The 484,060-nt window shown below is 41.0% G+C and overlaps 1 protein-coding gene and 1 long non-coding RNA gene across 8 annotated transcripts; one reads left to right on the top strand and one right to left on the bottom strand.

Annotated features, from left to right (window-relative positions):
• The first annotated feature begins 4,571 nt into the window (after positions 1-4,571).
• On the top strand, positions 4,572-241,156 carry LOC118935962 (neuroligin-4, X-linked). 7 transcript variants are annotated; one of them, XM_036932663.2, is made up of 9 exons: positions 4,572-5,078; positions 31,597-31,765; positions 34,346-34,429; positions 65,496-66,294; positions 150,207-150,266; positions 153,540-153,692; positions 228,439-228,624; positions 232,284-233,073; positions 240,171-241,156. In XM_036932663.2, the coding sequence occupies exons 4-9, from the start codon at positions 65,826-65,828 to the stop codon at positions 241,018-241,020; spliced, it is 2,508 nt and encodes an 835-aa protein (XP_036788558.2). In that variant the 5' UTR covers positions 4,572-5,078; positions 31,597-31,765; positions 34,346-34,429; positions 65,496-65,825; the 3' UTR covers positions 241,021-241,156. The 7 variants fall into 7 exon arrangements, with proteins under 7 accessions (XP_036788558.2, XP_036788557.2, XP_036788559.2 ...); XM_036932661.2 differs by lacking the exon at positions 4,572-5,078 and adding an exon at positions 5,721-5,823; XM_036932662.2 differs by lacking the exon at positions 31,597-31,765.
• On the bottom strand, positions 181,904-183,897 carry LOC130682065 (uncharacterized). The gene is made up of 2 exons (XR_008995386.1): positions 182,270-183,897; positions 181,904-182,237 (listed from the first exon to the last, which is right to left on the bottom strand). It is a non-coding gene; the product is annotated as an uncharacterized LOC130682065 (long non-coding RNA).
• Positions 241,157-484,060: the final 242,904 nt, after the last annotated feature.

A 484,060-nucleotide genomic window follows, 5' to 3' on the forward strand; every position in this document is an offset into this window, starting at 1 on the left:
AAACTGGTTTTGAAACATCTAGGCTACCATAATGAGGGAAGTCCTGAAATTGGAAATAAGGTGGAAAAGAATGCATGGTAGAAATCTGGTCACATCAAGAAAAGCAGATACGAAAGTTTGTTTTTCTGGGAATCCCCTAGCAGAAATATTCAGCTTCTAAGCCAATGCTGGGTGTTTGACATCAATGAGAAATGATGGTGTGTTTAGTTAATTAGGAAAAAGTTAGCTTGGAAGAAGCCAAATGGAGGGGCAACAGCCCCATGGCTCTCACAAGGCGGCGTGGGACACACTGAGGGGTCAGGAGGACCCACAGCAAAGGCTGTGGTGGTGATCGACTTCCTGCCCTCTGAGTTAACGTGCCAGCCCGGAGGTCAGCTCAAGTCCCGTGGCTTGCAGACAGCCGCCTCATGTCTGTGCAGCCTTTCTGCTCATACAGAGCCGACAAACAAAACGAGAAATTCCTCCAGGGTGACTATTCTGCGATGTTTGAGCTGCCCTCCCAAGGCACTGGGGAACCAGCCCTGTGGGGGTTCCAGGGGGCATCAGAGGCTCAGGACGTTTGCATGCGTGAGCCCTCAGCCTCCTGACCCTGCTTTCCTGCTCTCCGTCCCCACCCCTTACAGCCGGGGAGCGTGGCAACAGGGGCCTGGGGAGTGGCTAAGGAGAGGCTCTCCTAGAGGGGCAGCCCCAGTGCCCCTCTGGACACATGGTGAATCTGAGGGAGGCTGAGAGCTCAGAGTATCCGTGATTTCTCAAGGGAAAGGTGAGGGGCGGCCTGAAGCCGGGTGACAAAAAGCACTGTAGGGCCCCTGAGAGAAGCAGGAGGATTTGCTCAAGTCTGCGATCCCTGCCTGCCACTGCCCAGTCCTGGCCAGGAAGGAACTGTGTGTGTGCACAAGAGAGATGCAGATGAATGACGCATAAGATACAAGAATTGTTTTTCCTTAGAATTAAGAAACACTTTCAATGTAAATTTAAAAGTATGATTATAAATAATTTTTATTTTCTTTGTTGGACAACTTGGAATAAACATTTCCTCTGTAGTCCTGTAGCCCACCTGCTAGGTGCTCCCACAAAAGGCCATTGATCCTCAATTGCTATCAAATAAGGCTCATTTACGATTGCTGTCAGGGATCTATGGACAGAAGAGCTTAATTATTCTGTGACCTGTGTGGGTGGCTCAGACGCGGCGATGCAGTGGGCTCGGGGATGGACTGCTTCGCCCTTGCACACGATTACCAAGTACCCTGTCACTTCATCTTGGAGCAGAAGACTAACCACTTTAAGACTGCAGGAGATCCCTTTGGCAAATGACTCTGTAGTGGTCTTCCCCAGCTGGGAATCTCAACCCTCAAGGAGGATGCAGTATAAGTAGGAAGACAAGGTCACATCCACCCTTCCCAGTAGATTTCCATTCTTTTTGGAGTTAAAAAAAAAAAAATCAAGGCAGTTGACGAGAGGTAAACCGTTCTCAGCCTGAGTGTGGCAAGTGTGTGTTGCTCAATGCAGGAATTACATATTTGCTTGTCACATTCCGCCTCTCTCCTAATGTGATACCTTTTGGCAGGTTGTACAAGGAGCACATGATGTATTTCTTATCCTGCCTCATTCATCTGCGGTGTGTCTGAGCTGTAGCATACGTTCTGCAAACTGTAAAATACTTAGCACATGGCTTTGACTTGTTCAGTGTTCTTTTATGTTCATGTTTTCCACAGTTTCTTTTCTGCCACCCACGCTCATACCTACCCATGTGTACGCATATGTGTACCTGTACACATATCATATTAGAACATCTCACAGCTTCTGTGGACCAGAAGTCAGAGCACAGGTTAGCGAGTCCCCTGTTCCAAGATGTTTATAGGCTGCAAAGCAAGTGTCAGCTGGGGCTGGGGTCTCATCAGAAAACTCAAGTGGGGAAGAACACACTTCTAAGATCACACGGTTGCTGGTGAGATTCGGTTCCTCACTGCCTGTTGCCCAAAAGGTACCATCACTTTCTTGACATGAAGATATCACACAGGTTAAGCCGTTCCATATGTAATTTTAGTCATGACTATTCCAGAAAAATGTTACCGTATTACTAATATACTAATGCCTTATAACAGAGGTTGATTCTCATTCAACACACATTCATCCGTATTAATTTATGTGTTTCTACTGCTCTTGTTTCATACGGACACATATGAGCACATGCCCTTCGCAAAGCGTTATTGGCAATACTTGCCTCTCTTCTCAATGGATGATGATAAAAGGGCAAAAAGGATTATTCTGAAAGAGATTCCAAAGCGAACCTTGAGTTGGAAAAGGTGAAAGACAGCAGTGGCCCTAGCCATTTCTTGTCAGCCTCATTTTATTAAAGCCTCATGACAAACTGCATTGCGTTCACCAGACATGTTTTGCTTCCCTGTTGCATTAGTGTGCACAGGTCATTAAAAAAACAGAGGGCTGTCTGTTCCAGCGTCCATCTACTAAGCACATTGATGCCACCCCCACCCATACTCAACTTCTTTTTTTTAAAATACAGATTATCCGAAGTATCAAGTATAGAAACAGGACTAAAGGTACCATACATACACTGGACCAAGATGCAGGGATAGATTCAGGCATGAATCAGCCATTGTGGGAATATAAACACCTCTCTCTTATATACATTATACATGATTACATACATTAAAAAGTGGTTATATATGTTATGATATATTTTATTATGTATAACATACTGTAAACATTATCAATATCAATGTAATATATTTATAGATATAATCCTCTCACATATAAATATATATATACATTTTATATATGTATAATAATGTCATCTTATGAATATATTACACATATACAGTATTTATACAATGAGTGAATATATATTACATATGTATCTAACCCTGCATATTTATATATAATAATGTTTATATATAAAATATCAATAGCCATATATAATATAAACATACAACTAATATAAATAATGAATATATTTTTAATATAACCCTATGTATTATATATAATCTCTCTATATTTTATGAACAAATAAATAAATATAAATAATAAGTAAATAAATAAATAAATATATATATATACACACAATATGTATGACATATATACGTATAATTCCAAGTAAGCTAGAGAAGTTTTTATGTCTATTTTTCATGATTTGTAAGTGTAGTTTGTCCTGTTTGTTGAGGGACACCATGAAAGATTTTCATAGGACCTCTTAGGCAACACCGGTGGGAAAGTGGCTGCAGTAATGTCCTTTAAAAATGGACTCTATTTGGGATTCAATATCCTTGGTTTTAATACAGAAGCAATAGTTAATGGGTTTCTCATCATCAGTGAATGCAGCACAACTCAGGAGCTGGAATACTTTTAAAAAATCAGGGCCATTTAAAAGTCATTTAGGCTAATCATGCCCAGTGATGAAATAATAACCAGAGAATGAATTTAAAATGATCAGATGGAAAGTCAGCACAGAGTGTATCTCTGTCCAGTATGGGCATGTTGCATAATTAATGGTTTTAATAGGTTTAAAATAACACTCAGAGGGATAAAGGGTTCTGGGGGACCCAGAGCAGACCCTTGCTCACCAGGATTTCATGAGCCCCGTTGCTGAGATGCCACAATTGCCTTAGGGGGAATTTAAGTCTTCTTCTTGGAACACATAGACTGTAATATATTCCTTAAAGCTTTATTAATCTTATAAAATTCTTTATGGACAAAATTGATGGAGATAGATAAGACCATCTCTGTGTCTCTTCCAGCTAAAATTCCATAAGCATATTATCATATAAGAAAAGGTACTTTGAAGTGACTGACATTAATTTGAAGTTCATGCTAATTCAGTGTCAACCCATCTAAAGTTTCCTGGTATTATGGAAAGGACAAGGTTTATGCAGCAGTTTTGCAGTATGAAATGAGACAGTTTGGAATTTACAGAAGAGCAAATATTTTTTAAGATTTCCATCAGGGTCCTCTTATTCAGACTATGTGGTTCATTATAATCTAGTCTTTAAATCTGATTTAGGTAGACTATGACCTAAATATTTTGTGATAAATTGAGTACATCATGCATCCTGTGATGGGGGTCATATCACCCCACTTGCAGTTGGCTGGAGAAATTAAACTCCTGGACCTCGAAAAAGAAAAAGGTGTTTCAAAATCACGGGCCCATCCTGGCAACATGTCCAATATTTTATTCATCAAAACCGTTACCGTATAAGATAATAAACAAATAAAGGCATCAGCCCATCCCCTGGCCATCAAAGAGGTTCTGCGCATTACAGACCTTCATTCCAATCTTGCTGCCTCCCCCACCAAAAAATAAGATTGCGTCCCCCAAGATAGTCACAGTCCCACCCAGATCAGGGACCCATTCATGATCCTGACCACCAGGCACATCTCCACCCTGCTGGCGCTCTTGGAGAGAGTAGGACGTCAAAGGGTTAAAGATGCTTGCAAATACTGTCGCTGCGTCTGCGGGGGAGGCAGGTCCTCGGGACGCTGGTGGTCTGGTGGCTCCGAGAGCCCGGCTCACCTGTTCCACCATCCCTGGCCTCGGAATCTCCCTGTTTCCAGCTGGTTTGCGCTGGAATTAGCTGCTCCTCGGCGTTCGCTTGTAGCTGTGGACGTGGTTTCTGTAGTGATGGGGCCGACTGCGGAGATCCATTGGCTGGTGGCTTTGCAAATTTCATTCAGTTTGGTCCAATAGCAGCGAGGGATCGGGGAGCCGTCGGGAGCTCGCTCTTCAATCTCTCCTTTTCTTGCAGACCCGTCCCTGTGTCTCAGCACAGAGCTCTTATTCAGCCCTCGCTGCGCCCTTCCTGCCCCGGCCGCCCGTGCTTTTTTTTTTTCTTCCCGACCAGAAAGGCGATTTACGCCAGAAACAACGACTTTCTTCCAAACGGCGGTGGTCCTCGCATTCCTTCGCAAGAGCAAATCGAGCTGGGATTCCAGAGAGCCGAGGAGCCTGGGCGAAAAAATACATCCCCCGGAGTCACACAGACTCGCCCGCAGGGCTCCCCAGACAAATCTGCGTGTGCAAAAAGAGCACATTTCCGGCCGAGGAAGCATTTCCACGACTAAAGGTAGGTGCCCTTTTCAGACGGGTCTCCGGGTGCTTTATTTCCTAAGCCTTTGCAAACGGGTTGAGTTGGAGGTGCATCCCAGCAAAAGGGTGGACCAGCCTGACCGCGAACCAGTGCACCCCCCCCCCCGGCCCATCTCCCATTTTTTCCCCCTTTTATTTGAAAATTTGGACAACGCTTCGTGCCATCTGTCGCCCCATTTCTTAGGTGTGGGTGGGCATGTGGACATATGTGTGCGGCGTGTCCTGTGCAAAGCTTCATGCGCGTCTCGACAGAAACTGGATTTTTTTTTTTTTTACCCTTTGCTTAAAAAAAAAAAGAGAGAGAGAGAAAGACCACTGTGGCTTGGTAGCGTTTTGCTGCAATCAGCTCTTTGAAAGGCTCCGGGGCCGGGTGTGATGTGTTTACAAAGTAGCGCTGTCTTACATACAAATAAACAGAAGCGTGTGGAGGGGAAAGGAGGTAAAAAAAAAAAAAAAAAAATCTGCAGTAGAGGGAGAGCAGAGCGCCAGCTGTCTGCACACCCGGGCGGGAGGTGCAGAAGGCTGGGGGACTTCTGGAAAGTGTGAGCAGCCAGGGGCTATTTTTCCTTCCTTCTTCTTTAAGGGATCTGGCAGCTCCCACCTCCTGGGGTGCTTTTTTGGGGGGTTAACCAGAGAGGAAAAAAAGGAAAACAAGCCTGGCTGGGGTTGCATGGGTTGCATTAAGCGGTTTTTCTTTTGCCTCCTTCCTTTGCTGGCCTTGGGTAAGATGACGGCTTCTGTGATGCACGAAAAAACGCACGTGATTGATTAGGACCTGGCTGGGGAGCGCGGGGGAGCGACCCCGGGCGCGCCGGAGACCCCGGGCGGAGGCCGCAGGACGGTAGTTGAGCGCTTTTCCTGCAAAGCTGGGGAGCGGGCTGCAGGCCCCGGGCTCCGTGCGTGCGGGGCGGGAGGGGGGCGGGCCGGGGGCGTCCGGTGCTCTCGCCCCTCCGGGAGCCTTGGGGTCTGGCCTGGACGCCTCCGAGGGGCACGCAGCTGCGCCCGAGCCCCGTCCCCAAGCCGCCCGCTTTGCGGGGGAACCGCAAAAGTTGGTAGCTGCGGGGACAGGCTCCGGGCGCCCCACAGGGTCTCAGGGGGATGCAGACGCCAGCGCTGCGCACAGAGAAGCCCCCGCTCCCGGGATCAGCGCGCACGGAGGGCCGGTGCCTTGGTCCAGGTGGGGCGGGGGCCGGGGACTGTAGGTTGTTGCACGTTCGGAGCACCGCACAGATGGGGGGGCACCCGGGGCCGACACCCCAGCACCCCCCGGCCTCACGGTCCCGCGCTTCCAGGACCCTCTCCCTCCCCCTGCGGGCACCCGGCCGAGCGAGCAGCCCCGGGCTGGGGAGGCCGGGCGGGGGGCCGTGAGGCGGGGAGCCCAGCGGACGCGCTGGGCAGAGCGGGGCTGCGGCCTGCGGGTCGGGGGTGGCGGCGGGGAGGCCACACCTGCGCCCCTGCCCCCCAGCACCCCGACCCCGCGCAGCCCCCGACGCGGCGCCCTTCCTTCCCGGGACGCGGGCGCCGGGGTCACCCCGGGAACTGACGTCCGCTTGTGGGGGGCGAGGGGCGCCCCGGACGTCCGCGCCTCCCTCCCGCCCTTTACCAGCGGCTGGTTTTGGGGTTTGCTTTTTAGCTGCGGGTGTCCTGCCCTCTGCCTCCTTTCTCTGCAAGGTGGGCAGGTGTGGGCGTCTTCTCACGTATTTGGGGGGCCACGAAGCTGCTGGGCAGGGTGGGAGGGGGGCGCGCAGGGCGCCCCCGGAGGTCGGCACCCTGCGGGGGCGCAGGGCGGAGCGCGGGGCCCGCCGACCTCGTCCTGCCATTTGCAGTCAACTTGGGAAATTGGGGGTGAGGGCGGGGGGGGGGGGGGGACAGCGAGCCCAGCAGGGGCTGTGCTTGCGAGCAGAGTCCACAAGGTGGTGGTGTGGCTTCTCCTCTTGGTGGGGTCGTTCTGGTGGGTCCGCGGGGGGGACGCGGCTCTCCGAGCTCCTGTCCTGAGCTGCTGTTGAAGGGATGCGCCTCTGCCGGGGCTGCCACAGCCGGCCCGTGGCAGGGAGATGCTTTCTAGGGGGGAGCTGGGGGCTCAGGCCCCTCTCGGAGCCGCCTTGCCATGATTTGAGGGGCGCAGAGAAAAAGGTAAAGGGGGGAAGAGAGAAGCAAAAGTTTAGGGAGACCTAGTTATCCGGATGATGCAGAATTTCCAGGGTGCGTGGGCGCTCTGCAGGCAGCGTCGTGGCGCCTGCCGGGGGCTCTGTGGGTGGGGGCCCCCTTCAGCCAGAAATCAGCTGACCCGGGTGGAAAGATGGGACTCCCGTCAGAGAACAAAGCACCCTCCGCTAAGAGCCGCACGGTGCCAAGGAGATGCTTAGCCGTCTTGTCGAGGACGGCAGGGCGCAGAAATGATGAGATCGCCCAGGAATATGCACTTTTGTGGGGGCGCATTGAGGAAGTGGAAGATTAGGGCACGCCTTTAGTTGGCTGTGGGAAAGAGGTTCATGGGAATCCTAAAAAAATCCTCAGAATATTTCCCTGTGTGTATAGATGCAGCTCAGTGGGAAGAGTGGCACATGGTTGCATCCATCCCTTATTTGCAGAAACCAAACGTGGATTTTTAAATTTGCCCCCTGTTTATTAGGAGCTTAAGAATTTAACAGAACCTTCTGCAAACGCATATATTTTTTCAGACTAGAAGTATAGTATTCTATTACCCAAGGGCAGGGGATACAGACACAGATATATAGATATTTACCATACATATATAGCAATTTTAAGGAGTATCTTACTTCACATGTAAGACTACCATCAGGGCCAGTTGCATAGCAAGTCAAAAATGACTTCAGCTTTAAATCATTGACTTCAAATGAGACGATTGCTTTTTTGTTTGTTTTTGGAAAATGAGACCCATTTCCAGCAGGGATTTCTTGATAATTGTGTTTTCATAACGATGGCTGTGCTTCAATGTCATATTTAAGGTGTTTTGACATATATTTCTTGGGTGAAGAAATCGTTCCTTATCTTTTTTTTCTGAACAATGCTGAATGTACATCTGGCCTTAAAACCAGCACTGCAGCTGATTTTTACTCAAAACTCAGAACTAAAATGATGTTGGACAGGTGACTGATTGCTCTGTAGGGTGGATAATGCACGAATATGGATGCAAGTATAGATTGCAAGGGTGTAGATTGGAGGGTTATGGAAAATTCTTCTTTTTTTTTTTGGTCCTGGACTGTACACTAAGGATAAGCATATTGATGTTTTTCTTAATTTCTGAACTTTGCCTTTTCATTGCTTTTTCTTTGTGGCAATTTGTCAAAAGCTCCTGGTCTCTACACCAATATGGGTGCACTGATAAGGAGGGGTCTCCTTCAGAACACAGTGCTCAGAACAGGGCTCTGATGGAATCTGGGCCACCACACCAAACCTGGGATGGTTCTCATGCAAGTAAATGCTCAAGTGGATGGGTCCAACCTCAGTGTAACCTTCTTCCTTTTCAATCAGCACGCCGTTATTTTAAGTCTTCATTACGTGGGTGAGGGTTGTCAATAAAGCAACTTGTTGACAGAATTTATTTTATCCACATGAAGTGGTCCGTCCTATCAAAGTATTTGCAGCCCCCTTTTGCCTCAAAGAAAGATAGGCTTTTCTGCCTCAAAGAAACTTCAATTCCAAACATGGTGAAAACCGATTTTAGTATCTGAAAATCAAGTTCAAGGAACAGATGTTTTTGGTCCATCAGCCAGATCGTATTGTTTTCTATAATGCTTTCCACCCTCATCAATACACATTTTATTCCCAAATGAGAAAAAAAAATATGTTTGGACTTTAGTTTAAATGTCACTTGCTCCTTTTTTCCCCCCTCTGGATACAGTATCTTTTTAGAAGAGAGACTTCCTGTTTGACATAATTACGTCAAAGAATGCTAAGACAATCTATGCCTTCTACGTAGTGATAACCACTGATTTCTTAAATGCGTCAGCTACAATTTCAAATCAAATACATACATTTGCCCAGTCCAGGAGAGGAAGTGGAAATCTTGAAAGTGAATCCCACGTGGTTCTAGGCAATTAAGTCATCTGTTGTGCACAGAAACCATTCATAGACCATTCACTCAATGAATATTTTCCAGTTTTGTCATTTTTCTCTAAACAACCTACATTTGGCCTCTTCAAAGCCTGCACTGTTCTCTGCTTAGTGAAAGGCAGGGTGAGAAATCCTCTCTCATTTTCCTTGGGGAGGGGCAGAGTGGCACAAATGAACAGGGGAAAAAAAAAAGTGGTACTGTCTAGAAGTTTCCCATTTGGCAACCCATAGGCTTTGAACAAATACATACGAAAAGGGTTTCTCTCTGCAGTGGTTTTCTTAAACAAAACACGAATCAAAGGCTCATAAAGTCAGCACATGAATGGAAGGTTGGTATTAGAAAAGAAAAGAGCCAGTCTCTTTAGGGCTGTGACCTCAAACATGCAGTGTGATGTCCACCTGTCCCAGCTTGTGTGGCACCCCGAGCTCCACTTGCCTGTGGAAACTGGCCCATCAGGCCCCAGAACGAACCTCTCATCTGCACCAACCCACCCCTCACCCTCCACTCATTCCCAGTAAGAGAAAACAAACCAGAACACAACAAACATAAAATATATAATTGGATGAGGTTTCATGGACCTGATTCCAGAAGGGAAACGAGTAATTGGGGTGCAATTTAGGAAGGACTGGGAAGAATGAGCCCTAAAGACTCATTGGAACATGTCTCAAGGACACAAAATCTGTATTTCAAAAGAGTGTTAGTGAAACGGGTGTGTGCTTTCATTGAAAGGTATGTTATGTCAATAGTGATCTGTCATGGTAACCAAGTGCTAGATTTGGTTCACAATAGGATCTTCTTGGTCTGTGCATGAATATGGGAGATGAATTTGCTTTTGAGAGGCCCGTCCCTGATTGGATGGTGGGCCGTATGTGTTTATTTTATTGTGGTAGGAACATGGAATGTGAGATCTACTCTCAGTGAATTTTGAGTGTATAGTAAGGATTGTTGACGGTAGGATGGGGCCCTGCACATCTCTGGAATCTATTTGTCTTGCTTAACTGCATTATGCAAGTCCGGCCCACTGATTGGTAACTCCCCATTTCCCCTCCTCCACCCTGTCAACCGCCATTCTGCTCTTTGATTCATTGAATTTCACTATTTTAGATTCCCACATACATCAACTCCTCTTCTGTTTTTCTGTTTTTCAAGCTCATTTTTCTGTTTCTGTTTTTGGATGGTTCCTTGTGCATTTTTTTGTGGGGGTGGTGTCTGGGGTGATGGCAGGCAGGCACATACTTTATAAAGTGCACTTCCTTCAAGTGTGGACCTCCATCTGCTATTTTCCTACACAAAGAGGAGACTGGGTTAAAGTTGAGTTACTTGATAAAGTTTCAGATGCTTTAAAGAAAGGATGCGGTTTGCACACAGTGTCATTTTCCATGTTTCCTATTTCAGTATCACCGATGTTTGGTTCAGGGTGGTGGGAAGCATGGGTGTTCCCTTAGCAAGGATCTGTGGTCCCAGAACAATGGGGACATGGAGCAGAGACCATGACCCGTGGAGATCGACTGTCCTTATTGCATCTAAATTTTTCCCACTTAATAGCAGTATAACTATGTTTTCTACATGGGAAAACATAAAAAGCAGTACTTTTTGAGAAAAAACAAATAAAATAGATCATTGTTAACTACTTTTCTATGTCAGATACACCCTCATGGCCTGAAGACGCGGTAACAACTGTTTACACGCAGTGTAATGTGTGCATGTTTACACGCAGACCTATGCTCCTAGGCGCAAATAACACCAAGAGCTATTACTTGCATGCAATGTTTTCCTCAGCCATTGCAACACATTCAATCAAAGCAAAAAACAACGTTCCAGGAAAAACATGATTTTTTGGCCTTAATCATTTTCCTTTTCTTCTCTCCCCATTCACCAGCTGTGAGTGATGTTAAAAAATTCATGATATCAGTTAACCTGTGGTGAGCCTGTGGTCACCCCGCATTTGAGGGTGAAGATGGTCATTGATAACGAGATCTAAACAAGCAGAGATAGATGTTTGGGGGTAAGCGTCCATTTTCTCTAAGTGTCCTTGAGGCTTTCTGTTCTGCTTTGAGTAATATTTTCTAACAAACTATTGACACCCGTGTTAATAACGGTGAAGCATCCATCTGACAGGTGTGCAAAATCCTCCCCTTCCGTGTGCATCAGGGATGTTCCATAGTGCATACTGCAGTGGAGAAATGCACAATTGATACAAAGACTACACGGGGCATTTTCTTTAAAGGGCAAACTCAGACACTTCTATCAGCCTTGTGGGATCCGCAGGCCTTTACTTGTCTCCCTGCCGCGCGAAGTCCGCTGAGATACCGGCCATTGAAGCCTTCTGCATGGTCGAAGGAGCATTGCTTCCCCGCAGGAGTGAGCTGCAGTGTTCACTTCCAGTAAACACCCAGACGCTAGAAAGTCACAAAAGTGGAGATACTCAGAATAGGCTCTTTATGGTGGGGGACCTTCCTTCCTACCGAGCTCCTTTGTATTTATATTCAGCGTGGGTGACTCGCTGGTATTGTCCCTACGGGAATCACTGAGAGACCCCAGCCGGGGGCCACAGCAGACGTGAACCCGTGCAACAGGGTCTCCTGTTTGCAGCCGGGTCAGACTCTGGAAATACGATCACACGTTGCAGACTAATGAGCAGAGGTCCCTGACGCGTCAGTGTGCTGGCATGTGCACACGTGTGGTCTCAGGCTGGGCACAGCCACAGCAGAGATGTTTCTTGCATAAAGTAGTTTTATCAGCTAATTATGCCTAGAAAGCCTATGTTATCTAAAATAGCTACATCTCATTCAAATGTATATGTGTGTCTATATGATGACTACTATATTGTATGTATGTACATTTATACAGTTGTAGTTAATGTATAATTTATGTAATTGATGAAGAAAGCCTTCATTATCTAAACTTGCTGTATTTTAAAATCCATTGGAAAGCTGTTATATATGTAGTAAAATTCATTTAGATATATAATGTGTTATGTAGGTATATATGTAGTATATAATCGTATGTAAATATATAACCTTTATAATAAGCTAATAGAAATAAGTAAGTTAATTTAGACCTACATTATATATAGATAATAGATGAATGATATACAGATATAATGTGTTATGTATATATAATTATGTATTATATATTCTTACATAAATTTATAACATAATAAATAAGCTATTAGAAATAGGTAAGTTAATTTAAACCTATGTTATATATAGACAATCGATGGATGATATACAGATAGGTATAATGAGTTATGCATATATAATTATATATAATCTTATATAAATATATAACATAATGAGGTACTAGAAGGACATAATTTAATTTAAGCTGAATTCTGCATAGGTAACAGATGGTTGAGACATAGACAAATATACAGATAGATAGTACATAGACACCTGTACATTTTCTCTAAGAAACTGTTCAGTGTGGTAAGTAGATTTCCAGGCTGGTCCACAGTATCTGCATTTCATTGTCCTCAGAAACGACAGCGTCACACTCCAGTTTAGTTGGCGAGCTGTCCCTGTTACTGTGGCGACAGGCAGACTGTGGTACTCACGGACACCTCACCGATGCTGAGTGTGCTTTGGGAACCAGTCGGGAAATGTCATGTCAGGTGGGAATGTGTGTCAAGTCACGTCTTTCCTGCCTGGATGGGTAGGCAACTCCTCTGCTAGAACACAAAACCCCGTGCCTATAGGAGGTGGTGTGGAGCTCTGGGGAAGGACAGCCCAGTGCATCAGTGACATCCCCGGATGGCGGGGAGGTGTAATGATGGCACTCAGGTCTACGCGTCATGTGCCCAGTGGGGGATAGATTCTGTTGGCTAGGTCTCTTGGGTTGCCTTCCTCAAAATGCAGAAAACCAACACGATAGGCTCAGGAACAGAGAGCTTCTTAGCATTGGCCAGAAAGAAATTTGGTGGCTAAGGGTATTGTTTTCCTTTCTGGAAAGCAGTTTCTCTCTCCAGCAGGAATTTGCTATTTGCGTCCCTTCTTTATCCATCGCTTTTATTGAGAATCTGCTATATGCCACTCACAGCCTCGAATATGTCTTTAATGCCGATACATGGACATGAACTAGGCTTGTACCTTCTCTCCAAAACCCCTTATGTGTGAATGTTGATTAGAAAGTTGTTAAGGTGCTTAGTTCATGTGTGTATCACTCCTTCTCTTTTGGGGGGGTTTGTATTAAGGATTCCTTCCTTCTTTGCCTTCTCCCCTCCTTTCGATCTGACTTGACCCTAAAAGAGCAAAGCAAAAATCTCACTAGGTAGAGGAATGAATGAGGTAGGGAAGAGCAGTGAAAAAAAAGGCAAAGAAGAATTTCCATGACACTGTAGTAGAATTCTTCACATACCATATGTGCATAACGGCTTATATTTTAAGAAGTTGTCAAACCCTGTATTTGTAAAACATTCATTTTCCTTTTTAGTTAATCATATGAGTAAATACATAGATAAGACAGATAACTAAAAAAAGGTTAGTTTGACTCAACAAGGAATTAAGTGCTCATGACATAGGTCTTTTTTTTTTATTAAAAACATTCTACTCGAACTAGCCTCATTCAGGAGTGACCATTCCCCATGGTCTTTCTAAAAATCAATGGGCAGCAGATATTTCAGTATTTGGAAGGCATGAGCCATACCTTGAATTCTAGTGTATCTGAGTCTCAAAGATGGTAAAATCGCAGAGAATTGTCTCAAACACCACCCCCCTCGGGTAATCTGTTTTTCAACCATTTAGGATATGTTAGATTCATGAAAAACCTTGAAAATAGATAAGGTTTCTCATGCTGGTAAGCTGGGATTGTTTAAATATGGAGTGTAGTTGGCATTGTCTCTGAGGAAAATTCTTCATGGTGATGTATTAAACAAATATGAAAATAAGATAGCCACTGATGGGAGGGGCTCCAGACCAGGTCCTTTTGGAGACTGCCACGCAGCACACACCCCCTCTTGAATTTTACACTGAAAATGGACACATGAAGAACTTGAGAAACCCCACACTCATGGATTCTTTGTAATATTACTCCATTTACATAACTATAGTCACAGGACCAGCTGAGAATACAAACACTATTTTATTATCTTTACATGCAGAACATGTGCATTATATGTTACCATGATTACATGCAGGATTCGTGCATTATATTTTATTGGCACAGGGCAGAGAGGGAACAGAGTTTAAGGTTACTTGAACGTGTCTAAATTGCAATGCTAATCTGGAGAAACAAATTTATTGCTACTTATTTTTCCTTTATTTATTCAACATTTGTCAAGGGCTAAGAAACAGGCATATGAGGACTGCGTTGTCTGTCCTATATTATCCATAGGACAGTAGATAATAAAAAAAATGGATAATTTTTTTGAAGAAGTAAAAAAAATATGTGCTTGTCAAGAGGTAGGCACAATAAAACATGAACCAAACTCTTATAAATCAGAAAAAGAAGTTTTATATCAGAATCTCCCTTCTGGTATGTGTGTGTGTGTGTCCAATGTTCAATGTTAAGGAAAAGGACAGCTTAATTCAACATTCATGAATCTTCTTTAAACAGCTAAGGGGAAAATCATCAGCTCCATTTAGCTCAATTAGTTAGTTCACTTGATCATTTTCAGATGGACCTGATACCATATTCAGTTTTAGCCTCCTTAGCAGGACTAGTTAGTTAGTAGAACAGAGACGCAGCTGTTGGGTGAGGCCGGGGAGATCAGCAGGACCGTGGGGAAATGGGGTTACCTGTCCTAGGAGATGCCCGAGTCGGCACCTGTGGCCCGGCCTCAGGCCAGCAGGCCAGGTGTGTCTGCGGCAGAAACGGCGGCAATGTGGGTACACGTTTGTGACTCAACTCACGTGCCAGGTTACTCACTGTGCATAACTGGGTGAGTTTACATCAGGGCAAAGGAAACTCCTTGGAATTAATTTTATAGAACCAGATCTTCAAAAAGTAGATATTTTGAAAGTGGAAGACAAATACAGAAAAACTCCCAGAAGGTAAAAACCTTGCTTTGGGGCTGATCTTCCTCCCTCACCTACCCTGAGGGTCAGGGCGAGCAGCTGACACGCAAGCCCAGCTGGAGAGGCGGGAGGGACGCACCTGCACCTTTGCCATAAAGTGGCCTAAACCAGTAAAGCAGATGCAGGGAGAACATGCACCAGGTCCACGTGGATGAAGAGCAGTTAAATGTGCAGAGGAAGGAGGGGCGGTCGGCCCCTTTCCACCCAGTTTGGCTTCCCATGGTTTCAGTGAGCCGGGTCCCCAGCACAAGGGGACCTGCTTCCTGGAGGCAGATGCCCCTCCTGCCACAGGCTCAGAGGTCACGAGCAGCCTGCTATCCGCCCTGTGCCCGCCTCACACCAGCCCCCCGTGCAGGCATTTCATCTTCTCACATCATCCAGGAGGAAGGGTGAGTGCCCCATAGAAAGGTATTTTGAGAAAGAGAGACCACAGTCACCTAACTTTGCTTGCAGTGTATCGCTATCTTGTGTCTATTTATTATTGGTTATTGTTGTTCATCTGTTTGCCTAATTTATAAATTAAACTTTCATAGTTGTGAAAGAACAGAGAGAACATGGTATACGTAGGGTTCCCTGCTATCCGTGGCTGCAGACATCCACTGTGGGGGGCTTGGAACATGTCCCCCTGTGGAGATAAGGGGTGTCACTGTATAAAGCAGGGACACAAAAGTGGTAAAGCAGAAAACGGGAGAAATCAGAATTTCTCACCACACAAAACAAACATCACTGAAAGCAACCAGAGGCACCCACCTCTCAGTGGGGCAATTGTGGACAGTGCAAAAATGGTTCCATTAAACTGTTTAAGAAAAGATGGAAGATAGTCATAATTGGGAATGTGGGAAAAATATCATCTCAGCAAAAATCTTCCAACAATTGAGGTTCATAGTAGAAATGCGACAGTAACATATTCTGGAGATAAAATCATAGTTCACACATTGCTTTGCTAAAAATTTGTACTAAGGTGTGTTATGATGATTTCATCTGCCTTGACAATATCACAGAAATGCCCACCAGTTTATGGGGTAAGTATATGGATTGAATGTCTCCCTTTGATGCATAACAAGAATGAGTTATTATGCGTTACCAAAATTGCATAAATGACCCATGTGCATTTCTTTCACAATAAAATGTATCATGGCATTTAATCTGGTTACATCCAAATAAAAAAAAAAGTTTAGTTCAATGAATACATGTACTGATATTTTATATGTATATAGTATATATATGTAAAACCAACATATATATATATATATATATATAACCAACATGTGTACTGGTATTTTATATACATAGTATATATATGTGTATATAAAACCAATATACATGTAATATATATAGAGAGAACCAGCACATATACTGATATTTTATATATGAATATGTAAATGAAATATAAAATATTAAAATCAGTATATTGGAAATATATAAATCAGTATATATGAAATTGATGCATGTGTTTATATCATTTAGATAAATGATATGTATGTGGTTATATAGGAAATATACACATACATTTTTTCCACACATACAAATAATGAACTCTTTTTTGGGAAACACCTTCTTGAAGATTTTTAAAAGACAATAATTACTCTGCATCGTGTAACACCACAACAGAATCGGTGGAAAATTCAATATATTATTTATACTGGCAAAACCCAACTGTTGCAATTGTGCTGCTCACTCATTCCAAGAGAATGTGTTCCCTCTTCTCTCTTGGAAACGCAGCTCAAGGCTGAGAAAACCAGAAAGGGAGCGAGGAGGCAATGCTACGGGTAGCTTCAAACTCTAGTTCCCCTGCTCCAAACAGGCTGTTTGATTTACAGAAACCTCCGCACAGCATCTACAGGGTTTTCTGGGGCATTCCTGGAGCGTGGCTCTGAGCCCAGGGGCGTTTTGACCCACCCAGGTTTCTAGGTTTTGCAGGTGTTGAAACTACTTCTCTGGTTCTGTGTCAACTTACCAGTTGGTGGCCTCTCGCCAGAGGGAATTAGCCCGGCAGCTGGTGTAAAGAGTGTTGATAGCTCGCTGTGGCCGAGCAAGCAGGCGGCTGGCCTTGGTCCTGCGGCCCCGGGACTCTCTCCCCGAGCAGCTCAGGATGGAAGACAGCTTCTCTTTCCTGCTCCTCCGAGCCTCATCTGCTCTGCTCTCTCTCCAAACCTATTGCACAGGAAGCACAGATCTCCTTAAATCTAAAACAGTGTTCAAGTACATCTCATCTTTGCCTGTCTCAGTTTTATCGGTGTTCTCATTTTTAAAAACAAATTTTCATTTAAAATAGTCCTAGACTTACAAAAGACAATGGTAAAGACCCTACAGAAAGCGCCTGTTCCCTGCCCCCCACACAGTTACCATTGTGTATTAACATGGGGCACCTGTCATAATTAAGAAACCCGCACCAGTGCCTTCTTATTAACTAAGCCCCAGACCTGATGAGAATTTCAACGGAGTTTACTGAATGCTTAGGTTTCCCCCATTGCGTTTACCTGTCATGTTTTCTTAGACTCTGTGTGAGTTTCACGACCTTGTTCACGACTTTCATAGTTTTGTGATATCATGCGTGACGTCCCCCCACTGGCGTTTGCTGTTTCAGACTGAGATTCGTGCAGACCCTGAGCTAAGTTGCCCTTCCATCGTCAGTATGGAGGGCACATGCTCTCCGCATGACCTTCCCCGCTCATGTTGACCTTGATCACCGAGCTGATTTGTCTGCTCTTTTTGCGAGGTTTCTCCACTGTGACGTTACAGGGCCCCTCACCTTCCCATGACCTGTTCTTTGGAAGCAAGTCACTTTAACTGCACTCAAGATGGGGAGGAGGGAGAGTTCAGCTCCCCGTCACCATCTTGGGTGGAGTAGTATTGACATTAGTTACTGAGAATTTCTCTGTAAGGAAGCTGTGTCCCGTGTCCATCAGGCATTTGCATCTGTATGGACACTGGATATATAGTGTATACTTCCAGGGCTGCATTGTAGTCAAATCCAAAGCGGCATGATCCCCTGACTGTGTTACTTATGTTACTTTGTTGCAATGGTTTGGGCCCCCAAAGGTCTTTGTATTTGGATAGCTGGTCAATGAGTCGGCTCCACCACCAAGAGCCCCTTGAGGAAATGTCCCTTCCAGGGTTGGACCTAGGAGGAGGACTGTGCTTGAAAGGGGTGGGGCAGCAGGGGAGACTTGCATGTCACACTCAGGAGTCTTGATTGGCTCAGTCAGCTCTGCTCACCCTGCCGGCTCAGGGGTGCTCAGCTTCCAAAAATACTACCTTCCCGCAGGAGACCTCAGTGGACCAGCCAAGGTCACAGTGTCCTTCATGGTGCTTCATGCACTAATTTGCAACCTTCCCATGCAGAAAGCCAGATGCCCATACCAGAGCTTGAGGGTGGTGGTGGTGAGGGGTGTCATTCCTCCCCACAACCCATCCTAGTATTTTTTGATAAATAGGTATAAAGTCAAGGGAACATGTTAATGACCACAGACTCCCCCTGGAGGAAGCCAAATTTTTTGGATGCCCATGTGTTGGGGCTGCGTGCATCTTTTCACAATGATCAATCGTTTAAAAAGTGATCTCATTCTCTTAACATTACAGCATGGATTTTGATATAAAATTTTAATATGCACATAGCTGGTCCTCCCTTAAGTGTATCTTAAGAAGCATTTGTTTTTGAATTCTGGTAACTGGGTTTATTTTATGAATAAGTCATATAAGCACACTGAAGCCTCTTCAAGGAACTTTAAAAAAAAAGGACCATGTTTTCCTTGCACAGAATGAATGAGGGGTAGTATAGAAAATATAAGAGTTTGGAAAAAATATACAAAAATCAGTCTTCATTCCGTAAGTCAGTGGTTAAACTCAATAATTGATGTAATTTCTACGTGTAATTTTCTGAATATTTTAAATATAGATGCTAGTTACCTGTACATGCATATTCCATCTACATGCATATTCCATCTCCATCACTTTGATAACTGTATCACTCTTTATGCCATAACAGTATCGTATCTATAACTCTACCTGTATCATGTCATTCCTGTCTGTAGCTGAATTATGTCCATATCTGTATTTCTATCTATATCCATAGCTTGCTTTATGTGCATGTTTATGTCTATAGCTATGCCATTGTGGACTTAACATTTCCCACAACATTATTATAGCAAAGCCACTTTAGGATTATGACAGATCTTCATAAGCATTATTTCTCACAGTCAATTCTTTCAGAAGTGTGTGATGTAATCATTCTTTATTTATGGACATTTAGGGTATCTACACAGTTGTGTTCCTATTTTTGAATCCCTCCACGTTCTTTATTGTAGGAACATGACTTGTTTTGTATATTTTTGTATGCTGCTTTTTAGGTATCTTTTGCAAAAGAGCTTTTGTATGTACTTGAGGTCTTATGGAATATTTTTCTACTGACAATTTCAATCACATGCAAAAAAAGAAAAGAAAGAAAGAAAGTGGAGTAGGGAGCTCATGTAAGCCTCGCCCAGCTTCCACAGTTATGAATGCGTATAGTCTAATCTTTCATATTTAACCTCACCCCTGACGCTTTTCTCATGGTACCACGTAATTCATCTGAGGCTACCTCAGCATATTGCTCTAAAATGAAAGAACCGTTTTTGTACACAGCCACTGTATCTTTACCACACCTTCGATTATCAACAGTTCCCCAATATCAACACGGCCCAAAACCATAAAAGTCAAAAACGACTTTTTAATAGTTGCTCACTCCACAAAGTCCAGGCATCGCAGCAGCTGAATTTCCTTTTCAATTTCTTCTCCTCAGTTTTTCTCTCTCTCTCTCTCTACTTCCTTTTCTTTTCATGCAAATTCTTGTTGAAAGAACTGCTGTTTTTTTTTTTATTCTGTATGGAAGTAGGTTGTAGATTCAGCAAAATGTAGTACTCCAGTTATTTTTAGCAGAAGCGGGAGTGTTCTCTGTAATACCCAGTCTCTGTGACCTACTCCTTAGGGAGCAAGCCTGCAGGACTGAAGTCGGGGTTCTCCCCAGGTGGAAAGCCGCTCACGTGTCCTCGTGTGTGTGGGGACCTCACCCCGCTGACGGGACCCCATTTTCTGGTACCCCGCCGACTCACAGTACTGAGGAGACGCACAGAGAGAGAGGGCTGGAAGGTAGCCTTTATTCCAACATTAAACACATGCACAAAATTGCAGTTTTCTCCCTCTAGCAGCTCACCCTTCACCCGAGGATGTCAGTTTGTTTGAAGCCCATGCTGTATATCCTAATTAGAAAGATGACCATTAAGCACAGCAACCTAATCTATAGAATGAATGGTTGGCCATTGTCCTTATGCTAATAAAAGTATGCCCTATTTCATTTACCTTTTTCCCAGTTTGATTGAGAAATCATCAACATGCATGACTGTGTAAGTTTAAGGTGTACAGCGTGATGGTTTGATTTGCATACATGGTGACAGGATTACCACAGTAGGTTTACGGATATCCGTCATCTTGTATAGATGCAACAAAAAGAAACGGGAAAACATCCTCCCTGTGTTGAGGATTTTACTCTTCCTACTCTTAGGATTTACTCTTGCAGAACTGCCCTCTGCATCATACAGTCTTCATTATAGTCCCCACAATCACATCGCATCCCAACGTATTTATCTTATAACTGGAAGCTTGTACTCTTGACCACCTTTCTCCGATCCCCTCTCCCTGGCCACCATGTATGTGATCTCTTTATCAGTGAGTTGGGCATATTTTTTTTTATATAACTAGATTCCACCTGTAAGTTCATATAGCATTTGTCCTTCTCTGTCTGACTTATCTCATTTAGCATAATGCCTGCAGGGTCCATCTATGTTGTTGCAAATGGTAGAGGTCCCTCTCCTTTTTCATGGCTGAATAATATTCCATATTCTCTATCCTATTCATTTGTTGATGGACCATTGGGTTGGCTATTGTGAGTAATGCTGTAGTGAACACGGGGTGCATGTCTCTTCAAGATAGTGATTTTGTTTTCTTTGCATATATTCCCACAAGTGCAATTGCTGGCTCATATGGCACTTTGCATTCCTAATGTCTGAGAAACCTCCTTGCTGTTTTCCATGGTGGCTGACCAGTTTACATTCCTACCATAGAGCTGACCATTGTAAATAAGTCTCATTTAAGACAGCTTAGGGACAGACAAGTGGCTATAGAAGATGGCTTGTCATCACTATTGGTTTATTTCACACTCCCACCCCCAACTTTACTGAGATAAAATTGGCATAGAACAATGGATAAGTCTAAAGTGTACAACATGCTCTGATAACACTTGTTTATTTTGATATAATCACACCATTGCATTAGCTAACACCTCCATCACATGGCCTAATTACCATTTCTTCTATCGTGAAGAGAGCATTTAAGATTTAGTCTCGACAGTTTTGCAATGTATAATTGTTAGCTTATAATTGCAATGTTGTGCCTTACATCCCAGGACCTGTTCATCCACTAACTAAAGTTTGTACCCAACATCTTCCCCTCCCCTTCCCTCCCCTCAGCCCCTGGGGACCACCTTTTACCCTCCGTATCTACATTTATTTCATCTTTCAGCGCCATAATATAGACTCTTGGGGTAAATAGCCAAGTATTGGAAAGAAAGGATACAGATTAGACATTTAACTTGTAGAACAAAATAAAAGAAGTGACTTATCAGCCTTTAAAAAGAACAGTCTTGCTATAAGTAGTAAGGTAGGTCCCACACATTTATATGTTTGTCTCTGTGTATATGCTTGATAAGTCCAAATGCTGTAACATAGATGAGCGATATTAAATTATAATTAGATCAGTGGAATCTATTACAAAAAGATGCATTAGACAGTTTTGCAAGCAAAGTGCTGTATGATATTTAAAATGTGACTTGATTTACTCAGGTATTTTGAGAGATGCATCTCTCCTACGAAGCAGGAGTTACTAACCTCGGCACTATCCGTATTGGGTGTGGACAACTGTGTTTTAGGTGACTGCCCTTGGCAGTATCTCTGGCCTCAAGCCTCTCGGGGCCAGGAGTATATATCTGTCTCCAGCTGTGATACCCAAAAACATCTCCAGATGTTACCACTTGTCCCCTGGGGGATAAGATTCGTGGCACTTAAGAATCTCTCTTATAAAATGAGGTGTACCTATGCCAGCTTTTACACAGGGAATTTCATTGTCTTTGGGATTCTCTGAGCCCCTTTTGTGTGCTGGGCATGGCCAGGAAAATTGAGCAAACAGCAAGGAGAGATGGGAACCGTTCATTTTGGAAGCTCCTTTTGAGAATCAAATTCACGGATTTTATCAGTTGTAATGAGAATTAGGTTGATGTTTGGAGATAGTCATTATAATGCATTTTATCAGAAAGGAAGATGGAATCGATTTATGTAAGTGAAAGCTTTAGAGAAAATGAAAAGAGAAAGGCTAACAGAAAAATCCTCGATAAGTATCTTTCAGAACAAAGTGCAGAAGCAAATGCAGCTAGCTTATCTAAAATTGGGCAAAATCACGTTGCAAATGAAACACAGTCAGTGGGAAGACCGTATTTGAACATTTGATGCACAGAATAGGATTTACAGTTCTACAGATGTGCGCCAACCGCTGAGGGTTGTCAGTCATTTAGAAGTTAGTAACATCCACGCAAATCCTAGAAATCTGCCGTACCGGAATTAAAGATTCATTGAAAATGCTGTTATGTTTTCCAAACTGTTGCACTGATGGATTGCAATTAGGTTCTCCAACAAAATACAAAGTCTTAATAGTATGTGAGTAATACAAGTAATACAAGATGGATTTCTGCGGGAAAGAATGTATTTTTAAGAGCTGTATTATTCACCTCAGAGACTTGGAATTAATATAACTAACCCCAAAGTGTGCTATGTAAAGATTTGTCATGACTTCCTAATAAGGTATTTTGTATTATCAGTTCAAATCTCGTAATAAATGGGCACCTTTTGCATTTTTTTATGATAAAAGCGTTATGCAAAAGCAGTGGTTTTTATTCATAAAGTAATAACAAAATAGCAATATATTGCTAGGCTTCTCTTGACGTGCTAACAGCTCCATACATAGTTCCTAAAAGTCTAATTAATGCACAATAATTAATAAGAGTTTAATTCTGTAAATCAAACAGTGGAAATGTATGCAATTTTTTTTCCTCTACATATTTCTTAAGTATTTATGTTTGCTACAAGGAATGTCATCCCATTGTCTTCATTTCATAGTTCATACATATAAATGTTTGACTTTTTCTGGTCTACATTTTTAAAGCATTGGTTCTATTTTTGAAATGTTGATGCCACAGCTCAACTATTCAAACTAACAAGTGGCATGGACTTAAGATAAGTTTTCACTCCACCAGGAAGGAGGCGAGGAGGCTGGGCTCCAGTGTGGTATCACAGAAAAGGAAAAGTCAGTCTATCATACAATTATTGCAAACAGCATTTGATGTATGTGTGCAAATTGCTCCCACACACCGTTTCGCTCATTGCCCTCCCTTGTCTGGTGAGTGTGTTCCTGAATGTGAATTCTGCAGGTAGTACTTGTTCTGGCCTCATTGTTTAGCAGGATGCAAATGTGCGCAGGGAGCAAGGTGGTTCTGCATGATGATAAAATACGTGCTCAAGAGCAAACGCAGCTGCCTAGACCCCCAATGTTCTACCTCCACCATTTCAAATTCCAAATTAGTGCGTGTGTGTGAGCGAGAGAGCAATTTTCTCATTGTGTTCTTCTGCAGGCTTAACGGTGGACACTAAGGGAGAAACACAGAGAGTCCAGCCATTTCATTTTACAGATAAACCGAGTGCATTGGCTTGACTTGCGTCCCCCTAAAAGATGTGAGGAAGTCCTGACCCCTAGCACCACAGAATGCGATTTACTTGGAAACAGGTCTTTTAATGAGGTCAGTAAAGTGGGTCGTGACCCAGTGGACAGCTGTCCTTCCAAGGGGAGGCAGCGCCGCAGGGAGACACAGCCCATGTAATGGGAAGACAGAGAGAAGGTGCACACGCACGGGGAGAAGGCAGCACTGTGACGGTGGGCACGGGGCCTGCGGCATGGAGCTACGTGCCAAGAGGTGGCCAGCATTGCCAGCAGCCACGGGAAGCCACAGTGACAAAGAACGACTGCCCTGGGGACTTCAGAGGGAGTCTGGCCCTATGGACACCTTGATTTGGAACTCCTGGACTCCAGAGCCATGATGAGGGAATGAATTGCTCTTTCCAAGCATCCCTTGTGGCCCTAGGAATCTTACACACCAAGACCCACAGCTCTGTGTAGGTCTGATCTGAAGGGCAGCAGTCAGTGGGGTGCAGCAGGGTGAAGGCGGATCTCCCCCCAGCCTGGTGCCTGTTCTCGGCCTCCCCCTGTTCCTCCCGTACATTCTGGCTGGCGGTGGGCTAGAGGGCCAGGTGCTGGGTACATGTATCTTCCACCATCTCCTCTGTTTCACCAGATTTTGAGAGCTGCCACTGCCAAATGTCACAGCATCCAGACATTCTGGGTGGGGAGCGGGGGTCCCCTTTTAAATTACAGTCTTTTGAAGAGAACCAGTGGGGTGTCACACTCCTCAACTGTAAACTGAGTGGGTTGGCCCAATTTCCAGCTCTAATTCTGCATGATTCCAGAGCCATGATCATTGTAATTAAGACTCTTGACTTGAATACAGCTCATTTTAAACCATGATTAGTGATACAACACGCTCCATGTATTTTCTGAATAAACTTCATTGTGACCCGGTTAGATGCCGGGTACAAATTGGGAGGAGGGGTTTTGCAACTAGAAATGGTGTGATCGAAAACAAATTCAGAGGTATTGACATATCTAATGACATCTAGACCATCAAAAGTCTGGCTGGATCGCAAAAGCACCATGCAGCATTCATGTTAGATAAATCTCAGTTGCACTAAATTTAAATATGGCAGGTGGGCGCCGTTCATCGTATTGCGCCTTTGCCTCTGTCTGCCGGGTCTCACGCTTAGGGAACTGTGAACCGCAATCCTGGTTTTCTCCAGCGTATTTTGCAAATTTGGAACTCATGGATGGTATGCCATTAAGCAGAAGTACCCACCTTCGGGCCCTGCCCCTGCTAATAAGGGCTAGGAGGCACAGAAGTCCAGTTATTTACACCTTCTATCATTTTCCTGAGGAGGTATTTCTCGCCTTTCCTGAAGTGGCTGAATGGGATGTCTCTCATCTCCCAGTCGGTGAGAATGTTAGAACCTTTCAAAACTGCATCATGTTTCAGGGATGGAGCAATGAGTGTCCGTTGCCTGGCAGGCCCTGGACTCCCCACGGGGGTGGGTAAGGAGGAGACACAGGCTTGCTCGTGGAGTACGGGGTTCAGTGGATGATGAAGGCACTGCTCCAGTGAGGACATAAGTGCATGTGGCATCATTCCTGTGATAAGGGAGGCACCGTCAGTTATATACAGGGGTGCTGAGGACATGAGCAGCTGTAACAGGGGATGCTGCATTCAGATCGGGTCCTTGGGAGGTCTTCCTAAGGAATTGAGAGACCTGCCAGTCGGGAGGGTGTTGAAATAACCTTACAGAAATGGTAGACTGAAAGGTATGGGTTTCAGAGCTGGTGCTGGAGAACCCAGTGGATGTGAATTGCTGGTCCCCAGCCAGTAAGAGTTTCTGTGTCATCACATCCAAGATGGGACCCCAGTCAGACCCAACGTGAGTGTGCTCTTACTGGTGTAGGGGTCGCACCCTGAGAACCGTTGTATTCGCGTCTTTTCAGGCTCTATTTCCACACACAACCTGTTTAATTTTTTTTTACTTCCATCTCCTATTTCAGCCCTTCCCATTGGGAGGTGACTCTCCCTCTGGATTTCATGGTTTTCTCCTGGCATTGAGTCTCGCTCTACTGATGTACATGTTATCTTTATGTTTTTTGGTTCCTGGTCAGTCCAAGCCTGTGCATATTTATCAGGCATCTACCATGTGCTGTGGAGTGTCAGGGATGTAAAGATTAATAACAGCCACCATAAAAACCCATTGATATGCTGGACATTATTCCTCCGTGGCCTCCAAATGCTTGGCTCATAATTCAAAACACTATGGAGTAACTTGAAGGCAGCAGATGGTTCCCCATTTCAGGGATCCACGGGCACATTTTCCCTCAAACAAAAGTCTCGGAATTCCAGGCTGCATGGCACCGTTCTGTCTTCAGAGATTGAGGAAGCATGCATGCCTTCTTCAGTCATTTGGTGATCCATGTATTCACAGCTTATTTTCAGAAGGTCACCACGCAAGATACTATAAAACACCGATAAGGTGCAACCCCTGATCCCAGTGAGAATACGGTCCCAGTAGAGAGTCACAAAGTGATCAATTAAATAGGACATCACATTGTATGCACTTCAAACAGTTCACAAGGAGAGTCATCACACAGACCCCGGGAATATGGAATCTTATTTTCCACTAGAATCTTACTTTCCACTCTCATCACTTGAGATAGGTCATTATTTGTCTTTCACTGCATAAAAAATTACCCCCAACAAAGCTTAAAACTGCAAATAGTCACTATCTCGTACATTTTCTGGAGGTCGGGAACTCAAGAGTCAGCTAGCTGGGTACTTCTGGTGCAGGGTGTCATGGTGTTGACCAGTTGTAGACCAGGGTGGCAATGTGATGTGGGTCCTGGAGAATCACCCTTATGTGTGCATTAATGGGGGGGCTTCAGTTCTTGTGACACGGACCACTTCCCCAGGCTAGTCACACTGTGTCAGCAACTGGCTTTCCCGAGAGTGGGTGAGGAGAAAAGAGGAGGAGAGATACCCTAAAGCCATAGTCTTGTATACCTTGATCTTGGAGGTGCACATCAGTTTTACTGTGTGTTATGGGCCACACAGCCCCAACCTGGCACATTTGGAAGGGGGTCAGCAGGAGGGTGTTAGGACAGGGCGGTAAGGACCGTTGAGGCCATGTTGGAAGTGAGGTTATCACGGAAGCTTTTGCAAAGGAGGTGGCTTCTGGTCTGTGCTTTAGGTGGACAGGATTTCATCGGAGGGCAAGGAGTGTGAGTAAGCCATGCACATGGCCATTGTTGAGTGGATGGATCGGTTGAGGGCTGTTGGTGCTTGTGGGTGATTCTGCCTGATTGAACTGAAATCGTAGCTTTTTAGGGCGTGAAGACGCACAGTACAGCCAACCCTTATTATCCCACAGGCTGTGGGGAAGCTTTGGTAGGGATTTTGCAGAACCGAATCATTTATGGAATGTCAGTTCTGTGGTGGCAAATAGGTGCAGGCAGGTGGTCATGGAGATAGATATTGAGGGCACGGGGCTGATGGTGCCCATTGAGAGCTCGTGATAGAGAGGGCGTGGAACTCCTGAGATGCCCTGGAAAGATGGCATTCTCGGCACCTGTTGGATAGCAAACAAAACAATGACGCAGCTATCAGAAGGTGGGGGTATGTTTGGGGGAGTTTAAGGGAACTGAGAGCCTTCAGAAGTTGGGTTGGGGAGGTCACCATTATCAGACGCTGCATAGATCGGAGTGTGACACAGAACATGTTGCTTTCTGGTGATTACAAAGTCATGGATGGACTCGGAAAGAGTATTTTTCAACCCTCCATGTTCTCTCATTTATCGTGTTTTTCTCTCTGAATCTGTTCTGACGTATCCGTTATCAAGACCTTCTGAACCCTTCTAGTCATCTTTCCAAAAAACTGTTCATGTCCTAACGCACGGTTCCTTAAGAGAAGGAACTCTTCATAAAGAACACGTCTTTATTTACTCTCGTGTTCTTCTGATTTCTTGACCGACAGTGCCCTGGACCCCTTCCATGGACCAGCTGAGCCCTCCACAGAGCCTGCCTAACTCTATGCTCAGGAGACCCACGTGTGTCTATTTTCTGCTTGGAATTCTCTCTCAAGCTCCATAGCGAACCTGTCCTTACAGTTGCCTTTTGGACACTTCTGCCTGGGTGCTGTGCCCCAGACTCAAATTCAGCCTGTGCAGAATTGGCCCATCCTTTGTCTTGCCACATTTGCTCCATTCTATGCATTCGGTTCTCCCATGACTGGCATCTTCTGCCTGCAGGCCCCCACCTTCCTGTGTTTCTCCTTTACCAACACAGTCAGCAATACATCCTATCACCAGATATGTGGGCTCCCCCCCACCCCCCACCAAGCCATTCCAGCTGGGTGTCCTATAACTCACTTTAATCTGACACTTAACTGGAGGTAGTGCCGACCCCACAGGTTAAGGACACAGTCTCACAATTCTGCCCTCCCCCAAACCTCAGGTACAAATTGCAAGTAACACACACAACTTCCCTCCGACTTGGCCACCCATCAGAGGATCCCACGACCTCTCCTTGGATTTCGTCACCTGCTGGAATAGCTCTCAAAACTCAAGCAAACGTTTACTTAATGTTTTCTGGTTTATTTTATAATTAAAGATACGATCAAGGATACCCATGAATAGCCAGATGAAGGGCTACAAACAGTGAGGTCTGGGAGGGTAGGAGCCCTAGGAAGGAGCTTCTGTGCCCATGTAGTTGGAGGGCACCACCCGTCTGGCATGAAGATGTGTTCACCAACCTGGGAGCTCCCTGAACTCTGTGCTTGTGGGATTTTATGGAGGCTTCACCATGTAGGCAAGACCCATAATTAGCTTCATCTCCAGCCGCCTCTTCTGTTTCCAGAGGATAGATGGTTGGGGCTCCAAGGTCCAGGCTTCTGATCATGGCCTCGCCTTTCTGCTGACCGGCTGCCACCCAGAGTCACCTCATTGGAACAATGAGCCTCCTGTCACCCAGGAAGTTGCAAGGGATTTATTAAAGAGCTGTGTATTTAGCAGGTACTGGAAGAAAAGATGCTAGTAATGCTCTTATCATTTAGGAACTTACAAGGGATTTAGGAGCTGTGTCCCAGGAGCTAGAGGCAGAGGCCAGTACATGTTTCTTGTATTATTTCACACATATGCCTGCCTTATCCTGCACACAGGGCTGGGATTCTCTTCCCCTCACTCCCTTCTCTAACTCTGACATGCATAATCAGTGCTTCTTGTCGGTACACAGCAATTTCCGGAAGAGCCAGCCTACCTGACGCTTTGTGAATCTCCACAGTTGATGTTTGTTGTTGTTCAGTTTACTTATCTGCAAGAGGTATGAAGACAGTACCTACCTCCAGAGATGTCTGAAAAATGCAAAAGTTCATGAAGCCTGTAAGCTACCTTAAACTATAGGCACATTGTAAGCATTGAAGGCAGGCTCTTCATATTATTTATCTGAGAGCTTGGGTTCCTCCTTCAAAGTTCAACATGTTTTATGAGGGATGGCTTTATATTATGATTAGATTAAACCCCAAATTCTTCCTGCTGACCTATGTGGCTTTGCACAGTGAGCGTCTGCCCAGCACCCAGCTCCATCCCGCAGCATTCTGTCATGAGTGCTTCCCTGGTTTACCAGTCATCTAGGTTTTGTGACCCAACTAACCCTGATTAGGACAGTGCAAAGCCACTGCCCCTGCCTGGAGCAACCAGACTTCCCTCTCCCCGCTTAACACGTGCACTCTGAGCCTCAGGGCTCACCAAAATTGGAAAGCATTTTTATTTTTTGTCTATGTATGTGTGTGTTTCTCTGTTTTCCTGCCTTCCCTTAAAATGTGTGTCTTACGCATCCAGCGCAGGTGAGCCACTCTGTGTGTCTACTTGCTGAAGAAATGAGGGGTTAGTACGACAGTCCATAGATACTCACTGAGTGAATGAGAAAATTACATGGTGCATATTACAGATACGTATTCACAACTAAACCATCACTGTTTCCTGAGACACATCGCCAAGCCAGAGCGTGTATGACAGAAGATCTTTGAGCATTTAGTCCATCTGCTGTAAGAGGGAGTTGTCTTTGATGGTTCACTTTGTATTTAGAAAACTGCCCTGATTTGCTGAAAATGTATAGGTCATGCAGTATATGACGTGATTTATTTCTAAATGTCTGTTTAGCTTTTTAAAATCTTCTTTGCCAGTGTTCTTGTCCCCAGAGTTCCTGTAATTCTTTTCTGTATTTTTTTTAAGATGCTGTCATAGAAAAGCTTTGTCTAATTTCCCATTCCACTCCATGCCTAGAAAATTGAAACTGTTACATTTTAGGAATGTTAAGGATTTTGAAGCTTCATCATTTAATGTCTTAATATTAAAGCTATATGTCTGTGCACCACTCTGCACAGTTCACTGCATGGATATCTCTAGTACATTTAAATTTTGTTGTAAAGTTTTGGGTCACAATTAGCAATGTGGGCAAGAAGAGAATTCCTTGGGAGTGCGTTCCTTGGGATTTTTGGAAAGAGGTAGTGTTGTGTAAAACTGAGTATCTATATTATAAGTTCCTCTTTTTGAATTTGAAAGAGAAATTTTTCTCTTCATTTTTTTTTTCCTGGGCTTTCATAATGCTAAAAATGAAACAATTTGAACATTGTATAAAATGGGGAGCAAATCCAAGAAAAAAGCAGCTGTTTTATTCATTGTGTATCTTTTCAAAAGTGGTTATACTCTGGAAGATTGCTCTGAGTGAGAGATGGGAGATGAGGTTCGGGTTAGATAAATAAGGTCACTTAATGTTGATTCAAGCACTTAGGTACACATCTAGAAATATCCAGGATGACCTCCCGAAACCTAGAGATGAATTCTCTTCTTATCTGAATGAGTCTTATTTTGTATCTACTCAAGAAATCTACCCAAATTGAAGTTCCTCCCATTTTTGTTTGAGAAATTTAGCAGGTCACAATGACTCAAGAGAAAACTATGTGCGTAACAAGTCTAGGGACTTCTGTTTAAAAAAAAATTTTCTGATTACCCATGACATCTATTTAGGTTTTCAAAATAAGTTGGTATTTTCCTGTTTTTCTATGTATTTGTGCTGGTCTAGGTGCAGACATGAGTGAGGAATGATGTCCAGCCCCGGGGACCCCTTAGCTGTGATCTTGGCGCAGGCGTCTGGGGGGAGAGCCCGCGAGTTGTTTCCACCTCGTGCTTTCTGTAGCCTCTACTCTGACAAATTCTGCTCTTCTCTCCCTCCTCCTCCGTGGTCCTCTTAATGCCGGCTGCTGAGACTCTCAGAGCTGCTGTCTCTTTGCAGGGCGGTGGTGCTCTTTACTTTGGTACAAGAGCTCATGCAACTATTCCCAAGTCCTGGCTCTGCTGATGCCCTGTTGCACGAGACCACAGGCTCCCTGCAGGCAGGGCTGCGTCTCATCCATCGTGACATTTCCCTTCCCGTCCTCAAAACTCACTCATGGTCTGTGCTCAACAACAACCCCTGTGAAATGAAGTGACTTGGGGTTTCTAGGCAGTATTTATTGGAAATTAAGTACATAGGAAGAAAATCAGAGTAGTACCATATAGACAAGTCAGAGCGGCATCATTTCCTTCTTTTATGAAAGCACTTATATCTTTATTACCTAACTGTTCCAGGTATCTTTTGGACCTACTACCCGGGGCAAATTGGAATGGCTGTGAACATCTCTATGGACCCCCAAACCTTCTGTTGTAAAGATGAAATTATATGGAGAGGTTCCCTTGAGACATTGTCCTAGTGTGGAATATATCATTCTCAGCCCCCGCGTCTGATATTCTTCAAAAGGTCAGTGTGCTTTCACTACTGGATTCTCTGGATCTAAGATTCTGTTAAAATGGTTTAATGACTTTATGGGAACGTTTGCTAATATATCAATGAGTTAATAAATACTAGCTTGGGGCACCTTTTCTCTGTCATCCACCTTGACAGTTTAAACATTGATCATCATGGTTATTATACGTTCTAAAAGGTTCTTTTATATACAAATCAGTGCCTTTTAAGGAACACCTACAAGCAACTGTGAATTTAATACTTGCTTGTAGGTGTGAGCCAAGACAGAGCACACCTTTACACAAGATATATGTGCTAGGGTTTAATTTGTATGTGAAAACTTAGATTATAAAATATAATTTCATCGTCATGTCAAAGCAATCTGCTACCTGTAATGACGTCTGTCTGCCTGAAGGCCTTGTATAATAGGTCATCCAGTTCAAATTTAACACTAAAATCAAGAAATGTTTTAATCGAGAGAATTTATTCTTTAACCTTTGACACATCTTCTTAGCTGTGTTTTATAATTGAGTTTCACACACTGAACGAAAGGCTTTATCCCATCACGGGCCAAAGCGAATCATGTAGCAGAAGAAAAATGACAAAAATGGAAAGGCAATCTTTGAACAGAGGATGTTGGTGATCCGCATTCTGTCTTGGTATCAACATTAGCACCAAAGGCGGATCAACACATGGATGTGGTGGAGGACCAGGGGCCTTTCTCAGACCTTCTGTACTTTGTAAAAGTTTCTTCTATTAAAAACAAAACAAAATAAAACAAAAACAGTCTGGAAGAATGTTATGTTGTGCTTTCACACATGAACGGTTGTCCTCTAAGAAGAAATTACAAATATTTAGAAAGCATTTAGCCTTATATGATGTGACTATTTTGTTCTGTCACATTTTAGGAATAACCAGTTTTTAAAACGAAGGAAATACACACCAAAATGACGAATCATTCTGTTTTGCTTGTGTACCTAAAAAAAAAACAACAACAAAAAACATTTAAAGCAAATCAACCAAGCCAAGATACAAACAAGAACTCAAACCTAAAATCACGATTAAAAGACGTTCTCCTTTACCCTGTTTCAAGAAAAAAAAATGATGGTCAGTCAGACATCAGGCATGCTAAATTTTGTACGTCTTTTCTGAAACACACATATACAGTCAACTTTGTAACTGTGAGTTTAATACTTGCTTGTAGGTGTGAGCCAAGATAGAGCCTCTGATCCAGTCACGTAGAAATGGGGCTGATTTCAAAGCTGTAATATTAATACAGTGTTAAAAGAGCTAATGTCCAGTCGTTACTTATGCATCACTCATGCGTTAAGAGACCGTCATGCATTGATAATAAGTTACCTCTCTTTCACTGATGAAGAACGTTTCAGGTGTAGAGTGGGGACCAAGGGTGTGGGAAGGTGTGGCATTCATTGTCCCTCACACAGCGTATTGGGGTTGATGGATCCCAAACCCCTGGATTGAGTCCCAGCCCCCCACCTCGCATCACAGCCCTGCGGTCTGGGGCTAGTTAGCTAATATCACTCTGATTTAGCTTTTCTCGACTCATGGCAATACCACTCCTACGTACCATTTATGCTTTGCTGAGAAAATAGTGTTGAGCATTCAGTATGTTAAATGCTGACCCACCACGTATATGTGAGATAATATAACTATTATGATTATATGATTATATTATCATATGATACATTATGATTATACCTGTTCAATATGGTGAAACTTGTCTTTGAAGTCAAGACAGACTTGGGTGAGACCATCTGCCTCACAGCTTATGAGCTGGGTGCCTTCACATCTGAATCCCCGGTTTTCTAACTGCAACACAGATGTGAAAATAAGCACTGTGCGTGGCTAGAGATGAATGATGTGACCTATAAATTCACTTCCACAGATAGGTTTCAGTCTACAATGTTTGTGAAATATGTATTCATAACAAAAGGGGCTAGTTGTTTTGAGCAATTGAAAACATAAGTCTGCCTTCCTACAGTTTAATAAAATGCTGGCTCATTACCCATGAGACCCAAAGACTTTCTCTATTGGGTGTTTATACCTTTATCTCCTGTTCATTTTGAACTCATGGCTGTAGGGGAAAAAAAAATCTCTGTAGGCTGAGGATTAGTTCTTGCAAATGATTTCTGAAACACAGATTGGCTGTTCTCACAAATTCAGTTTTGCAAGGATTTAAAGTTCTTCATCTAAGTAAGCCAGGTGGAACATAGACATGCACTAAATTGCTTGTGATCGTCAATGAAAATTTAACAGCGCCCGCATTGGTGCCGATGCCATGTGCATTGGTCTCCCCTCAAACTGTGTCTACCTGGGCTGAATTCTCCAACTGTGAGTGGACCAAAATGGATGGATGTGGAGTCCACATTCAGCCATGCCTGGCAGATGTCCTCTCACACTTAGTTGCTTGGCTTATGAAAGACCCTTTTAAGAATCCTTTATGCTGCTGCCCTCTAGTTCTTAAGTACCCAACAGAAAGCTTATAAGGACCGTGATATCCATTCAATGAAGCAATAGTGCCATGTCTTTTCTTGAGTGAAGCAATATGTCTCTCTTCCTTTTTTATTTTAATAGGGACAAATGTGCTGAGATGGAAAATAAATCGAGATTTCCATGGAGGCATTGTTAGAGGCATCTTCTTAGAAGGACCATGTAATGGTAAGGATCAGAGATAATTACTAACCTCTGCTGACATATGTTAGATGCATTTGTGCAGCCTGGCTCAATCACATCTACAACAACTTTCAGATTACTGGGGTGGGGAAAAATACTTTTGCATTTTTTTGAAAATTGATTTGGCGTAAGTGTAAAGCAGCGATTCCAAGCTCAAGAGGAGTGCATGGGGTGGCATGTGTTGCAAAGTTAAGGATTTTGTAATTACTTGTTCCTCCAAATACCCACCGTGCAGAGTATATGTTATAAATTAGACATAACAGACAGAGAGTATCAGCTGTCTGACTCACCTTGTGTAAGTCCCTCTGATATTGACCCTCAGCCCCATTAGTTACCGGACACCCCACTCTGTTCTGGAGTAAGCATCTCAAACTACTGGGGTATTGGCTGGCCTCAGCCCCTGCAGAGTGGGTTCCCAAATGTTGGATGTGTGCTTGTAGTGAAGGACGACGGCCCACTGACGCCCCAGGATCCTTTATTCTATGTAGAAACTAGAAAGAGAACAGCCGGAAGGAGGGAAAAGGGATAGAATAAAAGTACAGTTGTGAACATATGTGAATGAAGGTATTTCAACAGTTCTGAATCTGGACCTCTCCTCTCCCCCACGCTTAAATCTCAGAAAGGACGTGTTTTAATGTGTTTCAGGTAAATAGTTATATCTTTTCATGGATCAGCTGTTAATTCAAGACCTGCTGAGGCAGTATTTATATTTCCTAAATACTGGTTATTTACCAATTTTCTTATCAATTTGAGTGTCATAGTTTCCAAGCAGTGTTCAAAATTTAGACGACAAATGGCTTTTGAGCATCTTTTTTACCACTGACCATGACATTTCTGTATCTTTACTCCATCTGTAACAAATATCTATAGCTTTCCTGGGTTCTAGAAGTTTCTCAAGCTTGTGTCCTTCACTTAACATTCTTGTTCCAATCCACTTGATTTCCAAACTCTTCTCCACATCGTGTGCCATAAAAAAAAAATGCTAGGTTTCGTTTTTTTTCAAAGATAATTTATCATTATCAAAGAAAGATTGATACCATTCCCTTTTTTCATATGGACATTTGGTAGGTGATCATAGATGACAAAACGATCGATGGAGGGCTGGCTCTGTTTTATCTTGTACAGAATTCGCTGTCTTATTTAAAGGACTGAACATACACACGCATTTCTCAGTAGCACACACTGCTGAATCTTCAACAACAACCCCGTAGACAAATCCCTTTGTCCTCTGAATTCTGCAGCTGTTTTTTTTTTGGTGTTTCTGCTTTTCTGTTCTTTCAGCTTCATTTTCGTTCGTTAACCTGGAGGAGCATTAATAATATAACCAAGGCGTGAGGTCTTGGACGTATTCCGCTTTCTTTTTGCACAAACAGCCTTTGAAACAGCAGCCCCAGACAGCTGGGGTTGTGATCATTCCAGGAACCGTACTGCAAGAAACGCCCAGTTTAATATAATCAGGCTGTCCTAGTTCTAGGGAGAGGCGGTAGGCATAGCTCTGGCATCGGGCTCGGAGCTGGACACGCTGCTCATCATCACAGGTCCCATTATGAAACACAAAGGGTGCTTGATATATAAGTGCGCCGTCAGGGGAAGGAAATGAAACTTTGGGATCTAGAAACACCTTATATTGTTTTACCGTGTACCCTGGGGCTCAGTCTACATCTGAAACCCCGGGGTGTTGTCGGCACATTTCAGCAGGAGTCTGTCTAACTGCTTCTGCAAGAGGGGGAGTGCTTTGGAGCGACAGTTTGGGGTGGCCCTTGATGGGGTGGCTGATCTTAAGTCACATCTTCCTATACTGTATCCCAAGAATGGCTTGGTCGCATGGAGAGCTCATGTAAGCTATGGTGCATTCTCACTTTGCTGTTAAGGACCTAGTTCCTGATGATCATCAGGCTTCTGATAATGTTTAAAGACTGGAGAGGTATTTCTTGGTTCCCATTCACTATGAAGAATCTGTAATTATTAGTGAAGAAAAACAGCTGCCTAGGAAGTGCAAATCGTCCATGCAGCCTGTTTGATGCATGACCGTTTTAACCTATGCCAGGTGAGTTGCATGTTCCATACAAGGTTGACTGAGCACATTCTGGTTTTGTAACCCCCCTTAAGGGAAATTCTTAGCAGTGCGTGTACATTGTAGCCTGGGATGGTCTTGGTGAACTAAGGCTAGCAAGTCCTTTATTTGTATTCCAAAGATGGCTTTGTTCAGTTCAGATCTGATGGCCAAGAAAAACCCCTTTTGTGTCACCCCTGAAACTGTAATTTTAAAAGAGGATCGAGAGATGAACCGGGAATTAGGAAGTCACTATTAAGTGGACCTGAATTTATTAGTATATGGAGGATCTTGAGGATCATGGTTACGTGAGGGGCTAACAGATTTGAATATTGAGATTGTTCATACTCAGTTCTGAGCACATTCTCCATATGAATCTTTTACCAAGCATTTTGTGATTTAGAGGGACCAGAGTAGTTAGAGCTATGTGGAACTGCAGTTTGGATATAGATTTAAATATAATCATTAAAACATACATAAACATAATAAGTAATTAAGTAATAAATGCATGAAGTCTATATTGTTATATATAATATAAATATAATCATAATATAATATAAATATAAATCATTTATAATTGATCCTTCCTGATCCTTTTTCTTTTAACTATTTCTCAAACCTTTAATGTTTCCCTTGCATCAATACTATACTAGAATTTTTTTTTTTCCCCCTACTTCAACCCTTCTTTTCTGCCAAAAGCATATATTTTGGAATGGAAAAAAGGCGGTATCCACTTGAATAGATTGTCTTACCTTATTTGCAACTTGTCTATGCATAAACTAATTGGCTTTGCTCTCTGGAGGACATAAGTAAATAACCTTTGGGTCCATGACCATGGGGTGCCCGTGCTGGCATAATGTGAGTCGACTGTGGGCTGTGTGCCAGTCACCCGTTTTCATAAAGTTTTAATGGAATAAGCCCACACCCTTGCATTTAGATTTTTGTGCATTTTACTTTTTGACACTCCAGTGCCAGAGCTGAACGATAGAGACCCCAATGGCTTGCAAAGGCACAAATATTTATTTGACCCTATGCAATGCATGTGTTTGCCAATCCATACAAATTGGTGTGCATTCTGCCACCACATACATGCTTTCTTCTTAGGAATTCCATGAATGCATCCTCACAGTCTCGTAGGAGCGGGTGTTTGTAACTTGGAATCTGGGATGCTTGTATCCATGGCACTGGGAACAGCCTGACTGCTGGTACATGTGCAATAGATGCACCAGGGGGAGAATGGGTGGCCAATAAGAAAACAGATGTGATGGCCGCTGACACACACCAATGAGCGGGGGTCACCTCTAGGTCTCTCAGTGATAGATGATGATTTCCGTTGGGCTCCTCATTAGGCAGATGGACCCTGGGGAACACTCGACTGGTTGCACCATGCCTCTGCCCAGTGGTTTCATGATCAGGAAGACGCAAATGCTTGACAAAGCACCGGCAAATATTGTGGTGGTTATTCTGCTTGACTAAACTTTTAATGAAGTGCATGTTATCCAGCGAACACCAGGAAGTACGCTGATTCTGGGTCGTGTGTCTGAGACTCTGGGGGGGAGGTATTTGTAGGCACACGTCCTTGAAGTGAGTAATTAATATCTAGAGGGAATGGAGTGTTCTGATTTCCTCTGCTAGGTTGTTACATGTCACACTTGGCATGCCGCGGTCGTACATATGACCAAAATATATTTCCGTGGTCGATAAGGAAGGCTTTTTAGCCTAAGAACATTCCTTTCATATGCTCCACTCACATCCCTTCCCCTTGCCACACGGACTGCTGAGACATACCTCCCCGTTGTGTCCCTGGCTGTTTATGTCAGGGTGACACGGGGTGACGTGGGGTTCAGCGATGCAGAATGTAACATAGTGTCCGATTATGATGCACGTTGACAGTATAATAAGCCACGTGGAAATGGCTGGTGCACCGGACTTTGCAATGTCCTTCCTTGTACGCCGTTGGATATTAAAGCAGAGTCGTGTCACTGTTCTCTGTACCTATCACAGTGCATGGCATGTCGGAGTTTCTCGGGCCATGCTGGGTAAGGGTGGGTCAACACGCTCCATCAGAAGTCAATAGGAAGCAGGACGAGCCCGCTCTGGAAACCAAGAGCCGTAAGGTCTGTGGCTGACTAAGCAGCCCAGGCAGGCGAGTGATGCTGGACTAGTCCTGTCACCCCCTCCTGCCCCTTCAGCTGACAACGAGCCCGTGAGATGACAGTTTTGTCCGACACTGGAAACCACCTTTTTGTGCCTGAAGCCAGTCTCCGAGTGGGTGAGGCTCTTTTCCATTACGCAGAAAGAAAGCCCTCTTGTGATTCTCCAACATTACATGCAGAATATAAAGTTATCTTCACCCATGTTTGCTCTGTTTCAGTAAAGGGGTTCTGACGGCCAATCAGGTACACGTGTGTGATGTCCCCACATGAATGAGTCATTGCTGGGCACCAGCTCAGGTGTGACGTGACCCACCTGTAGATCCCACAAGGCTGGGCTCAGAGCTACAAGACCTCTGCTCCCCACTTGAGATGCCAGTGGCAAGTCCAGGCTGTCGTCTGTCTTGGGACCCACCAGCTGCAGATGGGAGGTGCCAACGACCCCGTTCCTGGGTGCAATTAATTTGCTAGGGCGACTCACAGAACTCAGGGAGACATTTTATTTGATAGATCACTGATTTATTACAAAAGGATGTCACTCAGGAACAGAAGATGGAAGAGACGCAGGGGGCCAGGCATAGGGAAAGGGCGTGGGGCCACTCTCCCCGCCTCTCTGCCTGGTCACCAACCTGGAAGCCCTCTGAAGCCCTCTGCCTAGGTTTTTGTAGTGGTTTCATTACATAGGCGTGACTGGACAAATAAACCACTGACCATTGGAGATTGAACTCAATCTCCAGCCCTTCTCTCCTCCCTGGCAGACTGGCAGTGAGTGGGACTAGGAGTTCCAACCTTCCGATGTGTTTGGTTCCCCTGGCAACCAGCCCCCCATCCTTAGGGGATTTAAAAGCCACCTCATTCACATAACAAAAGATACGTTTGTGGCTCGTCAAAGCAGGAAATTCCAAGGGTTTTAGGACCTCTGTGCCAGAAAGGGGGATGGAGACCAAATACATATTTCTCATTATAAGTCACAGTATCAACACTTCAGTGAACTAAACATTTTATTTTCATCCAGGGATGAATGCATATTATCTTTTTTCCTTGGATTTTGTGAATCTATATAGAGAAGAAAGTAAATGCAATGCCTTCTGGCATTTTCCTGTAAGTAAATAGGAACTTGGTAGCAATGGAGTGCGAATTCTTGAGGGTTTTTTTTCCCCAAGTATTTGTTCTGGTCTCTACATATACACAGAAGCATATAAAGTGTTTATCATTGACTTATCTGTGATTAAGTCTTCTAAAAGGACTACTGTTTTAGCTGCTATATTTTCTTCTTGATTACTTAGAAAATTGAAGCATTCCTCTGAGAGATTTAGTCTTTCCCTTGTCCTTTTAATGGTAATTGATTGGCTTGTTCACATGAGGCTATTCTGGGAAGAAGGTTAAAGTCTGGCAAGGTAATAAACAAATGGTGTCAGATGAATGAAGAGCTGTGTGTGTCCAAGATATGTGTTCTCATTAATTTCTTGCCTTTCAAAAGCTGCACATTCACAATGAAAGTAAACTTTAACATGGCAACTACGTCAGCTCCAGATTTTAAATTTCATAACTTTGGGTCTCATTTATGGTTAGAATTTGCACTTCGCCTTTTATAATCATTAGTTAATTAAAAATCTCAGCCCATTTATTTTGATGAGACACCCTAAGTTGTATTTTTTAGACATTTGGAGCAAATCCTTGTGCAGAAATCAACTCGTGAAGGGCACAGGGGCTGAAAGTCGTCACATCTCCTTCTCTGATTTGAAACCTTTGCCTTCTTGAAAGGACTTGGTAATGCCACGTGGCTCACGCACGTAACCAAGGATCATATCCAAGTCAAGATCCTTAATTTAGTCACATCTACAAAGTCCATGCAAACTCCTTGGCCATGGAAGGTGCCACATTCCCAGGGTCCCTGGGGGCTCAGAAGGCGATGACTTTAGAGGGGTGTCATTACCCAGCCGACCACCCTTGGTATCCCCGGTGTGGTGAGCGCCCACGGATGCATCTCAGCTGTCATCCTCATGACTCTACAGTCATCCCCTCCCATGGATCGCTGCCCTGCGTCTTGTTTCTCCATCTCCTCCCTGGGGTCCTCTTAACCAACGCTCCCCTCGCCCTTTCCTTCTTTGCTTCCTGTTCTGTCTTACGTCATCATGTCCCCACCATCATTTGAAGGAAGCCTCCTCCTCTTCTGCTCTTACTGATGCCGGGGTTCTTGTTCACGAAGCTGAAGAATGAGCTTCACAAACACTCAAGGTAGGAGAGCAAGGGACAGGCTTTTATTTAGAGATAAAGTGAGAGAATAGAGCTCTTGGCTTACGCCAGGAGGGGATAAGAGAGCCCGTAGTGGTGCGTTGTTTAGGGGGTTTTATAGGCAGCTGAGGATTTTTTGAGAACATGAAAAAAACTTAGAGGTGTTGACCTGTTAAGTGGTCTCTGAATATTTAGAATTAACTTCCTCTGATGATGTCTCTCTGAGATACCAGCATCTTGGTCTGGGGGCATATGAAACAAGGCCACCTGCTCAGCCCCTCAAGGTGGGCTGAGGCATTGTTTGCTAAAGAGTAAGTGAAGAATTTCTAACTTCTTAACTTCTTGGGTAGTAAAATGCAATCTTGTCTTTAAGGTGGAATCCTTCCTGCTTTTTACTGTGTGGTTTATGCCTGGGCTTACTTGCTAAATTAGTTGCCCAGTTTGCAAAATCACTACATCAGATCTGAAGGAGGAAAGACAGCACAGGCCTGGGCCTTTTAGTATGCTGAAGAGAACCTTACACATGATTATAAATGGTTAGCATAATAAAACATGTGCTACTCTTCTTTATCTGGGGAACATTAACTGATGTCACTGAAGAATGATTCTTGAGCTCAATGTTTAACATAGAGTTTTAGCAGGGGGGTTTCCTTGCATGTAGTTACATTGCTCTGACTGCAAATATCCCACCCTGCCCCCTCCAGGGGCCCTCACCCTACTCTGACTGCATCCGCGGTCCCTGTCTCATTACGACCCCTTGAATGGGCACCTGGGTCATCACCATCCCCCTGCCCCGCTTGCTTAAGTGTCGGGCTTCTCCACCCGACTCAGAGATCCTGGAGTGTGGGGGATATTAGCCACTGCATCTGCTGTGCCATCTGACACGCGCCCCACCAGGTGGGGCATCTGGAAGGGATGCGTGGCAGTTTGCGTGGCTGAAGACACAGGAATAAAGATAAGCATCCCAAAGACATGTCTTCACCAGCCCACGTGGGGAAGGAAAGGTCCAAGCCGGCAACTGTCAGACGACTTGGAGATGCATGTCATAACCAAAAATGTTATTTTTTCCTCCTCTTGAATGCAGCACTTTCCTGAAGAGCAAAGCCTGTTTTTACTGACTTTATTGATTGGATGATGGGGTTATGGTATATTTTACTGCTGACATATTCCATTTCTGTCTGTGCTTCATGAGAATAAATCTACATTTGGGCACCACTGAAATAAAATTATTTACTGAATTAATATTACCATAAAACAGCAGTGATGAAGGCTGTGTTTAGACATTGTCTCACTACTTTTCCTTCAACCTCTTACCCGAATATTTATTCCTATAATTTTCAAAGACGTGAATCTGTGTGCCGAGACCTGTTACCATAAAGTACTACCCAAGTCATTAAACGCTGGAGGCGTCTATGTCCTCTGATAAAATTTACTAACGTCCACACACAGTTGTCAAAGAAGGCACAGGTTCCCTCTTAACTGAATGGTCCTCATTCTGCAGAAACCCATCCTAATGTTCAAGGGAGCCCTTGATACACCAAGAACAGGATAACTCCCAGGCTGATCACAGACAGCTATTATCTTTGCTGTCGCTTAGAAAGAGAGAAGCAAAATATTGGTCCCTTCTAGCTCAGTATTGTTTTCTCAGCCAAATGAGTTATCTTAGCTTTACTTAAAGAGAAATGTGGGCCAGGGTGGTGGAAAGGTACTGATAGATATGACTCTGCTTCGGGGAAGATCCTAAGAAATTCGGCTTTCAGAATAACATCAAGAAAATAAAAGTGAACATTAAAAAAAAGTGCTGTCAGCAGTTTCTACCTTGTGAAGGTCATGGGGAGATCGACTTACTGACAGTGCACAGCAGCTCTGATCACCTTTTTTATTTTAGGAGAGGCATAGATTTTTTTCATAACACAGTTCAGCTGTTGCTTTCTGTTTATAATCAGAAAATGATTGGACATGTCCCTCATTGCACCTGAACCTTTTAACTTGTAGTTTTGTGTAGTCTGATAAAGGAAGATGCGGTTTAATGCTCTCTTGTGTGGAAATGCACTTTTACTCTTTTACAGGTTTCTTGTTTTAAAGCCTTTCTAACTGGAACTGAATTCCTAAAGCTATCCATCCATGTTTCAAAGACAAAATGAGGTAGATTACTCAAAACTCAAAGGCATAGTAGTGACAGGGTGCTGACTCGTGAGACACGTCCTAAATGCTCTGAAAGGATAGTCGCTGTCTTCTGGCATCAAAAGGTGACAGGAGTAATAAAGGAACATCCTTAAGAGGGAAGAAAAGCCCTGCAAGTGAGCAATAAGCACCTCCTCCTGCATCTTCTTTTGCTCATGACTTGACCATGAACTTTGGCCGGTGTCCCTGTGATTCACATTTGCCGTTCAAGAAAACTGAGTGTTTTCCTCATTCTCTTTTGGACACTGTGCATGACGTTGAATGATATGCATGTTGGTTATGATGGTGGCTGTCATACTTTGATACTTCCTTCACTTCTTGTTGTCTAAGATTATCATATTATTTTTTTAAATGAAATACAGTTGATGTACAATACTGCATTGGTTTCAGGGGTGCAACCTCATGATCCCACTTTTTGATACATTGTGAAAGGCTGTCCACTGTGTGCGGTTATACCTGTCACCATGCAAAGCTATTACAATACTACGATATTCCCCATGCCATACTTTCCATCCCTTTGCTTATTTATTTTATAACTGTACATTTGTCCCTCTTTATCCGCTTCCCCTATTTCTCCCATGCCCTGACCCACTTCCCTGTGGTAACCACCGGTCTGTTTTCCATGTCTATGACTTTTCGGTTTATTTGTTTGAACAACACTATTTCATGTTGTGTGTGTGAACTTTATAGATGCCTCCTGGCGTCTGAGCATTCCTAGCGTTTCCAGAAGCAGTGTTTCATGCTCAGAGGACGGGATTCTGCATGATTAGTCTGCTGTTATTTGATAATTGACTAGAATTAGGAACAAATCTCCATCTCCTTATATAGGAAATAAACACCCACCAAGATACATCATAGTGCTTGTGTAGTGAAAACACCCATGGATGGAACGGGGTGGTGTTGAAATGCATAACATCAAGAGATGGTGTGCCCACAAACGTCATTATATCTCTTGGCACAGTGCCACCCTAGCAGTCTGCCTTGCGAATTCAGCATTACCGATTTGGGTTATCCACCCTAATAGAGGCTGACAGTTATATAGCTTCTCGTCTGTGCTAGAACATTCCAAGTGCTGATATATGAACACCCTCACCTCCACCACTCTGTCTAGGAGGCACCCTTAGCGCTAACTTCCTACAGCTGTTGCAGCGAGTTACTACGGACTCAGTGTCCTAAGACTGCACAAATTCACTGCCTGGCAGTCCTGGAGTTGGGGAGTCCAAACTGAGTCTGGGGCTAAAGTCAGCATGGCTGCAGGCCTGCATTTCTTCTCAGCCTCTTGGGGAGAGTTCATTTTTTTTTTTGCTGTTCAGCTTCCAGAGGCTGCCTGCCTGTTTTCCATGAGTCCTGGCCCCATCCTCCCCTTTCCCACGATAAGGACCCTCTTGATTCCATAGGGTCCATCGGCATGACCCAGGATCATGTTCCCAGCTCAAGGTCAGCTGGTGAACAACCAAAATTCCACCTGCAAACTTGTATTCCCATTTTCCATGGAAGGTAACGTCTGCTAGGTTCTGGGGATTTACACCCGGGCATTCGTGGCATAACATCGCTCTGCCTACCTTACAATTATCATCACTTCACAGCAAAGGAAACTGGATGCTGCATGTTAATCACCTACTCAATGTCATAGGGAGGCTAAGATATGGAGACCCGGGAAGGGAAGTGCGGAGGGCAGCGTGCGAGGGTCTGCAAATATTTATATCAGATCCTCGTGAACCGCAAATGTGTAGGTGTCTGTTGACCTTAAAGGAACGGATACAAAGCAATGGGTTGGAAATCGGGGCTTGGAGGGTGGGAGGCAGAATGAAACGAACATGGGTGGTAAAGCAGTATGGTACCCAAGCATTAAGCCAATTTGATCAATTTTGGAATTGTAGATTTTTTTGTGCGTGGGACGAGCAGCACCAACTTCTTCAAGATCTGAACTGAGAGGTGCTCTTTTTCCCTCAATGGCCTAAAAAATTTACATGATTATCAGAAGAAAAACACCTCTAATGATTACCCAAACTCACAATGGGCAGCGAGTGGAGCATGAAATTTATCAGGAAGGCCGCCCTTCCCCCTTTGCAAACACTATGATCATGGCTTCAGAATTGCATCTTTTGGTTCCATGCACTTGTAAATAATATGTCCCCAAAGCAAATGGAGACGTTCTCAGGAACCCTTTTGGTTTTAAAGACTGTGGCTTCTATTTAAAATATTCAACTGTGCTGATGGAGTTTAAGAATGCAATTAAATTACAAAGGGATTGATTTAAACTTAGCAACCTTTTTATATGAATGCTGCCAAATATCCTTTCATGTAAGAGTGCTAAGAAGCCCTGGAAAATTTAAAGCTCAATTAACACTGAGGGGGTTTTATCGTTCAATGGTTTCAGCCCCATGCCATAGATCACCGTAACACTGCACAGATTTTACATCGAGCTCGTTTAAATACGCAGGATTTGGGAGAGAAAAAAATGGTGTGAATACTGACACTCCCTCTGTCTCCTTGGACAGGTCCCCATTTCTTAGGGCATTTTTTTCTCTGTAAAATGAGAAAAGCAGTGATGGCATGGTTCTGTGGGATAAGGAAGAAAGCCATAACGCTGTTGGCATGGAATCACTGCTGCCAAACGATGCTGATTTCTAGGAGACACGCCTGTTTACTTTTTTTTTTAATTCATTTTATTATCATTAATCTACAATTACATGAATAACATTATGGTTACTAGACTCCCCCCTTCACCAAGTCTTCACCACCACAAACCCCATTACGGTCACTGTCCATCAGTGTGGTAAGATGCTGTAGACTCACTACTTGTCTTCTCTGTGTTGCACAGCCCTCCCCGTGCCCCCCCACATTATACATGCTAATCGTAAGGCCCTTTTTATTTTTCCCCACCCTTATCCCTCCCTTCCCACCCATCCTCCCCAGTCCCTTTCCCTTTGGTAACCGTTAGTTCATTCTCGGGTTCTGTGATTCTGCTGCTGTTTTGTTCCTTCAGTTTTTCTTTGTTCTTATGCTCCACATATGAGTGAGATCATTTGATACTTGTCTTTCTCCTCCTGGCTTATTTCACTGAGCATAATACCCTCTAGCTCCATCCATGTTGTTGCAAATGGTAGGATTTGTTTTCTTCTTATAGCTGCATGATATTCCATTGTGTATATGTACCACATCTTCTTTATCCATTCATCTACTGATGGACACTTAGGTTGCTTCCATTTCTTGGCTATTGTAAATAGTGCTGCAATAAACATAGGGGTGCATCTGTCTTTCTCAAACTGGGCTGCTGCAATCTTAGGGTAAATTCCTAGAAGTGGAATTCCTGGGTCAAATGGTATTTCTATTTTGAGCTTTTTGAGGAACCTCCATACTGCTTTCCACAATGGTTGAACTAATTTACATTCCCACCAGCAGTGCAGGAGGGTTCCCCTTTCTCCACATCCCCACCAACATTTGTTGTTGTTTGTCTTTTGGATGGTGGCCATCCTAACTGGTGTGAGGTGATATCTCACTGTGGTTTTAATTTGCATTTCTCTGATGACAAGCGATGTGGAGCATCTTTTCATGTGTCTGTTGGCCATCTGAATTTCTTCTTTGGAGAAGTGTCTGTTCAGCTCCTCTGCCATTGGATTATTTGCTTTTTCTTTGTTGACGTGCATGAGCTCTTTATATATTTTGGATGTCAACCCTTTATCGGATCTGTCATTTATGAATATATTCTCCCATACTGTAGGGTACCTTTTTGTTCTATTGATGGTGTCTTTTGCTGTACAGAAGCTTTTCAGCTTTATATAGTCCCACTTGTTCATTTTTGCTTTTGTTTCCCTTGCCTGGGGAGATATGTTCATGAAGAAGTCGCTCATGTTTATGTCCAAGAGATTTTTGCCTGTGTGTTTTTCTAAGAGTTTTATGGTTTCATGACTTACATTCAGGTCTTTGATCCATTTTGAATTTACTTTTGTGTATGGGGTTAGACAGTGATCCAGTTTCATTCTCTTACATGTAGCTGTCCAGTTTTGCCAGCACCATCTATTGAAGAGACTGTCATTTCCCCACTGTATGTCCACGGCTCCTTTATTGTATATTAATTGACCATATATGTCTGGGTTAATGTCTGGATTGTCTAGTCTGTTCCATTGGTCTGTGGCTCTATTCTTGTGCCAGTACCAAATTGTCTTGATTACTGTGGCTTTGTACTAGAGCTTGATGTTGGGAAGTAAGATCACCCCCACTTTATTCTTCCTTCTCAGGATTGCTTTGGCTATTTGGGGTCTTTGGTGTTTCCATATGAATTTTTGAACTATTTGTTTCAGTTCATTGAAGAATGCTGTTGGTATTTTGATAGGGATTGCATCGAATCTGTATATTGCTTTGGGCAGGATGGCCATTTTGACGATATTAATTCTTCCTAGCCAAGAGCATGGGATGAGTTTCCATTTGTTAGTGACCTCTTTAATTTCTCTTAAGAGTGTCTTGTAGTTTTCAGGGTATAGGTCTTTCACTTCCTTGGTTAGGTTTATTCCTAGGTATTTTATTCTTTTTGATGCAGTTGTGAATGGAGTTGTTTTCCTGATTTCTCTTTCTGTTGGTTCATTGTTAGTATATAGGAAAGCCACAGATTTCTGTGTGTTGATTTTGTATCCTCCAACTTTGCTGTATTCCGATATTAGTTCTAGTAGTTTTGGAGTGGAGTCTTTAGGGTTTTTTATGTACAATATCATGTCATCTGCAAATAGTGACAGTTTGACTTCTTCTTTACCAATCTGGATTCCTTGTATTTCTTTGTTTTGTCTGATTGCCATGGCTAGGACCTCCAGTACTATGTTGAATAACAGTGGGGAGAGTGGGCATCCCTGTCTTGTTCCCGATCTCAGAGGAAAAGCTTTCAGCCTCTCACTGTTCAGTATGTTGTTGGCTGTGGGTTTGTCATACATGGCCTTTATTATGTTGAGGTACTTGCCCTCTCTGCCCATTTTGTTTAGAGTTTTTATCATGAATGGATGTTGAATTTTGTCGAATGCCCTTGTTTACTTTTTGTTATTATTTTTTATAATTATATGATGGTTTTGTAAAAAATGAAGGCTTTTTTTTTTTTAGAGCAGTTTCAGGTTCACTGAAAAATGGAAAGACAGGAATAGAGGTTTCCCGTGGGCCTCCTGACCCCACCCGTGCAGAGCCTTCCCCCCTTGTCAGCATCCCCAGCAGGCGGGACGCTCGCTACACCGATGCACCTGCCCGGACCTGTCACCATCCCCAGGCTCCATAGTGTACATTAGGGCCACGCTTGGTGCTGTACATTCTGTGGGTTGGGACAAATGTCTAATGATGCGTATCTGCCATTATAATATCACACAGAGTATTTTCACTGCCCTAAACGTGCTCCACCTATTCATCCCTCTCTCCCCTGTAACCCTGGCAACCACTGATCTTTGTACTGTCTCCACAGTTCTGCCTTTTCTAAAATGTCACGGAATCATACATTATGTACCTTTTCAGACTGGCTTCTTTCACTCAGTAATACGCATTTCAGGTTCCTCCGTGTCTTTTCATGGCTTGATAGTTCATTTCTTTTTAGCCTTGAATAATATCCTATTGTCTGGATGGACGATAGTTTCTTTATCCTTCCCGTACTGAAGGGTATTTCCACGTTTTGGCATATTGAATAAAGGTGCTGTGAACATCTGTGTGCAGATGTTTCTATATGGACAGAGTTTTCAAGTCCTTTGGGTCAATACTGGAATAAGACTTCTGGAATGTATTTTATCTGTCACGTCCTGTACAGGGAAGAAGCTACTTCTTTTCTTGGATTCTGAAGCATTGGGAAAGAGAACACACCTTGCAGAATTATCCCTCCAAAGACAAAGGCGTTGTGTTTGCGGGAGGGATTAATCAGGCCTGTTTTTAGGACAGCATTTCTGGCATGGAAAACCAAGAAATGGGTCAAGGCATATGGAAATGCCCACTTCTCTGCAGAGCAGCCAACTGACATCAGTTCTTGGAAAGGATAGTACAGGAAGCAGCGCAAATTTACTGACTTATACATTCAGGAAACACGCATGCGCGAGCAGCAGATCTCCACCTTTGGAAGCTTAAAGAACCGGACAAATGCAATACATCATCGACGGGACACAAATTTACATCTGGCCCCTTGTCACGTCCCTTCTTTTCTCTAAATGCAAATATTTCCACCTCTCTTTGTGGAAGCTTTTCTTCTGGGGATCATGTATGGGTTTTAATGTTCTGCATAGCTCATCCTAAAACTGCAGTTAATCCCACAGTCCTGTTTCAACGAGCTGTTGAGTTGATATCATATCGCTCGCAAATTCGAGGACAAGGGAACTGTCCTGTATCGCTGATATATTTTGCATCAAACACCAAAGTGCGTGAGAATGCATTTCTCAGCGAAGATAGTGTCTAGTGTCTGTGCAAAACAGCTGTCACACATTCTTTGGCTCTGATAGGCAACTATATTCCGTAGTTTCTCTTCTTTTCAAAGCCACCTTTGTGTTTCTCGCCTTGGGGCAATGAAGGAGATGTGCCGTGTAAGTGGTTGACTATATGTACTGTTCTCCCACTCGGCCTTAACCTTTCTTCTGCCATCCACAATCATCTGGGGCATCCAAGGGCTGATGGGGACACTGAACCTCGGGGACAGCATCCTTGTCCGTTATCATCCCAGGTAGTGAATGCTCTATTTGTTAAAGGCCCATCTGAGATTGATTCCTACTCCGTTTGGGGTGAGAGATCCCTGGCCCAAGTGGAAACACGAGTGGCCATTCTAAGCCTTCTAGACGTATGATGAACACAAGACATAAAGCCTGTGGTCTTTCATTGATTGGATAACACAACGTGTAAGAAATGGGAGGGTTAATTGTGACAGGTTGAGAGCTCAGTGTTACCTGGGGTATTTGGTCATGCATCCCATACATTGCCCCTCACTCCTGGCCCGTCTTGTTTTTCCATAAAAGTTTTTATGTGTAGCTCTGTTTTGTATTTAAAAATTGTTTGAATCTGGCTGGTTGAGATGCATTTTCCAGATAAAAATAAAAACTACATGCCTAATGACTTGATAGAGGAGAGAATAGAACAGAATAATGGCATGTGAAAGATAGGGGATTGAGCTATGTATTAAATGACTTTAGGAAGCATTTAATTTGATTTAATGAATTATACTTCACAGAGCACACTCTCCCTATATCAGGACAATATAACACTGCATAATTGTATGATAACCCGTTATTTCTGTTGAAAGCTTATTTTGTAATGCAGTTTTATTTTTTATTACACGTAGGGCTGTTTTGCTCGGAATAAGAAAAATCAGTGATTCCCTTTATGGTACAGAATCTGATGTTTTTCTTTATCCAGGTTGGGTTAAACACATACCTTTACTTATTTATATTTATTTTACCTCTTCCAAAACTCTCAGCTCAGTAGAAGTTCTGTGAGTCCACAGATTTCCATCCTGTGTGGCAATGTAGTGTCTTTCATTCTACTCTGCAGGAAATGGAAGAGATTTAGTTTGGAGGATTGTAACCCAGAAGAGAGAGAGACCTAGGGATGAGTGTCAGCGGGAACTGAGTGCCAGGGCTGGGAAGCTAGGAAATCGCATGCATTTGTCATTTTACATGCATTTGGCATTTCACAAACCTATTTGCTTACCAGTGGCTCCTCGGCTCCTTCTCTCCTCTACCTCCCAACATGTGAAAGCTGCTAGACTTGGGCAGACAGGTTTTGAAAAATCCTTTTTCTGGAGAACCTGAAATGGCAGGGAAAAGAATTCCATAAATGGCATCGGAAGGCCATATGAGTGAATTGCTTTCTCTCTCTGCTTACTCGCATAGAGCTTATTCTCAAGTGAGAAAAAGACAGTCGTACGTACATCCTACAAATCCTAGGGAAGCGTCTAATAAGAGAGCCTAAAAAAATAAGAAGAAAAATTATCTGCAGGACTCACACAGAGAGCCAAGTAGAAAACACACACTGACAATCCCCATCACTTGTAGGGGATGAGCCAAAATACTGATCCTTAAGAAAAAAGAGAGGGATGGGAATTCTATGAAAAACTAAAATAATAGCTGAGTTTTAAAACACTGAATTGGAAAATAGATATGAGACTATTTCCTGAGGATCAAACCTGATGAAAGAGAGATGGAAAAAAGAAAAGGAGAAGCAGAAAATTGAGACCTAGTCTAGGAATTCCTCATCCAGATAGTGGTTACGGAAGAGCATGGTACAGAACAAAAGAGGCAGAAGTGAATTGCAAATTATTTAATTTTCACCCCACACTGAAAGATCTAGGCTTCCAGATTTCTGTGGCATATTGGGATGCTCCGCATGTGGATAAAATAAAACTCCCAATCACATTCTTGTGAAATTTCAGAAGAGCAGCCACATAGAGAAGCCCCTCAGAGCTTGGGAATCCCTACAGAGGCAAATAAAAAAAACAGAGCAACCCCTAACCCATCAAGAGTCGGACCAAACATTCTAAGACAAAAGAAACTTGTGTAATTAAAACAACAACAACCGACTGACCACACAGATCTCTGTCCTGAACCAGATCTCTATCCTGAAATTATTAGTGCGAAATCAGAGTCAAGAAATTTTTACTCTTGCAGGGCCTCAAAAAACTTAACCTTTCATGCATTCTTTCTCAGAAAGCTGTGCGTGTATGTCTTCCTTCACACAGTAGAATGCATTTAATGGGAAGATATGGTTTCCAAGAAACAAGAGACTTACTGGAGGGTAGTCAGAGGAATTGGGTCCCATATCGTGCTGGGAGCAGGTTGGTACAGAGAGAAACACCAAGGAGGGTAAAAAAAAAAAACAAATGAAAGGAAAAGAGCTATTTCCCCCAGTGGAAATGGTACTTGAGATGAGCTTTAGTTTTGTGAGAACATTTCACAAAGTTGAACAGTAGATGGGGAGAATGCATGAAAATGAAAATGCTGGACCATTATGGTCTCCTGATGAAGCAGCTAATTCAAGAAAGGACATTTTATTAGGGTACAAAGCTTGGTTCAGGAGTGAGCCTGAATCGCGTGGTTACAATAATGTCCCTCCTGTAGCGTGAGATGACCAACGTGGCGGGGTAACTATGTCAGGAAGTCGGGAGAGAGTAGGGTGGTGGCTGCGCATGGAAAAATCGCAGATAATATCTAGAAACACTCTATCAAGAAAAAAGTGGCATGAACATATAATGGAGAATTATATGGAGCATATTTTGAGAAGGCAAGCAGAGACCTGCAAGTCCTCTGCCCGAGGAGGCAGGTGTGGTCCTGGCCTGGGCGTGGGGCCAGTGCATCTCAGGACTGGGGCTTGCTCTTTGATGGTATTGCTCCTGCTTCATTAATACGTGCACTTTGGCTTTTAATACTCTGTGCAAGCCTTTGTTGAAACAACAGTTTTCTAAAAGGAAAAGTAAAATGAGGCCCAGTTGCATGGTGGGTATATGGAGATATCCTCATCTAAGGCCCTGCTCTGCCCACTGGGCTACCCCCAAGGGTCCTCTAGAGAATATTTAATAAACACCACACCTGGGTCTTGTTCCTGCAGAGATTCTGACACACTTGGTCAGAGGACAGCCCGTGCCCTGCGACTGTGGAATTCTCCTCGAGGGTTCTCGGACTGCAGCAGAGTCCGAGACCCACAGACCCACATTATCACAGATTATTTCTTTAAATTAAAAGCAATCCCTTCTCCAAGGTACAGCGCTTGCTGTTAACAAATAAAGTAGGGATGCAGATGGAGTGAACTTCATCATTGCACTGCGTTTCTTATTAGCCAAAGTGCTTCTCCTTGCAGAAAGGCTGTCATTGCTTTAAGATGACCTAATGTTTCTCTCACAAAGCTTCCCATTCTCTCGTGGCTCTACTTTCATTTTTTTTTTAAGCAAAGTCACAGAATGTTCTCTTGTGGGAGCTCTTTGTCCCTGCGACGGGGAGCCCATCATGCGGGGTCCGTGGCACCCGTCCCACTGAACCGTTTCACTTTCTCCATCTCTGTAATGCACATGAGGTTGAGTTCGGTTTAATTTTCAGTTTGCACTTTGCTGGCAGTCACCCTAAGTGACTGCCGGGAGGAGACTGCTGCATTCCAAGGGTCTAGTTCCATGAGGTCCTCTAACTCAAGGGTCAGGGATATCATTTTTGGCTTTAGAAGTGTGTTCAGTGGTCAAGGATGCTTGTAGAAACTGGATTTTCCTTCATTAGGACCTGGGCTGCTTTTACCCTGAGGAGCCCCGAGTTCCTACCAAGAAGCACTGGTAATTAACCAAGAGGGCACTTCTTCTGTCCTTTGCAACCAGTGTCGTTTACATTGTCTCCGAGTATCTTCCCCCCACATAAACGCAGACAGGGTATCTGTCTTATTCAATGAGAAACCAGTGGCTTCCAATGTATTGATGTTTAGCAAATGCCTTTTACCCGGCAAGACGCGAAACCATTGAATCCATGCCGTGCAGGGGACATGCCATGATCTTTTCCTTGAATCTTTCTCAGATGATTGATGTCAGTAAACCTTAGGTGTCCCCTTCTGTGCTGGGGATGGCACTGTTCTTCCCTGCCTCGACGTCCCTTCTGGCGAATCTGGAAAATCTAAATGCTGTATCCCCATAATGCCTCTGCTCATTTCCCTTTACCTTGTAGGACTTTGCTGCTTCCTACCTCTACTTTTGTGGACTAGCCTTAAACCTCATGAATTTTGGGTGTTCTTCAGTGTATTTCTCAAAGCTCTTGTGAAATCAAATTAAATATCAGAGTCACCTTACTAGAAGCAGGCTTGTAATTTTAATCTAGTCTGTAAAAATCTAGGGAAACAGCCACACACACACACACACTTAGACACACACACACATACACAGAAATAAAGTTTATTTGTTCCTACATATTGAAACCAGCTCTCTGGGCTGCTATAAATTCAGTATGTTTTCCTCATGACCTAATTGATTCAAAGGACATACTTAATAGAGGGGCAAATTGTTTTCTATGTGCTGTTTTAAAATCTATCCGGTGCCACCAGTGTGTGGTGCTGTGACATTTGAAGTTGCTTTAGGGACTTAATCTTAAAATAGCCCCCTCCTGGTTTGCAGATTTCCACCTGGATGGATTTACCAGATAATATAATTTAACATCAAGGTTTTCTGTGTCTGTGCGCATCGTATCTTCTCAGTGAGACCAGGTAGAGTGGCCAATGGAAAACTAACCACAGCAGACTTGGGAAGGTATAATTAAACATGAGAAAACAGAAGGATCGTGGCAGAGGATTTAATTGGGCTGAAATGGGTTTGGAGGAAGATGACAGAGCGAAAGAACAGCTTTTAACAGGAGGTCTGAAAATAGCCAAGGAAAGCATAATTGCAGAAACTCTGTGACATCTGATTACCTTTTTATATCCTTATCTGTACAAAACTCCATATAGTGAAGGAAACAAAGAGTGAGTTTTGAGATGCCAAAGGGATGCGGTACAGGTTACAGGACAGGAGAGAACCAAGTGATAGACCCTCCCTTTTGGGGCTTCGCGACTTCCCCGTTTGCTGTGAAACACTCCAGAGCTTATAAAACATGGAGCCTTTCATCAAATTTCCTGTGAGAAATGGAGCATGGCGAGTAGGACATGCATGCCTCCGCGGACATCTCCCTGGAGCTCTTCCCCACGGCTGTAATGAGCTAAAGACGTCCTCTGGGGACACAGTGTGCAAAGGTAAATTAGTTTACTTCACCATTTCTGATATGTCCCCTTCCTCTGCTACTTTGTGGTCTTTGAAATTGGAAGTGGGTGTTACTTATCGTCTGCCATGTACCTGCCATTAGAAAGACGTTAGAATTTCACATCCCTTACCTTCACGTTTTAGATTTGGAAGGTAAGCAGCTTTGGTTCAGAGGGGAGGACCGTGTGGTGGCTGGACTCTCTTTGGGGGTTCCCGGTGCCCTTGGTCTGGGCCATGATCCTTCCCTCGCCCTCCTACCGTGAGTGTGGCCCAGACAGATGAGAGAAGCTGGGGTGCTCCAGTGCGTCCCTTGTGGGTGCACCTTGGGCCTCCAGGGAAGCCGAGCTGAGGTGCTGTCAGGTCCCACTGCAAAGCCGTCCCTAAGCGGGTGTCGTTCATTGTCCTGGAGTACTTGCAGTGATGGCAGGTCTCCCAAAGGATGCAAGAAAAGCCAGAAAATCCTTGGACGAGACAGTTGAGTAGGCGGTCTTTACTCACCAACCACGTCCTCCTCATCGCCAGCAGGAAGCTGCCCTGTGAAGGTGTGCACCGCCCAAGGCGTGCCAGTTACCCTGCTGTCACCACAGTGTGGCAGCTGGTGTCAGCAGGTGGGCAGTTAAGCAAGGGGCTTTGTCCTTGAAGCTTGGGGTGTTTGTGAGGAACAGACCCCTTTGTCAGTGTGGTGCAAAATATCCAACCTTTTCTAAACATAATATTTTAAAGTCATAAGATAAATAAGCTTAAAAGGAAACCGGCGTCATTGAAATCACCAGGAAGCTATTTTCAAAATGTGCTGTAGTAATATACATGCTTCTTTATGATGTATTAAGTCATCAGATCTAGTTAAGATGCTCTGAATGGTCACAGTTTCGAAGGAGTATAAACAGTACTTTGCATATATCTGGAATAGCATTACTTTGATAGGAAAATACATGTGATTTCTCCTGGGGGCAAAGTTGTAGGGGTTTCTCTCTTACAGAGTGTGTGTGTGTATGTGTGTTACATGTACATTCATAACTGAAGCAAATAGCAAGTGTTGGTTCACATGTAGTGGAAACAAAGATGCAGTGTCTTTAGTTTATTGCCGTTTATAGAATCCATGGCTTCTTCAGAAGGACACCTGGGTAGGAGGGGGGGGTCTATGTGTAGAGAACCTCTGTATCCATAGTAGAATTTGGAACTGTCTAGGTAGAGGAACTTATTTTAAATTTAAATTTCCAACGTACATTTATTTGAATGGATCTTCTTTGTAAAACCTCAGTGTGAAGGTAGGAATTTTGCCGTGGGTAGGGGTGGTGAGGGTGATTAATTCCATCATCGGAGCCAGAGTGTGAGATCCCTTTTTGTATCAAAACGGAATGTAAGGAAGCCAGTGGATCAAAGCCTTCCTGTCATTTTGAGTGAAGACATTTTAAGGTCTGAAGAGCAATTGTTGTTGGGTGCTATTTGCTGCGTTCATCTGCAAACCACATTTTCATTTCCATGCGCTTACTTTGCGATAATGCTCGTCAGCCTTGGGAGGTCGATTCACGAGGAGATGCCTTAGAGCCCATCTTGTATTGTGGACGGGACCCCGACTCTGTATCTTGACTTGGAATTTATTCTTCCCTTCCTTGGGTATCTTTCCTTCCTTCTTCTTACTCCTTCCCTTGCTGATGGGAGACACAGGTTTTAAGGGGAGCCTCTTGCCCACATTCCAGATCTTGGAAACCTCGGCCGTTTCCTAGAGTTAGGGGTGTCACCTCAGGGAGGTTCTGATCCCAAGACAGGAGACCCCCATGGAGGGTCTCGATCCTGGGAAGAGCCTGCTCCCACACGTCCATATTCCCGTGGGAGGGATGCAGAGGAAGTGTTTTGGGGATTGGGTGGAGGAGGGGGTGTTCAAGACTGAACCCAAACCCTGCCTGTCTTGGGAGCTTATGCAGAAGGGAAATGTGTGGGGAAACTCTTGGCTAGCAACCCCAAAGCCTTACCACTTACAAGCCCATCACCTGGCATTTCACGTGACACTGCACCATCAGGAGACACACGTCATTCAGAAGGGTGCCAACCGTCAGAGTGAGTTCCACACTGCAGGGGGCATTTCCAAAATGCAGAGTGTCCCACCGGAGGTGAAGCAGCCTCCCCTCTGAGATGAAGTAGCCAGATGCAATGTGTGCTCCAGAGACAAAGTGGGGTGCTTCCGCTGGGTTCACGTACGACCGAGCTGGTCCTTGGGTTACCGCTGGCGTCTCGGGAAATGTTTGAAGCCGCTTTCTGTTTTGGACGTTGCCCACCTCACTGGCACAGGCTGTGAGCAGCAGTTTCAGAGCTACTTAGTAAAGACCCCAGGGCATGTCCTTCTCGTCAGCCAAGGTGTGTGGTCACCTCCCACCTGGGACTATTTACCTCTTGCCCACATGAACCTCAATGCTGGGTAGGTCCCTCCATGCCTGAGGCATCACCTTCAGGTCCAACTGCATTGTTAAAAACTGTCCTCCCTTTGTTTTACCCAAAATGGTCATTTTCCTCTACGTCTTAAATCGTTCCTTTCGGTGATAAGATGATTTCTGCCCATTTCATGTGAGAAGGGCTTTGAAGAATGCCTGGATTCCTTACTCTGCTTGCAGACAAGTATATCCTCAGAATGGATTAGAACCACTTTTTTTAAAGTTAGGCCTCACAGAGATTGGCTGAAATGGGTAAAGTGTCAAAGACTCGACCATGTTCTTCTGCGTGAAGAGCAAATCCAAGACTGTCTCTTCACAGTGAAATTCCTATAAGCAAATGCCATTGGGGCTGGGTTGTGGGGCACAATGGCCATTTGTGTTGGCATCGTGAGCATAGCTGCTGCCTAGTGGATGTGAGGTTGACTGCAGTACCCACAGGGCCGCCCTTAGGAGAAGGTCCTGGAATCTGACGTTGGCATCTTTTGTACCTTTCGTGTCCACGTGTCTTCTGAAAAGCATCTTTTATCTTCCTATTAATTTTTTTTTGGTATCATTAAACTACAATTACATGAGGAAGATTATGTTAACTAGGCTCCCCCCTTCACCAAGTACCCCACACAAACCCATTTCAGTCACTGTCCATCAGTGTAGTGAGATGCTATAGAGTCACTACTTGCCTTCTCTGTGTTGCACAGCCCTCCCCGTGCCCCCCCTACACACTATACATGCTAATCCTAAGGCCCCCTTTCTTCTTCCCCACCCTTATCCCTCCCTTCCAACCCATTCTCCCCAGACCCTTTCCCTTTGGGAACTGTCCATTCTTGGGTTCTGTGATTCTGCTGCTGTTTTGTTCCTTCACTTTTTCCTTTGTTCTTATACTCCACAGATGAGTGAAATCATTTGGTACTTGTCTTTCTCCACCTGGCTTATTTCACTGAGCATAATACCCTCTAGCTCCATCCATGTTGTTGCAAATGGTAGGATTTGTTTTCTTCTTATGGCTGAATAATATTCCATTGTGTATATGTACCACATCTTCTTTATCCATTCATCTACTGATGGACACTTAGGTTGCTTCCATTTCTTGGCTATTGTAAATAGTGCTGCGATAAACATAGGGGTGCATCTGTCTTTTTCAGACTGGAGTGCTGCATTCTTATATCTTCCTATTAATTTTTGCTGAGGACCTTCTCTTTCCCAAGCACAAGTTTTAGTCATCTAAAGCCTTTGCCCTGATATTGCTCAGTCTAGTGATGGATATAAACATTTAGGAAGTAATTATGGTAAAACGGGAGCCTTCCTTCTGGTATCGCCTTTCCTACTCTGTAAATCTCGGTCGGCTGGTATTCCCATTCTTGAATTGCAAGGCTTAACGCCTCTGTCACTCTCTTACTGTATCTCTCGGCCCAGCTCTCTCTCTATACCTTACATACTAAACCCATCTCTTAGGCACTCCATCCCAAATCTCATCCTAATCAGGCCGAGTGGAAACCTTTAGGGGAACCTCAGTGCATATAATTAGCTACCAGGTCTTTGAGGGATAGTTCCTATTCTAAATGTATGTTAACAAACACATTCCTATGCCTATATGTGTTCATATATACTGTATAAATATATGGAATATTCCCACACAACATAACACCGTAAGCATTCACATCCAAGAGTTACCTTCTTTACTGTGCTCATTTTATAGATGAGCAAATGGAGGCATTGATAGTTTACACTCTTTCCTGTGGTTGCTGATGGAGAGGAAATAGACGGCCGCAGTTTAAAGCTAGGTAACCCGAGTCCAAATGGCCTATGCTCCTAAGCCCTGCCCACCTCTGGATATTTAACACATTCATGATGACTGTTCTGATACTTTTCCATGTGTATTCAAGCTTACTGTTTTTACGATCGCTCATGTTTAGAGCCATTTATCTTAAACACATAACCAGCAGCACATATGTTTTACTGATTATCTACCACCTAAGGGGCATTGGTCAAGGTCCTGTAGGGAATCAGAAAGAATGGGGAAGGCATAATTTCTGAACCTACAGTGCTTCATATTTCAGTGGCTGAGTTTGGAAACACATGCACGCACATCTTATTTATTATTAGTTGGGATGCAGATACTTGTATTTAAAAACTTAAATGCCTATAATTATATATATGCAACCTTGAAGCACAAATACTTGTGAAATACCAGCATCTGGTTAGATTGGAGAAGGGTGGGGATTATTTGTACAGTACAATCCATTCAATGGATCAGTGAATAATGTGAGTAAGAGGATTAGTATTCATTCTGAATGTGCATGTAGACTTCAGGTAACTGAAAATCCAGCAATGTGTTTATCCTTCCTATTCATGTTTTGTGGTGTTGAAAAGGATGTTGCTAAAGAACATGGCTGTAAGCATCTTACTGTGCTGATGGACAGTGACTGCAGTGGAGTGTGGGGGGACTTGATAATGTGGGTGCATGTAGTAACCACAGTGTTTCTCATGTGAAACCATCAAAAGACTATATGTCAATGATACCTTTATGAAAAAAAAAAAAGAATATGGCTGTAAGGCAATGTTAGCTGCTTCCTCATAAGTCTTCCTGTGACGTTCAGGAGCTTGACCTCACCGAAGTTCCTTCTTGATTGCAGAATTTTCTGTTCCCACTGTCTTCCGTATTTTATGTTTCATGAAACACTCTGTTTCAAGGATAATCGTCGGAGGTTGCAGAATATCCTCAGGCTGAAGGCAGTTTATGCGGTTTCTCCGTCTGAGCCCTCCTGGTGCGGTCCAGGGAGCTGAAGTTCTGGGTGTTCAGGGATGAGCCAGAGGTTGCCAGCTAATCAGTGATCAAGGTGGTACCAGGCTTAGGCGACCTGCCCCTTCCTTGTAGCAATGCCATTAGGAACCTGCCGCTTTGTGCGGAATATATTGACGGATGGTCTGTTCCCTTGAGCTCATAACATAACCTTGAAGAAACACAGTTTACATTCCGTTTTTAAAATCTAAGACAGTTGGATAGTGCATGGGAAAATAAAGTTATAGACATGCATGTCTTGAATAAAACTGGCACAAAGAATCCTACCCACAGAATGCATGCAAAATAATACATATTTAAAAGTAAACTTTAAACAAACCTACCTACACCTGCCAGACTGCAGAAGAGAATGTTAATGTTACCAATATGTGTGCATCCGTGTGAGTCACTTCCCTTCTTCCCAATTCTCAGAGGTAACTGCCACCCTAGAATTTTTTTCTAATAATGCCCTTTCTTTTTCTATATCTCAGCACAAACATAGCTCTAAGCAATGTACTGTTTAATTTTATATGATGTTATATAAATAACATCACGCCATATGTCTTTTCCTGTGAGCTGCTTTTTATTTTTGTGATTTATCCATTTGATTCATGTATCTGTATTTTATTCATTGTTCCCAGTTATATAGTATTGTTTTAATACACCAACATTTATCTAATTAATTAACGCTGCTGTTAGGGAGACTTCCATGAGAATGTAGCTGTTAGTGGGCAGGATTTTGGTCTCTTTTTCCCACTACAACCCCAAACCCTAAAACAATGATTTTTATAAAACAGGTATTGACCCGTGACTGTGTTTCAGTGTTGCCTTATTTCTGTGGCCATTGTAGGGCCCCGTTGTCCATGTAGTTTGCCGTGGAAAAGCTAACGCTTTATTCCTGATCACGTCCTTCCCTCCATATCTACAGAGGTTCTTTCTATCCAGTCTTGAATGCACCATAGAGAAGCCATTATTTCTTTCTCCTCGGTTTGTTCTGGGTTTTGCAAAATCCTCTTGCTGAAAACTCCACTTCCTACCACTGTGGCTCAGATATGCTTCTGATCCATGAAACTTGAGCTTCAGAACAGAAATGGGGACTGAGGGATGGAGTTAGAGCCTTGACGTCTGCACGAGGGCACAAAACCCCTCAACACTTGGCATCTTTATTTTGCACTGAAGTCACTGTACCTCCACCTCGGCTTTGCTGTTCAAAATGGTGGACTTTTATGGGATCTGATTTTTCAGATCAGGCCTCACATAGATGAATGTGCAGTGAACTGTAAGATTTGTAACCTTGCTCATCCAGGAGATAAGACCAGAATATGAATGAAACTGTCTACGCAAATATACAAAGTGGCTGATTGCGTCTTCCCTTGGCATTGAGCAGATCTGGTATCAGGATTGAGTGTGTGTGTGTGTGTGTGTGTGTGTGTGTGTGTGTGGTCAGCACATGCACAGAGCGGAGGTTGTCCATATAGTATAGATGGCAGGTGCTCTGGGCCATCTCAGGGTACAACTCCATGCTCTGGTACCAAAGCTGAATGCCATCAGAATGTTGGCATCCTCGCCCCAAGGAAATGCCAAGGAAAAGCGGACAGTTGTCTGCAGTTGTGCACTGCTTCAGGAAGAGCTGTTGTAGGCTGTCTTAGTAAACAGCATAGGAGGATCATTGTACAGGCTTATTCATCTGGGAAGGACCGGAGTCTGTGTTCCTGTTTTCCTTGATGCTTCTGAATGCAAGATGAAAGTGCGTCTTCTAAGTGCCTGTTCTCATCAGCAGCCTCTTGGCAGGAACGTCTCAGTGGGTCCCAGGCCTTGAGCACCGCTGAGATTAGCACCAGGGGAAAGGTGCTCCCTCCCATGAACCCTCTCTTTGTGGTGCTGAAGAATCACAACAGTCTCTGTCTTCCTAGGAATTCCTCCCGGCCATGGAAAGAAGTCCCCGTACCTGGGGATGTGCATTCATTCCTTGTCAGGCCAAAATACTGAAATAACTTTGATCAGGGCTCCCCTTCGTTAAATATATGTTTTTAAATTAAACCAATTGCAATTTGAGCGAGGTGCACTTTGGGGGGAAATTGATTGTGGTTTTTATTTTGACCCATTTATGTTCTGGGAAGCATGAATCGTTTGAGCCTTCTCTTAATTACAACTGCAGACAGCCTAACTACCCTGTAGAGAATCATCCTCAAATACCCAATCAAGTCACAAATCAAGTCAGAATACTAGTGTGAGATCGTACTATTCGAGCAACCTTTGCAGAGAAATCACGCTATGAAGTGATCAGCCCCCAAATTGTGTGCATTCCATGAAATGATGCATTTTGCCTTTTTCTCATTAAACATTTTAAATCATAATTAACTTTGTAGTATTCCCTTTTATATTTTGGGAAACATTTTAAGTAAATATAAGCATACATTACAAATATAAACACATGTACTATGTGTAATATAAATAACACATGTAACATATGTATTCATAACAATATTACACCCCTTGTGAAATCCCTTTCAGTGTGTGAAATTTACAAGGAAGTCTTTTATCTTTTTTTTGTCCCCGAATATATGGGTTGGTTAAATTGGTAAGGATGTTTTCATGCTGATGATGGGTATTTAATAGGTTTATTTTCAAAATTTTTATTACATGAAATGCTAAAACTTTGAAAGTTTCCCAAATATTTGAATATACACATGCACATACATAGAATATTTTTTTTCAATGCAAATACCATCTACAGTAGAATTCAAAGACAGACGCAAATGTATATACATCAGCCATTTGGTGTGATGATGTTTTTCACTTGCTGGGTTAACATTTCAGATTTTTAGCAGATTTTCATTTAAGTCTGAAATTTGAATCAACCACATGCACATACACAAAAATTTGAAGTCTCCCAAATACTTGTGATACACACACACACACATAGACATAGATATACATATATACACATAGAAACATGTATAATGCCACTAATTATAATCTTCGCATGTACCCACAGATGCTGATTCACCTTCACGGCCTCGATCATTCTGTACTTGATGGCTTTGACTTGCAATTCTCACCCTGGGTCATATTCTCTTCCCCCGCCGCCCCCCTGCCACCAGGGGTCATTCAGCAGTGTCTGGAGACATTCTGGATAGATAAATGGGGTGGGGACGTGCTCCTAGCATGTAGTGGGTAGAGACCAGAGAAGCTGGTAAATATCCTATAATGCACAGGACAAAAAAGTATGTGGTTCAAAATGTCATCAGTGCCAAGGTTGGGAAACTATGCACTTTAGACTGTGTTATTCTTGTGCAAATCAGCCACATTTCAAAAAGCAAGGAAATAAATAGGATAGCTTTGAAGTTAGGAATATTATGAGTGTCTCCCCTCCAACTGTTAGGTGCTCAGATGCCCCAAGGCCCTTCTCTGAGCTCCTGCTGGTCCCTCAGACCCTTGTTGGGGAGGTAGGCTTAGACAGAAGGGACTGATTCATTGAGCTCAACTTGAAATGTTGGTGGGACCCCCACTTGCGCAGTCTTACTGGATATGTGGCTCTTCTCCATGTCGACTTGGAGAATGGATTGGGTGGGCCAGGATCCTCAGGGAATTGACTCTGAAACTCCTGCTACAGATCTGCTGACCAGGTTCTACCCTGAATGACCTCTGTCTCCTAGGGACTGTGTTATGCCTGTGGGACAATCTCATGTAATCCTGAAACAGATCAGTCAATGGAGGATCAAAGAATTTAAATGACGTGTTCCAGACCTGCTCAACGCCAATACTGGACTGACTTCAGAGCCCTTGTGATTTGTCTGTGTACCCAGGGGTCTCTTGAGCAGATCTATGTTTGAATTCCCAGCACGTTGTATTTATTGAGTGGCTATTTCCTTTGCCCTGCACTTTGCATATGACCTCTCTTCCTGCTACTTTGTGGAGAAGGTGTGGTGCACCATGGACCTAAAGTCCAGGGAGTTCAACTCACTTCCCTTAGCTCTCAGGTAGCATCTGTCTGAATCAGGAATGAATGGTGTCTCCTATTATCATAAGAAATGCTGGAAAAGGAAGATTGAAGGCTGTTCCAAAGCATAAGAAGGGCTTTCCAGAAAAGAGAAGACTCTAAACATGTCATCACCTCTTTCTTTTTCTTGTCTGTCTCTCAGTTATTCAAAACTTGTATCATATTGTGGCAGAGATCCAGTAGCTGCCTATGGTAGAATTCAAAGCTAGAAGCAAGCACGTAAGTCACACATTTGGTGCTGTTTTTCACTTTCACCATCCAGACTTTTAGGTGCATTTTCATTCAGCTCTGATTCACCTGGCCCAGGATGTCTTGGGTGATGGAATTTTCCCCAGAAGTATGATAGCTCCGTGACAGATCTGGCTCTGATATGTTTCAGTAAAAAAAAAGAAAAAGAGCTGTTTGACATATTTTCTTCAACTGTTCATTTAAATGAAATGAATAATTATATTCGAATTCAGAAATACACTGACTGACCCACCAGAATTCCTTACAAACATGTCTGTCTATTTTTGAGCTGGGGAATGTTGTAGTGAAAGGCATCCTCTTTGCAACACCTTATGCAATGTTTTGTATCCCTCATGGATCATTGGCAATACTCTCCGTGCATGCATAACATTCTCTAGGGTCACAGGAGGAATGATTTATGTAGTGAGCGTCAGAGGACCAACATTGAGACAAATGAGAAGGTTGAGTCTCAACAGGAAGGTAACTCAAATGTCCCATCAGCTGTTTAAATGCACTGCAAGGTGAAATGTTTATCCTGGAAGGCATGCAGTGGCTCATGGAAATATCAGGATGGCCGTGCCAACCCTTTTAATTATGAATGATGTCTTGATGTGACAAGCACCACAGCATGTACTTGAGATGCACCATCTTGTTCAGTTTTTTACAAGGAAGCTGAGATTCAGGGCAGTGGCGCATGTAGCCAAAAGACACCTGCCAGTGAGTAGCCCGAGATGGGTTTAGCATCAAAGTTATGCCCTTTCCATGCATGTTTCTCCCTTTATGGTCCCCAAGCACCCACCTGTCGTGAAGCCAGTTTGGCCTGGTACCCATGCTTGCCTCTTCCTCGTACGTCCACTTTTCCTCATGAACTTTTAGAACTCCACACATGTCACATTAGGAAAAAGTGAGGGCACCCTTAAACATTTGAGAAACAGTGTCTTGGGAGTACTGAGAGATCGCCATTTGGCTGATGTGCAAAGAATGGTGAAATTGGGAGACATCTTTAAGGTATCTGCAGAACACACATAATTTGTGGGGATCTGTTTTTATTCAACCAAGACTTGGTGAGTCTTTTCCAAACATTGGGTGTGTTCCAGAGGACCAGGCACCCGTCAAAAATTAGGACAGGCTGTGGTCTTGCTAGATTCTACTATGTGGCAGTGCAGATACACACATTCACCAATAAGTAAGAATTTCACATCATGGGGCACTGAGCATTGCATGGAATAGGCAGCAAATGGTGTCTGTGGTGGTTCCCTTGGCTTTATTATCCTGTTTTTCTCTTTTCCCTGCAGGCTGACTGCTCTGCCTTGACGTTCTCATAAGGAATCCCTTCCCCTGGAGGTGTTGGATGGTCTCTGCTTCCCTGGAGCATCCCGCTCGCTGGAATTGGGTTCCAGGATTAAGAGAGGGCTGCTCCCTCGCAATGGCCTGCCAAGACACCTGCTGGGTCTATTCGTAACCCCGGGCTCTGTCTGCAAGGACTCCGAGAGGCTCCCTGGCAAGCCCGTCGCCTCTGCTGGGTCTTTCACTCCCTGCAAAGCCCTCTCTCTCCACGGGCTCGCGTCCCTGTTTGTGTGCGTGGCGTTGCATCACCCGGGCCCCTGCGAATGTGGCAGTGAACAATGCCGAGCCCCAAGGGACTGGTATGGCTCCCGTTCTTTACCCCGGTCTGCGTCATGTTGAACTCCAACGTCTTCCTGTGGATAACTGCTCTTGCCATTAAGTTCACGCTCATCGACAGCCAAGCACAGTATCCGGTGGTCAATACAAATTATGGCAAAATCCGGGGCCTAAGAACACCGTTGCCCAATGAAATTTTGGGTCCCGTGGAGCAATACTTGGGGGTCCCTTATGCTTCGCCTCCCACCGGAGAGAGGCGGTTTCAGCCCCCTGAGCCACCATCGTCCTGGATGGGGGTTCGAAATGCCACGCAGTTTCCTGCTGTCTGTCCCCAGCACCTGGATGAGAGGTCCTTATTACATGACATGCTGCCCATCTGGTTCACAGCCAACCTGGATACTCTGATGACCTACGTTCAAGATCAGAACGAAGACTGCCTTTACTTAAACATCTACGTGCCCACAGAGGACGGTAAGTACCCACCTGAACAGGGAGCAACGTGTCTCACTCAGTCGCAGAGGGATCTGCCAAGAGAGTTTCAGGAGGTCCTGTGCATGCTATTTCCTACAGCCCATCAATTATTTTTAATATTCTGAATGAAATGCAATTTCTGCTGTAACACCCCTTAGTCCACTTGTCTTGGAAGCATCTAAGGGATGGACTATATGATACACGGCTTCTTTATTTTCATATAATGCCTGTTTGGCATTGTTACAGTGATAACAGGTGTGAGCATAGAGTGCTATGTGTTCTACCTGATCCGTCTGTAAAGGAAGGACTTTACAGAAAATGATAAAATTAAGAGCATTATCCTGATTAAGTTCACAAACTGAAAATTGTAAGGAATATTTCTTTTTTGCTCTAATGCCTTAAACTTTTAGTTCTTTTGTTTTTTTGAGTCCTAAAGGATCCACTGATTGTTTGAACTATTGCAAGAAAGGGATATTTCATAAAATGGTTGGATTTCGTTGTATAGAATCCATGTTCACATAAATTTGGACCTTGTTTCCTTCTAGTATTCACCACTATGATATTTAACGTAGACATTTTATTGAAAACAGAAATTTCCTTCTATTCAAATGGCAATTGAGTGTCACCTGATGATTCTAGCTACATTAGAAAATAATGGCCCTGCTTGAAAAAATGGCCCTTTCTTTTCCATAACACAGAAGTGGAAAATCTGTAAAAAAAAAAAAATAATAATAATAATAAGATAATGCATTGTTTAATCCAATGTGAGTAAAATTTGGGTATCTCCTTGTCTGTGTTGATTTCAAATTAGAACTTTTTTACAAAGGCTAGCCAGACTGAAGTTAGGGTACTAGGATATTCCCACTTCTCATTTACCATTTGCATATGCTATTTTTAGACAAGGACATGGACATCTATCTGGAATTAAAGGAATTTACAGGAATCAGAGACATTCATCTACTATAGAATCCTTTGTCCCTTGTATGGAGAAATTTCCTGTCTTCCTTTTTTGTTCTTGAATCCTCAGAAAACATTTTTAAGCAAGCTTTGGCTGAAAGTCTGAAGTGGATGATTAGTTACATGAGTCAGTGATCTCCCCATTGTATGGGCCTGTCGTATAGTTTCTCCATGTAAATGGTAAAAGGCAGTTTATGTAGAGTGTCCTGGAAAATCAGGTTGGGCTCATCTATTATCCAGGTTACAGAGAATGTCCAGAGAAAGACATTAAAGGACTTAGTCGTTTCTGGCTGGTGGCCCTTGTCCTTATGGTGACAGATCCCAGCATTATCTTGTAAAGTCTAGGTCTGAATGTGATTCACGGAGTTAGACTGGCATCTGGACACCAGCTGGCATGCCGCGTGCTGACCCATCCCGGTGCCTGACCGCCGGCCGCCTTGCAGCTCTGTGCACCTGGGACAGCATGGAGCATCGCACCCAGGACCTAGGAGAATTCTCATTTCAGAAGCCACCTGGGCCTCGGTCTTCCTCATAATGAACCATTCAGATAAAAACTAGACAGGGGAGAAACAAACCAGGGTAAAGGATTAAAATTGCTTTCATAAGACAGGAGATGCACTAGCATCTAGGGGCCTGTGGCTTTACAGAACTCACCTGGTCACCAAGGGATGCACTCCCTAAGGAAAGCCTCCCCATACGGGCGGCCAGGCCACCTGTGAGCAGAAATCAGCAGCCTCTGTGATTACAGAACCATCCATGTGCAGTGGTGTGACCCGGCACCAAAGCTCATCATGCCATTGTGGGAACTTGGAAATATGCAGAAGGGAAAATGTTCCCTAATGGAAAAGCGACCTAAAGTATAAACCACATGCCATATGTTTATGCCTTGGGGTTTTTTTAGAGTGTTTTTGCATCTGGTATCTCACGTGACCTTGACAAGAGAGCCAGAAACTCAGTGGGGACTGAAAAGGTAGACTGGGTCTCTCTACAATATGTAAATGCTGGAATTTTGCTGGTGAGCAGCGGAAGTTCTGTGCTGGCTTGTTTGTACAAACACTGCATCCCAGCCTATTGGATCAGGGGTCTTGGGGGTTTTGTCTTATGTATTTGCATCAATTTGAGAATCTGTGTGGAGCTTTAGATATTTAATTATTCATTTTTCACCAAATACATTACCTGTGTTTCTATAATATGACACTGAAATTTTAGCATCAATCAGGCTGATCCCTCCAAAGACCTTCCTGTACGATGGCCTTAATTCATATCAATGCATTTTTTTAATTTTATTTTTTTACCAGTGTGGGTATTTGGAATTCAGAACTCTATTTTGGTAAGTCCATGTGTTATATAATCTTTCTACACTGGTCAGAGGGTGAGGTCATTGTGAGCAGGATCAACTATTCTTCACCATCCAACATAGTTCTGAGTAGCTGTGACATGCCTTGCAAGCTTCACGTGATAGCATTGCAACAGAGACAAGAATTCCTGATTTTAAGAGACAGACCCTGTGTAGGTTGAATGATGAGTCCCTAAAGATGTGTATGTGGCAATCCCTGGGACCTACAGGTGTGTTACAAAGGGCAATTGATCTCCCAGATGAAATTATATTTGCTTATCTGTTGACCTTACGATAGGGGGTGTATATACTGGGCTATCTGGAGGGTGGGGGTCCCATGATTAATAACAAAGACCCTTAATTGTGGAAGATGGAGACAGACAACACCAGAACTGGAATAAAGCCACGTAAGAAAGACACACCTGGCGTGGCCAGCTTTGAGGATGGGAGGAGCTGGGTGTCAAGGACTGTAGGTGGCTTCTAGAAGCTGGAAAAGAGAAGGAAATAGGGTGTCCCTCCAGAGCCCCCAGAATCCCTGCAGAACCTTGCTTTTGGCCCAGTGGACTGCAGACCTTCAGAACCATAAAATAAAACACGTGTGCTATTGGAAGGCACACAACCGTGACAATTCATTACCACCCCAATACAACACTAATAACAATTTTGCCCCTTCAATTATTATTTGAGATTCAGAGTCAAGTCTATCCCCTAATAGCAAACAGAGTGATTGTGCCCATGAGGTTCTGGTTGTAGCCTCTGAACCTCTAGCCATTCTGAGATTCTAAATTCATGTGCCTCCTCAGGAATCACTGGTACAAAACACTCTCGCCTCAATGCCAGGTGGGCAAAATGTGCCATTTCTCCTCGTGCACATGGAGGGGATAGTGTCATTTCCAACGTGTGGGCCCTTTGCAGGGTTGGTGCTTAAACTCCTCTGTAGGGCAGGGAGCAAACAAACCTTTGTGAATCCTCTTAAGTGTCATATTCAAAAGATGACACTGATGAACACAGGAAACGAGGGAAGGGATTTTAAAACTTTCCCAGGCATCAAAAACAGTTTCAGAGTCCCTGTCGCGGAATGACATGCACAAAACATCCACAGAGCCCTCTTTCCCCCCCACTAGATCTTGCTCATGATGGCAGGTGCACCTGTACACCTACGCATGTTAGCAAACTATTCTGGGCTCTCTACCCTTCCCTTCACACCTCAAGAGCTGACGTGTTCTGGGCAAAGGCGTTCTCCACCCTTTCTAATATAAATGTGGTTTATTCCTGTGGCTCAGTTTCGAGGCACAGTCAAGAACAGGCCTGCGTGGGTTCACATGCCAGCCTGTCCCCTTCCCAGCTGACTGATTGTGGGCAAGGTTCTCGGCTTGGATACGTCTCCATATCCCTGTGTGTGCAACTGAGATGGTCTGTGAAGTTCATGGCATTACTCCATAGAAAATGCTTACCCTGGGGTCCCACACCAACAAGCACAGTCTGTGATCTGATGTTAGTGGAGCATAATTCACAGTAGAAAAGGAAACCAGAATATTTCAGCTAAATCATGTGTGCGTTTGGGTCTAGTATACATGTTAATGGAGAACACAGTACATGACGATTTTCTGAAATAATCATTACAGAATAATAATTATTCTATTATAATAATAGAATAATATTCTTAGTATTAGATATTCTTATAGCTAAAGAATATTGAAAAATAATAATTATTATTATAATTATTACAGAATAATTGTTTACTACAGTCCTGGAGGAGTGACCTTCATAAATGGGTGCATGGGACCATGGTTTATGACCATCCTAAGTATGGCTTCATCAAAAGGAAATTTAGAGAGAACAGCCAGAATTCTTTATAAGAGCAGAGAATTACTCTGTTCTGCTTTATTCCTGGGCTTTGTTTCCTTCCGCCTGAGTTGTCAAGTGGTGTTTTCAGCATCCTATGTGACTTACAGAAATTAATCATCAAGAAAGCGTATGAAATGCATGATGAAAATGCATTTCTAACAAGAGTGCCTTTAAAACATCTAAAGGCAATAATGCTTTTTTTATGCAAGGTATAGGGAAAATCAGTTTCCTTCCTCCTGTCAAGTCAACAAATAGTCCCATGGTATGCACATCGTGCGAGAACCTCGCTGAAAAACTAAGTCAACACACGCGACACAGATGTTTTAATCAGTCGGCGCCGGCGTGCAACTATGTGAAAATAATTGCGTCATTCCCACTTTGGTCCGTCAGTTGGATGTTTGATGTTGCATAGATGTTGTAAGCGAAGATGATTATGGAAGAGGACTACATAAATGTCTCCCTGACAAGGACTGACTAAAAAGAACTTAGTAGTTTGTGAGCACAGTTGCAGCGGACTGGATTTCTGATAACATGTCTCTCTCTCTCTCTCAGCTTAGTAGATTTTACCGGTTTAAGATTTCACCAACACAGATCAATAGTATTATGGAGGACTGAGGAAATATTATGTTAACAAATAGCATTCTAATGCTATAATAATAATTACATTATTAATCGATATAATAGTATATATAATGACTACATAATTATTTTATAACCATATATTATATATAATTACATATAATGAATATGCATTAATAAAGATTATAACATTATACTATATATAATTAATATTATTATTTTATGACTATATATTATATAATTACATATAATGAATATATATTATTAATAGATATACTATAATAATAATTCTGTTATAAATAGAACAATAATAGTAGAGTACTACTGTTTGCTTACTATGAGTTATACCTTCTTGGATAATTTAGCAAAACCATTCTCCAAAGGAGGTAATGTTCCCTTACATTTATTTCCATCACATGAATATTAACTAAATTCCACTTGCAAGCCATAATTTTTTTTCACAATGAGAACCAAGTCCACAGTATGTAGAAGGTATTAAAAACCCCATTTGCTATACAGTACATTCATAAGCAATATACAAACGACCGTTCGAGATGGAAACTTTCTGTGCATGTAAGCAGCTAGAATGTGTCCATTTCTGAGAATCTGATCACTCCTTGGACCCAGTCTGACATCTAGGTCGAGTGTGGCAGCTTTATTCCTTGCCAGCTGACCCTGCTAGGTTGACACAGTCTTTAATTTTCCATACTGTCTCGGCTGAATCATTCAACCTTTTTAATAGTGACCTTAGCTTTTAGTAGAAGTAAGTGCAGTTGTCTATCTCCTCTGAATGTCATTTAGGATTATAGTGATTTTGGAGTAAGCTACGGTTTAAGAAATAACCATAAAATAGAAAAGATCAGTATGTTCTCACAACTTCAGTTTTCTGTTAATTGATTGTTAATCTCGCTCGTTTCATTGGAAGACCAAGTTCCTTGGATGCAAAGGGAAGAAGTAGGTGCCTGTCCTCTTGGTCTGGATTCTGGTCCTACACAAGGCCGTTTTCGTAACGAGTTAATTTCATGTTCCCCTCCAAGTGGAAGTACAGAAGCGGATGATTTGTTAGCTTTGGATTTGAGGGCCAAGGAGGGGTTCTGAGATGCTAAACAGCGGCCGTACATAAATAAATCAGACCGGCAGACTGCGTCCTGCACATACAGGGCAAGCCTTAGAAAGTGGTCTATTCATGCACAACCCGCTCGTTAAGATGAAGATGACCTGTAGCCTCTGTTATAAATCCCATCAGACACTCTGTATTTAGGTTCAGAGAAGTATGTTTCCATAAATCGGAAGCAGATTTTTTAAAAAAAGGATTTCAAATATCCCATTAGATTTCACCTATCTGACTACTTTGGGCTGTGACGGTGGGCATCGGGTGTATGGTGTGTGTGTGTGTGTGTGTGTGTGTGTGCCATGCTTCAATGAAGAACAGATGTGCAAATGTGTTGCAATTTTCTGGGGAAAATAAAAAGCCAAATAGAACGTGTAAATGACTATACTGTCCCCACCCCCTTTGAATCCCCTTAGTCGGGGCACCCTCTTGTCTGCCGTGACTGTGGCTGTGTGTGCAGAATATCCAAGTCAGTTCCGGAGAGAATATGTGTTCCCATCCGAAAGTCTGACATTCTGTAGGTCAGAATTTATCTCAAGTAAAGCAGCTTTCGTGGTGCGTTTCAAAGAAGTCACGAAAACATCCAGGACCACGCCTCTCCTTCCTTAAAATTGATGCATTCGTCTACATTCTGCTCCACCTTCATGTTCTTTGGGTCACAGAAAGAGTGAACGTCCGTCCACTAGTCACCTCAGGGCCCGTCGCCCTGCTCTGTGTTGACTTGAGTCCCAACCCAAAACGGGTAATCTGGCCATCTCCTGACTGCAAGTCCAACTCCTTATCTTGTCTCTCTTCCTCTCCTGTTCTCTTTAAAGCCGTTTTGTCTGCTTCATTTCAAAATGACTGGGAAATGCAAGCACTCTTTGTTCTTACCATAGGCAAGGCACTGGACAAATCCAAGCAGTAAAGAAATCTGGGGAAGTGAATGAAACTAAGAAAGGGGTCAGTGGGCACGAAGAAGTCAGGGAGCATTTTTACCGTCTCAGGAGCAGAAAGAGGAGGATCTGAAATTGTTGTTTTCCATTGAAGATCCAGGTTGATGAGGTTTCCACAGGCATATACACCTATATGGTCAATGAGGAAATGATCTCTAAACTACACCGTCTTTGTTTGTTGCTTTGCCACACGGACCAAGATGTAGAACGTGCAAAATGAGGGAGGAGGGAGAGAACAAAACTTGTGACAGAGCCCTGCTAAGGTGCACTGATGTAATCACGTAACGTGCGAAGTGCCCACTTGGATATTTTTTTCATAGTTAATAATTTTGGCATTGAAGGATTCATCAAAGGAATTCCATTCCAAGGAATTCTCATGCAATAAGATGAAATCAAAGAAGATGAGGTTCCATTCTTCCCAGCTTCCAATGTACGTTTCAATTCTCTGAAATTTTTACAAATTCATTCATTAAAAGCTGTCTGGCCTCCCCAGTGTTTTATGTATGAAAATAGTTTCACACTCTACATTTTGTAATGTATCCATCCAGACAACTAATATGGAATGAAGTTACAATGTTAATTTTACACATTAAAAAAAAAACGAGTTTAGATGTCAAAATAGAGTAGTAAACCTTAGAGAGAAAATGACATCTTTCCTGAGAAAATTAAACTTCACCATAGATAAGCTTGGATGAGCCATTTCTTTTTGAGCTTAAATCGGATAATGATGGAATCCCACCCTAGCACATTTTGCAAAGTTGTTTGCATGTCAGTCTTTGTTTCAGAGGTCTGTCCTGCAGAACAGGGAGACGATACGTGCCTGTGTGTTTAAGCCACTCAGATTCGGATCTCAGTCATTGCCACTAGTAACCATGCATTTTTGGTTCACCTTTCTTCTTCTGTGTTGGCTTTCTTCTCTGTGAAGCAATTTCCATGGGGGGGTGGCCAAACATGGTCACCTGGATTGCTATGGTCACCAACCTTTGCATCCTTGAGCCCAGAGGAGCGCACATTTGCTTGGGGATGATGTGTATTGGCCCAGTTTGGGTCACAAGCCAACTCTGACCCAGTTTCTATACATAGGGGGATGATACTCTTGGATTGGCATGCCTGGGATCGGTACCCATTTCTGGATTGGGGAGAGAGATGGGCGAGTCCAGTGGGAACTGGCTGAGGGCAGATGGGGGAAAGGTGGTCTCAAAGAAAAATTGCATGCTAAGCATGCAAAACCCATTGACGTTCATCATCCCTCATATTAGGGGTGGTAACCAGACGGGAAAGAATGGCCTGGCTTCCTGGAACAGGACGTGGGCATGAGCACCAAAGCCTTCCCCCTGATCCTGCTTTCCTCTTAGCTGAAAAGAGGAACCTGGACATTTGCAAATGAGAAACCCTTCTTACAAGTTGCTGGAGCTGTTTCGCAAGCCTGGGGACCTCTTGGTGACATATCGTCATAAAGGACAGGAACACCTGGCAGATGAGGAAACTTAGGACACCAGGAGGCAGCACCCCTGAGGGTGTCACACTCCAGAGAGGCTTCTGGGTCTGGAAGTGGCTGCTGGCGGCAGAGCAGGGTCAGCATTAGCTGTCACTCCAGCTGGAGAGCTTGACCTGGCGTCGGAGGAGCCGCTAGGCCAGGGTATAATCTCCTGTGCCCACGATTATTTCAAGCCTTCCAGGAGGTGGGTGAGGTTTACCAGAGGATCATGGGCATGAGCTAACCTAGAGCAACGATCTGGGGAAGTGCATTGCACTTGAACTAATGTCAACCTAAGCACTTAGCCAGGGACAGGGCTTGGGAAGCATTGCACAGTGGGGTGTTGAGCAAATGGCTGGGCAAGTTGACATCCCACGCTCCCCTAGGGAATTCTGCAAGCACAGGAGGTCATACTCCACTCCCTGTGCTGAGTTGGAAGCGGGTGCGTTCTCCGGTGGTTAACAACCTGGTCTTCCTTTCGTGCGCAATTCTGAAAACCAAGTAGGCACCACCAGGATCCTTATTTCATAATGAGTTCCTTACGCTTGTCTATTGACGCTCCTTCTGTCAGAGCCCCTGACCTTAGCAAAAATACAGGTTAGACATTTCCTTGTTCATGGAGTGCATACTGACTGAGCATGTTGGAGTCGGCCACGCTGCTGAATGGGGCTCCACCTTTCCCTTGTAGGCTGTATAGGGGATGATGCACACCTCGCCTGAATCACCATTTAGTGTACTCAGGGCTGTGATGTGGCAACCTGGGGAGATGCGGTGGTCAGGGGAACATGTGCCCCAGACTCAGAGGCCAGAATACGCAGAGGAGGAATATAAAGGGCAGTCCAGTGGCCAAATGGCCCCGGGGAGAATGACTTCAGGTGGAGAGAACAGTACATTCAAGGATGGTGCCTGGAGGCATTGGACGGCTTTTCCCACCCCTGCATCTGAAGGGCAGTCGGGCAGTCCTACTGTGTGGTCAGTTAATTGCATGGCAACCTGCACCCATTATCAGCTGAGCTACAGAGCATGTTGGCGGATGGGATCTTGGGAAAATTGAGTAACTCACCAGGACAAGTGTACAGCTAAAGCACGGCTGGATGATGACGAAAGGCAGAATTTCTCAACCTGGAACATGAGCATAGCCAACCTCAGCTTTTGCAGGAACACATTCTCATGTGTCTCATTCTCATCTTTGTGAGAATTCCTCAGGTCACTTTATGCAGAATAGTTAGTGATGTGCAGCGTGATATATATGTGGCACTAATGTGTGTAGCAAGTCAGTATTCCTCATGGGGAAATGCATACTTTCCTAAAACTTGAGTGATGGCAAATGTGTTGTTTTTCTGTCTGCTGTTGAGTTAAACTGTGGGAGGTCCCCACTGACACAGTGGGGGGCACAGTCCACCGTTTCCTGGCCACTTGGGAAAGGACTGGCATTCCAGCAGGCAATTTGCTTGTGTTTCATCTTGTTTCCTGTTTGGGAATTATCTTGTTGACAGCCAGAGTCCCATGAAGGAACATTTTTAAGCAGTAAAATGACAAGGTCTGATTTGCATTTCGTGATTAATTACTCCGCCTGCCAGTTACTTGTTTTCTTGCTCAGCTTGGCCTGAATGGCCATCTAGAGGGTGTAATTTGATTTATTCTGCAGAGGGGTGATCGGCCCCTATATGATCTTGGCCTGCTGCCTGAATTTCTGCCTGCTAAAGACTTCTCAGTTTCGTGATGGCCTCTCATCTGTAAGAACCATGAAAGAAGTGAAAATTGATTAGATTATCGAACCAATTGACCAATAGTTTATCAGATGATTAGCTTGCTCAGCTAGTTCATCAGGAAATAGAGCATTTAAAGACGGAATGAGAAGCACATACAAGGACAATAGGAGACCTTTGTTTCCATTATTTCTTATTTTTTATTTTGGTATGAATCAGTGTATTGCTAAATACAGCAAGTGGTTGGCTCTGTTCCTACATTACATTGTAGAAATTTGTTTTGATCGGTGTTGTCTGAAGTGGAGCAGTCTAAGAAGACCGTATGGGATTATTTATAGGTACAGGGCTCGATCTCTCATGCTTTATAGAACATGTCTATTCACTTTTGCAGAAACTAAGAGCCATTTTAACAGTTGCCATTAAGAAACAAGGGACAATTCCATATGAGCTTTCTCCTCTGTGCCATCAGACAAACATCAAAAAGAAATATTTTGACCATTCACATATGGTGGCTAAAAAATTTTGCACATATCAGAATACCCTGAAGAATCCACCATAAAAGGACGACTATAAAATAGGTGCATAGAAGGTTCGGCACCTATTACCAAACTGAATCAGCGGTCATTCCCGTGGGATGTGTGAAACATTTTATATGTTCTTGATTAGATTAGAGAAGCAAGGAATAAAGCTTAATTGATGAAAACAGGCTGTCATTTTGTGCTTTTAATACAATGGCCTCTGGCCAACTGCTGTCGAAAGGCAGAGTGCTTGATTTGTTACTTCAGATTTGCCTCTCCCATCCTGCTCGAAAACAGAGATGATTTACAGTTTTAATATATTTTTCACGCACAATTAACATCATTGTTGCAGATTTACAGAAGAGCCAGGATAATGGAGCTGTGATGATTTATTAGCAGCATACGAAACAGAATTAATGCTACCAGCCACAGAGTTTAATGGGAAAAAGTCAAAGCACCAAATCTTGAAAAGAAAAAGAAAAGCTTTGCATCAGAGGCATGTTAGGTTTAGGCAAGCTTTCGGACCTCAGAAATACCTTCTTTGAACAAAACAGCAAAAAATATTATATTTCCATTGGGGACTTGTGTCTACTCCACGAGGTTCCTTGTACCATTGCAATATGGGAAAATATAAGAACAATGTTCTTTGAGGGGCGGAGGGAAAAATCCAATTAAGACAAGACATTTTTAGAAAGAAATGGGGCAATAGGGAATATTTTAAAGATGAGGTATTTTTTTTTTTTTTTTACAATTGGTATAGAAATCGAAATCCACGAATTTGATAGCAATTTTTGTTAAGGTTTCAATGCCAAGAAAGTAGTCAGGCTTGCATGTTTGCACATGATTTAGTTTTTTTTTTTTGTGTGTGTGTGTGTGTGTGTGCTTGTGCCCTTGCAAGACTCACTGCATCTCAGCAGGTTGACATATATTTTTGCCAGGGGGTGCTTACCAGGGACTTGGATATCTTGACATATCTCCCTGCCGTTCTTGGAGACCTGTGCATAAGCAAAGCTTTGTTTCAGGCACAGAGATAAAATTCCTACACACACCAGTAGTTGTCTATTAATACAAAGAGAAATACTGAAAAAAAATAAGGACAGACCAAGGATTGGCTAACCAGCAATCAGCTATCTGTGAATTTACTGTGTTGGAGGAAAGATTATACTCAGGGATTCCTTTTTGTCTATTTCACTAGACAATGTGTACAGGCAAAATCCAGCATCAGTGAATGAGCTCAGCTAAGCTTGTTTCCAAAACTCCTTCTCTGCCTCTCAGACTGCAAAGGTACCTCCCGTTGGGATGGCAGATTTTTCTGTCCCTTGCACTAATTTGCATCCTCTCCTGTTTTGTTGGCTGACATGCTTACCTACTACATCCACCAGAAATCGTGTTCTACAGGCAGCAAAGGTTGTATTTGCCCCCGTGAGTCTTCCAAGCTGCTAACGACAGGGACATGCGAAAAGTACAGCTGAGAATAATCATCTTTTGATGATACATGAATCTCAGCAGAAATATTAGACCAATGGTTTCTTTTTTCTCTTTGGTAGGAGAACTTGCATTTTCTCTGCAGATGTTGCATTTTACAGAACTGTTCCCTCCTTTGTCTCATAAAATCACTATTACTTAAAACCCCATTAGCTGTGGACGGGGTAAAATGCCCACTCACGGCAATGTGGAGGATTTGCAAGTGGTATAATCTTTCTGGGCGAAAGCTTGGGAGTAGATAGCAAATGCCTGAAATACATGCGAGGAACACATTGCACTTAAAGGAATTTTATGCTTAGGAGGTAATTGGACATGTGCAGAAGGTTGCACATAAGGGATTCTCACTGTACAGTGCTTATGATAACCAAAAAAAAAAAATAATGCAACATTTTTAACAGTCTAAACTTTGCTGCATAGAGATACAATGCAAGCATGGAACACTAGCCATTAAAACTGCAGTATAGGATAATACTGAGTAATAAGGGAAAATATTCAGTGTATTATTATATAAAAAATATCTTAATCATAGTATTTTCTATTATTCTTGAAAGTTTTTTCTGAAGTTTACATTTCCTTGTATCTTCTACTCAAGGGCTTCTCAGTTTTATTCCATGTCAGGGCAAGAATAAGAGATGGTAGGTTGGTACATTGAAAATATTTATAGAAGATGCAGGCAAGGGTGATGGGGAGGCTGCCTGGTATCCTTTGAGGCACATCAGCCTTCAAGACCCCTTGATTCTCTTTTAACTCGCCTAAGATTTGCAGCATCCCAGACACACACACACGTGAGCATTCTCTAGCTTATATCATCAACCATTGGTTGTTTTACAAATTGTTATTTTTGCAAATTTGTCGGCCAACTGTCTTCCACCCATTATCATTGTTTCTGATGCCCTTTGTTGAAACAAAAATCAATAGTTTTGAATTCAGCAAAGATCCCGCAACCTTTTTTTTTCTTCCTTAGATTTTTTCTTAAGTGGAATATATATAAGAAATCCTGATTTACTCCAAGATCACAAAAATGTTCTCCTACCTAATATTTTTATTTTAGAGTTCATGCATACTTTAATCGATGCATAGTTTATTTTTATATATGGTGTGAGGTAGGGATCCAATGATATTTCTCTCCAAGTGGCCAACCAATGTTTTATCACATAATGTTAACCATGTATCCTTCCCCAGTAACTTTCAGGGTCAGCAGGGCCCTGACAGGGAAAGATGACTTGCAACAAAGCATACTAAAAGGTAGGGGCAAGATATAGGGAAGCCAGCACAGTAGTGCAGTAACCCTGCAGCGCCCATATCAGGGAGCCTTATAGGAAGTTCCAGATGCCCACTGAGGTTGTATGAGGTGTACCTGCCAGTGTAGGAACCAGAGGTGGTACATATGGGCTATTCTCTACTGCCCTTGGATATGCCCACTATCATCTTGCTTGTCTGAATCCCAGGGAAGCCAGAGGCAAGAGCAATTGCCCGTGGTTTCAGAGCAGACAGCAATGTGATGTTAAGACAGAGTAAATCTCAAAGGGGCCTTCCAAAAAGGAACCCAGTACAAACTTCTAACATCTACCACCTAGACACAGGTCAACCTGTGGGTTTCATATTTGGTCCCCTTCACTTATCCAGGTTTTCCTGCAGTTGGCAAAGTATGTCTTGAGTAGAACAAAATTCCCCTACACTTGTCTTCTTTAACATTTTCTGTGCTTTTGCAACTAGCTACTCTTTCATACACAATTTAGAACCAACATATGAAATTCTGCAAAATTCTTCCATCTTTGCTGGAAGTAGTATTGAAAGATTAGGAAAAATAGATATCTTTCCAAATTCATGGGGCTGTATCCATAAACTGGCATACTTCACCCTTACTGAGATCTAAGTTTAGTTTTGTTAAAATTTTATTTAATTTCCTTTTTTTTTTTTTGCCATTGGTAAATAGTAACTTATTTTCAATGTCATTTCCTCTTCCTGGTGTTAAAGAATGTCTTGATTTTTGGTACACTGAGTATATATAGTGGTCTTTTTGGATTGTCTTATTTTTTCCAGTAGCTTATCTATTAAATTGCATGGGTTCCATAAAAGTGATCACAGTATCTACAAATAGTGACCTTTTTCTCTCTTCCTTCTGAATATTAATATTTTTCGTTGCTTTTTCCCCTTGTTTTTGCATGGACCAGACATCCTGTGCTGTATTGAACTATGGTAGTGAGAACTGACATCCCAGTTCATGATTTTATATGAAAGGACTCAGCCCCTCTTAAATAAATGTGAGGTTGGCTAGAGATGCAGGACAAATGGCTATTATCAGATAAAAGAAATTATCTCCAATGTCCAGTTTTCTACTAAGTTTAAAATTTTAAAAAATATAAATAGGCAGGCATTGAATATTGTCAAAGTAATTTTTTGTTATTTGCCTTATCACATGATCTTCTTTTTTTTCTACTTCCCTAGTTCAATAACAAAATAGAAATTTTTCTGTTAGGGCATTTTGGAAGCACCCCATGTTGATCATAATGTGAAGTTTCAAAAAAATGGCAGTATTCTGTTAGATTGGGCTGGTTAATATTTCACCGAGGATGTCTACCTCTATCATCTTAAGTGAAGTTGACTTATAATTCTGAGTTGTTTGGATTTGATTTCTAAATGTGATTTTTTCTGATACAGTACAGACCTTATTGGCTTTGATAACTAAGTGAAACAAATCTTACAAAAATATTTTGGCTGCTTCCTTTTATTATGTATTCTCTGAACAAAATGCCAATAAGAATTACTAAAGATTGATTGAAAATTTTCTTGGTTGGCGAATTTTTATGCTGGAGATTTTTTTATTACTATTTCATGTTATTAACCATCGTTAGTTAAATTTACCTAACTCTATTTCTATTCAAATTTATTTTATTCTCAGTATTTACTTATTTAAATATAGTTTTTAAACCAATGTTTATTCCTTAAAATATTATTTATACTTTAATATTTTACTTTTATTTGAGATTATTTGAAGTGACTTCTCTCTCTTTTCAGCATTATTATAATTTTCATTATGTCTTGATCCTGCTTGATCAATCTTGCCAGGAGTTTACTTACATTAGTAACCTTTTCAATAAACTAGCTTTTCTTTTGATAATCAGCTTGACTAATTTTTGGTTCCCTATTTCACAGATTTCTACTGTTATCTTTTTCATAACTTATTTTCTGATTTAGATAGACTTACTCTGTTTCTGTTATTCTCACTCCTTGATTTGCCTCTATGGCTCATTATTTCCCATCTTTCTTGTTATCTTATAAATATATTGATGTTTTAATTATCCCTGTAAGCATTTCTTTAGACCTGTCAGACCCATTTTCATGTGAAACCTAAGTTATCGTGGATTCCAAATATCTTGTATTTTCATTTGAGCTTAAAGGTGTACACACACACTTACACACATATTTAGCATTCTAACCTTTTTATGAGATGTTTCTATCAACTTCTATTCTATTGAATTATGGTCATAGACCATATGGCTGTGTGATGCTGTTTCTTTAAAATACCCTTTATGATATCATCTTTTGTAAACATTCTGTGTGTAATTGAAGGCCATATACACATACATACACTCATGAACATGCACATTTACAAATGTGTGTTGTGTATGTATTTGGGGGTGCACAGATTTCCATATTTATCAGATCACATTTAATTGGTTGCTGATTGTTCTATGCCTTTGATTACATTTTTTCTTTATCTCCTGAGTCTGTCAGTTCCAAGAGGGTGGTATTTTAATCTCTTTTAATATGTCTTCCTAACTTTCCTTTAACTTAAGCATTTGACATATATTACATATTAATACATGCATGTATAATATGTTATTTCCTTTTTACATACTTTGAGGTTTTGTTGTTATTAGGTGCTTTTGTAAATGTGTCCCATTATATATTTTTAATCTTCTGATGCTCTCCTGGTATTTTTTATCCAACTGTGACATCTATGAATTTTTTTGTCTGATATTAAGTTTAAATCCCAGGTATTGTTTCAATCATATTTATCTTATATTTCATATTTTTAGTCTCTTCATTTTCAAGTTTCATAGCCTTCTGTTGTAAATATAGCCATTGTCAACAATGTGTTGGTAACACTATTTGTCATCCTCCTTTATCCATTTATGCCACTTAAATTCTTGCAGTGACTGTAATTATACATCTTACAGTTTAGGTCATGTTGTTTTGTACTTTCTGTTTACCATGCATGTTTGATTTTTATTTACTTCCTTTGCTTTTTCCAGCTTCCATTGAATAACTTAAAGTTTCTGTGGCTAACTTCATCATTGAACTAGTTGTTCTTCCATTTTGGAGTTTTCCTTCTTACAGGTTGGATTCATCAAAGTGTCCTCTATTTGAAGGTTATATTTTACAAATATAATAGAGATCTGTATCTATTCTTAGGGCCTACCAAGCTCTCCTATACATACAGTTTTCCCCAGAACAAGATGTGGGTTTAGCACACTGTTAACCTCTTTGCATCTCTCTCCTCACCCAGGCCCCATTGTGCTGGCCTCTTTAAATTTTGGCTTTAGCTTATTTTGCAATTTCTTTTTAGATTGTTTTCTGAGGCTCTAAATATTTTATGTTTACATTTATTATAGACTTCTTTGTTTTGGATTCATTCCTCTCTTGGCAGAGATAAATTGTTCCAAGAGATTTTCAAGGAGAGTTCAATGTGGTAAATTTGTAAGACATTTTATACCTGATCATTTCTTTATTTCTCCTTTTCTCTTAAAAGATAGTCTCACTGGGTGTAAAATTCTAGGCCGGCTTGCTCTGCTTTCATCTTCTTGAAAGTAATATGCCATGTGTATCCCTTGTTGCTTTTTCTATCCTGCATTGGTGTGAAAAAGCCTATATGAGGTTGACTCTCTTTCCTTTAACATGATCTACTGTTTTTTCACTGGAAGATTTGAACACAGTTCTTGTGTATTAAATGCTCTTCAAAATCATGACAAATGGTCCTGAAGTTGTTTTCTTGTTTGTGTTTTAAAATAAGCTTTTTCTCTAACTTGTGCATTCTTTCAAGCACAAGGTTTACAATTATCTTTACCACTTGGAAATTCTCAGCCATTATTTCAAACATGATTCCTCTTAGATTTTTTATCTTTTTTGCTGTCTCTCTGAGTCTCCTCTTAGATGAAGGATGTTTATGTTTATGTCTTACATATTTAGGTATTTATGGGATTTTACCCTCCACTTCCCTTTCCTAGATACCTAATGGGAAAATGATTCCATGTTTTGGCTCACATGTGCTTTCTGTAGCTGGGTTCTTAGTTTTCAGTCTGCTCTTTGAGCCATTTCAACAATTTCATTTTTCCTCCCCTGTATCCCTCTAGACCCTACTTTGTAGTTTCTTGTTTCTGCTTCCTATTACCATCCAGTGGGGGGTATTTAATATAGTTACATCAAATCCCTTATATTTGTCTGGGTCATTTATCTTTGTAAGTAATTGATTATCCAGTTTGTTTTTAGTGCTTGTGCTCCTGGCTGGCACCTAAATGTTTCCTATGAGCTCATCATTTATTTCCTTGGGATCAGCAGGGATCTTGGCACATAACTCATTCATTGGCTCATCGAAGTCCTGTTCTTGGTCTATTGATGCCTTGGATTTATGAGTGGGAAAATGAGGCCCCTCCAACCAGTGCCTCTGGGATTCTGGTTCTAATTCTGGAACCAAGGACTTTATAGTGTTTTCCCTGTACCCACAGGCAGGCTCTTATCTGGGAACTCCACAAAGTTCCCATGTAAATATGCAGCCACTACATGTAGGGTGTGGGGAGGGAATGCTACCATTTTGTCAGCGTGCTTTATTATTATTATTATTCTAAAATTTCAATTCCAGCAGAAACCCTGACCCCTATTGAGTGACCAGATACCACAGGCCCTTTGCTTTTCCTGGGTCTGCACTGGGGAGCTTCCCAACTCAGAATTTGGGTGACAGGGAAGAGCAGTGACCCCATGCCCAGTGCAGGCACCTGGGAGCCACAGCCCCACCACCTGCCTCATTGCACAAAAGAATGCAACCCCTATTAAGCTCCCCACGGGATCCTCACATTGCCTAGTGATTTCAGACAAGATCAACAGTCGATCAAAAGACACAGAGACATTTAGGTGGCTTGTTCAGAAAATCACATGGAAAATTCTGCAACGAAAGTGTTCAGAAGCATTGTTATTTCTGTAAATAAAAGGAAACAATTTCCAGATGTCTTAAAAAAAAAGGAGGAATTACTTTTGGCTCCAAGAATATTCTCTCACATCTCGCTGTATCTCCATCTGTTACTGGTAACTTGTGGGACAACACGTCTGCTACAGTCTGAGGCTTTTCAGTTGCCACGGTTTTCGTTGCCTCCAAACCTGCCATGTCTTCTGTCAGGATGAATTTTCATCGTTGGCTTCCTATTGGTTTCCTCTCAGTCTTCACTTAAAGACAGAGTGACAATCTCAGCAAACTGCCTGAGGTCACTCTTTATATTAAGACAAGTCATGCAGTGGATTTTTGTCATAATGTAATCCCAACAGGAAGAATTTTGAGATTTCTGGAATATTACATGTTCAAACCTAGGCTTTGACATCCAGTAACATTTCTCCTACCTGAACCCTTTGGGTAATAGGTTTTTTATTTCAATTTGACTCTTTAGAGGTCTTAGCCCTCAAGTAGGATCTTTTCTCTAATACAAAGATTTTGGATGAAGCTTTTTATAAATTATTTAAACATACACTCATGCTTCTGTAGACAGATAGGACCTCGACTCATATGAAGGGCTGCCACTGTAGACATTATTTACTGTCAGAGATGCCTGCAGGGCCAACTGTCGTTTCTAAATTTTCTTTGGGTTGTATGAAATAGAAGCCAACAACTGGATTTTTTGTTCTCCTTGGTAGACATATTCCTTCTCCTTTGCTACCTTGCACTAATAAAAATGCTTACCTCTATTTTCTCTTCAGCGTATGATATACGCTGCAAAATCTGACTCATAAGCTCAGTAGAGTCATGCTAGAAATAGAATACAGAGACCTACATATTTTTCTGTGGGTAAGAAATCTGAAGACTGATTTTGAATGCATTCCCTTGCTCTGAAGGTGGCCTTCAACAGATCCCTTACCTTCTGAATGCCTCAGTTATGCAATGGGTAAAATGGGGCTAAGAATTTTGTAAGGACTCCTGAGATGATTTGTGTAAAATTCCTAGCATGGCGCCTGACTTATGGGGGTCCTATATCAATGCTTGCAGTTACTAATTGTATTACCCATAATGAGGCTTAAAAGGACTGAGCTATCAGGGAACTCACCCACTCACAATCCTGTTCTTTCTTGGAATAGCTTTTATTTTCCTTTCCTTGAGCTTGAAGTAATTGCCAAACATCATGCTAGGAGCTGGTTGTATGATGACGAATCAGACTGTGTTTGCATTCAAGACACTTAGCATTTTGGGGACTGACCTCTAAGTGGTCCTGCTCTGAGATGCCAATTTTTACTCCAGGTCTGGATTCTTGCCGCTGTTCTATATGGCGAAGGTTATGTAGCCGCTTTCAAAAATCAGTGACAAGATATGATGCATGTGTTTTTCCCCTGGGGATTCATTAATTGCTCTAATATTCATTTTGGGCCATTTTTTGCCATGTCACTGCCATCTTGATAAATATGATGGCACAGCCAATGGTAATAGAAACAGAAAGGTACCATAATAGTATCCTACAGAGGTCACATCTTCATGACTTTGCAGACCCTGAGTAGGGTTGTACAAAATTAAAATTTCTAGATCTCTTTATAAGCTGGACATTTTTGCAAGAAAATTCACATTTACAACCTTTCTTGAAAATAGGTAATATTTGGCAAGATTGGGTGACTGGTTGACTAGGGATGAGGACTGCTCCTCCCTTCGGACATGGCATTCACTTTGCCACACAGCCACACTCCCCACTACTCCATAATGTGTCTCCAATACTCAGGTTGAATGTGTGTTGCCTGGCTTTTACGTCCTCCACTCATATTTGACTCTTGTATGCTTTCTGAAAACATCTCTGAATTTATGCCTTCTTCTCACTTGGCTGCTTGGAGTGTGTTTTAAAAATCAGTAATTCAGCATCGATTATCGACTCAAAACTTTTCATAGCCACATGAAATTTTCAGCACATCTCACTGAGTACTTAGAAAACATTTCATCACCACATAAAATATATATACAATCATCCAAGTAGATACTGAATGTGATAAAGATTCTTATCTTCCTAAAAGCTATTTATCTGGAAGCTGTTTATTCCTAAGGATAGGCATTCAACCATTCATTCAGCAAATATTTATTGAGTACGTCCTATGAACCAGGCTCTTTTATTTAGGTAGCAAAATAAGAGACCCCAGCAGGCAACACCTACTCATGGAGTTTAAATGAATAAATACCTGAATATCTAGTGTTTTAAATAGTGATTCGTGTTGTAGACAGAAATGATGCACTGTAAGTAGAGAATAGCAGATATGGGCTTCCCGATTGATATTTTAAGTACAGAGGTCAGGGGAGGCCATGCCATGGGGAGTGAAGAGAAAGAAATAAGGGAAGGGTTTTCTGGAAGTGTGGAACAGCATGTGCAAAGACCCTGAAGTTGTAGAGACCTTGATATGTTTAAGGAATGTCAAGAGTAATGTGGCTGGAGCTACCGAAGGAGGAGGCAGAGCAGTGATGACAATGAGAAGGGGGCTCACCGTCAGACCGTACAAAACCTTGCTGGCCATGAAGGATGTGAGCTTTTCAGCAACAGAGAGGGAAAGGGGCGGCAGAATTCTGAGCAGAGGAGGGACAAGCCAAGGCTTATATTTTTATTGGATCCCTCTAAGTTCTGGGAAACCACCTAGGCAGCCTTCCTAGGAATGTGGTCCATAGATGACAGTCGGGGCCTGGCAGGTGGGACGTGTTTCGATTCCTGAGCTGTTTCAAAGGAAGAGCCTAGAGTTTGATGATGGGTTGTTTGCAAAGTGAAAGAGAAAGATTTAACTCAAGGCTGACAGTAGTTCCTTTGGCTGGAGGAACTGGCAGGATGGAGCTGAGGACAGGGAGGCTGTGGGAAGAACAGCTTACAAACCAGGACATGGATTTTGTACAGGTTAAGGACAGTCAGCTGGAGATGTCTGGTAGCTGGTCATAGAAACACAGGCGTGAAGGGAGAGGTCTTGTCTGGAGATGCATGTTCAGGAGGTATCAGAAAGTCTGTGGGCCTTAAAGTTATGAGACTGAGTCAGATTTAGATAGAGAAGCAAGTGTGACAGAGGAGGAAGATAAAGGAAAAGAGAGAGAGAGATTGATTAGGTATAAAACGGCATTAACCAGAAACCAGCATTGCAGTTATTCACAGTGTGAAAGGTTCATTTTGTGAGTGAATGCACCCCCGTGGGGAGTTGGCAGGTGTCAGCCCCGCTCCTGGGCTGCATCATCCTCATTCCAGGTTCCAGGCTGGGTGTCTTCACAGACGGTGATGTGTATCAACTCTAGAAGCTTCTGCTCAGGCGTGGGGTCCCCACATCCATTCATGTTTGATCACATCATGTCCTTCTCCTCTGGGAAGGTCATGCAAGGAACACAGCATGGAAATAGAGATGGGGAACCACGAATTAGGTCCCAGCAGCCATGGGTACAGTGTTTCAAGGAAAAAAGACAGACTGTGCTAAATGCTGACAATGGGTATGACGGTGCCAACCAAGATCGTGAGTAACTGACGACTGAATGCACCACCTGACGGTCACCGTGACCTGCCGGGAGCTATTTCGGTGCAGTGTTGCAGAAAATGTGTTTATGTGGCATTGCCCTCATAAAATAACAGGAGAGTCACTGCTTTCTTGTGTGAAAGAACCAAATGCAAAAATATTAAATCAAAGGGTGTCTGCTTCCTGGCATTTAGAAATAAATGCATGAGTCCATTAGGGGACAGTATACTAAACACACACACACACACACACATATCCCTAAAAATGAAATTCCCTGATAGTAAAACTCAGCTCCAGGGACTAGACAATTTCTTGTAAGCCTTCATAAATACCTGAGTGCTGAGGGTGGAAGTGTGAATCCCACGTCCACTCTTCCAAACGTTCACAAATTTCTTTATGACATGGGTAAAAAGTGCCCTAAGTCACTGAGTGCATTTCCTCACTCACACCTTGAGCAGAGAGAGAGAAGGGGAGTGTGCTAAAGTTGTAGGGTGGGCGGCTCCCTATTGAAGACCCTCTGTGTGTCTCAACGGCTTATAGGAAGCCTCAGGACCTTGCCAACAGGTGCTATGTGTAGGGGTTTGCACGGTCATGTGTGGCAAGGATCGTTCTCAGTGTTGCTTGGAGACCCCTGGACAATCCTGGGATGCCTACGTTGGCCTCTTCTCTTCTCCCGTCCAGAAAACATCTCATTTAGTCTGGAGAACTTGATTCCATGTGCTCCTGTCTCTGCATGCCCCACTGCTGGAATGCTTCTGCCCAGGTTCTATGGCTGCAGTTACCCCTGTACCCGTGGGACGCTGGGTCTTCAGTTGACATGTCTGTCACCCCAAGGAGATTCACAGCCCATAGAACAGGGGCGTGTTTTTGCCCAGCTCCACTCACAACAGCTCACAAACTCCATAAGCTTTGTTCGGAGGAAGCATACGCACGATATAAATTTCCTTTTCAGCTTTTTATCAGGAGGATGCATGTGATGTCCTGTACGGTCCGCACAGCGTGACTTTGTTCTGCATTGTGTGGCTGTGGTCGTATGTCAGATTCTCCTGCTTGGCTCCCAGCTCCTACAAGAGCCCACTTTCTTCCTAACACGGGCATCATACCTAAATTTGTTTCTCCTCCTAGAAACCACTTAGAGATGAAGTGCCACTTTAGAAAACGGGTTTATGTTTTAAAATGCCTTGTAGACGGCAGTCACTGAAGAGAGGGTGGCTGGTGTGGATTTCCGTGAGGGATCGTTTCTCTGGATTTAATGAGACCACGAGCTGTGTGGTAGTGTGCCTGCAGGATTCAGTTGGTGTGCATGACGTGGCGATGAGAGCTTTAGTTAAGGAGCAACACTGACGGCATAAGTCAGGGGAAATAGAAAGGTGTGGTTTAAAAGGCAGTCGTATCCAGGTGGGAATGTCTCACAACTGTTGAGAATGGCTTTTGTCTCTGAGTAGAAACAAGAGCTGCATGTTGGAATTTGTCTCCATAAACTCCCTAACTATATTCCTTAAATAAATAAAAGTGACTAATATTGTGCTACCATGATTCCTTCCTATAGGCCCCCTGCCAAAAAAAGCCATTTCAAGTTTCCAGGCTTTAAATCTGTGATTGTGGGATAGAATATAAGAAACCCAGGGACTATGAAAATGTAGAAAAGCTTTTTCATTGGTATAACAGAAGTAGCTCTAATTCTGCAGAAATCTACAATAATTCAGATATGGGTGGATTATTTAGGCACACCTGTTAATCACTTTATGCATGTATGTATACCCCAATCTGAATTAACCCTAGGATTTAGTCAGAGCCTTGTAATTCCAGAGGACCCTCATGCCAGCTATCTAGACGCTAGATAAACATCTAGGCCATTTTTTATAGTTTCAGGGCTGGGGATATACTGCAAAATTATAAATTCTTAGTTGTATCTTATATATAACACTTAGCAAGTTACAAAAACTTCAACTGTTGATTTCATTTATAGATGCTTTTATTTCACTACTTTCCATTTCTACCTTTTTTACTAAACTGAGTTTAAACTTTAAAGAAATACATATATATACATATAAATTTAAATATACATTTAACTGTGTTTCTTTTAAATTCATAGATACGTGTGAATCACTCCTAAGAAAATATTATCTACAATACTTTTTAAATAAACTTTTATTTTCAGATTTATGAACAAGTTGGGAAGCTAATATAAAATGTCCATACGCCCCACCCTAGATTCCTCTATTATTACCACCCTTTGTTGCTTTTCTACATTTGATGCAATTAATGAACCAGTATTTATGCATTATTATTAACGAAAATCCACCTTTGTAACATTTTCCTGGTGTTTGCCTCTTGAGTTGTGCTTCAAGATCCCACAGGACACTTAACTTGTCGTAACTACTTCTGCTCCTGTGGGCTGGGACAATTGATTTTCCTTCCCATATTTTTTGTGACACTGACAGCTTTGAGGAGGACGGGCAGGTATATTGGGGTGGGTCTGCGTGATGTTTTTTCAATATGTAACCGTGGTTATGGCTGCGGAGAGGGAGACCAGAAGTCCCGGGGGGTCCAGTGAGCACATCGCACGGAGGATCCCGGTCCTGTGACGGGCACTGTGAGTCATCATTTCGTAAGGACGTAGGGCCTGACCACCTGGCTGAGGTCATGTCAATCAGTCCTCCACTACAAAGTGAACGGGACCCCTTTCCCTTCTGCCCTCTTTCTAACTAAGTCACCAACGTACAGCCCACATTGAAGGAGTGGGAATTCATGTTCTCCCGCCTTGAGGGCAGAGTATCTATAAATTCAGTGAAGTTATCCTGCATGAGAGATTTGTCTGTGCCCCCCTTTTATTTATTCATTCATTACTATCGTTGGGGGATCGTGGGTATTCCTTCTTTCTTTACTATTTTATTGACATACAGTCGATGTACAACATTACCTTGGCTTGTAGTCTACAACACAGTGATTGAACAGCTATATATACACTACTAAATGCTCACCCCAACTAGTATGGTTACCATCTGTCAACACAGAAAGATGTACAGAACCGCTGACTGTGTTCTCTTTGCTGTACTTTCATCCCCGCGACTAATTTATATTATGATTGAGATTTGGGGCCTCTTTCTCCCCTTCGCCTATTCCTCCCACCCGCCCCAGACCCTGCCCCATGGTAACCACCAGTCACTTCTCAGTGTCTACAACTCTACTGCTGTTTTGTTTGTTTTGTTCTGTTTTGTTTTTAGATCCTACATACGAGTGAATTCATCGGGATATATATTTTCCATGTTGAATTTGCCCCTCTAGTATGTAATGTATCTAAAACAGGTTTTAGCAAATAATCTGGAGCTAAAAATTTTTCATTTTTGATCATGCAGCATGACATTATTTTATCTAGGAGCGAGGCCAGCAAAATGCAATCATATATCACATTTTAGGACACAGGTATTTTCTAATTAATCTTGGTTTCCAAGAAACTGGGTTATCTATGCATTTGGTCACAACCCCAGCCTGCTTACTTAAAATCACTCTCCTTATACAAATGGCTACCTATTCCTCTGAACTGTTTTTAACAAATATAACATTTCTCTCCTCTAACCATTAGGGCTACATGTCTAAAAACCCCGAGCTGTGATATTTTACATATGATAAATTCCACATATGAGGTCAGGGTGTTCTGCCCCGCGATGACGCTATCAAAGTTCTTTTGCATATTTTTACTTTACCTGAAATAAAGTTGAATTTTTAAAAAATCAGTGACATGTTATGAATCTTTAAATAAGTGTGGTTGGGAGGAGCTCTTAGCTTACATCACCACTCTGTTAGGGCCTCGCTGGTCTGGTGTTTTGGTGCTGGGCTGGCCTGGGTGCATGGAGGCTGCATTTCCCCTCATGCCACCCCAGAGGTTGGCTTTCAGGGATGCCCCCTGTGCCTTCTGAGTCGCACCTTGGGTCTTCTGGCCACGCCGGCTCTGGAATCGCCCTGATGAAGCTCAGACCTACACGCTCCCCATCACATCCTCTCACAACTGTTCTCAACCCTTGCAGTGAAGTGTCCTTGCAGTCACGGTCACACCTGGGGAAGAGACACTCGGAGACATGGCAGCCGGGGTGCAGAGGCACCCGAAGCTGTTTCTCCTTGTGGACGCCAGCACCTCCAGGGGCAAATGCCTTTCTTCCTCCTGTTCTGGGGTGTATTTCCCCATATGCTGCCCCTTCGGAGGCTGGTACTGCAGAGGGTCCCTGCCTCTGCCCAACGGGGCTTTGGGGGAGTTGTGCTCGACAGCTCGTCCCTTCCTTTCATATTTCCAGAAGGAATGACGTCTGTGGCAGGAGCCGCTTCTTAGGAAGCACCAGCCTGTCAGGGTCCCTTCGTGTATCTGAGCCCAGCTGAGGGTGCTCACTGACACCCAGGCCTCTGAGAGCTCGGTTCTGTCTGCCTGCCTGCCTTGTGAGGCTTTTCAGGGTATGGGTGGGAGTCCTTGCATAAGAGGGATGTGATGGTAGTGGGGTGATGGCGTGCAGGGCAGGGCCCTGGGCATCCCCCGCTGTGCCACACAGGGAACCTGCCACATAGGCACCATCCTCCCACCTCACTCTCCGCACGTGTAAGCAAAGTTCTGCCAGCACCACACATCTGGGGAACGTGAGTTTGCTGATGCGGATATATCCCTCCGAGTCCCCAGAGGCTCCGCTCGCATCTCTGCCTTGGGGCATGGCTTTGCCTTTCACATGCTTGGCAGAGAAGGGGAGAGAGAGAGAGAGACTGCATCCACAGCCCTGGATCGGACACACGGAAACCCCATGGATTTCCTTTTGTGTATCAGAAAAGGTCTGCATAATCTGCTGCCCAACTGGCCAGCTCCAGGGCACATTTACCCATCAGGGCGTGCTGCTGGAATTTGCATCCACTTAGCTGGCTAATTTCGAAAACCCATCGCTGCTCTAATTAGGAGACCTGGTGCCAACGGATTTGGAAAAGGTTCGCAGTCACAAAATAAGGCAATTGTTTCCAAAAGATAAACGCAGTAGATTCAGCCATGGTGCTTGCACACTCTGATTTTTATTTATTTATTTGCTGTGTCTCTTTTGCACCCAGACCGCTCAGAGAATAAAGTCAGAATGCATGGCAACAATGCACGTCCGATAAGTAATAACTAATTTAATGAAAACAAGTTAGATGCCACTTTCTAAGCACTGAAAAGCACTGAACCCACTTAACCTTTGCTTACAGAAAACCTAGTATATTTTAAACAATCTCATCTAAAGTCCTAATGCAAGACTTCTTTGAAGGCACTGCTTTTTGCTCATGGTTTGACTTCATTAAATTACGTCAATTTAAACATTTTATTCCTGGTTCTAAATTACATATGCATATGCACACATTCTGTGCTCTGAGTTAAGTTCTTAGAAAAAGGAGCTAATGTGCAGGAAGCCAGAGTGGGTGCCTATTTAGATATTATCCACCTACAAAGGTGGTTAATATTACACTTCTCCATATGTAATGGTGTCTGAAGCCCTCACTTGGGGAGCTGATAAAGCTGACAGCTATGTAATATATCCATTTTTTCTCACCTAGAATGTAAGGTTTCATTTCTGCATGTCTAGCAATGTGTAGCCACTTGCAATTCCATGAATGCTTTACCTTTGTTATTCAAAGTAGGAAATAAATGTCCATTCTAAGAGCTTTTGTGGAAGAGGTACAACTGGGGATAATCATGAGCAAGTTTGAAAGCTATAATGTAAATCTGTGCAGTATCTGAAAATATTAAATCGATTTTGAAGTGAATATATATCATATATAATCACTCATGCACACAGACATGGACACACAAATGCATGCCCTGTCACAGGCATGCACACACGAGTCACGCACACACCCCCCTCAGCGGCATCCCTCACACATGACCACACTGTGCACACACCCACACGCCACTCATACACCAAGCACAGAACTCCAGAGTAAGTATAACATACCCACATTTCAATTGGGTAGAAACACCCTCCAGGTTCATACACATTAGAGATTTTGTGGCTTCCTGATATCATACATGTTTGTATTTTGACATCAGGTTTCACAGAGGTGGCACCGTCCTTAGGAAAAGCAGCCCTCACGTGCCCTGCCATACCTCTGTGCTGCAAAGAAGCTGCAGGACATGAGGGGTGGATGGTCAGAATGACACAGACATTCTGCACAAATGAGGCTCTGGACTCGTGTGGGAGGGTTCGGTAAGTTGTGAGAGCATTTAGCAGGTGTGCGTGGTGGCATGGGCTCATCCTCCCCATTGGATGGCATGGTTTGCCTGCCCCCTGAGTCCCACACGACCCAGAAAGACTGTGTTCATCATCACCTCCTGGTTCTTGCCCTTTCCCAGAAGCATTCACTCTTGGCCATCAGTTACCCTAAGTCGGACTGTCAGCACATAAGGGGGAGTGAGGGAAAGTTGGAATCTACGTCAATCCTCCCTGCAGAAACTGGAGGGAAGGAGCAATTGGAGCCGAGGGTGGTGGTCTAGGGAGAGAAACACAGCGAGCAAAGCCTCCAGTCAGGCAGAGGGGCGAAGCCATGGGCTTCGTGATCTAATTTCGTTGTGTGGATAAATGTTTTGTGCACACCGGCAAAGCAAATAAATCTTAAAATTCATCTCAACAAATATCTGTTCTCCATCTCCATATGTATGTTTCATACCAGAAAATGTCCAAGGAAATGGGCCTCAGAACACCCTACATGCACCCCCTTGAGATGATCATTATATCCTTTAAGGAAGCGTTCTCGTCTGTTCAAACCTTAATCATTTCCCAAAACAGGAAGCCCACACTTCCCTAGGCATCTTGCTCACCCACCCAGACTCCAGCGTGCTGTCACCTGAGTGATTTGTTGATGATCAGCATACTATGTGTCTTGGATCTCTCTCTCTCTAATAAGTAACCTTTCTGCACAAAGGCTGTCTTTATAATTTAGATTAACAAATGCATTGCAGGGCTTTGTGAAGTAACTGAGCAAGACTAAGTGAGCAAAATATGTTTGCATATATAGAGAATCTCACCTCCAAACACACATGCACAAATATATGTCTCTCTTATCTACCTACCTACCTACTGTCATTTATGTGTCTATCTAGGTATCTATGTCATCCCTATCTGTCCATTTATATCTATCCATCAGTTCCTGAATATTGTATTTTAAAGTAAAATTATATTTCCGGCAGCCGTATGTGGGGGGAGCCTAACAAGCACCTGTTTGAGAATTCTGTTCATCTTTTCTTTTTACTTAGTGGTTTGTTCTTATCCCTTTCAAATGCCCCGTTGGCTCGATTTGTCTGCTCCTGGGGCTCCACAGGTCCCTGTCTTCTGGAATCCAGTGTCTAGTCACTGTCAGGGAGAAAGATGGCATTCCTGGTGATGATGGGTCAGGAGAAGGGAGTTGATATAACGTAAGAGCCATAGCTAGCGATGTTACCTGGAATGTGTATTTGCTGTCTGCTACTTGTCCCCAGAATATAAACTCTGAGGCGGTGGGGGTCTGTTTCCTTCAGTAGAGTATTTGCAGTGGCTAGTACACATGCAATGCATGAGAAATACTTGTGCAGTGCATGGATGAATGAATGCATCCTAATTTTCTCATCGCTGTGCTGTGGCTAAGCTGTCTCTGCTTTATCGCCCTACCTGTTTCCTAGTATCTGTCTAATTCCCACCTGTTAATGCTGATCACTGATGGCTCCTTCTGTAAGATGCCTTTGCCAGCCACTCCTGGGTACAGATATGTGTCCCTCCAGTGAAATCCCACTGAACTTGATCTGCATCTGTACATTTTCCTGTATTTTCTAACCCTCAGCCCTGTCAGATGATATCACTTGACTGAGTGAAGAGTGGGTTTGCTTTTCATAAAACCTTAGAAAGTGCTTTCCACATAGCCATTGACAGATACTCGATCATCGTGTCCAGCACCTGATGAAATTGGTAGGGAAGGCGTTTCCATCTTGCCCAATGGATGAGAAAAACAAACTTCAGAGGGACTCAGAATGCAGGATGTTATGCCTCCAGAAGTGAGCAAAGAAAGAGAAGTCTGTTGACTTCAGCCACATCCCCTGGCCATCTGATGATTTTTCAGCATCCTTTACTTCCATCCCTGACATGGATGTGGAAGTACACTAACAAACACGGATTTAAACAATTCAATCCAGTTTCACAGATATTTAATGAGCATTTGCTGGGCGAAAGGCGTTTTGCAGTAAGTAGGCATCTTGATGATGTAACAATGGACTGTAGAATTTTTTGTCCCCTTTAACTTTGAAAGACCAATGCTTGGCTGGTGATTGGTACCCAGAAGGAAGCACCTGAGTGAATCAAGAAATGCTTCTGCCATAGAGGAGAGAATCAGGTGCCAGGTAGAGAATGAGGGAGAACAGAATAATTGTGCCAACAAGAAAAGTCATGGGAGAAGGACCTCTTTTGGTTGTTTATTCCTACAGCCACTTTACTGCTCAGAGCTTGATAGAAATGGATAAATAAGACTTGCTGATCTGAAATGCTTATCCCAGAATATTCTATGAGCTGTAACCAGATCTGAAATGAGCCCATACATTCTACTGGTTTTATTTGTTTCTCCACCAGCATATCCTGAGCATCTATGTGCTGTCTATGGTTCTGGACTCTGGGAATAGAGAACGATGCAGATGAGACGTGGTTTCTAATGCGATGGAACTTACCCTCCCGAGCAGTGGTTCTCAGCCAGGAGATGTTTGGCAATGTCTTGAGACAGTCTGGGTTGTCATGATGGGCTTTCCTGGGGGAATCTGGTGGGGAGAAGCAGGCAGGCTGAGCACCCCACAAGAGAGAATCATCAGATCCAAAATGTCCATAGGGCTGAGGTCAAGGAACTCTGATCTAGTGGTAGAGTGAAAACAATCAACTAATTACCCACAGGTGTAGTTACAAACTGGAAGAACTGTTGGAAGCTGGCCTGGTTCACTTCAGGGCTTCTGATGCACACTGATAATGAGAACAATGCGGCGGCAGCACAGGGATGGCTCGTTATGGCAAGAAGGTCTGGTGGGCAATGGATGGGCACGTACAAATACCCTGTGGTCACAGGGAGTCTGGCATAATCCAGGATCTAAGGGTACAGGTGTGACTCAAGGACAAAGGGCCCAGGGGACACAGGCAGGAAGGAAAATTGGGGAAGCAGGCAGGGATCAGGTCTTTGTGGTACACCAGCAATTACAGAAAGGGGCACAGATAGGCTTCTATAGACCCCTTCCCTGTCCTTTTCTGAAATAACATTCAGTCATTGGATCAGCACCTCTGGTTCTCCCCAATCATCTAACTGCCTGGTCTCTGCCCTAGGGATTTCATATTCCCAGCCAGAAGACAGGTGCTGGGCTAGATGAATGATTCTCAAATGCGTGTAATATCCTCCGGACATCTCGTGATTTTCAAGTGTTTTGCTGGTTTATTTTCTCCCCGTATTTTGGGTTAGAGGAACTGATGGCTCCCTGTTTCTTTTTTCTTGCATTTTGTTCCAAAGTTAGATTATCAACCGCCAAACCTTGTCCCTCGCTGATCTGAAAGGTTGGATGTTGATTCTAAAAGTTGCAATGGCAAAGGCTGATGATGATTTGAGGGCGCCTGTCATTTTTCTGAAGCCTGAGTTTGAACTGGTTTGAGTCATACACAATCACTCAACTATTGGTGTGATGCCTCCCTCAACTAATGCATGAAATGGGTTCTTTTTTACATTTGAGAATGTATGTGATAAAGGCGTTGTTCGGATACACAGAGGTCACGGCACAGCGTCATACTGAAGGCTGAGTGTTCACATTTTATCTCTTCATTTTTGGACACTGATGTATTCTGCCCATCTTGTTCATCCATGCACCTCACATTTGGGATTCTGTATGTTTGCTTTTGGATCACCTGGAGGGGGCTACCTGGCTGGGGTTGGGATGCACGGGTTTCTAGCCTTCCACCAGTCTACAACCAGAGCAATGCCAGTGAGACTTTCTTGTTGGATTTTATTTGTTCTGTTGCTTGTATTTGAGAGAACACATAAGCATTTTTCAAAAGAATGGCCAATAATAAAAAAAATTTTAATTGTTTTCCTCCTAAGATCCAGACAAGGTAATGACGTCTTCTCTCCCACCTCTGTGAGTTTATGAATTTTCAAGGTCTTCACCTGGGCAATAAGGTAAAAGAAAAAAAAAGGAAAGGAATTAAGTATACGGATTTAGAAGAATTGTCTTTATGTGCAGATGGCATAATTGTTTATATAGGAACTCCTAAGGCATTACAAACTTTTAAAACTCATAAATGATTTTAGAAAAGTCTTGGGATACAAGGTGCACACACGGATTTTTATGTCTATATTCAACAAGAAGCCATCAGAAAATGAAATTTAAAATACACCATTCACAATGGAAACCAAAGCATAAAATATTAGGAATAAGTAAAAAAATTGTGTAAGACCATGTAGATGTGCAGAATGGGTGTTGTTTTTAACAAAGAAATGGAAGTTGGGGATTTTTATTAAAATAGTGATGAATTGATAAATAATTTGTGGGAGAATTGACAACTTCACAACTGTTGAGCCTTCCAATCCATTAACATGATGATTTAACTATTTTAGTTTAAACTTCCTTAATTTTTTCTTGGCAATACTTGCCATTTTCAGAGTAGAAATCTTGCCTGTTTTTTGTTAAACTTATTCCTAAATGAAAATGGGCCCACATAGTGGGACTGCAATTCTAAGATGTATCTAAGCAGCCATCGTATGTCTGTTGATGATGCAAAATCAACCAATAGTCTACAATTTTATAATCTGATGTCATGTAAAATTTGATAAGCCAGTGTACTAATAGTACTGCTGAATTTATCTCTTTTGAAATATTAGCACCCAATTCACATTTATTTATTTACTATGTGATAATTCTTTTTTAATCCTGTCCTTGAAAGCTTCCTTTGGTTTTTATAGCAAAATGGTATAGATTCAATATTCCCTTATTGGTATATTTTTTTCTTTTTTACGACATTGAATGATTTCTCTTGTTTCCTGGCTTCATACCACACAGACCACTCACTCTCTCTGTGGTGTTTACTGACTGCTTTGTGGGTTCTCTGTCTTGCTGTTTGATCCCTGGTATCCTGAGTTTTTGGTTTTTCACCCTACATTTGGATGCATCCTTTCAAATGAAACATTTTTTTAAGGGAGATAGAGTAGCAATAAGGAGGCAGGCAGAGGCCTCCTATGGGCTAAGAGAAACTCCCTCTATTGGTTTTAGCTATGATTTTCTTTATTTGTCTTCCTGTAGAGTGTGTGTAAGTCTGCTCGTTGCCCCTGTGTACACTATGCTGTACTTTTAGCTTATTATCAACGCCTTCAAGACCAAGAAAGATCTTTGTACACAACATAATCATCCTTTAAAGAAATCTCAAAATCTATGCTAGCATCTGTTGCTTATGGATCTATGTCAAGAGTCCACTATGGCCGTAACCAACATTTTTTCCCTTAACCAATTGAAATAATTTCCAGAGTACCATAGTTCTTGCAGCTTCATAGACCGAAAGGACAGATGTCTTTGATATCATCATTCTATATAGTTACTCAGTTATATCATCTTCCCTCACATTTTTATAAGATCTTTCAATATCCAAAGTGCCACACTGATATCACAAAGGTATATCACTCCCTTGATATAGGATGGATATAGCTCTATTCCATCACTGAAAGATGAGCCAGTCGTGCTGGAAAACTGAGTGACCCATATAGGTCTAGTTAATGCACTCAGAGCCCAGATCCTGGTGTTCAGAGAGAACCTTTCCATGCCCTGTAGGAATCCCTAAAAGTCAAACACAGGAGCCCAGTGACTCATTTATATACAGCTTGATTCAAAAACCTCCTCCGGCTGGAGCAGACATGGCTGGTTCTCACCACACATGCTCCTGAAATGTTTTCTTTTTAGTTTCATACTAAGAAGATACATTAGTGTCCCTACACGCTTGCACCCACTCATGAGATCTTCATGTCAAACAGCCAGCCAGAAGCTCTCCCAAGTTAACACCTTTGACCTGGAATTCCTCCCATAATGGTACGCAACCATCCCCCCATCTACAAGTGCCACTTGAGGAGCTCAGGGGTGCGTGAGCATTCCTTTCCAAAATGGAAAAACAAAACTGCACTGAGAATTCACTCATCGTGCTGGGAGATGCACCACTGTTTTCTCTCAATGATGCATATTCTAAAGCTTAATTCTGAGGATACCACGTTAAAGGTTAAATTGTATCAGGGAACATGACAGAGTAGATTCTTGATGCCAGCCATTTCAGATAATGAGCCTATTTTTTTCATTGGCCACTAATCAGTAGGAGAGACTGGTTCTGACACACAGGCACTGTCGCTGTATAAGTCAGGAAGACCCAGCGTTGCTTGGCCGTGAGAACAGGATAAGGCATGTCAGGCGGGTCTCAGGAGTTACCCTCGGGCAGCTCGGATTGTGTTAGGCTAGTGGGGAGGCATCCGCTCAGCTCTCCTGGCGGTCACTAGGATGAGCTTCTAGAAAAAAACAGCCTGTCTGGATTTGGAGTAAAGCAGAGCCGTTCCACGGAACTTGGAATTTCACTGTGAAATGTAGCTTCTTCCCAGGGTGGGCGATAGAAACGAGTCTTGCTGTTGTATAAACAGACACTTCTGTCTTACTGGGTGAAAAGTTCTCCATGTATATAGTTAACAACTCTGTCTCCATTCATTTATACAGTTAATTATAATATAGTGATTAATAAGTAGAGATGAGGACTATTTCAGATGTCCTGTCTGAAACGCCACTGGTGACTCCATGATCAGATATCGACACTCTGCACAGGGGATGCATGGAGCCGGGCTGGGGCACATTTTGGATTTTCATTTTTCCACCAATCTCTTACCCAGATCCCGGGTTTTATCAACATCAGCACTCCTTACATTTGTGGGGGTGTCCTGTGCACTGCACGGTGTTGACAGCATTCCTAGGGCTCTTCCCATTTGATGTCAATAGAATCAAACCCCCTAAGCAGTAGCAGTCATAAAACGTCTGTGCAACGCTTCCAAATGTGAGCTGCGAGTGAAGTATCCATCCCCTCTGAGGGCCACAACTCTAACCTGTTGCATTCTCTTACTAATCATCAGCAAACTTGGGTAGAACTGGCCTGAAATACTGCGTAAATGCAAATTTCTTTGGATAATTATTTAAAATCATTACATTTATAGGACATAGTCACCCAAGGTGGAATCCCCTCTTTACAGAGACCAGAAAATACACTTCATTATTTTTTTAAAAAGTCTTAGTTTTAATCAATGAGTATTGTGAAAAGGCTACTTCTTTAAGGTAACAGTTGCTTCAAAGATAAGATGTTATTTTTGAGGCTGACAGATGTTCCTTGCATTGAGGCATTGCTATTTTGAGCCTACTGCTTTTCAATGCCTTTGTTATCTTTATTCTCATCTAAAACAATTCTATTCTGCATCAACAAGAATATGGAATCACATGTCTTCTCCAGAGTAGAACATGGTCATTAAAGAGTGTGCACCCTGCTAACAATTGGAGTTCAGGGCGCGCATCGATACAAATACCTTAACATTTCTGTCGTTAGACACACTCACTTAAAGCCTTACATATTTTTTGATAGAATTTAATAACTACACCTCATAAACATGGGACTTTATTCAGGGCATGATTTTGCATGTTGGAATAGATGAAACATCTTCCGGAAAATAATTGGTGCATATTTGACACAATTGCCTATTTTCTTTCTCTCTTTTTTTTTGATGCAATTTTCTTCATTAATGCTCTAAACCTTTACATGTGGTTCATGTTGGGTGGACCTGCACATCATGCCTCTTCTCTACACAGGCGATGATGCTTCCATAGTGCGTGGTTAAATTCCTTGTGGTTTGAGTCTCTGTGGCCACTCAGATGAATGACTTCTGCCAATCCTGTGGGTAATTCTTTGTAGATTTGCTCCAAGACATTGGCCTCACCCACTATCAGGCATATTTGAGGTACAGCGCATCCTGTCTTGCTTCCCCACTCCCTCTGTGATGGAAATGTCCAGTAGGGTGACCAGCTGGGCTTGGCTTGCCAGGCGTCTCCCAGCATTGGCACTGAAAGCCTATGACACAGCGAAAACCTCAGACCCAAGAACGGGCCGTTTGGCCACTGTGATGTTTGGTCTGGTAGATGCACGCACAGATCTGTGCAGCTCTGCAGGGAAGCTGTCTGAAATTTGACACTGTCTTCCAAATCCCTTCCCTTAGATGCCCTTCCTCGTTCCCAGCACGTAGGGAGAGAATGTGAATAAAAAAACACAATATTTTTTCACAAAATAGCATGTTATATGTGATAGTTGGTAAACACATTCTTTGCCTCTCGGTTGTAATAAATGAGAAAAAACTTACCTTCCCCCAGAATTATTAGGACAATGAATGAGAACATGCCCTAAATCACTTTGCACAGCACATATTCATTAAAATATGGATTCAAACTACAGTGATACGTTCTGTTGACTTTCAAATAAAGACACTGGAATGCATTTGCTATTTAGTTATGATGGGTAAAAAACTGGATAGTGATATAAAAGCGTACTTTATTCTTTCATTATTAACTTTATTTCTCAGTAGGGTGTTTCCATTATTTAAGGACTATAAAATACATTAAGGGAATCCCATTTAGTGCTAGGATTTGTATGTATAAATTATACAGAGTAACTACTTTGTGAAATAATAGGTCAAGTTATTCAAGTTACTATTAAATGTACTTTGTAAATATTTGCTTAGGCGTTGAAGTGATATTCAAATACATGTCTTCTCCATTCGTGCCATTTTCTCCTTCTGCAACTCTGATTAGTTATGTGATAGACATTCTTACTTTCACATACATGTCCCTAAATTCACTTCCATTTTAGCTGTTTCTGTACCTGCTGTGTTTTATAAAGTTCTCTCAGATGTGTCTCCCATTTACTCTCTTCTCTCCTGTGTCTAACCTTCTCCTTGTCAAATCCACTGATGTGTATTTATCTTGACAATTACAGTGTCTACTTGGTTTGATTTCTGTGTGGTCATTTTTTAGATCTTTGACCTTCCCAGTAATTTCCTGCATCTTGCTTATCTTCCCATATTCCATGCTTTATTTCTTTCAGCATATCTTCCAGAGCTATTTATGCTTTACGGACAGTACAGTTAAAATCTCAGTGCTCTTGTGCTCAGGCATGTTGACTGTGAGCTCATGTTTGTTTGATCTTAATCTGTGGGAACTTCCAGGAGGACACTGGTAATTCTTCCTGCTTTGTTCCTCCTTCTGACAAGAGCTTGAGTGTGAGATTTGAGTCCATTTAGGGGTCACTTCCCCGCCTTGCTAGAGTGCCTCCTGTCTTAGCCACCTGACCGCCCAGAGGCTGCCTGCCCTCATGCTCTGGGGTTGGTGCAGTTGCAGATAAACTCTCTCGTGGCAAATCCCTTTTCCAGTTTTCTCATTATCAGGAAAGTCAAGTATGCTTTAGCACAAGCTGTTGGAGGAGCATGTGGAGGGCAGAGTCAACCTTGTCTATTTCCCTTATGTGAGTAAGCCCAGAAACTCACTAACCCTGTATCTTATCAGGATTTAATTGTTCTACAGAGGGAATGTCTCTCAAGAGTGTTGTTTTATCTGCTGATGGCGGAAACTTTTCCTTTCAGAGGATTTCATCATAGTAATAAAGGGAGAGAGAGACACACAGACAGAAGGCAAGGAAGGAGGGAAGAAATACTGAGAAACAGCTCCCCCAGTTGTGCAAGTCAGTTGTCACATGCCTTTATCCTGTGAGCCAATTTCTTTTTTGTCCAGACAGCACTGGGCTCTTACCCTATAATACAGATCCATGAGGAAACACGTTTCATGAAAAGGGATTTTATAGTATTACACAGTTGGCAGCAATATGGCCATGTGTTGTGATAATGAATACTAACCTAAAATAATAGGATGGGGAGAAAAATAGCATTGACATGGTAATACCATTTTTTTAAATGAATCTAACTCATCCAGTATTGATTTTGAATAAAGCAGACATTCAGCCATTAACAAAATCTCCTTTAATATCCTATAAGGAAGGGGGCACTTTCACAAACCAGATATTGGGTCCGTATATGAAAATTTATACCCCTTCTGCGAGGGTTCCATTTTCTTGATGGCAAGCATCCTCTGATTGTAGAACATTAACTCGAATAATACTAATTTAAATATGATAACAATAAACAAGGCAGCTATAATAAATAACATAAATACATAAATCTTACATAATAAATTATAAAATGAATGACGATGATTTCAAATATAACATTTCAGGATGTCCCTTTAGTTCATAGACATAAATTATAAAACATGGTACAGAAACATGCATGGCTATAGTTGTGGAAATGTTCCTTACATGCTACTATATTTTAAAAGATAGAACAAAAGCAGCTCAAGGAAAGCTTTGACATTGTAACATCGGAAACTGGATGATGGAGAAAGATGAAATTTTTGTTGGAAAAGAGAGTGATGGACCGGCCCGGCCAGGTGGTATAGCCAGGCAGCCATATCTGCCCGTCATTCACGCCCGGTGCATGGTGTTGCTGTGAATTACATTCCCGGTGTGACACGAGGGACCCTGGGGCCACATGATGGTAAGAGCCGCTCACACAGTGAACATTTCAGGAGGGATCAATTCCCTCAGTTTTGTCCTAGGAGGAAATCGTGTGTTCACTTTCCATCTATGCAAGCAAAGCATTTTGCTCACAACCGAAAGGTGGTTTACATGATCTTATTTTCATCTAATCCCATGACTAACCCCTGTGAGAAAACAAAGCCAGCCCAGCAGACATTTGGGCAGTCCTGTTGAGGAGCAGACGCGGGGGAGGGCAGGGTGTTGGGTCAAGAAACAGATCCAGGCACTCCGGTGGCCGAGAGCTGATGACACGACCCAGCTGTTGCTTTGCAATTTGTCTGGTGAGTTTGTAGGGACAGACAGGAGGCACCGCATGCTGTCTGAGTCAAAGGTTCCATCCTGTTGGATGAACAAATGAAAAAAGGGTTCCTTGGAAAGAACAGAGGGCGAGCAGACACATGGGGGCAGGCGCTATGGGGCAGGCCAGGCGGGGAGATAACGAGGCATAGAGCTGGCCCTTTAGCCTTTATTTAGCAAAGGACCAGTGTAAGGCTGGTGACGCTTTTTACATTTAAAATGTATGTTCCATGGGCTTAGAGATGATTATCCATAAATAGTATCATTAGCAAATGTTTACTGGAGGCAACTGCCCATTATTTGCAACATTCCTGTGTCTTGTAAGCTGATAACTGTTTCAAATGGAAAAAAATAACTTCAACCTATAACTTGACTTGCTATTAATGAAGCTTCACCCTCACCAGAGATCTCAGGGAACAATCCTGCCAATTATCAAGAGAATGGCTTATTTCCTTACCCTGAATAAGGATTGTCTTTCAGAATTTCCATCCCTAGGACTCTTATTGTTACCGTAATCGTTGAAATTACCAAGACAGTTGCTTTTCGTGGCCACTTTATAACAAATCAAAATCTCAGTGTTTCCGCTGATTCTGTAGCTTCATGAACTTGAAGTCTAAATACATGAAAGAAAAAAATGTCGAATGAACGTTTTTGAAAAAATGACTGCCAGAATGTGTTTTCCAAAGGCAATTTAAGAATTTTTTTAGAGAGGTGCATTTTCCTTAATTTCACATGAAAATTCCCATTTTAGGTCCCATATCCATGCATTTTGACTTTTCAAGATTTTGAAAAAAACAGTCTTATTTAATAACAAATATGTATAACCAGAAATCTATTGTCCTAAAAGTTCAAATAATTAAGACGCCCTTTTTAATACTTCATTTTAATTTGTTAATTCAAAAATCTCAGCAATTTAAAAAGTGAAATTGTCTTAGTTTAAGTGTACCCAAGTTTAAGTGACTATACATACTCATTGTTTTCATTGCATGCTGTGAATTCTCCCTAAATCTGTGAAGAGATGCATTCCTTACTTTAAAATAATAATGTGCGTTTGGCATTATATATTCCTTTTCTGTTAGCATTCAACGTGTCCAAAAGTCAATGCAATTTATCCTTATATTTATTAAAATGTTAAATAGGAAATAGTTGGTGCTTGGATGGAGGAAGAGGAGGTTATTTTTTTTTCTGTCTACTTTTAGTCCCAAAGGGTGATTGATGAAAGACTTATACAGCCTTAATACCATATTAAGGGGTGATTTCCTTTCCATCCGGGATCAACTCAGTAGTATTATGCACCAGCATTCCTGCAGGCCCCCTGCCCAGTGCCATATGAGTATCTGATGTTCCCCTGGATGGGAAAACTGCTCAGATATTAATGACTTGTTTCAGGCACCTTGACAGTCTTATCATAGACTCTAGCCATGGACCGTGAAAAATGGCTTCTACAGGGGCTTAAGAGAGAAAATGAAGAGCTCTTCATTTTCTCTTGGCATTTCCTGCTATTGTTAAAAAGGTCAGATGTGCAATTTAAAATGTCCCATGCGTGGAGCATGACAAATGTCACAGAGAAAATGAAACTGCTTCCGGTGGCGTTTTTGTGGACCACTTCCAAAGGGTACCATTTTTCACGTTTCCCCTTCTCATGAATTTGCAGAGCTGGGCTCGTGCCGAACCCCTGCCCCACTGTGAGTTGTAGGCAGGCAAATACTATCGGTGAGGTATGGAAATTGTGTGCAGACGAGAATACCAATTTGAGAAGAGAGGTGAGAAATTAAATGGTGCCGAAAAAGAAAAGAGGAATAAATTGCAAATGACTCTGTCAAAGCCATCAAGGACACTCATAGTTGAAGAAATAAAATGTCTAAAACTCACCAGTTAGAAATTCCCAAACATATTCATGCTTAAAGGGAGGCAAGTCTATTGTATTTATTTTCTTTTACTTTGTTGTAATTTGGCATAATCACAAAACTAAACTGCATTATCTGCATGCACGGTCAAATGAGAATGTGCACAGTTAGCTTGTGGGTGGAGGAACTGATGGAGATTTGGGGGAGAAATCGGGTATTCTATATTAACATTTTTTTAAAGGCTCACTTTTCTCTCCAGCAGTGCATTCTCAGGTATTTTTAGTCTTTGTGAGATACTATAACAAAAAAAAAAAACACAAACTGGAAGGCTTACAAGGTAGACAATTTTTTTCTCAGTTCTGGGGGCTGGAGGTCCAAGGTCAAGGCATCAGGAGAGTCAGTGTCTGGTGAAAAGTGGATGCCTGGGTTCCCACTGTGTCCTCGGGTGCTGTGAGGGGTCAGGAGCTCTCTGAGATCTCTTGGTAAGGGTACCAACCCCACCCATGAGAGCTCCACCCGCAGGACCTGATCACGTCCCAAAGACCCCACATCCTCATACCGTCCCAATGGGGCATTTCAGCATATGAATTCTGGGGGACACCTGCCGTCTATAGCATGCATGGCCATTGTTACAGAATTGTCTCCCATTGGGGGAATAAGCAAATGGATTATGCACAACTTATAAACAAATTTGCAGTGTTTACCCCTTAAGACGGGGTGCAGCGTGCACCGGGGAGAGACTGGGATTGGCAGAGAAATGAAAACCTCCAGCTATGCCTATGCCCTACGCCGAGAGCAGTCATCACACTTGAAAACATTTTCTTTCTTCCCTAAACTTGATTTGCCGGCCTCTCAGTTCACCACTTAACTTTTATATCCGTTTGTCTTTCCCCAAGCCAGGGGCTTGCCAGGTTTCTCCCTGCTCATGATAATTCCCTGGGCACCCAGTAGGTCTGCCAGAATCCATCTGGACTTGACGGGATCATCATTCACCTTCCAACAAATGATAATGATGATAACAATCATGGTGCATTTTTTTGTTTGTTTACTGTTTACATGAGTTTTCTTGGTTTTTACAAAACACCTGCATGAAATAACCCGTGCAAACCCACACCACTTCCAGGAAACAGACATTGATGGAAATGCGAGGCCTGGAAAGAAGGACGAATTGGCAGGGCAGACCCCGCGACCCCCCGCCCGTTCCGGATTGATCTGGACATGCATGGGCTGCTCTCACCCTTGCCCTTTGCCTGTCACAAGCCCTTTAAGGAAAATAATACTGAGCTATCCATCAGCCCTCTGGGAAATGCCATCAGAATCCTCCAGAGATAGTTTTCTGAAGACACCGGCCTGATTCTCATCATCACCAGTAGCATGTTTCAGTCTCTTCTCTATGCCAGGCGCGATGTGCTGCCGCGGTTGGTCCGCCAAGCTAGGAAAAGCTCCAGAAAGGGTGTTGAAACACGTCAGAACACATTACCCGAGCCTCTGTAAACAGAGTCTGTCCATTCTTGGAGCACACTGAGAGCTCGGGGTAGGGTGATCGCTGAGAAATGCCCCAAACCTACCTTTACCATAAATATTCAAGGCAAGGGGCTTCCATCATACAAGCAAAGGTTGAGGATGCATTGGTCCTTCAATACGGATATGGAAGCGATGGTGTTATATTTACGACAGAAAGGGTCCAGCAAGAACAGAAACCTGCAGTTTCTTGAGCTCCTCTATTTAAGAACCCATCAGGAACGAACTCTCCCCAAACCACCTTCCCAGACTGATTCGTACCCACCTCTCTCCCACCTTCCAGAACGTGGGCAGTGCTCGACCTCCCAGCCCCAGCCACCAGCTACAATAGTTCTTCCTGCTCTGCCACAATTCTGTTTTCCCCACCCTAAACAGCCTCAAATCCACTCTACATCATTTTAGGGCAGTAAACTGATCATTCTCCTTCTGTCTTACGTATCTCCAACATATTCTTTTTGTTCTTTTTTAACTTTTCAAGTATTCATTAATTCATTTAAAAGTAATAGTAAGTCAATTGCATATGAACATGAAAGAACAATCTTAGGAAATTGTATTTTCCTTTTCAATTGATGTAAAATTGACATACACATTACATGAATTTCAGATGTATAACATAATGATTTAATATTTGTATATATTGCAAAGCGATTACTAGAGTGAATCTAGTAGTTAGCTTCAGTCCATACATAGTTATAATTTTTTAATTTCTTGCACTGAGTTTTAAGACCTGTTCTCTTAGGAACCTTCAAATATGCAATACAGTATTAACTATAGTGGCCATGCTGTACTTGACATCCCCAGGACTTATTTATAAATGGAAGTTTGGACCTTTTCTGACCCCCATTCCTCCCGTCACCCACTCCGTGCTTCTGGCTACTGCCAGTCTGTTCTAGATCTGTGAACTTGGTTTTTTAAAAATTCTATATATAAATTAGATCATATGGTATTTGTCTTTCTCTTGACCTATTACCCATAAAATAATGTTCTCAAGGTCCATCCAGGTTTTTGCAAATGGCAAGATTTCATTCTTTTTTATGGCTGAATAGTATTCCATCCTAAATCTGTATCACCCCTTCTTTATCCATGTATCCTTTGATAGGCACTTGGGTTGCCCCATGTCTCGGCTGTTATATGCAGTGCTGCTGTGAAAAAAAACTACTGCTTTCGTCTTCTTTGAATAAATACTGAGAAGTGGAATTTCTGGATCGCACATAATTCTATTTTTAATTGTTTGAGGACCCTCCATGCTGCTTTCCATCACAGCTCCACCAGTTTGCATTTTGACCTGTCTTCTTCCTTCCACTAAGAGTCACAATTCTTGGAATCAGAATTCATGTTCTTTATCCTCTAGTTCCCGGGCACTGGTTCGCCCCCTGTCAACCTCATGCTAAGGAGTCTCGTTACAGTAATGAGCAGGGGTGACATGACTCACTGCCCGGCCATGGCAATCCCTGAGTCATGGTCTCACCACAGCGTGGTGGGCACTTGTCTGTCTGTCCAGTGCTTATTCTACAGTTCCTCTTGGGTCCCTGGGTCCCTATGCTCTGGTCTTGTTCTGACAGGCTCTTCCCTACTTCTGTCTTCGTTTTAAAATATTGGCTTCTCCAAGTGTGCATTCTAGACTCTATTCTCTTCTTTATGTTCTGTCCTGACTGGTTTAATCCACCTGTATCACTTTGGCAACACCTTTGTGTGACTGACTTTTGTCTATTTGCAGCCCAGAACATTAACTTTGTTTTTTTTGGCTTCTCTCAGAAACCTCTGTCTGAACATCACGTCGACTCCAAGCTGAGCAGACCCAAATATGGACACATGATTTTCCTCTGAACCCATGCCTTTCTTTGCACCCTCCATTTGCTCAAAGGTATCTCAGACACCAGTGTGTCCAAGAACCCCGATGAATTTTCCTTCCCTTCTTGTCACTGATCAGATGAATGGCTCTATCTCATCATTTCTGCCCTGCAAAATAGCCCAAGTATGTGCTGTCTGCTCAGTGCCCGCCGTCACTACTGTCTGTCATTCTTGCCTTCCTGCTTCAGTTTCGATGGCCACTCACTTCCTCACAATCCTACCTCCGAGCCGTGCTACCAGGATGTGCTTCTTTTTGATTCTCAGGTCAAATGACTCCATTTCCTAGTTAAAAATAAATCATGACCAGGTGTTCCCAGGGGCTAGCCTTTATTTACCACCTGGGAGAACATTAGACCCTAAAGACTATAGAGATGGATCTTTAAAACATGCCCTGTCTCCGTTTTTGGGTGCCAGCTTTCTCCAGTTTCCACCCACATGTACCCCATGCTGTCGCCTTTCGGAACAAACAGCTCACAGTTGCCCAAGAACACCCTGCTGTCCCCCACACACCCCCGGACCTGCCTTCTGACCGGCTGTGCCCACAGGACCCCCTCCCCACTCTCCATCTGCGCTGGTTCCAGGCATTTATTCAATCTGGTAAAAAGGGATTTTCACAGTCTTCATTTTCTTGGAGAATATATTTATATATATGTATAAGAACGCTTGGACATATTTTTGTGATATCTGTGTTTCTGAGGCTTAGCTCATTTGTCCTTTTCAAGTATTACTCAGGAAACAATTTCTGGATGGACGGATGGATGAAGGTGAGGATTCTGCCAAATTATAGAAAATTAGGACCAGAGGATCCCCTTGGATGAGTTCAGGACAAAGAAAGGGGGGATTTACTTTTAATTTATATAGCAAAATCAGTCAGTGCATTCCTAAAAATGCATATGTGTTCCATGTGTGTTGTGTTGAGAATGGGAGAACAGTCCAAGCATTTGTGCACGAGAGTGCATGGATGAAATGGAGCTGGTCTCGTGGTGTTCCTTCTCAACGTGTGGGAAGAAAAAGTCCTGTGGTCACAACTGTGCACTGGGGACATAATCCCATTTTTTAGAAAATAAGATCGTGTACTCCTTTGTTTTCTCCATCACATTGCATTTCACTCCTCTCGGGCTGACTGTTCTGGGTTCTGGATTGTAGAACATGGGCAGCAGGTGAAGGGAAAGATGGGTGGAAAATCCTCGCTCTAGGGAGGTGGTGTCATGCCTTCCAGATACGGCATCTGTTTGTGTCCTTTTACACAGGGGGTGCTTTTCTTTCCGTGCTTTGCCTCTCGGTCTCTCCCAGCCTCGGTCCCAGGGCAGGAAACCCTTTATTCTTGCTGCTGGGACCACGTTCTCTGGCATACCTGATGCCTGGGGAGAAGGTCTTCCTCAGACACACCTTATCACCTTGATGCATGGACTTCACCAGCCAGGAGTGAATGTGTAACATCCACTGCAGGGAACAGTGTCAAGTGGTCCCTGGAAGGTCCCTCTCAAGACAATGTTGGGTTTGGAGATAAAATCAGGCTCCTCTCCAACATGGGGTAGCCTAGTTGTCATGTTTACTTGTCTGCCCCTGCTGTCTTTTCTTTCAGATAGTCAGGAGAAGGTTTATGGAAATGTGATAACCGTGCTGTTTAGTAGAATTGTACATACAGTAAATTTTCTAAGTGTTGGCTATGAGAATCTAAGCACTGAGTACACTTTCTGTATTGATTGGTGACAGTTTTTATTTTAGTTGGCCACACCTTTCTTTTTAGAAGCTTAACATTTTCATTCGATTCGACAGACTTCTAATTACATTTCAGTAAATACAGTCAGAACCCAAATAGCCTAGAAGATGGGAAAAGAATGGCAGACCCCCTACATGTTTGTGAAAATGTACATACAGGCATTGAATAGAGAGAACTACTATTATATTCATGGTTCTTTTTTATTCCATACCACAATATCAGGTGAATTTTTGCTTCGGTGATAATTCCTATGTGTGTACTTAGGGATAGATTTTGACAGATTGAGGATTCCTATCAAGTTTGAGATCAGGAGACTCTCCCATCAACACCAGTATATGTGTGTTTATCTGGGTAATTATGTGCACACACATGAATAAATCGGCACATCTGTATGTATGCCCCTCTGTCTCCACTCCCCTTGGGCAAGGATGCTTGAGGAATGATGGAATTCTTACCACCGTCTTGTGTTCTGCCTTCTCTGCTCACCTTACCCTGTCCATTGTCATCACCTGCATATCCATGTGATTCCCTGGCATGCTGCATACTGGGGAGCTGGCATCATTACAGGAGATATGATGGGATGCGTTTCTGTTGGACAAAAGGAGGGAAAAAAACCTAGATGAATGTATACAACTGTGTGTCCAGTAGTTCTGGAAAGCTCTGTTAAAAATGATGGAGGGGTCTGTGGGTCTCCAGCGGAGGACCGTTCATGGCCAACCATCCCAAGAGATCTCAAAGATGTGGCTCATACCTGTGGGCAAAGGAGTTGGTGGTAGAGAAGGGAAGGCTTAGTTAGGGACAAGCCTCTGGTCTGAAGTCTGAAATCCGTGCCTAAGATAGTCTCATCATTCTCTCATACTGCATAGCTGCTCTCTCTCTCTCTCTCTGAGATTTGAGATGCCCAGACAATTGTTTATCCAGCAACATTAAATACTATAATCTTGTGTCAACTGGGTCAATTTATTTTCTAAAGAAAGTCTCCCTTGTTGCTTTCCTAGGGAGAGTTCCCAGGCTAAATACATTCTTCCCAAATAATAGAGAGTTTGCTTTTGGGTCAATATTGCTGGAATGGCTAAGTAAACACACCAATCCCTTGAGAATACATTTAAATCAGAAAGGAGTGATGTGCTAAATTTGATTTAAATTCCAAATTTCCCCCTAGGTCCAAAAGGCTGAGGACACGAACATTTCCTGTTTCACCTTTAGGTCAAGCTGAAGATAGATTTGCACCCTTGAACTAGATATTCTTCAGCTAAAAACTTTGGACTCCCAAAGGATCTAAGAAGCGCCCCTGCTCTGTATGGATCTTTTGTGAGTAAGAGAGAAAGAATGTATTTTCTGTTGCATAGTGTCTCCTCAAAGTAGTTGGTGACCCAGAAATGGGGAAGAACCCCTGATTTGGTTTCTGAAGGTCAAAAACACTCATTTGGAACATCATTTTTTTAGTTTAGATGAGGTTGAGCTATAGGGGACTACCATTCGTTCAGACCTAAAACTGTTAAATATTGCCATTCTCATGTACCTCATACTGTATTTTTCATGCATTCACATGATCTCCCCTCCTAATTAGTAAACTCCTCAAAAACAGGGTATATCTGCACCACGTCCTCAGCCAAATCTTTGTAGAGAAAGTGGCCAGGCACCAAAGTGTTTGCACCTTGCAGAAGGAGAACATTTGGGCTGGACACATCTTGTTGGAAATCTCAGCTATGTGACCCAGAATAAGTTCACGCAACTCCGGGAAATGGGAGCAGTAAGACCATATAGGTTGTGGGAAGGATTCCTGGAAATTATTCATTTCACAAGAAATGCACATAGCCTTTCCCCTTGGGGGACACACATGATCCAGGATGATGTCAGTTGTCTCCATGGCATTTTAAACACACAATCGCAGCTCACGTTTATTGAGCGTTTACTAGGTGCCAGATATCATGATGTTTTAGGATATTCGTTCCCATATGGAACAAGTGGTGGGCACGTGTTCCGGCTTGTGCGCTGGCAGCTCCGTGCTATCATGGTGTGCATGATATAATGTGGGGAAACAGACTCAAAAAGAGGCTCAGGAATATAAAAATGAGTCAAGCGGTGATAAGTGACCCTTGGGACCATTAAAGCGGGACAGGGAATGTCAGTGACGGACAGGAAGCTGGATGAAGCACGGAAGGTAGGACAGACCTCTCAGCTCGGTGCTGGTAGAGGAGACAACAGAAGCAAGCCTTCTCTCGTTCCGTCTTCCCAGTAGAGTCAGAATATGACACGGTTATTTAATAACTCCATTATATAGATGTGGCAGCTGAGAATTAGGGAAGGTGCATGACTCAGCAGCCGTCAGGTGAGGATGTCAGCTCACATCCTTGAAAGCAAGGCTGTCGGGGAACATGCACAGCTGTTGACATCACACCACGGAGCATGACGAAAGAGCAGAACACACCTCAGGTCCCTTTCCCAGCACGTGCTTGGCATTAAATTACTTTGTGCAGCCGCACGCAAAAAGCATTGCTAAGGGAGCAACAGAAAAAAACACTCCGGAATGGTTTCCATATAATTTTTGAATTCTCAACACGCGCTTGTAATTTATTATGAATTAGGAAATGGAAGATCTTCTTTCTGTGGTGGGGATCATTGGCTGACATGCTGGATGTTGAGGTTGGTAGATTCCTGTGAGCGTATGATTAGGGTTGCTCTTCTTGGGAGTCATGGAAACAGCCCTGCCCCTTGGTCCCCTATGGCAACCACCTTGTCGAGGATGGATACCCTCAGTCCTGAAATGCTGGATGTCAGGAGATGAGAAGTGAGTGGAGAAAAAACAGGAGTGGAGCCCCTTGCAGTGGAAACAGCACAGATGCTGTGAGCAGGTTACACGACCCTTTTAGAGGAGCCATGAGCCAGGTAAGAATGTGGGCAAAGGGCAGAGTTCAGGGTGTGTGACCGGAGCAAGTCGGTATGAAGATGGAGACTTTTTAATGACAGGTGAAGGACAGAAAAGCAGCAGTGGAAAGAGCAAGACCAAAGACAATCCCAGACAGAGAATGTGGGCTCAATGTTGGTCTTCTCACCAAGTCCTGAAGTCTTGCAAGTATGCTCAAATTTAATAAATTTCACGGTAGGAGTTCAGGGTCACACTGCGGGGAGCCCAGCTTCCTCTGTGGCTGGCAGGATTAGAAGGTGTACATTGCCATAACTCCTGTTTACAGTTTCCAGAGCTGGTAACGGGCCAGAATGAACACTCTCTTATCATTTGCCAAGAAACAGTGATCTGAGCTGGCAAAGAAATGTCATTTCTTTTCGTAAGCCAAACTGCTGTATTTATTTCAAGTTTGAGAGAGCTGGAGGGTAGTCACAAAATTAGCTAGATGTTTCTGAAATAAGAGGACTATAGATGAGCTGAAAAATAAAGAGCAACTCCTGTTTAATGCTAGGGGAAAAGGCCCGGTCGGACAACATTTTAAGGAACAATGAGCTAATTTTGTTTCATCCAACCGTAGGATTTTAGAAAGTAAAATATTGATGCTAAAGTGAATCATGGGAAAAGAACATGTAAAAATATATCTGAACCACAGGATATAAATTCCTCTTGATGCATCAGTTACCAGAATTGGAGCACTGATGTCTTCAAATACACACCTGTGCAAATGTCAGGAATGGCAGGTGGTATATCACTTTTTATATTTTAAATGTAGGTGGGAGTGAAAAGAAAAAGGTAAAATAAATAAATAAATTTAGAATCTTAATGAAAGAACATATTGGATCTCTGAAAACATTATTTGGGACTTTGTTCTATTAAGGTCTGATCACAGCTGATGCTAAAAAAGAGTCCCTCCAGATTTATTGGCATCCATTTCGAAATTAACACACACTAAATACCAAGAATCACCAGCAAAAGGAGCCAAAGACCATTAGAATTTCATGTCTCCTCATGTGCCTGTGTGGAGAAATAAGAAAGACCCCTAGGGTTAGTCTAATTACTTAGTTGGGAGTCAGTGAAGGGAGGACCTCAACCAGTGTTAGAACATTTACTCCGTTGTGGATCAGTCGTGCTTAGCTGCTAAGAAATGAGCAAAGCAGGACCATTCTATGTCTAGAGATGGTTGCTTCCGTTAAACCATAAAACAATGCATTAGAACAACTAGAAAAAAAAATTGCCAGATTCCTACCAAAGCGCTTCATTCCTAAATGACAATGCACAAGTCCTTAAAATCCATCCTGTGCTCATGTATAAGCTGTCTTTCCGATTGTTCTGGCTGATTTTGATACATCGACGTACGGCCAGTTTATGGGACCATTTCTTAAGCTGTTTTTGTGGCTCTGTCTTTACATTTTGGTATCATTAATCTACAATTACATGAAGAACATTATGTTTACTAGGCTCCCCCCTTCACCAAGTCCCCCCCCACTTACCCCTTCACAGTCACTGTCCATCTGCATAGTAAGATGCTATAAAATCACTATGTCTTTACATTTTAAGGCACCTGTGATGCACTAAACATTAATTCGCATTGCCATATTTTGTAAAGGGTAGTGATACCTTCCTCTGATTCTCAGTTTCTTCACTGTATAACTGACAGTCGTTCCTACTACCTACAAGGGCTACACTGATTGCATGCTTTCAGACATGCAAGTATCTCTGGGTAAATGGTAATAAGACCTTTATCCTGCTGCATGAGAATGTGACCTTTGTTTGCTTGTCTGGTTCTGTTCACGTGTCAACCAGATGAAGGGCATGGCAGCAATCATGTTGGCTGCTCACTTACCATAAATATGGCTGCCGTGTTGGTAAATGGCATGTGGTATCTGGAAGAACCAGAATGCACTAAGAGATTCCTGTGGGCACCCCACCGCCTTAGGCTTCTCTGAATCCTTCTGTAACTGCCACGTTCCCTGTGGGCGCCCTGAAAGCTCTGTCGATGGGGTCTCTATAGGAGATAATGGCTCCCATGAAGCCTGTGATTTCTACGCCAAGGAGAAGCTAAGCCCCGTGCATGTGCACCTTGTTAGAGGTCTTGTCTCTCTGCATCTGAGCTGTCCCCCGTGGAGCAGAAAGCTCCCAGATGCCTGCTGCATCTCTGCAGACAGCCGCTTCCTGTCCTATATCCTCCTGAGTGGGTTGGCACTATGGTGATTTTGGGGGTCTTGTGATTTTGCGTGTTCAGTTGAACCTAAGAAGTCCCCCCTTGGGCATTAAAGGACACAGATCACAGTCCTCCTCCCAGAACACTGACTTACATATCAGCTTCCTCCTTGATGTGTCTTCTTTGCTCAGGAAGCTTCTTTCTTCCTCATTAATCCACCCTTAAAACCCAGATTGACCTTGACCATCGGCAGTGTTCCTGCTTGATCTTCCTTCACCCCCACACTTGAGACAATGTTTACTCCCTCTGCTCATCTCACTCTTTCCTAGTTTATGATGAGCGCCGTCTATTAGGAACTGCCCCCCATCACCTCTCCCTTGTGTATTTAGCTCGTCTGTGGGTGATGGTAATAATCGTGTACTCTGTCAGAGCAGAGACCAGGCTATCATCTTCCTTCTTCCAAAGACAAACACTGTGTCAGCACAATGACATCTCTGCACGAGCCTCCTGCTGATTTTGTTTGCACACAGTGAGGCCAGTTGGCAAGGAAGACAGAGGTCCTCTGGGGACAATGTCAGCATCAGAAACAGTGCTAGAATCCACCACAAATCTTAAATCGAATCCTAATTTTCCCTAATTTTCAGTATGTAAGCTTTGTGCTAGTGTCGTCATTGTATATGATTCCTTCATTCATTCCACCAGCAAATAATTACAGAGTTCTAAATCTGTACAAATGATTGCGATATGTGCCACTGGGGAACCATGTAAAAAGTCGGTTCCTACTATAATAAAATATGGATACCATTTCCAGGATAAGGCAAGGATGAGAATCTGGGCTTGTAGGATGGAGATGGAGGGGACACATAATGCTGTTTAGATTGTAGCATTAGGAAAGGGGTCATAAAAGGTGCACTTTAACTGGCTTCTGATGGAAATGGAGAGAAGTCACAGGGCACATGGTTGATGGACTATTATAAGCAAGGTGTCAGAATAAGAAAATGTGTGGCATAATTTTGGAAGAACAAAGGGTCCTGATTATCTAAAGCTGGGACCAGATTTAGGAATGAGTCACAGTACAGTGCATGTGGGAGTGTAGTTAGGGCTTCATTGCAGTTGTAGGTGTGATTTACCTACTTTCTGGAGAGACGATCTCCCCACATTGTGTAGCATGGACAAAGGTGGAGTAGACAGAGTTGGAGGCTCCAGTTCAGGAGTTTAGGGCAGAAGTTCAGTTGGGGATAATGCAGGATTATCAAGGGATAGGACAGTCGTAAAAGGGAGAGAGGATAGACACATGGGTCATCTCGAAAGTGCATTCAGTGCCATGGCAACAGGAACAGTGGTGGGAAGGGGAGGCAGCCTACACACAGACACAACTCAAGAGGGAGATTAGCAGAGAACTTGGCGTGAATTGGGAAGCTGACCTGATGGCTGGAAACATGGAGCCATTCTCTGGAAATAGAACAGTGAGTCCCAACTATTATTCCCGATTCAGAATCTCCTTCCCTGAATCTATGGTCTTAGGGATTCAGTTTGTTCGGCAGATGCTGAAAAAGCAAAACCTAAAGGTAGATATCCCGGACATCTAGCTATTCAGACAGCCAAGCCTCAGATAAATCAGGGAAATCTCTCTCCAGTTTTCTCTTGTCCCTAAAAGATTAGGGAAACCTGTATTCTCCCTGCCATCACTTGGACTAGCGGCTCTCTTAGCTCTTGAGAAAAAGAGAAAGAGCATGAGTTTTCTGTGCCTGGTTGGGAAGGTTGTTAAAAAGTCGGCGGCTGTCCGTGGTGCTGAATTTATAATGGAAGTGCTGCCTTGACCAGCCAAATCCTTGGTCCGCCCAAGAGGCTTGATGGCTGTTCATATGCTTTCAGGCAGCCAGGGTATCATCTATAAAGAGCTCTACAAGTATCTTCTTTAGTAGTATAGGGCAAGGGACTTTTGTCATCCCTGTTAAAATTCAAATTTTGCTCATGACAACCTGAAGGCAGGATTTCAGTCGACATTTGGAGATTTCTCCAGCCACATTAAACATAGAATGCACTGGAGTGATGTCATGGTATGTAACAAAGTACAGAGCTCTAGGCTGTGTCCAGGGTTATGATAGTCGCTCTCATATTAGGGCTTCCCTGCCATTCAGGGCACCATTGTGAGACGCAGAACATAAGTGCAAACAGGAGCAATGTGGTCACTTCTGGTGGTAAAAACAGTTTTCCTGTTGGCCGGTCTTTTGCTTCATTGCTTTTACAGTTTGTTCTCCATGGACATTTTACTATTGTACATACAGGATTTATTTCTAAGTTTAAGTTACTCTTAACTGGACACATTTTTTTCTTCACTACCACCAATAATCTGGAACATGAAAATAATACCAGAACAACATGGATAGCATCTCTTGGCTGTGATTATTACTTTCTTAGTAATCACTTCCTTGCAAACAGATGACTTTCATCCCAAATGCTTTCTTACTCTCTTATGCAAAAATATCAGATGAACTGAGATAAAAACTGTTTCATATAGATATAGCTCAAGGGTTTTTTCCAAAGAGAAAGGTTCTCTGCCCACATTTATAGGAAATCTCTACTGAGTGGAAAAAAGAATACTATTCAAATAGCTTTTACTAACATTTGAGTAAAATCAAACTTTTCCTATAAGCTCTTTATACTCTAAGTGATTTTCATAGCTAATTTGTCTTCCTCCAAAGTGTATCACATGCTTCTTTTAAGGGTCATATACATTCTTGTTTGTTTGCTGATGGTGGTGGTGTTTCTGCTGTGTCCTGCTAATCTAGAAACATCTCAGGAATGGGGACATTGTCTTATTTTAACAAGTAGTGTGGTATCCGGCAGGTAGGAAAAAAAATTAACAAATATGGCTTGAGTTGATCATATGTCCTTCATTCTCACATCATATTTTCCATCTGTGGAAAATAGAATTGTCCTTTCAGGTTTCTCATAGATGTTCAACCATGAGGCATTATAACATACAGGCATCCAGAATGAAATACTCCTTTGTGTATTTCAGAATGAATAAAATTATTCTAAATATTTTTAGTCTAGTGTCTCACCTCACCAAAAGGGCATGTCGTGTTATAGCCACAAATAACATCAAAGTAATACATGCAATCCTCTGTAAAATGATTAAAGTAGGTTTGTGGATTCTGTTTCTGAATGAACTACTGAGTCATATATGCCCAGGTGACATTTTTTTTTAATACTTGCAGTGCATTGTTTAAATTTTCAGTGTTACTTTCTGTAGCACTAATCTCTGAGGTTTCAGCTCTACAAGAATAAACTTCCTGGTAATAATGAGGGACTTTCACCTTCCCTTGTAACAGTAATGGGGTGTGCAACCACTTTACACAGTTCTTTGTGCTTTCATAATATTATTTTCTGGTCTGGATCTTTGTGTTTCCTGAATTTTTATCTGGTTGCTTGGTTTTGTAAGTCTTTTCCCATCAATCCTTAGCACCAGAACTACATCTTTAATGTTGTTATGTCTTCCTTAGCAGTTAACACGATTCGTTAGCCCTTAGCAGCCATCATTACCGGATGTCAATAAATCGATTTCATTTGGCTTTATTCTTTTCTGACGCAGTGCTCACTGACAGTGTTGCTCTCAGATGAAGGGTGGAGGCATTAGAAAAATAATTGAATCTTAATTCAGGGAAATTCAGGTATGAAAACAGAATCTCCCATGTACAACCGAACAATCCTGAGGGCTACACACTCCTTGGTCGGCTGGTCAACCTGCCTGTCATGGGGGTGGGGGAGCACATCAGAGATGAATGAGGCCATGGAGACACCTGTGTACTCTAATGCGGTTTATTTATGGGAAGGCTTCCTTTCTTGTAATGAAAAGGATCTAAACATCTTGCACCAACACTTTCTTCTCGCTGCCTGGATATGAGTGACCTGCATAGTTATCTGATGTTGTGCTAACATAAAACTGTTTGTCAACCCAAAGGAGTTTAGTTTTCAAAAGCAGGGATCCTAGAGAGAGTGAAATGCCATAAAGCTATGTGGTTGAGCCACTGGTTATTTGGGGATTTGAAAAAGGACACTTGTTTTTGTTAATAAGTGACATACATGGAGCCGAAAGACAATTTCTTCTTTCCTTAGAATTGGAGAGTGAGAGAGGAGAGGGGATAGTCACTGCAGTGTTCATTTAAACGAGTCAGTCTGGCAGGTGCACACATGCCATTTGAATCCATCTGTTTTAAGTTTTCCCAAACAGACATTTATGTCAGTGATAAAAATAATAACATTAAATGGCAATCATCCCAGATCCTCTGGATAATGCTCATAGGGAAGGAGAGGGCAGGGGTGTGTGATGCAGGCTAAGTAGCAAGGTGCACACTGGTCTACCTGGATGAGTGCCTGGAGACAGACCATGGCCGGTGCATAACTGGACTGTGAATTAGTACACGCTGCAACTCCACTCCAGTGAGTTCAACCCAAGTATAATATTGGATGAAGGAATATACAAAAACCAAACCTTTATTATTAGCATGTGTGGGATATCAAGGGATATATGCATGGGGCAAACCATTAATGCACGATTATACGTAGCATATACTTATATAATATTTGAATATACAGTATTTGAAAGTGACAGTGCAGAAACGGTAAGAGAAAAGGGAAGACACAATCAAAGCAAGACAAAACCGGCAAGAACAGGGCAATGAGAAGGAGAAAAGGAAGGACCCTGAGGCTTTGAGAACCACAGGATCAGTGCAGGCAGGTGTACATGAACGCAAGAAGCCCGCGCTCACCAGAAAAGCAATGTCAGTGATGGGTGAACGCCAAGAACGGCAGTGACAGGTACCTGAGTGACAGTGATCAATGATGGGCCACCTGAGATTTTCCTTGTGAAAACTAGGCAAAATTTAACACCACACTAAAACATAGATACTTTGCTAAAACCTGTTAATGATATGGAACACTAAATATGAAACCTGGTATCGATCATATCATTTAAAAGAATGAGTGTTATATTTCATTATCAATCTTAATTTATTACAGTTGGTTTAAACATCTCCTTTATTTCCTAGATGAGAGTACAACTGAACTGAATGATAAAAATATTTGACATGCTTCCCTATGTTGTTTTTTTTTTCTTTTACCATTTTTAATTTGAAATTCAAATACTTAAAAACAAAACAAAGCAAGACATGTAGTGTGTCGAGAAACGCAAAATGAAAATTTAGGCACCAAAAAATTGAGGCTACGTTTCCAGGCCCATCTTACACGTTTTGGATGGGGAAATTCTTTTTAAGAAGGAATAGATTGTTTTTGTGGTGCACCCAGGCAAAATTTCCAGAGATTATGTGCTGGATTTGGTTTTAAAGAGGAAACGCCAGCTACATGAGAGGCATCAATATTCAAATATTCAAAAATTCTAAAATCTTCCATCCTCCCTGCAACAACTTGGATGATAAAATAATAAAAGTGATAATTGTGTGTAGTTTAATTACCTGTAGTCTTCCCTCGTTTTGCTTGTCTATTACTTCCTAAAGTTCTATGTGGAACATTAACCATGTAGGGTTTAATCAGAAACAACAATGACTTCTTTCTCTTTGCCAATCCACTTGTCTCTTGGTAGATTTCACTCCATCTTTTGATTGTCCCCATGTGTGTCTGCCTGCTCCCTCCCGTTGACACCATTACTGCCTGTTTCTACCTGTGTGTCCCCAGAACCTCACACACACAGACCTAAAGATGCCTCCTCTGTCTCACCTTGGGCTCAATCTTTAGTTTACAGCATGTCTTTCTCAACCTGGGTTTAAGATGCGATGATTATAGGTGTGTTTCCTGGAATGGAATGGCTCCCAGAAACATGTCAAAACATCTCTTCTGGAAACTGTCAAACAGCCCAGGTTCACGTGTTTCTGAGGCAATGTGCGCATTTGTCCTCCTGTGAAAGACCCGCGTTGGCTTCATCACCATTCAAAGGCCTTTCCCAGTTGAGCAGCTTTGTTACCCATCTGCAGTCATATGGGGCGGATGTTTGTAAGATCTGGCAGACTTGAACCCAGCTTTTCAAGAACCTTCTAGGAGCCTGTATGTCTGAGTGTCCATAAGGGTGAAGATGGGAGGAAATAGACGCAGAATGAAGGCAATAGAAATGAAGGGAAACCCCTTAGAAGCCCTGAGAAGCTATGCAGCTCCTCAGATGCTTAGATGTCTGTGCAGAATATAGAGTCACTGATGGGATCTAAAAATAGGGCAGCAATAGGGAAGACGTAAAAGGCCACAGAATGCCAGCCAGTTTACCTGGGAGAAAAACAGAGCCAAATGAGCAAATCAAGGCGAAGCCACCTGCTGAAGCAGCTATCCGAAATCACACTTCCATAACCTTGGAAGGACATCTCACATAGTTCTGTAAGTGACTTGCCCTTAAATGGTTGTCTCTCAACTAACCTGAAAATTCAGCTTTCCAAAGCATTCTCTAAGACCTTTTAAACATTCAGTTTTATGCTTTACACATCCGTATAGCATCTCATAGTTTCAAGAACACTTGCAGTATATTATCGTTTAATATTTTATTTTTACTACCGATTCTTTCAGCTGATATTTCAGTGCCTACCACGTGTCAGGTTTTGTTCTAAGCATTGTAGATGTAACCCAGGCATAGAATTCCCTGCCTCTCGCCATTTACATTCTTGTGGGGAGAGAAAACGAGCTTCAGAATTAAATCTGTTATATATTATTCTGGAAGGGGAGAGGTGCTGTGACAAAACATGAAAGGATAAGGAGAATCAGGGTTGTTGTGGGCAGTGCACATTTAAGATGTTCAGCTTTGATTTCACTGGGAAGGAAAAGTATGAGTAAAGCGTTGAAAGACACATGAAGGAAAACATGACTGAGGGACTGGAGGCTGTTCCAAACAGAAGGAACAGCCAGGGCAAAAACCCTGGTGTGGGAGCACCCCTGTTGTGCAGGGGAAACACCAGTAAATGAGTGTGCGTGGTAGGGATCCAGTCGGGTGGAGCCTGTTAAGAACTTTGACTTTAATTGTGAGAACAAAAAGGAGAAAAACTGGAGGGATTTGAGCAGAGGCGTGCCAAGGTGGGGTGTGTTTTCAAGGACCACTTTACCTGCCTTGTTGAGACTCACGTGTCCAGGCAGGAGCAGAAAGCAGGAGACCAGTGAGAAGGCTGACACAAGACTCAACACAATAAATTATGACTTCCCATCTAGGATGGGGGCAGTGCAGGCAGGGAACGTGGTTGGATGTTGTATTTTTGGGAACAAGATTTGCAAGTGATTTTAATGTGGAACACGGTCACCACAATGGTATCTAACGTTTTTGACCTAAACACGAGAAAGGAAGGAGATGGTCACAAATGAAGTTGGAGAAAGAGCTGATGGGGGGAATCGGGAAGGTTAGTTGAGGTTTGAAAGTTGGATTTTGAAATGCATATGAGATACCAAAGAAGAGACATTGGAGATGTATGTGAGATCTATATTCAAATGTATGAGATGTCTATGATTTTGAAATGTATATGAGTTATCCCACACAGCAGTAGATGTCATTCGGGTCCAAGGGAGAGGTCTGTGCTAACGAGGAAAGTGGTCTCCTAATGGTAATCTTGGCAGAGCATATGGGCACATGCTCCTGTTGGTATAAGTTTAACAGAGAATGGGAGTATTGGAATTAGAGTCTGTGTGTACGGACAACAATTTTGAGGAGATCCTCTAAAAGGAGGAGAGAGAAAAAGGCAATTGCTGGAGGAATATATAGACTCGAGAACATGACTGCATCTCCTTTCAGCTGGGAGGTCTAACAGCATGCCTGCATGCTGTAGACGTGATCGAGACCGTTCAGGTGACGTTATGCATTAACAAATATCCTCCAAACGTCAGTGACGTATGACTGCAAAGGTTTATTTCTCTCTCCTGTCCCATGTTTTGCAGGAATTGCCTTTGGCTCTTCTTCATTCTAGGGCACAGTCTGACAGAGCAGACAGAGTTGTGATTTTACAGCACAGGGGAGGGAAGACATGGAGGCTTCTCAGAGTTCTCAAGGGGTTTTCTTAGAAGTGGCACTCTCAAATCCTGTTCATGCATATCGGCTAACGCCAGTCACACAGGGGTACCTGATGTCAGTGAGGTAATCAGTACCGTTCTTCCCAGGGAAGGGTAGCCAGTTTTAGAGCCATGCCTGCCATCTCACACATGCAGGCCTATTTCTCCTCCTCAGAGAGGTGCAGGAAGTCCTTTGAACCATTACACAAAATACCACAAGAGGAAAAAAGTTAGGATGTAGCTAGAGACTGGTGTTTTGTTGTTTAATTGGCAAGAGTGGACAGGGTTTGATGTGTCATAGTCTCAAGTGGTGTCCCTTTTGTTTACCTAGAATGAAAGGAGGCCATAGTCTTAGAAAACGGGAGACTTGGTGGTATATGGGACTGTGTTGATGGGTGTTCTCTTCAGATTGTTACAATGTTTTCAGTGTTGTAGGGAGCGAGATCGTACATCCACAGTGAAGATAAATTGGGGGAGATTAGAGGAGACAGGAAATGATGTTATTATTCATTAAGGGAAACTATAGCAAATTTATTAGGGAAGGTCAGTATGATCTCATTTGAACCTACATCAGATTTTTGGTCATAAATGTAAAGAGAGACCTGTTGGTGTGGGTCTGCTTTCCTCATCTCTGCTCACCCACAAAGGTACAGCTGTGCCCTGGATGGAAAATTGGACTTCACCATGACTACAGTTTTGCCAAGCAAGAATAAAAAATTAAGAATGACATATGGGAATTGAGGGTATATACAAGGGCACGACACTATAGCTCTAAGCAAGAAAGATCAGATATCAATACTCCCACCTTGGAAATGACAAAACAATGAAACATATTTGCCACTTTGCATAGGATTCTGAGTGTGGGTATCTATAATTTTAGGGTTCAGAGAAAGCTAATAGGTTGCCTGTTTTCCCATATAAATCTGTATACATGAGTTAGAATGACTCTCGAGAGTTGTCCAAAATGTCCACTGCCTAAATTCTTGAAATAAAAGCAGTGAATGAGAAAAAGAAGTGAGGATACATTTTATGTGCTCCATAATCAAGGTGTACCACAGGTAATTATCCATGCAAATGGGAAAAGATGATCATTTGTTCAGTATCTGCCCAAGAGTAATAAGAGGGGTCAGTTACATGATCAGTTAGGCGACTGATGAAATATTTCATGTTGTTGACATTTTTTGGCTGAGGAACAAGTCCTTCTGCATCTTAGAGGAAAATTGCTTAGTGTGGTGAAAGAGCAAACAAGATACGACAGCAAACCCATAGACTGTTGACACAGAAAATAGCCAAAAATGTATTTTCTCAGTAACTAAGTGGCTGGCGTAAGGTCTCATCATTTTTGGTCAAGATCTTATTTTGTTGTCCCACCTGAAGTTGGGGGTGTCCTCTTCACCACGCACTGAATGTTGTGATGTCTAATTATTATCCAGCAGACAGTATTTGTTGAAGATACACTGGCCTGTGTAGGTAAAGGCAGTTGCTACTAAAGGAACGCGGGTTTTGGCACCACCATTCACCAGATGCTTAAAATCTCATTGGGAAAACCAAGACTGCAATTAGGGAATAAGAGAATGTGTAATTAACCGCCAGCATGTGTGGGGCAGACAATTAGAGAATAATGCAACACAGATGTTTTAAGGTGTTGATTGCAGATTTTAGACAATAATGAAAAAATCAAAGAAAACATCATTGTGGGCTGAACTTGTCAGGGGTGGTGGTGCTTCGTATTTCTGTTGCATTGCTGCCCTCTAGCCTGAGTTCGATGTGATTCCCATGAATGGTTATTTGGGGCTTCTCTTATTTTACCAGAGTTGACCCACCCCGTAAATGGAGAGGTTGATTCATAGATTCCATGCGTTTCCATTTTACTGGTAAGGGAAGCATATGGGCCCATAAAATGCAATCATATATTCACTGCCTTTCTGGAGTTTTCCCAAATATATGGTAAAGACTCCAGTGCACATTCTTAAGTCCACTGTGATCAAATATGCGTTTTCAAGCCAATTCCAAAACCAAATTTTGTTTGATCAATACTCTTGTGTGGGTTGCTTGTGTTTTCTTCACTATAAAGTATCTCCATGATTAATTTTTCAGTAGACTAACGGTCAGGTATTTTGGAATTACACTTGTTCTAAGTCTTTAATGAGTCATCCTTTATTGAAGGTAGATACACGAATCATACTACATTCATATTATTCTGTTTTATATTTCACTGAATTCATTATTTTTAAGGAGGTGATACAATGGACATAGAAATTCCAATTCTCTACAGAGACACAATATCTGACCTAAAAGGGCAGTGCATATAATTTATCTTGTATGCTTAAAATCGTGCTTCATGATATTAATTATAGGTAAACTCTAATGTATCAGATTGCCCAGTGCTGGTACTTTTCTTTAAGCTATTAATTTTATATAGGTGTTTCCCTAAAAAACACATAATATTCCCTTTGCTTGTAATAAGATGAACAGGTCATGTTTTATAAATCTGCCAAATATGCAAGTAGGTATTTGAATAACAGCATTTAAACAAACTGTTTTGTTCCACATTCCATTGCCTTTGTCTTTTAGATCAGATAAATACTTTTCTTGGAGTTTTTAATGATCTATTTGTGCTAAATTTAGCGAAATATATACTGATTTTCAAAAGTCACATATTGAGTATCTCGAACTATATCAAAATTATCTACATCAAATGGTGACTATTAGTGGTGAAAACTGTAATTTATCCTATACCCAAGCTATTAATGCTTGTTTATGACATGTAGGTATATAGGCATAAGTATGTATGCATGTGTATGCACACATTTTATATAATAGTTTGCTGAAAGACCTCTTTTTCTCTTCAGTATGATTATGACACTTTATATCCTCCCACAAACCTTAGGGTTCTGTGTCATGTTGAACAGGTTTGATGTATATATGACATCTTTTTGTGATACTTCAATATCTGAAGGGTTCATTACCCAATGTATACAAGTTTTATCTCGTGATAATGAGGTGATCCAAACTATTACATCAAGCACTTTTTAGGGAAAAACTTGATATAGTCTCTAAGTAAAATTCTGTAGGAAGCGTGTAGGTTAGGTTGGCTCATGTGCAGGCTTTTATTGTTGAAGTTCACTGTTGCTTCTACTAATTTGGAAATAAAGGCTAACTCACCCTCATTTTTATGTAATCATTGCATTTATGTAACATCTTCCCTTCGGTCACGGTAGGTAATCCGTTCTCAGAAAAAGTACATTTGCTTTAAGTATGAACTTTGAGCCTAGATGGAGGTGCGTCAGGTTAAATTAGCCTGATGGTCTGTACCAATGATCCCGGGTTCATAAAACCAATGATCCTTACATACTGACAGGGTATGCATTTTAATGCTGACAAGCATGTCAAAGAGATATAAATGTGCTTTGTAATTTAATCTGCTTAATGACCTACTGATGGAATTGTCACCGATTCTTGTCCTCAGTGATTCTGAGTCTCTTAATGGTTTTCATCATGATTCCACTTTTTTGTCTGGGTATGTGTCTCGTCAGATCGTCCTTGGCATGCATGAGAATTGTAGGCAATCCTGTAATTTCAGTGCTGTTTGCACCCTCTGAACCTATTCCGCAGTACCTCTGCACAGCACGCTGAATCCATTTTCCTATGGCCAGCTTCCTTGAGCCCTTCAAGTGAAGGGACAGCAGTGCACTGGTCCCCACGGCAAAACTTTGCTGCTTTGCATATGCAGAAACCAAGGATGTAGGCATGTTACTCAGTCAACATTATGAAACTGCCTTTTGGCATGCATTGTGTCTCAAATACAATCTTCTAGCACCAGGTACTCTGGATTAAAATATCCTTAACGTTTTAAATCGGCACCATGGATAATGTACCCAAAGATGCCAAGTGCCTCCTACCGTCGTTTTTATTTTCCCATGCTGTCTTCATGTCATTAAAGCCATATCATTAAAAATAGTCATAGCATCACTGATGTCACTCCTCGGGAGCTAAGGAATTTGTTGATCTCTGGAATGATCCAATTATCGCTGACGTGTGCTGGGTTATAAAGGCCATTCATCTTTTTCTGCTGACTTTTGTCAATAGTCTTCTCTTGGTGACTTCTGAAATATTTTGTGATTTGGGACCCAAAGCAGTCCTTGTTAGATTCATGAATAGAATTAGTCTTCACAGTGGACCGGTCCCAATCTGCTGTGTTTTACTCAGCCTATGAACTGATGATGTCTGGCTGAAAGATGCTCCCACATCGTCAGCCAGAATTCTGCCACCTCTTCCTAATTGTTGGGTTTTGAAGCAATAGAACATGTTCCCCATATTCATCTAGGTGTCCAATTAACACATAATTTCCAGACATTTCTGATGGGGGAGGGGATGACTCCTCCTCCTCCAGCCCAAACAAAGGAAAACAAGAAAGTGGTCCCTTGCATGACATTGAGCTTTGCTCTGTTTTAAGTCTCTTTGGCTTAGATCCATCCCACGGCACCTCCGATCTGTGTCTCTCCACAGCGTGAAGCTGTCTTGCTAAAATTACAGCTCTCTTATGCCAACTATTCTTCAAATAAAAATTTTAAATATTAATTTTAAAAATTATAGCTCTTTATTGATGGGATTAAAAGGCTTCCCTTTGGTCCCGTTAAACAGGAATAGGGCATGGATGACAAAATTACTGCACTTGTTATACGTGAGCGTATAGAGCTGACCTCTGAGAAGAGTAATGTGGTGAATGCCTAACTTGTATTAACAGGGGTCACCCTTTAGTCAAAAGGGCTGGAACAGTATTGTGGGCAAATGGATACTTCCATGTGGCTGGATTTAAACTTCCAAGACGATGGAGTTTTAGGCAGTTGGAGAGTTTTTTCTGCTTCTTGGGGAGTTTGGCTGTTGTCTTCCATAACTACGGGGTGTGTTTTCTTAACAGCAGAATAGCTGACCCTTCCCCAACCTGAAGGATGTGGGCTCATGGCCACTGGGAAACTGAAAATTATCTGTTGACCCTGCAGAGGAAGAAAGCTCAGTGGTTTCATTTGGCATAAAATGACTGTAGAAAGTAAAAATTCAACTCCTTTTTCACTGCTGCTTTCTAATTTGTACCTCTCCCCTGACCCAGGAATTCTACTAGTATTGTGGTAAGAATAGGTTCAAATGGAGAATGCATGACTTTTGATCGGTGGTTAAATAAAGTGAAATTCACAATGCAAGTAATGCTTCCATGGGAAGTTCTAATTGGGGAACAAAAATTAAAATCGTTGTGTGTATTAACTCCCTCTTTCGTAAGCGGCAGCCATAAAGATTTTATTTGGAAATAACCATGAACTTCCTAACTAATACTAGTAGTACATGGGACCCATTCATTTTTAGTAACTTCTGTGCTTTGATTATTTTAGATCACACTTCTCTTTGAAAATTTCACAGGAAAGCAAAGGTGGTCCTCTTGTACAGCCATAGTAACAGAAAGGACAGGGTTCCAGGTGAATGTAAACTAAATTATAATGCATGGTGACTGAAACAATTATTTACTCGTGTTCCTTTCAAGAAGCAATGAACGCACCCAGCTGAAATAAACAGTTGTGCTTTGGATGGCTTATTCAGCTCAGCTCACCATTTTTGAAAGTGTCCTAAGGGACTTGTGGTGCCAGGCACCAAACGATCCTTTCTTTGAGGAGCCAGAGCTCACCTGGACTGTGTTTTTGGAATGCTGTTAGGGAATTTGGTGGTGTTTTCCAAATGATCTCCATGGTTCTGAAAGGATGCTGTAAATCAGGGAGCTCGCCCTCTCTTGATGAAAGTGGACATCCTACGCCTTAAGTACCGGGGTTTGACCTTTAAAAAAAAAAACACTCTCTCCTCATTCGTGAGATGATCGTGTGCCATCTGCATGGCAGGGAGCCCGTAGGCCTGCCTCGCCAGCCCGTGGCTGGGGTTTCTGCTGCAGCTCTACAGTGCCCCAAGCCAGCTGCTGCATGAACAGCAAGCAGAGAAACATGATCTTCCCAAATTGCTCGCAAGCTGCTAAGTGAATGATTTGTGTCCCCTTCGAACTCATGCTCTGAGTGGCAATGCCTGCTCCTCACTGAGTTATTACTCCATGTACACACCATCTGAGGAAGCAGATAATTACTGTTGCTACTGAGGCATCCCATCTTAGTCCAGATTCCTGCTTTCATGGACCAAAAGGGCACAGACGGGCTTGGCAGACAGGGCAGAAACCGGTCTTGCTGGAAATTTCTTTCCTTTATCGACTTCAGTCCTGGTCTTCATTAACATCCTGTGTGATATGGCAGGTGTCCATCACAGCGAGCATGGCCAGTCAATGCAGGGCACTTGGAACAGATGGGACAGGGAACTGAATGAAGAGAAAACAAGGAAAAACATCAACACAGCACAGAAAGGTTTGCAAGGCAAGGGAGAAGGCTGGGACACAATCCCCAACTCCGTCGTATTATAATGCATCCTGTCAACGGCCAATGTGGACTTCATGCATATACGTAAAAATCTTGGGAGCTGCTCTGCCCCTTGTCTGTGGTGCACGTAGAAGCAATCGCTCTATGACAGCAGTTTCAATAAAGAAGCACCGCATGCACCCTTTGGCCTGCAGAAGTCGCAGCGGCCAGTGGGGTGTGTATATACGGGGGTGGGGGAGGGTGCTTTGTCTGGCTCTGCTCCACACCTCAGGGGGGCAAGCTGACAGACCTGCCTAGTGCCCATGCACACAGCCTGACTCCAGATGGCTGCCGGTGCTGGCTGGCACGGCCTCAACTCTTGTCTTCCTGGAGCCTCTAGCAGAACTCACCTTACCTGGAGTTCGAAGGAGCTTGTGGGGTTGGCTAAGCGTGCCCTCCACGGCCTGAGATGGGTGGTCAGAGACAGAATAAATAGGTAAAGACATGATTCCCCTAAGCCTGCTGTGGTGGCCCACAGGATTGGCTTTCTGGTGACAAATGACCTCACACAGCGGTAGCCTGACACAAAGCGTGTCTGTTGCGTCACTGTCTCCACGGATCCGGAATCTATGCACACGTGGCTGGGTTCTCGGCTCAGAGTCCCACAGGGCGGCAGTAAAGCTGTGGGCCAGGCAGCAGCCTTCCTATGGAGAGCTCACGGCCTCCTTCCAAGCTCACCCACGGGCTGTCGGATTTCAGTTCCTGGCGGTTGTAGGATTGAGGTCCCGCTTTCTCGATGGCTGCCAGTGAGACCTGCTTTCCTGAGCTCCTAGAGGTTGCCTGCCACCCTTTAGCAGATGGTAGCTCACGTCTTTAGGGCTAGTGGGATAATCTGATACTCAGGGAGGCTGAGAAAGAATTTTATAGAGCAGGGCCTAATCAGGCAGTTGGCATGCCATTCCATTTCCCATAAAACATATTGGGGTCGGCGGATGGCTCTTGTTTCATTACGGGGCCAGGCCATATCCAGTTGCTGGGGATTACGGGATGGAATGACTTGGGGTACACTCACCATCCCATTGTTAAATACTCATATCAGTTCCTGAGGCTTCCATAATAAATTACTCTATTTTGGTGGCCTAAAAGCACGAATGTACTCTCTCTCAGCTCAGGAGGCCAGAACTCCAAGATTTAGGGGTGGGCAGGGTTGTTCCCTTCTGGAGGCTCTGAAGCCCCCTAGCTTCTGGGGCTGCCAGTGTCCTTCATGTCCCTTGGCTTATAGATACATCATGCCAACATCTGCTGCCACATTCACCACCCTCCTTTCCATGTGTCTCCTCTGCCTTCTCCTGTTTGTATCCATGAAACCACTCATTGGCTTTACAGCTCCCAAGATAATGCAGGAGGATTTCATCTCCAGATCTCAAAGGCATTGCATCTACAAAGACCCTCTCTGCAAATAAGGTTGCCCTCTGAGTGAGTATGGGTGTGGGGACATTATTCATCTCACTGCAGCACCCCCAGGATGTACCCATGATCTGAGGCTGTCCAACCTACTGGTCTCATCCTACTTCAGATGTTCCTTCCTGTTTTCTGAAACTCTTTCCAACTTCCATTTTGTTTCCTTACCTCCTAGTTCTGGGCATGGTTCCTGCACTTCCTTAGGGGAACTCTTACCACGAGAGGACACAGGGTCACCAGCTGTATGTATACTGTGTGTATATATATATATATATTCACATGGAGAACATGCATGGTAACACTTCCACAGTAGGGATTTTAAAGTTGGGTGTGAGGACTGGAATTAATTGTTGCATATTCCAGGAGACGATGGCTTCACAGGGAAGGAGACACAGTCTCCTTGTGATCCCTCTTGTCAGCCCTGGCATTTAGAAAAAAAATTCAGAATGCATTGCTGAAAATGCATTCTGTGGTTCTGATGAGAGAGAAGTGGAGGTTCTCTGCCCGTCCTCCAAAACCACGGATCCTGGCTCTGGGCCATGTTTCCAACATGGGGGTTTTACGTAGTCCTTGAAGGAGAAGCAATCGTTGCATGAATTGAATCCACGCATACAAATATTTTCTAATTATCATGTGTGTGATTTTTCACCTCTTCCATGCCTTCACTCCCCCATTCTTAGTCCTGACTTTATTCTCCTTGAATCTTGAGCTAAATGCCAGTTTATTTCTCCTTGACTTCTCAGATTATTGTAATGTTTAGGTGTCTACATTTGATTAGATGCATCAGGGATGATATTTCTTAGCCCTTTTAGCTCTGAAAATACCTTCTCAAAGGACAGAGATTGGCAAAGGTGTTCTATCAAAACCTGATCGATATGGCTCCGTTATCTTCTCCATGTAGGGTTCCGGAGAATTCTAAGATGAGGGAGAGGTGTGTGTGCATGTAATTGCCCTAAGGACAATTTGGGAAGCTTCTTTCAAGCAAACCAACTTAGAGCAGAGATGGTTTGAAGAACACGGAAGCTCACTGAAGCCCAGGAATGCTCTTTGCCTTGCAGGGGTCTCAGCCTTCCCCATGGCCTCTTTTACCTGCATGCCTCTTTGAGCATCAGGAAATGAGCCTGCCAGGATGTCTACCTACCTGTGTCTCTGGCCCTGAGGTCTCAGCTAAGACAATGGGGGCCAGGATGAAGGCAGGGAGGGTCAGCATAGCCTTTGATACTGTCCGCCTCATCTTGAACAGGATGGACGTACAACCTAATCTAGGCTTGCACCTCCCAGGATGTCCAGTATTTCAGGGAACCATTTGTGTTGTCTTTGCGGGTGTCTGTCATTTTGTTTTTCTTTGCTTCACTGATTTTAAAGGGAGTTGCCAGGAGGCATCCAAGTCTAGCTTTGTGTGTGGATTATTCTGGAAATGCTGGGCTGTTACTTGGCTATGTTATCTTCCAACGTTACTCTGATCCCACCAGGGGCCTGGGTCTGTCCTCTATCATCCTGCATATGCTTTACTAATAGCTTCCTTTTCTTTCTTTTTTTCTTACTAACATTTCTATTTCCTGACTGATGCTATTCTTTACTAAAAATATATACCTCTATATATGTATATGTATATACAAATATGTATACTTATATAGTTCCCAAGTTGGTCTATTATTTATTAAAATGAATTCATATAAATCTCATTCACATTTGCTCTTATTATATTTAAATTACATATATGTATATGCACACCTTTGTTTGCATATAAATACATCATTTTTGATAACTGATGAAAGTGAATACATATATAATGTATGTGTGAACATGTGTGGGTGTGTGTGTGCACACCCATGGCCACATCCAGAGAATGTCTTTGTAAATAAAAGCTGACTATATAAATCATCTACATGCAACTATATGTATATATAAAACAAAAATGCCATAATCTTTCTTTTTTAATAACTGCTAATCTTTATTGATTAATATGTTGGCCCACGGTATCAACCTAAACATTATATATAGTTGTACAAGCATATTCATTATTTCCTTAGGCATAAAATATTTAATTAATCCAGAATTTGTTTTGTCTTAAGATGAAGTTGTTTGAATTTCTTCTTTTTCAAATATTTAGCTAATGGTACTTTGTAAAAAGGAAAACTTTGTCACACCCATGCAAATATTATTAATAGTGTAATAGTAATGCAGTGAGGGTAGAAAGAACTTTAGCTTCTTTGAGTCTAAATTATATTCACACTTGCAAATTTTTAGAACTGATGTTAGATTTTGTTGTTACCAAAAAGTCTTAGTATTTTAATTAATAAATTAACTTGAAAATATATTTATATGGTTATATTTAATTTCTACCAATGAATGCTTCCAAATATATACACATTTTTTATCTCTCATAGTTTTATATACTTTCTACAATGTATATTACATACTTAAGGTTATTACACTAGACTGTTTATTATTAATATGAAAGGGATTTCCTTTTAAATGTGTTAATATTCATATATATGAGAATTGATTTTGTGTATCGATTTCATGCAGTTAGAACTAATACACCATCCATCTTACTCTATCTGGCTGACCGTCTAAATTATGTTACCCTGCTCATACACAGTAATGACTTTTTGTTTTGTCTCCTCCTTTTGAATATTTTCAGTTTGAATTACTTTTTTTTAGCACACTGACTAGAACTTATTAACATATCCACAGATAACCTTGGGTGCCCCCAAAACTTAACTCGTAAGAGTCCTATTGACCAGAAGCCTCAGCAATAACATAAACAGGCAATGAACACATATTTCGTATGGCATATGTATTATCTGCTGTATTCTCACAGAAAAGGGAGCCATAGAAAAGATAATGTATTTTCAAATGGTTGCAGATCTCCAGGAAATTTTCCAACATATTTATTGAAAAAAAATCTGTGTATAAATGGACCCACGCAGTTCAAACTCATGGTGATCAAGGGTCGACTACCCTATGTGTCTTCCTATTGAGCAATACTCTTAGGGGAACCTAATTCCTTATAGATAGAGAGTCCTTTTCCTTTCTTACCTAATTTAGTATTTTACCTTATTTATGAAAATGTTCCCTAGAGGAGACATGAGAATGTCTTAGGGGTCCTAACACTAACCTTTGTGACTGTTGTCATGGCCATGTGATGAGCATTTTTGCAGGACAGCATCTTCTGTATTTGGACACGCTGAAGGTCTTCCCATCTCTGAGGAAATACTCAGCATGGGACCTTCTCATTATTTTCTATTGCAGGGGTCCTGTCTCCTAATGCTAGTTTTCCTGTGACTTGTCCCAATGTCAAGATTTTCAAATGTGTAGGTGCAGTGTGCACCGAGTTTTCTGAAAGACTGATTTCTGGGGCGTAATGTGGATCACTGCTCACTTTCCTGCACTCGCATCTAAGGTTCGCATTTGTGCCTTTTTCCTTACAAAGACTGGGGATTTTCATTCTTTCACTTAACTTGCTTTTTCTTTGCATCGGCTTTACCACCGCATCCTTTCTGTTCTATCTCAGACGGCTCCTTTCTGATGCCTCTGCACCGAAGCTGGGACGTCTTATTTTACTCCATGAAAAATGGCAAATGGTTATCTAAATGTTCCCAGAGCGTCTCTCAGAGGCTGTGGTTATCTTCTGTTCTGCACAGCTTTTATTCCCCATAAAACACCTGCTCTCTTTCTCTTTTCTTTTCTCTTTCCTCATCTTTGGGCAAGTCAAGATTTCCCCAGACAAGGGTTGATGTGTGAAAGGTCCCTTCCCAGTGGTCCAGGAGTTCTCCTCATTGCACGTGGTGGTCCCAGACCGCCTGCACACCTACCTGGGGGCTCCTTAGAAAGGCAGACCCTTCATTTACAGCTGTCCACTGCTGACCTGCTGCTGAAATTCCGTTTCTAAGGAGCTACCCCCCTCCCTCCGGACAGCACTGTCCCTTACCAAGGCAATCAAATGCTCTGTACTATCCCGGTGTGTGAAAAATGACATTGAGCTTGTAGGACTTTTCCTGAATTGTCCAATTCTGCAGTGTGCGCTAATGGCAATTTTCATGCACCAGTCCTCTGTCTTACCTATTTGGTTTGGCTGGCTTATAATTTGCTTAATTTGAATGTATATATAAAGCTAGAGTAAGGAGGTTTTCTGAAATAATGCTCTGATGGCAACCCCCGGATGTAGGCACGCATTCCCCAGGTTATTTGGTGCCTATAGACAGACACTTACTCTGTGGGATAGGTGGCTGTATACAGGGTGGGGAGAGGTCCCAAATGTTCCCTCATCTATTTCCTATCAGGTTTACAAAACAGTTCCCAGTGCAGCAGTGTCGTAAGAATTCAGCACATGGAACCCTCTTGTGTCTCATTAATGGAGCTTATAGAACTCCCCCTGATTCAGCCTTAGGTTTTGTGCTGTCTTAGATTCACTATTACGTTCACCCCTTTTTTGTCTTTATTTTCACGAGTATTTCAGTGGGGAAATTGGCATCAAGGACATGCGACTACATGCTGTATTGGGAAAGCAGATTTAAGAGAGGACCCTGCCGAGAAGACGTGTTCTCCAAAAATCCTGAAAGCTGGTCAGGATACAGACCAGTGAGCAGATAATGCCCATGGGAACAAGAATGGGTTTTCTTGGGGAAGGAATAGCCTTTGAACCTATTTCAACACCATTGACAGCTTTCTTCTAAACTCTTCTTTATGCTGTTAAATATTTTGAGCTGCATTGATTCATTCCCTATTTCTTCAACTGAGAGTAATAGTAATACTAATATCCAAAATCCGTACCTGCAGACATTTTCAATAAAGACTGGAAAGTGCATATAATTATCCAAGAAGTGAAATAATTAAACTAGCAATGACTTTGTCTGTGGATCTCAAAGTAAGATACTTTTAAAAATGGAACTCATTTAGCATAAATCCGTAAACACCTCAAGAGAGATTAAGCTTCTATCTTGGCCCACAGCAAATGCTTTATGGATTTACAATTGACTGGCTTAGAGCCATTAGGCGTATGGGATTAAACAGTTGTATTAAAGAAAATCCCATCCTACGATCACTGCACAGTATTATTTTCTGAAGCAATATAATGCTAATGTAAATATAGAAGAATAGTAACATCGAGGTGCATTAGAGATTATCAGGATGTGTTAAATAAAGCTGGGCTCCTGTTTTCCTCAAGAATGGGCTATACCTGATAAATGATTCTCTGATAATTGAGGCTTACCCCATCTGAAAGGTGTCTCTTACTCTTTTTTTTTCTCTCTTTTTCTCCTTTTCCTCTGAGCCACCGTTTCATACACCTAGCCTCATGCGTTTCCCTTACCACCAGCTGTCCTCCACTGGCTTAGTCATTTAGGCATAATTTCTGTTCTCTTTACTAGACCAAAGGTCCCAGACATACTCAGTGGCTTATTCATCTCTGGGTTTTATCATTTATTTGGGAATTGAAACAAAACTGCCTTGCCAGAAACTAACCTTACCACCTTGCATAAAATCGGTTTCCCTATTTGTTGAAATGTGCCATGGTGCAGCTGTGTCGTGTTTGGGTTCTGGTTTGAATCCCCAACTGTGGTAGGTTGCTGTCCTGGACCAAGTTCCTTAACCATTTGCCATTGTGTCATCTGTACTTTAGCTAAAACAGTTCTTGAAAGTTTAAAGACGGTTACAAAATATATGGAACAGTGACCTGCGTGTATTAACCCACCAGTGCAATTTAGTTCTTAATAGTGTCATAATGAAATAACGGTTGTAATACTAGAAAGACCAGTAGGATGAGAGCGTGTGTCATGGATTCAGTTGTGTCCTGTAAAGTCTCCGTATGTCACCATCCCCTGGGGCACTGACCGGCTTTGCGTCATTTAGGAAAGTCATCTTATTGTATCTCTATGAGCTTCTTGACCTATAACATGCAGATGTCGAATAGAAGGAACCTGGGCTTCTTGCACAAATGTGATTCTAGAAATAGAGCAGGAAATATGCAAGATGAGCCTGGGGCATCGTGTCGAACCAGAAAGTAAGGAAGAACTAAACACCAGACCATGGCGATGGGCAAAACGAAAGTTTCACAAGGAGGGCGTTCCTTTGGGAGGATTTAGGGGAAACCTCTCCCTCGCTTTCTTCAGTTTATAGAGGCTCCCTGCATTCTTTGGCCCTTCCCTCCCAAAGACACATTTTCCCACCTCCGACACAGATTCTCCTCTGCCTCCTTCCATGCTAATGATTCTTGTGATCACACTGCATCATCCAGGATTATTTCCTGATTTTTGAGGTCAGCTGATGATCACCCTTAATTGCATTTGCAAATTTCACTCCCCTCATCACATACGTATCTCAGCCAAGAAGAGCTTAAGGAGAGACGTGGAATAAAATGCAACGGGGGTTCCTGGGACAGAAAAAAAGGACATTAAAAATGAAGAAAATCTGACCAAGTTGTGGACTTTATGAATGATAATATTTCAGTATTGGCTCATTAATTATAACAGATGTACCCAACTAATGTTAGATTGTTAGGTGGTAATAACAGAGGAAATGGGGTGTGAGGTATAGATCATCTTTCGTACCCTCTTCACATTTTTCTCTAAATCTAAAGCTATGCTAAACCTTAAATTTATTAAAAAGAAAAAAAATGCAGATTCATATCTTCCTTCTGTGATCCCTTTGAGCATCTGAATACATAATACATATACATATATATATAAAATCCTAAATACATAGATTGGAATCCTAAAATATGTAATATATATCCAAGAAGATACCTTGGACATTTCTTGAATTTAAAAGTCAAATGGGAATTTGCTTAAAAAATACCTTCCCATAGTTCTCAACAAAGCCTTGATGTACTTGTCTAGAAAAGGAATCATCGTGAGCTTAATTCTAACACAGCAAGCCTTCTGTCAGCACCCTCCTCCCTTCAAGGCCTTTCTCTGCCATTGGGATATTTCTCTTTAAAAAGTTATTAAATTTTTATTGAGATATAATTGACAGGTAACATTGTAAACATTTGAGGTGTATATGTGGGTTAGCTGCATTTATACATTGCAGTATGATTGTGATGGTGTCCACTAACACCTTTATGATGTCATGCAATGATCATTTCCTGTTTGTGTTGAGAACACTTAAAATCTGGTCTCTAACAACTTAGAAGGATATAATACAGGTTTATTGACTGTAATCACAATGCTGAATTGGATCTCCAGAACATAGTCCCCTGGTTGCAAATCTGTACCCTTTAAACAAAATCTGTCCATTTGCCCCAGCCCACGGCCCCTGAGAACTACCATTCTATGCTCTGCTTCCACGAGTTTGATTATTTCACCCACAAATAAGTGAGATCATATAGTGCTTGTCTTTCCTTGTCTGACATTTCACTTAGCATAATGCCCCCTAGGTCCATCCATATTTTTGCAAATGGCAGAATTTCCTTCATGTTCATGGCTGAGTAATATTCCATTATATAGATATACTTTTTTTATCTGTCATCCATTAATGGACATACCAGGTGGTTTTCATTGCACAGTAAAAAATCTAGGTGCACCTGCTGTCCTGGGGCACAGGGTGTCTATAACTGATATGCAAGTCAGAGTGTAATCAGGGACATCCACAAAGCACAGCCGCAACACATCGATAAAGAGATGGTTCCCTCCTGAGGAGCGGACACCACAGAGTCGCTTGCACTTGGACTGGGTGTTCAAAGGTCTTCAAAGTTGCAGAGTAAGGAGATCTGCCGTGGCCTCAGAAGCTAGGAAGAGAATGCATCATGAGGAAAATCTGGGGGGCAGGAATGTACAATACATGTTTAGGAAACCATGAAAAATAATACCTCTCCTGGCAATACTATGAGTCAGCATTGATGGATCGCTTGCAGTGCACAAGACAACATTCATGCGATTGTTTTGAAGGAAAGCTGTGCATGATTTTTCTGGATATGTGATTCTTTTAAGCTCTTCCTTACTTTAGGGACTTCCTGATGATTGGCTCAAAGGAAATAGTTTAATGTTTCCTAGTCTTAATGATTTTAGAGTGTCATCACGGCAATATTGTGCTCAGTCACTGTAAATATTTAGGTACTTCATAGTCTGTGTTGGCATACCCGGTTTTCTATTGTACTATAGTCATATGGTAGTTTAGTGCCGAGTATAAAAATACTCATTTTCTGGAACAGCTGAGCAAAATCATGGTGCTTATAGGAAAACAACGTGTCCACTGTAAGGGAACACCATCCGATTGGCTTTGATTTACAAATATCAAGCCCATGGGTATTTACAGACATCAAGACACAGCTCTGATGTAAAACAATCTGTTTGCTTCAGGTACATGTGGGGCTGTTAGGAGTCTGCATGGCCTTCTGGGTGTGCATTTGGCCAAGTGTGTGCATGGGTAAGTGTGTTTTTGAATGAGTACCTCCTGGAGAGAAGCAAAGAGCTGTAACAGTCAACGTAGGCTAAGATGCAGTGCTGTCACACAGACCCCAAATCTTCGCAGCTTGCAATAACAAAAACTTATTTTCCTTTTATGAAGTTTGTGTCCATCTGGGGCTGACTGGTTGTTCATTACATCTTCTTCTTTCTAAGACTAAGGCTTGAAGGGGTGTTCCCCATCCGGAACATACTGGTCTGGTGGTAGAGGGAAACAGTATGGTAGAAATGTGATGATTTATAATGTTTCGGCTTGGAAGTGATGTATATGTCTCCCATTGACTTTGTGCTGGCCAAGACCAGTGTTAGCAGGAGGGGATGGTGTCCTTCCCCAGGGAAGGGCATGGAATCTTTTGAATAAATAACTCTACACAGAATGTGTTGAGTGAACATAATCGCACTGAAAAGGGGATGAGAGACATTTCCTTTAAGTTTGTTTCCTTGTTGACATTTCTGTTTATATCAGCACATCTTCATTTTCTCACTCACTAGAACAAGGGACACCTCTCCTGTGGCCATCAGCTAAGTCTACAGCAGGATGAAGTGACAAAAAGTCCTTCTCTGCAGTAAGAAGTACCCTACCTTCCAGAGACGGGATGACCTGGTGATGCTTAAAAATATATGTTTAGGGCCCTTAATGGAGATCATTTGATTTGCATCGCCTGGCGGATTCAGGGATTGAAGAGTGCAGTGCTTTTGCATACATCTAGACTAACTGTTTTTTGGGAATGATTGCATATAAGTTCCCCACATCAGGCACGCAGACCAGGAAAGCCAAGGGCAACTCGACTGGTTCGTAGTGAGTAAAGATAGACAACCTGCATGGAGATGTGGATGGTTCATTCCTTTACATAGACTGCACCAGGATGATTAGCCAAATGTTTCAACTCCCACTAACTTCTGTCCCACATACCAGAAACTTACATGGTGCAAAAATGCATCCTCTGGTCAGCTGTGTTCTGATGCAGAAGGAAGCCTGTCATCAGAGGTAGCAATGTGTAGCAGAACTCAAAATCTTCCAGAGCTCTTTGCAAGGGAAATATATGTTAAGCTATGTTCATGTTGGTGTATCAGTTAGTTACTACTGTGTAAGGAGCCATCCCAAAGCTAAGCATTTTACATGGTCTTTTATTTAGCCCATGGTTTTACACACACACACACACACACGCACACGCACACGCACACACATCTCCAGAGGCTTATTGTCTTTTTTTAAAATTCAACATTTGAGGAGGTGCATCTAGGCAAATGAATGCCAATTTCATTTTTCAACATGAGTTCTTATATAAAAATACCTAAGAAACAACTTAATATGGTATTTAGTTTCCATTTTTAAATACATTTTGATTTAGTCTCAAGCTCATGAAGATTATTTGGGTTGGTAATATATTCTATCAAGTGAGATTTCTAACAAAAACGGGAGAGACTTAATCAAACAGGGCTTGCTTTTTATTCCTCAGAACAGAAGTATTTCAATAACAAAATTCACAACAAAAAAATGCTTTGTAAAGCTATGCAGTACCCTGAGATTTTAATAGGAAACACAGGCATATAGCAGAGACCTATACAATTTTAGGTTTATTTTGATTCCTAAAAAAGAAAGTGTGAAATAAATTCTTCCTAATTCCAGTAAAACAAAAGAGGAAAATTGTTACTCAAACTTTTCTATCACTTTGTCTTCCAAAACCAGTCGAGTAAAAGAAAACATACCCACCCCCCAAAAAAGACCCTCCTAGTATTTCCATTATTACAATGAGACATTTTGATCTGGAAGAAAATTAGAAAGAATTAGACTTTGCTATTTTTATAATTACAAACATATGCCTTCAGTTTTCTGAACTGACTATCCCACATAAATTAGGTGGCAGAATTCTTTTCCACCATATGGAAAAAAGAAATAAACCCTATATGGCCAAGAAATGCTAAATGATAACAGAACAGCAATTGTAAAAATCAAATAAGAAAAGGCACCATTTCATTTCCATACTTGAGTTAGTCATGCACATTATACAGGAGAGTGTATATTTCTCTCACCAATGTCTATGATCATCCTTCATAAATGGTATGGTAAGTTGTCCTGCCTCATAGTAGCTATGGGTTTGAGGTAAAAAATTCCATGACTCACCCAACAGAAGTTTATCATGTGGCTTAAATGTGCTGGGTATTTTGCTAGTCATTGTGAATTTGGCAGCATAGGGCAGTAAAAAAAAAAAAATGGGTCACCTTTTTTTTATTGGAACTAACAATCCAATGAGAGTTATCCAACCAATTAGGATATTGTATATCATAAGGAATGCTTTCAAGAAAATCTTACAGTGCAATGAATAGCAGTGGGACCTTCTAGGAGTGCAAATGCTTGAAGATCAGGAAATCCCTCCTGAGAGAATGGAATTTCAGTTCAAGAATAAAGAGGGTAAACAAGGGGAATGTGTGAGGAGGATAATCGGGGATATAAAGCAGGAGAGGTTTGCAGGAAGAGAGGGCGTGAACTATCCTAAAGTCCTAAATGAAAAGTAGGCCTAAAGGACATGTGATTATATGAGGAATTGAGCCATGTTCATGTGCATGTATCAGTTAGCTATTGCTGCATAAGAAGCCGTCCCAAAGGTAAGCACTTAAGGTTGTCATGATTCTATGGACTGGAGGCCTGGACTCTGCTCAGCTGGGAGATTCTTCAGCCTGGGGTCACCTTGCAGGTCATTTGGGTGCTCATGGGACAAGGACTTTCTCAACAGGGATGCTTATCTGTGCCAGTTCTGGATTATGGAATCTCATACACATGGGGAGCTCAGAGTCCCAGGCTGGGGACTGGCACATCGTAATGTCTTTCTGTTGAAAAGACATAAATCCTAAAACCAGTCCAGATCCAAATGGTGGGGACACAAACTCCATCCCTACCTATGAAGAACTACAAGGCCACAGGGAGGGTTTGTAGGATTGGGACCTTTCCCCCATCAGTGGATGATGCCCTATAACTCAGCAGTTCTCGGTCCAGTCCCTTTATATGTCCTGGGACAGAGGTTTTCTAATTCGGGGATACATTTCCAAAATTTTTCTAAGTATGTCTGATGATCACTTTAGAAAAAATCAATTTCCATATACTCAGCTCTACATGTTCTCTTTCCTAAGACTTTCTGGACACCGAAAACCTTTTTTTTCTCGCATTACAAAAAAGTGACTTTCACTTCCCTGGGCAAACCTTGCTTGGCATGGGGTACAAAAGAGCTCATCCCAAATGCGGGTGATGGGACGCCTCTTTGTTGAACGCCCCATTACACAGCCTCTCCAGTCGTACACAAATTTTTGCTAGGAGTGAAACTTGATCTTGTTCAGATGTTCTGATTTCAGAAGGAAAAAAAAATATGAGGCTGTAGGTCCACTATGCTGAAACCTCCGAATGCAGACACTGAATGTCTCTGTAGGTAGCCGAGAGTTCAAGGATCACGTGTATTGGAGGAAACCCACAGATTACGTGTTCCATGTCATTGTTCAGATTCACCATGCTAACAAGTTTCCAGTAGGAGTTAGAACCTATGTTAAAATGTATGTGTGCGGTATGAATCCCCATGACAACCGATCATCAAAGGGCAGGGGTGACAGATGAGGTATCCTGGTGGCGTCCCTGCCTTAGCCCCCTCCCCTGGTGTCCCCACCGTGTCCTCTACCACTAAGCCACCAGTCTCCCCCTCTTTGCTCTCTCATGCTTGCTTGCACCCACCATGTCCTGAGCAGACACCCTTACAGCACAGACTCCTCTCCCAGCGCCGGGGACGACTGCCAATGAATGAATGTGTTCCTCAGCCCCGCCTGAACCATGCTGTGCAAGTCTGTCCCAAAGACGAGCCACCACTTTCCAGATAGGTGTGACACCCCCAGGTTCATCTCTCCAAGCCAGGGTGAGCATATGCAACATATCAATACATATTTGCAAAAGGAATGGGCTTATGCGTGAGTAAACTCATGAAGCATGTGGGCTTCAATGTGAGGCAGGTGCCACTCAGCCCCTTGCTAAAGTGAGCCCAGGACATGGGTGAGTGGTCGCTGTCTCCACCCAGTACTGATTTACAAGGTTAAAGAAGTATTCCTTCCTAGCCGATTGACAAAGTCATTCATCACTCATACCAGTGACGGCCAAGACAGCTTGTATTTCCCCTGTAACCATCACATAACTTCCTCTGTATTGAAACTAATGCATTTAGTGCAAACATGCCTCTTTTGTATTAAAGATGACAAGGCTAAGTTGAGCTTGGAATCTTTCCTCTTATGAGACAAAACAATAAATGTGAACTGGTAAACACATTTTTGATATACGCTATCTTGTACTTAGAGCAATAATTCTAAAGCTTTTCTAGGTTCTATCATTTCTTGGTATTCTTACGTAAATATTGTAACCACCTAATACTATCTGATACGTTTATTAGGCCGATTTGCACACTGAAGTGGCAACGAACTTCATGTACATTAAAGAGACACAAAATTGCTGTCCTGCCTCAAAATGTTAACAGCAGAATCCAGAGATTTTCCACGGATTTTTAACATTTTCTCCGTTACTGTGGTCTGCCTTTTCTGAATCCCCTACAAAGTGCGTCTATTGCATTTATGATACAAGGTACTATTTTAAATTGTCTGACTTTTGAACATGAAGTAAAGTTGAAAGGGGAACATCAAAAGTAAAAAAAGGATGGACACCCTTCAGGACCAGCGACGCTGTGATATTTTACTTATAAAATCATATTTAAATTTTAATAATGGAATGAGTATACATTTTCTGGAGGTGATTTAAATATTCCCTTTAATATTTAGACCCATTTCCCCACTGGGGCGAGGTGTCAATCAGTAGATGTAAAGGAATATTATTCTGGCGTTTTGGGGAAACGAAGCAAACCTGGACAGAAAGGAGAAAATGAAATGGTGTCCGGACTTTGAAATGCCTTTTTTTTTTTAAGGTAGTTACAAGATGGGATTCATCTGCAATAAATTCGAGCAGAATTTCTTTTCCACTCTGTCTTCTAATGCCTGTGTTTATGTAATTCATGATTGGAACTAAATTACAAGCTCAGGAGAACTCAGTTGGTTTTTAGCCTGCTTAGTTCTATTTCTAAGGAAAAATACATCAGCAGCTTATTAAAAAAGAATGAAAGGGTGAAAAATTAAGTATACATAGACCCTGACAAGTGATGTCTAATTATGTTTCTGGGCCAGGCTCTGCTCTATAGAATTAATTTAAAATTGTCATTTTGCAAATAATTCCTATCAAAATAAAAGAACAGAAGAAGGGTGGAGGACTTATCTTCCCTATTTTAAAACATACTAGAAAGTAATAGTGATCAGGACAGTCGAGAATTCAGGTGGCTAGAAATACAGAATGGAGTATAATTGGAGTCCAGAAATAAGTCCTCACCTTTTGAATCAACTGGCTTTCAATAGTAGTATTGGAACGATTCAGTGAGAGAAGGTTCATGTTTCAAAAACGGTGCTGAGACGATGGATATATCCACATGCAAAAAAGGTGAATTTCAACCCTTGCCTTTTCTAATACACAAAAAGTAAGTCAAAATAAATGAAAGGTGTATGAACAAACACTTAAACATTTAGGAAAACATATAAGAGATCATCTTCAGGGCTTTAAATTAAGCGAGGATGTCTTAGATCCAAGCTTTAAGAGAAGACAACCAATAAAGTAGACCTCGTCAAAACTAAAAACCTTTGCACTTCAGAAGACACATTGGGTAAACCAAAAGAGAAGCCACAGACTGGGAGAAAAAAATTGCAAATCATATTTCTGGTAAAAGACTAGCATTTAAGAAACATAAAGAACTCTTACAATTCAGTAATAAAGATCAAAGAACCGAGACTTTAAAACAGGCAAAACATTTGAATAGATATCTCATCAAAGAAGATAGTAGATGGGAATATATTCGATGTCATTAACTCATTAGCTGAATGCAAATTAAATCCACAATGAGACACCATCTCCCACCCAGTAGCATGGCTGTAATCCAAAAGACAATAAAAGCTCTGTCGACAACGTAAAGAAATTGGAACTTTCCTACACTGCTCATGGGGATGGGAAATAATGCAGCTGATTGGAAAACAGTCCGGCAGTTTCTTAAGACATTAAACATAAATTTGCTACTCATGAAATGTGATAAACGTAAATCATATGATATAGTACTTACACTCCTAAGGTATCTATCTACCCAAGACATACGAAAACGTATGTCCATACAAAAATAGTTGTACACAAATGTTCATAGCAGCATTATTCAGCAAAACCACTGAGTGGCAACTATACACATGGCCATCAACAGATGAATGGATGTAGAATATTTGGTCTGTCCCTATGGTAGAATATTCTTCATCCTTATGAAAGAATCAAGTGCTGACACATGCTACAACACGGGGGCCTCTGAAAACATGGCGAGAGAAGCTGCTCACAAAGGACCACATATTATACAAATTCATTTCTGTGAAGTGTTCAGAAATGATAAATCCACAAAGAAAGTAAATAAGTGAGATGGGGAAAAGAACATGGAATGTGTGATAGGCCACAGACAATCTATCTGGGGTGATAGAAATGTTCTAAAATTGGATCGTGCTAATGGTTGCCCACCTCCAGAAAAAAATGATTGAATTTTATACTTTGTGTTGGTTTTCTATACCTCAGAAAAGCTCTTCAATTAAATTTGGCTGACAAAGGAATTTGGTCAAGATTCAGAGACAGTAGATTGCTACTTAATCAGAGATGTAACTGTGAAAATCACAAGAGTGTTACAGATCTCTCCAAGTTTTCCCCCACTTGGGGCACTTTCCCTGACCCCTGCCTCTCTTCTGGCTTCCAGAGGTATTTCAGTTGACTCAGATTTCATGCATTAATGGTGAACCTCCAGACATTAAGAACTGAGTCTTGAGAAAGGGCTGTGGCATTGAACTCACTCCAGATCTTGCAGAAGGGCCTCTGGGCTTGTGCCAGACCAGTGGCCATGCATACTCTCTATTTCTAGGTACAGCATGAAGAAAAAAAAGAGAATTATAAGTAAATTCAGATGAAGCCAGGGATAGGACAGGACAGGCTCACGAGAAAGGTAAATTCCAGGTATGGGGGCTGAGTTAAAACAAGCCTTTCCAATGTTGGCTGCATGTTTTCCGGAAGGCTGTGATAAGGAGATGTAGTCAAACATTAAAGCATCACACGTTGGTACCAGGGGGTCAGCTTAATCAGAGAATACAGTCAATGTCTTTTGACTAGACCTTTATTTTTTTCTAGCATCTCTTCTTTTTTTTCATGAAATAGGTGACCTGTTTTTATAAAAACTTAAAATCTTCTTCCATAAATGGATATAAACTTTTTTCAGACACAAGAAGAGCTTGTCTTCTAACACAAATAGTTTAGTATATTATTCCCATCCCCATTTCTCTAAGAAAGGCGTCCTAAACACAATGTACCATAAATCCAGTCCACAAGATAGCTTGCCTAGAGATTTCATACCAATGAATCTGGACAAAATCCACCTACAGGAGAGCTGAACTAATTTGGTGGGGATTACATTTTTTAGAGTTCAAGTTATTGAAATCGGTGGAATTCTTGGACACAAATAGATTTTGCTATTAAGCGAAGAACTACAAGCTAATGAGTGATGTATCAGTGTCGTGATACTTCCTAATGGATTGGAAATGGGTATGTTGTAAGAGTGGATGTTTAAAAGGTGTCGAACTACAAACCCAAATGATTTCCAACCATTATTTGAACTATGAAAACAGCAACTTCACATCTTGGTGGGTAAACATGTAAGCCCCTCTGAGTTATGTAGAACTAACAGAGGATGGTGGGAGACAGGGACCACCTTCTCTCTCTTAACCCACCAATCCCAGCACCCACCACAGAGGATGAAGACAGAGTGAATGAATCGACACTTTCTGAGCTCAGGAGGTAAATCCCATGACTGTCTAAGACCATTGAGCCAATTAACTAAACGATTCAAACCATAATAAATATTTGGGCTTCTTGTAACTGGAAAACATAAAATCCAAAATGGGGCAATGAAGACAGCATAGAGGAGGTCTTGGTGAGTTTACGAGACCTTCCCCACATTTTGTCTCTCTGGGATTCTTACATGGTCTTTGTTTCAGGTGATCAAGGTAGGTGACTTTATTTATTGTTTACACATTCAGATACCAGTGACATTCAAGTAATAGTGTTTCAGATATGGAGAACATAATGTATAATGTTGTATATTGACTACAAAATGTACCAAAAGTCGTGTATGCTTTATAGTAAACAGGTGGAACTGATAACAGGTAACATTTCTCTGGCTACTGGTGAGAGGGGCACCTTCATGGTTTAAATAAACTGGTGACATTTCTGATTGTTTTTTTTGTTTTTTTTGGGGGGGAAATGGTGTGTTTTTAAGGTCTTACGCATGAAACTAATATCAATTTTAAGATATTTTTATTAATGTCCACCCATGTTCATTGTTTAAATGTGTTTCTTTGTACATTTTCCTAACCACAGTGTGTTGGTTACATTTCAAAACTTTGTCTAGATTTTAACAAGTTATAATGAGAGACACATTGAATACTTCATATGCATTTCTTTTAAGAATGTGGAAAATCTCTTTTTTAATACTTTAATTTTCTGTTTTTTAAACTCACATTAGCTTTTTTTCTTTTTTTTTGGCAGTAATACCATTTTAACCCCCCCAAACTGCATTTTCACAGGATATCTAATATTTTTTGCAAGTAACATTTTGAATTTGTTCTTGACATCCTTCTGTTTATATGCATTTTGCATTACCTTCTCTTATTTTTTTGAAATCCCAATGTAACAAATTTCAAGTTTTTGTGTGACTTTATTTTTTTTCTTTTCCTTTTACTGGGTAGTATCTCTCTTCTGAATTTTTTGCAAACCTGTTGTTTTTGAATTCTCTTTTTTTCCCTTTATTTTCCTTCTCAATATGACCCCAGGAGGCAACACAAAGAAAAACGCAGATGATATAACCAGTAATGATCGTGGTGAAGATGAAGGTATTTTTTGTTTTTTTTTCCAAAGCTCGACCCTGATGCATGATTGTGTATCTATCTCTCTTTTTTTTTTCAATTTCAGTTTGTTTTTCCCTCCCCTTCTCGGAAATGAGTACACATTCGTGTGCTGCTTCTGTATTTTCTTCTTGTTTGGAAACCACTGTCATTTTAAATCCCTGTGATCGCATAGATGACCACAGATCACCTGGGAGAAGACGTATAAATGTTGTTTCTAACTAAGAAGTGAGGGACAAAATACTGTTTACAAAGAAGCCCACCTTTTTTTGTTCTTTTTCTTTTTTTTTTTGGCTTGGTCCAAAGAAGAGAAATTGGAGTTTTACAACATGCATGATGTATACTTTCTTCTTTCACAATGTTATTTTGTTAAGTTAACATTGTATTTTTGGAGCTTTTCTCTCCGTGATGTCTTCTATGAATTGCAAAACTCTGCGATATACCTCAGTAGAACTTTTGGGGTTGCTGGCATTTCCTTTTTTGTTTGAGTGATTTTCTTTTAAACCTATTAATTCCAAAATGGCTTTCACAGAATCTTGTCTGGTTCACAGTGAAATACATGAAAAAGTGTTATAACGACATGCTGTTTCTCTGAGGACGGTTCTTTAGCAGCATTCAGACAAAAAATTTTTAAAAAGCATAGGGACAGCCAAGAACTAGAAAAGGTCCCAGAGCTACATCTATGCATCTTCCAAAAATCATGGCTATTTTGAAAACATTCCTCCTCCCAACAGCAACAACAAAAAATGTTTGGTTGCTGTGGAAATTTCCTTTTTGAAGGATCCCAAATTGGTTGACATATGATCTGCCCGAAGTAAATTGATTTTTTTTTTTAAGATTGAAGATAGCTGGCATGCACGTCACAACTAGTACATTGCATCCTACAGTTCCTGCAGGATAAATGGTCTTAAAGAAAAGAAACAACAATTCTAAATAAGTCCACGTAAAGGCTGTGGAAGACGGGTGAAGGCACGTTTTCCATCGGAGGAGCAGAACGCACGGCCCTCCGTTTATTTTTCTTGGAGGATGAAGGCTCTGGATGAACCTTTGGTTCTCTGGACGAAAGGCAATTTAAGCCTGAGAAGTGATTCGTGAGTTCTCCTTGCCAGGCAGCAAAACTGCCCTCAAAGTGCCTTTTTTATCAATTACTTGTTTATACTGCCTTCTTGGATGTCTCTTCATAAATCAACTGCTCTCTGAGAAAAGAATTTTGGAGAGTCAACATTGCCTGCATGCCCGGTCCTCTCTTAACATGATTATTTGATGATTTTATTTGTTGTTAACCTGAGTTCCTAGGGTTGCCCCAGCCTCACAGCACTCTGAGTTCTTCTGATGGCATTAGAGTTTCACATGCAGCATGCAACTTACCAGTTAGCCTGTCCCATGGGGGGTGGTGCCAGGAGTCCTGCAGTTTCATCAGTATTCAAGGAAAACAGTAACACCGACCCTTCTTCCTCTGTACACCCTCTATTCATATAAGTTGCATCTTGCCGTGTGTTTCTTAGTGAATTTCCTTTCCATCACTAGGATCTGTTTCACATTGCTCGCAATGCAACTTTATCACCATGAAAATGCCCCTAGTTTTCATTGAATACTGATACATTTTTACTTTGAATCAATGCCTCATCCAGTTACACCTACCTTAAGGTCAGGAGAACCTCATTCCTGCATGTTGTGAAGTGGTAAACGATGTCGACCCAGCGTTTTCTCCAGGGGGAACTCCTTACTGCAGCCCTCAAGCCCTACTGACTCTTCTTTTCCACAAAGGAGTAGCCAGCAGCCGATAATGGTAAAATAAGGACAGAAACAGCAAATCTGGGGCCTCAGAGAGCAGTTTCTTGTGCAGAACGCCCCACCGTGTAGAGACAGTGGTTTATGTAAAATCCCATGGAGCATGTGATAAAGGATTCTTACTTTACATTTGAATTCTGTGTGAGGAAATACGGTGTTTTTCTGCTATAGGTTGTATATCTACAGACCCGTGGGGTGGGGGAGCACGCTGTTTTCTGTATTTGACTGTGACCAGCGGGTTCTTCATGCCTTCCGTACACTTCATTGCAGCACCCAATGAGCTCATTTTGATTCGGTCTCCATAATTCATTTTATGAGTAGCTTCCATCCCAGTGATGATGGTTCACTTCCTTAAAATTCCTTTCTGATATTTCAAAAGCGCCTTGGCGAATTAGGATTCAAAACAAGAAACTTTGATGAAACAACTGAAAGTAAATGTACGTGGGTACATTTGGTTGTTTTGATGACATTCAGATATTTAAATTATTTGCACATATATTTGTATCTCTCTATACACATACATATGTATATATTCAGAAGTGATTACACTCGAGGTAATTCTTCTCTACCATTAAGGGAAGCCTTATGATGAATGCATGCTGAACAGTTTGTTGAATCATAAATTTTCAGGAAGCAGGCTTTACACAGGGATCTGCAATCTCCACATTTCTGTCCTCCTAGACCACTGCACAATATTGTTTTTACATCACTGTTATATAAAATAGTAAAGTAATTGTGAAGGGTACTCATTGGTTGCCAGACACACTGGGAGTTTATATTCCCTATGAAAATGTTGAACGTTTCCATACTTTCATCTTGAGTTGCAACCTCGTGCCATTCTTAGTATATCTTTCATTTTTGTAATTAAACATGTGGGCATGTACTTCAGTCAGTAAACTAGAACAAAGGCATTTGCTTCAACATCTTGTTTTGTTTATTTTTGCACATTTCTGTTCTGTGGATAGTTTTTAACCATTTATCCAGCTTTGGGCATCAACTGTCCTGGTTTGAGAGTTTATGGGGTCATTAAGTTCTCTTACATTGTCGCTAAGTTGAAAATGTATCTAAAAGCTCACCCTTGAAGATGACCGTCATGGAGGAAATAAGTATTTGTAGGTATTCTTAAAAATTCAAATAAGTATCCATCTACATAGAAGATTACACAGGACATAAGTATTTCATCTTAATTTGTTTTAGTGTTTCAGAGATACAGAAACATCCATAGGTCTACATAATAACCTCAACTGTATGCTTCTCAAAATATCATTTGAATGAACAGAAAGTATCATTGCATTGGCCGTGTTCCTTAGGGAATCTTATCAAGGCGAATATAATTCAACAATAGAGGTAGTTAAGTCAAAACTACGAAAAGTAATGTGTGCCCTTTGCCCCCCGCCCCCTTTTTTTTTTTTAGCCCTAGTTCATCAGTGTGACTCTTTACTGTATTTCCTTACTTGACTCTTTTTCCAGACATCCATGATCAGAACAGTAAGAAGCCGGTGATGGTGTACATCCACGGCGGATCTTACATGGAGGGTACTGGCAACATGATTGATGGGAGCATCCTCGCTAGCTACGGGAACGTTATCGTCATAACCATTAACTACCGCCTGGGGATTCTCGGTAAGTGATCGCATCACGCCTATGACCTTGCAGAAGGCCGTGAGGAAGTTCTGGCTCCGTGTTGTTAGGACTGATCTGAATTGTGCACTTCTATTTGCCAGGTAAGTCCACTCTCCACCGCTCACTTCCCACTACCCGATAAGTTTGTTCCTTTTCATACTTTCTTGGAGAACCGTCTGTTTTCTCAGTGTGCCGTTTCTAACCCAGGAATTTTATTTTCTGGAACCACATCCCCTCCTCCAACAGATGCTGACTGTCAGGTTGTCCAGTTGAAAGCATATTTTTACTTAAAGCCCTTTTCTTTCCTGGGGCTGGATGAATACTTCACCAGGCAATAAATCTCTGTAGAATGAACACGTCTGGTGGTGACTTTGGGTGATGGTGATCATTTGGGAAAAGTTGACAACGGTGTAGATACTAGCTTATTTCTGTGGGTAGGCCAGTGTGCCAATAAGTTGATGCCACATGGCAAAGTCTCATGCCTGGTTCCTAAACTGATTATCGGTATTTATTGGGCCCTGAAGATCTAGTGGCTGGTGGCATGGCCATTGTATTTCCATGCCGTGGAATTTAGCTCTTATTTGAATTTTGTAAAATTAAAGGATTTACAGGGAAGGGAGATTGTCTAAAAGCATGGAAATTCAAGAGTATCTCCCCATTCTGATGGTTAATTTATTCTCTGACAACTTGGGGTTGGAAGTGTATATATATTCAGGAAGTTATATTTTGCAACTGAAACCTTCCTTTATGTTTGCCTGCAGTCGTACCATTCATGCATAATATCCCCAGGGCTCTGCGGACATGTTTGTTTTCAAGGCAAAAATGCATTGAGGTGGTGCAGAAATTTGAATTATTAACACTGTGGTTATGACAGTGAGATGTGCCTGTTGAAGCACGTATTTTATATTTATGGTAAAATATAAAAAGTAAGATAAAATGTAGTAAGGGAGCTCTGCCCAATAAGGTATGTGGCTGAAAATATTTTCTCCCAACAGGTCAATAGTACCAAGAATATTTTATTTTCAAAAGACCCCAGGAGCAGAAATGAGTGGTGGAAATGCATTTGAAATTTAGAAATGTAAATCACCCACTGATGTTTGCAAGGTAGTACCTTCTGGAGATTGAAAAAATGCTGGCTGTTCCTTTAGAACTTTTCTCATTAAAAAAACCTTAAGCCTTACCCGTTGCTATGGAGAGTTAAAAACAATCCTGGTGAGAGAGCAGAGCCATGACTCAGGAGTGTCAGGGAAATCGGAGACGCAAATGCCTGGCTGTTTCCAGCCTGCAAACGAAACGAGCTACCGTCCACCACTAAGATCGCTACAGACCCCCTTTTATTTGCTGGAATGAAATATGCTAACTGTGTTGATTCTGCATGCGGTAGACTTTCTAAAATGTGACTCAGTTTATCTTTATCAATGGATCTCTCATTGTCAATTGTCTTGATGAAAGTGGTTCCCAGCATTTACTTTGCATTTACTTTGGCTTGTAACAAATCACGATTGTAGGTTGTGAAAAGTATTTCTAAGCCACTGGCATTCAGATCTTTTTAAAAGGCCATTAAATAGGAAGGAACTCCAGGCACGGTGACCATCACTCCCAATTAGATAGGGATTTTGATTTTGATAGGAATAGATAGGCTTTTAACAAAATGTCAAAATATTGAGTGTTTTCTTTGAAAAGTAATACATGCATCGATGTAGGGAATAGAAAACATGTTGGTGATGATTGCTCTTTGTGGAGTAATACGTGCTATTTTCCTCCCTTAAAGAGATGGTTAACAAGAGGACTTAGAAAATTGGAAATTGGTAAAAAAGTGGAAAAAATGGGTATAAAAATAAACACAATTTTGGTAAAAGTGGAAGCAGGATGTTGGCGTGGAATGCACATCAGTTTAGAGTGAGACGGAAATGAGTGAGCACATTCCCTCTACCTCCTGTCTGAGGTGTGACTTGGGGAAAGTCTGCTGTTTTCTGAGCGTCCATAGGCGATACTAGCATTCTGCGCCTTGCGAGGTAATTGGACATACGGTATAAACATCCAGTGGGTTTCAGTGTTGTGAGGGTACAGAGACCAGCTAAGAACCAGTACAGCAATCACCTTATCATCTCCCTATTAATACACCTGGACATCATAGTATTATCCCAGAAATAATTGCAACTGGGCAAATGCATCATGGCTGGTATCTATCAAATGCCATCACCTAACCTGAACTTTACATTAAAAAATAATTATAAGACACTTATAATATATAAATGAGAGGCTCTTCACACTAGCTTTTGGAAATATGAATGCTTTCTTTAATCCGAAGCGCATGACACCATCTTGCTAGCCATTGATGATGTAATTTAGCGTGTCATCTAGGAACTCTGAGCGTGGTAAACACACTGTGAATATGCTGGGACTGCCCCAGGCAAACGGGTGGATCATTCCAGCTGTCAAGCCATTATTTCTACCTAAACCTAAGTTCTAATGATTTAACAGGTGTTCCATTTATTATCAATGTTGTTCTATAGGCACATTTCCAACTTTTTGGACATATATGTTTGTCATTAGGAGGCCCGTATATCCAAAACTTGATTGCTATCAAATCTGCCTTAAAAAAATTTTTTTTTCTATGATGATTGTCCAGAGATCTATGGTAGAGAAGGGACGTCCCCTCACCGATGCTTCCCGATGGAAATACCTGGATGGAATGTATTCATGTGTGGCTGTTACGTCTCCAATGTCTCCTTAGTTGTCTCCAACTCAGTTGGTCGGTTCTACCTCCTTTCAAATATTCATTTCAGTTTAGCTCGCGTGGCATTCTTTGCGTCTTGGTTATCCTACGATCTGATGCCACGTGCATGCTTTAACTTATTTTTGCTTCAAAATGGTCTTCTCTGTATGGTTTGTCACCAGCTCATTGAGCCTGGGGAACCCCTTAGAGGGGTTCACTTCTCTTCTTCCTGAGGCATCAGAAGTTCGGAGGTGATGGGATGAAGTCACAATGATACAGCTGGTGGGGACCAGTTGGAATGCGAACCCAGGTCTACAAGAAGCCAAAGCTCTGGATTTTGCCCAAGATCTCACCTTCAGCCTTGCTAGTCAGCGTTACGTATGACGGAGGTGAACTCCAAAATGAGTAGCTTCTATAACCACACAAAAATACCAGATGTGCTTTTCGGTGATCTAGTACAAAGCATGGTAGGATGGTCACCATGTATGTTGATGTTCTTCCAAATGCATTCTTCCTGTGCTGATGTGTTGTAGAAGGCTCCCTGTGGTGCACGGGAGGTGATGGGGTGTCATCCCCCACAAAGGCGTTGGTCACATCAGAGCCCTTCCGTGGTGTAGATCTGATGTTTTATCAAAGAGTTGGGTGTCCAACTGCTAGTGCCCATCACACGGCCTGCTGGCTGTCGGTGGTCCATAAACAGAGCTAAGACCTCTGTACCAAATGATGATGTCAACAGATTTCTCACCTGACAGCTATTGATGGTCTTAGGAAATGTTGCCTATATAGGTTTATATAACAGACTTCTTCAGGGATTCAAGCAAAAATCAGAAACACCTGCTCATTGTCCAGGTATTGTAACTGTCCTTTAAGTGTCCTCAGGGAAAGTTGAGTAATGATGTCAGGTAATGGCAGCATAACATACAGTGTTCTGAAATGGTCGTTAGTTGCATGAGCCAATTTAGGCTCACTGATGCCATAACTTTGAGTATAAGACAGAAGCAATTTTGAATAAAGGCAGCCTGCATTTAGAGCAGCAAAAGCATTTGAATTAAAGTCCACAAGACTTGAAGTGTATGTGTGCCATAAGGGTGTGGCCTTCAACAGATTTCTCACCTGACAGCTATCTATGGTCTTAGGAAAGGTTGCGTGCAGGTTTATATAACAGACTTCTTCAGGGATTCAAACAAGAATCAGAAACACGTGCTCATTGTCCAGGTATTGTAGCTGTCCTGAAAGTGTGCTCAGGAAAGGCTGTGTAATGGTGTCGTGCGATGGCGATACAACGTACGGTGTTCTGAAATAGTCGTTAATTGCATGAACCGATTTAGGCGCATTGATGCCATAACTTGGAGTATAGGACAGAAGCGATTTTGAATAAAAGCAGCCTACGTTCAGAGCAGTAAGAGCATTTGAATTAAAGTCCACAAGACGTATGCATGCCGTAAGGGAGTGGCCACCTTCACAGTTCTTGTCTACCTCGTGGCGTCTCGGTTTCCATCTCAAAGGGAGGCTGGGGTCCTGGCCTTTGGAGGCAGCTGTTTGACACCAGCCCAGGCAGTTCCACTGTTACCCGTTTGATAGATGGGTGTTCCTGTCAGATTCCATTCAACAAGAGGAGTCTGGGAGTCACTGGAGCAGAGAGTTGGTAAGTTCCTGTGAAGGGCTAGGATCTGAATTCCATGTTTGCATTTGCACACAAGCTGCTCACACCAATGATTCCTCAGTCACTCGCTTTGATGTGGTTTAAGCACATCTGCTGAGAAATGCATGCTGCTCTGCAGATGGCACGTTCCTCTTTCATTGGGAGTTCAAGATGTTATTGTTCGGTACATTCACTGTTGTTTTTTTTCCCTAAGAACCTTTGTTTCTCTTTGCTTTTATGTCTTATTAAGGATTTCCTTTTAATCTGCAAATGGAACACACGGTGTTTATCAAGTGCAACATTGTAAGTGTATATGTAAAGGAAGAAAAACCATTTCCTCTTCAGAGACGCCCCCTCTTGATGCAACCCTCTGAACTCTCAAATTGGTCCCTGTTCTCTCAAGGTTGCCCTGATCTGATTCCCAACAGCAAACATTTCCTTTATCTGTCTTCCAAGAGAAACTGCATGCTGCGAAACTGCTTAAGGAGATGCTTACAAAAGTGAAAACCATGCATTACTAACTGCTTTAGAAGGTTGTCAGAAGTTAAAACTGGGTAGAAAAGAAAAGACAGGTTGCATTTAGAAAACATTAACAAAAATAGAGAAGTAGAAGAATATAATAAACTTAAAAAAAATGATGCATGAGGAAATGGGACCCAGAAGCGAGATGAACTGTGCTGGGACCACGCAGACCAAGGAGCTGAAAGTCGGTGGGAGAAAGGCTGGGGGCCCATTTTGGCGGGTGGCGGAGGTTGTCAGCCAGCATGGGGAGAGGACTTGGGGCTCCTTTCAGAGGGGCAGAGGCTGACTGGGGGGAGGATATTCTCCAGATAACATAGTAAGAGCCTGGGCACCTTGGAGAAGGAAGGGTTGGGGTTTCTCCTATGATCCAAACGTTGTGCAGAACAGAAGCTTTTACCAAAAATATGTGGTCTCTCATTGTTCTCTTGATCCATCAAATGCTCCTTTGGAAACACTGTCACCGGGTCTTTGTTCTGGCATTGATGTGACCGCGGACCGCGGGAGGGGACACCGTCAAGGTCAGGCAGACGCCCTGGCATCCTTTGGTTGGAGCTTCCTCTGCACCTCCTGGTGGCTAAAAATGCCAACTGCATTAATTTGATTCTCAAGTCAATCAAGAAGAGGATTCATCGGGGATACATGGTCTATTTGGGGGATTTTGCAGGCAGGTGTGGAACCACTGCAATGGGATATTCAACCACGAGGAAGGTGCCATTTATGTAAAGGTGGACTTGAACAAAAAGCAAAGAGGACACCTTGTTGGGAGGTGACCAAGGGGCACGGAGGAAAGAAAACTGCAGCAAACGGAGATGAGGAGGGTATGAAGGGACTTTTTGTGTGAAGAAAATCAGGGAGGACAGAAAGTAGAAAGGACATTTTTTCTTTCCATGTCAGATGCACAGAACTGCTGACCAGCTTGTGTCATGTGATGGAGAATCGCCTTGACCTCTATGAACAACTCAAAATTTCTTAAAAAACGTTAGTGTTATTTTCAGCAGCAGAGCCATTCTTAGAAATCAGAACATTCAGACAAACCCCATAGAGGAAGCTTGCCAATACATACACAATTACAGGTTTGCCAACGGGCGTCTCCTGTGAGCTTGAGTTAATGATCGCACAGGGTATGCCTTAAAATCTGTTCTTTCCAGGAAATTTTTTCCTTAAAAACACACTCTCTTACGAGTATGAATTGTAAAAGGTACAAACCACGTTCTCTGCTCTGTATGTTTTCTTTATTTTGCATATCACCTACTGCTTGAAGGGTTGATCATTCCTGGATTTTAAGATAAGGTGGCCTCTGTCTTCATGGGGAAGATGGGGAGATAAGTAACATTGTAAACACCAAGATGGGCAGAGAGGGGAATTGCAGCCCTGGGCAAAACTGGGGAGTTCCCAGCAGAAGTATTCATTTTTCCAAAATATATTAGCTTGATTGCAGAGACCTGGGAATTAAGACTCTGACAATAAGCCTGTCAGAGACTCGGTTTTTAAACAGTCCCTTGAAGACTGACACCTTCAGTCTTCCTCTCTCTATATATACCTCTTCTCTCTTCCCTGGATGTAGTCAAGGAAATGAGTCCTTTAAACTAAGATAATGGAAAAACATCTCCAAAAGGCTGCCTGAATGGAACATTTCAGGACTGCTCAGCTAAACTGCATGACTGTTCAAACCTGCCCTGAAGATCATTTTTGTTTTTTTTTTCTGGAATTTGCCTGAAAACCTAAAGGACATACTTCAGAAAAAACATAAAGTTAAAGCGCACGCATGCACATACATCATAGCAGTGAAGCCCTGGGGGATAGTCTCAAATTTGGCCCATTCCCACATCCATAAGCCATTGGCTTGTTAATCACCAGGCCACAGAAGGCTTGGGTTCAAAGTGCTTTTCTTGGGAAGCAAAATGTAAGTCAGATATGGCAGATACTTTGTGCATTTAGCAGTATCGATGTATTTTTCCAATAAAATTACATGCAATGTATTGATTGGGTACTTTACTAAAATTTCCCAGTAACCATTTATGTGTCCCACTTTTTTCTTAGAGATCTGGCCAACACACATATTTCTAATCTTCTTGTACACGATCCACTGGGCGTGTCTACGCCATCTGATTTTTGAACATGATCATCAGTCCGAAAGGAAACACGCTATGTGTTTCCCATAACCCCCAAAGACTTGAGCAACCCCTGATCTGCTTTCTCTCTGTCTATATGCATTTTCTTTTTCTGGGCATTTCATATAAATGCCATCCTATGCCCAGGGCTGTTTTGTATCTTGATTTCTCTCTCTGAGCATCAGGTTTTCAAGGTTCATCACGTGGATGCATGCATCAGTACTTGGTTATTTTCTATAGCCAAATACTTATCCCTTGTGTGGCTCTACAACACTTTTTCTTTATCCATTCATCTTCCGGTGGGCATTTCTGTTGTTCCCACTTGTTGGATATTATGAATCACGGTGCTGTCAACACTCACGTCCAAGTTTTTGTGTGACTAGACATACTCCTTTCTCTTGGGTCCGTACCTCTCTGTAGAATTGCTCGGTCACGTGATAACTGTGCTTAATAACCATTTAAGTAATTTCAAATCCAGTGTCTTTTCTCAAGTGACTGTGCTGTTTTACATTTCTACCTATGGCATTCTTATTTCTCCATATACTCAAACACATGTTCTTCTCTGTCTTTCTGACTGTAGCCATCCTAGTGGGTATAAAACAGGATCATATTTGAGGTGCATTTCCCTGATGGCTTCTGATGCATATCGGCCATTTGTATAACTTCCTCGGGAAAATGTTTTTAGGTCCTTTGCCCATGTCTTACTTATCTTTTGAGTATTGAGTTATTACAGATTTTATTTTAAATAATGTATTCTGCCTTCATGTTCCTTATCAGATACAGGACTGGCAAATGTGTGTTCTAATTTGTGAAATTTCCCTGCCTTTTTCGATGGTGCCCTTTGAAGCACAAATGTATTTAATGTTGATGATGTTCAATGTGTCTACTTTTTCTGTTCTCTGCTTTCACTCTTCGGCTTGTGTGTAAGAAGTATTTGCCTAACTCACGGTCACACTAATTGACTCCTGTATTTTTTTCTAAGAGTTATATAGCTTTTTATCTTACTTTAGACCTGATCCATTTCAAGTTGATTCTTAAAAATACTCTCATGGAGTCTTTGTCTTTTTTTTCTGTGGATAGGACATATCCCATTACTCTGTTTTTAAATATTAAATTGACCTCACATCTTGGAAAAGAATCCCACTTGGTCACGGCCTATAATCTTCTCTGTATATTTCTGGATTTGATTTGGTAGTAATTTTTTGGAGGGTCTTTATATCTGTATGCATGAAAGAAGAATCTATAGATCTCTTCCCTTGCAATGTTTTTACCCTCCCCGTGATGTTTTTAAAGAGATTGTGAAGGATGGAGGTTAATTTGCCTTTCAACAGTCAACAGGATTCCCCAGAGAGGCCATCTGGGCCTGGGATGTTCCTTGAGAAACATTTTTCATTATAAATTCACATTCTCTCCTTGCAGTTCTGTCTAGACTGTGTCATGAGCTCTTTTGCTGTCCCGCATTCTGTGCCCACTTGGGAGATGATGGCTCTTGAAGTCACATCTCTCACATTGATCTTTCCACTCGATTTCATTTCCCACCCTTCCAGAGGATATTTTCCCTTGAAATTCTAGCCAGCACTGTGACATAAAATGGTTCCATATTACCCATAAAACAGACTGCCGTGAGGAAAAGCTTCCTGTCACCTTTGTCTCTTTCTTACTATTGATGTACCCAAACACTTAGTCCTCTGCCTTATTTACCCACAGCTCTGCATAATGACTCATTACCCAGACAGACAGACCAACTTAGCATATTTCACAAGCCCATAGCTGTCTCCACCTGTCAGGACTTTCCAAGCAGCATATTGACCAGATTTTTGGATGCAGGAATGGAAGCCATAGCTAGGACAGAGTGCCCTCAAAGGGTCTCCAAACAGGGATTCATTTTGACTAGTTCACCAAGACCTGGGGGGTTGGATCCTGCCATCCTGGCTTGGGAATCTGAATCTGTGAGCCAGGCAGGACTTGGTAGATCGACCCAGGGTAAGACCCTCACGGACCCCACTGCAGTGCAAATTCACTTATCAGTCATAAGGCCGATCAGTCCCTGTGACTGTCAATAAACAATTGATTAGACCTCCTTCTGCTGTGAGTTGGCAAGCAAAATTCACAAGGTTTTGTCGGGAGCTCTGAATTTAGAAGATAAATAAATAAGTGAGGGAGCGTGAGAGTTACACACGGTTAATTTAAATGATGTTGCTTTGCCGTTCTGGAGAAGGACTTGACCTCTTACGCTGAGTCTATTAGTGATGTGATGGGCTCTGAACCTGGCTCTGCTCAAAGTGGGGACTGCGTGTTTCTTTTATGTGAGAATCTGGGTTACATAGGATGTGGACCAGCATCTTTGGTCTCCACCCACTAGATGCCAGGAGCACCTTGTACTCCCACTTGGGACAACCAAAAGTGTCTCTGGGTTGCTAAGTGTCCCCGGCTGGGGGAGAGGAAGGAAAAGGCAGCATCTGCCAGGTTCAGAACCACCTCCCTTCTCTGAGAACATCAGGTCACACTGGCATAGCCATCTCTGTCCCTGAACTCACCTTGAACCGTAAGATCCACACCCAGTGGTGTGTGGCTCTGTTTCTCCCTGTGGGTAACATTCCCTTCCTCTGACCGACTGCTGAGTTCCTTAAGGGCTGGGGTGAGAGCCCACATGGCCTTTGTCTTTTTGTGTCTATCAGTTGATAAACACTTCCTGGATGCTTACCTCTTGCACTGGTTCTGAATCCAAACTGCAAAATGGAAGCTAATTAACAAAGGAGGGAATGTATTTACATGAACATTTTCTTTTTGCAATATGAACGGACTCCTGCTCGTCAAATCCTCAAATGCCTGATTTTAATAAAACCATATGTATTTCCACTTCTTACACTCCGGAGCTCTTCCTGAAGGTCCCGTCTTCCTCAAAACATCCACTTATACCGCTGTCATTGGTTCAGACGTTCTCTTCATCACATGTAGGTCAGCTTGGATGGAGACGACTGATGTTTGTGGCATGCATTTGATTTGAACTGAAACCTAAGGTTGAGAAACATTTAAAAAGAGGCACACCATTTTATTTTTTATCAGATTTTTCACAGGTATAAAAGCAAACCAAAACGGTAGACCTCTGTAACAGATCTTTTTTTTTTTCTTTAGCTCTTTCAATGGGAATTTTAAACAATGATGGCAATAAGATAATCATTGCAAGTTTTTCAAGAGCTGCCCTAAATTGTTGCAAATAACTGGCAAGTTTCTTACATGACCCTACAATTTCAATGTATTAGTCTTTTATGGCTCCCAGAGCACATTACCGTATACTGGCTGGCTTACAGCCATAGAAATACATTCTCTCCCAGCTCTGGAGACCAGATACCGAATTCAAGGTGTCTGCAGGGACTGTGCCCTCCACAGGCTCCAGGGGAGGCTCCTTCCTGCCTCTTCCAGTGTCTGGGGCTCCAGGCAGCCCTGGGATTGTGGCTGCATCCCTCCCATCTCTGCCTCCATCTCTGTGTGGCTTCCGAGTCTCTCCTCTTCCTTCTTTTATAAGGACATCTGTCATTATATTTAGGGCTCCCCTAACCCAGTGAGCTTAGCTCAGATCCTTAACTACTTCCATCTGTAAAGACCCTATCTCCTGATAAGGTCCCATTCACAGTCTCCAGGGAGGCATGGGTTTCTGGAGGACCCTATTCAATCTGGGACACCTAGCTTTTCCAAACGGGTCATTGTTGTGATATGTATGTGTGTGGATACAGAAAAGACCCAGTGTTTTCAGACCAAGTGTTGGGAGTGTCACAGAGCTCAGCGTGTAACCTGACCCTCCAGGCACCAGACCACCTTCACAGAAGATGCTGGGGTGTTCTGGACCCCCTCACTTCCTTCTTGTGTCCTCTGCTTTCAAATAATGGAGGCGTGTTGTATCAAGGAGTTCATTTTCTGAACCTTTAAACCTTCCCCACTCGTTTGAAAACTAGCAAACACATTTTCCCCCATTGGCTCCAAAACGAATGCCTTTGTTCCAACAATACATAGGGCTATATCTCACCTTTTCTTCTTAAATTACAAAGCTATAAATATGAAGCGAAAACTGTGCCTTTGCTATTTCTTTCCACCTTCTCTGTCTCTTATAAAATCCAATTAGAAAGCTTCCTGAAAGCTCTGTGTGGGGACTGCAAATAGGCCACATGCCGCCTCACAGTGGAAGTCCTCAACATTAGCATACAAGATTAATGCAGGTTTTTATAAAGGGACTTAAGTCAAATCCATCTCAAGTTTTAAAGTGACTCATGGACTTTTAATGAAACAAATGGTCTTAGGATGCCTCGTCGTTTCTTTCCAACTCAGTCGCTTTATGCATTGCCCTTCACAGCAGCTGTGTGTACCCTTAACCCAGGATTTGGGAGTGGGGGGCTATTTTTTTATTTTCACTCTTGTCGCATGTTTCTGCAAAGAGACCATTGGACACTGTTGTCTGGTCTTAAACACCAATGAGAGATGATCCTGTTACTTGGACACAGCCTTAGACAGGTGCTAATGAAGAAATACTGTGTTTGCTACCTATTTAGGGAGGCCCCCATGCCTTTTGCTGTTGGGAAGACCTCTATTCTGGTGACATCTGACTTAAACGATGGATAACAGGATGGCCCGGAGTAGAACGATGCCTAAACGCTGTGAAATCTCAGCCCATTGTCCACGGAGGGATGATTTTTTTTCCTCAAGCATGATGATATCTTATTTTTCTACCAAGAGACGGCATGGCCAGTGAAACTAGGAGTCCAATATAGGGAAATTCTTTCCATTTTAGGTCTTAATTTTCTAGGATCATTCCAGAGAATCCTACCTTAGAAGCAGACATATATATATATATATATATATATATATATATATATATATATCTATATGTATGTATATTTCTGAAATCATGATGGTAGTTGTGGGTACAGATTCATTTGGATGGAGATGCATTTGCTTTCCTTTTGACCAACAGTTATGTCTTCTTTTCCCCAGACTGGCAAAATTACTGGCTTCAGTAGAAGGAGGGTGAGAGGAAGATTGCTAATACTTTCTGATACTATTAGTCCTATTTGTTTATTTACTTTTTTCCTTTATTTAGGCAGAGATCCTCTTTCCTCTGATAGATTTCCCCCCATTTTATTGAGATATAATTGTCATATAACACTATTTATTTTAGATGTACATGATGATTGCACACGTGCACATATTGTGAAACAATCAGTTTCGTTAACATCCATCCCCTCATATAGTTACAATGTTTCTTTCCTGTGATGAGTGAGGACTTGTAGGTCCAATTTTTGGAGAAATCATGGTTTGGTGCAAGTACAGATTTAGGGAATATTATACATTTAACAGGGAAAGAACAGCACAAAAATGACAATATTCTTAGTAATTAGAATTTACTATTTCAAGCATTTGCAGTGGTGTTTCTGTTTATATTAACTTTTGAAGATATCCATGGTGTGTGAAGCTGGTAGTGCTGGTGTTTTACAATTTCTCCTGAGGCCTTCTTTTGTGGTTTTAATTTGGGAACCTTCCTATCATCTTTGAGTACTAGAGCGACTGTTGTGTAAAATGATAGCAACTCAAAATGGCACTTCTTTGACCTGTATTTAGTAATATCACGATCGCTTCACTTTTGATGTTCTATCCCATTTGAACAACTGGGTATGGGATCCATTTGGAATTTCTCTCAAATCGAAATCCCCATGAAACTTAAAATGTGAGAAAGGATAGAAGAAAATTACAAATGGAGAGTCAGTGATTCACAGGTGTCTATTCTGTTGATAGAGGGCAGGTGAGGATGCGTCAGGTCAGGGTTGAATCTAGTCGAAATGGGGACCTCTGGGGTGCCACTGAATTGCACACTGTAAATGGTTAATTTCATATGATGCAAATTTCACTTCAATAGGAGAAAAAATTAAGTCTGAAGCTGGCATTTGCCTCCCTGAGCTCCCCTAGCTCTCTAGTTTGCAGCCAGTTCTTCAAAGGAACTTATAAACAAATCAAACAAGCAACAAACAAAACATATCAGAACACACCACAGCATCCTGAAATGCAAAAGGCAAAACATGGGCCACGAAGATCTCTTTTTTTTTTTTCTTTTCTGCTATATTTAGAGACATTTTATCATGCGGTCAGACGTGACAATGTTTACATCGCCAATGTTTCCATCTGATTTGAGAGCAAATGTGAGGTGTAATTGAATTTCTCTGCTTTTGCCAACGTAAAGACCTACCTTTAAGAAACTTCTTTAAAACCATGAACTTGTGGAAAAGGGAGAATTGTATCCATTTCCACTTGCCATTTCCTACCCATTCCTTTAGGTATAAACTCAGCAGTTCTGTGCTGTAGAGAGTTCCATTTCAAGGACTATGGACCCAGACCTTCCAGCTTTATTTCTCACTGGCATCCACTGTTATGTTAGCAAAAATTGCTTTCCTGTATGCAATCATTATATTTACATTTAAACGTCAGCCGTTTAGAGTTTGTAAACCCTTTTTAACAATTATTTTAACATCGTTCAAACCCCCACACATTTTGAGAGTCAACAAAACCATCTCCCTGTCAACTTAAATGGCACATGTCAAGGACCTTCAGATTTGCTAAAGTCACAATTTTAAATATTTACTGATACAGATCAATTGAATAATTGTTGCTGTTTCTGAAAAAAATTCAGTGGTGTGCAAAGTGAAAGCGTTAAAATAGGAATTATTTAAGATAAAGTTTCAACTCATTTTCAGTGGTCAATGTGCCGTTACAAAGAGAACATAACAAAGAGAAAGAGTTAAATTGGCCCTCATTTACAAATATGTTTCTTGGGTTTAAAGGTCATGTCTTTTTCTAGTTGCAAAGCTGCTGGTAAGCCCCCTGTTGAAGAGAAGTGGATGGAACAACTGCACGATTCAAATAAAATCCATTTGGTAAACTTGTTTTCAGAATGACAAAAGCCCTTTGAGAATCGGTTTTGGTCTGGAGTTTCTGTTTCTGAGTGTATTCATCATAATCCCCAAATAATTCAGTCTTGGAGTCAAATACCCAAGTCTTACCTACGTGTACTTGGGTTCTAATAAAATTGAAGCCTTCAGGAAGTAGATGGTTTTCATTTGAATTGTGAGTAGGCATTTAGATAGAGTGTTTAAAAATTTTTTTATGTATTCAGTTGCTCTCAAACTATCAGAAATCTGCCTTTACTTTTTCTTTTCCCACATCATGGTGAGAAAAAGGATGACCCTATTCCCATCCCTTAGACCCAGACCCAAGTTATTTTCCCCTCATTAGTAACCAGTGAGGCTAGGATCACGCAAGGACCTCTCCCACCAGAGCTGGCCCCTGGCTGGGTGCTGAGACCACCCGTAGGTGCATGCTGACGGCTGTGTGTCCAGGTGTAAATGTCACTCTGTTTAGGAGAATATGGGATGCCATCCAGAGATGCATCACCATCTCACACGTCTTTACAACCCCTAGGACCCTGGACCCTCCCACAGTGTGGTGACCCCAGCATATTATGGTTGTGACCTTTAAGGCCCAAGAAATGTATTTATCTGCCCATGTGGGGGATGAGCGAGTCACACAGTCCATCATATTGGGAGAAAATTGAGGGCATATGCATCATTTGAAGAGTCTCCATCATAGCTACTTCTTGGAGTCTTCAGTCTTGCTCTTGAAAAGGATTTATTTTTTTTAAACCCTCAAAATTTTTAACAAGTAGTGTGAAGTAAAACATCATTTCAAAAGGCAGTTCTATCATTATATCAGGCTGTGTTGCCTTGAGGGGTTCCTGAAACCTTTAACTCTGGGTCCAAATGATTGTTGCCAACTTGGCAACCCTCTCCACAGACATGCGTGGAAACACGTAATTTAAATCCTAAAACATCTCATTCAATCTCGACCCTTGTCTCTGCAGGCCACGTTTATTGGCAAAGAGCTTTGTTCTGTAAATCTTTAGGAACAGGAAATATGAGAAACAAGATCTAATTTGGACGCAAGGTTTTCCTAGTCTTAAAACCAAACCTGTGCTGAACCTGAAGGAAAGAGCAAATTAGCAACAGTTCCTGTGAAGTGACAGAAGAAAAGAAAGAACATCGTGCCCTTCTCACTTCGTACCCTCTTGGCATTTCCGCCTCCACCTTTCATGTCAAACAAAACACTGCTGTGCTATGTCCATGAGTAGATGTGCCTAAAATACTGCCCTGTGTTTTCGATGACGCATCCTGTGCTGTCATCTGAACGGGTACTATCCGTTCTGAGAAATGGCCAGCACATTGTGTCAAGTATTATCCTTGTCCTTCTGTTCAATTTTACACCTTAAAATATGTTTACATTGTGAGTGAATATGAGCCAACAAAGAGGGTGTTTGTTCATTATCAATAAAAGTGGTTTTGTATTTACTTCCAATGTGCAAGACAAAAGTTTCTGTGGGACTTAAAAAAGGATTGATTTTTTAAAGTCTGCTTTTAGGCATTCAGTGCAAATTCCTGTTGAGTTCGTACTGTGTCTCCAGCTCCTTTGTAACAGGCACACGGTCTCTGATGTTAGGGGAGCTTCCAGCGCAACGCAGCCAGTAAGCGAACACAGATTCTATTAATTCCTTACAAGTTCCTTAACTGATTAACTTTATGTATCGCCCATCCTTTAGAAGGGAGTGGCAGTGTTGTGAAATTCACTTTTGTCTTAAAATCAGATTAAAAACAAAATCCAACAGTTTCCACTACAAGAAAATACAACCCAAGATATTGCATGTAGCATCCTTAACTTCCTTTGATTCATACTAAGTTTCATTAGTAAGTGGTTCGCTTTCCTGGGGCCGTGGCAGGTCTCAGTGGTTAACATAGAGTTACCGGTTTTCATTTTGAAAGCTGTGACTCAAAACGGGGTCCCTTCCAGGGTCTCAAGGCATTCTTAGCTGTTTGTGCAATGGTCTGTAAAACAAATGGGATGTTTTACAATTCCAAAACAAAATGCTTTTTATTTGAACATTCTCATATCTCAAACCAGATCTATTTGTTCATCGAAGTCCTTACTCCCCAGGAGAAAATCTTCTCCTGTCTGTGAGCATGACCTGTGATTCAACAGTTTGCTGTAGGAAATTTGGGGCTGCCCCATTCTGAGCATAATGAAAAGTAATTTTCAACTATGCCATTTCTTCGTGATGTACGTGAAGCAAAGACACATCTTTCCCCTGATTCTGTATTAACCATAGATTCCACATTCCTTTTCACACCATTTGGCTTTGTTTATACAATTCACACAGGAACTTCCTCATGGCTAAAGGCGCCTGCTGGCTTCACTTGGGACGGTCACACCTAAATCTCCCTGGAGTGAAAAAGCAAGGTTTACAACACTTTCTCATGCAGACCTAAATGAATTCATCTGGAAGTCATTCCATAGATGAAGTCCCGGCGTGCTTCAACAGGAGATGTCCCTGGACCTAACAGCACTTTATTAAATAATATCTGAATGGGTAATCAGTGCCTAGTGATTGCCAAGTTTGAAGGTTAGCACCTTCAGACTTTTCACACAAACTCATGGGATGTCCATGAAGGGACATGATAGCATGTGCGTGCCAAACTGCATTCCAAAGTGAGATTCCTCTTTGGTTTTAGGATTGAAATGACACAGAGAAGAAAAGAACAGAGGAGATTTTGGCTCACTATATGGTGTGTCGGCCAAAATCAAACAAATCATACAGATGTTGGGTTACATAGATGCAGATGAAAGAAACTATACTCCCACTAACGTGATTTACTAACAATTGCCTAGTAATTGACAGCCTAAAAAAAGTGGAATTTCCAAAGTAATATTTTCCTAGACGTTGTTTTACAGAGAAAGATTCCAGTGGATTGTAAAATGGTTAAAACAAAAACAAGAAGAGACACACACCTTCCAGTCTTCAGGAGCTATTCCAACAGGTTCTTCACCGTCTGCTGTCTTCCAGTACTTAAGTGACCAGGGAGGGGACAGAAAGGACTCAGATCCAATTCAGCATTCAAAGGAAAATGCTCCCAAGGGTGGGATGAAGCACAGGTTGTAATCACATGCATTCAAATCGAGCTCTAATCTGGAGGGTCTCACCTGAACCATAGGCTTAAGAAGAGAGCTTCCAGAAAGCATAAGCTCAAGCACACAGCTTCCAGAACACCTTGAGCTATCAGATGAGTTTTCCTGACCTCATTTAGATTTTTTTCTTTCTATCAACAGCGGCGCTGTCCCACATGACTAAATTGAGCTTTAGAGACGATCCTTTCTGTGGTATCTCATGCATCCTTTTGACGGGCATCCCTAGTTATTGCTTGTGACAGGATACCCTTACGTTTCTGTCCATGTGACGTGGAATAAAGAAATATGTGCTCCAGGCTTATAAAAAGGTGGAATGTTAGACAAAAGGTTCATGCACAGAAATTCAGTCTTGTGGACGGCATTGCCGGCGTAGATTCATGTACACAGCAGATGCCCCTTGACTCCCTGTTGAGTGATGAATAGGGTTCAAGGTCTCAGAACAGAAGGACATTGGTACACGTGTCGGAGAACTCAGGGTCCTTACTGGTCAAAAGAACAAAATGTTACGGTATGATTATTCTAGAGCCACCCAGTAATGTAGCCCTGCCTGACGCTAGTCCCTGTTCAAGGAAGCACGTTCTTGGGGGGTCCTCAAATGTGGATTCTTTGAAATTAAGCTTCTTTGGAGCTCTTTGTGGAGTCCTTAGACGTCTGCAGTCATGGCCTCTAAACTTGGTGTCCGTCTTTTGGCCTTGGTGCCCAGGCCTGTACATAACCATTAGGAAAAGCCAGGTGTGCTCTTCGTTCCTAAACTCTGCCAAGTCTTGCTGTCCGTCAACATCCTGCCTGAATGAGGTCGAACGTTGCCAGTTGCTCACTACAGAACTCAGTTCCCTCTTTGCAAAATGCATTAGCCTTTGGGCTGTATTTTGTTTTTGCATTATAGGTGAGGAACGAGTCAGACATAACCAGCATGCATGGAAAGAAGATCTTCTGGAGTTTTGATACCAACACATTCCAGCTCTCCAGGCTTTTCTGAAGCATCTGTTTTTGTTCCTCTGTCCCACTCCCCTTTGGGTGCAGCCTTTCATAGTCTCAAACTGCCCTCAGAGCATAGAAGCCATCTCCTGCAAAAGGTCCCCCACAGGGAGAAGAAGACAACCCCTTCACGGGACATCTCTTTCTCTTAAAAGGGATTCGTTTACATGACTGAAGAATTTGTTTCCATGTACCAAGTGAGGGTGGGGTAAGTCTTGTAAAAACAGAGCTAAAATGAGAGAGATTTTTGAAAGTGTTTACTCGTACATTTGGAGGCGAGCAATGAAGCTCATAGAAATGGCAATGATAGCAAAAAGGATCATCAAAAGTATTATAAAATATCCAAAGTACTGGGCATGACCCGTGTCCAAGAAAGGATGGTTTTGGCATTTTGCTTCACTCACTTCTACTCAATGGTGCATACATCTTTTCTGTGTTCAGCATTAAGGCATGCAGCAAGTATGCTTAACCTACGAGGATTGCCAAAATAGAGCGAATGTGTCGTCTATCTTCCCATACAGCCACCCCTACCTCTGTTGTGATCTTCATGTGGCAAACATGTGAGAATTGTCTACCAGTCCCACCGGGGTCACTGCATTCTACAGACCAGGGGCAGGTCAGGTGCTCTTCCCTCCAAGCTGACACCCTCAAGGGCCACAGCATGCATGAAATCATCCTTAAACCATGAGGTCTGGTGGCAAGGTTCTCCATGGCAACTGGTTCATCCATCAGCTTGACGTTAGTTGATAGATACATAGTCTTTACTGCTGCTTTGTTAAAAACAGAATAAGAGATTCAGGGGACCCCAGATCTTGTCTTAGGCCAGCCCTCAACACTTGGTGTCTGGTGTAAAATATCCCATTAGTAGGTCAGTGGCTATCCAACCTCCTGTGGGTAGATACCCACACACTGGTTCCAGCAAGGTGCATACTAATGGCATCTCTATAGGGTAAGTGGGGAGCAAATGTATGCTTTCCATGCCTTACATTTGAATGGGCTCTGTAGATTTCCACAGCTTTGAGTGAAACACTGGGCATGACGCATCACAGTTCTGGTCACTCACAGATCATGCCTACCCAACATGGTCTACTGCAGTCTTTCCACTCTCCAGTGTAGAGCTTTCTTCCTGTCTTTCCTGGGACAGACACAGACAGGGCAACCATTCAGTAGGAAAGGAGTGTGATGGTGGCATCCTTCCTTATCAAGAGGAGAGCCGATGAGAGGAAGAAGCCAGTTCTCATGGGGTCAGTGGAGTTGAAGTCTGACACTTCTGTCTTCTGTGTCTGCAGCTGACTTCTCCTTTGGATGCATTTATGACTTCTGGGGACCTGTGGTGGGTCCCCCCCCCGACCCTGCAGTTTGACTAGGGTTAGGTCTCATCCACCGAATTCTCCCATGCATGGATGGCTTCCCATGGATCCGTTCTCCGGCCCTCACTCACCTTGGCACTTGACGTTGGGGTGGACATGCAGAGGATACGGACCAAGGTTATTGCTAAATATCACTTATTCACAGAACAGCCCCCCACTTAGAGAATTATCCGATCCATCATGTCACTAGCGGTCAGGTCCAGGCACCTTGGTTTAGAATATGTACATGCTAATTGGCACCCATGAAGCTGTCCCCCTCGGGAGGCAGTTATGAAGAGGAGCGCAGCGCACCGATTTTGAGCCGTACTCCCTTGATATGAATTCCAACTCGGGCACTTGTAACTCTCTGTCTTTGTTCTTGGACAAGTTACTTAATCTTTCTAGGCTTCTAAAAATCATTGTTTGCTTTTCTGTGCCTCTTAAGGTCCAGCAGCAAAGACAGATTGTAGATATAAATGCAGTTTATAGGCGTGCCTGCCGAGAGTGAGCACTTGTTCTGATCGGAGCACTCTGTCTTCAGCTTTGGGGCTTCAGATAATACTGAGATAGCAAGAAAAGGCCCATATTAGGATCCCTTACACTCAAAACTACATCTCTCAGGAGGCAGTCCGTCTGCTGTCAAATAATCCGATGAGTTGAAATGTATTAAATTTCTCTTTCCCTACCTGTTGCCCCATTTGTTAAATGGAATCAGATTGTGACAGCGCCAGGAAATTAAGGGGAAGGTACGCTAAAAAAATAAATAAGAAATAGTAAGAAGGCTGTTGTCGCATTAGGTATGCAATTATCATTCTTTTTTATCAATTTCCATTGTAACTCCTTGGCATTATCAGCCACGATAGATTTTTTTCCACGTTTCCTCAGGGTTTTTAATTAATGGCTGGCAGCATTCACGCTTGCTGACTGTTATGAGCATGGATGGGTATGATCTTTATGTCTTCCTCTAAATGTTGCATCCTGAGGAGGGGACCTTAGTTCCTAGTGGGTTTCTGGAACAGGCGTTTCACAGTCTTACCTGCTCATCAGAGAACACACTAGTTCCTGGAAACGCCAGGCATGACTGTCCGCTGCAGGCATCTTGGAATACAGGTTGGCTTCTTCCCTCAGGAAAGAGAAAGAAATCAGGGCTGAGAGAGGGTCCCCCACTCTTCCCTCACTTTTCTGGCCTCTGAGATGGAGGATCCCACTGTGTTTGCATTGATCAAGCCAGAGGGCAGTGGACAGAAAGCATCTCTAAGAGGAGCGCCTTCTCGGATTATGTCTCCTGGCAAACCAAATGGCCATTTCCACTTTCTTACTCGCCCCTACTTTAGAATCTGGGTGCCACCCTGAAACAGGTGTGGGTCTCTGGGGAGCAGATGGTCCCATACTCACCCCCAAACTCTGGGCCGTGTGTTCCGAGTCTGGAACCGCCCCACTGCTTGTGTGTTCTTGTTGCAAACCATCTCTAACTCGCCGTGTTGGTGGTCAGCATGCCAGGCTGCGACCCAAATAAAGGCACTCTTCTTAGGATCCAAAATCATCAAGAGTCCTCACAACCACCTGTGGGCAGCTAGGATTGTACAGTGTGTTCACTGGGCAAAGGCAGGGGGCTAAGGGACACACAGCGGCTGCATTGCACTGTTTTCTCTGATTCGCTTAATATTCAGTATACTTTTAGGGATTGTTTGAGGTTTATGTTTTCCCTTTAGGTCTCATTTCCTCCAACCTCCCGTGTTCAGTTTTTTGTTTTTTTTTTTAAAGACAATTTTTTTAGAGCAGTGTTAGGGTCACAGAATTGAGAGAAAGGTACAGAGATTCCCATGTGCCCCCTGACCCCACACATGCCCAGCCCCCCACCCCCCCAATGTCAGCATCCCCACTAGATGGAACTTTGTTACCATCAGTGAACCTACATGGACACATCACAGCCAAAGTCCTTGGTCTACGTTAGGGTCATTCTGGGTGCTGTGCATTCTGTGCATTTATACAAATTTATAATGACATATATCCACCATTACAGTGTCATACAGAGGAATTTCAGTGCCCTGAACATCCTCTGTGACCCACTGATCTCTTTACTGTCTCCATAGTTTTTTCCTTTCGAGATTGTCATAGAGTTGTATTCATATAGTTTATAGCCTTTTCAGATGTGCTTTGTGCCTTAGCAATGTGCATTTAAGGTTCCTCCATGTCTCTTCATGGCCCGATAGCTCATTTCTCTTTAGCTCTGAATAATATTCCACTGTCTGGAGTAACCCCAGTTTGTTTAATCCATCCACCTACAGACAGACAGTACTAGCTGGAAAATATTTTAATATTAAGAGTAAACTGTTGAAAGCATGAGTGCTGGCTGTTACCCAGTTATGCAGATATAATTTAGCAGCTGTTTCACCAATTATATACCCAGATAAGCGGGGCTGTCTACGAATGAGCCACTTCAGAGGTGATACCTAATTGCAATAAAGAAGATTGCTTGAACCTTTTGTGTTTCTGCTCACTTTAAATTGCTTTAGAGCCCATACTCATCTATTTTCTTGAACAGGAGGCTTAGTTTGATAACAGCCACAGTTGCTGACTTGATGAGTAAGGTTGGTGACTGCATATATAATGCAATTTTAATTCAAAACCAAGGTATGGCTATAAATAAATGACAGGGTTGCTTCCACCAACTCTTAAGGCTCGTTGAAAAGAGAAAATCAAAATACTTTGAGCAATGAGAGTGTCATGCACACAGCCTTCCACACTGAGTGTTCTAAGGGACGGCGTTCATTCAGAGCTATGATTTCCACCGGGCTTATTTTTAGAATGTTCACTTTGCAGCCTCCTGTTTTAAAAGTCTGTTTCATGAAGTGGCTCCTGGCTGTGTAATGTGCCACCAACATAATTTCAGCCTGTTATATAATCGCCAGCAACCAATGAAGATACCTGATCAGTGCTAAAATCGAGTTCATTGGCTTTCTGTCGAATTAGGTCATTTTTTTTTTCAACAGTGTCTTTGAATAATTAAAGATTTTATAATATCATTTCCTTAGAAATAACTGAATATTTCATGTGGCTAGATAAATTGCTAAAGGTACAGTCACAACTACTGTAGACTTTTAGAGAGTGCTAATAAATTATCGCACATGCAGACACACAATCAGAAAAAATAACAGTCACCTGACCCTCAGGCAATGCTATAGGCGTAAGTGTAGACTTGGAAGCTATGCGTAGACAGCTCTGTTTATACTGTAGTTGGACATATGGGAATAAGGGCATTCAGGGCTCTCCATTAGCTGCTGGTCTTGTAGGAAAGTGCGCTGATCTAGGGATGCATAGAGGGACTGTGAAGTTAAATGGGGCTCCTCCCAGGACCTTCCCTGAATGCCTGCAGGTATGGGACAGAATCGCCCTTGACATTTTGTTCATTAGCATGAATAGCTCTCTCGTGATGTAGCTGTGTTTCTAGTGGCATTTTCTCGAATGCCAAGGGTGGACAATATGAAGGCACCGATCATAAGCTACAATAATGAGGCCATAAGAAGTAATACAATATTTATAGAAAGGAAGTTGGTCAACATTTATGCTGCAATGAGACTGACACTAATTTAAAAATAGAACAACTCAGAAATACAACCCATGGAAAGAAAAGTTCATAAAGCAACCATGCTCTGTGCACTGTGAAAACAAAGCAGTGTTCCTGTAACTACCAACCATGTCACAAAATAGAACGTCACCATCCTCACAAAAAGACCTGTTGTTTTCCTGTCATGGCACCTTCCCTACCCAGCTGATAATCATTTTTCCGATTTTTATGCACATCCGTTCTTTGCTATGCTTCGTATTTCCCCACCAGTGTAGCTCCCCAAATCACACAGCTGTATTTTAGATGCTTGGCAACTTCAAGTGAATGGAACTCTTATGTTCTTCTCTGATGTGTCCATTTCATGCAAAATTGGGTTTTTAACGTCTTTATGGGTTGCTTTATATAGATGTGTTCCATTGATTTTCACTGCTGTATAATATTCCACGGTGTGGATACACCACATTGCCTGTGTCCATTTGATTATTAATAGATATGTGCATTATTTGCAGCCTTGACTCATACACTACAGATGTCAGTGTTGTAACTATTCTTGGAAATACATATTCATTTCTCCCAAGTGTCGGTTTTCTGAGGCATATACCCATTGTGGAATTGCTCTAGTGGAGATAATACTGAGCTGTTTTCCAATATGGAAATAAATGTGTTCAACAGCAGTGTGAAATCTGCCCCAGTGCTGGGCCGTATCTGCATTTTATTTTCTTTTTCCAAGCTAGTGTGTGTACATGGAAACTCATTGTGTTTTTAATTTGTCTGTATATCTATAAGCCATTTTGCATTTCCTGTTTGATGAAGTGTCTTTCTTAGGTTTTCTACTGGGCTGTCTTTTTTTGTAGTAATTTATTTTGATTAGAGTGCTTTGACAATTATTTATGTGACAAGTGTCTTCCATCTGCTGGCTTGTCTTTCAGTGTCTTTAATGGTTTCTTTTCATGAGCTAAAGTTCTTAGTTTATTAACTTTACAATATTTTCCTTCAGAATTAGTGCTTTTGGAGTTTTGTTTAAGGTACCATTTCCTATCCAAAGAGGGGAGCATGTCTATAGTATCATCCAAACCTTATTTTTGGCCTTGTTACTAAAAATCCACATGGAGATGATATTTTTATATTGTGTGATTAATGGTCATAATTTATTTTTCCATATGGGTAACTGAATATTACCATATCATTTATTGAAATAAAAACACTTGCAACTTATCACTAAAGTTCTCTGGGTTCCTTTGTCTATTTCAGTGCCAATATTCTTAAAGATTATATTTTACAGTTATTCACAATATGTGGTATAACAGTTTTTCTCTCCTTTTTCTTTTGTAAGAAGATATTGGCTATTTTTGAAACTGCATTTTTGTATGAACTTTAGAATCTCCCTGAGGGAAAAGAGGAAATGAACATCTGATTTTTAATTAAGAATTTAATCTCTTGAAGAGATGAGGATTTCAGGGAATATTGCATAAACTCATGAAAAGGGTATATATCCTTACCACTTATCTAAGTGTTTAAAATTTTTTTCTCAGTACTGTTTTATAGTGTTCTGAATAGAGGTCTTAGACACATTTTGTTTAATTGATTTGTAGGAGTTGATATTTTCAGGCCTATTATAATGTTTTCCTTTTTAAAACCTTTATTGTCTGTCATTGACAGCATGTTAAATATATATATTTTTTGTTTAATGTTAAATTTATAACCAGCAAATTTATTAAATTCTCTCACTGAGATTTTCTGTATACAAAAACTGCTATCTTCTATGAGTAAACAGTTTTCAGTAATTCCTTTTCTATCTTTACACGTTTTTCTTGTCCTGCTGCTGAAACTAAGACCTCCAGTGCAATGCCAAATAGAAACAAAGATCTGAGTAGTCTTTGTTTGCTCCTGGCTTTAGTGACAATGTTTCTAATACTGAACCAACTGGGATACTATCTACCAAAGGCTTTTTTTATTCTTGAGAATCTTTATCAGAAGTGTGTTCTCTTCTGTAGGTTTGCTAACATCTTTGCAAATGGATGTTGTACTTTGTTATCTTTGTTTTCTAAGTGCAATGAGTCAGTTATATTTTTTCTATTGTTAGTGTATTAATTTTATTTGACACATTTAAATAAATACTTATATATTCTATGTAGAGCTATAGATATAATCAAAGAAAATTATAATATATAAATAAATATTAGAATATATATGTGATATTTATGTATTATATTATTTATAAATATACATTGATATATTTGAATATACTTCTGTGTGTTAGTTATCTAGATGTCTAGTATTAGCTTTAGATATTAGCATTAGATTAATATTTTAAAGTATAACAAGCAATCTATAGATACATTGGATATCTAGTATATATTTGTATATTCTCATGTTAACCCAACTTTGTACGTTGGGGTAAACCCGGCTTGGCAGGGGTACATGGTTATGCTTTTTCTGTGTTGTCAAGTGTTCTTTGTGGGGGACTTAGGTGACTGTAGTCTTAATCCTGTTCCTTGCTGGATTTGGGGTTACAATGAATTGAAAGATATATCCTTTTTCTTATATACATTTAAAGAGTTTAAGGCTGAGAATATTTCTTAATGTTTTCCAGAACTGATTAGCTTAGCCATTTCTGCATAAGTTTTGACACCTACTTGGCTATCTTTAATGGTTATGGAATCATTCTAGGCATTCTATTTATTTTTGAGTCACTTTTGTTCCATATACTGTTAGAAGTCTTAACATTTCTTTAAAATTTTCAGTTATCAGAATGCAGAAGTTAATTTTTCTCTCTTTTTATCTTTTCATGTCTGCCAGCATATAGTGGCGTTTTATTTTTTTAATTCTCAAAATATGTACACCTTCTTACCTTACAGGTATAGCTCATCACCTTACCTCTTTGATTACTCTTTTCATAGAACCAGGTCTTGATTTTGTCACTCTGTGTTGATTTAGTTTTTCATTAACTACTATGTGTATGTTTATTATTTCCTTCTCATGAATCTTGCCATTGTTTTACTACGTTCCTGAAGTAGAAACCTATTTTATTAATTTTCAAATATCTTCATCCCACAGATTGGGTGATACTTTTAATATTCAGATAAAACACTGATTTCCAGGTTGAGTTTTTCTTTGGCTCATGAATTTTTCACAGAGAATTCTTAGTTGCCAAATACACGCAGTTCTTTCTAGTTACCTGTTAGGTTTTTTTAATGTTTTTGTCAGTGTGTCTTACATCCTTGAGGAAAGTGTTTATTCTGTAGTAGCTGATAGCAAATATTCTGTGTGTGTCGAATAAGTCACGTTGAATTATATTGTGCACATGGTCTATTAATTTATTGATAGTTTGTCTGACTATCCGGTCATTTACTATAATAAGTTTTAAATTTTACCGTAAAGGTTATGGATTTTCTTATCTCTATGTTTTCCCAAGCTTTTATTGTGTGTATTTTGTGTGCTTGTCAGTTTAGTGGATAGTACTTGGAATTTTTATTTGTGGGAAAGTGAAACTCTTGTCATTATGAACTGATCCTTTCTTCCTGGTAGTGCTTTGTGCCTTCATGTCTATTAGCTTGACACCAACCATTGTCACATTGTTGCTAGCACTGCCGTTGACTGTCATTTCCAAGTTTTTACTCGGCCTTTTTGCTGACTAATGTTTGAACTGTGACTTTTGGATGTAGCATCTATTGGAGTCTGATATCTTTGCTTTTTAACTAGGTACACATACATTTACAGTTAAATTTTGATATATATGCATTTAAATCTTACACTACATTTGTGCTTTTTAGACCACTTCTATTTTGTTCCTCTCTTTTTGGTTTCCTGAATTACTTTCTTTTTTAAACATTCAATTTCTCTCCCCTCCCTCACTGTTAGAAATTAAAACACTTTGCCTGTATTTAATAGAAAACACTAGAAAGTAAAATATGGATCCTTAATATAATCACTGATGTAATGAACACAATTGCTACTCTTCTGAAAATACTACATAATTAGTGTATTTGGCCTCCATATTCATCCACCCAACTTTCTTATTTGGTATTACACTCATTAGATTTGTGGGTGTGTGGTATTTTTTAGGGATATGGTGGGAAATGTGTGTTTCTTTTAGTCAACAATAATTTTGATTTCCCCACAGTCGCATCACTTTATGTCCATTCTGTTTTGTGCCTCTGACTTTTCTCTGTGCTCGTTCTCTTCAAAAAGGCCTAATGATCGAAAATATGTTTTCAGGGCCTGTGAACTTTGAGTACCTCAGATAGCGTGCGTGAAATGTCTTTAGGATGCCCTCCTCTCAAAGCACATTCTCGCTGAATTTGATGTTGCCGTTATTTGCTCTCAGCCACGGAAGCAAGTCACTCTCCCTGGATTCCATTGCTGCCTTAGAGCATTTGGCTGTCAGTGTAAGAGGTGCTCCTTTAAAAATAATGTATCTGTTAGATCTCAATCCAGAGATGCCTTCAAGATTGTTTGCCATTGAGTTTCTGCAGGTTTGCTGTGATCCAGATAGGTGTTACATTGCTTTAATTTGTTTACTTAGGACTCCTTAATCACCTTCAACTTTAGTGCAGTGTTTTTCTTAAGTTCCAAGAATGCTTCCTGTCCCTGCTCAAGTATTGCAGCTGTTTTCTTTGTTCTGTCCCATGGGTAGCCCACGGGCACACAGCTTAACCTTTAACCCTGGGACTCCATTTCTATTCTTTCTTTTGTATTTTCAGCTTCATTCTGAATATTCTTTTCCTCCAGACATATATTCTGTTTCAATAATTTTCTTTTCTGCTGCGTGTAATGTGTGGGTCACCCAGTGCATCCAATTTATGGTAATTTTGTTACGTATTTTCTCCACACTTTCAGAATTAATTTTTTCTCCTTATAGTGTCCTTAATTTTGAGGTACTCAACTGTATACTTTCCTGAACATATTAATCCTAGTTATCTTACATTCAGCGTCTTTTATTTCCATTATCTCCATCACCCAAGGGTCTGTTTCTCGTTTTTGGAAATTGATCTCATTGTCTAATATCTTCATGTGCTGGGTATTCCGCTTATGCATATCTTAGAAATTCTCATTTTGATCCCCTATTTCTAACTCTCTTTTCTCTATTGTCTGTCTTTACTTATCTTTCCATGACACGTTCCAGAAAATTTCTTCCCACCTCTTCCCAACCAATTTTCTCTAAAGCATTATCTATTCTACCTTTAACCTGACCCATTAGTTCTTAATTTTTTCTTCATTCCTCAGATCCTCTGATTTAGAATTTCTATTTGGTCTTTTATGATATCTCTTTTTCCCTTCTTAAATAGTTTCTCACTGTCTGCAGAAATTGTCAACTTTTTTTAGTTCTTTGAACATTCCTCCATGCCTAATCATTACACTGTCTTTTAAATTTGGGGGGATCTTTTTCTAATGATTATCATATCTGCCAGGTCTTATGGGACATTTATGCAGCGTCATGCTTCTTCAATGTACTTAGTCATGGTTGAGAGCTCATCATTGTATCTGAAGATAAATTATTTTGACCTCTGCCCCCTTGTGTCCATGATTGTATGGAACCATATCTCCAGACTGGAAAATGCCCTAAAACAAAAGCTACTTTGCATGCTGGGTATCTCGCTGGTCTACCTACCTACCTGCCTACCTACCTACCTACCTACCTACCTACCTACCTACCTACCTCACTTTCTCATCACTTTCGGTGCTCTGTTCTCTAAACATGATGGTGAAATCTTGAAATCTTTTTAATGATGCTTTATGTAAATTTTAATTTGCCCTCAAAAAGGGGGATCGTTTGAATTACCTGGTCTACAAGATGTAGATGTCTGATGTATTCTAATTTCAACACAAATGAGAAGATAGGTGATACCAATTTATAGAGCAAATGCAAAATATTTTGTTAGCTCTAGTCTCTCAAGAATTCAGAATTCAGAGAATCACTACTTTATTTTACAGACATTAAATGGGCAATCTTATTCCTAACAACTCAAACTTCAAAGAAATTTCTGACAGTTAATCATCATTTAACAAGACAGCACATGCAACTTTGATTTTAATTAGGATTTATGTTCCTGCTGGAGTTGTGGATGAAAAGATACTTTCATTAACATTCCTCTGTGAAACACTGAGTCATACTCTGGGTTATTTCTAAGTGTCTTTGCACTTTTGAATCAATATTTGAGTTTTTCTTGGAAAATATGTGTTTGGCTCTTTTGGTTTGTTTGACAGTGTTGGATTTTTTAAAATGCATGATTAAAATCCTTTTTAGAAATAAACTCATGCTTGTTTTAAAGAGGAATTACTAAAGCCAGTGTTTCATTTAAAATTCAAATATTTAAATTTTTCCATCAAAATGCTCTCATTGATATTTGCATAATGTTATGTCAGGTCTTTGACCTGAATGATTAATGATGGCGTTATTGCCAGCTCTTCAGGAGTATGTCTGAATTAAATCTATCATATGACAATAATGGTGACTACTTTGCAGGAAAAATAAATGAGACAATGCATGTGAAGGACCTAGGGACCTTCTTTTTATATATGAATTACTCAATAAATAATAGTCCTTGTGATTATAGTTCTGTTGAACAGTCCCATAGTGGTGAATTTATGTTTGAAGTCCAGGCACACTATAATAGAATAATGGTACGTTTCATGCCAAAATTAAAATGTCTTGAGATTGTAGCAATAATGTGTTTTTTCTAGGAATGCAGATTAAGTTTGTGTAATGATCATTTTGAATATTTGACTCTGCTTCGAATTTTTTCAAAATTTAGTTGTCTTAACGCAAACCAACTTTTAAAATTTTCAGGATTGCATATGCTTTGATAGCAATGAATATCAATTCAGTAGAAGTGAAACATACACACCAAATGGACACCTACAAACACAGAACTTATACACTGTCTCAGGACATCTGACGCTGTACTTTCTCCAATTTTTCAATGCAAGGTGCAAAAATGACCAACTAAGATGTTATTGGAGGGTTAACATTTTAGAAATGGTAAAACTTGAAAATGATTGTATTTCTGAAGAGTATCTCAGTACAACTCTTCTCAACCATCTGTCATGGATAATTAGGTTTTCCATTTGGTTGTTTATCTCTTTTTTTTCAATCCATCATGGAAAAGCACTTTGTAAATGACTATATAAACTATATAGCGATAAATCTGACAAAATAGGTGCCTGTTCTGTGCTTTGAAACCTACTCTGTCACTAAGGGACATTAATGACAACCTAAGAAAATATGGGAAGTTACTTATTTATATATAGTGCTATATATACATACACATATATGTGTGTATATATATTGCTATATATACATACACATATGTGTGTGTGTATATGTATACACACACATATATACATTTTAATGGGAGCACTCATGTGATAGTTCGATATTGTTACGATGTAACTTGTCCCAAAAAGTAATGAGGAACTATCATTCTATCTCATAACAATAACTGATAGAAATGTTGTGAAATGTCTGTTCTGCCTGTTAATTAATTCTGGCTCATACATATTGGGCATGTAAATTACATGGGAGAACTCAGGTGCCTGATGCCGTGTCACAAAATTCAATTGTTTATTCTGCACTGATTTGTTTGATTTGCATTCTTAAAGACAGTTGATCAAAAAAGAGAAACATATATTCTCTAACTTAGTTAAAAACAGGGTGAATTGCATCATGAAATTTCCATTAACTGAAATATTCTTGGGGGAAAAAAATGGAGAAACCAACTAAATTGATGCTTTCCTAAGTAGCATTATAATATCTATGAAAATGATTTTTGGTGAATCCAGCATGTATTTGCAGAAGTCCTGATTATGGTTTGTGCTTACATCCTGCAGCAGACATCTGGGGAGTATGTGCTTCATACAAGAGCAATTTCTCAGGCATTATAGACTGAATGTTTGTCCCCCAAATGCATATGTTGAAATCCTAACCCCCAGTGGGATGGTATTTGGAGGTGGGGCCTTTGGCAGGTGGTCAGGTCATGAGGGAGGTGCCTCCCGATGCAATGAAAACCCTTATAAAAGAGACCCAAAGTGCCCCTTCATCCCGTCCATGTGAAGATGTCATCTGTGACTCAGGAAGACAGTTCTCACCAGATACCACATCTTCTCTCTCCTTAACCTCTCATTTTCAGTTTCCAGAACCATGAGAAATAAATACGCAAAGCCACCCAGTCTACAATGCTCTGTTACAGCCGCCTGATCAGACTGGGACACCAGATGTTAGTCTAGATGCTGAGCTTCAAGGAAAAGGTGCTTGAGACACATGATTAAGGAGCAAGGCTGATTTAAACGAACACTAGTGATGTGCGTGGTACAAAGCAGCATCTGGTGGTCCTCCTTGGACCCCCATGTGTCCAACACAGCCCCTCCATGGGCCGTCAAAGAGAGGACATTTGTGCAGGGATGAGATGACTGGGCCGGGTGCTCCAGTGTTTTCAACCACATCTAAGGGAATCTGTAGTAAGTTTCATTAACCTGACACTCCTGGCATTTTGGGCTGAATAGTTCTCTGGTCTAGCCTGTGCTGTGAACTGTAGGGTTCATAGCTGGTATCCACAGAACTACGCAGCTTTGATGCAAGGATTTGTACGATTTTTTTTTTTAGTGACAAGAATTACATTGAATGCATGGTAATTTCTAGCCTAAAATTGTGTAATGTGCACTATTCAATCGCCGTCGTCTATTTAAATCGAGAGAAATATTCTTAAATGCTAAATTGAGTGTGCACTCAAGAACTGTGGTTAACTTCCATCATCAAATTTGCTGATATATTAGCATTTCCAAAAATCATACCCCACAGAAAGACTACAGCATTCTGTTTATTATGTGCTAGACCATATGTCTTATTTATCGAATTTTGTTTTGAGATTAGACACATTCATTGAAGACTTTGATAGATTCAGAAGTTTGTTTCAATCGTTCGACGTCCTTAGGGATAAAATCTCCTCAAATTGGGTGATGTGTAGGCCTCTCCTAGAGAAGGTTTTTCAATCCAAGAGTGTCTGTCTTATTTTAAAATTACTTATCTATCTAGGAATAGTAATTAATTTTTCTGAGTAAAAGTATTCTACCCGATATGTAATAGACGTACATTCTGCCAGTATGTTTTTTTTTCAGCTTTACTGAGGTATAAAATGAGCCAATATGTTTTCTTGACCCTCATTCTCCCCATGAGGTCTGGTAAATCTAGAAACTAATGAACAGTGAAACAATTTTACTTGCATTCTTTTCTCTTCCATAGAATCTGTGTAATTAAACAGAAAATAAATTGAATCACCTAATCATTTACCTTCTAAAAAGGGGGTTTTACTTTACTACTTACATTGGGTATGGTAACAGAAGGGATGTATAGAAAACTATTTACATTTCCTCTTAAATCTTTGTCTCCATATCTTCAGTGCAATTCTATTAATGTGACTTTAATACTGCCATGCTTGAGACCAGTTACTGGGGGGAAAAATGTAGATCTGTCTTAAAATGTGTTTGTTAATATTCAGATTTGCAAGGAAGATATGATGCCATGCTAGTGGAAACCTTTAAAAACTATTTGAGTACTATGGGAAGTAGAAGAAATTCATTAGTTTTATGAAATTGTTCTATTATCGTGAGAAAAACACTCTACCATAGGGCCTGTTTCTATATAAGCAGAGAGCTAGGGAACAGGGAGTGATTTCACTCTTTTTATTTACCTTTCTGAAGAAGCTAATGGAGTCTGAGTATGAAATATCTTTAAGCATCCCAACGCACAGATCCACAACAGAATCATTTTGAAACGCGAAGTAAAGGGCATTGAGATGGGAGGGGCCCGGTTCAATTTCAGATGCTGTAATGTAAGCAGACCACGCATGACAGCAGGCCATTTATTTTCTATTTTGAGAGCGAGAAAAACACGTTCACTAAAGGTTAAGAATCTTCAGAGTATAATACGCCCTCTTGAAAAATAGGTAAGTGATTTCACAGTAGGAGAGAAGAAGGCCCACTTGTTACCAAATGAATTTTCACTGTCCTATGTCACCACAGAATGAAAAGCATGAAAAACCTTCACCTTTTTTTATCTTTCTTGTGTTTATTCATTTTGCTGGAAGGTCCCTGTCTTAGCCTTTATAGTATGGATCTTTCAGTGTCCACGAGGTGGCCTTTGGTAACTAGGAAAGACATGCTCAGTAGGTATTTACCTGAGGCATAGTTTCAGGTGCTTGCAATTTAAAAGGTAGAACCATAAAGGAAACTGTATGTTGGTTCATAAAATTGTTGTTATTAACCTGCCAGAAGATGCTCTTGATTTGAGATTGATAATCCACAGATATGGTGTAGTGTCCCCCAAAAGGGACATCTCGGTTGTGGACTGGCTCAGTAAGGATGTGCTTGAGCTGGCTTTGTATGGGGTAGTATGAGTTTTAGGAAGAAGGCAGTAAACAGAGAGATGGACCCTGCAGCTAGGAAATCCTTGTTCCTTCGATTGAACTATTGTTTTCATCTAAAAAGTAAAATAAAAATTATGAAGGTTCAGGTAAGAAATAGAAGAGAGCAGCCTTGTTCTTTTTTTTTTCTTTTCTTTTCTTTCTATTAAGGTGTCATTGATATACACTCCTATGAAGGTTTCACATGAAAAACACTGTGGTGACTACATTCACCCATATGATCAAGTCCCCCCTGTACCCCCACTGCAGTCACTGCTCATCAGTGAAAACAATGATCTCCTATCTGAGCTGTTACAACAGCTGACATCCCTATAAACACCTGTTTTACCTAGAACTAAGTAAAAATCATGTTTTGTCCCCTCGGTGTGTGGCATTTACACTTAAAGAGAATCGCATCGCATATTGGTGTTCAGTTCTACAGTTTTCTAAGAATGTTCAGCCCTTAGAGTTTTATCCGATCCTTACCCCTTACTTTGAGACACATTCTGATTTCACAGATGATGAAACTGAGGTCATAGTGGACTGAGTGGGACTGAGTAACAAGCGCAAAGCTGACACTATGACTCAGTTTTGGACTTGAGTTCTTAGGACTCCGTCCTCGTGCCTGCTAGCCACGGCTTCCAGGTACCAGAGGGATTTACGTGATGTTCTGAAAATCGCACATCTACTCACACAGACTTAACACCTTCCCTCCATCCAGGGAGGTACAACCTGTACACGTAAATGTCTTCTTCCCCGTCCTGCGTGCACCCAGCCTCTTCTCTTCTGCCAAGGTTTTCTTTTCCTCTGCTTACCTTCCTGACTCTGTGATGTCACAGTGGCCCAGGGGTGTGCAGGCAGGTGCAGGCTGGCACAAATAGGGGCAGGCGTTCAGAAACACTTGTTACCATGGTGACCCAAGCAGAGATCATACAGCCGTCTCTCATGGAGAAGTGAGATTTCCTAGGCTTCTCATCCTTACCCTGGAACAGCCACACAGCATAGATGGAGGAGTTTCCTTAGGTGCTTCCATTTCTATCTGGGACATCATCCATTCATGTACGTGCACATGTCTCAACTGATGAGAATCAGGTATCTAGGTTTTCCCAGAATACCCAGTACAGACAGTTGATTCACTTCTATATTAACATTATTAATTTTATATTAATTTTTACACTTTTACCAAGTTTCTTTTTCACTTTTTAACATGATTAATTACATATTAATTTGTATACTTTACCAAGTTTCTTTTTTATGTGTTTAGTAAAGATCGTTGTTTAGATAATATGTGCTAAGCTCTTTTTATTTGACTTTTTGGTGACTCATCTTTTGTTTCTTAGTATTGGAAACTTAACAGTAAGGAATTAGTCTCGAAATGCCAGTTTCCATGAATAAACACAAGATAGCAGACGGGGTTTGGGAAGGCATAACGTGATCAGATTGCAGGGATTGCTTTCCTTTTAAGGAAAATTGTTACGTTCAGGAAAATCTCGTTAAATTGTTATGAGAAATGGTGTACCATTCCCAAACGATTTCCTTTGGCAGTTGGCATCTGTGTCATTAAAGTCTGAAGACTTTGTAGTGAATCAAGTAAATAGGATGATGCAATATGGGCGATGCATGCACACACCCTTCTTTGGGGGGTTCCCTTTCCCATTACTTCTGCATAGAAACCATTTTATCATTCATTAGATGGTGTTTATTGGGACAGTGCTATGCTCAAAAAATGTTTCAAATTGCTCTCAGAGCAGAAATCTGTTAAGTACCTTTAAGGACGTGCTTGCATTTGGGGATGGCGGTGGGAATATTAAAATTTAAAAAAAAATTAAAGTTCCACTCATGAGGTAATGTCCTACTTCACTTTTCCCACCTACCGAGAATAGTCTTTGCTCTCAGGACACACACTGTGATGGAATTCATATTTTAACTCGTCTGACCCAGAATAGGAGCTTCCTGGGAGCACAGCAGGTCAGCTGCGTTGAAAGCCCGGCTCTGTCTAATATAATTTCCCGAAAGCCTGTTAGGTCTGCTCTTGTGCAAATCATGCCCAAATGAGGATACGTGCAGTTGAGATGAAACTGATGAAAGAAATTTGTCATCCCCTTGGACAAAGGAAAACATCACCGTGGAAACTGTGACAGATAGAACCCAAGCGTTGACATCATTCCCTGTGCCCTTCCCGTTGGCTGAACTAGCATTTACCCTCTGAAAGCATTTCTCAGCAATAAGAACCACGGAGCATTATCCTTGGACCCATCCTTGTATTAGGGATTGTTTCCAAGTCAGAGAGGAGGCAAGGATTCACACCCAGGAAGGCAGGTTTCTTAAAGCTGGCGGGAAAAGAGAAAGTTGAAAATCACTGAAGGTCATTGCAAAGGTAACCTCACGCTTTTCTTCAAGACTTGGTGGGCAGGATTCATCCTGATTTTCCCAGACTCCAGAACCTGGACCCTCGACCCTCTTAGGGCTCCTGGCTGTGTCCAAGAAAGATCAGCAGGAGAAGAACACACTGATTTATTTAGTGTAGGTTTTACGGGACCTGGGAGCCTTCCTAAGGAAAGGAAGACGCAGAGTAGACCTGAGGATTTTGATGAATTGTGGACAGTTGTAGAGAGAGACAGTACGGGAAAGAGCTGAGAGTAGGAAATGGGAACTTTTCAAGCCTGTTTGATGAGATTCTGCTAGAGTTCCCTCTCACATGAAGGTCTTAGGACCTGTTTCAAGGGAGTCAAGCCTGGGATGGAGGTCAGAGTGACCTTCCTGCTTCTGTTCTTTTCTCAGACTCCTCCAGCTAAAAATTCTCAGTGTGCCAAAATGCCCCACTTTGGGGTAATGTGCCCTGAACTGTATCACCATCAACCAGATCCAGTTGGTACAAAGCAGATGAAGAAAGCATTAGGACATGCACACAAATTGAACACACAGGAAGCCCCATCAAAAGTCTGCCCTTTCATGGAGGAAGTGGGGACAAAGAGCAATTCCCACTAGGCTGGTTTTCTGCCCTAATGTCCATTTTGGAGTGTCATTCTCATTTCCACTCTTTCCAGCAAAGAATGAAATGTCTAGAAGAGCATAGCCCAGAGCACCGAGGGTCATCGTACAAGCACCGCATGAGGGTCTTTTCCCCAGTTACCTTGGAGTATGATTCATTGATTTCTTTGTTGAATAAAACAAATATTGATCAGCCACTCAGGATGTGGCCATCCCTCCCCTCAAAGACTCGGGTCACAGTCTGGTTGGGAGGCACGGCCCTAAGTGGATTTTTGCAATCTGGAGTTAAATATGGATGAACCACTCCTTGACATCCAATCCAAACTGAAAATCAGGTTTCAGGGCTGTACATCTGAGACCCCCTGGGAATTTTAAATAAAGACGGACGTTGGGATGGAGGTGGGGTGGAGTCCTTAGCAAACCACACCTGTTTCAGGACCTGGAAATTGCAAGAAGCAAGCAGAGGCTTGACCCCACAGGGCTGACCTTTATAACCTGCGTGTCCTCCAAATGCTTTTCTCTCTGTGTGTTTCAGAAGCTCAGTTACAGGACCTCTGTCAGCTAAAGTCCCTTCTCATTTTTTCTCAGACTGAGTTTACCCCAGTGTGATGGTGTTGTTATGCCCTTGGCCATCAGCCTGCTGTCCTTGGAGTTACAGAGAGGAACGTGCCCAGATACCGTGTTTCATGGATGAAAGTGTTCAAAACACACACAATCCTACACAGTTTTTCACAAGACTTCCGTGTCCCTCCACGTCCTAAGTAGCCAATCTCCACAACAATCTTCCCAGTCTTGCCAGCCTGCCAAACGACTTGAGCTTGCACTGTGGCAATCCTGTCTAACCTTGACATTTGTTTGACTAAACAGTATATGTTCCACTTCTGTCTCCACAGCTGTCCTAACAGGGTCATTTCAGAATTAAAATTGTATATCTACTTGTCATGGTTTTATCTCCTTGGATGTCGTGCAAGCATCTTTGAACTCTAAACGTAAATGTGATGTGAAAGCATGGAGACATTCATTTGGTTTTAAGTATATTTATTTATTTATAGCCGAGTAATGTGCTATACGGTGAATCACCACTTCTCTGAATTCTGAAGTACACAGTACTCATTGCCTGTCCCACTTACATGCTGTGTGTTAATATTTCCATTTTCTAATACCAAGTGTACTTTCTCTGTGAATTCTTCTGTGCCATGAGGCTCAGGAACAGATCAACTTTGTACAGAAGCAGCAGAGCATGCGAGGAAAACTTCAGCTGTGTGAGTAGAAAATGAACATGATTAACTTACTAAATGTGTATTAATATTTATGGTAAGCTGATGCATGACTCTGCATCTTACAGAATCTGTTTCTTTACTTCCCAACTGACAGCATATTTAAAAAGAGCAATAAAAGTAAAGAATATACCACATCTACCCTTTCAAGATTCCCAATGCACAAATGTCACTGGATGCTATTTTTGTTTTTTTTTTAACCACCCTGAAGAACCTTTGAAACCCATACCTTTTCAGCTGTTGTGGAGAAGCTGATCAATAATCAATAACATTTTCAGGGGCCTGGGCGTGTGGCTCATTCTTCTTTACACAGTGGCACATCCTTGCAGCTGGGAAGGCATTAGATTTTATAAACTGAAAACGGTATCAAAACTCAAGTACGGAGAGACAGATACTAAGAGCTCCCTCTGGGATGTTTTTAGTGGGGTTTGGGCAAGACACGTACAATTTTCCCTGGTGTGCAAACTCCACGGCACGATCGAAAATGCCTATGTAGCTAATACACATTAGCTTAGTGGAGACCTGGCTACGTGGAGTTGTAGATATTTCCTTTGAAATGAGGGTTCCTTAGGTACTGAAGCGTGAATGGGGGCCGCTGACTTTTCTTCCTCCGGCTTCCATTTGATCATGTCCCTAATGCAAATATGCCATCCCTTGGCAGGCAAGCACAGAGTTCTACCTGTTACCTTCTGTCTGCCCTGCTCTTAGCAGCTGCAACAGTGTGCAGGTGGGTGGACCTTTACATTATACTTCAGTGGCTTATGGCGGATGCTTCCATTGGCCAAATGTGCTACCAGCCCTCACAGTTTGACGATTCCTTCAGGAAGGGATTTTCCCCTCATTTATTTGCTCATGCCCAGCAATTTATACAGGACTGGGCATGCCACCCACCACTGCCACTGTCGATGGTACGCCCACTGTGCTGTTAAAGGCAACTCCTTGTATTGGTCATAAGACAAAATTCCCTTTATGTTTGTTTAGAGCTATTCCTTAGAGAGCTAAGGAGGTGTTAGAGGAAAGCTCTAGAAATCCATATACTCTTCCACGGTTTCAACTGCAGTATACTCAAGTATGTTTCTGGTTCTCCAAATTTTACTCTGTGTGTGTTACCCTTTATCCAGAAAATGAACACACATCGTGATATTCGATTCTTTCATAATGCATATTGCAAAAAGTGTGGGTTTGGATTTGCTGTAAGCCTTCTTCTGACTTTATGTGATATGGAAAACATTACCCAGTAAGTCAGAACCTGGTCTCTTGAGGCTTAATGTGAGTGTGCACGGGAAAAGAGAATCATTTTTCCTGTAGCTTTCTGGGGCCATGGTGGCGAAAGGTGGGTCAACGAGAGAAAAATGAGAACAAAGTTATTAACCTAAGTACTTCACATACACATGGGATGTACCCGGGGGAAAATGAGCACCTGTGCAATAGGTGGCTTAGAACTAGGGCTTAAATTCCTTCTACATCTAAGGCAACAGCATGTGGGAGGAGGCCAGTTATGGGAAGGTGACCAGGAAGGTAAAGGTAGGCCAGAGTAAGGTGGTGATGTGGACTTAAGGCACCGCCTTCTGCATGGCGGCAGTGTCTCGTGATTTACAGGCACCCTTCTCTTCCAGGTAGAGAGGGATATGCAAAAAGTAGGTTTCCTTTATAATGTAAACTTCCCTCATGAGACAGTGCCTTCTACTCTGTTTTTAGAACTCCTGCCCTGCTGTTTCTCAAAATAGTCATCTTAAAATAATCCATACACACAGGAGTGTATTTAGGGGAGGCATCGTCTGCCACTTTTCAAGGATCATGACTCCAGACCCCCTTACCTTACAAAGGGCCGCATCAAGGGATCCGTCCAATTTACACACACTTTGAACAGAGAGCGTTGCAGCCCTTCAGTAGGCATTTTGCATTCCACTTGACTCTGCACTTCCCTTTTCTATGGAAACATACGTAAACACTACATGTTGAAGAGTTTGGATTATTTTACTGGCTAATATAGATAGTGTTCTGTCTTGTCCATCTTACTGTTTGGGAGCTGCACTTGCTAGAACTCAAGAAAAAATGAGCTTTTGATTCATAATTACATGAACTTGGAGATTGTCACCTGATGTGGTCCAGAAGACAAAGCGGATTTAATGCAGCATGCACTAAAAATGAGATTCTCTCTTTGGACCACCTCATGTCTTGGACAGGTGATGCATACATATTCGCAAAAAAAAGCCATCTTTGAACACTACCATTTAACCGTTCCTCATAATATATATATATTTTTTATATTGTAAGACTTCCAGGTGATAAGTCCTCCTTAAGATACCCCACAGGTTCGCAAAAATGCAAAAAACAAGTTTGAAGTTTCACATGACTCATGTTTTCCAGTATCCATGGCAAAGAACTTCTTTCTCAACCTTAATAAGGATTTCAAACTGACACTGACATTTTAGTAAATCAGAATTAGCTTTTCTTTTTAAACCCCCATGCCTTATGTAAATGGGTGTGCTGACTTTTGTGGAATTGAATATTCCAGAAAATGTCATGGAACCTAATATAAAACAAGTTAACATTCTCATTTTTAGATCTTAAAGGGATATGGTGTTAAAATATAAGATTTTGGTATCCTTCCAGCCTGTGCTAGATTTTGTATGCATGTGAATTTCAGATTCAATAATGTAGCATGTCTGTGAAGGCATATCTAACTGTATTGAAAATAAAGTTGAAGCTGAAGGAATTATTATAATTTAGTTAAATAAGAACTGCTTTAAAGTCAAAGACTTTATTAATGCCATAACAATAAGTTGCCCTGCTGTTTCTCAAAATAGTCATCTTAAAATAATCCATGCACACAGGAGTGTACACAGGGATGGCATCGTCCGCCACTTTTCAAGGATCATGACTCCAGACCTCCTTACCTTACAAAGGGCCGCATCAAGGGATCCGTCCAATTTACACACACTTTGAACAGAGAGCGTTGTAGCCCTTCAGTAGGCATTTTGCATTCAAAATGAGCGCTTCAAAAGCTTTTCATTGCCATTCTTAAAAGTCTACCAAAATATGTGTTATATTCTAAAAGCCAACCTCTTGTTACAACAATCATGATTCAAAATTTTAGCTTGCTTTCACAAAGAATCTAGTGTCGCTGTATATTTATTGTGTACATGTTGTATGCACTCTTACATAATGTATACAATAAAATTCCCCTCCTGAAGCTTGAAATTTATTATTAATGGGAAAATTTTAAACATTTTTCAGAAGAAAACAGTTGTGAAATGATGCTGTGGAAAACACCACAGTAAAGTATAAAATTCACCAACTTGATGGAACATTGACACTAATTATAAACCAAATGTTGGACTACATGACCGCACTCAGATGGCAGCCTGGCTGGGTATCACTTTTTTAAAAATGAATATACATTTGCTTCCCAAAACATGCCCTCCTGTGATGCTGATTTACCTGAAATTCTCCTTGATTTTGTTATTATTTTGTTTTAATGAATCACGTCTTTGGAAAGCTACTGATTAATGTCATAATAGAGGAGATAGTAAATTAAGCCTCTGATGCATAGCTTACATTACTTTATTACAATATAAGAGACAACATAATAAAGATAATTATTCTTTATTCTTAAAATGGGTGGGGGTGTCCTTTGGCATTCTCATAGTTTCTTATTTTGTAACTTCCATTATGACATTATTTAAGTTCTTTAAAAGATCCCCAGTCCATGACTTATTCAAACATATAAGCAGAAATCTATAGCAGAAACCATGAATTCCTCCATCAGTATTTTCTGTATATTTTTCCCAGCTCTTCCTTGAATCGTGTGCATCTATTGGGCAGCTACACCACACACATTTATATATAAATACACAATTGTTTTGGGTGTCTTTGCACAAAAGTGGGATCATATGATTGATACTACTCTGCAACTTGCTTGATTCTTTAAAATCTACTGCTCAGTTAGCAGTTTACATAAATAAATAATTCTTCAACAGTTGCATACTATTCAGCTTCATGGACCATAATTATTTAACCATGTCCTTGTGTTCAGTCATAAACAAGACATATTAAAAAGTTTAAGAGTTGATTTAGAGCAAAAACTGATTCCAACGAGGCAGCTTTCATGCTTGCGGATAGAAAGAAGCCTTCCAGCAGGTGTACAAAGGGACAGACTCTTCTAACCAGAAGGACGGTAGGAACAAAGAAGTCACACTAGGGAAAACAGGGTGGCTATTGTGAAGTGATTTCCTACAGGCGATGGCAGGGGTCTGCCGAGCAGATGACCTCACAAGCACTCACCGGGCAATGCCTGATTTAAGGTTGCATTTGGGGGAAAGCCGCCACTGTAATTAAGCTAATTGTCACTTTGGCGATGTGTGACATGGGGGTGTGGCACATGTGACTCCATTTGGGACCTGTTGTCTTGTTTTTTAACACCTCGCTTCATTCTTCATTTGGGAAATTTATGGACAATGCTGTGAGGAAAACTCTCCTTGTATATGTTTTGCACATTTTTGAGAATTCTGTAAATAATCAGAAACTAATTGGGACCCAATCCTCTCAAAATTCTCAGTGACATTGTGACATCACTGGAGTAGATTGGATATGTGCCAGTTAGCTCAGGTCTCCACAGTTATCTCTCCTTGTTAGGGATGATATGCTGTTGAATCTTCCTTGTGCAAGGTTAGCAGTGCCCTGGAATTGAAATATACTTCATCATAAAACAAGCAGACAATGTCACCACCCAGAAAAGGGTCTTGAACCCCAAGTTCACAAATACTTCATGTGTAGGTTTTAAAGGAGGATTCGAAAGTTTTCTTTTTCCATTCTTGCCTCATGCTCTGAAGTGTATGATACAGAACCCAGGGTGTATATACAGCTAAACTGAGATTTAAAAAAACAGCATAGACAGTATGCTATTATGCATGTGCTAGTTACTTTAAGAAGGATGCATTATTTTAGTGACATGTCCACATTCCAGGTCAGCTAATCTTACATGAAAAAAAAAAAACACCCCCTAGTCTTTCATCTGTCCACATAACAGTTGACTGACCCGCTTGTAACTAGCATATCAGAATGCACTGAATTCCTGCAGTAAGCTATTTATCATGATGAACATTAGGATGGACTTCTGTTTGGGGACATTAAAGATACTGAAGGCAGGTGGGTTGCCTCAAATATTTTTGATGAATTCTCCATATTTGTATAATCAAGGTACATAAACCCAGACCTGCCCATACCCTTGACACAGTCCCACACCGATGGCCCCACTAGTCCTATGCAAAGGCATTGACTAAAGGAACATTTTCCATTGCTTGGTGCCATCAAAACAATACCCCTTGTGCTGTCCTTAGAGATTTGGGAGTTAGAATAGCTACGAGATAGAGCTGTGGACCTCTTAAAAAATTTATAGAACATTTATAGAAATTTGTAGAACATCAACGGTTGAGTGGTTTTATGGGCGTCTAATAAAGGGCTGTGTGTGTGACAGATCTGGGTCCAAGACTTACAGGATGGAATATGGGTGGAGAGGGAGAATAACTGACCATCTCCTCCTTAGTCTTACGGGTCTAACTGTTCTGGACATAATCAAATTGGTTTGGGAGCTCGGTGGCATTGCCTTTATAGTTTGACCTGGGGCCATCCCAGGGGTTACACCTAATAAAAATCAGCCAGCTTATGTAAAATTGCCGTATACTGTATCTCTTGGCTTTCCACAGCCTCCTTTCTGTATAGAGAAATGCTGCACATATTTTCTATAGGCAAATATTAAAGGGACCAGGTCTGAGAGAGAAGAGGAAGAAAATTATGTGGAAAGAGAGTTTAGGGAACAGATAAGACAGGAATGCTGCATGTAAGCCAAAATGATATAAATACTGATGCTCCATTACAAATTTAGGAGGCATAAATATTTTGGAAAACCATGTTGAAGGTTAGGCAAATAATATGTCAAACATTTAGTGTTATCTGCAAAACCCACAGAGCCCATGGCCTTAGCATAGCTCCTTAGACCTCCCAAAAGCAAAAAAATATGCTTTTATGCATTTAATGAAATTTAAAGTTAGGAGGATGTAATATTAATAATTCTGTGCTTGTCTTTTTGCATTTTTTTCCTTCATCTCCACTGCCTCCATTTAATGATAGATGGAAAGAAGGCTGCATGGATGAATAATGGATGGGTGGATTGATGGGAGGTTAGACGAATGGGTGAGTGGATGGGTGCGTAGGTAGCTGGATGGATGGATGGGTGGATGGATGGATGGGTGGGTGGGTGGATGGGTGGATGGATGGGTGGGTGGGTGGATGGATGGAGGGATAGATGGATGGATAGATGGATGGATGGGTGGGTGGGTGGGTGGATGGATGGATGGATGGATGGATGGATGGATGGATGGATGGATGGATGGATGGATGGATGGATGGGTGGGTGGGTGGGTGGATGGGTGGATGGATGGATGGATGGATGGATGGATGGATGGGAGGGTGGATGGGTGGATGGATGAATCGGTCGGTGGGTGGATGGATGGATGGATGGATGGGTGGGTGGGTGGATGGATGGGTGGATGGATGGATGGATGGGTGGGTGGATGGATGGATGGATGGATGGATTGGATGGATGGATGGATGGATGGGAGGGTGGATGGGTGGATGGATGAATCGGTCGGTGGGTGGGAGGATGGATGGATGGACGGGTGGGTGGGTGGATGGATGGGCATGTAGACAGATGGGTGGATTAGAAAGAGAGAGAGAGAGAGAGACAGTGATTTTAGGGAAGATAGTATCTACATAAGCTCACTCTGATAAATTTAATAATACACTCTTCCTTTTGTCTAGAAACTAAATCTGTAAGATTTTCAACATTATTATTACCCCTGTCAAGTGTTTAAAAGCTCTTTTTTGTAGGAATGTTTAAAATTTTCCCTCACTGCTCCTTTTCAAAACTACCAAGAGACCCTGCGTTTGAGGGGACCCCTCAGCAAATATCATTTAACTGCATTCCTTATGTCCATCAGATGTAGTAAGTTTTAAGGTTTTAAAGATACAAGTTTTCTCTTTTGAGGGGAAAAGGCAAAAAGAGTTATTACAGTACATGTATAACAAGGGTTGTCATTATCCATTGGCAGGAAGAACTGGAAAAAGGCCATTTAAAAGGAACACATTAAATTTTGTTTTTTTTAAAGAACTGACTTTTTATTTACCTCCATCCATCCTAGGGGAAAAGCTGGTCTTGAATGCTGTGAGAAAGGTGAAACTCTAATGTGGAATTAAGTTTATATCATATTTAAGGAAAGTTAAGTCATACATAAAACTACGTAAAAACTTACAAAACAGCAAAGAGGGACAGAGCACTTCCTGGTGACTGTTGTTGACATGGTTTGTATTTCAGGCGTGACTTGTGACCCGCCCACATCTCTTGTTTTGTCGGTGGGTCAGCATGTGATTCCAGCTCTCTTGTTAAATTCACAAAGTCCCGTCACATTGCAAGATCTGTCTTTTTTTCTTCATCAGTAACTTGCTCTGTTTGGCCCACCCACAGTGGTCTGGAAATCAGGCAGAGCTGACCAGTGCTTGCTTGGGTATATCCATGGGCGTCCCAGGGTGTGTGGAAATGAATTTAAGGGCGTCTGAATGAATATTGCACATCATGACCAATATTCTTCCTAAGCAAAACAAGAGCAGAATGTACTACGGGGGCTTTATGACTCAAAGCATCCGTGCCCGGGCCGTGCCCTGAGGTCACTTGTGTTTAATGTAAGAGTTAGTGAGTCATACTTGTATGGAAACCTCATTAGTCCTGAATCTAAGTCCTCTTTTCTCTGCAGTTTCTCCCTGGAACGTTGACCCTAAAGATGGCTGATGAAAGCCTCACGAGAAAGCGGGGTCCAATCCAAGTAGAGGCAGTGAAGAAACACATGTTAACATTTTATTTATTTTTATACTCAGGTGCAGGTAGTCCTAAGAGTGTAGTGGATTTTTGTCGGTAACTGTCCTTTGTTAAAAACCAGGGTTCTAGAAGGAAGTTTCTGGATGTATGATAAAGCACTTTTGAGGCATTCCTTACAAACAGCTGATTTCTCTCTCCTTTGTCTGTCTCTCTCTGTGTCTCTCTCACTTCCTTCTCCTTCTGTGTGTGCATGCGCGCACACACACATGCACACTCGGTTTTTCCATGCCTGAACACCTCAGACCAACAAGAAACACCCATAGTAAGATTGCAAAGCTGGCTGTTCTTGTGTATCCAAGGCAGCTTTCCATTTTATTATCTCTTAGATACAAAAACAAACGAACTGACACATGCCAGCCTCACACAGAACACATTCTGTCCCATTTAAGCTGTTAGCCGTCTCAGACTAACTGGATTGTTTTCTAACTTTGTATCAGTTTTTCAAACATGTTTCCATGGAAAACTCTGTGTCCTGCCTCGGTGATTTGCAGTTACTGCTTAATCGAAAGCTCAGGGCCACTGCCCTGGGTGACATAGCATTTGCTCCAGGTTTATCTGCAGTATTATAGAAATCTTTATTTATGATACCCAGGAACAAGCCTATGTCAGCAATATCTAGAAGGCTCCTGGTTACAATGTGTTCATTTACTTTTGCCCTGTGTATTTATTTCTCATGTCCTTGACATGAGGTATTGAAAAATATTTCAAGATATTGAAAAGTATCTTGAGGTGTCTCCCACACAACTGTGTTCTGCAAACAACATTTCTTAAATCTGACCGATGTGGTATATATATCTGCCCTTAGGGGGAGGTTTTGTGTCTGTTTTATTTTGTATTTGTTCTTTTTTCTTTAATAAATACTGAGATACTTTAGATTTTTAAGGCTGGTCTTACTGGGAAGGACAGTTTACTATGTAGTTGTGTTGTTGTTTTTTTTCTTGGATACTGATGTAACATGCAATTCTGAAAGAACAATCCATTTAAAGTTTTGGTAATGTTCTGAGTAAATGTGTTTCTATCCCTCTTTGTCTATATTATATTCTAGTATTATCGCAGAACCTCTTTTGATTCCAGCAGTGGGAACTGGTTTCTGTTTGACTGGGCTTGTTACAGAGATGTTTCCACGGAGATACTGAGTCTGACCCTAATTATTTTTCTTCCCTGTGTGCATAGAAATTATCATCCTTTTCTCCTGGTTAACATATACTTTACATCATAAAGAATATATTTCTTTTTATGATTAGATATGTTTTAGATTAAACTAAAGCTTTAAATAAATATCTGTGCAAGAGTGGGTTTGAAATTCTCTTTGGGGAATGAATACGTTTACTTTCTTACCTAATAGAGCAGCTGCATTTAAAATCGGTGAACTGTTTCTATATTAATTACTGATAAATAAATAAAGGACTCTCCCCTTGGTGCTCAGTGAATCGTTACACCACAATCTTGTTATTTTGAACCAAACCCTGAGATGCTGCCAGAGGATCAAGATTCCCATCTGGATCTATTATAAAAACACGAGAAGCTGAGAACGGTAGCGTCCACCTCACGTGCCGTAAGGTCAAAGGCGCCTTTGCAAGTTTGTAAATCTTGTTTTAGAATAATCTCACATTGAAAATATCTGATTTAATCAATAATTTAATTATTCAAGATTAATTCGTGTTGAGAGCCTCCATGACATATTTTATGTTCCTGCATTTTCATGGCTAAAAAAAACTCATCAGAGGCGAAGTGTCTAATACAGGGAGTGATCGACTGCCAGTGGGAATTTAAGATCTCGGTTATGGTAACGTGGATGCAGGATCTCTCCTAGGCATGTGTGATGCATATGCACATGGAATCATATGCATAAGTCAAATGACAAGATTAAAAGCATACAAGGGGGAAGAAGGAGAGAACAAATAAGGTCCGAGGATCCTTCAAGTGTTAGATCCTGAGCAAGGTGCACGCAGCTGCTCTCTTAGACGTCAGCTGCTAGCTGGGGACCATTGTAAGGAAGGAAAGAGAAAGCAGGAGGGAAAGGGAGGGAACCCAGGGGCGAGGAATAGGGAGACTTCTCCCTGGGAATTGCCAATGTGAAGGGCCGAGGGTCCAGTCCATCCCATTCCCTGCATGCCTCACAATCTCCTAGATATTGCTTTTCTCCCCACATTTCCCAGAGAGCTGAGGCAGAATGGAGTTCAGAACTTGAGTTGTCACAATGCCTGTCCGCACCTCCGGGAACCCCAGCTCTCCCGGGCTCTCATCCTCCCTGGCTTTGAGGCACGGGCATCCGTGGCACGTTCAGCAGGGTGACCATGCATGTGGCCATCGCCCACCGGCGACTCTCCCTGGCCCAGCCTGTTGGCCGAGACGTTTCCCTCCCACTCTGTCCCCATTCCATGAACGGAAGGTTGAAGCCATCAGGGTCTCGCCTGCCTTAGGGTATTTCCCATATTGAGGGGTAACAATGCAGAGAAACGCACATCAAATATTCCAACCTCCTTGTGCTCATGGTACAGAAATCACTCGCATTGCCTTTCAGAAGTGGGAAGCGAGCGCAGAAGCAGCATTCCAGCCTATTCCTGAGGATTTGGTACATTTAAATTACAACAGGAAATTCTCAGTGTGTAATTCTAGAGGTTGTTCTTCACACAATGACGTCTCCGGGTTGTCTCTTTGATGGGCCTCCCCAAACTGAGCTTTCAAAGATACACCTCGTAGTGAAAAAGATATACCCAGAAGATCTCATAAAATAGCAAAAACCTGAGCTAGGGACTTGCAGGCAGACCCCTTGTGTTATATATACAAATACACCAAGATTGCTTTCTGGGGCTCTGTTACCCTGTCGGCAGAAAAAGAGGCACGTTGATTTTGGGACTAATCCCACCAGATTTGTGGCCTAATAAGGGAACAATGCGAATTAAATATGCAGTGAAGGATAGACACAGATGGTGCTGTAGAGCCATGGCGTGGTCATGGCATAGTATGGTCTTTGCACCTGCACCTGTGTAGGTCATGACCAACTTCAAGGTCACAACCAGCAGGCATCCCTTATGGAATGTCAGTGAGTAATCTGTCAGAGGCACCCAAGGGTGGACAACTCATTTATGATAAGAGAATTTTGCCCGTGTGTCACGGTGTGTTGTGTGTGATGCCCAGATGAGACTCTCTAGTACTCTTGTATTTAATCAGACTCTATTCTGAGTGTTCTTGTGTAGGTGATCTTGTAGAGGGGACTCTTATCTAAAATCAGTGGACCTCCAGTACAGCCCATCACCCTCCATAATGTGGGGGGCCTCATCAGTCAGCCAAGACCTTCACGGCAAACACTGAGGTCTTCCAGAGAAGCAGGAATTCTGCCTCTAGCCCACAGCATCCTCTCCTGCCTGAATTTCCAACCTGCCAGGTGGCCCTACAACTATCAGGCTGACCAGCCCTTCAATCAACCAAGCCGGTCCCTTAAAACAGATTGCTTCGATCAACTGGACCTATATAGAAGAATGCATTTAACAGAGAATTGTGACTGGTATGCATTGTATCACTCTCACTTTAGTGTTTTCAGAGAAACTGGAGTAAGTGACACTAAAACCATGCATTGTCCATAGTGTGTAGGTTAGAAATACGCACACCCATTCACAAAAGAGACCCGCCAGCAATCCAGAATAAAACAGGTGATACATATGGGAGAAGGGACTCAACCGTAGATGATCTTATAGAGGAAATCCCATCCTCTTCTCACCTGCTCAAGAGCATCAACGCCAGAATCCTCCCAACCCCTGTGTCTTCTATTTCTTCGTGTCTTCATGCCCTCTGGGTATATATACCTAACACCACATAAATCTTCTGTTTATCCCATTCCCAAAGGCTCTGCTGAACCTCTTGTTGGTCGATTTTATAGCCCTGTTTCTTTGTTCCTCCAACATAAGTCAGTCTCCTCGTAGAAGAGATCCCCCCCGTCCCTGCCTCCGTTTCTCTCCCCCTAGCCTCTCCGCATCTACTCCGGCTGGTGGGCAGCCCTCTCCAGTCCATCAGTCTCTTCTTGTCGAGCCCACCACTGGGCTCTCAGCCGCTCCATCCCACTTGCCCAGGCAGGATTTCAGAAGTCTGCATCTCAGAGCATCAGGGGAAGTACTGAGGATGGGCTGGGGGTGGGGGGGTGGGGCGAAAACACTGGGAACGCAGAGAGGAGCCCTTAAACTCCTCATTTCATGTGTTGCTCTGCACCTTGATTCTCCCGACAGACAGACGAGGAAGGACAGAGCTTCATCTGTTTAAGTCCGATGCCCTTTAGTCTAGCCTGCTGGACACACAAGCCACTTCATATTTCTAGGTTTCTTGATCCATCTGATCCATTGTCAAATTGCTCAAATGTCAGAAAAACAGATCAAACGACTTCTTTAGGATCCTGGAATCAGAAGGGCAAGGGGCCAGATTGTGTTGCAATCCTGGACCAGGAGGAAGTTCTTGCTTTATTAAACCATCAATAGATATGATGCTCCTCGTACCTGAGAATTTGGAGCAGGTAATACTCATATGCAGTGAGTGTCTTCTGTAAAAGAATAACACGTTCAAAAGATTGCATCATTTAGATTTCACGCTCAAGAAATAAGTATATTATCTTGGATGCAGGCGAATGTTACTTGTGAAAGGTTAATTATGATTCTCAGAGTTTATTCTGATTTGCAGCGGCAGAAACACAAGAGAAAGACAGGGGAAGGTGTACCACCCTCCTGGGCCTTCTTACAATCATCTTGGGTCGGGGGTGCAAGGGGTGTTCGTTCTTCATCCTCCCTCCTGAGCGTGGGGAGGGGTTTGCCACCCTGAAGGCAGATGTGTAAACATTGCAGTCGGCTGCATAGTTCATGCAATGACAAGAGGTTCAAGGTCACAGTGACTGAAGAGCATAATCAGTTCCAGAAGCCCTTCTCGTCCGCTGCACAACTTGGTGGGCTTCTCATCAGCTCTCAGGATCCCCATTCACGTAGTCCGCAGGTCACATCGGAGCCTTCAGGGCTAGTCACTTCCATCTCCTTCACATAAAGAAACATGTTTAGCACCAAAGTTGCTAGAAATAGACCAACATTGTATGACACATATGAATCCATTAAATATGGTTATTTGTGCCTGGAAAACTCTACAAACCATAGAAAATCAAGGCATCTAATAACCACAAAATTTCCTCCAGAATAGCAACGTCCCATAGACATGGCAGATGAACTACATGCACAACTTAAAATTATCTAGTGACAACACTTTAAAGAGCTAAAAGAGGGTAAGTGGAGGCTGGAAAAACCATGGAAAGAGGGTGATGGTCTTGAAAGACAGGGAAGAAAATTAGAAGCTAGTGAAATGCATGGATAAAGAGAACCTTACAAAAGACTCATTCACGCAGACTCTTGCAGGAAGAAAACAGCTTTTAGCATGGTACAATTTCATGTAAACATGTATTTGTCTTTTACATTCAAATACCCCGATGAACATATTTGTCGTTAGTAGCTCCTAAGGGCCTTTGTACTTAATGTGCATTTCACGGTGTCTGTAATTTGCAATCTTAGTATAGTATAATTTCCACCACAAAGCAAAAGGTCAATGATGTAATTATTATAATACATGCCTCTTTATTTCTTCTTGTTATGCTTAAATGTCAATTGTGAACACCATTTTTATTTTGTCTTATAGTCCATGCCTTTTCCATTGTCTGAGTCATATAAAGATCTATTTTTACATGATGAAATTTGCACAACATATTCCCACAGAAAATAACAATTTATAAAACGTGCTGTTTATAGATCTCTTTCCTTTCAAAGTGAACATTCAGCTCACTTTCCTTCATTTCTACTTCTATGCAATTGACTACTTGCTCTTTCGTTCAGTTCCACTATTAAGGAATATTTTTTGTAAAGTTGGGAAATAGCCTTCAAATTTATTTCAGCCTCTGTCTGCCTAATAACTGTTTAAGTTACATTTTTGTTTCATTTTTTTACTTACAGGTATATATTTCCACTTTCAGGTTTAAGATATTCTGTAAACATCTGCATTCTAGGGATAAGACATACATAAAGAAAAGGCATCCATGTGCAGAATGTTTACTTCTTTTCATAAATGTGTATTACTTTCCTTGTGGACAATCTCAAACATACACGTGTGTGTGTGTGTATGATATGTGTGTGTGTATATATCTATGTGTGTGTGTGTATGTATGAAATACCATCAGCTTCTGAAAAATGATTGCTCCATCAAAATGTCATTATAGCCACCTAATACATCTTCTGCTCATAATATCAAGCCATCCCCAGGGTCTACAATCACCTGAAACTACTTTTGTTTCTCTAAAGAATTCCAAACTTCCTTCTTTCAAACTTTTAAGAATTTGCATGCATTTTGCCCCTCACACCTAGAATAACTTGGAAACTTTCCCTTATCACTCTGAGTCTTCACCTAATCCTAAATGATACATCTTTATCCGCTATATAAATAACTTCCAAGTTTTACCATAAGGCCAAAAAATTTATTACTTGTATTTATTTTTAATTACTCCTCATATTTATATTTATTTAAATTTATTACTCATATAAGTCTGTTTCTCTCCCTTCCCCTACTTCTTTCCGCTTTTCTGTGCTTCCTACCTAATTACATTCTTCACAAACCGTAGAAACACTACTTAGGAATATGACTCTTATAAACAATCGTGTCATGCTCTGTCGAGTCTTTAGGGCATAAGGTTGAGCATTGCTGTCTGGAATCTCATTGATGAGCAGAAAAAGGATAACTTGGGACTGCTTTTTCGTATGTGATTTACGCCTCATTAAAAAAGGATCCCAGAAAGAAAGAAACCCTTGCTTATATGGAATTCACAAGTAATATTTTGCCCGTGCCCATGTCTTTACGCCACCTCTGCTCGGAGCAGAGAGGCAGCCATCAGACCAGCTCCATCCATGTCAACAAACCCACAGCACCCACTCAGTTCCCTAGGGCACGTGTTTCCTGATGCAACACAAGCACCCTGACCCCCAAATGGTCCATCTGTGTGTATGCCTTTGCATTTTAGTCTCAAATGCCTTTTTCACCTGAACAAATTTCACCTCTGAATGTGACTGCTCCGGGCCGACCAACCAGGCATTCACGTAACCTACTTACTTCTGTGGGGACCTTTCACACAATGCCTCACGTGTCCCTTTTCTTTTCCGAAGCATATGCCATTTTGTTTTAATCTGGGAGTCTGAATCACGCCGTGCATCGGGTTGACCTTTGTTCCCAGCGACGCCACGCTGCATGCTTCCTCAGAGCTGTTTCTTCAAGGATGCTTGCTGACCTCACTGTCAGTCAGAGCTCCAGTCTTTCTATAACCTGTTTACTGTGACCCTTGGCTTCTAACAGCATCACCTTGCTTTTCACAAGCTTCTCTTTTCCCCCCCTCTCATGGCATTTATCGTTACTTACTGTGACTCCTGCATATGGGACAGGGAAATGGTGCTCAGTAGTTATAATATGCTTTCATTCTTTTTTATTATTATTAGCCTTCTGGTTAACTTCCTTTGAATGCAGAGTATTGCCAAAGGCATTCTGGCATGGCTTTCTCCAGCTCCTTGCCTCATTCTGTCCTCAAAAACAACTCTGTGATGGCGGTACTATTATTATTATGGCCCTCCTGTTATACAGGGAAAGGTTTCATCACCTGCTAGGATTTCTCAGCCATTGAACAAAACGGGGTTGTCAATTCCATCTTCTGGCTCTTTCCGTGTGACTTGGTGTTATCGCCCTACACCTAACCCTGATGTGGGCATTTTCCTCATGAATGTGGCTGCATCTGCCCTATCAGGAGAGTTTTGATGAGAACTGCTTTGTGAGTTCTGCAGTTAGGAGCCTTTCAATCTGGGATGAACCAACAGCAAGTCTTTGCCTTTTAATAACATCAATTTCATCGACGAGGCTGGTGATCTGAGCTAGTCTTGTTCACTCAAGATTGGCAGTTATGATGCAGGTGGGGCGCTCCCCAAAATAGGTGGTCATCTCCCACTGAATGTCTGTCTGGGTCACCTCCCTTAAGGAGAGAACATATGGAATCATGCCTGCATCAGCTTTGTGAGGAGAGACCGTGTCCACCCTGCATCTTGCACTCAAATCTGCCTGGCGTGTTCACACTCAGTAGGTCATCAGTCAGGCAGGTGGTAATGACACATTCCAGCCCAGACCTTGAGGAAGGAATTGTCAATTCCTTTCATGTCCTGTCCTAGTCCAAGTCTAATCCTCAGGTGGGACCACCGAGAATCAGAGGCACTTAAGCTCACCACTCCTCTTGGCGCTGGCTGCCCATAATCCCAATTATTTGTGTTTTCTTATTTACAAGATCCAAATACCAACATCCTGTATCCCTTCATTGTCTATTTGGCACCTCTTTTTTCCTCAAACATTTTCATAGAGGAGCCATTTGGCAACGTCTGTATTTTTATCAGCCTGCAGTCACATCAAAGAAGGAGGGAAGATATGGGGAGAGGATCCTGTCCTTTGCAAGAACTATGTTCCTAGGAAGAAAGTTACTCTGGTGTTTGGCTAATTGTCTGCCCCCGATGTCTCAAGTCTGTATTTACGGTGTCTCCTCTTCTCTCTGCACCCCAACCTAGTTTATCCACCAGGATGCTACAGCCTGAGACGGTGAATTCATAGAACTCAGTGTGACCTACAGAAGCTTTTCTATGCCCAGACGATAAACCCTGAACTGCCACAACTTTGTTTATACCATTGGGGCCCAAAAGGGACAGAAAAGCCTCACCCCCAGGGAAATTTGGGGGGAAGGCAGGGCTGTGTATAGAACCACATTTTCTAGAATCTTATTTTACAAACGGACCTGTTGTGGGACATGTTACCCAAATAAAAGATGTTGCTATACAGTAATAATAATAAAGTGCTAGAATCACTTCCGGAGCAACACTTTATCTTTGGTTTTAACTGAGATTTTCGTTGTCTTGTACCTTCTCAGGCCGGCTTCTCCAGCGGTAGCCTCACTGTTGATTGAAAGTTCAATTTAACAGCTTTGCCAGGGCCATGGTAGGTTATTACAGAGTAGTGGAGAAAGGTATTTTAAAGTTATTTCTGACTATAGATCCCATTTTGCTCAGCTAAAAAAAATATATAATAGGATCAGCCAGTACCACTGTGTCATATATTCCTCCTCATATATTGAACATTAATGGGAATCCTTTGTACCACGAAATCTTCAGCAGGTTAGGATTCTACCATTTACCCCCATTTGTTAGCAGCACAATAGCGATTATTAAGCCGTTTTTCTACAGGCAACAAAATGAGTTTCTTCTGAGACGGTACATTGAAGATGAACTCTCAGGAAAGGTTCGACTCATCTATCTAGACCTCACACAGTTCTCTTTTAAATTGCAGTTCAATTAAGAATTCGACGAAAATAGGAATTTGAATAAAAACGGCGTTCAAAGTGAGATATGAAAGTAAGTTTTAAATTCATCACTGGTATAGGGAATTGAATAATTTCTAAATACAGTTACAGGTGATGATTGAATCCCTGAAAATCACGGCTTTAATGCCATAAATAAGTATTACAAGTGAGGTTTTTTTCTTTCTAAATGCGGTGCAGCTCTTAATGGAAGAAATGGATGAGAAGCAATGCATTTCAGCTTATTTAATATTGCAACAGTGTGGCGTCAGCCGCCCAGATAGCTGAGGTGACGTAGAAGTGATGCAATGACAGTTTGCATTTTTCTGCACCTCCTGGCCCCTTCTCAGATGGTTTGGGGCCTTTGTGTGTATTTCAGTGCTGTCTTACCTGGGCAGGAAAGGTGGGTGTCCAGGGAAGACTGTAAAAAATGTACATCTAAGCAGAAAGAGCCTCCAGGTGATGAAAAATTGGAAAGTTTGCTTTTGCTACACATCCTGTTTGGTTTATGTTGCTAAATACATTATTTTAGGTATTTCTTCCTGACATCTTATTTTCTTGTGTTATTTTAATTTTTGAAACAACTGGAAACTGAGAACAACATGGGGACCCTGATCCCCTGCATCATTATGATAGAAAATCAAAATTAGAAAAATGCATGGAAAAGAGAAAAGCATAGTAACGTAGGCATACTTTTATGAGACAGACATGTTGAAAGAGATCAACCATACGGTTCTCAGGCATGGCAGGGGAAGTTATTAAACAAGTAAAGCTTTTCCTGCTTTTGTTTCTAAGCACAAAAGCTACCAGGGAAGGGATGGCCTATAAATATTATAATAATTTAGTCAATGTACTTGAAGAATATGGATGTCTTGATGACCTCTTTGTAGTTAAGAAAGCAAATTGACCCAGATCTTTGACCAGCTCACTGGGGGCTGTGTGTGTGTGTGTGTGCATGTGTTTATATATATATGCCCCATTGGAGTGGGCATATTTCTGCAGTATCCCTATTTTAAGTATTTTGGCACTGCGCAGTTTAAATATTTACATGCTTATATGAAATATTTCTGCATGTTCCCTTCCTCCGAGTGCAACATTGTGTGCATTTCCTATCAACTCTTGCAAATGCTGTAGATCCCCAGAGGTCCTCAACTCAATTTGCTTGTCTGTCTCTGCTCCCTCCCATTTGCAGAATTGACGAAATGTGGTCCCTGCCCGCATCGCTGTCATCAGTGGGTTGAGTAACCCGAGTTTAACCCTCATGCTATGGAAAGTTTGTGATCTTAGAATAGAATTTTCCCGGGGGGACTGCACACATCGAAACATCTGCCAGTGAGAAACAATTAAGAACCTAAGGCATCAATCTTAAGTAATGCATCACAGAGGCACTTATAAACACCTTTCCCTGTGCCTTTAGATAAGTCTTGATACCAGGATACTGAAAATACACATGTAGATTTTCTCTTTACATTGATTTTACACCAGTGTATGTAACAGACCGCTTGAAATACGTGAATGATGTCTGAATAAAGATAGGAGCAATTGTTAGATTTGCATGCTGTAACAAATTGAATGACTGAGTGAATAAATATGTGTGAGCATTTATGTATAGATAAGTACACCTCTGCATATGCATATGCATAAATATACACATATATACTCATAGTTTTTATTTATATATCTAGATGGCATATCTGCATACATGTGTACTTAGAAAGATATACAGAAAGGTGAAATATAAACGTCATGACTTTGAATTTGCGTCCACAAAAACCCAAACTCAGACGTCAAACCTACCCTAGACTAAATCCACGTTACAGACCTTCCCTCTGACCGTGGACCCTTGCTGCTCACTCGCACCGCATGAAACTCAGCTATGGACTCTTGACTCCGATCTGAACATGGACACTGAAACTTAACTGGAACCCACACCTAGAGCCTCAAGCTAACACCAACCCTGATGGAAAGGTGAGTCCTTGAAACCAAGCCCTGGTCTTGAATCCCTTGATTCTAGACCATTGAGCTGCCTCAGGACCCCAGCAGTGCATGTGGACCGGAACGCAAGCTTCTAAGTGGAAGCCGGGATTGAAACCTACCCCTACCCGAACTTGAACATGAATTCAAACCTGAACCCTAGCCCAAATCCAGACCAAAACTTGCCTTAATTTTAATATAAGTCTCGGACTTACCCTTGCCCTTCGGCCAACTGACCCCCTGACTCAAACACCAAACCCAGCCCCCAAAGAGAGCCTCTGACTCCTGGCCTTTGATCCTCATCCTGACCTTTGACCTGTGCCCCTAACATGGATACAATCCCTCAATCTTAACATTGACCCTTGACCCTTCGGCCTGCTCTCCAACCCTTTACTTTTCAGCCCTGACTCTTCGTTGTGAACCGTCAACTTGGCCAGGACTCCCAGTCCATACTCGAAACGTTTTTCTCACCTGAATCATAACTGAAACTCAAATTTGAACCCAAGCTCTGACCCAGCCTAACTCCAAATCTGAACCCAAAATATACCCGTAACGCCAGCCAGGGCAAATGGGTGTCTCAGTTCAGATCCATTTATATTTGGTGTATTTCCACCTTGACTACCAACGTAAGAAAAGCTGCCTCTCAGGTTTACAGAAATCCCCTCCACTGCATGGAGAGGGGTGGGTGTGCGTGCGTGTGTTGTGTTTATTAGACTTCACTCATGGTTTGAGGAGAAACTGGGAGCACCGTATGAAAACAATGGGAAGATAAACCTTCCAAATAAAACATACCCTAGCCCTTTCCACAACTGCCTTTCGGGCATCCTAAACTGGGGACTTTCCTCTGAATGTTTCTACTCCCAACTCATCAAACCGACTGCTCTGCTAGAGCAGATTTATAATCTGTTCCTCTTTTGGAATTTGCCCTCCACCACTCATGATTTATGAAAGAGTATTGTAAAAGTCAGTTCTCTCCCTAAAAGGTGAGTTTTACTTCTCTGTGGTAAAATAATAACAACTACCTTGTGCCTCTATTAAAATGGTTCTGCAGACTCAGGGGAATCCCACAGAAGGTGCATCGTTTCTCCGAGCTCTGCTCGCAGTTTGAATAACCCCTATGTCCCAATTCCAGTAAGACACTCGATAGGTCAGAAGCCCCAGGAGGCACAGCCCAGAACTTTCTTGCAAAACACATCCCAGGTGTTCAGGGGTGTCTGGGCACTGCTGGCAAAATTTATAATCAATAAATTCTCCAGACGTGTCAACACAGAATGGTTGAACATTAGTTTTAAAACCATTTTAATAAATGCCTGCATACATACTAATTAAGACTTAATTATTTAGATTTCCTTTGTTCTAGCTACTGACAAATAGCATTTGGCACAAGATGGGGAAAAATTACACCACCTATTATTTTCTTCAATCCAGAGAAACAATTTCGCTGACGTTTATCTGGAATTATACCACCAACTCAGTCGCATTGGCTCCCTTGGGTTAGAAAATGGAAGGTTGGCAATTAGTCAAGCTGATAGTTGAACTGCTAGGTTTGACCTAAAATACAAAAACTGGATTTCTCCTTTTTTCCATCCGTACTGCTTCATAAAGTCCTGCCTCCAGCTCTTTTGTGTGTGAGGCTCCAGGTTTTAAGACCATTTTAATCTTTTTGTTCTGTTTTATTATTAGAGAATGTTTCATACATGGACATGAATAATTAAACATCATTCCACACACAACCTGAAATAAAATTAGAACATAGTGAAGCTGTCTGGATCACTCCCCTTTTTCCATTTTCTAAATTGTATTGTTTGGCCCCTATGGATAAGTACCTCTTCAACTCGTTTATCATCCCCTTTTTCTACTAAATTTTATTCTTCAAAATTGTCACTACCGGCAAGACTGAGAATATATCAAGTGTGGTCTGTTTTGATCTTTTGTAAGGTGCAGTATTGTATGTATGGGTTCATGTGGCTTTTTCATGGAATACTAGGTTTTTGATATTCAACCAGGCTGCTGGTGTTTGAAGCTATAGTTTATGTATGTTCACTGTTGTCTAGAATCTCCATCATCTGTGGATGGTGCGATAGATGTAACTATTTCTCTGAAACTAGAAACTTACTGTAGGCTGACCATTTGTAAACAGCACAGCCATGAATATATTGTGCTTGCCTCTTGTTGAAAAAGTGTAAAGGCTTCTTTTGCTATTTCATCGTGACTGTAATCTCTGTATTTTTAAAAATACAATGTGTATACAAAATCCACGTATTTTCGGTGCACAATTCCATGTGGGGACAAATTTTTTGACAAAGAAATTTACCATGTTTTGTATTTTCTCCATATAGATCTTTCACAACTGTGTTGTCTCTTGCTTTGATAAGTGACATCTTTTTAAACAATTTCCAGAAACTCTGTTGCTGACATACAGAAATACCTACTGTCTTTTGTACTTTGGGTGGTTCATGTAGATACCTCTGCAAATGCTGTCATTTGTGTTAATACTTTTTAAATTGTGTTGGGTTTCATGTGTATTAGGAAACATGAGTTACCTACAGTTTATCCGTAGCTACTATATCCTGTCCTCATTGTCTGTCACCCTTTCTGTGGGTTGGTTTGTTTTTCTTACAGCGCTCGTGAGAACATAATATTGGGTAGAGATGAACCGGCATGTCTTTGACTTCCTCTGTCTTTAGAGGCAATTCTAATGTTCCAGCACACATGTAATGTTTACAGGAGGATGTTGTAAACGACCTTTTTCAGAGTAAGGAATGTTTATTGGCAGGGGGCGGCCCCATAGCTCATTCCCATCGACCTCATCCACACACCAGGTTGAGATTCCATGTGGAAGACGGAATATCCCGTTTCCCCCAACAGCACAGAATCTAATGAGCCATATTTATTTGCAAGTGTGAAGACATTCTTGCACAAATATTTTGTCCAGTTTATGGAATCATTGCTCATTAGTTGATTTATCAGGTGACTTCTTAACATATTTATCCCACTTGGCCATTTGGGGTCATGCCTATTTCTGTTGCTCCACACACTCTACCAGAATGCTTTTCATTCTTTCGCATTTATCAGCAGCCCCTGAATGACTTATGGAATTGCAGGTGCCTGTGCCCATCCTCCAGAACTTGGATTCAGTAGCTCTGGCATGGGGCTGGGGGATCTGCACAGCTGACCGGTTCCCACAGGATGTGGTCACTGACGGTCCATGGGCACACTTCCATGGCTGGTGCATGTAACCTTCTGATGTCATAAAAATTGTGAATTATCATCTCTACTAGTCACTGCTGGTCAACCTCCAGTCACTATTCCTAAAACCTGCCTCTCTATGAGGCTAAGAATCGATTTATTCCAGTCTCTATCGACACAGAGAAGCATATGTAATGAGTTTTCTCAAACAAGTCCCGAATTATACATTAGCTTACATTCAGTCTTATAGAATATCCATGTAGTGTATGTATATATTATAAAATATTTGCTACATAGCAAGGTACCTATTTATAAAAGTTAATACAAATCCTGTATACATTTTGATTCAAAATGGGCAAACTTGTATCTCTAAAGGTTGGCAAATAAAATTTCTCATTTGTCATTCAGCAGATTAATTAGCAGCTCAAATAAGATAAAGAGCGATCGAGTTTATGACACGGCTAAGGAGCCGTTGTTGAAAGGGGATTCGCAGTTCATTTAGCAGTCTCCTTCCCCATCAGGTTGTTGCCGGTGGGAGGTAGGATACTCCACAATTTCTGCAAAGCTCACCGACAACCTTCCCAGTTGGAAGTGACAACCACACATTCTTGCTAAATGCATGATTGCACAGTCGATGAATAACATCTCAAAAGGTCTGTTCTTTGTTGTCTGTTGAAGCACAGCTGAATCTAACAAGCATGGAGTCTGAACTATCTATACCTCCTTTTAAACTTAATCACCTGTGTCATCCTATCAATTAATCCCTGCCCCTTTCCCCCACTGAAATCAACCTGATGCAGGAAAAGAGATTGTTGGGAACAGGATGGGGCCACCCATCACCTGTTAAGAGAACATTTATTTATTCATTCAACACCCACTTAATCAGAGCATAAACGGGGCATAATAGGAACAGGAAAACATGCAGTTTATAGGACCAACTTGATTGCACAGCAGGGAGAGTAAACAGATATGAAGGGGAAAAAATCCAAGACGTGTGTGTGGATTTGAAATGTAAGACAAGGAGCATCATCATGTTTATATAATAACTGTCAAAAGAATTCCAAGGAAAATAATTATTAAATGTTTCAACCCATGTAGCTGGTAGCATGGCTGTGATATAGGCACAGGCAGTAAGCAGGAGGACTGGTTTGAGGGAATTCTAGATGTTTAGCTCAATCCCGACACAATGAGCTTTCTGGGAGAGTGGGGCAACTGAGCAGAAAAGCTGCAGTCTGCATGGGGAAATTCAAAACCAGGACCCACATGATTCCCTAAAAATAGAGACTGGTGTATGGTCACATCCTGGTGGTGGAAGCCTGAGAGATGTGGGTCAGGTTGAAATCCCAGACTTATGTTGGCAACAGGACACTATTAACGTTTTGCTTTTGTGCTTCAAGAATGAAGGTAAAATCCCTCTGACTTATGTTTGTGCTCCACTTGGTACTTTTTGGAGGAGATGAGCCATAATAATACTGATTCATCGATACCATCCATCTGTGAGAAGAACATATGAGACAGAAATATTTGCTTTAGGCTGGGTTCCAAACTTAATACTTAATGATTTTCTTCTTAAAGTTTGTCAACACACGCTGCATCTCCTCTTAGTTGGCTCGCAGTCAGTCATTTCCTAGGTTTGCTACAGAAGGTACATCTGATCAAAAGCAGGCTGCAGAACAAAACTCCACAACAATCCTCTCAGTGTGTGTTCCTTGCTTCCCCAAACCATTCTTGAGATCATTAAACACTTTTGGTGTGAAGTCTTTCTGAATTCCCATTTCACGTGATATCAAGTATAATATTTTATATTAATCTAGTCATCTCATTGTTGAAACAGTACATCTTCAGTGCTATAAATTTAGAACAGCAAAAGCTATCAAGAAGAAAATTAACCAAATAAAACATATATGTGCACAACTATATATACACACACTCAAAGAAACAATAGAAGCTGAGAACAGAAGGACCCCATAAAGTAAACTGGAAAGACCCTCTATGGCCACAATGGGATACTTTCCATATCCCTAAAAATAATATGTGCCCTGAATTGAAATGGGAGAAATATATAACAAGTCATGTGTTCATCATATACTCAGTATAAAAGCTCCTTAGTTAGAAAGAACTTTTCAACAATAAAAAAAAACAGTTGTTGGACCAAAAATCCTTAACAGGAACCTCACCAAAAAAGGCACAGAGATGGCAAATAGGCATATGAAATGATGTCCATGTCACAAGTCATCAGGGAAATGCAAATTACAACATTGATGAGATATCAATATGCACCTGTCAGAATGGCCAAGACTCAGAACACTGACAACACCAAATGCTGGTAAGGATTTGTTGGAGCAACAGGAATGCTGATCATTGCTGGTGGGAATGCAAAATGGTGTAGCCACATTGGAAGACAGTTTGGTGGCTTCACAAGTCCAGTTTATTGGGGGGAGGCACTTGGGAGAGCAAGGGGGAAGGGTAGTTCATGCAACTGCATGAAAATCAGCTGTTTACTTGTAAAAGAATGCATTATTATCAACTGTTACCTAATACTTTTAATGTAATATGTGTGTTTAGCCACAGACATATCCTAAGAAGCCAGAAATATTGGTAGCTGAACGGACCCTCTGTTCCACTGATGCAAATAAGAAAACATGTAAAAATTACTTTGTAAACCATGAAGTGTTCTGCATAAAGAGGTTAAATGTTATTTGAAGTTTGTGTTTAAATGTGATGGTAATTAATTTTTTTTCCCATTTTACTCCTTGCCTTGACAGCATCTAGAACATAATGGAATCTTTGTTGGAAAATGAACATTATGCCATATTTTGGAGTCACACCGTTGAAAATTAGCCATGGTTCCACATTCAGCAAATTAGACAGAGAAACGTCTTGGCTGACCCAAGGTCTCATTAGAGTGGTGGATGTTCATTGATTTTTAAATCAGTCTTGGATAATTAGACAAAAATATTCTGTTTTCCATCGTTTACTTCTGCCTCCCCTGTTAAGATAAATGCATTTCAAAAGTTGCTTTAATATGTAAATGTAGCTTATAAACAATAACAATAGGAAGAAAATGATGTTAAGGGGTCTTAGAAGTTCAACAGGGTAGCTGGCACTCTTAAGACACCTTTTCTCTTACTTGGAAACAGATCTCTGAGCCAATAACGACAGTAGTGGTGTCTCTGGGTGGGTCCAACAGAATACCATAGACTGGGGGGCTTCTAAACAACATACACTTGTTTCTCCCAATTCTTGGGTCTGGAAGATCCGGGTTCCAGCAGGGTCAGGCTCGGGCAGAACCCTCTTGCCGGTTGCAGACTGTTGGGTTCCCATTGTATCTCACTGTTGCCAGCTCTCTGGGGTGTCCCTGCAAGGGCACTAATCCCATTCATGGAGCCCCACCCTCATGATCTGATCACCTCTCAAAGGCCCCACCTTCTAATGACAAAACCTTGTTGATTAGGATTTCAGCATAGGAATTTGGGCAGGAGGACAAAAACATTAGTTCTGTTTTTTGGAAAGCCATTGCAGGTGGAAATGATGGTGGGAAATGGCATCGGTCATTAAGTACAGGTGTCATGCTTAACTATGTGGATTTAGCCCTGTGTATAGGTATCACATGGTATAGACACCATGCAATTCACAGGACTTCCCCTGTGGGGACATACTGCTTCATAGTTTCTCTATGATGAGAAAGTTTAGGAAATTGACAGAGGTAACAGTTTTGCATATCATTGTGAATGCAATAGCAATTAATGTCAATGTAATTAATCCCATTAAATTGTGCACATAGAAATGACTAAAACAGGCATATGTATGGCAATGCACACATTTATATTTATATATATGTCATCATATGATTTTTTAGTCTTAGTTTTGCTCAATTTAAAGATAGTTTGATGCAGCATAAATGCCCCACATACTTTTCCTCCCCAAAACAAGTGACCAGACTCTATCGCAGAGACACAAAAGGAACAGATGTCTGGCTATCCAAGTTGAACTTCACTTTGGGCAGAAAATGAGGGAGAGAGAGAAAAACACATTTGGTTCTGGGATTTTCTGTCAAGAAAAAGCTTTTTCCCTTTTCCCTCTGCCTTTTTGAAGAGTGGTTTTCTGGTTGGTAATAAAGGAAGGGGCAGGGAGGGAAGATCCCACCTTTTTTGTGCGCAGTGGCTGGCAGGGTCACCCATGGCATTAAGAATAATGTGCCAAAGCCTGGCGTGACCGCCTCCACAGAGACTCTGGCCGTGATGTGTAAGGGCAGCCTCCACCCTTGAACTGAGAACACTGCTACTTGGGTTATGCTAAGTTTGAAAAGAGCAGCCCCACATAGCTACCACTGTCAAATGCAATTGTGGGGAGCTGTGCTCCTCGCACTGGGAATGCCTTGAGGTGATCGGTGTTCACCCCGGGATTGCTCCGCCATGGATTCTGATTCTGTGGTCTGATAGGGAGTGCACGCATTTCCGTGTTTCTCAAGAACTCGGGGTAGGGCACGTATGTCCTCTATCTGCCTGTGAGATCGACCTGCCCTACCTGGCTCTGGGGACCATGAGCACAGGGACAGTTACCTCGCTCATCCAGGTAACCCTTGGCTGACTCAGTTACCCGGGGAACCCAGAGCAGGTTGCAGGGTTGACAGGAATGTGCTCAGGACACAAAGGCATAACTGCACCCAGAGCCAGTCAGGATACCTGACTCTCTGGTATATTTTCAATGTCACTCAGTCAGGTCTGGAGATGCAGCTTAAGGTTAAGACACAGAAGCGTCTGGGAAAGGGACTGAATATGTTTCCCTATGAGTGTCTATTTTTAGCACATTCTGCCCTTGTCTGTCAGGGTTTGGCAACCTTGACACTGTTGTAATGGTAAAGAAATGAGTCTTTACTGTATTTTTTTTTGCCTTTGGAAATGATTGTGCCTGTCCGTCCATCTACCCAGCTATCTATCATCTCTCATCCCGGATATATTATCTATATATCTACCTACCTATCTATCAATCATCCAGTCATCTCTGTCTGTATTATCGGTCCATCTCTCTATCCATCATCTGTCTATACACACACACACACACACAACATGCTCACACATACTTTTTAATCACAAGATCTTTTAAATTTACTAAGTATTCTCTTGTTAGAAATGAGTCTTGTACACAAAGCACTTGGGTAAATTTTCACAGCTTTAAAAATAGTGAGTATGCCCTTAGCTAACAGTGAATGAAACAAAACACGCTATTGGCTGTTTTTTCCCCCATAATCATCACTGCTACCTAATCCATATGTGCAGATGCCCCTTGAGCAACACAGGGGTTGGGGTGCCAACTCTCAGGCAGCTGAAAATCTACATATAGTTTCGATTCCCAGAAAACACTTAACTACTAATAGCATACTGTTGACTAGAAGCCTTACTACTAACAAAGTCAATGGCATGCATATTTTGTTTGTTATGTGTATTGTATGCTGTATTCTTACAATAAGGTAAACCAAAGCCAAGAAGGTGTTTTTAAGAGAATCATAAGGAGGAGAAAACACATTTACAGCACTGTACTCTGTTTTGTACCCTGTTCATTGGAAAAAATCTGTAAGTAGACCTGTGCTATTCAAACCTGTGTTGTTTCAGGATCAACAGTATTTTCCCGTACAAGATAATACCTCCTCACCTTGACACGGATCCTTAGAACCTACAATTCCCTGTCATCGAAGGACTCTGACTAACCTTTCTTTTTGGGTTGGGGGAAGAATGGGAAGAGACCACTGTGGGAATTTAAAAAGAGGCCTGGGTTTTATTCAGCTGTGCCATAGGACTTTGGTAATGCACTCAACTAGCCCAGGACAAGGCTGACAACCTGGGGTGCATAAAGTAACAGCCCCTCCCACCTACGTCCTCATCCTAATCTCCAGAACCCTGCAATCGGTAGGACGGATTTTGTAAATGTACTAACATAAGGCTCTCGGGATGAGGAGACTGTCCTTGAATAGCCAGCAGAGTGCCATATAATCAGAAAGATCCTTACAAGAAGGAGGCTGGACGGACAGAACCAGAAAGTCTCTGAAGGTCAAAGCAGAGTTCAAAGAGGAGCTGGAAGATGGAACCGTGAGCAGGGAATGTGGGTGGCCTCTAGGAGCTCGACTCGGAAAGGAGACACGTTTTCTATTAGATGCTCCAGAAGGACCAGCCCTCCATCCAGAAGTGCTTTAGAGCTCCAAGACTGTAAGATCAAAAAACGTGTGATGTGAAGCCCCTGGGTTTGTGGTTGTTCGTTAGAGCAGCGATAGGAGATTAATATAGTGCATGATTTCACTTTGATATGTTATCTGACTATTCATGCTCGAGTAAGAGACTCAGGCAGTCCCCGATCTAGCTGACCCTCTTCATTCAGTGTCCTCACCATGGGGACAGTCAGCATCCACAATATCAGAGGCACCCATTAAATGTGTGGAAGGAGCCAGAAGTTAAACCTAGAAGCCCGGTGAATATTTATCACCATGACATTTTCATTTGTTTAAGATCGGTGCTTTTTCACAGTCTGCACCAACTCAATCTACTTCAGCTTCTCCTGATGCTTTTTGGCCATTGATGTTTTATTATTAATGATATGTTGTCACTGTCATTACCAACAAGGTAATGGCCACATTTCGATGTACCCTTCTAAGGTACCTAGAAGGTGTTGATGCACGGAACACTTGATCGGTTTTTGAGTCTGGAGAATGGCCTTATTTAAGCAGAATTCTGCCTGTGAGATAAAAGTTCTTGAGTGGAGAATTGACCCAGTTGGGGTTGTTTAATCTCCAGTCTTTGAAGTTATCCTGTTTGTTAAAGACAAATTTGCACAGATCCATTTTGCTATGTGGTCCATTTAGTATTTGTGTTATTTTTTAGAGAAGAAACTTGATTCCTGCCTTTTACATTTCTCAGTAAAGCTTTGATGTGCCTCTGGAACAGTTATCAAAACAAATGGCAGTGACAATTATAACATAAACGTTCACACAGCAAGATATATAACAGGATTTTGTAACTGCTCACACACAAGAGTCCCTCCTGTTTAGTGAATGGAGAATCACAGAGATTTCACATCCAGCACTTCATGAAATCCTATTTGGACTTCCACAGTATAGTCTCAAAATCAGCCATCACTCCCGGTCTTGTAGGAAAAGTTACTTTTCCTGGGGCTTAGGAAACTATCCATCGTGTTAGGAACTTGAGCATCACGAGCATATAAGCCACCTATCTTTGGAAAGAAAACTAGCAGACTGCAAAAGACCCTGAACTTAGGACGTTATGAAAATGCTGAATTATAACTGAACACTTAACCAGTCAGAGGGCAGGTGATGGCATGCGGCTAAGAGTACAGTTTCAGGGTGCGATGCAAAGAATATAGGCGCCGTTTGCCCTCCGTACTGAGTTGTTTAATCTCCAGTCTTTGTTTAAAGCAGTGAGTTATCTAAAGATGAATTTGCCCAGATCTGTTTTGACATGTGATCCACTGAGAGAGAGAGAGTGTGTGTGTGTGTGTGTGTGTGTGTGTGTGTGTGTATTTTTCAGACAGGAAACTTAATTGTTGCCTTTTCCCTTTCTCAGTCTTTTTCCTTAGTCACCTTTGTGTTACTGAAAGGAAGCCTTCCATTGGGATTCGACCCTTTTGTGTTCCGTCCCATTTATTTATTTCCTCCTCCTGTGTGTGTTATGTCATTGAAAATCTTCTTATTGTCACTCTTAATGAAAGGATCTTCATTGTGTTCCAGGTTTGCGTGAGAACACTGGTGCTGCAAAGCAGGAGAGTATTTCTGGGGATGCAAAAGGCTGTGTGAGCCGATCAGTGGTGTTGGATTTTGGTAGAGCTGGAAAAGACTGCATGATTCTCACACGTTCAGTTGTTCTGATTTATCTTATCAAAAAATAGAAACAAACCACATTCCTTCTGGTCTGCCCACAGACAGTACCCAACAGTAAGTCCTAGGCAACCCCACTTGCTTTGTGGCTGAAGACAGGAAGGCAGATCTAAACACAGAAGCATATTTTGAGTGAGTGCCCTTTAAAAGCAATTAGGAACATTCTGTTTCATATTTGTGACATAGTGTTATGGAAATTGTCTTTTCTTACATGCACCTTACGATGCCCTCAATACCGTGTAGGTACAAAATATGTATCTTCTGCATATCTTATAAACACACTTTGATAGTGCAAAGTAAGACTTGTAGTTCTCATATGTTTTAAAATATTCTTAGTAAAAAGCAATTCAGTTTACAAATGTAAAAAAAAAAAACGCCTTTTGTATGAATGTTCAAGCCATCTCTGGAAATCTACCAAACATTGCATCTTTTCCCCCGGCTTTCAGTACACGGCATGGGTCAGTCTGGCCCACATGGTGGTTGAATAAACATCACTGTACTTTTCACAGCAGGAGTATAAGCTGTGATGTGCACTACCTCTCTCTTCAGACATTAAGCACGTAATAAACACTTAATAAACAGACTGAATAAATAAACAGGCACCACCTTTACACAAAATTATTCGCAAACACCATTAGCAATCAGAGAAGTTCTTCATTCACATAATCTTAAAGCCAGGGTCTAAGATGACCTTCATTCAGCTCTCCCTCTGGACCCGTCCACTCAAAGGACAGCTCTCCGTACTCAGTGTGTGCATATGGGGCAGAGCACAGAGCCGTGTTCCCGACATCCGGGACAGCAGCCTGGTCGGTGACCATTTTGTAAAAGGCACTGTGCCCCAGGCCCTTTTGTGTGAGCACAGTCCAGTTGTGTTCCACACAGTGCTGTGACCTGGGTCCGCTTTCCCCCTCAATTCCACATTTGAGAAAAGTGGGGCTTTGAGATCTTGCATGATGTAGCCACGGCTTCACCGTAGATGCCAAGCCAGGGGCCGAGGCACGAGGGAACAGGGCCCCTGCGTCTGCAGCTAATTCCTGCTTGAGACGTTGGACCAGGGAAGTGACAGGTTGGTCTGGAGGTGGCCCTGCTTCCATGAGCAAATACTGCGGCTGCCATGGGGCCGTGTCTGCAGTGGGGCAGGTGCGCCTGGGCAGTGAGGCAGTTGACAGGCCCGTGGCAGCCCCATGAAGAACATCCTAGATGCAGGTGGCTGCCTGTAAAAATGCAGAGAGATCAAGAAATGCAAAGCACACCTGGAGTGCAGGTAAGAAGTAGTGTGGTTGCGTAGGCGAAAGGCGACACATAAGGGCATGGCCAGGGGTGTGGACATGGGCCTGCAAGCGATGGCCCTGGGAGTCCCACTAAAGAATTTTACTTTAAAACACACTTACTGTGTGTGTGTACTGAAAACTTGGCTATAAATTGGAACAAAATGTAAACATATTTAAAATCAAGTGTGAAAATCACCTCTAACCACATTCTTAGAGGTAAATGCTATTCACAAATTTGATTTCCTTTCAGTTTCTATCTTACACACCCATTTTATGATGTTAATAAGAATGGGGATCGTATGAGCTGGGATGCAGCGATGTACTGATTTCTCTTGTGAGATCTTAGGTACATTTCTACATCCACACATATAAATACTCCTTGTCATTTTACAACAGGGAAGAGCCTCCCATTATTATGGATTTGGCCAACAGATGTCACACAAAATGATCTGCTTTCCATAGATGTGTAGATTGCGGGTATCCCTTGCTTTCAGAATTAGCAGTCCTTCTAAGAGTTGTAGATCTTGGGTGGCTATTTTTCTATATTCAAAGATTATTTTTAATGGAAATACAACTTCTGGGTCAGAGAAATTCAAGTTTTCATATTCATGAGTTTTGGCCATTTATATACATTGAGAAGCACCAGGATTACATGGATGGTACAGAAATGGGTAGGAGGCGGCAAGGATTAGGGAGTGAGTTGGGGGTCTCATCTCAGGCCCTGGGGAGAGGGTTCATGGTTTTTTAAAAAAATAATAGCTATTTAATAAACCAAACAAACAAGCTGCAAATAGACCGAAAGGGTCTGACAGCGATTTGAATGCTCGTCATCAACAAATCTGAAGAAGAGTAAGAGGTGTTTGCCTTGAAAAGAATCTAAAGTTGGCTTGAACAGGATTTGGTTCCAGATTGGACATTGACAAAGTTGTGTCATCATTAAACATATGTCGCAATGATGCCTCACATTTTGATCTATAGTAACAAATGGACTGTGTTTATTATTTTGTATTTTGTGTCCAGAATATAATCTGTTTTAGTTTTGTGAATTCATGTGATTTCAACTAGAAGTAGTTAAAAAAATGAAACATGTTGTGCAGCCTCGTTCTAAATCACTGTGTGGAGAATATAATATATTATGTGAAAAGAACACCGGCAGAAGAACCCCATTGATGCGGTAAGGGGCCCCCAGTTTGGAAACCCTGCACTATAGAGACCGTGCATGCTTCATAATTGTCTTGGATTTATTCTACTCACACAGGAAATAGGCTTTGATTCTGTGCACTAGTAATGTGATAATCAAATATACTACAAGAATGGCCACTTGTTTCCCATGTCATTTTTCGGTAAAATAAAAAGTGAAAGTAGAGACACTAAATTTCAATCTTCTTTACCCATCAGACCTACAGAATTTGGATATATAGCTTCTCTTCCCGCCCATGCCATCCTTTGCAGCTTCTCTTCCCTCCCATCCCATACACCCTTTTGTTAAATCATCAGTGCATCCAGTGAGAAAATTTACATTTCCCCTTTTGTAATAAATGCACCCAGTAAATGGTTTCCTAGAAACATCGAAAAATATAGATTGGCTTTTATTGTGCTGATACTCATTTTTATACCTCTGCTGTAATTCTAATTACAGATTTATTTCCAGACTCATTTATGGGACCTAAAATAAATTCCATCTATTCTCATTGAAGAATTTTTATGTAAATGCTTTCTTTTTCTTTTTCTCCATTAAATGAAATGGAGTAAACATATATAAACATACATAGGTAAAAGGGACGTGATATGAGTTAATGAAGGCTAATGATTTGTCCTATATTGCAAATCCTAATGCTACTCTGTAGTTATATGTAATATATGCATATTACATATATATTTCATAGAAATAGATACATAAATCACACATACATATGTACATTCTCACAGTTACCCATTAATACATATATGCATGCAACTACACACATATTGGTATTTGTATACATATCTGTGTGTGTATATACAATATATATATATAATTAAGAACTAATTTAGTCTCAACTGTATGTCTAAGAGAATTCTATATGTATGCTCTGTAGGCACAAGCATATACACCAAACTCTTTTAGAGAGTTGAAACTCTAAATTGTACTAATTACAGGTGAATTCACACATCAAAAATATTAAAGATTTTTTTTCTATGTTCACTTAGTAATTGTCTTCTGGTTCATGTCGCCAAAAAAAGTGTGTACCGTGCTTAGGTAATGAATTACCTCTTAAAAGAAAATGAATGGTGGCTTTAAAGTCCTGTTACAGAGGAACAAGAGAGCCGGTGAATCTGACCCTGCTGCGTTTCTTAATGATTCTGTTCTCGTCTGTTAAACTATTCTAGCTAAACTGTCTGTTCTACCAGCAATGGTAAGACCATTTTTACATGATACTCATTTGATGCGACAGGCAGTGGCGGGGCGGGGGGGTGATACAATGTCTGTTTTCGGGCATCTGTTGCATGAACCATATTTTAAAATCACCACACAACTGAGCATATCTCTTGTATGTGTGTCTGTCTGTTGTATATATTTTTGTTGTGCTTCCTCCCGTGGCTTTGAATGCAAACTTCATTAGTCTAAGTCACTACTGTGTCTGAGTGCCAACGGCCCCTTTCATTGTTCAGTGGGTAGCTATGGGGGGGACGCATTACCGATTTACCAGCTTCACGTCAGAGACAGTAAATCTCAGAAGCCAAATGTTTCATCAGCTGAAAGGCTTCAAGGAGCCCAGAGAGCTTGTCCATGAAAGCAGCCATTTGTTTAAAATCTCTGGTTTTAAGCCCGCCCAGGGGCTGCTTCCCATGAACGTGTCCGCAGCTTATATGGAAAGTTATGTGCTCCGTGCCCGGGGGGGTGGGGGTGGGGACAGACTTCTGGGCACTTCCATCAGTGCCCATCCTGGATAACGGTGTGTGTCTGTTTCCAAATTGATGGGCTGCTATCGTGCAGGCGTTCATAGAACTCCATGAGATCAAACCCAGACACGTCTTAAATCTGCATTACATCAAACACCCTATTCTCACCAGCATCGTAAAGGAACCTGCTCTCAGAGAGAAACTGAAATGGCTTGCTTGCTTGTACCTGCAGTGGAAAATCTGCCTCATTAAAAGAGGAGGAAATCACAAATCCCTGGAGGCTGAAGTAAATGAAGATTCCGTGGCAGAAACTATGGAAACACCAGCTTCCCCACCCCCCAAAAAAACACAGAAACATGTTCATTTGCTAAACTTCAGAGATGCATGGAGAGCTGTTTCCCCTCAGGACCTCTGGAAGGAATTCAGAATGGAAAGATCAAACCTCTCACTCAATAGGATGCTGTTAGGAGAACCAGGATTTGCCAGGGCATGGAATATTAATTAGCCTGGCTCCCCCAGGCACGTTTGGCGAGGGAGGGAGCCTGATTTAATAAAGGCTCGTGATTTACCGTAGGTTGCAAATCTTCATGCTCCTGGCAGGGAAGGGAAATAAGCAGGCAAGTCGTTTTGGGAGAGGTGTGAGAAGGGGGAGAGCGGGTTGGAGGGGGGGACCTGGCAGAGACCAGTCCTGCCAGAAAGTTACTGGAGCCTTTAGGACTTAATCACCTCTTTCCCTAATGGGGGGAAGGGAAGCCTGTCTTCAGGGTTGTTCCTCAGCACCCAAACTGCCATTATCGGCCCATTTCAGCTGCATGAAAGGGGCTTTTCTCCCAAGCCAAGTGCGATTCCTTTTATGAGAAACCGTGTTAAGAGATTGAGTGATGAATAAGGCAGCCGCAGAACCCTCCCTGGCAGGAAACACCACTCAGTGATTGCTAATTAAATAAGGGAGGAGCTGGTGGCCTCTGCACAGTCCGCCTAATCCTGGCTAGTCTCTTCGGGGTCCCTGGGGACTCCTCAGAGGCCTGGGGCTGTGGGAAGTACCATGAGCATACAGCCTTGTTGGGACATGCAGCAGACGGGGAGTCCCAACTATGTAATTTTAGACCCAGAAAAACCCCTTCTGGCTGCTTTCCTCTGAGCCAGGCTGTGCATTGCTGGTGCCTTTCTGACGCCTGTTGCTTTTTTCCCAGATGCTCAGGGAAAAGGCTTGGACTGCATCCTTTACTTCAGGTCGAAGAACCTGGCATTCTGGCGCCTTGGATTGCCGTCGGCCTTGGTCAGACATGTGGTTTAAGGGGAAGGCTCTGAAGTGTGCTGTCTTGGGGCCTGAGTGAGTCTGTCTTCGTATAAACACTTGCAGCAGGCGGATGGCATAGGAACTTGATAGGCATTCACTGAAATGACTGAATGGCGTGGTCCGTGCAATAAAAGGGATGCTGCAGAACCGGGAAATAGCCTAATTGGGTGTTTGGAGGAGAGGCAAATAAAAATGTGAAATGGCAAGCATGTTTTATGGCTTGTTTTTCCTTTGTTTTTTGGTTTTTTATTTTTTCAGAAGACTTATTCAAGACAGATTTGGTCATAAAGTTGGATGACAGTTTGTGCAATAAATTGAATGTGGCAGATGCTTTAAAAAACAGTCCTAGCTTTGAATCTTGAGTAGGAGCATATCCGTCTGTTTGCAGAATGACTCCAGACTCCATAGGAAAGCCAATGTTGTTTTCCCACATCAAGATTTTTTGACAATATGAGAGAAACACGGCCTGAGATCGATACCTAAAACTGATCACTTTGCGACAAGAAATGCTCGAATGGCACCATTCGCAGCTTCGAAGAAGGAATGAAGTCTGACGCCTTGATGGAATCTAGCTCCTCAATGTACAGGGTCCTCCCTCTTTTTAAAATACTGTACCAGCTCACGCCGTTTTAGGGGCAGTTGGGGAGATTTGAATATGCATTGGCTTCTGTCGGAGATGAAAGAATTACAAGTTTTTGTGTATAACTCTAGTATATTTTCCTATATAGAAAAGTAGAGGTGCATACTAAGTAAGAAGGGATCTCATGATGTCTGTCATTTCCTTTGAAACATAAGCATTAAAAGGAATTAAATTAAAATATTAATAATTAATTCAGAGGGGGGAAAGCTGACCTGTACTGCTTTTGTATACATGCCACAACCTTATGCACAGATTTCTGCCCCCAAGACATGCACACTTTCTCCTTCTCCCTGAAAAACATGTCATAGGACTCTTTTTCATTTTCCCAATGAAAACCCACATGTTCGCGGGAACGGTAACTTGCATCTAGTAAAATTTATAGTCTCCGGGATTGTCACACGTTGCAAATATTTTAGATTGATTTTGCCTTGTATGTCAGCCCCATTCAAACCCACAGGTGAGACATTTAATCATCGTGTCAACAGAAACAATAACCATGATACTATTATTTACATTAATAGAATGCTTTCTGCCATGAAAAATGTTGTGCACTGTTGCTTCTCTTTTATAAGGAGGAGGGTGAAGAATGAACAAAGGAAAGCCCCAGGTATAGTTTTAAGAAGCGGTGATGTCTGTGCACTTCTCACGGTTGACACTCCACATGTCCTGTGTTCTCCTATAGGGTTTTTAAGCACCGGTGACCAGGCGGCAAAAGGCAACTATGGGCTCCTAGATCAGATCCAAGCGTTACGGTGGATCGAGGAGAATGTGGGTGCCTTTGGTGGGGACCCCAAGCGAGTGACCATCTTCGGCTCAGGTGCGGGGGCGTCCTGTGTCAGCCTGTTGACCTTGTCACACTACTCAGAAGGTAAGAAGGGCGTCCCAGGGGTGGGCTGGCAACCCCCAGGGCTGAGCAGTGAACACACAGATCAGATTCCATGTGCACGGTGGGGTCGTCGGGGTCTCTCCTGACACCTCACTGATCATCCCCCAAATGACATGTAGCCACCATCTCTCCATTTAACTCTGTCTTTCCATGTGAAGAATATTTCTTTGCATTTAAATTATGACCCTTGAAGGTTGGTGACGGCCTTTGGAGCCAAATGACTTCTTTAGAAAGGCCAACCCTTTGCTTGCTTTGCCTTGCTGACTTTATTCGGTCCACTATTTGTATTTTATTAGCTTCCCATTTCAGTTTGGGCAAGGTTAACTCTAAAAGAGAAACCGTTTTGTGGGGAATGGATACGGATTTGTGGATTTTGTATAAATGATGCGTGTGGCCGCATGGTGTTCACTGTCATTTCTTGATCCAGATCATCTCGAGGGATCCCCCTCTTTTCCATTGGTGATGGAGGGTCCAAGTGAGAGCAGATGAGGGATTTTAGGGAGATGTCAATAGAGATTGGATGGATTTGGCATTGTAATAACTTCCTGAATCTCCTCTGAAACAAACTAACAAAAACAGGGAAACCCAGCCTTGGGCTAACTTCTCAAAGTGCAAACGATTACTCATAATAATGACCCAAACCATCGAGGCTGTATTATTCTGTTTCCTTCTGTACCATCGGTTGGTGTAAGAAATGCTCCATACCTATTTGAGCCATTTATGTGAGGAGCACTTGAAGCTTTAAAGGAATTGTTTTTTCTTTAAAAACTCTTAAAAAGGGGTAAAAGGTAAAAAAATAAATACAAGTAATTTCCAAATAAAAACTAAAATTGTGTAGAATTCTAACACCCTAGAATCAAAGAACTGCAACACAGAAGAGGACCTGGAAGCTCAACCAAGACTGTCATTTAAAGAAAAGAACGTTGAGGCTCACAGAGGTTGTGTGACCTGCGTAAGGTCACACAGCAGGTGATGGAATCAGGGGAAAAAATCACGCTCCACAGACCTAATTCAAACCTATTCCCATTATTGTTCTTTAGCTACTAAAAAGTCACTAGCTGTTAAAATCTAGAGGGAATTAGGAAAAGAGCCGATTGTAGTCTCAATCGTTTATGGTAAATAATGAATCCATGAATCTCTGACCAGAGAAGTTATCAGGAAATTCTCCATCACCCCGATTGGTATTTTACAGAGCAAGCACTTGTCCCCTTTGAGCTTGTATCGTTGGACTTCACATCAGCAGGCTTTAGGAGAAAATTTAAGCAGTTCTAGGCACCGATTTGATAAGTTGATGTTCAGTTTCCTAATGAGCTTGAACATTTACGATCCTATGACGTCTGGATAGGATGCTGGGTCCAGGGAACCAGATAAGCAACCATTCGTCAAATCAGAGATGACAAGTCCGTCCATTATTCCATAATGGCTAAGGAGAGCCGGGGTTAAAGGCTTGTGTTTGCATCGACCCTTTATTTTAAGAAAAAGAAAAATGAATGATCAGATGACCGGTAATATTGATACCTACAGCATTTTAGAAATATTTAGACTTTCCTTTTCTCCACTGATGATAGTCGCAGTTCTCCACGTAGAAGGTAGCCAGGGCCATCTCCAGTTGGAATCAAATACGTGGAAGCCAACACTAACTAGGCAAGAATGCTGTTTACTCAAATGAACAGATCAGAAGAGATTCTCCTCAGCGACCATCCCCTGCGTGGCTCATTATCTGCAAGCCTGCCCTTTTCAGAGCAACCCGGCAATGTATAAGAATGACAAAAATACAGGGACTCTTGGCCTTAGGAATTCCAGTTTGAGCACTGCAGTCTAACGAAATCAACATACACATGGAAAATAATGTTCTCACAGAGGCATTCACCACATTGTCATCATAGCAAAGAATGGTACGGGAAAGCTAAGAGTTTTAAAAACCAGAAAGTGATAAAGAACATGTGTGTCAACTCAAAGGAATGAGGGTTAGTTTTACAGATCATGGTAAAGACACACAATAGCTTGGGAAACACAGTGTAAAAGCTATGTATACATTGTATATGCAGTGAAAGGAATGCTGTATGTATATATTATATGAAGTAGAGCAATAGTGACATAATAGTCAAGAAGAAATGATCCTAAAACCTAACATAACCTATGTTTTTTAGTGTGACTTACAGGTGATTTTTTTTTTTTTCTTTATCCAGTTTTTCAAGTTTGATCAGGGGTTATATTATTTCCCTAAGAAACAAATACATAAACATGGCCACCTCGATCATGACCAATAGCTTTAAGAGGAAAATCCAAAAAATGTAACTAATACCACAATCTTTCTAATTCTGATACTATCAATGCATGATTTGCAGGAGGTCAAATACCGACCTAATTTCTTCACGGTGTTACCAAACATTAATCTTTAAAGTCAGACTCACAAGTCCAGACTTGCTCATTTCGGAAAGAATTATCAATGCTGGGAGACGGGCCCCCGAAGGGCTTTGAGGGTGTATTGCACACGCCAAATCAATTTAAGGTCTCAGCCCTCTGTGTCATCTTTAGGCAATCATCCAGTCTTTGGAATCACATCTCCCTGATTGCAATCATGTTTTCCTCATACTTGATTGCTTCCATGACCTTAAAAATCGACAGGGCATGAACCTCTGGGCCCCCAATGAATGCTTTATTCTTCCTGCAACTCATCTAAGGCGTCAGAGCTAGATGATGCTGCAATTCAAGGAAATGGCAGGAAGAGAGAAGAAACTGAATGCTATCACTTTATAGTCCAGTCTCTGTTATTTTGTAGTAGTTAAAGGTTACTGCTGGTTGACTTCTGAACCTCCATATACGAGCCTGATCAAATAGAACATTTTAGGCAACAGAATTTTACTCCTTGGAGTCTGTTCCTCCAACTGCCACAGATTTCTCAAGTTCCTCACCAAACAGACGTGTTTTTAAAATGTGCCAGAATAAGTTAGGCAAACATCTTGACTTTGAATGGGTGCCATTTTGAAACTAATGATTTTTTTAAAGTGTGTTTTAGTTGGACATCCACGTGAGGATTTCTTTAGGCATAGCTACATTAATTAATTTTCATTGTAAAATTTTAATGTCTCCCTTCAAGCAAGGGTGGAAATGGAAATACCACATCCTGCATTTATATTCTGAAATCAATTTGAGTGGATTTTTTTTCCCCCCCTGTAATGAAGTAGTACCTGGTTTTGCCAGTGAGGCAAAACGCCTTTTCTTGGCACAAAACATATTTTTAAGGAATGGTGGGTGCGATTACTCTGAAAGGGTTTATTCATGTATAGCATCTGGCGATGGGAATGCTAACACTACCCTAAACAGGATGGAAAGATAAAGAGTTTGCATGTTTTTTACTCCTGCAGCTAAAGTGCAAATGTAGTTTCATTTTTGTAAACGTGTGTGTGTCTGTGTAGGGTGTGTGTATATAAGAACATCCCGTAAAACCAGTGTCCAGCGGGAGTAGGAGGTGGAGACAGAATGAGATGGAAATGAGTGAAAATGAGTGAAAGAGCTGAATGCCACTGTCACCAGAAATTCACATGCCTGAGAGACAATCGGAGCCTTCTTCACGCAGTAAAAGCTGCTTTTCTGTCTTTCGGACTTTCATTTGCATGTCCACAATTTTGCACCTGCAGGTCTGTTCCAGAAGGCAGTCATCCAGAGTGGGACCGCCCTGTCCAGCTGGGCAGTGAACTACCAGCCTGCCAAGTACACTCGGATATTGGCAGATAAAGTCGGATGCAACATGCTAGATACCACGGACATGGTAGAATGCCTTCGGAATAAGAACTACAAAGAGCTCATTCAACAGACCATCACCCCGGCCACCTACCACATCTCCTTTGGGCCTGTCATTGATGGGGATGTCATCCCAGATGACCCTCAGATCCTCATGGAACAGGGGGAGTTCCTCAATTATGACATCATGCTCGGCGTCAACCAAGGGGAGGGCTTGAAGTTCGTGGACGGCATCGTGGACAATGAAGATGGCGTGACGCCCAACGACTTTGACTTCTCCGTGTCCAACTTTGTGGACAACCTTTACGGCTATCCAGAGGGCAAAGACACCTTGCGGGAGACCATCAAGTTCATGTACACGGACTGGGCAGATAAGGAAAACCCCGAAACACGAAGGAAAACCCTGGTAGCTCTGTTTACTGACCACCAGTGGGTGGCCCCCGCTGTGGCCACGGCGGATCTGCACGCTCAGTACGGTTCTCCCACATATTTCTACGCCTTCTACCACCACTGCCAAAGTGAAATGAAGCCCAGCTGGGCGGACTCGGCCCACGGCGACGAAGTCCCCTACGTCTTCGGGATCCCCATGATTGGCCCCACTGAGCTCTTTAGCTGTAACTTCTCCAAGAACGATGTCATGCTCAGCGCAGTGGTCATGACCTACTGGACGAACTTCGCCAAAACCGGGTATGTTCTCTTTATCACGTTATGACCTGCCCCCCCTAGCTGTTGGGTTCCCCCATGTCAGTGTTTCCACGGCCGATAGACTCTCCAGATTACGTGCACACACACTTAACAGTCATTTTCCCCAACTTCTACGGGGACCTCGTTTCTTTGTCCCTAAACTGTTTTTTCTGTCAAAACAAATTTTTACTAGTGTGTGAGTGGCGTATCAGAAATTCCATTTCCTACCCCGTGGTGCATATTTTGCAGTTCTGTTGAAAGGTGATCCCAGAGTTCAAATCTAAATAGGGCCTTGTTTTATTTGGAAAACAAGAGGGTTATCAAAACACGAGCGCTGCATAGCAAATGGTGCTTATTATGTAGCCACAGGAGTGAAATAAATCCAATAACTGTAGAATAATACTATATGTGTACATATAAAGGTATATGTGCATATATACATATACTACACATATGCGTGTATAATATGTACAAATATATGCTATATGTGTATACTATATATGTACGCATGTAATATGCACAGTATATCTCCAGTTATGAGATTTAGGCATATACACACAATTTGCTCATATAGTCATGTGTACACATAGATTTATACACATACATGCATAGTTATGTATGTAAATATGTACCTATATTTACCTATATATGTACATAAACATATGCATATGTTTACACATGTAAATTATGCATATATTTACAAATATGTTTATTCAATTATACAAAAATAATATTTCTACCTATTTCTTTCACAAACATATTTCTTATATATGTGTGTGTGTGAATATATAATCTCAAAGGAAAGGTCAGAGGGCTACATGGAGTGGACAGTGTATAGGGACCACACAGGCAACAGGATATCCACCCATATTCTATGTCGCAGATTCTCTGCAATAAGACAAAACACTAAACATCTTAAAAAGCTGTAGATGTCATGGCACCTTTCCATTTTCTTTTGGCTGATAGCTTTATTGTGGAAATGAATGACGTATAATTCTCTTCTACCTATGTGTGCTCCCATCATTAACCTTGAGCTTCTTGTATCGAGTTAAAAATGGGGATGTTCCCAGCCCCCCACATTATGAGTAACCCCTCCCAAGGAACACAGACTGTTGGAGGGCGGCTACCAGGCTTGCAGAAGCCCAGCAGCGCCTGAACCATCCCCGTGCAGCTGTTGTGGAAGGATTTGGGGGTACTGAGGGTTCACTGCTTAGGAGCATAGCTGATGTCATGCTGTATGATTCCAAACAGGATTTGGTGCAAAGTGGTTTCCGTATGTTTGGGGGTTTGCAACAGCATGGCATGTGTGCCGAGTGGCAAACAGCTATAAACATCGGGTAGATACCCCTTTGCCCTGTCAGACTTTGCAGATTTATTCCAAGAAAGTCTAACATGGGGGCAGTGAGGGAAAGGAACAGCTACAGACGTTTGAGGGAGATGCTTGCTTATCACAGAGAGGTTCTCTGTTCGACAAGAAGGTGGTTGAAGTCAAGTCAGCAAATATTTTTAAGTTACCCTTGTTTATTAGTTTCTTAGGGCTGTTGTAACATTGTACCAATGACGGTGTGGCTTAAAACAACAGAAATTTATTCTGCCACTGTTCTGGATGCTAGGAGTCCAAAATGAAGGGATTGCACAGGCCAGTGTCCCACTAAAGCCTGGAGGGGAATGTTTCCAGACTCCTTCTTAGCTTCTGGTGATTTCGGAGTAGTGTGGCTAGCGGCTCAGTCGTCAGTCTCTGTCTCTGGCATCCCATGGTGGACTCCCTGTGTGTCTGTCTCAATGGCTGTCTTGTTATAAGAGCACCAATCATACTGGTTTATGAGTCCATCATGTTCCAAGAGGACCTCATCTTATCTTAACTAATTACATCTGCCACGACCCTCTTTCCAAGTCAGGTCACATTCTAAGCTATCTGGGGTAGGGCTTAGCATATCTTAATTTGAGGGGACACAGTTCAACTCATAACTGCTTTAAAAGGCAGATCCATGCCCAGCTGTGTCTTTGAACTGTGCCTGGCCTTGCAAAGTTTCTCATTCTCTTGGAAGTTCAAAGACTGACACAGGAATTTCCCAAACCGTAGCCACACCCCATTCACGCCACCAGCATCCAGACACCCCCTTATTTACGTAATACGTGAACACACCATCATTACTTTTGTTAAAAGCACATACTTTTTTCCCCTTATGTGTTTTGAAAATAAACGTTGTATGATTTTCTTAAGTGGAAGGCTAGTATCATTCATCATCGTTTACCTAAACCATTATAACAATGGTGAAATCCTAATAAAGCCATTCAGTTCTCATTAGCTCTTCTTGCCTGTCAAAGGCTCTGTGGAGGATGTTTCTTGTTTAAAAAAACAGAGAGAGAGAGAGAGAGAAAGAAAATTAACTATGTCATGAGATGGTGGCAGACTGCACGCACCCACTGGGTACTTTCTCCAGCACCCTATCAAAGACTGAGCCAGGACTGAAAGTGCAATGTGCTGCTATGGAGTGTTTTCAAATGCCGTAGCTCTTATTTCCTAAGATCGCTTTGCGTGAGAGGCCTGTGGTGCATGCCTCTGTTTGCACAGTACAGACATGGAGACATAAAGTGGCCTGGGATTAATCGCCGATCACATGTATTCATGTAGCTGTGGGTGCTGTGTGTTTAAGATGCTCTTAGCTGTCAAAAAGGTGCTAAGATAGCTGGAACAGACCATCAAGGACCAAGGACTTGAGATTGGAAGACTCTCTCATCTATGCTGAGTCTGCAACTGCAGGTAGACATCATCTCACTGATGTAGAACAGAGTTTACATGATGGAAGAGCTTGCCCGTCCATCTGAGAAATCTGGGGCTCTTTCTGTTTGCGCAGTTTTCTGGGGAGCCTCGCTGCAAAAGATGCTTAGGGACGTTGACACAGTGAGCTTTCTTAAATCATTCAGCAAGGTCATTGTAATGACTCAGATCACCCTTAGAAGAAGTCCCTGCGAACTTTGTGTGCCAGGATTGGGCTGATGGGTGGAGTCTAGGAATTCAGGTATTTGTCAGTATCTGTCAGTGGACAAGAAGGGCTTGAGAGGAGGCTATTAACTAGGAATTTATAGTAAATAGGATGGTGGCATCGCCAGCCCTGCATGAACCCCGGGGCTGCTTCAGTGGTAAGGGACGTCCCAAAGCTAGCACTTCTGCCTTTACGTCAAGGTTTAAATTACATACATCTGATATGCCGACCTTTTTTCATTTTTTTCTTGAGCACAAAAAAATTATCGTGGGAATGTTCACTGGGAACTATACAAGAAAGGAACAGGAGACAGACAGAGGGCGAAAGGGAGGAAGGACAGAGGATTCCTTTGGAGCCAGGAGGCTATTTCAACATCCAGGTTCAAAGACTGAATCAAAATGACACTGAGAAAGGACAGTGGAGGCCAACACTTTATGTAATTATGCAAAAATAAGGCTGACCTGGAGAGTGTTGCTAAATGAAAAGTCATGTCAAGGAAACATTAAAACTAAATTCCAAGGATTATAAGAATTAAAATCTGTCCCCCCTGTTAAAATCTCCTGGGAAATAACCTGCTTGGCCCAAGAGTTAGGTGCTCATGGGATCAGGAATTGGTGAATTTAACTGAGTTCATTGTGGGAAGAAGTGAAATAAAAGGGAACATAAACCTATAACAACAAGCAAGGTTTTACGTGATGAAATGACACGTTAAGTATCAAACATCTCAAATGCTGTTAGAATGCAGAGATGGAAAGACAAGACTGTGGTGGCCAAGGAAACCGACAGAAATTTCCATTTTCGACTGTGTTCTCAGGACGTGGCTGTGTGCGTGTTTCAGATGCCATCGCCATGTTTTGATTTGCTGGTATCTTGTGATTAATTTATGTTTGGCCTTTGCAAAGTCTTTTCCAAAAGAAGGAAAGAGGCCTTTTAGGATGATGGCTTAGAGAGAGTTGCTGCATAAGACTGGTTGGAAAAGGGACTTCTATTGCCAAGAAGTGTTTTAAGCTGAGTGAGTATCTCCACCTGTTTTTTAGGTGGTGTGTCACTGAGCACATTTTCTTGGTGACCTGAGTTAGATTTCTTTTCACGCCCTAGTAGCAAATAGCTTCTACACTGTTTTACGTGTAGGGACCACTGTATATATGATTGACAGGAGCATATTACAGAGTTCACTGGTATTTTTAGAGAAATCACATTATCTGTCTCTCTTGAAGAAAATGAACTACAAGACCTTAGGAATGCTTTTAATTATATCCGCTGCCAGCGTGACCTCAAATGATACACAGCAGGTGAAAATGTATGTGTTCGGTGTAGGGGAACATGCATGGGGATATGCATTGAAGCTTTTACTAGGAAAGGAAAATACGTCTGTTTCTGTCCATCTTTACTCATTGCAGTCTTCAATTTTGCTCATGGGAATTGGAACAGACCATATCCTGAAGGAGAGCCTAAAACGCAAGGCCCTAATATTCCGCCGAGTGAGCCTACTGTCTTTGGAGTGTTTGACAAAGCAAAACGATGGGTTTTCAGAAGCTCTGTGAGTTTATCGTGGTTTAAGGCTCCTGACTGTGCATCTCCAAGAACTTTAATAGATAGATCATATCAGCCAAAAGCTTACTTATCTGGATTTTCAAAATCCTCTGCTCTATTCTTTGAGAACTAAATAAATGTGTTTCTTTACCTTTCAAATGCACACAGAATTCCATCAAAAACAGCCTAACAGCCAACAGGAACGGAACACTCTGTTTCCCAGATGACCTCTTCTAAATGAAAGGTCTACACAACTAATAGACCCAATTCAGTGAAATCAGATCAATGGAATAATAGTAAGAATCTCCCCATCTGGCCTCGCTTTCAGAACAATAAAAATCAATGACACCCGTTTCCCTAGCAGATTCCAATTAAATAGGAATTTTTCAAAAATTTAACGGGAATTTGACTCAAAAGAAACATAGGTGCTGTATTGAATCCAACATTTTTCTAGAACATAAAAATGTTTCAAGTAAGAAATGAAAGCAGATTCTTTTTAAATATGTTCATGTTTATAAATGAACACATAAATAAGAAATCACATAACATTAGGACCTATCATTTATATCTCATTTTTTTCATCCTATGATTAAAATAAAAGCATGGCAGCTAGTGTATATTTGGTTAAGGGGTAAAATTTCTCTTTGTATACCACATATATAATCATATATGTATATAGTATACAGTATGTAGTATGTGGTATATACTATGAATACAGTATACTTTTATACAACATATACTATATATGGTGTATAGTATACCATGTATATTGTTATACAGTATATCTTATACAACATATATCTATAGTATATATATATATACTGCGGTGTAGATGATACACTATATACAATATATACAGTATATGCTATGCTATACAGTATACAATAAACTGTACATACTGTGGGTGCAAACAGTATATCACTACACAGTTCTCTCTCTCTGAGTAATTTTTAGACATTCTGCTTTACATTTCGGCAAAAGGGGATAACATTTACTGAGCTTACTGCGAGCCAGGCACTTTGTAGCAATTATTTAACCATCATCACTTCCAGTTCCAACATTCTAATCCATTCTGTGGATGAGTCCATTCAGGCCGAGAAAAGCTTAAGATTATCTCAAGATTTCACAGCTGCATGGAAACAGTTTTGTACCTGTTGGTCAAGTATATTGTTTGCATCATGCACGATGCATGGAGATCTGCAGACTTGAGGTGTTCAAGTAGGACCGGGTGGTCCCCAGCTTTCTGTTACGGAAGCAAATAGTCAGTGGCTGCAGGCAGCTTCATAAATGCAGCCGATACATTGCTATCTGGAAGGTAGATGTTAGAGCATGTGGCACAGCAGAACCTGCCGTTGGACAGCCCCAGTTCTTCTGGCCTGCACATTGTGTCTGAACATTCACTGCTCTCCCCAAGGTAGTGTCTTACTGTGCATGATGGCACGTCTTTCAAAACAAATAAACATTAAGATGGAATCCATTTCATAGTTTGCTTTACCAACCCAAGGGAAAAAAAAATGAGAATACAATATCTTTGGGGAGTTGTCCATTATCTTGAAAGAATTGGCTATAAAGATGTTTGAAGTGCCATATTTTACAGAGTATCCTTCAATGTTGACGATTCTCCTTCGGCCTCCGTGTACTTACGTAAATAAGAAGACAGTGGTTTGGTTTGTAATTGCCGAGCTCAACTAAAATCTACAGAAACCTTCAAGTTCTTGCATTGTGTACCAGGTCTCCTAAGCAGGTTAACTTCACCATACCTAAAAGCACTAACATTCCAAACTTCACAGAATTAATGCAATATTGTTTGATCTTTGTGTGACACAGACTTCAAAGGACGTTCAGTTATATAGAGAGCAAAGGATGCATACTTCTATTAACGTTGTGCAATTAGACAGTCTGTTTTTACTTTACTTTTAAAACTGTGATATTCATTTTCCTCAGAAGCCATTCTTGAGCAAGAAAGAGATAGCCACCACCACCCCTGCCCCCTTTTGCACAAGAGCCACTAAATCAGGATTTCTCAACCTCACTACTACTGACAATTGCCGCCAGACACTTCTTGGCTGCAGAAGGCTCTCTCCCTTACCCTGAGGAATGTTTAGCTATGCCCCTGGCTTGTACCCACTCACACACGACCCTCCATTTATGACAACCAACAGTATCTCCAGATATCGCCAAATGTTCCTGAGTGAGCGAATCACCCCTGGTTGAGAAGTGCGGCTCCACAGTAGTTAACATGAAATACTGAAAATTTCCCCACATTCTTTTTCCCTTTCTCATTGTTGAAGACAATTTGATGCATTGAAAAAAATAGTGGAAATGTTATAAAATGTCCTAACGCCATCAGGAATTAACGTTCAAAATAAAGGTAAGAAGAGATTTTAAGGAAAAGACCAAACGGTAGCCCTGTTTGGATTCAAGTAGAATGTTGCTGCCCGGGTATTTGACGCCCTTTGATAACCCTGTGTGATGAAAACTGATAGTAATTTGCTGTTTAATTTAATGATGAGATGTCCTTGTCCCCTGCGGAAGCGTGTGAAACTCTTTCTCTTTTTTTTTTCTCCTTTCTGTCTCCAGTGATCCTAACCAACCTGTTCCTCAGGATACTAAGTTCATTCATACAAAACCCAACCGCTTTGAGGAAGTGGCCTGGTCCAAGTATAACCCCAAAGACCAACTGTATCTGCACATTGGCCTGAAACCCAGGGTGAGGGATCACTACCGAGCTACCAAAGTGGCTTTCTGGCTGGAACTTGTCCCCCACTTGCACAACTTGAATGAGATATTCCAGTACGTCTCAACGACCACCAAGGTCCCTCCTCCCGACATGACCTCCTTCCCCTATGGAACCCGGCGGTCTCCTGCCAAGATCTGGCCCACGACCAAACGTCCGGCAATCACTCCCGCTAACAGTCCCAAACACTCCAAGGACCCTCATAAAACAGGGCCCGAGGACACCACCGTCCTCATCGAAACCAAACGGGACTACTCCACCGAACTGAGTGTCACCATCGCTGTGGGGGCATCTCTCCTCTTCCTGAACATCTTGGCCTTTGCGGCGCTCTACTACAAGAAGGACAAGAGGCGCCACGAGACCCACAGGCGCCCCAGTCCCCAGAGAAACACGACCAACGACATCGCTCACATCCAGAACGAAGAGATCATGTCCCTGCAGATGAAGCAGCTGGAGCACGATCATGAGTGTGAGTCCCTGCAGGCTCACGACACGCTGAGACTTACCTGCCCTCCAGACTACACCCTCACGCTGCGCCGGTCCCCGGACGACATCCCACTTATGACACCAAACACCATCACCATGATTCCAAACACACTCACGGGGATGCAGCCTTTGCACACGTTCAATACCTTCAGTGGAGGACAAAACAGTACAAATTTACCCCACGGACATTCAACCACTAGAGTATAGCTTTGCGGTTCCCTTCCCTCCCCTCTCCTCCCCCCCTCCGCCACATCTGAGAAAGTAAGAGAGAAACGACATCTCCACACAAGGAATGTGTTTCATCCCACTGACTTTGGACAGAAAAACAAAAACAAAAAACAAAAGGGCAGCTCTCGTGTTCCTGTGGACCTGCCCCATTGGCATTTCCCAGTATTACAGGATCGACTTCTGACCCTATGAAATGTGAAAAAGTATACATTGCTGTTATAATACTGCTTTAAGATCTTCACCACTCCAGCGGACATTTAGTGTGACTAAGACATTGTCATTTCGAGGACCTAACATTAGAAGCCAACGCTTTGGGAATTCAACCAGGGACACCTGAATTTTTTTTTTTTTAATTACAATTGAAAAAAAAAAAGTCTTTCTGTGCCATACATCCGATGGCTCTACTTAAGTGAAGAAAGAGTGTATGGGCTTTTACCCAGCATATGAATCTGTACTCCAGAGAGAAGGAAAAGTAGAATTTTATTATTAAAAGATCTGACTATGCAGTAACATACATATAGTTCTCTGCAAAGAGATGTTTGCCAGCCTGAACTATATTTAAGAAACTTTGTAAAAATAAAAAAGAAAATGTATATAGCTGTGAGTTTAAACACACACACACACACAAAACACACAGAGAAAAACAAAAACAAAAACAAGCTTTTATTGGTGTTTTCAGTTTGAAAGAGCTTTTAGCAAAATTGTGCTTTCCATCGTCTGTATGTATATAAATATATATATATATATACACATTAGTCATATCACCTCTGTTTCCTCCAGGACAAAGGAGGATTTTCTTCTTAATTACTTGTGGTAAAGTAAGACATGGGGTTTTCTGACGCATTTCATTTCTAGGAGGATGCGGTGTCACACAGAGGACTCAGACCGTCCATGTGACCGACCTTTTCCCTTCCTGGGTTGCACAACCGCATGCGACAGCGTTCTTAGGAGACCGTTGTGTTAGAAAACTTTTATTTTTTGTGTGTTTGCCTTTATGAAGTCGCGGCACAAAGACGGATTCCCCCCCCCACCCGACGACGTGGAGCCTATTGAAAGGTTGTTGAATTAGAGGCGCACACACGCAGAGCGACAGCAGGAAAAACAAAATACAGATCTCGTTCTGTAGCTCTGGTTCCTTGAATATGTTTAGGAAGAGTTGCTTCCCACCCCTGGGTCCTGCCAAAAAAGAAAGAAAGCTTGCCTTTGGTGGGGCCGTGCCCTGCCGAGTAAATACGGCTCTGTGTTCCCCAGCAGCTGCAAGAGGGTTTGGCTGCTAAAGTACCTGCTCAGCTTAGCTAATCAGGTTGAAGGAGGGCATGTGTCATTCCTTTTTCTGTTGAAGCAGTCAGTCCCTGATGTATCAGTGAGCAGGGTTTTTTATTCTTTATATCATGTATGGGAAAAACCATATGCTTGTCGGAAAATAATACTTTCTGTGGACTCGTGTATCAGTCCCCAGCTGATGAATATTGCAGAGAGAAACACACACACACACACACACACACACACACACACACAAAAGTAAAAAAGGACCAAACATTTAAAGTGCTTTTCATGGGTTTTCCGGGAAGTTAGGATGGCTTCACTGTCAAGATGACACATGGAAATTACTCACCTGTTTGTAAATTGGCCAACCTGGGGAGCAAAGATTTGTCCCTCTGATACCTTATCCCTGTGTCATCATCCTTTTACTTTTCCTTAAAGAACATTTTTAAGAGTTTCACAGTGGAAGGAAAAAAATAATAACCTTGGTTACTGTACATTTTGTCTTTTCAAAGTTGTTGCGACCCCAGGAGGTAGGAGCCAGAGACATTTGAAGGTCGTGTCTCTGGGCTTGATGGTGTTTTCTTCTAAAAACTCAGTCTGAAAAATCATTGCTAAGTCGAGTATTCTCTGCAAAGAGAGGCCCACATTCTCGCCTCTTTGCACAACCTTTGGAAAAAGGAACCCCTGATCTAAAAAGGGTAGTAATGGGTCTCAAAGTATTTGAGAATGCCCTCTAGGAAAAGACAGATCTTGGAGTGTGTGGGAGGCGCACAAGAAATCCTGTTGTTGTTTTTTTTCTTGGTTTAAATTTAAGAGTGATTCTCTGTATATACACATGTGACATAATCATAACCCCTCCTTTGCACCTGGGGAAGCAAACGCCCCTTTCCTGCAGCTAGAGGTGTCACGGATAAGATAGTTGTCCCCGATTCATCATTTTCTAAAGCTACCATCAGGCCATTTCTGCAAGCTATGTATTACCCCAGCTGGGCTACGGCAAGTAGGCTCTCCACCAAACTACACAAAGGAAGTGATGCTCGGCATCAGTGTCGGCCCCGTATGTTCGTCACGTGATTTCTGGTATTTGTTTAGTATTTCCAGCTGTCTTCTGCTAGCAATATGCACAGTCATGTATCAGGCTTGTAACATTTGGCTAAAGGAAACAAAAAGAGTTCTTGTTAAGTGAATAACTTTAGCTTTTACAGAGGATTATGATCAAAAGCAATTGAATACCCCTTAAGTGATACCCTATTTCTACATGGAAAGAAGTTATAGAGTCTTCATAGAGTTCTATGAGAAATAAATATACTTGCTAACTATAAAAAAGAAAAAGGAGAAAAAAAATAAGTAAAAAAAAAAAAAAACAAAAAAAAAACACTTTCCTAGGCTTTTATTCTTCACCTTCAGAGGCACGCAGGGTTTAATGGTTTCTTGGATTATAATTTTGCAATTTTGTTTTTGATTTTGCCTTAAGTAATGATAGAAGATATATATGGCTGGACACATATGTATAAACTTTTCAGCAGCATTTTTAATAATAAAATATCACAGTATTTTCTAATGCTTTGTGCAAATAATTATGCGTCCATTCTTTTTTTTTTTGTAGATGGCCTGTTTTATTTACTTTCGTCCTTCAAATGTCTTTCTCGTTTTAAAAGCTAGTAAGTTATCGGTGGGAATGGTTAACTGGCAATGGATGGTGTTCTTTTTCCGGGCGGCGCAGTGTTGTGGGGACGTGGTACCCGCCTCATGTTGCAGAGGGAAGTCCTACATGGTAACAAGAGGAGGAGGTGTTTTCTGAGTTGCAACCCTCGGATTTGTGACTGTTACCTCTGCGCATCTCCTGTTGCTGCGGTTTGCGTTGTATTTGACATAACAATGCCCTAAAGCTTTCGGAGAGCCTTGAGTAAATCTTCAGGTGACAACAGCAAGAAATGCTAGTGCATAAAACTCAAGAGGCAGAAATTGCTCTCAGACGAACGAGAGCCGATGTGTGCGTTCCTCCCTCACCCTGTTCACCGCGCGTGACAGCGCTGAGGGGCAGACGCTTGCACTAGTTCGTGCTTAAAACGAAAACAGTTGAGAATCAGAAAATGTGACGCTGCCGGGCAGCAGAACTTAAGAGTCAAAGGGCGATAGGGAGCTTCAGAGCCCAAAACCCGCCAATATATTAATTTTACTATTTATAATAGATGAAACAACTATATACATGCATCTGTATATAAGATAGTATACATTATATCTTATGCTGTATATATTATATAATACATAATACATTTTTGTTCATATACATATTTTTAAGCATTACATGTATGTATATACTACATGTGTTATATATAGAACATAAATTGACATAATTCTCATTGATTATGTAATAGTGTGTTAGTAGACACATTATATATATTCTAATATATATATTTAATTAAAATGCCATTTCCAAGGATTTAACATAGATTCTTTACGCAATTTTAGGTAGACAGTCCCTTCTTTTTAACTGTTTTATGCATTCTTGGCCATTTTGAATACTGTGAGGAATAGTAAAAATGTACGCATTTATTCATTCACTCACTCATTTTTTTTTATTCATTCAGCAAACCTTTCTTGAGTGCCTCCATCACCCCAGACCCCACGCAGCCGGTGTTAACAATGAAGGGAGCACTCTTTCCTTGCTGCAGCTCAGAATAGAAGGCCAGGAAGCACAGGGTGAGGGGTGGCAGTAGGTGTTGGTGATGACCCCACAGGAGCCCAGACACAATCCCTTAACTTTGTATGGGGGGAGCTTCTGTAGGGAGCTACCCAAATGTGTGTCTCCACATACCTGGGGGTCCGTGCTGTGGATCAGCAGTGGTGGGTGCTCAGGGAGGCAGAACTCCAGGCCTTTGTGTGAGACCACAGAGGACATTTGGGAGACCCTGGCCTTCTTGCGGCTCTACCGTAGCAGGTGCCATTGGAAGGGTGTACCCTGAGGGTGATAGCAAGCTGATAAAACGCCCACATCACCAGACAGAGTTTGCACAGAGCCCTAAACTCAATCAGGAGACAGGGCATGATGGCATGAAAGCAGTGTGAGCATCTTTGTGATATTTAATAGTACTTCTCAAACATAAACCATTTCCAGAAACCTGCTGGGCACCGGCTACAGTGCCCACTCTGATTCACAGCGGTTGCACCGCCTGGACTCTCTGACTTTCCAACAAGCCCTCAAAGTGACACGGATCTTGCTGGTTCCTGACCATCCCCAGCTATTTTGGGGGAGCAAGATTTGAAACGGTTCCCTGCAGAAGTGGCTGCAGGGATGCTTTGAGTCAGAGGATCCTTCCAGCAGAGAGCTCAGTGAAGAAGGTGGCTAGAGCAACCTGTTTGAGAAATTAATGCCTATCCTTCTTTCAGGGCTGTGGGGACAGGGAGACAGTTGAGCAAGACGGCCTCATAGCTGCGCGTTCCAAAATAAATAGCATACAGTGATCAGACACGACCCAAAACCAGCGCTTCCGTAATCAAAGTGGAGTTCGGTACCTTGCTGCCAGGAGAGGCAGGGCAGATGCAGGATAGTAGGCTGTCTGGACGAGGAGTTCGGATGCTGAAGACAAGGATTTGGGCTTATACTCGGTGGCTTAGGAGAGCTAAAGGCAAGAACGTGTTCCTTGTAGCCAGGAACAAGATTGGTAGCTCTCAAGATAACTGGGTGGCAGTCACTTGCAGCCAGGAAGGAAGAGGAGCAGAACATGGCCGGAATTGTCATTCGTGAAGAAACCGTGGGCTGAACGGGGGCATTCTTAGTGCTTGGAGACCACCCTCGTGTCTTGTCTTCTCCCACCATGGTTGTGGACATCCTTCATGTCCTGTTCCCTTGAGTCATGTTTATATGGGGCAGGCCCCGCATGCTTCGCCTTTCCTGGTCAGACTAATCATCAGCAGTCACCTGACAAGGCTGTTTTTATTCAGAATTCCCTCAAAATGTACTCATCACCTCACCTCTTCTGGGCCACCCGATTAGAAAAAAAATAAAATAAAATCTAGGCTCTGCTAAGAACGTCAACACAACACTTTCTCTGCAGATTCTCTTTATTATATTTAAAGAAATAGGTATATAGGGAAAGGTCTTTGATGACTGTATAAAGTGACTATCAGGATAAGTACTTAGAAAACCTACAAATCATTGCATTTTCTCCAGGAGTGGATTTTAGGGTAAGTGAGGGGGAGTAGCCGGCTTTTCCACATTTGACCAGCAAAGAGAAAATCCTGCCTGGAAGGAACAGGAGTGACTGACTGAAGGGGAAGGCAGCCCACTAGCTCTTGAGGTCATGAGCTCCTAACAGGACTGACTGGGAGCTTCTGGGGATTGAGAAAAATACCCAGAGGGTCTTGCCTAGAAGGATCCTTGAAAGGACGATTCTTCTCACCTCTTCTCCCAGGTCATCAGTACAGAGCCCTGAGTGTTCCCATTATTGTAGGAAGGCCATGGGGATTTACATTTCTGGCCCTTCTATGTACACTCTTAATAAAATGTCCCCTAAAAGTGAGGAAATCGACTCGTGCCTAATTTCAAACATTAGAAGCATTACGATGCTTCAGTGGTAAGATCTGTTCCACACTTGGGTGCTTATCAACTATTTTCTAGTGTACCTGGTAACTAGAGAGGCATACATCTCCTGTAGGAATTTTGGAAAATCTACAGGAAAAAAGAAAAAACCTACCATCTTCTCTATACCTTAAGAAAACTGATAGCTTGAAAATGTTAAATGCTTTTCATGCATGCACCCACCCACCCATCCTGGGACACCCCAAACAGGCTCAGAGTGAATGCAGAAATTCGCAGTGTACGTTTATTTATTTTTAATGTACTTGCTTTACCTGTTTTCGGTTTCTCTCGTGTCGGTAAACATTGGGATCTCATTTTTGCTGAAATAACACTTTGAAATGCTGTCTCTGCCTCCATCTGACTGGAATGGGTGGATGTGGAACTGAAACTTGGCACAGTGAGTTAACAGGTTATAACAGCGATAGAAGCATGCAAGGAAGCATTGTATATAATTTACAGGAAAGAAGGAGACACGGGCAGCTGCAAAAAGCTTACCAAATGGATTGCAAACCCAGGTTTTGAAAGGAGCATTATTTGAATGTTCTGAAGGCAGAGAAAGCTGCTCATAGCCAAAGAAATCTGCGGGCGGGCTCCCTAAAGAGTGTGGCCTCAATGCAATGCTTTGTGAAATGCATGCTGTTATCATAATCCTGTGGGCCCTAAGATACGGAGCCGTCCACATGACAGAACCCCGTTTCCCCAGACGTGTGCAGCATTGAAGACCTTTATTACCTCATCAGCCCATCCCACAAGGTTGGTTCAGGAGCTCCTCCTGTCCTCCATGCCTTTGGAGAACCATCTGGACTCGGACTGAGGCAAGATCCTAGGTTCTGGAAAAAAAAAAAATCTCCTTCTGTTTAATATTATCATTTTGGAGTTAGGAATAATTCCACCTTTAATTCTATCATATATATAGATAGATAGATGTTGTTCTCCATGCTGCCTCTCCCCTACATCTGAAACTCAAATTTCTAGGAGCTGGCATAGTCCTAATAGAAAAAGAAATGAGCAAGACAGCTGCTCACCCCTGACACCCTTCAGCTACACCTTTATTACAGACCTTAAAACTGGTCATTGCATAACAAGTTTTAGCCTTATTCTTCCCAACTGCTTTTCATTCACACTTAAATGTATCCTACGCCTTACCAGAACAAAGGCACAAACTAACATTTTAAGATGTGTCTCTGTGCATTCAGGGGCATATATAAGATCTTTTGTAACATGGAGAGCTAAAGTTTTGTATTTCAAATTATTTATCGGGATGACCAGGATAATAACAGTTCACATCATGTCTGCAAAGAATATGCAAAAGTATGTGAGCTTTGCATGGTATGTGTGTCCTAGAAAAACATACTGATATTCCCCTTATAAAAAATAAAACCTAGCAGCTGACCATTATGTAAATGATCCCCTGCAAATGTTATTCCAGTCTTAGGCTAATGAGAAAAGTGGATGATTTTGACTTCTCTGATTTTGCAGAAATAACCCACAACTTCAAAATCATGCTATCTTTGAAGGTGTTTGGTGAACTAACTCAGAGGAAGTGGGACCTTCAGTGGTGCACCATAACCATGAAATCTCACATGTACTTTTCTCTTCATATGAGCTTTGAACTCTTGGATTTCTGGGGAAAATAATGGAAAGAAGAGTATGCACTTTGCAGCCAAGCCTCCTACAACGTATGGATTCTTGTCCCAATTTCTATACCAAGAAGCCATCAAGCGCCTTGTATTTAATTCTCTCGTTTATCATAACCCGGTTTATCTCCCACTTCACATTGACAGAAAGACTGGATGCACATAATGCAGTATTTCTATGAATAAGCAACAGAAATATAACGTTCATTATATTAGCCCACCCATGCAATTAAATCAGCAAATACTCCAGAAATCCCTTTAACAAAACAAACCATGCATGGTCCACACTACCTTTATTCCTCAAGGGGAGCGGGGACCCTTACCACGTTCATACTGGTTGTAGCAATTATCTTGAATGCAATGTAATTTGGAGCACCAGTTCAATTTCATGCATATTTGAAGTTACTTCTTATTTCCTTTCTTAATAGAGAGGCAGATTATGCAATGTGTGTGTGTGTGTGGTGTGCATGTGTGGTTTGCTTTCGTAGCTTTAATAACTTTTTAAAGTTAATGCCTTTTCTCCATCAGTGTAGCCTGCAGGCTGCTCTGAAAGAAAAACTCATGCCTCCGTGAAAAAAAATAGTAATGGTAAAAGGTAATAATAATGATGATCATGCTCTTCCAGTGTAGCCCCTCGGCATAAAGACAGGAAAGGAGCATGTGGGTGGGACCAGAGATGTAGCAGCATTAGGTTAGGACCGCTGCACTAGTACGATGATGGCAAAGGTGATGTGACATGATTTGGGAGAAAACGATTAACCCAGGGAGGATGAGGAGGGTCAGGGCAGAGAGGGAGCCTGCTCTCCCCAGGAGCGCCCCCCACTGGAGTTTGCTGTGCGGGGTGGAGGAAACAGTGCCCCATGGGTCTGTGTTCCCTTGCACAACACCAAAAACCACAGCTGTTATAAACACAAATTCTCAGGACTCCTGTGCTCTGTTAGATGTTCTTAGATTCCATCACTCCCCGTTTGCCCTTAGATTATATATCCCTGTGGCAGGGTGGGGAAGCAGTTTGTTAACAATATCCTGAACTCCGAGAAAGTGCAAAGAGAGGAAATTAGAAATGAGGGCAGAATGGTGGTATTTTGTCCCTTACATGAACTTAGCACTCCTGTCTTTGAACATCTTATAGGGCTTTTCTCCCTGAATGTCCTTCCTTTGCAAAACCCAAGCCTGCATTCATTCTTCACCCTGCGACACACGGCCTTGGAAATAGCATCTCTTTATTTTCTTTGGAACTGTAACACCGAAATCCCCTGAAAAATGAGTTTCCTTTGAGATATACTTGTAAGGCTGTCGTGAACTAATTCTGTTTGATCCCAAATGTTTAGGGTGGCTCCGTATGACCGGTGGTGTGGCAAAATGGCAGGGGAACACGGTAGCTTCTGCCATCATTCTTTGCAATACCAAGTCCAGCCCGGACTGGCAAGGCATTTTCCCCCAGCCAGACGAATCGGATTGGAGGGTGCTGCTAATTTAGTGGGATGGGCATGTGTCAAGAGCGCTCTGAGAAGAAGTGTGTCCGAGAGAAAGTAATGCAGTGTGTGATCTGAACAAACACCTCGTAGATTTTTAAGAACAAAAACAAAAACAAAATACCATGTGTTTGCTGTTCCATAAAAATCTTGAAAAATTGCCCAAATCAAGATTTTTATGGAACACAATTTACTGGAAAATTTTCCTTGAGTTTCCGGATCAGTAGGAAGTCCTAATATATATTCACATACAGTACTAAGTATATATCTATCTTATGGTATTATGCTGGCTATTAAATATATATATAATATTGCCATATATTACATAATATATAATATTACATATACAGCATATATACTACATAAGTGTCAGTATGTTTAGAATATAGTATATAAATACTATTATACATATGTTCAATATATACATAATACATGCAATATATAAATATATAAATTTGTAATATATTAAATGTATTATAAATAATTGTATATCAGATGTAACTAATAAATATAACTATCAATGCATTTTATAATGCATATGATATATTACATATAATACACAGTTATACAGTACATACATGTATATAGTAGTGTATATACTATACATACTGACATATATGGCATATTATATGCACTATGATTACATATGCAAGCACATATATGTGGCCTATACATACACACTCAGAAGTAATTGTTGGTGGCAGAAAGAGTCCTGCATACAAGCTTTTCTTCTGAAACACAATTGCTATTTTTTCAGATTTGCCACACACACTATTTGAACACAAATCTCCACTTTTCTTGGACTGTTTAGATGCTTTCTACGTGAGTACAGTCTGTGTCCTTCATTTCAAAGTAATTTAAACCTATACTAATTAGAGAAAAGGATTCTTGGCACACGTGGTTAGTATTTTAAATCCATATTGAGTTGATGGTAGTGGTCTAAGTGCGTGTCTGCAGTGTGTGTTAAACTCGCACTCTACATGGTAAACATATAGCACATGTATGTGTATCTCCGTCTCCGTCTCCCATCCTTACTAGCTGTCTGCACCTTGGATAAAGTACTCCCATCGTTCATTCCCTCCCTCACACGGTTTTAGGATCATCATGTACGTAATCTCATATAAATTATATACAATATATGTAGGGCTCTCTATTTTTCTGCTGCACGCGTATTCCTATTATAACCCGAAAAACACATATTTGTACAGAAAAAACCCAAGAGAAGGCAATGGATTCCTTGATGCCCTGCGAGTGGCCCAGTAGGTGGAGCTGTCTGCTCTGTGTCAGCAGAACCCAAGAGAGCTTGACATGCAGAAGGTCAACACAGTGCGTTGATGGAGGAAACACAACCCAGAAGATCATGGGCCAACCCATTAGTCCCTCCGAAACTGTATGACGGTCTGCACCATCCTGCATGCCATCACCAGCAAAGGTCCCCCTCATCACCTTTAGCAGCACATGACAGTCAGACTCATTTTAAAGAGGCAGCCTCCCCATTTTTCTAGAATCCCACGCAGCTCAGGGAGCACTTTCCCCATTCACTCTCCCAGGGACAATAGAAACACTACCCCGATCTGGATTTTACGTGTCATTAGCAGCCAAGGAGAGCCTTTGATGAGAGTACATGCACTTTGTTAATATCCTTCGATTCGTGGTATATCCTTTGAAAATGTTTTCTAAAAATTTGCAAGCTGTTACATTAGGTGTTTGCAGCAGGTCAAACTGGAGAAATGTCCTCTGCTTTAAAGTTCTTTTAAAAGAATTTGGAGACGTAGTCCATTTAGTCCTTGTAAAATCGGTTCTAGGATAAGACAGGTCTTTCAAAATGGTGGGAAGAGGAATATACACAAATCTATCCTTCTCAACACAGCTTTTTAAAGAAGTGACTAACGGGATGTAAGACCGTCCCTTGAGATAGACGATGGAAGATAATGATCCGTCCGTAAAAACTCTAATTCCTACCTCCTACTGCATTTTCCACTGGAAACTTCATTTGGAATTCTATTTTACGATGAAGTTTATTGCATGGTACCACTATAATAATCCCGTACCGTGTTAGACTGTATTGACCCTGGCAGCCCTTTAGGAGACCTTATTTTTACAGCCGAGGAGGCCAACGTCCTGAGTGACAAATGATTTTTACGGAAGGCTTTCTTCAAATTGGTCTATTCAAAGGATATTTACTTAGTGATTTATGTGAATGATTTCCTGCTGGCTTCTAGGACACGCTCCATTTCAAACAGAAGAAGAGCCGACCATTTGAGAAGGTAAACATTGGGAAAGAAGAAAAAAGAACCGTAGTTTCAAACTGAGGTGTTCCGAGTTGCACAGGATTGGGGGTGGAAAGAAATCCATGGAAGGAGCCCATCTTTTGGGGGCAGTGGGGAGGAAATGTCTGGACAGAAGGGGAGCTTTTTCAGGCCAGAGCATTTGTAAGACCAGAACAATGTTCAAAGACTGGAATGGGTAGGTTAAAAGGTGACATTGTAAGTGTGAGCAGTAACCGAGTCTATGACCTTGTAGTTCCTGGTGGGACACTGATAGGTTCTTATAAATGCCCTGAGAAACGGCTGGTTGGAGCAGAACCCTGACATGAGCCAAGCATCAGCGTGGCTCGGCGAAGCTAAGCAGAGGTCAGGCCTGAGTGGGGAGAGCAACACAGACTGAGAGGTCAGTCCAAAGCCGAGGATGTGGGGCCGGCGGGAGAGGAGCTGGTTTGCATGAACTGGTACAGAAGAAGAGAGAGAGGGGTGGCTTCCATACATGCTGTGGGCATGGGAGCTCACGGCCTTGCCCATGAATGAGTGTGGTAGAAAAGAAGCCAATCATCTACTCATGGGAAAAAACTCAGTGGTATTCTTGTCATTAGGAAGGAGTCCAGGGAAGAAACTCATATGTCTGTCTAGACATGAAAAAGAGGAGATTCTGGGAGATATCGAGGGCTTACATCAAGGGCTTGGCACCAGAGCTTGGAGAAGAGGTAAAACTGGCAAGTGTCAGTGGTGTATGGCATCGGAAATCTGGGACTGGATGGTCATGCCAAAGATACAGGCACCTATGGCCGTTTCTGAAGACACAGCGTTCATGTAGTATGTGCAGATGGAGGAGATCTCTATATCCATCAATCACCTCTATCAATCATCTGTCATCTATGTAGCTATCTACCAATCATCTTTACTTATTGAGCTGTCATTATTTATCTGTCTATTGATCAATCTATTGATCTATCTACCTGTTATCTATCTAGGTAGCTAGATAACTAGTTCAGTATTTATATATTTATCTTTATCAGAAAATGTGTCATCAGAGAACAGATATTCGAGGAACTCCTGAGAAATAAGAAATGGATAGAATTTCACTTTCAAGTATAATGCCTAAAAAATAGCCTCGCAGAAGAATAATCAAAAGAAAACAGCCCCACACAGCCATTACCACCACCTCCATCAAAATACCTTTACTGCACAGCTGAGGTGGAGTCGAGGTAAAGACATGTGGAGGACAGCAGGGTGAGCTCCCCTAAAATGAGTCTGGAAGTGTTCCCTCTTCTTCTTTTTTTGTAGAACTGTGAGGATTAGCATTAATTCTTAAAATGTTTGATAGAATTCACCAGTGAAGCGATCTGGTCTTGAGCTTTTTTGTTTGCTGAAAGATTTGTTATTACTGATTTAATTTCCTTACTATGAATTGGTCTGTTCAGATTTTCTATTTCTACATGATTCAGGGAATACACTTGTAAAGTTTCTTTGGGAGGATAACTAGCAAATCTGAGCAGATGGAAGAAAGCACAATGGGTAGGCTGATTAAATGTGGACACTGCAAGATGTTTGTAAAATACAACTGCATATCCCTCTGCCATCCTGACAACTATATTCATTCTTAAATCAAATGTTTTTTCTTTGAAAGATGTACACTGGCATGTCTTTCCGGTCATGGATATATTGAGAAAGCAGAGTTATTCATAAATGTCATGTTTTGATGCATCTTTGTTTTTGAGAGATGCCAACATGTAATCTGTGGTTGCACCATAGAATAACACATCCTTGCAAGAAAATACTATATTATGACATGATTTTATCCTACTCTATGGCTATGGGCTGATTCCTTTAACTAAGTAACTCTTTGGAAACTGTTTTTGACCACTTGCTTTGCTACTAGGACATTGCATCAAATAAACCACTGTTCTGATAGTCAAGGCACAGATGTCTGATACTGTCTCATTAAGTCAACCTTTTCTGAGAAACTGCCTCCTCTTACTGGCCCTCTTTTAAGTAGCAAAATTACTGGGGGAAAAAATATTCTCTTATGGATTAATTTCTCCAAATATTTTCTAACTTCTTATCACCTTTTGATCACATGCATTGAAATAAGGAAGGTAGTGGCCAGTTAAGACTTCACCTATTGAGGGGTTTCTCTTGGGTTAACTCTTGGTGACATAAACTGGCTTTTCCTTCTGCTTTATTAGGTTTACGTTCTATAATCCAGACCGTGTGCTGGAAAAATTAACCCTCAACCAACATCTATTTTTGTTTAATGAGTAACAACAGTGGTGTGTCCCATTTTTTTATGGATGCAGCTACCATTGTTTCTGCCATGGGAAGATTCCCACAACTTAGCCAGACTTCAATATGCCAGTTTTTTTAATAATGAAACCTAGCTTTACTCATTTGTGCTGAAATTTAAGACCAATCTTCCTCACTCTGCCTTTTGAAAAAGCTTCAAGAAGCCACTTTCTTCCACCTCGTTAACGTGTCTTTTAATCCTCCTGCTAAATACCAGTGATGACATCTGTGGTCTCACCCATAGACCCCACTGAAATATGAATGAAAACAGTGTCTCCTTCGCTAGTTAACTGCGAAACCCAGTGATATCTACTTGTCATAATTCAGTTCTGTATGATTCTCATGTCCTTAGTTGCTTTGAACTTATTATTCCCTTAATGAACCAGAGACTTAGAACATGAAAGGAATGGAGACAGATGTTTAATGTTTTATTTAGTGCTTGCACCTACTGGAGCAAGTTTGATTAAAGGAACAAAAATCACTGCTTGCATAAGTTTGTTCCAGACTTTATTCAGTGCTTCACGAATGAATGATTCCTCTTGTTGATTGGAGAGGTGCAATTCACAGTAATTTTATCAGATGAAGATGGTGAACTATTGATGGGCACTGTAGAAAGCTCTTTCCAGGCCAATCCACCTTCCATTGGCTTCTTCCTATGTGCGACCCAGCTTCCACACCCAGTGGTATGGACGCAGTTCCAACATCGAAATTATCCTCATTTATTCCCTAACTTTTGGCAAGAGCAATAGAACCAGAGATTTAAGAGAATTCCTTCGAGGAACTAGGTGACTACCAGAATGTTAACAGGTATTTGCAAACAAGATCATTAAACTCAGAGGTCAACTTCTGCCTACTATGCGGACAGTGAGCCAAATAAGATAGAACATGGAAGCAACTCTGACGTTTGAGCGAATCGTAGGACGTGCTTCTGCTCCTTGTAACCCATTTCCTTGTTCTGATTCACTGCCTTGGATAATAACGCACTAGACTTCATTTTTCCAAAACATGTGCCACACAACTCATTCCCCCTGCTGAACCCACGGTTCTGCCTTCTCCCTTTCATCACTGTGGGTTGAATCTTGGAATCCATTGCTTCATCATAAATCGCAACAAATGTGTGGCTTAGCACAGCACACTTACGTCTCGCTTTCTGTGACTGGGGGGTCCAGGTGTGGCTTCGCTGGGCCATCTGTCTCAAGGTCTCTTGCAAGACTGCCGTTGAGGTGGTGGCCATTCCTGAGGACTCATCCAGAAGTTGGAACTGCGGAATGATCCCTTGCCAAGCTCAATCAAGCTGTTGGCAGAATTCACTTCCTCCTGAGCTGTCGGGTCGTGGGTCTCAGTTGGTGTTACTGCCTACCCAGGCTGCTGCAACAAAATACCGTAGAACAATAGGCATTTAATTTACTTTCAGAGTTCTGGGGACTGGGAAGTCCAGGATCAAGGTGGAAGTGGGACAGGGTTTCATTCTTTGTTCTCTCATCATGATATGCAGAGGGGCACCATCTCCCCGTGTGCTTAACATGACCTTTTTGTGTGCATGCAATGAGAGAGAGAGAAAAAGACGGCTAGCTTTACCCATTCCTCATAAAAGGATGAACAATCACCTTGCTGGCCCCAACCTCATCAAAACCTAATTTTCTTCCATAGGGTCCATCTGCAATACCATCACCTTGGGAATGATGGCTTCGATGTGTGTATTTGTGGCAGGCAGCTGGGGGGTGGGGGGAGCACAGACACTCACACACAGTTGGCCGGAGGCTGCCCTTATCCTAAATTCCCTGCCGTGTGGACCTCTTGAACATGTGTGCTTATTTCTCCAAAAACTATGAGTTGAGAAGGTGCTGGGAAAAGGGCTACCAAGACAGAAGTCAGAAACTTTTAGGAACTGATCATTAAAGGGACATCTGTCATTTCTGCCCCATTTCATTGGGTGGAAGGAAATTACTGGGACAGACAACACTTAATAGGTCAGAATCATGCAAAGATGTGACTGCCAGGATTTGGGGATCATCAGGGCCTATCTTAGACAGGTCTTCCACAGGCAACTTCCCCCCCACGGACCCTCCAGCTTGATACTATTAGGGTGAGGTTCAGCCCTGACCAGAGATGAAGTTTGCCACCAGTTGATGCCAGTTGCATAGCCTGGCACCCACTATGCATAGTTATCTCCACAAGTCAAAAGATAATCAGAGGACTTAAGAAAATGATGGGTCCCCAGTAACTTAGGGAGAATTCAAAATCCAAAGAATGTTAACCACACCCTCCTAAAAACTGTTCAAGGATTACAGTTCCTCCCTGTTCCTTGCCAAATCCCAGACTCTTTTCAGGAAATACAGTTAATGGATGAATCCTGCCCTTTGCCCTCTGCTGATAACAATCTTTGTGATTGCTTCAAAATATTTAACACAGTAGAAAATCTGCTATTAATACCATTAAAACCAAATTTTTAGCAGTGACTAAGAATGAAGAAATGACAGCATACAGTAATATAGAAAAACATTTACAAATAATTGTCAGAAAATCAGAAGTGAAACCTGTGTACACTTAAAGGAAACATTGTGTGTTCTTCTCAGTGTGAAAGCCCCCTAGTAAAGAATGAGTCTGTTATCAGAATATAATGAGATACCCTGATGCTGGGACAACTCAAGTTAAAAATAAAATTAGAGTGACCACTTCTCTAAAATGCTTCTGTCACAATTGTTCTTTAGCATATTGTTCTAGTCAATTTTATTAGAGTGATTATTCACTCTTTTAATTCATGTACATTTCATGTCAGCGATAGCCATATAAATATCCCAGTGACCTGCTTAATGAATATGAACATAATTGCATCTTGGCCATGTATGGTTAGTTGCACTCTGCTTAAGTGCCAACGTTTTAAAATTTGTATATTTAAGGGTGTGTGTCTGAGAAAGCATAGAGTAAAGAGGGTGTTCTACCCTGGGATAAGGAGGCATATGCAATCTCACCTGTTCCACAGCAACGTGGAGGAGGGTGATAGTGATACAAGCAGTCTGTGAGCTGAGATATGTGCACAGAAAACTGAAGTGTGTTGTTTCTTTCCATGTGGATTATTTCCATATATATAAAATGGAATATCAAAGAAAGCCACTGGGTTGTAAATCAGCCTTAACTATTCCGTTCAGTCCTTTAAGAGCTCGGACGCACCATTTTCAATGTCTGGTCTCAAAGCCTTGCCCAGCCTGGCCCATGGTAAATTCTTCATCAGTCAAGTTAATCTAAAGCATCTGCAAGGTATGGGGGTGACTACGTCATTTCCACTATTGTCACCTGTTAAATGAAGGTTTTCGGTTTCTGTAATGATCTACTCTAACAGGTCCAGGGCCCCTGTGCAACGAGATAGCAGTGTGGGAAATAAAACATTCTTTCTCAACACAGTGAAGACACACAAAAATTGTTACCTGTGTCCATTCATGGTTTTCAATGAGGGGGTCTGTTTTCTTTCATATTTCTGGCAAACGGCCTCAAGGAATCATTGACGGCACCCATGTCCTCCAAAATCCTAAAATCCCTTCATATTTTAAAAAGATAATTTTAGAAGTTTAAGATAACGCCGTATATTTGCCTTTTGATTTCACCTTTCCGTCAGAGTGAACCGGACAGTCATGATGAGGCAGTTATTTCATCTTCTCAGTCTTTTAGGAAGAGCTTCTTAATCACAGATTCCACATCAGAAACTTAACTCCCATTTGATCATCTAGTCTTCCTGGTTTCAACGTTTTCACACATCTGAGATAGGAGCTACTCAAGAGAGATGATATGTGGTCCTAAAGGTTTAGAGCTCATCTGTGACCAAGTTGAGATGGATATTCACGTCTGCTCACTCCAAAACTGCTGCTCTTTTTTACCAAGCTGATGGGTTCTCTCATTACTTAGGCACCGTTTTACATTTCAAGGTGTAAGGAAGATGGATGACCTTACTGACTGCATTTGAGTCACATGGGACATACCGCATTCAAGTCTTTAACGAATATGAATGCAAACCCCAGAATTTAGAGCTACTGAAAACTTCTTGGTTTCCCAATGATGAAACAGGGCCGCAAGAATTTCCACACATACTCAGAAGCCGAGCTGGGACCTAGAAGCTAAATCTGTTGATTTACTTTAATACCCTCTTCTGTATACTAATAACTTATTTAAAGAAAAATCCCAGGATTATATTTATACTACACAGGAAGGAACCAGAAACCATCCACATCACAAAATCCACACGGATGATAATGATGAATTATGCCAATTTTATTTCAAACTGATCTATTAGAGAAGATTAAGGACAAATCAAAAACCTTTATCTAGACAAAGAAATAGTCAGTGTCAAGTCAGGCATTATAAAACCTCAGTGACCAATACTGTTACTCTCCCAGCAGATATTTGTGCTGAAAAATACAAAAGGCATCGTATCCTCAAAGTATGAGGAAATTGTTGTTGTCAAAGAAAGAAGCAATTTCTTTGGACATACTGAGAATTTATGTTATGAGGATGTCACGCCTTCTTGCCAAAGAGGACTATTATGCAATACACACATTTGCTATATAATGAAATTGCTACACTATGAATGAGCTGGCTCAGTGGGTGTTACACACTGAATGTTGTATCCCCCAAAATTCATATGTTCAGATCCTAACCCCCTGTGGGATGGCATTTGGAGGTGGGGTCTTTGGGAGGGATCGTGAGGTTGGGGCTCCCAGGAATGGAGTTACTGCCTTTATAACAGAGACGAAGAGAGTTTCCTCACCACTTCCACCATGTGAGGACTCAGCAAAAAGAAGTGTAGGATCTTAGATTCTCAAATAGCCTTTGTAATGACAAAGGGCAGGGCAAAGATGATCTCAAGCCATTAGGAATGAGGATGAGAGAGAGAATTTCTTCCTAATTCTCAGTAACTCACTGCAGGAATACTGTGAGATCCTGTACTTCAGATGAGCAGTTCGCTTCAAAACACATGAGTGTGTGGAGCACAGAGGTGAGGTTGGAACACAGACCCTCACCAGACACCACCTGGGGATTATAAATAGCACTCAGAAAAACAAGGAGCCCAGACACAACGGAGAAAAGAAGCATTAATAGGGCTGTTAGGCTGTCACCAGCTAGGCAGGTCTCTCTTGGGGGCTGAGCAGTATTTCACAGTGTGGGAGCCTCCGTTCTTCATTCTACCTACTTTTCCCCCTAAAGTCTCTTGGGTATTAATTTCTGCTTATTTTATCTCATCCCTCTTTTCTTATATATAGACTTTCTCTTGCCAAGTCATCTCATCCCTACCATTACCCTTCACCTCACTCCTTTTACCTAGAAAACCAACATGAATTTTCTCCAATGAGCTGCTGAGAATATCATGCAAACTCCCTACATGAAGACGTAGTTTAGGAGAATCAACTGAGAACTCCCACCAGTGGTTGTAATTTGACACCCGCCCAGAGAACTGTTTTAACTTTAACCCAAAGCTACACTAAAATCCATATGTCCAGAGTATAAGAATCAGTTGCAAAGGAGCTGGTAAACAATGAAAAGTCCAAAATGAGGGGCGATCTGCATTGAACCAAACAGGTCTCCCTGACGGGAGCAGAGTTAAGGCAGGCTCCGTCCGGGGTGAAACTGGCTGCTTTTCTTACCTCCCTCTCTCCCCTCCCTGATTCGCCACAGCTCAGCACCCCCACAGTGGTCTGCTGGCTCCCCTGGGCCCTCTGCATGTTCCCTCTACAACCTCCCATGCATCTCTTGCATACCTAATCCTGTCCCGCCTTGCTTCTCAGACCAACATGCAAGCCTTGAACAAGATCATTTTTTCGAAAAGCAAAGAAACCAGGACCTCCTCAAAAATAGATGCAATTTTCATTCTTGCTTTAAATTACACGTTGCACCCATACATTTGCCATGGAAAATAGAAACACTAGTTCTCTATAATATGAATAGTTTCTTTCTCAAGAAAAGACACAAAGTCTGGAGGATTCTTTGTTTTTGCCTGACATTTGACTTCTGCCACAGGCACGGTAGCACCTCAGATGATATACTGCCACCAGGGATGTCTGCAGCTTGACTGGGTACCTAAATCACAGGTACCTAAGACTCTCTCTGAAATGCGCAGCTTTCTTTCAAGTCTCACATCCGGGCACTGTGCTGCTTAAAATACGTGTCCATAGGGATGCTTTGTGTTTGCCTCAAATGCATGTAAAACTGAACTCATTCTCTGCAGTGGAAGTTGGACCATCTCTCCTGCATCTCTGCCTGGTGACAGCGCCTTTCCACAGGCAATGTCTACTTAGCTCCTCCGGGCAGCATGCAGGTAGAGCCCTAAACCAGTGGAGCGGCAGCTCCCAGGTGTCTGAACCCCTGGTCCAGGTGTCTCTGCTTGGTGGACTGGATTCAGTCCATCAGTCACCCCCTTATAAGCTGGATGTGGGATGCGAGGCATCAATCCTGTGAGCTGCGCAGGTCATTCTCTCAATCCTTGGCAAGAAAGGGAAGAAACTCCCGAATTAAATATCATAACCACAGGGAAGCCGGTGAAATTCCAAAGGGCGCCTGGGTGATTCCAGGAAGGAGACAGTCAGGAAATTCTCTGGTGTATGAAATAACTAACTCATTCATCCCTGAAGGTCACCCATGTCATTCCATGTCATGCGGTCATTGGCCTTTGTCTCTGCGGGGATGGTGACCCTTAGGGATGACTGTATGAGTTTCCCATTGCTGTCCCAACAAATTACCAAAAACGAAATGTCTTAAACAACAATATAAATGTATTTCTTATTGTCCCGGTGTTCTGAATGTTGCACTAGGCTAAAATCAAGGGGTTGGCAGTTCTGTATTTCTTCCCAGAGACACTAGGAGAGAATCCATTGCTCCGAGAGGCTGCCTGGATTCCTGGGCTTGGCACGACTTCTGTCTCTGATGCCAACAGCAGCGCCCTGGGGCTTTCTCCCAGCACCATCTGCGTGACACTACATCTTCTTCCCACCTCTCCCACATTGAAGAAACTGATCACACGATGCTCCTTCGAATAACCCAGGGTAATCTCTCCATCTTTAAGTTGCAGACCACTTCGATTCCATCCATAAACTCAATTCTCTTTTGCCACTGGACCTAACACATTCACTCACAGGTTCTGAAGATCAGGACGTGGACGTCTTTAAAGGGTGTGTTTATTCTGCCTATCATCATAACCAGTCCCCAGAGGTCTTCCCAATGAAAGGCTGGGGAATTTCAAATGCCACACAACCACTTTGATGCGGTTCCATCCAACCAGCCAGGCAGAAATGTCCCTTCCCTTAAAGGAACTGAGTGTATTTTTTCACCCTCAAAATGCCATCCAACTGCAGAAAGAGCACTTGATTGTCTCATCTCTCAAATTCCAGAGACCAAGAAGGTCATTTGGTGATTTTTACCATCGTGGTTCTTCCTATTTTTAATCTAAGAAAACTGACATCTAGGTTCGTAAAATGACATTGAAGCAGCTCGCGGTGGAAAGCCTTAAACATCGCCAACTCCAGGGATCCCTATTTCACTGTCTATTTGACTTCATTCATTAGCTTGAGGGCATATAGCATTATGTCAACGAGAATGAGTGGAGACAACACCAGAGAACAATTCGTGTATAACGTGGAGGAAGTGCCCCCACTGGGGAGGCCAGAAAGGAGGGCAAAACAACAGAGAGTGGGAATTCCCAGGCTCTGCCTGACCTCATAGGAACCCTGAGGTGTGAATTCAAGGTTGCTCTCAGGTTTAATCAAGGAAAACGAGTTTTCACTTGCGCTAATTCTCAGCCTCTCGGGAGGTAACTCCTAGAGAGCCCTGGGTCTCTGTGCTTACGTGTGGACATGCAACTGCCTAAGGAGTTTTCTCAGAAGAGTTATAGAAGTTTGTGGAATCAAACACACACACACACATACACACACACACACACACACACACTCACAAGGTGGGTAGTGATACAAAGCAACACTAGAAAATTCAAAGAATCTTTGTGTCTTATCGGCAGTGTCTGTGACTACAAAATATTGATAATACCTTTGTATTAAAAGGAGTGCATTTTGTCATGGTAGATGGGTGAGCAAAAAAAATTAATCAAGCCTCTGTTCCCAACTGGGACTTACTAGAAATAGTGTTGATATTAGAAAATGCTTTTTAGAAATCCACATTTAAGCTCACAAATGACTACCTTTCAAGAAATAACATTTTACGAAAGACGATCCTTCTTAAAAAAAAATGTTTACGTTGTACTTGGCCTGTTCCATCACGGGAACTTTGTGACGGCTTTTTGACAAATTCAACATGCAGTAACACCATGATGGGGGGCCTGGTCTTTGAGAATATACTGTTTTGTGCTATTTTCCTGTCTGCCGAGGTTGCTAATACACTCGGAGTGCAATTCTGTCTTTACAACACACGTGAAAATTCAGTGGAGTACACCCGTCTCAGGCACATTTTCAGATGGACTTCTGAGCACATCTTAGCACCTGATGATTTCAGAATGCAATTCGGTCCACACTGAAAGGAGCTCTTTAAGAAATTACAGAGAGTAAGCACAGACTCCCAGGACATTGCCTAAGATATTAAAACCCACTGTTGAAAGGCTTTGCACTCATTTTGCTGGTCAAAAGGGTCAAGTTCCAGCTCTTATTTAATCAATAAAGCAATCTCCACTCCACCTACAGTCCTTACAAAAACAAAATGAAGTCAACATCGTAATTTTTCTTGCATCTGCTCTGTCAGCATCCTGCAGACTCAATGCCATGGACAAAATGCAACCCACCACCTGTTTATAACGGCTGCCTTCTCACTATGATGGCAAAACTGAGTAGTTTGCACGTAAAGCCAATGACATTTAAAAACCACTTACAACCAAAAAGATTGCCAAATACTACCTAGATAAAGGGCACAACAGTGTTCTACTTTACGAGGGCTTGTCGAATGCTACCTTCCAAAATGATGGTATTACAGAATTACAAGTTTGTGGCATAATAGAATTTTGCTTTGAGGCAGAAAGGCTTGCGAAATATCCACACAAATCCCTCTAATTAATCCATTAGTTTATTATACAGGCTGACTTTTTGGGTATGTGAACTCAGCATTTCGAAAGTAACATCAGAAAAAAGCAATAGCCAAGTCTTACTTAACACCGTGTCTCAAAGACCCATTTCACATTTGTCTGATTAACACAGCATTTAAATGAATGTCCCCAGAACTAATTCCGATTTATCACATTGACGTAAACTTCAGCTGTTTTCTGCTGTGTGTGTCAATATCTACAACCACGGCTGGTCCAATCAAGGCAAATGTAACCATTAAGCTATTCTCTGAGATACTGCAAATATTGAGAAAAGAACATGAAACCACCTTGGAATCCTTCCTCACGCCTTTGCTATTAAGAAATCATTTCCTCCTAAACCCTCCCAAACGATGTATTGCTCACCCCCTTTGCCAGTATTTATATTCTGTACATGTTCTCAAATCATTCTGATCCCCAAACGAACCATCGAACCATGTTCTGGTTATATGAACATGTTCGTTAACATTGCTCTAAGCCTTCAATCAGTTCTTTGGCTACGTTTCATATGATTTCCCTTGACAATTGTGCTGAGATTTTCTTATATGGGTTTTGATTCTCCATCATATACACTGTGTCTCTTTTTCATTCCAACAATCCCTAAAGTTAATCTTGATTGACTCACATAACAGGGTCATCTGCATGTTGAATTCCCTGAAGTGCAATGTTGCAGCTTGACTTATTTGACGGGAAATTTCCCAAAGCATAATTACCACCTTTTATTTATTTCCAGTAGTATTTGCTCTAAGCTTTTGGTCCTCACGAGGAGTTTATATTGAATGCTAATTCTATGGGTTGGAAACTCGGAATTCTTCTTAACATGTTTTCATATAAATGTATAGCTCTCTTTCTTTTTGTAATACCCTGTAAGCACCACAGCTAAGATATTGGAGTGTATGCATGGGGAATTCATTTGAATTGTAGTGAGAAGCACAGAAACAGAGAATTTATGCATGTTTAAAGGTAACGTGTAAAGGATTTTTCTAAATAGGTATCTCTAAGTAAAACTGCCTTCAATCCAGTTGCCCCCAAGTCTATACAACATCTGTACATGACTAAAATATTTATCATACATGGTATTAAACTTTAAGAAATGGTATGCAAACTCCATCTCATGGCTAAGAGCTTAATTAGCATACATATCCCCATGATTATGCCTTGACTAAAAGTAGGTGGTCTTTTAAAAAAATGCCCAAATGCACATTTATGTAAACCAGAGCACATTCATGGGCTTCAGACACAGAACTTCCCATTTATGGTCTAGTAAGAAAGACACACATCCTAAGATCAAGAAAGTGTAATTAAAGACAGACATCTACCATAGTATTGGTTCCTGAGCAAGAAGCAATCTCCCCTTTATCTTTTTGGTAGTTCCCACCCTGGGGCGGATTCCCTTACAGAACATTGTAGGGTCTAGTAAACCCCCAATGTTAGTGATAATTCAGGAACTCAGGGCTCATAGCATCAAAGCTGCTAGGCCCAAAGACTTAAAGGAAGAGCTTATCAGTGCCTGGAGAAGGAAGCTTTGGGTGAGGGGAGCTCTCATGACCTGAAAAGTCATGCTAAGGTCACTTCACCCATTTGGAATCAGGACCCCTATTTATCCTACCTTGGGGTATCCATTGGAAAGACCAACCTGGCTTCCAGCCCAGAGAGGCACCCATTGATGTAACCATCCTCTTCAGCCTCAAGGGATAGAGAATGCAACAGACTATCGGTCTTAAGAATCCCATAAAGGATATTTTTTTATAATTTTCTTATTTCTCAGATAAACCCAATCCTAAGATGTCTCAAAGAATCTTGACCTTATCCCTTCATCCAAGGATAACTATTCTTGGTGTGAGCCATCCTTGGAAGTCTTACTCCTCTGTCTTGAGATTCAGCGAGGAGAGAGGATGTGCCCAGTCCAAATTAATGGGAAGGTTACTTGTGTTAGGGGGCTCCTGGGAAAAGCCTGAGGAGACAGCCTGCTGTCTGCACCATCTATGTCTTGTCTTGCTCTGGGATCACCTAGCTTGAGCAGCAAGACAGCAGAATGGGAATATGGAAGCAGCACAAGTCTTTGCAAGTATTGTTGATTCCCTGTTTGTTACCATGGGAGCTCTCCAGCTTTATGGGATAATACACTGTTCTCATAACCAAAGCCATTTCGAATTGGGGGATTTTTGTTACCTACAGCCAAAGGCATTCTAATCTGTAAAGGTTCCGTGAGAGTAGGTGTGTGTAACCTGAGTGGCAAGGTGAGACACATTTGTGGAGTGCAGATTGTTGGAAGTCTTGAATGGAAAGAATTTCATAATGAGAACTATTTGCAGTTCTTAAACATTGGAGTGTTGCATGGAAAGGAATAATACCCTGAGATGGCCTGACGGAGTGAGATACAGTGAAGAGAGATAAACAAAAGCATGTGTGCAATAATTGAAAGTTCAAGTGTGAAGAACCTGATATAGAATGTAAATCAAATGGAAAATAAGACACCAGGGGGAATTTGCTGAAAAAATAAGAAATCATAAGAGAGATTCATTGAGAAGGAGCAAATAAAAGAAAAAAAAAAGGATTTTAAAAAATTTTGGTCCCAATTATATATTTCCTTAAAGCAATTTTAAAGACCTAATATATGTATTTTAAAAAAAACATCTAATCTGTAATTCAGATTTTGTTGCAATGCACGTAATCAATGTAACAAAAAGCATTTGGCTGAGGGTCATTTTTTTCAAGAACTATGAATGCAGGTATTTCCAACTTAGTAAATAAATGTGAATTTGATGAACAGGAACAGCTTTTCCAGAAACAAAATTAATTCCAAAGCAATTAAATAATATTTTCAGGGCCCTTAAACTAGAAAAGCAAGATATTGATGAAATTATTGTTCACTTTTAAAAAATTTCATGGCCAATAAACATTTGGTATAAATGGCTAGGCATTGTGTTGAAACTAAGTATTAAGAGATGAAAAACACGGGGCCTGCCTTCAAGAAATGTACAATGTAAAGAGCTGCAACAAACAGTTGAGACACAAGCTAGAAAGTACTGTAATTTAGATATATACCTGGAGTGTTGCTAGAGTGCAGAGATGTCACCTAAGAAAAGCTTGTAGTGGGATGGCAGAGAGGGTCCGGGTACAGTAGGTGGAGAAAATGAACCTAAGGAGAAGTTTTAGCAATGCCAATGAAATTAATGAGGAGAAGACGGCTGTGCATATGACATTCCTTCTAAGAATGAAGTAGGCTTCCCCAGGCCATTAGGCATGCCTGAGACATAAGCTAGTTGCTGAAGAAAGTGTGTGTATGTGTGTGTCCAGTAACTGATTAAACATTTATGAGAGTTGATACACTTATCAGGTCAGTATGAGCAAATTACTTGTACGTATGTTAATAGGACATTACATATGCAAGGTTGATTTGTCTAACATAAATCATTAATGCTTACATACTTAATTTCAGCTTTAAGTGATGTAGTTCTTTAAGTAAGATTTGTAGTCCTAAATGTTCTCACTTGTTATTTTTGCAAAGGCCAGATTGAAATTTAGCCACCTTTATTCTAAGTCAGCAGACCGACAGAGTAAATAAACCAGGTCTTAGAAATCCAATGAAACTGAAAATATTTTCATACCCTCCAACTTCTAAGGATAAGATTATAATATGAATGAAACTATCCTATATCCTCCTAAAAAGACATTTATGAATAGAACATTTCCACCCTGTCCCAGTCTGAAATCACATCATGGAGGTGCTTTTCACATCTCCTTTCATGGTCAGGAAATCTGAAACCGTGGTTGGGCAATTCCATGTCCTCAGTAGTTTGGCAAAAGTTTTTCTTTTCTCCAAATTTTCTGCTTAGTTTTTGAACAATCTGAACCTTGAAAGGATGTATCAAAAACTTTAAAAGTCTTTGCTTTCACAGAAATCTTTGCTGCCACCTGAAAACAGGAATCACTGGTCTTTATTTTAAGAACTGACAGATGGGTTCCCTAAATTGTAAGAAATTATATCTTTTCTGACATGTCTCAAGATAGCCCCAAGGTTAGACCAAGTATCGTTCTGTAAGCAGCAACCGTTACTGTATTTTGAGTCACAAACACCTCTGAGAATCTGATCAAACTTAGTGACCTTCATCAGCATATGCACATAGGTACCTTTGCACATAATGCCATTGCAGGGATTTTTCAGCCCACAAATGGGTCACTGATTGAGAATGCGTCCTTCAGAGAGTAAATGATCTTTGGGAGAACTCGCTGCCTTTCTTACTTTGGGAGAAAGGAAACCTTGAAGAGATAGCTAACAGCAAAGATTCACAATGAAAATCATATGTTACCCACATGTCCTGAAATGGTCATGCATAAAAAATGATATCTGGAGCAAGAACTTTTCATGACCTTGGCATTCATGTAGTTGTTGTAAGAATTACATGGAACTGTGAATATCTGAACATAATTTTCTAAAGTTGGCTATTTCTTGGATAGAATTCTGAGGCAGGATTCAATACCAATGGATTATCAGTCTGTTTCTGATGGGTAACCTATTTTAATTTCTTGCAATATTAAAATCAAACTCAGGTAGATAATTCCATTTCAATTTGATGGATTAGCATTGAGGTTCAAAATTAATAACTTATCTCTCTTAAGTTTGATAGCATGCAAAACAGTGATCTCCATGATTGTGACCTTGAATTTCTAAAAATGACTACAGTCAAAGTGGGACTAAAATTAAATGCCCATAAGGAGAAAGTGAAGATAATGAAAGAAACAGTATCATCTTCAAACCATGGAATACCTCTCAGGCATTAAATATACAAACAGAAATAGTCTTGATTTGATAATAGCATAGAAGACATCACAAATATTTTGTTCAGTAAAAGAAACCCAACACAGTGAAAGAAACCCAATAAATTACCTACTGTGTGATTCCACTGATAGGAAGTCCAAGTTCAGGCAGAAGGAAACCATGATTATCTTGAGATGGAATATTCTGGAAATGGACATGAAGAACCTTCCTGGGATGATGGAAATGCCTATAATCATGCTCTGGGTGATGCTCACATGGGTGCATCTGTCCAAACTCCCGAACCTGTATCCCTAAGTGTATCATTCTACTGTGCATATACTATGCCTTTTTGAAACGAGTCATTTTTAAGGTAATAAAGTAAATTAGCAACTGCTAAAATGTGTCTGTAGAAGCAACAGTAGGTTTTAATAGATGTTATGAATATATTTCATGCATCAAACAAAACTTTATGGGACTTGGGTGCTAGATGACACAATTTGGGGAACTCTTTATTTCCATGGCAATGACTGAAGACATTTAATATTTAAAGACATTGGATTATAACCTGCTTTTTTTGAAGTGTTTCCCTCCACGATGGTTAGATTTTGGAAATCTGACTTGGGTAGAAGACCTCCCTGACCAGCGGTTCCAGATAAATGACACATGACTGCAGAAAAATGAAGTGAAGAATTTGAATCTCAGTGTTTCAACCAAAAAGTCACCATAGAAAAGTGAATTCCAGGGAATGGAAATAATCAAAAGGTGCTACTGAATTTCTTTACTTCCTTTGTCCATTTACATAACAGATATATATGAAATAGTTCTGTTATTTTAAAAATCTAGTTGCTTATTTTCTTAATGATGTGATGAGGATTTTTTTTTAATTTTTCTCTAAACATTCATGGAGCACATCCCACACCATGGCCCACTTAATAGGTGATTTACTGATTCTTCCAATGGACACAGTTAATTGCACATCTAGAAATGTATGATAATATGAAAGAAAAACAAACCATTAGACCCCATTGCTCAGCTAAGTTCAAGTTCATCATCTTCCCTACAGAATCCTGATAGTCTAGAAAAACATATTTTCCAATTTGGTAAACATCTGACATCATTTAATTATCTCGGGGGACAAACGTGAAGTTTTCAACTCTGGAGAAACAATAGAACATTGAACTCCTGAGTGCATTTTAAATTTGAGAGTTCTGTGATATTACGGGTTAAATCAATACAGGTTCAATTTTAAGCTTACTCATATAATGAAAATTCATGAAGGTGGATTTTCTCCCTTAAACTCTCAGTACATGTTAAATCTGAGACCGTCGATACTTCCAAATGAGACCAAAATGGCTTTGCTCCACATTCTTAGCCAAGAAATGCATTCTTAGCCGATGAGCATTGCAGCAGGGTAACTTAACGATCTTTGCATCTGCCTGCCTCTTGTCTCAATAGATTATTCTCTGACATTTGTAACTAGGACTGGAGTTCCATTTTTGTCTGCCGCTGGTAAACGGGTCTGTTATTTATATCCACCACAGCCCACACTGGGAAGGGGGTCAGGAATACATTCTCCCTAGAGTGTAAACACCCAGCTTCCTCAGAAATGATTAGTGAAATCATTTTTGTCGTTACCAACAGAACAAGAAGCCGTTTAAATCCTGTGGTTTGCTTAGCATCTGAATTAGGATGCCAGAAGTTATAGGAAACTGGTATTGCTTGAATAAAAATGGGATACAATGTAATAGAATTGGAATCTAAAACTAAACTTGTTCCCACCAATTCTTACCAATTTGATCCATCTTTTGGCTGCTGGCTGAACCATAGACCCTGTTCATTCTCCCTTCTTTGATCCTTATTCCGAAAACACAGCAGAGCACGTCCAATAGGTTAAAGAACGTGTTTTATAAATCATTTGGAGAAAGATATAACCCAGCCAAGGATGGAAACAGCCCCGACAATTTGGGCAGGGTTCCTACTGGAATTTTTAGTTTTATTTTTTTTCATATTTGCAGGCTAATTCTCATTCTAAACTCTTAGGTGGGTCACAGTGGATACATTCAACTTTTGTTAAGTTCTTAAAGAGAATATGTGCTAGAACTAAATCATTTGCTTCAGGGATTTGCCCTCAATAGCCTTGTGTTTGAGAGAGGTAATTTTCTTTCAGGTGTTATGAAAACTTGAACTGAATTCCATGTGGAATCCAACATCGAATGTTGGATTAAAACAAACATTTTTAGTAAGATATACACAGAAAATGCATAGATGTGATGTACTCATTCTGATGCATTTTGTCAGTTTTATACATTCATATGACAACTATCCAATAGTTGCACAAAACATTTCTATCATCCTAGGAAGACCCCTATCCCGCCGAGGGCCATTGCTGTCAGTTAACTCCCCACCAGACAAACCTATTTGTTGGTGAAAACCTACCAAATAGTTCTCCAAAGAGGTTGTCCAATTTTCTATTTTTCAGCAGTGGATGGATAATCCTGTTGCTCACAGTCTTTGATATTTGGAATTGTAAGTCTTTATAATTTAGACTGTTCTGGCAGGTGTGGTTCTAACTTAATGTTGAGCAAATTTTCACATGCTTATTGGTAATGCTTATGTACTGAATTGTAAATTACCTGTTCATTACATGTTTAGGCCATTTTCTCATATTGCTCATCTTTCATGGTTCATTTGTAGGAATTGTTTACACAGTGAACCCTCGAACAACACAGATTTGAATTGCAACAGTCCACTTACATATACATTTTTTTTCAAAATCTTTTGTAGATTTGCAGCCATTTGAAAAAAATTTCTTTTCTCTAGCTTACTTTATTGTAAGAATACGGTATATAGTATACCTAACATACAAAATATGCGTTAATCGACTTTCTGTTATCGGTAAGACTTCCAGTCAACAATAGACTATTAGTAATTAAGTGTTTACGGGAGTCAAAAGTTATATGTGGATGTTTGACTATGTAGGGGCTGGTCAGCACCCATAAGTCCCACATTCCTCAAGGACCAATTGCATAAGCATGTAAGTCTATATGTACTTATATATAACATTTACTTTTATATATATATGTATATATACACACACACACACACTCACACACACACATGCTTATCTTCTTATGTATAAATTCATACCTTTGAATCTGCTGAAGTCTTCTGTTTACATCATGTTCTATAAGGTCTAACCATCAAGAACAAAAATGGAAACCTTTTTATTTGTACTCAGGGTTATATGACCCAGCAATGTAGAAGCAAAGGCTAGTTAAAGTTTCCTCCAAGAAACACTTGCATTTCACAGACTGATCTGTAATCCCTGCTTAGCCAAGTCTCCATGCAGTCATTTAAATAGGTTTTATTCAGAATTTCTATCTTAGGAACACACTCGGTCCTTTGTCACCTCAACTATGAAGAAGTTCAGATAATTATATTTCTTACAAAGGTGGCACGCGGCACATTACACTTTATAAATTGGAGAATGCACATGTAGAAGGAAGATGAAAAGCATTAGGGACATTCTGTGGAAGGAGAATCTCTCAGGAATTTGAGTGTCTATGTCTCTCGCTCCTAAAGAACAGGGAGGAACCGTACCCTCCTGGCTCAGACACTAAACCGGTGGACAAGACCTCGTCCTTGGGCACAGAGGTCAGAAGGACTTCTCTCCCATGCACTCTCCTCCTGTAGGACACACCTAACTGAACGTCAGATGTTTTGTCCTCTTTTGGTGCAAACACTGCCGAATGCCATTACATGTTTGCCCAAACTCGCCTTGTCTGACCTCAGACTGTGCTGTTAAACGGCAACCTGTCCTCTTTGCTGGCCATTACTTTGAGTTCTCCGTTCAGGGTGGGTACGGCTGCCTGGCCCCTTTGTGCTGCACTGAGCTGGGCTGCCTCCCGACTCTTGGCTAGTACCTGCTAGCCTGTCAGCTCTCCTCCTGGACGCTGGCCATTGGCTGAGGAAGGCCTGCACTGGGTTGGCCCCAAATGGGACCATTTGCCTGGGATGACAACGGACAGTGTAGATTCAAGAGACAGGATTTGTAGAGGACGACAGAAAAGCATGGCCAGTGTTGTACTCAATGTATTCACCCCTTTGGACGAGTAGATATTCTTGAGTAACTTACCCCTTCCCTTTGACTAGTCCCTGCTGTATTCCCCACCCTGGGTCCTCCCATATGGCTCTGATTATTCCAACCTCTCCCTAGTAGAATCAGTACATTCCCACTAGTCCCCAAACGTGGTTTTGTGGTGTCCAAGTTTCCGTCTGAAGGACAATCCTATGACCGGTGATTATGTCCCTGTTGTAGTGAGATATATGATATAGAATGAAATCATTCCGGTGGATACTATCGGCTTGATGTGGGACCCATAAAGATTTTCCTTGGGAAAAGAAGACCGATAAAATGAGGGCTATGCAGAAGAAGTAAAAAGCTAACCTTTTCAAAGAATATCGCTTCTCTCTCACTTACCAACTATACATTTCCCTGTATGGCCCCGGAAGACGGCTGGTTAGCCAGAGACGGGTAAGATTCCTCAAGGGAGGAACAACCTAAGACAGGCACAGTCGCAGGGGGGCCATCAGGTGAGAAATTGGGGATCAACAGAGGTGAGGCTTAGAACCTCACCCCCCCTGTTCTGAGAGAAATCTTCTGCATACGTGGATGTTTTATTGCCCTGGTCTAGCTTGGATTAACACATAGTCTACAGGCACACACCTGATCATCTACATTTGCCCTCTTACAGCACTAAACTATGTTTTCTACCTTTATCTTGCATCTACCTACCACTTCAGCATTTTATTAAAAAAAAAATAAGGGAGAAATGTGGGATTCACATATGAATCAAGTATAAAAATCAAATGAATAATCGTATCTGACCTGACTGTTTATAGTTCATAATGCGTGATCAAAACCGAAAGCTTCTGTGATGGCTGCCCTTGCACTGTTCACCATGTAACTTACTCACTATGTAAGAACTTGTTCACCATGTAAGAACTTATTCACTATGTAAGAACTTGTTCGTTATGCTTCAGAAGATTGGAGACTGTTGAGAATTAGGCTTGGGTTGATTAATGATTGTGCGTTGAGTCCCCTATACAGAATTTTACTGTTGTTAACAACCATTTGATCAATAAATATGAGAGATGCCCTCTCAAAAAAAATAAAATAAAATGAAATAAAATGAGGGCTATGCAGTACATGGATCCATCCCTTACCTTTATGTGAAATCATATCTATTCCACCAAATAGCTAGAAAATAATCCTAGCACCAAATCTCTACTTAGAAAACATGAGGCCCGTGATTTGAAAAACATGCAAAAGAAATGTAAATCTGTATAATCTGATGCAGCCAATGTGAGGCTATTTGCTTGGAAAGTGAAAGCCATTTAAATTAAATGAAAATGAAAAATCAAGATCGTCGTGCATGCTGACCACACTTTTTGTGAAGTCGCCACATGACATACGTATCACTTCACTATTCATATCAGCCACGGCCAAGAGAAACTTAAGTGATATATAAACCACAGAATCATAGACTTTCTGATGTTATGAATCACTGATGGCTGTAACTCCAGTCCTCTGATTTGGGCTAGGGTAAAAATAAAGGTGAAATCACCCCGAATATCTTCCTGCTCTCAAAAAGCTTCAGAGATAGAGTGGCTTGTAGAGCTTTTCCAACCCTGATGTCACTGTCCTCATTCTTGGAAAACCCCTAAATTCATGTACATTGTGATTGTTCCTAAGAGAATTGTCTCTCTACTTGGGACTCAAAAATGCCAAGATCTCTATATTTCTCACCTGCTTTCTGTTGAATTTAGTCTGAACCCGCAAAAAAAGTATGCAGAAGAAATATTCCCACTGAGTACAATTTCCAAAGGAGCAACTGAATTTTTGCTGAATACAGAATCATTACGAAGACCTCATGCTGAGCTCCGAGAGGAAAGATTACAGCTGGCCCCTGTCGTAGGCAAATGGCAACAGATAAAACAGGCCCTATCACTGCACTGTCATACTCCATCTTTATAAATAACCCTAAAGAGAGAAGCACATTGCCTCCTCTGGGCAACCCAAACTGTTAGTCACTTCACGACTTCCTGTGAAAAAGCATGCGTCTCTGTTTTATGGTGTGTCCAGGGAGGCATAAACAAGTTCTCTATTCTGTTATCAGAAGATGCCTTTCTTGTTGATGATGTGAATAAAGGCCATAGTTATTGTATCAACACCTGGAACCACGTTATATAAAGCTGACTTGTGATGCTGTAGCCTTACCAGCTATCCCTGTGTGGCTTGGTTCAAATCTACTGAAGAGCTGAAAATTGTCCCTTAAAATGACCCTCAGGTCTCGTGCATGAGCTGGGCAGTCATATGCCCTACTTTCTTGTCCAGTTATTAGCAAGAGCAAGTTGATGATGAAGTCCACTTGCCAACAGACTCTGAGTAGTGCTTGGGCAGAAGGCAAATCAGGAGGCACTTCAGTGCCAATTTTAGGCTCACAGCCAATGCATACACCCAGGCTGGTGGTTGAGTCAAGATTATACACCAGCAACTAACTAACTTCTTATCTGTCCTGGGCCAGGGACCTTTGTTGTATCTGAGGAGAGTATTTCTTGAAACTGTGATGCAGTGTTCCAAACTTCCCTGGGAGGCAGTTAAGTCCATCACTCTGTTGTAGATTTGTTCAATGTGCCATCTCATCACCTCCTTTTTATTTTTATTTTTTGGAGTTATTGCAGACCTGATCTAGTCCCAGCCCTGGCTTTCTTTTTTTTTTTCCCCTTTTCTTAAATTTTATTTATTTTGGTATCATTAATATGCAAGTACATGAGCAACATTGTGGTTAGAAGATTCCCCCTATTATCAAGTCCCCACCACATACCTCATTATAGTCACTGTCCATCAGCATAGGAAGATGCTACAGAATCAGTACTTGTCTTTTCTGTGTTGTACAGCCTTCCCCGTGCCCCCCCGCCCATGTTATGTGTGCTAATCATAATGCCCCTTATTCCCCATATCCCTCCTTCCCACCCATCCTCCCCAGTCCCTTTCCCTTGGTAAATGTTAGTCCATTCTTGGGTTCTGTGAGTCTGCTGCTGTTTTGTTCCTTCAGTTTTTGCTTTGTTTTTATACTCCACATATGAGTGAAATCATTTGATACTTGTCTTTCTCCGCCTGGTTTATTTCACTGAGCATAACTACCCTCTAGCTCCATCCATGTTGTTGCAAATGGTAGGATCTGTTTTCTTCTAGGGCTGAATAATATTCCATTGTGTATATGTACCACCTCTTCTTTATCCATTCATCTACTGGCGGACACTTAGGTTGCTTCCATTTCTTGGCTATTGTAAATAGTGCTGTGATAAACATAGGGGTGCATCTGTCTTTTTCAAACTGGGCTGCTGCATTCTTAGGGTAAATTCCTAGGAGTAGAATTCCTGGGTCAAATGGTATTTCTATTTTTAGTTTTTTGAGGAACCTCCAAAGATGCTGAAAAAGCATTCGACAAAATTCAGCATCCATTCATGGCTTTGTATCTTACCCTTTTCCATGAGATGTTGGGCTCTTGGAGATGTAGTCTGGCTGGTGTCCTATATCTTCTGGTCACTCCTTTATGAATAGTTGTATTTGCTGTATTTTCAAAATATATATTTTTGGGGGGGGAGATTTCCGCCACCCTATGCATGCCACTGTCTTTTCCTCCTCCAGCCATCTCAGCCCCTCTTGAAAAAAAAAAGACACCCATGTCATTCAATAGTGCATGATTTGGTTGATGTAAATGTACAATATGAGTTGAATTACAGACTCCTTATTTGTTTGAAAGAGTCCAATTTTGATTTCTCGGAGCATCTGGCCTTTGTCTTATCAAGACTTGCATGGAAGAGGTGATTAGGGAAAGAGAAAAGTGGAGAGAGAGGGCTGTATCTAATACTTGCTTTCTTAGACAACATTTCAGACTAAATTTTATATACTGATGATTTCTTTAAGAACCAAAAAGCAACAGATGCCAAGTGACAGAGGGAAAAGGGACATAGAAATGGCCTCCAGTGCTGGCCACCGTTCTTAAATCATGAACATACTCAACCTGCGTGAGCTAATTGTATCCATTTACTGGCTGTGCCTTAGAAAGAATGCAGATGGCACTTCCCTTTTCTAAGACCTGATATTTATAAAGGTCACAACTACAGTGGTTGGCACTTGCTGAAGAGCTAAGAAGGCTTCAGCTACATGGCACATACTTCACTTCAGCTCATAAAAGTTCCTGGAAACATGACTGCAGATCCCTGGTCCCTGATGTGTTTTGCTTCTTTGAAGTGGCTGTTGATGAGCAAAACTGTAGGGTGATGCTCTATGCAGGGTACAAAGAGAAAAAGCATATCCTTGAAAATGTGTGTCCATGACCTCAGAAAGCACTCATCACTGCTCTGATGTTTGGTACCTGTACGGTAATAGTTCTCCGCTGTGACCTCACTTCCGAGTTCTGAAAAGGATGGTTGATAATGGGCTAGTTTGGGCCACTCTGTTCCAGCCTATGGCTGGAATCGAAGTGTCAGGTATGTTTCCATTATATTTCTTCTGGAACCCAGACACAAGGGGCAGGGGGACATTACTGGAGCTCCAGGGTAAGTGTGGAAGGGCAGGCATGCTCTCATTGCTCCTCACATCATAGCAGCTCATGCTCTGTTGATCAAAGAAAGTCTTAGGGTCACATCCAAAGCTCCAAAGTCAAGGAGAGAGAAATACATGGTGAGATGGTGGGTATATAATTCATGGCAGGAGAGTGGAAAATTGGGGCTGACAGTTGAATCTTCCACAAGCACTTTCTTAGGTAATCTGGACAATAAAATACTCACGGATAAACAAGGGATAAGGGACTATCACAAATGGTTAGGATGAACTCATTGAATAACCTGCTCAGGCTCAGGCATGGGATAGAGAAATGCCAAAGACAGAGGCCCTGACCTGAAACTTCCATGGATCCAAATAAGAAAACATGAATTAGGTTCAAGAAAAATGATGTATGTACAAGAGAAGCACACACATTTACACAACCTGTGGAAGCTGGGAGGTAGAACGAGCTTCAGGAAGATAATAGGATTTAGAGTCGGAAAATGAGTGCAGAGAGATTTTTTGCCTTCATCAATAGCATCTTGAGGACTCCGTCTTCTCCACAGCAAATGTCCATGAGAAAGTCAATCTGGATGACTTGACGCTCTAGGTTTCGCCTCCCCAAAGCAAAGTGAAGCATCTGTTGGAGGAACCAGCAACTTGTAAGGATGATACTGAGACCCCTAGAGCTTAGTGAGTGTCTCACGTCCCTCAGCAAGTGAACAGAAGACCCAAACGGTGCACTGATGTTTCCTGCTGGGTAGATGATTGCATCAAGAATGGCTGATAATTCTAGAAAACTCCATTTGTTCTGCTTGTTTGGATTTTTTGTCACATGACTTTTAAGTGAGTGTGGGTGTTCTTTTTTATCAATCTCTTGCTATATCAGGATGTAAATAAGTGGCACACATACTCTCTGACTATGCCTTGGTGCATTTTACTAATCCTTCTTATTTCCAGATTTACTGAGATATAACTGACAAATTGATATTATATATATTTAAGGTATGCAATGTGATGTTCTGAGATACATACACATTTTGAAATGACCATGTTCAAGCTGATCAACACATCCATTGCCTTACAGTTACCATTGTGCGTGTGTGTGTGTGTGTGTGTGTGTGTGCATGTTAGAGCATTTAAGATCTACTCTCTTAGCAAATTTCAAGTATATAATCCAATATTATTGGCTATAGTCAACAAACGGTGCATTAGATCCCCAGACGAATTCACCTTGAGTAACTGGAACTTTTTACATCTTGGCTAACATCTCCCCACTTCCGTCCACCCATGTCCTTGCAACCACCAAACTACTCTGCTTCTATGAGTTCAACTTCTTTAGATTCTACGTGTAAGGGAGATCATGCGACATGTGACTTTCTGTGCCTGGATTATTTCACTTAGCAGAATGTCCTCGAGGTCTTTCCGCTGTTGTTACCAATGGTAGGATCGCCTTCTTTTTAAAGACTCACTCTATTCCATCGTGTATGTCTATCATTTATTTATGTCATGTATTTACCTGCCTATTCATCACATATTTATTTTTTTTATCCATCCTTTATCCATTCATCCATAGATACTTAGGTTGTTTTCATTATCTCAGCTATTGTGAATTAGGCTGCAGTGAACATGGGGATGCAGGTGTCTCTTCAAAATGTTGATATCATCAACACTCCTTAATACCTTAGCATTAGGCTATCGACCTTGCTAGGTCAGATGATGCAGAACTCACCTGCAGATCTGTGTGGTATTAACACTCTCCTGCAGCAGACAGTTGCCTCTGATGTATTTCCTTAAATGTTTGCCCAAACCTTGTGGAAACACCAGAATTGTGCATTTGCTTCAGAACCTGCTTGGATATTCCTCAATTATTATCATGACCCACCTACATCAGCGTTGCATGCAGTTGCATAAAGAATTTGGTAAAACCAATGGTTTTACACATTTTTGTAGCATGCATTTCCAGACTTGAGTGGCTCCTTCACTAAAAATGACTCTGAAATTAAGCATCATTGCATAGATTGGTGGCAGCCAACTTGCCTTGTTGAGGTGAGATATTTAGAAATGACTACCATTGCATGTGAATGACAAGACATGCTATAAATGAAGACAGAGAAGTGCCACCTTTCACCTTTTTTTTATTTCACTTGTGTCTCCTACAAACCCAGCAGTTCATTAGACTGTTTCATTTTCTCAGCAGTTTTCTTTTTCTAGAACAGAAGCAAATTTGAAAGTAAGGACAATGTTCTTTTGGCAATTTCCAGGAGGAGAGAAGATTTCAAAGTCTTGCATCTTTTCAAGGTCTATCTACCTCTCTACATATCATCTATCTACCTTCTGTCTGTATGTTTGTGATGTATAAATTGCAACTGGTAAAATCAGCATTAATGGATACATTTCAAATTTAATGTGAAGATAGTCCAAAGAGCACATTTCCTTGTTCTCTTCCTAACCTGGAGAAAGGTATGGTCGTGTGAAAAAAAGCAAATATTCATAGATTTTCAGAAAACATCCTTTTATCAAAGACATTTCTACCCAGTGAAAAATAAAGTGGGAGAAAGGCTTATGCTGTGTTGAAGAGCAAAATATAAAATGAAACCTACCATAGGATCCAGCAATTCCATTACTGGGTATCTATCCAAAGAGAATAGAAACACTAATTTGAAAAGATATATGCATCCTACCTTTATTGCAGCATTATTTGAAAGAACAAAGATATGGAAACAACCTGTGTCCATCAATAGATGAATGGGTAAAGAAGATGTGGTCCACATACACAATAGAATATTATTCAGCCATCAAAAGGAAATAAATCCTGCCATTTGCAATAAGGATGGAGTTACAGGGTATTATGCTCAGTGATTTTAAATAAGCCAGGAGGAGAGAGACAAACGCCGCATGATTTCATTTATTTGTGGAATATAAAAGCAAAACAAAAGCCAGACGCATACGCACAGAGAACAACAGACTGGTGGTTGCCGGAGAGCAGGCTTTGGATGGGAAGACAAAATGGCTAAAAGAAACTAAGAAGAAACGTGTGATTATATACAAGTCGTGGGGACGTAATGTACAGCATAGGGAACATAGTCAATAATAACATATTGACTTTGTATGGAGACAGCTGGTAACTAGACGTAATGTGGTGCCCACCTCAATGTATACTAATGGCAAATCAGTATGTTGCACACCTGAAACTAATATAATATTGTATGTCAACTATATCTCAAAAGAAAATTGACAACAGAAATCCTGGAAGTGAGATACCTTAAGTTATCACACACATATATTTGAAGTTCCTTGAGAAAAGAACAAATAAAACAGTAAAATGCCATACTTCTAATGTAGATATGATGTCCTGACTTAAACAAAACTTACGTATTAATAGACAATCAAGCCATGTTAAACAAGTAAAAATCGAGACAAATATGTATTGAAAAGGCACCACATTTACCAGGAAATAGTGAGGCACACCCATCATGGCTGGGATGCATCTTAGTAAAGCTGTTACCTGTTAAGTATAAGAAAAACAATCCAACCCCATCTTGACCTCTTTAGTATTTCTCTTAGGAGTATATGGTAGCAGGAAAATGTATTGGCTGGGTTGAGTTTCTTCCTGCTTACCGCATGCTAAAAACACGAATCACAAAAGAACAACCCTGAACGATAAAAATGGGTTTGGTCTAGAAGAGGAAAGGGGGTAAAACTACAATATAATGGCCAGAACACCCAGAGTGAGACATAGTTACCTGCAATGCAGAACGCCAATCCGGAAGGAGCCCTAGTCCCGTGAATTTTTGTCAAAACCCGAATTGCCTAGAAAATTTATGGAACTTTTATTATGGGTCATATTTCCTTGACAAGATAACATAGTAAACCTTGTATATATACCTTCTATTTAATTAGAATTACGACTCTCACTTTCGGAAGGGAACTGAAGGATTATTTAGTGATCCTAGTCACCAAATTTCACCAACAAAAGGCGCTGACAGGACATCTCACGGTGAGTCGATTTTTCATTGCAATGTGGTGTAACTACAGGACTTTATTTTTGTGAAGCCAACATCCACAAACTTATCATAATTGAATGCTTACTTTCTGAGAAACCATCGTGGAATTTATTAAAAGTGGGCAGAGTCACTGGAAGCAATTTTAAATATCTATTTTTAATTTTCTACTTCATTCGGGTTACTTTCCCCCACTATCTAAACAGAAATGTGTACATATATATTTAGTTCCTCTTGTTTAATTTCCATTTCGCATTGGTTTTCCTATTAGTTCTGTTTCTAAATTTAGTTAACATTTTACATTTCCTAATTTCTTTCCCGGATTTGATTAATTTTGTCTTATTAGCACTTCAAAGTCAGACTGGCGCTGCAAGCAGAGGTTTTAATTGCATGAGTAGTTAATTTCCTATTGCAGACAAATTCATACTTAGTAAGTGGTCTTTAACCTTTTAAATGTTCACAGGTAAATTGGGGTGTGAATGCTTTACATGGATAATAATTTTAAGTTTCCATGAAATAATAATAGAAGATTAAAATAATATATATTGGTCTCATTCAAAATGACCAGAATCTGTTACATTTGTTAATGCATCATAATTTTTTAAGCCTGAGCGTCTATTTTCCAAAGGCGCGGACAGCAGAGCCTCTATCCCAATTCACGTTTGCTGAGATTTATTGCATTTCTGGAAGAAACACCAACACAATTTTCATTTAGAAAAAAAAAAAAAAGATGTGATCTATTCCATTTTAGGAAGAAAAAGAGATGACGTTCCATCTTCCTGTTCCTATAACAACTCTAGCTGAGATTAATCAATGGAATTTTGATTCTTTTAAAAAAATTGAATTTAGAAATTCAATTCTGCATGGGGTCCCTATGAGATGCATATTGTATAAATGTACGTCTTCCGTTTCCTGTGTAAATCTGTTACGCACATACATAATTAATAGCAATGTAATATGCTCGCAGTGTAATAGGAAATTTGTAAAAAAAAAAAACACACACACAAAAAAAATACAGAAAAAAACAAAAAGTACAACCACCACACTGCATTTTAACAACAGCACAGAACCTATTTCTTATCAAAACTCCCATAGCTATTCAAGCTTTCATTTCATGTGCCTGCAGGAAAGTGTTTTTCCTAATTTGTTGACTGGTGGCACAAGGTGTATATATATATATATATCTTTGAATATAACTTCTGGGGAAATAAAGATAATTTGTTGGAGCCCATTAACTCTCATCATTACCTGGAGTGTGAATTATTTCCTAATGATTCCGATGCCTCTACTCTGTGGGATAAATTAAGTTCAACAAAGTAGGCTGAAACATGAAAAGAATCAAATGAATCACGACAAAATTAGATAAATACGAAATAAATGGGAAATAAATTACAATAACCCTCTTAAAAATACAAGTGGAATGATTTCAGATACCATCGTCTTACCTTCATTTATTAAGTAGTGAGATAGTTCCTAAATTGATTTCCTGATTAGAAGCAAAATGTGCCAGGGTGATGATTACAATGAGTGCCCTACATCAGAGAAAAATCTTACTTTAACACAAATGCGCGTTTGAAATCAAAGGCAGACAGATACAGTGGGGGAATTTGGGGAATATTCCCTGAACACAAAGGCTTTGAAAGTCTGAGGTCCCCCAGGGGGACTGATCAGGACAAGGATAATTGAATCATATTCCAGGCAGTGTTCCCAGATTGTATCATTTCTTTCTGCTCTCCACTGGAAACACACTGAAAAAAGAAAGAAAGAAAAAATGTGGACTGCAGCAGCACAAATTATTTTTCAAACTCTGGCTAATTAGTCTACTTGTTACTACTGTCATGTAAGGCATTACTGTTTGCTGGTGAGAAAAGAGATGGCACCTTTAAGCACCTACATGTTTAAATAGCCATTTCATTTTAGCATACACAGCATAACCCACATGAATCAGGTCACAGAAATGCTAGAGCAGGGGCTGGGGTTGAAAGAAAAGACACATGGATTTTTTATTCTTGGTTTACTACTTCACCATACTTAGAGGAGGTAATTTGAGTATATAGGAATGTGTTTTTAAATAAATTATTTTTCACATCTCTCAAAAAATCATATTTGAATTGTAATTCCCCAGGTTGAAAGCCAGCTAGTCTAGGAGTCAAAGCCTAACGCTGCCACATACCGATGGACTCAAATCTGCTTATTTTGCTGGGGTGACGGGCACTATGAGAATTTGAGCTAATGAAGCTAAACTTCTTGGCACAAGGTAGCTATTCATTAAAGTGGAGCTATTATTCTGTGGCCGAGGCATGGCGCTGGCAAAAAATTCAAAGTGCATTCCCAAATACAGCTTTTTAAAGGGACCTCCAAGACGCTATGTTGTTTTAACCATTTATTTACTGAGCCACCCATTTGATATAAGAAGTTTTAAGCACGGCCGTCTAGCTGAGCATAGAGTGATATGAAAAATTACGTGCATTTTACAACCCACATTTCAGACGGAAACATAAAACAGCTAAGGGTGCAACATATGAGCTAAAAAATAAATTGGGGTGGGCTGGGGATTCAAACTGGCCCACGTCAATGGGAGAAGGTGGACTTGGGACCCAGCCAAGGTTGAGTGCCAGGATAGACACCCAGTAAAAAAAATAGAGAGTCTCTAGTAAGCTAATCACAGAAGTAACATCTCATCTCCTTCCTCGTATTCTGCTCTTTAGAAGCACATTGCTAATGCCATCCCAGTTGGCAACATCTAGTATACCTTCTCGTTTTACGGCCAAGAATTTGCATGGTCCTTGACCCAAATGTCAGCAAAATAAGTATTTGTGGTCTTGACTGAATGAGCATAAATCTGAAGCTAAGGCAGATGGTGATTGATGACAGTGTTCCTAATACCACGTTCGTTTATAGCGCTAAACAGGAGACACATTTCTTCTAAGCGTGTTGGATATATTTACTCAGGCAATCCCTAGAGGAGCCTTTGAAGTAGTTAGCACTTTGTTCCTCTATTGCACATGAAGGATGGAGTCCCTGGCATGAACTCATCATGCGCATTTGCCCTGAATCCAAGATTTGAATCCAGGAGGGTCTGGCTGGAAGGTCCATGCACCTAACAGAGACATTGAACAATAAACAAGTATTTTGAAAATACAAATGATACAAGCTTCCCTAAGAGTGATGCATTGTATAAATCATGTTTTGCTTTGAGGGATTTCACCTTTAGAAAATTAAAAACAAGAACAAAAGCACTCCATCACTGGCACCCACATTAGGGACCCACACATCTGCACGTGCAACTCACACATCTGCAGTGCAAGGGACTGAAATTCTACCAAACATGTTCCTGATGCCTTTGGCTCCTCTTTTCCCCTTGAGCCGGCAACGTCTCCTCCCTAAAACCCCCACCAGGCATCTGAGCCCTGGGTCAGTCCCTGCGTTCACTATCCAGTGGCAGAACCATCCAGGGTCAGCACACTGGTCCAACTGAAAACATGCCTCGATTTACCCAGCAGACTTCAGAAAACCCCTCTCTGTCCACACGTCCCAGTGAGTGTACAATGCAATGTTCAGGCCTCTGTAGAGATTTGCAGTAAAAGCGAACAGTAAATGAGAATGCCTTTCAGGATACACCTGTTATCTCCATTCGTGGTGGCTCTGTTTGTTTGAGAATTTAGGCATTATAATCTCGATTTGTTCTCAAATGCAGTGCTAACTTTTATGCCACACGATGGGTACGCGATGAATGTTGGATAAATGAGTGGGGTCTCCTGATATTCTATTTTTATCAGTCTCCTCTTCAGAATTCTGTGACTTTCAAGGAATACAGGAAGGTTATGATGTCCATGGTAACAGTTTCATCTTTGACCAAGAAATTTGTGATTAGAATCACTCTCAATAAAAACCTTCGTTCCCTGTGAACGGCCGCAATGCATAACGAGGAATCCAGTGGGGGAACATCAGACTGAAACCATAACTTCATGAAAAGAAAACAGTCCTCAAGTCCTTGTGGGGAAGTCGTGTTGATTTTATGGGCATTTGAAAATGATAAGCAACGGGGATCCTGTGATTATCAAAAATAGTCTAAATAGAAGGCCCGTAAAATTCGAGTTGTCTTCCAGTTTTATGTCAGTAAATTCTGAAAGTTTTATTTGGAAATGTTATTTAGAATCATGAGTCACAGCACAAGCCTTTGTTTTCATAAACAGAACTTTCTTTACGAATGGCTTCTGACCTCTGAAATGCCAGGGTTTGGTTTCACAGAAAGCTTATCGGCTCATCATATCGGCTCCTGCTCCAAAAACGCACGCCGGGCCTGGGTATGCCCAGATAGTATTTTCCGTGTGCTCAACTTTGCACAGCCAGCCTCATCTGACCCCCTTCACGATGATGTTATTCTCTTCAAATACAGGAGTGATTGCGATTTTAATTCCACTGTGATTTTTGAAGACCAGACAGCACATTCGACTGGAAGCATGCATCTCTGCTCCATTTAATGATGACATTTAACTCTCAAAGTCCCCTCTTCCCACCTCAGTATCTGCTCGAGGGCCGGTGAATGAAGGAAGTCAGTTTTCTAGACCTGTCACCTGGGAAGTCAGGACCCAGACCTGCAGGGCACCAAGGATGACCACCGAGGGTACCTGAGATGCCCACCACACTCACTAGGACACCTTACCAGCAACATCTATCGAGAAATTTGATCACATCAAGACCTGAGTCAAGGATGCAGATTATCTTCAGCTCCTAAGTAGTTAAAATCCACCAGTTAAAATCAAAGTGTTAATTTTCCCAGGAAAACTTCTTTGATAGTTTAGCAATTATTCCTCTGGATTTTTCACTGAATTTCACCTGTATACAGTGTACATCTTTCAGCTTCCCTGAGGTCTGATCTTTCTCGACTCAATTCTCCTGAATTATTACTTTTTCCTGCAATCCTGTGACATCACGTATTGCACATTCCTGCCTCTTTGAAATTTCCCTAGAGTCGGCCATCCTACAAATGCTACATCATAATTCGACATTTTATAACTAGAGTCTGAGAAAAGCAGGGACCTTTGGGGAGAGACACTAGTCACCTGAATCTTAGAACTTTAAAACACAGCAATTCTGTAGAAATGTCAAAACTTTAAGTAATTTTTTTTCTTGGTTTGCACCCATACTTTTATACAAAGTGTCCATCTCTTGCTGGCCATGTGATCTGCTGCTGACATTTCTTTCATCCTCTTGAATAAGTATCAAGAGTAATAGCTCCCATTTTGGGTGTTTAATAAAATTGATGTATTTCTGCAAAAAAATGTCTTCTATGAAGAGGCAAGGAACAATTTCACATATGCATATATATTAAATTAACATGCTGGCTTAGAAGTGGATGAACCCACAAATTTTCAGGAGCAACTGACCTGAATACCCTTTAATAATAATAATAATAAATAAGGTCTTAGTCTGCATTCTATTGTGCATTTTCCAAGCCACATAACAAAGAACCTTGATGTCCCTTCGTTCTGGCAAAATCATCCTGGCGAGTTGCTGTCAATACATCTCCCAAACAGATCCTCTTCTCTTAGTTTACTTCATATTTCTGATTTCTGAATCATGAAGAACAGCAAATAGTCTCCCTGTAAACACATAGAAATCTACTCTGGATTCACTCATCACTCAAAAGGACTGAAGAGAATCAAAGAAGTCTGTTGTGTGTGATATGCAAGCTCGTCCCCTCACTGCTCTTTCCAAGACTGAATGAATGCTCCTTGGAGGGCAGCATAGACTCAGTCCCTGAAATTCCACGTGGCCAGCACAAAATAAATCCTCCCTTCCATTACGGTAATGACAGCGTCTGGGGATCAAACATCCAGCCTTTGCAAAGAAGCCTCAGCACCCACTGACCTGTCACCACTTCCTGGAGCTCTGGGCAGCCTCACCATTTCCCAGCTATTCTTCTATCCGGCTTACAGTTGGGACCCACTCCCTGGCCAAACGGGATTCCTGGCCACCCTGGATTTTAGCCTCAGCCCGCTTTCCAGCTTTTGAAACCATTCACAGAGTGAAAAACAAATTCATTCTGTTGAAAGAACTGCTCTCCTGAAAGATTTGCTTGAAACCAACACAAAACGCACAGTTGCTCTTTGGAAATAGCTGCCCCGTGCAGACAGTACAACTCCAAAAGATGCTTTCTCCGCCTCCGAGGTGTCTTCCTAAGGCTTGGCGTGAGCAGCTGCCGTGTTTGGCTGCGCACCATGCACAGCTTACTTCTTTTGCGGAAGAATGTCCTCTGGGGGTTTACAATCTCAGGACTATGGACATTGGCGTGTGGACACCCCACGGTTGTGGGGGCTGTTCTGGGCACAGTAAGATGTGTAACAGTCTCTCTGTGTCCTGCTCATGAGAAGCCAAGAGGGTCCTCAGTGGCGACAAGTGAGGGATCTTCAGATGTTGCCAAATCACCCAGGGGGAGGCAAAATGACCCCTGGTTTGGAAATACAGCCCTAGACGGATACGAGCCTGGAAATGCCTAAGAGGTGGCACCCCTCCCCTGAGTTAGCCCCAACCTGACTGTTTATAAGATGATGCAAACCTCTCAGCCTGACCTCCAAGGACGACCCCATTAGATGTCCTGCAAGCTGCAGACTCCAAGTAGGGTCAGGATGAGCCCTGGCCCCAGCTGAAACCACAGCTTTGCTTACCTGCTTCCCCTCAGCTCCCGGCTCCCCCTACTCCCCACATGACCTTTTCTTGGGAAGACACCACCTCTCAAAACCACCCACCTCAGATGCTGTTTTCAGGGAATTCAGCCCAAGAGAGCAGAGCTTTTCAGTATGTGTATATTCCTGCTTCTCTATCTGTTCATCATTAACATCGTTGGCATCTTCATTAATCATCTGAATACAGCACATATTCTACTCATGTTAATTCGTAACCACTTAGCATCCCTTCTATGAGAAGAGGGGACATCGGGACACCAGGAAAGTTGCCCATCGGCTTACGGCTGATTCGTGACAAACAGAAGGCGCATCCGATCCACATGTTTGAAATAATTCTGCAATGAAGGCTTGCAAAAGAGCTGTGCGAACTCTAAAGGGTCCGACCAGTTAGTCATTAATTTTGGTAGTTGACAAGGGGCGCAGATTTGGTTAAAAATGTATTGCACATCCTATTTCCCACAAAGGATGATATCACCCTTTCCCACTGAGATTAGAAGAGTATTAAGTGAAAGATTATTTCTAAAGACAAATATTGGTTTCAGGACGGAAGCAGACATAACTGGAATACGTATGAGGTAGACATCGCCGTGCATGTGTGTGCACCCGTGTGTGTGTGTGTGTGTGTATCTGTAAGATGGATTGGAAGCTCAGCAAGCAGCACGTGGGTCACACCTGAAAACACCTGAGTACCTGCTGAGCTCAGATCCAATCTTGCTGCTCGTTATTTCACATTCAGAAATTCCACGGTAGTCGCTGGCAGAGAGAGATTGCCCAGTAATTAGTTTTATAGGCTGAGATGAACTTGTTTCCTTTGATTATATGCTTGCCATCTCGAGGTGCACAAAATATCATTATATCTGGCTTCCCAAACCCCTCATTCACTTCGCCAACAAAGAAGTCATCTCACTTGAATAAGAAAATAAATGAAGGATGAAGTTATCGTGGGTCCTGTTTGCACCCCTGAGGCCACCCGCTCCTTGTTCATCTGGAGTAACTGCGTCACTAAATTTCTGCAGTGAGAGAGCTCTTTCTGTTTCTAAATTCTAAACAGCCCCCTATGCTCATTTGTCATTGTTTCCTGGACCAGCATATTTTTGTCTGTTCTCTGCCACGTTTGATCTGATACTAGTGTATCTTTATTTTGAGAAAGAGATTTTTTTAAAAAAACAATGGCATTTATAAAGAGTTATAGCAAAACCATTGTAACCTGGGCTATTATTTCCAGAGTATGGTATTCTGTGCTTCAATCATCTAATCTGGAATATAATTCCTCATGCTCAAAATTGGAGAGAACGCTGTTAGCCTCCAGGTAGAGATTAGTCCTTCCAGGCAACACGGGAATCTCAGCAGGCTGATTTTTATTTACTGAATAGCAGGCCCCGCCAGCGTTGCTGGGGAGAAGCATTTACCGCTGCCTCATAAATAAATACACGGTTCCTTTCCCCCAGGGCAGCTGCAAATCAGAGCTCACGTCCCCGGGAGATGCTGCAGTCTGGGGCCCCTCTGGGAACCCCAGCTTGTCTTCTCTGCCCAGAGTGTGTTCAGACGGGCTCACTTCTCCCTCCCAGAAGGTGGACCCATCTCTGTAGGTCCATGTCGCTAGCAGAAGCAGTTGAGCACCCGTCCCTTGGGGGGCCTCTGGGAACCCACCCGCTTCCTGGTGCAAAGGGTCCCCTGCAATCTGGGTCAGAATGTTTCCAGCACTCTGGAAATTGGCTGGAAATCTCTCCTGGAGCACCTGGATGTGGAAGAAGTAGACAGTTATTTGGACAATGAATTTTCCTTGTTTAGCTGATGAATAGATGGTAATAGGTACAGATGATAGGTATAGATAGATGGTAGTTACACAGAAGGTGGAAGGATTGATAGATATGATATAGATGATAGATGACAGATAGACAGACAGACAGACAGACAGATGATAGATAGATGATAGATAGATAGATAGATAGATAGATAGATAGATAGATAGATAGATAGATACATAGATAGATAGTTAGACAGATAGGTAGATAGATAAGACAGATGATAGGTATAGATAGATGGTAGTTACACAGTTAGAAGATGGAGGATTGATAGATATGATATAGATGATAGATGACAGATAGACAGACAGACAGACAGATGATAGATAGATGATAGATAGATAGATAGATAGATAGATAGATAGATAGATAGATAGATAGATAGGTAGATAGATAAGACAGATGATAGGTATAGATAGATGGTAGTTACACAGTTAGAAGATGGAGGATTGATAGATATGATATAGATGATAGATGACAGATAGATAGACAGATGATAGATAGATAAATAATAGATAGATAGATAGATAGATAGATAGATAGAAAGGTAGATAGATAGATAAGACAGATGATAGGTAGCTTGAGAGGTAGATATATAGATGGTTGATAGGTGATATATATAGATGATAGCTAGATAGATACAGATGATAGATGATGGATGTATACCTAGAAGTATGGATAAATAGGTATAGATGATATAATTATAAATCATAATTATCACCGTATACTTACATTTATATTTTATTATGCTTCTTGGGCTATCCATAAAAGATCAAATAGCCATTAATTAAAAAACACTGATATTCTGAGAATTATCACTTGGGCTAGATTCAAAACTGGCCTTTCATTACATGAAAAGATTTTGGGTGTCTTTTAAAAATACCTTGTGTCATTTTCCAGACTTAAACGAACACGGAAGAAATCCCTTCTCAATAGGCAGGTGGAGAGACAGGACTGTAGCATCTGAATGGCAGCCCAGTTGGGGGACACACGGTGACCCCAGTTTAACTCATCTCAAGACTCACGTAGGAAGGTCCAGCAGATGAATCCTGCGACCTCTGGGGAGAAACGTGCAGTTGTTCTTGTTTCTTCTCATTGTTCTATTAACCCTTCTTCTCTTCTCTTCTGCATATCACCTCTTTTTTCTTTCTTTCCTTCCTCTTACTCCCCTCGAGAAAAGGGTACTTTTACTTACAGCAAATCTCTTTGCGTATCTGCCAACAACTCCTAATGACAAGGAGGCTATTTGGCAAACAGTGTATCTTCCACATTAAAATTTAAGCCAGACCGTGTGAGAGCATTTCGATAGTCAATCCCCTGAAGGCTGTCCACGTAAACTATGCATGTTAGGTTCTTTTTAAGGCAAAGAGTCATTTTTCTTTATTTTATTCTATTCTGGGTGGGAAATGGGTTGTATTTTCATGCAATAATTCTTCTAAGAGACATGTAAGGCTATGTGATAGTAAATGCTGAGTCCAAATCCTACCTCTTGGAGGACAGTGAACAGCTAGGGAAAGTGTGCCTATCTTTTCCCTATAAAACACTGAAATATATCCAAGGACTGTAAATTAACCAACAATTCAGATGTGCTTATCCCTAAAATCAATTTTGATCATAGTGCTGCATGTTTAGAGAGCTTCTCAAGTCCCTGCTATTTCTACCTTGGGGTTAGATCTCACGGGTGGTGGAAACCTGACACTAATAATCTATACAGAAGGAAAAGTATATATTTATCAAGTAAGGAATGACACTTCTCAAAAGCCACCAACCGGACTGAATATTTTTGTTAACATCCCACCCCATGGCGAAGGGAAGTACGGATGTGTGTTTAAAATCCTGCTCTTACAGCCGAGCTGAATACATACATCACTAAGAAAGAAAAATCATGACATGTCTGTCCTTCCCTCTGGGAGGACTTTCCACTTTAGAACATAAAACAGGGACCCCTTTCATGGCTCAAAGATGGGCATGTCATAAAATGGAGTAGGGAGACAGGACACCCTGGCTCAGCAGACGTTTAGGTTCTGAGCCCCCCCGTCCAGTGCTTATTGATAACCCAGAGGCGAAGACAACTCCGAGCAGGGTAGCGCTGCATCCCTTTCTGACAGTTTGCCAAGCGCACACCTGGACAAAGGTTCTGCTCTTCGGCCAACCTGTGCTTAGTCATCTTCTTTCTCAGATCGTTAAGCTGGGAAAATGCCTTCCATTTTCTAATAAAGTAAAACAAATATATCTTGCTTAACCGACAGTAAATCATTGGACAGGGGCTCTAAAGGTCAGATGTATCTTCATAAGATGAACAGCATGATGTCACATTCTGCAGGTGGGTCCGGTAAGTCTACAAGGACTAAGAATCCAGGGTGCAGGTGGTTGTCTGATCTGTCTCCCTCCCGTGAATACTGTGGGAGGCTGTGGATTCCACGTGTCGATGTGGCCACGATGTTTCTCTCACGTGAGTTTCACGCCGAGGCGAATGCATATCACAGGTAAACCCGACTCTTGTCTCCATTCTGCTCCAGGTGCTGGGGACTCCCTCCATGGGACCCCCCAAGGCTCTGGGGTATGTAGGTTGGAAAACATGAGGTGGAAAAGATCGTGGCAGTCGGTGGTAAGCAAAGCTCTAAGTCCCAACATTCTCAGTTCTCTCGGTGCTATAGTTTCCCTGACAGTAAAATTGAGGTAATATCTCCCAAAGTCCACAAACTATAGAATGAGATGAAACATATAAAGCCATTGGTTCACAGCAGGCCCTTAATCAATAAATATTGGTTTATGCTAACTTGGCATTTGGGGGTTGCCCCGTCCCTGACCTCAAACACCCTTTTTCTGCTACACTGCAAAGTCCATCCACAAGCATGTCCAGGCAAAAAGAAAAGGCTCTTTCTGCCTGTCCGATTGATTGTGAACAATTTGGGATCAGTACCAATGTTCTATGAATCTTCCTGTTGCATACATTTCATCAGGATGGAAATGCTCAGTATATTAGAATGGAATTGTCTCCTATGATACCAAAGGCTACATTCTACGGGGTCTCCATTGCTTCACACAAACATGAATTGTGATTCATTGGTGCACACGTGCAGGGATATGCATGTCTGTATTATTGACAATGTAGTTATTATAGACGATGTATTTTCATTATCATGTTTCATTATACATTTGTAATATGCACACTTATTTTTATATTTACTACATATGTGTTTTATGTTTAAAGTACATTTCTATTTAGTATATAAATATATACAAGTACACATACACCGTATGCATGGTATGCACGGAATGTTGCTGCCCGTCAGCCTGGCTAGAGGCTTATCAATTGTATCGACCTTTTCAAATAGCCAGCTTTTGCTTTCATTGACTTTCTGTATTGATTTCCTGTTTCCAACTTTGTTGATTTTTCATGTTTATTACTCTTTTCCTTCTGCTAGCTTTAGACTTAAATTGTTCTTTTTCTAGGTTCCTAAGGCAGGAATTTATATTATAGATTATTAATCTTCTTCATGGATGTATGCCTTTAGTAGTAAAAATTTCCCTCGAAGCAACGCTTTTACTGCATCTCACAAATTCTGACGTTTTCTTGTCATTTTGATTTACTTCTGAATATTTGAAAGTTTCTCTTGCAAATTCCCCTTGGACTAACATGTTCCTCAGAATTATGTTCTTTAATGTCCAAACATTTTGCGTTTTTCCAGCCATCTTTTGTTGATTTCAAGTTTAATTCTATTGTTTTCTGAGAACATACTTTGCACGACTTCTCTTATTTTAAATTTGTTAAGGTATGTTTTTCATGGCCCAGGGTGTGGTCTGTGTCAGTGGATGTCCCACGTGACCTTAGGATAATGTGTACTCCGTTCTTGATGAATGGACTATTCTACAAATGTCAGTGAGATCACGTGGATTGACAGTCCTGTTAAGGTCAGTTACGTTCTTACCGACTTTCCTCCTGTTTGATCTATCAAACACTGAAAGAGGAGGGTGGAAGTTCCCCAGTTATCATAGTAGGTTTGTCTATTTCTCCTTGTACTTGTAGCAAAGAGCCAGTTTCTTCATTGATTTTCATTGCCCGCTTTGTGTATTTTGATGTTCTGGTGTGAGACGTATATGTTGTAAGGACTGGTATGTCTTCTTAGAGAACTGCCCCCCTTGTCATCACATAACACTTACGTTTATCCTTGACAGTTTTCCTTGCTCTGAACTCTGCTCTGTATGAAATTAATTTAGCTACACCACCTTCATTTTCATCATCATGTTTCTACTCGATCTTTCCCCAGCCCTTAGCTTTAATGTATCTGTGACTTTATACAAGTGGGCTTATTGGACACAACATCTCTGCCTTTCCTTTTTTTATGCACTCTGACAATTCCTGTCCCTGAATTGATATATTTAGATCATCCCCATTTGAAGGGATTATTTATATAGGTAGATTCACATCTACATATTTGCAAATGTTTTCCTTTCATCACATTTATTCTGTCTTTTCCCCCTATATTTCTGTCTTGTCTAGTTGGAATAATGCATTTTATGTAATTGCTCTCTCTCTTCCCTCTTACAAAATCAACTATTGTTTCTTTTTAAAATTTTTATTCATTTCTCTAGAATTGTCAATATACCTTTTAAATGAATCTACATCCACCTTCAGTCATCACTGTCACTTCATGTAGAGTCAAAGTAACTATGTTCTAAGTAGCTAAGTCCTCTCTCATGTGTTACAGCATATCACTGTAACTTATCTATTTAGACTGTTCGTTAAAATCATTATTATTATTATGACTGCAGAGACTCATCTATTAGCTCAGTTAAGCATATCATTTTAAAATAGTTTGTTCTGCACTCATTTATTCCTTTGTGAAACTTTCCTTTGTTTATCACACCCAAGGTCCTGATCTATATTATTTCCCCTCAAACGCTTAACATTTCTGGCAGAACAGGTCTGCGGCCATGCATTTCTTCAGTTTTTGTTTCCATGAGAAAGTCAATTTGTCCTTCATGTTTGGAAGATGAATTCCCCAGATACAGAATTTTGTGTTGGGCACTTTCTCTCAGCACTTTAAATATTTCCCTCTGCTCTCTTCCTGCTTGCAGGATTTCTAATGAGAAGTCCACTATTAATTCCTATTTTTGCTAATATATAAGTAAGGTGTGTCTCCTCCACCCACAGACTTCTTTCATGATTTTCTTTGTTTTGGATTTTCTGCAGTTTAGGTATGAAATACCTAGATGGAGTTTTTGGTATTTATCCTGTCTGGTGTTAAGTGGTATCAGTCACTGATTTCAGAAAATTCTCCATCATTATTCTTCAAATATTTCTTTTCCTCCTTTCTCTCTTCTGCATCCGGCACTCCAAGAATGAGTTGGCTACAGCTTTTGAATTTGTCCCACAACTCTCGATCATTCTCTGCTTGCTTTTCTTTTCTTTTTTTTCCCCTCATTCTCTTTTCTTTTTGAATTTCAGTTTTGGAAGCCTTCCAACTTATTACACGTCATAGCTGAAACTGGAAATCTTTCTCCATTCATGTTTCACCAGTTCATTTCATGGTGCCCAGCAGTGTCGACCCCTCAGAGGAATGGCTGGTCTGTGTTGAGATTCTGGGTGTCTGGTCCCCTCTGGGAAGCAAGAATAAGAAACCCAAATAGGATCCCCACAGGATATGATCAATCCCAGAACAAACTGACATCCACAGGATGGGCATCCTGCCATGGTCTCTTTAAGAATATGTCACTTTTATATAAAAATGTTGCCAGTATTACAGAAAATGCTGTGAATGACAGAGAAGATGGGGGAATCGGTAGAAAATACTTTGAAAGTAACTGTCTTCCAGGTAGGCATAGGCAACATGTTTGAAAAAAGGGACTACCTTCTCTCTGATCAAACACTGTAATGATAGTAGACCATGGGCTGGGTAAGGTTCTATGCCTTATGGATTTTGTGCAATCAGCAGAAAAGAGAAGACAAGGGAATTACTTTTAATGGCGCACCCACTTTAGACCAGGCAGCATCGTGAATGTGCATTATTCAACTTGAGCCTGTTTGTAGGACCCAGCCGATACCTTCGTGCTCTAGCATCAGTGAGAGACATCGGTCTCGGGAGAAAAATCTGTGCACATGATTCCTTCTAAATAGTTTTTGCTCGCCAGTGCTGTGTTCAAATTTGATGACTAACCACTAAGGCAGTCCAGGGGTAAAGAGCAGTTCCCAAAGCTGGTGTTTCCCCTTAGAATTTAAATTGCATTTTAATGTCTTGCTTACTTCCTATTTCCCCAAAGACCACCGAGGCAGGGATTTTTCTATTTTTTTGTTTTGTTTTGTTTTTAAGAGGGACGGTTTCTATTTTAACCATCTTTTCATCCCTAGAAGCCAGCACACATTTTTCTAATTTCCTCCCCTCTCGTCTGAGGATCTAGAACTAATTATAGGAACTCATCAATTCCAGCTGCCACTTTCCTGGTCCCCCAGTTGCCCCAGAACCATGTATGCTGATGAGTCTGAGAGGGGAACAGGCTTTAGTGAAACACAGCAAATAATGGGTGACTGTGCCTCACGTAAGTGATGTCATGTCTATGTGGAGGGCGGGTGCTGAGCAGCAGGGTTGACGGATGGAGGTGGGTAAATATTTGGAATGTACATCGGACGGTTAATGCAAACTGTGTGTGTGCATAGGCTAATATTTGTCTATGTATATGTGAATCTGTACCTAGTCTCAAGTTGCTACTAAATCCTCAAGAACTTGGATGGCACCGTCAATTTTCAGCAGAGGAGTGAATGGTAATATCGGCTGGGTCAGAAGAGTTAATATAGAACAACAGAAAATATTTCCTCAGGACTTACAGAAAGTGGAACTCATGCTACGGAAACTTGTTAAATAGCCTTGAGGGGGTGGCTTGCCAACATATTTCCAAAACACTCCGGGTTGATTAGTGAAGGACACTTTGATCCAGATGTGCTACAAGGAAGAATGTGCTCTTCTAGGCCATCTTGTTATTAATCCAATTTGAACATTTTCCTGGTGAGCAAAAACTAGTCAGAGGGAACCCGTATCCAGAGATTTTCCTCCTGAGACCCACGTCTCTTGCAAATGCTGGAGCAGGAAGAGGCATGAGCCATCAAATTTCGCTTCAGTTTTCCTCCTCCTGGGCAGCAAGTAACTGCAGACTTCTGAAGAGGGATCCTAAAAATCGTAAACTCCGGCAGATGCTTTGAAGCAAAGCTCTTCAGAGCTCGAGAAAAGATTGCTGCATATAATTTGGAAGTCTAGCCACATCTTGGAAGGAAGGTCAGGCAGTAAAACTACACTCAAAGATAGTGATGTTGTTTTATTCCAAAGAGCCCACAAAGCTATCTGTGTCAGCCAGCGGCATGATAGCGCCCTTAGCATTCGAAGGGCACTGTGATGTTTATCAAACCCGTACATTCCCCTCCTCTGGGCTTCAGGCCCCAGCCCTTATCTCCCATCCCTGACAGTGACTAAGTTCCAGAGATGGCCAACAATGGAAACGATTTGTATTCTTCAAACAACACAAAAGTCTGTGATTCTATCTGGACCCTCAGACAGAGGCTTAAAAATGAAGTCTGTGTGATGTTACAAATCTCCCTTAACTGCGCTCTATTTATCATTGTTAGATTATTTAAAAAATAATCTTGTAAACAGATGTTTGGGTTACACAGAAAATGACCTCAGTCGGGGTACTTAGTTGATTTTGTGTTTATTCTCCAGTTGTATCTACTGCATCCTAAAAATGCACAAACGTACACTGAGATCTTTGTAAACATCATAAATGAATACAAGGAGCATATGACCCATCTTTGCTGGGGCTTCTCCTGCCTGAAATACTCAACCATCATCTGCTGTCCTTTGTCATTCCTGGGCCTTTCATAATGAATAAAAGGAGAGGACATGTATTCAAAATGTGGTAAAAAAGCAGTACCTTGGCAGCACATTTCTGTGCAGGAAAGACCTCCTCTGGGCTTTGCATTCAACACACATTAAATACACAAAGAAAGATATTTACCTGTGGAAGCATGAAAGTGATCTCGTGACAGCTGACAGCTTGTACCTACTAGGGGAAGACATCAAGTATGAAATTGGGGCGATCCAGCAGGATTAATAGCATCTGCTGTCTGTGGACCACTTTACATCGTGTCATCGGATTTGATGGTGTTTATAGAAAATAAGCTGTATCCGTGGGGGAAAAGGCATCTATGTGTCTATATGTTTTTATTTTCTCATTTTCCAGTTCACATCAATGACCATTAGAATGCATGTACAGAATGTATACATGTATATATTTATTTATATATGTAGGTATATGTTATGCATACATACACAGATCGTATACATTGTGTCTATTGCATGTATGTGTGTGTGTATACATTATATACATCAGTGTGGTAACACCATTTTTTATAAAAGCAAAAATCCTTTTCGTGTTTCTTTCAGCTATTCAGAGAAAGGTACTAATGTAAGTCTTTTGGAAAACCAAAGTAGCATAATGCTAGCTTTCAGGAAATAGGGGATATTATTTGCTTTACACAATTTTGGCTTTAAAAGTTTTCACAGGAACACTCTACTTTTTGATACTGGGAGAAACTTGTAATCCGTTACCACCAGCGCTGCTTAAATAGCTGTTGTAGCCACATACCATCATGGCTAACTCTGATTTCCTGCTTCATTTCCAAGTACAACATAACTTTTAATGATAATTTTAATCCAACTGTGACATGTCCAGTAGGTCGCTAATGATAGGTATATGTGGATGCAATGATTTATCTTTTAAAGGCTTATAATGTATCCTTTCAAAAACAGAAAACCTCAGGAGGACGCAGAGATGAATTTCTGAGCCCTAATCACTGCTATAATTACAATGATTAGTCACTAAAAATATTTTAAGTTCTTGAATTGAGGGAGGTTCATCCAAAAAGTAAAAATAAGGAAGAGATACAGATATACCACAGGAGAAGGAAACTTCAAGAAGAAATAACAAATTTGGATGTCAACCAAATAGATATCTTGGAATGAAAAAAATCACACATCTTGTTTTGAAAATAAGCTCTTATCATCAGAATTCAACGTTCTTTGGAGATGTCTAAGAAAGAATCAGTAAATGAGAGAGGTTAAACAAAACGAAGGTAAGTATGAAGGAAATCATAAAGAGTGGAGGAGAGAGAAAACACAGCCAAACTATCAAACACATTAAGACCAACAGTATGAAATGTACCTATTTGGACTCTCAGGGAAATAGCAATTATGAGCAGCTCATTGGATGGATGAAGCTCAAAACATATGCACAGACAGTCTCGATGCTTCAGTCAACAGTTCCCTTGAGCTCAACCCCTAAAACGTTTCAGTGCAGGTGCAAGACGTGCAAATGAAGAAGTTCCAGAAAGTTCCCTTCCCCAGGGATCTGAGCTACATACATAAGGCTCTTTGAATCTTCTTGGTTGACATGACACAATATCTGACTTCCAGACACACGGCAAGAGTGATCATGATAAAATGGTTATTGCTTCACGCCGTGAAGTTCGAGAGTGACATAGTGCTAGATAACCGGTCGGTGATTCGACGTTAAGCATCTGCCTTGAGGGACAAGTATGTGTTTTCCAGCCATTGTGGCGCATGTGACATTAATAGAAAATGTCCGTTTTAATCATCCTGGACAGGGAAAGAGTTACATGCTAACAGATTTCATTTTTTTTAACTTTAAATATAAACATTATACCAAAGGCCACACCTCCTTCAAAGCCAAGTTGTGCATGTTCTGCACACGTGTTTCCTGAGCCATTGAATCACACATCATGGACCCGCCCACATCAACATTTTCCATGAAGCTGATGGATGACAGAGCACCCCCCTGAAGACGAAACCAAAATAAGTGAATCCATACCAGTGCTGAGGGCTCTCCTAGTTAGTGCTAAACACAGGCCCTGTAGGAAATGGTAAAAAAAAAAAAAAAAAAAGGAGAAAGACACTTCTCCCTCTGGCCTAAAATAAAGAGAAAAAGATTAAGGAGAACAGTATATCTGAACACATAAAAAAGTGATCTGTAACATATTTTTAAAGATCAAGTATTGGCGAAAGAATTCCAGGTATGTTCAATGCCATAACTGATGAGATTAGTTCCATGCTCCCTGTGCAGAAGATATCTCAGGTTTTGAGGTTAATTTTACCTTTTATTTTCCCCTGGCTTTATTGATAGAACCTTGACAGGTAGCGCTGTGTAAGTTTAAGGTGATACAAGCACGTATTGGGAAGTGATTATCACGATAAAGCTATTTAACGCTTCTTTCTCCTCACATAACTGAAAATTTTTGTGGTGAGACCATTTAAGATCTACTGCCTTTGCAACTGCAAGTCAATAACAGAGTTGTTCACTAGAGTCACTATACCCTAGATCCCAGAGCTTACTTATCTTGTAACTGGAACTTTGCTCTTTGGACCCGTATCTTCCCATTTCCCCCCCACCTCCTAGTCCCTGGTAACCAGCACTCTACTCTGTGGTTCTATAATGTTGGCTTTATTTAGTTTCTGCATATAAGTGGGATCATCCAGTATTTGTCTTTCTCTGTCTGACTTAGCATGATGCCCTCCAAGTCCATCTGTGTTGTTGCAAATGGTGGGCCGACTCACGGATGGTACCAGGACCCCAGCGCTTCTCTCCACGGTCTGTCTCAACCATCAAGGGCAGCTCTGGCCCCACACAGAGGCGTTCCCTCATCCGTGTACGCGGTCACATCACTTACACCACATTGTCAAAGACATTTGAACAACATATCTTTCTTCTTTCTGTCCAGGAAAGAGGAAGAATGGGTTGCAGATCTGTTCCTTAATCCTTTCCTCCCAATACCAGAGATAAGCAGTGACTCATCGTCATTATCAAAGCGTGTTTCTCAGAGCCCTAGATATTGCAGAGCCATGCCTCAGGGTATCAACTAGGTAATGTCATCTGAATTCTATTTCACGTATTGGGCTTCTGCTATGATTCTACAGGAACCGAGGGTTTTCCAGCTGAAAAAGTAGTGTGTGAAGAGAGTAAAAATGTCCTTCTCTGTGAGAGGGAAAACCTCACAATATGCATGAAGGAAAACTCCCAGGCAGGATTTTAAGGAGGCCCCGTGATCTGAAATGCTTGCTCTCCTATCTCTTTCCTCTCTAGATTTCTGCAGCTCTTAATGTTTCTTTCAAAGCTCAGCTCAATGTCTTCCCCATAAAGTCATCCCATACCCTGAACGTAGCGCTTTTTCTTGCCTCTGAGCTCAAACGAACAGTTCATTCTACTCTTTTGATAGTTATGAGCTTATTACATCCTGAGACACTTAACGCCATTGACTTTTTCCTGTTTACACTCATAAAGCAAAACATTCCAAATCCCTCGCTTCAGAGGCAAACTGAAGACCCAGGAGAGGTGATGGTAGAGCTCCTGTTTGAAGGCCTGCAGGCTCCAGACCCAGGGGGACCTGACGCTTCAGTTTGAGTCTGAAAACAGGAGGAAACTGATGTTCCCAGATCCAAGGTCAGTCTTGGTGTCCTGTTCAGGCCTTCAACTGATTAGACAAGTGCCACCTGCATCTGGACGGGCAATCTGCTTTATTCAGTCTCCCGACTGAACATGAGCAGACCCTTCTGAAACACCCTTCCAGAGAAACTCAGGATAATGTCTGACCCAATATCTGGGCACCGTCTGTGACCCTCTCAAGTTGACACACAAAATTAACCATTGGAGTCAGTATTAAATTCTAAGTCTTTTCCTGGAGGCCAGAGTTATCATGGGAACTGTCAATGTCTTGGCCCCGGTTTTTCCACAAAGAGTGGAAAACACTCTTTCCAAGGAAATGAAGCAGAGAGAAACAGAAGCCCTCCTTATAGATTCATCGACTGTCCGTACTCTGTTATTTTGTCCATGCTTGTAGAGAACTTAAGAATGGACAGAATTCCCTCCTAAGCACCAAGCAACCTCACATGCAGATAGTCCATCTGACAGCCTGGGCATGATTTGAAGGTTGGTCTCTTTCTTGATGGCTGTGAATATTGACACAGATTCCTAAATCCATGTGGCTGAGTCTTCCAGGCCCTCCCCACCCACGCCAGCCTGTTAGAAGGGTTAGACCTCACTCTGGGAAAAGTTTTCCCAAATTTTCCCCACCTGGTTATCTGAGGAATACAAAACATTCAACAGATTCCCCAGAAGCATCACCAAGACAAAATAAGTTTGTGCTGTCTTTGAGGGAAGCTACCCGTAATTGGGTTGCTTGTCCCCAAACTGACCTCCAGATGTCTAGGCTCCAATGTACCTGGAAAATTCCCAGGCAGGAGAAAAGGTGTTCCTTGTTGAGACCAGTGGTCTTAGGTGAAAGAGCATCTTCGATAACAAGTAACAGGAACCGTGAGACAGGAGCCCCTTGGGGTCCCCCATCCCTGCCAGTGACGATGACCTTGCCTGGTCCTCCCACTGTAGCCAAAATATCTACCTGGACAAATGCATTCACCTCTTTTATACGAGTTATTTTCTCTTATTCTTCATCATTTTTCTTCTTTTTAAACCACAACATACACAGATCACATTAGTTTAGTGTTTACACATCATTTAATATTTGACACGATTAGAATCCTTGTGCTGAGACGCTATCTGGTTGCCCAGAAAAATAGATAGTCATCACCCGTTGGCTTTGCGCACTAGACTGGAAGCCCCTGAAAGGGGTGGGGTACCTCCTTTGCAATACGCCTGCCCTGCCCTCGCTGAATAGCCTTGTCAGAGGCTGCCAAAGGGGCATTGAATAAGTAACCAAATGCCACACTGGAGTGTCCACATTTTCAGGTTTCTTTTAGACGTGCAAAAATCCTGATTGTAATGCAGTTTTTCTGTTCTAGGGCAGGGGGCTCTTTGAGGTTTAGGTTTTTTGCATGCATGGAGGCATTCTTTTATGCTGCATTTGTGTGTGTATGTCCCTTACTTGTCTTGAATAAGGTGACAGCCGTGCGCAGGCTGGTGGAAGGTGGTGCCTGACCCTCAGTCCATCACTGTGGCTCCAGTACATGCAAGCAGCTGGCACACACAGCCTGGAGCCCTAGCTTTCCAGACAGCACTCCCTGAATGTTCTCCTACTCCCTCAATCTGTTTGCCTGCTTTCCTGGGCTGAACTTAAATATGTATATTTTTAATATTACTCCCAGATTCAGGTCATGCCTGGCTACTAGGGTTTCTCTGCCCTCACCTGTGTGATTCTACTTGGAGGGAAATGGCTTCTTGGGACAGGCTGTGCCCCTGATTGTATTCAGCATCCTTGCGTCTGGCAGTGTCTTGGGATCTGCACCCTGGATGTAGGAAAAAGGAAGTAGAAATGTGGAAACCAATGGGAGATGCCCCCAGGTCCTGCTATGGAGGGTGGGGACATTTCTGCACATTTTTGCAAAGTTTTGGCCGTCTCACCTTTTTTATTTTTAAGCCTCGGTATTGCATCAATGGCTAGAGGCATATACTTACCCTCCTGAGGGCGTTTCTGCATTAGGGGTTGACAAACCCACAAAGTGGTTTTGTCTGACCTGTCTTTGTCAGGTTTCACAGGAACTGAGCCACCCTCACGTGTTTGCATTTTGCCAATGGCTGCTCCTTTGCTGCCAAGTCACAGTTGACCCCAGCCACACAATACCAAAAACACTGACTATCTGTCTCTTTGTCAAAAGACACGCGGTTCCCTGGACTATGCCATCAAAGGAAGCTGGAGTTTGAGCAAGAATCTGTGTAGATTTTCTCATTTCTTTATTTCTTCTCTCCACAAAACAATTTCTTTGATGTCCTGTTCTGAATTCTTTCCAGATGTATAGGTTCTTGGTTCTGTTCATAAATATTATTGAACAGCTCTCTCCACTGCCTCCCTGGGATAAAGCTGGGAAAGACAAAATCTTCATTATACCCCTCGAGAGCTGTATCCTGATCGGAGGGTGTACGTGTGAGAAACATTTTCCTTTTCATTAAGACTCGCCATTTCGTGGCAAGTCAGTTTGTTCTCTATGTTAGCTATTCCCAGGCACACTCTAGAAAAAGCAGGAAAGATGGCGCTTTGCAAAATGTAGTGGAAATTATGACAAGGGAGAGTTTATGTAAAAAAATGGACACATTGATGGGATATGTGTAAAATAACAGTGCATGAACTGATACAGGATATTCCCTATTTAGCCCAAAAAAATGCCCTTGATTTTTTTTTTTTTGTGGAAATATAGGTTAATATTGTAAAGAATTCAAGAGGGGAAAAATACTTCAGTTCCAAATGATCATAATACAACAGAAATCCTGAACCTACTAGATGAACACAAAGGGCTTAGAGGGGAAAAGAATGGAGCTTTAATTTGTAACCCAAGTTAAAGGGGGAACACTTTTAAAATGCAGCAAGTGTCCCAGGACAATCAACATTATCCTACCACCCTAAAAATAACTGAGGTTAATTGCACAATTTAACAGTTCAATGCCTTGTCTCTTTCCCAGTTGCTACATGTTTAATATTTTAAGTGACATGAAGGATCAACATGCAGATAAGGGAAAAGAGTCATAAAGAGATTTGAAAGCCAGTAGTGAGAGGATATTAAAAAATTAACTTCATGGCCAGAGTTCTGTTTCTGTGTTTGTAAACATCTGAATATTGGAATAAAAAATTCAGTATGATGTGATTTTCATTAAAAAATTTAAGAATCATTCAAATAGGAAATTAAATAGGAGTTTGCTTTCCATTGTAAAAATGTTGAAGGCAAATTACAAACAATTTAGTCCCACAACTACCCTTCGGGGAAATTCTACTTGCTCACTGAAACATCACAAAGTACTGAACATGATTCAATTTAAACACTCTCTCAATAGGACAGTTATTTAAAAACAAAAAAGCAAAAAAACCATACTTTAGAAGTAGTCATTATTGGAAACAGCAACTTTTCCCTGCCTTTCTTAGTGTTTAACAACTGCCATAAGCCAGATCGATTTGCTGTATAGCCAAATGGTGTATTTATGTTTTTATTTTATAACGAAAGAGTAGAAATAATCCTCTCTAATGATATAGTTTTCCCTTTGGAATAACTATATTCCTAATAAAAATTAATGACAAAAAGTGTTTCCTTTATTTGGTGATAACAAGGACTCTAATTGTGTCCCCCAGGTACAACCACTGATAATGGGTATGATTCGATAGGCTTCAATATTGCCTCTTTCCCCCGTCTTGAGGGAGCTCAAAGGCTTTTTCCGAGCCTTCTTAGGGAAATTTTCTCTTTCTGCCCAACACTTATTTTGTCCCTGAGGACACTGAGAAATGGTGGGAATTTGTACTATTAGTGTTTCCTCTGTAAAAACCACAAATAAGGTATGTGTGTATTTAAAGTATGCCAGACACGATTCTTAACATTCAATATGTGTTACACCATTTGTCTTTCCCATCATGAGAAAAGTCCTATCATCTTCCCCTTTGAATAGCTGAGAAAACCGCGACACAGAAAAGTGAAGTAAATATTGTCCCACGGACAGTGGTCCAAGAGAAGTGTTAAGTGGAATTTCCATCCATACTTTATGTAGTAATTTTCTTATGCAGCTGCGAGTACCTTTCTAGGCATATCTTGCCTTGGACACTGATATGATTGTATGAGATGTCAGTACAGGAAGTTGAAGATACCTGTGACTTTCTTTTAAGCCAAGGAACTGGCTACCCCGGGTACCGTAAGCCTTCCAAAGCCCATGGCCTTTCCACGATGCCATCTTCCTTGTGCAGAAATGGATCCCACAAAGTCCTTACTGGATTCTGCAGATTTTAACAGAGAACATTTCCCACTGGTGATCTGGTGATCATGGGCTTTCGATACTGAAATGTCTTCTCTTTGTTGCCCAATCATCTCTATGAGCCAGGACCTTCATTTGTAAAACAGCTGAGCAGGATGAAATCTCTGGAGCAAATAGAGTACTAATAGACCTACAACGATGCCATTTTTGACTCTGTTCTCCTCTGCAAGCTTCTCAGCCCTGTGGAGGTGAGCTAAGGGCTGTGCACATGGGACCAGATAAAGGTGTAGGAAATGTTACATACTGTTCTCCTTCTGAACTCTTCATGGACTTACAGACCTTCCAAATACACTCACGACTATCTTCTCCCCGCCATGGGAAAGGCCATGACCCAAAGACTACATTTTTTAACAAAACCTGGGTTCAGAATTGAATAGCAGTTTCACACATGATAGGCTGATTTTACTGTGTGTAGAATTAATTTTCTCCTAGCCAACACAGAATGATGTTATAAGTCATACTCAGAAGTTAATCAATAATAATTTCATTCCCCATAGAAAGAAAGATCCTGGATTTAGTGGTGGGAGTTCAGCGTCTGTCAGAAAGTACGGCAAGCCATTGTTTAACGTGCGCTCTTCAGGTGACATTTTAATTTCACACTTAGAAAATCAATTTGTGAGGTAGCCGGGAAGGGCAGTGTACATCTAGCTTATCAAGCAACAAATTAGTCGCCATGATAAAACAAATTAAACGAAATATATGTAGAATGAGGGACTGAATGCATGCAAAATAAACCATTCAATATGCAGGAACATTCAGCCATATTCTTACACCTGACTTCAGGGGTTTATGTTGATTAGCAGAATGACAAATCTTCAACAGAGCTGGTTACGTAATCAACATTCCAGAAAGCGATTTGGCCGGGAAGCCGTTTCATGGTTCGTCTTGAGATACGGGGTGCTATCCCATCACAGAAAGGAGGAAAAAGAAATCACTTGAGCAAAAGGTTAAAGGAAAGAAGGTGTAATAGATTTCTCTGCTTCCTTCTCCAAATACCATTTTTTTAAAAAAACCAAAAGAGTCTGCAGAGAAGAATGTGACTGAATAACAGATTTATGGAAAGGTCAATGGAATATTCAAGGAAACAGATGTGCCCTGGAAAATGGACCCAAACACCCGCGCCATCTGCCTACACGAGAACCCAGTGTGTAGACACACATGGCCACCTTGCTCCTGACTTAACCATCATCAAAGTTTACCCCTGCTTTATGGGGACACATATTGTCTTCTTTTTTAAATAGCTTTCTTGGGGTGTAATTGATATACAAAGAAAAGCACGTAGGTAATATATACAATTTGACAGGTTGAAACCACCACCACCATCAAGGTACTTAAGAATATTCGTCACCTCCAAAAGTTTCTTTCTGCTCATCTTCCTTTTTTGTGACAACATTTGAGATGCACTCTCTTAACAAATACCTTCAGTGTTTAAAGCAGTATGGGTGTCAACTACGGCACAGTGGTCTACAACAGGGGGTGTGTTTTCTACAGGGACCACCTCTAGAAAGGAAGTACCACCCTCCTTTTTTTTTTTTCTTTCAGACTCGTCCAAAATTATGCAAATTTTTTTCATCCGGAAAGTCAATCTCCTGGGTTAAATAGTATTCCTCTAAAATCCATGCCAACCCAGAACCTGGGATGTTACCTTATTAGGAAATAGGGTCTTCGCAGATGTCATCTAGTTAAGATGTGGTCCTTCTGAGTCGAGGTGAGCCCTCCTGCCGTGACTGATGTCATGAGGGAAATCTGGATGGACACACAGAGGGTAGATGGCCAGATGAAGGTGGGGGCGAACACTGGGTCATGCAGCCCCTGAGCAAGAACTAAGAGTTTCCAGGAGCCATCAGCAGCTGGTGTACGTAAGGAAGGACCCCTCCCTACAGCCTCGGGAGGGACCTCTCCCCTGCTGACACCCCCATTTCAGGCTTCTGGTCTCCAGGACTGGACACAGTATTTGGGGGGTTTTTACTGTCCACCCAGAGTGTAGTACTTTGTCATACCAGCCCTAGAAAATGAACTCAGCTATCGATAACACATTGGACTTCTAGAATAAGGAGTAACTTTGCATCTGATTAAAAATAAAAGTTCTTCAGTAGATACACATCCGTGTTGGGCTTACATTGTGTCTTCCCTGCTGTGGATTCCCTTTAGAAAGATAGAAAGGCAAATGTCTATGCAGTTCTTGCCACTTCTCTTCCCTGTGCTGGTTTTAGAAGATGAATAGTCACATTTGTATAAATCTCTCTATGAAAAAGAGCGTGTATAATTAGCCAAAGGAACTGTGGACATGATCACAAATTTGTCACTGGATTTCTAAGTCCTTAGAATGTAAAACTGAATATACGTTTTTGACATGTCATATTGATGTACTACATGAAATATAAATATGCATGTGTCTATTACCCCATGTAGATAAATAAATGCCTATTAGATATAAAATGTCATTATACAAATACGTACATCTCTACATAATATGTTCATATGATATTCATATTTCTCAACCCAGTGTATGGGTCATACTGAGCTCTGCGTAAACAACTCTACTTTTCCATTTTAATTTCAAACCTATTGTGTTCCAGTTAAGAACACCAGGATTCTAGAACTCAGAATGTTTTCTGAGCAGATGACACAGACAGAAGTCATGGACCAACTTCATGCCAAGTCCTTCTTAAAAATCAGATATTCTCCCAATTTCCTTCTTTTAAAAAAGAATCACCAAAAAAGAAACACTGTGTGTATGCTTTATTTTCCATGCTTCATGTTTTTAGAACCATGTTATTTTTACAGTTTATCCTTTTCTGGAAAAAAGAAAGAAGTAAAAGCTATTGCTTACTGTACATTAGGCCCTGTCGTTTAAAAACCATGGTTCAGTGTTAAGCTATTTAACTTGAATAAAATACTGCCTTTCCATGAACAGAAATTTGTGACAGATGCTACCTATATAACACTGTTCATATAATAATTTACAATTAGTAAACTTTAAGAGTATCTTTTTGCAGAGCCAGAAAATTTATGAGGAATGCCTTCCCCTGTCATAAATTATTTTGGGGTACACAAAATGAACCCATGCACTTTACCCTGCCACTCCACGTCAAAGGCAATATCGTTGCAATTGGAAAACATCGTTGGCGTGAAGAAGGTTCATAGATGTTTAATATTTGTAGAGCGTCTGCAGCCAGAGGAATAGCAATCCATCATTCACAAGACACACGGACCTCTGGGTCTCAGGAGACTGATACTTTTGTAGCTGGGTAATGATATCCTGCCCAATAGCACAGACTCAAGCATGCTTTATCTTCATCAAGGCTGTAATTACAAGCAAGCACGTGGACTAGGGACTGAATCGCCTTGGGGCGCATGGAGGCAGTGCGGCAAAGGACTAGGTGGGGAGACCAGTGGTCAAGCTGTAATTATGCTGCTGAGGTTAACAGGAAGAAGTATCAATCTGCCTGCTGCTTGCTGCAAAGGCCTTACTGAGGCAGGCACAGATCAACTCCAGGCTCCCCATTCGGAGGGGATGCATGCCAAGTGATTGCAAACAGCAGAGTAGAGAGGTATCTTCTTGCAGGAGGCTCCCAACTCAAAGATCTGTGCAATGGTCTTTCCTTTCTTTCTCACTTTGTGTTGTATTTTTGGTTTGCCCAGTAATTAGATTTTCCCATTTTCTCCCGTGTGCTCATATCATCTCAGGAGAGACGCAGGCTCATCATGAAGGCATGTGGGAGCCTGTCATCCATTATGTCTGCACTGTTGTCTAAAGTAGACATGGAGGGAATGGGGGGTTAGGTCTGGATGAGTTTCCTCTGGCTGCTGTAACAAACTGCTGCAAACACAGTGACTTGAAACAACACTAATTTATCATGTTACACGTTTGGAGGTCAGATCTAAGAGGGTACTTGTTGCTGGGCTAATATCTCCCTGTCTGCATAACTTCATTCCTTTTGATGTCTCTAAGGAGAAAACCTATATTCTTGCCTTTACCAGCTTCTAGAGGCCCCTGTATTCTTGGCCCATGGCCCCTTTCTCCATCCTCAAAGTGCGTTACTCTGACCTCTGCTTGCTTCCTTGTATCTCCTTTGCAATGACCCTTGTGATGATAGGAAGTCCAGCCTGCAGAGTGCATTGTGTGTACCAACCCAATATTTTCACATTGGGCAATCAGTCCATACTGCGTGCCTGATCTAAAACACAAGATTAGACTTCTCGCTTAACTTCATTTAAGTGCAGTGGAGAGATTTAACTATCAGAAATAAAGCTCTATGAACTAATATAAGCTAGGGTGATAAATTTTCATCTGTGATGGAATTTAATTTTCATAGATACTGGGAAGGCAATCTGTATTTGCATTTAAAATGGTGTATGGATGAATTAAGGAAAAAAATATATGATTGATGGACAGGATTATTAGAAGCTCCATTCAAAGGGCGATTGCTTTCACAAATGATCATTCAGCGATCCAGGCGTGCCAAATGGGTGATGTCTTACTTATGTGCCATAAAGGTCCTGAGATGCAATACATTTATACATATTTGCCTAACTGCCATATGAATTTTAGAAATAACAAAGCCATATCTATCATACTCAAAGGATTATTCTAACACTATTATAAGGAAGAAGAGAGTTGGAATGATATTTCACAGCCTGAAATTTGAAGGCTGAACACACTATGACCCCCACAATGATTTCATAAGTTTACAAATAAATCTTTGCCTGATTCTTTAAATGTTTCAGTGCAAAAAAGAGAAAATAGTTACACTATTTCTAAGAGAGTTGCAGAAATCAACTCTGCTTACTATTAAACTTCTAGACACACATGTTCATTCAGAAAGGCTTACGGAACACCTCTTACATGTCAAGCCTTGTGTTAAGGACAGGACACAAAAAGATGGTATCTCCTTCGCTATGACCCTTGTGAACACAGGAAGTCCACCTGCATACTCCAAATCTCAACATTCTTGATCACATCTGCAGAATTCCTCTTGCCCAGTAAGGTCACATATTCACAGGTTCTGGGGACACAACTGTGTCCTCAGGGCACTCACAGTGCACAGGAAATACCCCCAAAGGAATCATGGTTGCTAAGCTGAGTGTCATGAGAGCCATCAACATGAGCTGCTCTGCAAACATTTCCTAAAATGTGCTCCTTTGCCAGAACCAATAGGTGTGGTGTGTGAACCTGTGCATAGGGCTGGAGACATTAGACAAAAGAAGCTCTTTCCAGCTTCCAAGTAGAAAGGTATAGACGCTTGGTATTCAACGCGTTAGTTTTCTAGGCTGCTGTAAGAAAATGCCAAAAACTGGGTATCTTGAAACAACAAAAATGTATGTTTGCAACCAAGGTGCTGTTGGCAGGACCGTGTTCCTCCAAGTTTCCTAAGGAAGAAGTCTTGCTTCTAGCCTCTTCTAGCTTCTAGTGATCGCCAACCATCCTTGGCATTCCTTGGCTTTGGGGCACATCCATCCAATCTCTGCCTCCACCTTTGCATAGTCTTCCACTGTGTTTCTGCATCCAAATAATCCTCTTCCTAGGAGGCCACTAGTCAGTGGCTATAGGATGACTAATGTAACCTAACCCAGTAAAACTTCATCCTAACTTGATCATATCTGTGAAGACCGTTTTTCCAGATAAAGTCACATTCACTGGTACCTGAGGTTGGGACTTCATTCTACCTTTTTGGTGGATAACAGACAACCTGCTACATGAAGCGTCAGCACCATGTGGGAGATGGTTAAATATGCAGAGCCCCCAGCTTCATGCCAGACCTCCTACGCAAGAATCAGCATTTTGCTAAAAACCCCCAGATGATTTGTATGCACAGTAATGTTCGAGGAACACTGGTATAAGGCAGGAAAGACCAGGTCCAGTGGAGGTGAGAGAGAGAGAGAGGCAGGCAGATTTCAGGGCCCTTGTACATTTCAAAAAGCTCCAATTCAACTCAGCCATTCTAAACAGTTAGGGAGACCTCAGTTCTGATTGGTTATGCCCTATGCAAATGAAGCATTGTAATTTTAGCCAATCAAGAGTGGGTTGTGATGTCATCAGTTCAGTTCTCTATCAGGTCCAGAGGGGGTGGGACTTCCTCCTCTCAGGAGGCAGTGTAAACCCCAGACCCCACAGCCCTCATAGCATCCTCTCTTGGCGCCCCTCCTGAGTAGCTTACTTTTTTCACTCACTAAAAGAGCTTTGCTGGTTGCTCTGTACTCTTTGTCTGCTGTCTTCATTCTTCGATGCCTCTGGGACGCCATCCTTGGAAAAACAGCATCTCAGCCAGTAATACCACTCTGAGATACGGGAATAGTTTAGGATTACCCAGGCATGCAGAGTAGAGTAATGAGAACCTGCATTGCAGCAGGAGAGATGGAAAGGAGACAAGAGAATCAAAACATAGGGAAACCAAAGGTTGGCTCAGTGACACTGGATGGCCACATGAATATAGTGAGATGCAAAGGAAGAGGCGACAGCGATCTGTAGTGGCCCTGAGCACCTGTGCAGACGGCAGGGCAACTCACCGCGGCCAGGGCCATTCAGAGGACCAGCTCTGAGGAGGTTGTGGAAATTGCCTCTTCAGACATGTACATTCTGAAGATGTGGGGTATTTGCAGCCCTTGAAGGAATGTGGACGATCCTCAGCTGGCATATTGGAGAGGTGATCTGCTTAGAGACCCACTTCTGGGGGCACATTAGGTATTCGTCCTTTGGACTGATAATAATAAATGTAAGTATCCCAGGAGAGACGTTAAGGAGAAATAAAGAGATGAGAGAGACAAGGACAGAACCCAAGGATAAATGGTCTTGACAACTGCTGATTAGGAAGGATGCGGGGAAGACATAAAACCAGTGGGAAGAACTGAAGACACCTCGCCTTGGGTTTGTCCATGGAGCAAATGGAATTCCTCCTGGGAGGCAGCATAGACTATCAGTCAAGCTCTTTAAGTCTGGGGCCTGCTTTCCTGCGTGTCTCACTAGTGCTATGATCTTGGACATGTTATTCGGTGTCTATGGGCCTCAGTTCCCTTATCTGTAAACATTGGGGATCATGATTATACCCACCTCACAGACCAGGAGCGATTGCCTCACACATAGGAAGAGCTATCTGAGCATTCGTCATTTTGATTTTCACCATTATTAAGTTATTGTTTTCACTCCATAGCCCTTCCTTTCCTAAGGGAAGATGGACACACTTTGAGGCTTTCGAAGAGTCCTTTAGGGTCATACTTGTCAAACTGCCAACTTCATGGGTGGCTCTGCTGCAAAGAGAACCTCAAAGGAGTGTGGACCTTCTGTGCTGGGGGCATAAAGTCTGACCCTCTGGGTTCCCCATCATCCAAAGCGCCAGAGCTCACCTGGGTTGGCCGACACGTCACTGAACCAGCTCCTAAGGTCCCCTTTCCTTCTTCCCAATCCTGCCTCCTCTGCCTTACCTCCAAAAGACCCTCCTGCGACTCCCACCTCACATCGCCTTAGTCACAACTCAACATGGAGCAATGCCTGTGTCATGGATGCTGTCATAAGGGCAAGCATCATCACACAGGTCTATGCATCTGGGGGACAAAGAGGAAACATTCAATGAGGTGTGTCTTTATAAGTAACAGCAGTGCCTATGGTAATATCCTCGTGGAGGCAAAAGGACTACCCGTCTTGATATCTCATCTGTTTTATCAATTAGTTACCCATCATTTCAGGGTCCCAACTCAGAGCAGAGGACTCTCAAGTTAGGATCATGTAAAAGAGGTAGTTCCATAGTGTATTAGTGTCCTATCGCTGCTTGGTGTCCTGAAACCACATGAATTTATTATCTTACAGTCAGAGGAGGTCATTCTGGAGATCAAAAATCAGACTAATTTCCATGGACTAGAACCGAGTTTTCAGGAGGGGTAGCCGGTTCCTTCAGGAGGCATTAGGGGACAGTCCATTTCCTTTGCTTCCTACCTTCTAGAAACTGCCACATTCTCTGGCTTATGGTCCCTTCTGCCATGTTCAAAGCCGGGAATCACACTGCCTCTTTCCCACCTCCACATCCCTTCTCTGACAGTGACTCCCCCGCCTCCCTCTTATGGGGGCCCTCTGTCCTCACTTCAAGGGCCAGAACTTTACTGACATCAAAGTCCTTTTTGCCATATCCACAGGTTCTGGGGGTTAGAATGTGACATCTTTTGGGGGTCCATCACACTGTCAAAACAGCCTGGGGCTCCATACAAAAGGGTGTCTGGGTTATGGGGGACCCACAAAAAAGGCAGCAAGCATGCACAATAGCATAGATCTTCCTATTCAGAAGCCCATAGGCAGAAGGGGGGAGAGGTTACCAGAACCACAGGCAAAGGGCCCTATGGAGAGGGGAGTTTCATAAAATCATGATAAGGCTTGCCTTTGCTCGCGAGGCTCTGCCATCCTAAGACGCAGCCCAGGAGAAATCCGGGAGAATAAATGCCCTCCATCCGTGTGTCCTTCACCCCACACTCTGATCTCTTGGCAGGGTTCCCACTGACAGAAATCCAAGCAAAACCAGAGTCAGGGACCCCGCTGGTGGGATCCATACAAGGCCACCACCTTGGGCAGCAACAGGGGGAAGGAAGGGGAGCATATCTGTGTGTTTGAATGAAAATATTCCAGATCGTGCCTCCTCACACCCCTCAGTGTCCATCCTCTTCCCCCATCCAGACAATCTCTGGACTCCATGTCCCGTCTACCTCCATGTCATTGGGGGTGCATGCCAGTTGGTTCACACTCCAGCTGCACCCTCAAATGTCAGCCACCACTGGGTCCTTGCCATAAAAGAAAACGGAATAGACTGGGAGAAATGACCGAGTAACACTGGCAGAGGCCAGCAGCCCAACTGGATGGGAAACTTTATCTGGTGGAGACAAAAACCAAATAGAACTTAGCTTATTATGACCATTTCTAGAAAGCTTCTATTGGTACCTGCTGGTCCGTAAGGTAAGAAGAAATCTGGTCATTGTTATGAAATCTCAGCTTATGACCCAAAGGAGAGAGAAATGCCTGCTTGTAAGCAAGTTTTCTCCAGTCACTTGGATGAGATTGTTTGTCCCATAAAAAGCTGCAGGTATGTGCTCAGTTTGGAGCCTGGAAATGTCCGAGCAAGTGCCTACAAGGAGGTGGGGGACAATTGCACAGGTCTCAGCTCCCTTGACATATCAATCCTACTAGTCTTATAGTGCAGCTCAGGTGGGGAAACGAGAATCTGAGTAAATCTGAACATTAAAAGAGCCTCTTGTATTTTGCCCCTGAAAGCAATAGAAATGGAATAAATGTAGACAAATAGGAGAAGGCTGAAGAAAGTGAGATGTGCTGCTGAAATATACAGATTGTTTTTAATGAGGTAAAATTCACATAATATAAAAATTAACCATGAATTACTTTAGGGCGTCTGACTCAGCGGCATTTAGAACATTTAGAACATTGTGCAAGTATGGTCATTGTCTACTTCCAAAACGTGTTCATCCCTCCAGAAGGACATCTGGACCCCTCAGCAGTGACTCCTCTGTCTGTGGGCACAGGTGAAGTATGTGTATGTGTATGTGTATGTGTGTGCATCCATACATGTACATGTAATGTTATATAGTCACCTAGGAATAAAACAAATCATTGCATTTCCCTGGTGTGATCTTCACGTGGTTGATCTTGAAAACAATTAATGCCATTCTCGTTTTTAATACTTTTATATTAACTTTTTTAGTATGCAACTCCCGAATGCATGCAAAGAAAGAAAGGAAAAAAAAAAAGACTGATTTTTCTGTGGACCTGTCATGGATGTCCCACACTCGAATGTTTTCCAAACTTTCTTTCATGTATCTTCTTGCTTCTGTCTCATTGTTTGTGTCTTTGTTAAAATTCTGTTACACCCAGAGTCAGAAAACACACTCTCTCCCCTGTCATCCTTTTACTACTCATGGCTGACAGATACAAAGTTTATCAATAAACACGATGCTACTACAGGGCCTGGGTATTTGTTTGCATAGCGTCTCCCAAAGAGATGTCCTTCTGGAACTCACACATGGGACCTTCTTTGGGAAAAGCGTCTGTGCAGAGGTGATTAACAGTCTTGACCAGCGAGGTTCCTGGATTAGCAAGTGGGCTGTAAGCCCAGTGACAGATGTCCTTCTCTGAGACAGAAAAAGACAAGAAAGACACAGAGGAGAGAGTGTGAAGACAGAGCAGAGACTGACATCAAGTTGCCACAGCCAAGGACCACCAAGGACGGCCAGCAGCCACCAGAAGGTGGGAGAGAGGCGTGGGGCAGCCTCTCTACAAGGATCCAATCTGCCAACCCCTGAAGTTTAGAGACTTCTGGTCCCCAGGACTGTGAGGGAATTTATTTCCAACCTTGCAAGCCGCCCAGTATGTGGGAATTTGTACAGCACTGGGTAGCAAATCCAGGAATCATCTAACAAAATACACCATCCTTTCTTAATGGCATTGGACTCTGTTCATCTCAAAATGTCCCTACTTTTCTCCAACAATAACTTTTTTTTTAATCCTTGGTTCGTGTGCCTAAGGGTCCAGGGAGGTCTGTAGAATCATCTCAATGAGACACTCCAACCTGCAAAATGTCCTGTGTGGAAGGAGGTGTCGATTTAGCCACGCCCATAAGAAACCCTTTCTCTACAGCTGTGCAGGATAACATGCATGGACAAGAGATGCTCCAATTCCTATTAAATAGAAAGGTGAACAGCCCCAAAGTCACACACAACGTAGTTTGCCACAGTGGATACACAGAAGCACCAACACAAGAACCCTAAGGTAGCAGACACAGGGACTTGATGTGTGAGCCGGGAAGAGCTTGTCTGATGTTCATTTCCACACACGCTTTGGTTTTTGAATGAACCTGGTCTCACCTCCTAAGGCAGGCAGGCTGCTTGATTTGGGGTCTGACAGGCATTCCTCGCCAGGAGATGTAGGTAGAGCTGTGTCACTCTTTTCACTTGATTTACCTTTTCCGTACCATTAGCCGTGAAGTTAATGAGTACCCAGAACGAGAGGTAATTAATTAATGGATTTCAGCTCTCTTCAAGAAGTAATGGATTTCTTATATGCTTCTCACATACCCTTCCTGTTGAGCACACTTGCTTACATAACGACACTAATTTAGAACCATGATTAAGAAGCCTCATGCCTTAGAGTGACGGACCCTGGGAGATAAATTGTTCCATCTTTTCTCATCTCACATTTTAATTTTGTACTCTTGTCTTTTTTTTTTTTCTGATGCTACCACAAATAGCTTCTTTGAAGGTCACTGTGTGCTTTTTAATGTGTTAAAGCCAGAAGTGTGGCTAGAACTAGGTGTTTTAAAATGCTTTGCAAAAAAGAAAAATCTTCAAAATTCAGCCAGAATGTGCCGTGATGTGCTCAAAGTATATTCCTGTATATTTGAATTTTCTCACATCAACATTTACGCCTATTATGAATGTGATTACTAAAATCCTTTCTACTGAGATTAAAGTGAGATGTATTAGTCTTGCAGTTCTGTAAAAGATAATTTTTGGTCCTGTCCTTGAGTTTTCATTTTATCGCATAAGGGGTCTTCAATACTAATACATCTTCAAAACTAATAAATGGTAATACAGAACGTTGCTCAGCTTTAAGGGTAACCAGGAAAATGGATTCTGAACTAGTATGTGTTTATGATGAATTATTTTAAGGGGCATGTGCAAATAAACAATGTTGGGTATACGCCAAAGGAATGTCAGTACAGAGATGGTAATTAGGAGACTCCTGTTTATTCACAGCGTGGAGGGGTCAGCTTGGCCCCAGGCCATTCAGTGAATCTGGGCGACGGGACATGCCATCCGAAGCTTAGGTAATTTTTGAACGGAAATTCTGATGCATAGGACATGTCATTTAATGCATCGATCCACACCCAATCCTCTTAGTCCCAACAACGGATGGGAAATCTGAGTTTCAGGGAAGTTCAACAACCACGGCATGTGATTCCCAGTTTGTACCCAAACTGGGGCTTGAGAACAGGTGTCCGTCAAGAGCTGCATCCAGAGAAATGGTGTTCTAAGCACATAGAGCAAGGGGTGCTGGAGAGGGGGCTTTGAACAATAACGGAAACGTGTACCTATTCCTTTGCCTCTGGCTAGGGTGCATGGACACACAGCTTCTTGCCTGGGATACCCACATTCTCCTGGTAAATGATGCTGAAGGTGTCCCGTAAAGTCCCTGGCGGGCTGTGGAATTCTCCCTTGGACCAGAGCCGCCCTTGAGATGGGTAGCGCCTTGCTTTCCTAGTGTGATGTGTCTATTGGCCTCAGGCTCATGAAAACGTCATTACGAGCTGTCTATTGTATGCCCCTTTCCCTACCTCTGGTTACCAAGGAAACCAGTCATTATTACAATTTTCTTTTCCATCAAAGGAGAACAGCAATATATCGACTTTCTTGCTTTGTGGCATTTTTTCATTTTCGATTATCCTATTTGGATATTTTTGAGGCATCTTGCATGCCTGCCACGGTACAGCATAATTTAATTTGATGATAGTGATCGTTAAACATTTCTTTATGAAAGTTCAGATCTCACCTATTAGACATTTTGAAAGCAAACGTTGCACACATGTGACATATCATTTAATTCATAGAAGTGTGTTTCATTCTGTGATCCTGATGGGTTTTGTGATCTGAACATCAACTTTAACAAAATGCCCATTATTCTGACACGCATGCTGTGTTCACTGGATCATGAAATAGCAATGATTCAGCATCCTTTTATGGAAGCGTAACAACTCTGATTCAGATAAGATAAAATTTTCTGAACATGTGTGTTGGGAGAAAATACAAACGGAGCATCGACTTCAAGGGGAACCTGGCATGACATCTTCTCTGATTCATAGTCATAAGACACAAATATGGCTAGGGGAAAATATCTCGTTCTTGTCCCCACTCCAGGAATATGTAACTCTGCATACCTAGAATTAGCAGGGAACTCATCTTGTTAAGGTTTTTATGCAGCTGTTATCTCTAGTATATACAGGAGACAGCAATTCCAACTTCCAATGATTGCTTTGAGGATTAAATGATAAATATGAGTACAAAGAAGAACTCTATAAATGTCTACTACCATATCATGGTTTATTTTGTACTGTACCCATTTTATGTTTCATCTGCTCCTTGAAAGAAAATCCAATTGTTATACTAACATTTCTTATTGTCCTGAGACTGCTTAATTGGTTCCTTCACATTGAATATCAACATTTTGCAATATTTTAAGAAGTCTGCCCGAGGTAGAGATGTACCAATCAAAGAATCTGAGGGACTTCTTTTGGAGAAAGAACTTTTATGGTGGTTACAAAGAGGATTGGTATGATATCATTAATTTAGCACAGTTCTGTCAATTTCCTAGAAGTCTGTGGAAGTACACATGTGAAATGGATAAATGTTAAGCACAAATTATAATTCGATAAAGATGTTTACAGAGTGCTACTAATTTTAGTATATGGCCCGTTTAAGTAGAGCTTTACAAGATAGTATCTAAGGGCCATTACCTCCTGGACCATAGGGCATCCTCTGTTGTCAACCTGTAATCTTCCTGTGGTCCCTGTGTCTGGGTTTAACCATGGCATTAAGTGAAAGGACCCCCAAGAGATTAGTGGACCCTCATCTGTGACGTAAACCATGCAGTTATCAGGACCTGGAACACGGTCGAGTGGGAAGGTGTCTTCTAGCTGCATTTTGTGTCGGGAAAGAGGAAGAGGGAGAGACACAAAAGGGACATTCAGACAGATTTTTAGAGTACGAAAGTTGTCAAGATGTGAAAAACACCCAGAACACTTCAAACCTTGTTTTCTTTGGTAGGTTAAATGGCAAGGTGAAAAAATTAAATACGTGAGCGAAAAATCAAGCCAGCTATCTCAAAGCCGCGTTTCTCATGCTTGACAGAAGCATTTCCAGAATTTATGTGGCAGAGAACCACATGCAGCTAGATAAATGTGCGTCTCAATGTCGTACAGGTTGGCCCATGAATGAAGGCTACACTTGTAGTGGCTCAGCCCAATCCCTTATTTGAATAAGATTTATTAGAATTAGGCCATGCCTGTCTGTGACCCAGTTTCCAGGATCTGTCAATTCCAAACCTTCTTAGAGTTGCAGTACAATCTTTCCCCAAATCAGAATCGTATAGAACTAGTATTTCACTAACGTGATTTCACAGGAGTCTAGTCCATCTCAGAAAATCACATTAAAAGCATCCTATGAACCCATGGTCACGTGAAATAAATAGAATAATATAAGCATAATCAACATGCCCAAATATACCAAGGGGTAGATGTGTAAGAGGAAGAATTTACTGTAGAAGGAAAAAAATCTAGGTAAGGCAGAATGGTTCAAAATGAACTGCATCCTATTTTCCATCACATGTCTCATACTTTCTTTAAAAAATCCATCTCAACCTTACTAGCTGCCTGTTCCTTTCTGCTCATGCCATCATATCCATTTCTGTGAAGACAGTGTGTAAGACCAAAAAGAAAAAAAAATGCGAAGGAGAAACCGCATAGTTTATTTTCGTTCTTTATTCCTCTCAAAATGAACTCAACGTTCCTCTGAAATAAACACTTCCAGAGGAATTCGTCCCATTAATAATATATTTGTGCCCCTCAACCTTTTCTAAAACTTAGGCAAAAATCGGCCCATTATCAGATCTGACAATGGTTTGACTCCTTGTAGTTTTAAGTTGGAAAGTTCACTTTAAGTGCGTAGCTGTGAAGAAGGAAGTTCCCCAAATACCTCTTCCTATTTTGTTTTTAATTATTCCCGTGGAGCTGCAGAATTCAGTCTCCCACCACCCAGGAGGGGTTCCCTTCTATAGCCTTGTCATTTCTCAACAAAAAGTGGAGTATATCTTGCCTTCCTGAGCTATTTATGCTATTTGGAAAGATCTAAACTGACCTGTTTCACCCATATTGCATTCAGAATCATGTCTTTGTATGAAGACTTGATTTCCTTTTTTCCTGACATCATTCACACTTTTCATTTCTTACTTTATCCCCAACATGGAAAAATTCCTCAATCTTTTCCTAAGAGAATTCTAAGATAGTAGCACCGGTCAATTTGAACCAATTGCATTATTTAGTCCTTAGAATTGTTTTATGTGCATTTACCACTTTTGAATTAAGAAAGAGCACATCATATTTTATTAAATATTTTATATTTTAAAGTACTTTATAAACTAAGGATGGCAATAATGAAATACATCTATCACTTGGTCATTCATATCTTTGTTTATATTTCTCTCACACATGTTGCTCCTGCAAAAAGGAAACTACATTTTTTTTCTTGCATTTTTCTTTTTTCTTTTTTCTGTTGCAAATCCAGTTCTGGTAATTTTACCCCAAAGGCAATAAATTTATATGGACTCAGAGTAAATGGTGCATATAACATGGTGTAAACTATGCATATACTGTAAATACAACTTGCATTTGCTTTATAATTTCAATTTCAGTTTCTGTGTGTCAGCAAAGCTCTGTGTTAATTGGGAACTATCTTGCCTGTAAGATTGCATTTTTTTTTTTTCTGGAAAAGTGCACTGTTTCCTGAACAGATGGTATACTAGGGAACCACACAATCATAGAAAAGTTGGTGTTAGTCTTCGGCAAGTTTATTCTCTGTACCATGACTCCATACTTTTTAAGTAAAACTGGGGACTTAGAGAAATATAAATCTGACCAAGTTTGATTCAGTGTAACTATCTGAATAGTGTAAGTTTCCTTCTGTCTTCTAAACCAAAGTACAGGTATTCCAAGGAAACTTGAGTAAAGTGACATGTCCAGTTAGGCAGTGCCCATCTCAGCCTTATCATTTCCTTCAAATATTTTTAGTGCTTTAGCAGGTGGGGGGCAGGGGGTGGAGGAGGAGTGATTTGGAGATTCTGGACAACCTTGACATAGTGTAGATATTTTCCACTTACTATTTCATGTTTTGCCTGGTATTCAATGGAAGACGGAACGTGCTAAAAGAAGAAGAAATTCATCATAAATTCATTTATTTTATTTTTCTTTAAGTAACTTAGATTGGTCACTGGGTGAAGTATTTGCTAAAACAAGTATATTCATTTCCGAGGGCTGCCGGAACAAATCTCCATGAACAAAGGGGGGATAAACAACGGAAATGTATTGTCCCCCGGTTGTGGAGGCTGGAAACCTGAGATCCAGGTGCGGGCAGGACTGCTTCCCTCCGAGAGGATGTGAGGGGCCCCAGCCTCCTCCCGGAGGGCCTCCTCTGAGTTAATGAACTCTGCAAAGACCCCATTTCCAAACGAGGTCCCATTCTGGCACACCTGGGGTCAGGACCTCAGCACACGGTTTGGGGGCAGGTGGTACACAACGCAGACTGTATGAGGAATCATGGCAATGACACATATATATTCCCTTTGTCCTTTTAGTGTGATGGCTTACTTTAAATGATTTCAAATGTTAGCCGCTTTGTATGCTTGTATTCTTGAAATAAGTCATCTTTGAAATTGTTTATTATGTGATATGTTTTATGTTGATTTATCACTGGAATATATACACAAACATGGAATACTTATGCATCTATATATATACACACACACACACATATATACATATACATACATACATCTATATTCTTTATATCACTATACATGTATATTATTAAGTATAATAATTATATATATAATTATATAAATTTTGAATTAATAAGAAAGATTATTGAAAGATTGGGCTGTGATTTTTTCTTCTTTTTTATTGTCTTTATTAGGGTTTAGTATCAGGGTTATGCCTCCCTCAAGAACATTCTAGAAGGAATTCGCAGGTTTTGCTAGTTTTTAAAAAATATATTGTTTCATTGCTATTATAAATTCTACCTTTTTTCTATCATATCTTCTAACAGTTTGTTTCATTTATAGAACATCTATTTTGCACATTTCTCTAATTACTAACCTGGTTATTTGCTGTTATTCTCTCCTGGCATTCGTGGATTTTGTACTCATGCAATAAAAAATATGCAAAGGATAACAAATATTAACTCCTTCCTCAAATATGTATGCTTTTAGGTTCTCACCTGTTTAATGGTCTTACCTAGTACCTTTAACATAATATATTTAACATATATTTACATTATATACATTTGTAGTATATACATAGTTTACACAGCATGTATGTCAACATGCCCTATATCTCAACATCATGTATGTATAAACGTATCTATAAAGTACACATCTATTTCTATTTTATTGATTTTTCCATAAATGAAGAACGAGAGTCAACTTGTATTTAATGCCTTTCATCATTTCTGGTAATGCCTTATGTGTACTGTGATTATATTGATCCATTTGATAAGCTGACTGATAACAAGAATTCACATTTATCCTTCAAATAAATCTCAAGTCATCACAGTGAAATCCTCCTTAAACATAGGCTGGATTCTATTGTTTAAAATATTTCTATGAATTTGTTGTTGTTTGGGCTGTATATATCCTGGATTTTTCATCTTAATGCTTTGATAGCTTCACAATAAAGTTGGAACTATTCCTCCTTTTTGGTGTTCTAAACCAGGGTAAATATTAGCAAGTACATATTGTTCTCAAAGAAAATAGCTGTGAAGCCATCAGCAAGTGGGGAGAATGGGGAAAGCAGAGGGTGAGATCTGGTCTCCCCGGGATTATGTAGTTCGTTCCTTTGCTGTTTCTATTTCTTCTGGGCAAAAAAAAGTGCGTCCAGCAATTTATCCATTCCGTGTTCGTTTTCAAATGCATTTGCACGGAATGGATCAAACAAGTTGTCTTCAATTCCTTCCTCTGATCCTTTCTTAATTTCTACATTTGTGTTCTCTCCCCTGGTTGAATGATTATCATATCGAACAGTGTATCTGCCATCGTTTGTCAAAGACCCAATCCTAGGAATTTTCACTAACTTTCATGCTCAATTATCTCCTTCTGAATTTTAATCCTCACAAACTTTCTCTAATCCCTTCAGCATCTATGCATTTTCGTTGGTCTCGTCTTTTGGGCTTTGGCTTGGAAACCCCGACTCACTGTCAGAATGGCTCCTCAGAGCATCTCCAACCTTTTGGCAGGATTAATTGCTTAGCATTGTTTCTAACATAAATCAACTAATTACTCGGTGTGACTCTATGTGGTTCCCACGCCACTGGCTGCCGCGCTCTGAGATGTTACTAGTTAAAAATCTCACGCCCGCTTAGACCTCAGCCACGTTGCAAAGTGTATCCAAAACCAGTCTGAGAAAATTGCGTGGATTTCTGCCAGCAAACGTCGCAGTAGGGTTTGTGTATACTTCAGGAATCGAAACACAGGCCTGTCTTTGCAACAATGTTTAGCTGAAAACATTACTTAGAATGTGAAAAAGGCCTACCATAAGTACCCGATTTAGTAACATAGCTCTAATCTATTTTTCTCCTGTTGAGGATGACCCCAGGTGGATATCATCATGAATCAGAAACGGTAATTCCTTCTAGGTTGGAATTACTCTCTATTTAACTTTGGGATTTCCAATCGTATGCACCATGTAACAAAGACTGCTTTTCTTTTGAACCTCATGGAGGTGGGTTTCAGTCCACGAATCCAGACTGCCTACTGGAGCCGATCTCCTGGGGCCCTCGGGGAAGGGTACCACCCCAGCTTTCTTTGCTGACAAGCCCAATGTTAAATGTTGCCACTTCGAAGACAGACTTCTAGTAGAATAGCGACTTCTGCTATTTTGCCAAGTCTTTGTGCTGAAGGACTGTCATCCCCCCATTAGCTGTAGGTAATGTCTCAAATCCAAATCGTTCTCAATGAACGTGCACTAGGACCCTTTGAATAGACTCATTCTTCGAGTTTAAGGACATGCCCTACAGAAATTCTGTGCTTTTTGTAATGGTAGCACAATTTTATTTGTTATAGAAAAAAAATTTGTAAAATACAGTTTGAAAACAAACCCCAACTTTTACCTCTTATTCACACAATGTACCCTGCTTTATTCATTCATTGCTTTTCAGAGATCACATTAAAATATGATCACATGAAAAAAATCACAGAAAAAAATGTTAGAGGACAGGCACCAGAGATGCCAGTTTTTAATTTTTTTTTCCCCCGGGTTTACCGAGACATAATTGACATTTAACACCATATCAGTTTAAGGTATACAATGTGATGACTAGATATATATATCTACTATAAAATGATTGATGCAATAAGGTTAATAATATATCCAGTTACCTTTTTGTGTGTGCCTGCTGAGAACTTTTAAGATCTATTGTCATATCGACTTTCAAGTATATAATAGAATCGTTGACGATAGCACCAAGCTGTACATTAGATTCTCTGAACGAATTCATCTTACAATGGGAAGCTTGTGTCCTTTGACCAACCCCTCAGCCCTAGACTGGTATTAATCTCCTGTTTCCAAGACTTCTTCTTTTCTTTTTTCTTTTTTTTAGATTCCACCTATAAATGAGACCATATAATATTTGTCTTTCTTTCTCATTCCGCTTAGCACGACACCCTCAAGTTTCATCCGTACTGCCACAAATGGCAGGATTTCCTTCTTATTTATGGCTGAACAATATTCTAATCTCTCTTTGCATATATTACATACAACAGTTTCATTATTTCATTATATCAAAGGATGCTTCAGGGGACACTCGAGTCACTGCCAGGTCTTGGCTGCTGTGAATAATGCTGCAGTGAATATGGGGGAGCAGATAATGTTTTCATCATAGTATTTTCATTTCCTTTGGATAAATACCCATAAGTGGGATTATTGAATCATATGGTAGTTTCTAGTTTTAATTTTTTGAGTAACCTCCATACTGCTTTCCACAGTGGCTACTTGAATTGACTTTCCCCATCAACACCTGTTATTTTTCTTTATTTATTTTTGATAATAATCATTCTAACAGGTGTCAAATGATACCTGATGGTGGTTTTGATTTACTTTTCCTTGGTAAATAGGGATGAACACCTTTCCTATACCTGCTCGCCATTTGCATGTCTTTTTTGGAAAAATGTCTCTTCAGATCTTTTGCCCATTTTAAAATTAGATTATGTTTGTTAATTTTTGCTACTGAGTTATATCAGTTCCTTATATATGTTAAACATTAACTCCTAATCAGGTACATGATTTGCAAATCTTTTGTTCAGTTGCATAGATTCCCTTTTCATTGTTCCAAAGATTTCTTTTGCTCTGCAGGCGCTTTTTCATTTGACTTATATATTTTTGTTTCTGTTATTTATGCTTTTGGTGTCATACCCAGAAAGTCACTGCCAAGACAGATGTCATGGAGCTTAGCCCCTGTGTTTTCTTCTAGGAGTTTTTATGATTTCCGTTTTTACAATTCAGCCATTAACCCATTTTGAGTTTATTTCTCCTGAGTGATGTAAAATAGGGCTCCCTTTTCATTCTTTTGCATAAGATTATCATTTCCCCAACACCATATATTAAAAAAGATCATCATTTCCCCATTGACTATTCTTGGCGCCCTGGTTGAATATTCTTTGCCCATGTATCATATGCTGTGATAATTCTAGTCAACTGTAAATACACATGTGGGATTCCTCCATAATTTAACTCACCCGGGAGACAGAATGGCTATAAAATGAACACAACTTATCCAAAATTAAATCAATGGCGTCCTGTCTTATACTCATTGTTTCTTTCAGAATTTTCAGTCAGTATTTGTCAAAAACAAAAGAAAGAAAAAATAATGACCACAGGGTTACTCCTGTTCAAATTCAAATATGTTCAATAGCTGTTCCAGTCATGTATGTCTATTCTTGATGCTCGTGAGGCAGTTTTCCTGTGAGCAAATAATTGTCTTTATAAATTTTACTTCTAACCCACCCAGATGAACTGTCTCTAGCCTCTACTGGTGAGATGTGTGAAAAGTCATAATCATACAGAAAAATAAGAAGAATGGGGTCCATGTGCTGTAATTCTTCACTGCTTGGGGGGGACCCAGGATTTGCAGGGATGGTGGCTTTGGGTGCTCCCCGGGGAGCAGGAATTGTTTAGACACATTGCAATGGAGATGAGTCTAATAGACAACTCTGGGTCTCGAACTGATACGTTTCCAATTACTGTTTCATCTCCTTCTCCCTCCTTCTGATGAAAGTGCTAATAAGTAGAAAAATGGCCCAGACACTGTCAAAGCAAAACAAGAGAAATAATAGAAAAAGAATAGCTCATTGGGATGTGACTGCATTTTTAAACAGTCAGGGAATGAAACTCTGTTATTACCATTGTTCTATCATCTTTGTTTTAAAAAAAAAACTATTCCTATATTATCCTTTTTTAAAAAAAAAATAAAGCCAAATCAACCTGAATAGATCTTGCTGGTTAATCAGAGAAAGCGAATATGGGCAGAGTACGTAGGCTCATACATTTAACATCAGTCTTTAGAGTTCTAGACAAGCCAGCTTCTATTTTACGATCAAAGATATTTGATTTATTACCAATAAATAGGTAATTCACAAGAATTTTCCACAAAGCAAATGGACCTGGCTGAATGGCAATTCATAATATCACATGGAAAAGGAAAACAAATGAAAAATGAAAATACTGTTCCTCGTAAGTTGACAAAGTCTGCGCTTTGGGCCTTAATGCAATACAACCGCAGTCTTCAAGGGCATTGGCCCCCACGTTCTCCACACTGTCCGGCGCCTGAACTTCAGGTGTGACCTCATGTCTTCACGACCCGTTTCTCCCCTTTCACTCTGTATCCTGGGGCCTCTTCCTAAAAATGCGCTCAGAGCCCAGACATGGCTTTCCTTCCCCCATCCTCTCTCGTTCTCTTTCTCTTTGACTTTCCATATCCTTGATCACATCCCCTGAAATATCACGGCTTGGACTGCATTGGTGAATCCTGCTTTGCATCCCAATAGCCGACCATCTCTCCTCTGGAAATCCCTGCCTGCTCCTCCACTTTCTGTCCCTTCCCACTCAGTCTCCCTTACTGGAACCATCAATTTTCAAGCCTCCAACTATCGCTTCTACTGATGATTTGCAAACATACCATTTTATTCCTACTTTCTCGACAATATGTCAAATTACTTCCAGGACGTATTTTCCTGAATGACCCTACTCTTATTTGAAACTTTCATGACCCTCCTTTCTCCAATTGAATATCCATCAAATGGGATCAATCTGTGGAAGGAATCTTTCTTAAACACTTTGAGCAAAAGGAAGGGAAATTGGATGGCTTGGGTATACTTTCTTAAGTACACAAATCTCTCCACCCTGCCCCCCAACCCCTGGTGTAATGGCCTCTGTCCTGCCCTCCAGAAATACCCTCAGACAGGGGAAAGGTATGAAGCATGTGTGTCTGTAGCTTGAGAAACCTTCTCCATTGATTACAAAACTCATCTGTTATCCTAGAGGAGAACTTCTCCTAGAAAAAGCTGTTGGCGATACTAGTCAATGGTCTGAGCATCTGGACCAAATTAACTATAACCTATTGGGTTTGCACATGTGGTTAGAACTTGGCACTCACTTCAATACTTTGAAAGTCAGCAATGGGAATGCCATGTCTTCAAACACAAGGCATTTCTCAATTCTTTCCATAGTTGTGTTTTTCTCATATTACTATTATTTTCCATCCACATAGTTACAGGTCCTGGGGATATCCAAGAGATGGAAGCCAGTGGTTTAGGACAGGGCAAGATGCATGGCCCCAATATCATTGCATCTCCAGTGATAATTCCATGGAGCACCTTCTGTGTTACCCACCAGGACTACATTATCCTGGAACATTCTAGCATCTCCATGGCGCCATCAGAACACTGTATATTATCACCATTGGGAACGTTCTCTCAATGTCTTACAGTAGGCGACAGATCAGGAGTTTAAGTCCAGATCTGTCCGTGCAGCCTCGGGGATACACCTGAGCATTTGTTTTATTTGTGGAGTCCAAGGTGAGCAGGGAAATTAACTGCTTTTTAGAAAACCTGGATTCTAATTCTTTTTTACTGCTTTCTAACTGGTACATATTTTACCAGTCACATCATGATTTGGGACTACATTCCTCTCTATAAAATGAGGTAATAATGTTTCTCCTCTTCTCAATGTGTTTTTCATTGCAAGATTAAAGAGAGAAAATGCATGGGAGGCACTGCAAATTCCACAGCATTATAAAGATGAAAGGTGGTATTACTACACATTTTTTTATGCTTTGCTTAAAAGCTCAAATAAACTAGTCTTTCCTATAATGGGCAGTTTGCATCTGTCTGGAATAAATTCTGCTATGGAAAAACATCAAGTTTCTTTTTCCTTAATGAGAAATGAACACGTTGTCGGTAGTACTTTTGGCTTCTCGAATGAACAGAAATGAGGAAGGCATTTTGTAAAAGGACCCGCAATGCAATAGAATTTTGACAATCATCCAACTCTCATGACCCGGCACTGACACACGGCTTCCTCATGGAACTCGGCCGCACGCTGAGGGCCCGGGGACCCTCCTGGACAGGAAGGTTTCAATGCCCTGAGAATTGAAAGTAACTGATCTTCCACTGAGGTTTAGTCAACCCAAAATCATTTGATGCACCTCAAGTGCAGATATATGATAGCATCTTAGTATCTTTATGAGTCAGTATGCACAGAATTGCAGTTTTTCAATGCATTAGTACTGTGTAAAATTAAGCTTCCAAACTGATTTTAAAAACCACTCACCACTCCCTTATACAGAACACCTTTTTCTATTTTCTTTTCTTCTGCAGGAATGACATTTTAGAAAATATTTTTCTGTGTAGAGACAGAACGTCTCTGAGGGTACCTTTTAAATTTTTACAATGAACTTCAAATTATGGATGACCTACATCCAAAAGATATAAACATTTAAAATGCGTTCTCTTTTAATGCCTTCGGATGCGAATGTTTGCATGACCGCTTTCCTTTTGCAGGATGCTTCAGCAGTGATATCCAGGCAGTCAAACATTTGCTACATGATTGACAGTTCTGATAAAATAAGCAAGCGATCATGGAACATACAAGTCCTTCTGTAAAAATGTGTACCACCACACACACATAAATATCTGAATGTGGATTTCAGTTTGGCATTTTATTCCCATAGTGGTTGCTGGAAAATAAAGAGTTTTCTAAATTTCCTTTGCGTTGTTTGGAAGTCTTCTCAGCAGCCTGCGTAGTCCGTCGTGACTGTTGATTTCCAGATTCCGAATTGGGTGGCAAAATGAAAAATAAATGAAGTCCCATTTCAGATCCTGATCAGATACACGGCTTGTGGGGCTCCCTGGAGATCAGCGTCCCAAACTCTGCTGCTCTGAGTTCATGTCAAATCCGACTTGGACGTCCCCCAGGGAGAGCTGGTTTCGTCTTTCTTCCACAATTGTGCCTTGTCTCTCTGCTGCATTCCCTAATTCATCCCAGAACTGCACCCTCCAGTTGGAAAAGTTTGCACACTCAGGCGTTATCCCTAAGAGGGAGATAAGGATGCGGTCAGAGCGAGTGTTTTTCTATCATCACTGCTGTTTACCCTCCGTGGCTTTTCAGCGGTGTGGGAGGTGAAGTGACGGCTGAACTGGACATTTTAAAAAAGTTCCCTGCAGAAGGTGGGCAGAGTGTCCTCAGGGATAGGGTTATGGGAGTGGGTGGGACATCGGGGGTCCGGTTTGACTCCTCACCATGCTTCCGATTGTCCTGTGTTGTGTGTCCTGTGTTGTGTATACTTAAAAAAAAAAATCCCTCACATGTGTAGAGAGAAAGGTCTGCCTTCTTTGCATGACTTTAGGAAGCAGAGACAGAAACTTTCCCATTGCCACAAGTTTTCATTTAGGACTCTGTATGTACATTCCATAGCCTTGTCCTGAGCTCCATTCACTGGTTTCTATCTTTTGCGTGTTTCCCCCAGTCTTCAATGACAAACGCATGTCTGCAACCTTTTATCTTCCTTACCCTTTCTTACAACCTCTCAGTTAACAAATGTGCATACCGATCCCATTTCTGTCCTGAATTATGGTGTATCTTCTATCAGGCTAAATTCTAGACGTGCCGCCCTCATACATGTCTGCCTTCTTGAATGTGGTTATTTCAACTTCCTGATGTGCATCAATGTTATTCCTGGGCTATGGTGATGAGCTGTTTAAAAGCTAGCAGGAACCTCTGTCTACATTCTTGCCATGTGCACAATTCTTAACTATCCAGAGAGTCCATATGGTGCAGCAGAAAGAGTGTGGGTCCCAGCAACAGAACCCCGGGGATTTAATTCTTCACCTAGGTCACACATTAGGAATGGCAGTTATCCCTATGCTACCTCGTTGCTCCATTACTATGGGGGACAGCATGGATAATATAAAAGAAAACACATCCCAAATGGTAAAGTGCAAGGTCATCATGGCACAGAAATGATACGCCAACTTCCATGTGCCACACAGAATTAATATATTTTTTTCTGGTCTTCATACACCTGTCTATAGACCAATATAAATGTCTATATTTGCACATACAAGCACATTTAGTGTCTTTTCCCTGTGGTTCAACGTCGACGCATTTATGGGCTTGAACATCAATTTCCTGTCTCTGCTAGTAATGCAACAAATTGCCTTCCACCTCCTCTCATTTGATCAGGATGTTTCTCCTGCTCAGAGAGCCTCTGAGACTGGCACGTGTTCATTTTTGACTCCTGGGGCCCCGTGCAAACAAGCTGGCGATGCTTGTCACCAGCATGGTGAAGGTCCTATCTTGATTTTAGCTATACCATTGCCAAATGTAGGAAGAAAAGTTCCTTGTCATTTTCTTCAGCCTGCTGAAAGCTGAATAATATTCCTTTCATTATCTGGGTCAATAAGGAGCGCTAGGTTGCAAAATATAGACCTTAATATATCCACTCCACTTGGTCCACGTTTCAGAGAAGCTTCTCCATTTCCTTCCACGTTCATAAAATGCTGTATACATTCCCAGACATGACAGCAAATCCAGAAGCTTCTCCCATTGGAAAATCTTGTTGAAAATATGGAAGAAAGGCAATGAAAACATCAGCATGGTAACAAACTGGGCTAGAAAGTCACAAAAGCCACTGGGGCTATGGGTGTGATAAACTGAGGCTTTCCAGACACCTCTGCTGACTGGCAGGTGTTCCGCTTACAGTCACTGTTCTCAGGTTTGATCTAATTTAGCACTACTGTTTTCAGCCTCAACTGAGAAACCTCTTCAGTGTAAAGCTGGGAAGTCCCACTGAAGGGAAGTGAGAATCGACAAGGATAAGAAAATATATATGCACACTTTCTTTCAGACGGCTTCCGTTCTGAGTCAGGTGAACATTCTCCCTGATTCATTTCACATCAAAATGATGGAGCCGATCGCCATAAATTGCTTACCATGGAACAGTAGTCTTTATATTGAAAAGGAAGCCTCACCAATTTTAACAAATATTGTAGGACAAAAGATATTTTCATAGATGCACAAAGTCACATGCATGCACAAAGTCACATGCATATTATATACATATATATATATACATATATAATTCCATTTAGATGATATAGCATCCCAAGGTGTTGAATTTAATATGTTCTGTATAAATACTATATGCATTTATATACATAAAATGCATAGACATTGTATTTACAATGGCTGGTGGTTATCTTATTGTACATCTCATAAATAGAAGATTTCCAGAAAGTTCTGTCAGAATGTACTGCTCTAAAGGATAGAGAGCAACAGAATGGACTCTCTTTCTAAAAGGCAACCATTGATAATTTTCAATATTGTGATGTCTTTTCTAAAGCAAAATAATTATTTTTAAAATCTATTTTTCAATTTCCACTATCTCGTGATGTTTAAAGAATCACAACCACTTATAAAACACATACAGGAGCAGGGTTGAACAAAGACAAAGATTTTCTTTATCTGGGAACTGCACCCTGTGAGTTTTTTCATAGTCAATTTTTCAATATCTGTCCTGTAGATCTAGAGACTTCATTTAAATCTAGCAAAAATGGTCAAAAGATGGCCTTTTCATGCAAGATAAGTTAAATATGGTGGCATTTTACTATTGTATGCTTTATTATTTCCCTATGCATCAGTTCAATACAGAGTGAAAAATGGAGGCTATCTTTATTCCCCCCCTGAAACTCAATAAAGGGTTATTAAGTGGGGCCTGGAAGGCATTTATTAAACTTCTATAAGGCAGGGTGCTGGGCAGTCCACAGCCTGGTTATTGGTTTCTAGGGGCTAACTTCATATTTCAGAACGAATTTGCATGTTCCATGGATTTGATTTTCAAGGGAAAGTATCACATTCCACACACACACACACACAAAGTGGAGACATCTTTCAGAGCTAAATGGCCATCTTCCCTGCATTTCGAATGCACGCTAGTCATCCCGAAATGCAGCAAACTGCTTCAGGATCCACGTTTGTGGACTTTGCAATTCTTGAGCAAATTCTCTTAGCCTTGTGACCATCCACTGAGGATGGAATGACATGGAAATGTCCTTTCTTTCCTCACCTTATTCTGTTAGTGTTCCTAGAAACGTACTCTGGCCTGTTTCCTCCAGTAGAATCTTTTGAATTTCAACTGCCTTTCCACGAGGTAAGCTCTCTCTCCTTGGGGAATAAGGAAGGGGACAAAATGTTCTGGAAAGAGGCTGTGTCTAGGGAAGAGGCTGCAGTCGGAAAGACCCAGCCTGCACGGTGCAAGGCCAGCTTGCGGTCGGCCCTTCTCTGTGACCCACCGTGGGCGCGCGCAAGCCTGCAGCTGAAGCCATGGCAGAGAAGCAGGACAGGACACACCACAGAAACTCTAGATTTGTGCTTTGTTTACAGAATTGCCAGGACACGGGCAGCGCAAGGAAAATGTAGTGGGATACCCAGATGATGGCCACCTGGGAGCAGGGGAAAAGCTCTGCACAGTGTCAGAAGGACAGATTCTGCTCTTTGCTTTTCTGTGACCCTGTTCCACATGCATTTCTTGACTTAGGAGGCTTTAGGTGACTGAGGAAAATCCCTACTAAATTCGAGTCCTCATGTCCTCCTGGGAGGCCTGCGTGCCAGAGGGAAGAGACAAACATCCCAAAGTGAGAGCGAGTAAGAAGGTCTGTGTTTTTAAATACATCTGTGGCATTGTGGACACTATTGTCAATGCAGATTCAGAATGCCCGCCGTCCTTCTTAATCACCTGCCCCGTTCCCACGCACCTTAACTGCAGCACACACACTCCTGCAGAGCGCACACCGTCCACTCTACTCAAGAAGTGAAAACCCCAGTTAGTATTATTTTTGTTGTCTGTTTCTTGTATGTGTAAGATGGAAATTAGCAGCTACCTACTGGACATGCATTGCCTAAAATCAGCCATGGGAACAATGTCTCACACCTGGGCTTTTCCCTCCAGACTAGGTTATTATTTCTTAAACTCATTTGTGGAAGTCATCCAATAAAGCATCCTCCTTGTCATTTCTCAAAAATAGCGCTGTCCTTTCCATTTGGTACCATTTCCTCACAGTTCGACGTCTCTTTTAAGGTCCGTTTGCCTCTGCAAGGCACACTCAGAAATTGACTTTGGATTCGGTTTATTTTGGTGTCTACTGGCTTTGAAAATGTTTGCCCCTGTATGTTTGTTTTAGTTATAAAAATAATATAATCCTGTAATAGGGGTTTTTAAAATAAATTTACTTCCCTAGTTATTCATCTTAGGGATACTTCTTGTTAGGCTCTTGACTAATAGCTGTTACACCTTTTCAGTAATTGAATCGCCACATCAGAGTGTATAGTCTCCTGGCTTTGCCGTCAAATGAATAAACTTTCACAATGTCACCAGTAGGTGGACAGACTAGTACAATGCTCTGGCCAGGCAGGCACAATGCAAACTAAAGTTTATAGCAGAAACACGGCAACATGTTTTAAAATTGAATGTATTTATTATTAGCAAAGCTGGATTTTTTTCCCCCTTTAGAGTCCATGATTGTCAATTTCTTGCATGATATTGTCCACATACTGCTCACGTTAAGGTCTTCATATCTTAATATTTTCTCCCAGAAGAACTTCAACGTGCTGTTCAGATGACAATCTCATAACAAACCTGTTCCTACTGTTTTCCTAACCCTTTTCATTTTTGTAATTCACATCTGCATTTTTGAATTGTGAAATATTTCAATATCTCAAGCCCAGGAACCCATATTTAATAGATAAGGATGTCTTCCCTCATGATTATTTCAGCTCACCTTTCAAAAGAAAAGGTAATAGTTACAGATTTGATATTTACAGATCATTACAGATTTCAGCAACATTTAAAAGGGAAGAGCAAAAAACATGGTGCGTTTATCTGAAAAATATATGATTCATCCAAAGGAAGTAAAGAAATTAAAGAAATGCAGAAGAGATGGAAAATAATAAGCAGATGATACGTCCATTGCATCCACTTGCTTGTGCATTTATTCTGATGACTGCTTGCGAGAGTTTCCAATATGGGAAACTGCAGGTAAAGTACCAACCGACGTTTGCATGCATGTGTTTCTAGGTGCTGACGCTTTGATTTCTCTGGGAGTAAATACTGGAAGCAAAAGGCTGGGTCATATGGCAGGTGTGTATTTAACTTAATAAGAAACTGCTAAGCTATTTTCCAAGTTGGTTGTACTGTTTAATAGTTCTATTAGCAACAAATGATGCTGCCAGTTGACAAATTTTCACCCAACCTGCTCTGAGGACTTTGTTCGGCAGCTGTTTTAATAGATGTGTAACGGAATCACAATTTAGTTTAATTGCATTCCACAAATGACTAATAGATGGAGCATATTTTTTGTGTGCTCCTTTGCCATGTCTATCTCTTCCTGGAGGAAGTGTCTGTGCTAATCTTTGCCTATTTTTTAAAAAATCAGATTGTTTTCGTTTTGAGAGCTCTGTATGTATCCTAACAGCAACTTCTTTATCAGATTTATAATTTCTCTGTATCTACAGCTTGAATTTTTATTCTGTCAACAGTGTTTTTTGGAGAGAAGTTACTTTTTTTTAACATTGAAGTCCTATTTCTAATTTTTTTTCGTGAGGTATGGTTTTGGTGTCATATCTGAGAAATCGTTGGCTGACCCTCAGTCACGTTTGGTTCCCTGAAGTTTTCTTCTAGAGGTTTCATAGATTTAGTTTCCAAATGTAAATTTAAAGGTTTTGGTTTATTTTGAGCTAATTTTTTAATACAGTGCAAAGTATTTATTGAAGTGTTTTGTTCTGTTTTACATGTGGATATATCTGCTCTATGTCATTTCTTTAAAATACTACCTTTTCTCCACTGACTTGCCCTTGAACCGTTTTTCAGAAATCAGTAAATCAGTTTTTTCATCTATGTGTGTGTGTGTCTCTCTGGATGCTGTGTTCTCTCCAAACTGATTTATGTGTCTACATTGTTGATGGTAACACACTGTCTTGATGGCAGTTGCTTGAGAATCAGGCTTGAAAACAGGTCATGTTATTTCTCCAAATTCATTGTTTTTTGAAGTTGTTTTAACAATGCATGAGGTCCTTTCCATCCAGCTTGTGAAATCCAATGTGGCATTTTCTACCAGACAAAGGTTGCTGGAAGTTTGAGGGGCCTTTTTTTTGAATGCATAGATCCATCCGAAGATAACTGACCTTTTTATACCGAGCCTTCTGACTGTTAACACTGTACATTTTTCTGGAACTTTTTCAGTTAACTGAGTACAGGTCTTGAACATCTTTTGTTAGATTTGCCTCTATGCATTCTGTATTTTTGAAACTATACAGTACAACAGTACTTTGAAAAGGAATAGTTGACCCTTGAACAACAGACATGTGAACTTCACAGGTTCACTTATATTCAGAATTTTCTCAACAGACAGATTGGAAATGTTTTTGGAGATTTGAGACCATTTGAAAAAGACATTTTCTTTTCTCTAGCTTACGTTGTTGGACGAATACAATATAGAATGTATACAACACAATTTATGTGTTAATTGACTACTTATCAGCAAGGTTTCTGGTCAACAGTAGGATATTACTCAGGTTTTTGGGGAGCCAAAACTTTTACATGAATTTTCAACCGCATGGCAGAGGGTCAGTGTCCACAACCTCTGTGTCATTCAAGGGTCGGCTGTGTTTGTTTTTTGCTACAAGGGTATTCATTTTTGATCCCTACAGCCCATGTGTCGAAACATAAATGATTCCTGTACATTGATGATGTCATATGCAATCTTTTTGGCTGGATTTTGTATTCCTATAGACACCCTTGGTTCTGGGGCACACTTCAGTCCTGTGGACCCAGTTGGATTCTCTTACATCTTGCCATTAAGATGTGTTAGACCGGAGAACAGTTTATCCAGTACCCCAGGCTTTATGAGGATTTCCAGGAGGGCTGGTTGGAATTGGAACAGCCTGTGGATCTCTGGGAAATATTCCTTCCCATCTTCTCTGATGCTTTGTTTCCTGGCCTCACATTGTTTTCTGAAGATACAACTCTTAGGTGGTTATTTCTCCAGCCGCGAGTAGCTCCAGATGTTTGCCCATCTGTGCACACAGGTATTTTCTCAGTTGAAAGCGTGGGCAGGGTTCTCTGCAGATCTGCGTGCTTCTCCCTGGGTGAAGTGGTTTCCCGTGTTCTGTCCTGAGAACCCTCCCTGCCTGGGTCTCAGGGATTGGGAAACTGTTTGGGGCCTGCCTGGCTTCTCTCTCCCCGCAGGCCATGGCTTGAAAACACTTCCATAGCAATAAACTGGAACCATAGACAGTCTCAACCGGTGTGTTTTGCCTCGGTCTCAGAGATCACCCATCTCTGTTTCCTGATAACCACTTTCTTGAAAGCTATCTTTTCTTCTATTTTCTCCATTTTTGCTTGTCTTGTGAAGGAGAATAAACCTCTTAGTCCATTCTGGCCAGCCACTGATGCGTCGTCTCTCTTTTTATTCCTTATTTTTAATCTAAAATGTGGTTGTTTTTCTATAGTAGTTGCGATTTTCTACCTGTATTTTTTACAAAGGATTTTAAAATATTCATGCTTGTGTTTTGACTGTAACTACTCTATCTCCTTGTTCTCACATCAGATGTAAAGATTTTCATACTCTCTATTTTTATTTGCCCACTTCTCTGAACACTTTTACCATTCTCTTTGTTTTGATTCTCCTGTTTTTGTTCATGTCTGATTGCATCTTAGTTTGCACATTATTGCTTATCTCTTGCAATTTCCTACCCCCCCTCCCACACACACACACCAAAAAAGAGCCAGGTCACCAAATGTGAATTGTCTTTGAACTTGAGAATCACATTGGCATTTCATAATGTTTTTCTCTCTCTCTCCAGATATACAATCAGTAACATCCCTCCCGTTTGACATTATCGGTGTCGTACACTAAAATATCGATGCCATTAGTTCCATCATTTAAGCTTAAAAGACCCACAGGCATTGTAAACACAGCACAAGTGAGATTTTCACACAGTATGCATTGCGTGCTTTAAAATTAACTGCCTTTCTGGAGGAAGCACACACCAGGCCCAGCCTTTCTACATATTTTAGTGACCCAACACAGTTTATGTGTTAGACTGCTACTGACCATTCAAAGTTATCCTTTCTGACTAGTCTACTAGTCTTAAGTAAAAAGACGAAAAAGCACTTTACTGCTGATGAGTTATTGAAGAATGACTATTCCGATACTATGCTTCAAATTCAGGTGCATACAGGAGGAAGAACAATATTTCAGGGAGCTTCATATAGCACAAAGTTCCGTAATCTTTCCCCACCCTTGGTAGGGCTGGATTGCGTAGGATTCCCAGAAGCCTGGGACAATATATTTTAACCACCACCTGGGGTGAGACAGTGTTTAATGGGCTCCTGCAAAAGTCTGCATGGGCTGTTTCTGAAAGCCACGTCACCCCACACAAGTGAGCTTTTATTAAAGGATTAAGTCGTTAATAAATGAAGAGCGTTTCTCTGCAGAAGGGCTTCAAAGCCCATTTTGATGAAGATGCAATTGCTTTCTCTGGTGCAGCTGTCTCAGCCCGTGGTGGGGAATTCACAGCGCAGGGTGGGCAGGAGTCCCGAGGAGTATACGAAGAGGCCCCACGCAAGGTTTCCTAGCAGGTGGTGTCTCGGAGCGCAGTGCACAATTTCTGACATGGATCTGGAGCAAGGGGACCACTTCCTCTCTTTACAGACCATGTCATCTCATTGGCTTTCAAATGTGCTTGGATATAATCACGTGCCTGGTCAGCGAAGTGGTTTTTCCTGCTCTGTTATTTATTACACAAGTTCGAGAAAGCACGCCAGTGCTAACCGTGTGCCAGCGTCTCCCAATTTGCATTCGATTTAGATCAAGTGTGCAAAAATAATAAGAGCACTACTGATGTCTGGAGAATAATGTAAATATTCCCATTTGCAAATATGACCATGATGGGTGCCACATACACATGCCTTATGTGGGACTGGCTTCATACAACGATGCTGCATATGGGAACTGTTTATGTGTTGTAAATAGTATTCCTTGATGTGTTTCCACTCAGGATGACTTTCAGAAATCAATTGCCATTGCACAGGCTGAATTTGTGCAACTACATTGTGGGTTGGGTGGAAGGTTTTATGATATCTCCATTTTTCCTCTGCTGCTTTTCCGGGCGATGCCAAGATTGTGGCTCAGAGCACTGATTCGGAAATCAGACTGACTATCAGCTGCCCTCCACAACTCACCCAGCCTTGGACAAGTTTATCTCTCATTTGACTTCCATCATGTTGACACAAAGTCGAGGAATGTGGATATACTGATACTCTGTTGTCTTTCCAGAAATATGAAGTCACTTACTACATGGAGAATGCCTGGCAGAGAGTAAACCAGTAATAAGTGCTAAGGAACTATTGGACTGAGATGACATTGAAGCATGTATTTTTAGATAGATATAGACCCATATATGAATGTGTACTTATATAAACAATAAACACACACACATATGGATTCAGACATGGAATCGTCCAGAGAGTTAGTTCTTTAGAGAAACATGGCACCATTCTTAAATTCCAAAACAGAATTCACATTATTTGTTGGGTTTTGATTTCTTCCTTGATGTGAGGCTTTCTGCTTCCTTGACTGGGAATTTTGTAAATCCTCTTCCTTTGGGCATTCCAAGGCAGCGACTTGGTTTGGTTTCTAGCCATGCGAACGAGTAGCAGGTAGGTGTATTGAATTTACCACCAGGAGAGCTGAACCTCAGGTGTGGCTTTGAGCATATGGTGAATCGCCGTGGTTATGCAAATGGTTGGCGGTTAAAAATGAAGATGTCAGTGGTCGTGTACATTGAAATGGGAGACGGTCCAGCAGAAAAAGCCACATGAATGCAAAAAATTATTCAACATGATGCTCATGGGAGATCCCATTTTCATGAATAAAACTGTGTGTGATTTTCTAAAGCCATAGATAATATAAGAACATAAACTTGCTCTGAGTGGTTATCCCTGACCCGTGAGATTAGGGATGATTTGTATAGTGTTTCTACTTTTGCATATTTCTACCATCTAAGTTTTCTAAAACATCCCTCCATAGTCTTTCCCTGTTAACTGTGGCTTCACTTTGTGAGGTTTTGGTTACTGGTGGTCCACTGTGGTCAGGAGGCAGATGACCCTCTTTCTGACACCTGGCCAGAGGGTCAGTAGTAGCCTAAACCTCTGTCACATACCTACATCAGCCACCTCGCTGCATCTCACCATGCATGCATTTTATCATCTTTGTCTATTACTGACAATTCAAAGTTTTCCTCTCTGACGAGTCTACTAGTCTTAACTAAAAAAAAAAAGAAAAACACCTTTATGATAATGCATTATTAAAGAATGAATACTCCAATACTACGTATCAAATTCAGGTGGATACAGGAGGAAGAACAATATTTCAGGGAACCTGATTCAGCACACAGAGTTCTGTAATCTTTCCCCATCCCTGGTAAGGATAGATGCGTAGGATTACCAGAAGGCCTGGGCCCATATATTTTGATCATCTCGTGTGGTGAGGCAGTTTTTAATGGACTCATGCAAAAGTCTGCATGGGCTGTTTCTAAAAGCCACCCCACCCCACACAAGGGAACTTTCATTAAAGGATTAAATCGTTAATAAATGAATAGCATTTCAAACGAAGGGTGAATACAGAACAATAAGATATTTTGAGAGAGGGAGACCATACTCACATACTGTTATTACAATGTATTGTTGGAATTGTTCTATTTCATTATTATTATTATTGTTAATCTCTTACTGTGCCTCATATGTGCATATGCATAGGAAAAATCCTAGTATATACAGGGTTTAGTACCATCCACCCATCGGGGGTCTTAGAATGCATCCCCTGCTCATAATGGGGAACTACTCTATGGTGTTTACTGCAAAAAAAAAATTAATGTTCTTTTGCATCAGCAAGATTTAATAGGATCCTAACATATCCCAATGCTTCTGGCATAAAGATACATAAAAGAGAGGAACAAAGAATAGAACAGACGTTGGTTACAGGTGCCAGAAATTTTTATGCCTGGGTCATTATCACAGAGACTCTTGTCCAGAATAATATGAGCTCAAAAGGGCTGAGAGAGGCCAGACCTACAGCAGAGCTATTCTTTGTGACCCAAGAGGGAGTATAAAATAATTTTATTTAAAATATTACTTTAACCTAATCCATAATGAATCATTCTATATTTCTCATCCGTGAGCAATTACTCACATATGTTGTCAGTTTTATCTGCATTCAAAATGATGGCAATTATGTCTAGTTAAAAATTTTCCAACCATCCACCACTGTGACGAAGTCACACGTTGGCCAGGAATTCACAAGTGTATGTGGGAGTTTAAGAACAAAGCTAGTGATGGACAGTGACTGCAGTGGGGTGGGGAGGGCTTGATAATATGGGAAATGTTGAAACCACAATATTGCTCATGTGAAACCTTCAAGAGATTGTTTATCAATGATGCTTTAATTTTAAAAAAAGAAAAGAACAAAGCTACTGTTTGGAAAATAACAAAAAGATGAAGAAAGGACTAGAGGCTGGGCGAAAATGTCACTGAAACACATCCTAATTGATGCCAGGGGGCCTCTCTAAATACAGCAATCACTGAATGACTGCAGGGGGAGATTATATAGATAAATTCTTGCGTTCACTCAAGAGGCTGTCAGTGTGATTGATAGTTCCGGGAATATGTAGTTTACATTTGGCAAAGCAGCAACTTTATTGTAGAGATTACGGACGGTGCAGTTAAAATGACACGCAATTTCATTTCAGCCTCTTTTCAGCGTTTTTCTTGCCTGAGATCTTCCTCTTCCCATCCTCCCCAAAAAACAACAAAAAAGACATAAAAGTAAAATCAAAGATCAAATCTTACCTTAAGGAGTATCTTTGCTTGGGAAATACATGTAGGTATGAAAATGAAGCAGGGTATACTGGCACAAGGACAGACCCACAGACCAATGGAACAGACTACAGAGCCCTGATATAAACCCAACCATATATGGTCCATTAATATATGATAAAGGAGCCATGGACATACAATGGGGAAATGACAGCCTCTTCAATAGCTGGTGTTGGCAAAACTGGACAGCTACATGCAAGAGAATGAAACTGGATTATTGTTTAACCCCATACACAAAAGTAAACTCGAAATGGATCAAAGACCTGAATGTAAGTCATGAGACCATAAAACTCTTAGAAGACAACATAGGCAAAAATCTCCTGAACATAAGCATGAGCAACTTCTTCATGAATGCATCTCCTTGAGCAAGGGAAACAAAAGCAAAAATGAACTTATGGGACTACATCAAACTAAAAAGCTTCTGTACAGCAAAGGACACCATCAACAGAACAAAAAGGCATCCTACAGTATGGGAGAATATATTTGTAAACAACATATCCTAGAAGGGGTTAACATCCAAAATATATAAAGAACATAAGCGCCTCAACACCCAAAAAGCAAATAATCCAATTAACAAATGGGCAGAGGATATGAAGAGACTCCAAAGAAGAAATTCAGATGGCCAATCACATGAAAAGATGCTCCACATCACTAATCATCAGGGAAATGCAAAATTGAAACCACAATGAGATATCACCTCACACCAGTAAGGATGGACAACATCAAAAAGACTAAGAACAACAAATGCTGGTGAGAATGCGGAGAAAGGGGAACCCTCCTACACTGCTGGTGGGAATGTAAGCTAGTTCAACCATTGTGGAAAGCAGTATGGAGGTTCCTCAAAATGCTCAAAACAGACTTACCATTTGACCCAGGAATTCCACTCCTAGGAATTTACCCAAAGAATACAATTTCTCAGATTCAAAAAGACAGATGCACCCCTATGTTTACTGAAGAACTTTTTACAATAGCCAGGAAATGGAAGCAACCTAAGTGTCCATCAGCAGATGAATGGATAAAGAAGAGGTGGTACATATACACAATGGAATATTATTCAGCCATAAGAAAGAAACAAATCCTACCCTTTGCAACAACATGGATGGAGCTGGAGGGTATTATGCTCAGTGAAATAAGCCAGAAGGAGAAAGACAAGTACCAAATGATTTCCCTCATTTGTGGAGTATAACAATGAAGCAAAACTGAAGGAAAAAAATAGCAGCAGAATCACAGGCTCCAAGAAGGGACTAGTGGTTACCAAAGGGGAGGGGTGTGGGAGGGCAGGTGGGGAGGGAGGGAGAAGGGTTTGAGGGGTATTATGCTTAGCACACATGGTGTGAGGGGTCACGGGCAAAACAGTGTAGCCCAGAGAAGGCAAATAGTGACTCTGTGGCATCTTACTACACTGATGGACAGTGACTGCATTGGGGTATGGGTGGGGACTTGATAATATGGGTAAAATGTAGTAACCACATTGTTTTTTCATGTGAAACCTTCATAAGAGTGTATATCAATAATACCTTAATAAAAGTTTTTTTTAATTAAAAAGAAAAGAAAATGAAGCAGGGTGTTTTGAACATGGTTGATAAGAGATGAACATCTTATCTTTCTAACTGGGTACACTGCTTTAACTTTATTTCTTTGTTTTCAACTAATTAGCAGCATTCATATTTATACGGGGGCTCTGTATTTCCCATACCCTGTCCTTGGCTTCACACAAAATTCAGCTTTGTGGATTGTGTTTACGCATTTATCACCTTTATAAACCCGTCTCAGATAACAGGGACATTGCAGACACAGGGAAAGACGTGGACATAGAGCAGATGGCTCATTGGCCAAAGAGGAGACTGAGAGGACTGACTGGAAAACTCTCAGAGACCATGTAGGGTTTGAGGCAAAAGCAAAATGGGAATGAGAATGATAGGAAAAGAGATCTGTGGACACGCCCCAGACGCAGAAAGATGCACCATCAGTGTTACCTGGACAAGTGTGTGCGGAAGGAACCATTTCCAGGGTCTGCTGCATGCTGTATTTTGAATTGACAGAAAGCAAGCGTTGCCTAATTGGATCCAGGAGATAAAAAGGTGGCTGAGAAGCATGTGAGCACCCTGGTGGTACTGGGGATGGGATTTGGGTGTCCTTGGAGATGGTAGACCTTTCTAGAACAGACCAGCTGGGTGGTCTTTTGAATTGCCCTGATCTTGGCCATCTAATCGCAAAGATACATGTTCCTCCACGATCAGGCAGGTCTTTAGAATTTAATGGAAAGCAGTTTTGGCTTAAATTTGGTTACCATCTATTTTTAAAGTATCCACAAATTGAGTTCCCCATCTCATGCCATTGTTGCACGTGGCATGTACAAAAATATGCTGTCACAAATATGAAATGCTCCTTAACTATCTCTATATCAAAAAGAGGCTCCGCAATGACATTAGCATTAATATGCAAAAGAGAAATATCCAGTGAGGAAGAATTCACTTTGCAAGACTGCCGTGGAGAGAGAAAGAGAAGGCTCTCTTTTCCAGTGCATGTGTGTATGTGTGTTGACTTTAGAGAAATATATTTTTTATGTGAGAGCCAGAGGCAATCAACTCTCAAAACTCACACAGTCGAGCCGTTTCCTGGAAAATGATGAAGCCCTTGCTTTAGATAAAAACCACACTATTTCCTAAGTGTGTTAGTTTTATTTCAACATTTACCCAGAATAAAAATGCACTCAATTAAGAAAAAAAAAACAAAAACCCAGAGACCTGATTCAGAGCCACACGCAAATGAGAATCATTCACAGTCTTCTACATACACTTTTCCAATAGTTTGGTTTGTGTTACATGTGCTGAAGAGAAACAATACTGATTAATTTTGAATCTGTAATCTGTAGTGATAACAAAACAGAATCACCTCTCTAGAGCCAAGGAATTAAATCATAGCGTGCCATTTTGAATCATTGTAAATCATCTCTGTATAGCACAGAAGCTAGGATCTGTCGTATCTATTATTATTTGTTTTACTCAGGAAAATTTCGAGTTTGCATGCATCCTAGCAGGCCACCTGCTACCCCAGCTGTTTGCAACTGAAACGAAAAAGCCTGCAGAAGTCAATTAATGCATAACGTTCTTTCCTTGCAAGATCAGTTAGTAAATCTTACAGGTTCAGGTCTGATATAAACCAGCTCAGGCAACATTCGGCTTCCCTTTTGAGCTCATATATCATCAGAATTTTCCATACTTTTCATGGCTTAAAAATAATTCATGAAAATAGCACCTTCCAGAAAGTCTTATATGGGAAGTGTAAATAGTGCACTCTTACTAAATGTTTGGGGCTATTTATTATTTCAAGCTGCTCCTTTTTTTTCTTATGACTTTGAAATGCTAAGCTTAAGATAACCATCCACCTTAAATTAATCTATAAACGTGAGGTGGCTCCATCCAAAGGATGTCGCAACTAAACAGATCCACCATTTTTAGGTTGAGACATACACAAACCTAAGGAAGAAAATATTTGGGAAAGATGAATAGGGGGAATGACTGCTTCCCCAGATAGTAATGGGTTCTCCTCTCCTCCTGTACTAGAAACAGTGGGGAAATGGAACAGAGAGAGAAAAAAAACGGCACCAAAGAACAATATGTAAAACAAAAATGAAGACCCGTGACTATAAGGCATTTATTGTGCATTAAAAACTATACCAAATCAGAAAATCATTTTCATTTCATAAATTTGGGAGGGTAATGGACTGCCTGTTTTAACAGACAGCAGAGAACCATCAAAGCATGAGATCAGAATCCATGACATCCACAACCATATGGATACGTGAAAACCAGGAGCTGTGAGCGTGCACAAGCAGAAATGGTTGCTCCACGTCTTCCATCATCTCCACACAAAGGAGGAGCATGTGTGTATCCATATCCATGTCAAAATAATATCAGTTTTATGCAGCATTCTAATCCCTGTATTTTTTTTTAAAAAAGAGTGCTTCACCCCTATGTTTATTGCTGCACTGTTTACAACAGCCAAGATATGGAAGCAACCTAAATGTCCATCAGTAGATGAATGGATAAAGAAGGTGTGGTACATATACACAATGGAATATTATGCAGCCATAAGAAAAAAACAAATCCTACCATTTGCAACAACATGGATGGAGCTAGAGGGTATTATGCTCAGTGAAATAAGCCAGGTGGAGAAAGACAGGTACCAAATGATTTCACTCATATGTGGAGTATAAGAACAAAGGAAAACTGAAGGAACAAAACAGCAGCAGAATCACAGAACCCAAGAATGGACTAATAGTTACCAAAGGGAAAGGGACTGGGGAGGATGGGTGGGAAGGGAGGGATAAGGGTGGGGAAAAAGAAAGGGGGCATTACAATTAGCATGTATAGTGCGTGGGGGGCACAGGGAGGGCTGTGCAACACAGAGAAGACAAGTAGTGATTTTACAGCATCTTACTGCGCAGATGGACAGTGACTGTGAAGGGGTATGTGGGGGGGACTTGGTGAAGGGGGGAGCCTAGTAAACGTAATGTTCTTTCTGTAATTGTAGATTAATGATACCAAAATAAAAAACAAAAAAAATAAAAATAAATTTAAAAAAAGAGTGCTTCAAATAAGTAAGGAAAAAAGATCCTAATAAGATAGACCACTAGAATCATTTCGAAAGATGAAAAAACATAATCACAGGAAAAAATTAAGTAGTCAAAGAACACACAAGAAATGATGAGTCACTCTTAGAACCAGAGAAAAACCAAATAAACACAGACACGAAGCAGTTATGTAGCTTACCGTATTGGGAAATTTAAAAATGTTTAAATACCAATTTTTGGTGAAGTACCAGTGAAATGACATCCACTCTTGCTTCAGTTGTAAAAGGACTACCTTTGTTTTGTAAAGAAATTAGAGCACTGCATAAAACTGGTATTATTTTGATATGGATAGGGATACATACATATGCTTATAGCACCTTTCAAGGATTTATAACATACATTTATTACACTCTTGCCATCTTTCTTCACATACGATGCCAGGTCCCAGCGCTGAATGAGTCTAGGGTGCCAAATCGAAGAACCTTCTTTGTTTACAACCTTGGAGTCTATGTCAAGTCTGTGAGATCTGTAACACCCACCCCCCTTCCTACTAAGAACACAGATACAAGGTCTGCCTCATTTCCCTGGCATATGCATACAGTGTCACACAGTCTGTGGAATCCCTCAGGTATTTACGTGGATAGCAGGAAGCCCTTTTATCTTGGAATGCATCACCAACTTGCATATGTGGATGATAATCCTAATTTGACCTTCCCATAATGACAACACAAGCCAGTTGTACTGAGGTTTTGCCAAAGATTGAAACCTCAGGAATATGTTATGCATTATTTATCAAGAACCCACAGTTCATCCTAACGGTGCTCCACCTATTTTTCAAAAGCATTGCTTCTGAACCAGGGGTGTCCGACTGTATTTCTCCAGAAGCACAGTTCCAAATACTCAAATGTGTGTGTGTGTGTGTGTGTGTGTGTGTGTGTGTGTGCATTTAGATGGCTCCCCCTGTTAAATGATAGCCTGGAATGAATTATGTTCAGAGAAGCATGCAAAGTATCTTGCAGAGAAGCATGTCCCACGTGAGCTCAGCTTCTGAATCATGTCATTCATGAATCATGTCTCATAATTGTGACATCAGGTGATCTGCAGAACAATCTGAAAAATAGTCCTCAAGAAATCAGTGTGTAGACAGTAGCTTCCTGTTGAAGTTATTTGCCATTGAATTATAGTTTCTGTATGAGAACGGGCAATCATGTTGGACTCCCTGTCAGGAATTTGTGTGCTTACTTTGTGTCAAGAGTGGACAGATCATAAAACGCTTTACGCTTCTGAAAACATAGGAGGGATAAATATGTGGCCCCGACTGACCTGTACGTATGACCTGCCCTTACTTTGTGGATTCATGCTGACGGGCATCATTCTTTCTTAATACTTCCTCTGGTGCTCTGCTGAACTTTCTTATGACATGTGTGCCCATAAAATATTTTCATATGCTCTGTTGTCTATATGCCTGAATACCTCACTGACATGTGAGGCACGCTTGTGGGTCTGAGAAGGGGCATGCCTGTGGGTCTGAGCATGTGTTTTGTGTTTGTCCTGTAAGTGCAGAAGACGGCTTCCAGGTTGCTGTGCACCTGGCTTACCCTAGGACCTCATGATTTATTGGCATGTCTAAGAGGCAGGTGGAGTGCCTCTGCTCTGCCTGCCCTCCTGCCCCCACCCTTCCTCATGGTCCAAAAAGAATAGTTAGAGCCATGTCTTGGCCATGTCATTGGAATATGAGAAGCACGTGGAGAAGGGGCCAGTGCCCCCTTTGGTTTTTGTCTCCAGAAAGCTAATTCAGAGGTGACATCTTGCCATGGGGTGTCTGAGGAAGTGGACAGCGCCGTATGAGCTGTAGCAGCTGGTGGCGCCAGGCCACGGAGCACCTCTCCTCCTCTGATTTCACCGCAAAGCTGGGGGGAGCATGCAGGGAATGGCCTCCGCTTCCCAGTACCCATGGAAGGTGCTTGGAGGGCTTACGTGGGTGTCACCCATCCTAGCCTTGAGATAGTGGTCGGATCTTCCAGAAGCTGAAGCTGAGACAGGGCTGGTTGTGCACAGCCGAGGTTTGCTGAGAAGAAACTTGTAGGGAAGTCATGGGAACAGAATGGACAGGAGAGACTCCAGGAAGCCCCATGCTGGCCCCACAGGGATCTCAGGAGTGTGGACTGCAGCACGGAGTTTGTTCCAATGTGGGGAAGAGGTCAAGTTCACTCCCCAGCCACGGGCTAATGGAACGAAGTCTCTGGGGCTCATGTGTGTCTCCAGAAACCCTTTGAGGAGGATGCATGTTGTAGCTGCAGGGGGAAGGGGACTCCCAACCTGGGGAAAGTTCTTTATGAATCCAGTGAAACCGAAGGAGGACCAGGGGAAGGACGAGGTGGGAGAAAGGGTTTGTATTGCTCACAGCTTGCTCGGGTCCACTGTCCAGCCCCAGCTCCATCCACCTCTTGCTGCAGCACAACCACTTGCTTCCCCTGCCTGTCCCTTCAGGCAGGAACTCCACGGGCAGGTCTCTGGTGACTGGCAGCACCAGATCAATCACTTATCAGGAACGGAGGGGAGGAGAGAATGATTGTTTCTCTCCTTCCCTTGCCCCTGCTGCAGCCTTGCTGTAGCCTATTAATATGCAAATAGGGCACAAAATTCCAGGTGCAAGCATCTATTTACCCCACACATGTGCAAAGGGAAGCCATTCAATGCAATGCACTGGCCATAAAGGTAACCTGGCTGAAACAACTGACTGTAAGAAGTTACTGGAGAAGCTCACATTTCCAGCCACACGAGAATGTATGATGAGGCATGCATTCCACAGCACCAAAAATGGCAAATGTGTCATGCATAAGGACAGATGACAAAATGAGGTACTTCTCCCCACCCATGTTTATCTTGCTATCAACTCTACTAGATATATATATTTTTGTCTCTTTTATGAAACGTCTCACGTTCTAATTCCTAGCAGTCGTCCACAGCTTTGCCATCCACCTGAATATAAACAGACAGAACCTTGGCAAGTAGGTAAAGCAGGAAATGGCTGAATTAATATATTTTGAAGTATGGCTGGCTCTGCTTTCCTAAAAGAGACTTTCTGCAATGTTTGTAGAATGTTGCATGGTGTGGTGCACAAATGGGATTCCATAAGCACAAGAACTATTTGATATTCCTTATAGGTCGCATCTCTCATTAAAGCACAGTGCATCTGGCAGTTATCGAGCAGGCACACTCTTTTGGAAAATAATTACTTTGTGCCTTTGGGTGTGGGCATTAATTTCTGAGTCTTGGAATCTGTTCCATTCTACATTTCAAATTACACTGTGCTTTCTGACTCAGAAGCGTATTTGCTTCCTGATCTGAATTCTTCTGCAGGGAGTAAAGAGAAAAGGACCGTTAGAAAGCATGGTTACTCATTGTTTGACTCAGAGGATTGGGCTTGGAAATAGCATGGAACGCTGGGAAAAGGTTATTTGAGAACAAAGGTTTTGAGGAGGTATTAGATGGCAGGAACTCTTTCCAGTTGTAAGAGCTAACATTCATTTCTTCTGAAACAGTTACCCCATCGTCCCAACAGGCTCCTTCCAGACACATGGATTCTGCAAGTCTTAATTTATGTGTTTGCCATCATTCCTCCACAACAGCAGCCAAAAAACCTGTTAAGGAGAAATTGGCAAGTGGATCAGATGAAGTAATTCCTGAGACACTGGGAGGAAGGCTGTTAATGATGCTATGTTACCATCATCATTCACTATTGGTATAAAATTGTCTAGAGATTTTTGAGGAGGAAACAGGAGTTGATATTATGCCCACTATCTATATATGTATCTATCATTTCTATCAACTATCTAATCTGTCATCTCTATCACCTAATTATCTATCTCTATCATCTATCATCTATATTATCATGTATCTCTATTATTTATTGTTCTACCTACCTATCATCTCTATCATCTATCTATCTATCTATCTATCTATCTATCTATCTATCTATCTATAATCTATCATCATCTATGTATCATCTCTATAATCTAATTATCTATCAGTCTACCTCTTTCATCTATCTGTCTACATCTATCTCTGTCATCTATCTAATCATCTATGATCTATCACATCTATCTCTTTCTCTATATATATTTACATATGCATAAATTACATACATACACAAAGGGAAATTGCTAAATGGGAGGTTCAGACCGCCTCCTGCATACACTCCTACCAGGGGGATAATTTTGTGTCTCTACACTGTGCAAGGATGTGGAAACAAAGAACTACGTGAGTAAGAGAGCCACCCGCGAGGCCGTCCACCCTCTGACACGTGCACGCAATGATATGCATTCAGATATTCTTTTTACAGGTAGGTTACTTCTCTCAGTATTTGCTATATGAGAAATTAAAACTAAGAGTTTTTAAAAACATTCTTCATTTATTCCATTGTAAATCGCAAAACGGAGTCTCTGTGTTTAAAAACGGCATAATTTTTAGAAATAGCTGTGCTTCAAAAGAAGAATTGTGAGGATAGAGGTCAAGCCTCACTTATGTGGCTCTCCTGAACGCCTAGCTGACTGAAGCACAGCTGGGGTCTCTGACCTGCTTCTGCATTTAGCCTCCTACGTCAGCTAAACCTGTGGAATGTTTAGCAAACATCACTGTACATGCTCAAAAATAAACAAGGATGCAAAGCAAGGCCCAGAAACCAAATCCCACGATGATGATGCTAAGGGTTTTGATCTTATGGACCCCGGGTGTCCCCAGACCACGCTTTGAAAACATTTATTCTAAGCAAGGGACATTATGCCAATTCATGGGACTCACAGTCAAACTGGGACCCACATTTTCAGTGGGGCCGTGTAAACATCAGTACGGGTTTCTGTCTTCTCTTTACTCCTTGGTGTTCTCAGAGAAGTGTCGTCTCCCCTGCTGTCAGCAATGCTCCGATCCGGGATAGGAAGCGTGTAGCCACTGAGGCTCCTGTTTTCTGCCCCAGTGCAGCCCTCCCCCCAGCTGCAAGAACGAAGTACCCTCAAGACAGAAATGGTTTCCACCCCCGTTTCCTATTCTAGCCCTGTTTTTTCCCTACCTTCACTGCCTGACAATGAGAAGCCCCAATGTGTCCAATCCCAATAATCAGGATTCATCCACATGCCTTGCGGCTTTGTGATATTTTGTTGAAATCTTGAGTATGCTGTCACTGGTCGTCCTATTTCCGTCTGGCTAATTTTTGCCTCTTTCGTGCTTTTCCACTGGCCTCTTAGTGTGTTTGTGGGGACAGGTTCCGTGTGCTAGGTGAACGGGGCCTCTGGAGATGCGTGTGCAATGTCCCAGTTATGCCCCAAGGAGCCTGTTTTGGGCAACTCGGGAGTGGGTGCCAGGACCGACTGCCACGGTTCATGAACGTGTCCATTCACCCCCTGAATGTGCATGAACCGCCCACTTTGTGGCATGCACGTGTGACACCCTTCTTTGGTGTATCATTTTACTCTCTCCCCTTTCCTGGTGAAGTCCATCCCTTCTCTGTCAGGAACACAGTGCCAAGGTCAGAACCTGAAGCACCAGGTTGGAGTCAGTGCGGACATGCCTAAGAGGCATCAGCAGGTGACACAGAAAGGGTGGCTGAAGAAATTCGATGCTGGGCTCTTTCTTCGCCACGTGGTCATTTGTCACCTCTCTGAAGCCACCCTGACACTATATAGTGCCAAGATCCATTGCTCCTACCCTCCCACCCACCACTGAGCTTTTGTGAATTGGGCCACCATGCACGTGTCCACCTTCTGGGCTCTGAGAAAACACGCTGAGCCTCAAACCCACCAATCATCTCAAATACATGTCCTTCTCTTAGCCTGATACCGAAATCTAATCCATCTGTGTGGCTAAATAGTTTAAGTGCAGGGGCAAAAAGCAGAAGTATTACATGTGCATGAGAAACATCCTTTTCCTCTACACTAGATCAACATCGCATGAATAGCACAATTTAATTTTCTTTAAAGATATTCTCATTGAACACATCTCCTGCAACACAGGCATGGAATCCCAAACGTTTACCTACCTGTCGTAGACAAATATTTGCAGAGTAGGCATAGCCAATATCAATTACAGAAGCCAGAAGTTACAACGTGTACATATAATTTGGATTTTGTTTCTGAAAACAGAACGTGTCTCAGTGGCAGTCGTTAGTCTAAATCTGTCTCCCATCATGGAACAGTTTCCCAAAAATCTTAGGGATGACTGCTCTCACATAAGCATGCATTGCATTTCTTACATCATGCAAGGAGGATATTGCATGCTTGGTGAAGAGCAAGATTCTTATTATGAAACCAGTTTTATTCCAGTGTGGCCATAGAAACACAGGCTGTAATTCATTATGTGAGAAACATGTGGGAGACTTCCTTTTGCCACTGTAAAATAGAAACGGTATTTAAAAGTAGGTTTGGATTGCTTAGGATTTGGACTGATAGTGAAGAAAAAATCCCCCACACCCCCCCCAAAAAAACCCACATACTCAGTGGGCTGAACACGGGACGATAGTGTCCATCATCTTTAAGCAGCCGGGATATATTCGCTCTGGGACTACGTGGTGGTTGATGGCATTTCTGCCTTGTTTCTACGAGTCCCAGGAGGGCTTAAGAAATGTCCCCTATACTCCGACCTGCCGGGGCTGGACAAGGCCACTGTGACATGGATTTGGGGGAAAATCAAGCAGTCTCTCCTCTCAGCTGGAAGGGATGTTTTGTCTTGTCATTTCTAAATGGAAAATCACAAGCTTCCCTTAAATAAATAGAGATAATGCATATGAATAGCATAGGCATCTTCTTCCTCCTGATGAAAGACGCTTTTCAACTACTTTGAACACATTGATTTTACCCACATTCAGCATAGGAACCGAGGTCAGAAAAGGCGTCCATGTACGTGGTTTGGGGGGATATCTTAGAAACACCATATAAATCTTAAACTATAAATAATCTTCAAATTACAAACAAAATGTTTTGCAGACAGAGGAGTTACCCACACATGTAAGATGTCCTGACGGCATTGTTTCTCAGGTACCGGACTTCTGTGTTCCCCGTGAAGGTACATGTTGTATTTTAAGCAGAGGATATAGGACCACTGGAAATGCTTGTGTAGAAAAACGTGTCCTCTTGAGAAGCCATTCTTTGAAAAGATTTAAAGCAGAACCACACAGGCTACATGAGGATGCAGAGGTGAAACTGAATGTAGGTAGACAATTTAGGGTCATGACCCTGTGTGTCCAAGGAGAGGCACGCAGGCCAAGTGATGCATGTAAGTGAGTGTGCCCGTGGTCAGGCACAGGGAGTCCATGAGAATATAAACCTCTAAGCTTCAAAGGGAAGGCGAAGGTGGGAGGGCTGAGCATTCCTTGTCCATCGTAGTGCAGGAAACAGACACCGGAATTGGTTTCTGATGCGACCCTATTTGTGAACATCACCACTGGATCAGAAACGATGCTCCAGAAACTCACCCAGTCCTGGACCCCCTGCTTTGGAAAGCCAGTGCATCAGCGACCGACCAGATTCTAGAAACCGCATGTCCACGTTCAGGTCAGTCACCCCATAAAAAGTGCCACTATGAAACTGTGCTGGGACTGACCTTCACGGTTGCCATGTATACGATGGGACCAGCAGTTTGCTTCCTTCATAGGATCCATCAACCTGTAAGCAGAGTTCCCTCTTGCTCAGCAAGCAATACACTTACCCTTTTACATTTGGGGTTTCTGTCCCCAACACTGAGTGGCAGCCGCTTTCTTCAAACTACTTCTGATCTGTAGTATCTTCTAGGAAATAAGCCCTTATGAGATGATACAGAGCTGGAAGGTTTGCATTTTTGCTCCAGGCAACACAATTAACAAAGTTTTAACGTCTTCACTAACCATCATGAACTGCAGTCCACTGCACTGGCTCTTCAGTTCCCTGTAAAGCACAGTAGCAATACCAACAAATTGGAAATCTCCAGATTATAACAAGTCCATCAAAACATGTGCGTATGTTTGTTTCTGTGCCCACGGATAGCTCAAAATAGACTCGGCTTTCTGTCAAGCATTTGACTGTTGGTTGATGTAGTGCAGCCTGAAACAAAGCGGGAAATGGTCAGAGATCTGCAGCAAATTAACCAGAAAGCTCAATACGTAGGGCCTCCCGGGACCACTATTTTATGAAGTCGTCCAGGAGGGCTTCCTGTTTTAGCATGTCCTTTACTGATGGCGATGGGATTCACCATGACCCTTTTTATGGCAACACGCCATAACTCACCCCACACAGCCAGTTGTCTCTCCTGGCATCCCTGAGGAGCGTACTATTAATTACAAGAAACTTAAAATTCCCTACCTGCAATTTTAAAAAGTAGAGGTGCATGAAATATATGTGGGGCTTTGGGGCACATTAAGTGCTCTTTTGACAGCTATTGCTTTTTGGCGTCCAGAAGCAAACCTTTCCTGTATTCTTGACAGTTTTTGTAACAAGTGGGAACACATTGAAAAAGCTACATCTGAAATTCTGCCTCTCAAAAGGGAGAAAATCGCACCTTCCAGTTTTGCTTTTATACATTGTATTATATATTCTAAGGTATGTATATTTGTATCTTTTCTGTTCTACACATTTGTTACAAATATATGTATCCATGTATATTATATACACATAACTGTATGCACATATGTGTTGAGTGTGTATATCTTAATATGTAAGCATATGTGTATATATATGTGTGTATGTGTGTGTGTGTGTGTGTGTGTATATATTTTTCCCCCTCCTTTCTTCCATCCCTCTCTCTTCTGTCCTGGAAGCAATAAATTCTCTTTTGGGTTATTTATAATTGGGAACCCGAATAATGCAACATGAGTCATATACAATAAAGGTGTCCTATCTATCCATCATCTATAATTCCATGTAAAAATATGTGTATGTATGTACATATACATGAGCATATATATATATATATATACACATACACTATATTTATACTTTGTGTGTGTATGCAGTTCAGAAATCTCTGCTTCCTCTCAGATATATATATATATATCGTCACACAATTCAGAAATAATGTTTAGTTTTTCCTTTTAACTATACCACAAGGACATTAATGTACCATGCCATGACTATCAAAAGAGATGCAGGCCTTTATTTTAAAACAAGTCTATGAAACACTATCTTCCAAGTTTTCATGTGATTTGATTCTTTTTGGCATGTGGTTCCCTTGTCATGTTGCATTACCTGCAAAATCAAGCCAGAACTATTCAAGGAGACACACACGCTCAGTGGGAAATAATTTTTAATGCAGATATTTATGTCTGGAGACGCGACCTGCCGCTGAGCCTCTCTGGCATTGCACTTAGGGGAATGAAAGGTGTTCCTATCATGCTAATGGGATTGGGCTAATGCTCCCCAATGGACGGATCCTCCGCATGGTGATCCCACAGCACGATAACCTCGCTGTCTATGGCCATAGACTTGGTTTCCCAGTTGGAACCCAAAAACATGGTTACTATTCCCATGAGGGCAAGCAAGCTGTACTCGGATTCATCTTTCTGGCTGACCTGTTTTAGATTTGGGTAGGTGAGAAAAGATGCCCCAAGGTCCTTCTTAGGCAGCATAATTAATAACACAGTGTTTCCATTTTTTCCCCAAAGTTTCTCCAATGCACCAGCTGCAAACAACACACATCCGTAGCTGGATCTCTGGGTACACCTAATGTTTATCTAATGTAACTTAAAAATTGTTTTTTGGAAAAAGCATGAGCCTTGCATTACATTCTTTTTTTTTTGGTATCATTAATCTACAATTACATGAGCAACATTATGGTTGCTAGACTCCCCCCATCACCAAGTCCCTCCCCCACATACCCCATTACAGTCACTGTCCATCAGTGTAGTAAGATGCTGTAGAATCACTACTTGCCTTCTCTGTGTTGCACAGCCCTCCCTGTGCCCCCACGCACTATACATGCTAATCGTAAGGACCCCTTTCTTCTTCCAGGCCCTTATCCCTCCCTTCCCACCCATCCTCCCCAGTCCCTTCCCTTTGGTAACTGTTAGTCCATTCTTGGGTTCTGTGATTCTGCTGCTGTTTTGTTCCTTCAGTTTTTTTCCTTTGTTCTTATACTCCACAGATAAGTGAAATCATTTGGTACTTGTCTTTCTCCGCCTGGCTTATTTCACTGAGCATAATACCCTCTAGATCCATCCATGTTGTTGCAAATGATAGGATTTCTTTTCTTCTTATGGCTGAATAATATTCCATTGTGTATATGTACCACATCTTCCTTATCCATTCATCAACTGATGGACACTTAGGTTGCTCCCATTTCCTGGCTATTGTAAATAGTGCTGTGATAAACATAGGGGTGCATCTGTCTTTTTCAAACTGGGCTGCTGCATTCTTAGGGTAAATTCCTAGAAGTGGAATTCCTGGGTCAAATGGTATTTCTATTTTGAGCTTTTTGAGGAACCTCCATACTGCTTTCCACAATGGTTGAACTAATTTACATTCCCACCAGCAGTGTAGGAGGGTTCCCCTTTCTCCACAACCTCACCAACATTTGTTGCTGTTTGTCTTTTGGATGGCAGCCATCCTTACTGGTGTGAGGTGATATCTCATTGTGGTTTTAATTTGCATTTCTCTGATGACTAGCGATGTGGAGCATCTTTTCATGTGTCTGTTGACCATCTGAATTTCTTCTTTGAAGAAGTGTCTGTTCAGCTCCTCTGCCCATTTTTTAATTGGATTATTTGCTTTTTGTTTGTTGAGGTGCATGAGCTCTTTATATATTTTGGATGTCAACCCTTTATCGGATATGTCATCTATGAATATATTCTCCCATAGTGTAGGATGTCTTTTTGTTCTATTGATGATGTCCTTTGCTACATTCTTGAATCAAAATGGTATCATTTTGTGATTCACACCTTTCCTCCAGATCCTGTCTCTTCACGGACACCTCTCTCTTCTCAGACACAGCATTTGAGGTCTGTTGGCCCATGCTCTTTTTATCAGCTTTTATCATTTATGTTCAGTGGCTTAGAAGTTTCTCCACATCCAGGGCTTGGATTTAGGCAGCACAGGAAAGAGTGTAGATTGATTTCTGGGTGTTTAAGTTGGGTCTCCACAAGTCAGAGTGTTTGATCTTTTGTGAGGGTTTATGCAATTGTGAAATTTAAACTTTTCTTGCACGTTCTTCCCAGATGGCCTCTGTTCACCTTTCCTTCTGTAGGGAGCCAGGGACACAGGCACTCACAGCGCTGGTCACTTCTGAAATGGGAGTAAAAGACAGGATTTTGGACTTGCCAAGGTGACCCCGTGCCTTACTTGAAAACACCATGATTCATCCAGACCCATGCTGGGCAGCTGAGAGTCAGTCAGCCTTAAATGCAGATTTCCCAAGAGGAACACGACAGGGTGGTTTTCTTCAGTGTCGAAGGGGCTGTTTGTATTACCCTAAATATTGCCGTCTTTGAAAGGTTTTATCATTATTATTAGCTCCTCACCTTCCTAGGAATTACGAATATGTGTCCTGGGCCAGAGAGCTCTACACACACAAGAGCCCTCTTTGATGATAAGGAGATTGAGGTTCTAAGAGCTCTGGCATCTTCCCAAGGGCAATAAAGCTGACAGGGGAGGGCGTTTCGAGACCTCCACCTGCCTTAAGACAGTTGGCAGTCATTGAGTTCCAGCAGTAACTCTTGGGAGCTGTGTGGCTTCAGAGGAATCACGTAATCTCTCTGAAATTCACTTTCTTCACGTGCAAAGTGGTGAACGTAACTAGACACAGCAAGATCACATCCCAAGATAACATAGCATCCAACACAATAACGTATCTATGCAATGTGATAGAATGGCATCTCTGTATGTGCGAAGCCCCACAGCCTGGGAGAGTTAAGTAACAGAGGATATGGGATTCGTGATCTGTATCATCGCTATTATGATAAGTAATATGGTGAGGACACTGTAAAGCAAACCTTGTGGCATGTTTCATACCTTTGTGCATCTACGAATGCAAACCGTTTCGTACTGATTAACAGGATACACTGGAGCTCGTATGTAGGACAGCATGGCCATCCCCTCAATCTTCCATCCATAGCCTTCATGGACATGCAAAGACAGGACAAAAAGTCTCAAGAAAAATGTAGTACACTGGTAGGAGTGAAAGCAGGTGTCGGATGCCCTCTTAAGGCCAAATGTGTTTTCCTGTTGTGTCTGTAGGTATATTTCTAGGGAAATGTGTATTCCCAGTCCTTCTTGCTACCTCCATAGGGAAGGACGCCTGTAGGCCTGTAGTGTGACATCTCTGATGGAGTCTCTCACTGCATCTCTACACCTCCCCGTGTGAGGAGAACGGACTTCACCTGCCTGGCATAACCCGGGACAAGTCTCTCCTATTTTCTTCTGTTTTCCCTCCTCCCCCGCCCTCCCCAAGGCCAACAGGAGCTATACACCCTCCTTTCAAGTGATAATGCCACAAAGTTGGTGAGATTTTACTAATAGTGCATTTTTCTATTTTAAAAACCATGCAGTGAGGCCTGTCTAACTATTGATGTTCAGGATAAGCCCTAACAAAAAGAATTCATTTCCCAATGTGAGAAAGACTTGAAACAGGCTGTGCGTTTGGGGGATGTAGGTGATAAAAATTTGTAATTATCACAAGGGGAAGTGTGAACCTTTTTAAGTAAGAAAAAATATCAAGGAAGTGTCTTTAATCTCCCTTGGAAAGACACTGAATTCAAACGAATAATAATTTCACTGGTTTTCATGTCCACCTTTTCCATGTTTTTAGGTCCACTTTAAAACAAACTATTGGTTTGTTAAAAAGCGCTTACTTGTTAATTAACAATGTTAATCGCTTATATTGTTGAAACTCTTGTTTAAAGCCATTTTATATTCCTAAATCATTTGTTTCCCATGATATTTGAATTCAATTTTATAATCCTTACCTTCTATGTAAAATTTGCAAAACATGACTCTTTTAAGTTTTTTGTGAATATATTTGGTAAACTAAATACCATGCCTTAATAATCTTCTGGTTATGTACATCAAATTTTTCAAATTTTTCAAATTCTCCATAATAAACTAAATGGATAAAGATGGAAATATATGTTGGATTGTTTTTATGTTTATTTTTTACTGAGATAAATTGAGATATAACATTACATTAGTTTCAGGTGTACAATACAATGATTTCATCCATGCATGTATTGGGAAATGTTTACCACTCAATCCAGTTAACCTCCCTCGCCAGTGTACCATAGTAACATAGTTGCAAATATTTTGTTCTTGTGATGAGAACTTTTAAGATCTATTATTTTAACCATTTGCAAATATACAAGTGTCACTGAAATACATTAACTATAGCATATACGTAAGTATTCACTATAATACTATCAGCGTAAACATAGTCACCATGCTGTCTTCCATCCCTAAGACTTAATGTATCTTATCACTGAACAGTTTTACCCTTGTATAATTTGTAAATCAGGCACTTGAACAATGTAACTAATTCTCAAAGCCACTGTCGTCGTTTCATTTACAATTTAACGGCAGTGCACATATTTTAAAAAATGAGAACTTGGAAAAGATTGGCAGAGAGAAATTGTTCAGGTGGACCGTAACTAGGATCACCCAGGCTTGTTTATGATAAGATTATCTTTTTACAAATTCTGGAAATTGCTGTCAAAGTGTGTCCCGTCCACCAACTGCTGTGCCTGCAGAAGGCCCTCCCTCCTGGGCCAGCCGTAGGGAGGGTTCTCGCCCATTCACCACTTTGTGGCCTTCTGTGGGGACCAAATCTTTCCGAGACCAAACCAGAATCTGGCCTCGTGGCCCGATCGAGAACATTGATGCTTGAAAATTGAAATGGCCAGAAGAAAGAACCGGATGACCTCATACATTAAAGTGTGCTTGTCACACACGATGTACTTCTCAAAATCAACAACTAGAAAGTTGTCAAAACGTGTCAGTTCTCTTCGTGGCAGGCTGACACCTCGTGAGATATTTTAGGTGCATTTTGACAACTAGGAATCATTAACTGAGGCTGCATTGAGGAAGGATTTTTGCTGAGAAGACCCACCGGCCGAGCTTCCCCAGGTGGGGATTAATGTTGTTGACAAAGACATTTATTGTTCCAGAGATTTGGGCAGGAGGTTCTCTCTGCTTGCTGCAAAGCAATCATCCTTCTCTTTAAGGAACTGGTAGCATACAAAAGTGCAAAAAGGGAAAAGAAAAGAAAAGATTAAAAACCCAGCATTTTGAGTTTTGCTTTTCACAGCCTTTCTAGAGACAGCCTAAAAACCAATATCTGCATCACATCAGACAGGTATGGGGTCTAGCTGAGACTCTATTAACATTCCTCTGGGTGCTAGTATATAATAAAAAGGCATCATAAATAAAAGAGAGCAGATCTGCCTTTATACTAAGGAAATGATAAGTGAGAAACATAGCCCTTGATTGTAGTGAAGGGGCTTCCGTATTATCTATAAAATAGTCCAGATATTGTCAGATATGTTCGAGTTTGGGGTCCTGTGGTTATTTTGATCACTTTTAGTGAGTGAGGTGACCATAAGCCAGACATTTTATAATTGGTTTCATGGAAAAATAGGAAGAACCCAGGGTGTATTCCTCAGACACGTTCACTTTCCATTTTCCTTCATTCATCTCAAGAGAATTTCTGATACTTTTAACCAAAGTCTCTTGTCCAACACAGCATCATAATTGGAAAAAAGAATTACAGGAGTAAATTCTAGAATATCTTAAAAAGAGATTATGTTTTGAATACATAATCCTGTACTGGGGCATGTTATTATGGCAGGGATCAACCTGATCTTTGAAAGTGATCAATTTTTAGATTTAAACAGACAGTTTGCCTGATGGGTTTTCATAACGTAAATCTGGTGGTTCAATAATTATCTGTTTGGGGATGGGATCCAGGGATGAACTCTCAGACGTAGATTTTTGTACCCAAACATCACCCAGTGACATTTAGAAAAGTCACGTTCCTGTGTTGTGAGAAGCGTGTACTCATATAGGTTGTACGCAAAATACTGATGGAAGTCCACCTAAGGTCTTGATGCTGGAGAAACTTCACCTTTTCAAAATACAGATCCATAAAGTAGATTATTTTCCCCATCCACATGCAATGAATGCCGTTTTTGGGGCGTGTTTAGGGTTTACAAAATTCCCCAAAGAAACCCGCCACAACGCTTTACAGTACAGATGCCTTAGAGAATCCTGCTCTGTGTGACTTTCAGCTGCTATTTATTTCATGCCAACCGTGTTCCGACTCTAAAGAGATGGCGTGAATTGCTCCATTACGTCAGCATGGCCTCCGGCCTCTTCACGCTTCCCTGGCAAGGATTCTTGCTTCCATCGAACAAATAAACATACAAGCTTCTTGCTGTGAAAACCCAACCTCCTCCACTTTGAGAGGTGTGGTAGGGGAGGCACTTTGTTAGTCGTTTAGGGTTTTTCTTTTTTACGTAGAATATATAATTAGGTTAAATCAGGAGAGTGATAAGATTCAGCAGCAAACAGATTTTGCTCATAATGAAAAAATTGACACCCAGTCCAGAATGTAGGGTCCTATGTCCTCTGATCAGATAGATGGATCCTGTGTAGTCAAACGCACGCCTCCCAACTCTGAGACAACTAACTTACGTTTATCAGCTACGTGTTCAGCGTATACACCTGTGCCGGTAAGGATTTATTTTGAAAACACAAAGCAGCTTCCTAGCATATAACAGGTGCCAACCCATCTTTGTATATTTAAGAAAGTAGCCTAAATACAATAAAGTTGGTGTCTCCTTAATGTGAGAGTCTTGCATTGACCAGAGGTCCACAGTTATTAAGATGTTAATATTAGCGGAAGCCGGGGGGAAGGTTGCAATGGGAATTCTCTGTCCTGTCCCTGCAAACTTTATGCAAATCTAAAAATTATTCCAAAATTAAAAGTTGATTTAAAAACATGGTAGTTAGCCTGGATTCATGGAAACCTGAGGATTGGAGCTCAAACTCGCCTGCCCCTTTGTCTCTTACCAAGTCAAATGCCCTCTGGCAGCCTACGCTCTGGGATGCAAATATTACTGATTCTGTGCATATCAAAGGTGTGTCTGCAATTAGCAACCGCCTTGGGCTAAACCCAGCTCTCTATGAAGAGAGGACCCTGTTATTGTAAATACACACAGAAACATCCCCAGGGAAGAAATTAAGCCCCAGGTCCCTTACAGTCCACCTTGAATTGTCTTGATGTTGGCACAGCCAATAGATGATGGGAACTCAATCCTATTACAGGCACTTCAAGCCTAATTACATCATTATAATTTGAAGTAGGTAGAAGAAAATCGCTTTGTGACTCACATTTTGGACACAAGTGTGTCAAATCTTCATCTGCTTTGTGAAGACGGGGTTTTTTTCTGGGAAGCAGGTAGCCAGGGTGAATATTCGACGCCAAAAGAAAGAATTTGGTTTCCATAGGAGAGCCTACTTTGGAGTTTATTTTTAGAATGCTGTGGATTTAGCGCCAAAACAAAGGGCTCTGATTTATCCTTTGACGCATTAACACGTCTGGACTAAAACAGATGTTTGAATCCTTTGCAACGTGTTGCTGTTTTGGATGGAGTTATCTTTATTTGTGTATCGATGATGCTTTTTGATGTCAAGGGAAGGAGACACAAGCCTTTATGCTGAAAATACTTTCAACGTCGTGGGACAGAATGTGTATGAGAATCAGCGTTTACTGTCTCATCTTCAAAATTACTTAAAATAGATTAGTAACATGCTCACAATTAGAAGCCCCAAAATCCCTTCACATCTCCACAGTTTTCCACTTAGCTGGAGCACGTTATTTGGGAACACTTTATAGCCACCAATGTAACATTTGGTATGCAAGTGACATAGTATTCGTCACAGGGCTTGGGATGAAAACTGTTAAAATGGAATTCAAATTCTTCCCTTGCTGTTAGTTCTCATAGGAGTCGATTAATTCACTTTTGCTGATCTGATTATGCCCAGCAGAGAAGCTGGAACGATAGCATTACCAATACCCATTAATGGAGTTGTTGATAAGATCATGTCACATGAGGAACGTCCCTGATTTATCATACACATCACAATCTGTGATCATACAGATTCATAGAAACGGCTCTTTCTCATGAGGGCGTGTAACCTATTGGAACCTAAGACCCAATTTAAGGATTTTGACTTCTAAAAAAATTCCTAAAGGCTCCAGATAGTTCTTTAAGTGCTGATTTTTTTTTTTTTTTGGAACAGTTAGCATTATTTCTCTTCTTCCTATTTGGGGCTAACCACCTCTTGGTTAGGCAATGATGGGACATTTCAAAAATGCAGAAAGAATGTGGTGTAAACTGGCCATCGCCGGTTGGGACCCCTGCATGCAGGAGATGTGTGTGGGCTGGCCTCTGACTTGTGCTTCTGTGAATTCTTCTTGGTGTCATTTGGGACGCACTGGGTTGTTCTGAGAGGGAAAATGACAGGTTTATAGGAGCAATGGGACCGCTTTAAGTCAGAAATGCCTTTCAGTGAGCTGTGCCGAGAAGCAAGTGGCTCTACGCGTCTGCAGTTTAGTGGACGGGTCAGTTTGGCCATCACTGACGTACAGTGCCGACATGTTTCATTTTTCGTAAAAAAATATGTATGCAACACGAATACAGGTCATCTTATCTCATATGTTTTCTACTCTTATTGTAGAATAAGATGTACGTGCCTTGCATCCATTTGATTTTCAGCAGACCTGTGTAAACTCATACCTAAAAATTCAACAGAAGAAAATGAAATGGTCAACATGGATGTGTAAGCATAATGGAACAAGAGCAGATTCCAGGCTTTCACACACACCTGGAGGAATTTCCGTATGTTCTGGGAGTTCTACCTTTGGACTTCACAGCCCACAGGAAGCCATCCCCAGGCTAAGTCATGCCATGTGACTTCATTACTTTTTAAAACTAAAGGAGGAATGCAGATAATTCTAGCAGAAACAGACACATGGCTTCTGCAGTATAACCATAACATGCCCCCGTGCCATCATGAGTTTACGAACTTCCACAATTTAAAAGTTCCAAGCAATGAAAAGCCTTATCGGTGAGCTTTCCAATCGTGAGCAGAGGCTTCGCTGAGTCTTGATACAGAGGAAGCCCTTACCAGCTTTTCAGTTACTGCTCTCAGATGATTCCAACAGGGATGCAAGGTGTGATTTGCAAAAAAAAATGTGTTTAAAACCCAATCTGTGTGCCGGGGGCAGAGAGATAATCGAAAGGGTCTACACCACAGCACGTTCAGCTTTCATCAATGTCAATGCCTCTTTGGGGCTCGCATTTGGCGTCCACATGGGTAAAATGTATACAAACGCTCACATACACAGTGCCGTATGTTTTCTCCATCACGAAATGATACAAAGTATTTTCGCTGCCCTAAAAATGCTTCGTGCTCCTCCTGTGCATGCCTCCCTGCCTTCGGCCCGGGGAACCACTGATCATTTGCTGTTCCCATACGTTGGCCTTTCCCAGGAAGTCATGCAATTGGAATCATACCGTGTGTACCTTCTAAGGCTCTGGCTTCTCATCCTTAGCAGCAATCTGTATTTAAGCCTCCTCCGTGGCTTTTTGTAGCTTGATATCTCATTTCATTTCAGCCTTGAATACTATCCCACAGTGTGGATGGACCACAATTTATTTATCCATTTATCCCCTGAAGGACATCTCGATGGCTTCCACATTTAGATTCTATATGCTTTCATCCATTCCTAGTATGAATAATTCTCTCAAATAAAGAAAGGCCGTGGGATTAAAGTCTGAAAAGGGTTGTCTTCGCTTGTTTTAGTTGTATTTAAATTGTGAAAGCGTACGTTGTGTGACATGATCACTTTCCAAACTGAGTCAATGCATGGTTTTATTAAAAATTCTCTCAAATGCACTTTTCAAGGTCTATCTGGAGGGTCATAAAAGAGAAGCAGGTTATATTTGGGGGCTAAAATGACACGATACTGAGCTTGGAATTGGTGGGTGAAGGAAGTAGCAATGGTGGGAAAGACTGAAGCTTATGTGTCTAACTGGCATATTAATGAAATAAATAAGGGCCTAAATTTATATAGCTTGCGTCTTGTCATAAAATTCCCAATGACGGCATCATGCAGGGAGGCAATCTCTCCCTGATCTCAAATATTCCCTAGATGGAAACCAATTTGATGTGCTATGAACAAATGCATTTGGTTAGCCTTGTTTTGAAGAATACATTGTTTTTAAAATGTTGTGAAAACTGTGTCTGAAATTACACCATGAAATGTAGAAGAGATAAAGCAGTGTTTCTACATTAAGGTATTATTTCATATTGCATTTCAATGCATGCTACTTAATTAGAGACTTGATCATTTCATCTACTCCCCTAAATATTTATATATTCAAATCATGTGAATTTATTTTTAAACCTCTAATTAGGGAGGTTAGACATCTCCCTGTATTAAGGATCAAGGGACATACTGATGCTGTGGGACAGGTAATATGAAATGTTCTGAGAGAATAAAGATGAATTTAAAATTTCGATAGTGCATTCATGGAGGTTTATTTGTACTGGCAGAGAAAGCGCATAAATACATCATTGTTTTTAACATGATAGATTACATAGAAAGGTATAGAGAGAGCTGAAGAAACAGACTATGGGTTTTCTAGAAGAACTACTTGTTCATCGTGAGGATCAAGAATTATCAAGGTAAAGAGAGAAAATCAAGGTAATGAAGGCATGATGGCATTGTGCTCCTAGCATCTAAGCCCAACGAACAGATCAGGCACTGAAACGGCAAGGAGTTGGTTGTACTCCCGGTGTCTCCACGGTCCTCAACCTTGTGATGAGCAAAAAGGGTGTAGAACTGAGACTTGAGATGTCCCAGAAGTCAAGACCCAGCATCCTCCTGAATCCATTAAGGAAGGTATATGTTATTCCAGCCTTGCCAAGACACTATGATCTTTACTGCTTGGATTTGCAAACCACCATGAGGTGTAGACCACAATTTGTGGTGGCTGAGAAGCATCGAAGGCTACACATTGCTTAGATACACATGTTATAGGTCTTAGTGCTGTGAGGAATCATCAGAGCAGAACCAGTCGTATTTAGATTCATGATGTCTCACACTCTGTCGTGTCTATGTGGACAGCAAACCTAGTTTAGATTCCATGTCTACCACTACCACCATCACCTGCCTGAAATCCACAGAAACCACTTTGCATATGCCCGCTTTTTTCACTCTTGCCTCTTAAACTCATTCTTCAAAGAACATCTGAGGGTCTCCTCTGTTTAAAATGCTTCACTGTTTTCCTATAATAGTTAAAACAAGCTTCAAACTACTAGGTATGGACACTTCGACACTCTCCTTCCGTCCATTGTAGAACTTTCCAGAATCTTGCATTAGATGATAGATCATGTATTTGATAAACCAAACACACAGGTTCCTCAAAGAGACAGACGGATACATTTCCTTCACTTCACAACCAGTCCCTGGAAGAACAGGTAGGAGAAAGCAGGCTCTCATATATTGGTTGAGTAAATAAAAATGTTAAATTTGCTTTAAATGTTGTCCTTCTGCTTATAAGAATACGTACCAACATAGACTGAGATAGTGGGCTTTTTCAGTTATAAAACTTTATATAGAATATAAAAATAGCTACAGAAATATTTATATTAGGTAAGAAAAATATTGTTTTTTACTAACCTGCAATAATAATATTCCCTCTCTTAAGATGTTATTTTTTTAAGAGAAGGGTTAGGTTTAAAACAACACTAACAGTGAGGTACAGAGATTTCCCATATGCTCCCTACCCTCACACATGCACAGCCTCCACTACTATCAAAATCCCCACCATATGGTCCATGTATTACAATTGATGAACTTACATGGACATGTCTTCATTGCCCAGAGTCTATAGTTTCCATTAGGGTCACTCTGGGTGTTGTACATTCCTTGGGTTTTGGCAAATGTATAATGACACATACCCACCACTGTGGCATCATGCAGAGGATTTTCATCCCCCTAAAAATCCTCTGTGCTATGCCTATTCATCTCCCCTCCCTCCAAACACTTGACAGACAAACATTGCTCATTTTACTGTCTCCATAGTTTTGCCTTTTGCAGAATGTCAAGAGTCGGAATCATGTATTCTGTAGCCTATTCAGATTGGCTTCACTTGGTAATATGCATTTGGGTTTCCTCCATGTCTTTTCCTGACTGGTAATTCATTTCTTCTCAGCCCTAAATAGTACTGCCTTGTCTGGATATGGTTCACAGTTTTTCCACTCACCCACTAAAGCATCTTGGTTGTTTCCACGTTTTTACAATTATGAATAAGGCTGCTATAAACATCCATGTACAGGTTTTTGTTCAGACACAGATTTTGGCTCTGTTGGGTAAATACCATGACAAGGAGTGGTCGGTGGCTTGCATGGTAAGAGTAGGTCTAGCTTTGTAGGAAACCACCAAACTGTCTTCCAAAGTGTCTATACCATTTGCCTTCCCACCTGCAAAGTATGAGAGTTCCTGTTGCTCCAGATCCTTGCAAACATTCGGTGCTGTCAGGGTCTGGATGTTAGCCATTCTAATAGGTGTGCGGTGGTATCTCATTGTTATTTTAATTTGCATTTTCCTGATGACCTTCCGTCTAAAGCATCATGACATATGCTTATTTTCCATCTTTGTATCTTCTTTGGTGAGGTTTCTGTTAAAGGATTTGGCCCTCTTTTTTTTTTTATATCTTTAATGTACAATTACTTGAACAACATTATGGTTACTAGACTCCCCCTATTATCAAGTCCCCCCCACATACCCCATTACAGTCACTGTCCATCAGCATAGTAAGATGCTGTAGAATTGCTACTTGTCTTCTCTGTGTTGCACAGCCCTCCCCATGCGCCCCCCATTATACATGCTAATCATAAGGCCCCTTTCTTTTTCCCCACCCTTATCCCTCCCTTCCCACCCTTCCTCCCCAGACCCTTTCCCTTTGGTAACTGTAGTCCATTCTTGGGTTCTGTGATTCTGCTGCTGTTTTGTTCCTTCAGTTTTGCTTTGTTCTTATACTCCACAGATGAGTGAGATCATTTGGTACTTGTCTTTCTCCACCTGCCTTATTTCACTGAGCATAATACCCTCTAGCTCCATCCATGCTATTGCAAATGGTAGGATTTGTTTTCTTCTTTGGCTGAATAATATTCCATTGTGTATATGTACCACCTCTTCTTTATCCATTCATCTACTGATGGACACTTAGGTTGCTTCCATATCTTAGCTATTGTAAATAGTGCTGTGATAAACCTAGGGGTGCATCTGTCTTTTTCAAACTGGGCTGCTGCATTCTTAGGGTAAATTCCTAGAAGTGGAATTCCTGGGTCAAATGGTATTTCTATTTTGAGCATTCTGAGGAACCTCCATACTGCTTTCCACAACGGTTGAACTAATTTACATTCCCACCAGCAGTGTAGGAGGGTTCCCCTTTCTCCAAAACCTCGACAACATTTGTTGTTGTTTGTCTTTTGGATGGTGGCCATCCTAACTGTTGTGATGTGATATCCCATTGTGGTTTTAATTTGCATTTCTCTGATGACTAGTGATGTGGGGCATCTTTTCATGTGTCTATTCCTTTGGCCCATTTTTTAATTGCATTTTTTGTTTTCTTACTGTTGCATTTTAAGAGTTTTTGGTGTATTTTGGATGACAGTCCTTTATCAGATGTGTCTTCTGCAAACGTTTTCTCCTAGTATCTTGATTTATCTTCTCATTATCTTAACATTGTCTTTCATAGAGTAGAGGTTTTTAATTTTAATGATGACCAGCTTAACAATGATTTTTTTAAGGATTGTTTCCATGAATTGGTCAGACACATAATTGGTATTTATGTAAACAGGCATCACCATATCCAAGGTTACCTAGGTTTTCTCCTATGTTATCATCTAGGAGTTTAATAGTTTTGCATTTTGCATTTAGGTCTATGATCCATGTGAAAATGTAAGGTCTTAATTTAGATCCCTTTTATTTTTGCATGTGGATCTCCAGTTTTTCCAATACTGTTTGTTAAAAAGAGTATTTTTTCTTCTCTACTGCCTTTGCTTCTTTGTCAATGATCAGTTGACTGTATTTATTATGGGGTCTATTTATGGGGTTTTTATTCTGTTCCATTGATTGACCTATTTGCTTTTCACCAATACCACATTGTCTTGATTAGTGCAGCTTTATAGTAAATCTTGAAGTCAGATACCATCAATCCTCCAGTTTTGTTCTCCTTCAATATTGTGTTGGTTGCTTTGGGTCTTTTGCCTCTCCACATAAAATTTAGAATCAGGTTGTCAATATCCCTAAAATTTCTTGCTTGGATTTTGATTGACATTACATTGAATCTATAAATCAAGTTAGAAAGGTCTGATATCTTGATAATATCAAATCTTTCTATCCATGATCTTGGAATATCTCTCTATTTATTTAGTTCTTTGATTTGTTTCATCAGAGGTTTGTACTTTCCCTCATATAGGCCTTGTACCTCATATTTTGTTAGATTTATACTAAGTATTTTATTTTGGGGAGTATTAATATAAATGGTAATTTGTTTTGAATTTCAAATACCACTTGCTCATTATTGGTAAATAGGAAAATGATTGACTTTTGTATATTAACCTTGTATCATGCAACCTAACTAATCACTTATTAGTTGCATGAGTTTCTCTTTTTTTTTTTTATCAGTTATTTTGGATTTTCCACATTGAAGATCATGTCATCTGTGAACAGAGAGAGTACTGTCATCCTTCACAATCTTTATACCTTTTCATTTCCTTTTCTTGCCTTATTGCATTAGCAAGCCCTTCCATTTCATTGTTGAAAAGGGCTGGTAGGAGGGGACATCCTTTGCTTGTACCTGATCTTAGTGAGAAAGCTTCAAATTTTTCACCTTTAATTATGATATTAGCTACATATTTTTTATAGTTCTTATCAAGTTGAGAAATTTCCCTTCTGTTCCTAGTTCATTGAGGCTTATTATCATGAATTGGTGTAAGATTTTGTTAAATGCTTTACCTGCTTCTATTGATAAAATATTTTTCTTTTTCATTCTGAGTATATATTTCTTAAACATGGAAATCTATTAGTGGCTTCCACCTCCTGAGGTTCTAAATGAATTTGGATAATAATACTACTTTTGTAGAGAAATACAAAAGTACAAATTTTATTTTCAACCTAATGTGTGTAGTATCGATACAATGAATATCAAAGGTCCTGCTGGATTATTCTTGTGTGCTTATGCCAGCTACTTTAAATTTGAAACTAATTCTGTGCTGTCAAAATACAGAATATTCAGTATACAAATGTTACTACCTTTTGTGTATTTAAGAGATCAAAAAAATAGATTCCTGCACTCTCTAGATCTACTTCAAAAGTTATTCTAGCTTTTTAACCTTTCCAAAAGTAACACTTATTGACAGTATTTCAACATGAAATGGACTTGTCAAAATCATACCTGTTTTATGTCAGACACCTGCAGTTTCTCAACACTAAAAACAGTGCTTCACCTAGTAAAAGTCTAATCTTCACAATAAATTTCACTGGATAACATTTTATGGTAGGATCACAGTGTCTCAAAACTTAGGCAGCAATTTTATTCCCCTATTTATAGTCAACACTTCCATATCACAATGCACGTAAGAGACTTATACATTTATTATTATGCTTAGAATAAATAGATTATAGTTGGTTTTTACTTATAAGCATCTGCAAACTAAATTCTGTATATCACATTTCTTTTATTAAGTTCATGATTAAATACTTTGGACCTTTCCAATATGTTTTTCCCCATAAAACCACTTACCAAATACTGAAAATAATCAACAGCATAACCAAAACAGGCCGTCCACTTTCTAATATTTCATGTTGCTTGAATTTCAGCCTCATTTTATGCTGGGACAGAAAGTCATATAGAAAGCATGTATTTATTTTGCCACCTAGGAAGTCACAATACTGGTCTATTATTGACCCTTTTTCATATTAGGAATTTGGGGGCATGTGTTACTCTAAATAATGGAGTTTTTTTTTTTAAAAAAACACATATGGGGATATCTGATGTTTTTGGAAATTTACAACCTTTCAGACAAAGTAATGAATCTATACTAAACAGATAACACTCCCCTCTGGAAGGGATTCATGGTTTGGCTTCCTGAAGAATGAAGACTTTTGTTTATCACCTTTGTTCCTGAGGGAGTGAAGGTAAAATTCCCAGGAATGGTAAATATGCAAGCTCTGTCTTTACTTCTCCATTGGCATCAATCCCTCAAAAGTACGAATCCAGGAGTTTATATTGCAGAATTTGTTTGGACTAGGCAAATGTTAATGCCCTGATCCCATTATCTTCTCTCCAATAAAGTTAAATAAATAAAAGTAATTTACCTGGCAACCAATTATTTTGATTCCTTGAAAGGCCCTTTGCTATTGCTAAAAATCTTAAATAAAATACGTTTTAGATAAAATTAAATACAAATAAATAAAAGGTTTCATATTGTATTAAGTGCACATTAAATAACGCATTTGTTCTTTTCTAGTAATTGCATTTTGTTTTCTCAAATTTTTTTTCCAAATGTCCAGAAATGGAGAGTATATAGTATAATCAACACTAAATGTTCCTTCCCTAGATTTACAGTTCTTAATATTTGCATCAATTACATCTTTTGGTCAAGGATGTCAAATAAAAAATGACAGGTTTTTGACACCTAAGTATGTCGATGTCATTGCAAAATAATGTGTAAACCTCACTGTGCAATTTAGTTCTCTTCTTGAAAGTAAATAATGAAAAAAATCCAAATATCTAATATACTGTTACATTTCTTTTAATATCTCCAAAATGTGTTTCATCCTTGGTTTGTTCAATTAAGGACTGGCCATAAATCTGCATTGTTTATAAAGAAACTAGTGCAACCTTTTATTATAACATACTTTCTGTGACATTGTATTATGTGAGGGAGAAAGTGAGAGAAGAGAGGAAGTTGAACAAACAAAGAGAAACAAACCAAAACAGCGGAAAAGATATCTCTATCTTTCTCCAGATCTTTCTGAACTAATTCCATGGAGAGATTTTAATGGGCAGGGGCTGAACTACATGTCATTTATCCTTCCACATTTGTTGGCCTCTTCAGTGCCCTGTGAGTAAGAGATATCGTGTAAACTTTTATCAGATTAAAAGATGCAAACACATGCAGCAAAGACACAGAAGTATTTCTGAGCTGGCGTGCTGCTGTTCCACACCAGGTAAGCTTAAGAACAAGCGCCCTTGCACTCTTACTTTATGCACCACGCCTAGGAGCGATGAGCTGTGCAACAGGTGCTCAATCTGCAGTCACGGTGCAAGTAAGCCCGATGGCTTGTACTGCATATTTTCTGACACAAGATGCTATTTTTTTTTCCATAAGCTTTTCACATCTAAGAATTATTTGGGGCAGATTTTTCTTTAAATCCACTTTCGAATAACCACTCATTTGCAGTGTATTTTGACATTTGGTTTTATATTTTTCTCCAATGCCTGGCTAATTTGTGCATTTTCACAAATCTTTTGATTTCATGGAATGCATTGTTTTCACTCAACAGCTTAACCCCCTGCAGAGACTCTACCAGGGTAATTGCCTGAAACACTTTCAAAGGATTGTAATCAATGGCAATAGCTATTTTAGTAATGAGGTGGCATGCCGAGAAGCAAAAATCAAAAACAACTTTGCAATTAACCCATATAGGTACTATGCAATATTGAGTTAAGTTAGTTCTAAGAGAATTGTAGAAATTGTATTCATGTGCCCATGTTTGCATTTATTTATTCAATACCTGTTTTCTGATAAAGAAATGTCCCAGGCAGGTTGCTGAGGATACTGTGTAGAAAAAAGGGATGAAATACAGATTCTTACCCTTGAGGGTCTTACATTTCAGTAGGACAGACAGACAATAAAAAGAATATGGTAAATAAACTACACAGTATTTTAGCAAAATAGAACAGAATAGCAGGTGTTATTGAAACAGTTGATGTACACCAGGTGGGCTAGGTGGTGGACCTGTGGGGTGTGGGCTGCAATTTCAATAAGGTCAAAAAGTAGGAATGAGCACAGCTACATGTAAGAGAATGAAACTGGATCACTGTCTAACCCCATACACAAAAGTAAATTCAAAATGGATCAAAGACCTGAATGTAAGTTATGAAACCATAAAACTCTTAGAAAAAAATGGCAAAAATCTCTTGGACATAAACATGAGCAACTTCTTCATGAACATATCTCCCTGGGCAAGGAAAACAAAAGCAAAAATGAACAAGTGAGACTTTATCAAGCTGAAAGCTTCTGTACAGCAAAGGACACCATCAATAGAACAAAAAGGTATCCTACAGTATGGGAGAACATATTCATAAATGACAGATCTGATAAAGGGTTGATATTCAAAATATACAAAATATATAAGAGCTCATGCACCTCAACAAACAAAAAGCAAATAATCCAATTAAAAAATGGGCAGAGGAGCTGAACAGACAGTTCTCCAAAGAAGAAATTCAGATGGCCAACAGACACATGAAAAGATGCTCCACATCGCTAATCTTCAGGGAAATGCAAATTAAAACCACAATGAGATACCACCTCACACCAGTAAGGATGGCTGCCATCCAAAAGACAGACAACAAGAAATGTTGGCGAGGCTGTGGAGAAAGGGGAACCCTCCTACACTGCTGGTGGGAATGTGAAATAGTTCAACCATTGTGGAAAGCAGTATGGAGGTTCCTCAGAAAACTCAAAATAGAAATACCATTTGATCCAGGAATTCCACTCCTAGGAATTTACCCTAAGAATGCAGAAGCCGGCGGGGGCGGAAGATGGCGGCGTGAGTAGAGCAGCGGAAATCTCCTCCCAAAACAGCATATATCTATGAAAATATAACAAAGACAACCCTTCCTAGAATAAAGACCAGAGGACACAGGACAATATCCAGACCACATCTGCACCTGAGAGAACCCAGCGCCTCGCGAAGGGGGTGAGATACAAGCCCCGGCCCCGCGGGAGCCGAGCGCCCCTCCCCCCAGCTCCCGGCGGGAGAAGAGCAGGCAGAGCGGGAGGGAGACGGAGCACAGGACTGCCGAACACCCAGCCCCAGCCATCCGGGCCAGAGTGCAGGGCCCTCGATACTGGGAAAACAGGGCAGCAAGAACAGTGAGCGGGCACTGGAGGCTGGGCGACAGAGGACATAAGAAAAGCGCGCGACCATTTTTTTTTTTTGCTTTTTTGCTGCTTTGTTTTGGCGAGCGCTTTTTGGAAGTCTTAAAGGGACAGGGACCCCAATATTAGGGAAACAGGGCAGAAAGACCGGTGAGCAGAGGCCTGAGGCTGGCACCGGAGAATAAAGAAAAACGAACGACCACCTTTTTTTTTTTAATTAAAAAAATTTTTTTTTTTTTTTTTTTTTAATTAAAAAAATTTTTTTTCTTGTTTTTTTTTGTGGTCGTTGTTTTGTTTTGGCGGGTGCTTTTTGGAAGTCTTAAAGGGGCAGGGCGGGTCACTTAATCCAGAGGTAGGGAATCCGGGATCTCTGGGCACCCTAACCCCTGGGCTGCAGGGAGCAGGGAGGCCCCTTACGGAGATAAATAGCCTCCCAGCAGCTCCTGCTCCAACGCGACTCCAACATTTTGGAGTAGCTGCCCGAGCCAGGCCACGCCCACAGCAACAGCGGAGATTAACTCCATAGCAGCCGGGCAGGAAGCAGAAGCCCTGTCTGCGCGCAGCTGCGCAGCACAAGCCACTAGAGGCCGCTGTTCTCCCAGGAGAGGAGGGCCACAAACCAACAAGAAAGGAAGTCCTTCCAGCCGTCACTCGTCCCAGTTCTGCAGACTATTCCTATCACCATGAAAAGGCAAAGCTACAGGCAGACAAAGATCACAGAGACAACACCAGAGAAGGAGACAGACCTAACCAGTCTTCCTGACAAAGAATTCAAAATAAGAATCATAAACATGCTGACAGAGATGCAGAGAAATACGCAAGAAAAATGGGATGAAGTCCGGAGGGAGATCACAGATGCCAGGAAGGAGATCGCAGAAATGAAACAAACTCTGGAAGGGTTTATAAGCAGAATGGATAGGATGCAAGAGGCCATTGATGGAATTGAAATCAGAGAACAGGAACGCATAGAAGCTGACAGAGAGAGAGACAAAAGGATCTCCAGGAATGAAACAATATTAAGAGAACTGTGTGACCAATCCAAAAGGAACAATATCTGTATTATAGGGGTCCCAGAAGAAGAAGAGAGAGGCAAAGAGATGGAAAGTATCTTAGAAGAAATAATTGCTGAAAACTTCCCCACACTGGGGGAGGAAGTAATCAAACAGACCACGGAAATACACAGAACCCCCAACAGAAAGGATCCAAGAAGGACAACACCAAGACACATAATAATTAAAATGGCAAAGATCAAGGACAAGGAAAGAGTGTTAAAGGCAGCTAGAGAGAAAAAGGTCACCTATAAAGGGAAACCCATCAGGCTAACGTCAGATTTCTCAACAGAAACCCTACAGGCCAGAAGAGAATGGCATGATATATTTAATACAATGAAACAGAAGGGCCTTGAACCAAGGATACTGTATCCAGCACGACTATCATTCAAATATGACGGTGGGATTAAACAATTCCCAGACAAACAAAAGCTGAGGGAATTTGCTTTCCACAAACCACCTCTACAGAACATCTTACAGGGACTGCTCTAGATGGGAGCACTCCTAGAAAGAGCACAGCACAAAACACCCAACATATGAAGAATCGAGGAGGAGGAACAAGAAGGGAGAGAAGAAAAGAATCTCCAGACAGTGTATATAACAGCTCAATAAGCGAGCTAAGTTAGGCAGTAAGATAATAAAGAGGCTAACCTTGAACCTTTGGTAACCACGAATTTAAAGCCTGCAATGGCAATAAGTACATATCTTTCAATAGTCACCCTAAATGTTAATGGGTTGAATGCACCAATCAAAAGACACAGAGTAACAGAATGGATAAAAAAGCAAGACCCATCTATATGCTGCTTACAAGAAACTCACCTCAAACCCAAAGACATGTACAGACTAAAAGTCAAGGGATGGAAAAACATATTTCAAGCAAACAACAGTGAGAAGAAAGCAGGGGTTGCAGTACTAATATCAGACAAAATAGACTTCAAAACAAAGAAAGTAACAAGAGATAAAGAAGGACACTACATAATGATAAAGGGCTCAGTCCAACAAGAGGATATAACCATTCTAAATATATATGCACCCAACACAGGAGCACCAGCATATGTGAAACAAGTACTAACAGAACTAAAGGGGGAAATAGACTGCAAGGCATTCATTCTAGGAGACTTCAACACACCACTCACCCCAAAGGATAGATCCACTGGGCAGAAAATAAGTAAGGACACGGAAGCACTGAACAACACAGTAGAGCAGATGGACCTAATAGACATCTATAGAACTCTACATCCAAAAGCAGCGGGATATACATTCTCCTCAAGTGCACATGGAACATTCTCCAGAATAGACCACATACTAGGCCACAAAAAGAGCCTCAGAAAATTCCAAAAGATTGAAATCCTACCAACCAACTTTTCAGACCACAAAGGCATAAAACTAGAAATAAACTGTACAAAGAAAGCAAAGAGGCTCACGAACACATGGAGGCTTAACAACACGCTCCTAAATAATCAATGGATCAATGACCAAATCAAAATGGAGATCCAGCAATATATGGAAACAAATGACAACAACAACACTAAGCCCCAACTTCTGTGGGACACAGCAAAAGCAGTCTTAAGAGGAAAGTATATAGCAATCCAAGCATATTTAAAAAAGGAAGAGCAATCCCAAATGAATGGTCTAATGTCACAATTATCGAAATTGGAAAAAGAAGAACAGATGAGGCCTAAGGTCAGCAGAAGGAGGGACATAATAAAGATCAGAGAAGAAATAAATAAAATTGAGAAGAATAAAACAATAGCAAAAATCAATGAAACCAAGAGCTGGTTCTTCGAGAAAATAAACAAAATAGATAAGCCTCTAGCCAGACTTATTAAGAAGAAAAGAGAGTCAACACAAATCAACAGTATCAGAAACGAGAAAGGAAAAATCACGACGGACCCCACGGAAATGCAAAGAATTATTGGAGAATACTATGAAAACCTATATGCTAACAAGCTGGGAAACCTAGGAGAAATGGACAACTTCCTAGAAAAATATAACCTTCCAAGATTGACCCAGGAAGAAACAGAAAATCTAAACAGACCAATTACCAGCAACGAAATTGAAGAGGTAATCAAAAAACTACCAAAGAACAAAACCCCCGGGCCAGATGGATTTACCTCGGAATTTTATCAGACATACAGGGAAGACATAATACCCATTCTCCTTAAAGTTTTCCAAAAAATAGAGGAGGAGGGGATACTCCCAAACTCATTCTATGAAGCTAACATCACCCTAATACCAAAACCAGGCAAAGACCCCACCAAAAAAGAAAACTACAGACCAATATCCCTGATGAACGTAGATGCAAAAATACTCAACAAAATATTAGCAAACCGAATTCAAAAATACATCAAAAGGATCATACACCATGACCAAGTGGGATTCATTCCAGGGATGCAAGGATGGTACAACATTCGAAAGTCCATCAACATCATCCACCACATCAACAAAAAGAAAGACAAAAACCACATGATCATCTCCATAGATGCTGAAAAAGCATTTGACAAAGTTCAACATCCATTCATGTTAAAAACTCTCAGCAAAATGGGAATAGAGGGCAAGTACCTCAACATAATAAAGGCCATCTATGATAAACCCACAGCCAACATTATATTGAACAGCGAGAAGCTGAAAGCATTTCCTCTGAGATCGGGAACTAGACAGGGATGCCCACTCTCTCCACTGTTATTTAACATAGTACTGGAGGTCCTAGCCACGGCAATCAGACAAAATAAAGAAATACAAGGAATCCAGATTGGTAAAGAAGAAGTTAAACTGTCACTATTTGCAGATGACATGATACTGTACATAAAACACCCTAAAGACTCCACCCCAAAACTACTAGAACTGATATCGGAATACAGCAAAGTTGCAGGATACAAAATCAACACACAGAAATCTGTGGCTTTCCTATATACTAACAATGAACCAACAGAGAGAGAAATCAGGAAAACAACTCCATTCACAATTGCATCAAAAAAAATAAAATACCTAGGAATAAACCTAACCAAAGAAGTGAAAGACTTATACTCTGAAAACTACAAGTCACTCTTAAGAGAAATTAAAGGGGACACTAACAGATGGAAACTCATCCCATGCTCGTGGCTAGGAAGAATTAATATCGTTAAAATGGCCATCCTGCCCAAAGCAATATACAGATTTGATGCAATCCCTATGAAACTACCAGCAACATTCTTCAATGAACTGGAACAAATAATTCAAAAATTCATATGGAAACACCAAAGACCCCGAATAGCCAAAGCAATCCTGAGAAAGAAGAATAAAGTAGGGGGGATCTCACTCCCCAACTTCAAGCTCTACTATAAAGCCATAGTAATCAAGACAATTTGGTACTGGCACAAGAGCAGAGCCACAGACCAATGGAACAGACTAGAGAATCCAGACATTAACCCAGACATATATGGTCAATTAATATTTGATAAAGGAGCCATGGACATACAATGGCGAAATGACAGTCTCTTCAACAGGTGGTGCTGGCAAAACTGGACAGCTACATGTAGGAGAATGAAACTGGACCATTGTCTAACCCCATATACAAAAGTAAACTCAAAATGGATCAAAGACCTGAATGTAAGTCATGAAACCATTAAACTCTTGGAAGAAAACATAGGCGAAAACCTCTTAGACATAAACATGAGTGACCTCTTCTTGAACATATCTCCCCGGGCAAGGAAAACAACAGCAAAAATGAGTAAGTGGGACTATATTAAGCTGAAAAGCTTCTGTACAGCAAAAGACACCATCAATAGAACAAGAAGGATCCCTACAGTATGGGAGAATATATTTGAAAATGACACATCCGATAAAGGCTTGACGTCCAGAATATATAAGGAGCTCTCACGCCTCAACAAACAAAAAACAAATAACCCAATTAAAAAATGGGCAGAGGAACTGAACAGACAGTTCTCCAAAAAAGAAATACAGATGGCCAACAGACACATGAAAAGATGCTCCACATCGCTAATTATCAGAGAAATGCAAATTAAAACTACAATGAGGTATCACCTCACACCAGTGAGGATGGCTGCCATCCAAAAGACAAACAACAACAAATGTTGGCGAGGCTGTGGAGAAAGGGGAACCCTCCTACACTGCTGGTGGGAATGTAAGTTAGTTCAACCATTGTGGAAAGCAGTATGGAGGTACATCAAAATGCTCAAAACAGACTTACCATTTGACCCAGGAATTGCACTCCTAGGAATTTACCCTAAGAATGCAGCAATCAAGTTTGAGAAAGACAGATGCACCCCTATGTTTATTGCAGCACTATTTACAATAGCCAAGAATTGGAAGCAACCTAAATGTCCATCAATAGATGAATGGATAAAGAAGATGTGGTACATATACACAATGGAATACTACTCAGCTATAAGAAAAGGGCAAATCCAATCATTTGCAGCAACATGGATGGAGCTGGAGGGTATTATGCTCAGTGAAACAAGCCAAGCGGAGAAAGAGAAATACCAAATGATTTCACTTATCTGTGGAATATAAGAACAAAGGAAAAACTGAAGGAACAAAACAGCAGCAGAATCACAGAACTCAAGAATGGACTAACAGGTACCAAAGGGAAAGGGACTGGGGAGGATGGGTGGGTAGGGAGGGATAAGGGGGGGAGAAGTAGGGGGGTATTAAGATTAACATGCATGGGGGGGTAGGAGAAAAGGGAGGGCTGTACAACACAGAGAAGGCAAGTAGTGATTCTACAACATTTTGCTATGCTGATGGACAGTGACTGTAAAGGGGTTTATAGGGGAGACCTGGTATAGGTAAGAGCCTAGTAAACATAATATTCGTCATGTAAGTGTAGATTAGTGATAGCAAAAAAAAAAAAAAAAAAAAAAGGGCAGTTCCTGTGTGGTAACCTCCAACGAGTTCTACACAAGGGTATAAAGGGCATATAAAAGTGTAGGCAAAGGGTCTGTTTGTGTTTATACAGAGGATCAAAGCCTAATTGGGCTACCCCGAAAATGAACTAAGATACGATATGAAAAAGAACTTCCAACATCTGCACTCTCTGGAAGACTCATGCCAGAAGATGATCATCAAAAAACCCCAACAAAGATCCACGCACTGCTACAGCTGTAGATGCACTCATCCCACCAGTTCCTGGACCTGCCATGGGAATGAGGAAGGAGATATCTAAGCTGGCCTGTGCATACAGTAAAACAACAAAATTGGACTGGATCTATACTGTTGGAACTCAACCAAGAATTTGGAGAAGTGCAAATTGTAGCGCTCCAAAGTCTTACAACTACAAACTATTTATTGTTAAAAGAACATATGGCATGTGAACAGTCGCCAGGAATGGGTTGTTTTAATTTGTCTGATTTCTCTCAGACTGTTCAAGTTCATTTGGACAATATCCACCATAACATAGATAAGTTTTCACAAATGCCTAAGGTGCCTAACTGGTTTTCTTGGTTTCACTGCAGATGGCTGGTAATTACAGATATGCTTTGGTTATGTAACTATACTCCTATTATGTTAATGTGTGTGTGCAATTTAAGTAGTAGCTTAAAACCTATACATGCTGAAGTTACTCTACAAGAAGATATATCAAAGAAATAATCAATCTTCCCATGTTTTCTTCCGCCTGCTACTTCTATAGCTTTTCTTCTTCCTTCCTAATTACAACCCTTAAATAGAATTCGTGCCTCATATCAAATTTACCGAGTATCATAATTCTTCCAAGTGGTAAAGATACCTCAAGACAAATGCTGGGCATAGAAGCCACAGGGCATAAATATGCAAAGAAGTAAAAAGTTAACTTTTTCAAACAATAAGGCTTCTCTCTCACTTACCAACTTCACATTTCCCTGTATGGCCCCGGAAGATGACTGGTTAGCCAGAGACGGGTAAGATTCCTCAAGGGAGGAACAACCTAAGACAGGCACAGTCGCAGGGGGGCCATCAGGTGAGAAATTGGGGAGCAGCAGAGGTGAGGCTTAGAACCTCACCCCCCCGTTCTGAGAGAAATCTTCTGCATACGTGGATGTTTTATTGCCCTGGTCTAGCTTGGATTAACACATAGTCTACAGGCACACACCTGATCATCTACATTTGCTCTCTTACAGCACTAAACTATGTTTTCTACCTTTATCTTGTATCTACCTACCACTTCAGCATTTTATTAAAAATAATAATAATAAAGAGAGAAATGTGGTATCCACATATAAATCAAGTATAAAAACCAAATGAGTATTCATATTTGAACTGACTGTTTATAGTTCATAATGCATGAGCAAAACCAAAAGTTTCTGTGATGACTGCCCTTGTACTGTTCACTATGTAACTTATTCATTATGTAAGAATTTGTTCTACATGTAAAAACTTGTTTGTTATGCCTCAGAAGATTGGAGACTGACAAAAATTAGGCTTGGGGTGGAATAATGATTGTGCATTGAGCATTGACTCCCCTATACAGAATTTTATTGTCGTTAACAACCATTTGATCAATAAATATGAGAGATGCCCTCACACACACAAAAAAAGGACAGACTTCCAATGGTAAAATAAATTAGTAACCGGGATGTAAGGTATAGCATAAGGAATATAGTCAAGATATTGTAACAGCCTGGTAGGGTGATAGCTGGAACCTAGAATTATGTATATAAATGTTCTACCACTGTGTTGTACCACTTGAAACTCATGTAATGTAATAGTGTGTGTCAACTACCCTTCAATAAAAAATAATTATTAAAAAAAAAAAAAAAAAAGAATGCAGAAGCCCAGTTTGAAAAAGACAGATGCACCCCTATGTTTATCGCAGCACTATTTACAATAGCCAAGAAATGGAAGCAACCTAAGTGTCCATCAGTAGATGAATGGATAAAGAAGAGGTGGTACATATACACAATGGAATATTATTCAGCCATAAGAAGAAAACAAGTCCTACAATTTGCAACAACACAGATGGATCTGGAGGGTATTATGCTCTGCAAATTAAGCCAGGCATAGAAAGACAAGTACCAAATGATTTCACTCATCTGTGGAGTATAAGAACAAAGAAAAACCAGAAGGAACAAAACAGCAGCAGACTCACAGAACCCAAGAAAGGACTAACAGTTACCAAAGGGAAAGGGACTGGGGAGGGTGGGTGGGAAGGGATGTACAAGGGGGGGAAAGGGGCATTACGATTAGCACACACAATGTAGAAGGGGCACGGGGAGGGCTGTACAACACAGAGAAGGCAAGTAGTGATTCTATAGCATCTTACTATGCTGATGGACAGTGACTGTATTGGGGTATGTGAGGGGGGACTTGCTGATGGGGGGAATCTAGTAACCATAATGTCATTCATGTAATTGTAGATTAATGATACCAAAAAAAAAAAGGTAGGAATGAAATTGTTCATGGACATGACAATATTTGGAGAAAGAGGTGAGGGTGTGAGCTACACAGTCTGGGGAGGAACCTTCACCTAGTGAGGATAGCGGTGCAGGGACTCCTAGGTAGGAGGGAGCCAGGCGGCTCCCAGGTAACTAGTGGACAGCAAGGTGGAGAAGAAGGTTACAAGGTAAGGATTCAGAGTAGGAGGGTGCCAGGTACTTCAGGTCATCATCCGGGTAAGTTAGGAGCCATCGCAAAGGGCTGAGCAAGGCAGTTGTCATCTATTACTGTGTTAAGACAAGTCTTATGGGTGTGCCCAAATGTTGCTAAAAATTAGTTAGCGAAAGGTAACCAAGGAAAGAAGGATGTTTACAAAATTCATGGGAAGAAGAATGGAGCTCAAACCAGGAGGGGGCTGTGGAGTTCAGTATGTGAGTCTCAGTATATTTTGCAACCCTCCATAGTTTTTGAAACCTGTGAATGGTTTACGTTTCACGCCCTCACAGCCAAATTCAAACCCACCTTGGTAAAACCTTCTGTGAGGGGATCATTTCGGAATCAATGGCTTTGAAACAGCGAAGGGTTGTTAGTTGTATACAATTAGTGACTTAATCATAGATCTCATTGAAATTCTGTGTCATCTAGTTCAAGTAAAGGTATTTCACTTTAAAGCATAATGAGTTGCTACCCCCTCCACCCCTGCATTTCAGGGTTATTCTTGCTTTTGAAATCCTCTTCAGTTATACTGCAGAGAGCTTTGACATACAGATTCATGAAATCAACGCTATATTGCTACTGAATAAAACTGAAACAAAAATAGCAAGAGAGGTTCTCCAGAGAAATTTTAAACATGTATTTATTGTATTTGAGAAGAAGTTGGCTCTTTACTAATACTTGAAAATATGTAAATACATTGTTCTGGAAAAAAAGACAGGTTAATTTTTTTCCTGTTGTGCTTTCCTGTTTTTGTAAACTCAAATTTTTATTTAAAGTATATCAAGAATATCTCAAACATTGCATATTTAATTATCCCACTGTTACATGAAATTATTTTTGAAAGAACATTAAGGTAAAAATATATTACAAAACTACTGGATAAATAATGTGCAACAGCAATAGAATTAGACCAAAACATCTAGTTAAAAGAAACAATGCCCACAGGTGGGCTGAATCATTTTTATAAAAAGACTGCATCCTAATAACGTTACAATAATATTCAAAATTTATCTGGATAATGCAAAACAAAACCCAGAAAAATCTATTACCTACATAAATATATTGAGCAGATATACATACATATATACTATTTCTGAGGTAGAAAAAACCTATTTTTCTTTTCTAAGGAGGTTTTAATACATAGCTATCCTTACTGGAAAGAATTTGTAGAGGAAAAATCGTGAATTCATAGCAATAGCTCATAGACAGTGATGGGGATCTTTTAATAGTAAAATCAGGGGTTCCCCTGAACTTGCCATGCCCTATAAGAATTTGAAAACATATTTAAAATGCATTAAATATGTATTAAAATACATTAAATTATACATTAAACATATAAGAGGGATATGTTTTGAAAACCATGGTATGCTATCAGAGAATAATTTTCACAGATGTAAGTAATGCAAACATTTCCCAGGAATCTATACACCGTTACAGCTTGAGAGAAACTATTCTCCTTCAAGTTATCATTGCCTGCGTCCAGAAAGTCTTATGCATCAGCTAAACCATTTGGGTTTGATCATCTGATATTATGCCAAAATATGGGTCGCATCGTTCATCTTTTTTCATAGTGCTCAAGTCAAAATATACCAAAATGTATCTGTGTGAAGGACAAGAAGACCTTCACTGGTTGAGAACATACTGATTTATTAAATATGTAGACATGCCTGAATACATATAAGGACACTTTTATAATACTGCTAGGTACCCATTAACCTGTTCATTAAGGTTAAGGGAAATCAGTTATTGGTGAGAAAATATGGAATAAAGAGCCATCGATGAGCCAGGCAAAAAAAAAATGAAGTTCAATGAAAAATTCCCATTGGAATCCATTTAAATTTCCTAGTTGAAAGCTAATCTAATTTCAAAATCACTTAGTTCTATCAGTAAAAACATCTAAGGATGTGAAATTCCAAAAATCACTTATGGAGGCATAAAGAAAACAGTCTTCGTGGGTAATAATATTCAAGGTAAGAGGCAAGACACAGGTGAGCCAGGAAGCACCTATTTTCAACAAGCCAGTTTTCAGCAGCCTATTTTTGAAGGGTAACTCTGGTTTTATTAGGGCCACAGCTGTTAATGGGTTGCTTTAGCTAGCAGGTATTTTACAGTGTTCACTGTTTCATTTTTAAGGTCTTGTTTGTTTCATTTTCTTGTTCATGGAGATATATTTCAAAGGGAACTCAGACATTATGATTACAATGAAAATCAGTTAAGCATTCAGTGTAACAGTACATTGAAACATTTTTTGGAAATCAGGAATTTTAAATCACTCGATTTCAAATGATATTTTAAATCATTTGATGTTTAAAATGGATTTAATCATTTGATTAAAATGGAATTTTTAACCATTTGATTTAAAATGCTTTGGAGAAATTCTGGGGGTGTTGGTCCATTTCCTCCCATGCTCACCACCAAAGACTGATAATCATACACAGAACAATAAACTGAAAACAAACACCCTTATGTTTAATTATATATTGGGTGATAAGCATAAAATATGTCCATTTTCAAATATTCAGTGAACTTTTTTTAAAAAACTATAAAACAGGAAATTGTCTATAACCCTAAACACAGGCTCACTGTTTTCGTTATCATTTCTCAAGTTAAGAATTACACGTTACCTGAGATGTACAATGTGCATTCGTTAAAACTTTAAAATATATGTCACACAAATGTTATCAGGTCACTAAAAATTCTTCCATCACATGGTTTTAACAGCTACCAATCAGTCCGGCCAAGGTGTGGGCCATGTTTTTGGCAATGTAGGTGGTGTATCAGACGGGACAGGCTGATTTCAGGGAGGCAGAAGAGGGAGTGTGACCTTCCTCTGTGGAAGGAGTAGGTTAGCAAATGCCATAAGGCTCTTTGTCTTATTTGTCTTATCTGAGGCTGGCTCTGAAGTCTGCAGGGCGAGCACTTGGAATGAACAGATAAAGGTCAAGTGGGAGACAAAAGCAGGTAGAAACCCACATGCAGTCTGTACATCACGGCACCCCCGGAAGTGGTGAACATGCATAATATTGGGACGGTCATCATGCCTAAAACAGAGAACTGCTGCAAGGACTGAGTGAGTTATTAGGGACACAGCCCTGAGAATGCCACCTGACATACAGGCTAGTCCCATACCTATTCCACCTGTAGTGATGACAGGGTTATTGCTAATGATCTGCCAAACCACTCATCATAAAGCATGTTCCTAACACCACCAAGGGGCATAGGAATTCCCTCCCTGTTTATCCAGCAGTAACAGACATGAATTCAGTTATCAAACTTGTTTTCTCTCCATTACCGAAAATCATTCCCCTCTTGAAAGCCTTTCAGAAAGCTCTTTGTAAACGTCCGTTTTTATTTCAAAGACTTGCCTTAAATCTTTGAGCTCTTACATACACAGACAGACACTGGCTGTTCTAAGGAAGGTAAGAACATGATTTGTTTTTTATTAATAGGAAACACCCCTCAGGTATCTCAATATATCTGAGGGAGGAAAATGTCAGAAATATATGTTTTTGGAGCTTTATGGTTTTCTAACATACATACGATTTTTTTTCTTCTTTGATATTTGGTAGGGCCTTTTGAGCATCAACTATATAGTTAAATCTTATCCTGAATCAATAGAAAATAAATTGGAAATAATGATGGCAATTCAGAGGTCACCACTGGAGCTAATATTTGAATACACCCTGTGAAGAAAGGAGAGAAGACACAGATAATCTTGGGTAGCCCAAGTGATGACATTAAGTTATAAATAAATGTCTAAAAATATGCCTCAACATATTGCATGTGGGAAAATTTGTAAACAGCAGTCATGACTAAAGAAGCACGTGGGAATGAGGACCCCCACAAATTGTGTTTATAATAACAGTTATAGAGCATGTAGTAAACCAACAATAGGTTTTATAGAGTGACGACTCCTAGATTTCATCAAAGCTTTCTAATATGTTCAACAGTTCTGTAGAAGGTGCGAAGACAAATGAAGATTTCATAGATTAGTCCGCTCAGCAGTTTAATTTTTTTTAATCTTATTTAATTAAAATCTTTTCATTGTATGAACCTCAGCAGCATAATTTTTTTTTTTCAGGAAGTATGGGTAAAAAAAATATCAGCCGTTTGTGTCACCAGAATTATTTAATATGATCTCTTGAACAGAAATGAAATTCTACAGGGTATTAAGTTCTCATACTGAAAGGATGCACATACCAGGAGTAGAAAGGACTCAGAGAAAGTGGGAAGGAATTCAAAGGGAAGATGTCCAGACGTAAAAGAAGAGATCGTAGAAAGTGTGGTGACGAAAAGACATTTTTGGCCTAGGGATGATTAACAAGCGTGGAGGGAAGCAGAGCTGAGATTTGAGGGTGCACGCACGTGCTTCATGCGCGGCAGTCCGGGGAATCTCTTCGTGCATGAGGAACCTGCAAGATGTCTGACTTACTGTGCACCCCAAAAAGTTGCTTTGCAGAAAGCATTGTCCCAAACCATGCAGACTTTAATTTCTAGAGCCCAAGGTTGCCATCTCACAGGTGTGCAGGGTCCGTCCAGAGCAGCCACACACTTTATATTTCTTTTAGGGGTAGTTGGGGATAGGGCATAGGGAGGCACATGTCTTTTGAGTTTGAAGGGCTGCCCAGTTCATATTTAAGGTACACGTATTTGGTGCAAGCACTAAAGATTTCCTTTAAGAAAACTGTAGCTGTGTCAAATTTGCTCACTTCTATTTCTCACACTCAAATTTTGACAAAATTGATTTTTTCCTAAGAATATAATCTATGCGCCAACACACTTTGTGTGTATATAAATACATATAGGTTTATATATGCAAATGATGGAGGGATCGATGGATGGATAGATAAACAGATGATAGGTCATTAGGTGGGATGGATGGTTGAATAAATGGCTAGTGAGAGAGTTTGATTTTTCTTTTTGTCTCATAGTACATTAGTTACATGTCATGCACATTACGATCTGTGGAGGAACCTTGCATTCTAAGATTTCAACTCTGCAAGAGTCAGAATGTTTGGGTACCATTCCCATTACCATCCATGCTATTTATAGAGAAAACTTCCTTCAAAGTTTGGCATCTCTTTAAGGGTCTAGCCGCTTGCTTCTCCTCCATGGCAGCAACTTTGACATCACTCAGGAGCATGGTAGAAAGAGACCCAACCCCAGACTTGCAGACCCAGAATCTGCATTCTAACAGTGATCTGTGTGCACATTACATTGGAGAAACAAGGGAAGTGCACACCTAAGTCAGCTCTAGGTCACGATCATTCAGGAGTGGTCACCTACCATATATTTTTTTAAATGGATGAAATAAAAGCAATGCCAGGCCAGTCACAGAAAACTGGTGTGTCCTGGTGGGTATTACTAGTCAACTAAGTTGACGTGACACCTAGAGAAGCTGCATGTGTTCTAATTCATCAGGGTGAGAGTATAGCTCCTGAGGTCTCCCAACACTGCATATTTTTCCTGTCTGGCTTTGTGTTTTATCATTTATCATGTATACCATGATCTTCCTTTAATCTAAAATTTAGTGATGGCTTTGCATGCCTGCTTCCCAGACTGGAATAGATTTTTGAGGATGGAGACCGCATTTGAAGGTGTCTGAATGGGGAGCAATTTCCATGTATCAAATTGAAATCAATACCACATTTTATTTAGTACCTGTAAAAAAAAAAAAAAGACAGCAGCTCACGTCGTCATGAGCCCATCATGTTCCGTGAAAGCCACAGCCTCGTATAGCTTACCTGTAAGGCTGCCAATACTCCGATCAACGTTGACACCTGGCTCTCTGCCTCGAACTGCCAATCTGTGCGTCCGCTGATGAACTTGCACACAGTCGCACCTGGGATGCTGTTTCAGCACCAAGTCAACAGTGATCTAAAACAAGACGCCCCATTTGGTTGTCCTGTTTTCCATTCTAGACACTTGATGCTTCTAAGGCACTAACGTCTATCCATCCATTCTCCTTCTGTGTTTTGTGCTTGGATTTGAATCAGGAGCTTTAACTTATACCTGTATAGGACAAACCCTTCTGGCCCTGAGGACAAAGGGCATTAAAAAAAGGTATCATCTTCGGGTAAGGTCTGTCCTTCTATTGGTACGTCTGTGGCGAACCACGGAGCACAGCCGCATCTGTGACCTGGGACTTTCTGGATGCCCAAAGCCTCCCAGGCCTTTGCCTCGCTGAGACCCAGCTGCTGAACCCTCCTGTCTCACCAGCCCCTCTGAGCTCAGAAAGCTAGGGTCACGTGGACTGATTCACAAGCTCTGATACTTAAAATGCCTGAAGGTCATTTTCTTTGCTTATCTATGGGAATCCACCATATGATTCTATAGAGATTAAATTATATCAAAATGGAAAGATACAAGTATATCTTGAAAGCTATAAAGCAGGACAGAATGAAGGTGTGCACCCACCCCTATCATTAGAGGTATAAGCACATGGCATGGGCCAGCACCCTCCTGCCACCTTCATCCATAATTCTTACTAGTCAAGGTGACATTAAGGTCATTTATTCAGGGATAGCTGGTCTGTCTAGATTCCAGGGAGCTGAATATCTGTCCCCCAAATATGTCCACATGCTGATATTTCGAACCTGTGGCTATATTACCTTACCCAGTCAAAGAGACTTTTCGGATGTGATTATGTTAAGCGTCTTGAGATGGAGAGACTATCTTGGATAACCCAGGTGGCCCCGATATAGTCACAAGGGTCCTTATAAGAGGGAAGCAAGAGGCTCAGAGCTGTAGACAAAGGGTAAGACTGAACCAGGAGTCACAAACAGAGATGTAAAGATGCTACACTTTTCACTTTGAAAACGGAGACAGGGACCACGAGCTGACAGAGACAAGTGGCCTCTAAAAGCTGGAAATGCCAAGAAAACGTCTCCCTTAGCGCTCCTAGAAGGAACACAGCCTGCGGACCCATTTTAGACTTCCTGTCTTAGAATGTAATACAACAAATTTGTTTTGCTTTGAGCCCTAATTCTATCTATGACTATGTCCATTCCAGCCATGAAAGGGAAACTAAATACTTACCAACAGAGAATGATACCACTATTTTTTCCTGCATTATTTAAAGATGAATTTGATACAGTGCCCAGGTAAAGATTCAGTGCCAGGATAAATTTGATATACATTCCATTGCTAATAAAGGCAGAATGTTCTGGGTGTCTTGTATCTCACCTTGACTGTCCCAGCATCTCATTACTATCTTTAATTTCCAAGACCAATTTATTACTAGGATAATAAAAGAGACTGAGTTATTTCATGCAGGAATTAGAAGGTCTATTGTCACACCTCCTCCCCCTGTTGGATTCCCTTGGGCTGAAAAGCCATCATGAACCTCAGGGGGCTGATATTAGCAAAATGCGTAGACTCGTAAAACCTTTTGATTTTGAAATGTTGTGGATTCAGAGGAAAGCTGCCAAGAAAGAAAAAGGGTTGCATGAGGTCAAAAGTATCTCTCACTGTTTCTCCTGATGTGAAACTCTTGCATGACTCTATGGAGCATGCCCACTGGGAAACATGCACTGAGACCATGCACAGACCTCATTCCATCTTCCCCCATTTCTCATGCATGTCAGTGTATGTGTCGTGGTAATTCAAACAGCTGCATGCACGTGTAGAATGTCCAAGACCGTCCAGATACACAACTATGCCCCCACCACAAAACCTCCCTCCTGTGACCTATCCTATTCTCAGCCTCCTCATTCTCCTGCCCTGGCAGCCGCTGAAAACGCAAAAATTGGGGTCACGGTCTATTTTAAATAGTTCATTTTTCGAAAGCCTGCCAGACACGTTACTTACAATGCGTCATTCACGCTTGGATTGGTAATTAAAAATGCCAGCCTGTAACCTGAAGGTGTAAAAAGGGGAAAAAAATACCTTTGCTATTTCTCTTGCAGTTCAAATATTATTTTAATCTTTATTGCAACCTCTCAAAAAAAAGGCAACTAAAAGTTTAGAATCTACACATATCAGATCTCAAACTCATCTCTAAAATTGGTCCTCTCTGAAGTGTCGCATAGGGAGCCATCCAGGGTGGTCAACGTGGGAGATAGACTTGTTTCACTCAGCCTACAGTTCTTGTTTTATTTTCTGTTCCTTTTTGGAAGCGTGAAGGCAAGTTAAACTCCGGGACTCCGCTGAGAGGGGCTGGATTATGACACGCACTGCTTATCCACCTGTTGGACCCTTGAATTTCTTATCTATAAAAGTGGGGATCCTGGTAGGTCACCACAAATCACATTGAGTGCATCAGCACACATCAATTCTGGTTACACAGCTGGTGACGCAGGAAGATATTCATTAAAATGACGTGTTCCATGAAGGAAAACAGGATGGAGGTTCCTCAAAAAATTAAAACTAGAACTAGTCTTTGGTGGAGGAATTCTACTTCTAGGTACTTATCTGAAGGGTAATGAAAACCAGACTTCCAAAAGACATCTGCACCCCAGGTTCACTACAGCATTATTCACAACAGGCAAGATGTGGAAGCAACCTAAGTGTCCATCAACAGACGAATGGTAAAGAAGATGTGGTACATAGACACAAAGGAATATTACTCAGCCATAAAAAAAGAAATCCTGCCATTTGCCACAATATGGATGGATCTAGAGGGTATTATGCTCAGTGAAATAAGGCAGACAGCAAGACAAATACTATAGGACCTCACTTACATATGGAATCTGATTTTTAAAAAACCAAACTCATAGAAACACAGAATAGAACAGTGATTACCAGAGGTGAGGTTAGGGGATGGGAAAATTATAGTGATATCCTAAACACTCACATACTTTTATGATGGAGAATTTAGAGCAAAGTGTTGAAATGAAAAATGGGCATAGGTGGCCCAAAGATATAAACCTCCCTTTATAAAATAAACACATGCTCCAGATGTCATGTAAATCATGGTGATTATAGTTAATAACACTGCAATTGTACATTTTAAGGTTGTTAAGAGACTAAATCTCCAAAGTTCCTATCACAAAAAAAATGTAACGTTGTGTGATGGATGTTAAGTAATCTTATTCTGGAAATCATTTCACAATATATACATATATCATATCATTCAGTAAAAAATTAACAAAAATTTTATAAGTGCAATGCTTTAGATATAGATATATGCTGTTGATTTGTTAATGCTTGCTAATCCAGTTTGATGGAGTATATGGTACAAAATTTAACACATTTTTTCATTTTGAGAAGGGTGGTAAAAGAAATTATAGTCTGTATTGCTGTACGAAGGTAAAAATCTACAAGATTTTAAGTTGACTCATACAACACTGTCTTTAGTGTGTATCTGAAATATTTATTATTTACATACACATTTATTATGAGTAATATCCTAAACATTCACATACTTTTATTATTGAAAATGTAGAGCAAAGTATGGAGAAAAAAATACATGTAGTAAAATCATGTGCTGTTTTCAGAACAGCCTTTCTGCTATTGTTCTGAAGTATGTGGGTCACAAAGCTGGCTGACATGGTGTTATCTCTGCTCCATCAGTTAGCACCTTCAGACAGGAACCCGGCATGATTTATCATGGAAGTCAGGCTGACGGTGCTCAGCAGGACACATTTCGTATGCCGTCGTTGTAAAGGAGAAAATGGTGTAACTCTGGAAATGCAAAAATTGGGGTCATGGTCTATTTTAAATAGTTCATTTTTTGAAAGCCTGCCAGACACATTACTTACAATGCGTCATTCACACTTGGATTGGTAATTAAAAATGCCAGCCTGTAACCTAAAGGTGTAAAAAAGAGAAAAAAATACCTTTCCTATTTCTCTTGCAGTTCAAATATTATTTTAATCTTTATTGCAACCTCTCAAAAAAAAGGCAACTATAAGTTTAGAATCTCCACATATCATCTGCTGATACGGGAGAAGCTGTGTAAAAATTTAGAATCCATTAATGTCAAGATTTAAAATAGTAAAATGTAAGTTATCTGGCCGATTAGGAAAAGAGAGCATTACACATTAACAAGATTTCTGAATTGTAAAGAATTTCCTTTTTCTTAGTTTCCTTCCAAGAGCAGTGAGTAAGTAGGCATAGATCATGAAAGGATGTCTCAGGAGGTTCACTTAAAAGAGTCAGTTTATGAATGTAAAAGATATAATTTAATGTTTACATTTCAGGAAGCACCTGAGACTGAGTTGAGATTTCTTTGGCTGTTTCTGTTGTCTTAAGACAGTTTATTCTTTTTTTTTTTTTTTTTTACTGAAGTATCATTGACATACAATCTTATGTGGCTTTCCAGGACACAGCCCAGTTGTTCAACAGTTCCCCATATTATTAAATCCTCACCCCCACTTAGTGTGGTTACTATCTGTCCGCGTGGGAAGATGTCACAGAACCATGGACTATATTCTCCATGCTGTACTACCATCCCGGTGACTGTGACATCCCTTCCCCCATTCCAAACCCTCCCCATGGTAACCACCAGTCACTTCCCAGTCTCTATGAGTCTACTGATGTTTTGTTCATTCTGTTTTGCTTTGTATTTATATTTCACAAATGAGTGAAATCATTTGGGACTTGTCTTTCTCCTCCTGGCTTGTTTCACTGAGCATAATACCCTCTAGCTCCATCCATGTTGTTGCAAATGGCAGGATTTGTTTTCTTCTTAGGGCTGAATAATATTCCATTGTGTATATGTACCACATCTTCTTTATCCATTCATCTACTGATGGACACTTAGGTTGCTTCCATATCTTGGCTATTGTAAACAGTGCAGCGATAAACATAGGGGTGCATCTGTCTTTTTCAAACTGGAGTGCTGCATTCTTAGGGTAAATTCCTAGGAGTGGAATTCCTGGGTCAAATGGTAAGTCTATTTTGAGCATTTTGAGGAACCTCCATACTGCTTTCCACAATGGTTGAACTAGCATACATTCCCCCCAGCAATTCTCCACAACCTCACCAACATTTGTTGTTCTTAGTCTTTTCGATGTTGGCCATCCTTACTGGTGTGAGGTGATATCTCACTGTGGTTTTAATTTACATTTCCCTGATGATTAGCGATGTGGAGCATCTTTTCATGTGTCTGTTGGCCATCTGGATTTCTTCTTCAGAGCAGCGTCTGTTCAGGTCCTCCACCCATTTTTTAATCAGGTTATTTGTGTTTTGGGTGTTGAGATGTATGAGTTGTTTATGACAGTTTACTCTTCTTAGTTCATCTTATTACCTTTTCCAACAATTTGTTTTCTAAAAAGGTGTATAAACATCAGCCACATTCTCTTTTAGTTATTTCCCAATTTTTCATTGATTAAATCTGAGTTAACTACTTGGCATCAATACTACCAATGAATGAATGATACACTTAGATGGCTTCTTTAGGTCCCTCAAGGCTTATCTGAATGGAGACGCTAGTGGGGATTAATGACCTCTGCTCATTTAAAGTCCAATGGCTTTGTTGCACTTCCTACACTCGAGTCTAGTAACTTTTAATACCTGCCCATACGGGAACATGTCTGCAGAGGTTTCTTCTTCGTGAATTAAAATGAGATGTGATATTTTGTGACCCAAAAGACATATCAAATATTCATTATAAACTACTGAAGGGCATCAGAGACCTGAGGAGAGTTTGGGAACATCTTAATGACTAATTATGTAACCCTAAATTAACAGTAAATGCAACATCTGTTACTGTAGCCTTCAACCAGAACAAGAAGCCCTTGTGTCCATAAGTTCTGTGTTCATGTATCTATGGATATTTAACCATCACGGTCAGCAGTATTCCTTCCCCAACACTATTTTTTGAAAATATCCCACTAGAGGCTCATGAAGTTTTTGACTAAACAGGAAATAAGATGAGCACTAGATTTATAAAATGTTCAGCATATGGCTGGACCTTAAGGGTCACTGGGTTATAGCTGTTAAAAGTGTACATGATGTGGAAATCTGGGTTTCCATTTTTAAGAATCTGTCCTCTGGAACAATGATGTTCTCACAGTGAAAAGAGTATATATGTCAAGTGTATGCATATAGGAAGGAGTATAGAATTGCATGTTGCAATAAAGAATTCTGCAAATACACATTTCCGGGCACCCTTGAAATGTGCCCCATCCAAACAGATATATGCCCTAAATCTAGAAAACACACCAAACTTCAGAGACCTACTAGAAAAGAAAGAACATAAAACATCTACGATGTTCTATCCTGATTACATATTGAAATTCTACTACTTCATCGATAGGGTTCAATAATTTTAAAATTAATTTCTGCCATTTATTTCATTTTTAAAAATATAGTTACTTAAATATTGAACCCTCTATACAGAGCTAGTATTACATTTCTAATGGCTATGCTGGAATACTGGACATATACACAGATATTTTTACTGCAAAAGTTTGTATGCAATTGCATATGGCTTTTATTTATTGTCTGTTACAGCTAAAAATTGTGACCAAGTTAAGTGTCCATCACGGTAAAAATTGTTAAAGTGATCATGGTACAGTCATACCATTAGAGGCTTCAAGTGAATAAGGGAAATGACATGAATTTATGTCTAGAGACATGAAAAGTTTTCTAAATTACAGTGTCTGATGGAAAAACAAAAGGCTATTGTAAATAGTGCTGTGATAAACACAGGGGTGCATATGTCTAAAGGTACAGTACCTAAAACAGGGAGGTATTAATGGAAGGAAATTGTATGACTCAGCATCCTCCTGAGACACAGACCCATTTATTTTTGCTAACCTGATTAACATTCACAGCTCATAGTGGATGAGACGGAGGTTCTCCAATCAAATGCAAAGGAGAATCATGCTAGAGGTTGATTGAGATGCAGATTCCTGGTGCCACACCCCGGAAATTTGTTCTGAAGTCTCTGGGACTGCTCAGGAAATCTGCAAGCTCCCCAGGAGGACCTTGCCAGTGAGCAACACCCCCACTGGCTCTGCTGAGCCTGCAGGGGCTCCCCTTCTGGCCAGACAGGGCTTCCCTCTCACCTGGAGCTGGTAACCATGTAGAAGCAATGATCTGTCCCCTTCCTATACTGACCTAGCATCCCTGCCCATTTTATGCCACCCTCTGCTCTGGGGCTTTCTACAGCTAGCGTTCCCTTCTCCCACCTTTAAAACACCACCTCAAAAGGGGAACAGCCTTGACTATACTGAAATCACTGCTTCCTCACCTGTATCCCTGCATCTCGTTCATCCCCAGCCATCCAGGTGGGAGCTCAGCCTGTCCTGTCCCTTTCTCAGGGAAATCTACCCCAAGCAGATCAAACCAATTTCAAATGGGATTCTAGTTTCCCACACAGGTCCTTTATGGCTTACTCTAGTTTGTAATGATCTGTGTCTCAATGTCAGTGATATCCGGTGTCTTGAGAACCCATACTCTTAGATGCTATGCAATATTGATTTTCCTGAACGAATGGAGACGTGATAATGGGGATGATGGTGGTGGGATTGTGATGGTGGCGACTGTCATGGTGGAGGCAGTGAGCAACACCGAACGTTTGGAAGGATACAACTGTAGGAAACACCCCAATATTTAGAGAGCTACTGATACAACATCTGAAAGGAGCTAATCATCAGAGTGGGTCCTCAGCCAAGGGAACGTGTCTCTTAACAAATGATGCAAATCTCCTAGCCTCCCTTAATTCTCTCTGTGCAGAATTCTGTTCTCACACGGGCATAAGCCATTTGTGAGGCATGCAATCGACTACAAGCTGTTTGCAATCACCATGTGGCCTGGAGTGGGTTCGCCAAAGATATTTTCCCCTGTCTTCTCATTTCCGTCACACTGTCTCTCCACTCCAGTGTGGGGGAGTTCTTTGCAGTGGAACGAATACCAGGCCCCCCTTGAGGGGAACAATGGTGACAGGTTAGATGAGGTCAGGATACATTGGCTGTGAATAAAGCCATGCCAGTCTTTCCTGTCAGCCATAGAGTTTGCTAAGGTGTTGATTGAATCTCATGGCACACTGCTGTGGTAATTAACATAAAGCGACAGTCGATAATGGGCTGCTCTGGGGGCTGATCAGACTTTCTCTGCTGATAGGCTCCATATCACATATGGCTAAATATCTGGAGCCCGGATGCATGGAACAGACTGAGAAGAGAGGGAACGAGATGGATGCCCTGTCTGTTTTGACATCAGTACGTTCAACAAAGACTTGAAGATGCGTATCTGGTTTTGTGACAGGTGGCATGTAGGAGATGCAATCTCTTGTAGGTAGTCATTTTTCTGTTGCACCAAGGGGAAAGGAGAAGGGATCAGAAAGGGGAAAGAAGGACACAGGGATCACAAAAATAAAGTCACCTAGATTGCTTTATTTGGAAATGTGATTTTGCTCACTACTTGTGACCTCCTGGAGATAAGGGATTCTTTGCATGTCCATCTTTATCTGGTCTATAATCTTTATCTGTCCAAACCTCACTCTGACACAGTACTCAATGCAAGGACTTCAAGTCAAAACATATTCCATTCAGTCTAAACAAGACACACCTCAGTGTGCTTGACATAAACACCTTTGGTTTTCTTCTGCAGCAGAAGCATTCAATGTTGTGTAATTAGAGATTGTCGCTTTGTTGAACACAATTTGTTGTTGTGACCAAAAAAAGAAAATGTTCAAGTTGATTTGTCTGAAATGCAGGAAACATTTCAACTAAAAATAGATTGTTTGAATGGCAATATCCAAGTTCTAGTACTCTCCCTAAAATACGTCAACCCTCTACAATCAAAGCAATCATTCCAGTAAAAGAATTCCATAGACACACACACGTTTAAGTTGTGGAGAGAGATTTGGGGCCTCGGGAATGAGAAATGAATGTGTATGTTATCTTGTCTTGGTTCAAGATGAGAAAGTTCCTAAACCCTTCCCATTTCTCCAAATGCAGGACGTGTCTATGGACAGTCCATAAAACCGGTAGCCACACAGTTTGTAGATGAACTAGATAACATGGTGTGCACGCTGCAGATGTTTATACATTATCGTGGTAACATATCATGATAACATTATCTACAGAATTCCGCCCTGTTGGAAATAATCAAATAACAGTCTTAAGCCCCTGTGCTTTAAGAATTAAACTAGATCTTCGTCAATATATTTGTGAATATTTTATGTGCACTCGAAACCATGTGTATTCTTCTGTGGTATATTGCATCTGCACAAGCTCATTAGGTCACATTGGTTCTAGGCTTACTACGTCTGTCACACTGATATTGAGATTTTTCTATTTCTGCCTTTTCCATTTTGAAGAGCAGAATATTAAAAACTCCAGTTACAGTTTTGGATTTGTTTGTCTCATCTTTCCAGCCTCTCAGACAATGCTTCATGTATTTGAAGCCCAGTGGTGAGATGCATAAAAAATTAAGGGCTTTCCTATCTTTGTGTGAATTGATTCTTTTATCATCATATAGTATCCTTTTTTTCATCCCTGATATTATTTCTTCTTCTGAAGTGCACATTTTCTGATTTCCAAAGTGCCCATCCAGCTTTGTTTTGGTATTTGCATAATATAATTTCTACCCCTGTATTTTTCACTACAAGCCACTGCGTATCTTTATATTTAACGTTGATTTCCTATGGACAGTATGTGACCAGTTTTTAACCCAGTCTGATGATTTCTGCTTTTTCATTAGAGGAATTAGACCATTTACATTTACTAAGATTCCCCTGAAGTGATTGCAGTTATGTTTGCCACCACACTCACTGTCCTCTAGTTCATTTATCATTTATCTTTTTCTCTCTTCCTGAATGTGTGTAGACTTGGGGCCGGCTTCTAAGAAATCATATGAGGAGGTAACCCACTGGATTATATCATGTAACAAAAGTCTGTCTTATTAGAGAATCTTACTAGACTCTTTCTCTCTCTCACTGTCTGTTGCTAGCTTGGAAAAAGCAAGCTGCCTTAACTTCATAATTGCTAGACTGTCAGGCAATGAATTCTTCTAACAACCTGAGCCAGCATATTATGGAAATGAATTCTCCCCCAGCAGAACCTTCGGAAGAGAAAGCAGCCCTGGCCAGCACCCAGATAACAGCCTTGCATGTGGTCCAGCTCTGCCGCGTCCACACTCCCAGACTGAGAGATAATAACTGTGTACAGTTTTCAGCTGATACATTTATGCTAATTTGTTATGCAGCCAAAAAAAACCTAACACATCTGTCCAGGGAGTTTCATTTATTGGGAAAGATCCATGTCTCATATCATATAAGTCTTATCTATAGCTCCCTGGTAGACTTGGGAAAATAGGATTCTATTTTTCCCTTAGTATAGCAGAAATTCACTCCATCTTCCTTCATCAAAGATGGAAGTCGAACATCCTCTCTTGTCCTCACAGGGTTAGTTACCAATGACCTTCCTTATGATTGCATTTGATCACCTTATTGGAAATCCACAGGACAGGAAGATTTGGACGTAACTCATGTCTACTTTCAACCTGGACCTTATTCTGTGTACATTTTTGCATCTCAACATCCTAAATATTCTGGGTTGAGCCTTTCTGGGATTCCTCCAGAGGCAGTGAAAACCATCGATGTCCTTGCTTGTATTAGAAAGCATTTATTCATGCACCAGCTCTCCAAGCACAATGGAAGGTTTTAGCTGATGGTGAGCCTCAAACAATCCAAGAAAAGTAATAAGCTAAAGAACAAGGTGGCCTCTGGATTTTTTTTCTTCCCACCCTACCCAGAGCAGACAAAAGGACGAGGGGAACACACACATATGCCACACACTTGCTTGAGCAAGAGAGTGTCGTCTGCCTTCACCCAGAAACTTACCTGGATTCTCTCCTCAGTACTACCGTGATACTACCGTAAGGTCATAGCTAATATTCCCATATTACAGATAGAGAGATGAAGACACAAGGTATTTGGGGCAGAGAATAATTTCTAATTGGGCCAATATTACAAAGTTACTAATGGATAGAGCCATTCTTCAAACATGGAGCTGTGCTCCCCTCCTCCAAGATGCATTATTTCCAAATATGAAGTCTGTAGCAACATCCTAGAAGCATCCCTCAGTATTCCCCTTGTCTTGCGTTGGCAAAGAAAGGGTTCTATCTATTCACCTGGGCCACCGAAAGCCCAGTGAAGAGTTCCTCATCCTTAACTCTGGTGACGTTCTCTCCCTGATTCTGTTTATCCTGGTGCACCTTGAGGTGTGCTTTCTTCTAAAAACAGAGGTGATTTTAGCTTTTATGCGTGCATTGCTTTCCAAACATCTATCTACCAAAGGGTATGCAGTTCACACAGCCCATAGCGTTTACTAGCCTCACAATTTATTCTAATCATATTCAAATCACTCTCTATATGTGCCTCTGTGCACACGTTTTTCTCTTAATCGCCCCATACCTCATTTCCCAAGGTTACCCACATAAAAGAAGATTTAAAATTCTTTTAGGAAAATTGAATGAGTAGGATGACCTTTCTGGGAGAGCTATGGAGAAGATTTTAAGCTTAAAAGACTTGAAGAATGTACCAACTAATGGTGCCAAAGAGTTTTTCATCAGAATATCCAAATATGCACTGTATCTGTTTATTGAATTTCTATTCTCCCCATAATTAAAACATTAAAATGGATTCTAGACATCTGCTTTTCTCAAAAACAGGCAGTTTTTAGTTTATGTAAAACCTTGTTTTATACTGTCAATATAGTATATGTACTATATTATATGTAACATATATTTAATATAGTATAACATTATATATATATATATGTGCATATGTATAAATGTAGTAATGAGCAACTACAATATAAAATAGCGTTCATAAGCAGTTGATACCTAGTTTCATGATTAAATCTGTGGTCATCTATAAATACCAAAGTCTGCTTTGTAGGTGACTACAAAGAGAAAAAAAGATATTTCATGGTACTTAAGAAGCCCCATAATACAGCTGATTTGTCTCAGATTTTAATCATAGCAACACAATGTTGGGATCTAACTAAAGATTTTATAACTGCTAATTTGATAAACAATATAAATTAAAATTTCCCATTACTGTCCAAGAAAATGCATTTTTAAACTCATTTTATCCATAAAACATTGTGCTTTTTAATTGCATCTACATAATGTAGCATTCACCTAACATATCCACTGTACAAACCTTGGCTTGTTTTTGGAAACTCATATTTGTATTTTGCAAGGTTGACATTGCAGGTTTTTATCTGTGGTTATGCAATGCTGATACTGGATTTTGCATGTTATTAAAATATTCTCCTGGTGATCCTGGAATACCGTTAACTCAGTTGAAGAGTTACAAGTGATTTAGTAATGTACAATATGTATAAAATTCTCTTCTCTAAGGTATAAGGACAATATTAAAATGCAATGTACACCTTGGAAAATGCAAAATAAGCAAATTTTAAGTATAAAAAATTGAGTTTATTCTTAATGTTTTAAGCCCTTAGCAGCTCATCCACAATTTCCATCCTGTGAACATTCATTTGATTTATAAACATTGAGATTTGGATGAAATTATTCTATTAGCCTGTCTCAAAGTTTTACTTTCCATGTTGATACAATTATTTTGATTTTTAATTGAAGGTGTTAAAAATGCTAAGGGACAGTAACCAACTTTGGGCATATTGGATGCGAGCCTGCTCTCCAGATGTATGTAGTGCTGTATCAAAATGAAGCAATTACATCTTAAAACTGAAGCCATGTAGATGTTGGTTCAATAGCAAAGGACAAGATCAGCCTCTTAATGAGATTTTAAAACCCAGTTGGACTCCTTCTGGTTGCAATAGTCAGGAAAAGTAGTATCTATCTCTTAGGAGAACATTTCTAGTCTCAAAAGGTCTCATAGCTCTGAATTCTCAGTGCCTATCTCCTGGCAGGAGTTTAGTTTTGAGGGCACAGTTTGGGAAGTAACAGTTCGCATGAGCCACCCCTGCTTCATGGACTCAGGGACGGAGGGAGGGAGCAATGAGAACTTCCAAGCCGCCTCTGATGCGTGTCACTGGATGAACCTGGGAGCTCCTGCTGGGGAGGTGGACGGCTTCCCACAGGGAACCAGAGGCAGAAAAATGCCTCCCCCTGAAGGTAATAACATTCTAGTCCCCGGATCCCGTGCAAACATGTTTAGGACAAAGGGGAATTCAGGCTGAAGATGAAATGAGAACAGTTATCTATTCACCTGACTTTGCGATAGGGGGATTATCTGGTGGCATCTAGTGGGATCACAAGGGTCTTTAAAAGAGGAAGAAGGAATCATAAAAGAGAGCCACATGTCATCAGGATGATGTTGCAATGCAATGTATATTTCGGACTCTGGACTTCCAGAAGTATAAGGTGATATTTTTGTTATATGCTACTCAGTTTGTGAGAATTTGTTATAATAGCAACAGAAATGCAATACAGGGCAGATGATAGACTTGTTGGATGGAGCAATTAGAGGGTTTTCTTTAGATATGTCTCTGATTTTTCTAAAGTCATCTCTGGAGAAGAAGGGATGGGGGTGGCGGGGAGGGGACCAGTACAAACACACTGGGCTTGTCTGACATAATGAGGATTCCACTGGCATTGAATGAACTTAGATTTAATTTTCTCTTTCAATAGACACTAAACAAGGTTACCATTGTGCAATACTTTTCCAACCAAATGCTAAAAATGCATTTTCACCAACGACACACAGACTTAAAAAATTCAAAGCCCACGTCCTTAGCAGAGCTGAGCCCCCAGTAATAATAGGATAGATTGTTTTTCTTAGAGCCATGAACTACTTTAGTCTGAGCAGTTGCATGAAATATTACACCTAATTGGGAGGAGTGGAAAGGTTTCTGTTGAGGAAGTTTTTAATATTCCTCCCATTTGCGTGATGGGTTCACTTATACAGGAAAATGGTACCTTACCATACGGGCGATGGCAGTCAGTCAACATTAATTACCAGGACTTAATTATAATGATGGCAGGATTCAATAACTATAATTCAGAAGGGTGGCAGTGGGTCTGCCAGCTGTGAATTTTCATCTAAAGATTTAGTTACTTTAGAACCAGAGTCTAGAAATATTTTCCTATTAATAGCACTTGAACAATGATTGACACTTGTGCAATGATTGACACTTACACAATGACTGACTTGATAAGCTGCAAATGACAGACAGTTGTTGGCCTTCTGAGGGCAGAATATTTCCTTTTAGATATTTAAAGAAAAGGGGGAGGGGAGGGAGGGAGTTGTTCCAAAGACAGATGAACAATTATTTATTTTTAAGTGTGTTATACTTTTATAATAATTCCCTGTGAAATTTTCCATATTATATATAACTTAAAGAACTTGGAATATAGACTATAGATTCATACCATTTATGGCCATTGAGATCTAATAAGTTACTTAATGATTATATATTCACGTCCTTAAAGAAAACATACTTAAGACTTGATGTATTTTATAGGTCTTCTCCAAGTTACGGCTAAATAACCTTAAAACTTCAAAAACATCTCATTGCATTTCTAAGCTTAGGAAATAAAAAAATCACTTTTTCACTCTAAAATGAATGCCCTTTTTCTCATTCTAATATACACAAATTCTTTAAAAATAGCAATAAAACCTGCAAATCTGAATGACACCAGTATGTGTCATTTGATGACTTATATACTCTTAAAAATCGTGTTAAAAATCTGTGAAAACAACCACCTCCTTATATCACCTCACAGAAAGCTTGGAGAGAGGAAAGCCAAAGAGTGTAGGTGTAAATCGTCACCAGGAACCCTCCACCCCTGTAAATATGGTCAGAGCAATTCACATTACCTGTGGGTACTGGAGGACCTGAAGTCGTGGATTCTTTGCCCCCAGGACAGTGAGAATGGTGGTCCCACAGCTGGTCACAGTGTGCAGTGAGTAGGGCATGAGTGCGTTGACCAGTATCTCAAAGTGAGCAAAAATACAATGGACAAATCTTGACGTGTTCAGGCTGGTGTCACAGCTGGTTTATAAACAGGCACGTTTCTCGCATTCCTGGAGGCTGAGGTCCTAGATCAAGGCGCCCCCAGCGTCAGTGGGTGTGAGATCCCTAGTTCATGGATGACTTCCTAGTTCCTGGATGGCCACCCTCCTGTGGGGTCCCCCTGTGGTGGAAGGACTCTCCTTATAAGGCACTAATTCGTGGGGCTCTACTCTCATGACCTAATACCCCCCACAAAGGCCCACCTCCTAACACCATCCCACTGGGCATTAGGTCTCAACATACAGGTTTAAGGGGGACACACACACATTCAGCCCATAACATCTGTGACCTGACCCCCAGATCCATCCCCTATTCCCGGGTCATCACCTCAAAATCTCAGTGTAACATCTCAACGAAATTTCATCTAAATTAGAATACTCTCCATCCTGAGGCAAATTCCTCCCCAGCTGTGAACCTTAGAAATCAAATGCTACATGCTTCCAAAATACAGTGGTGAGAAGGTACAGGACAGACGGAGGGAGAAAGTAGGGGAAGCAAGTGGTAGGTAACAGGTCCTGAGCAAGTCTCATCACAGGGGAGCAAATGCCCTCAGACCCAAGGCTTGAGAGCATCCTCTTTGAAGGGCTGCCCTGCCCTCTGGGCCCCACGGCGCAGTAGTCCTGCCCCTGCACCTTGGCCAGGCAGAGTTTGGGCTCCGGTGGTCCCACCAGGCCTCATGCCCCTGCCCTCTGGGTTACGACAGGCGACAGCCTGAGACTCTCAAGTGCTCAAGGACCCTTCTTCCCTTGTGTTGGACAATAGTTCTGGCTTCTGTTTAGAGGGCTGACTAATCTTTTTTTTTTTAATTTTATTTTGGTATCATTAATCTACAATTACATGAAGGACATTGTGTTTACTAGGCTCCCCCCTTTACCAAGTCCCCCCACATCCTGGTTCACAGTTGAGGGCTGACTAATCTTTGTCCACAAAGGGCTTTCTCATTCTTTTTATTAGGAACAGGCTAAGGACTTCCCAAATCTTTAAGTTCTGCACCTTCTTGATGAACCATTTCCTCCCTAAATCTGTTCCTTCATCTTGCATTCTTCTATAAGGGAACAAGGGACCGTCCCATATAAGGGAGTAAGGACCATCACAGGGAACCAGAAAGCCCTCCCAAAGCTCTGTGTAGAGATAGCATCCCCTAAATATCCAATTTCAGCACAAGGTCCACCTGTCACAAAACATATTTCGCCAAGGCCTTTGCTCCTTTGTAGCACAGGTGACCTGTCCTCACTGTCTAATGACAAGTCCTCGTTGGCATCTGAGACCTCATCCAAATGGCCTGTGCCATCCATATTCCCACCCACACCCTCCTTAGGATTCCTGGTGATATGGAAAATATTTGAGACAGCCGTCAAGGTCAGCAAACCGCTTTTTTCCTCCCATTGGCAAAGCCCCCCCAGCCCCACCTCCCCTCCCCCGGGCGCCTCTATTGCCCCGACCATGCTGAAATGCCACGTATCAAAATAATATAAATTGCTCCCCTTGCTTGTGCTTGGGGCTCAGGCCTTGGGAGATGACTCCCCTCTGAGCCCCCGGGTGTGAAATAAAACCTCACCACTCCAAGACCTCCGAGCGCCGCTTGGTTCTTCCGTCAGTGACCCAGTCCAGGTTTTCCAGTATTTTCCTTAAATTGGGGTATTCTTTAAGAAGACTGAGGGCTTCCCTTTAGTCGTCCACCTTTCTTTGCAAGCCCTCTGTACAATCTGCCTTTAACGGGAGGTTCCCAGCAGTGCAACCTCTCAGAAGCATACACCTCCAAACTCTAGCAGCCTTTACCCATTCCCCATGTCCAAAGCTGTGTTTTCAGGTATTTGTTATAGAAACACCCCACTCTCAGTACCGATTTCCATCTTAGTCTGTTCAGGCTGCTGTAACAAAATGCCAGAAATCCAGTGGCTCAATTTGTTGACCAATAGTTCAATAATGAGTGTAGATGGGCAGAAAGAAAATTGATAATCAGTGGTGATATCTGGGCATTCGTTGTGCTCATATCCTGAGGATTACATTTTAACCCATATCCTTGTGGGCTGTGCTACATTTTCACACTGACATATGGAATTTTTCTTGACTTAGAATCAAACCATTCCTTTATTTAAAAAAAAAATGGAATGGTTATGTGCTATATCCTGGGCTCTCCCAATTATGTTTCTAACGTGATGGGAAAGAAAATGACAGATCTTTTCATAACATTGGTGACTAATTATAACGTTATGTGAAAGATGGTTAAGGGCTCAGAAGAAAGCTCATAACCCATTTCAAAAGAATGGATGTTTATAGAGTAAGAATTGGTAAGTGGGACTGATAACTGACAGATGATGCGTAACTGTGTTAGTAGAGAGGGGTTAGGAGAACATTTTAGAGGCAAATTAGTGTGGCATGATATTTAAATGTGGAGAAGGACTTAAAACAAGCCACTTTTACATCTGTTAACTTCGGTCACTAATAGACATAAAGAAGAATGAGAAAAGACACATTTCTGGCAAAAGCTGTATTTTGGACTTAACCATTGAATATCTATGAGAAATAGACTTTAGAAAATGGGATATTCAGTCTAAAGGTCCCAGTGAGCAAAAACCAGGGAATGATGGACTAAACAACTCCTGGCAACTTGGCGAATGCTAATATTTAACAGGTCAGTGAAGCAGAGAAATCCTCAAACAAAAGTCAATATATAAAATGGTGGTTATCTTTATGGATGGAAAACCAGTGTAGTGAATTTACCAGAACAGCTGAAGGCACAGAGATGCAAAAGGGCCCTGGATTAAAAACTGGTGTAAAATGACATGAGAAATGGAATCATGACAAAGAGGATGACGTTTTTGGGGAGCTCTTCAATGAGTAAGGCCCTTATCTTTATCTTCTTTAATACCCATATCAATAACTTAAAGACATGTACAGTGAAAATGAACATATGAAATTTGAAGGAACTAATCATCATCTTAATTGACAGAATTGAAAGGACCTAAAGATCTAGTTGAATACCATGTATTGAGATTCTGTACTTGGTTGCAAACATCTTTAGCACAATCCTAGAAGGAACAATAATGTGTCATTGGCTTAGCAATGTTCTGCAAAAAGACTGGTGAATGTTATTCTCAGTGTGCAGAGTGGTGAGTGACAGGTGTCAGAGAATCCTCAGAAAAATCTTCTAAATGTGGCTATTCATCGATTTTCCTTTGCATTTAGCTCCAACAACAGCCAGGTTGTTGCCTTTGGTTCTGCATTCCATTTTTGAAGACGAGATTGGTTAGTTACATCAACGTATTCAGAGAACATGGAATAGAATAAGACGAGGAATAGAAATCATCTCACGCCTGAAATAGTCAAAGGACATAGAGCTATTCAGTTTGGTGAAACAGGGACATCGGTACCATGTTTTCAAAATATTTGAGTCATGTTTACAGACAAAATGATCCGACTGTTTCTCTGGGAGTTGTTTCTCCTGTAAGGAAAAGCAACAGGAGGTAGAATGTCCACAGCATGGAGGACCTGCTCCTTGATAGAGAGGCTGCTGCCGGGGGGGTGTGAGAATTCCTTCTCAGCACCTTTCCAACAGGAAAGCTAGAGGCAACTCTGCACAGTTTTCTTGAGGAATGATTGGTTGAATGGATCTTTTTGCTCTTTTTCTTAAGATTCTCTGCTCTTTCAACCTGTTCTCATCTTAAAACCCTGAAGTCAACCGATTTGATCACCCATCTCTACCTTCAACTGCATGTCAGTTGAATGTCTGTCTTCCTTTCTCTTACCACCCATTGATCAATTTCCAGCGTCAGATAATCACTCAATTTCTATTTACATTGTGATCTGTGATTATCATAAATTTGATGAAACTCTTCTCAACATCTGCCAGTCTGTATATCCACTCCCTTTGTGATCTGAATGTTTGAATGCACCTATTTGAGTTGCAGGGAACGAATTTCACCAAATCTAGGATACCCAAGTTTACTCAATAATATTTTAGCTTTTAAAGGATCCATGTCTTGCTCAAAAAAGCAGACACATGTGCGCCAAGGCATATCTTATCATTATGGAAAATATTTGAATTACCCAGTGAGGAAAAAAATCTTCAAAAATCATTTCTTGCCTTTTTCATTTTAAGGGAAAGGTGGGGAAAGTTTAAATTGGAAAAAAAAATGAAAATGCCTTAAAATACAATCAGCTTAAGACATGTCAGAGTATTTGCTCACGATTCAAACCCAACTCTGAGGAAAAGAGTGAAAATGACAGAGTAGGTGGGAAGAAGGGGAAAGTATAACTAATTAAAATTAAAATTGCTTTTTAATTAGCTTGACCATGGAGTGGGAGTATAAGAATCGCTGCAAAGAATGTTCATATCTTCCTGTATCTGAGACTCATGACAATTATGGAAAGCCTTCAAAACAGATACCATTGTGCGAGCATCTTCTGCTATTGTAAGGACCACGAGCAGGCCCCCCCAACGTGTGCCATTGTGCCGTGCAGATTGTATTTCAGAGTTGAGAGCAATCAAGGCCCCAAAGACTCAGGTGGAAACTTTGGCCTCCCCGCCGTCAACTGCATAGACAGACATTAGATGGGGGGCCTGCTCCAGGACAGCTGTGCCCTTAGACAGCTGTGCTATAATGTAAACTAGGGGTGGTAGACGGGGAGGGCTGTGGCTAAGTCTGTTAAAATTCCTCTCTGTGCCCCCTCATTGTTGCTGTGGCCGTGGGAATATCTGATTATCAAACATTTACTTTTTTCACATCTCTGTGACTTGCTTCCCCTTTCCTCGAAGTCTCAGACCCCTAACTGATTCTCCCAGATTCAGGATGATAGATATACTTCATTCTTCCTGTCTTTGGAACCCGTGTCTATGGCTTTCCCACATGTATGTCATCAAACTGTTTTTTTCTCCTCTTAACCCATCTCTTGTCAATTTTATTCTTCAACCAGCTAGAAGAACCTCTATGGGTGGAAGGGATTTCTCCCTCCCCAGTGCTGTCACATGGAACTTGATGGTAGCTTATCAAATAGCAAAGAAATTTGTTTCCACTCCCCCCTTTTTTCCCCACTTCTCATAATCCTTTAGCAACATAGTAACATAGTTAGTTAGACTCTTGGTATGAATTTTTGCATTTCATTGAGAAATAGTGTGATGTCCACACTCTAACACTGAATTATATTCATGAGGTTAATGAAAGAAATCCTTTAAAAGCAAAGAAAATGGTGGTAGCCGCCCCCAGCAAGTTGGGTATGTCATCTCATTGAGATTCACAAGCCAAATGTATTTAAAGACATTTAAGTATCATCAGAAACATCAAGTAATTTAAAATCATGACCTTCCTATGAATGTAGGTTTAATCAATATCTTAGCTGAATGAGCAAACTTACATTTCCAGGCAGGTACCTTAATTAATGTTCTAGATACTTACTTATCAGAGAGCCCAGTTAAGAGGCAGCTATGCTGCCTACATTTTTAAAAGATGTTTTTGGCATTACATAATGTGTCCAAATACTTTGGAAAACATATTTTCAAGTGGAAGTTGACAGTCAAATTTGCTCTGTCTTCTTATTCTCTACATAACCATTAATAAAATATTTGCATTTCTTTATCTCATAAGAAAAGTGTTCCTGTACATAGAGTTGAGTATTTTTAAATATGATTTTAACAGGAGGATAGCATCTATGATTAGCAAATTGAAATAATATGCATATATAATTTATATATATATATGTTTATATATATATATATATAATATCTCTATAAGATAAATTTTCATGAGTTTGAATACATTGCCAAATTATACAAAGATAGCCCCATATTCATTCAATACATCAGCACATTTTCTTGGACAGATGGAATATTCCAGAATATTGCAGAAGGAAAGCATATTTTGTCAAGCTTTAATTCTAAGATGACCAAGTATGGAAAGAATGACCATTTATGGAAAATCTATGAATTGTGACATGTACGTGACAGAAGTGATAAGCGGGCACACTTCAAAATCATGCTAACCCCCCCCCACATTTCTGCACATATTTCCTACGAGGTGTGCATCTACACTTGTTTGAGCTTGTCATTCAAAAGCAGTTTGTATATTTGGAATTGTCAGTGTCTCGAGTCAGGAACCAAAGAGGACATTGCCTATGGACACACCTATGCTTGGAAATGCTACCAGGATGTCCCCCTATGTTGGACAGTCCCGTAGGAAGCCCCATTTAGCTCCTGTCTATGTGGGGAGAGGTAAGATACAATGCTGATGGCCAGGTGCGCCACGGCATGGATGGAAATTTTGCAGATAAGGAAAATGATTTGAAGGTCCAGGAGCAAATTTATCCCACGTGTCAGAATGGACTTTGGAGACATTTTCTGTACATCAAAGCCCCTTCATCCTTGCTGGGCTCTCACCAAAATTTCCTGAGTTCATTGGCAGTGATCTCAAAAAGCCATTCTCATATGAATTCAAATGGGGTGTAATGAAATACTCTGTAGAGAAGCAAACATTTAGGAATCTTTAGGGAAAAAAAGCCACTATGATTATGTGGACTACCTTATACATGACCTTTTAGTAGCTGATTATTTACATGGGTTTGAGTGGGGCTTGTCGACCTAGCAGGGGCCAAGGGGAAGAATGACGTCTTTGCATTTCAGCATCCTTAGGCTGTTCTGGCAGGGGTTCCTTGGAGCTGAATGGAGGGTCCCTTGGCTTCCAAGTTCTGAATCTAACCTGGGGTTCTTGCATCACCAGCCAGCATTAGCCTGGCACCAGTTAGGGGAGAAAACACTGTTTCATGAAAAACCTTCTCTCTTTTTCTGTGAGTCACCTGATGAAATGCTCAGTTTGAAATACCAGTTCATAAATATGTCCGAGAATGGGGAGGAAATCATACTCTTTCGCTTATGGTGATTTTATCAGGATCCACTTGGTCTCCATCTCCCCAAAGAGCAATGAAAGGTTTCTTCTCATCCTAAAAACATAGGCGAGGCATACTGTTTTTACCCCCAAAAGTTCACGGTTATTAATCGTCCCTTAAACTGGCAAACATCCATTGCTGCAAGCACATACAACGCACTCAACTAGTGTCTTCTTTTACCAGTTGGATATAATATTCAGTCTCTCTCGCCCACCCCTGATATTCATGGATATGTGATAACCTCAGCACCAAACAGAACCCAGATCACATGGATTTGCATTTTGCTTCTGCCTTCAATTGAGCTTCTACTCCACTGGGAGTGGCGGTGAATCCACAAGCCTGCGTAGCGTCTGATGACAGGGAAGCTGTTTCCTGAGGTATCTGCCAAGGTCTTCAGCCTGTGACTGAACATCCGCCTAACAGCCAGACTGAACTTAGTAGTGAATTTATAAACTCTCCGATTCCTAGGGGGCCAGCAGCTCCTGATATATCCCCCAGAGCCTTGTAATTGCAAAGATTACCAATTTAGCTACTATTTGGAGCCACCCTGATCTGCTCTAAAATTCACAACGTCTTGCATGCAAGTCAATAAACACCGAGGGCCTCTGCCACCCTTCCAACTGTTACATGAATAAACTATTTTGTATATTTATGGCACAAAAGACTTTTAAGTGTGATGTTGCGTTTGTTGGCATTTGATGGAACCCAAAGAATTAATGTTCCTTTGCTGATGATTGGCAGGTCTTGGGGTCGGGAAATCAGATCAGCTTCACCAGCCATGCTGACCTCTGATGCTTTCCATGGATGCTCCGAGCTTAGCCTGTATTAAAGAATTGCAAAGAAAGCTGGAAAAAAAATGAGGGCTGCCCAGAGACTAGATCCTGCCAAGCTTAATTTATTGCCAAGTGTTTTAAGAGGACAGATGCTTTACAGGGGTTCCTGTAATAAAGGCATCCTGGACTATCCACCCTCACAGCATAGAAAAGGCTATGACCATGACCTTCAAGGGATTAATCTCTCATCAGCAGTCTTAGGTCTTTCCAAACAAAGCCACCTATGCTTTTCTCTCTACTCCAGGTGTGCAGGAGAAATATCTGACTTCATTCTGGGAAGAAAATCATTTGTTTTGCTTTCACAAGCAAGACTGTAGAGGGGGGCCCTCATGCACAGTGGGAATTATCTGAAATGAGAGGAACTGAATCCTTTCATGTCAGAGGTCAACTGTTAATTATCATCGTGGGTAGAGTGTTTCTAAGGACGCTTTTGTGAGCATTCACAACCTCTTAGATAAGCAAGTTCCCATCCAAGAGATTATAAGACGTTTTTAGAGTCACTCAGCAAGTGTGTGCTCCTGTGTTTCACTGAAGCGATTCCCTCTCTCCTCTGAACTGTAAATCATAGAGCGTCCAGGTGACTATCTTAGGTGTTCAGAGAGTTCCCCTATATGGGAAATGAGGGGTGATCTATTTACAGAGGGGAGAAGGAATCACGGCAAGAGAGAGCCAAATAGAATAAACTTTGATGAGTAGAAATACACACAGGGCTTGGCTCATCACGTATTTGATGCTTATAAAGTAGTTAATCCAAATGACATTTATCCCATAGATTTATTTACAGTCTGACAGAACATGGGCACATCTTATATACTTGCAAAAAAAAGTTACTGAAGGAATCATGAAAATACCAATTGTTATCCAGTGCAAGGAAGTGCAGACCACAATATCACCCTCAGATGACGCTGGATGCAGATCTACAAGTTTAAAATGAGACCCTCATGAGCCCATATCTCTACACTGATGCTATGATTGGCAATGAGGATATGGCCATTCTACAATTTCACAGACAGTGTAACAGTATCAAAAAACACAGAGCAAATACTCTACCTGGGTCAGCAGATGCATAAAGCATCCTCCCTGGGGTTGCTTATTAGATTTATATTAATTGGCTTTCTGCCTCTCAAAAATTTCCCTTACAATTCTGCCTTCTTAGGCATGCATTTCGATTTGCATTATAAACAGCACATACAATGTTTTAGGTGACTTGACTGTGCATGTTTGCAGCAAGAAACTTAAACTCATGCTTCTTGTTCACCATCCTTAACATAGAATGGACAGAGTGTTCCATCCTGTCTGCTTCCAGCTAGGATGGAGGGATCCTTTGTCCATTAAACAACCACAAACTGTCAAGACAAAGGAGGCAACCGTCTCCTGACACTGGCCAAAAGGCCATCCAAGATGGGCGTGTCTAAGAAAAGAAGGCGTCCGTACACTGAGCCTGCTCTCTGCCTGCATAGAAATTCTAGCTGGTGAACTGAAGGGTCTAAAGAGCATGGGGTTCTTCAGGGCCAGGAAGATGCTGGTCTGATTTCTTAGACTCTCCAGGGACACGAATCTACGAGTTAGGCAATGGGGATGATGGAGCTGTGCAAGGAGATGGTCCAAACTCTAAGTGGTCCAAATTGTTGAGTCTCTGCTGGCGGCTGAGATGATACATGCACAGAAAAAAACATGCGGGGGGTGGGGGGCGGTGGTAAAGGACAAGGTCAAAAGCAAGACTTGACAACCTAGAATATCCCCCCCAGACAGTAGCACTGCCTACATAGTATCTTATTGCACTTATAGAATTCACTTAGCAAACAGTAATGCACATACACTTCTGTGTAAATAGTCTTGGAAGGATGCCTGAGACACCTGGGTATCAATGATCTCCGGCTGCAGGAAGAGAAGAGTTTTAGGGGTTTTGAGCAACTTTTCATTTTTCTTTGTGTCTTCTTCTTCTTTGATGTGTCGAATGATCCTTTTGCATTATTTTTTACTCTTCGCACTCATCTTTGAAATCTCGGCTTCCAAAATGTGCAATTTTAGGCCACTAGGCAAGAGAATTGAAGCCCTGTGGGAAACGATCAGGAGGTTCACTTTGGACAGGCTATTGTGTAGACAGCAATCCTTCGGAACAAAGCCAACGTTGCAAATAAAAATGCCTCGAGAAATAAGTTACAAATATGCAGTTGGTTTTTCATGTTCGTAGTTCTCTATGAATAGATTTGTTCTGACAGAGATGGATTTGTGGACACGGCCACTGGGCTGTCACTTCAACGGATGGAAAGGTTCATTATCCTCAACGAAATCGCTGCCTGCCCCAGACTGCTAATAAAACAGGATCCCCGATGGCCACTTGTGTTATCAGCACCATTTAGTTTGATCAAGACTGAATAACTAGATGGCATCGCATTACTGAACACCTGGAGATTTACAGGGAGAAATACGTAAAAACAGATAAAGTGGGAACTACATCTATTTTCTATAGTTCTCATTTAAGTGTCTTAGTGAGGGCTCAGGTTTTTGAGGGAGTAAAGTACGTGAGCAGTATTTTAATAGTTAAATACCAAACTCGACGTAATGTAAATAATCTGACATCGTATTGTTAAGCTTCATGTACAGAGGTGAAATACATTATTTGGAAAACTTCTTAGTCATCTAGAGGGATACTGAAGCATGTAAAGGAATAATCCTGAATTGAAAAAATGTTCACAGAGTTCATGGAGAATACCATTAACAAACAGATGGAAATGCTGAATGTAAGTGTGTTTTTTTAAAAAAAACACATGATCTACTTATCTACTTTCCGACTATAAATGTCTCTGAAAAATAAAGCATGATTCATTGCTGGATTATACTGAAGGTTTCATAGCGTGTTAACGTTTGTTGATTTGGAAATATGAGAAGTCAACACCTTATTTTTTGGTGTTTTTCAGTGTCCATCAGGAATAATACGCAATCTCTGCCAGCTGCTTCTATGGAGCGGAAGTAATGGAGACCAATCAGTGGGGTCCATGTTACCAAAATCCCTTCCTTTCTGATTTACCTAGTTATTGTTGTGAATTGGTTTGCCTCTTTTCCCATGTTCTAGTGACTTTGAAAACGCACATCGTCTCTCCAGTCTTTTGGGAGAAACTAGCTTAGTCTCATCCTTTCCATGAATCACTTTTGTTGCTTAGAATGATAGGACCTTATATCTGGACACAAATGGTGTATTGTGTGTGTGTGTTATGGTTTGGGGAGAGGTTTTTTTGGCCTTAATTCTGCCATTTAATCAACAGCAGCCAGAAGACACCTGCCATATCGATCATTTCCTTGCCGTCCTTTGCCAAGACTCAATGGACAATGAATAAATACTGAGTTCTCTTTTACTTCTCCTTATTAGTTCTTCCCTTTTTTAATAAAAAAATATTTTTACTTTACTACTGTCTTAAGATGGAAACTTGGATGAATGACAAGAGACACGTTTTCTAATAAGAGCCCATAGAACGATAAGCATATTTCTAAGCCTGCCTGACCCAAAAAGGGAATAGAAGTGTTCTTCTTGTTATCATCATTTGGTTTGAAATATTTTGTTGTTTTCCTGTGATTGCCTCCTTGAATCAAGGGTGGGTGGGGCCTAAAAGAGGAATTGCAGGCAGACAGAAGGAAAATTGGAGGTTTGCTCCACAGTGGTACATGTATATCAAACACCAAATTGTACACTTTGAATTCCTGCTGTTTGCCTTGTCAATTCTACCTCAATAACTTTGTGGGAAAAAATCAGGGCTCTGTCATGGAAATAAACCAAAATTATGTGACTATGGCTTCATTGTGGTTCAGATCTTCTATTTGCTTCTATATAACTCCTGATTTTCTAATGAGTTTATCAGTTATGAAAGGGGCTTTGAAGCTCCTGACTCATTGCAGATGCAAGTGTTTACTTCACGTGTCTGGAAGTTCTGTTATTAAGATTTCTGTGTTCAGGATTCTGGGCCCTGCTTCCTATGAAAGGACCTTTTTTATAGTGCTTATAATCAGCCTATAACTTGTCACCATATACCCCCCAGTGGCATTATATTATTCTGTGAATAATATAAAAGCCTTAGAATAATTTGCCTCTATTCTATGAGAACAATTAAATACCATTCCTCTCCCTCAGATCTTTGTGCCATATTTTCATTCATTTTCTTCTCGCATATGCTATAAAAGACAAATGACATTTTTATTTTAGGTTACATATCCAATTACCTATTAGAGATTAAATTAGAAGAAAAACATCTTATACATTTATCATGTACTTACGATTGGAGTTCTTAATGACTTTGATTAGATTCCCTATTTCCATCTAGTATAATTTCCCTTCTGCCTGAAATCTATTGTAATGCAGGTCTGGACGTGAGGAAGTCTTGCAGATTTTTGTGCGTGTGAAGAAAAGTTTTGTTTCATTTTTTAGGAAGATATTTGGCTTGGTATTGATTTCCAGGCGGACATTTTTTTTTGGTTTGCCTGTGTGTTTCCATTGTAAACATTTCTATATATTTTTGAATTTCACTCCGGGACACAGCTAAGTTACTTGAAACAGTTTGATCTTTCCACAGTTTGCTTTTAGGGTCTTTTTTTCAGGAATATCAGAGCCATGCTCAACCCTTGATCTCTGTGGAAGTAAAGGGGTCCTGGTTCGGTGGCATCTAGAGGACACTTAACCTTTATACGATCAGTAAACAACCCCACGGGATGGAATAACGGGGCCTGTTATCCTAACAGTGTTCTAACAATGGCTACCTGATCGCTGAGCCTAATAAAACAAACAAAATACCTAACAGATGCTGCTTGATGTATAAAGGAAGATCTTTTCTAAATCTGTTCAGCAAAAACATAACTCAGATGAACATGGTAGGGAATCACAACGTCTTACCCAATGTCCAGAGTCACAGCGATTCACAGGGTGCGGAACTTTTTAACTGTGGAGGGAATATCCTAACCCTATAATTAATATATAGATGTATGGCCAAACTCAAAATTCCCCCTAATCTTCCCTAGAGGGACCTACAAGCCATTTTCCTGGATAAACCTGAAAAGGTAACAGGAAAATCTCCAGAGATTTTAAATGCTAAAATATTAAACCATATGTTAAACAGTTACAACCATACTAAATGATTTTTTAATATTCATCCTTCCTGTGAAAGGAATGTCACGTAGCAGATTTTTACCCTGAAAGGACATATAGTTTTACTCAATGCAAAATCTAAGTGGTAAATCAATGCATTAATAAATAAATCTAATGAATCTAATAAATTAATAAATAAATCTAATACATTTAGTAATAAATCTGGGGGATCACCCAGGAAAACCATCCAGTAAGCCCTTTCGGTTGGGAATGTTTATAGTTTTTTTCTCCTGAGAATACCACACTGACGTTTGTATGAACTGCTGCCTGAAACAAAGTGATTCTTTCCCACAAGATTTCAGTTTGAGAAAAAGAAAAGGTAGACGTTCTCACTGGTGTTACCAATGCCAGCGAGTATACGTTTTAATTAGAACTCACACGGTAGATACACGGTGTATTTTTAAATGCTTGCGACTCTGTAAACATCCTGGGTTTCGCTCGGTTTCTGTTACCACTTAGATAGAAGAGGATCTCTTCTAAAGTCTGTTTGCAAAGAACATACACCCCTTTGCCTGGAAAACTATAATCGCCTCTCCCCAAGTATCCACTTGTTGGTTGCAGCCCTCAGCTCTGAGGGCGCCCCATGGGCACAGCCAATTTCTGCAGAATACAGCAGGGTGGCTTCACACCTACAGCTGGAAGAATCATTGTTCCTTCCTTATTTTGTTACAGACCCGGTGCTCATGAAAGCTGAGTCAAAAAAACACAACAATTGGCTATTTCCCTTTATCAGTCCAAGAGTGTATACGTAGGCTACAAATAACTTTTCTTTAGTTATCCACAGCTAGGTTGGAGAGAACATTTTGCAGACTGGTTTATAATTTTAGTTTCTTTCTGTCTTGAATTATCCCAACTGATCTGGGCAAGGCTCCGTGGAATCACAGTGTCCTTTTAAGAGGATGACAGACGGGTCCGAATCAAAGAAGAGATGTGACGTCCAAAGAAACATAGTCACAGTGTTTGCGATGAGGGCATGGACATGTTTTGGGGGCTATTATACTGCCTACTCCATCATGTGATCTAGAAATTCTATGGCTAGTTCTATCCCCCCCAAATTGCTTGCATACATGTACGTGAAGAAACGTAAGAGGAAAAAAATGCATGTTGTAGGGTTTTCCATAGCCATTCCTGAGTGGTGGAAAGGTTCACCCCCAGCAGACTGGATTAATAAACGGTGTTCTGTGTGATACTATACATCATTGGAAATGCATAAACCGACATTGCAAGCACCAAAATGGATTAATCTCACAAATCTAACACTCAGCAAAAGGAATTAAAAAGCTTAAGATAATGCAGGAAATGGCATAGAGTGGACTCTGATTCTGGGGAATATTCCCCTTCTTCACGTAGGCTGTGGTTATATAGACCTTTGCGCTTTTTAAAAAATATGTATAAGCAATTGAACAATATACTTACTTTTTGTGTGATTTTTCTACATATGCAATGTACTTAAAAAACTTAAAAGGATTTGACTTCTTCATGTGTGGTGCACAATTCATAAAGTGAATCATTCCTTTGAACCTTAAGAAGTCAATGTTTGGAGGCAGCATTAAACACCGAGCCATGTTAAAGAGAATCCTTTTCCACCGGTAATAGACATGTTCTTGCCCATATGACATCAGACCAGTTTGCAAGGAGCATGAAAGAGCTTTTCCAGCTGAGAGGGCACCTCGAAGGGGCGTTGCAAGCATCCATGGAGAGAAGCATGGGGGTCAGATCTGTGCAAAGTTTCCCTGGACTACAGACAGGTCATCAGCTAGATGGCTGACCTATGTATGGCAACCTCTCCACAGTCTCTTTTCCAATATTGGAACTGGGGCAATGCAATCCTTCAAATTGAGATACTTTTTTATATAAAAGACTCAAGGTCAAATACATGACAAAACTTCAATCCTTTTGATAATAAGGATATTACCAAGATATCTATTTCAAAAGCACCCTTTGTAAAAGTGAAATATGCTTATATGGAGATGTTTTGCATAAATGCAGGGTTTATTTTTAGATTCCCCCCGAGGACAGCTGCCAGCTTATGACTGAGAACCTTGCAACCAGACAGGTCAGTGCATTTTTAAAAAATATTATGTTACTATGGAAATGTGTTTATGGAACGCATTGTAAAAGATTATTTCTAGCAAATAAGCCCAGGTGAGTAGTGTATTTGCCATTTTGTTTTGATGAGCTTTCTCTATCCTTCTGGCAGATGATAAACAGTATTGTCTGGGTGCCAAGACTTCCAATTCACAGAAGCCCTTTGAAGGTGCTAAATTTTCAGACTGCCTTACTTTATCAGGGAAAGAAAAGGAGAACGCCATGCAGCCTCATCAAGGGCGAGATATTTGAAATGTATTTTGAAATTTCGAGCAGGTATCTGCGTTGACATAAACCTGTTAAGATATATATTAAAATACTCTGACTCTGCATTAGTAGGAGTATGTGAACTATACATACAAGGACGCAGCAGTGGGTGTGTTCATGACATACCCACGCATCAAGATAGTGGCTTAAGCAATGCACCATAGAAATATCAAAGCGGGTAAGACCACAGTCTACCTGCTACAAGGATCAGCATGGCTTCCCCCCCACCTCTAGGAGACTGAAGCCTACGAGGAACTCACTCTTTTTTGCCTGTTGATCACACAGGGACACATGTCTTCATGAACATGGGAGAACATGAGTTCCCAAACTTGCAGACACCGCATTTGCAAACCAACACTCTTATCCCAGTGTTGCAAAGCAGTCCTCAGACGTCACAATCTTTACCACTTGCACCCAGCGACTGTGTTTGGTCTTTTCCCATGGACATTACAGCCAGTTTGCATTGTGATGTTTTTATGCCCAGCAGAGACGACGGCCTTCTATTGCCTGGCCCTCATGATCAGGTGCCCCGATGCAGTGTGCCCCCCTGCGTGCCTTTCGGGGATGTTTGCATCGCCCAATGGAATGCCCAGGGGCACACTTTACATTTCAGCCATCTGAATTCCTCCCCTTACACCCACAGCCACTGTGTCTCTTTATAGACAGCAGGCAAATAATTCTGTCTCTTTTTTCTTTGTGAAAAACAACTGCCAAAAAGACTAGAACAGATAAACAGCACATTGGCATTATATGGCTTCTCCTCCACTGTTAACCTTCCACTTGAAATGAATTGGAATGTACACGATTGGATTTTCCTAGCAATTTGCTTAGATCTTGGACTGGTGCATTTTTTGTTGTTTTAGGACTTACCACATCTAGAACCGGCTTTGCATGCATCCCCTGTCATCTGTACGGATTCAGATGTGCACCCATGTTTTTCCTGCAGAGACCGCAAAGCATGGCTCCAGTTGATTGGTCCGTGAATGGACATCTGAAGAGAAGGGGGACAAAATCCTAAACAAAATATTCACAAAGTGGATTCAGATACATATATGTGTGTGTGTGTGTGTGTGTGTGTGTGTGTGCGTGTGTGTACAAGTATGTATATGTATCCAAGTCAGGACAATCGCCCAAGTGCCATATTGGTTAAATTTGGAGATCTCTGTAAATCACCACATGAACAAAAAAATGAGAAACTGCAAATTATATTTGACTTTTCCCAAGTCATTGGATATGAGATCCCATGCACAAATATAAATTATAGATCAATAAATGGACAGCTAGCAATTAGAAAATCCATTTATTATTGGGTAGGATTTGAAACTGTATTAATAATACTGCTACAATATCAATTCTTGGGTAAATGATTTGAGCTTCATTACAATCCCTATCAAAATCCTACTGAGTTTTATGCAGAAATGATTAAGTAGATTCCAAGACACATATAGAACTGTCAAGAATCAAAGAAAGCTTAGATTTTCTAAAGAAAGAGCACTTGGGAGGGGCTTACATTTTCAGATATTAAGATTTATTATGCAGTTACAATACTGTAGACAACATGGTATTTGAGCAAAAGTAAATAAATAAACTAATAGGACAGCATAGACTCCACAGATTGATACCCACACATAGAAAGTTGCTTGATTTGTGAGGCAAGGTCTAGGAGGGCACCATGTTTTCCCTATAGAGTCTCCTCAGTAAACTATATAGGGGAAAAAAGATCTCTATCTTACACCATATGCAAATTCTACTCCACACAAGTTTAGGGTCTAAATCCCCAAAGTACAAAACAATACTAAAAGTAAACATTGACATAGGAAACTGTCTTTACAATCTTGTGTTAGGAACAGATCCTTAAAGCGTCCACGTAACCCTAACAAAAAGACCAATAAATTGGATCATCACTGATAATTTTTCATCCAAAGGTACCCTTAAAAGAATGAAGATACAACTCCCTGAAGATACAGAAGAGGAGACTTATAATCATGAAATCCTTGAGGTTTAAACATACACAAATGGCTCTCACTATGACAGAGGTCTCACCATCAGAGGAATTAAGAATTCTCACCAATTGGTACGAGAAAACAGCCTGGGCCTGGAGTGGTAAGAAATCAAAACAAAATAAACGAAAAATGCTTTACAGGACAGGACACCCAGAATCCCAGGGACCAGGTGAGAAATGCAAGTTCATGAATCATGGTGGAGACTCACGATGAAATCAGGGTGAGACAGCTCTGCTCACCAATCAGACTGGCTATCATGAAATAAAGTAAAAAAAAAAAAGTCAAGTGTTGGAGACAAGTACAAAAACCAGGTCTCTCAAAGACTGCTGATGGGTCTGCAACTTTGGAAAATTCTCCACCAAAGCCAAATAGTTAAATCGTCTCTGATCCAGCAGTTCCAAAAGATGCATGTTCACACGTCTGTCTGCATGTACATACACACACATATGCACACATGACTACTGCAAGAATCTTTATGTAATTGTTAAAACATTGTGGCCTCCGCTCTGAGAGGAAATGAATAACCTGTTGCTACCGTCTACCTCACAGATGAATGCCACCAGCGTACCACTGGGCAGATGACCTGAGCTACAGAGGACACACTGAGTAGTCATTCAAAGGCAAAAATTGGTCAGAGGTATTGCTGTTGACTATTAGGAAAGCAATGGCTTTTTGGAAAAATCCATTGCAAAGGGTTTGCAGGAAGTAAGCTTCTAAATCAGCACCAATATTTTGTTCATTGATCAGGGTGCCTAAAACATCTGGGAAACCCAATGGGATTCATGTGTCGCGCAATCTCTCACATATAAATGGTATTCTTGAACAGACATCTGACTAAAATATATGTGACACTCACTATAATTTCAATAATGTGAAAGAAAAACAAACCAACTGTGTCTGTGTCTTTGCCCATAAGAAAAAAAAAGGAAGTAGATTCAGAAAAATGTTGATGATGTCATCTCTGGAATATGTGTGCTTTTTCTATATGTGTATATTTTTGGTGTGTGGATATGCAGATTTCTTCTTTCCTTCTTACAATTTTTTTTAAGTCTTAAAAAATGCATGTATCACTTTAGAGCTACGAAAATTTTAAGACATTGCAACGAGATAGGAAATACAACCAGCCTATTCTTCACAGTGTTGTCTAATAATGAATTTTGACCTTGTGCCATCAAAACAGCTGAATTTAGTGACAGCTTTGAGTCCTGCCAATGACAGTCTTTGGCTGTGTGTGGCATATTCCCAGCACAGTTTAGCAGATGGCTCAGAAAGAATTTCGTGAACACGAGCTCATCCTATTTATTCCCTTATTTACTATCAGCCCTCTTTATCTTTTCTCTAGAACATTCCCATTTTATTTCTTCTCTTGCATTTTTACATCAAATTCAACCCCAGTATACTGTCAGCATCCATTTTAATCTCCTTAATTGGTGACATTAAGGTGCCTAACAACATAATCTCCTAACAACATAAGGTACAAAAATTGAACTGTAGGCATGAACAGCGTTCACTTATTTATAACTTACTGTAAAATGATATAGACTGTTGAAGGATCTTAGATTCCCTTTATTTGTCAATGAGATGAACCTTTCATATCCAAAAAGAAATTTTAGATGGTTTTTACTTACAAATTTGTATGCATAAAAATCTAAGTAGTAATTCATGTATTTGTATGTGGGTGCATGCAACCATTCACAGTAATATATTTACTTTAAAGTGTTGGGCATAATGATATACTTTAGGGAAAATCACTCAGCACAACTGGGAAGTTATGGGCTGACAGGATTTTCGAATCATGTTCTCACCTTCCACAGGAGACACGAGACCATAGAAGGTATCTGTAGTATATTAATCTTGCAGTGGGCATTAATTTTGCAGCTTTGTATGGTAGCAATGAAGGACACACCCTTTATTTATTTATTTTTGCAGAGTACCCTCAGGGCACAATAAATGACAGCAAGAGGGACCACCTGGCTTTCTGAAGAGTAGCTTCCGGTCCCAAGCAGATATCTGCAAAAATCTGTGATAACCCCTGCTGGCAAAAGACAGCGTGAAGTCTCCACACCTATTCATGAATCGAATCAACCTTACCAACCAGTGACATTTGGGAATACTGACCCTTCCCCTCGCATGTGTAATGCAGTACTTCAGAAACTGCCCCCTTTTCCGGAATGCTGTAGAGCTGTCAACAATCAGTGTCCATCATTGCCCCGTCCATCCACACTGTGGAGTCCACGGCTGGACTACGACTTACTGGGTGAACATTTTACAGATGAATAAAAGCCAGGTAGTTCAACCAGTCCATCGATAGTAATTTGGGGAGAGACAAAGATTTACCAATGTGAAGAACATGATTTATTTGCCAATATCCGAGAATCTTTAGTGAATATATATATATATATAGTTATGTCATATATATATATATGGACATGGAGACTTAGTTGGAAGGCAAAAATTTAGGATTTAATCAATAGGTTCAGGACCAGAATAAAAAACTATACATTTTTGGTGCTTAATGATTACAAGCAAAACAAAACAAAACAACGGAATGATGGAAGTTGTAATTTTTCAGGCATGAAACAGAAAATCAACAAAGTAATTTGCCTCCATAAAAAGCTACAGAATATTTCATTGACTCTAGAGATAGGATTCCAAAAAATTACATGCTGGCCTTTGAAATGAAATCACCCTGTATTTATTCTCCCCTCTCAGAGTTTCTCCCTATGGGTTTTCTCTGTACAACTCGATGCTGGTGCCTGTCCAAAGGGAATAATCCTGTCTCAAAGAATTATTGAAGAAATGCAAATAAAATAAAATGCATTCAACAGTGCAGAACTTGACCTAGCAAGCAATTATGGAGTGGGAGTTATTGTTATTATGATCATTGTTCCAGATAATCCGAAGTGTCAAAAGGAACACCAAGCAGGGGAAGAACAGTGCAACAAGATGAACCATTTTGGGTACTTTCCAGTGATTGACTCATTATTGGCAAAGTGATCTCGAACCAATTGTTGACAAGAAGTCGTACAAACTTACCTTCAATATTTGTGCAAAGCTGTAACGTTCCAGGTTTTTAGGAGCTGCGTCCTCCAACGAGGAAGGACCCAACTGAGCACCAGAGGCTATTTAATTGGAATCATAACCAACTCGCTTCTCTTTTCCTGAAACATGCGAGAGCCTGGAGTTGCCTTTCACTCTGGCTCTTGCAGGATAAATCATGAGATATATGAATTCTCATGGACTTTGCAGAATGATCACAAACACAATTGCAAGGTATTTTCTCTGGGTGCCTGAGGGTAGCTTACAAACACGGCATCTATATCTGGGAGTCAAGAAACAGACATATTGGCCGTTTCTCTTCTTCCTCTGTTACCTTTACGACCTTATAGTTGTTCTTTTTTTTTTTTTTAAAGAAGAAAGATGGACGACAGCGCTTCACTAAACAGGTTGATGTAAAGAATCTTGATTTCAGAAAAGCCTTGTCAAGCTGGGGAATCAAATTAGAATGTGAGTCAGGGAAGCTTAATTAACTGCAAAGAGGAATAAGAGCTGAGGTTCAAGTACAGCTGAGGACATCTGCAACGGAACAGCTAAAGAGAGACATCAGACAACCTGGGCACGCACATTTACGGGAACACATTGAAAAATAGGCATTTCAAAAGGTGCACGCCATAAAAACAGGATTAACATTTTAGGTAGCATTGATTGAAGAGAATACGCTGTTTTTTGAAACGTACATATGATGTGCGAGACTTGAATCTGTAGTGAGGGGGGAAAAATGGACTCTGTGCAAAGCCACAATGCACACTTTTCAGAATCGCCTTCCTTAAACCTAAAAAGTAGGTTTTAAGTATGCGCAAGGGACGATGGTTTCTCTTCCACTCAAGTTCCTCACCGTCCATTTTGTACCAAAAACAAAATACACGTTTTCATCTGTTGGGAGTCATTTGACCAAGATAATAAAAAGGAAAGCGCACAAATGTGTGCATATGCAAACAGTACATCTAAGAGCATCTTCTGAACCTTGTCTTTTTAATTTAAAATATCTATGGGAGAATAACCCCCTATGAATATACCTTAGAAATTTGGGTATATGTATACATATCAATGGATCAAATGGTCAGATTCAAAGAGAATGAAATGAAAAGATGTCATGGGCAATATCATTGATACATTTTATTCAAAACCATTTGACAAAGATGTAATTTAGGGCCTCTGACTACTTTAATTCTGCACAGTTCACACTCCGATGCCTAAGGCCAGGCCAGGATTTTCATATCATCTTGTTTACATCTTCTTCTGCTCCTGACATCCACAAGCACCTCCCACAGTTTGTTCTTTCGTCCCCCACCTACCCGGTTATTCCCTCCAAACACCAAAGCATTTGTATGTCAAACTTGTCAGATTATATGTTAGATTTAAGGGATCCAATTTCACCCACAGAGCAGTGAATGACTAGATTTTTAAAATCCCTCCCTCAAGAGGGATACCTGAAAGGATAAGGTATGAAAGCATCACGTGTTGTAAAGAAATTGTGCAGAATTTCATATGATCATCTCAACAAAGCGCTGCCACCATAAGCACATGGAAGTGGCCTCATTACAACACCCCAAAGGCTTAAGGCCATTTGCTAAAATGGCCTTCCATAGGCACTATCACATATATGCTCATTACCAATTATTTACACACATGCATATACACACGTGTATATTGACACATACACGTAGATAAATGTTGTATAGATAGGTAGAGTCCTATTAAAAAATATACATATGTATTTTCATATATATGTATGCACGAGAAGCTTCCGTGTGAAACATTCTGGGATTTGAAAAATAAATCAAGAATATGTATTGCAATATAATTTGCAATATTCACGCTAACCAAACATTAAGGAGAGAACAAGCCACACTTCACCTGCAGAAGACCTATTCCATTTCCTTTGTGGGACACACAAGGAATGGGGGGTTTAAGAGCACCTTCATCAGACGCTAGAAATAACGATGGTGCTTTATTTCAGTCACTAGGTGGCTATGCTTTGCTTTTTGTTCCAAAACCTTATATTTTGTCCCAAAATCTTATCCACTACAAAAGCATGAACAAATATATACTAATGCAAAAATATTTTTCCATTTGATTCCGCATGAGAAGCTCTTTACTCAGGACAAAGTTCCCAGAGGAGGATACAGGGGGTAATTTTACAGATATTCTACAGATAAGTGGTTTGCAATCTCTACATCTGGGATCCAGATGTCATTGTATTCCCCAAAAATGTCTACTATCCCAGGGGGAAAAAAATCCTACACGACTGAGAAAGCATTTTCAGGAGGTGCCGCTAAATCCTTATGGTTCTTTACTAGCCTGGGACTGCTGTTGACTCTTTCATTTTAAATGGGTTTCTAATGACCTCTACGTGGTGTTAAAGAACATTTCTAAGAAAGAATCAGAACAGAAAGAAAATTGTCTTGTTAAGCTAGTTAGGTGCTTGCTTAACTGTTTAGTGGAAATGAAATGATTTAACTGGTGATGTTAATATCTGTAATTTCATAAGCATCCTTCTCCCCGAGATTTATACGCATACACGTGCAAACACATACATGGACACCCAGCCTCACACAGCATGGTCCTGTGCACTGGGCAGTTCATGCATAAATGCTTACATGTCTAGCTAGAAATAGAGATACAGTGATCAATAACCCCTAACGAAATACTTGTGGTACTCTCCAAGTCAGTCATTTGATTTTCCTAAGAATGCATAAGTGTGTTTTCTCTCTTACAGTTTTGACACTGCTTTTGCAATCCCATAAATCTGGAAAACCAAACCTGAACAGCTCTAGTCCCTGACTGATGTTTTACCTGAATTGTTTAGGTAATTTAATTTTTACAACAAGCAAGAGAAGGTAGACAATCGCACCCATTTTCAACCCTTCCAAATGTTTGCATGCATCAAGTTAAATTCAGAACTGTCAGTCAGGGATTTCTGAGGAACTGTGGAAATAGGAAAATTTGTTCATTTGTAACAATGATATGCTTTTTTTTTTACCCCCTCATTACCAACGGAAGCAAATCAAGATTCACTTATTTGAAATCTGAGGGCGATTTTACAGCAAATTCTCACTGCAGCTGTTTGTCTTGCTTTATATCGTATTGATATTAATGAATTCTGATAACCAGAACGATTCCTCTGTAATAAGCTGACATTCAATTAATAAGAGAAAAATGACACCATTTTTTTTTTTGTTGTGCATGGTGGCATGTACCAGAATTCTGCAGACATGAATCTCAAGAATTTAAAGCAGCTCTGAGGCACAGGGACCTGTGCAAAGATTCCTGTTTATTGCACCCATTCCATCTTCATTAGTTGAGATGGAATCTCAAGATCCATCAGTGAAAATTCCTCAGTGTGCTGTGATCAATACAGATGAGCTATTCCTTCATAAAGTAAAAGTAATACACGTTTGAAAGATAGCATATCACCCTGTTTAGAAGGAACATGCTCAAGGCAATGAAAGGTATGATAGTCTTCAAAAACACCTCTTGCCTTTCAAGCACTCAAACTAGCATCTGGCCAGCAAAGTCCACCTCTTCCTCCCACAAATGCAAAAGGGAAATTTTGTGAAATCTTAGTAAATGTGAGAAGATGCAGGAAGTCATCAGTGATGGTCTCTTTGTGTTAATCCCTCCACACAACCCAATATTCTTGGGGTGGGGGGTGAGTTTATTTTCCTCGGTTCTTGTCCGTGCTGCGATAAAGACCTGAAGGGCAGAGGCACAGAAGTGAAGCAGACCAAAAGTTTTATTTGAAGTTATGCCCTTAAAGAGAGAGAAAGCACAGGCGTCCTCAGAGAGGAGGCGCCCTGAAAGGTTGGGGTTTTCCCTCTTTCAAAAAGTTTTCAAAGGGCGAAGGGGGCATAAACTTGTCAGGTGGTCTCAAGATGTTTATCTCTGCTGGTGAGAAATTCTCTCTCTCCTCTCCTGTATTATCAGTGCTCTGGGTAATTGTGCAGAATAAACTCAACACAAGAAATGTACCGGTCAGGTTCCTCCCCAGGATATAGTGCCTTCCCACTGGGAACATAGCCATCAAGACCGCCTGCCCTGCACCCAACGTGGGCTGAGTTATTATCTGCTTGCTCAAGAACATGTTAAGGAATCTTACGTCCTAACTTCCTGGATTTTAAAATGGAATCTTAGCTTTAAGATGGAATCGTTTTGTTCTTACTATACTGCTTCTATCTGGATTTTTTTCATCACAGGCAAGAAAAGTGAAGCCCGATGTTTGTCTCCTGCCCTGGTTACAAAAATTACTTGATTAGCAGCTGGAGGAGGAATGCGGGAAAGACAACATATAGGTTAAGTTATAGAATAAGCTGGGCCTCTCACCAGGCTGAAGGAAATCTCCCAACGGCGTGATCTAATTGATGCAATGAAGACAAGGGCTGTGCTCGGACACTTTTCTTTATCTGGGGAATGTCTGGACATTAGGAGTTGCTCCTGGCCTTTGGAGCTTCACCTGATTGAGTCGTTAACTGTGAGTTCTTTCTGGCTCTCTAGTTCTATCTGGTTACCTCTTGAGTCCCCTTTAATGGACTTTCCTGGCCTTATTCTCTCTTCACCCGGCTCGTATCTTATTTTCCTGCCTGACAGTATGATATGCAAGAGCAGGGGGCATGCATAAGTCGTGGACCAGAGAGATAGTATGTCTCAGCAAGTCTTGACTTCAAGTGAATCAATTAGTCTATGGATCCCACGGATACGTAAAAAGGATTGCTTGGCATTGCCATCTAGCAGTTCCTTCTGGCATAGATCTTGTTTTTACAGAGAAGTGAGAAACATGGAGGAAAAAGCAGACACGCCTGGAGATTTCATTTCCTGTTTCCCCTGAGAGTTGTCTCTTCGCAAGTCCTTTCTGGTAGGACCTTGACCTCAGGATATGCCTCTGGGGAACCTGAACGAGTAAGGCAGTTTCCATGCAGAGAGAAATTCTAATTATCAGGTCATGTAATTTCAAATGTGTTACTTCATTTCGTTTTGTTTTTCAATACTGTGCGTTAGTTTGACTCTGATAGATAATGTGCAGAAGGAAATAATCCTCAAAATGTAGGGGATTAGAACTATCTTGTTATCAGCCTACTATCTGTATAATCTACCTAGCTGTGTTCCTACCCATCTACTATCATGTATCTCTTTCTTCCTTCCTTCCATCCTTCTAATTATCATCATCTATCTACCTACCTACCATCTCTCTATCATCTTATCTATCATCATATCTACCTACTTATCTATCATCATCTTTCCATCATCGTACCTGTCTATCTATCTATCTACATAACCTATTCTACTATCCTGTAAATTAGCCGAAGAATGGAATTACTTCTGCAGAGTGAATAGGGCAAGGCTTTGTCAAAGAAACTTTATTTAAAAATGCTGAGCATAAGTCAATGAAGTTTTTCCAGGCAGAAGGTGAGTGGGCCATTGTGGCTGAAATGGCAACTGGCAGAAGGTCACCAGGATGGGGAGTCTGAGGACCCTCCTGCATTTAACAGTTACCTCAGGACAGTGGGACTAAGTCAGCTTGCATTTGCGTCGTGAGAACCTGGAGGATGAATCCTGTGCCAGAGCCCCTTAATTTGCCATTGTTGCCGGTGAGAAGATTAATAGGAAGTAACTGGTTGGAGACAGACCCTGCAAAGCAATTTCTCTCACGTTGGTGCCTGAGTCAATCAAGTAGGAATTATGGTGATCATAAAGTGCAATCCTAAAACCCAGGAAAAGAAGATACCACTATTGTCCACGGGAGGAATGTATTGGGATATGCTGTCTCCCCTCTTTCAAGGGAACACATGATTCTAAACCCATTCTTGAGACATCATTGCATTTAACGGAATTGGATTTGAAAATAGGGATGAGAAAATTTGAAAATATATTCATAAGAGAAGTCTCAAATTTTGAGTTTTCTTTGAGTGTTGGGTCACCAGTACCTCCTTTGCAAGGATCACAGAAAAGTTGGTCTTTGCACAAAGAGTAAATAAATGTAGACTCAGTAAGTCTAAGAGTAGATTAATTTTATTACAGTAGGCTATGGGGTAAGGGGAAATGTCAGATATTACCCTATTATTTAAATCTCATCATGTTGGTTATCTTCTGACTTCCTGGATTTATGCCGTGCATGCCTGCTCACCACTGAAGCGTGATCCACGGAGCATTTATGCTTTGCAAAATTCTAAACAACCATGATCAACATACTTTTTTAGGTTTTTGGGTTTTTAAAGCTCAGAATGTGTTATGGCTTACAAGACCAGGTCTCATGAACTATTGAAAAATAAAATTAGAGAAACAGTGCAAAAAAAAAGTAACAACAAAGACCCCCCACATCAATATCATACCACTGTCTAAAGAAAGTAAGATAAAATTTAACTTTCTAAGCTTTCACCAGAAAGAAATTTCATTCTGAAATAGGATGGGGAGAAGCTGGCTCCCACCAGGGATGCATGCATCTCTCCTACTCCATGCTTACGGGACCGTGGATTGGAGCGTTGCCAACCTCATTACCAGAGATTAAAAAGACTCCAAACAATGCTCATGCGGAAAAAGCCTGAGGCAAGATATTACCATTTCAGAATTTTATTAGTCCCTGACAGGCAAAAATATATATATTTATAGATTAGTTCATGATCCCTTGGCACATATGCTAAATGCAGAAAACATCTAAGTCAATGAAGATAACTGACTGAGGTTTTTAATGGACAGAGGTGGTCACTGTCCTGTGAGCCTTTTGTGTAATTTTTATAAATATATCAGATTGCAATATGATATTTCTTGTGTATTGTCTTCACACACATTTTAATCCACATCAGGTTGTTTCATGAAATCACAACATACATTTGGACACAGGATCTGGTAAGTCGATCTTATGTATTTGGTTCACAGCTGGTTCAGACTCCAGGTAATAAAATTCTCATTACAACCAGTAACATCATATACATTACAGCCCGACTGCTGTCGCATAATTGTAGCTACTAACACTTTGTAAAGGCAGCTTGACAACAAATGGGCCAGAACAGAGAAGAGGAAGACCCTTTGTGATAGTCAGCATTGAAACTTGATGGAAAAACTTCAGGTGAAAAAACAAATACACACTGGAGATGTACCATGTCTCTCCTAGCACCAGTGTTGAAACTTGACCTTTAATCTTTGAAGCCTGCATCCCAAATGAGGTACAGCAATGGAAATTGAAATGAGAACTTCAAACTAAAATTAGCAAAGCTGTTAAAGCTCCTTCCAAAACGTGGAAGGGTTTAGCTGGGTTATTCTATCCTAAATATTCAGTTCTGTTTATTCTTTGTCTCTGATGTCCTGGGACACATGCAAGAAAAAACTCTATTCATTTCACTTTTTGTATCAGTCAGTATTAGTAACGCTAGCTGCTGTAACAAACAGTACCAAAACTCTGGCTTCAGACAATCAGATCTCTTTTGCTCACATTGCAAAATTCCAGTGTGAAAGCTTTTGTCAGGCAGTTTACTTCTAACCATTGGCTTAAGGAGGAAGGATTTTCCCCATCATCTCTCTTCACAGCCCTTGCCTCCAAAGACCCTGAAATGAGCAAAATGAGAAAGTGGAGAAACCCACAGGGGGAAGGTGTAGGGATCACCAGGTCTAACTGGGGCACACTCACCCCCCCCCCCAAGTTCCTTTCCCCAAAAAACAGGCATATGGTCCCAAATTAAGTCACAGAGAGGCTGGGAAACTTTTTCAGGAAGAAAAGGAAAGTATTTGGTGAGCACAGGGTTGTATCTAGGCTGTTTCCCTTCTCCCCAAACCTCAACATCACCCCAGCTTCGCATTATTTTCCAGGGGAGGACCGTGTTCCTGCGTAACCTAAGGAATGCTTACCTTCTGCCAATCACAATCACTGGTTCTTCAGACTAATATCCATGGCATTAGGTAGGATGTTTTGTTTTTGTTTTTGTTTCTTCAGGCTACCTGGGAAATTTATTCTGATTTACTCCAGATACTGAACTTTGGAATATACACCTTTCAGCCTCAACAGCTAGAGAAGAATGCTTTTGCTTTTCAAACCTACAAAAGGACGCTGGTTACCCTCAGCTAAGGACTGGGCTTCACGCCTGGCTAATGAATAAGTTTAAATTGTAGTAACCACGGGTTTATAGAAGATCAATGAAGGGCATATTTCTGGACAAGAAAGGCATTGTGGGTCATTCTGTGATTGCCCATCATGCATTATCCATGGACGGTGGACAGGTGCAAGAAAGGGAGGTTTGCTTCTCTTCTCCTCCACAGGAACTGCAATGGTGATAATGGTACCTGGGCAGGGGTCAGGGGTCATGGGATACTCAGTGCCAGGCAGTGACAATCGCCCATTATCTTCATTAACTATGAGTCATTTACGATCACCATGGAAGGACATGCTATGTTCTGTCATTTCACCGTTAAGTAGAAATGTTTTGTGACCTAATACAATTCACAGATTGAACTCGACGCATAGAGAATGGTGGCTAATCACAAACTCCAGTTCTGATAAGCTAAACACCAAAGAGCCCTCAGTGACAGCACTCTTGTGGAGAGGACGCTTAGGAGCCCAACTAGTCTATAAACACAGCTTCCGATCATCTTGCAACTGACCCCAGGGTCAGGAAGTAAGTTCCATTCTAAGTGCCAAAAGTAATGGATTGATTGGGCTGCCTCGAGTGCTGGGAAGACAAGTCAGAGGGGAAAAAAATCCTGTCATCAGTTACAGTATAGCTTTCAGCATAGATAATATTTCATACTGTGATTCTGTTAAGAAAACACATGCACATTCATGCAGACACACAATGATCCAATGCCCTTTTTTGCTGTCCTTTGATATATAGGGTGCATGGAATATAACGAGCTATTTCATAAGCTACTTTTTGGCATGTTGAAATTTCTTGTATATGCTTCTGTTTTAGGAATCTACCTAATGACCTCATTAAGGCCACCTCAGTAGGAAAATATTCAAACTGTTGTCTTAGCAACAGAAGACACATGAGACTGAGTTCCACTAGCATTGAAGCAAGTCTTCTGAATCCTTTAGATGTGGCAATTGCCATTAGATACGACAACGTTAAATTCAGAAAAGCCAAGGACACATGTCCATTTGCCAAATATGTGGTCACAGAAAAAAGCTGTATAAAGCCAGGAAATTTTCAAACACTGTGGAGCAGATGCCTGCTGATATTTGAATGTTTCCTAAGCTCTGGAAAGCAGGGACATGAAAACTGCTACGTTGATCAGTTACGCAGAACAAGGTACATAGTTTTGTGCGAGCAAGAGGAGAAGGTGATGGTTCCTAGCTAAAAGGAAGGAATAGATGAGTGGTTCTCCAAGGACAGTGCACAGACAGTCAGAAGCATCATCACGTGAGAACTTACTAAAAATGAAGATCTCTGGGCTCCATGCCCGACCCTGGAGGTGCCACCCAGGCATTGATTTAGTGAACCCCACTGAACCCCACCAGTGATGCAAACCTAAAGTTTGAGGACCAGTAGGGCATAAGAACCACGAAGCTTTTGTATTGTATTAGAGGTGAGAGAGAGAGAGAGAGGGCACTCAATACTACCAACTCGTGCCCTAGAAATATTGGAACTGTTCTGTGGCCCCTCTGTCTTTCCTGTAAGTACAAGGGACAATGTAAACTGTCCTTCCTCGGTGTCCAGGGAGGAGAAAGCAAGGCTCCTTGGTGACTGTGCTTTAAACAGAAAAACTAATTGCATGTGGAGCATCCCATCTTTGCAACTGAGGTTCTCATCGACTTGGGGGAAATATCAACCCAGGAGATTCCATCAAGTCATACAATCAAGACGACCCTCCCCACAGCAATGAGCAGGCAGACAGAAGCTGAGTGCAATTAACAACAGTGAGGAAATCTGAGAAACCTCAGCTCGGTAGAAAGCTCTGGGCCACGGTTACACTAACACTGGAAGCTATTTTAATGCTCTACTTTTGAATAGTATTTATGGAAGTAGTGAGAACATAAGAGTGGTAAACGGGAAGGTAGAAATTACGGCTCACTTCCAAATTTCCATTAAAACAGAACTCTCTGCTCCAATGGTTCTATTAGGAACTAATCATTTTTTCTGCTCTTCTGGACATGGACACAAAATTTCGGGAATGTTCTTTGGCTTCCCACAGTGCCCAGAGGGATCTGATCACTTTCTTCTGGCATTAGTGACCGCTGCCTGCAAGCAGGGATGAATCGATGCTGGGATGCTGAGCTGTCTGCCTCGTCTGACTCCCAGACCTGAACACTGGGTTCTGATTCAGTCTCTTGGGCCAGGAAGAGACTCAGATGCTCATCAACCAACCTGGTGGCCTTGGAAACTTCTGCAAAGGAGCCTGAAAGCTGTAACCTGGGGGTGAAGACGGTGTGGGGCCCCAGTGGCCTCATTCTCCAGATGCTGGACAGGTTAGTCTCTGTTGTACAGCAAGGGAACCATCAGACCTGTGAGAAGAACTCCACTATCCAACCTTTCAAAAAGCACGTGAGCACCTGACACGGATTCTCATGTATTGACTCTCCACGTTGGATCTGGAGAACTCATTTTAGCCCACAACCCTGCAAGGTGGCCACCGTGATTCCCATGTCACACATGGGGACAAAAATAAAACAGCAGGAGAAGGATGGAGAAGAGGGGACTCCAGGGGACCACACAGTATTGTGCAGTCGAACTTGGCTAAGACAATAAAACGTACCCATTTGCACAAAAGGAGAAAAGGTACACATGTGAGGTGAGAGATGTGTTAACCTGATGTGGGAATCCTTTAACAATGTGCCTGTATATCGAAACATCTCATGGCACACGTTGAATACCTTACAATTCCACACAGTAGTTATACCTCAATACGGCTGAAATTGAGAGGAAGAAGTGGGGGTAAAGGATAAGGGGGAGGGAAGCAGACACGTGACGTTTATTGTGTTGCATAAGCTGTCCAGTCACAAAACTTTAAGCAGGAAAGTCTAGCTGGACGCAGGCTGTACGTTTTGGGATTCTGTACATGCTGAAGATCCATCATGATAGTAAGGAAAACATTCAAAAGGAAAAAAAAAGGTATAAATTGAAAAAAGAGTTAACCAGAAATTAATTTCCAGGCATAAATTTGGAGACAGGATGGAGAAGTGACTCCTGAGCAATGCAATATATCCCAAGTGGATATGAAAAATAATCTAGATGAAATATTGCCCTGGAGCAGACAGGTTGGCTTTTGAAGGAAAGACACTGGCCTTGAGGGAATGTGTTCCTGAGGAGGCTGTGGGGTCTGACAGGGAGGAGACAGGGGCTGCGAGAAGGTGCCGTGGGCAGTGCCTCAGGCCTCAGGGGCCGCCTGCCGTGCAAGGGGACTGACTGCAGGCTCCCACCCAGCTGGTCTGATAAGATGAACTTTCACCACCCACGCTAAGAAAAACACTCCAAAGAATGGTTCACTGTGCTGCCTGCTTGTTTAAATCACCTGAAGTGGTTTGAGGAGTTCATGAAATCAGCCGGTGAGGGTCCCTCTGTGGCATTTCACAGCTCATTCTATTGGGGAGTCAAGGTTGAACACCCCTGCTCCGACCCTTTACACAGTCCTCTGCCCCGGGGCTGGGCCATGGCAACGTCAGTCACACCTAGCAACTTGTGGAAGATGCATATTCTTGGGGCCCACCCCAGTGATGAGTCAGACACTCTGGTGGGTGTTGATCATGCCCTCTAGGCAATGAGGATGCCAGGCACCTTTGAGGACTTCTGATTCCATCCCTTGCTTCTCAAAAGCGTGGTTCAAGGAGCCTCAGCCTCACATGGGACTTGCAGAAGGCTGAATGTGAGGACCATCTGAGACACGCGCCAGGAGAATCTGACTTTATCAAGACCCTCAGGTGCTCCCACATTAAGGTTTGAGAACCACGGCTGTCTTGTCCTTAAGCTGTTGCTCATTTTGCTCCCTGGTGAAGCTTTGCATTTCTACGAAGCACACAGAAAATAATGAGTGATCCATTGTTGCCTTTGCACGAGGATGGCCTGTGGGCTGAGGATGTGCGGGTGTGTGTGATGGTCCACAGGAGTGCAGTGAAGGTCCTGCCTACCCCGCGTTGGAGTCAATAGAGCTGCATCCTGTGCAACAAAGAGAAAGACAATTGCCGGCCCAAAGCCAGCTGAGTACGCTCATTATCTTAGTCATTAGGAGCAGAGGACACAGGAGTCCTCAATGAGGGCTTTCTGCAGGAAACAAGCAAAACACCAAATGGTAGGCGGCTCTCTCTCCTTCTCCAGCTCGAGGCTTCCATCTTCTACCCAGTCTGTATGACTTTGCAAACCCTTCAAGGCTGCTCTTAGATGGCATCCTCAAAAACCTGATCCAGACCCCTGCTTTGGAAGCCGTGCAGGACCTTCTCTTCTCCCCCAGTCCAGCCGGTGACCCCCTTCTCCCCCTCGTCCCCACTGACTTGACACAGACACGCAGAGCTGGGATATGCAACCCTGCCCCACACTCCGTGCAGCCGAATGCAGCTCCCGACGGAGGTCTAGCACTCAGATGATTCCCCAGGAGACTGCCAAGGATGGCGAGGAGCTCAGACCTTGAAGCAAGCTTTTGCAGAAGCCGCTGGGTTTTCCATGGGACCAGCACCTGCAAACTCCTTCCTTAAGCAGCTTTCCCACGAAGGTAAGGCACCGCATTTTTTTATTCTAACAAGGGTTTTTGTAACAGATGAGTTCTGTGAAAGGCTTCAGAGGGGTTGTTTTCTGAAGCTCAGAAACTCTTGTCTGTGTTTCTCCTCTAACAGTTGGTGTTTCCCATTGTCTGAAATGCTCACTATATTCCAATAGCCCTCAGATATGATGGGGCTTCCATTTGGGGTCAACCCAGGGTGTCGTGCTCGCTGGGATCCATGTCTCCGTTGGGGGACTAGGGAGGTTTCATCGTGCCCAAGTCTAGGACAGCTTTCTGGGTTTCCTGCTGTTCTGGGAGGCTGTTGTTCTGACACCAAATTCTTGGTGGTTCCCAAGCCTGCTGTGGGAGGCTCCTTACTGAGAAATCTGTAATGGGAATATGCTCAGGATGCACGTCTTTACCTGAGCTGTATAGTTTCCCTTCTGAGGTTTCTGCCATAACCTGTTTGTAGGAGGCTATTGAGAGCTGGTGATTCACCATCCTTATGTTGTGGGGTGTTTGACGAGATCCGCCATGGTGTCTGGTGCCTGGGTAATCAAAGGGATGCTAGATTGCTGCTTCTCCTGTTTTCTTGTGTGTTGGGAGGAGGGTTGGTTGTTCACTTCCTAGAGCTTCAGCCCCCTCCTGGTCCAGTGGGAGTAGAGATCTTTGTAGGTGCCCACTGGTCTTGGCTTGTCTTGCAGAACAGTTAGAATTCTGTGCCTGGGGCCAAGCCATCTGTTATGCCCAGTAGGCATTTTCGGCGGGTAATGTGACATTCAAGAAGCAATGACCCCAGGAGCTAGCAGCTTGCTATAGGGGAATGTGACCTTATAGCAAACACGGGCACATGTCCTTCATGCTTTAGGTCCACTGATGTTATTATTTGTGGGGGGGAAATGGTTCTCCTGCCCATCAGAAGGTATATGTTCTGCACTGCCATGTCCTAGAGAGCTCCTCTGGTTTGAAGTCCCTTCTGCTTTTCATGCCTACCTCTATAGGACACCTTTCCCAGAGCTGGAAAGTTGCTGCACCACCTGCAGGGGCCCTGAGGGTCTGATGTTGTGTTCACCAGCCATGGGGTTGTTCATAGCGATACCCCACCAGCAGGGAGCAAACTCCATCTCAGTCCAGAAACCAAGGACACAGGAAAGTCATCACTCATTCCCTGCTACTCTGCCTGCAGAGAAACTTCCAGCCCTGCAAAAAATTTTCCCACTCACTCCTGTACCCCAACGCTTTAAATCAAAGAACAGCAGTTAGTGAACTGATCGTGAAACACAAAGTTAGCAGACTCAAAGCAAGCCTGAAGAAAACCGAAAAACAAAAGCAGGACAAACGTGGTAGAGAAAAGAGAATGTGATCCTAGTAAACCTCAAGCATGAATATGGGGAAAAGATAGTCTCAGAAAACTATACAGACATATGTACATACACACACGTGTGAAATTAATAAATGAGAAAGGTACTGTGATACAATGAGCCATAAACAATGCACATTGGGTCCAATTGCATGACCAAATATGTATTCCCCAGGTACACTTGGTCTTCATCCACAGCTCCTGAAACGCTGCAGAGTCTTAAAGGTGAAATGGGGGTCTTGTCATGTGAATGAGAGACTTTTGGACCCCCCACCCGAGGGCGGGGGCTGCAGGTTGAATCAGGCAATGGCCACTGATGTAGTCAGTCATGACTGTGCAATGAAGCCCTCACAAACCCCCTGAGGAGAGTTTATTGCTCTCTGCGCTGGTCTTTGGGATCCTGCTTCTCAGTAGGTAGGGCTTCCACTCCTGGGGAGCCAGACGCCTCCATGTGCCCCCGAGCTCCACGGGGATAGAAGCTCCCTTATTCGGGACCTTGCCCTGTGTCTCTTCGTCTGGCTGCTAACTTGTACCCTTTACAGTACCCTTAAATTAAACTGGTAAACCGAAGCGTTTTCCTGCGTTCTGTGAGCCACTGCAGCAAATCAATCAAACCTAAGCAGGAGGCCGTGGGAACCTCCCATCTGTAGCCTGTCAGGCTAGAAGCGCAGGGAGCTGCCTAGGGCTTGCGACCAGCACCTGGAGTGGGGGGTGGAGGGCAGTCCTGCAGGACGGAGCCCTTACCCTGGGCAATCTGGTGCCGTCTCCGGGCAGAGAGCGTCAGAATTGGGTTGAGTTCTGCTGGTGTTTGAGAATTGCTTGGTGTAAATATGCGTGGGAAGACCCCCTCCCACATATTTACACACACTAGAATTGGGTCTGGGAATGCGAATGAAGTCACATTACTATTAGTGGTGTGTACAATATTGTTATTGTTATGTGTATGTGTAGGAAAAGACTACACCGTCTCAGGTACAGATAGTAAAAAAATATAACTTCAGTGACATGTTCAGTAGTAAGCAAACAACACATTTCAAAGAAATTATTATTACAGGATAGTAACACTGGTTAAAATTGATCCCAAGTGACATAAATCCGTATTTCCTTTTTCTTTTATAAAAATGTGATTTGAAAAATTTCCACTAACTCAAAAGAAGCAGCTTACCCAGGTGATTTTAAGCAGCAACAACAAAAATCTACCAAACCTTCAAAGAAAATATTATGCTGGTACTTTTTAGACAGTTGAAGAAAGCTGAAAAGGCGAATTGGGAATTTTATGGCATCAACAGCTGCACAGACAGCAGATATACAAACATTTAGTATAATCTCACCTGTGTAAGTCAACTTGTTTTATCAATTACTGACATTGGGGTCTTAAAATCTCCAAGCAGCATTTGAATCAATTTCTTTCTCTTTCTCTCTCTCCATTTCTTTCATTTTGCTTCATATGCTTTGAAGCTCTGTAAATAGGTGCACATACATAGAAAACCACCATCCCTTCCTAATCATCCATTCCAACGTCTGTTTCCCCAGTAAGACAGTCTTTACCTCTGACAATCGTCTGTGGTATCTGTGTATCTACTCTGCACCAGATTCCAGGAGTCACTCCAATTCCCTGTGTGGTATGGGTGTGATGACACTTCTGCCTTAATGTTTCAATCTGCATCTTTATATTTAAGTGCATTTTATAATAAACAGCACAGAGCAGGTCCTTGCTTATCAGTCTGAGAATCTGTCTTTTCGTCGGAGTGTTTATTGCATTATCCTACAATGGATGGCCTGATACTCTATATCTCAGAGGACCAGGTTAACATTTATAACTTTTGTTTGTACCATCTGTGTTTGTTCGTATCCCCTTTCCACATTGTTCTGTGTTTGAGTATAATTTTGGTGTTCCGTTGTCCCCATTTATTATTTTTAGTCTATGTCTAATTTTTTTTAGTAGTTAATGCTTCAATGACAATATCCATCTTAGACTGGTAGCCTGGGAAAAAATATACGATGTAATTTATTGTGGAAGATAACAAACCTTCAAGAGTATCATTCCATGTGTTCAGTTCCTGGTTCTCTTGGGAAATACACTCCTGGGAACATCAGAGACCCTGCAATGTATTTTATGTTGTTTCCTTATGGTTTTAAACAGAGTCTGTGTTTATTTAAATGGTGTGTGCATTTACCTGGGGATCAGTATTTCTGGTGACTCTTACTCCGTTCTGCACGTCTACACGTCCATCTCAAACTTCCCTCCAGCCCATCAACTTCCTCTAGCTGGGTTTGCAAATTCCTCCTTTATCAGAAAGTGCCTTTGTTTTATCTTGTTTATGAAAGTAATTTGGATATAGAATTCTCTAGCTCTTTTCTGTTTCATTATGTTTTTCTTTGTTTCCATTTGAACGACTTTTAAGTTTTCCATCACTGATCCCTCTGTTGTGTACAATCTGCTGTCATTTCCATTAAGTCATGGCAAAGAATTCTCTCCGGTGTTAGGATAGTTTCATTTTTTTTTCTTTTACCATGCCCTGATCTTTCCTGAAATTCCTCCGTGGTTCACTCATTGGCTTGATCTCTTCCTGCAGAATTTGTATTATTCAAAACAATTATTTTAAACTCCTGGTATAATTTCAAAGGATGGGTTATGTGTTTATATGGACCAACTTTTTTTCTTCTGAATGGATAAGTTTCCTTGACCATTGCATGCATTTATATTTCAGTACATTTAACATTGTCTCAAAAGAATCCTAGTAGATGAAGTGAGTGTGTGTGTGTGTGTGTGTGTGTGCGCGCGAGCTTGCTTGAGGACTGAGCTCCCTTTTTGGAAGACAAGAGTAGGGCTTGATTCCATTGAAAGAGTCAGAAATTGGGATGCCCTGGGGTATGGGTGTCTTTAATTTTTCCCAGAAACATTGCGGTGCAAGCACCAGGGGTCCAGGACTTCTCTTTGCATCTGCAACTCACCCATGGGGTCAGTACATGTGAATGTGTGTGCACACACAAATGCTCTTTGGCATGACCCTCCCCCAGAAAAGACAGATGTAACGTACATATGTGAAGGGCTCAAAGCTAGCCTTATATGGATCAACAAATCAAAACTGACTAACGCTTTGAAACACAGTTAATAAGGAGTTGTGTGTGCCCCCCCTTAACTAATAAAAAGACGTTCACTCACCTGAAAAGCAAGTTAAAACTGTGTCAAAGTTCTCTTTAGCCAATCCCATTTGTAACGATCAAAATGTCTGCAAAAATAACCCTGGATACACTGTCATAATTTGCCTGTCCAGTTGTTTCATTTCCACTGGTGGTTTAGTAATGGCTTTACTTTTTTATTGAACCTAGAAATTCAACATTTTTAGTGTTTTTCCTACAGACATATAAATACAAGACAATTATGTAAACATTCATATTTTGCATTTTTTTTGGTAAAATCAAACTTTCTGAATCAGTACCAATGTAGATAAAAATGGTTGAAATAATCACTCATGGAAAAACCAGAGCCTTTAAATAGTTGTACTAAAAATAATATCAGTGGGCTAAGTATGTGCTCAGATTGTAGAATCAAGGGAGAAATAGAGTCATCAATCAGTGATGTGAGAATCAAACATGCAATTTAGGGAATTAACAAGAACGTGAGAACGAATAATTCTTTGTAAAGTGCAGAAAATACGGATGAAATTCTGCCAGGAATGATGAATGGAAGAAAGAAGACATTAGCAAAATAAAATGGTGGGGTGGGGGGCAGCATGAACTGACATGCACCGCTAAAAAGGGAGAAGTATTCTATACAACTAATATTGTAAAAGAATATCAAACAACCGTGTGTATACTCAGGTGTGTATCAATGAATACTTAAGTGAAATTGTAAATTCCTAGAATTATATATTTTATTTAAAACTCAGTGAAAGAGAAACCCTGAAGAATCACAGGTTTTTAGAAAACCGACTCAGACCTTAAAATTCTCAGCAGGTAAACAAACAGGCAGCTGGGGATAATGGCCAGCTAAATATTCAGGGGTCTTAAAAATCTGATTTACTCAAGATCCTAAGGAAGAGGAAGCACCTGTAAAACATTCTCTAAGGCTCGTATAACTTTGTGGCAGAAATTAGACACAGACAACGGAAAGGAAAGTCATGTGAATGTGCAAATGTATATTTGAAGACAGGTGACTCGGGGTCCTGATAACTGATGCATTTATCAGCTGATGATACTTAAGGGGCTGACAGAACTGAAGGATGAGCAATAAGCTCCAATTTATCCTCCGTGTCCACGCTCTCCCAGATTTCAGCACCACTCATAAAATCTGGGGACGCAGATCACAGCAGACTACATTGTGTTGCTACATGGTTGCCCTGCAAAAATTTCCCAGAAAATAAGGAATTCATTTCAGTGGCCAAAGTTCAAAAATGCTGAAACCATTTGAACAACCGAAATTGTTATCACCTGAGAACAGAAAGGATTCAAGACGTCCACCTGATACACATACATGATTGAAAAAATTAAACGAATGGGCACTTCCTGCTGAATTCCAAATAGTCTGTGTAAACAGGGCACTTTCAGAAATGCAGTATAATCCGTCCCTCAAGTATAAGCTGCAGGTGACGTCCTTCCAAAGAGGGCAGAACGGAAAGTGGGGAGAAATAGACATGCATTGTATGGAAAGTAGAGGAAAGAGTAATTTTGTCATGGGCAGCCCTGGCGAACACGATCTAGAAGTCATATATATATACCCCAGGTAGGATGAAATGAAAATCCAAGTTTACCTCTGCGTTGTTCTCCCCAGAAACCTATAATCCCAGTCTCATCATGAGAAAAACATGTGACCAATCCCAGTAGAGGGACATGTTACAAAATGCCTGAGATGCTCTCCTTGAAACTGGCAAGGTCAAAAACATATCAAGTCTGAGAACCTGTCACAGTCTAGAGAAATCTCAGGATACGTGAGGACTGCATGGAATGTGGGATCCTGGAACACACACAGAAAAAGAACATGAGGTAAAGAAAGCAGGATATTTAAATAATGTGTGGACTTTGGTTAAGAATAAGGTATCCAAATGGTTTCATTCATATGGAATGTGATGGCATTAAAATAGCAGACACTCAGTATATGTTAGATGGGCCTCTCCATACTATTTTCCAACAATGTTGGTAAGTCTAAAAATATTCTGGAATAATAGTAATATTAAAGCTTATTTAAGAACAGTGGAAGGAAGATACCCTGGGAGGCCACGTCTCATAGAAGTTACAGCAAAACAGAATTTAAGGATAGAAGTCAGCTTTGGAAATCAATGTAGTTTAATAAACTGAGTCAACAAGGGGCAGATTTGAGGTTTTAGTAAAAGATAATGTCATTAATGACCACTGAAAGAATAGTTAAGAGATTCTGAGATTTTTTTTCAAAGTGATAGAGTGTTACAAAATAGAATTCAAAAGCAATGTTCTCTTTCCTAATTGTAATCAGTAATATTTTAAATGTCTTAGCAGCTTAAATTCTTTTTGGGAGCTCTATTAACACATTTCTGGATTAGGAGACTTTTCATATGGATGTTTAGTATGTTACAAAGATTTACGAAAATAGAATTTTCGTTTATAAGTCATCCCAACCACCTCCACCCCTCAACTGAATCCCCATGGGGTCTGTGAAGCACCTTTTCTGACAGGCTGTTTCTTTACACATGGCGGTTAATACCTCCGTGTACCTAAATTATTTAAAATACCAGATTCCTCAAGGCTTAGTACTATCCACGTCCACTTTTACATTTGCATGATGTTATTTAACGAGATTCAAAAATGTCAAGCGTTGTCAAATTACCAGAGTGTGCCTTGATCTTCCATGCGAAAATCACATACCTAATTCATCATTCAGTGATGTCCACGGGCAATTAGATCAGTATGCTGCAGCTGACGGTAGGTGTGATTTTCAGGCTGCAGGTAGGTTGATTGCTGAAAAGGTGCCATGGGGGATGAGGTACACACGGACCCAGGTGTAGCTTCTCATTCAAACTCTATCCTCAGCCATCATGCGCTCTGTCAAGTGTCCCTGAGAACCAGTTTCTTCATCAACCATTAGAGATTGCATACAAATAGATGAAAATATTAAAGGGAGTGCCTTGGTGCTGAATCTGCTGATTCCTGGAATTACTGTTTTTTTTCTTGTGTTTTGCAAACAACCAGTTGATGGCTCCTTATCGCCAGAGTCTGTAGGGATGGGCTGAGTATCACTGGCCCGCTGGGAAATAATCCCGAGGAGACAGTGGGGTTTATCTGAACACCCCGCTGGGAGAGCTCTACACGTTGGAGGCAGTTGGGCATCCGTCCCCTTCTAGGGCTGGGTGAACAACAGTTGGGCAAGCGACGAGAATGTATGACCCCCAGATGCAACCGAGGGAGGCCCTGTCTGCTTAACTGGAAGAATCCATCTTGTTGTAGGGATAAAAACACTGAGGGTGAAAGCAAAAGAGAAGTCCAAGTCTGTTCTCGTTTCCTACCATGCTCCTTACCTCTGAGCAAATACGGACCCGAGATGTAAGGTTATCCACTGGAAGGGGACACCAGTTAGTGGCACACTCACAGCTCTCTGGACTGGGTCTCAGACGAGTTTAAAGGCAACTTCAGACGGTGCTCAGAAATACTGGGAAATCGCTCCATGAAAGACGTGTGTCTGAAATCCTGCTTTGTCCTGACTGTTTCCACAAAAGCACATTCAGCGCTCCTCATCAGCAGTCATTTTTGGGAGTTCACAGGGTTTATCTGGAAGGGCTTCTGGATCAGTGAAGTGAGTTTTAAAAACAACCTTCAAAATATCTCTTTGGGAAAAGGTCATGGGTCGAACCCCTCATGCCGTGAGTTATGACCCAGGCAGTGAGTTAAAGGAGGTCACTATCATGACTATGATTTTCTGTAATTTTTCTTTTTCATAAAATAAGGGACATTTTTAGGATTCATGGTTTCCACAATTCTTTCCAGGACTGAATTTCACAGACACATGCAAATGCCTTGTATGGATCTGTAATACATCCTTTTATGTCAGATGTGCAATATTTTCCTTCTTACTAATTTTCCTCTAACCACTTTGAATCAAAATACAGTGACTATTCAATCCTGCTGGTAGGTGTTGCTATAAACCTTTCAAGTCACTGTCACTCACAAAGCTGTAATCGGCCCAGATCTCTAAAGTGACCCTCATAAAACGTACAACAATAAATTCACCGATAAAGCAGTAAGTGGAGAAGTAGAAAAACATATCCTTTGGCTAAAACATTAAGGATTGTCTCAAGCTTTCCTCATTTCCATAACTAGTTCTTGGGACCCAGAGGCGGGCAGTAGGCTTCGTACCTGTAAACATGCTTAGGACATTTTGCTTTTCATGCCAATGTACGATCTAGCCTTTTGGAAGTATTTTGAAACTATTTAGAATGATTTCTACACTTTTCGGGACAAGACAAAGTCAAATTTGGTCAAATGTGAATGTATCAACTAATATAATTTTGATGCCTAGTCAGGTATGAGCATATATATAAATCCTAACACTGTGCCGTAGGGTAGCCAGATAAATACTCCTCAGCATTGGTTGTCCACACCTGTAAAAAGAGGATGCTATTCACTGTTTCAAGATTATTATACCAATGAAAAAGGGAAGTTCTTGTGGCAGCCTTTGAGATGTGAAAGTTAACATCAAAAACACTTTTTTTCTCTTTCTCTATCCCTGACCCTGAATGAATGAATGAGTGTTTGAGGGAGGGAAAAATTTTGCCTCAAATATTTACACGTAATGAAAGATCGCAGGGATAGAGAAACATGGCAAATAAATAGAATAGAATGCAGAAGGCTTTCTGAGAATTGTACCTTATGCATCTCTGCTTCTGCCTATGGAAGGAAATGCATTTTTACTTCACAAAATTTGGGCTATGAATGACAAAAACAATATCAAGCTCTCTTAATTGCCAGCCCAACTCACCGATAAAAACACAGATAACTAATTCTGAGCTGGTTATTTATATTAATTTATCTGTGCATGGAGAAACCAATAGCAGTGTACTGTAGTAGCATAACAATTTCAGGGGATTTTCTTTTTTAAGGCACAGTTTATTTTGAAGCAAAGGTAGAGTTATATGCAGTTGTAAGTAAACGATAGCGACCCCATGCACCCCTTGTCCAGTTTCTCCCACTAGGAACATCTTGGCCAAATCCAAATGAAATATCGCAACCAGAGATTTGCCATCCGTGCCGTCCAGATACAAATCCCTCCCTTTGTCTCAAAGGTTACTCACCTTCCCCATTTATAGCAACATCCCTCCCTCCTGCCCTGCCCTGCCCGACTGCCTTCTTAATCGCTGAAACCACTCACTTGTTCTCTATGCTTTTGTTTTCTGATGGAGACCAAAGCTTTGGGGACTTTTTATAGGATTGCTACCTGCTTCCCCTCCAAGTCTGGGATACATCAAATCTGAGGAAAGAGATAAAAAGAAACAACACGTAGGCTCCCCTACGCTTTAATGATATTGTAATTAGTACGGGCTTTGAAATGGGGTCATTCGGTGGTGATACCAGAAGATCTGGCAGCCTCACATTTATTAGATGACAGCAGAGCCCCAGACAATCTTTAAGTAGAATGGCCAGAGACGGACTATAATTACACTTCGTGCAGGATCACAACCTAACTCATGAGATGATAGGATAAACAGCGGAAATACTAGAAGAAAAATCCAGATAGTATGTGAAGGTAAAGCCACTGGTCAGGAGTAGTTAAACAGAACACTTGTGGCAGTAAAACTGAACCATTAATAATGCAACAGTAGGATGCATTACTAATATACCACTACTTTGTCTAAAAGCAGTGATGTGAAAGGCACCGAAAACAAAAGCAGGACATAGTACGACCCATTCATAACATCAAACTAGAAATTCTGGAGAGGAACCCAGAAATGAAGTCAGCAGGAGACACAATCTTGACATCCCCTGGGTAACATGGAATTCTCCAGAAACAAGATGATGTGGCCCTAGTGTGAGAATTAGTAAAACAATCAGTAACTAACACCTAAGTGCTCCTTTAAAAATCCAGGCAATTCCTTCCCCCAAAGAGCAAAGAAATATAAGGAATAGAAAAATCAGGGTAAGAAAACATCTTAGAAGAAAATGATTGCAAAAAGAAACACTACACGTCAAGCAAATACTGCCTCAAAATAATTGTAATCTCTTCCCTTGGAAGCAAGGAGTTCATAAGAGTTCTGGAAAGGCAAATAGAAGAGTAAAAATTCATGTCTGCAAAGATATTTTTAAAAAATGTCAATAGACTTTTAGGCATAAGAAACATCAACCTGTAGAAAAGATGTGCTACAAAACATAGAAACACAAAAGGACCAATCCAGTAGAGAAAAAGCACATTTGTAGAAGTCAGCATATTCAGAAAGCAACACGTGTCATTCATATAGAATCATTACAACTTTTCATGGAACAAAGAGAAACTTGAATTTCTATGCTGATGATTTATACCCCATTTCAAGGGATGTTCACGTATTAGATTTCTCTGATCAATGATTCCTTTTAGGTTTTATAAATCATTGTCTCTTTAAAGTTAAAAAAATGTTTTTTGGTCTACTTTATATGTGATAGATTGAGAAGAACACAAAACACCACATTTTATTAATACACGATTTTTAAGGTTTTTCAGGGAACAAACAGGAGCTTGAGTTCCTATGCTGATGATTCACACCACACTTCAGGGTCTAGTCAATTATCACAGCCGTCTGTAATATCAATTGATCACAGAGATCAGTTGTCACAGACAATATTGATGCCAGGGTTCTTGTTTGCGGAGCCCAAGAATGAGCTTCACAAACAGTCAAGGTAGGAGAGCCAGGGACAGGCTTTTATTTAGAGATAAAGTGAGAGGACAGAGCTCCCAGCTCATGCCAGGAGGGGACAAGAGAGTCCGTAGTGGTGCGTTGTCTAGGGGGTTTTATAGGCAGTTGAGGATTTTTCGAGAACATGAAAACACTTAGGGGTGGGGACTTGTTAAGTGGTCCCTGAATATTAAAAATTAACTTAACGTAAGGAATTTCCTGCCTTGATTTCTCTCTGGGACACCGGCGCCTTGGTCTGGGAGCATATCAAAAGGTTGCCTGCCCAGCCTCCAAGGTGGGCTGAGGTGTTGTCTACTTGCTAAAGAATCTTGCCTCTGGAACTTCCTGGGTGTTAAAATGCAATCTTATCTTCAAGATGGAATTCTTCCTGCCCTTTACCATGCCGTCTACAGCTGGGTCTGCATGCTAAGTTAGTTGCTCAGTTTGCAAAATCACCTGTCAGATCCGAAGGAGGAAAGACAGCACATAGGCTTGGGCCTCTTAGTTGCTAAAGTGAATCTTACACATGGTCACAAATGATTAGCATAATAAAACATGTGCTACTCTTCTTTATCTGGGGAACATTAACTTATCTCACTGAAGAATGATTCTAGAGCTCAATGTTTAACAGAGTTTTAGTAGGGGGGTTTCCTTGCATGTAGTTACATTGCTCTAACTGCAAATATCCCGCCCTGCCCACTCCAGAGCCCCTCACCCTACTCTACGTCCAGGGTCCTTGTCTCAATATCTCCCTCTTTTTTAAAAATCTTCTGTAGGGTTTGTTTTATATATGCTAATACTATGTAGTTGGCTCAACACACAATTAAAGCTTCACGGTGGACTATTTTCTTGGTAATTACAAAGTGCCAATCTTTGTGTCATTTGATAAATTTTCTTTTTCACTAACCTCTCAAGGTTTGCAGTGGAAACTTGTTTTATCTTGACATGGTTCCTGTTGCATGTTGCCCATTCTTTCGCTTTCATTATTTGTGTAGCTTTGGATTTTTGCTTTTTCTTTTGCATAACATGTTTTTGTCATGATATTTGAGATAGGATGCCTTCCAGCTGTTGATGCGATGACTATAGTCTACACGAAATGCTTCTGTTTCCCAAACTTGTGGAACTATATATTTATATTTCACCGTTTCCTCTCTTCTAAGCACTCTTTCAATCGTTGCTGTGAAGAATGAGGAAAAAGGGAAATTCTACTCCGCATGTTTCATCATCTGATATTTCTTGACCACCTTCTTTTCCTAATTGAATCTTAATCATGTTTGAGCCCTAAAATATCCAACCATGTGTAATGTGTGTTCATAATATAAAATAATCTTGATCCCCAGCTATTTAAAAAAAAATAGAAAATCATGCTACCTGTGTCTTTCTATATATATTTGTATGTTTACCTGAGATTTTTGTAAAATGCTGAAGGTTTCACCTGTTGCTGCTGCCTAGAGTAAAATGCATAGAAAGAGGGCAGTTAGCAAAATAAAAGCAGGTCTTTGTGATGTGGGGAACTGTGTGCCTGCCTGCAAGACAAAAGGTCAGAGCCCCTTGTTACAGAAAAGGCTCTTTGAAGAGATTGAGGGTGCGACTCTTGAGCCCCCCTGCACCCCCAGTCAAACCAGAGAGTGCCTAGGAAGCTTACAAGCATTGTCCCTTAGCTCTCAGGTAGAAGCCAAAAATAGAGAAGAGATCATCTTGGGGAGACGTGTGTCTCTTTGAACACATTGTTACACCGTCTTCTAACACTGAATGTGAGCCTCACGGCTAATGGAGGATTCCTTGTGTTCTACACTGGGCACCCACGAAGTTCTTGAGAATTTCATGCCCGCAGAAATGCCAGCTTGGACTAATACAGAGAGTTTGGAATGAAGGTAGGCGGTCTGGTCTCCCAGATTCTACTGGCAGAAAATAGGAAGCCACAGCTATTCAGCTGAACGCATCTGCTGTAGTTTATACACGAGAGACGATGGCTCGGAGGGTGGGGCTGAGAACCAGAATCTAATTCCTAGTCCTTGAAACCTTACAGCGTTTGCTCGGCTGGGTTTCCAAACCGCACCGAACTGGTGAGGTGGGTATATTTTCCAACCTTCCTGCTCATCTCCTGATTGAACCGGCATGTCCATAATTGTTATGCTCTGCATGCCCCATCATTGTGCATTGGCAGAGCTGAGAGATTTTTTTTTTTTTTGCCTGGGACCATGGATTTTTTTGGAATTGTGTCCCCTGATGTATTACATCCAGGAGCATGACCGTATACCTGAATTCGGTAAGATTTAGGAGTTTTGAGCTGATGCGATATCAAAGAGATTTTGGACTTTAGAGTTCGTACAATGAGACTATTCAGGATCTTAGCATGGGATGAATGTATTTTTCTTTTGAGAGGAACATGAATCTTTGGGGCCAGAAGGTGGACTGCGGTGGACAGAATTCTAAAGATGTACCCACAAGATTTGCATCCCCTAGTTATTCAATCAAACCCCAATCTAGGAAGCACTGTGAAGAGTCCTTGATGGTGTAATTAAGGTTTTAATCAACTGGTATTATGATAGAGAAATTGCCCTGTATTACGTGGGTGGACCCAATGTAATCACAAGTGTCCTTAAATCACAAGGGTACAGAACATTCATTTTGTTCTTGTGAGACCCTGAGAAGCCGACCAGCCACATCACATGATGTTCACTCATCTGCCCCTTAGAAATTGCAAGATAATAAATGGGTATCTGTTTAGAGGTGATAAAATTCTAATGATCTGTAATGGCAGCCATAGAAAATAATGTAATTTAGTTCTAGGATTTCTTTTCCAACAGAATCTGCAGAATCTACAATGCTTAAGTCATAAAATGCATGTGCATTTTTGTCTTGTACACCTACATTTGAATGAGCGCATGGCTGTGTATACATGGATGGCCGCACATTTCTTATACGTGGATGGGAGCACATTTCTTCCTTTAGTGCCTTCCACAATTGACACCCTGTCTTCTAAGGCTGAACACTTCTAAGTGGAAGGCTTCAGTTTGCCTGATTGCCTCCCATCCCCCGTATGTCTGATTGCCTCCCATATGACTTGATCATGTGACATGCCCTCCTAGGGATTCTTTCTGTCTCTGGAATTTCTGCAACTTTTAAGAACTATTTGAGCTTTAAGATTTCCTGGGAATAATATTATTTGTCAGTCTGAAGAGACATGGTTCATTTCGGGGAAGTTTTCCCAACTTAATCTTTAAATATTTATGTATGCCACAAAATTCTCAGTCATAATGTTAGTTGGTCACAGGGACGGTAGTACAGCTTGGAGAATACAGACGGTGATTCTGGAACATCTTCCTACATTGACAGATAGGAACTGCAGCAGTGGGGGTGAGGATTTAATAATGTGGGTAATTGTTGAAAAACTATACAGTAAATTGAAACCAATGTAATATTTTGTATCAACTACACTTCAGTTAAAAAAAAAAAAAAAGAACTGGTGCCCAGCTAAATAGAAGCTCTCACCCAAATTTGGGAAAGTGTTACCTGAACTGAGAAAGAAAACGATGTATGTATGCCACTATTGAATTCATTTGGACACACCAACGTGCACATGTAGGATAAGAACCAATGGTTTTACTATGAAAATAACAGAAAAGGAAATAGCAGGTTTTAAATCCCTATGTGGAAGTGATCAACCTTTCTCTTAATGAAATGCTCATTAAAACAATAAACACAAATTTTCGTCATTTATTTTTGTAAAATTTTGCAAGTGTAATTATAATATCAAGCCAGCAGGAGTGTTAAGGAGACGGGCATACAGGGATTTTCACGTAGACTTGGAAGGAAACTCCGAGGATTAAACCTTTGAAGAAAATTTAGAAAAACATGGTAGCTTAGCTTCTTATACTCTCAACCCAGCAGTTATAATGCTAGGATTGAGTACATGGAATATTCATGGGCATAAGAGCATACGTGCAAAGACATTATAATATTGTTCCAAATAAAGAAAACAAAACATTTGCACTAAAAGTTGGAAATGACTTTATTATCCATCAGTATGTGCCCAAGTAAGTGAGGGTATACAGGACAATGAGATATAATTAAAATTCAACAGAAAGGGATGGATTTGCATCAATTGACATGGAAGATCTCAACGTCATCTTTTTCCATAAAAACATTGGGTAATCAGAGAATAGGTATAATCCAATTTTATCCACATAGAGTTAAAAACTGTATTTCAAAGTGCTGCCTTTTCATATTTTAAAAGTGTTTCTCAACATTCCTAGGTTACAAACCAATGCTTTTGAATGACTGCTTTATGATAGGTACTATGCTATTTATTTGCTTACTCTTCTGATAAGAGACATAATTCCATCTGGTGTGTTTGTGTGTTTCTGTTTATATATGATGCATATATTCACGGAGTGCTCAGGTTGTCTGAAAGCACTGTCTACAGAGTATGTCTCTACTTACGTTATAGGAATCAGTACAGTAACTATCAAGAGAAAAATGCACATTCATGTGTATGAAATCACATGCTCAGTTTTAAAGCATTTATCAGACTTTTGGAGTATCTTGATAAAGGATCTGGGTGCAAAGCTTCAAAGCTATTTTTTAGTGAGCATGTTGAACTTGTGCTATTTCCTTCTCATTAACTTTAAATCCATCATCCTTTATTTCATTTTGACTCAAACTATCAATTATGTTTAGATGTTACACAGCCTTGTGACATTTATGAAGCGTGTAAGTGACTAAGTGTATAAAATTGAAATGGCAGGGAGTTTGCATTGTAGACACATCTGCATTTAATAATCCTATGGTTGTTTTCTTCTTGCATACTCCTGGAAAAGCCATTTACATGTTCTAAATCCATTTCTGATTTGCAAACAGCAGGGTATGTGTTAGGGGCTGAGTTATGTTCTCCCCAAACCCAGAATTCATATGTGTAAGCCCTCAACCCCAGGACCTCAGCACATGACTGTATTTGGAGATGGGGTCTTTAAACAGGTGATTAAAGTAAAATGAGGTCAGTAGGGTGGGTCCTGATCCCAAAGGACTGGTTCCTTATGAGAGGGGATCAGGACACAGAAACACAGAGAGAGGTGACCTCTTGAGGACACAGGAGAAGATGATGCCCACATGCCCAGGAGGGAGGCTCAGGAGGACCAGCCTCATCCACACCTGGATCTTAGGGTCTAGCCTCTTAGTATGATTTTCAGCCTTCAAGTGTGAAAAGTACCTAGCATTATTGAACATAAATGCTCTTATTAGTAATAATAAGCAAGTTTCTGATACATGGAAAACACTTCCTACATCAGTTTCCTTTATTTCTAAGCATTGATCTCTGAGAAGTCAGATGACCAGATCTTGATTTAACTCACAAACTACCTTCAAACAACAGTTGTGGTCATTATTAGCAAACTACAATTTTTGCATTTGTTCTTTCACATATTACTGAGCCATGCTAAGGAAGTGTCCTTTCTCTCCATAGATACCTCTACAAGTTTATATGCTTTTGATATGTCAATTCCATAACCTGTGTTTAATTTTCTTTTTTGTGGCATTTCCTGAGATAGAAAGAGGCCTCTGCAAACACACACACACACACATAAAAATCAGAGCTCAAACAAATGTTATCTCATCTCCTCTATTTTATTTATTCCATCTAAGCATTTTCAATGATCAGTGTTCACCAGCTTTCTCTAACTGACATGTTTGAAGAAGATTTATAGCTGACCCTATGCTATTTATTTTATTTTCACACATCATCTTCTTGATTCACAGATAATCATGGAGTAACTTGAAATCCTGTGACATTTGAATATTTAATATGATTTATGTTCTCATGAACTGGGTGTATAAGTAGGAAGAAATACTTGGTTAGCTCTGAGAGATTTTTCTGTCTATCTGATCAGTGTCCATTCTAAAAAAATGGAACTATATTGACATAGCATTAGTTTCAGGTGTCCAAAAAAGTGATTTTATAATTATATATATTACAAAATGCTCACCATAATTAGTGTAGTTGCATCTGTAACCATACAAAGATAATAGAATACTATTGACTATTCCCCATGCTGTATTTTTCATCCCTGTGACTTATTTATTTTATAACTGGAATTTCGTCCTTCTTGATTATTTTTGTTTCAATGAATTTGTTTATCCCCCCAATTTTCTACCCTCTGGCAATCATCATTTCTCTGTATATATGAGTCTGCTTCTGTTTGTTCATTTGTTGTTAAATTCCACATAGGAGTGAAATCATATGGTATTTGTCTTTCTCTGACTTTTTCATTTAGCATGATACCCTCTAGGTCCACCCACATTATTGCAAATGCCAGGATTTCATTCTTTTTTATGGCCAAGTAATATTCCATTGTGTATATGTACCGCATCTCCGTTATCCATTCATCTATCGATGGACACCTCTCATTCAGTGCGTCACTTGTTTGGTTGCTGGTTTTAAAGAGAATCTTAAAAACTTTAGTCAAAGTTTTGCTAAACAAAAGTTTAAGGAAAACAGTAAAGTGTTCCAATCCCAACATGAAGAGAACTGAGGTTTGAAGTCCAGCCTAAAGCCAGCATGCATCATGCTAATAAACTAGAAACCTTGGGTAAATCAGTATAATACTACATGAAGAGTTTTTATAAAAACAAAATAAATCCTAAAGAGATATTAAAAAAAACATCAGGATCTCACCCATTAGAATTTAATGATTTTAAACTATTAATATCATAAAACCCAATTCATTTTGTTATACTTTTCTAAACGAATCTAAATGTCCTTTCTCATGCTGGGTTGGCTAACATCTTCATGGCTACTAAGGAGCCAAGCCTTCCCCCTGCCCTCATCGGCCTTCGTGGTGCGTGCTAATGAAATCTGCTTCTGGGATTGCCTGCCTTAGACTTACTTCGCCCTTTTCTCTTGCTCCCAAAGTCATGATGCTCTGCCCACACCCTGCTGGGGGATGCCCATTTCAGCCAGAATTGCCTTTTCCTAGTGCTTCCTGCTACCGTTCCTCTAATCCCAAAGTAAGATATCCAGAACGCTTCCTCAGTTGATATCCACCATGTGACTGCCTGCAGGCCGGTGTTGGAATGTTACTGGAATCAGAGTTGCCCTGTGCTTCTGAGACAGCTGTTGACGGATGCACGTTTTCTTTCTCAAACCCATGATCATTTTTGTCAGTGCTCATCTCTGTTCATGAATGAGATGAGAAAAGCAGTGAGACATTATGCCGCTGCCTAATCACGGTAGCGGAGGAAAAAGTGAGTTCCTTACATGCCCGAATTAAACTCAAGCTCATAACACTGGCAGAAAAACTAGCTTTTCCAGTTTTGCTCAGTGGTAGCCAAGAAGAGGCAAAGTATAATACAAGAAAATGCAAAGCATTTCCCTCTTGAATGGTGTTCTTTGCTAAACAGGCAGTAGGAGGGTGTGGCTTAGTTATTGGAAATGAACATACTGTACTATTTCATCAAACTCATTCATAGAAAACTGTAAATCATGCAATGTATGCAATAGGAGCTCAGTTCTCCATTTGATACTATGTGTATTATTTGTGTCTAGTATTTGAAGAGTATCACCTACATCCTTATCTAAATCATGATTTTTTTCCATGTGTCTTTTATATTCATGTTTAATTTACATAAAGCACACATACGTGTACATAGTGTACCCACCACTCCAATCAAGGTATAAAATAACCCAGCAGGCCCTGCCTTCCCCAAAGATAACTACCATCTTCCAAGATAGCTAATCTCTATCGCCATAGATTACTTTAGCCTGCTCTCAGTTTCATGTTACTGGAATCATACAATAATTACTCTTATGTTTGCTTTCTTTCAGTCATCATGTCTGTGAGATTCATATACGTTGTAGAGAGCAAGTTCTTTGAGTCATGATTTTTAAGGCACCTCCTTCTAGCTTTTTAGTGCCCTGCATTTTGGGAGAATAGTTGCAAAGGAATTCTGAATTCACTTAAGGAAAAAGAAAGCACAGCCTGCTTTTATTTTGATGGAAAATGGTTGATATGTGCATAATCACCCACAAGATCAATATTATCTGCCGGCTAATGTGATCCTAATATATGACACCTCTGCCAGCCCTTTCTAAAACCATGCCTTCTATGTAAACATTGTCTTCATAAAATTTGTGACTCTGTGAAGAAAACCATCACAGAATACATGAGATTTAGTTTGAATTAATAAGATTTTTGGTTATCTGCTACGCTTCTGGATGCTGGAAAAACATACTACACAGTCAGTAGAGAATAGATACAATTCACAGATGCCCAGAACACTAATATGGAAAAGTTAGGTTTTTTGCATATACAGAATACTAAAACTCTAACCTGTCAAAATATATGCTTTGATAAATGCTTTGAATCCTTTATCTTAACACATAAGATGTGTTTCAATAATAGTATGAATACTGCCTGTCAGATATACATATCCTGTATCCAGTTAAATATCCTAACTAGAACTGGTATGATCATTATTAATTTATGCTATTAACAGATGTAGCGATTTCATTGCACTTTGTGGCTATTAAGAGGACACAGAGTAGACATTCCAATTATGTTTCTTAGATGAAATTTAAATGCTTACGTTTATAAAGTAAGAGAAATCAAACCATATGTGGGTGACAGGAGAGAAAGAAAACTTGACCACACTTTAGCCAATGGCATAAATTAAATATTCATGTCTATGACCAACTACCTCAAGTCTTTCTCAATGTAATGTAATGTGTAACTATGTACTTTAATATATGTGGAAATGCAGACATGTCTTTTTTTTTTTTAAAGAATAGTACATAGAGCCGCAACAGTGTGAGGTCAATAATTTTATATCCTTCCAAATAACCCTGCTCCCACCATCAGTACAGACTTGATCACATCATAGCTAAGAACTCAGAAAATGTTCTTCTTTGTAGACATGAAATAATGGCATGTATCTCTTCTGTTCTCTAATTTCACCCTGCATATATAAATTCCACATTGTTATTTTCACTGTTGAATTACAGAATATAGGGACTAGTAGATGCATGACAGAATTGGAAGTTACCAAGTGTCTGTAATTTGAATACATCTTTATTTGAACCAGAAAGTGCACAAGATGACTTAATTTTAATGCGCTTTCCTGCACCCTAGTGCTAAATCGGTGATAATTACCCTACATTTTCCACCCTGTGAAGCCCTCCAGAAGGGATTTCTAACCCCTTGTCTCAGGCGGCAAGCAGTTACGAAAGTATGATAAAGAAAAAGAAGTAGAACCTCTTTTGGGCTGTATCCGTGCACCTGGAAGGGCTCTTGGGTCCCATAGAAGGTAGGATACATGTCCTTGACCCTCATGTGCCATACCCCATTCTGCCACCACCTGCTTAGCATCCATAAATACCAACTCATATACCATCCAGTCTGGACTTCCACACTGCCAACGCGTCACCCCATGTGCCCAGCTGCAAAGACTTGCTTTGATGTAAAGGCGACTGGGGCAGCCTGGAAGCCCCTTTCAGACAAGAAACCCATCTGCAGACATGTTCTGTATCCCTCCCTGTCCTGGCTGAAGAGATGAAGGCCACTTTGTCATCCCAAATGCCCCACTAACTGGGATTGGAGGAAGAACTCCTCGTTTCTCTCTTAGCAATTTCAAGAACAAAAGTTGACCTAATTATCTTTATAGTTCTTGGGGAGTGGGAAGAAAACCAATTTCTCAGGCAAAAGTCCAGAAATGCGCTCCCAACATAGTTGCTGATTAAATAGGGGATTGCCAAGAAGATGTCATGTGCATCTGATCCCCGGTGGATGGAGAAATAACATGGGTGTACTCACTGCTCATGCATATTCATAGTCTCTGCAATAATTACTTCAAAAGCCAACAGTTGTGTTATTAAATGAAATCATTTGCCCTGTCTAGGGGGGTTGTTTCAGTTATATTTATTTTTTTAATTTTCTGGGTGGTTCTTTTGGGTTACAAATACCCATAGAGGCCAAATAAACATTTTAAAAACTTCTCCACTGTGATCAGCAACTTTTTGGGGGACTTTAAATATTTGGCACTATTCTATATGCTCAACCTACCAACAACATTTTAATTAATATATACCAAAGACTTCTCTCTAATTAAATACCTAAACATGGGAGTTGAGCAGCATAAAATTTACACCGAGCGCCCAAATCCCTACCCTTACTCTATACACCCCACTTAATAATAAGATGGCAAATAATAGTGGGTTCCTGTGTTTTCTAATTTCAGATACTCTGCCATTTATTCAGACAAGAATGTGCAATCGATTGTAATGTTTGCAAACAACAAATAAAGCTTGCTTCTGGTCTGAAAGCGTTAAAGTGTTAAAATGGGATATTAGATTATTTTCTCAAAGATAGCCTGTAACCTAGAATTCTGTATGCATGTAGTTCTCTGTGGAAATAAATTGGAAATAGGTGCTGAGGTTATCTTGTACACAATTAATGAGTATCATTTTAGAGGGCAGCTGTCCTTCACAACATGATTCTGTGTTAAGAAAATGGAAAAAGACTCTCCTAATAATGTTGATTCACTTCCCATTAACTGTCCGACTATCAGAAGACTACTGTTTCCCCTCTGGAACTACGCCAAGTACTGATGAGCTCATTGCGATAGAAAACACATTTTTAAAAAAATTCATTTTGTTTACTGATTTTTATTTACTCACATTCATCAGCTGGGCTACCCTAACAAAATACCACAGACCAAGTGCCTTAAACAACAGTCATTCATGTCCCCCTGTCCTGGAGGCTGGACCCCCGAGGTCCAGGTGTGGGCAGGGCTGGGCCTCCTGAGCCTCCCTCCTGGGCGTGTGGACGCCGTCCTCTCCCTGTGTCCTCACGGGGTCATCCCTCTGTGCATGTGTGTCTTCATCTCCTCATAAGGACACCAGCCCTGTGGGATCAGGGCCCAGCCTAGTGACCTCCTTAAGTTGCCCGTTAAAAGACCCCGTCTCCAAATACAGCCCCATTTTGAAGTCTTGAGGGGTTGCAACTTAAACAGATAACTTTGGGTAGAGACACAATTCATCCTAGAACACCACTCCAGTGCAAAGACTGGGTGCCCAATCGCTCCCCACCTGCCCTGCCCACCCATCAGGACCTTTGCTTGTCACTCTCTAAAGCCCCTGCACCCACCTAGCCAATCCAAGCTCTTCCCTAGGTTTATGCCACTTGATTGGAGAGAGAGGCAACTTCCCTGGAGATGAAATTTCTTTACCGCAGGAATAACTGCTCATTTGTTGGAAAGAATGGGTGACTCAGCTAATCCAATAGACCAGCAAGACTTGCAGTATAAAATACTGTTTCTCAAGTTCTAATTCACAAAGAGGTTACCTGGTGACCCTGCTAACCATGAGGATTCTGAATCAATAGGTCTGGGCTGATTCTGACTTTGGAACAAGCTCCCAGGGGAGGCAGATAAAGCTTGCAAAATCCCCACCTTGTATAGCACAAGAATATAGCTGTTTATCCCAAAGGGGGGCTCTCAGGAGGTCTGAAGTACTTTTAGGAGGGCATCTCACCAATGACCCCCATTCCCCAAAGCTCCTAATTGGATTGGTTTGGAGGCAGGGCACAGAGGTGCACATACGAAGCTGACAAGGCTCACTGTCTTGGACTTCCACTTGCCATGGGATTATAGCAAGAATTTAACTGCTTGCTCACGTTCATCATGTAGGACATGGAGCAATCTAACAATATGCACCTCAGCGTCGTGAGGAGAGTAATGTCACACAATACTTACAAAGATGTTTTTTTTTTTTAATCCTGCAATATGTTGAGACGTTAACTATTTGCTATCATTCCTGAAGACATTGTTCCTTGGGTCTATCCCATTACGTTCACTTAATGATAAAAACACCCTAATGATATTTATAATAACAAAACTGAATAAAAACCTCAAATATGCTTACAGAGAAATCATTTACACAAGGCCCTCCTAGTAAGATTTATAGTACCACAGGACAACATATATTAAAATTGAACACAAGCAATCACTTTAAATATCCAATGTGTCCGTCTTTGTAAAAGGCACTTTTTTGGATTCCTATGACATGAGAAATAGGAGGGAACTCAATCTTCCCTTATAAAAGAGGTGACTTTTGCCAGTTACTGTATTATATACACACAATTAGGTAATGGACATACAAATTTTCATGCACAAAGAATGAATCCTGGGAAGAAACAGGCCCCTGTTTTTAATAAAAATAATAACATGCTATGTATTTAAAATTCTAGGCTAGGTTTCAAGTCTTAAGCCTATTTTTTAAGTTATTTGAGTGGCAAAGTAAACTGTGGACCACCCATTCCATGAGATACTCCTGAGTTAAAATAGACACAGAAACAAAGTATGGAGACATACAACTTCGATGAATCTCCAGGGGATTTGGCTGAGTGCAAAAAGTCTCTGAAAATTACTCTGAATGTGATCCCCTTGATTAACAGAGAATAAACTCGTGGCTGCCTGGGTTAAAGACAAGGATGAAACTTGGAAAGCAACTGGGTTAGTTATGAGAAAGGAACTCAGGGACCCGTGTGGTGATGGAAATATTTTCTCTCTTGACTGTTAATGTCCATATCCTGGTTGGTAAATTGCACTTTGATTTTGTCCAAAGTCACCACTGGGAGACATTGGATAAAAGGTACATGAATCTTTCTCCATTATTCTTTACAACTGCATTTGAATCTATAATTATTTCAAAGTACAAAGTTTAATTTAAAAAAATAAAAAATATAATGAATAGAGCACCTGGAAACATTCAATTTGAGTCGATGGCAATATAAGAAATCTTTATTTGCTCCCAGGATTATTTTTTAAAGTTTTCATTATAAAGCCTATTCTTGGCTTTGAATCTTTACCAGCAATAGCTTGTCCTGCTTCCTGCTTCTGAAATAATGTAATTCACAAATGGAGAAACTACAACAGCTTCTGTGAATTATATCTAATCTGTTCTATTTACCTTTTTTTCTCAGTATTTAGTGGGACAGAAGTTTCCTTTAGTGAGAGTGTGACAACCCGCTGGAGAAGTCTATGCAAGGGAAAATGGGCATAAATTTGCAGAATGTGAGCCAATGTCAGATTTGTACTTAAACTCCACTTTTTAAATCAGTTTAAGAATTTGAAAATTGAAATGTGTTGTGTGAAAGTGCATTTCTCAACATTTTTCTTCCTTCACATTTTCCAAATTGTATCAGTCCTTTGGGAATTTCCCATAGCATGTGGCTGTTTTATTCTCCAAATACAACAGTGATGTGTGATATCTTATTGGCATAGCCTGTTTCTTGCTCTTCTGTGGGAAACACCATACATTTAATTTCCTCTTCGGACCCATGGAGAAAATTATATACCCAGTCAGCACAAAATCTTATTCTGAACCCATGGGGAAGAGACAGAAATATTTTGCATTTTTGCTTTATAGGTGGAGACAGAATTGTTCCTATGCTTTAGTAAGTCAAACTTTGAAGTGGGTCTCACAGGAAAGCCATGGGATATTTGAAAGCAAAGACAGTTTTGGGGGAAAAAAGAAGGAGATGTGTTTTCCTGGAAATAAAATATAACTTAGTAAGAATGAAGATAATTTGACTTTATTCACTGATACTATTAAAATCATAGGTTAGAAATCGCCCGTCTACTCCAACGGGTCATGTCTGTGTGCCATAAGTCTCTCACTTTTAACTGATATAAAATTTGATGATATCACTAGAACCTATGCTCCTTCTCGAAATATCAAGATTACTCTTAAGGCGATTTTCTTTGTGCATGAAGTCATGATGGTTAATGGACGGAATCTGTTTGTATGCTTGTTGGACTTGGGTAGCCAGGCGGGAGATCTTACTGGGAAACAGAGTCTCTGCAGGAGCAGTTAACACTGGGTCATACTCAAGTAGGATGGACCCCTAGCCAATATGACTTATAAAAGGGGAAATGTGTGCACACATGCACACAGCGATAATGCCACGTGTGGTCTTGAGTCCTGCTGTTACCAGCCACAGCACAACCTCTGGAGACATGCCAGGACACAACCCGGCCTCACACTTTTACCAAAGGCCTGGCTTTGCCAACACTTTGATCCCAGACATCGGGTCTTCAGAACTGGGAGAGCATAAATGTGTTGTGTTTGCACCTCCCTGTATGGTATCATCATGATAACCCCGGGGACACAGATACAGCTTAGAAAACAGCCAATCAAGCCACAGGAATGGTACGAGAATAATTGGTGTGTGAAATGGCAGGTGAATAGTGTATATCTAGACTTTGTCTACAGTTTTTGCATATGGTGTCCTGTGTTCTGTCTACAACAATGTTTCTTAACCACCAGTTGAGAACCCTGGGATAGACAGATAGGTTTTCCAGTCCCATCTTGAAAGCCATTGGAAGTTGGGTGATTCTTCACTAAATGGTAGGATTTTCGGCGGTAAACCTTGCCTGAATGCCAACAGAAAGCCCTCCTCCCGAGAAGGGACAATCAGTAAGGTCTCCAGATTTTGCCAAATATCCTCAGCACATGAAAGAACCTCCCCTTTGAGGTGGAATTGCTCCTCTTCTGGATTCTGTGTGAGCTGGACATTTCATACCCAGACATATTTTCCCTTTATTTGATGTATTCGTGCCGGTTTGGGGGAGTCTTGTAGAGCAAGGCACCTTCTGATTCCATAGCTACGATGTGCTCATCACAGGGCCAATCATAGAATTATCCAAAGTCCATCTATTTGCCTCATTTACACGCTTTACTTAACACCTTGCTCTATTATGGTGCAGATGCTACATTCTTAAAACTATTTTTAAAAGAAGAGCATAGTCAAAAGCCAATTTGGCCAACCAACACACATGAAAATCATCATTTCCTAACATCACAGAGTAGTTGATGCCTGCCTCACTTTCTTCTTAATTTGAACCTGAAAGGATTTGAATTGAGTAGGATTTTTAACAAAGCATTGCCAAGAGTGACTACATAATGAGTTACTATGCTAAGAACATATCAATAATGCAGAAATGGATGCGTGTGAACCACTGGGAAAAAGAAGGTCACTGGAGTTTGATGGCAATGTGGGGCTCAAAGGATTCATATTACTGGAGAACTAGGTTTAAAATTTCCTGAAAGAAGGTTTTTGGCTCCCATGTCAAAGGCCATCGCTAATGAAGTTATATAGCAGCCACTCGAAATTTAGAAGGCTTCTCTTCCAGTGTCTGTATTTTTTTTTCCTTTAGATTTTCGTTAATTGGATGGAAAGCTGTAATTTTCAGTGTCAGATGCAGAAAGTATATACCGTCCGTATAATTAGTGAAACATTCACTATTCCATCAACTCTGTGAATAGAGAGACATCCAGCGAACCTACTTTTGTGTGGCTGTAATGGAGACTTTTGTCTGTGATGGAGGGCAGATAAACACCAGTGCCCAAAATGGAAGGAAAGAATGTACCTGTTTACCGGCGAACATTATTTCCCCTGCATATGTGTGAACATGAGATGGAGACAAAGTGCAAAATGACAGAGCTAAAAAGGATCCTTCTGATCTGTTTTTGAAGTACAGTCTATGAAATTTATGCCAGGGGCAAGAAGATGTTATCCCATGCAGCCACACATCCCCAAATGACAGACGTCATACCATGTCTATCCTTTCTTCCAACATTTACACACATATGATCCTCTGTTTGCTGAGATACGATTTTTCTATACCAAGAGCACATAATCATTTAAGAAGATGGTGGTGTCAATATGTTTTCATTATTTTCAATTGTTTACTCAAGGTTAACAACTTGTCAGATCAGCCATTCTAGGCAAATTACCTGTTTTAACCCTGTTCTATTAGAAAATATGCATTCTTTAAGCAGAATCAATTCTCTGAAAGTTCATTTTCATGCAAACTACATTCCTCTGCATTGATAGAAATACCAAGGTGTGGATTGAATCTATACTGTTCTGACAAGTTCATCTGGCATAAAAACCTTTAGATAAAATTATCACAGTCAAGGAAACAAAAGAAAGATAATATGTTTCCATTTTGCGATTTTTACCTTAGTTCATTTACTCCAGTATTATCACTGATTTCAGGACCAGAGATTTATTGTCTCACAGTTCTGGAGGCTGCAAGTCTGAGATCAAGGTCTCGGCGGGGCTGGTTTCTCCTCCTCAAGTGTATTAACAGCTCATGCTGCTAATAGCATTTGCGCAAAGCTCCCATAGATATAGATTTGTAGGAAATGCCGTCTTGCAAGGTCTTTTCAGTTTGAATTAGAGCTGCTTGCTTCTTAAAAAGTCCTTGTGGGGAACGTTCTTCTCTCCGTCATCATCCAGAGATCATGCACCTTAAACTATGCATAAAAAACCAGTTGTTCTCTGACCCAACCGGTGGTGAGCCCAGAACATTCCACCATTGGGGGAAGTTGCTTCATGGCAAACAGATTAAACAGGTCTTAGGGTCCAATTTTTTGTGGGACAACATCATCTGCATCCTGTGTGATCTCCCTGCTGAGTACCTTCAACAGAGAAATCCGTAATCCCTGAAGTATCTGGTTCAAAAGCATGGACCCATTAAGTGCACATTTGCATTGATATCCTCTAGCCATGAAATACATGTCCTCAGAGAAAAGATCTCAGACACAGGAACCATGAACACAGAATGCATAAAATATATTCACAAACTGAATAAACATAGTATCTGCTTATTTTCATGAAACCAGGTTGAGCTCTCCCTTCTAAACCATGTATCACTGAGATGCGCAATTTCCACACCTTTCCCGTGTGCCATTCTTTGTTTATTCAGACACCATTCCAGCACATACTTCAGTGATACACATTCTGCCCTCAAAATGCCTTCCTAACAATTGAGAATTAAGATCCAAAGCTTGGTTAGCCCTATAAGCCATGTACCAAGGTCAAGTCTGGATTACACCTGTTGTTTCAATATAAGAGACAATGGACTCTCTCTCCTCCCCACAAATGTTCTAGTATGTATAATACCTTGTAAGTTCATTCCGTAAACCATATCAGAGGACTAACTACTTCATTCCAGATATTTGTAGTTGAAATTGAGTGCCTTTACTTTCTCTGGGACCCAACTCAGAAATCTCTTAGGCTTTCAGATGTAGTCTCTCATATAAGCCATAATCCCTCTATGTTGGAGGAAAAATGGAGCGAATGTGTACATGCATGCACGCACACACACATTTTACTTCCCCCTGCAAAACCTTCTCCCATCATCCTTGGGCTGAATAAATAAATAGCTGGGTTATCTGAAGTAGAGGCTCTTTCTTATTTAATTGCACTCATAGAAGCTCTATGTTTTGAACAAAACTTGGCTGTTACCCCACAAAAAATATGGATGGTAGTTGTATTAGCCAGTCTGCAAAAAGTTTCAGGGGCTGTACACTTTTCAGTATAAGGAAACATCACTTTGTTTCCTTCACAAAGGAAGACAGGACATTTCAAATATTGAAAAGAAATGAAAGGGGTTTTATTTCTACCTTTCTCCTCACTGCTATGAAGCAGTGTATGAAAGTATGTGTTTAAAAGAAGGCATTTGTAAGAGAACTCTTTACAGGGGTTCTGCAGAGTTGCAGGCACCGCTCAGTTTCTGGGGTGAACCCCAAGCACCATGGTGGCTGGCTGTACTCGACTGGGATGATCCAGTGGACGACAGCAATAAATAAAATCAAATGAGGCAAAGCCTAGATGCATCCTTTGTGGGAATAATTCCAACTTAGTGTTTGGGATCCGACCCTGTCCCAGATGGTAGGAAAAGGGTGCTTACATGGTTCCTCAGTCAGAAGGGCTCCAGACAGAATGATTTCATAAACCTCCAGGTCAATGATTTTTATTCACCTAAATCAAGGGAAAAACTTATTAGTTGTATTTTTAATTTTAAATCAGTCTAATTTCCTTGTAAACAGAAATGAATTCATTCTACCCTAAGTCATTACATAAACTATGAGGGTGTATTATTAGGTTAAAAGGAAGCACTTGAGGACATTTAAAACCATATTAGAAATACATGTAAATAAAATGGTCTTCTGGGTAGTTTTGTTTTTCCAACTATTGATGACTGACTTTCAAGTAAGATGTCAACACTCCTCTGAAATGATGCACCATTTGATTTGTGCTTTTATTTTTTTTCTTGTTTATCGAGAGAAGTTCCAAACATAGATTCATTTTTTAGAAATTCGTTTTCATGTTTTCACCCTAAACTGCCACCCTAAGGGCTCTCTAACTCATGACCTTACCTGGAAAAAATATTATTCATATTTCAAATCACAAATCACACTGAATGTTAAACTCTGCCTAGGAATGTTTTAATTTTACAATTATATTTGGGTCATATTTTCTTAATAGAACATACCTAACACAAATAAAACCTGTGCATATTTATGTATGCATGTATGGTGTAGTATGTATAGTACCCATATAGAAAGAAAAATGTTGCTTTATTTTAATTATAATGTTAATTATTATTATCTTTATTACTATTTATTTTCCTAGTGAGGTATCACTGATAGACAACCTTATATTGGTTTCAAATATACAACACAGTGGTTCAACAGTTTCCCATATTATTAAATTCTCACCCTCACTAGTGCAGTTACTAGTTATTTTTATTACTGTTTTATGAGCACTTAACATAGGACCTACCCTCTTAGCAAATTCATCAAAATAAGCTATATCCAAGGACAAGTGGGGTACTTACTTATCTGAGGAATCTAAACTAAGTAAACTCATAGAGTGGAACAGAGTGGAAATGGAGAGATATTGGTTAAAGGGCATAAAGTATCAGCTAGCCAAGATGGGTAAGTCCCAGAAAATCTACAGGGCAAAGAGGCTGAGTTAGTGATGTTGATTGTGTACTTAAACATCAGTATTTATTTCTTCACTGAAATAATTCTCACTTCTGACACTGAAATCAGTGAATAAACGTCAGCTAAGAAATTCATGACGGAAGACTTATTTTTATTTAATAATACCAAAAAATGACCTTGGGATGAATGGCCGTTAGAGAGCATCTCTCCTTGAAGAAGGAGTGACAGGTATAACATGAGGTTTCAAAGATAAACGTATGGTAATGAGTTAAAATATTTGTGATAAGATGACAGGGATTAAAGTGTTTTCCACAGAATAATAATGAATTCAGCAAAGTTAGAGGGAAAGAGAAAAACCTCTTCCACATTTGTGTGGAACTAGAATAGAGGTCTAATTGGGATTTGTTATATCATGAAATATTTATCCTTTTTACAGTTCTAAGCCTCGTCTTCTCACATCGATTTTTGGTATTTTATACTTCCTTTTATCAGAAACAAAAATATTGCAGCTAAAACAACTTATTTTTAGTTGCCTTTTTTTCAATAAGCACTCAAAAATTATTTTATTGTAAGAAACACATTTTCCAAAATTTATTAGTTCAATAATATTTTTTAATGTATATGCATCATGTGGTATTGATCATGTTGCTACTATGACTTAATAATTCAATAGCTATTGAATTATTAAGGAATTATGTATACAACTTATAGTTATGTTGTATCAAAGAGGTACCGTTATTAACTGTAATAAATTGCAATGCAGATGAACATATTTCAATTTTAATGCAGCACCTCACCGTCCAAGAAAATAAAACACATCAACATTGTAATCTATACATCACGTTTTTGCGAGGAATTAATATGATAGCTTCCGTTTCTTGTGTTCTTATTTGGTGCAACCCATTTTTGAGAATCCTTGCATATGTTAATTAAATTGTCACAACAAATTTAGGATGTAGGAGTTAATGTTATTCTCATATAATTGCTAAGAAATAGCAAGCTCAGACTGACTTTGCTTCTCTGCCAGAGCTCACCCAACATTCTGGCAGCAGAATTAAGAGAGAATTCATCATGTTTAGGAAGAAGGGATGTTCTTTGGTCACCCAGGGTTCATACCACGGCTGTTGCTAAACCTGTGACATCCTCTGAAGAAGCCAACCCATATTTCATCCCTTTTCTGTAGCTTAAGATAATTCAGCAAGTGTTCATTTTTAAGAAGAATATTAGGGATGGTGATAACTATGTTAAACAGTAGTTACCTAGAAATGTCACTTCTATATACAACATTACTGTAGTATTTTTTTTTTTCAGTGATTTGTCATTCCAGGGAAGTTGAGGGAGGTTACCGTGTGAATGGGATTAGCGATATGTCAGCATTAAGAAAATTGGAATTAGGAACAAAAGGATCACCATGCGTCCTTTCAAAGCTTGAGCCCCTGCTCAATAATATCATGTATTATAATGTAGAAAACTGTGAGGCTGTAAATAATGTTCATCAACCATAGATACAAATTAACCCTGGCGATTAGAAAATACAAACCCTAGGTTATAGCTGTTATTGCCTGTGGTACATTCACCAACTTTGTAGCCAAATTTACCTTTCTGCTAGCTCCCTCCTTGATGCAAGACGTAGTTGATGCATGTTTAACTAATATATATGCAACATCTTCCAACATTTTGAAAGTTATATTTTAACATTGATGATATATTTCATTTACACATGTTTGCAAACAAATGTGCTTGGGAACGTGCTCTTCCCTATAATTCTATTCCTTGAATAGTGTTTAACCATATAATATATTTAATCTATGTGTCATGTTCAATACTGATGCTGATAGGTATTTGGTTAAAAATGCTAAAACTTTAATATTTTGATTTAAAAATTTGGTATGCATTCATGTACTGTAATAAATGCTATGCCCAAATGCAAAACTCCTTGATTTCTATAAGGTAAAAAATAAGACGTTGTCATTAAAAAAACAAGTATTATTATGAGGAAAATAATCATAGTGCAACGTCTTGGTCAAATTCTAAGTTGTGTTTTCTTCTTTGCCTGTACTAGTATGAAATCAGGAGAGATACCCTTATATCAGGCCACATTTAAATACATTTTAAGAATAAAAATGATGAAAAGATAATACAGCAAAAGTCCTGCATGTGAAATTTGGGTTTGAATTGTAAGTACAAGCATCCTTACTATTAGAGTTATTAGTAGACTGGAATTTGAGTTAAGTACAATTAATAATACAAAAAATTAGTATGTAAGATTATCAGTAAGATACCCAGTAAATGAAAAAAAAAGAGATTATTTACATTTAGTTGATTTGGCATTTATACTAATAAATATAGCAGTGTTCTTTTTCAGGGTTATTTAGACATAGAAATTTCAAAGAAACTTTAAATGAAGAATTACACCATTGTTATTTTAAAGGTGAACCTACAAACACTTTGATACCTGTTAACTGGCTTACATACATTTTTGGGTTTGTTAACAAGTATGCCAGCTTTAATGCCATTGACACTAAAGCACAACAGTCCTTATTTGGAAAAATTTTGATTTTTAAATTTGAGGAAATTAGTACATTAGTGTCGTTTGCCATTTGAGGTAAATGCACCAGAACTAGTATTAGGAGCAATTCTCTATTTGAAGTAAAGTTGGCACTAAGTTCTCTCATGATTTTTGGAAATTAATCAAGAAGAATATGGGTGTTATTTGGAAATTTGAGTGTGTATTTTAATTTGAACCAATGTTCACCATTGTAATATGGATTTTATACTACTAAGTAGTAAAAATAAGGGTTTTACATGGAATTGGAAATAATAAGCATGCCAGTATTATCAAAGGTATTTGGATTTTGGAAGTTGAATTACAATTTGAATTAATAAGTAAAGCTGTGTTATCTGGGATTTAGATAAGTGATTGTTATTTGAAAATTTAAATATGTGCATCAGTGTTTTTGAGGACTTGAAGTGGTTTAAGTACAACAGTGCTTTCAAAGTGAAGATTGGAATTTGACTTGAAATATGAGCTTCAAAGTACACAAGCATTATTTGGAGTTGGAATTAATATATGTACCAATGTTTGTTATAGTCTTATTTGTATTTTTGAATTTTAATTTGGAATTCAACTAATGAATATATTAGTGTTCTTTTGAAATGAGTATTTGCCTTTGATTCAAATTGAATTAAATCAGTAAGTAGACCAGTGTTATTTACTGAGCCATGAAGTACACAACTCTGTCGTGCAATTTATTTAGATTATGCAATTTCAATTGAAATTTGAGTTAATAATTAATCAGTGTTATTTGCACAGAGAACTAAGAAGTGTATGAGTACATGCTATTGGTGTTACTCGGATTTTGAAATTTCAAGTTGACATTTCTGTTGGAAGTTCCGGATTATAATCGGGAACTTAAAAATTTATAATTGAATTAATAAAATGCACCAGTGTTATTTGTAGTTAATGTGAATAATTACACTGGGGCTTGTTTATTTGAGTTTGGAATATGAGTTCAAATTTCAAGTAAATATACATCATCAGAGTTCATTTGAATTTAAAATAAAACACGCACCCTGCCGTGGTGGTTATCAAATTCATTGGAATGTTTTAAATTGTCACAGGAGTTAAAACAAACAAGTAAAATGACGTTATTTGGCATCTGAGCTAAGAACTGCACTGGTGTTTTCTTTTGTTTTTACTACTTTTTTCGTCTGGGGAGCTTTAAGGAGAATTTGAACCAGCAAACAGAGTGCCATCAATTTTAATTTCAGCTGATCAATGTACTGGGACGTTTTATCAAAATCAGAAGGTAATTGACACTTGTGTTTGAATTTGCTCTCACAAGTCCACTGTTATCTGAAATGGGAATATGTATTTGGAATTTGAATGGTTAAATGAAAAATGCTTCTTATCGGGCGGACCTGTGTAGTGGAATTTTAATTGGAATTTGAACTGATAATCATACTAGTGTTACTTGGTGCTGGACCTCAAAAGCAGGCCCATCCCTGTTTATGGCTGTTTTTGGATTTAGGAACCCAAATTGGCGCTTGAGTTGACACTGCTGTTAAGAAGAATTTAAATGACTAAGCGTAACACTGGTTTTTCTATAAGGTTTCTGGAATGGGGAATTCTAACTCAAAGTTAAATAACTAGAAGATACACTGTTAAGTACACCACAGTTTTTAAAAAATATCAGCTAATAAGTTCGCCAGTACTTCCTATCCTTTAATTTTTATTAAAAAAATTTTTTTTGGAAATTTAATTGGAATTTGAACTGTTCGTTATACCAAGGTTATTTGCATTTAGAACAAGTAAGTTTACCAGTATTTGTTATCAATACGATTTGGATTTTGGAGCCTGCATTCATAGGACCAGTAGCGTTATTTACAATTTGAGTCAATAATTATGCCGTTTCTTGGGGTCAGAGATATTAGGATATTCTCATTGGCATATGAATGAATAAGGACAGCAGGGTTCCTTGAACTGTAAACCCACTGTGTGCATGTATTAGGGGTACATGTAACATATGCGGGTGGCCACATGTATTTACACTCTGAATGGGGATGGCCCCTGAGATGAAGTCCTCCTAGGCTTGTCCTCCAAGTTCCTGCCATTCCAGGCCCCCGATCTAATACATCAGTACAAATTATTTGAGATTTGATATAATACGTCCATAAAAGCTTGTTATTTGGTTTATTGGCATGTTGGAATCAGGATTGAAATATGAATTCATCAGCCCCTCAGTCTCATTTGGAATTTGATTAGTAAGCCTAAAGTTTGGCGTCTGAGTGTGTACGTGTGTTTTATTTGAAATTTAGGTGAGAAATTATGCCAGTTGTTATGGAGACACTTAGATATTGAAGTGAGGATTGAAATGTATACTGTCACACTGATGGGTGCTCCTTGGAATTTGAGACCCAAGGTCATCAATTATCATTGTCACACGTGTTTGAGTTTCGTATATGAGAACTTAGACTCGTGATTCCCACAGTATTTGGAATTTCTAGTAATAAGTGTACCAGTGTTGGCTTTCAGATTGATATGGATTTTAGAATTTAGTTTTAAATTAATAACTGATATGTACAGCAGTCATTGTGATAGGAGATACTGAAATTCTGGAAATGGGAACATAGCCATACATCGGTGTGATTTTGAATTTGAACTCATGTGCGTAACCCCGTGTGTTTTCAGAAATACCAGATTTTGGAATTTAATTGAAATATGAGCTCATATGCACCGGTGTTACTGGAAACTGGAACTACGAATAGTTTCAGTCCTTGAAACCAACACAATTTATATTTCAGGATTTGAATTGGAACTTGAATGAGTAAAACCACAAGTGAGATTTGCAATTTAAGCTCTTAAAGACAGCAGTGTTTGTTATGCATAAATTAGGATACAAATAGACTTTAGAATCCGAATACAAATTAACAAGTACTGCGGAATGCAAAACAAGAGGACCAGTATTTATCCTCAATGTTCTTTGGATTTTGAAATTTGAAGTGGAATTTGAAGTAATAAATACAGTAGTGTTTTTTGAACTATATAGTTCACAGGATAATTTGATCTGCTAAATACACTGTGGTTTAGAATTTGAGAGAATTTGTATATCCATGCTTGCTAATTGGGTAATTCAGATTTTGAAATTTGAATATAAATTTGAAATAAGTGTCCCAGTTTTACTTGGAATATGAACACGTAACCCCACCACTACTCATTTTCAGATACATTGTCATTTGGAAATTAATTTGGAAATGTAATCACATATACATAGTGTTGGGAATTTGAATGACATGTGCATTTTGCATGTTACAGAGAGTTGTAAATTTTTTGCAACAATTCACTGGTGCACAGGCTTCTTATAAAATGTTTGTCTACTCCAATTAAGCTTATTTCTGTGTAGCATCCATTCTCCTGACCATCCATTGAACTGTTTCTATCACTTGGCTTCTGTAGGACTGACAGGGGTGTAAACACCCACATCATACTACACATAGATGTCACGCCTTGCCCCAAAAGCAGGAGTTTGTTAAGACTTTAAAAGCGACCCCAGAAAATTAGTTGGATCGCAAGTAAAATTGTCAACACATGAGAAACCTGGGGGAGCTTGATTACCAATTAATAATAGGAAATAGGCATGTGATCCAAGGAGAAACTCAAATAGAGAGATTTGGATGTCAAAGGGGTCAGAGAGACTTTGGGAGGATATTCAAAACACATTTTTCATGTTGTGTTTCCACCAAACAGATCGTGGGTCGTTCTGCAAATTCAAACATAGATGGAAGTGGGGTTCATCATTCTTGCTGACCCTCACATCAGCCGAAACAGTCAACAGTGCCACCTCTCATGTAACCGTGTCCACACAACGAACATGACTTAAATTATGTTGATTCTAAGGAAAACACTTGTTTTCATATATACTCTTATTTTTGTAGAATAAGTCTCAATTTAAAAAAATTTTACTCCAGGATAGTAGGCTAATATTTTTAAGGGGTGCGTTTTGAGCGGCCTTTTATTTTACATGTTTTATTAGGGTAACAAGGACCACTTGTGCTAAATTCATTTAATATTTTCCAGGTAATGTTGGGTAGATATGGAGGATCACAGAAGAACAGGAACAGAGTAGCCTGCCTAGGAGTGATTGCCAACCCCTGAGTATCCAGTTCTGTATATCACATGACAAACACACACACACACACACACACACACACACACACACACACACACACACAGAATCCAAGAATAAAGAATCTGAAGACTACCACATCTTCCTTATTTTACAGGATATCTATGAAAGTCAGTAGCAATTAGTAATTTGATATGAATGGTGTATTACTATGGGCATATGTCAAATGATACACACTGTGACTGACACTTACCAAAAACCGTATCCAATATACTGTTCTGGGGAGAATAATCCAGAATATGTTTTTGCAAGAAGTATGTCTACATAACTAAAAACACACGTCCCCAAATTCTAGTGAACAGCCCAGTCAGGGGTACAGTATCACTAAGAAAATAAAGCTTTTGTTCACTGTATAAACAGACTATTTACACTTACCTAGACTCAGTTCCAAAGGCTGAAAGTGCATTCACGTAAGGATCTGGACAGTTTCTTACATCACCAAGCCCCAAATTTATTTCACATTAATCATATATCTCTGGCTGCCTCAAACCTATAGACAGCATAATTAACTTAAATATAGAAACTGCTTTTATGTTCTCACCCTCTTTAAAGCAAGTCATTTATGGACAAATTAATGTATTTAACATGTTTTAAGAGAAACAAAGACCCAACTTCTCACATCAAAAAAGGCAAACTATACATTTGACAATGATATTAATGACTGTTGCACCTAAAATATCGTCCATACTGAACTTTCCTCTCAGCCTAAAAATGCATAGTGGTGCTGAGAAGAAAAATACAAATAGAATAAAACATATTGAATAATCTCCTTGGCACACATCATGATGTTTGAATATATATATATATATAAAAACATTAAATGGGAGCAAACAGATCTGTAGTTGCACTTAAATATAAATTATCTTGTAGCTTCTTTTCTGACTTTATTTCTGTGGTCTATTTGATCACAATGGATTGTTTTCTTTATTTAGTTAACAGCTAATAGGTGGTGGCTACTGAGCTAAAAAACTGCAACACCAAGGTAGATAAGATACGTTACCTGCCAAAAATGAGGTAATATAAAATGAGGGCAAAAAAAAAGAAACGCACATGGACCTGGGAATCTCAAAGGAGTGGTTTCTCTATCTCTGTGCACACGTGGAAACATTGCCTAGGAATCTCCCAGGAAGGGCTGAACAGGGACTGGGAAACATTAAGGTAGCCAAGAAAGAACATGATTAAGACAGTGGAAAGCCAGTCAATTTTATCCTTGAGGTGGCTGCAGTTATTTGCAAAATTAGATTTAGTCTCTGTGCACAACCCAGCCATCAGAGATGTGTCCAAACTCTTTATGCTCTGAAAGGAAGGAATAGAATTACTATTTCGGTCAGTGGTGTTCTCCTACATCCTCCACAGTAGTTATCAATGCATTTAAGATACATGCATTTCTACCACTTTATTTCTTTTCATTACAGTATTACAACAGAGGTAAAACAAGTACTTGAGATCTGGGTAAGGAACCATTTGGAAAAGGCATTTGCATGTTTCAGTAATTCACTACCTGTTATTTTTACTGGTGTGGAAAATTGGGAGTAAGAGAAAACGCTTCTTTTCTTGGATGAAAATTGAGTATGTGTGAAAAGTAATCGCAGTTCACTTACTTTATGGATTTTGAGAAAGTGCAAATAAACTGATATAAGTAAAATAATCAACAATGGCCAGTAACTCTGAGTGTGTCCTCTGGTCTTTAAACCACACGAAGTTTGGATCAGTCTACATCAGAAAATCCCAGGGCGTAAGGCATGCACGTTTAAAAAGCTAGGTGAGATTCGTTAAAATCACTGATCCAAATGATGGCTCTAGGATTTGAAGATCTGTGCTCCCTGACCGCTTTGGAGATTAGAACATCCACACAGGGTTTCACAAAGAATGCTGGAGGGGACTATGTGAAGATGAATTAGTATATTTAATTGTCAGAGAAAAATACAAGAAAACACTTCCAGTCTAGACCTGCCCGTATCTGTTGTTTGCAGTCCACTCAGGCTGCAGTTTTCTGTTAGAGCAGCCCAAATCGAACAAGACAGTACCATAAAATTTGCTTCTAGTGTACACCATCTTTCAATTTTCCCCTAGTAGACTCAAGGCCCCTGATGTTGGTGGAGGAAAATGAGCAGAATTTGCAGTTCTACACAAATATCTGTGTCGGTGTAGACAAGGACCCGTCAGCCTGCTTAAGCACTGGGTCGTAGGAAACCGGTATGTTCCTATCACCCACCCTAATGTTCCCTTCCCTCCCACACCTCTGCTGGAAGGGGTGCCCTGTGGCTACCTGGTTAATCAATACCTACTATAGCCAATGCCAGGTGGAAACAGTACATTTTCTTTTAAAACACGACTCCTTTAGCAAGATGCTGCTTGGATGTTTTTCATGACAGCAATAGCAGGGACCTGCTCCATCTAGTTAAAATGTTCTAGGAACAAAGTGTCCTTGTTTTAGGGCTATTAATGCGTGCTGCCCCGAACAGGGTCTTTACCACCTGTAAACCAGCTCACCCAATTTACCTCAGACGCCCCTGAGAAAAACCAGGTGAACTCAGCCTCAGGAGTGGGGGGCCGCTGGGCTATGACCATGGCATCCCCCAGGGTGAGCAGGGCCCCTCATGTCTGCCTCTAGGAATGACCCTGCAGAACAAGGCTGGAGTCTGGGGTCAGGCATTCCAGCCAGAGCATCATCTGCCCTGCTGCCGGGCACCCGGTGACTTGGGAACCCCTGTCCGTCGCTGATACAAGTGGATCTTCAGTTCGGCACATAATAGTAAGATGCAGCCTCCTGCCCTCCCTCATTTCCTTCCAGGAGGCCCTTGTAAAAAGGAGGAGAAGCACTTCATAATAATGTAATGTTCTGGAAGGGGTCCGAGCCCAGCATCTGCCTCTCTGGGCTTCTCAGGTCCTCCCGATGAATCCTCTGATCAGCCCCAAAAGGCAAGCACCACTTTGCTTACCAGAGGAAATTTTCGGATGCTCAGTCTTTTAGTCTGTCTTATAATCTCCACCAAGTTCTGTCTTTTTCACTTCCTCGCCCAGTTTTGGTGATTGCAACGGAGGATGCAAGTGGCGATGCTCCCCTGAGGACGGAAGAGGCCGAGTTCTCTGACTCTAAGCCAGCCTCCCCTCCAAGTCCCTGAGCCAGCCAACAAGCACTGCTGTCCGAGGGGACCCCCCCCATCTTGGAGACAAGACCATCTTCTTGTGTCCTTATAACCTGAGTGAAAATGCCTGCTTTTTACCCCTCCTTCCTAAATGCCCCATTTCCCAAAGTTTTGCACACCAGTGCAACAGCAAATTCCTTTCTTTCCCAGACATTTTGGTCTCTGGGATGAGTGGTATCTATTCACGTGTGAACTTTTGGGACCCCCAAACTCTTCCCATATCGAGAGGGGGCTGGTGTGGAACAACGGAGCCTTGTCCCTGTGTTGGGAGAAAGTATCACTAAATTATCTTCTACTAATGTGCAATAAAAACGCCAGCATTGTTAAGGAAATGCAAGACATAACATTATTACGTCTGATAGTGCTGAAGTCAGTCCTGCTTTAAAATTATAGTCAAGATTGGAGACCAGGTCCAGATTTCCAAATGAGCCCTGAGATACTGGGTATCACCATAGCAGTCAGGTTTTTCTGTAGAATATCTGTTATAGATTTCTTATCGACACCACTGTGAAATTCTAATGTGATTTTTGTATTATATTATTATGTGTTTGTTGACTATAGGGAAGAGTCAACTATGCTTAGAACTATGCTTCTCAGAACTACGATTACAGGGTTTTTCCCCCCACATTTTCAAGCAACCCTATTTATTGTTTTCACCCTTGGAAGCAAGACTGGGGCCCAAAAGGGTCCAAATGAGCCTCACGTTAAGAAAAGCCTTTGCAATTGCTTTGTAGCCAATCTAATCCTGTAATTTGTACCTGGAGGCAATTTGCTAGTTTAAATTTTCACCCTCTGATTTGTGAACTGTACCCCTGGCATGATACATGTTTGTAGGGACATCCTTTTCACCCACTTTTTAAAAAATACAATTCTTATTAATGAAAAGGTGCACATCTGCCTTTTTTTAAAAAAAAACACTTATCTGGAAATTGGATTCCTTCTTTCTCATTTGGCTTCTGCTATTTCCGATTAGGGAGTTTTTCTCAGGACAGGGTGAATGTGCAAAGGAACAGCAAATCAGAGATAAAATGAGTTTCAAAAGTACATCACCAGTGCTCATCACTAAAAAGGAGAAATGTGATCATCTCCTCATAATAATGCCAACTTCCTACAGGGACAGGAGAGACGAGATGACGTAATCTTATTTTGCTTATCGTCTTTTGCTGGGCTCTGTAGACTATTCAGCCTATGTGAAACTTTCCAAATTGAACATGAAGAAAAAAAAAAGACCAAATTTGAGGGGTTCTTGCTGTGATTTTGCAGTATGACCTCGTGAGGGAGCCGCCTTCATACATTAAAGTATGTTTATTATGAATGTTGGACATACAGGGATCCTGTTGTTTTCCCTGAGGCAGAGTTGAAAACGTATGTTGTATGGTAGGAGTCGTTGCCAGTACCAAGTCTCACGTAAAAAAAATCGCTTACAGTGCATTCACAGGTGCTCTGAAATCCTTACGTGTGTCTTCCATCGTTTCATAGACACACAGCCTCAGCAACGTCGTGATGAGTAGTAACCTTCAGGTCATATAACTGAGAACAACCGTTCCTGACAGTTGTCTTTCCCACACCACACGGGGGTCACCCTGTCTTAGTAACATGCATTTCCCTTCCCCCTGTGTTTTTTCATGACTCATTCCTTTTTTAGCCCTGAATAATATTCCTCTGTCTAGATGGACCCCAATTTATGTGTCCATCACCTGCTGAAGGGCATCCTGGTTGCGTCCAAGTTTCGGCAGTGATGCATAAAGCTGTTCTAGACATCCATGTGCAGGTTTTTGTGTGGACGTTAAGTTTTCAGCTCCCTTGTGTACATACCAAGGAGTGTGACTGCTGGGTTTCATGGTGAAGAGCGTGCTCCGTTTTGTAAGAAATTAGCGAACTGTGTCTGAAAGTGGCCATACAGTGTTGCATTGCCACCAGCACGAATGAGAGCCCCTGTCACTCTCAATCCTCACGAGCATTCGGTTCAAGGCAGAGGGCAATCAGGTGGAATGTGGGTGCTCTGGCTGAGTCGTTCACCTTGTGGTCAGGAGATGTGCCCGCCAGCCCACAGAGGATGCTGAACTTTTCCATCAAAGAACATCAGTTTTCCTTTGGGTTTGAGCCACTGAAGTACAGGACCTCTGTGTGTCAGCCGAGCAAGCCCTGCGGAAATACAAAAACAGCAGCAATAAGGGTGAGTGACAGGTACTTTATTCTACACGTTCACATTACAAACTTACTTTCTTCATAGAAAGCTTTTACTATCATGATTTCCCGAGGATATAGTTAACTCCATCTCCTTTCCTGCTCATTTTGACTGGCCACTGGATAATCATCTTGGCGTAAATGAAATGGTTTAAATGTCTGCTTTTATTTTATTGGTAATTTCTGTTTAGCATAAGGGGTGATCAAAGAGGCATGCTAATATAAAATAGACATTTACATAATTGCCACTTACTAAGGTGAACATGATAAACAAGACCCAATATCCCTTAAAACTAAATAGCAAAATGTTGCTAAATAGAAGTCATTTTCCATTACCTCAAGTACAATTATTGCTGACTTGATAATTGAATATTTCACCTCCCTTTTTTGGGGGGAATAGCTGTATGCATGATTTACAAGTGACCATTAGAGCACTCTAGTTATTATCTCTGCTAATACAATGTGGGCATCGCTTAATCTGTTTACCCATTTCTCCAACACTTTAATGAATGTCTAATGCAGTCTAGTTGAAATTAAAATTGCAATGTTCGAGTTGCTTTATTAATATTCCAATGATTAAGAAAATACAACTTTTGAAAGATCACGTTTTTCATTGATTGTCTCATGTGGGGTATCCTTTATCAATCGGAGGCTGCATATATTGAATTATAACAAAATAAGTTTGGGATAATTTTATTAAATGATGTAATTTATGAAATGGGCATGCTGACCTCGCATTTGTTTGAAATTAGCATTATCCTTTATTGGTAGTTATTCATCTATCTCTATATTTTCCTTTTAATCACTGCTTGATCTAAATCTGTATATACTGTACATTCAAAGCTCAATTTTCCCACTCTGATTTCCTTCTTAAAGCCCTAGAAGAAAACTTATTTGAATTTGATAGTTGTACCATTATTGTGTTATTGGCAATGCTAATTAAATGGCACTGGAATCAGATAATTTTTCTGTAAGACATTACTTTTTTGTACTTTGCAATTTTTTTTTCTTTTTTGGTGGCTAAGCTGGAGGTAATTTTTATTGAAATGTGTTTTAGTGAAACTCTTTACAAAGAATATGTAGTTTCAATCTTCTTGGTAAGTTTATGTGCATATATCTGGGTAGGTATTTACACATAACATTCATAAGTAAAACTGCAATATATAGATATACACACACTTATCCAACATCTATTTCTATAATTGTATCTTTGTAAGAACAGAATGTCTGGGTCGTAGGATATGCTTATCATCAACTTTTGCTGAAACTATTAAATGTTTTTAAAGTGGTTTTTCTTCTAGAAATGTAAAGTGGGAGACCTTCTTATTCCATATCCTCCTAGTGCCAGGTCTTGAACTGTCAGATTTTTAAATTTCAGGTGGTCCGGTAGCTGGGGTTCTGAGTATGGTTTCTGTATACATGACACTGATGACTAATGATGGCATTTTGGTATCCTACTTACTCAAGTGCCTATTTATTTTTTTATTAAGTAATCTGGCTCTTCACAACTGATATAAAATAATGTGTTCATAATGCTAGATGTGAGTGGAATATGATTGGGAATAGGTGACATCTATTATTGCAAATATAATTTTTGGTAGCTTGTGTTTTCATTAGATAACAGGTGGATTGAAAATGAAACACTTCAGCAGTTAAGAGCAGTGCTTCAATTTCTTATTCTTTTCCTTTCCTGTAAAACTTTTTAAGAAATTATTTTGAAAAACACATAGCATGGGATTTACCCCCTTCACAAAATTTTAAGTGTAGGGTACAGTATTCTTAAGTATAAGCACACTGTCATACAGAAGATCTTTAGATGTTTTTACTCTTTCATAACTAGAACTCTATACCATTGACCAGTCAATTATTTTGTGTGTGTGTTTCTTCAAGAAATCTTTGTCTAATCCTTGTTTAAGAAAATACCATGCCACCATATCTTCTAAACTATTGTCATTTTAGCTTTCATGCATACATGTAAAATTGAGGTGGATTCTTTTTTTTTTTTTTTTGGTATGGCATAAAGTAATTGTTTTATTTGTGATTTTTCAGTTTGCTTTTTTCTGTGGCTGCACCCAATTTTCCCCTACCACCTACAAAACCAACCTGCTTTCCTTATAATCCAAGTCAAATAATATTTACCCATATATATCTTTTCATTTTTTCTGAGTCAAAAATTTAACTGTTTTCTGAAAAATTCGTGTATGTCTTATTGTTCTTTTTAAGACATCATCTGTTTTCCCTGAGCTATTAAGTTTCCTCTGTCTTTAACTTGTTTTTTATTTTGTGTTTTTGCTTACACTTAACATTTCTGGGGTTCGTAGGGCTTCTTGGATGTGTGTTTGATTTCAGTCAACAGTGGTGAAAGATTCTTAGGGATCCTCTTTTTGAATATTGAGGGTTCCCTTCTTCCATCCCTCCCCACTCCTGGGACCCCAGTGGCATGGGCCTTGTAGCGTGTCTGAGTGACCCATATATACCAGCTTTTATTCTTCCTCTTATATCCTTTCGTTTCTGTTTGCTTCTTTCCACCAATTCTGTCTTCCACTGTAATCACCTGTCAATTCCATTCATTACTTTGTTCTCAATTTTAGAATTTTCTCCGATACTTTATGCTTTCTTTTATTGATACTCCTTACCGTCTAATTTTGTGGAACAACTGCATTGCAGATATTTAAAACCCCTATTCTTATCAGTGTAATAATTTGAGTTTTACAGTTTCTATCGTCTCTTTTGGTTTCCAGCCATTTCTTAGTGTTTCCTCTTATTTCTGGTAGCTTCTGGTTAAACGCTGGCATTGTTTAAAATGATTTTGAGAAATAAAATTTGACATGGGGGGTGCTGTTAGCTTTCTTCAATGCAGGTTGACTTCTTCCTTGATCTAATTGCATCTCATGGACACATGAAAGGCAAGCTTGCCTTCCTTGTGGAGACCCATTTATTTATTCATTTATTCTGGCTCACCCCTGCTCCTGTGACGTAGTCCCTGAGGGTCCCACAATGAAGCTTGCTTGGGCTTTTACCAGACCACCGCTCTCAGGTAGGCTTTCATGTCCTGTTTTTATTGTCCAGCAATAGGGTGGATGCCAGTGGTTCTCCTCAGGCTCCAAGTCATTGCTTGTCTCCAGGGCCCCTGGCCAATCCTTAGTGCCTTGAAGGCTGAATTCATCATGTCAGATCTTGAGTTAACCTCTATTCTGCCCATCTCCATACCCTTTAGAGATTTTCAAATAGAAGTCTTTTCAAACTTCTCCCTTCTCACGCAAAAGCTCCTCACAAATCAAGGCTAAATGCCAAACGATAATGATAATAAATAACAAGAATTTAAAAATCCCATGCTTGCAGGACAAGTTCTGATGTAATGTCCGTTCTTATTCTCGTGGCTTCATCTCAAGTTGGTGATCCTTGAGTGTCTAACAGCTGTAGATGTTCCTTCCTTGATATTGAGTTATGACCTAGATGTTTTATTATATTGTTTCCAATCTTTGTGTTTGAAACGAGAGCAAATACTCCTTGATCATGTCACAAAAGTCTTATCGTATTGATCAGAGATTATCAATATGATTATATTCCATTTGTTGGACTCAAATTACTTTCAGTTCATCTTAATTTTGAGCCTAAAGATATATAAGTACTGAAAGCTCACTTACTCACTGGAAAACTAATCAAATTATGCATTTTGAATCCCAGAGCTAATTTGATTCAATAAAGAAAAAGAGAATTTGCACAAATGTTCTCACCCATAAACATCCCTGTGAATTTCTAACAACTTTATTTCACTGTTCATCTCACACACACACACACATATGCACACACACAATTTGTAGCTTTGCAAGATAGAAAAGTTGTGCTTACAACTGGGTGAATCTAGGGAAATATTAATCACAGAGAAGAAAGCAATGCCACTGTCAGGAATCCAGTAACAACAAAAATTTTGAGGAATAGCTGATTATGAAAGTAAAAAAATGGGCAGAAACCCCTGTAGGTTAGATCAAAATCAAACTGTTTCATGTCCTTGTTGCAGAATACAGTCATGTTCGACGACGTGTACATCTCTGCTTCAACATCCTAGTGACTTAAATTTTGTTCTGTATATTTGAATAGTTTTGTGAATTATTTCACTTAAAAAAAAGCTGTAGAAGCTAAAAAGGTTTAACAGTTGACATGACGCTCTATAAAATGTGTTATTGTGTTTATTCCCATACAACCAACCTTCCCCTTGATTTGTTTGTTTCTGTTTTCATGCTATAAAATTTCTACAAGATGAAATGCCGAACATTTGAATGTGCTTGGTCTGTGAGGACTTGAAACCCCTGTTTAGGTGGTACATGTGGGCAGGCACAGTACTACATCCTGTCTCTGCCCCACGTCCACCTTGTTTATTTTTAACCAGCAAGTTAAATTTGTTTTCAGTTATTTGAAACTTGAAAAACAAGCAGAAACAAAAAATCAGATGCAGTGTATGAACTGTCAACTTAGGAGAGAATTCGGAATGTTTAGTTATATTATCTGTGTGATACTATAGCCACAAAGCATGCCAGGAAAAGCTAAAACCACCTGGCAGGGATGTTCTTCTTTCACTTTTATTGAGATGTAAGTGACACGTAGCACTGTATATAACACTAAGGTGTACACCGTGGTGACTTGACACACAGGTATTGCCGTGTAATTATCACAGTAAGTTTAGTTAACATCCATCATCTCACGGAGCTACAAGGAGAAAAACTTCCCTGTTGTGAGAACATTGAGGATTCAGTCTTATCAACTTTCAAATATACCATAGAGCACTATCGACTATACTCCTCATGCTGTGTACCACAACCCCAGGACTTCTATTATAACTAGAAGTTTGTATCTTTGGACCACGTTCCTCCAATCCTCTATCACCTACCCCTCATCTTTGGGAACCAGAAATCTTATTTTCCTATGCGTTTGTTTTAGATGTCACTTGTGAGACCCTACAGTATTTTTCTTTCTCTGACTTATGTCACTGAGCACAGTGCCTTTGTGGTTTATCCATGTTGGCAAAAGGGGCAGAATTTCCCTCTTTTTATGGCTGAATAATAGTCCATTGTGTGGACGGATCATGTTTTCTGCAAGAAACACGTGGGTGCATATGTCTCTTTGACATAGAGATGTTGCTTCCTTTGGATTTATACCCACGAGTAGAATTGCTGGATCATAGAGCAGTTCTGATTTTTAATTTTGGGGGGAAACTGCATACTGTTTTCCAACAAGAAATTACACCCTGGGTAATGGAGGTGTGAACAGTATAAAAGATCAGCATGCAAAAGAATTA

Source organism: Manis pentadactyla, chromosome Y (assembly GCF_030020395.1).
Source record: "Manis pentadactyla isolate mManPen7 chromosome Y, mManPen7.hap1, whole genome shotgun sequence".
In the NCBI taxonomy this organism is placed as follows: Eukaryota; Metazoa; Chordata; class Mammalia; order Pholidota; family Manidae; genus Manis; species Manis pentadactyla.

Bases quoted from the DNA above. Each gene is read 5' to 3' on its own strand.
- LOC118935962 (XM_036932663.2), top strand. From the start codon at position 65,826: ATGCCGAGCCCCAAGGGACTGGTATGGCTCCCGTTCTTTACCCCGGTC. The intron at 150,267-153,539 runs GTATTTTTTGTT...CTCTTTTTCCAG, and splicing joins TGATCGTGGTGAAGATGAAG to ACATCCATGATCAGAACAGT. The intron at 228,625-232,283 runs GTAAGAAGGGCG...TTGCACCTGCAG, and splicing joins CTTGTCACACTACTCAGAAG to GTCTGTTCCAGAAGGCAGTC.